Raw genomic sequence first — 544,355 nt, forward strand, 5'->3', positions numbered from 1 at the left:
AGTTGAGATAAATGGGAGGGTGTGTCGTCTAGGTAACAGAAGAGCAATTCTGTCAGAAGGAGCAGATGGAGACAATGAAATAGATAACAGATGAGACAAGAGTGGAGGGGACTGAAAATTTGGTAATGGGGCATGACTTAAAACAAGATCCAAATATTGGCTAGTTCTGAGACTAAGGGGTGAATTTTAAAAGCCCTGTGTGTGCCAAAGCCGGGAGATACGCGCAGAAGTCAGGCCAGTGCGCACCACACGTGTTTTAAAAAGCGCACGAGTACACGCGTCTCTCGCGGTACATGCACAAACTTTTTTTTTTTTTTTTGCAAAAAAATGGGCAGGGCCTGGCATGGTGTGGGCGGGGCATTTCTAGATTTTTCATTGAATCTGCACGTAAGTATTTACACGCACAAGTGTGCCGGTGTCTCCTACCGTGCGTACCTTCTTCTGCTATGGATGGCGAGTAACTAATAAAACCAAAAAATAAATGAGGCTAGTTAGCGAGGTTTTAAGGGTTGGGGCTAGAAGGGAGGCTTATTAATTAGGGGGGTATGAAGTCCTATCCTTTAACTGGGCGAACTGGAAATGGACCGAGGAAACTGGTAATTGCTTCGGCGAGTGTATGTACAAAAATCCCCTCACGCGATACAGCGGCATTTGCACTTACATGCACGCATCCATATAAAATTGCGCACGCATGTACGTACGTATAGCCTATTTTATACCATGTGCACACAGATGCACGAATGTTATAATACGTCCGCGTCCTTTGGCGAGAGCCAGCATACGCACATACATGTGCACCCGGGCGGCTGTATCAAAGTTACCATCCCTGAGAGATACGGTATGAAAAAGTAACAGAAAGGACAGCAGAAAGGTAACTACGCCAACAGCACGAAGGTGGATGTTGAAATCCCAAGGGACTGAGAGGCTCAGGAAAGAATTGAGAATTTTGCCCCAACCATCACAGAAAGACCATGTTAGGTCCTGGAGGGCAGTAGATTACAGTAACTGACACAGGAAGGGTAAGGAGAAAAAGTAACGATGACATTCATGAGATGATAGAGTGGGGAAGAGGGAGAAGAGCACCAGCCTGCACTAGGCACCTTGCTGGGCTGACTGGATGGACCCCTTTGGGTCTTTTTCTGCCGTCATTTTCGATGTTACTATGTTAGAAATAGAAAGAAGATGAACTCTGCCACCGTTCCCGGTGGAGTAGAGGTAGGTGAGTAAAGATGGAAAGAGATGAGCAGAGGGTAAGCAGCAGAAATAAGTCATGAGGGGGAAGCCAGGCTCCTGTGAGAGCAAGAAGAGATAAGTTTGTTTGCCAGAGCGAGGTTAAGAGTGGCTGCAGAAATGCTGCGTGTAGAGTAACAATTCCATACAGCAGCAGCAGAGAGAGAGAGAGTGTGGAAGAGGGAGCTAGAGGATGAGAACATAGAAATACAATTACAGATGTTGTAGGGTGAGGTGAGCAAGGAGAGAACATTAGAATTGGGACGGAGCTCAAGTCAGACAGAGGGTACATGGTGATAGACGTATAAAGGGGAGAAGAGCTGGACAGCAAGCAGAGAAATGGGGAGAGATTGGAGGAGAGAGTGAAGAAAATAAAAGGCATAGATTAATCCTATGCTGCAGGTGTACAGATGGGGCTGGTATTCTTTTAGTCTCCCCTTTCTGAGCTGTTTATCTTCTTGTGGCCAACCACATGCTGCACAGCTCCCCATCACAGCATCCCGTAGCGGTCGTTGTGCCCTGCCCGCCTGATGCATGTGGTCAACTGCTGGCCCCAGGACCCTGGTGGGTTGCCCTTTAGCGCCTCCTTCACTGGCCCTTGCAGATGCCTTTGTTTACCCGATGGCCTTCAGAAAACCGGCAGCCTTCCCTCGCTGGTCCCGACTTGCTCGACCCGTGCGGCTAACTGCTGGTTCCAGGATTTCAGCCACTGACATCTCTCTGCCACAGCGGCCCTGAGCTCCTCTGCTGGCTCATGCGGCTGCCTGTGTCCGAGTGATGGCGCAATGATCACGGCTGCCTTCTCTGTCCTTCCCATCACGGCGTCCCCCCACCCATCATGGCTGGGAGTACCGCACCAAAGGGATGACAGCACGAATGGACGGACGGACAGGACCAGGAAAATAAGCATGCTATTTTTTTTTTTCTTTTCAGTAAGAGATCTCGGAGTAAAATTAGACATGGTGGAACCTGAAGTCTCCTATTTCTCAGCTGATCTGTAACTTTCTTTAAGCTGAGACCTGTGAGGACGATATGCCCATTTCTGGATCTGAATTCATGCAAGTCAGTGGTTTATGCGTTTGTCATGTCCCACCTGGACGACTGGAATGGCTCACACATAAGCTCCAAGTAGTCTAGAAAGCAGCAGCTAGCGAGGTGTCAAGCTGTGCCAGAGGGACTTCTAGCACTCCTCTTTTATGCTCACTTCATTGATTGCCTATTGAAATTTGTATACACTTAGGGGCAGATTTTAAAAGCCTTACGCACGTAGGGGGGTTATGCACAGCGAGCCTATTTTGCATAGGCCCGGCGACACGCGCAAAGCCCCGGGACGCATGTATGTCCCGGGGCTTGAAAAAAGGGACAGGGCGTAGGCGGTCTGGGGCATGGGCGTGGCCAGAGGCCTCCGTAGGGCCGCTAGGCCGGGGGATCGCGCACTGGCACTCGGCTGGCGCGTGCAACCTAAACCTGCCCAGAGGCAGGCGCAACTTGAGGTAGAGTTGGGGGGGGCGGGGAAGGTGGGGGAGGGGCGAAAGGAAAGTTCCCTCCGAGGCCGCTCTGATTTCGGAGTGGCCTCGGAGGGCATGGGGAAAGCTATCGGGGCTCCCCTAGGGTTCGGCGCGCGCGCATGTTATAAAATCGGGTGCACACACAAATGTATGCCCACACGTACGTCTTAAAATCCTGCCCTTAGGTTTTGGAGGAGGGAAAGATTGGGATTTTATGCAAATGGCCATTACTTTTATTTTATATGATCTGTAGCATTCAGTTCTCCATTTTTTTTATATGCATGCAAATGGCCCCTGGATAAAAAAGCGCGCTTTCTACATTTGGCATGCTGTTTTGTTTGGTTTTTTTTTTTTTACTCATGGAGTATTTGCATGCCATTAGTTACAGTATCCTGCGAGGGTGCAGGTTTTTGTACAGTGTGCGCAAAGTATAATCCGTGCTAAAACTGAACTCTAGTTTTAGTGTGGGTTTTATTGCATCTGCCCCTCTGTGAGTCATTTCATGGGGTGCAATCTCCTACGGCCACACTCTAACGTTTTCAAAATATTAAATGTAGAATACCAGCTCAGTCCTTTTAGTACATCAGTCCCTAAGTCCGTCTATACAAATCTCTGATGATGGATGTAGCGGTGACCCATTCCAGACCTGGCTAGAATATTGAAATGACTTAAAGATCAAAGATTTAACTTTAAAAGGGCAGGTTTTCAATCACACACTGCCACGTACTGAAAACATTTAGCCATGTTGCCCTCTGGCTTAACATGAGTCATAAACATGTCTAGTTTCATGAACTGAAATCATTTTTTCTACTTTCAGGACTGAATTGTTTTTTACTTTCAGGACAGTTTTATGTACATAATTGGCTGGGCCTCAGTATGTGTAAAAGTACACATATAGGGGCAGGTTTTCGGGGGAGTGCGTGCGTAAGATACGCACGCACTCCCCGAAAACCTGACCCATGCTCCCCCTGCGCGCGCCGAGCCTATGTTGAATAGGCCCGACGGCGCGCGCAAGCCCCGGGACGCGTGTGAGTCCCGGGGCTTTCCTGGGGGAGTGGGTCGGGGCGTGTCGCGGCGGCGCCACGGGCGTGGTTCCGGCCCGGGGGCGTGGCCGAGGCCTCTGAAACCGCCACCCGGGCCGGGGAATTGCGCTGGCTGGCCGGCGTAACTTTTCGAACAAAGGGAGGGGAAGGTGCGGGCGGGTGGAAGGAAAGCTCCCTCCGAGGCCGCTCCGATTTCGGAGCGGCCTCGGAGGGAACGGAGGCAGGCTGTGCGGCTCGGCCTTGCGCGCGCCGACCCCGGATTTTAAAGGATACGCACGTCTTCTAAAATCTGGCGTACTCGTTTGCGCCTGGTGCGCGAACAAAAGTACGCGGGGGCGTAGTTTTATAAAATCTACCCCCTATGTGCATAAGTTAACCCACCCATGTTATTCCCTTGAAAGAGGAAGTGTAACTTTGTGTGAGTTAATCTCTGAATGTGCCAGGCCAATTACTTAAAGCATTTTCAAAGCAAAAGCAGGCACATAAGTTCACTTTGCAAATCTTGGCTGAAGCCTGCACACACAAGTTAGACATTAGCTCTACCCACACACACAGTAACAAAATGACCCCCCTCCCCCCAGAGCATGATACATTTCCTAAGCAGCAAACATGCAAGGAATGTGCATTTTATAGATCTCTTTTGATAAGGTTTCTGAGTGATAACCCAAACAATGAAATTCCTTTGGGTCATTCAAAGCACAATTCCTCTTGGAGTACAAAACGTCCCCATCCTGCAAAGAGGAAATTAAGAGACACAACCAGATACTGGGAATTTAAGTGCCTGGAGCTTCTTTGCACTTACAACACCTCAATCTTACCTGTTAGAGGGCCTTATGTAAGTTTTATGCAGAAATTTAAAACTGGACATCACTCCATGAGAATGCATGTAACATCTTAAAATCTTTCTGTCTCATCTTCTCAGCGTTAATCTCGATGCCTGGATTACATGATTATTAAATAACAACACTAAAAGCGAGTCTGAGAACTGGGTGAAAGTATTTTTGAAACATAAATATCTTAATACTGACAGATGTAGAGACCGAAATAGAAGAGTGAAATACACATTGGGCTGTTCATCCCCACCATACAATTCTAAAATGCTATTTTAGGGTCTGATTTACTAAGGTTTGTCTCCCATTCTGTGTCTGTGGGGAAAATGCTATGTAAATGAGGCCATTAGTTTAAAAATAAAAATACAACATGCCACCAAACTCGTGTTCCCTGAAAAAGAACAAATTGATGACATCCTTGTTTGAAGACACAAAAAAAAAAACGAGAAATATACATTCGCTGCAGTCAAGCTACCTCCACGTCATGATGAAATGGGAGCTCAACACTGGTTTTCAGAACTCCCATCCTGATTCTACAAGACCATAAATATCCAACGACACTGGGGCAGGTGTTAGAAAAAGAATGATTTCGTTTCATATTTGTTGAATATTATACAGCCAAGCATTAACAGTTTCCAGCCCAGGGACCTTTCTATTTGTTTCGTATTGGATGGAGGGATGCACCGTCCGCTGCTTTGGACCTGTTCATTTCATTTTGTAGTGGGCTAGGTCTAGCATGACCACGCCCCATGACAGGAAGGAGCAGCTGAGCCAGTATGGATTGCAATTTCATTTCATGCATGGAAGTAGAGAAGCCAGGACTGGCTCACTCTCTCTTTCTTGATGAGCAGCTTATATGGTCGCCTTAGCCATGCCAGGCCCCTAAAAATATGGAAAACATTTTATTTTAAAAGGTTTTTTTTTTCATAGAGTAGCAGGGTGCAGCATTTCAGCAGGATGCAGTTTGCCTAGCTCTTTTGCGTTAGCAGTCTTGAAATATTGACTTTCAAACCCTTTAAAAATGAAATGACTTGAAGTCACCTTATGTTAACAGTTCATTGTCTTCTGCATTGAGGTAATTGTGTTTAATTTGAACTGCACTGCGTGTATGATATCAAAATAATTAGTCCTGGATGTGCACAGTAGGGTGCCAGAATGCCAATGTAATAATATGCTGTTTCCTATTCCTCAGTATAGAACAATGAGATTCACTTTGACAGGGAGAGAACAGATGATTTCAGCAGCATTGACTGTCCATTATATCGAATTTCAGGAGGAAAAAAAAAAACAATTTAAACAGTAGCATTCATTGTATCTCCTTTACAACTAGATCAGGCTGCATGGCTGCAAGTTAAAATTTGTCTCTGTGTAAAAGGTACTAAATATGAAAGGAATTTGTGCAGCATCCCTCTTCTGAATCCTTCTTCCCTTCCCTCTCCCCTCCCCCCCCCCTTTTGTGTTCTGTGTAAAAGAAATCACAGGGAAGTTGAAATAAGGACAATACTATTTCAAGAATCTGCCAAGGCAAGAAAGAGGAAGTGAAGAGAGGAAGTGTAGGATCCTATTTCAGAGGCCTGAATGTAACAGTTGATTTTTAACAAAACTGTCATAGGCCGAAGCCTACAGCATATAAGTGGCCTTTTTAAGTAGATCCCATGCTGCTAATGCAATTAATAGCAGTGGCTATTCCCTAAGTAAACTTGATTAATAACAATTAATGGACTTCTCCTCCATGAACTTAACCAAACCTTTTTTAAACCCAGCTGCACTAACTGCACTAACCACATCCTCTGGCACCAAATTCCAGAGCTTAATTATGCATTGAGTGAAAAAGAATTTTCTCTGTTTAGTTTTAAATGTGCCACATGCTAACTTCATGGAGTGCTCCCTAGTCTTTCTATTATCCGAAAGAGTAAATAACCGATTCACATTTACCCGTTCTAGACCTCTCATGATTTTAAACACCTCTATCATATCCCCCCTCAGTCATCTCTTCTCCAAGCTGAAAAGTCCTAACCTCTTTAGTCTTTCCTCATAGGGGAGCTGTTCTATCCCCTTTATCATTTTGGTAGCCCTTCTCTGTGCATTCTCCATCGCAATTATATCTTTTTTGAGTTGCGGTGACCAGAATTGTACACAGTATTCAAGGTGCAGTCTCACCATGGAGCGATACAGAGGCATTATGACATTTTCCGTTTTATTCACCATTTCCTATATTTTAGCCAGATAACCTATTATCCATATAAAATTTAGCCAGATTATGCTGGGGCTTTCTGAAAATCCAAATGTATTTATTGATTGATTTAAAAGCTTTTCTAGACCGCCTATACAAACTAATGCAGGTCTAAGCGGTTTACAAGTAAAAACATTTATAATCCAGTACTAACAAATAAAATAGGCTTTACAACAAACATTTAAAGAAAATTAAGAGAAAATGACCTATTACATTACAAAATATAAAAAGGCCCCCCCCTGCTTTACTTCTTCAAAAAATTCTAATAGATTGTTAACAAGACTTCCCTTTGCTAAATCCTTGTTGACTCTTTCCCATTGAGCCATGTCTGGCCGTAGACCCAGTAATTCTGTTTTTAGGAATAGCTTCTCCCATTTTGTCGTTCATCAACATCAGACTTGCTGGTTAATAGTTTACCAGATCATCCCTGGAACCATTTTTAAAATTTGGTGTTAAACATTGGCCATCTTCCAGGATACGGAGGCTGATTTTAATGATTTGTCACAGATTATTAGTAACAGGTCCCCAATTCTATATTTAAGTTCTTTCAGAGCTCTAGGGTGAATGCCATCAGGTCCTGGTGGTTGATTTTATCAGGTTTCTCTATTACAACTTTCATTTTCACAGTGATTTGTTTCAGTTCCCCTGAATCATAACCTTCAAAAAAAACCATTTCCAGTTTGGGACTCCCTAACATCCTCCTCACTAAAGACCGAAGTACAGAATTCATTTAGTTTGGCTTTGACTTCCCGAGTGTCCCTTTTACCTCCTCCTGCTTATCTAGAAGTCCAACTGACCCTTTTCACAGTCTTCTGTACTTGAAAATGTTTTATTATTAATGTTTGTTTCATAAACTCTATGGAAAGCTTCTTCAGAGTACACTTCCAGTGCAAACAAGTTCATTCAGTTCATGGAAACATCTGATTATGCAGGACATTAACTACTTTCAAACTGATTAAACTGGCAAGGGACAACACGGATCTGTTTCCAAGCACTGCAAAGAGCCATGAGTGTCTAACCTGGGAGAGAGAATTTTCTGTCCCTCAGGTTATTTTAGGCATGAACATCCTCTTCAATTCTAACAGAGTGAAGCATGTATTTGGAACACCTTAAGAAGTGTACTAGCAGAAACAATAGAAGGAGAAACTATGGGAAGCTATGAGCTTAGGGGCCATAATGTGTCAGATATCTAGAATTATCAGGTTGGTAACGCCAGTATCAGTGGAACATTCCATTTCCATTGGGGAATTGTGCCTTTTTAAAGATCGATAGAATTGAGCATTATGTCACAGTTTTGTTATCACTGAGATAATGCCTGCTTATAACTGCATTTGTGGAGGATAAGAATGGGTCATGCATAACAGACAGTCGAAGGTAAACTCCTGAATGTGTTCTTGGAAGAATAGTAGAAATCCCCCTCTGTAGCTTGGCAATTACTTGCCCATGAAAACTTGTAGCCAAATTAGTCACCAGAAAAAAAAGCTTTATCTTATCAGCAGTTAAAGGAATGTAATCATTGCATAATGCAGCAAACTCCCATGGGTACATTATTCCCAATGTGTGTTACTGACCTATTACACTTCGTTTATGCCAGTAATTTATTAAGTCTTCTCAAGAGAACACTGGGAAGCCAACATTCGAAGAAATATTTAACAAATGCAAATCTTCAAAGCCAAGCAATAACCTTTTTGTTATCACAGCTCAAAGTTATTAATCCACCTCTTAGTTTATAGAGAGAACATTCCTCTATAACATAGGACAGTTTGGGTCTTGCCCAAAGTGACTTGGCTTTGAGGTCCCAACAGAAAATGTTGACTGCATCTTGGCCTTTGCCTGTCCTGAACCTGTTTAGCAGGGACCAGTCTCATCATGTTAATTCATAACTAGAAAGCTGATAAGTGGGCTTTGACTCAAGGAACTTGTTTGTATGTCAAACCCTATGCAACTTGCTTGCTGTGAATTAACATGAGGGTCTCTGCTAAACATGGCCAGGGCAGGCAAAATCCAATGTGCAGTCAACCTTTGCTGCTGGGGCTTCAGAGCCAACAGATTGTGCACTTGTGGAGAGAAATAAGAAATTTTAAGAGGGATATGAAAAGAAAATCATACACAAAAATAAGTATCCAGACAAGCCAGAATATCTACTATGTATGCATCACTATCTCTTCGCTTGTGCAGGCCAAAGTTCACTAGCCTATTTGCTGCACTTATTGATTTCTGGGCTGAAAATGAACCCAGTACAGGTTCACCTCAGCACTTCAGCCTATTATGGCCAATTTCCAATCATTCCCCAGTTGCCCATATCACTAAAAGCCACTAATTAGACCACTGGCCATGTTATGGGACCTCAGCCTGGTCATTTTGTTTCTAATGGAATTTCCATTTGAGCCAATAGACATGTCCTCACTGAAACATCTAATGAGAAAGATAGCTTTCCTCATTATGGTCACCTCAGTGTGAGGAACATTAGTGAACGACAAACTCTGGTCACCTACCCTTGGTACACAAGAATTTTCTTCAACAGGGTAGTCTTTTGTGCGATTCTAAAATTCTTATCAAAAGGGGTATTGAAATTTCATTTGAATCAGGAAATTGTATTGACTATCTTCTTTCTTAAACTGCACATGCTGCTGGCAGAGGCAGCATTGCACACACTGCATTTAAAAAAAAAAGCCTTGTCTTTCTATCTGAATAGGACAAAGGGTAGCAGGATACTCATGCAGTTCTTTGTCATCTATAACCCAAATAGACCAGCGAGGCCTGTGAATGAACATACAATATTAAATTTATTGGATAGTTTATTGCATATCCTTTTGCTATCAACAATCAGGCTTCTCACTGCAAGGCCAGAGCCCTGCGGCTCACACTGGGTTCTCATCTGTTCAAAAAATCTGCAAGGTGGCCATGTGAACTTCAGTGCACACCTTTGCATCTCACTACTGCCTTGAGGAGGACTCCTGCCAGTTAGCAATTTCGAACAGTCAGGTCTCAGAAATGTTTTCAAAACTTAGGTGATTACATTCCCACAGATGTCCAATAAGTGAATTGTCTTGCAGAGAAAGAATAATAGGGGACATCAAAATAACTCTTAGCTTAAGAGTTCTTACATGTGGAGAAAATGAAGTTGCTTTCCTGTAAAAGGCACTCTCTGCAGACAGTAGGATTAACAGTCCCATGTTCCAGTGGGAGCACTGAGAGGAGAGGATCACCTTGCTGGTGGCTGAAAGGAATCAGTAAGTTTTTGCTTGGGACATTGTCTTTTTTAAAAGTATTGGGGCAAAGTTAACTATTTCAGAATATTATTTAGTGTGTTTGTGTTTTTAATAGTCAGTAAGGAAGCGAATAAACAAGTTAGACTGCTTGTATTTTTAAATAAATAGTAAGGCAGCTAGTAAGCAGTAGTTAGTATGTTTATTTTTAAAAGTCTGTAAGGCAGCTAGTAAGCAGAACTGAGTGTTTATATTAAAAAAAAAAAAAGTAGCCAGAAGCTATAAATAAGCTAGAAGCAGTGTATACCTAAGTAAAAAGGTTGAAAAGTTCAGTTCAGTTACTCACCTTGGAAAGGTGTTGAGGTAATGTGTTTTGGTTTGAATAGGTACCAACATTTGTTAATAAAGAGAGCAGTGAGTCACTCTGGCTGACTAACTGAAGTTAGACTGTTTGTTTTCCTGGGTTGACAGAAGGCCTAATAGCAAGCAAGGCCTTAGACTAGCATTCATTATTTGGTTCTCTAAGTAACTAGTAAGCAATGATAACTTGAAATCCTAATTATTATCTGCCTTACCCTCTATGTTCATGTAACACCCCCTTTCAACACTGTACTGTCTGGTAAAAGCAAAGATGTGTGTTGTGGGAAGCAGAATTGACATGTGAGGCCCAGGGATTAGCATAGCAAATGACAAGTCTACATCAAGTGTTGTTTTCAAATTTAAAAATAGTAGAAAGTTAAAAAAAAAAATCATTTCAGCAAAACCAGAAAAAAATACAACAAACAGTTCAAAATGCACAGAATTCACAAATCCAAAATAAACACTTTCTTATGTTGCTTAAGTCAAGTCAAAAAGAAGAATCTTGTCTTCGGACTTTCTCAACCAAGCTCATTTCTTGCTTAAGGCCCAGGTATAAAGGCAGGAAAATTCTTCTTTATCCAAATACTCACTGGCTGCAGACTATCCCAGTCCCTTCCTTTCCCTTCCCGGTAGGCTAGGAGTTGGAATTTTCCTGGATGGCCTTTCACCATTACTAGGGAGAACATAAGAATTGCCATACTGGGTCAGACCAAGGGTCCATCAAGATCAAGCCCAGTATCCTGTTTCCAACAGTGACCAAGCCAGGTCACAAGTACCTGGCAAATACCGAAACATTAAATAAATCTCAAGCTACTATTGCTTATTAATTAATAACAGTTTATAGATTTTTCCTCTAGGAACTTATCCAAACCTTTTTTAACCCAGTTACACTAACTGCTGTAACCACATCCTCTGGCAATGAATTCCAGAGCTTAACTATGGAATGGGTATCTCCCCAACATCCTTTTCAGAAAATACCGAAGCAGAGAAATTATGTAATCTTTTCGCGATGGCCTTATCTTCCCTAAGTGCCTCTTTAATCCCTCGATCATCTAAACCAACACCTTCGTAGGCTTTCCACTTTGGATATATTTTAAAATGTTTTTATTGTGAGTTTTTACCTGTATGGCCAATTTCTTTTAAAATTCTCTCTTAGCCTGTCTTATCAATGTCTTACATTTAACTTGCCAATGCTCATGCTTAATCCTATTTTCTTCTGATGGATCCTTCTTCCAAGTTTTGAATGAAGTTCTTTTGGCTAAAATAGCCTCTTTCACCTCACTTTTTAGCCATGCTGGCAATCGTTTGACCTTCCTTCCATCTTTCTTAATGCGAGGAATACATATGGACTGTGCTTCTAGGATGGGATTTTTTACATTGTCCATGCCTGTTGCACATTTTTTAACTTTGTAGCTGCAACTTTCAATTTTTTTTTTAAACTATTTTTCTAATTTTATCAAAGTTTCCCTTTTGAAACTTTACTGCTTCAGTGTGGATTTACTTACTGTCCCCCTTCCAGTCATTAATTCAAATTTGATTATATTATAACCACTATTTCCAAGCAGCCCTACCTCTGTTACTTCTCTCATCAAATCCTGCGCTCCACTGAGAATTAGATATAAAATTGCTCTCTCTCTCATTGGTTCCTGAACCAATTGCTCCATAAAATTGTCATTTATTCTATCCAGGAATTGTATCTCTCTAGCATGTCCTGATGTGTCACTTACCCAGTCAATATTGGGGTAATTGAAATCTCCCATTATTACTGCACTACCAATTTGGTTAGCTTATCTAATTTTTCTTAGCATTTCACTGTCCATCTCACCATCTTGGCCAGTTGGATGGTAGTATACTCCTATCACTATACTCTTCCCGATTACACAAGAGATTTCTATCCATAAAGATTTGATTGTGCATTTAGTCTCATGCAGGATCTGTTGGATTCTATGTCATCCTGGACATAAAGCACCACCCCACCACCAAGATGCTCCTCTCTGTCATTGAGATATAATTTGTACCCTGTTATAGCACTATTCCATTGGTTATCCTCTTTCCACCATGTCTCTGAGATGCCAGTTAAGTCTATTTCATCATTCACTGCTATACACTCTAATTCTCCCATCTTACTTCCTCGACTTCTGGCATTAGCAAACAAACATTTCAAAGTGTGTTTTTTGTTTGTATTAACATTTTGCTTTTCAGTTGACAGGGTTAAATTGAAATCTTTTCGCTCAGGTGAGTTTTTAATTATAGGCATTTGGACTACTTTTCTTATTTCTGGAACCTCTCTGTTGGGATGCCCTAACTCTAATGCTTCATTAGTATTCTTCAAAGATACCTCTCTCTGAACCATGCGCTGCTGAGGGACTGTCGCCTTTGCCCTTTGATTTGGTTTAAAAGCTGCTCTTCCTCCTTTCTAAAGGTTAGCACCAGCAGCCTGGTTCCACCCTGGTTAAGATGGAGTCCATCCTTTCGGAAAAGAGTCCCCCTTCCCCAAAATGTTCCCCAGTTCCTTACAAATCTGAATCCCTCTTCCTTGCACCATTGTCTCATCCATGCAATGAGACTCCGGAGCTCTGCCTGCCTCTGGGGACCTGCGCGTGGAACAGGGAGCATTTCAGAGAATGCTACCCTGGAGGGTCTGGATTTCAGCTTTCTACCTAAGAGCCTAAATTTGGCTTCCAGAACCTCCCTCCCACATTTTCCTATGTAGTTGGTGCCCATCTGTACCACGACAGCCGACTCCTCCCCAGCACTGTCTAAAATCCTATCTAGGTGATGTGTGAGGTCTACCACCTTCGCACCAGGTAGGCATGTCACCAGGCGATCCTCACGCCCACCAGCCACCCAGCTATCTACATTCCTAATAATCGAATCACCAACAATGACGGCCGACCTAACCCTTCCCTCCTTGGCAGTAGCCCTGAGAGACACATCCTTGGTGCGAGAGGACAATGCACCACCTGGAGAGCAGGTCCTTGCTACAGGATCCTTTCTCCCCTCTCCAGCAAATCTTTAGCACAGCTGTTTGCCTGCACTCTGAGTTCTCTGAGACATCTGTCACACACTTAGAACTCCTCAACTAACTCCTCCTTATAGCTCATAGTCACCTGATATACCCTTTAACTCTGGACCCTCCTATCACTCATTTTACACACTATGGAGCAAATGTTCAAAAGGATTTACACACATAAATAGACTTTTGAAAACTGATACTTTTACGCATATAACTCCTTTGAAAATTCACTGTTATTTCCTGAACGTCCCATTGCTGGAAAATTATTTTCTTTGAAAGGCTAATATGACCTAGATAGGCCTATGTTCATAACATCCCATACCCATCTAAGATGTGCATTTCTGTTCTGTGCACTTTTCTCTTCCTCTTTCCTTTTGAAGTGTAGGCCTTGCACTTGCTAGCATATTTCAGCTACTATTATTACTGATGTTGGCTCATCTCATTTGATCAGTTCTGAGGTTTTCTCCTTTCTCATGGTTTATTAATAACAACATTTTTCTTTCTAGGTGGATATTAAATTATAAAATGTACTTTTCAAAACCTATCCATTTCCTGGATTGTATCTATTTGGTGGCATCTTTTTTCAGCAAATACTCTATACTTTTCTTAAATTAAAGAAGCCATGATCTCAGTTATAAGCACAGTACTACAAGAGAGAAAAAGTTGAGTCATCTGAACCTACAAAATATTTAATAATGGAACAAAGCTTCAGGAAAAAAGGTAATTGCACAAGCTCAAAAAATGTAGATGTGTTATATAAGCTAAATTGCTAGTCAAAAATCAAAAGTAGGGAAATCACAATCAACAATATTCATGAAAAGGATCATTTACAAGTTATAACATAAGAACATAAGACATACCATACTGGATCAGACCAAGGGTCCATCAAGTCCAGCATCCTTTTTCCAACAGTGGCCAATCTAAGGCAAGTATCCAAACATTAAATAAATCTCAAGCTAATATTCCTTATTGATTAATAGCAGTTTATGAACTTCTCTTCTAGGAACTTATCCACACCTTTTATAAACCCTGTTACAAATGCACTAACCACATCCTCTGGCAATGAATTCCAGAGCTTAATTATGCGTTGAATAAAAAATAATTTCTCCAATTTGTTTTAAATGAGCTACTTGTTAACTTCATGGAGCAATTGCTAGTCCTTTTATTGTCTGAGAGTAAATAACTGATTTACATTTACCTGTTCAAGTTCTTTCATAATTTTGTAGACCTCTATCATATCCCGCCCTCAGCTTTCTCTTCTCCAAATTGAACTGCCCTAACCTCTTTAGCCTTTCCTCATAGGGGAGCATTTCCATGCCCTTTATCATTTTGGACACCCTTCTCTGAACTTTCTCCAGTGCAACTATATCTTTTTTGAGATGCGGTGACCAGAATTGTACACAGTATTCAAGGTGAGGTTTCATCATGGAGCGATACAGAGGCATTATGACTTTCTCTGTTTTATTCACCATTCCCTTTCTAATAATTCCTAACATTCTGTTTGCTTTTTTCACTGCTGCAGCACACTAAGCCGACGATTTCAATGTATTATCCACCATGATACCTAGACCTATTTCCTGGATGGTAGCTCCTAATATGGACCCTAACATCATGTAACTACAGCAATGATTATTTTTCCCTATAAGCATCACCTTGCACTTGTCCACATTAAATTTCATCTGCCATTTGGCTGCCCAATCTTCAGTCTATTTGTACCAATTAAAATTATCAGTCCATGTTTTCTTTTTCTCTTATGAAGGCACATAAAAAATGAATAGTGACAACCCCAGTACAATTATGTTTCGACATGTCTGTATCAAGAAGTTCAAAATATACATGAAAAAGTTAAATTTTCAGATGGTGAGACGAGTTCACCCATATCTGCAAGCTAATATAAGGAAGCATTGCTATGTATAACTTTAATTTATATATTTTATATGTAGTTTGGTACATTGTACTGTCTCATGTTATAAGCAAAGACATAAAAAAGGTACATTTTCAGTAGGGTGGCTAATTAGCAATGTATTTGTGCACGTTATGCAAATACAATATATTTATATATGTTATGTTTGTATATTAGCTTGTCATGTGAATAAAAGTACACATATATTTAAAAATAAACAAATAAATAAATACGCTTGCTGGGCAGACTGGATGGATCACTTGGGTCTTTTTCTGCCATAATTTACTATGTGTGTACACTTACATGATGTGCAATGATAGCGTAAAGATGTAAAGTGCGGGCCGGATTTTCGAAAGGTTACGCGTGCCAGGGCCTATTTTTAAAAGGCCCGGCGACGCATGTCCAGGGCGGGGCGGGGGAGTGGCCAGAGGCCTCCAGCGTAGCGGCCATTTGCTGCTGTGCCGGGGATCGTGTGTCGGCAGTTGGCCGGTGCATGCGACTTACTTCAGCCCCAGGTGAAGTAAGTTTGGAAATAAAAGAATACAAACGGAAAAGGGCGAGGGAAGGCAGCGTGGCTTGGTGCGCTTAAGGTGCACAATTGTGCACCCCCTTGTGTGCGCGCCGACCCCTGATTTTATAACATGCACGTGCCTGCGCACGCATGTTATAAAATCGGGCGTACCTCTTAAAATCTACCCCTGTGTGTGTTAGTGAGTATATTTTTGAAATTTAAGTGGTGAATTTTAAAAGCTGGACGAGTGCCAAAATCAGGAGATGGGCGCACATCTAGCACTAGTGTGTGTCCATTTGATTTTATAAAGTGGGCAGATGTGCGCACAAGTGCCGATGCATGCACATCTCGTATTGGAAGAAAAAGGGGCATGCGTACAAGTAACGACGCGCTTGGGCGCGCTCCCAGGTCCAGTGCCGTGTAACTTTATTTTTGCTATGGAGAAGGTGTAAGTATAAAAAAAAAAAAATACAGGTGCCTGTGAGGGGTTTGAGGGGGTCTGGGTTAACTAGGGAGAGTGCAGGCTGTATAACCAGAGGGCTTGGGAGGAACTAGGAGAACACTGGGATAGCTGGTGGATGAACTGGTGAAACTGGTCCTTGGCTGGACGTGTATCCGTTTTAAACTACAGGCAGCTGGGCATCCATAAGCATGAACTTTATAAAATGGCCATGTCTCTGGGTGCATTGCCAATGCACACATGTACACGTGGGCCCGCACACCTGTTTGAAGGTTATCATCCCTGTATTCGAACCTAATTTACAACCTTGGGACTCAACTTGGGGAAGGAGGGCAGGGGGCTTGAATCAGATTCCTGGGGACTTGGGGAGGAGTGAGGGGTGGTTGAGAGTGAGACCGCTGAGGATTTTGGGAGAAAGGGAAGGATAGGGGGGATTGAAATAGACAGTTGGGGATTCGGGGGAGAGGGGAGTTGAGAGAGTGAGACTGCTGGGGACTCGGGAGAGGGAGAGAAAGGGGTTGAGATTGCTGGAGATGGGGGCCGGAGGGCGGGAGAGGAGGTTGAGAGAATCGAGACTGCTGGGGATAAGATGGGGCTCAGGGGATGAGCTATAGCTGCTGTTTCTTCTGTTTCTGTAGTAGGGAATGGGAAGTGAGAAGAATTTGATTTTCTCTGTCATTTTTGGGAAACGTGCATCTCTGGATGTTTCTATTTTATACAGTAGAGGAGGAAATGCATTTTTGTGATTGTCTGTTTGCTCTTTCGCATGTGGGACTGAGGTGAGGTATTCTGTTTGCATGTGGTTTCAGTGTCAGGATCTGTTGTAGTCCAACTTGTTCTGTTTTCTGATTTAAGAGGGTGTATTGTGTTCTGGGGCAGTGGTTCTCAAGCTTTTATGACTACTGTACCTTTTTCAAACACCTTAGGTAATCCGCTTTGAAGTGCCTGAAAAAAAAAAAAGCAGAATATAAATCAAAAAAGTAAAAAATAAATAAAAATACAAAATTCACTGCAAATACTGTGGCCCCTCTTCTCTAACCTCCCTCCCCAAAAATCAAAACACACATTCACATACATGCACACTAAGCATTCCACCTAGTCTGGCTACTAGAGAGACTTCCATGCTCTCTTTCTCTTAATTCCTTCCCCAAGGGGGCAAGGCAGAAGGAAGAGAAGGAAACGTGATGCAATGCAGTATTTCTGTAATTGTTTTTTCACCAAGAAAGTGTAAAGTACGTACTGCAGATCAGTAAAGAAGGTACCTACTTTAATACATTCTGATTTGTATTTTTTAGCAGAATGAAAAATGTATCAGAGTGTGAAGACTTGCAAGGCACTGTATGTTCGTACAGCGCTACGTACATCTGCTATGTACTATCCAAAGGATAACATATTTGGTTTATTTTTGAATAAAAGTGATTAGTGAAACATTTCGTTAGCTATTTTATGTTATTAAGTATTTAACATTTGCATATGATATCTTTATGATATTTGTACTTTCTATGTTACCCATTTTTATTCTGGTATTTATTTTGTTATATTTATTTAATGCTGTACACTGCTTTGCTGGTTTTCAAAAAGTGATCTAGAATTTTTTTTTAAATAAATACATTTTTCTCTTTTATTTTTGTATAATTGGATACCCATGGGCCAGTAAGAAAAAAAAAAATTCCTCAGGCTGATATTTTCCAATAATATGCCCCTGCTTTCAGGCAACTGAAAAACTGTAAGTAGCAGATTGTCCTGTCTTACTCCCTATTCTACGAGCAAATATCCTGACTAAGCCTTTTACCTTTTCATATAAAGGGACTGAAGAGACTGGGAAGCAGGACAGCACACGCTGATTTGGAGTGCATGTTTATGGACCGCAGTTTAACATGCCTTCTATAATAAGAAAACAAAGCAGGATCCCTGAGCCTATCTACCAGCTTTGATGTAACAGACCAACAGGACAAAAATGGTTTTAGCGACCTTCACATAACTTAGGGCTGGATTTTCCAATGGCGCACGCCTCTCTGAATTCGGCGGAAATGGGGGAGGGGGGGGGGGCGGGCCTGTGAAAGCCAGCAGCGATCGCACCACCGCGGTGCGATCGCTGCTGGCTTTCGCACCCAATAGCGCCATCGTAAAAGGTGGTGCTATTGGGCGCGCTACTGGTGGCGATAAGGGGGCCTTACCTTTTCGCCGTCAGCGAAGTTTCCGTGGCGTCCGCGCCGCCCCGACTCTGCCCCGATCTAGGTATCTAGTGCCTCCATTGTATGTAAATTTTCTCTCCTGCATATTCATTGTGGATATCCTGAAAACCCGACTGGCTGGTGGGCCCCCCCCAGGACCAGGGCTGGGGACCCCAGCACACGCTTGTGCATGTAAATACTTACACGCACATTTCATGTTATATGTCCAGACCACTCATATCTTGCCCATGCTCTGCCCCCACCCCACCCTTTCCCATTTGTGTGCACCCCAGGAGACACGCATGTACTCAAGCGCTTCTTAAAATCCGCTTGGCGTGCTGGCCTGAGATACTCCAGTATCTCCCGGCTTTGGCACCCATAGGGCTTTTAAAATTTGCCTAAGAAAATAATGACACCTGACTAATGCTTATGTGAAAATATGAAAAGCTATATTTTCTGTACAATATATGCACAAAAAGACGATTAAAAGAACATCTGAGACACAGAACAGGTTATAGATCAGCACAAAAAGCAAGAGTAAAAATAATTCCCCCAACTAACAGAGAAAAACAAATACAATGGCCTAGCAGAAGCTGCCACTTTCCTGAAAAAGTGCACTTTCCAAAATTCCTTCAGACAGCGGCTAGCCAGCAGATTTCTTTGGGAAGGCTGATAAGCTAGAGTCTCATTCGTTTTTGTTGAGATGGGGTGTGTTGACCTGGTCGGGCTCAATTTCTCGGCAGGGAATCTGTCGTCCCACCGGGGTGTTAGGGTTTCATGTCTGTGGTTGGGACATGCGCTGCTCAGGTTTCTTTGTTTCCTTGCTCTCCTGAAATATTGCCAAACTTAACTGATAAGAAAAACTACTGCATGTATTTGCCGCTGTGCCGGGGGGGGGAGGTGGGGGGGGGTTTCGCGTGCCGGCAGGGTGCCAGCGCCCGCAACTTGCTCCTGCCCCGAGGCAGGAGCAAATGGTAAGACAAGGATTTGGGGGGGGGGGGGGGTTAGGATAGGGAAGTTCCCTCCCAGGTCGCTTCTAAATTGGAAGCGACTGGAAGGGAACTGCGGAAGGCCACGGGTGTCGGTGCGCGCAGGTTGCACAAATGTGCACCCCCCTTGCACACGCCGACCCCCAATTTTGTAGCATGCGCGCACCGGCGCATGCATGTTATAAAATCGCGTGCCCATGTGTGCGCGTCGAGTGGCTCACGCACATGGACGCGCACGTTTTTTAAATCTACCCCAATGTGTGTACTCTTGAAGGGGGATATCACTGACATTGAAACATTACAAAGGTACAACTAATGCCTAACAGGCAAACATTTTCAAAGTGAAATAAACTATAGAGCAAGAGGTCATAGAGTGGGGGAGGGGTGGATTCAGGAGTAATGTAAGGAAGCAATACTTAATAAAAAGATGGCAGATGTATGGAATAGCCTCATGATGCAAGCAGTGGCAGCAAAAAACAGTAACAGAATTCAAGAAAGCTTGGGGAAAACCCAGAGAGAGAAACTCTTTGGTGGGGGTAAACAGGGGGCAAAGCCAGAGATCAAGTACGGTATGCAGTACCATTGCAGAAAGGGGAAAATGGCAGAATTGATGGGCCTTAGAATCTTTATCTACCATCATATTTTATATTTCTCTGACTTCCTATCCAACAGAACAGTGCTCTTCCACCTCTGTTCCTTGAGAAAGTGCTTCATGTACCACAGTGCTGGCAGCTCCAGCATGATCTACCATCCCCCCCCCCCTCCCCAGGCCCATATTTCCTGCTCCAGCCCGGCACAGGGCAGGAGGGGAGGGGCAGGATCAGGGCACTCGCATAGCAGCAGGCCTAGTCCCTCTCTCCTATCCATCCTCCTCCCCACCAACCTGATGCCTGGAGGGCAGAGCTGGTCGCTGCTGCGCTCTGCTTGCTGGATGTGAATACTGACCTAGCCCCTAGATGTCAATACTGTAGGGATCTGGGACTCAGCTGACAGCAGATGGGAGCATCATCTAGAGCTCCTGCCAGGTAAGAATAATTTGTGGGCAGGCAAGGGGGTGAATGCTCAAATGGTAGGATGAGAATTGTGAAAGATGGTAAATTTTGGGGGGAGGTGAGGAGGGGGGTGAATGCTTGGGAGAGGTGGATGCTGATGTGGTATTGAGCCCCTCTACTCCTGCCCGCCAGAGACAGAGAGAGTATCAGGGGGAGGGAGGGTAGAGTAAGAGAAGAGCATATTAGGAATAATTTGAGGGATGTGAGAGAAGGATACCAAACCTAGAACAGGAGGCAGGGGTGGATTAAAGAGGGGAAAAGGGCTGGGAGAGAAAGAGGGAGAGACTAACTGGGATAGGAGGAGTTAGAGGAAGAAAGGAGAAAAGACCCTGGATAAGGAGCAGGGTGGTAAGAAGGAAATCCAGGATGCAGGGAGAAAGAGGGAATATACTGGGTATTGGGAAGAAGAAGATGGCAAAATGACTCGGGAACAAAAGAAAAGAGAGGGGGGGAGGGGAAGGAGAAGGAGAGAGAGGAAAGTCCAGGACTGTGGGAAAGAGAACCCAGGCTGGGGGAAGAGAGCGGAAGAACCAGGTATTGGGTGGATGAAAAAGGGAGACAAGACCCCTGATAGAGAGAGAGAGAGAGAGAGAGAGAACGGTGAAGATCCTCAATTGAGGGAGCAGGGGGGAATCCTGAGAGATAACGGAGAAGAGGAGGAGGATTTCAGAAGAGAGAGTTGGAGGAGGAATAGGGAAAGAAGAGCAGGCAACAAGAGGAGACAAAAAGGAAGAGAAGGTGCTAGTAGGTTCTTGTAGCCTGGTTTGGCCTCTGTTGGAAACAGGATACTGGGCTTGATGGACCCTTGGTCTGACCCAGTATGGCAATTTCTTCTTCTTCTTAAGAGAAACAAGGTAAGGTAGCAGAAAAATCGAAGGAAAAGAAAGTACTGAAATTATCTACTCTGAAGGAAAGAGACAAAGAAGAAGGAAACCAGAGCGAAGGGAAAAAAGGAACAGAGAATGAGAAAAAAAAAAGACACGCCAAAAGGTTGGAAAGCATTATTACCCAATAACTGATCATGCAAAATATCCTGGCACCCAGCTCAGAGTCTCTGACCTGCAGGGCTCTCCCATTAAGACGTTACGTGCTGGGGATTGTTGGATTTTGTTGGCCAATTTGACTTTTTCTTATGCACATGTAATTCTCTTGTATGCAGAACATACCCAGCAGCACGTCTGGGCTTCTGTATTGGGCCCAAAAAAATGTTTTGAGTTAACAAAGAACTTGCTTTTAAGTATATTTTGAGAGCAGATTACCACAATTTTCCACAGGAACAGGCCACCCTCCCACCTCACTACTCGCACCACAGAAAATAAGAGTCCCAGGTTCATCCACCAGAAATCTGGTAACTACCCTCCCCCTTCCTGTCCCTCCCACGGGCAGAAGAAAAGCAGCAGGTCTTAGCTCTGTGCGCCTCCTCCTCCTGGCTTCAATCTGACTTCTGAATGTGTGGGTCCTGTCATCTTGGCCTTGCATGTTCAGAATAAAAGATAGCAGAAGGAGGCCGCACAGGTTAAAAAAAAAATAAAAAAATGCCATGCTCCTCATGCCAGTCGGCAGGGAGTATGGGGGCAGGATTGTGAAAAAAGTTTGGTTCTGGTGTGCCACGAGGATTGAACCAACCTGAAAACGTGCCATAAAATAATAATAATAATAAACAAAGAAAGTTTGAGTAGCGCTGCCCTAGAAGCTGTAAGGGGTGCTGAGGAAGAGACGTCCTAGATTGGAGACAATAGCTTGCAGCATATTATCCGGTGGCACCCCACATATATTGCAGGAGGGAAACTGGAATGAGAAGGTAAAAACGCTCACCCCCATCTCACGTGCCTTATGGAGACGGGCGTGGACACAGTCAGAAGATGCTTTTCAAGGCCTGCAGAGAGGATTGCTAAATTTCTAAGTCTCGTCTCTGACCTCCTGGCCCCATGAGCTTCCACGTGGTCCCAGAGGTCCACCAAAGGAAACTTATTAATCATCCAACTGCCAAATCTGAGGTTACTCTAATGGCCTGGTCTTTTCAGCTAGGCTTCCACCTTTTCTTCCCTTTCCCTTCACTTTGAAACATGCTGCTAGCTATCTAAGCTGCCTTTCATTCTGCTCATCATTAAAAAAAACAACCCTTTGTTTTAGTCTCGTTCATAATTTGTGATCCGCAAGGAAGCCCAGCAAAGGTACGATACCGCAGGCTTGTGTTGTTTCTTTTGCCATGCATGGAGTAAAAACATTTAAGGATAAATATTGGATAAGCTTGCCAAAGGTCTCTGATTGCATGGGACATCCTGTGTTGTGATAAAGCCTTGCCCATCCATTTCCATGCACTACGGAGCCTGCCCCCCTGCTACTCTGCAGTCACCGTGGAGGGCAATTTTCAGCCTCCCCGCAGGGAGCTTGCAGCTTCCTGGGTTATGATCCGCAAGCTCATTTTCAAAGAGAAATTCCCCCCCATTGGAGTTCCCCTCTGGAAATGTGAAGGCCGACAGGGTTCGGGGGTATTCTGTACGGCCGCTTCACAGCAGGTGCGACGCACGCGTGGTAAAGTACCCGGGGGGGGGGGGGGGGGGGGCGGGGATTTCAGAATGGAATCCTCTTCCACCCCTTCCCACCCTGCACATTAGGAAACGATAAACCACTTCATTGCCCAGGCAAATTCCTTGGAAGATTGCCCTCAATACCGACCACGCTCATTGATGAGCACAGTTCTGACCTATCCGAAGGAAAGGCACGACGAGGCAGATGCAATAAGCCGCGGTAGACTTAGCGCAGTGGTCTGTTTCAGCGTTCCAATATGCAGGAAGGGTTTTAGCATGCAAAAAAAAAGTGGGCTAAGCAGGAAGTAACGTTTCCTTTGCAGTCTGAGGCGTATAAGCAATTGCAGCTTCTACTACTGAAAATGAACCTCCCTCAATGTTTGACGTAGTGAAAAAAAAAATGTTCACGTCTTTTTTTTTGACTGTTTTATAGTTTAATGTAAGCGTGAGCCTGGCAAAATGTAAGTGCTGAAGAGTGGAGGTTTTCAGCTCTGATGAGCTGCCCCTAACCAGTAACAAAATCCTCCAGGTCACCCTGCTTCTGACCTTTCTTGGGTTTTACTCCAGTCTTGTTCTGATTGATGGACTCATGGCATTGTATTAACCCCTGCAGCATAATGAAACCTTTGAATCTGTTCTTGCTGTTTCTTTTGGATGTTATCTCCTTATTTTGCCTTCTTGTGCTCCCACCCTCACCCCCCCAGTTCTCTCCACTCCCACCTTGGCCTCTTTAAAACAGAAGGCTGTTTGCATAAATATTTTTGATCAGGAAAGCAATCTAAAAGACATTTTTAATTAAAGATACAAGTCATACCTTCTGTTCATTTTAGGATTCTGAAGGCAAAGCCTTTGGAAGCCTATTAAGAAGCTGTACATTTTTTTAAATTGCATTTAAAATATTTATTACCCGTCCATCATCCATTCTAGGCAGATTACAAATAAAACATTCTTAAACGTTTATAAAAAAAAAAAAAAAAAAAAAAAGAATTACACATAAACCACAAAAACACATTAAAGCAATAATCATTGTTGCCTGATCTACAATAATATTTGAGACTGTTAAGGCCTCCCATGCTTGAGTACGTACGTATCTTCCACAGATGTTGATAAAAAGTTAATCCTTTAAACTGCGTTGCACAATAGTCTAATCTGTAATAACTCTCATAAAATAACACACCTTCCTAAAATAACATACCTTCCTAAAATAACACACCTTCCTAAAATAACACACCTTAACTTTCTAAGCTATTTCAGACATGTCTCAGTTCTGAGTTCAGTTGGTAGTACACTTAATAAAACCGGGCCTGCTATCATAAAATTGCGGTCCTTCTATCACATAGATGCCTTGTACGGACAGAGACAATCTCAAGGAGATTCTTATTTGAAGATCGTAAGGTACAGGATACAGTGCAAACCTTCAGTTAGGAGGCAAGATAAGCTATAGACTGCTGTCATAAATCACATTATGAATCGGCATTAAGGTCTTAAATTCTACACGCCATATAAATCGGAAGCCAGTGCAGCAAAAACCAAACAGGTGTAGTATGGGCTTAACAACATGCGCCTGTTAATATTCTAGCTGCAGCATTTTGAACTGCCAGCAATGTGACTAGTGGGGAATTTGGTTAACCTAAGTACACTGCACTGCACTAGTCTAATCCTGTAAGAATCATATAGCTTGCAAGACAGTGCGAAATTCATCGATATCAAGAAAAGGCTTTAATCTGTGTAACAGCTGGAGTTTATGGAAAGGAATATATTTTCCACTGCTTTAACCTGTGGATGAAAAGATAAGCACAATCGTATATGATGCCCAGGTTTCTCACCTGTTTGGAAACTGGAATTGTCCAATCACCAACTTGTTTTGATGGAGGACAATTTACGTCACGCATTCTGGACAACACAATCAGCTCAGTCTTCCCAAATGTTCAACTTTAACCTGTTTGCTATCATCCATTGTTTAATTTTGGAAATGCAAATTGCCACTTCAACTAAGATGTTGGTCTTCTACTAATTTCAGCAGAACTACAGCACATAGAAGGCTACAATTTTCTGCACACAAAGCCAATATAGTCCAAAAAAGTACAAAAATAGAACTAACCCTTATTGCTGCTCCTCTACCATGTCATGGTTGGTGGTTCTTCACCACACCTTCTTCTCTAACAGGCTCAGTTCTCCACACCTTCACCTACTAGGATTACTAACAGTCACTGATCCTTTATTCCTTTCTCATTTTTGCTGTCGCCACCAATCAGTACCTCTTACACCTCATCCAGGTTGACAATCACATTTCATAGGCTCTCTCTGAGTTTTCGCTCTCACGGGGCAAAATTGTTTAAAACTTCTTATTTTCTGACCTTTTTTTTCTGAAGTAGTAGTCCCTTTGGTTTATTCGCCAATTTTAATTTTACTTTATTTTTTGCATATCAGCTCTCTGTATGGCCTAGTGCATCAAGAGCAACAGGTGGCCTACGTTTCTTCAAAAATATGATCTTTTGATTTTGTTGCAACTATTTTTGATTGATGTCCCAGGAGGAGCAGGCCACCAGTGACTTCAAAAAGTGCCCCCACTGCAACCAAATGATGTCTATCATGGACCGACGTGATATATGTGTGGTGGCTTGTGGGGACAGGCATGACATCTTCAGTGGCAGCACCTGCAAACAGATGACTTCCAAAGGACATCAGACCCACTATTGGAAAAGCTTTTCAGGTCAGATAGTTCAATCTATTGGTGTCAGAAGTATTGGCATTGAAAGAACCAGGAGCTGCATCAAATGCTGGTGGTACATTGATATTAGGGAAGCATTGATTTTGCCGAAGTTGAGCACAAGTAAGTGCCAAGAAAAAAGAGCATCCGTTAGCTCTCTACACTTGATGAAACTGAAGGATTCTGCTTCGTCAGTATCAGCCTTGGAGGATTCAGCACTGATACATCAAAGTGAAAGTGAAGAAGCATTGGCATCATTCTTTGCTAACGCGCAATGGCGGGAGCAGTATGATACTTGCTTGGGTCATACGTCCTCCCAAGCATTCCCAGAGAGAGAGCCACTCGCCCCCGAGACAGCCTGGGGGGATTGTAACAGTCTCCATAGGTCTCAAGATGTTAAAAAGAGAGATCACCATTCCTCTTCCTTCCTATGCAGTTTTGACATTGGCAAGTTTTGAGAAGGCAAAAGGATCCAAGAAGCAGTGAATTGAAGGTTGGCTAATACTGATAAATTGACTTTTTATTGACTTCATTGTTGGCAATGTAGACAGTGATTCACCGAATTCTGGAGATTCTAATGCTACCTGGCAGTATCATATTGATGTAGAGATCTGGAGGGGCTCCAGCTGCACCAATGTCAATCTCCAGAGCATTGAGGGAGAAAGCTCCACCATTGCACAGAGTATCTTGGAGACTACGTTCCAGCAGTCAAGAGGAATTCTCACTGAGGCCTTGACTGCTAGTCAGGTGCAGACTCAGGCAACGCCATCATCATGCTCTGTTCCTGGGATATAAGTATGAATCTGATCAGGAAGAGTCAACAGGTCTCCCCCCAGACTCTCTTCTTCCCCGCAGAGAAGGAAAAAGTATCCACCAGAGGACCTCTCATTTTCTGATTTTGTTAAGGAAATGGCGACTCGAGTACTATTCTATTTTAGTTGGAAAAGGTGATTGAGATTAGGGAACAAATATTGGACATGCTCCAGATCATCAATCCCCCTAAGGATATTGTGGCAGTATCCATGATATCTTGAAGGAGGTTCAGATGAGAATGTGGGAGATCCACCTTTCTCTACTTCCAGTTAATAGGAAGGTTGACACCATGTGTCATGTTCAAAAGGCTCCTGGATTTGAAAAACAACAGCAAACTGCCACACCAATGTGTTACTGTAGAATCCACTTTCAAAAAATCCAAGAAGTCAAGGAGTCATTGCTTAGTGTCTCCGGGGCATGATCCATGTATTCTTGACTAAGGTATTGAACTAGGAAAGCAGGTTTGAAAAGAATAATAAACAGGAATATTCTTAGCTGGATTTCTTACGGGATCAGAAAAAAATTACTCCTGACTCACTTGGTTTGCCATTCCGAGGAGGAAGGGGGGGGGGGGGGGTGTAGAGGAGATGGCCTGCTGGCCTAAGCTTGATGTCAGGTGACTCAGTGCTGGTAAGGAGTAACCCCCAGGACAGGGCCAGCACTAGCTCAGGGATAGGACAAGCTGGAGCAGGACAGTAAGGGATCTTCACCTGCACCAGCTACCTCTCTCTCAGGTTGGGCCTTTGAGTTCTGATGGTTGGCAGAACTTGATTGGGACAAGGGCAGAAATTATAGGGCACCCACAAGAGCAGGGCTAACCGTAGGAACAAAATGAGAGAGCATAAGATGTCCACAAGAGACAGGACAAAATTAAGATAAAGAGACACAGGACTAACAAGCACAGAGAAGACAGGCCACAAATTATTCAGGCCTCAAGCAAGGCAAGAACAAGCAACAATCTAATTACACAGAGCAGGAAGGCCACGCGAAAGAGAAGGCGAAACACAAGACTGGAGCAATGGCGGGGCCAGAACAAGGAAAGGAGGGACTCCAAGCTAAGGCAATGGTACTGTGAGTGAGGCAGGCTTTTTATGGGTGTGGCAGTGCTGGTTCAGAGATTCTTCGAGGCAAAGCCTGGGCAGCTCAGAATGCGGCCCACTGAGGGCCTCTGCAAACAGGAGGGGGTTGCACTGCAGCCAAGATCTTCACATGTTCCTTCTCAAAGGCTTGACCAAGTAATGAAACAGCGGGGCTAATTGTTCAGTGCTGGAAAGTATCCTTTTTGTAGCACAGTTCAACATTACACTATCCCAGCAGTAAAACTAGGAAACCTTGCTGGGGTTCAGTCTCCCACATCTCCTACTGAATCACACCAGCATTTATAGAAACATATAGAAACATAGAAATGACGGCAGAAGAAGACCAAACGGCCCATCCAGTCTGCCCAGCAAGCTTCACACATTTTTTCTCATACTTATCTATTTCTCTTAGCTCTTGGTTCTATTTCCCTTCCTCCCCCACCATTAGTGTAGAGAGCAGTGATGGAGCTGCATCCAAGTGAAATATCTAGCTTGATTAGTTAGGGGTAGTAGGGGTAGTAACCGCCGCAATAAGCAAGCTACACCCATGCTCATTTGTTTTTTCCCAGACTATGTTATACAGCCCTTATTGGTTGTTTTTCTTCTCCCCTGCCGTTGAAGCAGAGAGCTATGCTGGATATGCATCGAAAGTGAAGTATCAGGCACATTTGGTTTGGGGTAGTAACCGCCGTAACGAGCCAGCTACTCCCCGCTTTGTGAGTGCGAATCCTTTTTTCTTCTCCCCTGCCGTTGAAGCTATGCTGGATATGCGTGAAGTATCAGTTTTTCTTCTCCCCTGCCGTTGAAGCAGAGAGCTATGCTGGATATGCATCGAAAGTGAAGTATCAGGCACATTTGGTTTGGGATAGTAACCGCCGTAACAAGCCAGCTACTCCCTGCTTTGTGAGTGCGAACCCTTTTTTTTTTTTCCTTCTCCCCTGCCGTTGAAGCGGAGAGCTCTGCTGGATGTGTGAAGTATCAGTTTTTCTTCTCCCCTGCCGTTGAAGCAGAGAACTATGCTGTATATGCATTGAAAGTGAAGTATCAGGCTTATTTGGTTTGGGGTAGTAACCGCCGTAACAAGCCAGCTACTCCCCTCTTTGTGAGTGCGAATCCTTTTTTCCACATTTCCTCTTGCTGTTGAAGCTTAGAGCGATGTTGGAGTCACAGTAACCATGTGTATGTTTATTGAATAAAGGTATTGTCTCCAGGCAGTAGCCGTCATTCTGGCGAGTCACCCACTCTTCATTGGCGGCCTCTTGACTTTATGGATCCACAGTGTTTATCCCACGCCCCTTTGAAGTCCTTCACAGTTCTGGTCTTCACCACTTCCTCCGGGAGGGCATTCTTGGACTCTTCCAAGATCTAGCCTTCTATTTCCTCAGATTACTTGGTAATTAGGCCCTACCTTAATTCCCTTTCAGTCTGAGGTGTCCATAAATTCCTGAGTTTCTTCAGATTTTGCTGCTTGCTCTACTTCCATGGGCTCAGTGTGCCAACAGTACTTTGCTTCTCCTATTTGCAGCTGTGCCTCATTCCAATTTATGTCACCTGGGTTGCTACAAGGAATGCTGGGTTGACTTCTCCCCTGGGTTGCTGCTTTCTGCTCAGAATCCCAGTACCCTGGTTTGAGCTAGGTAATCTGGAAAATGAAGTTCTGGGGATTTTTAGACATATTCTGGAACTCCTAGGCTTTTTACCTGCCCACTCTCCAGGGATGTAATGTAAACGCTAGGTATCAAATGAATTGCTATCCCTTCTCTAGCCTCCACTGGTTCATTAAACCTGCACGTGCTCACAGAGCATGTTAGTGACCTTTTAGAGTAGAGTCTTAGCTTCAATCTGGGCTCCATCTGATAACATCACCCATGTGCGAAGACTGCTGTCCTCAGAAAACACCTGCTATAGTTATTAAGTAAGCAACTCTGCATTATCTAATCATTGCAAATAAGAAGCCCATTAAACACTTGCCTTCCTTAAATGCCAGATTATTAATTCCTAATTTTAATTTTGTTCTTTAGTGTAAATATGATCCCTTTTGCAAATTTAAAGGTGAATTTTAAAAGCCTGGCAATGCATTAATTAGGGGATCTGTGAATAAGTTGGGCTCACGCAAGCCAAGTGGATTTTAAAATCTGCCTGGATACATGCATGTCTCCCGCAGCACACATATCCCCAAAGTTTTAAAAAAGGGATGGGGCATGCGCATGGTCTGCATGGGGAAAGAGCGTTTTGGGCTGTGGCCTAGAGATGTGTGTCTAAATACTTACGCCCCTGGAAGCACGCCCAGTTCCCTGCCGCGTAAGTTTACTTCTGCTAGGGAGGAGGCTGAAGTTGTAAAATGAAGAAAAATAAGCAGATCTGCAGAGTTTTAAGGACTGGTGTTAACTGAGAGGAGTGAAAGCTATTAAACTAGGGGGTTTTGGAGAATCTATCCCTTAAGTGGGTGAACTGGGGACCAACTGGTTTAACTAGCAATGGCGTCAGCGCACGCCGCTTTTAAAATCTCGCGACTTAACACGGTGGAAGCGGGATTTGCAAGTGCATGCGTGCACCCACTTAAAATCTGGCGCACACATGCGCGCGGACAGACTATTTTATAACATGCACGCACATGTTATAAAATGGCCGCATCCCTGGGCATGGGCCGACAAATGTGTGCCTGCATACCGGTTTCAAATACCCTCCCGTCCATGAGGGTATTTTCACACTGATTACTTTCCTGCCTAAAGTTGTGCCCAAGTCATCTAACCTGAATCTCCAGGGTCTGTAGAAAGAGAATTTTCAGATGCCTTTGCTGCTTCCCAGGGGAGCTTCCCATCCACCAGAAGAATGATCTTTTGTTCACATTGTCAATTTAGACACAAGTTCTGTATCACTCTCTAATTAGAAAGGATTTACTGAGATGACAGATCAGAGGTTATGGGCTCCTAGTGGTAAAGGCTCGCATTCCATCAATGTATTTTTAGCTATCAACTGGACAATTTAAAACCCTAAACAGAATTAACCAGATTTTAGAAATGTTTCTGGCTGCTCTGCAGGTTTGCAGGTTTTATCCCACTCAGTCAAGAAAACATGTCCTTCTTGTTCTTTCAAAAGCATTTTATTGTATATGAGCTTGGCTCTTCCTACATATAGCTAACAAGCTAAACAAATGTCACCAACAAAATGCCAACAACTCTTCAATTACTGTATAAGAAAAGAAAGCCTAACCTACACTGTCAGGTACATTACCTGACTTCCTTTTACCTAGGTCTGCTTTATGACTAATCGTCCAGCCACAGAGCAGCTTCCCTCTGTTTGTGGGCACATTTTCTAATTCTGAACTCCTTGTTAAACCAAGAGTAAAGCTGTGCACACAAAAAAATGTGCTATGCTTTTTCAGAACTTCAGTTCTCACTGGAGTGGTGTTAACAACTTGGCGGCTTTTATATACAGAGTTCGTAACAGTATTGTCTATTATCACTGTTTCCCAACCCTCTCCTGGAGGCACACCTAGCCAGTTGGGTTTTCGGGACACCCATAATGAATATGCATGAGAGAGATTTGCATACACTAGGTCTCCATGGCATGCAAATCTCTCTCATGCATATTCATTACGGATATGCTGAAAACCAAAGTAGTTATGTGTATCTCCAGGACAGGGATGGGAAACATTGGTCTATACAGTACTTTTCATGCTTCCTCCAAATAATAGCTCTTGCAACTATTTCAGAGTATTCACAAAACTCGGGGAAGGAGGTGAACAACTTAGGAGATACTACCTCCTCTGTTGTACCTTCACAATGCGGGTGTTCAGAGAGAATTTCTGAGACCACAGAGAGGTTTGTTTACATTCCTGGTTTCCTTTCTTAGAAAAACCTTTCTTCCCCAAGTGAATCTTTTCTCAGAATCCTGAACCCCGGCAGGTATCTCCTCCTCGGAAATTCACAGGATTTTGATTCCCGTTTACTCATGGACTCGTGACAGCTCACACCAGTGCTTGAACGTCTTTATCTGGAGTTCAGACTCATCCCCCCCGGGCACTGGCAGCCTTGCCAAGAAGTCAGTTGGTTCTGGCACTCTCCATGACAACTTCTCCTCCCTGCACACTGCAAGCTCCCTCCAGACCTCTCTTCCTTTCTCTCTCTCTCTATCAAAGACAAGAGTCTGGATCTTTCTCAGCGACTGCCCAGTTACACCTTGAACTCAACCACATGGAGTCACATACCATTTCCTAGTCACAAGTACACATTTGTTTACTTTACTGTATGCAAATGTTTTCTTTAATATAATCTGATATGCAGAAGTCATGTAACCTGGCAATTTTGTAAATGCAAATGGAACATTGTGACATTGATCAGCATTGCACACTTGCTTATGTTGTTTTAATAAATTTAGATTTGAAAATGGGATTTGAATGATAAAAAAGGAGAGTGACTGGGAAGGTAACATGTTTCAACCTAGTGATCATTTAGCCACTTTTCTCTGTACCCTTTAAATAGTAAACAGTAACAATCCATAAAAAGAAAAACTCTCACTGCTGGTTAGATATTCACAGCTTTTTTATTATTATTTAAATACAGTTATAACATTGAGAGTATTTGATAGTTTGCAAGCCTCCAAAATTAGTGAAGGGAAATAATTCACTTTAACACAATTAATCTTTATTTTCCTTTAAATCTACCTGCATGTCAATAGTTTTAAGTCCCCAAAAATGAGAATACTTCTAAATCTGAATATCAGGAAATTAACAACTTCCAAAAATGTTAACTTACTGTTACTGATCACGCCGCCAGGGGGGCGGAGTTATCAATCTGTTATTGATCATGCCGCTAGGGGGTGGAGTTAGCAACCTGGTATAGATCACCTCCTCCAGAGGGGAGGAGTGAGTAATCTGATCAATACTGCTCCCTCAAGAGGAGGAGCTAGCAATCTGTAATACTCCGTAGGCGGGGTCAGTGATCTGTTGTGAGTTGGCTCCCACAGTATGGCAGTCTGTATGATACTGCTCTAGTAGTGTAAGGAATAAACTCTTAGTGGAAATTGGTGAATCCTTGGGCCGATGGGAGATGACAGTGCCCCCAGGAGGATATCCTGAGAGGGACCACCGGCTAGGCTGGAGTATGGAGACAAACACAGATAGTTCTTTATTAGACAGGAAGTAGAACCACCAGAGGTAGCAGTAGTGAGTTGATATGCCCGGCAGGGCTGAAGTCCCTCAGATATTGGAACTGCGATCTCTGGGTTGCTGAGCTGTAGAGAGAGACTATAGGTAGTGAGTAGACAGGGTATGCTGGATTCATAACCAGTAGTAGATGAAACACTCACAATTGTAGATATCTGTAATGGCTTCTATGCAACAGAGAGTCTTCAGTATATTCAGGAACAGGAGCTGTAGGCGAGTACTGGTTCCTATATGCAGTCTGGAATAAGAACTCACAATATCTGTGTATGAGATGGCTTCTGGAATAGAAGAAAGTTTTTGGAGAGTTTTAGGAACATAGGCCCTCGTGGAGTGAGTACCGGTTCCTATCTGTAATCTATAATAGTAATGTACCAGATATAGGTATGCGATAGCTTCTGAGATAGAAGAGAGTCTGTGAAGGGTTTTAGGAACATAGGCCCTTGTGGAGCGAGTACCGGTTCCTATCTGCAATAGTAACTCACAATCTCCATACCTGCGATAACGTCTTAGACAGAAGGGAGTCTTCAGAGATTAGGAACATAGGCCCTCGTGGAGCGAGTACTGATTCCTATCTGTAATAGAACTCACAGTGTTCACGTCTGCGATCACTTCCAGGCAGAAAGGAGTCTTCTGAGCTTTCAGGGACGTAGGCCCTCGAGGAGCGAGTACCGGATCCCGTCTTAGCAGTCTGAAATCAAGAAGAGAGAGCGGGGCCCCTGAGGAGCGGGTACCCCTAGGTAAGTTTGTGGAGGTAGAGCAGCAGAGAAGTTTCCTCCTTGCTAACTCGATTCGTAGTAGCAAACAAAGACCTTTTAAGTTGGAAGCAGATGACATCACTACGGGGGGGATGCCCCCGAGGTTCGCGCCCTTGCCAGTACAAACTCTGGAGCGAGCGCGCACCCTTACGTCATCAGGAACATGGCGGATCCGCAGCGTCAGGCCAGCCTGGGGATTCCAGGGAGAAATGGTGAGGAGAAGCCGCGGCAGTATCTGTCCGTCAGAGCCGAAGGGAGTTGCCACAAAGGTAGAGAGGGTGGAGCGAGGGCGAGAACAGGCACGAACGCAACACTTACTGACTCCTTGGGTTGAATAAATCCAGACAGAACAAAATACCTTTCTTGGAAAACAGAAAACAATAGGGCATTATTGAAGGCAGAAGCAGAGACTGCAATGGCAAAGAAAGAGCTGAGAACTTGTCCAGCCTACCCATGATATCTGCCTACTTCAATGCCGTTCATCCTGTTTGGTCTCTGGCTCTACCTTCTTTTTTCCTCTGCCAAGGATCCTATGTGCTTGTCCCAAGTTTTTTTTCGGTATGAATGCCACTTCATTGTTTACCGTAGTTTGAAATTTTATTGTAGCCAGGTTGCTCTCGGGATCCTAAGAATGGCTGATGGGTTCTTTTTCACGGGGGGCAAGCACATGCTTCAAGGCCCATTTAGTGGGGAACACCGCAAATGCAAGTCCAGCTCTGAAATCAAGATTCCACACAAGTCTGATTGTTTCCAAGGATTTCTTCTTTACTTTCCCAATTAAAGCAGAGGACTAATCAACTACAAAAAATTAGTACGTCCATTCAAAATCAAGGGAGAGGAAATGTTCAATGCAGATCATTCTTACGGCAAAAGAGAACAAGATTATCACCAAACATAACACTAAAACTCAATCTTAACTACATAGATGTATAAGATCCTTCTTCTGGAGTGAAGTATTTTCCACTTTTTCCCAACATAAATTGTTAGTTCAAAAGGTAAAATAGCTGGACATCCATATAGCTCCCGTGGATCAGTTTCTTCATCCCAAAGGAATACCACAGTTTAAATCAGATGGAAAGTAGTTCAAAAATCCCATATTTATGTGATCTTCCATGGACAAGATGGGTTTAACCTGCCAATCTGCAAGTAAGATACTAAATTTAGATTAGACTTAATATATATTCTCCACTGAAAAAAGCTTTTGCAGCTCTTCATGCAAACAAAACCTATTGGCAATTCTAGGTATCACTTTTCTTTCACCCCTGTGAGCCAACCAAATTACACCTAAACGCAAGGGTGCAATCATTTAGAGCAATATCACTCAGGATGTGGGTTTAGAATTATTTTAGTAAGGCTCCCGAATTAAAACAGTGTAACCGTCTCCCAATCGACTCAGCGAGGACCATATTCAGAAGAATTTAGACAGATAACTCAGAAATTATCGAGCTAAATGAATATTTGGGCAGTTAACCAGTTATATTTTAGTTGGCTAACAAGTTAGCCAGCTAGAATGTAGCCAGCTAAGTTTCGGGGACTTAACTGGGAGGAATTGAGTTAGCCAGCTAAGGGGGTCATTTTCAAAGGCTTATCACGTGCGATAAGCCTCTATTGCACGCGAAAAGGCCCTTTTTGCGTGTGATAGCATGCTGGGGGCAGAGTCAGGGCGGCGAGGGGAGGAGTCGGGGCGGCAAGGAGGCGGACTCGGCGGTGTCTTCACTGGCGGTGATAAGGTTAGTAACGTTATTGTCACCGGTAGCACACCCAATAGCGCCATCTTTCATGGTGGCGCTATGGGGTGCGAAAACTGGCAGAAAAAACACCGCGGTGGTGCGAAGGCTGCCGGCTTTCGCAGGCCCGCCCCCCTTCACTATCCCCGCCCCCGTTTTCACTGGATTCACCATTCTGCGATAGAATGGTGAATCCAGGCCTAAGTTATCTGGATAACTCCCACATTCAAAGTTAGCTGGCCCACTTAGCCCTCTAACAGGGTCATTTATCATTTTGTGTTAGGGCCTTAATGCTAGCGTTAAGGCCCTAACATGTGCATTAAATAGCGCAACACATGCTAATATGCAAATTTCCAATTTGTTATGCAAGTGGGAGGAGTTTGGACAGAGTTAATGGCAATGAACATCTCCTAACGTCAAATGCGATAGAGTAACACTCAGCAACATAGGTTTTAATGCTAGAAATAACTATACCTTTTTTCTGTGCATTGTGCCCACGTTTCCTGTTCATTACCGACCAAAAAGGTTTTGATGGTATATGGAGGAGGAGTGGGGAAAGAGAGAGACTCTGTAGAGACCAATATGTAACTTTACTATTTATACCACTGTAAGAGGGGGCACTTTTAACTCGGGGTGGATTTGGTTTTGGGTGACAGCAAACAGAGGTCCATATTCAGTCACTGTCCCGATAGTAGAAATACTTATCCAGGTTCTTATGGCCTGGATTGGCCACTGTTGGAAACAGGATGCTGGGCTTGATGGACCCTTGGTCTGACCCAGTATGGCAGGTTCTTAGGTTCTTTACTTTGAGGTACATTCAATAGTGCAGCTGCATTATTAAGTATAGCTAACTAACTTTATCTGGCTAACTTTAGCTTAGCTCTTTGGCCCAACCAGACTTAGACCTAGATTAATCAGAATGCTATAAGTATAGCAAAAATAGTGTCCGCAGTAAAAAAGAGGACATGGTTAGGATAATTTCAGAGAGAGAGAGAGAGAGAGAGAGAGAGAACATCTGTAGAGATCACTATATAACTTTACTATTTATACCACTGTAAGAGGGGGCACTTTTAACTCGGGGTGGGTTTTGGGGGGAGCAGTTTTACATACACAGTCAGAGGTACAAACAGCAAAACTGACATCACTGAAGATTTTCTGTCATTTGGAGCGAGGAAAGGTAAAAGAGGAGTTGATTTGTACAATGTACTCTCCACTTGTGCACACATGTGCACCCAGTTTTAAACAGGTGTACACGCAGGCACACAAATCCTGCTTCTACCGTGTAAGTCGGGAGATTTTAAAAGGGGTGCGTGCCCAAGCCTCTGCCAGTTTCACCAGTTTGTCCACCCAGGGCTCAATATATTTGACATTATAATACGTGTATAAGGAATGGCAGGCACCAGAAACTAAATTCCATTGTTCAGAAAGTAGCATGATAGGCATTTGAGGGAAAGACAGAGGAATGTAAATGAGACTTCCCACCTTTTGAAGAGGGTTTCTGGCAAGCTTCTGTGTGCAGTACAAGTACTCAGTCACACCCAGGTCACAAAAACAAACATAACAATAGAGTTCCTTAAGAGAAAATCAGCAAAGTCGTCAGAGAGGTGATAACTTTGTTAGCCTAACAAAGGTTTAAAGATGCAAATTCCAGGATAACGGCAGGCCCCACTTCAGGTATTGTCCTGACTAATCTTGAAAGCTCATACCTTTAAGCACCTTAAGCCTGGCAAAAGGAATCACCCCTGCCCACCTACTTCCTAATGCAATTTTATTTTTGAGGATCTAACAGGCATCCTCTTTTCCAGTACTATTTTTTTTTCTAGAAAGAAAGGTGCCAGTACTACCAAGCACTCACCCTCCAAACACAGATCTCAAGGCCCAGCTCTGTGTCACTACCTCTCTCTCAATGCCTCCTCCACCCCATCCTCAGCAGCCTCTTCCCCTTCCCCTTCCCCTCCCTTCCCCAGCACTGGATCTCAAACCCCTCCCTCCCCAGCCTCCGCAGTCTCTCTCTCTGGGCCCCCTCTTCCATCTCCAGCAGTCAGTCATCCTCCACCCTGTCTCCAGGCAGCAAGCGCTCTTTTGCTTACAGTCTCTCTCTCCAGGCAGGGCGACAGCTCCCCTGTCCACTGCAAATGAGCTCCTGCACTCTTGCTCTGTTGTTGAGCCTTGTAATGTAACAATAATTTTCCATTTAATTTTTTCAGATCTGTTCTTATCTGCTTCCTTTATTTTTTTTCTTGATTCTTTTCATAATTAATTTCTTTCGATTTCTTATTTTTATTTTTCATGCCTTTCCTTATTCCTTATCCCTTTCTCCGTATTTCCTCTCTCCTTTCATTTCTAAGCTTCCTTCTGCTATTACCCATTCTGTGTTCTTTGCCTTTCCTCATGATTTTTCTACCCTGCCGCCATTTTTCTTCTTTTGCCTCTGTCCTTCCTCCATGTGATTTCTTTTCTTTTTCCTTTGGTTTCTCTTTATCTTACCTAAGGTCTATTTTCCTCGCCCTTCCTTCGCTTTCACACATACACACACTTTCCTCCTCTCTTCATACACATCCTTTCTCTCAACACACTCCCCTTCCCCACTTCATATACTTCTGCTCCTGTCACACATCCCTGAACATTTTTTAGCTCTCTCATCCACACCATCCTTCTTCCTCCTCTCATCCACACCATCCTTCTTCCTCCTCTCTTCTCTCATCCACACCACCCTTCTTCCTCCTCTCATCCACACCATCCTTCTTCCTCCTCTCTTCTCTCATCCACACCACTCTTCTTCCTCCTCTCATCCACACCACCCTTCTTCCTCCTCTCATCCACACCATCCTTCTTCCTCCTCTCTCCTCTCATCCACACCACTCTTCTTCCTCCTCTCTTCTCTCATCCACACCACTCTTCTTCCTCCTCTCATCCACACCACCCTTCTTCCTCCTCTCATCCACACCATCCTTCTTCCTCCTCTCTTCTCTCATCCACACCACCCTTCTTCCTCCTCTCATCCACACCACCCTTCTTCCTCATCTCATCCACACCATCCTTCTTCCTCCTCTCTCCTCTCATCCACACCACCCTTCTTCCTCCTCTCATCCACACCACTCTTCTTCCTCCTCTCTTCTCTCATCCACACCACCCTTCTTCTTCCTCTCATCCACACCATCCTTCTTCCTCCTCTCTTCTCTCATCCACACCACTCTTCTTCCTCCTCTCTTCTCTCATCCACACCACTCTTCTTCCTCCTCTCATCCACACCATCCTTCTTCCTTGTCTCTTCTCTCATCCACACCACCCTTCTTCCTCCTCTCTTCTCTCATCCACACCACTCTTCTTCCTCCTCTCATCCACACCATCCTTCTTCCTCCTCTCTTCTCTCATCCACAGCACTCTTCTTCCTCCTCTCATCCGCACCATCCTTCTTCCTCCTCTCTTCTCTCATCCACCTCTCTTCTTCCTCCTCTCTTCTCTCATCCACACCACTCTTCTTCCTCCTCTCATCCACACCACCCTTCTTCCTCCTCTCATCCACACCATCCTTCTTCCTCCTCTCTTCTCTCATCCACACCACTCTTCTTCCTCCTCTCATCCGCACCATCCTTCTTCCTCCTCTCTTCTCTCATCCACCTCTCTTCTTCCTCCTCTCTTCTCTCATCCACACTACTCTTCTTCCTCCTCTCATCCACACCACTCTTCTTCCTCCTCTCATCCACACCATCCTTCTTCCTCCTCTCTTCTCTCATCCACACCACTCTTCTTCCTCCTCTCATCCACACCACTCTTCTTCCTCCTCTCTTCTCTCATCCACACCACTCTTCTTCCTCCTCTCATCCACACCACCCTTCTTCCTCCTCTCTTCTCTCATCCACACCACTCTTCTTCCTCCTCTCTTCTCTCATCCACACCACCCTTCTTCCTCCTCTCTTCTCTCATCCACACCACTCTTCTTCCTCCTCTCATCCACACCATCCTTCTTCCTTGTCTCTCCTCTCATCCACACCACCCTTCTTCCTCCTCTCATCCACACCACCCTTCTTCCTCCTCTCTTCTCTCATCCACACCACCCTTCTTCTTCCTCTCATCCACACCATCCTTCTTCCTCCTCTCTTCTCTCATCCACACCACTCTTCTTCCTCCTCTCTTCTCTCATCCACACCACTCTTCTTCCTCCTCTCATCCACACCATCCTTCTTCCTTGTCTCTTCTCTCATCCACACCACCCTTCTTCCTCCTCTCATCCACACCATCCTTCTTCCTCCTCTCTTCTCTCATCCACACCACTCTTCTTCCTCCTCTCATCCACACCACTCTTCTTCCTCCTCTCTGGCCTCCATCTCCTCCTTGCATCTATTCCTTATCTCTGTCCTTTCCCTTTCACACCTTCCCCTTTCGTCCTTCTCCATTCCCCCACTTTCACTCTCCATAACCTCTCACCTTCCCTATCTCTCGTCTTCTCTTATTTACCCAACGGAAGTCTCGCCTCATAAATCTCCTACATTTTTCTGAAGGGGTTAATAAACATGTGGATAAAGGTGAACCAGTAGATGTGCTGCATTTGGATTTTCAGAAGACGTTTGACAAAGTCCCGCATGAGAGGCTTCTAAGAAAACTAAAAAGTCATGGGATAGGAGGTGATGTCCTTTCGTGGATTACAAACTGGTTAAAAGACAGGAAACAGAGTAGGATTAAATGGGCAATTTTCTCAGTGGAAAAGGGTAAACAGTGGAGTGCCTCAGGGATCTGTACTTGGACCGGTGCTTTTTAATATATTTATAAATAATCTGGAAAAGGGTCCAAGTGAGGTAATCAAAGTTGCAGATGATACAAAATTATGCAGAGTAGTTAACTCTCAAACAGATTGTGATAAATTGCAAGAGGATGTTGCGAGTCTGGAAGACTGGGCTTCCAAACGGCAGATGAAATTTAATGTTGACAAGTGCAAAGTGATGCATATAAGGAAAAATAATCCATGCTATAGTTACACGATGTTAGGTTCTATCTTAGGAGTTACCACCCAGGAAAGAGATCTCGGCATCATAGTGGATAATACATTGAAATCGTTGGCTTAGTGTGCTGTGGTGATCAAAAAAGCAAACAGAATGTTAGGAATTATTAAGAAGGAAATGGCAAAGCCACATCTCAAAAAAGATATAGTTGCACTGGAGAAAGTGCAAGTGCAGAGAAGGGCGACCAAAATGACAAGTGGAATGGATCAGCTGCCCTATGAGGTAAGGCTAAGGAAGTTAGGGCTGTTCAGTTTGGGGATAAGTTGACTGAGGGGGATATGATAGAGGTCTACAAAATCATGAAAGGACTTGAAGAAGTTAATGTAAATCGGTTATTTACTCTCTCAGATAATAGAAGGACTAAGGGGCACTCCATGAAGTTAGCAAGTAGCTCATCTACTAGATAAATGAAGCTTGACCGACGTGCCGCAAATACGCAGTAGAGAGCAACTCTACCGCGCATGCGCGGGCAGCACGTCAGTCAGAACTTGCCAGTAATAAAAATGGCATGGCAAGGAGCAGTAGTGGCGGTGGCAGCGACGAGCAGTGGCGGGCGACGAGCAGTGGTGGTGATGCACGCGAGGGAGGGAGGGACCTCCCCCGGAGATCTTCCGTCTGCACCATCCGGAGGGGGAGTGACTGAGGGGAGGGGGGAGGGGGAGAGAGTGAGGGGAGGGAGGAGAGAGTGAGGGGAGGGGGGAGGGAGACTAGAGGGTGAGGGAGAATGAGAGGAGGGAGGGGAGAATGAGGGGGTAAGGAAATGGACTGAAAAAAAATGTTAATGTTGCCCATTGTTACGGGCTTAACGGCTAGTTTAAAATAAATCGAAGAAAATTCTTTTTCACTCAGCGCATAGTTAAGCTCTGGAATTCATTGCCTGGTGATGTGGTTACAGCAGTTAGTGTAGCTGGGTTTAAAAAAGGTTTGGATAAGTTCCTAGAGGAAAAATCCATAAACTGCTATTAATTATTAAGCAGTAGCAGCTTGAGATTTATTTAATGTTTGGGTACTTGCAGGGTACTTGTAGCCTGGATTGGCCACTGTTGGAAACAGGATCTGGGCTTGATAGACCCTTGGTCTGACACAGGATGGCAATTCTTATGTTCTTATGCTTTTATGTTCTTTCCCCTTCCTAATCTTACTCGTTCTGCCTCACTCCTCCCCTCCTGTTCTCTCACTCTCATCTCACCTTCTCACATTTCTCCTTACATATCTCACTTTTCCCCCTTATTCCCAATATCTACCCACCCTTCCCATCTTCCTTCTTCACCCACCCCTTCCGTCCTGTTTTCTCTGTTTCTTTCCCTTCTTCCCAAAGCGCTCTTCTTCCTTCTTTCCTGCCCTTTCCTATATCTCTCTTCACATCTTGCTTTTTTCTTGCCTTCCTTCTCTATTTTGGCATCACTATACTAATCCCCCCTCTCCTTCCCCTCCTCCTCAATCTTCCCTCCAGGATTCAAAGCACTTTCTTCTACCTTGAAACAGGAAGCTCATATGAGAGAGGAGGCAGCTGTGAGTCCCTGCGCCCCACACTGCTATGACTCTCCATGCTGAAAAGTGAACATTACCCAAAGAGCAGGCAGCATGGGGCACTGCTGCTCCTGCCTGCCAACTGCCCCAGGGCTTCTTCATTGTGGTGCATGGTGGGCTCCCTTCACTGTGGAGTCCCGCTGTATGTGCACCACCTGCCTACTTCCTTGGCTCATGTGGGTGGCATGCCAATGTCTCTGCAGTCACTGAGGAAAAGGTGCCAATATGACATACCGGCATGTACCAGCAGAAAAGGAGCCTTTGTTCTATTGGATTTTTTTAAATGTTATAATACCTTTCATGAGTCCAATATGAAAATGATACACTAGTTTTAGGCACAATTTAGTTTTTTGAAACCACATATGTAATAGCAAGGAAGAAGGAAGGAAACCTATGCACATGAAGGGGTGTGGTATACAGGAGATTAACAGTGCTTGAGTCAATTAGGTGGGGTGGAATGGTGAGCAAATTAGCAGAAATTATCAAGAGTTTAGTCCCTGGAGGGGGTCAGAAGGAGGTGTGGAGAAAAGTGTAAAAGTAACACCTCATCAGAATTGTGAGGAAAGGGGGCTATCAATTACCAGGATGGGCCGTAAATCCATTGTCTTGACTCAGCCCATTATTTTTAGAGTTTGGCAAAATTCATATATTTCAGTTCTCATGTCTTTCTTTCCTGTGTGCTTTGCAGTTGCTTTTGAGGACTAATACGAATACATGAGAGAATGAACATCTCATTGAGAGAAGTACTTTCCCATATGTGTGTTTGGTGGTAGGATTGGATAGAAGAGATCAGGGGTGTGTAAGTTACTTGTTTCAGTTAATTTAATTTAGAGATGTATCATTTTTTTCCTGTGGTTTATAACCCTTTCAACACAGACTACATGCAGAAATTAAAAAAAAAAAAAAAATATATATATATATAATTGCACAATCAATAAAACAGTTAAAAACTAAAAAAAATAACAAAAACCTAGCACAATTACTTTTATAATCCACTTTGAAGTGTTCAAAACGCAAATTATAAATCAAGCAAATAAATAAATAATTAAATAAAATGGAGTCATATAAAACCAATACCAAAAACAAAACCAATATAACATAAAACAAAATATAACCAAATTAAAATAATCACAATCTAAATTAACAATACTCCAAAACTTTAGGCTATCTGAGTAAATAAAAAGGTCTTAAGACCTTTATCAAAGGACTGGTAACTCACATCAGATCTGAGATCAAAAGTAAGCAGATTCCAGAACGGTGGAATGCTCACTGAGAAAGCTCCTTTTCTATTGCAAAACAGCCAAACCTTTGGGGCTGATGTAATAAAGTGGCATGCTCAGCACAGCATACAAGCTTATCTGTAATTGTGCACACTTTTTTGTGAACAAACTTTACTGCCGATGCAGGAAGGACTCTCCCGTACAACAATGTGCATACAGGCTAGCACCCCCCCACCCCATCCCCCAATGTAAACATAATAGTAAATAAGATATTAGCTATTACCTCCAACATCCAATGTGACAGCCTAACTCATGTTTTCTTAGCTGTTGAAATTTAACTCATAACCAGAGGTAAAGTTTTTAGGGATAGTTTAGTCTCTCTAGGCAGAAGCTTGAGATTTGGTGCCAGAAATTGCTCTTGGGATTTAAGTGCAGAGAAAATGCTTTCCACACATAAAATATGATTTATTCAGACAAAAAATGCTTTCTGTGCTAAAAACACTTTTTAATGCTCAAACCATGTTTTCTGCATGGAAAACATAGTTTAAGTGCACAAATCATGTTTTTATGTGCATTACATTTTTTTAATGCACATTTTGTAGATAGTGTATGCATTAGCATTCCATTATTTTACTACACTGGGAATGAACAACTTGATTTTAGTGCACAATTTTTAACCCTCAGCTTATTACATTGGTCCCTCAGATAGGCTCTCTGACTAGACCTAAGTTGGCGTGAGGTAGAATACCAGTTTAGCTACTCTGCCAAATACTTCAGACTAGGAAAGAGTAAGCTTTAAACACCACCAGTGTTTAAAGTGTTTGAATGCACCAGTGAAGTGCTTTCAGAAAGGGAGTCACCCTATCCCACCTATAACAAGTCTTGGTGCTGCAGTTTGAATCATGTTCAGTCTCTGTTGGAACATTTCTTGCATTGGATACATTTTAAATAGAATTTGTCAAGCTTTGAAATGTATATAGGAAAATGACGAGGATGGTGCCAGGATCAGTGGCAATCTACAATTCATGCTATATTTTTTCTGATTTTAGCCTTAATCCCTAGGTCAGCCTCCCAGGAACGTTTTTAAAAAATGTGCTTCCCTCCAAGCCTCCACCCTCCCTAGATAATCAAGTCCCTCTACATATGTGTTCCTCAATTGATATTAACATTTCCCAAGGAAACTCTTTAAGAGTTTGCAACTAGGATGCCCAGCTCTTTCTGATACAGGCATAAGATCAAGTGAATAAATGTGAGATCAGTATAAATCAGGAGTCCCCAAACTTCAAAAGAAGGGCTACAAAGGAAATTTCTAACCAGTAAAAGGACAGTGAGATGGTGGCAGGTTGTGTCCACCTCGGGGTTTGCTGAGCATGGAGGGATAATTGGAAATAGCGGAAAAGGGAGGGGGACAGGGTTCCCAGGGGTGTGGCAGATAACACGCCAATAATAATATTTCTAGATTTCTCAGAAGTTGGCAATCCTACTGTACCCCCAAGGACCCTGCTCTCTGGCTTTCCCTTCCCTTGCATCTACCACCTGCATCCCCCACCCCTGTGAGGTGTGTGTGCATGTGCATGTGTGTGTGTGTGTGTGTGTGAGAGACATACTCCTTTCACTCTCACCACCTCCCCCTGACACTTATCCCATTCACTCCCCTCTCTTCCCTTTCATTCACTCCACTCTCCTTTCACCCTACTCCCCTCTCTTCACTCTCACTCCCTCCCATCCACTCATCCCACTCTGCTCTCATCCTTCCCTTCACTTACCCGACTCTCCTCTGACCCAACTCTCCTCTCTTTTACCCCATCCATTCTCTTCATTTACTCCCACCCTCCTCACTCTCTTCCCCTTCCTTCTCATTCCCTCCTCCTTTTCCGTCACTCATCTTTCTCATTCATTCCCAATTCTTCCTGCACCCCCTTATTCTCCCTACCCTTCCCTCACCCTGGAGCCAGCCTGCCCTCCCCAGCAGCGACATTTTTTAGCTGCACAGGTGGCCAGGGTCTCTTCTCACTGACAGCCTTTCTGTACTAACTCAGGAAGAAAACATGAGGCGAATCCAACTGCGCAACGGACAAGCATGGTGGGCTGACCAAACGAGCTCTGCGGTCTGGGTTTAGTCCAACCATAGTCTGGGGACTCCTGCTCTGGATAAATGCTTAAGATGGTTGAATTATGAATGTATATGACACAGGAAGATTTGTGTGCATACAGCGGGCACTAGAGATGTGCTTCGGGTAAAAATTTTATTTCAGGCTTTGTTTTGGGCCCCCCCCCCCTGCGGGAATTTCATTTTTCCCATGGTTCAGGGGTTTTTTATTCGGGGGCCCCGATTTTTGGGTTAGTGCACACTAACTCAAAAATGAATTTTTTCTGAAATTTTGGAAAAAAATTCAACCGTTTTTCGGTTCTCCCGAACCATTCCGAATTAGGCAATTTCGTTGACATTGCCTAATTCGGGAAAAATGATTGCACATCCCTAGCAGACACATGGGTAACAGACACAAAAAGGGGTTGAGTTAGCACAGGTTTGAAACTTGTGAGCAGTAGCGCTAATCGTCAAGGTTTCAGCCCAGGCTACTATCCGGTCACAAATCTTTCGCATACATGCATGATTCAATCATCTTTAAAGTTTTTTTAATCTAAAGTGGAGAGTATAGCTCACACTTATCTCATGCTGGAATCTAAAATGACCGAACAGCGTTTAGACTGTAGGTCTTAAGAAGTTTCAGACAATTTTCAAACTTGTGCTAATTTAATCCCTTTTTTAATCTATTACCACACGTCCAACATATGAGCATGTATTTTTCTGTCTATGTTCAGTTAGGCAGAATTTGCATCTGCACCAAGGATGCGCTCTTTACAGATCCAGGGAAATAGGATCCCCTGTGTGGCTGAGATATTCACTTGGCTCTTAATTTGACGGTCTAAAAGCCTAGAAAGAGTTAAACAGGTTTTGAAATTTACATAGTAAGAGAATGAGGATCTTGGAAAAATCAGTGGCAATATATGATTCTTGCTATATTTTTTGTGATTTTAACTCATTTCCCAAGACTGCATCTCAGCCACTTTAAAAGCAAACAAACAAAAAAAACAAAGTTGTGCTTCTCTCCCAGTCCATTTCTACTCCCACCTCTTTCCCTGGGTAATCACATCCATCTGTAAACTATTCACCTATTGATATTCAAATTTCCCAAGGCAGCTCTGTAAGAGATTCAGTATATATGCAGTTCAGCCATTTCAGATCCAAGAGTGTGGTCAGTAAATGTGAGATATACTCCCCACTTTAATCATCAATGTATGTAAAAGGTGAGTGAATGGTGACCAGAGTTCAATCCTTGGGTACTGTTGCTACAGCAGTACCAGCAATCACTGTTACAGAGTGTCCATTATTTGCACACATACTTTTCTGTGTAATTACACTGTGTAACTACATTGATGAATTTGTCGATGAACAACGTGTGCATCTATGGTTTTGCTACATGTAGGGAGGATTGTGGTTTAATTCATATATGTATGCAAATCTTGCATTAGCAGGATAGAGAATCCTTTTATTTGGCCTGGCAGTTTCTTTTTGCTGCTTAGGGCTTCTAGGGTAACTGGAACCAGCCTCTGCTATACTTTGGCAACATGAGCCTTCATTCTCACATCCCAGTTTTTATCTCTCTTTCCCGTCTAGTGCAGCTGTTGCAGCAATCGTCTACAGTTAAGACCACAGACCACGGCTTCCTCTGGAACTCAGTATGCAGGCACCTTGTGTCTGGCCACTAGATGTTACAGTTGTATTATGGCTGGGACTCCCTCCACCTTCTCTCCCCGGGGGCTGTGAATGCTAGCATATCCCTTTTTGTTATTGCCTGGTTAGGTGGTAGTTTGCTTCTGGTAAGTAGGTTGGCAAGATCGGGAGGTTGCTTGTAGTGTGATAGGTAATTATGTGTCTTGGTATTTAATCCATCAAGGTGCTTTTCCAGCTGCCACCCATCCAGTATTCCTCAGACCACTGCCAGAGGTTGGAGCACCAGGACCTTGTGTCTCTGTACATGAGAGAGGAACAAACAATCATATGGGATTGCTGTCCAGAGGGAGTGATGACTGAAGAACCTTCCTCTGCTGGTGGTAAGTTGGACTTGCTGTGAAAGAATGCTTAAATTTGGAAAAAAAATAATCTTAAACTATTACTAGCTGTGTATATTGTGTATTAGTTTTTAAGGTTAGTATTTGCAAATGTTAAGAATTGTGTGTGTATAGGGCTAGTAGGCTTTGGGTTAATTTTGTGAGCTAGTATACGTTAGTATTTGTTTATTTGTGTAAATAATTGTATGTTTTTAAGGAAAATAGACTTTGGATTAATTTTGTGAGTTGGTAAAGTTTGGTATTTGTAAGTATTAGAATTGTGAGTTTGCAATGGTCATTTACTTGATCGTAAAAGGTAAGAGTACTGGTTCCTGGGCAACTTGTCATTGGTTGGATTGCCACCCATCACTATCCCCTTTTCCCACTCACCCCCAGTCACTTTTTTGTTATATAGAAGATTACCCCTTTTCTCCAGTTAGGAAGAAAATCTTCAAACTAAGGGTCAATTAATGATTTTGACTAACATACTCTTAGTCCTGATTGCTGGTCATTCACAAACTAACATAAGTCACCTAGTTATCAATTTATAAACCTTAGATTTAAAAGACATCAAATAATTAAAAATCCTAGTCAAATTTAAAAACCCGTGTATTGAAAGACATACTGTCTACTTAATCAGCTTTTAAAACTTTAGCAAATAGGTAAAATTAAGATGCAGACAGAAGTCCAGCAACAAGTTGGGAGCTATCCAGTCTTTTGTACTAAATGCCACATTTATAATTACCTACAAATTGGTGAGAGGTTGTATGTGTGCACCCAGTGCAAAAAATTCCTGGCTCTCAGATAACAAGTCCGATCTCTGGAGGCCCGAATGGCAGTCTTGGAGGAGATGAGGCAGACAGAGAGGATTACAGGGGAGACCTTCAGGGACATAGTAGAGCAGTCCCAATTCCAGTCAAGTAGCCCTAGTGCTGCTTTGGAGGAGAAAGGTCATCTGGCAGGAGACCATCACTGGTGTGCCAGAAAGTGATCCAGTAGCTAGGTTCTGCCCTCCAGGTGATGCTTTATCCTCTCATCCCGAGGATGTGTCTCCAGGGTCATATACCCAGGATGGAAGGGTTAGGACAGGCATTATAGTAGGTAATTTGATCATTATGTAGAGCCCCTTTTTGTTATTTTGTGGGGAGAAAATATAATAATAGTGTGGGTAGCTGGCTTCTCCATGTGGGAGAGTGCACAAGGTGAGCTCCTCTTATATAAATATTCTGACCACCATTTTACTGTGTGGAAGATTTTGTTTCCCTCTCAGGTGCAGCATGCTCCTGCGTATTCCCTGTTTTGGATTATGTTGAAGAGGAAAGGCCTCTGAAGTTCTCACAATGAGACCTGGGAAAGATATGGGGTGAGAGAGCTTTTCTTTATTTTTGAAAGACTATTTTAAAGGCCCCTTTTATGTTGCTGAGCTTGGAGTTGTTCCAGCCTCCTTGACTCGTGGGTTTTTCTGTGTTTTGTAAAGAGATTTTTTTTTGTGTTCCAATTTACTAGGGGCTTAGCTTTTGTTTGACATCTTCAAGAGAGAGATCTCTTCATTGTGAAGCAGCCTAGGAGATCACCAGTATCCAAAGGAGGGATGACTTTCAGCCATCGAAAGGAGATGAGAAGGAAAAGAGAAAGGAGTTACTGTGAACCCTTCAAGGATTCACTTATATCTATTGGAGATTTTGGGAGAGGTGAAGTAACAAGAGTATCAATCTGGTACTTGGAGGAGAATGTGAGCTCATAAAGAAAACTACTGGAGAGGTAGGAGATGAGGTTTTGTATTTAAATGGGACTAAGCATTCTAATCACTGTCTACATGGGAGGAAAGTTTACCAATGACCCTAATCCATGAGGAAGGACAAGGAAAACTATACTTATTAACTTGGACAATTGGCTTTTACATCTCTTAATAAATTGAAGTATAAAAGAAGTCACAAATTTATTCCTAAACCTTGATTACAACATCTCTAAAGGAAGATATCACTCTAAAGAACATTTTATCAGTACTCATCAATTCAGTAAATGTATTGTTGGAAACCAATTCAGTTTCTAGTGTACTTCTTGCTGTTTAATGAATTGAGCAGAGACATCACTGTCATATACAATAATTTCTAACTGGGATTTAAGTAACTGCAATGCACAGGGACTAGAAAATTAGTCTTCCCCCTGCTCAGGAAATTTTGACCACTCAGATATGGCAATCTAAAGAAAAGTGTACCATTATTTGACTGTGTTTGAGTCACAGCCTCTGGGCCTTATATCCACTCCTTGGCGTTAAAATTAAGAATGTAAATAGCTGGGTGGCTGTGGGTATGAGGATTGCTTGGTAACTTGCCTGTCTGGTGCGAAGGTAGCGGATCTCACGCACCACCTAGAAAAGATTTTAGAGAATGCTGGGGAGGCACCAACTGTCGTAGTACATGTAGGTACCAATGGCATAGAAAAGTTCAGGAGGAAAGTTCTGGAGGATATATTTATTTATTTAAAAGCATTTATAGCCTACGACCTCCATGATTCAAGGTGGGTTCTAACGATACACACATAATAAAATTTAAAACAAGAAAGAAATGCAAAGGTAAATAAAATTAAAAGAGAACAGAACAGTGCAGAGGTGACAACATACATACATAAAAACCAAGGCAAGGCCTCCAGGAGGCTGCTGTAACAGGATATAAGCGGTAACTTGAATGGGGGTTATATTATGCCTTAGCACACACAACACACAATCTCGTAAAAGCAAAACTCAATTTACTAAATATGGTAAAGTATGGTAGACATTGTATAATCAGAAAGACAATATCACATAACAGTACAGCAATACTGCATAAATCAATACAGGAAAATAGCTATTGCAATAACAAAGATAAAGATCTATACAAAGAATACTTCCCTCATAGGTCTTTCTTTCTATGAGTCAATGTATCTTGTGAAATGAAAGACTTCAAGCTCGGAGACTCCATGGCTACCTGTTCATGTCTGAGGCTTACCTAAAAAACACCTTCAATTGCAGCTTCTAATATTCTTATTTTCTCTGGCTTTAATCCAGAGTCTGTAAGTTAGGAGTTCTGGCTTACACTCATAACTCTGACAATGTCCAGCTGTAGCTCATTAGGCTATGTCTAATTAAAGATCATATTACTGCCTGAAAAAGCAGTGGCCTTATTTTTTTAGAAAAACAGATGTGTTCCTTGCTGTTAACTCAGTGCCTGTTACTAAGCAAACTTAGAGAAGAAAGAATAAAAAGGAATACAGCAGCATCTTAACAATCCTTATGCTAGCTGTGCACTCTCTCTCCCTCTTTATAATATATATAATGTGGATATTATATAAGCATGGAGGTAGCATGCAGGGAGCGGCAGTTACTACCATAAGAAGCTTACTGGGCAGACTAGATAGATCATTTGGTCCTTTCCTGCCATCATTACTATGTTACAATAAAGTGATACCAGGGCCAGATATATGAAACATTTTTCCCATTGACACAAAATGAGGAAATATTTTTGTATAATCTGGCTCAAAAGGGCAAATTTCAATAATGACTTACTATTTTTCCTATTTCACTGATTGAATTCAGCTTACCTGCAATTTGGCTGTTGATGTCGGGTAATCATAGATCACTGGAGCTTTTGGAATCAGTATCTGTGATGGACAATTGACCTCCCCAGATACAGGCCTTGAAGCTACTGACAGTCACTTTCTTCTGTGGGCATTCCTTGGACATTTTCAAACTTTTACATTTTTGGTAGCACTTAGAAGTGCTTTTGAGGTGACGATGAGGCAGTGAGGTAATTGAAACTGCAACAAGGCAGGAGAAAAAAACTTAGCGTTTAATCAAAATGAACGTAAAGACTTTTCTAACAGAAAAATGGGGTTTCTTTTCATGCACTGGCTGAACACCTCTTTTACATTTTCATTAGTGGAAAAACAAGCCTACATAAGGGGAGAGATGTTTTAATCAGCTCACTTGACTGGCTGACTTGGGTTTTATATGTGCATATTGTATAGCCTATGCGGCTCCATGCTAGATGAAGCCTGTGGACAGCCAATGACAGGATTCAATAAGAGTTTACAAGTTTTTGCTCAACTCCCTCACTCTGATCCATAAACTGTTTGTAGCACTGGCCCTGTTCTGATTCTGGTCCTGGGGGCACATGGGAAGGACCATGGACCACGCAAAGCCCCATGACCTTCCAGGGTTCCCATATAGAAGGGGGGGGGGGGGGGAAATCAAGGCCCTTAGGGTTTTCCCGTGTTCACACAGGGGGTTTTCCTGCTCACCAGTACAGTCGCACCAAAAAGACCACGCAGGACTCCCAGGCTATTGCTCAAAAACAAAAAATCCTTTATAATAACTGATGGCAAACATTTCTGGCACCCCACAGCACAATGCACCAGTTCTACAACTCAATTCAAAAAATGCCTAGCACATTAAACACAGTCTCTTCCATCCTCTTCTCCACACTCCTTCCCCATCACTGGTCAGCTAATTGGGATGGGTACCCCTGCCACCCTGGGCCCTCCCAATACCTGTCGGGTAGCTGAAATCTTTTTCCTTAAAAGGTTCCTTACTCTCTTGAGTCGCTAAATGATTTTAGTAGAATCAGGCTTTGACTCTGGTGGATGCTTCGCCTCTGACACCACCCAGTACACTCGTCCCCAGCTTGCAGGGAATCCCTTCCTCTCAGGGTTCCTCAGGATATGATGCTGTTCAGGACTATTTCTCTCTTTCTCTCCTTCTGGAACCTCCACTTCTGGAATCCTTCTCAGTCTCCTATGAGCCTTCTCTGTGCCATTCTGTGAAGAGGTAGCTCCAAAACACACACACACACACAGACACAGACACAGACATACACACACACAGACACAGACACAGACACACACACACACACACATACACAGCGCACAGGGTCTTGGAATCCCTAACTCCTTAGTACCAGCTTTTCCCTTCTCTCTCCTTGTGCCAATGCAAGGGCTTTTAGACCATCTTAGAGTGGTACTCCTCCATGACACACTGACACTACACGGACATCACATAAAGGCAAAGCCTAGTAAGTTAAGTTCTCTGTCACAATGGGGGCACTCAATCCAGCTGAAGCCTCTCAATGCATGTTTGTAGAGAGGGCAAGGCTAACTTCTTAGGGCAAAAGTCACATGTACTACTCTCTGATCAAGATACTGTACTACTCTTTAAAATGACATCAAATCTAACAGCAGTCAATCCAAAGCTGGTATGAAGTAGCACATTTAAGACTAATCGGATACAATTCTTTTTCACACAATGCAAAATTAAGATCTGGAATTTGTTGCCAGAGGATGTGGTTAGTGCAGTTAGTGTAGCTGGGTTCAAAAAAGGTTTGGATAAGTTCTTGGAGAAGTCCATTACCTGCTATTAATTAAGCTGACTTAGAAAATAGCCACTGCTGTTGCTAGCAACGGAACATGGAATAGACTTAGTTTTTGGATACTTGCCAGGTTCTTATGGCCTGGATTGGCCACTGTTGGAAACAGGCCCTTGGTCTGACCCAGCATGGCAATTTCTTATGTTCTTATGAAGGGCCTCTACAATACTTCAATCAAGCACCAGAAATGGTTTTCATTTACTTTTCACACATGCCTATGAATTCCATTCAGAGTGTGCGTCTCCTGTTTTGCTAACATTCGATAGCTATAATAAAAGGACATTTAAGAAGACTTTGAAAGATCCAACTTCCATGGGGCTAAAAGAATTTTGTTTAAAAGCAGTGCTAAACCATACAACTAACTTTTCATCCAGAAGGAGTTGGCAGCTGGAATTCAACACAATACGACAATCCTTGCCAAGCCAGTGCCATGAGCACTTTCCTTTCCATGCCCAAAACAACTATGTTGCTCATCCTGTTTGATAACCAGCCAGTGCCCAGTTTGTTGATGTAAGAAAGGGAAGGAAGTTTTGAAAAACCTGCATTCATAACCCAGCTCCTGAGAGCTCATCAGTGCTCGCACTGCCCGGTGAGGTTTCTATCAGTAGCCGTGTGCCCAACCGCCTCTGTAACCATGCCACATCTCCAGGGGCTCTCGCTATTTCTGCAGTGCCATGAGCATCATCCACATTTCTGACTCATTTCAACTTACAAACATAGAAAACATTTGGGAAAAAAAATCAGAAACTATGAATTCCTGCCTTTGACTTACTCTTCTTATTGGATCTGCACTGCTATGATGTTCCAGGAGTCCATGCTCCTATTTAGAGTCCAGAAAGGAGTCCAAGACGAACAATTATTTGGGTCAGCCAGTAAATACAAATTTGCTATTGAAAGCTGGAGCGGGAGCTGTTTGGGAAGTCAAAGAGGCAAATTGGATGTATAATGAAGTATTTTGAGCCCATCTCATTCTGAGCCATGGAGAAGCTGCCTTTTTTCCTACATAAAAAGGCATTTGCCTGACATCGGGAACACTTGGTATTGAGGGGCCAATGCAGTAAAATTTAATGTGCATGTTAATGCCATTCTGGATGTGCTAAAAATATAATACTACAAACTAAAACCTTTTTGTGCACCTTGAACTAGGATTGGAAGTTATTGGTTTGAGTAAGCTATAACTAGTGCGTTTGTTCCTGTAACTAAAGGAATATCATATGCAAATTAGAATTGAGTATGTACACAGCAAATAGCACGATCTGCTCTTCTGCACCTACTGTTTAGTGAGTGCTTTCTGAGTCCTAAAATTTAACATCTGCTCCGAAGCAAATGTTGTCTTTTTAGTGTGCACACTATTGAAAGGGCAAGCATTGTTCTCTCCATAATGTGGAAGGCATAATGGTTTTACAGTGTCTAATAAAGGGTCATTCAACAAGTTACCATCAAATAAAATGTTTGTGATGGTCCTTGATGGTTTTGTAGCTCCCCTCCCATGTCCTTAGTGTGACATGGGGTGCAGGACTGTTCCTGAGTTGGGGGAGTGGGGAAAGATATGCCTCTAGGCTCTGGGGATGCTTTGACTACAATAAACAGTCTTCCTGGACGGCATTCCAACAGTAACTTTACTAAAATAGCACTTCTTCAGTTATGTCAATCTGACTAAGGGTGCATTTACTTGAAGATGATCTGCTTCTTCCATTTTAGAAAGTCACAAGCCACACTCCATCTGGAATCCCTTACTTTTGCTGTAGGATTTCCTACTGAACAAGCTCTGGGATTGCCTGTTTACCTGAAATCCACTGCTCATTAGTAGGGCCATCTCCTCTCCTTTTTTCTCCATAGGTTGAGCATTGGGTGGGTGCAACTTCCGGCCTCTTCTCTTCTGCCGCACCTGGTTGGCACTGAGCCTTTTCCTTCTAAACTGTGCAGTATTTCCCTGGCATTGGGTCAAACTGGAGGATCAGTATGAAAACTCTGCAGAGAACTCACCTGAGCTCAGAAATATATGTGACGATCTCCGCTAGATGGTCCTAGTCTAGGACACGGGGTTAAGAATTAGGAGAGCTGTACCATTTTCCTATAGCATTTCCTGTGGAATGATGAACTCAAAAGCGAGCAGAGGGAGATCGGTGTGGCACTTTGCAGTTAGCAGAAGCTTTGTGGCGTTTGGAGTGATTTTTCTTCGATCCCCTTATCACTGGGTGGGCCAGGCCTCACATCCTGGTATCCCAGGATAGAACAAAAGGGAGTTTACCTGTTTGGTCCACAGTTTGGCTGGAAGGGTTTGCCTCAGTATTTGTTTATTGAGGCTTTTTGGATTTTTACTTGTTGGTGTTTTTTTTCTGGATCCCCTGGTCCTTGCTCAAGGAGGAAAGTGTTCCTGGGAAGGACTGGGATGAGAGAAGCTTTTTAATTCCATCTCACACCCAGTGGACGGACAGGGGCGACTCTGGTTTGTGTGAAGATTTTTTTCCTTTTTCGTTTCAGGAGGAAGTTTGCTGTCACCCTTGTCTTGACCTATCATCTTGAAAGATACCTGGTTAACATCTGGAGAGGAGTAGTAAGAATAAAAAGTTTTGTTCATCTGGCGTTCACCCCACTGGAGTCTCTGCCCCAGGAAAAGAGAGAATATTTAGAAGAATCTGAAGTATGAAAAAGCTGATATAGGGGGGCAAGATGGCGGTTTGGACGCGCTCTCCCTTCTGTTCTGTTCCCTTAAAGATGCCTCTTAAAAGAAAAGGGAAGGTTCGTGTCTACCCCCCGACACTTATTTCCCCACCGAGCAGCACTTAATAACATCTTATACACCTGGAGGGGGCAACGCTCGAGGGGGTACGCAGCCACGCTGCAATTGTCGACAAGGGAGCATCGGAATGACCAGGGGATGTTACCTTAAGTCCCCCCCTGATCTTCGTCCTCCGCTGGCTCCGGCAAATGCCGGCTTCTCTCTCTCGACTGCGGCGCAGAATGGTGACGTCATTGTTGCGACCGCGGGAGGTGGGGGCCAGAGTGGAGGGTTGCCGCTGTTGTCTTTGCTCCCTCCTTGCTCACTGGAGGCCTCTGGATTTCTGGATTCTTCTGCTTTTGTCCCCGCTTCTTCACCAACAGAGAACTTGGGAGACCGTGGGGGAGCCGCAGCGGTGCCGGTGAGAGCTGTTCCAGAAGCAGACTCTTCTCCTTCTGGATATGTGGGTGAGCTTTTTCATCTTCCACCCAAGTCAGCAGTAGTTACGCTAGAGCCAAGCCAGCAGTAGTTACGCTAGAGGCGTTGTGGGTCCTAGTAGTGGGATTTGGTTGTTCTTTGAGAGACCATCATATTAAATTGGAAAATCTTACTACCAAGATGGAATCACTTGAACCTAAAGTTGACAGTCAAACTAACATGTTTAAATCTCAGACAGAGACTATGAAGTCTTCTGTTTCTAAGACTCAAGCTTGTAATATGAAAATGATTAAAGATCTTGGCAATGTCTCTCGCAGGATAGAACACTTGGAGAACTATACAAGGCACTTAAACCTGCACTTCTTGAATTTCCCTAAGGTGGTAGGGAAAGACCCCTACCATACCTTTAAAAATTATTTCCTGGATATATATAGTCTTCCATTGTTCAGTTGGTTTCCCCAACCGCATTAATTGCAGTCATGCCATTAAGCCAATGTTACTTAAATTTTTATGCTTACGTTCTAATGTTAAGGTTTATGCTAATGTTTACTGTTAATGATCTAATGTTTTAAGGCTCTAATGTTTATAGGGTCTCCCTCACGTTCCCCTCGAATTGTTTATATGTTTACATGTTTATATTCTCTTAGACGCAATGTTTTAATGTAACGCCTTACCCGCGACTGTTCTGTTGTATTGTAAACCGGTGTGATTTGTATACTATACAGGAATGTCGGTATATAAGAATTATAAATAAATAAATAAATAAATATATATACATACTTACATTTGAAGCTGGAAAAATTCCTTGTATTAGTAAAATGTTTTTATTGCCGTTTTCAGCTAAGGAAAGACCTTTTCAAGAAAATCATTCTGAGATGATGGAAAATTTGACTCAATTCCTAGAAGATTCTACAGCTGAGATTTAGGAACTTGCTACTCTTTCAGTCTCGTTTGTTTCTGAACTGGAATTAAGTGAGGTTATGAAAAGATACTTTAAGAAAATTGCAGCCCTTTTCATAGTCAGGAAGTCCGTATTTATCCGGACTTTGCCCATGCTACACAGGAAAGGAGACATGATTTTCTCACACTAAGGCCGCAGATAATATCTTTGAGGGTTCACCTTTGTATTAAGATACCCATGTAAATGTATCATTTGTTCTCAGAATGAATGTTTTGTTTTGTTTTCTTCTTGAACAATTTAAATCCCTTATTAATTCCAGGAGTATAACTATTCTGTCTCCTGGTAATATCTAGGTTGGAAGATCCACGTTAAGCCTGTTTCTCTTATGGTATTACCTTATATCTCCTTTATGTCCGCCCCCTACTCTAAGGTATTTCCTTATGGAAAAATGTTATATTTATTTATTTATTTATTTAATATATATTTCTATCAAGAATGGATTTCCTTTTTGAATATTTCCTTTTTCTCTGGATATGTTACTTTTGTTTTCTGTAAGTAAGGATTGTCTTGCTTGTATTTGTTGAAAATTAATAAAAAAAAAAAAAAAAAGAGGAAGAATCTGAAGTATGTCTGGACCTCAGACATTGTTTGGAAAGGGATTCTGCTATACCTCGGAGATCCCAGCCAACTTGGGATATTTATCATTCCAAGCTGTGGGGGGTGAGACCTTAGGAACATATTTGATCTTAAGGTTTTCAAAAAAGATCGAAGGCATTCTTATTTAAAGAAGACTTTTAGAGACGGAGGAGTTTGAGCTCCAGCAACCACCTTGATAAATCTGCATTTTACCTGCAATTACTCGACTACTTCACAAGTCCAGGCATGGAGTTTTTTTTCCTGAGCTTCAGCATCAAATTTGTTGCCAGGTTCCTGGAATTCATGGCAACTAAAGCTGCAAAAAAAGACAGAGATAAAGTGAAGGCCTCAGATGCCAAGATGGAGGTGAGCGAGCCCGAATTGCCAGATGCTCTGGCAGAGGGTTCTATAGAAGAGAAGGTACCTGCGGTGGTAGTGGTGGCACTTGATGTCAAACTTACTTAAATTCTGGAACAGATAGCTGAGGTGTGCTCCTCCATGACGGAATTTGGGAACCACATGGACTCAGTGGAAGGCTGTGTTGCAGTGGTGGAGGACGATGTTGAGGCGCTGGAGTGGAAAGTTGAAACCCTAGAGAAAGTGGCCCGTCTGCGTGATGACAAGCTGGACCACTTAGAAAATTGGGCTCGATGGAATAATTTCTGCTTCATGGCCTTTCCCGAGAGTATACCAAACCAAGACCTGGGCTGTACACCGGAAACCTGGTTGAAGACTACGGTTGGCTTTGTGGCAGCGGCCCCGGTGGGGTTCATCGAGCATGCACATCGGCTGGGCCCTAAACCAGCGGCAGATCAAAAACCCTGCATGGTTATCACCAAGATATGAAACTATGCCCTAAAAGTGGAGATAGTTCAACACTGTCAGAAGCAGATGTGGAAGCAGATTCCTATTTGAGAATAGGAAAATGCTAATCTTCCAGAATTTCTCTCTGCAGGTATCTAACCTCCGGAAGGCGTCCTCTCCAATCTGCACCGATCTGGCACACAGAAGTATCTGCTTCTCTCTACTATACCTTGCATGACGGCAGGTCTGGCATCGATGGAACCCTCGGGTGTTCGACGAAGCGAAAGCGGCGGCAGAATTCGTTCAAGGCATGGCGGCGGGTGGCGAGTTGGCCCTATGAAAGCTAATGGTGGCTGCCTTGTGGACTGCGTGGCTGTGTTATGAGCACGCTGAGTGCAGGCTGTTTTCTGTTTAAAGCCTGCATGTGCATCTGCCTGAGCAGTGATGATCTGGTAATATGTGGCTCTTGTGAGCCCCCTCTTATTTCAAGTGGAACTTGAAGGACATAAGCAAATTCCTCTTGGGAATAATTACAGTGGACACAATTTGAGAGGAACAGTTTAAAGGTTTCTTTATTTCACAAGCTTGCAAACATGGGTGTCATACAAGAGTAGGCACACCTTTACATCACTGCAGCACAATATATATTCTTAGCTATGGAAAGGCCCTGCTCTCCTTCCCCCCTTATCTGAGACGTTCGTTCCCTAATCTTGCCTCTTCTCCTTTTTCTTCTGTCTTTTTTGGCAGGTATGTCTACGTGCGGTTTCTAGATTGCGGTTTTTCTTACTATTTCTATTTTGCAGAAAGCCTTTGCTAAAGCTGGTTGTGGGGGATACGGGGAGGTGGGTAATCTAATAATCTTTTATCTGTCCTGAGGACACGTACTGTCCTTAGCAGAAGCAGTCTGTGGTTTTGTAGTTTCTCTAAAAGGAAAAAGGGGAAGAGAGGGTGCTGGCTGTCGGCTTTCTATTATTTTATGAGCAGCAGCATATAAAAGAAAAATTAAAAATACAGGGTTTTTTTTTTTTATCCCTGCCTTAATTACTGAAATAGCAACCCCTGTGGGTCTTTACTCACAGACTGGTCATGTTTTATGAGTGCGGAGCATGGACTTGTTTCTCAGTTTAAAAGCTATGCAGTGTGTTGCGCTAAAAGGAGACGCTAGGAATGATTACCCACCCCTAGCGCCTCCTTGGCCTAGCGGGTTCAGGAAACGACGCTCAATTTTACGAGCATCGGTTTTCCGAACCCCTGCTGACAGTGATCGGTTAGGAAAACAGACACCGGTAAAATTGAGCGTCTGTTCTCCTAACCGGACTGGCCAGCATATTTTTTTTTTTTCAGTTTTGGTTCCTCCAACTTAATATCGCTAGGATATTAAGTCGGAGGGTGTACAGAAAAGCACTATATATTCTGCTTTTCTGTACACTTTTTTGGGCTGCTCATAAATTAACGCCTGTCGAAGGATTGGTCGCACATTTTACGTTCAGAATCCCGGGTGACTAACTAATAGCCTCATCAACATGTATTGACATGTGATGAGAGCTTGTAGTTTTCAGGGGGTTTGGCCACACGTTTTCGAGGCGCTAAACCCCTGTACAGTGTAAGGGGTAATAGATGCGAGTCAAAAACACAAGGGCAAACTCATGTTAAACAGTGCACATGGCCAAGCACACTTTACAGAATCGGCCTGTAAATAAATAAATTATGATCTGTGCACAGAGAACATATTTTGTTCATAAATCATGATCTGTGCGCATAACAAGTTTTATGTGCAGAAAACATGGTTCATACCCTTAAATCATGTTTTATGCGCAGTAGGCTCGGTGGCGCGCAAGTCCCGGGACGCGTGTATGAAAAAGGGGCGGGAAGGGGGTGGGGTCATGGGTGTGGTGCCAATCCGGGGGCGGGACTGAGGCCTCCGGCACAGCAGCTGTGCCAGGGGATGGTGCACCGGCAGCCGGCCGCAAGATACGCCTGACAGAGGCAGGTGTAAAAGGTTTAAAAAGGTTTAACAAGGTAGGCGTAAACATGCAGCGCGTGCATGTTATAAAATCAGGTGTACATTTGTGCACGCCGAGTAGTGCGCACAAATGTACCCCAAGCACGCTTCTCTTAAAATCTACCCCTAAGCATGTCTTTGTGGGCACATTTTAGGTTATCATTGGGTTTTTTTTTTTTTTTTAACTCCCAACGCATTAGCATACCATCAACTTACTGAACTGAAAGTTAACTCGTTTGCCAAGTGAGCAAAGAAAATGTGTGTTGAAGTTCAGCGCACAAGTTCTTTCTTATGTCTTCTTACATCAGGCTCTTAGGGAGCCTGAACCACCTCCCAGCTTCTTGCCTCAGCAAGCCAAAAGCTCTTGCATCATTCTCTGCTGGTCTCTGTGGTTTCTTTCCCTGTTCATTATGTGCTCTGATTGCTGCTTGGGACCTTGCTGTGACAGAGAGAAGTGGAGGTAAGGGACCTTAGCTCACTAGCAGACCAGTGGCAGGAGTTTGGGTTTAGAAAGTGACCTCATTAGTATGAATGCTCCATCTGGGATTTTTCTGTCGATTTGAGCAGCTGGAGTCCGATCCTGGCAGCAGCTTTCTCTTCTCCAGGTAATTAAGCAATACTGCAGGTTGAGTGAGTGTGGAGAAGGCACTTGCACCATTCAGTGAGAATGAAGACCTGCCTACAGTATGAGAAAGTAACCTGCTTTGAAGTGCCTGAAAAGCAGAACATCAAATAAATAAATTATTACCTGTACATGCTCCTGAAGTCTGAACTCCCTGTGCAAGAAGCCTCCGTAGCAGGGAGCAAATAGAAGAGGACCACTGAGAACTAGCTCTGTTTTCCTTGCAAACTTTTAAAAGCATCCCTCTTCTTTTTCTTCTAGTGCAGGTTTCACCTCCCTACCCTCTGGGCCCACACAAATCTGGATTTAGCCCAGATGTTGTTATTGTGTAAAACATCCAAGCATTTATTTATATAATGCAATCAGAATAATTTGGTTGTTTTCTATTTGCATTTCCCATTCTGTCAGCATACAAATGCAGATATAAGGCCTTGAAACACACAATCAGGCCAATACAGTAAAGCGCGCTCATCTGAGCGCACTGTTTAACCCGTGGTTGGAAGCGCATTTTGGGCGCGCGTCACTGCCCCTTATACCATCCAAAATGTGTATCCAACCCCCCCCTCCAAAACTAATAGCGCTCGTCACATGCAAATGCATGTTGATGAGGCTTTTAGCTATTCACCCCAGATACAGAAAAAAAAATGTGCGCCCGATCCGCGCATTTTACGCTCAGAAATTAACGCCTGCCCAAGAGCAAGCGTTAATTTCTGAGCAGCCCAAAAAAGTGTACAGAAGACCAGAAAATACTTGTGGTGATATTAAGTCGGTGGACCCAAAAGGTTAAAAAAAAAAAAAAAAAAGTACGCTGGCGGAAAGGTTCGGAAACCTGTGCACAGACACGGGGTTAGGAAAATGGATGCTCGTAAAATTGAGCGTCCGTTTTCCAAACCCGCTGACAGCCACCTCTCCTGGGCTTCCGCTGCTAAGGAAGCGCTGGGGGCGCACTATTGTCCCTAGCGCCTCCTTTTTAGCGTGACACCCCCCCCCCCCCCCGTTTAAATACTGTATCACGCGCCCAGGAAAGGTGGCCGGGCATGCGTTAGGAAAACGGGAGCTGAACACCGAGCGCTTGCTTTCCACGCGACCTTACTGTGTCGGTCTGATTGTGATCCAAAATTGCAGTTGCCCGAGGGTCTCTTTCAGAGAGAAGAATATTAGATGCAATGTCTTCGCCATGTTAGACCGCTTGAATGCATAGAACTAAATACAAGAATGTAAGAATAGCAGAGAGGTTTGTCAGTGTCAGCGCCCGTCAATGCTGCATCCTCTGCCTCTTCCCTCTCCTCTTCCTGTCACCTTTTTTTCCTCTTGGAACCTAATTCAGGTTTGAGCAGAATTACAATATTGAGCCATGCAAGGCTGCATTTCACAACCACAAAGTAGTACCATCGTGGTACAGCCTTAGGGAGCATGAAACCAGGATGCGCCGCAGACGCAGTCCTTCGAAGAGCAGTTGCAGCGGCAGCGGTGGTGCGCCGGATCTTCAGGGTGGGCGGAGGGTGTTTGCCTGTCTGAGGAGAGGGCGTTGCCTCCCATGGATTCCCCCAGTGGGCTTTGCTAATTGTTTCGTATATAAATGATATAAAACTCAGTGGGCAACAACAAGAAAGAGATAGGGGGTGAAAGCCAAACAGACCAGGTTTCCCAGATGAGTGAAAACCGAGAAGAGGAACTTCACTGAGGAACCAGCTGGGACCCGAGGGATTCCTCGTGAGGCAGAATAAACAGTAAAGAAGAGCCCAAAATAGTGCCTGCAGTAGGAATGCTGAAGGACGTGATTTGTAATCCTCTTTCAAGGAAAGACTAATTCATTCAGTACAAATCAGACATCTACTTTAAAACAAAAAAAAATGTTTTGGGGACAGGAGGGGTGGATCAGCATTTTTTCTCCTGCTCCTCGCAGTTTCCAATTGAATCAAACACAGACTCTAGTGAACTGTGACCCCATGAAACTTCATTTGCAACCATTTAAATTTTTTTCCCTTCAATTCATCCCTCCCCTTTCCCCATTCCAGCCTTGCTGCCAGAGTCAGCCCCTGGAATGCATGCGTCCCGGCTCTGGCTGCTGGGTGTTAACTGCTGTGTGGTGGCTGCTGTGACTGTTACCCCCACCCAGGGTCGGATTTCCCATAAGGGCCAACCTAGGCCATGGCCTAAGGCGCAGCAGTCAGGGGGGCGCGTAAATACAACAGAAACAACAATCAAACATTTACACATTTCTCAGTATCATTTTGATGAGGCCATATAAAATGCTGTTTTTTAAAATTTCCATCCATATACTTTAAATAAATCGAGCGGTACATTTACGTTGCCCTTCTCTACAGTTTGCGCTGTCTCGCTCAGTCACAGGCGAAATGCCTTTGCTATTTCTCTCTCACACACTCAGCGTAAACCACGTGTTAAAGGAAAATTCCAGATCTGGCGCTGCAATAGTGATTCCACGCGATTCATTACGCTCATATCGCTTGTCTTCTACATATCTGCTGATGATAGGTAGGTAACATATATCGTTACTACTTTTATATACTGTTTTGTTAACTCAGGGCTGAAAGCCGTAAGCAAAAAAAGTTGACGGGGGTATTCGCCAAATTATAAGGGGGCTGCGATTTTTATTACAAATCATGAAACATACACGAATTATGGGCTTGTTTATGCAGCATCGTTTAATGTGGTGTAATGTAAGTTTGGCACAAAATGCAAAACATTCCAATAAAATTCTATAATGTCAGATGAGAATCGATGTAAATCTTCTGCATTTTATGGTCAATTTTATTCGCTGTTTTTTTGTATCGAATACGCCATCTGGGTGAATAATTTGAGCTAACCAAAGAAGTAATCGTCGTACCTCGTATGGGTTATATAGGCAGACGTCTGCATTTTGCGGGCTGGCCCGACCCGAACCCGCGAGCCGGGTCGGGTTCAAAATATTTCAGCGCGGGTCGGGTCGGACTGAAGAACTTCCGCGGGGCGATGCGGGTCCCGCGGGCTGAAAACATTTTTACTGGTTTTGGTCTGTTTTATTTTGCTTCTGGGTTCACTCGTCGCAAGTTTAAATACGTTTCGAATAACTGGCAGGGATTACGTATTAAACTGAAAATTATAAATCCATTTTTGAGGGGGAGGGGCGCAGAGTTTTGCTTTGGCCTAGGGCATAGAAATGTGTAAATCCGCCGTGGGTTATAAGCACCTCCTCTGCACATGTTAAAACTCAGCAGAAGCAGGCAGAGACCGGGCTGGGGAATCAAACCCAGGTCCTCCCGCATGGGTTTCTGAACCAGGCCTCATGGGGGCATCTCAGGTAACCTTCCTCAAGTTCTCTTTTTGAAGAAGGAACGGGTGCATTAATTGGAATGGATTTCCATTTTCCCTTGGGGTGGTAAAACTGGAGAGGCAGCATTTCCGAAGCTAACTGGTGATTACATAGATAGTTGTTAATACACTGTTAATTATCAAGATTTTATTTTTTTGATACTTAATTATTTTTTTTACCTCTAGTCCAGGATCCTGTGACATTCTCCATGAAACAGTAGTGACGAGTTTGCTCGTCATCAGCGTGTAGCAGGGTCAGGGTTGCCAACTGTCCTGATTTTTTCCGGACTATACCGATTTTGGGGGTACTCTGCTGAAGAAGGAAGGAGAACTAAAATGTTTGGAAATGCCCTGATTTTAGCTCTTCAGCTGCAGGTACATATCCAGTCCTCCCCTGCAATTATACAATACAGAGGGTGCTTTGGCAGCTATTCTCCATTCTGTTTATGTTGGATAACATTTATTTTGTGTCTTTTACCTAGATTTCAATCCACAGTTTCCTGAGAGGCCTAAAAGTTTTTACAAAAAGTAGTTTGGCCTCTGGGCTAGTTAAAAGCAAACCTTTTACAGAAGGAAGACATTTGAGAACTAGCGGCCGTGATATGATTGTAAGCCCTCTGGGGATAGAGAAATACAGTACCTGAATGTAAACCAGTGTGATATCTCAATTGAGATCAAATGTTGGTATACAAAAATAATAATAAATAAATAAATATGAGGTTCCAAAGGGGTGGACTCAGGAGCAACATCAGGAAATATTACCCCATCCCTCTCCCAGGAACTCGCTCTTTGAAAACCGATGCAAAGTCTGAGGGCAAAAAGTTTGTGCCAGTGCGGACAGTTTGAAAATTGCTCCCACGGAGATCAAAATACCTATAGTACGTTAAAATGTACATTTTCTCCAATCTTCCCCTGCTGGGCTCATTTCTCCATCCAGAGATGCCCTATTGTACAATAATTAGAAAAGATCTCATGGACAGAACCCGAACACAGAATATTTTGATGCGTGGCAGGGTTGGGGGTGTGGCAGGAAAGGCTGGGATAATCCAGGTTGGAGACTCCCACAGGTAGGCTTGATGTAAGTCATGCACGTGCACAGGAGACGACCTCAACTTGTAAAATCCTGCTAGTGGAAATGAAAAGCATTATAATGTTACCTGAAATATTTTTTTTATATCTGCCGGCTGTCCTCTTCTCTTCCAACCACCACCACCACCACTCATAGGCATTCAAACTCGGCAGCACCCATGGGCAACATGCCAGCCCCCTGTTCTCTCCTACCACAATGACAAGACCCATCAGTGTTTCCCTTCCTTTCTTGGGTCTCTAGCATTGCTCTCTAAGAGTCAATATAATCGCAGGCCTCAGCAGTGAGTTTAGAGAGGGGCTCATGCAACAGAGAAACCTCCACTGGCAGCTGGACCTGATGAACCCCCTAGGGGTTAAAGCCCCATCAGATTCTTCCCACTGCACCTTTAAGAGGACCATTTCCACAGCCACTTTAGTGGGTAAAATCCTGTTTACCCAGGAAGAAGGACGGTTTTGAAAATTTCCCCTACGCTCCAAAAAAAGATAAAGCTCACATCACAGCACGTGTACTTTTAACTGTGTGTAGGGGGAGGTGTTCCCAGGCAGCATGTTTTAGTCAGGATCAGACAATAAAGACCATTGGCTGTGTGTTCAAATCTCCACCCATTACTTTCCAGAAAGGTTTTACCCATACAATGGAAGACGCAAAAGTCTGTGGATCCTTTGTACCCATAGCAGTTTTCAAAGGGAAACTGTAAGTATATGTTCCCTTTGAAAATTAGGTACAAGATCTGCAGGTGTAGAGTACCAGCAGACATTGCATCCAGTTGGGCCGTTTGAAAACTGCCCCTAAAAAGTAGGCAGTGATATATGAAATTCAGTATATGGTTATAATTGCTTGCACTGCTTACACTCACTGGTGACTTATTTCTGCCAATACAAAGGTTGACGAATAGGCATTCTTCTATGCATCAGATCTATCTTATTGCTCCATTCATTGCTCGCTTGGAACAAATGTGTTGAATCTCAAAGCTGACAGAAAAAGGTCATGCCAATGTAAGTGATTCCTAACCTGCCCTTTCTCTTGCCTCCTCTTCGCCCAGATGAAGACAGAATATCAAGCACAGCTCTGGGATACCCTGAGACTGTAAACCCGAAAAACCAACCATAGAAATTTGTCAGCCACCTACACTGTCCTTTTGTTCATTTTGGCATGATGGGGCAGTTATGAGCATTTGTATGCACTGAAGACCTAGAAAACAGAATTATCCTCTGAACAATTACCATCCAGTGGACATGCACTGTTGAGGGTTCCTTTGCAAATCCTCAGCTGTACTGCTTTTCAACTCTATGGTCTTTGTGGTGAAGACTAAAACTGGGAAGGATTTCAAAAGGCATTGGGATAAATACTGTGGATCCATAAAGGCTAGAGGATGGGAATGAAGAAAAGAGCCAATGGGGTGGCTTGCTGGAATGGTGGCTACTACCTGGTAATTACTACCCTTACTCAATAAGCCTTTGCATGGTTAATGCAACTCCAACATTGCTCTCTGCTTCAACGGCAAAGGGAAATGTGGAAAAGAGGATTTGCATTCAGGCAACAACCAACAAGGACTAAACTTCACAATCTGGATAAACAAATAAGCGTGGGGGTAGCTTGCCTGTTACGGTTACTACCTAAACCAATTAAGCCTGATACATCACTTTGAATGTATATACAGCATTGCTCTCTGCTTAAACAGCAGGGATAAATGTGGAAAAGAGGATTTACATTCAGACAACATTCAACAAGGCACTGATCTGTGCAGTCTGGGTAAACAAGCATTAAGCCTTATGCTCACATTTGATGCAACTCCAACATTACTCTCTGCATCAATGGCAAGAAGATGGTAGGAAATTTAAATTAAACAGTTGCCAACAAGGGCCTGAACCTGGTGGTTGGTGAAACAGATAAATATGGGAAAATATGAGTGGGAGCTTGCTGGGCAGACTGGATGGGCCAATTGGTCTTTTTCTGCCATCATTTCTATGTTTCTATGTTTCTGGCCTACTCAGACAATGCCGTCAAAAGTGAGCATGGCCTCACCTGTGTGCAGGGTAAATCAAGCACCATAGCAGCTCTGCATCCCTCTGGGACTTAGGAGACTCTTTCAGGCAGACAAAATCCTTGATGAGGCACTAATTATTGAGGTAATTGGAGTAAGAGCGATATACAGATGGTCTTAATTTACAGCTTGTGCCTCCCCAAGCTCAGCCTGTCAGGGGAGAGGAGGATGTCTTGCATCATTCGGGCATTAAGTGAAAACAGATTTAGGTTTTACAGAAGAATGAGGGGATTTGTGAAACCTTTACAAAGCTGTGCCCTTGGTGTCTCCTCTCTTCCACCCCTACTTCTTTTTAACTAGGAAGGGGAGAGGTTAATGTGTACCCAAGCAAATAAGTCTTCAGCTCTCTGAAAACCTGAGGTCACCAGGAACAGGATCCTGGTACGGCTAGTGGGGGAGCTATCTATTACCTCCAGAATTGCAGAGGGATTCCACATGTACACGAGGCAGCAGTTCTCCAGCCTTTAACTCATGCCTCAGGCAGACAGTGAGTCCCTCTTCTGTCTGACCCCTGAGCTCAGTTCACCTCAGGCTCAGCCCCAAGGCACTGCCATAGGGTCACAGCTGCCTACATCCAGCATCCAGCCTGTCCTGCAAGCTCATGACTAAGAATTCAATTTCTGGAAAGGCTCAGGACAAAACCAGGAAACAGAATATCGGCCAATCAGTGGAGGCTCTGCTCTTTCTGTACCGACTCTGTGTTCACCTTGTAAGGAAAGAATATCTGAAATAGCTAAACTCATTAATGGGTCTGCACATCGTTATTGTTACATAGTAATGATTACTTAACCAACCATAATCGCTTCTGTACAAAGATGCTAAAATATCATGGAGAATTTAGAGAAACTAAAGGACTGAGTCTGAGGTGGTCATGTCTTATGAAGAATCACAGAAGGCGCACTTTAAAGTGCCACTTCAGCTCAGTAGACGCATAAAGTCAAATTGTTGCCTACCAATAAACAGGAGAAAAACAGAAGGCTACAAACTCTCAGAAGCAGAAAATAACTTTCAAATTCAAAGAGGTCCATACTGAAAGGCATTGCAGAAACCTCAGACAATGCTGGCCTTGAGTTATCCCCCTAAGTAGTTAGCTGGTGAACTACTCAGCTGGATAACTTTGGGCTGTTTCGGGGCTAAGCTGGATAATGCTGATATTCGGCGTTATCCAGCTAAATTAGCTAGCTAACTTTAGAATTACCTCAGAGCAGCCCTAAAGTTAGCTAGCTACGATTATCCAGCTAACGCGAGTTAACCAGGTGTATCCAGAGACATATCAGTGCCAGCTAACTTAGCCGGGCCCTTCACAGCTCAATATCTACCTCAAAGTTATTACGCTAATGATCCAGGCCTGGGTAAGCAATAAGAAACTTCTTAGAGAGGTCTATGTTTAGTGCCGAATTATCTTATCCAGCTAATTAGTGCTGTACTTTCAGAGGTTTAGCTGCACCCCTGAATATACCCAGTTATCTTACAGATAGCCAGATAAGTTTATCCAGCTAACTTTAGCAAGGTCTATGGGCTGACCAGAGTTAGCCACTTAAGTCAGCCAGCTAACTCTGAATATAGGAGTTAGCTGGATAACCTACCTGGCTAATTCAATTCCTCTCCGTTACGCCCCCGGTACACCCTTAACTTGGCTAGCTGAATTCTAGCCGGATAACTTACTATCTGGCTAGAATTTAGCTGGATAAGTGCCCAGATTTTCATGTAGCTGGATACCTGCTGAGTTATCCGGCTAAAGGCTTGTGAATATGGATCTTTTCCAAGTCAGATTCCAGGACTGGGCAAAAGTAGAAAAGTTTTGAGTCAGTTAGTTTGCACCATTTTGTAATAGTGCATCACTTTCCTATCAGTGCGCTTTAATTTGTTTTGTTTCATTTTGTGTAGCGCACACTGAAACATTTACAGGTGGATTTCAAAGGAGTTAACATACGTAAATGTAACGTACAACTGTAGCAACTTTCAAAAGCCATTTACCCTAGTCACAAAACTGATATGATTATGATGTAAGGATACACACAGCAGGAGCTTCTCCATGAATGAGATTCCAGTGGGAATTCAGAGGAGATCCACGAGGGTGAAAAGGCTATCATTCTTGACTAGGGTGCCCTACCCTGTTCACCCTGTGGTTACAGAGAGAAGGTACCAACAAGTTTGTCCCACCGTGTAGGAAATTCCTTGAAGCAGTCGGGAGATGTTTGTGTCAAGGGAAACTCCTGCATACTTATGAACTGTTTATACTATTGTTTTGATTTATTTGGTGGATATTACCCAAAGAGCATGTGTTGTCTGTCAGCTAATAACTATCGGACAAGTTTCTCGGTAAATGCCAGAGCATTAGACAAGTCAAGCCAAGTAAGGCAATTTTTTTTCTCTGCAATTTCAAAATTCAGCAAAAAACAAGGTGATGAATATGATTAAAACAAAAAAAAAAACAACTGGATAATATGTTAGGACTGATGATTATTTGAGAGGGCAAAAATAAGGACTTTCTTCATAAATAACCAGGGACAAGGCGTCACTAACAGAGGGAGAACAGTGCCTATACTTGATTCACTTCGCAGAATTCCAGCCATGTGATACTTTGTTGGATAACAATTTAGAAATGTTGTAACTGAATTGTAGTAACTTGAAATGCTTTAGGTCAAGGACTTCCTATACTATCCTTGACTCCATCACCTCCAGTGGGAGGCTCTTTCATGTATCCGCCACCCTTTCTGTAATGAAATATTTTCTTAGATTACTCCTGAGTCTACTCCCTTTCACTCTTTCAGGACAGCTTGTTAGATTTTATTTCCTTTGATCTCATTTCTTCTTATCAGTCTATGGCGTTCTCCCTATTTTTCACTCTGCCCCTTCACTTCCCAGCTCTGTTCTCCTACAAGCTTTTCCCTTTCCTCTCTCCTTGGCTTCTCCCTGGCTTTTCCCTTTCCTCTCTCCCTGGCCTAACTTACTATCTGGCTAGAATTTAGCTGGATAAGTGCCCAGATTTTCATTTAGCTGGATACCTGCTGAGTTAACCGGCTAAATGCTTGTCCATCAAGCCCAGCATCCTGTTTCCAACAGAGGCCAACTGTTTAAGGGGTATTTTAGATATTGGCTGAATCAGTATTCACTGGTTGGGGACTTGATAACTGCTCAGATCCTATAGGAGTTAACACATGCACCATGGGTGACGAGCAATTGAGGAGCTGCTGGTGTGAAGGCCCTGCTGACCCTCTACTAGACCTGTGGAGGTTCATCCCATCGTTTCCAAGTTGGTCAGATGGCATTTGAGATCATTTGTATGCAGGGCTTTTGTGAATGGATCCTCTTATTTTTTCCATATTGCTCCTTCTTCCTGCTCCCTGACCCCAGCACTCTCCCCCTCTCCCCACCCTATTATTCTGATGCCAGCCCACTGCTGCAACTTTCCTCCTCTGCGCTGACTAACAAGAGGGCAGCCGATGGCCCTTTGCCCTTACCATGTGACAGGGTATCCGTGCCATTGGCCGGCTCCTGTCACATGGTAGGAGCACTGGCTGGCCGGCGCCATCTTTAAAGATGGCGCCGGCCATCCAGTGCTCCTACCATGTGACAGGAGCCGGCCAATGGCACGGATACCCTGTCACATGGTAAGGGCAAAGGGCCATCGGCGCCATCTTTAAAGATGGCGCCGGCCAGCCAGTGCTCCTACCATGTGACAGGAGCCGGCCAATGGCACGGATACCCTGTCATATGGTAAGGGCAAAGGGCCATCGGCGCCATCTTTATGAGTGGCAGCCGACGGCCTGAGAACGGGAGATCGCTCCCGGGACCACCACTAGACCACCAGGTAATTTTAAAATGTTTTGGGGGGATCGGGAGGGTGGGGGAAGCTAAGGGGTCGTTTTTAAAGGGTCAGGTGGGTTGTTTTTTTTTATCGGGCCATCGGCGCCATTTTTGAGTGGCAGCCAAAATGGTGCCGATGGACCGAGAGCGGGAGATCGGTCCCCACGCCCCCACTGGACCACCAGGTACTCGTAAAAAGCTTTGGGGGGGTTCGGAAGGGTGGGGGAAGGTAAGGGATTCGTTTTATAGGGTCGGGGTGGGTTTAGGGGTTTTTTTGGTGTGCCGGTTTTCCCCGCCCCCCTCCCCCGATTTACGATTCTCCACTACCTGCCACCTGCCACAGCCTGGACTCTCGACATCCTTGCCTACCACCTGTCTTCTACCTCTGCCTGGCCCCAGATCTTCTCTACCAGCTTCACAGAGACTGCCACCTAACACCTGTCGGCCCCCAGAACCTAAAGGGGAAAGGGGTTGGTACAAGTGAAGCTCCAACTCAGTCTCTGTACCATCTCTTCTGCCACTTGGCAGTGAGAACCTTCAGGGCCTACCCTCTTAGTTGCACCAACCTCACCCCAACACAAGGATCCACAATCCTAACAAAAATATTTCAGGTCTTTGTCAAACCCCTCCCTAATCATATCAGTGCTACAAAGGAGCAGAGTTTCTGTATTGTGTCGAGGGCAAAATCCGAATTGAGCTTCGTGTAGAATGTTGTTATCGGTTAAGAAGGCCTGTAATTGCTTACACACCACTTTCAATAACATAGGTATGGATGAGATTGTCTGTAATTAGCCAGTTCATGGGTCATAGTGTGGATGGAGTGGCAGTTTTGCAGAGTGCCCAGCAGACCAGTGATGTTGGACATTTCATGTAACAAGGGCCATGCCTCACATTTTTGACCCGTGGCAAACTAAACTATCCAGCAGTTATGAGGCACTTCAGTAGAATGAGAGATTCATGGGGTGGAGCCAGCCATGGAATGATCACCTTCCCGGTATCATTGGTGGGGTATGAACTGTGACAGACTAGAGGTATGCACTCAATGCTGTGAGAAGCTCTGAGTTGGGTGGAGGCTGAGTTGCCCAAGACCACGAGCACATCATTGCAGACTGTCGCTCCTGTAAGAACTGGAGGTTAGTCCTCCAGTGAAAAAGGCAGCCATATCAATGGGTTTTGGAAAAGATAAAGGAGAAGAACCCAGTGTGACTGAGGAGATGGAGTAGGATGAAAGTGAATTGTCACTGGTTAGAATGTGCCAGGGTCTGGACCATGGATTATTGTTGAATCTCAGTCAGTGCAGAGATGTCCATGTGTGCAAAAGAAGAGTTCTTTGGAGGAAAATGAAGATTTCAAGTCAGACTCATGAAACTACAGGGGAGAGGTTGTTGCATGTTATGATCCTCCAGAGGAAGTGAGAATACAGGCAGTATCTGCTACACAGACAGGTTCTTTAACATACTCACTACCAGGAAACCGTGGAAGACCTGTGCTGGAGCCAGGTAAACTGTACACTTACAGCTTGGTGCAGCTTTGCAGAGCAAGAAGTGAGGAAGATGGTGAAGAACTTTTGGAGCTATAAATATCCTTATGTCCCAAATCCTATTCCAAACTGTTTTATGCATTAGTGACTGTCAATGCTAGTGAAACACATTAAAATCTAAGATGCCCATGGGTCTGTCATTATTGGAAAATCATTAAAAGTATAAGACTTATAGAATCTGTGCAAGCTGAAATAACTCATTAGAACTGATGCATCCACATACACATGGTCTAGGGCATTGCTTTGTGCACTGAGGAGTGTGCCACAGCATAGAGTATGGTGGACAGAAAGTGCCAAAAGAACTTTGTCAAACAACTTGAAAGAAAAAGATTATGGAGCAAGCTTTTCTGGAAAACTCTTGCTGAGCATTGAACGAGGTCTGGTCATAGTGTGGATGGAGTGCCAGTTTTGAAGAGTGCCCAGCAGACCAGTGATGTTGGACATTTCATGTAACAAGGGCCGTAATTCACATTTTTGACCCATGGCAAACTAACCAGCAGGTAATGGTTGACAGAAACTGGGGCTAGTGGATTTACCAGAGGATCATGGAGAAAGTAAAAGATTATTCCAAACTGGCTCATCTGAATGAGGAAGCACCATGGTTGAAGCAAGTAGTTGGTGAGATCATGAAATCTTGGCACATAGAGAGACAGATTCAGCTGCATCATGTGGTGTATGCCTCTCCTGAAGGCAACAAAAGATACGCCATAGTCACCAGAAGGCTAGAAGATGGGTCAGTTGTGGAGAAGCCAGACCCCAAACATTATGATCACCCATGTCAGAGACACTTATGGTGAAAAGTATAGCAACAAAATCTTCTGCTGAGATTCATTGCTGTTGAAAAGTTGTAGTCTGAAGTGCTGTTTCACCTGTTCCTGTTTTTAAAGTAAGACCATGAGGACTATGTGCAGTGGAGGGATCTGATGGAGTTTCTGGGATGAAGCAGGCTTCCCCAGTTGGACTTAGGTCCATAAAATGATATGGCCTATTTTTATTTCCTTACATGATGCAGTGCCATTTTCTGGCAAAGGGACGGATTCCTGGAGATCTCCTGGCAGCTGGACTGGAATTCTGCTCTCGGAATTACATCACCTGCCTTGTAGCTTCTCACTTACTAGTGCCCATTAGAATACAAGTCATATTGAGGCTGATCCTGTTAGTTTGGAAGCCTCATTTTTGAACCTGAACTTATCATGAGCTGACAAGCCAATCCTTGCTTTTATAGCTCTTGAAACCGACACCTACCCCTGATCTTGCTGCCATAGAGGGCATTGGCCTACCTGTGATGCAGATCAAGAATCTGCTCCTGTCATAGCGACTCTGGAGAACACATCCAAACTGCCCCCCTCCCAGATAGTGCTAACCTGAATCTCTCTGTAGTTGAGGGACCACCTCCTGCTCCTATGGCTCTCAAATTCATGCTCAAACCTGCCTCTTATAGAGGGTGCCTCACAGTTCATGCTTTCAGTGAAGACTTCACTCCTGCTCATGTGGCTCAAAGTCCATTGATATGTGTGCCCGAGTTTGAAACCAACATGGAGACTATGACTGTCCCAGAATCCTCTGCTGCCTTGGCCTGCTCGCAGTTCTGGCCATGGGAACCCTAAATGCCCTAATGACCCTAATTTGGAGAAATTCCAGGAGGCATCTGGACAGCAGCAGGAGCTGTCAAAAACTTATGATGGAGGGTCATGGGGTCACCAAAAAGCAGAAGGAAAAGGTCAGAATCTCACAGGCTAACATTTCAACTACAGTGGCACCGGTGAAAACAGAGTCTTGGAAATCTCCCTGAGGGTGAAAAACTGACAGGACATAGCACTAACAGAAGATTGTTGTAAACATCAGACAAGTGGGCCCCAATTTGGGAGAGTGATCAGGGTAACAGAGATCTAATTCATCTCATTTTGACATAAGAAACTGGGTATGTGATACTCCCATAGGTTCATGCAGTTTAGGGATTGAGACTGTCTATGTTATCTATAAAAAGAAGACTTCACTGATGTACGGAGAGAGAGACAGAAGGTAGAGCGTCTCCTGAGCGTCTGGCCGGAGAAGTCCTGCCCCTCTGTTCCTCCCAAGGGTACCTGTAGAGCTTATTGATATACAATAAAAAATTAATATTTGTTTATCCAAAACTTTAGTGTGGTATCCTTGTGCCAATGGAGAAGCACCTTAGAACTTAACATCATGCAGAAAATTGTGCCCAAGGAGGTGAGCCCAGATCTGCATTTTCCACTAGGTGAAGTGGGCAGCTGATTAGGGGTACCATGCCGCAAGATGCAGCTCATCCTCTGTCTGTTACGCTCTCCTCCTCCAGAGGGGAGGAGTTAGCAATCTGTTGTCGCTCACCCCATCAAAAGGGCGGAGTTAGCAAACTGTTCTGCTTTTCTCCTGAAAGGAGGAGGAGTAGCAATCTGTCATGATCTGCTCCTCCAGAGGGGAGGAGTTAGCTATCTGTAGTGCTGACCCCGCCAGGAGGGCAGAGTTAGTAATCTGTTAGCGAACTGCTGTTAGATGCTCCTGTAAGGAAAGGAGGTAGCAATCTGTTACGAATCAACTCCCCAGGGAAGAGGAGTTGGCAATCTGTTCTATGACACTCTTCTGAGGAGAGGAGCTAACAATAGGTATATTGTACTTCGCTACTGAGATAGCAATCTATCATGCCTCCACTACGGAGTAGCAATCTGTTATATATAGGCTGCTGGCAAGTCCCATAGAAAGAGAAGGTAGCTATCTATATAATACTTCCATAAGCGGTGTTAGTGGTTGGTAGTGGTTGGCTCCCACAGAGTGATAGTAGTGTAAGGAATGACCACTTGGAGGAAATGGTGAATCCCTGGGCCGATGGCAGATGACAGCGCCCCCAGGAGGAGATCCTGAGAGGAACCACCGGCTAGGCTAGAATATGAAGTAAACACAAATAGTTCTTTATTAAGCTGGAAGCTAGACCACCAGTGGTGGCAGTAGTGAGTCGAGGTGTCCGGTAGGGCTGAAGTCCTTCTGATACTGGAATATAATCTCTGGGTTGCTGAGTTGTAGAGAGAGACTAGAAGTAGTGAGTAGGCAGGGTATACTGGATACAAGATGGTTCACTCACAATAGTAGATGTCTGCAATGGTCTCTATGCCACAGAGAGTCTTCAGTATATTCAGGATCAGGAGCCGTAGGCAAGCACTGGTTCCTCTAAACAGTCTGTGATAAGAACTCACAATAGCTGTATATGAAATGGCTTCTAGAGTAGAAGAGACTCTGTAAAGGATTCTAGGAACATGGGCCCTCGTGGAGCGAGTAATGGTTCTTATCTGCAATCTTGCCAATATAACTCTCGATCTCCGTACCTGTGATAACATCTTGGATGGAAGGGAGCCTTCAGAGCTATAGGGATGTAGCCCCTTGTGGAGTGAGTACCGATTCCTATTTACAATAGAACTCACTGTGTTCACGTCCGCGATCGCTTCCAGGCAATGAGGAGTCTTCTGAGTATTCCGGCAATCTGAAATCAAGAAGACAGAGCGGAGCCCCCGTGGAGCGGGTACTCCTGGTAAGTTTGAAAAGGCTGAGCAGTGGGGAAGGATTCCCCTCGCTGACTCGGATCGTTGTTGCAAGTATCGTGGACTGCTGAAGCAAGTCCTGATGGAGTTCCTTGCTAACTCGTTAGAGGTTAGCAAACAAAGACATTTTAAAGTGGAAATGGATGATGTCACTATGGGGGAACGCCCCCAAGGTTCGCGCCCTTGCTGATACAAAGTCTGGAGCACGCGCGTGCACGCGCACCCGTACGTCATCAGGAACATGGCGGATCCGTAGCGTCAAGCCAGCCCGGGGACACCGGGACCAAGAGGCAGGCAGAAGCCGCGGCTGCATCTGTCCGTCAGAACAGAAGGGAGTCGCATCCCAAGGTAGAGAGGGTGGAGCGACGGGTGAGAAGAGGCACGAACGCAACACTGTCTCAGCGGTACTGCTCAGCCTGAATATCAAGCCCACCCCCTTAAAGGCACAGAGGTCAATACTAAAAACTTTTACCCACCTAAAACCCCTGAATTCATGGGATAAACACAGAAGATCTCTGAGGAAGTGGTAGGGGGTGTTAAGCTGAATAGTCGATGTGGATGGGCAATCTAGATAGGCTGTAATGGTCATTTTCTGCCATCATGTTTCTATGACTCGGTAAACCTTACCCTTTCAAAATTCCCCCTCTTTGCCCAGCTAAATCTGCATGGATAAAATCACTACCAGCATAAATTTAGCTGAATAAAAAGGAGGCCTGGTTGGAGGCAATGCCAGGGAAGGGTTTCAGAATTTAAGCCTGTTAGCATGATATTCAGTGCAATCTGGCTAAACATGGCTGGACAACTTTAGGTGCTGTAATGGAAGGCCTAAATCTGTCCAGCCAACCCTCCCCAAGCCCCCACACAAACAAATCCCAATTTTCTCCTCCCTCCCACAAGGTACCCATATAAACATTTTCCCAAATGTGTTCCCCTCCTCACCCTGATTCTCCTCTCTCCCTGCATCGATAAAAAAAATTGAGGCAGTACCTTTTCCCTCTGCACCGCAATTTACCTCCTGGAACCCGATAAAAACTAAACTGAGGCAGGGCCAATTCACCTCCTATCTCCTCTCTCCCCCACCTCCCCCCACCCCCCCAACTCCTTTTTTTAAAATATTCCCCTCAATTCTGTCAACCTCTGCGGACAACCCCCCACCCCCCTCCAGAACTCCCAAAGTGACCAGCTAGGCTAGGCTTCCCTTGATTCTCTGACATCAGACAATTGTTTAAAAAAAAATAAACAGGGCTATCCTGTGTAATTCAGGCCACCCTAACCGAGTTAGATGGCATTATACTCCAGACAGCTTCTGAAGACAAGCAGAAAATGCACACAGCAAGTAGGTGCTTGCTGCGGAGATTGCCGCAAGACTTGAGAAGAATCCTTAAGTGCACTCAGATACCCAGAGCATGAGGGGTAGAAGTGGTTTAAGGCCGCAGGATGCAGAGTGTGTGAGGCTGAAATACTGCGTGCATACAGACAGGCTCGAAATGATGCAGGATAAAGAGAGGGAGGTGCTGGCCATGGGAAAACAGGGACCTGGAGGTTTGCTGCCCTTATATACCTGTTGGCTAGACAGCTTCTTTAATGAGAGGCAGAGCCTGACACCTGCCCTGGTGGTTTGAAATGATCCCAGGGATGAAGCAATAATGCCGAAATGCCTGCTCTCCCGAGGATTCAAGCTATTCTGTCTTGTTAATATCAAGCAAAGAGCAGCCTCTTCCTCAGCCCTCAGCACAGAGCACAATCAGTCTGCTCAAGGGAGCTTCCATAGGCTCCTGTCCAACCACAAAGTAAGCTCCTCTGCCCTGATCACACCCTTCTCCCACCCCTCATGTATGCTGTTAAGTCGGCACGTTACTGATTTTATTTCTTTATATTTGATATTCCGTCTCTTCCTAGGGGAGGCATAAGGCAGATTAGAAGCATGATCTGGGATACAGTGGCTGCTTAATGTAACAGCATTTTCAGTTTAAACCTATTTTCACCCATAAATTCCTGGATTTTCCCAAAAGTGAAAAGTTGGCTTAATCCGATTTTCACCTTGATTCAAAGCAGATTAAAAAGCTGCTTCAGAGCTGCAGATGCAACATTTCAAGGCCTCCAGCCGCCGCCGGAAACCAGCGGGGAGCAAGACGCGTGCCGTGTTTCACGTGCCACTCCGCAGCGGTGAAAGCGCTCGCCCCTCTCTAGTGCCGCCCATTGCCGTGCTTCAAGTCCTGCCTTCTCACACCCCCCCTGAGCGGCCACGGTGTCTGCTGTTACGAACGAATGCATTTCAAGCAGGCCCTGTTGTCCACCAGAAGCAATTCCCGGCAGGTTCCCCGGCCCCGCACAAAAGCAGAAGTGCAGCGCTGCCGAGCGCAGGAGCCTCAGTAAGTGCTGCTGAAGGAGAGAGGGGAAGCCTGGGGCCACCATCCATAAGGATGAATGCTGTGCAGTGTCTGTGTGTGGGGGGTGGGGGAGGAGAGTGGGGAGGAATGGAATAGAAGGAGAGACAGAGAGGGGCATGCTGAGCAGGGAATGGGGGTAGAGATGGGGATGCTGCTGAGTGGCCGGGTGGGAAAAACTCTTAATGTTGTTATAGTGTCCTGGCTTCTGTCCACCACCATAAACAACTCTGATATTTACCTAGAAAAATGATTAATATATTTTTTTTTCAACTGATGTTCTCCTGTTTTTGTTCTCATCATAATAAACCCCGATAAATTCCTGGGGAAAAATAAAGAACAATAAAAACCAAAAATGAAGGTCCCTATGTAACAGTAACACAGGCAACATGGAGGGAAGACCCCCCCCCAATAATCGAGGAGTATAGATAGGAAAGGGGATGTTGATAGGGGAAAGGAATCTGCTAGAAGAAAAGGAGATCTCTGCTAAGAATGAGGTAACACACAAGAACCAATCTCATAATACAGGAAGGCACGAGGGAATTCAAAACTAACAACAACTGGGTGTAGACAGGGATTAGGAAGGGGTTTCTGTTAAGGAGTGTGGGGGAGAGTATGAAACTGAGTATACTGGTAAATCTAGGGGAAAGCCCCAGTTTACACTATTGAGTGTGCAGGATTGTAATAAGAGAGATTCTTAAGGGCAGGCCTGGCTAAACAGCCAAGTTTGCATTTTTTTGTGGAGTTGAGGTACGAAGTTTCCCTGCATAACTTTTTGGAATTTTATCCCATAGTTTTTCCATCAATAAGCAGGGCTAAATTAGCCATGACATGTCATTTGGCGGCACTGAACAGACTCCTCTCTCCTAGCTAGAAGAGCTTTTGCTCTACTGAGCATGTGTGGGAATTTCTGTGCAGGTGTTGCCTTCTGAGCCTCCTCAATCTTTTTTTCCATTTCTCTCTCACACTTTTTTTTACTGTGAAACAAAAACAATATTTTTTGTTGTTGCCGCACTGCCTCAGCAGCCACCCAATAGCACGTTTCAGTGCTATTGAAAAAAAAGAATGGAAGAGACCTTATTTCTCCTTGACATATCTGGCAAAAAGAAAGTCACTGTCAGCGGTTTCAAGAATTGCATCTATGGCAAAGTATTGTCTATTTCCAACAGATGCAAGCTGTGTCACGAGATCTAAGCTTGAAGTAACTACAAGATTTTTTATTACTAATTTGTCATTTTCAAGGCTAAAGAAAATATTGTGGTATTAAATTTCTATCACTCAAATTGTGACCTATTACTAGCTTAAAATAAATGCTTAACGGAAGTTGAAAAGAAATGATTGAAAATGAGTGGGAAATATTCATAAAAGGCTACCAACATTTTTTTGCCTCTGTATCAGGGGTGCTCAAACTGGTCCTATGGGCCCCCCCCTCCCCCCAGCCAATTGGGTTTTCAGGATATCCCTAATGAATATGCATGAGAAATAATTGCATACACATACAGGCGTTAACCATAGACGGCAGAAAAAACTGCTTTTCTGTGCACCCTCCGACTTAATATCATAGCGATATTAAGTTGGAGGCCCCAAAAATAAAAAAAATCCAAAAACTTCTTTAAAAAAAAAAAAATCTGCCTGCTGGCCTGTGGGTTGGAAAACGGATGCTCAATTTTGCCGGCGTCCGTTTTCCGAACCTGTGGCTGTCAGCGGGTTCGACAACCAACGTCGGTAAAATTAAGCGTCGGTTGTCGGACCCGCTGACAGCCACCGCTTCTGCTAATAAGGAGGCGCTAGGGACCAGTAGACAGATCCTGGTACCATGAGCCTTCATTCACAACTACTGAGGCTCTTTTTTCCCCTTATTTTATATCCCTTCCAGGCATCGCAGTGTTAGTCCTGAGCTGGGGGGCCTTGCACTAGGGCTCCTTTCAGAGCCCTGCAATCATGGACCCCCCCAATCCAACCACTAGGCGTCACCCCCCCCCTCCCGTCACACCAACCCCACACACAATTAAAAATGATACATTCATAATGCCAGACTTTACATGAACAAGGACAATCTAAGGTATAAATATCACTTACAACAACCTGTAAATTATATGTACTTGCACTGCTGTGATGCCAACCAGAAAACCCTGCAAAAACAAAAAGTAAAAATAAAAGGCATTTGGAACCCATATGGCATTAGGCCTATGGTAATATGGCAGTGTGCGTTTCAACAGTTCCCAAAAGCAAGACAAACTGACCCTTCCAAGGTACAGCATGTTACCTGGAGCCTGACAGAACTGAAGGGCTTGGCCCTCAGAGCATTGGCTTGGCCCTCAGAACATTCAAATGGTAACAACCTACCTATGAAAAGACAAAACTGTATATATTACACCAGACTCTAAAACACAAATACACCTCCTATTAGGAAAACAGAACAAGCCAGGTTGATATAGATCCCTACACAGAAACTACACGGTTGCAGAATACCTCCCCTTGTTCACACATGCAGAACACAGGCAGACCCTCACCAAATATTGAATAAAGAGGCCCTATAATGTAAATAGAAACATGCAGACAAAAACAGAACTAGAAACTGCAACCAAGCCGGATTCTGTATGCAGTAAAGCTGTGGAAAATCAGAAACATCACCATTCCTCAGAAAACATCAAAATCAAGAAATATAAATCAAAACAGTAAAACCATACTAATAAAAATTATATTTAAAAAAAAAACTGATGAATAGAACATGCAATAATTAAAAATTCATATGAAACTTTTCCAAATGCCAATAAAATATTTAAAAGCCTTTGTAAAGCCTGTTGCTATATTATAGCACTTATGTGTTTCTTGTAAAGCCTGATGCTGCATTTTGTTACTTGTAAACCGAGGTGATGTTCTGAACGTGCCGCGGTATATAAAAATACTTAAATAAATAAATAAATAAAAGCATCAAACACCCAATAATTAAAACTAGGGATAAAATAAATCCTCTGCTGTCTATACTTGGGAAATTTTGATTTCCAGATGTCTTGAGAAGGTCATGGATTAGCAGGGAGAGGGGAGAGGGTTATTGCATACCTGGTCAACCATACACACACACACAAACACATGCTTGTTTGCTCTCTCTCATGCACAATCATGCACACATGCTTAGTCATGCTGTCTCATATGCTCAGTTATACACACTCGCACACACTTACGTACTCATTTTCTCTCTTTTGCATGCTCAATAATACCCTCTCACTCGTTCACTTTCTCTCACATGCTCATACACACACACATGCTTGTTCACTCTCTCTCATGTGCTCAATCATACATACACACACATACACACTCATGCTCATATGCTCTCTTACATGTTCAGTCATACACACAGGCTCATATGCTCTCTCTCTCACATGCACACATACACACACATGCTCATACGCTCTCTCACATGTTCAGTCATACACACAGGCTCATACGCGCTCTCTCTCACATGCACACACACGCTCATATGCTCTCTCACATGTTCAGTCATACATACAGGCTCATATGCTCTCTCTCTCTCTCACATGCACACACACACACACACACACACATGCTCATACGCTCTCTCACATGTTCAGTCATACACACAGGCTCATACGCTCTCTCTCTCACACACACACACACACACACACACACACACACACACTCACTTTTTATTTTCACCTCTGGAAGCAAAGGGGCAGCAGTAGCAGCAGAAGTCTCCTCCTCAGCCCTATGGGCCCACCAGACTTCCTCTTTATTTTAGCCTCCAGGTTTGCTGCTCCGGCTTCTGACTGTGGGGAGGGGGGGGGGGCTGGAGCATGAGAAGAAGGGAGGTCAATGCTTCTTGGGCCCAGCTGCTTCTCACCGTGGGGGGGTGAGGAAGGAAGGAAAATGTTTCCTACCATATTAAGGGCTGTGGGTTTTCTTCACTGCTGGTGTGGGGGGAGGAGGGAGCGGCCGATGAGACCCCAGTGGGGGCGCGGGCTGAGCTGCTTCTCCCTCTCCCAGACCCTATGGGCTGAGCTTATCTTCACTGCCAGGGCTGTGCTCTTTATCGCTGGTGCAGGGAGAGGAGGGAGGGGGATGGGGGCCACGCTGACCTTCACCGCCGAGGTGGGAAAGGGAAGGAGGATGCTGAAGGTTTTTTGCAGCCCGGTGGGCTGCTGTGCTCCTCATTGCTAGTTTCCCGCGCAGAAGCACCTCTGGTGGATGGCGCCTATGGCCGTGGCCGAATGTATGTATATATGGGGGGGTTTTAGTCCGAGAGACTGAGTGTTTGGGTCTGACCCTGGCTGGCAGTGTGGCTGTTTCATTACTTGGCAACTGGTTGAAGAGCTAATTGGTTGGCAAGAGACTTTACTCCCAGACTAGGAATCCAGGATAGATGGATAGATGAGAGATGTAACCAAATTGGGGAGGGGGGGGGGGGGGGGTAGCACAATTGAATGCATGGATGGAAAGGGGCCTGAAGCTGGGTTTTCTCATCTCTGGTCACGAGTGTGCACTCTTACTTAGTTATTTAGGAAATATGTGAAATTTATGTTGGAGATGTTTTGCTTCAGTTCTGTCAGGCTCCAGGTAACATGATGCACCTTGGAAGGGTCGGTTTGTCATGCTTTTGGGAACTGTTGAGACGCACACTGCAGGGAGAGCACAAGGAGGTCTGGCAGGTTCCCTCTGGGCTGGTTTCGAAAAAAATGCCCCGGGGGCTGATATTATCCTGCGGTTCGCCCTTGTAAGTACATCTGTGTTATCTCACTAATTATTTAAATCTGGTTTATATTAGGCAAGGAAGGAAAAGTATTGCAATTGTGTTAGCTTTGAAGTATACAAACTCCTGTTCACGCCCTTGTTAGCTACTGCTGTGGCAGTGCCTCTTTCCTGAGAATTCCTGCCTCTGCAAAATTTCTGAAAAGTTTTCTATATTTCACAAGAAGCACTTGTCTCCTCTAAGGTACAGAGCAATGAGCTCATAGGAGAAAAGAGGTCCATATTCAAAGGTGTTTGTCTGGCTAATTTCAGACTAAGCTGGACAAAGCTAGAGAACTGAATTTCCTGCCCTGCTGAAAGGGTAAGTCATTAAATAATAAAAAAAAAAAGAGATTAGCTGGACAGCACTGATATTTAGTGCTTCCCAGCTAAGGAGTGAATTTTAAAACGGGATGTACGTGCAGAGGTCGGGCCGGTGCACACCGCACGGATTTTAAAAGGCACCGTTGTAAGCGCATATCTCCCGGTACGCACACAAAGTGTTTTTTCTGAAAAAGGGGCGGGGAGTGGGCGGGGAGTGGGCGGGGCATGGGCATTCAAGATTTATGACCGAAACTGGTGCGTAAATATGCGCACTAGCACGTGCTGGGGACCCCTACTGCCCAACTTTACTTCTGCTATGGATGGCGTGTAAGTTCTTAAACCAAAAAATACTAAGCTAGTCAGCGGGGTAGGGTTTTAAGGGTAGGGGCCAACAGGGTAAAAGGGAGGCTAATTAAGTAGATTTACTCAAATAACTTTGAGGTCCATATTCAAAAGCCATTGAAACGGATAACTCAGAACTTATCCGTCTAAATGGCACAACTGGCATATTCAGCAACTTATCCGGATAAATTGTAGCCGAATAAAAAAAGGGGCATTCTGGGGAGGGATTGAGTTATTCGGCTAATTTAGTCGAATATCCCATATACCAGGCTAAGTTAGCCGAATAACTTTAGATCTGCTGCAGCGCAGGTCTAAAGTTGTACAGCCTTGTGTGGCCAGATAATTTCACGCTTAACCAGCTATATTCAAAAGAATATAACCAGTTAAGTTACATTTCCATTGTTAAAAATAAAACCACACACACGAACATCGTGGGCCTACAGGCCTAAACCTATCCCTCACCTCCCTCCCACCTGAATTTCATTAGAACATACATAACATAAAAACATAAGAGATGCCATTCTACTCCCGGTGTACATGGAATTGCATCCTCACCAATCCACATTGCCAGATGAGCTACTTCAGAGTTAGACTGATTTTTATGCTGAGGAGGAATACGATTAACAATCTCTGAAATTTCAACGGTACATGTACTGCCAATCCATTTTCTTTTCTCATTTCCTTTTGCAGACTGTATAGAAGCCTCTGAAAGATGCCTCTTCAGAGAGGAATGTTGACTAATTTGTACACTCTGAAATAAAGGGATGGTTGACTGATTCTTGCCTTCACCCAAATTCATATTTCTGCATTCAGTTTGAAAAGTACATCCTGGAACAATACTATCATGATCAGTATGAACAGCAATTAGCTGAGAACTTGTAACCTTTGTAAAAGTGAACTAATGGGATTTTTATCCCTTACCAGTGTGTTTGGAAGAACTGGAGAGACACAAAGAAGCAGGACAGGTTCCAGAGTGTCTATATCAATAGCTGCAGAGGTTCTGTTGCCCAGCAGAGTGGTCAGCAGGAACGTCTCGAAAGGAGAATTACTAGTGGAGAGTCAGAGGAGAATCATGAGTAAAAAGGGTATTGTTCTTGTCCATGGTGGCCCTACCCTGCCCATCTGGAAATTTTAGGAGAGGAGGAGGCTTACATGACTAACTCAGGTAACTAACAGGGGATTTCCAAAGTCTAGGAAATTCCTGGCTGCAGCATCAAGGGGTTTGTAGAGCCAAGGGAAACTCCTGCATGCTTAAGAACTGTCTATGTTACTGTTTGAATGTATTTCATGGATATTACCCAAAGGGCATATATATTTTTTCAGTTCATTATGATTCAACAAGTTTATCAGTAAACTCTTTTATTTTTGGAACAACTCACATTGGTGTGATGTCTTTATTTTTAAGGCATGAAAGAATCCCTAGTGCCAAGGGCCCTGAAGCAAGTCTTCACAGGTGCTAGAGGAACCCCAGGTTATCCCATGTGTTGCATGATGGCTCAACAGCTCCAAGATATGCCCTTTTGTCTAGTCCAGGTGTGAAAAGGGGGTTTACAGAACATAAGTGCCATGCTGAGTCAGTTCAATGGTCCATTGAGCCCAGCTTCTAATCTTCAATTGTGGCCAATCTGTACTTGGACCGGTGCTTTTCAATATATATATATATATATAAATGATCTGGAAAGGAATACGACGAGTGAAGTAATCAAATTTGCAGATGATACAAAATTATTCAGAGTAGTTAAATCACAAGTGGATTGTGATAAATTGCAGTAAGACCTTGTAAGACTGGAAAACGGGGCATCCAAATTGCAAATGAAATTTAATGTGGATAAGTGCAAGGTGATGCATATAGGGGAAAAATAACCCATGCTATATTTATACAATATTAGGTTACAAGAAAGAAAGATCTAGGTGTCACAGTAGATAACATAAGAACATAAGTAAGAATTGCCATGCTGGGTCAGACGAAGGGTCCATCAAGCCCAGCATCCTGTTTCCAACAGAGGCCAAACCAGGCCACAAGACAATTACCCAAACACTAAGAAGATCTGATGCAATTAATAGCAGTGGCTATTCCCTAAGTAAACTTGATTAATAGCAGTTAATGGACCTCTCCTCCAAGAACTTATCCAAACCTTTTTTGAACCCAGCTACACTAACTGCACTAACCACATCCTCTGGCAACAAATTCCAGAGCTTAATTGTGCGTTGAGTGAAAAAGAATTTTCTAAGATTAGTCTTAAATGTGCTACTTGCTAACTTCATGGAATGCCCCCTAGTTCTTCTATTCTCATCAAGATTTCCAGGTTAATCTGTCCTAATTCTTCACACTCTTGTTCATTTTCTAGATTTGTTCCGTTTCACTTCCTTTTAATCTTATGTCAGGGAACTTTGGACATATATTTAAGTTAAGTACTTTTTGAGAATTCTTCAGTTATTCGGCTCACTTTATTTTGAATTTTCTGATAACACTGAGTCAGTTTGGATGTTTTTATATGCATAGGATTACAAAAAATATATAAAAAAATATAATAGTATGGACCAATGATTTAGGCTGATTTTGTAACGCTCCTACAAAGCTTTTGAGTATTCAACATTTATAGTTTGATATACATTCCACCAGGATATTCCTAGTTTTTTGAGTTCAGATGTAGGTCAGTGTGTTCTTCCAATTGTACCCATCCCAGGTTTGCCTGATAAATTAAAAGCTGAATTATCAATCTGCAAGTTTTGGAAGCTGTTGAAAGCACATCTATTTAAACAGGCTTTTGAAGAGCTGAATTAGAATGCTTTTATGTTTTACTGAGGATGGTTAATTAGTTTTATTGATGCAATTGTATTTCATTGTCTTGTTTGTTTTTACATATGCATTTTTAATTTGTGTGTGGTATAATGCAATAGTGTTTTGTCATACTGTCTGATTTATATATGTATTTTTAGTTTACAAATGTATTGCTTGTAAGTGGCTTAGAATTGTAGATACAATGGGCTATACATGTTTTTAAATAAAATAAATAAATCCCAGCCTCCTCCAGGCTGGGATTAGGAAGAACCAGAACATGACATACCCCACATAGATCAGTGTAGGGATCTAAAGCAGCCTGACTTGTTCTGGTTTCCTTCTGGAAGTATTATTTTAGGGCATGGTGTAAAATTTGCAATGTTGCTTTTCATAGGTAGGATTGTTATTATTTGAATGTTGGTAGTTATTGTTGTTTTGATATGGGAGGTTTATTATATTGCTTTGATATGTTTTGATATGGGAGGTTTATTATATTGCCCCTTTAAATTCAGGAAAATGCTAAAGCCCTGGCTTTTCCACCAGGCATTTCCGGACTAGATCCAGGTACCCCACTATGCCGCCTCTTCTCACCTTGCAGTTAACCTCATCCCGCTCTACGTTATCACCTTGCAGTTAACCTCATCCCGCTCTAAGTTACTTCGTTCATATGTTACCTATCTAGTTTCTCCTTCTCAGGCTCACCAATAGAGCCTCCTCCAGCTGCAGCACCGTTATTGCAACATGTTACTCTTGTTGTCCCTCTCCCCCCCCCACTGTTCATTGTATTTTCCACCTATTGTTTGATGTAAACCGATATGATGTGCCTACTAATAACGGTATAGAAAAATCTGTTAAATAAATAAATAAAATAAAATTGTAATTGTAATTCAATTTACCCATGACTTTCGAAGGGACAAGTCCACATTGAACACAATTTACAATAAGCTTAATACCATGGATTCCAAGTGTCTTTTATATAGCGTTTTCTGATTGGCAGTACAGCAGTGCCTGTAAAAATAATATGCATGTTGTGACATTTATACCTCGGAAATCTATGAATGTCTTTTTTCATGTAAAATCTATTATTTCAAATGCATTATTTTTAATTGTGTGTGGTAAGGACTGGGAAGGAAGGGGGCACAAGGCTTTACGGTTACCCTTGCACCAATCTGGAGAGAGTGTGCCATATACAGATCTCACTCTTCACCCAGCTCCCATTTCTCCAGGGGACTAATATGTGTGTCTGAGTCTGAGACCAACATGGAGACTGTGATTGACCCAGAATCTTCTGCTGCTTTGGCCTGTTTGCAGTTCTGGCCTTGTGAACCCTAAATGCCCTATTAAGCCTGACATAGCGAAATTACAGGAGACTTCTGGACAGCAGCTGGAGCTGTCTAAAACTTGTGATGGAAGGACATAAAGGTCACAAAAAAGCAGAATGAAAGGGTCAGAATCTCAGCTAGGATTTCAACTACTTGCAAAAACATCTTAAGCCATGAAGATCTCCCTGAAGATAAAAAAATGACAAGACAAAAGACTAATGGAAGATTAATGTGATCACCAGGCAATTAGGCCCCAATTTCGGAAGGGGATCAGGGTAACATAGGACTAGATTTATCAAAATGCAGTAAGTATCGCATGCGATAGCAAAAGGGGTGTGTTTTATGCTAATATACAATTTATCGCACTTTGCGCTACTTACCTAGCTTGATGTTACCCAGGTACAGAGTCCATCAAGCTTGGTGGAGAGAACATTGCCCAAATCTCATCTTGGAGTGAGTTTCCTCACTCCGAAAGCCATCCATTCTTCACAAGAGACCACTGTTCTGTTTGTACATCTCACATTGACTGTCAAAGCGGCCCCTAACCCCCTACACCAACACCTAACCCTCACCCCGAGTTACTAGGTGGGCCTCTCATAGGGACACAAATACCTATCTTGGGAGAGCACATTACGGCTAGGCTCTCACTCTCTCTCTCACTCTCTCTCTCCCCAGCTTTAAAACTACTCAAATAGGCTGTTCCAGAGACATCACTACATGCAAGAAAACCTCGCCACCCAGCAACGCAGGCTATCGCACAGCTTAACATGATTCAAAAAGGTGTAGTTAAAATCAACATTAAGTCTGTGCAATAGCATTTCACACAGTGGCATGCCCAGCCCACTCCCTGACTCCTCCTCTTTTGGGAATTTGCATCGCACCATACGATATGGTGCGATCGCATGCGTTAAAGACATTTTCGCATGCGTTAAGGGCCTATCGCATGCGTAAACAGGGCTTTTCGCATGCAATAATCCCTTAACGCATGAAAAAACACCTTACCGCATTTTGATAAATGAGGGGGTTAGTTAGAAATGAAAAGGTATCTGGTAGCTGTCTGTCTTCCCATGTGATTAGATTTAAAAGATGAATCAAAATTTTCTTTGTATGTGAGATTTTATTTCTACAGGTTAACAAGATGTCTGCTCTGCCAGATGTGTGTGTGTAAAATGTTTTGTCAATAAATAAACTAATGATTGAAGTGTAAAGTAAAATATCTTGGTCAGCTTTTGAGTTACTTCTGCGATATGAAAGTTTGTTTTAATATAACAGTAGGAGTAGCCCCACCCTCAGGAATTCACTCCTCTCTGCAGAAGAAAAGAAAAAAAAACTGAGTAGGAAAGTTACTTTATTCTAGTGAGATTTAAAATGCATCCATTTGGTTATCTTAAGTATGAAGAGCTACACAAAAATCATTCTGAAGAGGGGAGTAGAGCCTTTGTTACCCTATCCAGCAACAATTTATTTTGATTAATTTCATATTACAAAGCACTAATATAAACTATTTCTCAGACATTTTAAAGATTCATATAAGGTTTAAGGATTTAAAATGAATTGTAATTTCACTTTAACCATTACATTAATTTTGTTGCATGCCAGATTTTATATTTTCCAAGTTGACAACATAAAGCCTTCTCTGCCATGTGGGTTGTAATGCTTGAAGATGACATTTTTCCCAGTTTTATTTCTTTTCATTTTTAAACAGATCTATTTTAATTCTGACTTTTGTTTTATTTTGGATTGATCCAAATACTTTTTTGGTCTAATTTTTTAGCTCAAATATTTGTTAATTGTTGTCTATCTTTATGTGTTATTTGTGTGTCATTACAACTGAAGAATGCAATGAATGAATTTATATAGTCAGTTCAGTGAAATATATGTTTTTATGTAATGTCTGAGCACCTACGTTGTTTGTGGTTTTGAATATTGTATGTTACCTTATAGTAAAGTGGGAACATTATGCAGATTAGTAATAGTGTCTGTAGGGATTATTAGATGCAGGGAGTTATTGACATTATGGCATTTTCTCATTGATTAATTTGAATTTGTTTTTTCTCTTATATTAGGCTTTAATCCGTAACATACACATCTAACTTAATAGTGAGTTAATGGCTATGCTTCAATGTAAAAAATGCACCATACTGGGAGAACTGTATATGCCATTTGACATTGATTTCAGAAATCATCCCATCCTTTGCCACAGAAGACATCTTGCACTCTTCATTATATGAACTGAAGTGCTCACATTTTATACCTGATCTTCTCTTTATGTTTTCCTTGTTCTATGGGGGGTGGCCTTACTTAGATGCTGTTTTCCTTTGTTTTATGAGGCAATGTACCTTTATTTGATAAGTAATAACTGATTGCCATAACAAAAATATTTGTATGATATACCTAGTCAATATCTAGTTATGTACCTATTTGCAGATGCCACTATTTAGATTTTCAAGTTAATGATACAGTCTGAATTAATGCAGTTTTATTAGTCCTTACATTGCAAGCGTTTCATAGTATTTTCCAGTTCTCTAACTTCTAATACGTATATACATTTACATGCTGAGTCAGCTAAATGATTATTTGATATGTTCTCCTTCACCTTTATCTATGGAAGCTGGTCTGATCACGCTAACCAATCACCCTATTCCACTGCTTGCCACTTTACAGTGTATTATGCCTGGGTGTGGATCAAATGTTCCCCGAGCTAGGATTAGTCGAGCTATTCTAAATCCATTTCCTGTCTCTGCTTGTGTATTTCTTTCTAATTTTACTAGCAGTGAGCCTTCTTTTGTTTTGTCTCCAGCTTCATAATTGGTAATTTTAAGTATCTTGCATATTATGATACCTTTGCCAAGCATTTTTCAATGAACTATTTTGGTTGCTGGCTCATTAATTGGCTTTACCTCTTGGTGATTTTAAATTGGGTTTAGCTTATAACATTGATTCTCTTTCTTCTTGAATTTCTTGTTCTTGCTCTATCTCTGCCTATACTATGCCTTACTGATATGCTGCTGTGTTCCCGAGAGTTCCTGATTCTCTGTCCACCTGTCCTTTTCTCTGGATCTTCCCTTCCCTGTTGTGAACTTTGTTGTCTCAGTGGTAATTCAAGGTTCAAGAGGGATGTATAATTCTGCCTGCTGGATTGATGCCAGCACATGTGAAATGCGTGTAAGGAATGCAGCTAATTGCAACTACTGAATGCTTCCTCTTTTTATCATACTCTTGCTTGCCCTACTGCTGGTGCCGCTGCACAAGTCTTTTCCCCTATTTCTTGTTCTGCAGCCTGCGTCTATAGTAATCACACGGTTGGTTTTCCATATTCCGTTCTCCCTGCTTTTAACCTTAACCAACATACTGAATTTGGTTATTCTTCTACTATGATTTCTCTGTATAATGTTTCTCTTTTTAATGATACTTTCCCTCCTTGTCCCCAGCATTTACTTCGCCAAATTACCTACCTTACTTATTCTTGTTTTTAATGGGAAAAATGGACCATTTGTGATTCTTTACTTATTCTCTGTATTTCTTCTATTCCTCTTCTTCCCTCACCTACCTGTTTCTTTTTTCATTTTGCTTCTATTGTTGACTCTTGACTCTATGAACAACATATGTGGTCTCAAACATTTCTCCTATAATGCTATTTTTCTTCCTCCTGTCCACGATAAAGGACTGCCTTTTATTGTTTTTCTTGTACCCATTAAGAATATTTCATTCCTCTTGCAGATTGCTGTTAGTTTTTCATTGGTTTCATATGGTTACATTGGTTTAATATGGTTACATTGCTCATGCAATGTAACCATACCTTAAGACTAATGTCATGATAATTTAGCCGAACCTGCAGCCCAAACAGAGCTGAATGACTTTCAGTGGAACTCAGTCTTAATGCTGCCATTTACTAACTGATGAATGTGTATATATATATATCTATATATATATAAGTATCACTTACATTATTAGGGATCTAGAGGGATACATGCACTGTTCTGTACACCTGATATAAACCAAGGGCTAGTTGTTAGACTACCCTTTTAGGCCTACTTGCCATGATCTAGCTTCATTGACCTGTTGACCTCTCTGGCGCTTTGGTGTGCCCTCTTATCATTTGAAAGTGGCACAAGAGGACCCTATGTCCTTCCATCACAAGGTTTAGACCGCTTCAGCTGCTGTCCAGATGTTTCCTGTAAGTTCTCCAGGTCAGGATCAATAGGGCATTTAAGATTCACATGGTCAGAACTGCAAGCAGGCCAAGGCAGCAGAGGATTCTGGGTCAATCACAGTCTGGGGTCCAGTTTAGGGACCTTGTACTGTGGATCTAGTTTTCCTAGAGTAGCCATAATTTTTGCTCATCAACAGCAAGTGAAGACATTGACATAGATACATGCTTCTTTAGAGCCTGGAGTAGTCCCAGAGGACTGGAAAAGGGTGGCTATAGTTCCTATTCATAAAAATGGAAGTAACGATGAGGCTGGGAACTACAGACCAGTTAGTCTGACCTCTGTGGTGAACAAACTAATGGAATCACTGCTAGAAGATTTTTGGAATCCCATGGATTGCAAGATCTGAAGCAGCATGGTTTTACCAGTGGTAAATCTTTTCAGACAAATCTGAACAATTTCTTTGATTGGGTGTCCAGAGAGTTGGATGAAAGGAGAATGCTAGATGTAATGTACTTGGTTTCAACAAGGCCTTTGAGAAGGTTCCACACAGAAGAAGAAATTGAGCACCCTTGGTATGGAACCTAGAGTTGCTGATTGGTTGAGTGGGAGGCGACAAAGGGTAGTGGTAAATGAAGTTTTCTCTGAGGAGGGGGATGTTACTACTGGTGTTCCTCAGGGATCGGTCCTTGGACCATACTTTTCAACATTTTTGTGACATAACGGAAAGATTGCCAGAGAAGATTTGTCTTTAGCTGATGATACCAAAATCTGTAACAAGGTAGACAACTAGGAAGTTGTGGAAAACATGAGGAGGGATCTAGCAAAGCTCGCGGAATGGTCTAAGGTCTGGTTGCTACAGTTTAATGCTAAAAAATGCAAAAGTAATGCATTTAGGATGCAAAAACACAAAGAAAAGGAACAGTATTGGAGGTGATATTCTTCTAGACACAAAGGAAGATCGGGATCTGGGAATAATTATATCTGTTGATCTTAAGATGGCCAAACAGGTGGATAAAGTGACAGTAAAAGCTAGAAAGATGTTTGACTACATAGGAAAAGGAATGGTCAGCAGAAAAAGGGAGGTGATATTGCCCCTGTATAGGACCCTAGTGAGACCTTACTTGGTATACTGTGTACAATTCTGGAGACTGTACCTTCAAAAGGACATAAATAGAATGGAGTCAGTCCAGAGGGCGGCTACTAAAATGGTGGGTGGTCTTCTTTCTAAAGCCTATGGGAATAGACTTAAAAATCTAAACATTTATTTATTTATTTATAAAATTTGTTAGTCGCCTTCCAGATTTTACAATAAAATCTTTCAAAGTGATGTACAAATTATCAACTGTACACCCTGGAGGAAAGGCGAGATAGAGGAGATATGATAGATACATTCAAATATCTCATAGGTTTCCATGTACAGAAGGTGAGCCTCTTTCAACAGAAAGGAGGCTCTAGAACAGGGGGTCATGCAATGAGGTTGAAAAGGGGTAGACTCAGGAGTAATGTTAGGAATATTATTACAGAGTGGGTGTGGATGCATGGAATAGCCTTCTGGTGGAGGCAAAAACAGTATCAGAATTCAAGAAAAATGGGATAAATACAGGGGATCTCTAAGAAATTGATAGGAATTATAACCCTAAACTACTTGGATGGATGGGCAGACTGGATGGGCCATACGATCTTTTTCTGCCATCATGTTTCTATTAAAACCTGCAAAAAACTGCATGTAAGTCTCTGCAAAGTCTTCTGGTCATTAATGTTGCTTGAATATTCATAATGAATATTTATAAGTAGCTCAAAGCCTACAGGTTTTGATGAATATATTTAATTGATTGTGTTTCTGAAAAGGAGGTAGGTGAAAAGACCTCTCATAAGTTCATTTTGATAAAAACAGAAGCTGCACAATCTTAGCCAAAAAAGAAGCTGAAAAGACAAATGTTTCAAACAGGTCTACAATGGTAGTAGAAGGTGGCATCAGCAGGAAACAACAGGTGCTCTGTACATTCAAGGCCACTGCACACAATTCTAGGATAATCTGTCTAAATAAGATATTTATGACACTTCTTAAATAAGTTTTATGAATTAAGAGGAAACATGAAAAAAATAACAAAGAGGCTTTTGGCACCTTATAATGCAAATGATTTATTGAGGGATGAGCTTTCGAAGACAAAACTCTTGTCCTTTAAAGTTCATGTCCAAATAACTCAATTAGACTAGTAAGGTGCTATCAGCCTCTCTGTTGTTTTTGTTGCTATAGACTAACATGGCTAACCCTCTGGATAAACCTAACTTCTCTAGTTACTTCAGGCTACAGTGTTATACAAATTATGTTTTTTTTATTATATATTCATGCCGTGTGGGGACATCACTTATGTAGGCAATTCTAGATAAGTACACTTGTCCCAGCAAGAGCTGAGTCCTGTATGGGAACATTGCCAAGGTTATTCTCTTCCTAGGTACTCTCCATACAAGGCAAATCATTTACAGAAAAAGGAGATTGCAAGATAAGCAGTCTATTGTTCAAAATATTCCAACCATCACTAAAAGCCTTTCAAACCAGAGTAGAGTCTTAACCTCCATGAACAAGTCCATTGTTCAGACCGCCACACTTCATCAGCTATTGAAGGCTATGGATTTCAGTTTTGGCAATTTTTGTGTTTAACCCTTGAGAGGTGGGCAGTTGCTGGAAGTGCATGTAGAAGGAGAGTTAAGTCTTGATGTGGCTCAATCGATCGAGTGATATACACAGGGATGTGACTAAAGAACCAGAATTACTGCATAGTTTAGCAAGATGTTGCTCCAAGTATCAGAATGACAACTTTCAGAGTTATTTAAATTGCTGAGGCTTCTTATGTCTCAAAATAATAAGTTCTTTCAAAGGTAACTGCCATGGATTGATTATATTATGTAGAGCCAGAGACAATGCCATCAAAGAGAAGAAGAAGAGGAACAATGCGGTTTGAGGACCAGTGAATGTTCTTTTGAATAGGGTTAATTTGGCCAGATTCTCCAGTTCATGAATGTTTCTAAGATTAGGTTGAGTTGTCTAAAGGTTTTGTTTTCATGTTCTGAGTTTCAACAAAATGTGCTCATATTGGAAATTTTCAAAAGCATTTACTCAGGAAAATAGATATTTACCCAGCTAAAATGGCCTGACTCAAAATTGCCCTCCTGATATGCAGCTAAAAAATATGAGGGCTGCCAGAGTGTGGGTATTTTCTCAATCAGCCACAAAAATAGCAGGGGCAGAGTACATGGGGCTCTTTTAACATAATAATCTGAACAAATACAAAACCGCAAAACTGTCCTGAAACTGAAATCAATCCCAGAGAAGGCACAGTATCAAACAGAACTCAAAACGATGATCCAAATAAACACCAATATATTAGAAATTAGTGAACTCAAGAATTGGGGTGTCAGCAAGTCGGATGCAAGTGCAAAGATAAGTCCCCCCCCCCCCCCCCCCCGATGCAGGAGATCTGAAACGCCAGCTGTCATCAGGGTTTCGTTCTTTTGTGTCACTTTATTTTGTTTATGCCTGTAGGCGTTTTATTTGCAATATAAAAACCAATGCTTAAAAAAATCTTAAAGTGACTATCTTTGTTTCACGGCACCCTTGTGGACCAGGGGTGGAGGACTGAGTCGACCGGGTAATCTCCCTTTTCAAGGGAGGACTTCCACTTGCACCCAGCTTGCTGGTATGCCAATTCTTGACTTCATTAATTTCTAGTATATTGGTGTTCATTTCGATCGCCTTTTTTGAGAGCTGTTTGATACTGTGCCTTCTCTTTTAACATAATTCATTATGTTAATGAATGAATTAATTTTCAAGGAGACAATGAGGACTGCTTCCCTCTGAGAAATGGTGCAATGCACGCAGGCTAAAATAGCCCATCTCCGTTGCACACAACCACATGCCTCCAACAGATACTAGAGGGATCCAAAAGGTAAAACAATGTTTATTCAAGCAATTCCTAAGAGAAACTTTACCAAAATCCACACTTTTTAACATCTGGATAACTTTGCCAATTTGCACTGTACGCATGGAACTGAGGCATTAGATGTTCACCTACAGCTTTGGTATTAAGCTGAGAGCCCTAGGTCTAGCTTTGAGCTCTTGCTCCATTGGTCTTTCTGATGCTGAGCATATGTGGTGAAACGTAGACAGTGAGAGGAGAACACATCATCCACTGCAGGTTTTTCTTTTGCATGAATCACAGATACGAAGCTACTGAAATAAAGTAGATGAATTAAGAGAGACAGAAACAGAACCACATTACTTGAAACTATTAAATAAATGGTATTGTCAACTATGAAATGTTTTATGGAGAGTTTTATGGAATACCTTCCAGAGGCAGAAGGAAATAAATAATATAAAAAAAAGAACTGAAAGTCTTGATATTTGGAGAACTGGAAAAAGGGGTTTGTCCCAGAGAACTGGTGTTTGTTTAGGGGCTTATTAATTCATTTAGCTCCCTAAATTGAGATACATTTTCAACAGGGAACAACATTTTCATCTGAAAATTCACCTAAATTTAGGCTCTTAAATATAGAACTGCAATTCATTTGCCTAGGTTTAGGATTCTAAGGCCAAGATTTATCAAAATGCTATAAATGTATTTCACTTTCCTTGTTATTACAGTTTCATGTAAACCGACATGGTGTACATACAAATGCCAGTATATAAAAACCTTTAAAGAAATAAATAGATAAATATAGCGGAAATAGTGCTCCTGACAGAGATGTTTTGATCGAAAATAGAATAATGGTGTATAAAACACTTGTAAATAAAATAAAATAAATAATAGAGCATACTTTCACTTTGTTGGAGAATGCAGACATGATGATCGGATTCTAATTAATGATAACCCTTGCCAGGCAATGTTTAGTCTAATAATAAAGGTATCAGTGAAATAAACAATAATGAAAAATTGACACACCCCTACAACTGCATTCTTAGGCTCTTTTTTCTTTCCTTTACTTACCCGGCATTTATACTTGTGGCTTGCCACATGTGAGCTACAAGTTAACTCATTCTTTATTGCTGCTATATAATCATAGCCTGGACAGATTTTCTCTTTTCTGTGTCACAAATTTAGCAGTTTGCCACTTTTTAAATAATTATTGTAGCAACGCTCAAACTTGAACCTCCCCAACCGTCCCACCGATTTAAGGCATAAAAAATGCCCATGCTTTAGGGAACTTCTAATCCATCATATAGCTGTTGTAAGATTCAATAAACAAAAGAATTATCTGGAAAAAGCCAATGTTGCATTATGAAATGTTGAGATTCTCTCCTCCTGACAGAGCTGCGTGTTTCAGTATCCCAGACATAAATGCTTGCAAGGCTTCCAAAGCTCCTCTACTGCTCACTGCACTTCAACTGGCCTCCAAGGCTCTTTCTGCTGCATGTTTCGCTCTATACATTTTGCAGACCCCAGATGATGTACAAGGGTCCATTCTAGTATCTGAAGAGAATGTTCCAGAGAGCACGTCAGCCCTTCGACCAAGTGGCAGAGTTGGTGAAGGATTTCTTTACCTGTTTAATGGCTAAGGATAAGAAGGGTACTTTCCAGCCTCTCTTTCCCATAAGAAGGAGTTTTAGTATTCCCAGTACACACAGATATTCCATCAGAACCTCTGTGAGGTAGTTCTGGTCCATGGTACTTGCTTACAGCAAGAGTCCAGCAAGTCAGAGGATATACACCAGGAGTATACCCCTTCAAGGCAACCAAGAATTCCTCCTCAGTCCCCTTCTTCATCATTGGAGTCCTGGATTAGTGTTCCCTCACCTCCAGGCTCTGAGGAGCGTTCGACAGAAAAACCCCCTGATCCTCTGTTGGAGCCTGTAGAACACTTGTCTCCACTGGAAGACCTCTCTTATTCCAGATTTCAGGACAAGCCCAGCAAAGCACTCTGAGTCAATGTATGTAAGGATAGGGATCCTTGCGCAAAGGTCTTCGGCTTTCTCCAGATTTTGGAGACATCAGCAGAATCATCAGCCATTCTAATCCATGATATCCTGCAGGAATTATAAATAAGGATGTGGGAGAATCCAATTTCCTGTGCCCCAGTTGCAAGGAATTAGACCTTAAATATAGAATGCAAAAATCTCTGGGATATGAGATATTACAACTGCTTCACCAATCAGTTGTAGCAGAATTATTTTACTATTTTATTTGTTTTTATTAGCTTATTGTGAAACTTTGTATTTACTTCTCTTCATTTAATTTTGGAAATGCAAATATTTTTAAATGAATATTTGTTAACTAATGTAAACCGATGTGATATGTTCTCATGAAACTTCAGTATATAAAAATTAATAATAAAATAAAATAAATAAAAAAGCAAACAAGAATATTCTCAAATACTCCACCAGGAAAGGATCCCAGGTTACTGGACAATTTTGGTAAAAATGTAGTCTAGTATTCTAGTAGTCTACTAGTAGTCTAGTGCTTCATGCTTAATGCATGGATTTCTGCTCACTCTTGCATGCCGAAGAGTGTATATGCCATTTTATTTGATTCCTTTACAAAGCATTTGATACAACTGCCCGCTCCCCATCAGCCTCCATCAAACCATACCAGAGGGCCAGTAGCTTGCGTGATGATGTCGATAACAAGTTCGTAGATGTCCCTTGTCTGAGTGATCACTTCTTCTGAAACAAGCCCAGAGAAATGGTAGCTCAGACAAAGGAACAACATATGGCAGACCAATTCCTCTCCACAGGATCTAAGGAGGCCTTATTATGCTTTTAAAAGACCTGATTTCCAGTGAAACCCCTTCTGGCAATTTCAGTGGTACAGGATCCTGCCTTTACTTCTGCAACAGCAATAGCTTTTGGCTCGAATTCGGCAACTTGAGCACCGCCAAACAAAAGCAACACAGTAGGTCCAGTCCAAACCTGGACCAAGTGTTTTGACCACCTTTTAAACTTAGCAATCATACTCTCTCTTAAGAGGGAGAATCTAACAGTACCTGGTGGAATGACACAAGATCACCAGATTGTTGGGTTCTCAAGACTGTGGATACTGCTTGCATTTCTCCTGACTTCCCATGCTTCCTCATTGCTCAGCCATCAATCTGGATCTGTCTCACTCACTGCAACTCCATCTAGAAATTGAGTCATTCCTCAGTCAGCAGGTGTTAAAACCTGTTCTGCGCCATCAGCATGGCCAGGGGTTTTACTCCCATTACTTAACCCCAAGAAAACCTGGGGATTAAGACCCTTCCTGGATTTAAGAAGTCTGAGCAAGCATATACTCAGGGAGATATTCAAAATTAATTCTTTCCACACAGTTCTCCCCTTCATCCAAATGAGGGAGTGAATGTGTGCTCTGGATCTAAAGAATGCTTATGCTCATATCCCCATTCATCCCTCCCACTGGCACTATGCACTCTATGGCGGACTCTTCTCACTATCAGTACAGAGTACCCCCCCATCAGCCTGTCAGCGGCACTGAGGGTCTTCACTGTGAATCTTCCCTTTCTTGAATCATTGGCTTGTGACAGCATCATCCTGGAAAAGCATTTTGAACTCCATTCAGAAGACGATTCAGTTCCTGCAGTCTTTAGGATTCCTAGTGAAGTTAGAGAAATCAACTCTAATTCCCTCCCAGAAAATCAAATTCATTGAAACATGGATAGATTCTTTCCTTCCATTAGATTAGGAGGACACTCTCAGGTCCCTTGTATACAGACTAAACATAAATCAGTCAATGGCTAGAGAAGTACTGGCCATTCTGGGCCATATGGTGGTGGCAATTCACGTAATTTCACTAACTCACCTTCACATATGGCTCCTGCAGTGGAGCCTCCCAGTAGGACCAACTAACTCAATTCTTGATGATCAACGTGGAAGTTTCACAAGAAATGAAGCAGGAACGGTACTGGTGGCTAGACCTCTTCATCCTTTAGGAGGGAGCACCACTCCAACTGCTTGCTCACCAAATATCATCTGGAGAGGAATTTTTCACGGCACATAGTCCTAAAGCAAGCAGAAGCAGACTCATCTTTGTCTAACATATTTAGTGCCTTTGGAATCTGGTGCCTTAGGCGATTGCCTATGTTACTTACATCCTAAACATGGGCCTGTCTCTCTATTACTCTTCCTACCCATTTCTTTCTCTTTGTCTCACATTTTCCTTTGGTTGGGCTTTCCTCTCTGTTTCTCTTTATTCTGCAGGTTTTTCTATTAAGCTTCTCAGTCATTCAACAACTTCTTTAAAGTCACAGAGCACTTTTAATGCCTGTAGCATTTCTTATCTTATGCTAGTCATCCAAATCAGAATGAACCATCATGGTCTCATTATATGTAGCCCTAACACTTTTTGCTCCTCTGCTCCCCAGACGCTTTCAGATGGACCTTCCCGGGGGAAAGGTCTGTGGATCACTGACATCAGGACTGTGCCGCCTAAGCTTCCTGCGAGGAGGGGGTGGCAAAAGGCTGCTCACAACCCAAAGGGAGGAAAACTACTCAAAGTCACTTCATCCTGGGGCGATGCTGTCATTGATGTTCCTTCTCTGGGTAGCAGATCTTCAGCTCCCCGGCCTTCAGACACAGTTACTGACCATCGCTCAAAGGGTGCAGGGCTTCACACCAGTAAATTCCAAACTAGGAAAAATCTTGCTAAAGTCCCTCTCCAAAGAAATAAGAAAAGCAAGCCAGCCCTTCACCGGCAGGCTGCGCCCTGTCACAAAATACTGAGCTGTATATGCCTCACTCCCCCACTCCATTCATGCTTCCACAGTGAACAGAAGTCATCCCCAATCGCTCCTGACTCATCGCTGCACTATTTCAAAATGGCACTGGCTTCAGGTCAGCTCAATCCATTTCGAAACACTATACTGGCAGGTCAGGAGAGACTGGGGATTTCTCCTGCCCACTGTGCACCCAAGGAGGGGTAAGATGAAGGAACCATAGTGGGGGCAATTAAGGGAATATTACCAAGCCCTGGGAATGGTGGGGCATTTTAAAATTTTCGCAGCATGGGATTTGTTTGGCTGGGGTGAGCCTGGGGCTGTTGTTTCCTTCTGGTTCAAAATGAAACAAGAACAAAATTTTGTTTGTTTGTTTTTTATTTTGTTTTCAAAATGAAATGAGACAAAATAGAAAATCTCAACAAAATATCCTATTTCACTGCAAATGAAAGCACAGCCCTAATTTTTAAAACATGTAGATGAGATAGGAAGTGAAATACATTCATATTTTAGATTAAAAAAATAAGGGACCGATTCAGGACTCATTGTGGGAGTCTCTAATCCCTGCTCTCAGTCCTGATGAGCTGTCACTTTAACAACTTTCTGCTTGCATATGGTTAAAGATTTCCTGAGTAGTCAGATGTTGAATTTGGCAAACCTCTGCCAGCCTAGTGATCTTTAGATTGATGTACTAAAGTCTTGCTAATCAGTTTGAAAGTAAAGTTAACATGGTAATACTGACATTAACCCAAAAACTTAACTGCACATCTCTGAAGAGTAGTTAAGTTTCTTGTGGAAATGTGTCAGTATTAGCATGTACACATTTTAATGTGCATTATTTTACTATGCATTCATAGGAAAGAGCTGATTTGTATAATTATTCAGTTTATTACCTATTTTGCATTGATGTTTGCCATAGCTAAATAGCATACATTAAAAATACTGATAGGGAGACCACATGACCTGATGAGCGGGTAGACAGCAGGCAGACTGCGCTCCCGTCTCCCCCTGCTAATGTCAACACCATACCGGCATTCCCAGTGAGAATCGTGGCGACTCAGGCTGAATCGGGTCCCCTCCAGAAAGCAATCGACACATTTTTTGTCTGCAACGAGTCTGGGATGGCGACTAAACCACAAAGAAAGGAGAAGACTTCGGATCGACAAACCGAGAGCAAAATGGCCGCAGGCCCTCCGAGCCCCAGTGTCTCTACAGACAGGTCAGATCTTGTTGGGGATATCACTCAGGCTGTGGTACAGGCCTTAGAGCTGCGTTTCTCTGACCTAGCTCAGAAGATCAACACTGATAATGAAACACTACAAGAAATAAAAACTCAAGTTGCAGATACACAACAAAGAATTGCTGATGTAGAGACTGAGACCCAGAATTTGGTGCAAGTGCAGGATCGGATGCTAAAACAAATTAACACCCTGGAGGCAAAAGTAGAAGATCTTGAAAATAGATCTAGGAGAAATAATTTGAGGTTTGGGGGATCCCAGAATCAGTCCCGGAGAGAGAGCTGGCAAACACCTTAGAAACCTGGTTGATGCAGGAGCTTGGACTGGCAGAACTTGCTAGCAATGTAATTGTTGAAAGGGCACACAGACTAGGGATTAAAAAATCTGATGCTGCAAAACCATGAGTGGTGATAGCAAGGTTCTTAAATTTTTGCCATAAAACAGCAATCCCGTAAGCCTCTAGGCGCCACCTTAATCTAGCCTACTAAGGGAGTAAAATAATGATTTTTCAGGATTGTTCTGCGGCGCTATCCGCCAAACACCGTGAATTCTCCCCTATTTGTACAAATCTATTCATTAGAAAAGTAAAGTTTATGTTGCAATACCCAGCCCGACTCCGGCTGGAATACAATGGAGCCTGGCACAGTTTCGACTCCGTGGAAGGGGTCCAACAATTTATTTCTGGGACTCTGGACTCAAGGTGAAGCTAACAACAGTTATGCCTAACTTGACTACTGCCCCTGGGGCGGGATATTACCTCTCATGTTTAGCAGTTTTGCCTATGTTGGTCTTTATGCTGGTTCTGCAGAAAGAGGGTTAACATATGCTGTGGTGGTTGGTTTCTATTATTATATCTTCACTACTGGCAGGGGAGTCGGTAGGTTTATGCGGGTGATCTCATACCTCCATTCTATGGAGGAGATTGGTAGAATTATAAGAGGGCAGTGGGAGATAAGGGGAAGGGGAGGGGACGGGAATTTGGGAAGCGCTGTGGTCTTCACAAGTAGACGTCTTGTGGCCTCTAGTGATCAGGTTCGTGAACATATAGCACTGACAAATATACCAATATGCACTGGTTTAGCCCTACCAGGAGACGCCCCTAGGCTGGGAGGGGTGGCCCCCATGGTCTTTCCATATGTACCTAATTCCCACTCAGTGATCAATGCCAACAAGGACTATGGCTGACCGGTTGCGCTGCATTTCTTGGAACGTAGCTAGTCTCGGGTCCCCAGTAAAAAGTGCAAAAATATTGCAATCATTAAGACGGCACAAAGCCAAGATAGCATTTTTACAAGAGACGCACCTGACGGCAGTGGAAAGTGATAAACTCAAGAGAGACTGGGTGGGTAAAGAGTTTTATTCGCCAGCACAAAATAGGAAAATGGGAGTAGCAATATTATTAGGGAAAAATACAGTCTTTGAAGAGGCTCATGTTATCTCTGATACCGAGGGACGTTATGTTTTGGTGATAGGGAAACTGTTTGGTACAGAGGTAACTCTCTATAGTGTATATGCTCCAAACTCATACCAACATATTTTGTTTACGAATCTAGCTCAGGTTCTTACGCTACATAAGCGGGGCTTAGTTCTCCTGGCAGGAGACTTTAACCAGGTGATGGACCCTGAGTTAGATTTCTCGAACTCTGGGTCTCAAGCAAGGCAATCAGTCCATAAGGGGCTCCCCTATCTCTGTCAGAATTTACAGTTGGTGGATCCCTGGCATCTTCTCCATCCTGAACAAAGGGACTACTCACATATAGCCCTTGCACATCTCTCTATGTCTAGAATAGACTATATCCTGGTGTCTCCACAATGTTTTAATAAAATTGGACTGGCGGAGATTGGACCAGAGGAATGTTCAGACCATGCTATGATCTGGATAGATGCGAAGTTAGGGGGCCCAAAACAAACTCAGCCTCGGTGGCGATTCCCGGCACATCTTTCCAAAGACAAAGGGTTTAGAGCCTACCTTCAGGAAAAATGGGAGGATTATACCCGTAACAACTCACAAAATCAAGATAATCCGACCCTCTTTTGGGAAGCCAGTAAAGCCACAATGAGAAGAGACATTATTGCATATGTCATTAGTCAGAGGAAACTAGCTAGTAAGCAGCTCATAGACTTAGAGAAGGCAGTTCAACTAGCGAAACAGAAGTTGATAAGGCAGCCCACCCAACAGTCCAAACAGGCATACCGAGATCTGCTATATACGCTCAATTGCTATGTACATTGCAGGACGCAACAGGACATCCTTTTCTATTCCCATAAATTGCATAGATTTGGAAACAAAATGGGTAAATTGCTGGCGAATCAGGTTAGAGCACAAGGAGGAATGGCTTTTATTGCAGCACTCAAAGATAATCACGGTGTACGCCACTCTTCTGGCTACCAAATCTGTGACATTTTCCAGCAATTCTATCAAAAATTATACACTGCTGACACTTTACCACAAGCAGCAGTAGCAGAACAAAGTTTTTTTAGGTCACTCTCTTTGCCCACTCTAACTACTGACCAGCTAGATTTTATGAATGCTCCAATTACTGAACAGGAAATATGGGAAAGTATTGGGTCCAGCCAATCCCATAAAGCCCCAGGCCCTGACGGCTTAAATGCTGACTATTATAAACTACTAAGGACAGAATTTAGTAGCCCTCTAAAATGTTATTTTTCAGTGGTCTCTCAAGCAGGGTTCACTACCGAATCCACTACAGCATATATTACGGTCCTCCCCAAGAGTGGCAAGGACCCCCTAAGCCCGGCCTCTTATAGACCCATATCACTGCTAAACTATGATATTAAACTTTTTGCCAGGATTCTAGCTACAAGACTCAGTGGGATATTACCTCATTTAATATCGGACAATCAAGTAGGCTTTGTACAGGGAAGGAAAGCTTGCAAACACCTTCTTAGGCTGTGGTTAGCTATGACACACTGTAAATCGCATAATATCCCGGCCCTCACGGTCGGATTTGATGCAGAAAAAGCAGTCGACCGAGTGGCCTGGGATTATTTGTTCACTGTCCTACAGAAATTTGGTTTTTAAGGGTCTATCCTACAGAATATAACTCAATTATATCAACAACCGCGATCTATCATTGTAGCCAATGGCTTGATGTCCAATCCATTTGCTCTCCATTGGGGGGGGTCCGACAGGGGTGTCCCCTCTCCCCATTGCTATATATTCTTTCCTTAGATCCCCTTTTAAGAGCCATAAATTCAGATAAGAGAATTGAGGGTCTGAAGGTGGGAAGTTCAAGTTTTAAAGTTGCTGCATTCGCTGACGATGTGCTCATATTTGTGGTAAACCCAATTACTTCATTACAATGGGTATTAGAATTACAGGTTCAATTCGGCCTATTCTCTGGTTTAAAAATCAATACTGATAAATCCAAAGCCATAGACGTCACAGGCCAGGTGTAGGCGACATGGCCTGGAGTCTTCCCTTTGAAATGGGTCACCACCACAATGAAGTACTTGGGGATCCACATACCAGTTGATATTGGTCATCTTTATGTTGCTAACATAACCCCACTACTCAACAAAACAAAACAGAAACTAAAAGATTGGATGGCATTGCCCCTGTCCCTTTCGGGGAGGATACAGCTTTTTAAAATGATTGAAACCCAAATGGCTCTACGTCATACATATGCTACCGGTGTGGCTCCAGCGGCCACAGATCTCTGAACTTAACAGAGCACTCTGAGGATTCCTTTGGCACAACAAAAAAGCTCGAATAGGTTTGGCAATGCTCATGTGCCCCATATCTGAAGGGGGTTTTACCTGCCCCAACATACATTTGTACAATGTTGCTACTTTGCTGTGTCATCTCCGAGACTGGATAGGATCCATGGACGTTCTAATCCCAAAGGCATTACTGGGGAACTGGTGCAAACCCCTTGAATTGACCAATATTCTTGTAGCTCCGAGGGCTGCCCTGCCCCAGCACATCAGGAATTTTCCATGCTTCATCGCATGTCGCACTGCGTGGAAATGGCTGTGTTCAAAGTTTCATATTACATAAGAACATAAGAAAATGCCATACTGGGTCAGACCAAGGGTCCATCAAGCCCAGCATCCTGTTTCCAACAGTGGCCAATCCAGGCCATAAACACTAATAGGCAAACCCTAACCTATGCGACCATTGTGGGGCTCCCAACCTTCTCCCTTAGTTGGGAGACATCAGCATTCACTCATTGGAGAAATAAAGGCCTCACACATATTCATCAACTGTACAACCCTACTGGGAACCAAATTCGCTCCTTTACAGAGTTACAAACACACCATGAAATACCACGCGCAACTTTTTTTGCGTATCTTCAAATTCGACATTTCCTGTGGACATAGAAAGGACATTCCACTATGATTCTGTGTCCGGATACTTTGAAAATGATCTTTGGCCAGCAATGGCAGATTGTGACTTGTTCCGGTATGGTGAAAAAAATCCTCCCACTGGATACCAGTATCCCACTGGATACTAGAATTTGTTAGAATTTGTTTAACCTATTTTTTCTCTAACAGCCTAGTTCTACATTCCCTGTTATAATGTAACTTTTGTTTTTGTTTGCGCTGTTAACTGGTTCCCCCTAGTTTACTGTAAACCGGTACGATAAGACCTGGTCTTGAGCATCGGTATATTAAAAGAATTTAAATAAATAAAATAAATAAATAAATACCTTCGACTACTTAATGCAATTGGCGGAAACGTGGACTCGCGATTTGGGCAGTGCAATCTCTCCATTCCAAATATCAAAGTGTTTCAAAGCTATCGCAAAATGTGTAGAAAATGTACAATTGAGGGAAACTCAATACAAGCTTCTCAACAGAATCTATATCCCTCCACTCTTGGCCTATAAATGTAAACTGGCGACAACGCCTACATGCCTTAAATGTGGCGGAGATATGGCTACCCTGCGCCATAATTTTTGGGATTGTATTCGCATCTAGCAATTCTGGGTTAGGACTCTGGGATACATTAGCCGCCAACTTTCCATAAATCTACCCACAGTCCTCACCACCTATTGCATCTTATGGATGAAACGATACCAGGGCTGCGGCTCTCAGCTCACTGCAACCTTTTAAATAAGGCTCTCTTGCTGGCCAAACAATTGATTCTCGCACAGTAGCTAGTTAAGGAACCGCCATCGCTAACACAATGGAGATTGAAATTTCACAAGTTGGCGGTCTATGAACATTTATCAGCCAAAACTTCATCATCTTTTAAGCGTTATGACCTTTATCTGGACATATGGAACCCATACTTGCTCTCCCTTAATCCTAGGGCCCGTAGCTCCATCCTAGACATGAGCACATGACTTTAACTCAGCAAGGCCCGAGGTCACTTCAAACTTCCAACTCCATTCACTGGCGGCTGTCGAGTGAAGCAGCTAATACCCACCATTAACAGTTGTCATCCCAACCCTTTCACTCCACCTTTGAAATGCAGGCTGACTATGGCACTGAGATTGCCGTTGACCAAGATTTCAACCCCTTCTACCGGGGATAATATCTGTTTTCTAAGTCTTATAATATATGTTTTCTATGTTCTGAAAGCTGTATAAGTATCCATGCTTCATTTTATTTTATAGCCTCACATCTATCACAGCCTTATATATTCCACCGCTTTATACCTTCACTGGATTACAGGTTATATACTATGGGAGCACCAAGGATCACGGGCATGGTATCTTATAGCTAGCTGGACTCGGGGCAACAAAGAATTTATGTCTTCACAGTCCATTCTGGATTACCACAGACAGCGCTTGGGGGGAGGGGTGGAGGTGGGGGGGAATTGGGGAGAAAACAGTTGAGGACGGTGGACGCTTATCTGGGTACCTTGGATAATGTATGTCTTTATTGATCCCTATCGAAAAATCCAGGGTAAATTGTACGACTGCCGGAATTTTTGTACCAACCAGTTATTGTTGCTGTTATATTTCTTTGAAAATTAATAAATAAATATATTAAAAAAAAAAATAATGATAATGCACATAGGGGTAGATTTTAAAACATTCCCGCACGCCTGTCCATGTGCGTGCCATTCTTGGCACGCGCACATGGACGCGGCGATTTTATAACATGCGCACGTCATCGCATTCATATTATAAAATATGATTCCCGCGCGCACATGTGCGCCTGATTTTAATAGCGGCACGTGCATGTGCAGGCAGGTGGAGTCTCGCGCGTACAAGGGGGGGGATTTTAAAAAGATAATGCGCAGCGACGCGATCGGGCCTACACCAGTTACCTCCCAGTCTGCTCCAATTAAGGAGCTGACTAGGAGGGAACTTTCCTATCCCGATACCTAGCCTTCCTCCCTTTTCCCCTCTCCTCCCTGTCCCCTAAACCTACCTTATCATACATTTTTTTGTTTTAGAACTTTACTCGCTCCTCTGAGCAGGAGTAAGTTCTGCTCGCCGGCTGGCTGCCGGTGCGCGCTTCCCCAGGACAGGGCCTAATGGCCACTGTTCCTGTCGACCCCGGCCCACCCCTTTCAAGGAGCTCGGCACTTTGGCGTGTCGGGAGATATGCGTATGGTGGGGCTGTTTTTAAAATGTGCTCAGCGCGCACATGGCCCGGCCACAAACATATCCATCAGTTTTTGTGTGCACCGGGCTTTGAAAATTTGGCTAATGTGCCTTAGTGATGCTTTTAATACATAAAAATGCTATGGCGAACATCAGTGCAATTTAGTAGATCGAGACTGATGTTCTTGTGCAAACCCAGTAGTAAAAGAGTAGGATAGTAAACGTTGCAGGTTAGGATTGAGGTGCACTGTGGAAGCTCTATAAAGGTCTTGGTACTGGATTAATAAGAGCTAAAGTATATTGATTGAGTTGCAGGCTATTTGCTACTTTTCCCATTCTCTTTAGCACGTAAGTCTTCTTTTTAATCTGGAGTAGTTGAATCTGTGGTGCACATGGTAAAAAGGAATGTGAAGTGTAATGGAGAACTGAAGAAGTGTAATGGAGATAACATGGATATTGTATAAGAATATAAAGGTTCAATTAATTATTGATGTGAAGTGTTTGGGTCAAAATTAGTCTTATCCTATGTAGGTATGGAATGATTGGTATATCTGATGTGGTTTATATGCAAACTTTTTAAATCGAAGTGTTAATATTTCTCGTAACTTGTAAAATGTATTTGTACGACACATTTACATGATTTGATGCATGCAGTGTATTTATGTACAGTAACAGGCAGATTTGAAATCATGTTCACGCGTAAATCCCGGGGCTTATGCACATGGCCGGGCCTTACGCGTGCCGGGCCCATTTTCAAACAGGCCCGGCCATGCACGTAAACCCCAGTACGCCAATAAGTGCCGGGCCCAGGGAAAGGGGCGCGGAGGGGCAGGGCTGGAGGCAGCCGGTTCAGCGGCCATTTGCCGCTGTGCTGGGGAAGCACGCCGCGCAACTTGCTACTGCTCCTGTTGAGGAGCAAAAGGTAAAATAAAAAAATTGGGGGTAGATAGGATAGGGAGAGGGGGGGATAGGTAGGGAACTGGGGGAAGGCCGGGATGTGTCGCTGCACGGAAATTGCATAATCCCCCTCCCCCCTTGTGCGCGCTGCACACACATGCGCGCGTGGATTAGAAAGTCCAGTGCGCATGTGCGCCCGGCCCATGGATTTTATAACATGCGCGTGCGCCGGGTAGTACACGCACATGGACGCGCGCATGCTTCTTTAAAAATCTACCCCTAAGGGGATCATTTTCAGAAGGATTTACACATGTAAATATAACTACCATTTTCAAAAGCCATTTACCCATGTAAAGTGCATTTACGCAGGTAAATCCTATGGACAATTCAATGGCATATATTGTAGCAATTTTCAAAAGCCCACATACCCAGGAAAGGTGCATTTACATGTGTAAAATCCATTTTTAAGTGTGTTAATGCTTTTGAAAATCAGGCCTTATGTGCTTTTGGCTCATTTGTATTAAAAATGTATAAAAAAACATTTTTTGAGAAAATTCAAGTATTATATGTATCAGTATTCTCTCATTTGATCATATAGCATCCAAGGAAGAAACACACTGGATTATAGCTCCTTGTCACAATCTCCATAAATTAAATTCTGAGAAAACAGAACAGCCACGTGCTACTCACAATGGAAACCAATCACTAAAGTAAAGAACATACAACTTTACCTCTGCTTTAAAAACAGGAAACACGAGCCTATAAGTACTGCGTCTGGATTACCCCAATATTTCCTGTTAACTGTATTTTCTCAAGAAGTGACATAATCCATCATGGCATTGACTTTTATATGCATATCTCAAAGGTTAAATGATCCTCATTAACCTCTAATGGCCTTGTAATTATACAGCCCTATAATAATGCACCTCAACACGTGGAAGGCAATTTTCAAAACCATTTAACCCAGGAGTGGCCAGCGGTTAGAGCAGGAGGCTGCAAGCCAGGGCTGTCAGGGTTCCAAGCCCACTGCTGCTCCTTGTGACCTTGGGCAGGTCACTTTACCCTTCCATTGCCTCAGGTACAAACCTGGATTGTGAGCCCTCTGGGCACAGGGAAATAACTACAGTACCTGAATGCAATCCGTTTTGAACTTCCTAAAAAAGCAGAACATAAATAAATTTTAAAAAACGTGCCCTCCTCTGCTCAGCTAAAAGTACGCAGGGCTTCGACAGTGTGCCTGCCTTTAGCTGGGTTTAAAAAAAGGTATCTAGGTTGTGGGTATTTGAAGTTTTGAACCTGCACACATAGGCTTCCCTCATTATCGTGCCCGGAGATAAGAGGAGGTACAAAGTACAAGGGGATTTTTGTGCCTGCATACCCACGTAAGAGAAGTTTCAAAGAAAAAAATTACACAAGCAGTTTCTCTTTGAAAATTGCTGACAAAGTCCGCGAGTCCAAAAGAACCCTTGGACTTTGCATCTGAGGTTGAGCGCTACTGAAAATCGTCCCATCAGTTCAAATATCTTTTTAAAAATCTAAGCATGTACTACATTTTTAAAATAAATGCCAAGGATAGTGGTTTTCAGGTCACATCCAAAGAAATTCAGTCATGTTGAACTGAAAGATTCTTCATCTAATAGGTATTTGACAGAATTGCAATTTAAATTCTTATATTGGGCCTATATTTCTCCTTCCATGGATTATTATGCTAAATTGACTCCATCTATATTATGTAGGAAGTGTAAGAGTAAAGGCTCACTGCCTCACATTTTTTGGGACTGTAATGTTGCGTTGAAGTTTCGGAGGAAAGCCCTTCAGTATTTAGATAAGATATTGGTTGGTTCCTCTTGTAAAGCCACGTTTCGCAAATTTAATCTTTCATGTAAACCGATATGATGTTCCCAACGAATGTCAGTCTATAAAAAAAAAAAAGTCAAATAAATAAATAAATAAATAAATATTGGGCTCCTCTATTCCTTTCTCACCTGAATTGGTAATGTTTGACAAGGATCTTTCCAAATTTCTTTTAATAAGGGATGATATTCTTTTTGTCTGCAAAGCATGCCTATTGGGGAAAAAGTTGATTTTGTTGGTGTAGCGAGAAGACACGTCGCCTTCGTATTGGCAATGGAGGAATTCCCTGGACGCTATGATGTCAATGGAATCTATGATTTTAACTGCTAGTCCCGCACGGAAGAAAACGTTTCTAATGTGAGGAGATATATATCAAGACGTACCTGGAGAAATCACCCTTTAATCCTTGCCCTATTTCCACGGTGGTTGGTGTTTGTTTTTGCAAGTAATATTGTGGATGTGAGAAGCAAGAAAAATGGAAATGATAAGAAATATGGAAGTAAATACTCATTGTTGCCTTCTAGTAAGGCACCAAGAGGAAACTTGGCAAGGCAGAGGACATGGGCAGACCCCTAAGAGTGATGGATTATTTTTGATAATACTGAAGTGAGAATACCATAGAGGGAAGCAGATGCTGGGGAGGGGGATGTAAAGGAGAGAGGTAATAAAATATATACATGCAGGCATTTATGATTCACTATGAACTTTTGTACCTTCTGTACAAAGGAAACGAGGAAATTATGCATACATTGGAAATAAATGATAAAGATAATCAAGAGGGATGCAAGGGTGGGAGTAATGTGCAATTGACAGGACAAAGGAAAATATGTATCCTGGCACCAATGAGGTAAAGGATCCATTACACGCAAGACATTGCAAAAAACAAATGATATGGGGAAAAGCACATTCATAGCTTGTCTCCCAGGGCTCAGAGTTTAATTGTAAATAATTTGAAAGTTTCTTTACTTGTAGTATCAATAACAACAGACACGTTCTCCAGTGGTATAGCCTGGCAGTGGGACTGGGATGTTGGTTGGGAGGGTTTAGGTTTAAGTTGTACTTTTTAGTTTGTTATTTCTTCTTCTTGGATATGCTGATTGCACTCGAGTGCACAAGAACGAGGCACTTGGGTGTTTGTGTTAAGAAAACAGTAAGGGGATGAAAAACTGAAAATGATCTATATTGTTCTTAAGACATAGTAATTCCTAGGAATATAGTCTGTTTGAGCAACTTGTTTCTGTACTTTTCATCTTCTTTGCTGGGACTGTGTTTCCCTATGATAACGAATATCTTTTTTTTTTTCTACTTGATTGTTGTTATTTGGATAAATAGATTTAAACTAAATATTCCCATATAATCTAAAAAACTAATTTAATGAATCACTTATATTGCTGCATACTGTACAGATGGACAATTCTGTTTATGCACATTTTATTAATATCCAAACTTTGGAAATAGAACTATATCTTCCTTCAAAATAAAAACAAAAAAAAAGTCATTACAAGAAGTTTTCTTGGCAGCTGCATCAAAACTGCAAAATTTTCCTCCTCATTCAGTCCATTGAACCCATTCACTTAATGCAAAATAATTCTCTCTGGACTTTTTGGTGGATAGTTAAGGGGTCTTTTCTTCAATTCAGAAGTATATAGACTGGCATTAACTAATTTTAGAGTTGCAAGTGCAACCCCTACTCAGGGCATCTAATTCTGGGCTTTTATGATCCCGGCACCAGCCTTTGTGTGTTCAAAATTCACAAATGCTTGGGTAGAGGGTGGACTGGACTAGGCCCAGAGATAAGTACTGCATTCTCTCATGCCCTCAAAGCCACTGGCCTGGGTAAATAGCAATTTAGCCAGGTATATGAACCGGTCTGAAAACTGCACTTTGCTCAGTCAGAAGGATGTGCAGTCTTTCATAGCATGCACGCTTTTAGCCAAGATTGCAAGGCAGCATTCCCAAGGGGGTGTTGAAAATAGTGCCCATACATATCATTTTCAAAAATATGCACACAGTTTTACTTTTTCATGACTGCCCACACAAATAGCAGGGGGAAAGTAGCATGGTACTTCTAGCACATGTACTTCCTGCTAGCTACTTTTCAAAGATAATCTACCTTGGTAATTTCTCTTTGAAAATTGCCTTCAATGTATATGCAGCAATTGAAAATTGCCTCCTATAAGCTAAAGTTAATTCTTAAAGTAGGCTGGATGTTATTTCAAGGCCTATGACTGTGCCAAAGATGTTTCTTTATGTGACACTACCGTGCTGGACAATAGTTCCTAAATGATTAAAAAAAAAAGGTCTTTTTGTTCGATCTGTTTGTTAAATAGTCCAGATTAAGACCCTGTTAAAATTATGTGCATACTGTCAAATCTTGATTTAAGTCCCTCAATTCTGAAAGCAGATTCAAAACAGATAGTAAAAAGTAGGGATGTGCAGACAAAAAGTTTATGTTCATAAGTCCATAAGTCGAAAAGGGGGGTCAATTTCGGTCAATATGGACATATGGAGAATTCTATAAGTTGAGTCTATGTCCATACGTGCACCGGTTCCCTAAATAAAAATTTAAACCCCTCACCCTCCTTAATCCCCCCCCAAGACTTACCAAAATTCCCTGGTGGTCCAGCGGGGAGTCAGGAAGCCATTCCTCTATTCCTTTGCGAGGAGCACGTGACATCCGCGTCACGTCGGAGTGACGCGGCCGTCATGTGGTCCACCGCGGTTCCGCTCCCGGACCCCTCGTTGGACACAAACGGAACTTTTGGCCAGCTTGGGGGGGTCAGGAGGCCAAGCTGGCCAAAAGTTCCGTTTGTGTCCAACGAGGGGTCCGGGAGCGGAACCGCGGTGGACCACGTGACGGCCGCGTCATCGACGTGACGCGGACGTCACGTGCTCCTCGCAAAGGAATAGAATAATGGCTTCCTGACTCCCCGCTGGACCACCAGGGAGTTTTGGTAAGTCTTGGGGGGGATTAAGGAGGGTGAGGGGTTTAAATTTTTATTTAGGATCAACGATCGCGATTTCCAACGTATTCAACATAGCTATGTTGAATAAGTTGGAAATCCGATCGTTTTCGCCTCATCACTTTTTTAAGTTAAAAAAAAAAAAAAAAAGTAGCGTTTTACATATAAGTTCAAAACGAATGCACACCCCTAGTAAAAAGTACTTTTGTCACTCAGCACATTATCAAGTTCTGAAATTTGTTGTCAGAAGATGTGATCAAGGCAACTAGCATAACAGGGTTTCAAAGAGATTTGGAAAAGTTCCTGGAGGAAAAGTCCGTAACACATGATAAACAAGGAGACGAAAGAAAGCGTTGCTATCCCTGGGAGGAATTAGATCTACTTTCTGGGATCTGCCATGTAATTGTGCCCTGGATTGGCCACTGTTGGAGACAGGATGCTGGGGGCTCTATAGACCTTGGTCTGACCCAGCTTGGCATTTGTTATGTTTTTATGAGGGTGGTGAGTGTAGTGGCATCATTTTTGTCCTCATAATACAGTCAGTTAAGTGCTCAGAAATTGAAGAATTTTTAGTTATTTAACCTTCACAGCCAAAGGAAAATACAAGGCTTGCTCATATCAGTGAAGGCATCTACCAGGCTAATGCTTTTATTAGAACCCATGAACACAGGGACATTTTACTGATGTTCGCTGTTTAAATTCCTCTCATAAAGCATTCTGGGATCTATAGTTCTAGTTTCTTGACCAGAAAAGTAAGACCATGGACTCCACAATGTTATGCCACTGGAGTTAAACACCCCCTCTCAAAAAAAAAAAAGAAAAGAAAAGAAAACAGAATCAGATAAAGACCTTCCTGTGTCTGTGGAGCCATCTGGTCCCTTTGCTGCATTATGTACTGTGGTTTCCAAATTCACTGACATTTTCTAGTCCTAGAGGTGAAAAAGGTTTCAACTACTACTTGTTTGTTGATCCTGAGCTCTTTTGTGCTTCAGATACAGAAAGGGGGGTGGAGGAGGACAGCAGAGAAAGAGAAAGATAGCCCGGACATGGGAAATGGGAAGGGGAGGAACCCAAGGGGGGAGAGGGATTCATGTGAATCTGTTCTGAGTTCTGGTTTTTTCTCGGTTCAAGGTCTGGATGGCATTGCACGCGTCTGCTTATTTGTGAGGAGGCACAGGCACACCTGCAAATTATCAGCTTGAGCTGCAGAAGGTTTTGATTTCTGTACCATGTGAACTGGAGCCCAACCACCATCCTTGCACTAATTGACTTCTGGAAATCAGATGGTAAACACCTGGACTCCGGCATAAACAAGAGAGAAACTTTAGCACAGAAATAGGAGCATGGCTGGGACATGGGCAGGCCACTGGGAAACCTGCAGGCAGTGTCCGAAGAATGTTGATATCTGTTTAGGTTCGAATCTTTTCACTTTGCAGCTCTTTCTAGCTTTGAAATAAAACACCGCCGTGCCACCTTTCTAATGCAACCTGCAATTTTACATGTATATGTGGGCAACCTCATCCCACTGACCCCATGGAGGGAGCAGTTAATCCAATAAAAAGGCTTCACCTCGATGAGGTCCATGTTCAGACACAGTCCAACTAGCAAAGTTAGCTGGAGAAACTTAGCCGGCTAAATTTGGGGGTATTTTCAATGATACCGCACTATTGAATATATAGGCGGCTAATTTTAGGACGGCTCTTTGGCCAGACCAGACTTAGGTGGCTAACTCAACTCCTCCCAGTTATGCCCTCAGAACTTCTAAGTTAGCCAGGTAACTGCTTTTGAATATGGACCTCTATATGTCCACAGACATTTCATGACTAAGGTTTGGAATAAGAATTCCTACTCAATAAAATCAAATACCTTTTCATTGCCTAGAAGAAGAATAGCTTTAGGTTTAACTCTTCAATCTTATCTATGATAAGCTGCATTGCCTCTTAGCTATCAAACTTCCTATCTACCTTTTCCAGCCTGGATGCCAAAACTTTAGTTAAGATTTTCAGATCTATATTAAGGACAACTATTGGTCTATGGGAACCACCGTTTTCTTTATTAATGCAATGATTGCTTTTCTCATTTGTTCATGAATGTACTCTTTGCTAGATATCTCATTAAAGCACGATGTTCACACAGTTCTCCTCTGTGTTTTTTGTAAATTCTTCCTTAATGCTATTTTTTTCCCAGCTTAGGAGCCTATGCACTAAAACTCATACTAACATTTTTTAGCATGTGCACACTTGGCATGGGATACACTAACTTTTAGCATGTACCCTCTGTCCCTGGTTTAGTGTGCATGCTAGGGCAGTGCAGGATGCTGAGCCTCTCATCTAGGTGCCTCAGTTTTAGGCATCTAAACTTTGGCGAAATTTCAGCTGTAATTAGACTCTTAAAGTTTTGGGATACAAATTTATCAAATTTACAGGGTCATTCATCAAATCAAGTTAGGGCCTCATTGCACGATAAAAGGGGTCTAACGTGTGATAGATACATGCACCATGTTTATTCCGTTATGCGTTTGTATGCTAATTTTATAATGACTATGAAACAGCTAGCTTTATATGCAAATTAGGGATTCCTACTGCATGTCACAAAAATTTAACGCACACTAACGCGGGATTTAACATGGGAAATAAAACGTTTGTGCAGTAGAGTGGAAAATAAGTTTTTATTGTGGGACAGCCGCTGTTATCGCGGGTCATGGCTATAACAGCGGCTATTATTGCAAGAGATAAAACGAGAGCTTTTCTCACACACGCCTACACAGCCCTGCTGGGCAAAAGAACAAACCTTTTCTTACCTGCCCTGTCTTCCTAAATCTTCTATGTTAGGGGGAAGTGTACTAATAGTGGGTTACTGGCTGCTTCACTGGTCCAGTTACGAGACAGAAGAAGGATTTGTGCACACATGGGTGCATACATTTCAGACAGGGCGCACGTGTACGCGCTTTCAGCCTATTGCTGTCATGCAGCCATTATAAGATAAGCACTTATATGCGCGCATGGTACCAAATAGACTGAAAGCGCGTACACGTGTGCCCTATTTGAAATGTATGTGCACATGTGCATGAAAATCCCACTTCCATCATGTAACTGGGAGGATGTTAAGGATGGGATGGGATCATGTGGATTTGTCCAGGGCTTTAAGGGTGGGGGTTGAGAGGAAACAAAAAGGCGAAAATGGCAACTGTGTGATTGTTTTTATGATTTGCATTTGGAGTGCATAAGAGACACTACACTCTGAAGGTTTGTGTATTTGTTAACTTGGTTAATAAAACGTTTTACACTGAAAGAGACACGCACGATGCCTTTGCCAGTTTCACCAGTTTGTTCCCAGTTCACCCAGGCTATGGCTAGGACTTCCAAAACCCCCTAATTTGTCTTCCTTTCCCCCCTGTTAGCCCCTGTCCGTAATAGCCCCCTGATTAGCCTGGATTTTTTCTTTTATGACTTACACACCATCCATAGCCGGAGTAAAGGCAGGGGACCCCAGTGCATGCCTGTGCACTTAAGAATTTACCTGCACATCTATTGGCTTCCCTCCGCACGTCTACACCCCGCCCCTTTTTCAATACTTTCACACGCGCATACTCAGGCAACTCTGAAAACTCGTTCTGCATGTACCGGCCTGACTTGTGCGCCTATCTCCAGGTTTGAACCCACAATGCACTATTGCATCACACACCACGATACTGCATCCTGCAACAACAAAAAATTATCACAGGTTGTGATTTTTTTCTTACACGATGCCGAATGTGAAAAATTTGCCTAACCACACCCCTTTTTTTTTTATTGCACCCGCTAACATGCCCTATTCCCACAATAAATATAGCTACATGATGAATCTAGGCCTTAGATTGAAGTTCCAAAATGTAGGTCTGCTATTGCTTTTCCTAGCTTAGGTGCCTAGCACTGAAAACCTAGCATTATTCTGGCTCCATCCACATTGTAGGCGCCTACATTTAGGCTCTCAGCAGGGGGAAATTTTCATGTAAGCATAACTAAGCACCTAATGTCTTAAATTAGGCTCCCAGATCTTTTGATATCGACTATTTAGGGGGTCATTTTCAAAAGGATTTACCCATGTAAATGTAACAACTTTGTAGCAATTTTCAAAAGCCCACATACACAGGTAAAGTGCATTTACACATGTAAAACCCAGTTTTAAGCATGTAGATGCTTTTTAAAATCAGGCCCTCCCTTAGTACATAATCATGCACACTAAACTTTAGTGCATGGGTGTCTAACTGCTTGAATTGCCATGGATATTTCACTTAGTGAAATATTCCCCTCTATTCCTCTGTGTTGTCCTACATTGATCTGTGGTAGATCAAGATTTCATAGGAAACTGGCTATTTCCTCTTTATTCCCTATTGTCTTTGTGCAGAGGATATTTTTTTTTTATAGTACTCTGCAAATAAATACCCTATTTATTGCTTTGGCTTCTGCATGCATTCATCTCTGCTTGCCCTGAATTTGCTGTATCCTTCTATATACTTCCTCCTGCCTAATTAACCATCACATGGCTTCACTATGTCTGTCTTCATATTCATACAGGTAAGCTTTTAGATTTTAGTAATATTTCTTTAATAGCTGCTATTATTTTTGTTACTTTCATTCTTTCCTTTATGCTTGATCTGCTGTTTTTACAGTTTTTCACCTTATCTAGGTGTTTTACCATTTGTTTCAAACCGTACTAGGAGCGGATTGCGGGAAAATATCGTCCCGGGGGATTTTTTTCAAAATGCCCATGGGATATCTGATGCCCTCATGCACTTTCCTTGCAGCACATGCGTCGTCAACAGCTCCCAAAAGCCCGCCAAGTCAACCCTGGAACCCGGCAGAATTGAGCCAAAATGTCTCCAAAATAAACGCCATCTTTCGTACATTCTAGACCAGGGGTGAACAGAGCTGTAGGCCCCTTTCCACCCATGCAAATTGGTTGGGCCCCTTACATGTCTGCTTATATAGAGATAAATCCTGGTCTGGCTCTTGAACCAGTTGCAAGCAATGACACTGCCAACCAGTGTCAGACACACACACACACTCAGTCACAAACACATTTTTAGATTGCAGAAACTTTATTGGCATCTATACAAGTACCTGGGATCCAGCCAGGTACTTGTGATCTGGATTGGCCACTGTTGGAAACAGGATACTGGGCTTGATGGACCTTTGGTCTGACCCAATATGGCAAGTTTTATGTTGACATATTCTTTCTCAGACAAAAAGACACACCCACATACTGAGTGTGTGTGTGTGTGTGTGTGTGTGTGTGTGTGTGACTGTATCAGAGAGAAAGATACCAACACACATACACACTCTCTCACAGACAAAGGGTGTATGGGTATGTGTCTCTCTCTGACACAGACACGCACACAATACACAGAGGTGTTACTGTTGTGCTGCCTCTTCTGTGCTCCCACGGTGAGTGCCCCCAGTCCAGCAGTGCTGCATCTTGCTGTAAAGTTCTTGCTTGCTGCCAGCCCTTCCCCATTCTGCAGCAGCCCTCTCCCTCTCCCTTTCCCAATCCCATTCTCTAGGAGACTCTCTGGTTCCACCAGCAGCTGCTTCTCTCAGAGCTCAGTGCAGTCACCTCAGACAGAAGCCTCCCCAACACTGCATGGGAACTTCCTCCTGGCTTACCCCTTCCTTCCTGAGCCTGTAGCTTGCCTCCACTTCTCTGCACCCCTCCCACCACTCTACTATATTACCATTGACTGCAGGCTACACAGTCTGCTGCTTTTATGGGTCCCAGGCTGTGCTTGGCCTACCGACTCCAGGGGGGGGCGTGGGTACCAGAAGTGATCCATAAAAGAGAAAATTAAGCCCTGGCTGAGACTGGGGACAGCCACTAAGCCAAAGTAGCCCAGCTCCAGATGGAATCCTATTTTCTCTTGTGGAGCCAGGGCAGCCAGAGCTGGTGCAAGGGTATTAGGTGTCATATGTGAACCTTACAGCCTTGCACACACTCCTAGCCCCACCCTTCCCACAAATAATTTAAAAATATGGATTTATACTAACAGATTTTAAATGAAAAAGAACATTCAGTGATCTAAGGTAAAAATATTTCTTACATTATTATTATTTTATGCACTATTGTGGTACCAACCAGAAAACTGCAAAAAATACACCTGCAGCCATATAGTATTAGAACTATTGTATAGCATGTTGGACCTCAGAAAGCTTTACATAAACTGAATTACAATATAGTAAACCTCCCATATGAAAACAGCACTAACTGCCAGCACTCAAACAGTAAAAACCCTACCTATGAAAAAGCAATACTGCAAATATTACCAGGTCCTAAAACACCAATACACCACTTATTAGGAAAACAGAACAAGTCAGTCAGCTATATATCCCTACACAGAAACTACATGCTAGCAGAATACCTCACCTCGGTCACATATGCAGAACACAAACAAACCTTCACCACATATGGAATAAAGAGATCATAAAGTATAAACAGAAACATGCAGAGAAAAATTGAATTGGAAAGTACAACAAGCCATACTCTGTATGCAGTGCAACAATGGAAAAACTGAAACATCACCATGCCATATAAAAGATCAAACTATAAAATCAAGGAATATTAAACATCATGATAGTAAAACTACTTATAGAACAAATATTTCAAAACAGCTGACATAAAATATCCAATTATTTAAAACTCATTAAAAATTATTACAATTTCCCAAACACCAATAAAACATTTCAAAATAGCAAATACATCAAATAACAAGCAATAATCAAAATAAGGATTAAAAAAAAATCACCTGCTTTCCATACCTGGGAATGTTTGATTTCCAGTCATCCGGAGATTGATGCAGATTAACAGGGGCAGTGGGAGGAAAGCAGGCAGACTTTCTTCTCATACGTATTAACACACTTGTCTACCCACACACATTCTCTCTCTCTTTCCCCATATGTTCTCTCATGCTCACTCTCATATGCTCTCTTTCTCTCTCTCTCTCACACACACACACACACACACACACACACACACACACACACACACACATATATACAAACAGATGATCTCTCTCTCTCTAATATAGAAAAGCAGCAGCTTCCTCCTTGGGCCTGAGCAGCATCTCTCTCACACACACACACAAGCTCTCAAATGCTCTCTCTCATACACACATGCTCTTTTTCCCTGGAACCTGTGGGCAGCAGCAGCCTCCTTGGGATCACCCAGCATCTCTCACATACAAACTCTCACACATGCTATTTCTCACACTCACTAGCTCTCATATCTACTATTGCTCACACTCAAAGGCAGATTCACACATGCTATTTTTCACACTCACAAGTTCTCATACATGCTCTTATCCTCTCCCTCTGTCCCTGGAATGTGCACAGTACACCAGCAGCAGTCTCGTTCTTTCTTCACCCATGCGGTCCACCCGATGCAGCAGCTTCCTCTCTTAAGCACGGGGGTTGAGCTAACACCAGTCTCTCTCTCTCTCTCTCTCTCTCTCATTGGATTCCTTCATCAGCCACCAGCAGCACAAAGGAAGCCCCTTCTTCTGCCACTGGCTGCAGGAGAAATACCGGCGGCCCCACTGGATTTTCCCATAGCTGGCGGGGAGTAGGAACCCTACCGGCATGTCATTTCTAAGGCCGCCATGGGGGGCTTTCTCTAATGCTGGTGGGGAGTTGGAACCTCGCCAGCATGTCGTTTCGCAGCACTGCAGATTTTCATGCCAGCAAGGTGTGGGAACCCCGCTGGCAATAGCAATCAAAAGGCATAGTGAGGCGGCCATTGCAGGTTTTTTGTTTTTGAGGGGGATACCTGCTTTGCCCCAAATTTTGCCACCTGAAGTGGCTGCCTCACCCTGCCTCATAAAACTGCCAGTGGCGGCCGCGCAGACATCACTTAGGGAGCAGCAGCTCCTCTTTTTTTTTGACCGGGAAGCATAAAAAAACCACGTGATGGAGCAATGAGCCCACTGGGGGAAGCCTGCTCCCCCGACAGGCCGAGCCGTCCCTGAGCTGTACTCTCTTTCTAGCAGTATACATTCCCTCTCCCTCTTCTAGAGACTTTGAATGCTTCCCATTCCATACTGTGACAGTCTGTGGATTTGGAGTTTAACACAAGATTCTAAGACCTCATTTTTTTTCATAGATTTGCAGGATTCCTTTCTTCTTATCACACCCGAAGAGAATTTCCATTGACTCTGACCCTTCAGGTTACCAGCTCCTTTCAAAATTATTATTAAAGAAGCATAGTCAGAAAATGCTATCAGTCCGTATTTAGCTGCAAGGAATTAACTTGTCAAAAACATTTTTGGCAGCAAATCCATTCTGTAGCAGAACTTGCGCATACTAAGAGGTCAATGTTCAGTGCGTTTGGCTAATTTCAGGGATTCATGAGCTGACTGCCTCTGAATTATCCAGATATGTAGTTAGCCAGACAACCTGAAGGCATTCTGGGGCATTTTGGGAAGGAGTAAAGTTATCTGGCTAACTCCGATATTGAGAGTTAACTGAATACCTTAACTAACTGAAGTCGTGCTCTAGAGCAGTCTTAAACTTATCCAGCTAACTTTAAGACAGCCAGGTATAATTATTATTCAGTAGTGTGGTTGTGCTGCTGAATCTCTCAGCTGGATAAGTTTATCGGCTAACTTTGTCGACCTGGTAGCCGCTGAAAACAGGCCCTAAGATTCACATGAAAATTGCAAGGTTTATGGATTGATATTTCTTAATGACTCAGTATGTCCCACTTCTCCAACCAGGGTTATATAACACCATGGACGATGGTTCTTCATATTAACCATTTTTTAATATTATAGAAAAAACAATACAGCAAACAAGCCCCTTGCATACAGTTTCTTCTGCAAACCATGCCACAATAGCCAAACGATTTTCAGTTTTCTATTCTCCCCCTCCCCCCCCCAATCTTTAGCCATCGTAATAATAATAAAAATTCCTTCTCTTCACCCCTCCTGCTACCCCCGCACATAAAATAAATCACCCTGGAACTTGCTGTAGTAAGATTGATGGACCTTTGCAATGAACTAATCCTCCCACTGTACCATCAGCTGTTAAGCCTTTAGGGGATAATTAAGTATCTCACTACTAACTCTGGGCAAGAGAGTCAGAATATAAGGAATATCAAAAGAAATAGAAGGTTTTCTAACCCCCAGGATTTATCAGCATTTAATTCAGTCAACTAGGACCCAACCAGGATGAAACTGCACTCAGACAAGAATTAAGAGTGGTCATAAAATCTTGATGCCGATTAGTATTTTCTGCATAAATGTGCACACTGGCATACATTAACACTTAAAACTTTAGACGGCAACTTTTAAACAGGCACGCGGGTGCACACGTGCGAGCATTTGTCGACCTGCGCCCAGGGACGCAGTTATTTTATAACCTATGGGCATATATGCTTGCATGTCATAAAAGAGCCTGAAAGCACTTTGATAGGCGCTCAACTTTAAACGGACATGCACACGGCTTGGGTTCGCAAATGCTGCTTCTGCTGGGTAAGCGAGGGGATCTTAAAAGACACAGGCGCCGACTGCCAGGGGATCCCAGCGCACGGCAGTGCGCGTAAGTATGTATGTGCAAATTTCAAGTTTAAATCCCGGAATGCCCCCGCCCTTTTTTATAAACGTTTTATTTGTGTGCCCAGCGGGAGATACACGGCAGCCTTTTAAAATCCGCTCATCTCACGACGGCCCAACTTGCGTGCATATCTCCCAAGTTTTGACATGCGACGGGCTTTTAAAATTCGCCTGGTAATCCTTAACGGAACATAAAGTTTAAACATAAATATTAACACCTAAAAAAGCAGAATATAAGTCAAATAATAATAATAATCCATAAATAAAATGAGGGGAGAACACTGAGCCCTGTGGAATTCCCCACTTTATCTCCTAGAACCGAGAAGCACGTTTATGCCCACACCTTCCCAAAAAAAAAAAACATTTTCAGCAGTAAACTGATGCTCTGTATCCTTCAATCCAAGCAATCAAAATACCCTGAACTCCTTAAATAACTGCATTTAATTACTAATTAGCACAAGTGTAAATCGGATTCAATCGCCACCCAACTTCAAGTAAGATTTCTCCTCCACTTGATCCACTTTATCATATAACTTGGAATTCCCCACTCTCTCCCGATTACTTTTATTGTATAAATAAAAAAGCTAAGATTTCTTTTCTTTGTTGGTTGCATGGAGAATTTTAGAGCTCTATATACTAAGGGCCAGATTTTAAAAGGGTTACGAGCTTAAGTTAAGCGCGTAACCCTTAAAAAACCCACAAAGGGGTACATTTTAAAAAACAGTGTGCACGCGAACAAATGTATGCCGGGGTTGGCGCGCGCAAGGGGGTGCACATTTGTGCAACTTGCACGTGCCGAGCCCTGCGTGCGCTGCCCGTTCCCTCCGAGGCCGCTCCGAAATCGGAGCGGCCTCGGAGGGAACTCTCCTTCCACCCCCCCATACCTTCCCCTCCCTTTCCCTACCTAACCCACCCCCCCCCCCGGCCCTATCTAACTCCCCCCCCCCTACCTTTATCGCACAAGTTACGCCTGCTCGAAGCAGGCGTAACTCGCGCACACCGATGGCCAGCTGCCGCGCCATCACCCGACCCGGGGGCTAGTCTGGAGGCCTTGGTCACGCCCCCCCGGAACGCCCCCGGGCCGGCACCACACCCCCCGGAACACCCCCCAGAACACCACACCCCCGGGAACGCCCCAAACGTCGTGATGCCCCCCGGCTCGCCCCTGACATGCCCCCCTAGCAAAGCCCCGGGACTTATGCGTGTCCCGGGGCTTGCTCTTGGCACATGCAGTGGGTTTTTTAAGGGTTACGCGCTTAACTTAAGCGTGTAACCCTTTTAAAATCCGGCCCAAAACGTGAAAAACCCTCCAATACACCAGGCAGTGCATAGACAGGCCGATGCAATAAGACACATGCAAAAACCAAGCACCCAATACGAGCGCCTATTTAACTAATGCGCGCCATGTATTTAAATAAGAATAAAATCAGAGCAGCGTTAAAAAGGCTGCGGTAACAGAGAAATGAATGTCTCTGGCACTCAAACGTTTATTGCATTGGATGCACATGTATCTAAATTGTGAGTTCGTAACAAACTTGCACTTTTTCAGGTTACATTGTTGAAAATGCATTTTGAAAACCTTGTAGATTATATAAAGAGTGCAGGGAGACAAAACCATAATTTACCACTTCCCCGGTTTCCCTGATTAAGCACATATTATATAATTGTCTCTCCCTTGTTTTATTGTAACTGGTTTAATAAACACTGGTTTAAGAATGTGTCTTAAAAAGGTTTTAAAAATGCGCTGAAACTTTAGAGCATGGGACAATGCAAAATATTCTGTAACTCCCATATTTCAGTGGATTTTATGAGGTTGAAGATATAGCTTAGAGTGGCATCAAGGCCAGCAAGAAACTCTGGTTGGTTAAATATCTTGCTTTTCAGGATCCCAATTGAAATCCTGACCTTTTCCTTATACTGTACATTTCCTTTTAAACCATTTTACCACACATTTTTAAATATGCACTTATTAAATGAATTATTAGGAAACAATGTAGAAAGAAATATATATATATATGCTGTAAAATACATACATTGACTTGATCAGGGAAACCGGAGGAGGAGTAAATATGATACTAAGGAGGATGACACATTTATCGCAATACAGAGCATTCATTATTTATGTTGTTTTACAACTCTTTGACTGTGAGTTAACTTTGCCCCACCTCCAGAGCTGTAGTTAATTCCCCCCCCCCCCCCCCCCCCCGTTAAAAAACGTGTGTTGGCTGGCCAGCCTTCTGGTGCACTTTCCCGCATCAGCTAATGGCTTCATTTTCATGAAATTTAAAAGCGTTGGGCACGATCCAGTACGCGCTTGTTAGGTCGTGCATTGTAGACACGCTAATTTCCTTACTGCATCGAGGCTATTACTGCGTGCACAAAACGCATGCTCAACCACAACTAAACCCATGCAGTAGGCTGGACGCACCATATTGCATCGGCTTAGGAGTGATTTTCACTCCCTTCCCTTCTTTTGCCGCATATCACTTCCCTAAACTCAACATTCACAGAACACCAGCATTTATTTTCAGGATTGACCTTCACGTATGTGCTTCCTTTTCTTCCTTTTATAATGGAAGGAAAGAATCATTTTTAATGCATTTTATTTGACTTCTCTGTCCAAAGACTGCTCTTTAAGAATTCTGTGCTTTTTCTTATTTGTTGGTGAACTTGTGGCACGTGCATTACTCTCAACAAACTTTAGCCTCTCAAGCTTTCCAGTGGATTTCCAGTATACTGGCTAATGCGTTTAGCAAGTCTGCCATTTTTCCACTGCATCTTTCTACAAACTGCATAGCCTCTTTCGAGTTTGTGAAAAAAGTGTGACTTCCTTCTTCCATGTTTGATCCGGAGGTGGAACATTACTACCACCAACACTGGACATCAATACGTGCCAAAGTAGACCACATTACGTCTATACGTAGACGTAATGTGGTCTACTTTGTCTACGTATAGACATATTTTGTCTACGTATAGACGTAATGTCTACGTATAGACATTACGTCTATACGTAGACATCAATACGTGCCAAAGTAGACCACATTACGTCTACTCCTTTTCCTCATATTGAGGAGCTATGTTTTGTTATACTCCCTCTCCTCACGTCGAGGAACCTCGTTTTGTTATCCTGTCTTTTCTCAGCTGCCTTTCGTTACCCCCTCTCCCAGTTTTGACTTCCCTGTTAAAATGTAATTTTTCCAAACTTAACCTGTTTACTGTAAACCGACATGATGTCCACAACTAATGCTGGTATATAAAAATGTTTAAATAAATAAATAAACAGACATCTGCAGCACTGTAGAGACACTCATAAGAGACAATCTAGTCAAGACGAACAAGAATCAGTAAGAAGTGTATTATAGATAAATACTTAAAATTTAAAAGCAGTTTGGATTTGAATATGGCCAGAGAAGGAGCATGATGCTTGGACTCAGGATGTCTATTCTAGGCGTACAGCTTTTTTCTCATTACCTTCTTCACCATGTTAAAGTATTTATTTTTGGGAGAAAGAGTCACAGTGCTCATTTCCCTGCAGTCGGGTTTGCTTCTGGATCGCGTGTCTGTCCTAATAGATAAAACATGTAAAAATGAACATGTGGGGCTCAATGTATGCGGAAGTGAATGGAGGGGACCGGGAAGCTATCCTATAATGCCGCCACCACTATCATATTTACTACCCCTAGACTTGTTGAGAACAAAACTTTAGTAAGTTTTTCTATGAATATTTCAGCTCTACGGTTTTCCACATGTTCCTGCATGCACATGCTATTTCTATGTGCCCTGCTCACCCATACAGCCCATCACCACACCCAGGTCTCTGCACAGGTCACTGAGCAATTCTCTAACATGTATTTTATTGTTCAAGCTTGCCAGACCATCTCTAAAAAGTTCCCAGTTAAATAGCTCCATGGATACCAGTCAACAGGCTGATTCCTGCAAACCATACGCAATTCCTTTGTATAGCTAGCATCAATCTCCAGCTTCTTCTCTTCTGTAATGGTAGGGACATTCTGAAAACACAATAGCCCCATATAAAAGTCCAGTTCCAGGCACCAAAAAACGTGAGGTGACCCAGAGACTCCTTCCCCAGCTGCCAAAAATATGGGGCACTGCCTCTTTAAGAGCAAGCGCCTTCAGTGCCATGTCACTCTCATTCTTTCCCAAAATGGTCCTACTGCTGTCCCAGTCCAGCGCTGCTCCAGTTGTCCTCTCCTGCAGGCCGGCTCCTCATTGGCTGTCCTCTTCTGTCTTCAGCTTTGCCGGCCCAAATGGTCTCCCGCTCAGTTGCGTTTCCACACCAAACTGGTGTTTCTCCTTAATAAGAACATAAAAACATGCCATGCTGGGTCAGACCAATGGTCCATCAAGCCCAGCATCCTGTTTCCAACAGTGGCCAAACCAGGCCATAAGAACCTGGCAAGTACCCAAACACTAAATCTATTCCATGTTACTGTTGCTAGTAATAGCAGTGGCTATTTTCTAAGTCAACTTAATTAATAGTAGGTAATGGATTTCTCCTCCAAGAACCTATCCAATCCTTTTTTAAACTTAGCTACACTAACTGCACTAACCACATCCTCTAGCAACAAATTCCAGAGTTTAATTGTGCGTTGAGAGAAAAAGAACTTTCTCCGATTAGTTTTAAATGTGCCACATGCTAACTTCATGGAGTACCCCCTAGTCTTTCTATTATCTGAAATAGTAAATAACCGATTCACATCTACCCGTTCTAGACCTCTCATGATTTTAAACACCTCTATCATATCCCCCCTCAGTTGTCTCTTCTCCAAGCTGAAAAGTCCTAACCTCTTTAGTCTTTCCTCATAGAGGAGCTGTTCCATTCACCTTATCATTTTGGTCACCCTTCTCTGTACCTTCTCCATCGCAATAATATCTTTTTTGAGATGCAGCGACCAGAATTGTACACAGTATTCAAGGTGCGGTCTCACCATGGAGCGATACAGAGGCATTATGACATTTTCCGTTTTATTCACCATTCCTTTTCTAATAATTCCCAACATTCTGTTTGCTTTTTTGACTGCCGCAGCACACTGCACCGACGATTTCAATGTGTTATCCACTATGACGCCTAGATCTCTTTCTTGGGTTGTAGCACCTAATATGGAACCCAACATTGTGTAATTATAGCATGGGTTATTTTTCCCTATATGCAACACCTTGCACTTATCCACATTAAATTTCATCTGCCATTTGGATGCCCAATTTTTCAGTCTCACAAGGTCTTCCTGCAATTTATCACAATCTGCTTGTGATTTAACTACTCTGAACAATTTTGTGTCATCTGCAAATTTGATTACCTCACTCGTCGTATTTCTTTCCAGATCATTTATAAATATATTGAACAGTAAGGGTCCCAATACAGATCCCTGAGGCACTCCACTGTCCACTCCCTTCCATGGCCTGCATGCACTACTCTAGCTCTTTCTCTCATTCCCACAGCATCAGGAAACCCCTCAGAGGCAGTGGGAAGGAGCAGCGACAATGGCAGAGGTGGCGGTCAGATCTGGTGGCAGAGGGTGCCTTGGCCGAAAGCCTGTACTGGTGTTCCCCCAGCATCTTCAAGGCCCCATGGCCCAGTAAAGGAAGGGCTGCTCTTTCCTCCTCTTCCTTGCAGCAGCAGATGCTTCTTCCCACTTGCGTGGGCATGGAAGAGGAAGTGAGGTCATGGGTGGGAAGAAGCAGATTCTGTCATCGCTGCCCCCAGAATCATGGTGGATGCCTAGTCCACTTAGTGCTTCCACCGGTCCTGCTTTTTGCCCATAGAAGAGGTCTGGAGTTCCCTAATTTGTCTTTCCCTACTCTTCCATTATGCAATCCAGATTATTTTTAACAGTCTTGCTAAAAAAGCCTTTTAAAACAATTGATCACTGGCTTCTTATAGGTGGCAAAATGGAAAGATATTCCAAGCACACATTTCATTTTCCTACCCTCCCTTAGGACTGTGCGTTATACCACTTGAGGCCTTGGGGCAGCTTATGATGTCATCGAAGGTTTTTGGCAATGTTTTGAAAATAAGAAGCATGGCCATTGCAAAGTTCTCTGGTAATACAGTGTTGTTATCTTTAAAGTCTGTTCACGAGAAATTTTAAACCTCCAAGAATTCTGTTAATTGTGTCTAACTGGTGCTAAGCCAGTTTCCTCTGGACCCCTCATGCTGACGTCTGTGGTGGGAATACTTTACTGTGCATCATTCTCTAGATATAAAAGCATCTTTCTCCATCCCTGCAGTCACGCTGGAAAAAGAAGCCTCTTGCGTTTTGAAAGCTCAATGTACAACATCAGGTTTGTTGGTCTTTTAAGTGATATCACAACCTACAAGACTCTCCTATTTTCTCTAGAACAAATATGGCTTTTTATAAACTCTACAGTGACTAAACAGTAAACACTACCTTAGGGTCAGACTGTAGGTGACAACCCAATCACTGCAGAGAGGGCAAACAATGTAAGAACAATAATGAACTGGTGGGATACCACAGAAGAAGTATGCAGGGCTCCACCAATCCTGCTTTCTGATCTAAGCAGAACTGGGCAACGTCTGTGACCCGTGCTGCCAACATAGCATCTTTCACTAGTACATAAAAAAAACTAAATCTAATGGGCAGACCCACAAGGAAAAAATAGAAAGGGCCTAATTTATCAAGAGAAGACGCATGATAAATCAGATCTAAGGTATTTTAAGGTCAAAAAAACACTCCACCCTTCTGCCTTACAGTTACAGGCTGAGCTCTCCCAATTATGTGCTCAGCTTCAGGGAAGTTAGATGGCTTTGAGCCAGCTCAGATGTGGAGACATTACACAGAAGCTGTCAAAGCAAGGAACTGTGCGGAAACAGCAGACAAGAAAATTGCAGGGAAGGGAGCGTAAAACAATCCTGGCTGCAGAGAAGTGGGAAAAGTGTGAGATCTACTATTTCCCTGAACTGGTGGGCTTTTCAGTGGCCCTGGGTTTACAGGAGTCTTCTGGTTCTCCTTCTTATAAATCTGGATGACAGCCAGCCACGTGGGCAAGCAGTTCACCAAAGGAATTCATTTAAACTCAGAATCCTACGGTAAACGAGGCATGGATGAGTCAAGTGCAAAGCATGCATGTCTGAACTAGGAATGTGCAGAGAAAACACCAACAGCATATGTTGTTACGGTTTTTTTTTTGCCTATCCAAAATGAAACAAAAAGCATTCAGATCTCATTGTTTCCTTTGCATGCACTAAATGATTTCAGCGCATGCTAAAACGTGGAAAAGGAACAATCACAAATGAAACAAAATTTCTTGCCATCATGTACACCCCCTGATCTGAATGCACCTTCATCAGTTTGAAAATCTAGGCGCCCTTTCTATGTATTTAAATAGAAGGGAAGCAGTTTTCTTGTCCTGAGCTAACATAATGTACTGAACCAGGATGGCCTCTTTTAGATGTAATTTGGAGGTGTGCAAATATTTTACAGACTTCTAGACTATTTTATCTAAAAGACTGGCTTACCAATGGCTTCATTGTACCAAGAATTCTTTTGAAGGTTCCTGCTTTATCAGTTGTGAAAGTAATTGGTAGGACATAGCAGACTTTTTCTTTTATGGGCGCCTGGCAGTGGAATCGTATTCCTTTAAGAACTGCGTTTGATGGAGAATTTTATCATCATTCAGAAAGAATGTCAAAACATGGCTTTTTTTTTTCAACAAGCTTTTAATTGCTTTAGGATTTATTGGTATTTTAATGGTTCATATACAATGAGGCCTGTGTTATCCGTTGCTTTGTATCGGTTTTAATCTTGTTTTTATCCATTTATATTCATATTGATTATTTCATGTGGCACTCTTTGCACGATCACAGGTTGATTTTAAAAGTCCTGTGTGCGCAGAAGTTGTGCCCACGCACGCTGCACGGATTTTAAAAGGCACGTGACTATGCTAGCATCTCCCGGTACACGCACATATCAGGAAGTTAAAAAAAAGAGATGGGGTATGGGCAGAATCTGGGCGGGGCATAGGCGGGACATGGGTCTGTAAGCTGAAATATCACGTAAGTATTTACGTGCACAAGTGCGTGCCGGGGTCACCTACTGCATAACTTTACTTTTGCTATGGATGGCGTGTAAGTTTTAAAATAAAATTAGGGCTAGTCAGCGGGGTTTGAAGGGTTGGGGCTAATAGGGTAAAAGGGAGGCTATCTAGCTAGGAGGGTTAGGAAGTTAAAAGTTTTTACCTGGGCAAACTGGGAACAGACTGGGGAAACTGGTAATTGCATCAGCAGGCGAATCTAATAAAATCCCCCCACTTATGCGGTAGAGCCGGTATCTGCGCGCACTGTACGTGTGTACAGCTGGTTTTATATCATACGTGCATATACACGCGTATGTTATTCAATGCTCACATTCACTCCCGCGAGCCACCATACACGCGTACATGTGCGCCCACAAGGCAGTTTAAAAGTTACAGTCTTAGCTGGGAATAATGGTTGGATATTATCATACTGCAAGGTTCAGCAAACAGACTGTGAAACCTTAATGTTAAAAAATAAAAAGACATATTATCCCAATGAAAATAAAAATAAAAAGACATTCATGGACAAGTATCAGCTCCTTTTAGGTTGCCTGGTGGCACCAGGCAAAATTGTCCATTGTCTTCTTTATTGTATGATTTGATTATCGAACCCCTAGAAATTAAATTAACATTTTTTGATGGGTTTAAAGGTTTTTGATTAGGTAATTTAGACCAAAAGATTTGCCTGTTTGGGGATGATAATTTGCTTTTAACCCTAGGGAATCTCGACTCAATTTTGTCTATTTTTCTTAAATTTGGGGAATTCTCAGGCCTAAAACCTACGTTGAAACAACTCAGGATGCTTAAACATCCCTGAATGACGGTATATAAAACTCAACAAATAAATAAATAAATAAAAATAATTTTACTAAATCAAAAGTATTACCCCCTCAGTATGTCTATGCAACAGAGCTGGTTGGGAACGTTTCCATTACATTGGGCCTCTTCTAACTTATCTTTCTTGGATTTAAAAATTCTGGCTCAGTTATCTAATTTGCATGGAATGAACTTCATTCCGCTCATTGAAGAGTTTAAGTCACACAGATCATACTCGCTAGATAGGATGCAAGTGCAGTGGCTAGATGCTATCGTCCTATATTGTCCACTTGCCAAGGACTATTGTATAGACTGGAATACGTTTTGTGAAGCATTGCCACTCTTGTTTAAAGAGAAATTGAAGCAAACTTATCATTCCACTGTTTGGAATTAACTCTTCATGTTTCTTTGCCATGAGGTGTAAATGGGCATGAATGGTTGTCTTGTCTAGTGTCTGTGTAGCTGTGGTCTCAGCATTGTTCTTTATAAAGGAAAAAACAAAAGATGCTTCTGGAATTCGTGTTTGTTTATTAACATTGTTGTGGCAATTTGCTGGAATGTCTTAAGTTTTTTAGACGCATTATTAAATAGAAAAGTTTAAAAAATATAAAGTACAAAGATATGCTCCAGTGAGGATAGATTTTATGATGTTCTCAGACATTTTCTCAGGTTTCACTGAAAGCCCTCGTCAAACCTTGACATTCTTCAAATAGTCTTGAAACTCACAGATTGACAGATGCCGTGACCTGATCACGAGGACAGAGTCTGATCTCTTAATAGCTATCTTATGTAGATAACATCTCCTTTTTCCTTGCTTTTATCGTTCAGTCTTTGGCCTTCTCTAAAAGGCGCTGGCTCCAATCAATGAGGCGCAGATAACTGCTTTTATGAGATTTGAGTGTTTACTCACAGTATTTCAGCATTGAAATAGATTATCATCACTGCAGAGCCCTCTGGGATTAAGCCTGATTCACTAGTGTGCCAAGTATCCTCTTGAGAGTAGCACTGAATAATATCAGAACTGCTACTAGGAACTGAATGGAAATTTGACTGGGGTTCTGCTAGCAGAGATGGCACTGCTGAAGCCAGAGGTCTGTGGTTTGAAGTTTACCCAGTATCGGGTGTCATGTGGACTGAATATTCTGTAGGGGTTTCTCCATTAAGAAAAAAAGAATCCAGGCCAGTTGGTAATAACTGGAGTAGTGTATCCCGTTCATCACCAATCTTAAAAATAAATGTTTTCAAACAGGATGTACGGAAGACAGACAGACTTTATTCAGGTCCTGATTTACTAAAGCTTTTCTCCCATTCTGTGTCTATGAGAAAAAAAACCAAAAAGCTTTGAAAATCAGGCCCTTGGCGTGTACTGGATCCTCTTAACAACCCCATACCTCATGCAATTATCCTGATACTCATAGTATTCACTGACCCTCTCAGCCATTTCCTTGCTTTAGAGTAGGAGGTCACTAACAGGATTGGCAGTTTCTAAGACTGCTTCTGTGTTTTACTTTTTTGTTAATTAAATAGATTACAAAAGGAATGTACTATCTAGCTGGGGAGTTTCAGCGAGATTTAGTGAAAAAAAGTTTGGGTGTTGACTCCCCAAAGTGGGAGCAGCAGATGGTGTGCTCTAGTAGCATATAAAACTTTCCCACCATCTTAGGGTGTGGATTCTGAATTGGATTCCTATTGTGGATTTTTGTTGGCTTTTAGTTAGACCTCAGTGGATTTTTTATGTTAACCTTTCAGATTGCAGGAGGCGTGTCTCCCCTGTTATTTTGTCAGTCTGTTGGGACTCCTGAGTTCTCCTTTTGGGATAAGTCTTTGTCAGACCTACTTTTGACTTATTTACTCTTGATCCATTTTTTGAAATCTTCGCTGTGACAGCCTTAGTGCTCGTTCACAGAGGATTTGGGGAGTCCCTGTGCAACATTAGATCAAGGGGTAGGGAAGATTTGGTTGCTCTGTATCTCACCTCAAGGGGACAGATCAGTCGTTGCTCCAGGGTAGAGGAGCTTCGACTTGGAGTTGCTCTTTCTTCAGTAACCATCTTCTCATTTCAGAGACAAGGATGTTTTTCCCACCTTTCCTGTCTCCGCTTTGTTTTTTTCCCCTTTTGAGTAAAAGTCTAGTCTTGCTCCATCATTGGGAGATGAAGTGTCTTTCACCTAGTAAGAGCCTGAAGAGCATAGGAGTCATCTTTAAGGAATGGATTCCAGTCCATTACCAGAAGGAAGAAGTTGAAGGTTTTATTAAGAATTTGAGAGGGGAGAACCCACTTGGTGCTTTCAGAAGGAGATCTAAGATATTTAAGAAGACTGCAGGCGAGGTATAATAATCAAGATTTGCTGTGTTCTGATAACTAATTAGGACTAAACTCTAACCATTCTACAGTGGGGAAAAGATTCAGATATATTTGCAAGCAGGATTATGCTTTCTTCTACCTGAGTAATTTAAAGGTGAAGGAGATAAATTGTTCAGTAACTGGCATCCATAAATTCAAAGACTTTACTAGAAGAGTGAGGTCACAAATTTATTACTTGGATGCAGCTCCATCACTGCTCTCTACATTAATGGTGGGTGTGGAAGGGGAATAGAACAAGGAGCTAAGAGAAACAGATAAGAATGAGAGAAAAAATGTGTGAGGCTTGCTGGGCAGACTGGATGGGCCATTCGGTCTTCTTCTGCCGTCATTTCTATGTTTCTATGTTTCTATGTATTAATCTTTATTCTTCATGATTGTTCATCAATTTTATTTAAAATCTAAGTGCTATAAAGAATCTTCAAGCAATTTATCAACTATCAGTAAAGGAGTTGGAAACCATATTGCTTCTCAGTGTGATTATTGCTCCTATAGACAGTGGAGATTATCAGTGCTGTTTACAGGGCCTGGCAAAGGGCAAAATACATTGTTAAATACAAAAAGGGCCTTGAAGCTATGCTTCCCCCCATAGGGAGCCTCGGACCTCAGAAACAAAAGATATCTGTGGAGAACTGGTTGAAGATAGGGTCTATTTTATTTCTCTGTTCTCTTGGGGACAGCATCAGGGTCCTAGCCCACCCAGGGGTTACATTTATAGTTTTCAAGTGAATTTCCAGCTGATTGAAAATGCTGGATTGAGAGCACTGGAAAGCAATGCTGAGCAGATACAACATGGGTCATGGCACTACAAGATTTTCCTCTCCCCTCAAAAGAAAAGTGGCACCTATCTAGGGTCCTTTGTTTTCAGTTTAAATCGATTTTCACCCATAAATTCCTGGATTTTTCCAAAAGTGACAATCGGTTTAAACTGTTTTTCACCCTAATTTTAGGATGATTAAAGAGCTGTTCCAGAACTTCAAATGCAGTGCCTCAAGGCCTCCAGCAACTTCTGAAAACCAGTGTGGGGGGGAAAAGACCTGCAGTGTTTCAAAACCTGCTCCCCCACCAGTGACAGTGCTCGCCCACCAGTGCCGCTGATATGGTGTTTCAAGTCCTGCCTCCCCTCCCCCCCCAGGTAGCCAAGGTGCCCGCTGCAGCATTTGACGTGGGCCACGCCCACCAGAAGCCCTTCCCAGGAGGCTCCCTGGCCTCACACAAAAGCAGAAGTGCAGCGCTGCAGAGCGCGGGAGCCTCAGTAAGTGCTGCTGAAGGAGAGCGGGGAAGCCTGGAGCCACCACTAGTAATGTTACAATGAGGAGTGGGGAAGAGGGAGATTCTCGGGGGTATGGGGAGAGATAGGGACGTGCTAGGCAGTGGACGGGGGGGGGGGGGGGGGGGGGGGGGGGGTAGAGATAGGGATGCTGCTGAGTGGGAGAATCTGCTCAATATTGTTTTCTTGTCCACCAAAATAAACTCCAACATGTACCCAGAAAAATAACGAGTCCCATTTTGCCACTCATTTTCTCCTGTTTCTGTTCTTGTCGTAATAAATGCTGATCAATTTCTGGGAAAATTAAAAAAAAACAAAAACTGAAAATGAAGGTCCCTACACATATCTAATTTCTTCTAGAGGGGACGAAAGAAGAATTCACTGTCCATGCCCATACAGCATCTAGAGTCGTGGATGATACCGGCAGCCAGTATCAATCAGTGACAGCTCTTACAGTAGTTTTGATGATGAATATTTTAAATGAGAACTCATCTGAGCTGAGATCATCACCCACTTCACATCAGCCAGGAGTCCTGGCTCAAGTGGAGGGCAGCCCACGCCAGCACAAACAGGAAGTCAAGTGCCATCAAAGCCTCAAGTCAGGGCCCACTACTTCTCTCTCTCCTCCGGCCGCTACCTTTACCCTTCTCTCCATAATTCTGAGCCTGTCTCTTGTAAGTAACTCCCTTGGGCTCTTCTCACTCTCATTTAAGCCCCTGGGTTTTAAGCCCGCAGTTTTCCCTCTGTCCATTCAGTGAAACAGGTGGACCTGGTCTAGGACTGCTTTTAACCTACCCTCAGTGTCTGGCATACCGGCCTGTATTACCTTCCACAATCAGGATTCACCTTGTGTTTGTCTTAGTTACAAACCAGCACCCAGAAGGAATCACCTCAGAACAACGCTCCTTATATTTCTCTTTCATTTATTTGTTGTTTCCTTATGATCACCAGTGAAGCTCAGATGCAACTCAATTTGTATTATTCATAATCATACATCTTTCTATCACATTTTAAATGCATAGCCCAGTAACTTCTATTAGCATGAGACAGCAGAAATGATGGCACGACTCCTGTTAAACCAGATAATATCCTATTTCGGGCTTCCTGCCCGGATTTGTACAGACAATGGTTCACATTTTCGCAATGATTTGCTTTCCCTGTTAACACAGGACCTCCGTATCAAATGCAGATTTGTCTCTGTTTACCGACCCTCTTCCAACGGGCTGGTTGAGTGATTTAATGGCCTGCTGAAAACTCAAATGAGGAAAATCCTCAATACCTTACCTGGAACTTGGCTGCAGGCTTTGCTTGCTGCCCTATTGGCTCTCAGAAATTCTCCAATGAAACAAACAGGGTTGACCCCATTTCAACTCTGTACTGGCTGCTCTATGCACCTTGTGGACCATTTGTACACCCCTGTTGCCGCCCAGTATCCTGATTCTGGATTGCAGAAAGTCCTTTGGGAGCTGAGGTCCCGACGACTGCAGACTGACTGGACACCGCCTCCAGACTGAACTACCTATGCTCCAGGAGATTTGGTGTATCACAAGAATTACACCCACAAGACGTGGAAAGATCCAGTGTATCTAGGACCCTACAAACTGACTACACTTACCCCTACCGCAGCTCAGCTAGAAGATTCAGGTCCTTTTTACCATCTTACGGACATTCGTCCCTGTGCGCTCATTCAGAAACAATGAAATTCCATGTAGAATAATCACTGCTGCAGTGGTTTCCTTCTTGATTTTTAATTTTGTGTGCATGGGATTGGCACACTAGTTGCTATGATGGCAGAGGTTTTATTATAGTAAATAAATGACTGGCCAATCACAATATAAGTGCCTGGGAAGGAGAATACAGGGTCACTAAGGAACACCGAACACCTTGTGATTCCTCCTTCCCTATGTCGCAACCTTACAAGGCTTATATACATTTTTCCTAGTTACCTTTAACAAGTATTTTTAGACCTCCTGCACCCCAACATCTGTTCTCCTTCTTCCTTTCTTTGTTTCGGGTCCAGTTTTCCATTCTGTTTTCATCTCCCCACAATACTCTGTAGGAAGACATAGCTCATCCCTTATCAGTCTCTGTATTCTCCTTTGTAGTTGGTGCTCATAAAGCCCCCCACACACACACGTGTCCTGCGAGATGTCCTTCGCTTCTCGCTGACTTCGGCCCACATCCTGTAGTTGTGATTAGCTGCTTTCGTTACAGCAAACAGCACAGCACGTATTGGACCATGTGCTGGCCCAGGCTTAGTACAGCAGACCAGCAGTCAGAATTATACACTGTTTGAACAGCTTTAGGTCTCTTAAGTTTCCTTAATACATTTTCAGTTACCGGTACTCATCAGACAGGAAAATTATCTTTTAACTAAGAGACAGGAGTACACCTCATTATGGGGTTGGGGCAGAAGGCAAAACAGCTGACTACTCCAGCTTCCCCTTTCAATTAAGATAGTAGTGACTTTCAAAAAAAAAAAAATCTCCATGAATCAGGTAGCCAGCTCTACTTTAACACAATAGCTTTCCGCGCTCAAACACCTAGAACTCTAGCCCTCACGCTGGCAGCAGCGCTTCAGTAAAAAAAACAAACAAAAAACCCCAAAAAACCCCCAAACACAAAATGCAGCAACACTTCAGGCCCACACAGTTTCCTCTCTTCCTGCCGACCTCTGCCTTCTGAAACCCTCCTCTGGCCCATGCTTAATGTTCTAATTTCCTCCACAGGTAATGGGTTCTAATTGCTTCTTCCTGCTTTTCACTTTAATCCTGCAGCTGCTATAAAGCTGGCTCTGGTTCCTCTCCCTCAGAGGCTTCTTCCATGCTTCGGCTAGAGGGGACTCACGGGCTCTGTTGCTTCTGGTTCCTCCAACTCCCACAACCACCCTTCTGCCCCCCCCTGCTGTCACTCCTCTGGTGAATCTCTGTGGCTCAGCTGCTCCTTGCTCTGCCTCTGTCAACCCAAACTGGACATTGTAGTTCCCATAGCTGCCATCTTAGATTTTATTGGATCTAGTTTACTCCCAAAATGTCTTGTCCTATGGTTTTCTACTCCTTTGTCTAGGGCAGGGACTGATATAAATTATACTATGTCATCACAGTGAGAATAGAGGGTGAGTGAGAGGGGAGAGAGGGAAGGGAAGGGGCTATTTGGCAAAGGATAGAAGGCAAGGGGATGTGAGCGAGAGGGGAGGAAAAGGGAAGAGGTGTGAGTGAGGTGGAAGAGAGGAAAAGAGGGGAAATGGTGGGAAGCAGAGAGGGAGCAAGCAGGTATGGGGGTGTGAGTGGGAGAGAGTGCAGGGCCACCTAGAGTGCTACAGTTTTGGGGATGGCTCAGCAGTGACAGGACTGTGATGATTGGGCTTCCTTTTCCTTCCGGCCCGCGTGGGCCGGGAAGAAGAAATCCATGTCACGTGGGCCTGCCCAGTTGGGAAGAAAGAGGCGCAATCGCCGAAGCCATAAGGAGTAGGAGCTGTGCCGGCCAGCCTGATCAAGAGAAAGAAGCAGGTGCAGCATCGGTTCATGTCCCAGGAAGAAAAAGGACCTCCCCGGCTATGCAGGCTGGAGGCTGCTGCCACTTGTGCGTTCCAAAGGGGGAGAAGAGTGAGTGTGTGTGTGTGACAACGAACGTGTGAGACAGCATGAGTGAGAAAATGTGTGTGTGTGTGAGAGAGAGAGAGAGAGAGAACATTTATAAAATCATGAGTGGGATGGAACAGGTAAATAGGAAACAGTTATTTAGGTTTTCAAACAACACTAGGACTAGAGGACACTTCATCAAACTAACCACCAACAAATTTAAAACAAATCGTAGAAAATATTTTTTTCACTCAGCACACAATCAAGCTATGGAATCTGTTGCCAGAGAATGTGGCATAGTGGGGGGTTCAAAAGGGGACTGGACAAGTTCCTGAAGGAAAAGTCCACAACCAGTTATTAGCCAGGTAGACATAGGAAAGCCAGCGCTTATCCCTGGGAGTGAAATATAAAAAAATAGATAAACTATTGGGGATCTGACGGGTACTTGTGATCCAGACTAGCCACTGTTGGACACAGAATGCTGGGCTCGATGGATCTTGGTCTGACCCATCATGGCACTTTATTAGGAAAACAGAACAAGCTAAGCTGTTATAAATCCCTGTGTAGAAACTAAATACACCTACAGAAACTATGCAGAAACTTCAGCTCAGTAACACATGCAGAATACAGACAGACCTGGACCCTAGGATGGTTGCAAACTAGGGTACTGAAGGAACTCAAAAATGAAATTTCTGATCTATTAGTTAAAATTTGTAACCTATCATTAAAATCATCCATTGTTCCTGAAGACTGGAGGGTGGCCAATGTAACCCCAATATTTAAAAAAGGTTCCAGGGGCAATCCGGGTAACTATAGACCAGTGAGCCTGACTTCAGTGCTGGGAAAAATTGCCTAACAAATCTGCTTCATTTTTTTGAAGGGGTTAATAAATCTGTGGATAAAGGTGAACCGGTAGATGTAGTGAATTTGGATTTTCAGAAGGCGTTTGACAAAGTCCCTCATGAGAGGCTTCTAAGAAAACTAAAAAGTCAAGGGATAGGAGGCGATGTCCTTTCGTGGATTACAAACTGGTTAAAAGACAGGAAAAAGAGAGTAGGATTAAATGGTTAATTTTCTCAGTGGAAAAGGGTAAACAGTGGAGTGCCTCAGGGATCTGTACTTGGACCAGTGCTTTTCAATATATATATATAAATGATCTGGAATGGAATACAATGAGTGAGGTTATCAAATTTGAGGATGATACAAAATTATTGAGAGTAGCTAAATCACAAGCGGATTGTGATACATTACAGGAGGACCTTGCAAGACTGGAAGATTGGGCATCCAAATGGCAGATGAAATTTAATGTGGACAAGTGCAAGATGTTGCATATAGGGGAAAAATAACCCTTGCTTAGTTACACGATGTTAGGTTCCATATTAGGAGCTACCATCCAGGAAAAAGATCTAGGCATCATAGTGGATAATACTTTGAAATCATCGGCTCAGTGTGCTGCAGCAGTTAAAAAAGCAAACAGAATGTTAGGAATTATTAGGAAGGGAATGGTTAATAAAACGGAAAATGTCATAATACCTCTATATCGCTCCATGGTGAGACCGAACCTTGAATTTTGTGTACAATTCTGGTTGCCGCATCTCAAAAAAGATATAGTTGTCATGGAGAAGGTACAGAGAAGGGCAACCAAAATGATAAAGGGGATGGAACAGCTCCCCTATGAGGAAAGGCTGAAGAGGTTAGGGCTGTTCAGCTTGGAGAAGAGTCGGCTGAGGGGGAATATGATAGAGGTCTTTAAGATCATGAGAGGTCTTGAATGAGTAGATGTGAATCGGTTATTTACACTTTCGAAAAATAGAAGGACTAGGGGGCATTCCAAGAAGTTAACAAGAGGCACATTTAAGACTAATCGGAGAAAATTATTTTTCACTCAACGCACAATAAAGCTCTGGAATTTGTTGCCAGAGGATGTGGTTAGTGCAGTTAGTGTAGCTGGGTTCAAAAAAGGTTTGAATAAATTCTTGAAGGAGAAGTCCATTAACTGCTATTAATCAAGTTTACTTAGGGAATAGCCACTGCTATTAATTTCATCAGAAGCATGGGATCTTCTTAGTGTTTGGGTAATTGCTAGGTTCTTGTGGCCTGGTTTGGCCTCTGTTGGAAACAGGATGCTGGGCTTGATGGAACCTTGGTCTGACCCAGCATGGCAATTTCTTAAGTTCTTATGTTCATCTCCATTCCTTGTAAAACATTAATAAAATCAAGACATATAGTATATCAATCACAATAGTAAATCCATACTAAGAAAAAGAGCTCAGCACCACCGAGTGGCAAAGATCCTTCGACTAAGAGAAGAAAAGTCAGGATCTTATGCTCAATCTCCGGCAGATGGAAGATCAACGCAGTCATCCTCAGGACCGAAGGCCTCACAACCAGATTGAGCAAGATGCTCTTCCTTGCTCGGATCCAAATCAAACACACCCAGCAGTGCACTGAAGACATTGGTGCACAGCGGTGCCTCGATAACATTGGCATGCATGAATGCACAGAAGACCATGAATGCACCAGAGACAACGGCGCATATGAATGAGCCGGAGATTTCAGCACACAAATATGCACCTATGACTTCTGCGCATAGAGTTGCGTCAAAGACATTGGCGTACATCTCGGCATGAAAGACATGGACACACAACTCTGTGCAGAAGACATCGGCAATTAGGAAGGCATCTACAGAGCACATTGCTCCAAACACAGACACATATTGGGGCACCGAAGACAAAGAGGTCCAAAAAGTCTACTCAGCAAACAGAGTCAGAGAAATCTAACTTACCGGTGCCAATTCAATCTTTCAAACACGCAAAGATTTCACCTTGTCCCACATCAGACAACGGGGTCTCTTTATACATTAAAACACTTTCAAAGTTTATTGTACGACCAGTTCTGACACCAGCTCACAATCCCTTCTTACAGTTGTTTGATAAGAAAATGGAAGATGAATCACCAGTAGAGCTGATCTCCTCGCCAGAATCTTGTGAATCCGATGGGGAACTCTCACTGACCCAACATCATTGCTCCCCTTCTTTATAAGAGCCCTTATTGGACAAATCAAAAATACAATTATCAGAACCTCCAGTGCCTAGACCTGCTGCACCAAGAGAAAACATCTTAAAAGCAGCAATACCTTTATTTCAGTGACACAGATCCATATCTCATCGATCTACTAGCTCTGCATCCTCGTTGGAAATGTCTCAGCCGCCTGTCAACTCTCGTGATCATAAATGCAGATGAGCGGCAGACGAAACACTGACGCAAATAACTTCCATTTTGAAGTCCTTTTTTGATAATCTACCTACTCAGCAGGAGACGGGGATCTCTCATTCACTTCTTCAGTCGGAAGCAGATCATTTTTATCTCTCTGACTACACTCCTTCACCTAATCCACAGAGAGCATGGCTAAATCAGCCTGCTTATCGACAGAAAAAAAGCAAGTTTGCTTACTGTAAACGGTGTTTTCTGTAGATAGCAAGATGATTTCGCCATGAGTCCCCTCCCACAGCTCCCTGGACAGCCATACACTAACGTTGCATATCTGCTTAATAATCAACTGAGGAGAACGCTTGATACGCGCGGGAAGTAGCCATGCAGCCACAGATGAAAAGACTTCACGAGCTTATAGAGAAAGCTCCGCTCCGTGATGACCGGAAGATGTCACCCAGACCGACAGCATGGCTAAATCTTCCTGCTATCTATGGAAAACACCATTTATGGTAAGCAAAATTGCTTTTGGCTCAGAAGACTATGCTTTGAATGGCCTTTTCATGTAAAAGACTCCCACCATTCGCCTATCTCCCACTTCTCTGGGGGGCAAATGCTGGGGAAAGGTAGGAGGGACGTTTTATGGTTCCTAGGAGTGTAGCAAGTTTGCCACTTCCTAGAAATAGTATCACTGACACTCTACCTACCACTCCTTTGGGAAAGCTGAACCCCTGCTTTCCGCCTTCCACAGCATTTAAAATCACCCAAAGGGCTAAACTACAATTGGCTCTCGCTGTCCGTGGCCTGTTTGATGATTTGACCTGTCTTGTTTCTTGGGGGGGGGGGGGGGGGAGGAGGGCGGGGAGCACTTTCTCAACCCTCACTTCAGGCAGCAGATTGCATGGATCCGCCCCCGACTGAAAAGTTTGGTACGTTATTGTTTCAGTATTTTGAAGTCCAAAAACCTGGAATATTTTTTTGATTTCCAAAAGCATGAAATGACCCTGAACTTGCTTATGCCAGCCGATTATCAGCTTCATTACACAATAACAATAAGAAAACATAAATTACCTTTTCAGAGTCTTTGATATAAAGCCACCCTCAGTGCACCCAGTTTTAATGTCAAGCTAACATTTACCTTGTGCTGTTAGAAATAATTGATGTTTTTCTTTGTATAAAAAATTGTCATGTTCTTTTGCCAAGCCTGGCAAGGCTGGTATATCTAACATAGGGTAGAAAAGTTCATTCTTAGGCCAAGCCTGGTATAGGTGTTGAGGTGCCTTATGCTAGGCAGCAAAACAGATTTATCAAATGTGGCAGAGGTACTGAAGCATCTTCCATTGGGTGCTATTGTATGCTCCTACACACCAATGGTCTGTTGCCAGGTGACAAACCTCATTCTGGTGCAAAGCATTGTTATGAGGATTAGTACATCTAAGGTCGATTGGCACAATCTGATTTTATGTCACCCATGGAATGGGTATTCATGTTTCAATCTGTTCTCAGGCCAAATGGTCAAGTGTCTAAAATCATGCTTCTGCTAAACTCTGTGACACAAGGTAGCATAATGTAAACTGGTCGCTTGGTCATCATTCCCATTGTGAGCCTTTCTGAGCTCCTTCACGATGACACTATAACATTTTCCACTTAGTTTCAAGTTATCTGGAATTATCTAGTGTACAGACATGGCACAGGTTCTTCCTCACTGAATGTTCTCCAAAGTGGCATCATGAGATCTTTTCTAAAACTTTAGTGTAAATATATATAAAGAGGTTTGGAGTATCATTGTCATTGGGTGATTAATTTTGTTAAATATAAAACCAATCTGAAATTTTTTGATTCAGGTTTGACCACCTTTGGCCATCCTTATAGTCCTGCTTGTCTATACAGATGAAATATGAAAACCTTTGACTTTCTGTCTACTGGTTCTTCTGAGAAGGTGACTGGGAGTATGACTGGCATTAGTCAATCCTGTACCCCTCTTGTTGGGATTGTGCGCTAGGCCTACATCCACCTTTCCTGCACTTCTATCTTGTTAGGTGATAAGGGCCCCCTTTCACGCCCTTATATATTGCTATGCACTTTAAGGATGAAAGACTGAATCATGACAGGAAAGTGAATTACCTACCATTTATATTTCAAACGCATTTTATGAAATGTGTGGGAAATTCCAATGGATGTATTTCAAATCTGCAGCAAATGAGGACTGCACTGTAATCTGGTGGTTAGGGTTTAGGACTGAGAAAGATCAGTTCCAGATTCTAATCCTGCACTCTCCCTTTGTAATGCTGGGCAGTCATTTTTACCTCCAGCACCTGATTTTACTTTCATATGTGAAAGAAGAATTGATGTATGCTCTTTGTGTTAACTGATACTTCTCAACTTGACTCCGGCTACAAAGCGATAAACAGGAATATGTAATTGCCCTATGACTGAGGTGTGGCTGAGTGAGCAGGTAACAGCAGATCCAGGGGAATTAAGGTAATGGCTTTAAATTGACTGGGCTCTTTGCCAGCCCAAGTTGCAGGTTAAAGATTGCAGTTAATAGAAGAATGGAGGTTACCGTTACCTCTCTTAAATGAGAGAGGAATGCTTCAAGTCCTCCCCTCTCTCACCGACCTCCTCTTTCCCAGGTCTAAAACTTGATATCCATTTTGAAGGTACACCATACAGTAGGATTCTGATTTCACTACACAAGCTGAACAAAAGCAAAGCCTTTCAGAGATGAAGCTCAGTGATTAGGAGACGAGCTGACCTGGAATAAGATCCCTCCAGAATAGAACAGGTGTTACAGAACTGGCAGAGTTGCACTGGCAGTGACGGGCTGTTGGAAAGATTGCACAGCACCTGCTCACGCTGCATCTTACTACATCCAGTACTGCTGCTCTGTTACTTTTAGCAGCCCTACAAATATTCACCCGATTGATGAGGAAATTTTGTTCCAGAATAAAACAACAACATACGGAGCATGGAAATTTGCACTGTGAGCAATTTTAAGAGCAATAAAGAGAATCACAGTTTTCAATTGTCTCTTAGTAGATTCTTTATTCCATACTGTGATGTAAGGTGAAACCGTCTCCCCTCCTACCCCCATTCTCCCTTATAAACTAAATCCCTATTATTGAAAGAAGAACCAGTACATTTGTTCCTTATGTACAGTGCCCTCACATGGAAAAATGTGTACCCCATTAGACCTTTTAAGAATAATCGTTAAACATAACAATCACTCAACCTCTAACCCTTCCTCCACCTCTTCCCCCACCCTGATAATTTCCCAAGGATGGTTACATTTCCTAAGACTACATAGGACATCAAAATAAGAATAATACGTATCAATACCAAGGGAGGCAACTGTCTAAGTGTACACTATGTACAGTTTATAATTTCACTTCTAGCTCTCGCTGGAAGGCTTTGAAGATAAGGCTCCCAAGTATCTAGGAGCAATTTTCTATGTGAAAAAAATGATAACACATGGTTAACTTCTCCATTTGCATCATATCATGAAATAAATTCCCCTATCTCCAAAAAGACGGAGGATCAGCATCCCGCCAAGCCCTCAAAATAACTTTTGTTTTCTACTATAAATGCTTTCCCTATAAATCTTCTTTGCTCTGCACCTCTTATAGGCAAATAGCACATAGAGGGCTGGATCTCTTACCAAATTAACATTCTTAGGTTTTGAAAAATCTTCTGCTAGTAAGCTTGAATAGATATTCAATATCAAAAGGCATGTGTTAAAGTTCCTTTTTCTATTGTGCATTTAGGGCATCTGTCTGTGTCCATGATCTTAGCCTTATAAGTTCAAAATTGTGAAATTAGGCCCTAAGTAAAAGTTTAAATTGCATGTCTCTAAACAATAAAAAGTCAGTAAGCTTTCCAACTCAAGAGAAGGATCTTTTCAAGGGTTCAGGAAGTTACTGTAATAGAGTCCTTCTACTTATCTGTTGAGTAACAGGGGCCCACTTCTGTATTGATTTGCAAAGCACAGGAACTGTCAGCCTCTCTTTCTCTTCTATTTGGAAGAATTCATCCATTTTAGCAATTAGAAGATACTGCCTCCATCACCTCTTTTAACGTCTCATAAACCTACTCAAATTTTGCCTCTAAAGCTAAAACCATTGTAGCTGTAAGATCTGCTACTGCTGTGTTGTTCCGCCGCGAGGTTAACTGGATGGCTGACTTCTTCACCAACTTGTGCTTGTTCTGCTTACCCTTTCCCCTTTTTTTTTTTTTCCCCAGAACAGGTTGACATAACTAGGATGTTCTGATTCATCCAACCCACTGATGATTCAGAAATCAAAAGAGGATCCCATTAAGGTCCTAGATACAAAACATATTTAGGACCTAAGAAGTGGGATGGCACCTGGAGCATCCAACTCACACATCTTGCCTAGCTCAGTGCTTCACATGATCTCCTATTCATCCAATTTAAAAAATGTTTTTTCTTGAATTGTTTTAGTGTACAATTATTTCCTTTAACTGGTTTCCATTAAAGTAGATGGCCCACCAACTAAACTCCATGTCATTATAAGATTTGATTTCTTATCTCCCATAGCTATGGGCTCTTATCTCCCATAGCTATGGGCTCTTATCTCCCATAGCTAGGGCTCTTACAAGCATCAGACTGTACAATGATGGGCCCTAGAAAACCAAGACTAGAGCATTATCTCATAATGGCATTGGTTTAGCCTGGTATCACTACTACAAAGATATGTGTGAACAGGGTATCTTCAGGAGCAAATACGGTCAGTTCTAGCAGTTTCAGCTATTAACAAGTATCTCACAAACTTAAAATGAATTCGTCTATATGGTTCACTTTTATAGTCTTCCTAGGATTATTTTGCCTATTTCCAAAAATCATTTGAAAATACATGTTACCACAGGGAAATAGTTTTGAAAAACATCAATCCTTAAGTGAAAATGTATCTACATCTTCACAAAAACTTGTCAAGACTCACAAAAGATTCACCAGAGTAGAATATAGAGGACATCAGAGAATTATCCTAAGTTCAGAACTGGTGACAAATTCCAAAATGCTCACTTGCATAGGAAGAAGCATTTTCCTACATTTTTTAAGCCCCATTAGAACTTTGTGGATTCTCTCATCTGAAAGCTGTTTGACCACTTAAGGCCACTCTTATAATCCTACTGAGTCTACAACTTGTCTGCAGAGTTAAGGGCTCCAAAAGCACTTCATGATTCTTTTGAGAAGATGACTGGGGGTATGTGTTGCGATCCCTCCTGTGGCCGGAGCCATAGGAGGTCTCTTACCTTCTTACCTGAGCCTGATGTTGTCCGCCCGGCATGGCAGGAGCCGTGCCGAGGTTTCCTGCAGCAGTAGGAGGCCGCCATCTTGATGGCGCTGCAGGGGCCGTGCCAGGCCTTTCCCATGTGGCAGGGAGCTGCTGACGCTCCAGGTCCCCTCCGGGGAGGAGCCCTTGTTCTTCGTGGCAGGAGGCCGCCATCATGCCGGCACACGGCAGGGGCCGCACCAGGGCTCTCTCTCTCACAGCAGGAGGCCGCAGATGCCGGGGTCCTTGGATGGCAGGGAGGCCGTCCCTGCTGATGCCTGTATTCTTCATGGCAATGGGGCCGCCCCCAGTGTTCCAGCGCGGCAGGGAGCTGCGGACTTCAGTCTCTCTTTGCGGCCTGGAGGCCGCTGCCAATGCCAGTTGTCCTGCGGCCTGGAGGCCATGGTCCTCAGATCCTCCTGCGGCATGGAGCCACCATCAGCTGTTCCTCAGCGGCAGGGAGCCGCCTCTGACGTCGGGGCCTGCACAGCCCAGCTCCGGCTCCTTCTCTCACAGCAGGGCCACTGTCCAGGGTCCTGTTGCTTCTCTTCCTGCCTTTCCCTAGGTGCAGGGCCGCCTCTCTCTGCCCTTCTTGTAGAGCCAGTGAGGGAGTGGGCCCTGGATGATGTCACTTCCTGGATCCGCCTCTTCTGCCTACAAAAGGCTCTTCAGGTCATTCCTTCATCGCCTTTGCAAGGAGTAAGTCCTCCCTAGGACTCCTTGTCTGCTTCTCCTCCTAGGCAGTCCGTTCCGTGTGGGATCCCGTATCTTCATCATTGTTCCTTGTTCTGGTCTCTGCTCCGATGTCTTCAACGTTCCTGATGTCCAGTTGTCCGCTTGTTCCTACGTTCAGATGTCCGTCTATTCTTGACGCCCTGATGTCTATATCTTCGAATCGTTCCAGATGTTCCATTCTTGTCCTGACGTCCATCAGATCCTGACGTCCTGACATCCATCTGTTCCTGATATCCTGACGTCCATCTGTTCCAGATATCCTGACGTCCATCTGTTCCAATGTTCTGACGTCTATTAATTTCTGATGTCCTGATGTCCATATGTTCCATTCTTGTCCTGACATCTATCAGCTCCTGATGTCCTTCTGTTCCTGATGTCTTGATGTCCATCCAGTCTTGATGTCCGCCCATTCCTGGTACCTTTATCCAGATGTCCTCACCTCCGTTCTGACCTGTCCCCCGTGGCCTGACCACCACCACTGGGGTGTGTGAGGCGTTGATGGGTCTTCCTTCCGACGGTGCTATTGAGTCATCGCTTCCCTTGTCTGACTTACCTTGTTCTTGATGTCTGATATCTGCCTTGCCTTGATGTCCTAGCTTGTTGCCTGCTTATGTGGTCCACGACCAGCCCAGTGGGACTGAGTATGGTGCTAGATGGACTTTCCCGCTTGGAGGTTCCGGACTTTTTAACCATAGGTTTTTAACCTTGCCTTGTCCTGCTATATACCTTGCCTTATCCTGCCATGCCTTGCCTCGTCCAGCGTTCTTCTGTTCCAGGATCCTACTGTTCCAGTATCCTACTCTAATGCCCAAGTCTTTGTTTACTCCAATGCCCGAGTATTCGTCTACTCCAATGCTCGAGTCTTCGTCTTCCTCAAAGCCCAAGTCTTCGTCTACCTCAAAGCCAGAGTCTTTGTCTACCTCAAAGTCTTAGTCTTTGTCTGTCCTGCCACGCCTGATGTCTTCATCTGTCCTGCCACGCCTGATGTCTTCGTTTGCCTTGCCACGTCTTGTTCTACATCTCCGTCCGGCCATGACTCTGTCCGGCCTGCCGCTTCAAGCCGCTACCCAGTGGCTAGTCCAAAAGGGCTTGGAATGGTTGGAGGACCTTTCAGAGACCACCATTGCATTGGTGGCCTCACGGAAGCATGCAGGTTTGGTAGAGGGTCAGGATCTCCAGTCTTGCCAGCAGGGACGTCTCACCGCGAGGACGCACATTCCTTGTCCCGTGCTGGGGAGCGTTCCCTAGCACTCCCTTCCATCCGCAGCGCAACAGTATGACTCTCATCAGCCAGTACTTTCCCTCCATATCTGCAACCTCCTTCTTGGAGTTTACACTATTTTATTTATTTAATAAAATATTTATTATTGCCTAGCGCAGACAAACTGTGCTAGCTACATTCCTCAATACATCCAACTTCTTTGCATTGCAAATGGAATCTGATGCCAGAGGATGTGATCAAGTTGACTGGCACAGTGATATTTAAAAGAGGTTTAGACAAGTTCTTGAAGGAAAAGTCCATAACTCATTATTAGCCAGGTAGACTAAATAAAGCAGTTGCTATCCCTGAGAGCGAGGAAAAGGAATTAGGTCTACTTTGTGGGATCTTCCAGATACTTGTGACCCAGACTGGCCACTGTCAGAGACAGGATGCTGGGTTTAATGGACTTTGGTCCAACCAGGCATGATAGTTCTTGTCAGCAAGACTAACCCCAGCAACACTAGCCTGAGAGAGCCTGAATTCTGTAGTTCTCAGAAACTAAGCAGGAGAAGGCCTAGCTAAGCTGGGTGAGGGACCACCAGGGAAGACCAGGTGATGTGGGCTGCAGAAGGCAGTGGCATACCTCTGCACTACCCTTCTTAACCCTCAACACCCAAAAAAGGTAGAAAAAGGACAGCAAAATAACCACACCAATGGTAAGATTATTGATTGCACTGGGCAGGATTACTGCCTTCCAGTTCCCATGAAAGTATCTACTGTTACCATAAGGATTATCATAATCTTAGCAGAGAAGTATGTTGTGACTCTAACATGCTGGTTGTGGATTATATTAAAACCTGATTACACACTTCACCCCATGTAAACATCAAAGATGATTTTCTGGGTCATGCCATGAAGTGAACATATTAAAGTGAATGATATGGCTTCATTTGTAGGTAGAAAATACAGACAAGGACTTTTCCCCCAAGTTGTACTAGGCTTTTTTTTCTCCGTTGTTCTGCTTGTGCAACTCCTTCTTAAGACTTTTCTTTCTTCTTCTATCTTCTTAGCAAAAAAGGTCTCTCCACTCCCTTGATTGATACCCTTTCTTTTAGTCTCCGACACCTGCTGATGAACAATATAACGTAGCCCAGCAAGACACACATTCTGTTACTGAACAAACTTTCAGCCTTCTGAAGATTAGGTTAGCTGTCTGGACCACACTATCAAGTCTTTACCACTGTTATTTGGGAAGGTCTGCAAGGTCTTTATAGCATGTGCTATGTTGCAAAGATGGTAATCAGACAACAGTTGCCTCCTTCTGAACAGCAACTAATGAATGGAGAGTAATAGAAAAGAAGCTTCCAGGGGGGCAAAAAGCAGCCAGAGCAACAATGTATAGGCAGTTTAAAAAGGTGAAAGAATGTGTCAACTTAGAAAGTGATCTGTGGATTTTACATGTCCCTTAGTAGTGTGCTGTAAATGCATTTTTTTTCTTGGGAAAGGCGTTTTCTATATTGATTTCCTATCCAAATCCTATCATTTCTCCTTTTTATAAGGACTTAAAAAAAAAACAGATGACTAAAAAGCTTTTCTAGCCTGAAGGAAATCTTCCCTACCCTCATCTGATTTCCTTCTTGGCTGTGAAACTTGGATAAAAGCTATTCTAATAAGGAGCTTTGACCAGAGGTTTCCGAACCTGTCCTGATGACCCAATACATAGACAGGTTTTCAGGATATCCGCAACAGATATTCACATATTGGAGACACAGTATGTGCAGATTTATCTTATGCATATTCATTGTGGATGTTCTTAAAACCCAACTAGCTATGGGATAAGTAGCCAAGGTTTGGGAACACTGGTTTGGACCATGCTAGTAGGATAGAGAAGGAGAACAAAGTGATCTCTTTTCTGGGATAGGTGGATTATGTATGATTGTAACTTGTGTGGTATGACAGATGTTGCCTGATTTGGTGAATGGGATGGCGTTAATGTTGTGTAGGAGAGGATAGAAGCTTGTTGCCTTCTCTAAGTGAATAGTGCAGGAGTTAGAATGAGTGTGTTAAATATATTCTGTGCCAGGGGACTATATCCCATAGGAGGAGAAGACCTGCATTTTGAATTTCACAAATACAGACTTTGTCAATATGGGGATGTACCTGGAAGAAATGGAAAACTGGGAGAAAATGGGTGAGGTGAAACAGCAATGGGCCAAATTAAAAAGAATTATTACAAAGGAAACAAATCTATATGTTAGAAAAGTAAACAAAAATAAGAGGAAAAAGAAACCAATTTGGTTCTCAAAGGAAGTGGCTGACAAAATAAAGGCAAATGGGTACATTTTTAAACCTCAGCGCGCGTAAATCCCAGGGTTTACGCGCGTGGCCGGGCCTTACGCAAGCCGGGCCCATTTTCAAATGGGCCTGGCCACACACGTAAACCCCGGTACACGATTAAGTGCCGGGGCCTGAAAAGGGGGCAGGGAGGGGCAGTGCTGGAGGTGGCCGGTACAGCGATCATTTGCCGCTGTGCCGGAGAAGCGCACGCCAGCAGTTGGCCGGCGCACGCAAGTTGCTTCTGCTCCAGAGGAACAGCAACTTAAAAAAATTAAAAGCAAGGGAGCTCTTGACTCACAAATCTGCTACATTTTTTTTTGATGGGGTTAGTAAACATGTAGATAAAGGTTAGCCAGTAGATGTAGTGTATTTGGATTTTCAGAAGGCATTTGACAAAGTCCCTTGTGAGAAGCTTCTAAGAAAATTAAAAAGTCATGGGATAGGAGGCCAGGGGTGGTTCTATCATGAGGCAGGGAGAGACGGTGGCCTCAGGCAGCAGAATTTTGGAGCAGCAAAAAGTGACCCTGCAAAACACCTGTAATGCAGCCGCCATCTCACCCTGGAATACACCAAACCCCTGCCTGATCCGCTCAATGGCAACCAGGGGCAGCAGGCATCTCGTTTTTCTCAATGTCATCTCCTGCAGCTGCGGGTCTTGCAGCAGTAGCAGATGACATCGGGAGAAACGTGATTCATTACCTCCTGCTGCTGCGAGACTGGTGACCCAAGAGAAGAGGACAACAGTGTGGCTGAAAAAAAGTCTAGGCGCTATGGACGTGTATGGGTGCCTGCCTGTATTTGTATGCACGTGCGGGTGGGTGACTGTCTGCCCGGGTAGATGGGTGACTGCTTGTGCATGTGTTGGAGGAAGGTGAGAGCCTGTATGGTGTGGGAGACCTTGTGTATGTGTGTATGTGTGTGTGTGTGTCAGTGGGAGGGTGAGAGCCTGTGTGTGTGTGTATGTGTAACTGTTTAGGTGTGGCTGGGTGAATGAATGGGTGCCTTCCTGGGGGTCTGTCTGTGGGAGAATGGGTGCCTGCTTGGGTGTGGATATGTGTGTGTAAATGTGAAAATGAATTGGAGCCTGCCTGGGGGTTTCTGTGTGTGTGTGAGAGTGTGAGAATGAATGGGAGCTTGCCTGTGTATGTGTTTATGTGAGGGAGCCAGTGAGAGTGAAAACCTGTGTGTATGAGAGAATTTGGGAGAGTAAGAGCTTGTGTGGGGGGAGAGAAAGAGCCTGAGAATGTGTGTCTGTGAGAGAGGTTGTGGGTGTGTATAAGAGTATGTATGTGTGTTTATGTGACAGTGTATGTGTGAGGGAGTGAGGCAAGGGGAGTGGGGGTGCCATCTCATCCTTCGCCTTAGGCAGCAGATTGCCTTGAGCCATCCCTGTAGGAGGAAACAGAGTAAGATTAAATATTCAGTTTTCTTAGTGGAAAAGGGTAAACAGTGGAGTGCCTCAGGGGTCTGTACTTGGACCAGCGCGTTTTAATATATTTATCAATGATCTGGAAGGGGGTACGATGAATGAAGTGATCGAATTTGAAGATGACACAAAATTATTCAGAGTAGTTAAATTAAAAGTGGTTTGTGATAAATTGCAGGAGGACCTTGCGAGACTGGAAAATTGGGCTTCCAAATGGCAGATGAAATTTAATGTGGACAAGTGCAAGGTGATGCATATAGGGAAAAATAACCCTTGCTGTAGTTACAGGATATAAGGTTTCACATTAGAATTATCACCCAGGAAAAAGTTCTAGGCGTCATAAGAGATAATACTCCAACCCCACCCCAGTGTGCAAGCCTAGCATGGGTGAGTCCATAAAGTTATTTTACTCTTCGGAGCAGGAATCCTTTACTTCCCAAGGTGTGGATTCACTGGACTGGGGGAAGAAAGGAGTCCTCTCAGGTCCCTTGTATTTCCCCTGGGGAGGATGCCGGTCTCTGTTGTGAGTGCAGAAATAAATACACTGGAGCCACTTGGTTAGTCTCCAAAACAAAAGGCTTTACTGTTAAGCACTGATGGTGAACGTCACAAAACTCAAACTGCAGCACCAAGGAAATCTCTCTTCAGTTCCTTTACAGACTCTTCCCTCCATCTGTGCAGGACTCACATTTATCAGGGCAAGGGAGGCACTCACTCTTCTTGGATTATTATATTAGTTGTTGAGTTACTTCCGTTACAGTGTTCCTTTATGTTAAAATGTAACTATATTAATTGCTGTTCTGCCTCCGTTACAATGTAATAAATAATAAGACACCTTAGTCTGCGTTAACATGTAAACTGATGTGATATACCCCAATGAATGTCGGTATATAAAAGCAAATAAATAAATAAGGTAAAATGGAGCTCCCAGATGGGCAGAGTCTTTAGGATGGTCAAAACCCCTTTCCAAGCTGATGAAAATAGCAAGGTCTATAGCACAAACAGTAAATCCTCTCTTTCTCTCCCCAGGGTGGTGAACCCTGGATGGGTGTCCCCAGTGATGTTTTTTCCTTTACTCACAGTTAGTAGATCTTCAGGATCTCCTTGATCTTACACAGTCTCTTTAGTACTCTCTCTGGATCCTTCATGTGAGGGACCCTCTTTGAAATGAGCAGTTCTCTTGTTTCTAGCAGAAAGGAAGAGGCAGCCAAAACCTTCCTCCTGGATCTTCTAACAAAATGCATTCTTTCCCCCCAAAAATGATAGTAACACCAGAGTTGTTCATTGCAGCGAGTCACTGTCACCCCCTTCCTCATTGAGGTTATGGAGGGCAGGTCTTCCCTATCCCTGGGCATCCCAAACACAGGGTTCCCCAATCCCTGTGGCCAAATGCCCAGATGTTTCTCAAGGCTCCTACCATGAAAAATCTCAAAACCTTCAAAAACAACCCAGAGGGATATCCCAACCAGCTAGTATGTAGACTGGAAGGAAATCCCTCCCGACACAGATCAGGACCAACAGCCTGCCTGATAAACTCCTCTGCACTCTGTGCTAACAGAACGGGATTGCCTCCCAAGCTCACTGTGGAAAGATCCTAAATAGACTCCCAGGGAGACGGCCATTCCAGACTCCACAGAAGGAAAATCTGTATTTGGTACATCCCTCTATTCTAACCTACTCTCTAGGAAAAACAGGGACTCAACCAGGTCTTAATGGTGATGTGACAAAAGGGTCCATCACAATATATTGAAATTGTCAGCTTAGTTTCCTGTGGAATTTGAAAAATAACCCATGCTGTAGCTACACGATGTTAGGTTCCATTTTAGGAGTTACCACCTAGGAAAAAGATCTGAGAGAGCAGTGTTGCGGCACAGACCCGTACCTCATGATTGGGAGATCCCGCCTGACACGATGCACTCTCTCCCCGCCGGCATCATGGCCGCATGCCGCACTGTGGCACACGAATCAGCCCTGTGAAGGTTCTCCTCCCATGCTGACGTCTCCCGATAGGCTCTGTGCCAGTGCGGGGGAAAAATAACTACTTAACCTGATGTTTCAGCACCAGCAATGCCTCGGCTACAGGCTTGCTTGTGCTGATGCTCTTCATTTGGATTTACTCTTTCCTTGTGACCCAGACTGTCTTTGGATTGTTTGCTCGCTGCCTGCCTCTGAACCGGACTGCATGTGATTCCCATGTCTCAGTCACCTCGGCAGAACCTCGGTGCGATCCTAACTCAGGTAGGCTGTTAGGCTATCACTTGGGTCCACGAAACCTAACACATAGTTGACAATACATTTAAATCATTTGCTCAGTGTGCTGCAGCAATCAAAAAAGCAGAGTGTTAAGAATTATTAGGAAGGGAATGATGAATAAAATAGAGAATGTCATAATGCTTCTGTTTTGATCCATGATAAGACCACACCTTGAAAACTGTGTGCAATTCTGGTTGTCACATCTCAAAAAAAAAGATATAGGTGTATTGGAGAAGGTACAGAGAAGGGCGACCAAAATGATAAAGGAGATGGAATGGCTCCCCTATGAGGAAAGGCTAAAGAGGTTAGGGTTGTTCAGCTTGGAGAAGGTATATAGCTGAGTGGGGATTTGATAGAGGTCTATAAAATCATGAAAGAACTTGAACAAGTAAATGTTAGTCGCTTGTTTCTACTCTTTCAGATAATACAATGACTAAGGGGCACTCCATGAAGTTAACAAGTATAAAATTTAAAACAAATTGGAGAAAATTCTTTTTCACTCAACGCACAATTAAGCTCTGGAATTCATTGCCAGAGGATGTGGTTAAGGCAGTTAGTTTAGCTGGGTTTTAAAAAGATTTGGATAAGTTCCTGGAGAAGTCCATAAATTAGTCAAGTTGACTTAGGGAATAGTCACTGCTATTTCTGACATTAGTAGCATGAGATCTATTTAATGTTTGGGTACTTGCCAGGTACTTGTATCCTGGATTGGCCACAATTGGAAACAGGATGTTGGGCTTGATGGACCCTCAGTCTGACCCATTAAGGCAACTTATTATGTTCTTAGGAATTCGGAGATGAGTTGTATGAGTTTTCCTGAGAGCCTATAGATGCTTCCTGGGATGAGATCCTGGGATCAGAAAGTGGTGAATGGGATGTGAAATGTGTGGGGAAAGTGCTTGTAAGCGAGTTGTGTGTCTTTAAAATGCATAAACATGTTATGGCTCGGGCAGAATCGGATAAACGTTTTTTAAAAATCTGGTTTGCAGATTTTTTGACCAAATCCAAACAGAATAGATGTGTAAGTGTATGGTAGCTTTAAAGTTATTATGCAGGTGAAAGAAGTGATCTATTTGGGCCCAAAATTCAAAGATATCCTGTTATCTAAGTCATCCAGATATAACTTATCCAGATAACTTATAGAGATATTCAGCCACATGGCTATACTGCTGAATATAACCAGATAAGTTCTAAGCCTTTCCCCTGTGACCTAACTCCCCAACCTCCCCCACCACTAGAGTAACAACTCACCGTCTCCTCCCCTACATACGCAACCCCCTGTCTCATTCACTTATCTCCCCCTCCTCCCCCCAGAACCTCACCCCCCCTCCTCCCCTTCCCCAAACGTCCATCAATTTACATTTCCTCGCCCTCCTCACCCCCAAGATGTTATTTCCACCCTCAACATATTCATCAAATTCCCAATGTACTATAACATCCGTTTGTCCCCAATTTTCCTGTGTTTTACCTTTAACCCTATAGCGCCAATATTGTTTCTAAATTTCATTGTAAGAAGTTTGTCCCCAATTTCACTTTGTATTACCTCTACCCCTTTAGCCCCAAAATTGTTTCTAAATTTCATTGTAAGAAATAGGATGCCTTAGTCTTATTTCAACCCTTGTTTACTGTTAACCGATGTGATATCTCCGATCGAATGTTGGTATAGAAAAACAAATAAATAAAATAAAATAAATAAAAAATAGTTACATAGATAAGTTATATCTGGATAACTGTAGACCTGCTTTGAGCAGGATAGCCGGATATTCAGCAGCTGCCACTTAGCTGGATAAGTTCCTATTTATCCAACTAACCTGCGCTCAGATGTACATAAAGTCATCAAAAGAACATAAGAACATGCCATACTGGGTCAGACCAAGGGTCCATCAAGCCCAGCATCCTCTTTCCAACAGTGGCCAATCCAGGCCATAAGAACCTGGCAAGTACCCAAAACCTAAGTCTATTCCATGCTACTGTTGCTAGTAATAGCAGTGGCTAATTTCTAAGTCAACTTAATTAATAGCAGGTAATGGACTTCTCCTCCAAGAACTTATCCAATCCTTTTTTAAACACAGCTATACTAACTGCACTAACCACATCCTCTGGCAACAAATTCCAGAGTTTAATTGTGCGTTGAGTGAAAAAGAACTTTCTCCGATTAGTTTTAAATGTGCCACATGCTAACTTCATGGAGTGCCCCCTAGTCTTTCTATTATCTGAAAGCGTAAATAACCGATTCACATCTACCTGTTCTAGACCTCTCATGATTTTAAACACCTCTATCATATCTCCCCTCAGTCGTCTCTTTTCCAAGCTGAAAAGTCCTAACCTCTTTAGTCTTTCCTCATAGGGGAGCTATTCCATGCCCCTTATTTTGATAGCCCTTCTCTGTACCTTCTCCATCGCAATTATATCTTTTTTGAGATGCGGCGACCAGAATTGTACACAGTATTCAAGGTGCGGTCTCACCATAGAGTGATACAGAGGCATTATGACATTTTCCGTTTTATTCACCATTCCCTTTCTAATAATTCCCAACATTGTTTGCTTTTTTGACTGCCGCAGCACATTGAACCGACGATTTCAATGTGTTATCCACTATGACGCCTAGATCTCTTTCTTTCTCCCTATATGCATCACCTTGCACTTATCCACATTAAATTTCATCTGCTATTTGGATGCCCAATTTTCCAGTCTCACAAGGTCTTCCTGCAATTTATCACAATCTGCTTGTGATTTAACTACTCTGAACAATTTTGTGTCATCTGCAAATTTGATTATTTCACCCGTCGTATTTCTTTCCAGATAATTTATAAATATATTGAAGAGTAAGGGTCCTAATACAGATCCCTGAGACACTCCACTGCCCACTCCCTTCCTCTGAGAAAATTGTCCATTTAATCCTATTCTCTGTTTCCTTGGGTAAAGCCATGCTGACTTTGTTCCATTAAACCATGTCTTTCTATATGTTCTGTGATTTTGATGTTTGGAACACTTTCCACTATACATATTAAAAGGGATAAAGAAATTGGAAGAGAATACAATTTCTCCAATAATTGATTTTAAGACGAAGAGCAGAGGCCAAGCTTACAGTCTGCATAAATCCTAATTGCATGCTTCTGCTAAGATCTGCATCGCTGCTCCATTCTGATTAAGAGAATGTCCCCTCTTAACCAGAATTTAGCTTGTCTATGATGTTTTGTACAACACCAGTTTGGTTGGGTTGGGGCCAATAGTGCTGCTTTCTCTTGACAGCAGATTTATAGTTCCAGCAACATTCCTGGCAACTCTTCCGATTTGTCCTGAAAACCTGTCATTCCAGTTCAGCCTCATCTGAAACTCTCCTTGGTAAAGAAATTATCCCTATTCCCCACTTCACTTTCTCCATAGACTTTCACAGCGTCCTCCTCATAAATATCAGGATTATTCCAGTAAAACACTGATAATTATTTTAGGGGATAAAAAATCCTTAAAGTCTCCCTTATGGATGCAGCAGGTTGGAAGGTCTGCAAAGCACATTACTGTTGCTTACAATACACAATTTATTGTGAGGTAAAAGTATTGCCGTCCTTTCTCTTGTATTGTCTTCATAGCATGATATACAGATGTCTGCAACATAAAAGGCTCAATACAGGCAAAATAACTGACTAAATTATATGTATGTTATCATATTTGTGGGGGAAAAAAAACAAATTTCCATTTCATCTAGAAATTAACCTGACCCAGTAGAAGGCTTGTTTCTCCTAAGTTACAAATTCTGATACCCTTAATTTGTGAGACTGGCAAATCTGCCCTTAATACAATGAAATTCTTTATATAAAGTGCCCAGATTAGACATGTCCCAGCAAGGCACTTAAGCAATAACCTTTAAGCAATAACCATCCAGTAATGCTATTTAGTTTGTATGTAACTGGGCATTCATGCATATCTGTGCTTGCAGTGAAAATATATACATAATCTGAGCTGACATACATCTTGCTCAGGAAAAACACAGGAGATCACAAAAAAAAAAATCAAAACAGTTTTAAATCCATCCCTGGTGAGAGTCTTTTCTGGAGATCTATATCCTTCTCTTAACAAATAAGGAGCAACAGAGGAGCAGAGGGAGAACAGAAACCTGCCCAGCACTAATGAGGCCCATGATGTAACTTCAGGCCCTGCTTGCAGGAGTTGTAGTTACAACAGAAGTCAGTAGTTACACATCCTTCTAATAGGCTTGTTTACCTTCTTGGCATTACCCTATCATTTAAATAAGCTAATCATGGCAGCTGAATAGCACTCGTATGCTCATATATAGCAAAGTGTTGCTTACCTGTAACAGGTGTTCTCACAGGACAGCAGGATGTTAGTCCTCACATATGGGGTGACATCACAGGATGGAGCCCAATCACGGAACACTTTTCTCAAAGTTTCTAGAACTTTGACTGGTACCTACTGGGCATGCCCAGGATGGCACTAACCCTGCAACCAGCAGAGGTCCCCCTTCAGTCTTGTTTAAAAGCTAAAGTAAGTGCCAAAAATAAAATAAGAAAACGTAACGAACCCAACACCGCGGGGTGGCGGGCGGGTTTCATGAGGACTAACATCCTGCTGTCCTGTGAGAACACCTGTTACAGGTAAGCAACACTTTGCTTTCTCACAGGTCAAGCAGGATGGTAGTCCTCACATATGGGTGAGTACCGAGCTGAAGATGTCCGAACATGCACCAAATGTACCCAAGACGTGCAACAGGCACAACAACTGGGGTGGAATTTGGTAGAGGGCATCCTGAACCCTAACGGGCAGGCAGAAGGGTGTTGGTACATCAAGTTGTAAACAGGTTGCGCAAGACAGATTGGCCAAAGATGGAATCTTGTCTTCCAGCCTTGTCTAGACAATAATGGGCTGTAAAGGTATGGAAAGAACTCAAGGTAGCAGCCTTACAAATATCAGGGAGTGGCACCGAGTGAAGGTGTGCTACAGAAGTTGCTATGGCCCTGAACGAGTGCGCTTTAACACGGTCCTGAAGTGGAATGCCTGCTTGCTGATAGCAAAAAGAAATGCAGTCCGCTAGCCAGGAGAGGAGAGTCTGCTTACCCACAGGTTGACCCAATCTGATGGAAGCAAAGGAAACAAACAATTGAGTACTTTGCCTGTGGGCACTGTACGGTCTATGTAGAATGCTAGAGCATGTTTGCAGTCGAGGGTATGCAGAGCCTGCTCTCCTGGATTGGAATGGGGCCTGGGAAAGAAGGTGGGTAGTATAATGGATTGATTAATGTGAAAATCCGATACTACCTTAGGCAAGAACTTCGGGTAAGTGTGGAGTACTGCCCGGTCATGCAGAAGTTTTGTGTAAGGTGGATAGGTAACTAGGGCCTGTAACTCACTAACTCTGCGGGCAGATGTGATTGCCAGAAGAAAAATCACTTTCCATGTGAGAAAGCGAAGATCACAGGATTGGAGAGGCTCGAATGGTGGTTTCATGAGCCGACCTAAAACCAGATTAAGGTCCCAAGAAGGGGCCAGAGGGCACAGTGGAGGCTTAAGGTGGAGCAAGCCCTTCAGAAAATGTGTTACAAGGGGATGTACTGAAATAGGAACATCCCCGACACCCTTGAGTTTGTAAATTGGCAATGTGTGCTCCCCAACCGATGTTGGGGGCATCTATTGTAAGGGTTATTTGAGGATCTGGAGCTTGAAAAGGAAGGGCTTGGAAGAGATTGGCCTGATTCTTCCACCAAGCTAGAGAGAGACGAAGTGGATTGGTTATATGGACAACAGCTGATAGTGGTTGTGATGACTGAATCCACTGTGACCTTAGAGTCCACTGTAGGATCCTCATGGCAAGACGAGCATGGGAGTGATGTGTACTGAGGATGCCATGTGTCCTAGCAGGACTAGACAGTGATGTGCAGTGGAGCGTTGCTGAGACTGCAGCTGATGGGCAAGCTTGTTCTCGAGGAAGAAATGTCTTCGCCTTGAGGGTGTCCAAGTCTGCTCCTATGAACGACAGGGTTTGTGATGGGACCAAGCTGGACTTTGGATAATTGATGAGAAACCCTAGAGATCAGGGTGTGCAAGGTGAGATGTAGGGATGTCATAACAGCTTGCTGTGTGGGAGCCCTGATCAACCAATCATCAAGGTAGGGGTAGTCGTGGACACCTTGAGTTCTGAGAAACACTGCTACTACTACGAGGCACTTGGTGAAGACTCATGGAGCAGAGGCTAGGCCGAATAGTAGCACTCAATATTGGTGCTAGCGCTGCTGGAATGGGTTCGGTTACCGGTTCAGGCATCAGTACCGGTATCGGCATCAATGGAACCTTGAAGCCTTGCATCGTTCTGCCAATGGCCTCCTGAATCATCTGATCCAGTTCCTCCCAGAAACCTGGAGCATGGAGCCCCGATGCCGGAGGAGGAGGCGGAGGCGTAGACGGAGAGACCACCGTTGGAGGTGGATTCGCGGCTCTTATCACTGGTCCTAGTGAAGGTTGCTTCGGTGACCCTGAACCAGATAGGGATGGTGCCTTTTCTGGATGGGCTTTCTTTGATGGCGGTTCAGACGATGGCGATGTTGAGGCCTTGCTGCGTCGACGGTCTGAGACCTGCGATGTCAATGCTGATGCTTTTCTCGATGGTCACCTCTGTCCTTTTCATGAGGGGGAACAGAGGGTGTTGATGGCCGAGGAGTCGTCAATGCTGGTCGGACATCGGCCGGTGCCCAATGATGGTGCGACGTAGATGGTGTCGGTTCAGATGAAATCAATGCTATGGATGACGTCGGGGTTTTGACCGAAAGAGAAGTTACATTTTCTCCATTCTTGCCTTGCAACCTTTAGGTGTCATGAGGGCACATTTGGTGCAAGTAAGGACATCATGCTCGCTACCCAGACACATTACACATACCTGGTGAGGGTCAGTAATAGACATTGTGCGGGTGCAGTCCGGGCATCGACGGAACCCCGATGCCATGGCCTGTGAAAAAATTTAGCCGCAGTGCGATTGACGGCCAGTAGGCCGTGAGGGCCAAACTTGACGGGAATCAACCGGAATCGGGTAAAAAACTTACCGGACCACCACGGATGTAAAAATGAAAGAGGGGGACCCCTGTGGGGTAGAAAGTTGAATATTAATTCCGTGAGGAAATTTCCTGTCAGGAATCTCTGTGGAGCTCCTTAAGCCGCGTGGCTACTGCTGCGCGGAAAAAAGAAGACTGAAGGAGACCCCTGATGGTTGTAGGGTTAGTGCCATCCTGGGCATGCCCAGTAGGTGCCAGTCAAAGTTCTAGAAACTTTGAGAAAAGTGTTCCGTGATTGGGCTCCATCCTGTGATGTCACCCCATATGTGAGGACTACCATCCTGCTTGACCTGTGAGAAACAGTGTACTTTACACATGCAAATTCATATGTAACCCTTTTTTCATGGCTTTATCTATTTCCAAGGGCAGACAAAAGAATTTATTTTCTAGGTGTGTTTCCACTAGTTATTTCTCCCCTTCTACTTGTTCCCAAGTTGTGGGTTCTTTCTGTGGGAATGAAGGCAGACCTTCTTGGCCCAGGTGGTGATGTGTTTTAGGGATGTGAATCGGGCTTCGGACGATTGAAAATATCGTCGATATTTTCAAAATCGTCAGAAATCAGGGGCTCCCCCAAAACGATAGGAAAACCCCATGATATTGATCGTGGGGGTTCCCTTATCATTTTGGGGGAGGGCAGGAAAAACGGCACACAAAAATAACCCCTAAACTAACCCCTTAGCTTCCCCTACCCTCCCGATGCCCCCAAAAACATTTTACAGGTACCTGGTGGTCCAGTGGGGGTCCCAGGAGCGATCTCCCACTCCCGGGCCGTCCTCCCGCTCCCGGGCCATCAGCTGCCACTAATCAAAATGGCGCCGATGGCCCTTTGCCCTCACCATGTGACAGGGTATCCGTGCCATTGGCCGGACCCTGTCACATGGTAGGAGCACTGGATGGCCGGCGCCATCTTGTGCTCCTACCATGTGACAGGGGCTCCTTCCAGTCTTCAGGTACATTTGGGCAATGTTCTCTCAACCTAGCTTGATGTTACCCAGGTAGAGAGTCCATCAAGCTAGGTTGAGAGAACATTGTCCAAATCTCATCTTGGAGTGAGTTTCCTCACTCCAAAGGCCATGAAATCTTCATAAGAGACCACTGTTCTGTTTGTACATCTCACATTGAATGTCAAAGTGGCCCCTAACCCCCTACACTACTACCTAAACCTCACCTTGAGTTACTAGGTGGGCTATCATAGGGATACAAATACCTATCTAGGGAGAAGACACTATGACTAGGTTCTCTCTCTCTCTCTCTCTCTCTCTCTCTCTCTCTCTCTCACTCACACAATGGTCCCCCAGTGGTTGAATGCAGGAAATACAACAGGTATGGCACTTATCACAAAGTCTGACTGTTATCACAATTTGTGCTAACTTAGCTCTTCACATAGGTAATTAGTGCACATTGTGATAAACTATATATTAGCATAAAGGATGCCCCTTTTGCTATCGCATGCAATACTTATCGCATTTTGATAAATCCAGGCCTAAGTCGGTATCACAATTAAGTCCGAAAGGAGATAGTGTTGAAATAAAAAATGAATTTTTGTTCCCATCTGAGTAAAATATTATCAAGGTTACCTCCTCTCCAATTAATGTGTGGTTTTTTAATAATACAAAATCTGAAATCCTCAAATGTATGATTCATATCAACTGAGTGTGCGACCAAGGGTTTTCCCTCGCTGCGTCTATTTATGGCACTTTTGTATTCTATAATCCTCTTATTGAATTGTCTTATGGTTTTCCCTACATAAATCAGATTACATGGTCAGATGGCAATATAGATAACACCTGAAGATTTGCATGTAGTATTCAAAAACCTTTCCTTTTCTTCCAGTTCTTAGGGACTGTGCTTTCAAATTCATGGAGCAAACACTGCATCTGCCACAAGGTTTATGTCCTGGTTGTGCCTTTGTTGTGAGTTTATCATTGGGTAATGCAGAAGGGGATAAGAATTCTTTTAGATTCTTATCTCGTTTGTTGGCCACCATAACTTTCTTGCCTTGGAAAACTGGTAGTAACTGGAGGATATGCCAGTATTTTCTGATTATTTTGGTAATGTCATACGATAATCCAGTGAATGTTAGAGGACAAATAATTTTATCTTTCCTCACAGTTTTCACACGGGATTTCAATAATTCAGAACGCTCTTGTATATCTGCTCTCAGAAAGCCATTATCAATGCAATCTCTTGGATAACCTCTTTTTAGAAATCTGCTTTTCATTTCTATTGATCTCTTCACGAATGTTTTTTTGTTTGTACACAATCTTTTGAGACAAAGGAATTGACTGTATGGTAAGTTACATAATAGGGATTTGTTGTGACAGCTATTAAATGTCAGAAGTTTATTTGTGTCCGTAGGTTTTCTATATATGTCTGTTTCAAATCCAGCAGGAGTATTTTTAATTAGAATATCTAAAAAAGCAATTTCTTGGGTGCATATTGCATTTTAAATTTCAAGTTGCCATCAAGGTTATTTAGCCAATTATTAAATTCCAAGAGCTCATTGACATTGCCTTTCCATATTATGAAAACATCATCGATGTATCTTTTCCATAACAAAATATTATTTTCATATCTGTGATGTTTGAGGAAAGTTTTTTCAAAATTAGCAACATACAGGTTTGCAACAGATGGCGCCATAGTTGAACCCATGGCTTCTCCCTTGATTTGTAGATAGAACTGCTGATCAAAAGCAAAAATGTTTCTGGTTAAGGCAATGGTGGCCAACTCTATAATCAATTGATTTGGTATACATGTGTTCATGTTCCTACCATGAATGGTTTTCTCTATAATTTGTATGGCACTATTTTGAGGGATGTTGGTATAAAGAGAGTCAACATCCAATGTGGCCATGATAATATCATTATTGTTGAGTGATACATTCATAAGGATATTGATCATATGGGCTGCGTCTCTGACATATGACGGCATGTTTGGGACGTGGGGACGCAGGAAGGTATCTATGAATGTGGAAAGAGGTTCTAAAAGTGAGCCATTGGCTGATGTAATGGGTCTGCCTGGTGAATCCGTCGTGGATTTGTGTATCTTTGGTAATATGTACATTACTGGCATTACTGGATGTTCAACACTGAGGAAGGAAATCTCTTTTTTGGTAAGATAATTTGATGATTCTGCTATAGTAAGAATGGTATCCGTTTCTTTTTTTGTATTATCCATTGGATCCTTATTCAATTTTCTATAGAAATTGGTGTCAGAAAGTTGTCTGTGAACCTCTGCTGTATAGTCGGATCTATTCATAACAACTATTGCACCAACTTTGTCTACCGGCTTGATGACTATTGTTTTATCTTTGCTCAAACTATTAATGGCATTTCTTTCTGGTATGGTGATATTATGTTTGTATTTGAAATGTGATTCCTTCTCTGAAACTTCTTTTAGTATAAGTGTCTCAAAAGTGTGTATTACAGGGTTAGGTGGTCCACTAGGCATCCATTTACTTGTGGATTTCACAATGGAGAAGTCTGTCATTGTAGGTTTGGTTGAAAAAATTTCTAAAATTTTCAATTTTCTTGTGAATTTGAATAATTCTATCCTTGTTCTAAAAGCATTGTACGTGGCAGTTGGTACAAAGGACATCCCTTTGTTCAAAATGGCCATTTTGACTGTATTCAATATTCTTTTGGAGATGTTAATCACTCAATTATCCTCCTTTAATATGCTGTTGTTTTCTGATATGGGTTGTAATAACCCCTGCCTCTCCCTCGCCCTCTTCCTTTCCCCCTCACTGGTGTCATGTCTCATTTCTTTTCTTGCGCATCCGGTTCTTCTCTTACAGTTGGACTGCTATTCCTTCTGACTCTGTATCACATGAGTGTAGAAGTGTTATTAAACCTATGGCACCTCCCATTGGGGAATGCCAGCCTCCCTAGCACTCCTACATACCCTGACCTAACTAACAGGACCCATTGATCCTATACTACTGGCACACCAGGTCTATTGAAACCACTGAGGCTATAACTGTTAAGTGCAATTCAACTAGTAAGGGACACATTTGAGGGACCCTTACACATATAGAAGATCTTGCATCTAGTGTATTTAAAAGGTGACCCACCTGACAAATAGGGCTGCTTGATTGCCTTGATTGCCTATTTGAAGGAGTGCTATCAGTGCCAAATGTATTGCTCAGAATTCCAACAGACTGATGCTTAAATGGGTCTCTTAAGGGTCACTTGGTGTGGAGGCATTTCAAATGGGCATCTTGCTTAAAATTGTCCCTGACCAGCCAGGACTTTCTGAGTTCTCTGATCACTTTTATGCTTGATCAACACTTTGAGAATACTGGCTCCACTGAGAACACAGAGACTACTGTGCCTCATGTGCAGTCTGGCTCTCAGGAGTATATGAACCACTGAGGCAATATGGCCCATCAAATTGAGGAAGGTTCTCACTGTTATACTGAGCTATTGTATAGATATGGCTCAGTACTAGGGTATTGTGCACCCAGTTATGGGGGAGGGAGACCTCAGCCTTTTCCGAGTTGAGAAGTGCCTCTATAAACTCTAGTTGGCGATTCAGATAGGTGGGATTTTTCATAATTCATGATGAATCCCAGACTCTCTAAGAGATGAATCATCAATCCCTTGTAGAGGCCCCAGAGTTGCTCTTGATGAGACAGTCTTCTAGGTATGGAGACATTAATACTCTGTGTCTTCTGGGGTATGCAGTCATTTATGAATTTTATGAAGACCAAAGAGTAGGTTCTCTCATCACAGAAAGGTGCCTGAAGGATAAGCATTCCTGTTCAGGGAAGGTAGTTGGGGGTCCAAGGTTGCGATGTCAGAGTTCATCGCAGCAAACACCTCAGAGGGCTCCTGAATCAAGAAGAAGATTTGGAGAGGAGAGGCTAAGCCATTGTACCTCATCTTGTCCTGAGATCATCTTGAAGAAATGTGTGCCAATTTGCGCCTTGGTGGCAGTTTGCAAGATGAAGAACTGGCCAACCAAAGAAAGGTAGTGTGAGATTTCCTATCTGAAAGAACAGTCAGCTGAAAGCTCACTAGTATTTGGAAAAGTATCTGAGGATAGAGCTGGTCTACAAGAGGAGACCCAGAGGAGGAGGTTTCCTGCTCTAAAGAGCTGACTTGTCTAGGAGTTCAGTGGAATACTGTAGAAAGAAACAGATTTTTTAATTGTGAATTTTTGGACTTTGCTTTGTTGTATGATGCACTAGCCATTGGTGTATCATTATTTTTAACTTTGTTTTGCCTGCCATCAGTGACAGTATATAATTTATATTTTTGAACAGCTGTGGTATCAATGTGTGTTTTTTCAACTTTGACTGAACTGATAAGTGAAAGAGCCCTAGTGAAGAAAAGCCCTAAGGGCTTTGTTCAATTTTTAGCCCCATCCCCTATGCGGGAAACCTGGGAATTCATAGGGCCTGCTCTAGGCCATAAGCTTCCCCATGAGCCCGGTGCTCAGGCCAGGATTGGGGCAGTGCTACATATGCTTGCTCGCTGTTACTGTTCATTTTCAAGACCCTGGCAAAGCTTAAGCAGGACTATAGCCCCAGTGTGTCCTAAGCATGTATGATTTATTCTGCTACTCCTTCAGCTGTGTACAGCAGAGCTAATTTGGTTCAAGCCATCAGCAATGGTAGTCTCTCAGCACAGAGTAGGGGTAGAGCGCTCCTACATTCCAACATTTCAAAACTATTATTTATTTGATTAATCACTATTTCTTACAAAGTAAATCAATGTGGTACACATAAAAAACAAGGTACAAAAAGGTTACAAAGAACAAAATAACATAACATAAAAACATAAGTCAACATATAATCAAAGATAAAAATAAAAACTTAAAATTTCATCATATAGAGACATGGTGCAATAATAAGTATATAAAATAATATCATAACATTAAAAACATATATGATAAAAATAACAGTAAAAGACATTATCAGGAGGATCAAGGACTTAAAAATTTTAAATATAGAAACAAATTAATCAAACATTAAAATAAACTGTAACATCTCGTTCAAAGTACCTAACAGCTGTATTGAGAAACTGGCCAGCGACTAAAAAATAAGATTTTCAAAACAAAACTAGAAGGACATCATGATAAATATCTCAATGATTCCAGAAATTAGTCAATCCATTATTAAGAAAACAGCTAATAAGTACAATTTCTACCCAAGAAAAATGCTTGTTGGATTCAAAGGCCAACAAGAAAAGAAAAGTAGGACACGATTGCTTTAGGCAGGCAACATCATCAGGCTTTGGCCATGTTTTGGTAATAAACAAAAGATTAAGATCAAGAGCTAATATAAGGTCAGCTTTCAAAGAAGATCGATGAACAATGGAGCCTGCGTTGATTAAAGCACGTTTTAGAAAGGGAGGAAAGGCAATGTGACTGGAAAGCGAATTATGACAAGAAAAAGTAGGTTTATAACCAGGCATTCTAAAAGAAGAATAACTGGACTTGTGATAAGTAGATGAATACTTTCCCATCCCCTGAATAAAAGAAATAGGATGAGCAGTAGACATCTGCAGTAACAAACTTAAGTAGAATGTTGAAAGTAAAAACTAAAAATTGATGTGTACTATAATCCTAATGATAAGAAATGTTTATTCCTGGTCCGTTTATGTATATAGGAATAAACCTTCTCTGCTTTACAGACAAATGAATATACTAGGGAGTCCAAAGCCTTCATTGACCTTCAGGTCCTTTTATTTATATAGCAGTAATAATAAGAATACAGGCAGGCAGTCTAGTCCAGGTACCTATAGCAGGTGATATATAATACGCATACATAAAGCAGAGGTTTGCTTTATAGGAATCCCAGGGGAGAAGTGAGAACAAAGCAATGCACTAAGTCAGATAAGCACTTCTCTGATACCTTATTATTAGCTCTGATGTTATATAAGCAGCACTACATAACTGTGTGTATGTAATAGAGGAAGTAAGAAAGTAAGAAGTACAAAAATAAAATGTAAGCATGCCAGGTACAAATCTATTGATAGATAATCCTAAAGTTAGGAAAAAGCAGTTTATTATGCATCATTGGTTTTCCTATGTCCTCCCAGATTCCATAACCCTGTATTACCCACACCCGCAGAGTACGTAGACTAAAATACTGTAGGGACTTTTTAGGGGCTTTTTTCTCTTTACCCAAAGATAAAATGCTATTATGGGCTGCCTCCTTCAATCACGGAAAGTGTTATGACTCAGGAGCAGGTGGGTCCCACTGGCGTCCATCTACCTCCAGCCCCTGCTCGTATCACAAAATGGAGATGTTGTCCATTCTAGCACACAGTACACAATGGTGGTAGCATCCATTTGTTCAGGAAATAGTATAAGAAGCTAATATATAAAGAGAGCATTTGCTCAGAGCGAACATAAGACCAGTGCTTCACGGAGGGTGGCAGTGGTTACTACACATGTGCAAAGCCTTCCAGGCTCCTGGCCAATGAGCTATAGAGCACCATGAGATGATGGCACCCACAAGGGGGACCGTTAATCCTGCCGACCACAAAGGACAACAGTTAACAGCAATGCTGGAAGTGGCCGGGAACAGATAAAGAGTTTACCACGCTCCTGGCTGGAGAGTGTGCTTAAGACTGAGGAAGGGTGGGGACAGGAGGTGAATTTTTTTTCAATGTCATGGAGAGATGAGGGGCCGGCCTCAAGTTACAAGGGCTTGCTTCTTTTAAAAAATGTGGGGAGTTAGAGGGTTGAGGTATGAGGCACTAGCCCACAGCTATTTTAAAGTATTTTTGAGAGAGGGCGGGGCTGAAGGCCCAGAAGGTGTTTTTTTTAATAATTATAAGTTATCCGGGTCATGTACCTGGGTAACTTTAGGACTGCTCTGAGGCACTCCTAGAGTTATCCCCTGTCTTAGCTGGATAATGCTGAATATTGGATGTTAGCCGGATAACTTTCCTTTGCCCCGCCCTTGACTTATCCAGCTACGTTTTTAGCCAGATAACTTACTTAGCTGGATAAGTTGGGAGTTGGTGAAACTGGCAGGATTTTCAAAACCCACTGTTTGTCAATGTCCACTACTTGGCCAGATAAATGCTTTAAATATGGGCTCCTTTATTTTCAAATCTACATAAATTAATTTCCACTGAAGTTTCCCCACATTAAGGCAGGTGCAAAGTCTGTGGTCCTTTGTACCCATGGGCAATCTTCAAAGGGAATGCCCTTCCGGAGGAGGTGGTGAAGAGGAAAACAGTGAAAGAATTCAAAGGGGCATGGGATAAACACTGTGGATCCCTAAAGGCTGGAGGATGGGAAATAAAGGAAAGAGTGCATGGGGATAAGTTGCTGGTGTGGCACTTGCTACCCTTAACAAATACCAGTATCAAGGTTTAATGCAACTTCATCGTTGCTCTCTACTTCAACGTCAGTGCGAAAGGGGGACTTGCATTCAGACAGCAATCAACAAGGGCCCTGCAATTAACAGGAACAAATAAACATGAGGATAACATGAGGGTAACTTGCTGATGCGGCTTTTACTACCCTTTTGATACAACTCCAACATTGCTCTCTGCTTCCATGGCAAGAGTTAAGTGAAACTGGCTTCAGGCAACATCCGAGGGCCCTGACTTTTACATGAGGGTATCCTGCACAGTGCAGCAGATACTGGCATAAGCATAAGCTTGCTGGGCAGACTGGGTGGATCATTTGGTCCTATTCTGCCATCGTTTCTATGCTTCTGTGTTTAAAATGGCTCCTAATAAATACATATGCAGATTATAGAATAATTCCCCTGAAGGGGTCACGTCTAAAGACTGTGGAGGCTGGGATAGAGAATAACTGGGATAGAGAATGGTTGCTGCCATTCTCTGCAACCATCTGGTGGGCTCAGTAGTTAGAATCCATATATAGAATAAGAATATAAAAAATGTCATGCTGGGTCGGACAAAATGCCATCAAGCCCAGCATCCTGTCCCCGACGGTGGTGTGTCCAGGTCACAAATACCTGGCAAATGCCATGTAGAAGATCTAATTCCGTTACTCACTCCCAGGGATAGCAATAGATTTCACTAGTCTACCTGGCTAATAATGTGTTTTAAACTTTTCCTCCGGGAACTTGTCCAAACCTCTGTTAAATCTCTCTGAGCTACTCACCTTGACCACATCCTCTGGCAGCAGATTCCACAGCTTTATTAAGTAGAGAGTAAAGAAGATCTTTCAACTGGTTGATGGCTTCATGGAGTGTCTCCTCGTTTCAGTATCATTTAAACTGTTGTGTACAATTCCCTCCGCCTTCCATCCCCCAAAATACTTCAAAGTAGCTACAGGCTAGTACCCGATACACCCCCTTCCCCCATCCCATTATGAACTGTTTTTCCTATGTTGTATTTAATATGATGTAAACATGTAACCCTGACTTCATGCATCTGAGAGTACACTAAAGAATTTGTTTCTGGGGCTGTCTACACAGGCATTCGTCCTACTTGCTGTGTGTTCCAAGGTGTGGGCTCTTTTCTGTTGGCCCAGGAGGAGGTGTGTTGTACAGTGTCTCTATGCCTTTCAGTGCTGCAGGGAACACACAGGACACGGTATTGGGCATTCAACTCAGTTTGACCACACTCTCTAAGCCACTGCCCCCCCCCCCCCCCCAAGTGAACTAAGGAGCTGCTATTCACAGCCAGCCTCAAGGGGAGGTGCTGTAAGGGAATGGTTATCCCCCCTAAGCTGAAAATACCTAGGGCAGGGATCTAGCGCCATCTAGTGGGTCTCTACAAATATATATATTTTAGTGTTGTATCTCACCTTATTGGTCTTGTAGGACCACCCAAAGTCGCTTATAAGTTTAAAGAATAGAACAGAATTTGAAAAGGTAAATAACTGTCCTTTATCTCTTCCACACCAGACATGATGTTATAAATATCTATGTCCCCTCTCAGCCATCTCTTTTCCAACCAAGCTGAAGAGCCCTAGTCTGTAGAGCCTCTCATCTTAGTGAAGTTATCCCATTCCCTTAATCATTTTTATCATCCTCCTTTTCTAGTTCTGCTCTGTCTTGTTTGAGATGGGGCACACAGAACTGGCACAATACTCAAGATATCATAATGCCACACTAAAAAGTGATGCTATTTCCCATGCTACTGCCTGCGATAATGTCCAAAACATTATCGTCGGCAGCGGTGCCGCCACCCCATTTCCCTAAACCCCTCCCTAGCTCCTCCAAAACTCCACCCCTTCCCCTAATTTTAATTTTACCGCCGTGATAAGCCCATTATCGCGTGCGTTGGGGCGTTATCCCGTGCGATAATGGCCTAACGCAGGCAATAATGGGCTATCACAGCTTGAAAACTAACCACCATTGTTTGTATTTTAATCGTTACCACACACTGAGCTGAGGATTTCAACAACGGTCCCAGTGCTGATCCTTGTGGTACTCCACTAATGATCTTTCTCTATTTAGAAAACTGACCATTTCGTCCTATCCTCTCTTTCTTGTCTTTTAATTAATTCCCAATCCATAATAGGACACTGCCTTTTATCCTATGATATTTTTATTTCCTGAGGAATTACTCATGGGGGACTTTGTCAAATGCCTTCTGAAAATCATATACTCTATGGGGTCCATATACTCTATGTGGCTCGGCTATTTAGCTGGATAAACCTTTCTGGCTAACTAGCAGGGTATATTCAGTGGCACAGTCGCGCCACTTAATATACCTGACTAAAAGTTAGCCGGATCTCTGCTCCACCCGGAAATGCCTTCCACCCACTCCCAGAACGTTCCTGAGTTGTGCAGCTAAATTCTAGCTGCGTAACTTGTGATGAATATCACCGGGTAGCTATTTAGATCGATAACTTTTCAGTTAACCACTAAATGGATTTTGAATATCGACCTCTATATAACCTGGTTTACCTTTATCTACTTGTTTAAAAAAAATCTAATAAATTGGTAAGGCAAGAAAACCATGCTGACTCTTCCCCATTAAGCCATGTCTGTCTATATGGCCATTGGCCAATGGTTTTGTTTTTAAGAATTACTTCTACCATTTTTCCTGGCATAGATGACAGGCTCACTGGTCTATAGCTTCCCAGATCACCCCAGACCCTGTTTTGAAACTTGGCATCACATTGGCCACTTCTCAGTCTTCAGGTATTGTGGCTGTTTTAATTAATAGGTTATAGATTACTAGTACAGGTTTGTAATTTCTTGTTGTTCTATTAGAACTCTGGGATGGATGCCATCCATCCCTGGTGATTTGCTACTCTTTAGTTTGTCAATTTGATCTATTGCATCCTCTATTATCACAGAGATTTGTTTTAGTTGTGCAGAATTTCCACCATTAAAGGATATTTCAGATGTGAGTATGTTCCCAATATCCTCTTTAGTACAGGCCAAAGCAAAGAATTCATTTAGTTTTTCTGCTATTTCCTTGTCTACCCTGAGCACCCCTCTTACACATCGGTCATCAAGTGGCCCAACTGACTCCATCAATGGCGTTTTGTTTCAAATATTGTTGAAAAAGTTTTTATTATTTATTTAAAGCTTTTTTATACCGGCATTCATGATAAAATCATATCATGCCGGTTTACAGGAAACAGGGGAGTGATAACAATGAACGAAAAACTGGTGTTGATTGGTAGAGAAGAAAGTTACAATAAAACAAGGAAAATTAGAACTTGGAGAAGAAGAAGAGTAGCTAGAATGATTTTTTTGCCTCTCTGGCAAACTTCATCTCAAATTCTCTGTTGGCCTGTTGTACTACTGTTTTATATCTAACTTGCCAAGACTTAAGCTATTGCCTATTTTCATCCTTTAGATCTGCTTTCCAGTTTTTGAATGATGTCCTTTTAGCTTTAACTGCCTCCTTTATTTCTTTATTAAACAATTCTGACAGTCATTTGGTCTTCCTTGACCTTTTTTATTATATGGAATACATTTTATATGGGCTTCCACAATGGTATTTTTAAACAATATCCATGCAGAATGCAAATTTATAACCTTTGTAACTGCTTCTTTTAGCCTTTTCCTAATCAATTTCCTTATTCTATCAGTCTCCCTTTTTAAAGTTGTTTTACTTAATGTCCTCTTTACAGTGATTATATCATGTTTGACTGCATTATGACCCCACTGAAGTAACCCCTTGCACCAAGTCGTGCATTCCACTGACTAAGGGGGGTCATTTTTCAAATCGCGATAACAACTGCATCGTGACTTTAATATTTAAATGAGGGAAAGGGACGGGGTTAGGGCAGGGTAAAAAAATGTTTATGCCAGTACAGCAGTAGCGTCGGAAATAACGACATGTTTTGCAATAGCGCTATGGGCACGATAGTGTGTGGCACAGCTGCAACCTCAGCAAGCAGAAACACACCGCTGCAATGTGGCCGGCTGTACACTATCACCCCCCTATCCCTTTTCTGGCCGCAGCTCATCATTCTGCTATATTTATAGCAGAATGATAAATCCTATGATAAAATAGCTGCCTATCTTATCGGTTCTAAATCAGCTGCTCCATGAAATTTTTAAAATTTTATCTCATTAGCATATCCCATTATTAGTGTGCCGCCAATTTTATTTTTTTATTTTTTTAATTTCAGATAGCATTTCACAATCTGTTTCTTCATCTTGGCTAGGCAGATGGTAGTATACACTGCTATACTCTTACCTGTCGTACATAGAATTTTGTTTCTTGCTGGATTCTTATCATGCTTGACTCTATGCCGACTTTTACATGTAGTGCCACGCCTCCACCAATTTGATCTGCCCTGTCACGTTGATATAATTAGGGCTTTTGATTTAAGTGTTTATAAATTGTAACTTTAGGTGTTTATTTTCCAGCTAATTAGGAATTCTTTAGCATACCAAAAATCGGTGTTTGCTGAGTTTTTTTGTTTCTGTTTTTTTGCATCACAGATACTATGGTACCTTTTCTGGTTGAATCAAATGCATGCATTTGTGCAGCTACAGAATCATTAGCATGGAAAAGGCACAAAGACGAAGTGGAGGAACCAGGGTAGATAAAGGAGGGCTGACAGTGATTGGCCTCTGCAGGCTCGGTGATGCACGCAAGCCCCGGGACGCGCATATGACCCAGGGCTTTGAAAAAGGGGCGGTCCGGGGCCGGAGCCTCCCAGGCACAGCGGCCATTTGCTGCTGTGCCCGGGATTGTGGGCCGGCCATCGGCCGGCACACGCAACTTACGCCTGCCCAGAGACAGGCGCAACTTACAAGTTAAAGGTAAAAGGGGGGGTTTTAGGTAGGGCTGGGGGACGCGTTAGGTAGGGGAAGGGAGGGGAAGGTGGGGGGGGGGGGCCGGAAGGAAAGTTCCCTCCGAGGCCGCTCCAATTTCGGCCTCGGAGGGACCTCGGAGCGAACTGAGGAAGGCTGCGAGGCTCGGCGTGTGCAACTTGCACAATTGCGCGCATAAATCTACGCCTGCACACAATTCTTAAAATCCGGCCCATAGTGTTTTTCCAGTGTTTAATGAACACCTATTTTATTTATTTTTTTGCATCAGGTATTTTATCAGATTTTCTTGGTTAAAACCTAAAATCAGGAGCCCTAGATATAATTTATACCTGGTATCCCAGTGTCCCATTGGTTATCCTCCTTCCACCATATCTCTGAAATGCTTGTAATGCTTATATCCTCATATAATGCCTTGCATTCTAACTCTCCAGTCTTACTAGTCAGACTTCTAGCATTCTCATACAAAAATGTTATAATATATTTTTTATTTCTACTTTTTTTTTCTACTTTCTACTTTGCTTCTTAGCAGTTGATACAGGCAATGTAGAGTTATTCACATCTGTATGCTCTTTATCTACATCCATCTGGGCCACTTCAACCTTGGAAGCTGTATTCCTTGAACTATCAAAAAGAATGGTATCAGTGCAAATAGCGCTTTAGAGCAATTCTGCTGTCTTGTGCCTGCAATGGGCTATAGACATGATCATAAAGTAGCTCAAAGTATCAAATTATTTACCATTCAATACTGTCCAATTGTAAAAAATATATATGCATATTTACATATTTTTTTGTTGCACATTAAAAAAAAACCTTCAACATTATAGAAAGTATATCCACAAAAATGTATCAATATCTCTTGCCGACAGAAAAACATAATACTTATCAATTCGATGTAAAGCTCAACATGCTGCAGCCAAAATAAACTGTAGATCCGAGGAGAAGATTGTACAAATCACCCGACACTGTGGTGCCTGCCTAAGGGGTCCCATATAGATCTTAAAACTAGAGAGGACAAATAAATCTGTGTCAGCTATTCAAATTACTACTGAAAGAATGTATAAAATGCTCAATTAAACACATATATTTCTGCTCTTATAATGGACGCTCTGTCTCAAAACATTTAAACATAAAGCTCCACCCTCCAACAAAAAAAAAAAAAAGTATTTAGCCAGTGAGCACTCCCTTATTTATTTATTTATTTTATTTATTTATTTAAACATTTTTGTATACCGAACATATTGTATACACTTCAAGTCGGTTTACAATCAAACAACTGACTGTCTTTAACAACATGTCTTAAAACAAATAAAATATTATAAATGATAAAACAAAATTAGAAATTAAAATGAAACCCTATAAATAGTAACATTAAATTATACTATAATCAATTAAAAATAATAAAATACATACATTCAATCAATCTTCAAACTAGTAATAGGGTTAAAATAAAATAAAATAGAATCTAGTAGTTGTATTTTTGTATTTATTTCCCAGAAAATCTGTTAGAATCAATCTGTTATCGTAAAAGCTTGCGTATACAGCCATGTTTTTAGGTGCTTCTTGAAAAGCTGAATATTTTCCTCTAATCGTAGCTCAAGCGGGAGAGAATTCCACAATTTAGGGCCAGCTATCGAAAGGGCCCTTTCCCTAACTGCATTGAGGTGAGCTGATTTTACTGAAGGAACAGAAAGAAGAGCCTTGCCTAAAGACCGTAGATTACGAGAAGGAGTATGGATATGCAAGGCTGCATTTAACCATTCATTATTATTGCCATATATGGCTTTATGAATCAGCGTTAAGCATTTGTATTTTATTCGATAGCTGATAGGAAGCCAGTGCAAGTTCATTAAAACTGGGGTGATGTGATCAAATTTATTAGAGTTTGATAGTAATCTCGCGGCCGCGTTTTGCAAGAGTTGCAGTGGGCAAATAGTTACCAAGGGAAGGCCCAAAAAAAGGGCATTGCAGTAATCCAATTTTGTCAGCAGTAATGCCTGAAGCACTATTCGAAAATCATTATGATGTAGCAAAGGCTTTAGTTTTCTTAGAATTCGGAGTTTGTAAAAACCATCTTTTATTATGGTTTTTACAAATGCCTTTAGATGAAATTCGCTATCTAGTATAGCTCCCAAGCTCCTAACGTCATACTTGATGTTTAAAGCTGGCGGCATGGAATTGATTTCTAATTCAATTTTCTCTGTAACCTTATTGCAGATATATAAAATTTCTGTTTTGGCATTATTAAGAGAGAGAGACATCTGAGTAAGAAGTTGATTAATGGAATTGTAATAAATGTCCCATAATTTCAAAGTAGTCCTAAGTGAATCTTTAATTGGAAGAATTATCTGGACATCATCAGCAAAAATATAGTAAACCAGTCCTAAACCTGCTAAAAATCTACATAGCGGTGCCATGTATATATTGAACAACGTGGGAGAAAGAGATGACCCCTGCGGCACTCCTGTAGTCAATCTCATCACTTTCGATTCTACTGTATTTATTTTAACTTTAAATGATCTCTCTGTTAAATAAGATGTAAACCAATCAAGAGTAGTATCTCTGAGACCAATTTCTTTAAGTCTACAAATCATGGACTCATGATTTATAGTGTCGAAAGCCGCGGATATATCCAATAGAATTAGAAGATATGAATTTCCATGATCTAACCCTCTCAGGATAGTATCAGAGAGAGAAGTAAGAAGGGTCTCTGTACTATGTGACTTTCGAAATCCAAATTGGGATGGAAAAAGCAATTGATGATTCTCTATGTATTCCACCAGTTGTTTATTCACAACTTTTTCTAAAAGCTTGGCCAGAAAGGGTATAGTCGAGATGGGACGATAATTGAAACTAATCATGCATTGAAACTAATCATGCATTTCAAACAACCAATCCATAGTCTGTATGACCCAATCAGGCATAAAAGTGGAAAAATGAAAAAACTTTAAAGCAAAATGAAAAACTGCCCTGTACTGATGTTTAAAATAATAGGGAAACCTATCCACAGAAATACTGACCAATCCACCTCCTTGTTTGATCCTGATGGATGTATTGAATCCAACCTATAAATTCATCTCTGTTGAGAGTGCAATAGCAGCGCATCATAAGTGCATCCTTGGATGTTTTGACAGGGTTTTTCCAATACTGGCAATCTAAGATCTTCAAAGTCCTGTCGTTCCGTCAAGCAATGCTCAGCTAAAGAGGCTTCAGTTCTTTCACATTTAATGCAATTGTGATGTTCTATAATGCACAGTTTTAAAACTTTTATTTTTCCCCCAATGTACATCAGATTGCATGGACACCAAATTAGCCAACCCCACCTGTGGTGCACATCGTGCACGCTTCTAGTTTAAAGTTCTGCAGAAACAGAAAGGGTAGAATATATCTCCCTTGTAAGACGGTGGAAACACAGAAGGAAGGCCACAGCGGTAAGGACCTATGCTGTCATCACTCCATGGTGTGGTGTAAAAACTTCCTCATAAAACTTAAAGGGAAAAAATAACCAGTGCTCAGAAACGTCTCTCTTCAAGGTGGTGATTTACTGCCGCTCCGTCTCTGACGGTGAGAGGGAGAAATCAGATCTTCTAACTCCTGGCCTCCAGTTGTGGGAGCACATCCCTACTCCAGATGGGACCAAAATTCCCCAAACTTCTAGAGAAGGTCTCTTCACTAAACTGGAGGCAGATCCTCACAGGCAAGGAGGGCCCCTGCAAGAAATCCTTCTGCCACCACAAGGTTAGGCCGGGAGCCCCCAGCTTTAAACCCAGAAGCAGGAAACTCCTCCTCACTCCTGAAGCTCCAACTCCAACTGACCCCACACTGCTCTCTCTTCTAGCTCCCTTGTGCTTCAGGAGCCCCCCGCTCCAGCAAGCCTCAGGGGAGAGAAACTGCCTTGAGTGGTGCACTCCTCTACCAGCTAACTCCAGGGCCATCTAATGGAGACCTGTAGGGTTTCTGCTTTCAGTTTTGGGGTTTGTTTTTTTTTCAGTTTGGCAAAATGAACTGAAAAAAAAAAAGTTAAACAAAGTGAATCTTAATGAAAATAAAACCCCAAAGTGGGAAAACGAATTGAACTGAAAATTTTGGGGCTGCACATCCCTAATACATATGCATGCAGACAAGAAAATACGGTTTTAGTGTCTCTTGCCTGTACCTTTTGTACTCTGACACAGAATATATACCCTCAGCTACACATTCACATAGCATGTACTGTATATGCATTCTCCCTACATACTATTAGGGATTATAATGACCTGTGTTACTTTTCTTGACATAATATATATTTTTTTTAAACTTGGAGTATATTTGCAGAATCGGTATTTCTTTTTTTTAGTTAATGTCCCGTAGCTCTTCTGAAAACAAGATCATAAGATCATAAGAACATGCCATGCTGGGTCAGACCAAGGGTCCATTAAACCCAGCATCCGGTTTCCAACAGTGGCCAAACTAGGCTACAAGTACCTAGCAAGTACCAAAAGACTAAGTAGATCCCTTGCTACTGATGCCAGTAGTAGCAGAGGCCATTCCCTAAATCAACTTGATTAATAGCAGTTAATGGACTTCTCCTCCAAGAACTTATCCAAACCTTTTTTTAAATCAACGTACATGGTTATCAGTAGTTTGCTCCTGATTTCAAAACTCACTCACAAGGACCTGTGCTCTCATATGCCCCTTTATAGTTGCTATTGTGCCATCATACTTAAAACCTCTTCCAGTCCCTGATAATTAATAGCACAACAAACCTAAGGTACCTGCGTGGGGAACGTCTTTCTAGAAACCAGACTAGATGGGAACAATAGCAGCTTTGATTTACTGTTAGAATGATTGAGCGGCATAAGCTTCTAAGATGTGAAACTGCAAGCAATATCTTTGATTAGTGTTAGGAAAAAATGGATCACTTAATGGATGTAGTAACTAAGGGCTATAAATAAATGGGATGATATGGATCACATGAGGGGATGAGCGCGTGAGATTGGTGTCCTTGCAATGCAAAGAGATGGAATGAGAATTTTAAAATACGTTTTACAAGTTTTCTCGACTTTGTCTTAGGGTCAGCTTTATTAAAAGAAACACCAAACTGATGTCTAAATACAGAAAAAAAAAGATAAATGAAACAGCAAATTGACTGACTCCAAAATAACAATTGGGCTTAGTAAAAGTTTGTCAACTGATGCAAAATTAGTGAATGATATGCAGGTAAAATGAAGTACCTTAGTGAGTCAGTTAGAAGCAGAAGTGGATGACTCTGGGCCTGATTTTCAAAAGCATATACATGCTTTAAAATGTTTTTTTTTTTCATGTGTAAATACACTTTACCCATGTAAGTGGAATTTTGAAAATTGCTACAATATTTGCCATTGAATTGTCAATAGGATTTACTCGCGTAAGTACCCTGTCAGGCCGATGCAGTATCAGCGCGTAAAAAACGTGTGTCCAAATTGGGCGCACATTTTGTGAACATGCTCACATCCACTTGTCCTGGGCGCTCGATGCAATAGGCAAATGAGCTGCCCCACTAAAGATGCACCGGCCATCCAGTGCTCCCTCCATGTGACAGGGGCCGGCCAATGGCACGGATACCCTGTCACATGGTAAGGGCAAAGGCCATCTGCGCCATTTTTATTAGTGGCAGCCGATGGCCCAAGAGCGGGATATCGCTCCCGGGACCCCCACTGGACCACCAGGTACCTGTAAAATGTTTTTGGGGGGGGGGGGTCGGGAGGGTGGGGGAAGCAAAGGGATTAGTTTTAAAGGGTCAGGGTGGGTTTTTTGTTTATTGGCTCAGGCGCAGCCGATAAACAAAACCGCGATTGGGCCCGATGAAAAAAACCCCCACATGTCCGAACCGATTCCGATTCACATCTCTACTGCTTTCTGTGGTTTCCTCTATGAGGAACCACGGAAAGCAGGATTAATTTTTTTTCATCAGCCCTTGAGCACACATGCTTTAACGCCTGCTCCAGAGCAGGAGTTAAATTTGCAGTGTTAAAATGGGCGCCGTGGCTGCACTGCAATTTTTTGCTTTGGGGGTAAGAGCTAATAGCCTCATCAACATGAAATTACATGTGATGAGCACAATTAGCTATGCGCTGGTTTGGACGCGTGTTTTGGACGCGCTAATCCCCTTACTGCATGAGAGGTTTTGGACGCGTGTCCAAGCGCACGTAAAGCCATGCACTCAGCCAAGCGCATTATATTGTATCCGCCCGGGTATGCACGTAAATGACTTTTGAGAACTGCTCATGTTGGAACAATTTCAGATTTGTGACCTTTGCTGAATCAATGCAAGAACACGATTCTATGTGGTGTCTTGAAAACGTGATTACGAAAAGAATTGACTCTAGAAAACCTGGCTGGAAAGATTCATGTTGAGCAAGCGCATTGTGCTGGGAGCTGAAATGTGAGCACTGCAAGGCCTAGAGTGGTGATTGCAAAACTATAAATGTTTGGGCACACATTTTGAAATTTTATAGGCCAACTGTAAACATGGTGAGCTGAGGCCAAAGTCAACTGGATCTTGAGATTTTAGGATTTTTCAACTATGATAGCTGCTAAAGAGAATTTGTGCTCTGTTGAAAATAAAAAAACATTCATTTCTCACTGTTATTTCCAGCAACACTGAGAGTGATGCATGTGGGGAAGTAAAAACTATACATACTGTTCAAGAAGCCATCACATTCTTGGGTTCTCTTCAGAACGACTAAGAGATCTTCTTTCAGGAGATCGTGACTTATTTCATCCATTCCACGGAGAGTTTTTACAGGTCTGGTGATGGCTGTGACTTGTAGTGGACTATTATTTCAAAGGTCAGATGAACTCTGTCTTATTACAGAAGAGTTCCCGTGTGAATGCTTACGGAAGTACAGCCCAGCTTTATCACTAGCTGGCTCAACTGATGGGCAATATTATGGAACATTATCTTTTTCTTTTGTGTCTTTGAGTTGTGGAGATTGATGTCATTGGCTTGGAATGTGAAGTTTTCAGATGGATTATGAAGTACAACTTCAAATAGACCAAATGGTGCTTACTGAAGACCTAAATCCTGAAGTAACTTCTGGATAGAAAGGACGGTCTTTTATAACATGACCTGGAGCGGGGAGTACCTGAACATTTCTACTGTGAACTCTGCCCATAACTGGGTGAATAGAACTACAGGGGTGTTGCCTAGGGATGTGAATCGTTTTAGGACGATTAAAATTATCGTCCGATAATTTTAATATCGTCTTAAACCGTTATGGAACACAATACAATAGAGATTCTAACGATTTATCATTATAAATCGTTAGAATCGAGAGCCGGCACACTAAAACCCCCTAAAACCCACCCCCGACCCTTTAAATTAAATCCCCCACCCTCCCGAACCCCCCCCAAATGACTTAAATAACCTGCGGGTCCAGCGGCGGTCCGGAACGGCAGCGGTCCGGAACGGGCTCCTGCTACTGAATCTTGTTGTCTTCAGCCGGCGCCATTTTCCAAAATGGCGCCGAAAAATGGCGGCGGCCATAGACGAACACGATTGGACGGCAGGAGGTCCTTCCGGACCCCCGCTGGACTTTTGGCAAGTCTTGTGGGGGTTAGGAGGCCCCCCCCAAGCTGGCCAAAAGTTCCTGGAGGTCCAGCGGGGGTCAGGGAGCGATTTCCCGCCGCGAATCGTTTTCGTACAGAAAATGGCGCCGGCAGGAGATCGACTGCAGGAGGTCGTTCAGCGAGGCGCCGGAACCCTCGCTGAACGACCTCCTGCAGTCGATCTCCTGCCGGCGCCATTTTCTGTACGAAAACGATTCGCGGCGGGAAATCGCTCCCTGACCCCCGCTGGACCTCCAGGAACTTTTGGCCAGCTTGGGGGGGGCCTCCTGACCCCCACAAGACTTGCCAAAAGTCCAGCGGGGGTCCGGAAGGACCTCCTGCCGTCCAATCGTGTTCGTCTATGGCCGCCGCCATTTTTCGGCGCCATTTTGGAAAATGGCGCCGGCTGAAGACAACAAGATTCAGTAGCAGGAGCCCGTTCCGGACCGCTGCCGTTCCGGACCGCCACTGGACCCGCAGGTTATTTAAGTCATTTGGGGGGGGGTTCGGGAGGGTGGGGGATTTAATTTAAAGGGTCGGGGGTGGGTTTTAGGGGGTTTTAATGTGCCGGTTTTGCGATTTTACGTTTTTTCGATTTTTCACGATATTTTACCCCCCCAAACGGCAACAATACGATTCCCTCCCCCTCCCAGCCGAAATCGATCGTTAAGACGATCGAGGACACGATTCACATCTCTAGTGTTGCCTTTTCTTTAGTGAAGAAAAATGTGAAGGAGGGAGGGAAGTGGGAGAGGTGAAGGGGATATGACATCTCTCAAAGTTGGCATTATCAAACTCAAAGGGAATGGGAAGAGAGGAAGAGAGGAAGGGATTTTTGTTTACTGCTCAAGCAGAATACGTTCAAAGAAGCATAGTGTCACTCCCTTCTAGCAATAGCGACAGAAATACTCTACATTAATAAGATTATAGTACATTGCATAACGTGGCTGACAGTCTAGGCTGGGATACTGTCACCAATATTGTTCATTTTTATAATTTGTTTTGGCAGTTAAGAATTATGAGAGGTTTTCGATTATGGCTGTCTTGGAATGGGTTGGGATTAAGTTCCCTTATTAAATGAAAAGAAAGTGTTTATAAATTGTAACTTTAGGTGTTTATTTTCCAGCTAATTAGGAATTCTTTAGCGTACCAAAAATCGGTGTTTACTGAGTTTTTTTTGTTTCTGTTTTTTTGCATCACAGATGGTACCTTTTCTGGTTGAATCAAATGCATGCATTTGTGCAGCTACATTTAATAAGGGAACTTAATCCCAACCCATTCCAAGACAGCCATAATAGAGTAGACACAAGGCATGAATTGTCTTCCCTCATGAAACACATTTGACAGATACTGAACATATGAAGCTTTCTAGAGAATGGGTAGGGAAATGTGCTTTTTGGTCTGCTTTAAACAGGAAGGCAGGGGTAGCAATATTTCATAAGCAGCTTTCCTTTATGATATGTAAAACAGTAACAGATCTAGAAGGAAGATCTCTCATTTTAGATAGGCAAACTATTCAGTAAATCAATAATTCTTTGTAACATCTATGCACTGAATGATTATAATCATGGTTTCTTTACAAATTTATTGGGTGTGTTTACTGTGTTAATGACAAATATTAAGGGTTCACCTATAATGGCAGGTGATTTTAATTGTATACAGTAAGTGACCCCTTACTGGACAGTTCTTCCCAGACCAGCCTTAATCTGCAGGGTAAAAACAAAGGCAAACATTACATCCCATAGACAGAGCTTACACCCATGTGTGAAGGACGCATATGACCGTTTCTAGGACAGACTCTATGTTAACTTTGATTGGCAAGTTTTTTAATATTGTAAAATCAGAGATTGGGCCAGCAGAAACTTAGATCATTCCATGATCTGGATTGACAAGAGATTACAGAATGATGCAAACTCTGCAAAAATGTGGACGCTCCCCATGTACCTTTTGGAGGATCAAGAGTTTGGTGAATACCTGAAAGGGAAATGGGTGGACTTTGAGCACAATACTGAAATCCATAAAGACACATCTGACTGTTTTGGAAAACAAGTAAAGTGCTGTGGATAAGACTGATGCAATAACCTGTGCATTAAGAGCCTGTGCACTGAATTTCAGTGCAGTTTTAACATACAGACTAAAATATTTGTTAATGCCCAATGCTGTAAGCTAATGCATCAGGAATTAAAATGAGTTAAAATATGCATTCAGCATAGGCTGATCATACATTTTAACTCAGTGGGGAGGGGGCTGAGCAGTAGAGGGCATATAGGAGCATATCTTTTGTTGTGCGCTTAATTTATCTGGCTGCAGTTAGGTTTAAAAAATTTAACACACTGTGAAGTCACTGCTTGTCCTTGAAGGTAGGGGGATCCCTGGCAGCAGATCCAAAGTTAGAAACTTTACTCCACCTCTGACCAAGAGTAAAGTTTCTAGCGTTAACAAAATTTGCGCTCAGCCAGTTCACCTCTCTGCATAGGGAGGGAATGCTTAATGCCCTCATTTGCATGGAATTTCCATGCAAGGGCGCTGAGCTGAGTACAAAACGCACATTTTATGCAGGAATAATGTTTACCTGCACAAAATGTGCATCTAAGAGTGGGTAAAATTCTGCATTCAGTTGAAAGCACTTTAATGCATCGGTCTGTCAATGTGGGAAACTACAGTATATTTCTATAATACTGGGGCAGCCAATTTTCCAAAGCCATTTACACGGATTAAAGTAAACACTCACACTTTTGCCTGCATTGAGTGGAGAAGTTCCCGGGGGTAGAAATAGGGTGGGGAATGCAACACCACAAATAAGTCTTGCAGTCTGTAAACTGCACGTATTTTGAAGGGAAAAGTACGTGCAGAAAGCAATACGATTAAACCTCGGTGGGAACTTTATCCAGAGACTCATATTTTCCCTTCCAGTACTCATGGGCTTTGCATCGATGTGGGTTGTTTTGAAAATTGCCCCCTTTATAAGAAGGAATTGGTGCTCTTCGAGTTCTGCGAAGGTTGCCTAAGGAAGACCTCACTTTCTGAAATGTTTGAGTGGGTAGGAAGAAGCTGGAAGTTAGAGAGAAAGAAATATATCATACTTGATTAATATTTGCGGCTCAGCATGGGGACTGAAACCTTATGAAGCATTTGCCCTCCAGCACTGAGGAGCAAGGGAGTAAAGAGTGTAAAGGTCATGTTTGCACTAACTTTCATCATTGGAGTGAGTTACTGAATTTGTCTAAATATTGCTAAGTTGTCTACCTTGGACTGCTGATTGTTCTATTATTGTTAAATAAAGAAAAGTCCCTGGGAACAATCAGTGCCTGGGTGGAAGAAAGCTTTTATAGCACTATGAGAATTAAAGTGAACTGTTTCCCCACTGAAAAATCAGAAGCTAATGGTGGGAGCATCAAAGTTAAATTTCATGTAATCTCTGGTAGAATCTAAAATCTAAAAAAATACACATCTCAAAAATATAATTTCCCTCTTCTTGAACAAACAAAATTTGGAGAAATTGCAAATCTTATGGATAGACTTTTAATGTCCGGTATCTTTAAGGGTAACTCCCAAAAGGGAGTACCTCAATGTTAGAATCTACCGTTTTTGCTTTACATTTTTAAGCGAGCTTTAGTACTTTTGTGATAATATATTTTATCTTATTTACAAACTCTCCTTAATAACCACAGTCCTTAAGAGAAGCTTTGAAAGGTAATTATTACACAAAAAAATAAATGAAGCCGCCCATCTCAAATCTGCCAAACTACACCAGGTTACATGTAAAAACAGTGATGCCCAGGAGGATTCTCCATTGCACATAGAAGACTATCCCAAGCAGCCAGCTTGAGTATCTTTTTTGCAACATGAGAAAAAAAAACGTTGCAAGCCAAGCATCTCCAGATACAAGATAGTTTATGTGCTTAGCAATTTTGCAGAATTGAGGCCTTGAAGACTATAAGAGAAGTTTGCACCTCTACAAACCTAGGGCACCAAGGATAAGACTGCAGTGGAACGGGAGCTGGAAAATCAGAACCACTTGTGATGATGCAAGTTATTTTGACACCTGTAACCTGCAGCAGGCAATTAGTAATCACTGTCAAATCTCCCAATACATACCCATTTTTGAAGAGAACCAAAAAATATGAAAATGTTTGCCTTCCCTCATCTTCGTCCATAGGGTATGGTGCTTTTTCACGGGGTAGCTGTGTGCTTATGAAGGCCTCAGGTACCAGGTAAAGAAGGCAACAATTTATTTATCTAAAAATAAAATGTAATTCCTAAATAATGAATAATCCTTGTATGCATGCCTTATTGATTCAAGGACTGTCGACAGAAACTTTTCCAAGCCTAATTAATCCTTGCCTTCCAAAAGCCAGTAGAAATAGCCTGAGGATGAAACGTATCATCCGGAGATTTTAATAAAGACGACTCTTTATGCCAAGTTCTGGTGGAGCAACTTTTGGTGCATCATTAAACTTTACGGAGAGACATAGGTAAAGCTGATTTGATACTTGACAGTTAAAAAAAACAATATAGTTATTGGAAGAGAAGAAGTGGAGATGGGCTTGTGTTCTTACACACAGTACCTCAGGGAGATTTGGACTGAACTGAGATCTTGTGACGCTAAACTAGAACATACAATAGTTTGTATTTCTTTTTATTGCCTACAATATGGAAAAGAGTTAAAACATTCAAATGGCGCAAGCACAAACCAACTATGTAAACTCCTTCCTTCATTTAATAAATGAACCCTACATCTAATAAACAGCCCTTGTGCAATATATTTATTCCACGTATGAAGGCTTATCTAAAACAAGAATAATCAACTGACCCCTGCTGTCGCTACATCTGGAATGTTTATGTCTACAAAGCAAAGTTAAGTAATTCTGTATTCCTGGATCCTTGATAAATTTGTGTTCTGGTTACAAGGTAAATAATCACCTATACAATTGCCACTGCCATTAGCAATGGTTACATGGAATAGACTTAGTTTTTGGGTACTTGCCAGGTTCTTATGGCCTGGATTGGCCACTGTTGGAAACAGGATGCTGGGCTTGATGGACCCTTGGTCTGACCCAGTATGGCATTTTCTTATGTTCTTATATTCTTATCACTGGTGCTTGCCCTCCTAGGGTTTAATGTAGGCTCACAGGTCTTTGGTCCCTTGGTGGAGCCCTTTTACCCCTAAAGGGTATCAGGCTTAAAAATCTCTCTGCAAATTAATAGAAGAAGGACCTTCTGGCAGGGAGTGCACGATGAGGTATCACTCCTAACGGAAACTCCATTTGCATGAAGGTGGGAGGCTTCACCAGAGTGTAAAACTCAGACATCCTTACTCTTCAAATGGTTCCTCAACCTGATCCCAAAGTGTCCTAAAATGGCTGGGCTAAAAAGTGTTGAAGCATCCAATCCAGACCCTCCAGGTGGGAAGGACTGAGGAGTATGGATGGTTCCTTAGAAGAGTGTTCTAATACAGGGACAGTAACATCTGATGGCCAGACCGGGGGGGGAGGGGGGATTTACCACATTTATTTATTAACTTACATTTACATGCCACCAGTGCCAAAGCTTTAGTTGGCACACAAGAAAGTCTTAGTCTGAGTAACCTGGAACAGTTTATAACTGCAACGTCCCAGTCCTTCAGGGGTCCTGAGAGTACAACTAGCTACAACCTGAATTGTGAATCTAAGACAAGGAGAATGAACTGTGGCAGAATATACTGCAGCATTTTATAGGTATGCGGCTCTTCTTTCATGGAACAAGGTAGCCCTCCACTCCCATTTTAGGGGAGGGGGGGTTTGGTATGTAACATTAAGGACTAGTTAACGCATCTTGATCATTGGCAAACCTGGAATTCTTCATCATCATATGCATCTGGATTGACAAGATACTTGAAGGAGCAACAGTGTGAGAAGGATCACAAAAAAGTGTTGCAACCAGGACTGGAACCAGAACCAGAACCCATGATTGTGAATAGGGTTTGGAGACTTTTGCAGCTAACTCTGGCCCACCCCAGGACTGCCCCCGATTTATGCGGCTAAATTCTTTTCGGATATCCATCTAAATGGCTTCTGAATATTGGCCTCCTTGTACAGACCATTTTGGTCTTTATTTGCTGTCATTTATTGTGTTTCTATGTACAGCAACTGTTTAAACACAGACTGGCATAAAATTTATGTATCAACAAAAATGCCCATTTCTGCTCTCTCATGTCATGTGACCATCCTTTAGCAGCAAAGTCTACAGTCCCCTTGTTGGAGTGGCCGCTCTAAGCTTACCATGGTCTTCTCTGATTGGCCTCTTATTTCTCTGGCAGCTCTCTTCCTTCCTCCCTCCCCTGTCAGTCTGCTTCCCTGACAGTCCTCCTGCAATAAAAACTCTGTTCTAAGTACATCTTTATTATCCTCACTTATATTTCTAACTCTAAAAGACTATTAACTAACTCTAAAAGATCTGATCACATTACACCTATATTGAAAGACCTACATTGGCTCCCTATTAGTTACCGACATCAATACAAGGCTCTTTCTCTAATGCATAAAGCACTGTACAATGAGAAGGTTGAGTGGCTTAACGCAGCCTTATATTTTCAAACACCATCTCGAATAACACAATCCACCAACACCTGTCTTCTACCCATACCTTCTTTAAAAGCAGCTCGCCTGAACACAGTATGCGATAGAGCTTTTTCAATTGGAATATCTTACCCTTACAGCTAAGGATGGAATCTGACATTAAAGCCTTTAAAAAAGGAATTAAAACCTGGCTTTTTACCCAAGCTTTTTCAATAGTATGATTATTACAACATTTTAAGTAAAGCAATGATGTTACGTTTACAACTATTTTATCAACATTTTAGCTATATTTTAATAATTTTATAACAAGCAAAAACAATGTTTTTTATGTATTTATATATTTTAGTTTGTTAATTTGATTTGCAAATATCTTAACCTTTATTTGCGCAACTCTGTAAACCGACATGATATTTTTAATGAATGCCGGTATACAAAGCCCAAATAAATAAATAAATACATTTCTCATTTGGTATCACATTCCTGTAACAAGCTTGCCTCTCCTTACTAGACTTACTAGTGTTAGGTTAAGACTTCCTGAACTATACACATCAGCCTCTTGCTTCCTGTTCCTCTTTAGATCACAATAGCCTCCTGTTTCATGTTCTTGTCAAAATCATAACTCCATCAGCCTCCTGTTCTCTGTTTCTCTCTTTCTTAAGGTGGTCTGCCCTCTGCACCTCAGGAGTCATGATCTAGTCAAGCCATAGGTAACTGCCAATTCAGGCCCTCTGAGTCAGTGAGCATACCTGAAATTACCAAGGCAAAATGTCAGCACAAGGCTGACAATCAGAAGAGCATGCCAGGGAACAGCCAGGCAGGGAAAGAGGAACAAACACAGGAACCAGGCTGGAATCCAGAAACATGCTATTACGACAGAAAGTCTCTCCTGCACTAGGCAGACATGTTATATTGCTCACTTCTCCTGCAGAGAAGTGAGCAATATAACATCCTCTATGGCAGGAAAAGATCAGGAAGCAGTCAGTGGTAGGAAGCAGTCACAGTAGCATGCATGCCTGTAAATACGCTCTCTCTTTCAGAATAAAATTTAATTTGTTATAAAACTTATGAGTCTGTCTGGATTCTGCCACACAGACATGATGTCATAGATTGACTGCCCAGGTAAACACTTCGGTAGAACCAGTCAAGAATGCATGGCTTGGCTATAACTGCGAGTCTGATGCCAATCCATGGGCCCATGGAAATAGCAGGTGATGTCTTCAGCAGCTGGATGTTTTTCAGAGCGCGGTGGGAGAATTATGAAACTGCAGTAGGTCTGCATGAAAAAGGTAAGAGAATATGGATTCTGATCCTGCTAGATCCCTGCAAGATTTTTTATGTACTCCACAGGCATTTTCAACCCACCAGAAAATTGGCATATAGTGCTTCCTCTTCCATAAATGTGTGTATGCAGCTGTAGAAACAGTAGGCCAATATACTGCCAGGCTGTGAAAAATGACAGATTTATGTGAGCATACGATTATAAAAGAGGATGTGATCCATAACCAAAATTACAACCAAGTGAATCCAAACTTAAACTAATGATGGCACAATCATTATGTTAGGACTGTGTGTTCTGCAAATAGAATATCAAGGAACATCCAGCTGGAATTCAAGTAGTATTCGCTAAAAAAAACATTTCTGTCAACCAACACTAGTGAGTGCATGAATCGTGTCAAATTAAATCTTGTACCAAAATTTCATACAATAAATTTTCACCCTGGTGCTTTCAGTACAAACACAACAATGGGAACTATCCATAACACAAATTCCAGCTGATTACAAGTTTGTTTTTGAAGGCCTGGGGATTTTCTCAGATATATTACATCTCCAGATTGACAGATCTGGACAGCCCATGCAACGTCTGTCACCCCAGGTCCCAGTAGTATTAAAATAAAATACTGCAGGCTGTAAAACTAATATAAAAGGTTAGAATCACTACCAAAGAATGGATAAGCAGCATGGCAGCCAAAAAGAAACCAGGAAAACTCTGTTTTTGCAAGACCTAAGCAATTCAGTTAAGGCACTGCTCAGGGCCCATTACCATAAGCCAACAATAGAAGAAATTCTGTTGTACTTGGCCGAAGCTAAAGATTTTTCAGTTGTGGATACTGAAGGGAGACACTGGCACGTTCATTTAGATGAAAAGGGGCAGGTATCTCATCATGCTTTGGACACCAGCAGGATGATATAGATGGCAGAAAATGTCATTTGGAATTAAACCTGCCGCAGAGGAATATCGGGGTCGCCAACAAGATATACTGACAGTCCTCAAAGAAGTCAGTGTCATAGCAGTGTCTAGGGCATGGACGTGAAGACGCCATGAAAGAAGCAACAGCCAGATTATGACAGCAATCTCAGGAAATTCTTAGAAAGAGCTAGAGGGGTCAGTCTTACACTCAATAAAGCAAAGCTAAGACTATGCCTCAAGGAAATACCATACATGAAGCACACGCTGACCTTTCAGGGCTTATGCCCAGTCCTTGAGAAAGTGAGGGCAGTGCAGCAAATGCCCACACCTGTAACTGCAATGTCACTGCAATAGTATTAAGATTTAATTACCTCACAAAGTTTCTTTCTTCTTCATCGAATGCATGAGAACCTCATAGATTCTTGTTCTTGAACAGTACAACATAGACCTGGCTACCCCAACGTGACACCGCTCTCAATCACATCAAGCAATAAGTAACCAGGTATCCCATGCTGAAATGATGTATAAGATGAAGTCACCATACAGTGTGATACCAGTGACACTGAATTTGGAGCAGCAAAAGCATGCATCCAGATCCTTATCTCCATCAAAATGGAGATCTGTGCAGATTTTTAAAAAGCGCTAGCAATTGCATTTCCTTATGAGAAATATGAGCGGTATATCAGGGACTGACTATAAAACACTTGAGGTCATTTTGAAAGAACCGCTGCTGTCAGCTCCAAAATGTCTGCAGCCTACGCTCCTGCAGTTACAGCACTACCAAATGCATATTGAAGTTTTCTTATCCATTGCAGCAATGGCACAGCAATACAGTGGGGATAGGGCTGAAATTCTCAACCTTGCTGCAATAAAACAGAAAAAGACATTGAAGGTATCTATCAAACGGACTATGTTCCCATCCATAGCAAGGACTACAAAGAGTCCAAAAAGAGCTACAAACCATGATTATATGTTCTTTTATAAGACTGGAGAGACATCTGTGAAAAAAGGCCCTAGGGTCATATAACGATCCTGGAATTATCACTATGAGCTTAGTGTACAGGGTGACATCATATTGAAAAGCAACCAAATCATTGCACATGAAGCCACGAGGAGAGAAACCTTATCATGACTACGTGGCTGCCATTCAGGGATAGAAGTTTGCTTATGAAAAGCCAGGGAGGTAGTATCCTGGCCAGATATTAATAATGGTACATATGTGGAGACTAAGCACAAAGAGATTCAAGGATGTGAAGTTACCTTGATTAAAGATAAGAATACTTAGTTTGAAATGACATAGACAATATCAATGTCATTGTCTATCTGGTTTCATGTCATTTTTTAAATTAAACAATAGAAAAATTTCATGTTTTTTCTATTTTATTTTTTTTTGCATACTATTTGCAAATAGTGCACACTGGCTCCCCCAGAAAACATCTGTAACTTAGAGATCTCCAGAAACCCCTGCTGCCCCTGGAGGTGGCTGAAGTTCCCTCAGAATACTAATATTTATAGAAAAACCTCTAACCTATCCTTTTTGTTAAAAAATAGCACCCCCCCATAACTGCCAGGCCCCCCCCCCAATTGTCCACCCACCTGATTCTCCCCAGACTCATCAAATCCTCAATGGTGGTTTAGTGGGAGCCTGAAGAGACCCCTCTGCTCCCAAACTCAATGACTGCCATTTTCCAAAATGGCACCAGCCAGCCCTTTGCCCCTATCATGTGATAAGGGCTGCTAGTGCCATTGGGTAACCCTGTCACATGACAGGCTGGCTGGTACCTTTTCGTAAAATGGCGGCTACTGGGCCTGGGAGCAAGGGGATGCTTCAAGCCCCCACTAGACCATCAGGGAAGACAGAGTCTGGGGGGAATTCAAGAGGGTGGGTAATGGGGGGGGGGGGGGCTGGCTGCTGTGGGAGGGAGGGATATTTTTTAACAAAGGAGAGGGGTTGGGAGAAGAACACATTAACAGGAGTTTTTCTGTAAATATTAGCATTCTGAGAGAAATTCAACCACCTCCAGGAACAGCAGGGGGGTGGGACGGGGGGGGGGGTCTGACTCTGGTTGTTTCCTCATTTTATTTTTAGGTATCAGAAAATAACCCACACTTTTTTCTGAAACCGAAACGAAAAAAGGAAACCATTTTTTCATTAAAAAATGAAAAAACGGTCCAAAGAAGCAACAGATAAAACGACACAAAAATGTTTGCCCCGCACACGCCGAGAATGTTCATCGCAAACTAGAGAAGTCAGAGAATCAACACAAGAGATGTAACCTTCATTTGCTAAATTTTCCAGAGTCTCCTTCGAGAGCACCGATTGAAATGTTGAAAAGATTTTGTGGTCAATTTTCAAACAGCTTCTGAACAGAGAATATAACTGGATAATTTTAGTTGGTTATTTTAGCTACATTTTTCAGCCAAACCTAACCAGCTAGGAGTTTGGCTGAAAATATGTCTAAACCTATCTAGAGTTAGAGCTGCTGTTTGTGTGGCTGGTGTTGCCCAGCCAAGTCTTACGTCTGTCCTGAAAACACCCTGGAATTTGCCCCTTTCTTGTTCCACTCTCTTTGGCTGCCTTCTGTATTTAGGGGGCAAATTTAGCTAGTTACTAGGGAACAATTCTGAAAAGCAAAAATTTAAATGACTAACTCCCAAAGTTAACTGGTTAACCTTTTAAAGTATTGACCATGGAATACGTTCTGCATGTCTCACTATCTGTGGTGTATAACTCACACCCTCTCACATCCAGAATTTTCAAAAAAGCCCAGATATTTTACAGTACAGGTCCAGAATGTAAATAACATAGAAGCTGTGCTAGCAACCTGGCTCCATACACCCATCTCATCATGAGATATTGATTCAATCACAGGTTTCCAATTCCTTTCACAATAAAAAGGTCAGACTTCATCTGGAAGGGATTTTGAAACTCAGGACAGGGTTAATGTCAGGCCTGGTGTTAAGAGGGCATGCCAGGCTAGTAGCTCAAGACATTTACACAAGGGTCTCTGCCAGCCTCCCTAGAGGTGAAAGAACCCAGATGGACCTACTGCTGTCATAGACCTTAAATCCACAGGAGGCCTTTGAGCTGGACATGCGAACAGGCCGTGTTGCCCCCTTCTTACCACCCCCAAGGGGCTTCCCATTACCAAGGAAAGCTGCGCAAGGGACATCCCCCAAGGGGCTTCCCATTACCAAGGAAAGCTGTGCAAGGGACAGGGCCTGTGAGTAGGTGCTGCCTCCTGAAATTCTCTGCAGTCACAGCACAAGCCAAATGAAATGAGGTGAGGGCCGCAGAGGGTGATGGTGGTGGTGAGAAGCCTAAAGGTGGTCAAAATAGGAAAGAGGAGGATAAGAAGCCTTGGAGGGACAATGGGGAGAAGGCAGAAAGGAAAGTCCTGAGAAGGGGAGGAGAATAGGAGGAAAAGGAGCCCAGAAAGAGCCATGGGGAATAGGTGGTTGAGGAGCCAGGAAGGGACGATGCAGGAGTGAGGATGGAGAGGGGAGGAAGAAAAACTGGGAAGGGGCCATATGGAGAAAGAAGAGAAAGGAGTTGGGCAGGGGCATAGCATAGTGGTCTGGGGAATAGGAGGAGGAATGGGAGCTGAAAAGGGGCCATAGGTGATAGGAGACAGGAAGGGGTCTTGGGGGATGGGATGGGCAGGAAGGGGTCATAGAGGAGAATAGGAGGGAGAGGAGCTAGAAAAGGGCCATTGGGAGGATTGAAGGGAGAAGATCTGAGAAGGGACCGAGAGGGAAGGGAGGATGAGGAGGAGGGAAAGGATCTGGAATAGGGGGAAGAGGAGAAGAGAGGTTCAAGAACCAGAGCTCATGGTGAAAGAGAGAGGGTGTAGGAAGAAGAGGGCTGAGTACGGGGTTATAAGGGAAGGGAGAATCCTGAGGCAGGGGACTTGCGTTTCGGGGTCCTTCTCCCACGTTTCTGCCTTGGGCCCCAGCTTGTCCAATACCGGAGCTGGTTAACATCCCAAAATGATCCAGGAGTTGGACTCGTAATAATGTCCCAGGCTAAACAGTCGGAGTGAGCAGGGCTTTTTTTTTCTTCGCTTTCTTCTAGACCAGCTGAAAAATAATTCCAGGCAGCTGGAAAAGAATGTGGTCTGCTGAGCGTGGCCATTCCTCCGCAGGACATGCCACTGGTCACCATAGCAACACTGGCGTGAGCAGACAGCATTTTATTAAGATCAGGCTATCAGGTGATAACTCATCATTCTATGCGCATATTTTCCTATATGGGGGTCTACTCAGGAATAATGACAGGGTCACTGTGGGGGCCTACCCCACAAATTAAAGCATTCCAAACTCTTCAGCATAGACTGGAGAGCAGTCATCAGGATATACATTTAGGTGCATATTACTGTTAGTAAAATGTCCTGATTTCTAAGATTACAGGGTTTCTGCATTTTTTCAAAGGGGTTCTGCCATTTCTCTCAAACACCCCCCTGGGCATTTAAAATCCTCAGACTAATTCTGATTTGACCTGACCTTGCAGGATCAAAGGAAACTATTTATCTTGTAGGAATGATGGACCATGGAAAGGCCAAATGTTTATTTTACTTACCTTCTTACAAGACAGCCCTGGCATTCCACAGTAAATTGGGAAAACATAAAGTTCTGACTTTGCAGGAACTAGAAAAAAAGAGTAGTTAGACCTGGCAGTTAGTGCTGTATCTAGACAAAACTTTTGAGATGTTTGTTACTAATTGGTTATTTTGATTTCTAACAAAGGGCAGAACAGACAACCAGAGAAAGGATCTTTGAAGCACAAGCTTAAGAGATTTTTCCTCTCCTCCCAACTTTGTATCCTTGTGTACTGCTTCTGGGGAATCAGTTTGAACCCAAACTGATGCTATTTCTACAAGTCCTATATACCTTGGGAACTCATCTTCTGATACGTTTAATGATTAGGGATGTGTATTTGTTTGAAACAAATGGGTAACATGCAATGAATGAGACCATTTTTGCTTCATTCATGACTCCTGACATGAATGAGGGTCCCCACAAATTTAATTCATTTTATTAATTTATGTTTCCCATTCAAGTCTATGGCAATACTGAGCAAAGAGCAGGTGCAGGCAGAAACTAACTGGTAACTACAGCAAATGACTCTTTCCTGTGCGACATCGCAGCCTCATTGGAACCAGACAGGACAAGATGGCAAGGAGACCAGACTGAGTACAAACAATAGTGAAGCATCTTCTTAACTAGCCTATAGCTGCCATCCAGATCAAGTGACACTGACATCCTCCCACTGAAAGGTCTGAAAATGTACAAATGAACTTCATTTGCTTGGTTGGATTTTGCAGATAAGGTTGCATGGCCCTTTAATTTTACCATGGGAGCACTGGGACCCGCATTAAGGTCTCAGTGCTCCCGAGGTAGAATAGTTTTTCTGGAAAAGGTGCAGATAAATAATGTGACTGGAAAATTTCTAAGTCAGCCATGTAATTTTTACATAGGATTAGGCATGCATGAGCTACTTTGCACGGATTTGCAAAATTCATGCATGCAAATACCATGCAAAGCAGCTCATTGTAATAGGTGGGTTTCAGACCCAAATGTTGAGCAATATTGATGCGTAATAGCCCTATCACAGCTTGATAAACCTCCCTATCTGCTTAGCAAGATGGCAATGCTTGCTAAGCACTGGTATGAACTCAGTCTGTGAACTTGATTGAGTGTGTGTGTGACAGACACACTCATTCAGTACTAGACTGGTATTATGAGTGCTGGCTCAGTATCAATAAATTCTATTGTGATATCAAAACCTCCAGTAGGCACTGCAAATTCCACCATACCACTGTTAGGAAAAGGTAGAGGAGGGAATGGTAGAGGTATATTTGGGTGTTGCTACACAGCCAACCCAGCCTGTGAAAAGTACAAGCAATACTAGTAACAGCTAGAAAAAAGGGAGTCCTGCTCCTAAACTTAAGAATATGAATATCCCTGGCTATCTTAAAGTTAACTGGTTATGTCAAGCTGGCTAACTTTAGGACAGCTCTGTGGGCCAATCAGAGGTAGCTGCAATGGTTAAGCAGCTAGCTCTGAATATGGGAGTTAACTGCATAACTTATGCGGCTAACTTTGGCCCGCTCTGAAATAAATCCTACCCTCCCCAAGAACACCTCCAACTTAGTGTCTAAATTTAGGCACATACGACACTGTATAATTTATAAGGTTAACTTTGCAGTTATTGAATATTGATATCATACATATATATACTGTATTTGCATATTTAGAAAATATTCATAAACAACGCTACTAACTTTTCTACATTGCATGTTAAACTATTATAAATTTCAAAATTGTCAAGTGCTAAATTGTGTAATGAAATAACTCAGAAATATAAATATAAATGTTGGTGAAACAACCTACTCATAACACATTATATAGAACTGCCATGAATGGCTGGTCAACCAGTTTTAATCATCACAGGCATAAAAAAAACACCCCCGAAGCTTATATGTACCACATGCATCTCAACTTATTAGAAAAGTTTTACTTTCATAGAAAAAAAATTCCAGAAGACATTTTAGAAAACAGGAATTCGATGACTGCTATATAACCCAAAAAGATAATCAGACTCCGACAAAAGCCTCTGTTTTGCCTAAATGGCTTCCTCAGGGGGACAGAAGGAGGAATCCAATTTTGTAGATACTTATGTTATAAAAGACCAAAATGTGATGGTAAATAAACAGATGTAACTATGAAAAATGTAAATCATGCAAAACATGCTATGTGAGTGTGTGTGTGTGTGTGTGTATATATATGGTGTGTAAGAGAAAGGGGATGCCTGGACAAGGGCTGGGGAAGAGAGAGAGCGAGATGCTGGTTGGAAGGGAGAAAGAGGGGTGTGCGTTGCTGGAACCTGCTGCTACCAGAGGGATAACTGCTGCTTTGCCAAGAACGCAGTGCCGTGCCAGAGCAGCTACTGGTGGTAAGTCAGCGGAGGTGCAATCCTGAATATCTGCCCTGGGTGCAGAAAAAGCTGCTCCCGGCACTGATACGCAGACATTTGCCGGATTAGTTAGTTGGATAACATTAAAGAAAGTGGTTTTATCTGGATGACTCAACTGCAGAAGTGTGCTGCGCCCCACCCCCGACATCCAGAGTGCTCAGAAATGGGGGGGGGGGGGGGATTTTAAATCCCACAATTTGTCCGGCTAAGTCTAGGACTTAGCCGGACAAACCCCTTTCAGTTTTCACCTCTTTGTTCCTTATTCTATAAAAGACAAGACTTTATTTCAAATTTATGTCAAACGCTCTCCAAGCCTATGTTTTTGTTACACTGTAAACCGATGTGATATTCACTGATGAATGTCGGTATAGAAAAACCAATATATAAAATAAATAAATAAAAATATTTATGGTCTCTGCTAGAGAAGAGCAATCATCTGCTAATCCTAAATAAACCGTACGTATCCACTGCTCTCTGTGTAAGGGTTCGCAAATTTGCCTGAACTTAGACAAATTATATAATACTAGGGGCTGCGCCCCTGCTCGCTTCACTCGCCAACCCTGCCAGTGGGCTCTGCGCTCTAGACTCCATATTCACACCTAGCTGGGAAATGTAAAGAATGCCTGGTTAGAGCAAGTGACTGTAATGACAGGAAAGGCAGAAAGAGATATGCTCGCGAAATCGAAAATATGTGCCTGTGCTTGATGTTTATCGTGTGTGCGTAAGTACAGGCTGCTTATGTAAGTATATGCTAATTTTTTCGCATGTAATTCCTTGAATATTCACCCCTTAAAGTATAATTATTCATTTCCAGACCAGGCAATAAAAAGCTTGGGTCAATATTCGTAGCTGGCACAGCTAAGCCACTGAATATACGCATATATATCCGCGCTTCTCCGTTTTAAGTTATAACTGGCTACCCCGCTCTCTGGTTTGTCTAAACTTAGCTAAGACCGAATATCAGTAGTTAGCCGCACAACGTGTATGGCTAACTCACTCCACCCCAATCCGCCTACTACATGCCCACAAGTTATGTGGCTAACTTTGTAGCCAAATCAACAACTTTTGCGGCTAAGCAGCAGCCGCTGAACGTAGGCACATATTCAGCAGCCGCTTCTTAGCCACCTAACTTACATTTATCATATTAAACAGCGCAAAACGCGCTTTGACTATTGACCTCCTTGAAGCTAGAAAACCAGACATAGCAGTAAAAGAGAAAATAACTAAAACCACATTACTGAGTGTCAGTCCTAAGTGACTCTTCTGTACTATGTATATAGAGAGAGAAGACCTTCAAGAACCAAGAAATGCAATCGGAGACCAAGAAAATGTGGCCTACAGGGCACCACTTGCCTGATTAAAAAGAATTTCCAAGCTTACCTCGTTATGATGCCAGAACATTATTACACTGTACAAGCTACAGAGAGAAGCTTTTTGGCACAAGGCAAGTATTAAGAAGAGCACTAGCAGGAAATCTGAGAGATTGAGATCATCACCAGCATACTGTACTTTGGCTTAAGAGTGAAGTTCATTCTCGGCACGGTATGTGCAAGACAGACCAACATATATCCTGTCCTTCTAGTTCTGTAAATATATACTCTGTATCCACAGAACACCCGTCCCTGCCCCATACACACACACACACACACACCTCTTCAAACAAGGGGATAGAGTAGGATATTTCCCTGCATGCCACACCATACAAAAAAAATATTCAAATTCTGGTGTCATCTAAGGAACAGTAATACAAACTCCCTCCACTATTAGGCACATTGTAATATACAAAATCTTACAAACTTGCCATACCATAGCAACACTAGCTCACAGGACTCCAAAAGCAACAACCCAACCTATGAATAGGCAGCACTGCAAATATTACAGCAGGCTCTACAACACCAATACACCTCCTGTTGGTAAAACAATGACCAAGACTGCTACAGATCCCTACACGCTAGCAGAATACCTTACCTCAGTCGCCCCTCCAGAACACAGAAAAACCTTCACCAAATACAGAATGTGCAGACAAAAACTAAAATGGGAACCCGAAGAAGCCAGTCTGTATGTGGCACAAAACTGAAAAACTAGAAATAAAAATGCATTTCCTCCTACGCTTAATCCAAGCTCCCATTGCCATTCTTGTGGGGAATAGAGGTGTTATGCTAGAGCTGCTGGGCTCCCGGCATTGTTTTTGTGGAAAATGGGGAGTGTTTTGTTACATAACACTCAACATAACACCTCCCACCCACCTCGTTATGGTATTTTGCTTCCTCCCAGCCCTGCATCTTTGACTTCCTCTCTTTTCCCTGAAAGAGCATCCAGTCAGCCTCATCCCACACCAACCTCAGAGAGCCTCCAGCTTCAGACCACCCCTGACCCCAGCATTCAGCCTGTGCCCAACGTCCAGCCTTTAGCCTTTGACCTCCTCCCCCCAACTCTCCACTGATTGCAGCCTTTGGACTCCCCCCAACTTCAGCCTCCAACTCCAGACTCTGGCCCCCTTTGCCCCCTGAACTCCAGCCTCCAACTTTGAATCCCTTTCCCTAATTCCAGCCTCCAACCTCTGACCTCCCCGATTCCAGCCTCCAACCTCTAATGCCTCCTCACACTGATTTGCATGTTTCATGAGATTGGCTCAAGCCGGGCACCGCGGCAGCATCATTTCCACGAGGGCGGGCCCAAGGAATAAATACATCGTAATCACAAACAGAAAATAGAAATCAAAACTGGTTAAGAAGGGTAAACTTGGCTGCAGAGCAAGCTCTCTGTCTTACAGCAAAATATCAGTATGTCAGCAGCTAGTCTGGCCTCTGTTGGCAGACTGTTCCAGAGAGTCTGGGGATGAATGAGGAGAAGGCGTGCTGATGGGTTTGCGCTGCCTGGAGTCATTAGGAGAGGGAGGGGGGAGCAGTGCCTCTTTTTTGCATTGTAGACTGCAAGAGGGTTTGGTAAGGTTCGCAGGTGATCCTTCAGACAAGGCTTTGATTTGGGTAGGGGACTGCAGACATGCCAAGTCTCATGCATTATGCGTTGAGACATTTGAATCGGGGGGGGGGGAGGGGGGGGTCTCATGCTCTCACACTTGAACCCTCTCCTCTTATGCATTAATCCCGGCAGCACGGTGATGAGGTGCCCGCAGGCCTCCCACTCACTGCAAGCAGAAGAAAAACCGAGTTGACACCGAAGAGTCTGCATGCCCAGCAGGTCAGAGGAGGTGAAGGGAAGTAGGTAGGGAAGGAGAGGGGGAGTGAAAAGTTCTCCTGCCTCCTCTCCTCTCCCCTTCCATTCCCATCTCCCTCACTCACTCGGTTTCCCTTGTTTCCCTTCCCTTCCTTCTTACTGAGAAAGAAGAGGAGGATAGGGGAGCTAAAAAGAGTAAGTGAAAGGAAGGGAGTTGTGAGGGGAAAGGAATGGGGATGAGTAAGGAAAGGAAAGGGAATGGAGGAGGAGTGAGTGAAAGCCTGGGAATGGAGTGATAGGGGAGGGAAGGAATGGGAGGAGAAGTGATTGAGAGGGAAGGAAGTGGGAGGAGGAAAGGGAAGAGAGGAGGACTGAGTGAGTGAGAGAAGGAAGGGGGAAAAGAGGAAAGGGAAAAGGATGGGCAAGTGAGATGGAAGGAGCAGAAACAGCATTGGTCCATGTGGCCAGAAGAAAGTAGCAGGAGCAGCATCAGCCTGTGCCCCGAGAGGAAACAGTCGTCGTTCCGTCAACTGTGTGGGCTGAAGGTGGAGGCTGCCGCAACTTGGGTGTTCCGGAGGGGGTGAAGAGATTGTGTGTGTGTGTGTGTGTGTGCGCGCACATGTGAGAGTGTGAGAGAATGTAGATATGAGAGAACGAATATATATGTGATAATGTGTGTATATGAGAGAGAGAGGGCAAGGATTGTGTGCCCCTTCCTCGTCAAACTAATCCATGACAATCTTAGGGTGACTGAAAACCAAATGTTCCCAGGTTTGGAGAGCAGAAAATTACTTTTATCCTTATTAGTTTTAATATTGAGTGTATCTGCTCTTTTGAAATATTTTATTGATTTTTTGGAACTTTTTAAACATTTTTATATGTTCAGTTTGTCAGTGTTTTGACATTTTTTATGCTTTTACTATTATGATTGTAAAAAGCCCCCCTAACCCAGTTCATTTTCTGACTCCCTCAACTTCCTATGCCTAATTTATATGGTTACTCTTTGTTCTATGTTGATCCATTAAGGTTTAAGGTTACAATGTAAAATAGTATGACACCCCTGTCATGCTATCACACCTGTTATAATGTGAACCGATGTGATGTACTCCAACAAATGTCGGTATATAAAAGCTAATACATAAATAAATAAATGATTGATGTTTTATATTTCTTTTTTTGTTTGATGTTTTATGAGGAATTGTGATGTTTCTGTTTTTCCATTGTTGCAAGGCATACAGTCTGGCTTGTTGCAGTTTCCAGTTCAGTTTTTGTCTGCACATTTCTATTTATACTTTATGGTCACTTTATTCTGTATTTCATTAAGGTCTGCCTATGTTCTGAATGTACGACCAAGGTGAGGTATTCCGCTATAATATAGTTTTTTGTAGGGATCTCTAGTAGCTTAGCTTGTTCTGATTTCATAATAGGAGGTATATTGGTGTTTTAGGACCTGGTGTAATATTTGCATTGTTGCCTTTTCATTGGTAGAGTTATTACTGTTTGAGTGCTGGCATTTAGTACTAGTTTGGTATGGGAGATTTCTTATATTGTAATGAAATTATTTATTCATGGCTTTCTGAGGATCAAGTCTATACCCAACATAGATTACAATAACCTTAATGCCATATGGGTCAGAGAGTCTTTTTTTCATGATTTTCTAGTTGGCACCAAAGTGGTTCATGTTATTTTAAAAGATCATTTTACCTTAGAAGACTGTACTTTGAATGTCCTTTTTCATATAAAATCTGTTATAAATGCATATTTTTAATTGTGTGGAAGATGGTCGTTGGAGGCAGTGGGGGGTGCGGGGCTGTAAGATTCGCCTTAGACATCTAATACCCTTGCACCAGCAATTGTCCAGAGCCACATGCAGACAGTGAATATGGAGAAAAGAGGGGATCATAGCAGTACTCAGAGTCAGACACAAGCAGAGAGAGGAAACCAAGATAGCAGGAGACTGGAAGCTGGGAAGGAGGTCACTGGTATATTCCCCAAATTGCAGAATCTTTACTGTCCCGTGATAAGGAAGAAGCAACCCACAGACAGTCCAAGATTTATGCCCCAGACACACTGCCTGAAAATTCTCACTCTTTGGCCTACAGTCTCACTCACTGGGTCAGTCCACCCTTGGCATCTCTGGGATTGGTAGCCAATGTAGTTCCAGAGGATTGGGTCAATGTAGTCTCTGGAGTTGCAAGCAGGTAACAGCTGTGCTGCTGCATTCTGCATTAACTGTAGACATTTTAGGAGTTTTAGAGGAAGACCTATCTCACTTCATTGTAGCAGTCTAGTTAAGATAGTACAAAAGCATATATCAGAGTGGTCAGTTGTCTCTATCCATGTAGGAGTTTAGTTACTGAAGGTGGTAGAAAGCATTCTTTGCAAATGAGCTGTTTTGAGTTCCTATTATCAAGGAGGACTCCCAGAGAGGGGTATCATTCAGTACAAGTTTTAATTCTGCAAGGGGTGTAGGAGATGTATTTAGTGTTCATATCTCTATGATTAAGCATGAGTATATTAGAGATGGTCTATTTCCATGTTTGTTTTGCATAAAAGTTTCTATCAGATCCCAGTGACAAAGACCTGAATGTAGTCAGTATAGGCAAAATATTGGAGCCCAGATTTCCTAAATCCTTCAATTAGCAGTCTGAGATAGACATTGACAATGCTTGGTGGTGAGGAATACAACAAGAGAGGAGTCTGATACAGTTGGCAGAGTCACTTACAATGACCTGTAATGTTCTTCCTGTTATGAATGACCTACAGGCGACACCAATTTAAGGCTGAGCTCTTGATACTGATAGCCTGTTTATTAGGATATCATGGTCAATGACATCAAAGGCAGCAGAATAATCTAGTGGGATCAGGATGGAGGACTTTTCTGCATCAGAAGTCGAGAGGACATCATCCAGTATAGCCAGGAGAACTGTTTCTGTATGCAGTGCAACAATGGAAAATAGATAACTAGAAGAGGCACACAGTAGCTGAATGTGGACCCCATTGTGTACAGTTCTTGTTGCGTCATCTTAAAGAAGACATAGCAAACATAGAAAAGGTACAGAGAAGGGTGATAAAAATAATAATGGGGATGGAAAAGCTCTTGTATGGAGAAAGGCTAAACAGATTAGGTCTCATCAGCTTGGAGAAGAGATGACAGAGGAGATATAATTATGAGTTATAAAATCATAAGTGGGGTGTAAATGATAAATAAGGAAGGGTTATTTACCCGAGGAGTAGGGGCACTCCATGACACTAGCAACCAGCAGATTTAAAATAAATCATAGGAAGTATTTTTTCATTCAGTGCACAATAAAACTATGGAATCTGTTGCTAAAGGATGTTGTCAAGGCAACTAACTTAGTAAACAGTCCGGAAGACTTGGGAAAACAGGTGCTTATCCCTGGGAATGAGATTCAAGAATTTGATCAACTATTTGGGATCCAACAGGTACTCGTGACCTTTGCTGAGCACTATCAAAGACAGGATGCTGGGCTTGATGGACCTTGGTCTGAACCAGCTTGGCACTTATCCAGTATGATATATAGTAGGTCCATTTGTTATTGCTCCAAGCAGACATTAATATATTAGGTTATGTGTTTACAGTGGAACAGTACAGGATACAAATATTTTCTCAGTGTTCTTGACTTAAACGTCATTGCCTTGAGTGAATTCCATGTCCGTGTCATCTGAAGCTAAGTACAGTACTAATAGTTACGGTCTGTACTGATCTGGTGCATCCTCAGCTAGAAAGAATTTTCCCTGCTCTATTACTCTGTGGACTTCTAAGTTCATTACAAAATGTATGTAAAGAGAGACAGAAAGAAATTTTTTTTTTAATAGTTCAGTTGTTAGTGCAGATAAAACAAGATGAATTTTCAAAATTTGCGTGCATAAAAATCAGCACATACATGTGTAAATAGCATATGCTTGAGTATATGCTATTTTATAAACCTCAAAATACCCATGTAAATAAGGGCACGTGAGTAAATTTACACATGTAAAAAAGGAGCTGGGCTATCATTTAAACATGTAAATTGCTATTTGTTGTGAGCGCAGAGTGCGATCAATTCTTTGAGAGAGAGAGTGAGCCCTTGGATCACGGCTCAATCTCAGGGCAAGGCTCCAAGGTAGACACAGAGGAAGGCAAGCATATCCAGGTGTGGGCTGGGCTTGGAACTTGGAATATCGCTCTCAGATCTCCGCTGATCCTGCATGCACAGAATGAGATCCAACAACGCAATGCTGGTCTCTAGGGTAGTCCTCCGGCCATGCAATAGCCTTTTCAGACCTGCCGCTTGGGAACAGCTTGCGCGTCAGGACAGACGAAGGCTGAGGACAGGATATGGCAAGCTTGGCACTTGAACAAAAACTAGGAACTTGGACAAAGACTTGAATCGGAGGAACAAGGACAAAAGCTCTGGAGTCAAGGACCAACACCCTCATGCACATGTGCACCCGATTTTATATCGGTGCGGCATGTGCGGGCAGGTGCCGACTTGCGCTCCAATAAAGGAGCGGACTGGGAGGGAACTTCCTAAACCCCCTAGCTAACCTTCCCCCCTTTTCTCCTCTCCACCTTGACCCCTAAAGCCCCCTAACTTACCTAATTTATTTTAATTTTGAACTTACCTGCTCTCCCGAGCAGCAGCAAGTTCCATGTGCCAGCTGGCTGCTGGCACATGCTGTCCCAGCCAGCCCCCGACAGACCCCCGCCCCATCCCTTTTTCGAAACCCAGCTCTTCCGTGCGTATCGAGAGATACACGCATGTCCGGGCCGCTTTGAAAATGTGCTTGGCGCGCATATATTGTTGCGTAGGAGGTGGACCCTTGGCCAAGGTGGGGTTGACGCTACCCGTAGGGGAGACCCTACAGGTCCCCACCGTCGGTAGGCGGAGCTGGCTGACTGCCAGAGGCCAAATGGAGCTTCGCCAATACCAGCCCTTGTTCCCCGCAGGTTGAGCCCTTGGGTGCTAGAGCCAGCTGGAGTTAGGTGGGCCTCCGCTCAAGGTCTTTTGATAGATGAAGAGGAGGTCAGCCAGGGGCCAGCAATGTGAGTAAAGGAGAGTCTGTACTGGACGAGGTGGAGTCACGGAGACCCGGGCGCCTTTAGGAATGAACGTCAGACAGAGGGCGCCCGGGTAAAAGCAGGCCAAAGCCTGAATGGCCAAGTTCAGAGTGAAGACTGCAGAGGCGTCATAGGGCAGGCTAAAGTCAGGGCAGGCGGCAAGCAAAAGGCAATGGAAGGCAAAGGTCAGGTCCGGGAGATAATCAATAGTGTGGTTGGGCAAGGCTGAGGTCAAGTCCAGGAGAAGATCAGTAGCGTGGTCGGGCACAGCAGAGGTCAGATCCAGGAGATGATCAATAGCGTGGTTGGGCAAAGCCGAGGTCGGGTCCAGGAGAAGATCAATGACTTGGTCAGGCAAAGCAGAGGTCGGGTCCAGGGGAAGATCAGTGAAGTGGTCAGGCAAAGCAGAGGTCGAGTCCAGAAGTCAGTCCGCAATTCAAATAGAACAAACACAAGGCACAGGAACAGAAGAAGTAACGGGACCAGGATCAGGAACACAGTGTGGAGACCTGTTGCAAAGGCAACTACCTGAGACTGGACCCGGCCTTATATACCGGAGCCTAGTGACATCATCATCCAGGGCCGCAGGTTAGCTTCCCGCCGCAGCCCCTTTAAAAGGACAAGAGAGGCACAGCACGGGACGGCGGCGTCTCTCCACGGACCACACAGGGAGGCCCGCTGTGGAGCACAGGAGTCCACCGTGGAGATAGGAGCACCAGGGATGGCCCGAGGTCGGAGGCGGCGGCCCACCACTGCTAGAGAAATGGAGCCACTGAAACAGGCAGAAGGGGGTAAGAGGGCCTGGCCGTGGCCTACTGCGGCCAGAACACGCAACACATCTCCCAATATTGGCACATGCCAGGAAATTAGAATTAGGCCATAAGCATGTTCCCCATAGACACAAAATGGGACAAAACCATTAGTACATTTGGACATAAATTAAGTAGTTTGCCACCAGAACCTCTGAGAGAAAGAGAGACAGACAGACAGACAGACAGATAGACTCTGTAGAGGCTTACAAAAAAGGTTAACTATTTATACCACTTTAAGAGGTGCCACTAGTAACTTGGGGTGAGGTTTGTGGAGTGGGGTGAGATGCGTTCTGGGAGGCAGTTTTACATGCACAGTGTTATGTACAAACAGAACAGTTGCCATCAGTGAAGATTTAATGTGATTTGGAGGGATGAATGTTAAAAGAAGAGTAGATTTGTACACTTTACTCTCTAATTACCTTGCTTGCAGCTAGGGAGAGAGAACATCAAGCTAGTGTGATGGCTCACCGTCCGTGAGGCCTCGGGCACCGCCCTTCCGTTGTCCGTCTTGTGCCGCCACCAGCGGCCAAGGTCCCTGGAGTTCGACAGGCTCCAGTAACTCCCGAGGTCCGGGCCTCCGCTGGCCCTGGTTTGGCTGGGCTCCTAAGTTCCCTTCAAGCAGGGTTGGGGGTAAGCAACCCCCCCCAATCCCCAAAGACAACACAGAGAGGGAGCAGTAGTTCCTTCAAAGTAGTTTATAACGTACCACCTGGAAACATTACATGAGGATTGTCCCCTCCCCCTCCAGCTCTCTTACAAGCAGTGCTATTACAGAGTAACCCTTTTACTTCTTATGCTTAGCTCTATTACAAGACCTAACCCACAGGCCCCTTTAGAGTCCTCCTCCCGGGCTTCCCATTTAGGCTAAGGAGTATACCTTACCCCACACAGCTTACTCGGTATCCATATACGAACTGGAGGACTCCTCTCCCCCTGAACCTACCTCCATCTCTCCCTCCTTTGACACTGAAGAGCTGAGTTTTTGTGGCCAGTTCCACCAAGGGGGCACACTGTCTTCCACCACCTCCATGGACTCATCAGTGTCTACCTCATTATCCTCTATGCCTGCCACCTGTTCGCCTTCAGGCTTCCCTCCCCTGTCTGGTGGCGTTTCAGGGAAGCTGGGATGCGTAGTCCTTCTCCTCTTCTCCTGCGCCCCCTGCTGTCTGGCCCTGGTATTCTTGTTGTGCTTATGGTAGCTTGTCAGCTCCTGCCAGCGGCCGGGCTGCGCTACATCACACTAGGTAGAGACAACATTTTTATTTATTTATTTAATCATTTAACCGGTTTTATATACCGTCATTCGGCTTCCAAATAAAGCCATCATAACGGTTTACAAACATGGGAAGGTTACAGACATGTTAAAATAGCACAGAGAGACACATGGTACAAAATTTGCTCTTCTTTTACCTTTCATCACTCCAAATCACATTAAATCTTCACTGATGGTAACTGTTCTGTTTGTACGTATGTCTGTGCATGTAAAATTGCCCCACAAACCTCCCCCCCTAATTTCATAATGCCCCCCCCCCTACAAGTAGGCCTCCACAGAAGCACCCTCTCTCTCCTCCCCTCCCCCTCCTCTCCCGAACTGGGATTTGTGATAAATCCCGTAATGCGCAGCTATCGCCGGCACAACGCGCAGAAAAAAGGCGCGGTTAAATCCCGCGATAGCGGGCATTACATTCTCGCACACAACGTTAACCAGACTTCATTTCCATTTACTCTGCCCAAACTCCTCCCACGCAACGACTAATTTTAAATTTGCATACACATTTTGCAATGCGGTATTTATCGCATGTGTTGTGCAGTTAGTGCAGGCGTTTGGGCCCTAATGCGCACGATAACGCCCTAATGCATTTTCGATAAATGACCCTCTTAACCAGATAACTTTAAACCTAACTGGCTAGTTTTGAATAATCGCTGGTTAGGTTTAAAGTTATCCAGCTGTGTATGGCCGGACAACTTTAAACTTATCCAGCTATATTCAAAAAAATATAAGCCGGTCAAGTGGCCTTATTCTTTAAAAAAAAAAAAAAAAAAAAAAATGCTATGCAGGCCTAGCAGCTTGAATCACAGACTCTACACACATCACACAAATGGGTCCTGCTGGCTTGAGCCACTCCTTCCCCCTCCAAGTAGTCAATAAAATAAAAAAAAAAATCAGTGGTCAGCTTGCCAGTCTACCCCTTCCCCTGCCCGTCGTGGGTTAGGAAAATCTGATAGCAAGATCTCCTCCTCTCCCTCCCTCACCGTACCCTCTCGCCTACCCAGTATCTTTGCAAAGGTGTTTCCGGCCCTGTGATCGCTGTATGTGTAGTGATCCCAGTATCTTCCAGCATTGCTCTAACAGTAGACATTTAGCTGAATAACTCACACGTTATCCAGCTAAATGCCTTTCAATATAGACCTCATTATTTCTACCAGCTTACTATGATTTACTCTACCAAAAGCTTTGGCATAGTCAATAAAGCAAAGAATTATAGCTTTCTACTTTGTAATTGTTCTCTGAGATATTGTTAACGATAAGTAAATGCCATCCTTTGTTCCTCTTTTTTCTAGTCGTGTCACATCTAGTTGCTGTTCAGCAAGTCTTGATGTATGCGATAAGGCACTAAGTTCTGCTATTAGTGTCTGAGCCTTAGATGGAACAAGAAGTCTAGACATGCTCAGCAATAAGAAGAGTGACTGCAACAGAGACCAAGGGCATGACACACTGCTGCATGACTACTGCACTTCCTGCTTTAAGATAAATGCAGAATACAAGGACCTGGCTCATGTTATAATTGGGAGCAAGCCATTGATAGATATACCTTACATGCTGTTTCCTTCTCTCTTCCTATGTTTTAAATACAATCTGTGACTTTCATCTTCCTGTCTCTTTGGGAGCCTGGATGTCAAATATACATTGGCCATATTGCTAGGTGTCCACATCCTATCCAGGAGGGAAGAGGAAGCCACAGAGAGAGCACAGAGGGAAGGCGCCAGACTCCAACCAGGACTACTTGAAGTAAGATCATAGGCATGGGACTCCCCGTTTTCCTTTTGATGCCAAATCTTAGCAATAATCTGCACATGCACAGTACCAGTTATAAGTCTTGCTTTATGCATATCACCACATCCGTATCCTAAGTCATTTCTACCCATTGGCAGGGCTGCCAATGTGCTATAGACAAATAACTGCTTCAGTAAAAACTTAAATAAGATGTTTGTCTTGTGATTGCATGCTGGGCGATTTCATGGCATTGTTTGCTGAGGTTATTTGTTATATCTAGGACTTTCTTTGCTGAGTATACACGACTAGACAGACTCTGCAAACTATATACAGGGTTTAGATCACCCCACTCATTTCCAAGAGATTGTCAGAATAATCATAAAGTTGAGTTGTGACACAAATCAAGGGCTCTCCAAATAATTCAGAATGTGGTAGAAAGAGGAGAAATCACTTATCTTTTGTATGATCTTCATCGGTAGCCAGTCATATGGCAAATTAAATATAAAATGGCCATGCTGACTCACAAACGTTTGGGCAATAACAACGCAGCATGGTGACAATCCATGGCAGTGTCTCTAAAACCCTACATGCATGCTGAAGTTGACACAAAGTGGTCTTCCCGATGTTTCATCAGTACGGTTGGCCTGTCCTGCAGAAACTAGGGAAAAGGCATTTTCGGTCCTAGCTCCCACCTTCTGGAACATGCTCCCAGAGCACCTGCACCAAGACTTTTCTTTAGAACTTGAATACATATCCGTTTTTACAAGCATTTGCTGGAGGTAGTGCATGGAATGATTAGTGCATGCGCAGTTGTCAGGGATGTGAGCCTCGGTCCTCCGGGAAATTCCATTTGTGCACATAAGTAGCGAGGGTATGAGCAACTTATTTGTCGCTGTCTTTATTTATGTTTTCTGGATTTTATGAATGTTTTTATTGTACACCACTTTGAGCAATGGATTATGGGCGGGCTACAAATGTTCTCAATAAATTAATTAAATGTTCATGACGACAGTGGGCGGAGGAATGTGTGTTCTCAAAAGAACATGACATTAGCAGGCAGAAGGTTAGGAGGCATATTCTTCTGTCCCTACAGACTTGGGAACACAGTCCAAACAACTTAACAGTGATTCTGCCAGCCATTAGCAGTCACACTGTACCAAAATATTTAGTTTCCTGCTAAAATGAAGATGATGTGCCAGCATTTAATTGGTGTGGTATGCTGCCTCTCTGATTATTATTTTTTTTTTTTTAACTTTTCCTGTAGTCCTGTGGTTTAAATTGCAGATTCCACTTCTGTTGTAAGAGCAGTTCTGAATCCCACCTGGAAGAACAGCTATAACCTGTAGATCCTTCCTATGGAAATAATTCCATTTATAAGATCATCTTTATACAATTGAAGCGTGTTTATCCCCTAGAGCTTTTAGTTACCCAGCTGTAATTAAGAGATAGTAATAATAATGATAACGATAGTTTATATTGTTACTTTTTGAAGCTACAGTGCCAGACAACAAATGCAGACCATTACCCAGCAAAGGAATCTGCATGCACTGCACTAAGAGCTGGATTTACTAATGCCGCAAGGCATGGTGAATCCCACGGTAACGGGGGGGTGATCCTGCGGTGCGATCGCTGCCTGCGTCGCGCCAAATAACTACACCATAAAAGGTGTAGATATTCACCATAAAAGGTGTGGTTATTCATCGCGAAACTGACAACGATAAACAAGCATACCTTTCGCTGTTGGCGAAGTCTTCGTGGCGTCAGCCCCAATGCAGCCATGACTCCTCCTCTTCCGGGGCTAATGCCGCCCCGACTCCGCCCCCATCTTGGTATTGCGTGCAATCCGCTTGGTAAATGACCCCCTAAGAGGGTAATTTTATAACTGTAACCCCTGGACTAGCATCCTATTACAGGACCCCTAGGAACCACACCTCAGCTAGGGATTAAACTGGTCAACAGACCGGGGGGTGGGGGGGAATTATCTTCTAGACACTGAGTGTTGTTCAAATTTTAATTAAGTATTAAAGTTTCTTGTATCCAGCACTAATAATCATGCTGGAAGCTGATTTTACTTTGCTGATTATTAATGGAAACTGACGGAAAGGTTCCTTACAACTCTTGTCATTTACAAATCAATTTTACAGTTTAGTTCTTCAATAAATTTATGACTAAGTTTCAAATTGAATTTTTTTCTGATGTTAAATAATTGTCTTTAATCCTATCAATATCCAGTCACTGGGATAGTCTTTATGCTTCCTCCCAATAGCAGGTGCCTACGATATCATCCCAATTTAGATGTGTTAGCGTAAATTCCCAATGTTCATATCTTTAGTCCAGTATTCGCCTCACTTCCCGGTTTGTACCTGGATGGTGCCTCCATACGCCTCTCTTCCCCGGTTATCTCAATGAGATGGTTGTGCATACACCAGATGGGCGCCACTGCTCTTCTTCTTCTTACTCCTCCTTCCCCGGGAACAAATAAGACTTTATCCTTGACAAGGATGCTGATGGTTCATTGGGTCTCTCTCTGTGAGGGACTCCACTTCCTAAAGAAGGTTAAAAAAAAAACCTACGACCCTAGGCCCTAAGATAGGCAAATAATGAAAGAAAATTATTAGAAAAGGGTGAAACCAAAACCAGAGGAAGAAAGGGTGGGAAAACGTCCTCCTCCTAGCACAACATTTCCAAAAGATATTCTAAATTAGGCAAAGGCCCCCTTTTTATTTTTTACTCTACCCAGGTCTCATACCTAGAAACCGAAGGGTCCTTTTCCTAGTGGAAAGAAACACAACCAAGAACAGCCAAGAGATAACTGCCTGAACAAGGGAGAACTGAAAACTATCTAAACTCCTAAGCTGGTGGCAGGGGGTTATATACTCTGGGAGCTCACCATCATAGTCTCCCATATTGGGGGGGGGGGGCGCCAAAACCCAATGAAAACACTTCTGCTATATGTCTGTCCCCCCCTATTGAATTAGGACGTTCATTTACATATATGTAAATATATAGATTTACATTTATTAAGATTTTGGATCACTTAACACTAAAATAAGTCTAGACGATGTATAAGGGTACAAACATAAAATTAAATAAAAAAAACATAATGTACATAAATAAAAAATTAAAACATCATAATAAAAGTAAAGTAAAACACATGATAAAAGATACATAATAAAGATAATAAAAACTAAAAACAGGTAAGTAAAATCAAAACATGCTTAAAAATTCGCTAATTTAAAGAAAAATGTTTTAAGAAATTTTCTGAAATTCTTTACTGAGTCACATTGGGAAAGAGTCACATTGGGAAAGAGTTCCAAAGGGCAGGACCAGCCACTGAAAAAGAACACTCACGCCTAATGTACAGTTGTGCAACTCGAGGAGGTGGAACATATAACAGCCCGCGCTGAGAGGAATGTAAAGTTCTGAATGACTGATAAAATTTTAAGATGGCAATCTCCCATGAACAGCTTTGATCCTTAATTAATTTAAAAATTGTCATGCCGATTTTATATTTAATTCTTTTTCCAATAGGAAGCCAATGTAACTCGATCGATATTGGAGTGATATGGTCAAAACGCTTCAATCCTGCAATTAAGCAAGCCAAGGAATTAATCAGGAGCTGCCATGGTTGAAGTGTGGGAAGCTGTAGGCCAGCATATAAACTGTTGCAATAATCAATGATGGGGAATATTGAGGCTTGCAACACGATACGGAATTCAGGAGTGTGTAATAGTTTCTTGAGGCCAGCCATAATACGTAGTCTAAAATATCCTTATCTAATGACTTGTATAACCTGAGGGTGAAAGGAGAGAGTGCTATCTAGGGTCACACCAAGGTTTTAAACTTGGCCCTTGAATGGAAATTTAGAATTTTCAAGCAGGATAGAGTTTTCAGTGAAGGTCGAATATGGGCTAGAGATAGCAAGAAACTCAGTCATTCATAATAGGAACTCGTAGGGTTCTCTACATAACCGTGCACAGTAGGGTAAAGGCAGCATGCACCTTTTACATGCAGACTTTTACCTTGAATTTTCAAAGCAAACTTATTTGCATAAGTTCACTTTGAAACTTTGAGCATAAGCAGCTGGATACGTACATAAACTCAACCCTACACAAAGTTACAACTGATCTATCGAGGGTGTAACTTGTGCAGGTGAACTTGTACTTCTTCACATAAAAAAAATTGTGTAAGTTAGTTTCCCACCCCAACTCTGTCGTCCCCCACCCAATCATCTCTTCTCAGTACTCATGTAAGTACATGTGAAACTGACTTGCAGGTGTACTTATATGTGCACCGGGCCCTGATGGATTTTCAAAACGCATTTACACACATTAAACAGGGTTTTATGCTTGGAAGTCATTTTGAAAATCAGTCCCCATGTGTTTCCAAGCTCCTAGGATCATAAAGTGTGTTTGGAACCTGCCTGGATGCAGGTTGCTACATAATATACTAATGTATTATTAGTATTTGACTGCATATTTATATGCGGCATAAAAATTGCAGCTTGGGAGGCAGGAAGCAGGAAGAATTCCAGCAGTCCTGTGATGTTTGCATGCCTTAGGAGTAAATATGATAATGTTCTATTTAAAGCCGTCCATGTTGCATTTTCTTTGTGGAAAAATGGAGATGGGCCAATCTAAAATGTGTAATCCACAATGCAGGATCTGCAGACCCCACGCCAGTAAGTGTGATTTGCCTGGAATTTTGCCATCTGACCCTTGTGGTTGTTGAGAGTCATGAGCCAAATTGAGGAAATATCCGTAACTGACGAAATCATATGCCTGTAACAAGGTTTGTTAACTTCATTCAGTAGATGTGGAAAAAGTGAAATAACGAGGCCTATATTCAGTAGGCCGTTTAATGGGCAAGTTATCTGGCTAAAGTTAACCAGATAATTTGTTCTGTATATTCAGGAAATAAATGTCCCACTGAATATACTTGTTTCAGTTTATCTGGCTGCATGTAGCTGCCTAATTTAAAGACCTAACCGGCTATGTTTGAATATCGCCATTTATGTTTATAAGTTAGTCGGCCTTTGTGGCCAGATAACTTGCTATTTATCTGGGTATCTTCAAAAGATATCCAGGTAGGCAGCATTGTTTAAAAAAAAATGAAAAAGATATAAAAGGGCCTATGGCTCAGTCCCCAACTTTCTTCACAAAATTTCATTTTGCCCCTTTGAGCTGAACATCCTCAATTCTCCCTAAACAATTAAAAAAAGGTCCTAGGATTCGCAGATCAGCCCCTCCCATCTTTCTCCTATTCACTAAAAAAAAATACCAATCTGACTGCCCCCCTGCCTGACTATTTACCAACATGAAGTCCGTATAGGCATATCTGTCCCCTCAGAGCCCACCCAGACCTACCCCAATACCCATGCCAGAAGCAAGATATCCATTTCTCTGCTCCCGCTGTTTCCAGTGCTCGCCTGTCAAAGAAGCTATAATTTAGCTATATAAGTGGCTGAATGCGCCACATTTGCCACTTAGACCGATAACTTTTGAGTTATCCATCTAAATCAGTAGTGGGCAAACTTCAGCCTGCAAACCAAATCCGACCCTTAAAGGTTTTTATTCCGGTCTGCCTATCACTTGGACACACTTTATTATGAGCGGCCCACCGATAGTCTGACCTGCCTGCTCAAGTGTTCAAGCTATTGCCCTTGATGACGCTTGACGCTTGAGCAGGCAGGTGAGAGCATCAATGCAGTTTAATGATATGCTAGCAGGGTTCCCACCCCGCCAGAGAGGAGAGGCCCTGTGTGTTGGCATGCTGGTGGGGTTCCCACTCCCTACCTGCGAGGAGAGGCCCCGTTTGTTGATGCATTGGCAGGGTTCCCACACCCCACCAGCGAGGAGAGACCCCATTTGTCGGCACGATGGCAGGGTTCCCACACCCCACCAGCGAGGAGAGACCCCATTTGTCAGCACGATGGCAGGGTTCCCACTCCCCACCAGTGAAGAGAGACCTCGTTCCTTGGCATGTTGGCAGGGTTCCTATGCCCTGCCAGCAAGGAGAGTCCCTGCACCGCCATGAGGAGTAGTGAGTAATATGAACATAAAGGAAGGGACAGAGAGGGAAGGAAGGGAAAGTGGTGAGGATAGTGACTGAAATGGAAGGAACATGAATGAGTGGAAGGAGAGGGTGAGTGACTAAGAAGAAAGTGGTGAGTTTTAGGGAAGGGAATGAGTTGGTGGGTGGGAGTGAGGGACAAGTGACTGAGTGGGATGGAGTGGAAATGAGAAACAGAAGAGGGGGAGTGGGAGTGAGGGGTGAGTGATTGAGGGGAAGGGATTTGAGTAGGAGGGTGTGACAGAGGGGAGTGAAATGGAGTCAGAATGAGTGATTGAGAGGGAAGGAATGGGAGGAGAGGGAAATGAAGGGAGTGAATGTGAGGGAGGGAGTGACTGGGGATGAGTGAGAATGAGGGGTGAGTGACTGAGAGGAAAGGGTGAGAATGAAGTAAGGGAAAGGTGTGAGTGGAAGTGGGTGACAGAAGGAATGTAAGGGAATTGAGTGGGAGGTGAATGACAGAGGGAAGGAGGCTGAATAAGAGGGGAGGGGTGAATGACAAAGTGAGTGAAAGAGAATGGAAAAGGGAGGGAGGGTGTGAGGAGCTGAGAGGGTAGAAGGGTGCACGAGTGTGTGTGTGTGTGTATATGAGAGAGAAAAGAGGAAGTTTGTGTGTACCCTTCTCTCTTTCCCCCAACTAATCCTCTACAAACTCAGGGTGACTGGAAATGAAAAGTTTCCAGGTATAGAGGGGGGGGAGGGACTTTTTTAAAAAATCCTTATTAGTTTTAATTATTGGATATTTTTAATTATTAGGTATTAGTTTTAATTATTGGATATTTTTAATTATTAGGTGTTTGATATGTTTGCTGTTTTGAAATATTTGATTGATTTGGAAGAAATGTTTAAAGATTTTTTATCTTTATTCTTCTTAATTGTTAGATGTTGTTCTATTTGTCATCTGTTTTGAAATATGCATTTTATTAACATGATTTCCTCACTGTTATGATTGATTTATATTTCTTGAATTTGTTTTATGAGAAATGGTGATGTTTCTGTTTTTGCATTTTTGTACTGTATATGAATCTGGCTTTTATTGGTTTCTAGACCAGTTTTCTGTCTGCACCTTTCTATTTATACTTATGGCCTGCATTTGAAACTGAGATGAGGTGTCTGCTAGCTGGGAAAATGCTTTGTACCTGTTGGGTTGAAGGTTTTTCTGATTTTGGTAGAGGCTGGGATCCGTGATTGAAGGGGCTCCTTGGGTGCTCAAAATGACAACGCTTAAGCCTGCCGGATACTGAAATGCCGCAGCAAGTGGTGGGGATTTGAATGCTCTGTTGAGGAGCTCCAAGGGAGACTCATCCGCCTCACCCTCCCGCCCTCGTTGCGCTCGATAACTTGTAATATGGCACCAGCCCGAAAATGTTTGACCATCCCTAGTCTAAATGGCTTTTAAACATTGACCTCGGAAATAATAAATCAGGACCTTCTCCAGCCCCTCAAACTTTGAAGCCATCAAACACGGATGGCAAACCTGATGTCTTAATGAAAGAAACATTAGGGCTTCTCTGGCCCTGGGATCTCCTGATTATGTACTTCCCGCTCACAATATGAGACTTATATTAGGGATGTGCATTCGTTCAGGACGAATTAGGCATTTTCAATGAAATTGCCTAATTCGTCCTGTTTCAGGGACAACATGAAGTAGCCTGGGGCTCAATGCATGTAAAAATATGCGTGGAACTCGATTTTGTGCACATTTTTACACGCACCAGGGAGAGTCCTTCCAGAGAGGGGAGAGGTAGAGCTGGGAAGGAGTAGAGACCTGCATACATTTTGGTGTTAAAAAGTATGCACATTAAGTTCACCTGCACAAGTTATGTCCTCAGTACAGCAGGTGTAACTTGGTGTGAGTTTGTGCGCGTAACAGGGCATTTACCGAAGAATTTTTTAAGTGAACCTTTGAACATTGTATTGATTTGAAAATTCGGGATAAAGTCTGAGTGTAAAAGTTACTTGTGGACTTTACCTCTACCTGCACAGTTATATAAGTACCCTATTACCCTCCCTAGACTAGGACAGAAGAGCTGGGCAAGAAATTAAGACGGAAGAGCAACAGTGCCGAGACAATACTGCTACCAGCATCGCTTATGTTACCACCAGTAGCACTGCCAGCAGCATCACCGCAGGGCAGCTGCGCTCTCGCCCGTGTTGTGTCCATCACAAGCTCATTTCATCACTGGCAAAGTTTGTGTAAGCTTTCCAGAGTGTCCCAGGGAAAATAGTGTACTTGATTGCTTTGAAAATAAACATACAATGAACATGTTTCTAATTATTTTGTAGTGCACATATGCAATGGTCACTGGCACTAGTGACCAGTCCACGGGTTCTGCTAAACATTCTCTCAAAATAGACAATCCAGCCCTGGTTACTGGACTCAGATTTATGCAAACATTTTTTTCTGATTCTATGGATAAAGTTTGAGAAATCAGGCTCCAAGATATTCACAGAACAGAAATGATGTATGAAGAAGTGAAGAGCAGGAGGCAGCCAAGCATTGCAAGGACAGGGGAAGCGGATTAGCGACGGGGGACCGTTTCTTTCTTCGTAAGAATGTCATCACCATCAGTACATACAGCACCAGATGAAGCGTCCCATTTGTCCTTTGTCACTTTTACCCAAACAGCCTTTCCTCTGCTGTACCTACTGCCACAAGATCTGGCTCTCTCACCCTCAGTTTAGTACTGAAATAGACCAATGCAGGTTGTTGCCTGGATCTTCTCCTCACCCACCAGGAGACCTTATTGTGGGTCATTTTCCCGGAGCGAGATCGCACCAGAATTCACGGGCCACAAAATTTCATTCTAAGGGGAGTCTTCCCTTAGCCGCTCAGTACTTGGCTGTCTATGATGCCGTGGAGTCCCTTCCTGAAGGAAGGAAGAGCAGCAGGAGCTCCTGCACCACCGCGCCTCTCCAGCTCCCTTGCAGCCCTGCCTTTCTCCTGGATATGGAGGAGAGAAGAAAACCTTGTGTTCTTCCCTGAAGGCCAGAACACTGTGACCCTGCCTGGGAAAAGATCTTCCCCCCACAACGGGAGAGGGGAATAGGATGAGCCAGAAGGGAACGCCAGCACTTCCTGCCTGCTATGTAAATATATCATAAATTACTGCTAGGTCACAATGACTACTGCAGCTGCCTTCTCTTTAGCACACACACATTGTCAGCAAACATCAAACACCACTATGTGCTTTGGGACTGTAGGTGCACTGGCACTACCTGACCCAGCAGGTACTGTTTGTTACACCCTGAAAGGATTTTGTATAGACACATTGTGATGATGTACATGTGAGACTGTCTTTCTAGCCTCATTCTTTAGTTTTCTCCTTTTTTATAAATGTATTCTCGCGTCACTGCCTTTTTGCCATTTTCTTGCCTGTCTCTACCTCCTTCTCAGTCCCCAACTCCCTCCAAGCACAGTGAGCTGCTCAGCCCTACCTTATCATTGATTGCTGCTCTAAAATGCTGATGATCAGATGAAGATGCTTAGAAGGCCATAACTGTTATGGTCATGGACCCTTGGGCCAGCTGATGTTATCCTGTGGGAACCCACAGGAAGCATCACAGCCGGGAGGCGGCGCTGAAGAGACTCTGGAGAAGACTTCACCACTGGAAGTCCGAGGTCCCCCCAGGAGGAGCCCGTAGGAACCCGGACCTCTTGGACTTAAGCGGGACCCTATGCGACCAAGGATCTGGGCAGCAGCCGAAGAGATGGATGATGAGAGGACGGCTGGACCTAGAAGGCTGGAAGAATCTTCACCCTCGAAAGCCTATGGCTCTCCCGGGAGGAGCCTGTGAGAGCCCAAGACGCTGGGACTTAGGAGAATCCTCTGGGCCAGTAAGTACCAGATACCTGAGGTGGTGGAAGAGGCTGAAGTCGGAGTCCAAGAACAAAGCCGGGTCAGAAGCCAGAAGTCAGAGGTCAGAAGTCCGAAGCCAGAGCCAGGGGCGGAAGCTGGAAACAGAATCATGGGATGGAGCCGGGTCAGAAGCCAGAAGTCAAAACCAAAACCAGGGGCGGAAGCTGAAGACTTAGTCAAGAGACGAAGCCAGGTCAGAAGCCAGAAGACAGAAGAAATGATCCAAGATCCAGCGCAGCAACTAGCAACTCAGGGGACTGAGTGAACCTTGTTGCAAGGCGCTGTCCTAGTCAAGTTGCAGGGTTTAAATACCCTGCAGCATCTGATGTCATCTGGGATGTCCTCTTCGGATTTCCCGCGCTGGCCCCTTTAAGGCTCCAGCTCCCGGGCGCACGCGCGCCTAGGGGGGGCGGCGGCGCCTCCCTCGCACAGGGAGAGCCGCGGCAGGATGCTGGTCAGGCCTACCGGGCCGAAGAGGAGTCCGTGCGGGCCAGGCCGACCCCGAGGTAGGAGGAGGGACCGGGGCACGGCCCGGTCCCGTAACAATAATTATTGGCTCTACCCTAGTGATTGGTGGATTTAATTTCATATCTTGACTATCCAAACTCCCTCAGAAGCATAAAGTCCTTAAAAATAATGGTAATCGCTTTGCTGTAAACGACTGCCATTTTCATAGCTGCCCGCTCTGTGGGGGCCTGAGGCACTCCCATTACAGTCTCCTGCATTCCTACAGATCAGGAGCTGAGAGCTCCATGTTGCAAGAAGGCGGGAAAGACAGAGAAGAAGTGCTTCTGTCTCCCTGCTAATACTTCCTCCTCCCCCTTCAGCCTATTGGCTGGCTGTGAATGTCTGACCAATGGGCTGCAGGGGGGCCAGGGTGCAGCCGCAGTGTAGGACAGGCAGGCTTACCGCTTTTAGTCTGCTCTGCAGTGCAGATGGGGAAGATTGTTGATAAAAGGATTGGAAAAGGGATTGAGAGAGAGTCAGAGGCGTTCTGAGAGCACTGCTGGGAGAGGAAAAAGAGGAAATTCTGGCTAGGAGACAGAGAGAGGGGGGAGAGGGAATGCCGGCGGGAAGATTAGTTGTAAAGGGGAATATTGGCTGGGGGAGAGAATACTGCTGGGATGGTCTGGAACTGAAAATAGGCATCTTGCCAAAGAGAGGAAATGTGAAGGGAAGAGGGGCTAATAGTGGAGCTGAGGAAGAGAGAGTAGACATGGGCTGTGGGGGTGAGAGGGGATATGGGCTGTGAGAAGGAGAAAGCAGAGAGAAGGGGACACACGAAAGCGGACATGCGCTATGATAAGAAGTGGAGCTGAGGGGAGAGGTTTAAGCGAAGGGAACTTAAGAGGGAGAGAGACCTGAAGAAGACTGGGAAAAGAGCTGTGTAGGACAGAGAGGAGGAGGATTGATAGGGGAGGTAAACCAAGGGAAAGGTTGTGAGAAGAGAGGGGATCATGGTGGAGGAAGGGGTGAGAAGGAGGGATGGAAGTGGCAGGAGAGAGTGAGACTAGGAGGAGATGAGAGAAGCTGATGAGTTGTGGAGAGACAGCTGGCAGCTAGGAAGATGTAAATGACAATCCTCCCCACCTCACAAAAATTATGATGCTACAATTGTTGTGATCCCGGTCGCAACCCCCGCGACCGGGCCCTTACCTCCGCTGGCACTCCCGAAGCTTTGCTGGCCTCCCCCACGCCGTTCCAGGCCTTTCCTCGAGGGAGACGCCGGACTTTCCTGCTTGGCCCCACCCATGAACTACGCGCAAGTGCGAAGGGGCAGCTCTTAAAGCTGAAGGCGCAGGAAACCTTGGCCGGCCCCCAGAGTGATGTCAGACACCGGCAGGGTATTTAAACCCTGTTCCTGCTTCAGAAGATAGCCTTGCAACGAAGTTCACTCCCTGTGAGTATCTAGTTGCTTTTCTTGCTTCTACCTGATCCAGTCTTGTTCCTGTTCCTGCTCCAGCCTTGATCCAGCTTCCGTTCCTGATCCAGCTCCAGTGTCCAATCCAACTCCAGCCTTTCCTTCCCTTCGGACTTGTCTTCCTGGCTTCTGACTCCGGTTCGTCTGTTGGCACTCCCTGATTGTCGCCTGCTCAGCTTTTGGTTCATCGTCACGCTGCTGTTCTCTTGTTCTGGGAGACCCCACCTAAGTCCCAGCGGTCCGGGTCCTCACGGGCTACTGCCGGGGGGGGGGCTTCGGGCTTCCAGTGCAAAGCTCCTGCTCGGTCTCCCAGCTCCGTGCCGCCTCCCGGCCTATCCATCTCTGCGGAGCTCTTCCCACGTTCCATCACCTCTCCGCACGGCCGGCCTAAGGGTCCACTACCCCGGTCATAACAACAATAATTTGTGTGATCATCATAACAGGCATTATCGATAAAGTTTACCCATGAAGTTTTCTCTGCCTTTTACTTAATCATAGGTCTTTATACACAGCATTCCATTTTATTTTTGGAAGAAATTTTCAGTATATCCTCCTGTCTCCAGTTTACATAACTTATGGAAGGTACGTGGCTGTTTCATCAGACAGAAAGATCTACACAAGGAGGAAAATAAATGATGAAGAAATGAAAGGAAGATAACTATTACTACTATTTGCAGCTTTAGCTACTCTTGCTCATGTTTTTCTGAGGATTATATGGAGCTTCCCTGCTCATTCTCTCTCTCTTTCTTTATCCCTGTCTCTTCCTCGCTCCCTCTCCTTTTTTTTTTTATTATTATTATTATCACTTGAGGAGAAGCACCTGGAGGAAAGAAAAGACAATTTAAAAACATCCCGGCTCCGAACTCACAGTCCAGCCCTTTGAAGGTAAACATTGCCTCAGCTTTTGGCAGGGCACTTGACTTGCACAGTGTGTGGGATGAAACGTCCCTGGGGCAAGTTCCCGCGCACATCCGTTGTATAAAAGCGGAGAGCCAGGAGAGCGTCATGGAAGCAAACCTTCCCCGTCCCGCTGCCGAGTGAGAGGCAGAAACTGAGCCCCCCGTGAACAAAAATGAGTGCGCCTGCTTCCTCTCTGTCACAGGAGGCATAGTGTCCTCACTCCATTTCTGCAGCTCGCATTGAAAGCTGCAATGCAACTCTGGAGCAGACTGTCATGCGTCCAAGAATACGGTGGCACTAGTATGACAGGACCTCAAACTGGAGCACTACCACAAGACGTCAATGCACCCAAATCATAGGTCTACCACAAAAAGGGGCCGATGCAATACAGGCCGCCTCTTTGACAACAACACAACCCCTCATTTAAATATTGCATGGCTCCTGCAGGAGAGGTGCCTGAGTATTCAGCGCCGGCTGTCAGCATTCTTTTTTTTTTTTTTTTTTTTGCATCAGCCCCAAAGTGGGTTCAGATGCTATCACTATCAGAATATTGCAGTACCAAAGTGTGCCCAATCAATATCACCGCCCTGGGCACACAGACTAGAACATGTCTAATCCATGGCATAATTATGGCAATGAAAGCCAAAAACAGAAGCAAAAGAACCCTCCAAAACTGGAGATATCTACAGTATCAAACTCAGGGGTTCTAAAATATCAAATACCCTACAAAGGTGGTCAAAAGGCTCTTCAGTCATTACTTGTTTTTATTTATCTGCATACAAAAAAGGGGAAATCATACTGGCATTCATTATAACCATTTAGCTCTCCCCATCCCCTCCCAACCCCCAAATATTTGTAAAATAAAATAAAAAATTCATACAAAAGTAGATTTTAACAACTGTCTGCTTAGTGAAAGCTGTTTGCCTGGGAGAGGTTTCTCTCCAGCTCTACAAAAGTGAAGTGTGGTGTTTTTGGACTATGTTGCTGGACTTTGATTGTTACCTGTACTGTGCATTGTTTGTTAGAACCCCTGAGGCAGCAAAGTGTTTGCTCTCTGAAACAATGGCCGTTGTTGGGTTGTTGGTTTTTTAAATCAATGTTTGTATTAAAAATGTGCTAATAAAGATTCTGGAAGCTAAATTATTACAGTTAACTCCAGCAAAGCTGTTTAGTTGAGTAGCCAGTTTGTTGCAGCCCTAGCAGTATCACCCCATGCCATAGGGAGCCAAATACATGATGTAACTATGGAAATATTGTACAATCTGTTATGTCCTTATTATCAGAGAGCAAATACAGCGCTGTCTTTGTGGCAAATGCACAGCATTGCTCTAAGATTATGAAAATACCAGGGTCAAAGCTGTAGCATTTTCATAACAACCACCATTTGGATTTATAGCATCCTTTTTTGAAAAAGGATTGCAGCAGATTGCGTCAGAAACATCACTGCAGCCAGCTCTGGGGTAAATGGTCTATCACTGCATTTCTTATTCCTAGACTGAAAATAAGTTTCCAAGTGGGGACAATAAATCAAAACCATGTTATTACTATTATTAGCCAATTACAACTGTGTAAATTGAGGTACACGGTGATAAGGCGATGTTCAGAATAGGCCTTGCTATTACCATGCCTGCCAGATGCACACCATTTTCCACAATAATAGTGATAGGTTCCCTTAACACCTTCTCTCCCATCATTGCTGCATCTCTCCTCCAGTCAGTAAACGGACTGAAGCCATAAAAGTTTTGCCAAGGCATTAAAATGACTCTTTGGCCCACTCTAATTTTGCCAGCAAACCATGTACAAGAAACAGATTATTCTGCAGAATAGCTCAAGGACACACTGTGCTGCCTGTGGGATCTCCCTGATGTAAGAGGAGCAGTGCACAGAGGCCAGTCGCAAAATAATAAAGAGCCGGGACTGTCACAGCCACTCAAACTTCCATACATGTGCCTGAGCAGTCCTTGGCTAGAGAATTTGGGATCTGCACCAAGAGAATCATCACCCGACCACTTTCTGTCCCGGGTCCCTCTGCCGATGAAGAAATCTGAAATGAACCTTATTCTCTAGCTAGGACATAGTAATCATAGTAAGAAAGAGAAAATCTGAACTTAGTGCTGGGATCAGAGATTATACGTCACCCTATCCCAGAGGTAAAAGTGTTTGTGTGCATGCATGTGTGCACTTACAGCGTGTGTATACAGCTATGCTTGTTCAGTAGTCAAAGGTGGGTGCAGTACACACTCCATCACAGAATAGCCCGGGCACTGTTGGCATGATGAAAGCAATAATCAAACTTCCCACATTAGTGCAAACTCCGAGGGTACTTTATACTTGCCAGGTTTCCACCAATAATCAAAGCAAAACTACACCCGTAGTTTTGCTTTGATTATTGCCCTGAGGAAAATACTCATGAAGAGCTGCACCTGTTTTTTCTATAATTTTTTTTTTCCAGATAGAACAATACAGGTAGTTTTGAAAATCCCAGACTTTGCATATTGTTCCCTCCCCTGAATCTATGCCCAAGGAAATATCTCTAAAGAATGCAGATAAAATCAGATGCATTGTTCAATAATGTACGTCATTTTAGACTTCATGGTGTCCATATTGAGCCACTGTGTGCCTGGGCAAGTTACCCGGCTATCTTCAAGTTCAATGGATACGTTTTTTGGCTAACTTTAGGGCAGCCCTGTCACCCAATCTGAATATTGGAGTTACTCTGAAACAGAGAAATGACGGCAGAAAAGGAACAATGGTCCATCCAGCCTGCCCAGCAAGCTGCCCATGGTAGCATCATAAGAACATGCCATACTGGGTCAGACCAAGGGTCCATCAAGCCCAGCATCCTGTTTCCAACAGTGGCCAATCCAGGCCATAAGAACCTGGCAAGTACCCAAAAACTAAGTCTATTCCATGTTACCGTTGCTAGTAATAGCAGTGACTATTTTCTAAGTCAACTTCATTAATAGCAGGTAATGGACTTTTCCTCCAAGAACTTATCCAATCCTTTGTTAAACACAGCTATACTAACTGCACTAATCACATCCTCTGGCAACAAATTCCAGAGCTTAATTGTACGTTGAGTAAAAAAGAACTTTCTCCGATTAGTTTTAAATGTGCCACATGCTAACTTCATGGAGTGCCTCCTAGTCTTTCTATTATCCGAAAGAGTAAAAAACCGATTCACATCTACCCGTTCTAGACCTCTCATGATTTTAAACACCTCTATCATATCCCCCCTCAGCCATCTCTTCTCCAAGCTGAAAAGTCCTAACCTCTTTAGTCTTTCCTCATAGGGGAGCTATTCCATTCCCTTTATCATTTTGGTCGCCCTTCTCTGTACCTTCTCCATCGCAATTATATCTTTTCTGAGATGCGGCGACCAGAATTGTACACAGTATTCAAGGTGCGGTTTCACCATGGAGCGATACAGAGGCATTATGACATTTTCCGTTTTAGTCACCATTCCCTTTCTAATAATTCCCAACATTCTGTTTGCTTTTTTGACTGCCGCAGTACACTGAACTGACGATTTCAATGTGTTATCCACTATGACGCCTAGATCTCTTTCTTGGGTAGTAGCACCTAATATGGAACTGCCATGCAGTTTCCCCCATGGATCAGTCAGTGCTGCTTGACGTGCTTTGCTTAAGGACTTGGCCGTAGAAGCAGTCCTGTGGTTTGTGGATTTTCTTAATGTCTGCACAGAGTCCCCCAGACTGAAAAAAAGTCATGGCTCGTGGTGGTGGTTGTCCCTGAATCCAAATTTCTCTTCCCCCCCCCCCCCCCCCACCTCTTTTGAAGCAGAGAGCGATGTCGCAGTTGCATCAAAAGCATCAAGGCTTATTTGTTAAGGGGAGTAATCCACGTCTCCTGTTAAGGGTAGTAACTGCTGCTCTGTTCAGGTTACTCCCATGCTTATCAGTTTCCCACACCGTAAAAGTTGGGGCCCCCGTTGGTTGCTGACTAAAATCCAATTCCCCTTTTCCCCTGCTATTGAAGCAGACTCTACATGTTGGCGTTGCATCAGAAGGATCCAGGCTTCTTGAGTAAGGGTAGTAATCGCAACACCAGCAAGTTAACTCCAATCACGCTTTCTTCGTTTCCTTTAGGACTTGGCTGTAGAAGCAGTCCTGTGCTTTTCCCCTTATGTCTGCGTATCAGTATCCCTGATCATGGAAGTTGGAGCCCTTGCTTGTCTTCTGAATCCAATTCCTCCTTTCCCCTGCGTCTAAGTGGGAAACAATGTTGCAGTTGATTTATATTTACTAAAACTCTGCATGGCCACAAGAGGTACTGCAAGGTTATAAGGGGATTTACGACATAATACATTTCTAACTAATGAATGTAGAATATAACAATTTTTGTGTTTATATTTGAGTATGGTCTTCAACTGTTTGTCAAATATTGGAGTGCATTCTGTACCTTGAATAGTGTTTATGGCAGTGTTGTGTCTTGCTGAATAAAAAAATGATTTAAAAAAAAAAAAAAGCATCAAAGCATTACAGTTAAGGGTAGTAATCTCCATGCCTTCTGCTAAGGGTAGTAACCACCATACAAGCAAGTTTATCCCATGCCCCTTTGCATTCTTTGACTGTTTTCTTCACCACCTCCTCCAGAAGGGCATTCCAGGCCTCCACCACCCTCTCCATGAAGAAATATTTCCTGATGTTGGTTCTGAGTCATCGTCGCTGGAGTTTCATTTCACGACCCCTAGTTCTACCGTTTTCTTTCCAATGGAAAAAGTTAAAAGTCCATATATCATTGTAATCTTTTAGGTATCTGAAGGTCTGTATCATAATATCTGAATATCAGAGTTAGCAGGATAAGTTATCCGGCTAATTTGACTCCTCCCCGATCTATCCATTCCCCGTATCTGAGTTATGCTGCTAAAAATGTAACCGATAAGTCACTCATTCAGTTCAGTGGCACCTGCCGTCTGAAGTCAGATATTCAGCAGCACTCTTAGCCAGATAAGACTGACTCATCCAGTTACTTTTTTATTTTTATTTTTTTAATCAGGCTCTTTATTTTTAAACTATTGCATTATAAACTAAAGTTCATACAGAAACTATCTGTAATAAACAATTGAAAAATATCATAATGAAACATTTTAACCTGTTTCCATTACCAAACCAGACCACTAATTTCAGGGGGGGAGGAATAGGTTAAAAAAAAAAAGTACACAGAAAACTAAAAAGGCATGGGATAGGTGGCAATCTCCTTTTGTGGATTGCAAACTGGTTAAAAGACAGGAAACAGAGAGTAGGATTAAATGGACAATTTTCTCAGAGAAAAAAGATAAACAGTGGAGTGCCTCAGAGATCTGTACTTGGACCAGTGCCTTTAAATATATTTATAAATGATTTGGAAAAGGGAACAATGAGTGAGGTGATCAAATTTGCAGATGATACAGAATTATTCAGAGTAGTTAAATCACAAGCAGATTGTGATAAATTGCAGGAGGACCTTACAAGACTGGAAGACTGGGCATCCAAATGGCAGATGAAATTTAATGTGCACAAGTGCAAAGTGAAACACATAGGGAAAATTATCCCTTGCTGTAGTTACACGATGTTAGGTACCATATTAGGAGTTATCACCCAGGAAAAAATACCTAGGCATCATAGTGGACAATACACTGAAATTGTTGGCACTGGGGTAGATTTTTTGAAAAGCACTTGCGCGTCCATGTGCGCACTGGACCTAGCGCGTGCACATGGGCATGCGTATTTTATAACATGCGCGCGTGGCTGTGCGCATGTTATAAAATCTGGGGGCCGTGTGCACATGCGCACCGGATTTTATAATACACACACGGGGGGGGGGGTAGATTTTGCCAATTTACACCAGGTGACGAGATTGGGCTTCCCCCAATTAAGGAGCAGACTGGGAGGGAACTTTCCTACTGCCCTACCTTCCCTCCCTCCCTCTTCCCCTCTCCTCCCCAACCCCTTAAGAGTTCCTACCTTGTTTTTTTTTGTTTAAGAGCTTATGCCAGTTACTGAGCTGGCATAAGTTGTGCGCGCCGATCCCCCAGCACAGCGGCAAATGGCTGCTGTCCCGGCCACCTCCAGCCCCGCCCTTCCCCGCCCCTTTGCCAAGGCCCAGCTCTTGTGCATGTAACAGGGGTTACAGGTGCGGTTGGGCCTCTTCTAAAATGCGCGCGCGCAAGGCCCAGCCAATCACATAACCCCTGTATTTTACGTGCATGGGCAATTTAAAATCTGCTCAAGAAAGCAAACACAATGTTAGGAATTATTAAGAAAGGAATGGAGAATGTCTTAGTACCTCTCTATCACTCCATGGTGAGACTGCACCTTGAGTACTGTGTGCAATTCTGGACGCCATGTCAAAAAAGATATAGTTGCACTGAAAAAGGTTCAGAGAAGAGTGACCAAAATGATAAAGGGGATGCAAAGTTCACAAGAAAATGCTAAAATCATGCTCAGTATTTAAACCAGATGGCGAGATTGTTTTTAATTTGTGAATCCAACGTTGAAATTGTTACAAACATAACTCAGCTCCGTCATCACGCAAGAGATTTAAATTGACCACGCCTTCCTTCCGGTCTCCTCTTCAACTTGAAAAATGCCGGGACCCTTGAGGTTCGACTGAAGGTATCGCTGTTGGAAAGCTACGCAGATGAGTATTCAATTTTTTAAGAAAATAACTTTAATTAGTTATTTGTGACATTTGTTTTGCAGTAGAAATGAGGCCGGTTTGGTCCAACTTATGTATGAAACGATCTCTCCTTAATAAAGACCCCTGATGAAGCTTTTGTTAAGCGAAACATCGGCCGTGTCGAGCTTTGTCACCATCAGGATCGGGAAATTGGTCTTCTTAGGCTTTATTTAAAAAAATTGGATTTTTTAGCTAGACACATTTTGGCACAGTACACTAAAGAAAAATAAGGTGGATGACTGAAAAGACAAGGCGGTTCAAAGTTAGTTGCTGGGTTCATATGCATGGTTTGGGATATACTGATATAAGATAACAGACTCCATAAATACCAGGCATTGTCTACCATTTTGTTTTTTAAACTCCCAACTCAGTGCATTCTAGAAGCCACCATAATATTAAGGCCTCCTGTCTTGCAAAGACAATGGGACAACACACCACAGAAACATACGAAATAGGAATCAACAGAAAAAGCTGTTGTAGTCCAATCTTGCAAAAACAAACCCAAAAACCTGCTTAGGGAACAGACCCATATGAAAAAAAAAAAAGATTTTGGGAGTATTGCATTAAGAAGCTAATTCTCAAGGCACAATCAAAGGACGGGCTTTACAAGTTCCAATTTGAAAAGTGATGGTTTAGGTTGCAATGTTGTAAACTAAATAGAGTCAGAGGGCAGGGGTGCACTGTGGGTCTCTGGCGATGGGGGCCAATGCTTCCATTTCTGCCTACCCTCTCCCCCTCTCCATCCTTCTCGTAGCAATACTTAAAGTCACAGAAAATCACAATAATGCAAACGTAAAAGGGAACTTTAGAAGGGTTCCACTTCTGGCCTTTGGAGGAAAAGAAAACAGAAACACATTTATCTGAATGTTTCAAATTTGTTTCTGGTTCAATTTGTCACTGTGGTCTCGTTGTATGATATGACCCACCCTCCTCTTGTAGAGGGGATGTATGGATGTACAGGAGCCATGCAGCCTCATAGTAAGGGCCACTTTGATGACAAGAACCATTCATGTAAGTGAGGTCCTGTTTCTGGCCAGCTGCTGGTAGGGGAAAAGTAGCTCTGCCTCTGAAAGTTACAGGTGGTGAACAGCAGCATGAAAGGTACTCAGGGAAGGTGGCAGAGGAGGGCTCAGCAGAGGATCACTCTCTTTCTATCTTCTCCCCTCCGGGGTAGCTGAATGGTCAGTCTTCCAAATGGTCATTAATGGACAACCATTAATGGATGACCCCCAGGACTCTTCCTTCTATCCCCAAGTCTGACACCTGCATGTTACTTGCCACATTGATCCCAGCACTCTCTTGCTGGGCATGAGCACACCGGGCTAGTATAAGAATGTCACTCAAAGAAGAACAGCCCTCTGTTTTCTTCTCCAGTCCCTCTCTTCCCAGGCAGCATGCAAGGAAAAGGAGGGGAGATGGTGGGCCTAAGGTCGGAACAGATTGAATAGGCAAGAGAAGAACTATTCTGCTTCTTAATTCAGCCCCTACCTCCTATTTCTGCCCCTCCACTTCTGTTTCCCTGCAGGGGGGGAGGGGATGATTTTGGAGTGGTCAGGGAAAAGCAAAATAAGGAAGACCTATACGTCCTAAGACAGCCTCTCCCAGGCAACCTTCAGGGAACAGTAGGGCATGGTCAGATTTCCCAAGTATGTGCACACCCTGAGCAGCAGGAGCACCTATTACTGGTGGTGACACCCAAAACGGTGAATGCCTTCCCACAGCCTGATGGGAAAGGGGTATGGCCCCCTCGCCTCCTCTCTCGTACACCGCTGACAGAGGGCTCTAACAGAAGTTTTATGTAGAGTGACCCAACAATGCATATTTCTTGTTCTTCAGTCTACATCATATGCCTTTCTTGCTTTCTAAGAAATCCATTTTTTTACTTGATCATCCTAAAGGACATCTTAATTGGCCCAGTCTGTTGCAACTGTATCTGCAGCAAACATCAAAAGCCAAGTGAGGCTGAGAAGGGAGAGAGTGTGACCTCACAGTCCGAGTAATGGATTGGGAACCTTGGGTCTCCTATTCCTATGCCTTAGGTAAGTGTTTGTGGCCTGATTCACTTTTCCCTTCCTATAGACACAGAATGGGACAAAAACCTTAAATCAGACTCTTACATTGTAAGCCTCTTGGGGAAAAAAATGATGTACTTCTCTGTATTTTGCTATAAAATGCCATGAGCTAGATTGCTGTCAAATTCTCACATAAATGAGACTATATTTGGAGAACTTCACTGTGCCCTTGGGTGATAAGCTCCGTCAGTGCTTTGGCTATATTTCTTGTTATGGCTTCTAAGATATCAAAGTTGTCTGATACCACAGCATTTACATTGACATCATGGCATGGCATACTGCAGCTTCTCTATAAAAGCATGCTGGCTTGAGAAATACAGCTAAGAAGATTCATAATTTAAGTGACATTCTTGATCCCTTCTCTACCTTTTTCTTTCCGCATTCTTCTTCTTTTTCTAGTCACCTGTTAACTTTCTGATGCACAATGGATATGACTAATTGCAGATAAAATGCTATTGCCCATCACCTTTGCACTCCTGAGTGGAATTCCTCTCCACTGTCCATCACTCTCTGGCATTTAAAAATACTTGCACAGTGTTAGTTTTAGGAAAATCCATTACAGATCCCTGTGGTACTCCATTATTGACCATTTGGAAAACTAACCATTTGGTCCTACCATCTGTTGCCTATCTTAACCAATTACTATTCCAGGATAGGACATTGTCTCCTATCCCATGACTTTTTAATTTCTTGAGCAGTTTCTCATGAGGGACTTTGCCAAGTGTCTTCTGAAAATCCATATACACTATAGCAACTAGCACACTTGTATTTATATGTTTATTTATGCCTTCAAATCTATTAGAAGCTACACAGGTTAACGCTGTCCGACTTGAAAGAGAGCAGCTGAGAGGGGACATTATAGAAGTTTATAAAATCATGAGGGGAGTGGAACAGGTAAGTAAAGGACAGTTATTTACCCTTTCAGATATTACTCCATGAAAGGAACCAGCAAATTTAAAACAAATCACAGAAAGTACTTTTTCACTTAGGGGTAGATTTTTAAAAACTGCGCCCACACATACTTTTGTTTGTGCGACCGGCGCAAACAAAAGTACGCCAGATTTTAATAGATACGTGCGTATCTTTTAAAATCCAGGGTCGGCGCATGCAAGGCTGCGCAAAATCGGCAGCCTGCGTGCGCCAAGCCGCCTCCGTTCCCTCCACCCCCCCCCCCCGCACCTTCCCCTCCCTAACCCACCCCCCAGCCCTATCTAAACCCCCCTCCCTACCTTTGTTGGAAAAGTTACACCTGCCCGAGGCAGGTTATCTGGTTAAATGCCATCTTTTTGAATATTAGAGCTACTTATCTGGCAAAATTCTAGCCAGATATCTCATTATCTGGCTATAATTTTACCAGATGTAAAAAGAAATGTTCTGGGGCAAGGTAACGTTATCTGGCTAACATATCAAATTGTCAAGCATACCTAGCTAAATTAGCCAGATAATTTTAGGACTGTCTCAGAGCAATTACCTGACTATGTGTGGCCCGGCTAATATGGCACTTAACTATATACTTTTAAAAGATATCCAAGTTAATGGCTGCAAAATATAAGCAACAAGAAAATAGGCTTTTAAATATTTGTATTTATCAAGTTTTATATACAGTCGTTCGGTTTCGCCATCACAACGGTTTACAAAGTTTCGATGTTTAACAGAGTGTTCAAAAATTCATACGCTTGTTAACATATTTATCTTATTCATTATAACATATTATGGGGTACATTTTCAAAAACAGCGTGCGCGCGAACAAAAGTATGCTGGATTTTATAAGATACGCGCATCTTATAAAATCCGGGGTTGGCGCGTGCAAGGGGGTGCACATTTGTGCAACCTGCGCGCGCCGAGCCCGGCGCGCGCTGCCTGTTCCCTCCAAGGCCGCTCTGAAATCGGAGCGGCCTCGTAGGGAACTTTCCTTCCACCTCCCCTCACCTTCCCCTACCTAACCCACCCCCCGGCCCTATCTAAACCCCCCCCCCTACCGTTGGCAGATTTACACCTACCCAAGGCAGATGTAAATCTGCGCGCGCCAACGGGCTGCTGGCGCCATCTCCCGACCTGGGGGCTGGTCCGGAGGCCTTGGCCACACCCCCGGGCCGGCACCACGCCCCCGGACCTGCCCCGAACTGCCCCCTGACCCCGGACACACAACCCCGGACACGCCCCCTCCCACCCCTTTTACGAATCCGCGGGACTTGCACGCCGGTGGCCTATGCAAAATAGGCGCGCCGGCACACAGGGCTTTTAAAATCCGGCCCCATGGTTGTAAATTGTACAGGTTAAATTACGTGCTTTGGATTGGTTCTGCATGTTTATATGGGCCGATAGGGAGGGAAGTTGTAGCATAGAGTCATAGGGTATTTTGGTAGGCTTTGGTGATCATCCAAGTTTTTAGTTCTTTTTTGAAGGTTTTTAAGTTTTGTTGTGTTCTCAGTTCAGTTGGGAGGGAGTTCCATAGTTCGGGGCTTCCTAGGGATATGGCTCTCTTCAGAGTTGAGGTAAGTTTGTGTCGAGCAGGTGGAATTTTTAGTAGACCTTTGTTAGCTGAATAGAGATTTCCGTTTGGTGAGTGGAGTTTTATGGATGCACTTAGCTAATTTGTTTGATTTTCATATATCATTTTGTGTATTATGGATAGTATTTTGTAGTCTATTCTGTATTTTATTGGGATCCAGTGTAGTGAAATGAGAGTTGGAGTAATGTGATCATATTTTTTTGTTCCTGTGAGTATTCTGGCAGCTGTATTTTGAAGGATTTGGAGAGGTCGTATGGTGGTGAGAGGTAAGTTGAATAGCAGGGAGTTGCAGTAACACAGGTTGGAGAAGATGAGTAGTTGGAGGACTGGTCTTAAGTCGTTGGGAGAAAGGAAAGGTTTTAGGTGTCGTAGTGTTAGGAATTTGTGATATCCGTCTTTGATTTTTGCGAAGATGTGGTTCTTGAAGGATAGTTCCTTGTCAATTATGACTCCTAACTTGTGGGCATGGGTGACAGGGGAGATTGTTGACTGTTGATTCATTATGTTGAGTAGTGGTATGTGCGTAGGGTTGTTCTTTCTATCCAGCATGATTATTTCTGTCATATCTATGTTTAGGATGTCTCATGTTGGTTAGTAGTTGCATGAGTTTGGTGAGGTAGTTGACTGTTTTTTGTAGGTGTCTTCCAGAGAGTTGTGTATTGGGATAAGTATTTGGATGTCATCAGCATATATGAAATGATTCAGTTTCAGGTTTGAGAGGAAGTAGCATATCGGGAGAAGATAAATGTTGAAGAGTGTCGCTGAGTGTGCGGAGCCTTGGGGAACTCCAGTGTCAAGTTTTATTTTCTTTGAGAGGGTGTTGTTGATTGACACCTGGTAGGTCCTTTGGGCAAGATAGGATGAGAACCATTGTGGGGTTTTTTCTTTTACACCGATTTCGGAGAGACAGTCAATCAGTATTGAATGGTTTGCCATGTCGAATGCTGCTGGTAGATCTAGTAGGACTAGAAGGTAGCTGTGGCATTGTCAAATCCTTTGAGCATGGTGTCGTTTAATGATAAGAGTAGTGATTCAGTGTTTAGTTGTTTCCTGAAGCCGAATTGCGTGGGAAGTAGGAGGATGTTCTTTTCCAAGTGGTCACTGAGTTGGGAGTGGATGATTTTTTCAATAATTCTGGCAATGAATGGTAGGTTTGATATGGGATATGGTTAGTGCAGTTATAGTATAGCTGTGTTTAAGAAAGGATTGGATAAGTTCTTGGAGGAGAAGTCCATTACCTGCTATTAAGTTCAATTGGAGAATGGCCTCTGCCATTAGTGATGGTAACATGGAATAGACTTAGTTTTTGGGTACTTGCCAGGTTCTTATGGCCTGTATTGGCCACTGTTGGAGACAGGATGCTGGGCTTGATGGACCCTTGGTCTGACCCAGTATAGCATGCTCTTATGTTCTTATGGGTCGGTAGTTTAGGGGGTTTTCTGGATCAAGGTTGGTCTTTTTCAGTATGGGTTTGATAATTGCTGATTTTAGGCAGATGGGGTAGTTTCCTTCTGTGAGGGATAGGTTCACGATGTCGATTAATGTTTTGGTTATTGATGGTTCGATGGCTTTGATCATCTGTATGGGTATTCTATCGATAGGGTGTTTAGCTGGGTTCATTTTTTTGATGATACTTTGGATTTCCAGTGATGATGCTGAATCAAAGTTGTGCAAGCTTGGGATTTATTTGATTTATTTTTGAGTCTTGCGTGTTGTTGTTGAGGTTGTTGTTTATGAGGTTTTTGATTTTTTCGTTAAAGAAGTCTGCAAAGTCGTTGCTTGAGAGCTTGGTGATGTCTGGTCATTGGAGGATTTGGTTAGGCAATGTACGATATTGAAGAGTATTCTTGGGTTGTATTGGAATTTGTTTATTTGTTTTTGAGTAGAAGTCTTTTTGCGTTGTGGATAATTTTTTTGTAATATGCTATGTGATCGGTAGGCATTCAGTCGTGTAGTTTTATTGTTCCTCCAGGATTTTTCTTTTTTTCGGAGTTCACGTTTGGCTGATCTGATGTTTTCGTTGTACCATTGATTCTGGTGTTTTGGGTTTTTTATTGTTTTCTTTATCATGGGGTTTATCGTGTCTGCTATTGTTTTAGTGATGTTGAGCCAGCATGAGGTGGCATTTTCACTTGCCATTTCTTGAAGAGTATAGCAGTAGATTTTCTGGGTTTGGGGGGTGCCCCTTTGTTGCGCTCCTTTGGCACGTGATGCCTGGTGCTCGCGCCTCTCTTAGAGGTGTGTCCGGTGCCTTAGGATGATGTCTCCAGGGGGGCGGGCCTCCCAGCCGAGGAGGCAGTGCCGCTCCATTGTTCTTTGGGGCACTCTCTGCCCCCTTCAGGCTTCTGCCGTCCCCGTGGGCGCTGGGCACCTGCTGGTTCCCACTTCAATGGGTGCCGTGGCTGTCAGGACGCCTGGTGCTCGCGCCTCTCTTAAAGGTGGGTCCGGTGCATTAGGATGATATCACTGGGGGGCGGGCCTCCCGGCTGAGGAGGCAGTGCCACTCCATTGTTCTTTGGGGCACTCTCTGCCCCTCTTCAGGCTTCTGCCGTCCCCGTGGGCGCTGGGTGCCTGCTGGTTCCCACCTCAATGGGTGCCGCGGCTGTCAGGATGCCTGGTGCTCGCGCCTCTCGAGTGGCAAGTTATCTGGCTACACATGTCCAGATAACTTTAAAACCTGACCAGTTATGTTCAAATATAGCTAGGTTAGATTTTTAAGTTGTCTGGATACGTGTAGCCGGATAACTTTACGCGAGTATATTCGGTGGGATGTTTATCCTGCTGAATATCTGGAACAAGTTATCCGGCTAATAGCTAACTTGTCTGCTTGCTGGCTTACTAAATATTAGCCCCTTAACGTCTCTATAATGACCATGTACATTCCCCAAGGTACATTTTCTTTGCAGTGCTTAAGACCAGGCAAATACTATCTAAGGAGTTCTGCTGGATATGTCATCGGATTTATTGCCTGAACCTTTAGAAACAATTGTGTCTGGTTTTGAGAAAGTAATTTGCAACAGTCTTAAGTTCCCAGCCTGAGATGATGCGACAGTTTGCTTCCCATCTATATGAAATGCAAAACAGCAACTATCTCAAATGCTACAATTTCAAAATAAATTCAGCATCCGTGCATGAAACATGAGCTTAATTGAAACAAAGTAATAACTTGAATACTGATATACGCTAGTGTCATAGGGGCCAATCAAATAATCAGCTTTGCAAAGCTGAGCTCGTGGCCTTGACTACCACACATACTTTTCAGATACCAAACGTTTCACAGTTTTTGTTGAGAAGAAGTTAGTGTTCTTAGCCTCTGAAACAGCTAACAGAGAAAAAAAGAATCTGGAGTCCTTTCCCTCTCATAAATGAGTACTAACATTAGTATTCTAGGGTTGATTCATATGCAGAAAAAGTCATTCTAAGCTTAAATGCCCCCACAGGTGTACAGTAATGGATATAACATGATAATATAGTCAATGGCAGAGAAAGACAATTGTCCCATCCATTCTGTCCACCTCTTCCAGTCCACATTGCTGGCAAGCCCAGATAAGTTTTTATCTCCCTCTTTGACAGGGATGTCCATTTATTTTTAACCAACATGAAAAACACAACAAAATACCCAGGTTTTGTTTAAAATTGAAACTCCCTCCCTTCCTTCCAACACGCCCTGAAACTAAGAGTATTTTTGTTAACTTGCATTTTCGAAAACATTTAGGGGTAGATTTTACAAATTTGCGCACACGCGTACTTTTGTTCGCGCACCAGGTGCAAAAAGGGTACGCGGGATTTTAATAGATAAGCGCGTAGCCGCGTGTATCTGTTAAAATCTGGGATCGGCGCATGCAAGGCTGTGCAAAATCGGCAGCCTGCGCATGCCGAGCTGCGCAGCCTGCCTCCGTTCCCTCCGAGGCTGCTCCAAAATCGGAGCGGCCTTGGAGGGAACTTTCCTTCCACCCCCCTGCACCTTCCCCTCCCTTCCCCTACCTAACCCACCCCCTCAGCCCTACCTAAATCCCTCCCACCTTTGTTGCACAAGTTACGCCTGCCCGCGCTGGGCCGGCCGCCGGCGCGCGATTCCCAGGCGCCGTTTTGGAGGCCTCAGCCACGCCCCCGAAACGCCCCGGGCTGGAACCATGCCCACGGCCCCGCCCCCAAATGACGCGTTGCCGTGACACGCCCCCTGACATGCCCCCCCCGGAAAGCCCCAGGACTTAAGCATGTCCCGGGGCTTGCGCGCGCCGCTGAGCCTACTCAACATAGGCTCGGCGCACGCAGGGGGAACTTCGGGTAGGTTTTCAGGGGGTACGCGCGTATCCTTTGAAAATCTGGCCCTCAATGAGAGCCATTAAAACATTACAATTACAATTCACCCCATCCCTTCCCTAGAGGTACCCTGCCCCTTTCCTGGGCTTGTCGCAAACTTGTCACATAGAAAGGGGCTGGATCAATACCCAGCTGGTTTTGAGTCGCCAGGTGTTGGTTCTACAATGCTGCCGGCCAGTCCTGAAGTTGGCACCATTTTGTACAATGGGTGTACATATGGTACAACAAAATGGTGCCAATCTCAGGGCCGGATGGCGCCATTTTGAAACTGGGTCCTGGTAGAGCAGGAAAAGTTGGCGATCACTTCTGCCTCATTTTACTTAGCAAGTTTGTGCAACCCAAGGAAGGGGTAAGATACTTTTTTTGGTGGGGGGGGGGGAGGGGGGAGAGTTTATGAGGAAGGCCTAAAGGTTAATTTTAAAGTTTTGGTACTGGCGTGGGGAGGAAAGTTTCTTTTTTCTTTTTCCAAATAAAATGAGGCGAGCATTCAAAGGCATTTAGCCAGATAATTCAACAGTTATTTAACTAAATACAAATATTATTTATGCCTCTTGCTGCATGCCTTGTGGTTTTGTATTACATTGATGTTCCATATTTCTGTTTTCAGAATATACTCTACATTTTTAGAGTCAACCTTTGTCCCTCCTGATGTCGCTCTACAAAACATGGTCCCATGTTGGGGAACTGAATTCTTTAACATCTATTTAGGCAACTATTTTGTAAATTTGTTTGAACACAGTTTTCAACAGATCGAATTAAAACTATCTTAACACTAGATGTTGTATGGTGGAATATATTTATTTTGTTAAAATCTTTTATTTATTGTTTTCACAAATAATCTACTTTAAGTGTTACTGCAGCACACAATTGTGTTTTTTGAATAAAATATCTAAGCCACCTTCATCCTCAGCTGAAGACTTCCTACGATTAGGCAAAGAATATATATTTGAAAGGACAATTTCTCTATCAAAAGGTAAGCTTAAAATCTCAGTAGTAGTTTGTTTTTTTTAAATAATTGTAATAACCAGAAAATTCAGAAACAAAGTTCATCCTTCTCTGATTATTTTCAAGCCTCTTCATCTGATTACAATGTAACATACTGTTCTTTATAAAGGAAGCATTAGAAGTCTGAAGAGATCCATCCTGGGAAACAAGGGTTGTAACCGTGGATTCTAAAGCTGACATGCAAAGCTCATGGTTCTCAAACGTATTCTTGGAGTCCCCCATGAACTGCATAAATTGAGAAGTGGATTGGGTTAAGGTCCAGTCCATTTTTTTTTTAAGATCATTTTCCACATGTCCGTAAGTGTGACATCAGTAGGTTCAACGTCTTCCTCCATATTACCCAATAAAATCTCTAGCAGATCTTAAATTTGTTCTACTAGTTACAGTATTTAGCAAAATAGTATTTGCATCTGTAGGTAGAGAAACCACACTGTTTTTCACCCCAGATGGATCAAATGTCCCAGTTTTCCCATCTTTTAATACCTTAGTAGAGGATCAAAATGGACTGATCAGTTGGTTGGAGCCAGGGCTTGAGGAGGCTCCTGAAGAATCTGAACCCTCCAAACTACCAGCGCGCCTGACGGGGCACCTTCTATCCTTTGCAGGGGATGATCCATCGGAGTGGCGGCCTGAGGCTTCGTTTTCCTCCTCTTCCCTATTTCAAGGAGGCCAAAGCAGGAAAAGAAAATATTTGCCCCAAGGGGGTGATGCCCCTTTGGCGCACAGATTTGGTGATGTGCGCTGGCAGCTCTACGATGCTAAAACCAATCTTTTATGGGGAGGAAATGATGTCAAGGCAGAGCCCAGCAGGAGTCGCAGCCAGCCAATTCCCCCCCCCCCCCCCCCCCCCCCCATAGTAACGGGCTGAAATTATCACTCAACGTCTCGCTCAGCAGTCCGGGCGGCAGGTCTCCTTCTCCTTCACTCCCCCTTGCTGTTCTTTTTTTGTTTGAGTATGAACAGAAAAATAATATTCTGGAAAAATAAACCCCCAAAAAGTTTGAAGAATTGCCAAAAGCTTATAGAAGATTAAGGACTATTTCATTGTTCATGTAACTGTCCAGCGAGGCACTGACAGCAGCATATTAGGCAAGGTAATGGCAGGAAGCAGAAGCACACTTGGAGCTACAGTCTTCATAGGAGCTGATTTCAGATAGCACGACGCTCGGCTGCATCGTCTGATTCACTTTCACAACAGTCACTTGACCCCAGTCAATCAGATGAATTTATTTCTCCAATTTTTTATTTTTTTAACAAGGCAAATGAATTTACTCTACCTCTCCTTTCCCCCTTCCCCAACATTTCACAATCTAAACCATTTCAAATCTTGCTCAAGAATAGCCCTGGCATATTAGCAAATTAATCCCTTCGTAATGAAAAAAGCCATTTTGTTTGCTGAAAATTAAAAGAAAAAAAATGCCACCCATTCAATACAGCATGGATAATTCTAATCTGTATAATTCCATCGTCAATTTATTATGCATTCCTTTTGCAGAAAGCAGTGGAAAACCTCAGCAGTTTCCATGGCGCCGACAGCTGGATCCTACATTGGGACTGGCTGGTTCTTCTGCATCCCTGTGCTTCTGGCAAGTATAGTTTGAAACTCTGGCTTTAGTGCTCCGTTACAGATTGTGCACAGTGCACTATTCAAAATGTACACTGGCCATGAAGCAATACTTAGACAGCACTGTTTAAAGCAAACTCCATTAAATCAGCCTTTTTATTCATTTGTTGTTTCTTGTAGATGTTACAAATACCAAATTAATGGACTGCTTAATTTCAATGTAGTCAGAACAGCCCAGTCATCCTCCCATACCACTTCATTCCCCCGTCTTACCCTATTTTTCTGTTTCCTCCCTCTTCCTCCAATATCGATATCCACAATCAGCTAATTAAATTAAAAGTCCGGCCTCCAGGTCTGGTCGGAACATTGGGCCTGGGTTCTGGCTGAGGCCCTGGCGCTGGGACCTGGCCTTTGGGTCAGGTCACAGCATCGGGCTGAGGCCCTGGCGCAAGGACCTGGCCTCCAGGTCCTGTCACAGCGACAGGCCTGGGTTTGGGCCGAGGCCCAGGCGCTGGGACCCGGCCTCCAGGTCAGATCGTGGCATCAGGCCTGTGCTCAAACTCCAGCCTAGGCTGAAGCCTCAGAATTGAATAGGCCAAGGCTGCAAACAACCATGATCTCTACCTTTGCAAATACGAGGCTTCGGCCTAGGCCTTGCCAGCAGATCCCCACCAGACTGGATAAGTGGTGGCCAGAGGGATCCTGGCCCTGGCATTTTTCTGGGAGGGCGGGATGGAGGCCTAGTTTTTTTTTTTATTTTTGGCTGTTTTTTGGGGGTTTTGGTTTTTTTTTTTTAATCACACAAATAAAACAATCCATAAACCAAAATTCACAAACCATGGGGAAAACAACCTACCGAAAGCAAAAACTAATTTTTCTCCCTTGCACATTCCTATAAAACAGTAAGCAATTTTGGAATATTTAATAAGGTACAACATCTGGTGCCTAATCACATTCTCCGAGTTTTCAATCTCCCAATGCAATAGGATATTTTCACAAACCAAAAGGTTCTCTAGGGTCTGTATTCTTTCATAAAGAGGCTTCTACAGCATACAAACACTGATCTATGTCTAGAACTTGGTTTTCAAACTTCTGAAATTATCCAAATGATTCTGTACTTGACTAGAAACTCCTGTATCTGAGAGCTTATTATATTGTGGTATTATTTTTAGGGAAATAGATATTTCCTTAGATTGTGATCCTTGTCCCTGATATTGTAGACTGGTTTATTACCTGGAGTCATTGTTTCTTTTTCTCAGTTTCTTCATTTACTTTTCTTATATTTCAACTTTATTTATATTTCTTAAAGTGTATTTCTTGTATGATTTAATATATTTATTTATGTTATTTATTTATAGTTTTTTTTATATACCACGGCATGTAATGCACATCACCTCGGTTTACAGCAAACAGTAATTCAGCCTGAGGCTTTACAATAAATATAAGTGGAAAAAGCCAAACGCTTGTTTAACAGTTAACTAGGTATATAAATATCATATATATGTAACAAAAATAACCGAGAAAATTAACTTAAGGTCTGCCCTTTAGGGAGATATTCTAGGGAATAATACGGGTATGGAAAGGGGGAAACATGGGGGGGAGGGGGGGGACGTGTTGTATTACAAATACAAATTTGTAAAACTCAAAAATAATAACCAAAATGATCTCATCAGCATGCAAAGGGCCAAAGAGTACGGTCATTTGCCAGGATGCAAGTAGGTTGTGTTTCTTGTTCTGCTAACTTCTGGGTCTGGGAGACAGAAGATCATGATCCAGAAGATGGTGGGGATTTATAAGAAGGGGGTGCTGGATGTTGGTGGGCTGTTGAAGGGAGATGGCTTGGCAGTCCATGGATGGCTCAGATTTCCTACCCCCAGTGTTACCTGCAGGGAGGAGAGAGAAGCTGGTGATTGCTTCTCGGAGCTCTCTCAGGTTGCCACTTGTCTGGCTACTTTGTGGTTTTGTGTGGTTGCTTAGAGCACTTCCTGTTGCCCTATTCAGATGGTTGAAGTGGCTTTTAAAACTGCAGAGCATACAGTTCTGCTGAATGCTAATGTGCTCCAAAATACTTTTACCCAAACTAGCCAAGTACCACTATTGTAAAAACTTCTAAAACGAGCAGAGGCCCTTGTAAAACCAGCATAGGATATTATTCAGTTTTCCCTTTCTATACTGGTTATAATAATTTATCCCAAAAAATCATTTTTCTTATTTTTCTACGTGCATCTAAAATTCTTTGAATGAAAAAATATTTATTTGTAAATTAATCTTTTACTTCCCTTGAATGCATTACACAAAGAGCCTCATTTCTGCCCAATATGGTGCCATATTTCCAGGTACTCTCTGTTTCAGGGGCTTTTTTTTTTTTTTTAACCGAAAGACCCCCTCTGTTTTTTTGTTCTTTCTTTACAGCTCCAGCACTGCTGTCACCTGAACAAACAGATAGTGGGAATCTTTATCATGTCAAAAGGATCAATAGAAAACCTCTACTTCATCATGAATGTTTCCACTGGTTGATTTCAATCTTTGGAACACTCTACCTGAAGACCTGAGAACTCAACACAACATAAAAACCTTCAAAAAAGACCTAAAAACTTTACTGTTTCGCAAATTCTTCACGGACCTCCAGTCATCTGCTCATACCAACTCTCAAATGAACTAATAACTATAATATACTATCTAACACATTTCCCTCCTCTTCCAACCTTACATTACTTCCTAGAATTGTTATACTATGTTTTACTGTAATGTTCACTATGTTATAATATTTTCAAAATTTCCTTCGATATATTTGTTCACTATGTAAACAGTTATGATGGCTTTACCGAATAAAGGTATATAAAACTCTTCAAATAAATAAATAAATAAACTACAGCTTACTCAATCTTTTCCTTTTAATACAAAAATGAGCTTGTGGTCTATGTATTACATTTTATTTTCATAAAAATAAAAAAATAGTTTTCAACGCAGCCACTTGTTTTTCAGTAAGCAAACACAGGGGTGTAAAATTGTGACTTAACCGTGAATTCAGCACATCTCAGTACATTCGCCTCAAAGTTTTTTAGAAGGAAAGAGTAATTGAATGAAGTTGCAGAATTGTCCCTTAGGTTATTTTGTAACATGGTAACATAGCAAATGACCGCAGATAAAGACCGAAGTGGTCCATCTGGTGTTCATTTATATTCTCTAACCTCTAAGTAGAAAGATCAAAGTGTAAGATTATGTGGTAGCATAGTGAGGAATATAAAAGAGAAAATTGCAAACTTTGAAACTTCTCACTCTGGTCTCATACAGTATAGTGCAAGCAAGCCATAATACAAATGGCTAAAGCACTGCCAATTATAATCATGTACCAGGGTTTTTAAAAATCTTTTTGTAGCATTAAAAAATATATCTCATCCAAGGTAAACGTCTTATCAATTGGCCAACTGTTATATTCCCAAATGATAGTTCAAAAACTCAACTGATACTAACCTGATACAATCCAATCTCAATAGTTGTGTTTAACTTAAAGTGGTTGTTATATAGTAGACACTGGATATAATCAGGTACTGATAAAGCCACATGAAGATTGCTTATATGCAGAACGTTGGATAAATGGAGAAGTTCTTTCCAAACAAACGGCTAAATGCCTGTCACTGCCACAATGTCTTCTTCTGGGGCCAGTTGGAGAATATATAAACACAGGAAAATCACTTTTACTTACAATTCACCAAAGAAAACCAGAATTTTTAAAAACATATTTAACCCAGACACACCATAGTCCCATCTCACTTCAAAATGGCTGCATTGCATCAGATATCAAAGCAACTGTCATCAAGACAGCTACCAATCAAATTGCATATAAAAAGTGCCATGGTCCATATACATAACTTGACAAACTGTAATTTTGGGAAGTCATATCAGTAAAATACATAAATGGCTCTCAGTAGAATGACAGTGTCCTATTTAAAGATTAATATCTGCTCATGTTGCGGAAGAGTTGAAATCTCCACCATGAATCTACAATAAGAGACGGTAACTTTCAAATGGGCGCATGGGCCAGATATACGTATTATGGGCATGAAGCCAGATACGCAGCAATGTTATATCCTGGGTATACATTTGCATGCATGTTATAAAATAGCCCTGTTACGTGTATGCGTGCTCCTAATTTTAAGCATGTGCGCCCACAACAGCGTAAGTCAGCTTTGGGATACGCACGGGAGGGAATTTTATAACAGATGCGAGACCAGCCCATGAACAGTTTCACCAGTTAATCTACTAGTTTTCCCAGTCTAGAGCTAGGTCCTCCAACCGCCCCTCCCCCCGGTTATTTAGTCTGCACTAGGTCCTCCAACCCCACCCTGGTTCTTTAGTTTGCACTCCTCCCAGTTAACCCAGAACCCTCAAACACTTCAAAGATGATTGGAAATAGTTTTATAAAGGTGTACACCTCCTCTATAGCAGAAGTAAATTTGCGCTCAACTATACGTTGGCATGTGCCCAGGTGCATAGTTACTTGCGCACATATCTCTTGACCCTGCCCCAGAATGCCCATGCCCCACCCACATTACGCACGGTTTCCCCCGATGCAAGATATTTACGCATCGGTACTTGTGCGTTGCTTATAAAATCAAGTGGATACGCACATATGCTACATCTGCACCCATCTCCCAATTTTGGCATGCATCTGACTTTTAAAATTCACCTTTAAGGTTTTCTCAAGACAACAAATTTAAGATCTTCCAAAGAATGATTTAGAGCAATCCAATATGTAACCAACGGTACCTCAAGCTTCTTACACCGTAAACAACTATGATGTTCTTGTATACATACTTGTACTGCACGCAAGGTTTTCCCAATGTATAGCAAAAGAAAGGGTCACCACATCACATAGATGGCACATGTAGTGACATTTTTTTTAAAACTCAAAACAAAAAGCCAATCAAACTGCCCTAAGCAGTAATGATTCACCAACAGAAAGGAACAGTAATATAAATTTTTAAGAGGGGATTATAACCACACTTTAATGCATCTTATGGATGAAAATGTGCCAGACCTCTCTACACAAAGAGAAGTATCCCAGGCCTCTCAATCATTCACCTATGTGGCCAACAATAGGTGCCAAAAAATGTCTATTCTTTTTCAAATTACATATAAAACAATGTTATTTATCACTTAAATTAAGCAAATGCATCTCCAAAATGAAGAGTACATATTGGCAAAAGTGACAGTAAAGTCAATCCAACCCAGACATTAGCTGGAGTCAAAAACCTGCATTCAGGGGGACTTATCTTTAATAGTTGATCACTTTGTATAAATCGCTCTCTGATATATCATCCGATCTCCAAACATTCACTCGGCAAAAGAGACAGGTTTTAATGGTCCACACCAGGAAGTGATGTCATAATCATCCAGTTCCAAATTATCAAAACGAGATAACTTTATTAGAATCTAAGAATCAAAACAAAACTTTCAGGAAGAAATCACAATTTCAGAGAACACAAAAAATATCAAAACTGTATAATCAGAGGAAAACAGAAAGGTCCAATTCATATTTAAACCATCAGAGGCCAATGTCTTCAAATGATAAATCCAGCATTGTTCAATATGAAGAAGGTGGCGTCAAAGGTCATCACCACAGCGATTCCTATTAGGCACCTCAATAACACAGAAAAGTAAAACTTCACACACATGCTCAAATTCCTGACAATGTGCACCAGAGGCACTGCTAAACAGCCCTTCTTCAAACAACTCTGATGTTCGATCATCTGGGTGCACACACACAGCCTGGGTGATTTTGCCAACACAGAGCTTAGCACATGGGCATTGAATTAAATAAATCGCCCCATTCGTTTGACAGATGGTGGAGTGACAAAGTTAAACATGGTAGCCAGTAGATGTAATATATACAGTGTCTGTGCACATTAAAACAGAACACACAAGGGGCATGTCCAGGAGTACCAAGGGGCATGTCCAGGAGTACCAAGGGGCATGTCCAGGAGTACCAGGTGTGGGCAAAATAGTGCTGTGTGTAACATCAGAGTGGATTAGCATATCGCGTAAGTTAGTGCCACGTGTGAAAGCAAACCTTGGCAAGTCTTTAAACGCCGGGTGTAGCTGCAATAAACACCAATGGTTCCGGATAGATTTACTTCCCCCAACACCAGGAGAGTAGGGTAGGACACAAATAAGGTGTCTCGACACATATCTTATGAGGTATGAGAATCCATTCTCTATGAAAATCTTGTCCTCAAATAGGCTTTTCAAATGCAAGCTCGAGAATATCCATGAGATAAGAAATGGGTAAACAAGAGCTTGGCCTGAAGTTTAAAATCTACAAATTCCAAACAGATCTATCATAACTGAAAAAACTGACTGACAGGCTAATATTGCTTGAGGCTTCAAGGTTGTGCACTGTCAAATTGCAGGTAACTATTTGAGTCTGTTTGTTTCCTGAACAGTGTTGAACAAAATTCAACCGGAGTCTTGTGAATGGTGAGATCACCATTCACAAGGCCACCTGTTGCTCATGTATGGTAGCTGAAAATTTCAAATTCGGGTCCAACTGATTCATCCAGACAACAAAATCCTCTAATTGGGATCAGGACCTTCCCCATAAAATAAAAACATTGGCAATATCGCACTTCAAAAGAAGCAGCTTGTTTGAAAAAAGGTGAGCAGTATGCCACTATAATTCAAAAGATCCCATGTAAAGATTTGCTACATCGGGCGCCATTGTGGCACCCATTGCTGTCCCATGTACCTGTTGGTAAAATTTGTCATCAAATGCAAAAACATTTCTAGTTAATGCCAGCTCTGCAAGTTGCACCAAAAAAGATGCTGAGATGCGATGGAGACGTTCACAAGAGCCTAAAAATTGGGAAATGATCTGTAAGGCATGAGGATGGGGAATATTAGTATACAGATCCTCAACATCAAGCGTGGCTATAAAGGTGACACTCGTGATGTTCTGAAAAGAATCCAACAAAGTAATCAAAAATTGCGAATACATGATGTATGAGGGTAATTGCGGAATCATAAGAGCTAATAGTCTATCTATAACATGCACTCTTTGTTTTGGGAATATATTTACTTAATTTAAGTGAAAAATAACATTGTTTTTTAATTGCATGTAAAACAATTGAAAAACAGGCATTTATTGGCACCCATTGTGGGTCACATGGATGAATGATTGAGAGGTCCGGGATACTTCTCTTTGCGTAGAGAGGTCTGGCATGTTTTCCTGGCTTGCTGACACCCATAAGATATATTAAAGAGTGGTTATAGATTCGCTCTTAAAAATGTATATTACTGTTCTTTCTATTGGTGAAATTTTTTTTAAACATATGGATGTTGAGAAGGAAAAGGCAAAACTTCACTACTAAATGATCTCGAAAATACATTGCTTTGTCTCCAAAGATACAGATGAGTAAAATGCAGATCATACCAAATAATCATGAAGATTACAAGCTCTTTTTAATACAAGAACGGGTTTCTCTTGAAATATTGAGTGTAAATTAAATACTTGTCAATGCCTTCTAATATTTTGCTACTCTAAGCAGATCTGGGATTTGGAAGACAAAACCCATACCAATTGAGATTCTACAACTTTATTATTAGATTGTAATAACAACTGATGATTGGCCCAATGCACTCTTAAATGCACGTTGAATAATCCTGAAGGGATACCTCCATTCTAAAAAACAAAACTTTATTTCTTGGGTGCAAAGATCAGTCGACCAAATGCCATACCCTCAATAATTGACCTGTTGGTAAATTATTGTGTAATCTCAAAGGATGCCAACTCGAGTAATCTAATAATGTGTTTAGATCAGTAGGCTTACAAAAAAATAGAAAATAGAAAACCCTCCACGGTAAATATATAGTAATGTCCAAAAAAAGATACTGCACCCATACTGGCAGAATAAATGAATAGTAAATTTGGATCACAAGCATTTAACCATACAAAAAAACTTTCCAATGTCTGTTGATCACCGGTCCATAGTATAAAAATATCATCGATGTAATGTTTCCATAACTGGACATAACTCACATAAGAGCAAGAAGAAAGCCAAATCTGCTCAAAGGCATTCACGGAGCGGGATGCCAGTGGCCAGTAGTTGGTGTTCCACCTTCACGGAGCGGAAGGATGGAGGGCTGCTATCTCCAAAAAATAAAAAAAAAATAAAAAAACAAACAAAAAAATAAAACAGGGGTGGGTAAGAGTATGGGGCAAGGTGGTGGCCTGCTTGTTACAGCAGTTGCTACCCCTATTGAGCTGGATGTCACTTGGATGCAGACACGGAGCTGCTCTCTAAATTGGTGGTAGGGTGTTGGGGAATTAGGGCTGGAGGGTACTGGAAGCCAATAGTAACAGGTGGGAGAGAGAAAAAGGGAAAAAAATGGATAAAGTGCGTAGCTTGCTGGGCAGACTTGATGGGCCGTTTGGTCTTCTTCTGCCGTCATTTCTATGTTTCTATGTTTCATATAAGTCAGCAAAATCAGGGGTTATCAAGGTCCCCATAGTGTTACCCTTAACTTGTTGCAAATATATAGCATCGAAAATAAAAAAAAATTTCTTGAAAAGCAACAGTCGCTAACTGACAAAAAATGAGTGGGTACTCTTACCAGCTCCAGTCTAGTGTCAAAGGTCCTATGTGAAATATCAATTGACTCATCCTATGGAATAATTGTATATAGAAATGTGATATCAATGGTTACCAATATCAAATTAGATAAAGGAACTGAACAGTTTTCCAAAATAGTAATAATATGAGCCCAATCATGAATATAGGAAGGCAATAAAGGAATAAATTCTCTTAGGAATTTATCAAGAAAAATAATTTTTTTCTGTAACTGATTATATCCAGTAGCTATTACATGAAAACCACTTTAAGTTAAGCACAACTATTGAAAATGGATTAAATCAGGTTACAGAACTAAGTACAGAATTCCTCTTTGCAGCTGGGTTTTTGAACTATAATTTGGGCATATAATAGTTGGTTAATCAATAAGACTTGAATACACCACCACCTACCTTGTACAAGATAGATTTTTAATGCGACAAAAACACATTTAAAAACTAGTAAAGGATTATAATTACAGTACTTAACCTGTTTGTATTATCACTTGATTGCACTATATATATATAGCCTTGTACAAAAAAGAAAGGTGTAAACTTTGAAAGTCCTCACTTTGGTATTTTATATATATATATATATATATATATATATATATATATATATATATAATACCCATAGTGTGTATATGGGTGCATGCAAAGCTGCTACAGCATCTCATAACCTGCGCCCAAACCATGTGCACAAATTATAAAATATGAGTATATTTCCACGCAAATATGTTTGTGTGTGTAAAAACCATGCACTGCACAAGGTCAGACTTATCCAGATAAGTTCCAATTTATTCGGCAAAGAAGAAGCAAAGAAAATTGAATCACACATGGGGGCCCATGCACTAAAACTCAACTAAAATTGTTTTATAATTCATATACTTAAAAATGTAGCATGCATGCTAAAATGTCATTTAACAGATGATGCACTAAATGTTTAGTGCACACTCTCAAAAATAATCTCAAGCGCATGAACACTATTAGCGTACACACTAAGGGGGTTATTTACTAAAGGTTTACTGCGTGCATTAGGGCCTTTTCGCATGCTACAGGATGCAAATTACCCGGAGGGGAGGAGTCAGGGAATGGGAGGAGTCGGCCGCAGCACTGCTGCCAGCAGTGTCGCTATTTGTTGCGAAAGGCTGCAGCCGGCTGCATTGCGGCCAGCGAAATCACACCACTGTGGTACAAACGGCTGCAGCCTTTCGCAGGCCCGCCCTCCCCTGCCCCCTTTTTCGCGGGATTCATCATTTATGCCCCAAGTCATAAAACTGGTTTCTATTGACTTTTAGCACTTGTGCACTAAATAGCACAAGGCCTTGACAAAATTATTGTACAAATGCTAAACTGAGCTTGAACAATCCTCTTTTCCTTAGGGCTCATTCCCTTTCTTGCCAGCATCTTGCAGCAAACTTGCTGCATGATCATGGACTGAAAGTTAAATACATCCAAATCAGAAACAATACACCGGTGTTTCCCAACCCTCTCCTGGCATCACACCTAAGCAGTCAGTTTTTTTTAGGATATCCATAATGAATATGCATGAGATAGATTTCCATACATTGGGTCTCAATGTATGAAAATCTGATACATATTCATTGTGGCAATCCTGAAAACCTGACTGAGTAAGTGTGCCTCCAGGAGACGCTTGGGAAACACTGCTATATGGTGTACAGAGGCAGGAAACATTCTCCCCAATTGTCAAATATAAATCCTACTTAAAGAGAAGGTAGAATTACTAGGAGTAATACTGAATGAAAGGTTAAGAAAAACAGCTTCCATGAACAAACTCATCCAAACTACCTATTAGCTTCATTAAATTTGCTGCCTTAGATCATATGATATTTAGCATTACTTAGCAGGCCAATATTTAGCTGCCCTGGATAAGTATTTATCTGGTTAAATATATAGTTAGATATCTTGATGGCGGTCAGTGGGCAGACTGGGGCAATATTCTGACTAATCCGATTTAAGTTAACCACATAAGTTAGACCTGCTATAGAGCAGGTCTTAGATTTAACTTATCTAGCTAAGTAACAATTTGTATACGGATATTCAGCAGAATATCCCATTTAAGTTAGCTGGATAAGTCTTATCTAGTTAAGTTAAACATGTAGGCCCAGCTTTTAAAAGCCCTATGCGCGTAAATCCTCTGTAGAAGGGCTAACACGCGCCAGGCCTATTTTAAAAAGGCCCGGCCACACGCGAAAAGCCCCGGAATGCGAAGTCCCGGGGCTTCGGAAAGGGGACGGGCGGGGTCTGAGGCTCCTGGCAGGCTGCCAGTAGGCGCAAAAGGTAAGATAGAGGTTGGGAGGGTTAGGAAGGTTAGATTAGGGGGTTGGGAAATTCCCTCCCAGGCCGCTCCGAAATCAGAGCGGCCTGGGAGGGAACAGGGGAAGGCTGCGGGCGTCGGCGCATGCAAGTTGCACTAATGTGCACCCCCTTGCACACGCTGACCCCCGATTTTATAACATGCACGCACCAGTGCACACATGCTATAAAATTGGGCATCCATGTCTGCACGCCGGGTTGCACGCGCACATGGACGCCCGTGCGTACCTTTTAAAATCTACCACTTAGTTTTGAATATTGGGCCCATAGACTTTAGTTCACTCCTTGATTTTAACTAAACTTGATTACTGTAACAGTGTTTTGCAGGGCTTGCTGCTAACTTTGCTGAAGAAATTGCAGATTGTACAGAACACTGTGGCAAACGTTTATGGGATGGGGGCGGAGTTTAATCATTTAACACCGTGACATATGAGGTTGCATTGGCTCCTCACTGAGGAGTCCACGGGCCACCGTCAATTCCAAGGGCTTAAGCTTTCCAAACTTCCTATACTGTCCTTAAAGCCCTTTGTTTTCCAGGATTTCCTGTTCAGGGGATGAGTGGTGAGACTATTCTCGAAGGCCATGAGCATTGTTTAAAAGTCTTTAACATGTACAGTAATAATCATACTGAATGATAAGTGCGGTTCAGCATAACTTTACTAATAATGCAGTAATTGACAAGATACAAATCTTTGTTCCATAACAATTCAGTTCCAGTAAATCTGTGATGCTTTCCTAAGATTTTAATTTACTCTTCTGTTTCCACATCCCTTTCCAATTGCAGGTGTTTTAGATCTCTCTCCCAGAAGTGATGGAATAGGACTCCTCATTAAATATAGATGGCATACAATATAATCCTACTTGTCATACATTGATTCAGATGACTACTCCTCATCCAAACTCCTCCAGTACATCCTGATGATAGATAGTGGTTAACACGATCTTCCTTCTCTCATACTTCAATCCTTTCTTTCAGGAATGAATGAGAATCCATTCCTTAGGTTGACTTTTGAAGGGTCCTTGGACCTCTCTGTGCTCCAAACAAAGTCCAAATGAGAAGATGAGCTACTCTTTTCTTCTATCTGACCCAAACCTTAATTCCTAAAAGTCTTGGGGCGCACACTTCCACATAAAAGGAACAAAAGGAGGAGCAGGAAAGGTCCAACTTGCCTCCTCAAAGATCAACTAAAAAATCCATCTCCTTTCTATAGTAGTGAGAGCAACAAACAGCAACCCACATGGGGAAGCTGTACACCAACCAAAGATATTTCTCTTCTACCTGCACAGCTGGTATGTTCCTCTTTAGGAAAAACCCAGTAGGGTTCTCTTCATGAGATTTTATGTTTAGTTTTTAAGACATTTGATATTGGACTTCCTTGATATTTATCTACACTATTAATTCCTTATCAACCTTGCAGGTCATTAAGATCTGCGAATCAGGAACTTCTAATTATACCATCCTCATCATTTCAGAGAAGACTGGAAGGCAAATGTTGCACATCATTTAATTTACCAAGGTTCAATACTTTGGAATGCCCTCCCTTTGAAGGTATGGAGGGAATCCAATTATTTTAAATGTAGGACTCTCATAAATACTTGATTATTTAAGCAGGCATTTGATGTAAATTAAAGAGCAAAGTACATACTGAGTTTTATTTCTTGATCAACTACTGTAAAGTTGATATTCTGTGATTGTGATGTTTTTGTTTTACTGATGTTTTAGCTTAGGAATTTTATTATGTATTGCTTTGTTTTTTATTGATCTTTTTTCTCACTTTATTTAAACCACTTTGATTTATGTTGAAAGGCTGTTAAATAAGTAAATAAACTAACCTAAAAGTAAGCCTGACACATGGAACTAATGGTCAGTGCTGATATAAAGAGCAGGAGAACATCTGGACACCCGAAGGCAAGAAACTTACAGAAGAAAATCCAGACCAAAAGTATGTGCCTCAGATGTCTGCCAAGAAGGAAATGGCTTAACATCAGAAAGTGGCCAACCCTGACACATCCATCTCATTAACACTAGGGAAGGAAATCTGCTAGCTCTGAATCAAAGGGATATCTGGCTGGCCTCTGATCATTCATCCTCACCCTGTCCCCTGTATGAGTTCCCTGTAAAGTTGGAGCAGCAACAACATGGATATAGCAATTATCTGTGGGTAGACTAATCACATCAATGACAGCAATGGCCATCACCATACTCCGGCAAAGCAAATTCAGGCAACTGACACCACCAGCATCGACACCATGCAGGAGCTGCCATCTTTAAGAGCCATGCACCATGTAGAACATGCTGATGGAAAAAATACCAGAGGCCTCAAAATGAATTAAGGCTCTGAAGAAAGAAGAAGAAGCTATGGTGAACTATGGCCTAGTTTTGCAAAGCAACATATGAACTATGGCCTAGTTTTGCAAAGTAACACACACATTAGCAGAATCCAGGTGAAACGTCAACAAGTGAGTCACAGGATGAGCATGAGATAAGATAACAGATCTGAGAAAGGGTATCTGTGAAGATAACAGATCTGAGAAAGGGTATCTGTGAAGAAAGTTTGTGCATATGAAGTAAGATAAGATCAAACGGGAACAAAGAGTAGCTGCATTTAGCAGCAAGGTTAACTGAAATCTTGTGGTTTGGAACAAATAGTAGTTATCAATTAGCTTACAGAAAATGTATATAAAAAGAGCTTGCAAAAAGAAAAAAACAAGCAAAAGTTCCAGACCTCGATGTGCTATGTACATGTTGTAAGTATACCTTTGCTTATACTCAGTATAATAAATATATTATTGTGTGATTTAAGACTTGGTCAGAGTTGTTTATTTACAAACAACCAGGAATGAAAAGGCTGGAGAAAGGCATCAAACCTTGAGCAGGAAGAGGTTGCCCCATGAGCTTTCGTCCTAGTTCCCACTTGATACCTTCTATGAGGAACTTACAGCTTAATTGCTGCAGCCCTGTTTTAACTGCAACACCCTGTCCTGCAGACCATTCATACCATCTGAGAGCATGCAGGACACAGGACACAGGCAGTACAATGTTTCTCATAAAGAGACCTTTACTATACTCCAGCGTCATAATGGGAAATGGCAAGCCTTGAGTCATCTGGGAATAACAGGAAGACTTCAAAGCTTCATACAGACTTTCTTATCTCTCTTAAATCTCCTTTAAATTCATAAAACAAATTGCAGACTAAGCTCTGGGCCAGACTCACCCTACTGTGCAAAGAGACAGATTAATCAATGCGCTCTTTTGGCAATGCAGCAGTAGAGGAATTCCTTAAGGCAAATTGTATTTGTTTCATGGAAAATGAAGTCTACTCAGTTCTGTATCCCAAAATTAAAGAGTCTGCATAAATAAGGAATAGATTACTTAATAGACTGAATAGTTAATTAAAAATAGATTGAAAAGCAGAAAAGAAGCACAATTGAATCTGACCAGACCTGGCACACAGAATTATCTTTTCAGGGAATGGGATGGGAAAGGGCATTTTGCCTAGTTTCTGAATTTTTTGCAAATCAGTTCATTTTTATTTTGTGAGAGGGAATAGCGCAAAACCATTTTAGAGAATCTGGGTGTTGTGGGCATTGTGTATTCCTGCCACACTTACTTATTGATCAAGGTCACGGATAAAAACAGTTGAAATGCAAGAAAACTCCTGAGAGTTATCTGTAAACATGCACACTCATTTCCCCAAAATGTTATCACTATTGTAAGTTACACCCACTACAGCAGATTCATTGTTAACAAGTCACGCCCATTCCCCCAGAGTGAAGCCATAATCTCTTTCCCTACAGGGGAGTCACTCTATCGAGTCATGCCCATTTTTGCACAGTGGAATCACTATTAACATCCATTTCTCTAAAGTGAAGTTACAGGCAGGGCAATTTTAAAATACCATTTACCCAGATTAATATCAATTTACCTGGGTAAAAGTGCTTTTTTTCAATTTTATTTATGAATTTTACAAATATATACAAAGCAAAGCATTACCTTGTAGATGGTAGCAATTTAGGTATCCGTCATATAGAATACATGCCAGGAAATCAATTCGGAAAATACATAAACAAAAATGATTACCTAAACATACCTCAGAACAGCAAAAGAGCAGGGGATGTGAAATTTTAAAAAGGAGAGAAAAGATTTAAGGAAAAAGGCTTAATATGAAAAAAGCTACCAACAATTCATATCTGAGTAAGATTAGCTGGAGCACAGGGGGTCAACGGGCTCTTTCCTGGAATCCAAAAAGGTTCTCAATCGTTCGGGGGGAAAAAAAATATAGTAATCATTATTTAGCTTAGCAATACATTTACTCGGAGAGTATAATGTGAAAGAGGCACCTATAGCTATAATATCCTGCCTCAAAATAAGGTAACCTTTTTTCTTGTGACACTCTTAATATATTGGGGAAAATTCTCATAGGTTGACCATGAAAAGGGGAGTTCAAATATAGAAACATAGAAACATAGAAATGACGGCAGAAGACGACCAAATGGCCCATCTAGTCTGCCCAGCAAGCTTCACACATTTTTTTCTCTCATACTTATCATTTTCTGAAATAAGATCTCATTATCATGCTGGTATCTTGTTCTTTAACAATAAAGTACTGCGTTCTAGCACCTCAGGACCAGGATTCCCCAAATATTTTGTAAGATTGAAGCTTGAATTTGACTACCCGAACGAACAGGAGTTGGTAAAAAGGAAACGTTATTAACTGAGGGAATCTGGTCTTTTGGAACAAGTACAATTTCCAGAAGATATTTCTTGAATGTTATATAAGGTAATTCTCCCATTATTCTTGGAAAGTTCAACAGTCTAAGATTTAAATGCCCATTCTAATTTTCTAGACGTTCAATCCTTCTGAAAGAGAATTTCAATCTTTAATCACAGTAGCATTGAAACCACGCATTTTCTTCATATCGGCTTCTAATGTCTGAATAGTTTTTTGAACTCCCTGTATTGCAACTTCATGTCTCTTCACTGTTGGTTCCAATTTGTCAGTTAAAAAATCAATTTCAAAAGCACAGTTCTTAATAGCCCGCCCAAGCCCAGCCGTCAACTCTCACAATGCATCCAAGATCACCACCGCCAGTTTAACAGGTGAGAGATATAGCTCAAAGGAGTGGGACTGCTTCACACAAGAGAATAACACAGAGGAGAGTCTTCCAGCATCAATGCCAGCCTCAACAGTCAATAGTAGAGAAGTCAGCCATAAAACCAGGCCTTCATTCTGAGTCCTCTCGAATGGCACAGGCATTTCTCATTGTTCCAACGGCATAGATGCACAAGCTCCCTCCACCACTGTTGCATCAGTGATCTCACTCAATTGTTATGCGGATGGCACACTCAGCTGAATGTTCCTCCTCTGTGGACGGAGATTGAGGGGACTGAGGGACACCTCCTCCCCTGGTGAGAACGACGCTCTTTCACTGATTCCCACAACAGGGAGATCTCACCCTGAAGCAGTAGCTCCAGAGGACATATAAGATATAAGAAGTGGCTGACGTCAAGGTGAGAAGGAATTGAGGGGAAAACCCTCCCCTTTCTCTTAGGTACCATTGCAGGAAATATTCAAAAGAAGCCTAACAATGCCCTCGTTCATGTTGTCATCTTCAGGTTGGTTAAAATGCTTTTTGAAAATTGCACAACCTCCAAACAGCCTAAAGTATGTCTGTGTGTTGTTTTACAATGCACATACTCTTACCCACCTTCTGAAGAGGCTTTTCCATGCACAGGGTTCGGTCAAGGAACACAACATCAGGCATAGTTTTACATTTTCCAAACAGAAGATGTAATTTTCAAAGGAGTTATGTATGTAAATATAGCATACTATAATAGCAATTTTCAAAAACACATTTATGCACTTAAAGGTGAATTTCAAAAAGTTGCGCGTATAAAAAATAGCACATCTGTGAGCATTAGCCATTTTAGAAACCTCAACATATACATATTGTAGTGTAGCATACCAGCGGTCAATGGAATTCTTGGGATCTTGTCACCCGCAGATCCACTTTCCGTCCGGCGGTTTCCCCCTGCAGACCTCCGCCGCACAAACCTAGTCCTCAGTCTCCTGTGTGGAATCGGGGGCCCTTGCTCAGCTCACGTCAGGGCTTTCAATATCCCCACAGCCAGTCCCTTCAACTCCGGCTCTCCGGCAAGAAAAACACTTCTGTCCCAAAACACTATCTCGTTATAAGACCCAGATGAAAATCCCCACGCAGTCCCGAACGCCTCAGTTCATTGGGAAGTACTACAGATACCTGGCTTTTCCAGCCAGCAAAACCACCCTGCTTGGGAGTAGTACAACTCTCCCCAACTCCCCTCTGTTGTGCTGCAGGCCATGGTCCTCCCAGTCCTTAAACAAAAACACAAAGCCCACCTGCTCACAGATTAAAGAAAATAACCAAAACTTAGAGTAATCCTTACTTACTCAGTCTCCATGTCACTGTTATCAGCTTCCCCTGCCGGGATCTCTACTTCCTCTGAGGAGCTAAGCTCAACGTATCACCCCGTAACTTCCTCCTCCGTAATCATGGGAACAGGTGTGTGCCTTCTCTGGGTGCCCTGTCAGCTGGACAATCAAACCTCACTCTCTCCCATTGTTCAGCTGAGGCTCAAAGAACCTGGGAAATGTAGTCTGTGCCCGGCTCCCAGGCACCTTCTGTCATCTAGCTTTGCTCTGGGCTCTCCCTGTGGGGATCCGGACCGGGTTTTCCCCCCCCCGAAACAGCCTGCACCTCATCACGATATATATCAGGGTCTGCAAGTAAATTTGCATGTGTAAAAAAGAGATAGGTCCGTGGCATTCTGGGGAAGAGCAGATATTAATTTAAAATTTTTACATCATGTTATATCAAAAATTCATAAAGGGTCATATTTCTAATCAAATAAAAGCACACATATAAAATATAGCAAAACATAAGAACAAACTATAGTCAGAGATGAAAACATGAAGGAATAGCATGCTGTAGTAAGTATGAAAGATAGCATGCTGCACTTTGCATCCATTATATCTCGATTTACAGGTTCATGACATTGCAATCATATCTATTTTCTATGTAATATATACGTCACAATATAAACTGAAGTACACCTTTCGACTTTGCCCAACTGTCAGCAACCTTTTTGAAAAACAGAGTGCCGTCATCCCATCATCTTAAAAGCCTCTGCAAATAAAAAGTCCTTCAGCTGTTCCCTAAATGTTTTAACACAGCTTTGCTTTCTTATTACTTTCAGCGATTACGTAAGTTGCTATTTTATAAGCAACTTGCAGATGTAAATTTGGCACTTTGCTCGCATATATTTACTATTGCTCAATACCCAAAATAAGTGATCGCAAATATCTTAAAAATTAAAAAAATGACTGGGTGAGGGGGTCTGGCTGAAATGGGGGGGACTTCAGGCTGAAGAGCCGGGAGGGTCTTCACGAGCTGCAGATGGACTGGGCGAACTGGTAGACTAATCGGTAAAACCAATTCGTTCACTGCTGCGCGCATGTTAGAAAATCTCCCGATTCACGCACGGATCAATGCGTCTAAATCAGGTGGGTAAAATCTACTCGTGTAGTTCTTAAACATTTGAAGTAAAGACACGCGGGTGTTTCATTTGTGCACACCTAGCCAGCTAAATTCCAAGTTATCTGGCTAAGTAGCACCTTTGCTGCTGCTGCATGGACAAATTCGCACTTATCCAGATAAACATCGGCACTTATCCGGAGAAGTTCCAAGTTATCCAGCCGAGTAGCAACAGATAACTTTGAAAACAACTACTTCTCCATTTAAGTAGCTCTTTTCAGACTTATCTGGCTAAGTAAGATAACCAATATATTGCTACTTGGATGGATAAGTCTTAAAACGCTACTTACCCTGCTACGTCAGATAGTTAGACAAGACTAAAAACACTGCTCATCTGGCTGAGTTAGTTGGATAAGTAGTGTTTTAAGACTCATCAGTCTAAATAGTGCTTTTTCAGACTTATCCAGCTATCTTAAGAGGGAGATTTACTGAGCCGTGATGGTTGAAGCCAAATATCATGGGGGCTGTCCCCATGATGTCCGGCCCCTCCCTGACATTATGACTGTACTGTGATTTTTTTTTTCTCATGGCAAAAAAAATGCGAGACAAAAAGTTGCACCACGACTTTGTCCCTTCCTGTGTGTTGACGACCCACCTCGGCTGGGGCCTCCATAACTTAAAGGTCCAGTGGCCCAAAAAAAAAAAAAAATGGCACTCATCCTAGAGCATAAAAAATTATCCTGGGGGTTGATGTTTACCTCCGCCCACCCTGCTCCCTCCACCTAACAAGGTGGCACTGCCACCCCAACAGCAAATTAATTAAATGGCACATGCGTGGCAACAGCCCATTCCCTCCCCCACCCCTTCCTTCCTTTTTTTGATATTGCATTGAAATTCCCATGAAAAATGAAAATGAAGGTCCCTGTTCCATAGGTCATCAGGGTCAATCCTGGGGCCAGTGGCTTCCTGGTTGGAAGGCTGGAGCCCTGCACTCTGACCACTGGGTGGCGCTGGTAAAGCCATATAACAGAAGAAATGAAACATGGTATTGAGCTTGATGCAGGGACCAATGGCCATGCCCTTGAGGATCCGGATTTAGTGTGGACCTTGACAAAGGATCTCTGTGAACTCAGCAACTCGAGGGATCCCTAACTGTGCTTCTCGACACAGAGAGTGAGTTCCCTAACACTTGAGGTGAAGTACTGAATAATTGGATTTATATACACGAGTACTGGAATTGAACCAGGAGAGTATTTTTTGTAGCTTTAAAATGGATGTATCTGCACAGCTTGAAATCGTACCCGAATACCTCTCCTGCCTTCAAAACCCAACATATTATCCATGAAAATGTGAAAAACTATATTGGTGCTCTAAGAAAGTTTCAGCACACTGGAGACAACATCAAGGGCCTCATTCACTAAGCATGGGATAAAAGCCTTAGTGAATCAGGCCCAAGATTGATTGGAATTGATAAATTCAGTGACTTGTGTCTAGTTATGAGTACTGATGTGAAATAATGCACAAGAACATAAGAAATTGTCATGCTGGGTCAGACCAAGGGGCCATCAAGCCCAGCATCCTGTTTCCAACAGAGGCCAAAACCAGGCCACAAGAACCTGGCAAGTACTCAAGATTTTTTTCCTGGAGGAAATGCCTGCACAGATAGCAAGTGCAGGTCCATTTTCCAGGTCACTTCTCAAAGGAAAACTTTCTTCCTTTGAAAATGAGCACACGGACTTTACAGTTCTGCGCACAGCTTGAAATGATCTTAACACATAAGAAAAAATGATCAGAAATGAATATGGTAAAATTCAACAAAAACATTAAGGTTAGGAAGGAAAAATGACATGCACAGATATTACACAGGGAATGATCAGCTAGGTAGGAGTTTTGTAGAAAAGGAACTGGGGGTTATAATGAGCCACAAACTGAATACAAATCAACAAGGTAACATTGCTATTAAAAAAAAAGCCAAAGCCACACTGAGATGTATTAACAGGAGTATTCTATGTAAGACATGAAATGATTTTTCTGCTCTACTCAATATTATTAAGAACTTTGTTGAAGTTCTTTGGCGTGATGTTAGCCTCCTACTTCAAGGACACGGGAAAATTGGAGAATGCTCTGTGAAGAAAGCTTGCAGGGACTCGGTTGGGTTTACTTAATGGGGACTTCGATAGCAGTTATCAAATACAAAAGGGGATTATAAAGAGGAGGGTGACCCGTTGTTCTTCACTGAGAAGAGGACAAAAAAACAAAGTTTAAAATTGCAGAAGGAGAGATTTAGGTTAGAGACATGAAGAACTTTTTAACTAAAAAGGTAGATAGAAATAAGAAAAGGTTACTGGGGGATGTGGGGAAAATCATCTACACTGGCATTTTCTAAGAGCAACTAGATCAACATCTTTCTGGGTTGATATGGGTACAACAAATCTTGCCTGGAGCATGGAGAGGTGAGTGGTGAGTTTTCTGCCCAGTTCACCAACGCAGAACCTTCCCCATTGGTAAAAAGTGAAAGTTAGGCTCTTCCACTAGACCCAACGCAGTACCTTTTTTTTTATAAGAAAATTACCACTGGGGAGAGGCCCTTTCTATTTTATTCTTGCCAGCACACTGCTGTACAAATCTAGAATACTTGCATAATGCTTTAGTCTGTGTCAGTGCAACATTATTACCAGTAAACCAAGCCTCTCGTAGGAAAATTAAAGACGCATCAGACAGACTGATGCCTAAAGCATAATTTAAAATAAATATTATGTACCCAACTTTAAGATTATGCAAACAAAACATATTTAAAACCTTTTAATGTATCAAAATAAACACAAAGTTAAAATCTTAAATAAATATTACAGTTACCCAGACAAACTTAACCATTCAGTCTCTTCCAAGTGTCTATATGGATTCTCCAGCATAGCTCTCTGCTTCAACGGCAGGAGAGAAGAAAAACTGATACTTCACGCATATCCAGCATAGCTCTCTGCTTCAACGGCAGGGGAGGAGAAAAACTGATACTTCACGCATATCCAGCATAGCTCTCTGCTTCAACGGCAGGGGAGAAGAAAAACTGATACTTCACGCATATCCAGCACAGCTCTCTGCTTCAACGGCAGGGGAGAAGAAAAACTGATACTTCACGCACATCCAGCATAGCTCTCTGCTTCAACGGCAGGGGAGAAGAAAAACTGATACTTCACGCATATCCAGCATAGCTCTCTGCTTCAACGGCAGGGGAGAAGAAAAACTGATACTTCACGCATATCCAGCATAGCTCTCTGCTTCAACAGCAGGGGAGAAGAAAAACTGATACTTCACGCATATCCAGCATAGCTCTCTGCTTCAACAGCAGGGGAGAAGAAAACAACCAATAAGGGCTGAATAACACAGTCTGGGTAAAACAAATAAACATGGGTGTAGCTTGCTTATTGCGGCGGCTTCTACCCCTAACTAATCAAGCTTGATATTTCACTTGGATGCAGCTCCATCACTGCTCTCTACATTAATGGTGGGGGTGGAAGGGAAATAGAACCAAAGAGCTAAGAGAAACAGATAAGTATGAGAGAAAAAAGTGTGAAGCTTGCTGGGCAGACTGGATGGGCCGTTTGGTCTTCTTCTGCCGTCATTTCTATGTTTCTATAAGTGCTCGACTTCAGATCCATTGCCACTGCTGCAGTCACAGGTTGCTCAGTAACATCCTCAGTCCTCTGCTGCTCCTGGGTTTTTCCTCAGGAGAGCCTGCAGTTTCATCACCAGATAAGATATTTAGGGGTAGATTTTTAAAGAAGCGCGCGCAGGGTACATTTGTGCGCGCAACCCGTGCGCATGTTATAAAATCCAGGGTCGGCGCGCGCGCAAGGGGCTGCACACTTGGTGCACCTTGCGCACGCTGAGCCCTAGGGGAGGCCCGATGGCTTTCCCCATTCCCTCCGAGGCCGCTCCGAAATTGGAGCGGCCTCGGAGGGAACTTTTTTTTCCACTCCCCCCCCCACCTTCCCCTCCCTTCCCCTTTCTAACCCACCTCCCCAGCCCTACCTAAATCCCCCCACCTTGTTTCACTTTTTACGCCTGCCACTTGCGCACGCCAGCCGGCTGCCAGCGCACCATCCCCCGGCACAGCCGCTGTGCCAGAGGCCTTGGTCCCGCCCCCGGACCGGCACCATGCCCCGCCCCTTCCCGTCCCTTTTTCAAAGCCCCGGGCCATACGCGCGTCCCGGGGCTTGCACGCGCCACTGAGCCTATGCAAAATAGGCTCGGCGCGCAGGAGGGTTTTTAAAGGGTTATGCACGTATGTAACCCTTTGAAAATCTACCCCTTAGTATCTTAACCATAAAAAGAAACTACAAAGTCCCCAACCAGTATCAAGTATTGTATTTGCAGATGCAGAACAAAACAAACACTGTTTTAGGGAGGGTCCAAGCCCTTGAAGGAATATCAGAAAATACTGGTGGTTTGCTCCTCAGTCCTGGCTTGCAGCATTCTCTGCTATTTCTGTTCCAGAATCCCATGCAGCTCTAGGAATGCACTTCCACCCGGAACTGCAGAACACAGCTAGGCTGACATATCACGGTCCTCCCGCGTAAGCCTGGTGGTGTGAGCCCTCACAGCTCTGCGAGTGCTCTTCAGTTCCCTCACCCAACCCTCCATCCCAAATCATTTAATCTTCTGGTGTCCAATATGTTAACTGAGACTCACATGTCTGGTCCATGGTACAGGGCTGAGGACAAAAGCGAAGAAGCCTGGCGGAGTCAAATCTCCAGTAGCATCAACGAAGTCAGTACTAGCAGTGAGCTGAAGCATCTGTCAGAGAGGACAAGGAAAGAGGTGAAAGAAGAATAGGAAGACAAAAGGGAAGGCCAAGACAGAAAGCCCAGGAAAGGAAAGGTGAAGATCGCATAACAGGAGAGTACACAGGCACAATATGAGAAAGAGTAGTAGGGAAAAACAAGACAGAGAATATACACACTCATCTATATTCCCACAGACAAAGAAATAAAAGAGGCAAAGAGTCAGGGAGCAAAGGAAAGAAAGGTGGGTAGAGGGGAAACCCAAGAGACCACTGAATTAATACCTTTAAATCAGATCTCAAAATCCACCTTTTCAGTTTGGTTTTCATATCATTGTTCGTCATCCTCATCGTATTTCTATGAACGATCATACACTGTAGATTAGTATAACGTGCCCTGGACCGGGGCACTACACACATAAATTTAGAACAAAGATGGAGCTAAATATGGAAAGGAATAGTGACAAAAAATGAATCAAAGTAAAAGAAGGCATGAACAGAAGAATCAGAAATGTGGGCAAATTATTATACTGATTCAGTAAAAAACAGAATAAAATAGAGAGCATATATAGCAAAACAGAATGGAGAAAAAACACGAAGGACATGAGGAGAGGCCAAAAAAACCCCCCCACAAAACAAAACACCACCACCAGAGAACAGGGAGATAGCATTCCTGCAGAAAGTAAAATACCAGCAAAACTAAAGGTTTGAATATTTCTATTGATTAGCATGCATTAATGTTATACCATAGCAACACAACTTATTTTTCAATAAGAAAACATAATTCAGGACATGGCTGTAGCTTGACTTTGACATAAAAATGGGGAAGCCTTCATAATAGATCACTGATCATCTGATGTTCTTGAAAGTGAAGTCGCTTACCTGTAACAGATGTTCTCTGACGACAACAGCGGGTCACATGCTTGGCACTGGCTGGCCAGGTTCTTCCAGAGCTTGCTGGTTGGCCCTGTTCCTGGAGCTGCCATCACATAACATATTGACTTAAAGGCCTGAGTTTATTAAAATTCGGCTGTTACACAGAAAGCAGTTTACTTGCCGTTTGGCTCCAGCTGAAAATAAGCAGGAACAACAGTGTGTGCCAGAATTTTCATGTGCATGCAAGGTTCAAGGACATTACATAACAAAAATAATATTGAAAAGTGACTCGTAATGCTGAGAGTCTGGTTTTAAAAAGGGTGAGATGGTTTACTTTACTTTTTCTTGCATATTGATTTGGTTTAAGTATGTGGGTGCCACTAATTCCACTCAGTTCTACAACTAAAATGAAAGTCTATTATCACAAACTGACTGATATCCAAAATGCATTCATGAAACCAAGAAAATTAAATAAATGTTACTGTACTTACTATAGAAAAGTCAAGTCTGCTGTAATGGAGCATCTTTGCTCATTTTGTCTCTCTCCTTAATCGTGAACATTGCAAATATTAAAATGGACTGTAGTCTCCACTAAGGTGTGAAACAATTAAGGGAAAGCCGATTGATCCATTTTTAACAGGAGCTTGAATCCTCCTGCTTTGGCAATGCTCATAAAACAATGGCGTCCTCAATGGAGTCAGGTAGCGGTGCCCCGTTGTACAGGTAACTAAATTTCACTCAAAAGACCTAAAAGTGACATCCTTGGCCAAAAGTGATCTTAGCCAAAAGTTCAAGAAAAGTCAAGTTACTTGAGTCAGATGTGTACTCCTTATAGCGGGAACAGTCAATAGTCCTTCATTTTGTGATCTTAATGTTCGTTGAGGTGTGTATGGTTGTAATATCAAGCCAATCATTCTATTATTACTAGAATGAATGGTTTTGAATATTATTGTTAATACTTTGTAATAGATTCATGATTGCATAGGCAGCCAGTGTAGTGAGATCAACGATGGTGTAATGTGATCAAATTTTCTGGTTCCTAATAAAAGTCTAGCTGAAGCATTTTATAGTAGTTGTAATGGTTTCAAGAGGCATGCAGGAAGACCAAGAAATAGCGTGTTACAGTAGTCTAGATCTGAGAAAATAAGAGTTTGCAGTACAGTACGGAAGTCTGAACATTAATAAAGGTTTCAACCAATGTAAAATATGTAACTTAACGTAACCTGTATTAATTAATTTATTGGTGTGCTTTTTCATTGTAAGGTTTTCACCCAGCTGGAAATCTAAATTCTGTACTTGGTTTGAGGGGGTAATTTGAAAAGTACCCAAGTCTAGTACCAGGGCCCTCACTATCGAAGGATTTCTACTTAACCAAATGGCGTCAGTCTTTTTGGGGTTTAATGTTAGTTTAAGCTGAGATATATGAAAGCAATACAGCAAGAACTATGTTGATAGTTTTGATACTGTATTTTCAAATGATTTTGAGAATGGTATGTGAAATTGTATGTCATCAGCATATAAGAAGAAAGAAATTCCTAAATCTGCCAGTAATTTGTTCAGTGGGAGCATATAAATATTGAATAGTGTTGCTGAAAGGGCTGAAGCTTGGCGTACACCTGGATCAATATGGAAAGTATCAGATATGTGATTGCCTAATTAACTTGGAATTACCACTGGATAAGAAGGAAGAGAACCATCTGAGAACACCACCTTCGATTCCAATGTTTCTTAGCTGATGACATAACAGCATATGGCCCAACAAAGCAGGAGGGCAGGCTATCTAAAAAAGCCGTGAGGGCAACAAAGTGGATTAGAAGCCAAGAAATGTCCGATTAGAAACTTTTATTTATGGAGATGTATTCTTTTTAAGGTGAGCCCGACTCGGCCATAACAGCATATGGTCCACAGTTTCAAAGGCAGCTGTTAAATCAATTAGCACCAGAAAATAAGATTCATCCGAATCAAACCCTCATAAAACAGAGTCCATTAAGGAGAGAAGTAGGGTCTTAGTTGACCAAGGTTTCCTAAATCCAAATTGATTATGGAAAAGAATAAATTGGTCTTCCAGATGATTCACAAGTTGAGTTAACACAGCTTTTTCCAGTACTTTTGCTAGAAACGGCAAGTTGGATATTGGCCTATAGTTGTCCCAGTCATCGATTCTACCAGTTTTGTTTTTTAGAATCAGCTTAATCATAGCTTGCTTTAATCCAGATGGTACAATTCCTTCTATGAGGGAGAGATTAATTAAGGATGTAATTGTTGGGGTGATAACACTATTTGTTTCAAGGAACTGGCTGGGATTGGCTCATTTGGGTGGATTGCAGGGTTTATTTTGGCATTAATTTGGCTAATTTCAAAATTGATTACTGTATCAGACATGGTCCATTTAACCTGGTCATATGAATCTTCAGAGGCACTTGTTAGAGAACAACAGGGAGATGATTTTTTAATCTATTAAGTTTATCTAGAAAAGATGTGGCATATTCATTGCATGCAGTCTTTGAGAATTTATAATTTCTCAGAAAGGAAGATGACGGATCCTTAATTAACTATTTTACAACATCGAACAGAAGCTTAGAATTAAATATCACTCCATGAATCTGTTTTACGTAGTAATCTTTTTTTACTTTATTAGTTAATTCATGGTATTTTGTTAGGAGAGACCTATTTTTTCCTAGGGATTCGGGGGACTTACATTTCCACCATTGTTTTTCTAATTTCCTAAGGGTCTCTTTTGTTTGTCTTAAATCATCATTGTACCATGACTTCTTATGTTTGGAGGTATTATTTTCTTTATTGATAGTTTTCATCTGGACTAGACTGAGGTTTTCAGCTATGTCATTGATAACCTGATTCCAGGAATCAAAGGCTGATGAGGCATTGTCTTTATTTAATTTGAGGAGCTTATTTTCTACTGTTTCTGAGAGTACCTCCATATCAATTTTTTTTCCCCTGAAGGTCAAAGTATGAATTTTATCAATACTTTTATGAGGAGGGTTGAGGAAAGTTATTTCTGCTTCTATTAATTGGTGGTCAGACCAGGGCAAAATCGTGTGAAGTATATAGTAGATAGTTAATGGAATTGGTAAAGATTAAATCTAGAATATGTCCTACTTTATGAGTAGCTTTAGAAACAAATTGGGACCATTCCAAGGCATCGATTGTCTCTATAAACTACGATTCTAAGTGTTTTATCTACATGAAGGTTAAAGTCACCTACAATAATGGTAGAGTCTGGTGATGGAAACACCTTAAAGGTGAATTTGTAAACTCGCGCGCATATGGATGCGCCGATTTTATAACATGCACGGGTCAACATGCGCATGTTATAAAATCCACTAATCATGCGCACATGTGCACCCAATTTCATATCGGCGTGTCTGCAAGGGGGGAGAATTTTAGTACAAGCACGCGGTAACATGATAGGGCCTTCTCCCAGTTCCCTCCACTCCAAGAAATGAATGGACTGGGAGGCAATTTCCTAAATCCACTACCTACCATGCCTGCCTTTTCCCCTATCCTCCCCGACCCCTAAAACCCCTCTAAGTTTTTGTTTTCCATACTTACCTGCTCTCTGGAGCAGTAGTAACTTGCATGGGCCAGCCGGCTGCCGGCACGTGCTTCACCGGGATAGTGCCTAATGCGTGCCGGGAGATACATGCGTGGCCGCAGGCCTTGGAAGATGCCCGCGGTGCACGTGTGGCCCGGCCACGTGCATATCTCCTGTTTTTATGCACGCTGGCCTTTGAAAATCAGGCCGTTAATGAATAGTTCAATCAGTGGTGAGTACTCTTTTTGTAGTATACCTGGAGGACAGCTTAATTGAGGACATTTTAGTATCACCACCTCAATGGGGGGTTAATTTCAACTTTCTAGGGTAGTAGTTTTAGTTCTTTTTTGCTAATTATTAATAAGCCCCCACCTTTCCGTTTAGGTCTAGGGAAATGAAATACATCATAGGGTGTGAAATATGGTTTAAGAGAACATTATCGGGTAAATTTTAAATCAGTTACGTGCGTGACCGAGCCTTGCACACGCCGCACACATTTTCAAAGGGGCCCGGCCCCATGCGTAACCCCCTGTTATGCGCCAAAGTACCGGGCTCAGAGAAAGGGGAGGGGTGGGGCTGGGAGCAGCCGGTACAGTGGCCATTTGCTGCTGTGCTGGGGAAGTGCGCGCCAGCAGCTGGTCAACAGGTGCAAATTGCATCTGCTCCAATGGAGCAGTAAGCAATGAAATAAAAAAAGAAAAGGTAGAAGACAGGGTTTAGTGGGTGGGGAGGAGAGGAGATGATAGGAGAGGAGGGGAGAGGAGAAGAGGGAGGGAGTACGGGTAGGGAAGTTCCCTCTCAGTCCGTTCCTTAATTGGAGCGGACTGGGAGGGAACTCGGGGAGGCCCGATTGCGTCACCGCGCATAATCTTATAAAATAGGCCCCCCTCCCCCCTGCGCGTGCGCCACCCACACCTGTGCACGCAGCCATGGCATTTTATAATATGAGCGCGCATATGATAAAAATCGGTGCGTCCACGTGTGCGTGCCGGGAAGAGTGCGCACGCGCACCTTTTAAAATCTACTCCTACCTCTGACAGTAAGTTAGGTTTCAGTGATGCAAAAATAGTTGGATTTAAATCTTCTAACGGGTCAGTAAGAGGGAGTTTTTTGTTTAGGGACTGAGCATTTCACAGAAACAGAGTAAACGTTAAGCAGGAAGAGATAACAGACAAGTTGCTGTTTATCATTGGGGAGACCACATTTGTGTTCTCTCTCAGCTTCTTTCTGGCGGTCCTTCTTAGATCTCCATACAACCTCCCCGGCCTATGGCAGTCTCATCCATGATTTTTGGAGAGTGGACCGGGCTGCGTTCAGTAAGCCCTTCAGGTCAACATTTTGTGTGCATGCTGTTTTGTTGTGCTCCCTAGTGCCCGCGCCTCATGACGCAAGCACCCGTTCTTCCTAAATATTATTGCTGATCCATAGCGCACTCTGCTATCCTCTGAAAATTACCCCCTTCTAAGGGAGATACCAGCACATGAAAGTGACCTATCAGATTACACACAACCTACTTAGACTTGTGATGTAAACGGGTGTCTAAGATAATGATAAAGCAATGGTTAAAATTATAACTTGCAGACTAACTTCAGCACAACTGTTCAAAGCCGCTGAGTACAAAAGTTCACACAAACCTATCTCAGCCTAATGAGCATCAATTTAATATGAGCACAACATATTCAATAAAATAGGTGAAAGGATGAGATAAAAAAAATACAGGCCTTGTGATAATTATGTGTGAAAACAAGTACCACCAGCTGTACAGTAAACAGAGAAACTTGGTCACTCAAATTAAACACTGCCATCTAGAGACTAGATTTAGAGCCATTGATGAGCTGGTTGCAACCTATCTTCATTTCCCCTAATACCTTCATCAGACTGTGAAAAGAGTTCTCTAGCTCCTGATTATTGCACAGTTGAAGTTCTGTATGTGTAACTATTAAAAAGCAGCAATAGGTGATGAATTTAAGCTACTCTGACTAATTAGCATTTAATTTCTATTAGCAGACAGATGGTGCAATACTTGAAGGGAAGGGGAAGATTTTAAATTATCTTAATTAGGGTGACACTTTCTTGTTGAAATCAATTGGAATGATACCAGATCAGTATGAGGAGTGGAGTAAATAACTGAGGAGAAGAAGAATGGAAGGAAGGAACATAAGAATTACCATACTGGTTCAGACCGAAGGACCATCAAGCCTAGTATCCCATTTCCAACAGTGGCCAATCTTGGTCACAAGTACATGGCCGAATTTCAAATAATAGATCCCATGTTGCTAACACTCAGGAATAAGTAGGGTTTTCCCCAAGTCTATTTTGTTAAAAACAGTTTATGGACTTTTCCTCTAAGAACTTGTCCAAATCTTTCTTAAACCCAACTATGCTAGCTGCCTTTATCACATCCTCTAGCAGTGAATTTCAGACCTTAATTGTGTGTTGAGTGAAAAATATTTTGTTTTAAATGTGCTGCTTACTAATTTTTTTGGTGTGTCCTCTAGTCCTTGTATTTTTTGAAAACAAACTAGTGAATTGTATTTATCCACTCAAGATTTATAGATCTCTATTGTATCTTAATTTAGCAGTCTCTTCTCCAAGCAGAACAGCCCTAACCTCTTTAGCCTCCACTATGAGAAAAGATATTCCATCCCCTTTATCATTTTGGTCACCCTTCTCTGTATTTGTTCTGGTTCAGCTTTATCTTTTTTTGAGATGCAGCATCCAGAGCTACATAAGAACATAAGACTTGCCATACTGGGTCAAACCAAAAGGTCCATCAAGCCCAGTATCCTGTTTCCAAAAGTGGCCAATCCAGGTCACAAGTACCTGACAGGATCCCAAAGGGTTTCATGCCCCTTTTCCCAGGGATAAGCAGTGGATTTCTACAACTCCACATTAATAATGGTTTGTGGACTTTTTCTCCAGGAACTTGTCCAAACATTTTTTCAATGCAGCTACACTAACAGCTTTCACCACATCCTTGGCAATGAATTCCAGAGTTTAATTATGTCTTGAGTAAACAAATATGTTCTCTTATTAGTTTTAAATGTACAACTTAGTAACTTCATTGTGTGTCCCCTAGTCTTTGTACTTTTTGAAAGAGTAAACAACCAATTCATGTTTACTCTTTCTACTCTGCTCATTATTTTATAGACTTCTGACATAGCTCCCCTCAGCTCTAAGCTGAAAAGTCCTAATCTCTTTAGCCTTTCCTCATTGGGGAATCATTCCATCCCCATTATCATTTTGATTGCCCTTCTCTGTACATTTTTTTTTTTTTTTAACTCTGCTATATCTTTTTTGAGATGTGGTGACCAGAACTGCACACAATACTCAAGATGGTCGCACCATGGAACAATACAGAGGCATTAGGATATGCTTTGTTTTATTCTCCATTCCTTTCCTAATAATCCCTAGCATTCTATTTGCTTTCTTGGCTGCTGCTGCACATTGAGCAGAAGATTTCAATGTATTTTCAGCGATGATGCCTAGATCTTTTCCTGAATAATGACTCCTAATGTGGAACCTTGCATTATGTAGCTATATTTTGGGTTACTCTTCCCTAAATGCATCACTTTGTACTTGTCCACATTAAATTTCATTTGCCATTTTTGCATGCCCAGCCTCCCAGTTTTGTAAGGTCCTCTTGAGATGTAACAACTTGGAATAATTTTGTGTCATCAGCAAATTTGATCACCTCACATGTTGTTCCCATTTCTATGTCAGTTATGTTATAAAGCAGTGATCTCTGGGGTACTTCACTATTCACCTTTCTCCATTGAGAAAATTTACCATTTAGACCTACTCTGTTTTCTCTCTTTTAACCAGTTCCCGCTGGACCCTGCCCCCTATCCCATTACTTTTTAATATCCTAAGAAGTCCCTCATGAGGGACTTTGTCAAATGCTTTCTGGAAATCCAGGTACATTCTATCAGCTGGCTCACTTTTATCCTCATGTTTATTTACACCCTCAAAAAATTGTAGCAGATTGATGAGGCAAGTTTTCCCTTGGCTAAATCCATGTTGGTTTTGTCCCATTAAACTATGCCTATCTCTATCTATATGTTCAGTAATTTTGTTCTTTATGATAGTTTCTACCATTTTGCCTGGCATAGATATCAGATTCACTGGTCTGGTTTCCTGGATCACCCCTGGATTCTTTTTAAAAACTGGCGTTACCATTGGCAGCTCTTCAATCTTCAGGTACCATAGACTATTTTAATGATAGTTTGCAAATTACCAAAAACAATTCCGCAATTTCATTTTTCAGTTCTTTCAGCACTCTAGGATGTATATCTGGTTCAGGTCATTTGCTACTCCTTCCAGGTTCACTAACATTTGTTTCAGTTCTGCTGAATCATCACCTTCAAACATGACTTCTGGCATAGGTATATGATTTATATCTTCCTCAGTGAAGACCGAAGCAAAGAATTTAGTCTCAGCTATGGCCTTGTCATCCCTAAATGCCTCTTTTACCTCTTGATCATTTAATGGTCCAACCGAATCCCTCACAGGCTTTTTACTTCAAATGGACCTGAAAACATTTTTATTATGAGTTTTTGCTTCTACAGCAAACTTCTTTTCAAATTCTCTCTTTGCTTTCCTTATCAATCCTTTGCATCTAACTTGCCAGTGCTTATGCTGTTTCCTGCTTATTCATTCAGATGCCTTTTCTATTTCTTGAAAGATGTTCTTTTAGTTATTATAGCCTCTCTCACCTCATCTTTTAACCATTTTATTTATTTATTTATTTTTAATTTTTATATACCGGAATTCCTGTATGCAATACAAATCAGTCCGGTTTACAAGTAACGAAAAGGTTGCCCTGGTCTGGTAGATTAGACTGGGGTTTTTTTACATAGAACATAGAACAATAACAATCAACTATTGAACATTATTACAAGGAACAGTGAAAGTAACAATAGTATTTAACAAACATATAATATTATTATAACATTATTCGTGTTCACGTTTTACAAGGAACTTTGGTAGCGTAAATAGTCTGCAAGTAATCGGTTAAATAATATAATATGAAAGGATGACTTAAATAAATAGATATTGTGAATAATCAAGTCCGTGTATGAAATTGAGTGTCAATGTGTTTGTGACACCTTGCAATGGTTGGATCTGAAAGACAGGAGGAGGTGCCTAGTTTCACTCTGGGAATTGGAATGCTTGCCTGAAGAGCCAGGTTTTTAACCTTTTTTTGAACTCTGGTAGATTGGGTTCGAGTCTTATGTCTGGTGGGAGCGCATTCCATTGATGTGGTCCCGCAGTGGATAGTGCCAGTAATCATTTAAGCCTTCCTTCCCCCTTTTCTAGTGCATGGAATACATCTGGTCTGGGCTTCCATCAAAGCCATGCGATACAGCTTCGCAAAACTGAGCCCAGCCCACAAATCCCATCCCATTATCCTCCCCTTTTTCTCATTTGCATCACACCATGCGTTATGGTGTTTTCCGCATGCAAAAACGCCCTATAGCACTTTGATAAATGACCCCCCAAATTACAAAGAAGGTATTTGAAGTACTTGCAGAAAAGAGAGTAGAAAAGACCATCAGATCTGATGGTGTACAACCCAGGATACTAAAAGAGCTCAAGAATGTGCAAAATCTGCAGGGACCTTTGGACATGTGGTGTTTGTGCTGGCACATTTTCAACCAGGAACTCCTGGGGTACAACATAAGCTTGCAGTCTATGGGTACAGGACTCTTAAAATTGTCCCCTTTGTATCTTAGTGCAAAAACAGGAAATCTCCCTCATTCTGTATTAGTTCAACAGGGAAGTGGCTGGTGCCTGAACAAATAAAAATGCTGTAAACATCTCAGCAGTTTTCACTTCCCTATATCTTCCTCTGAGGATACCTTTTGGTTCCTGGTAGTATCCTCTGTTGTTAGATTGTGTGCCTTTGGTTTAGACTAGCTATATATGGACCGATTATGTAACTGTATAGTGACCTGACCCAACTGGGAATGCAAATGTTGGTGAACGCCAGCAGACATCTGTCCTAAACCGAACAGCTTATCTCTCTCCACAGTTGAAGATAGGAACCACAAATGTAGGGAAGTGAGTTCAGCTGACTTAGATGGAAAGTTTGTGGCATTTGTTCAAAGCCCTCTGGAGGGCAAACCCCACTGGATTCTGCTAATCAGCAACACCTGCTGGTTGACTACTTGCACCATCTGACACAGGGAGTCATAATTCATGTTCCTTTTCCACATCATCGTTCTGATGCCCGATTGCAGAATGAAGAGTGTGTGTGTGTGTGTGTGTGGGGGGGGGGGGGGGGGTCCTAAAGAAAATAAATATTTGGCTGCTGCAAATGAAGACCCCCTGAGGCTCAGTTTTTGATTCCCAATTCTCCTTTTACCCTACTTCCTCCAGGACTGATTCTTATTCTGGTTCAGCTGGAAGCATAAAATGTAGAAAAGGCATCCTGAGCCCAAAGAAAAATCAGATTAATGTACCTATTGGGCCTGATTTTCAAAAGCATTTACAAGCTTAAAACTGGGTTTTTGTGTGTAACTGCAAGTAACCCATGAAGTGGGCTTTTAAAAACGAATATGCCATTGAATTGTGTCCATAGAATTTACCTGCGTTAAGTGCACTTAACACGGGTAAATGACTTTTGAAAATTGCTATGTTCCATTTACATGTATAACTCCTAGGAAAATTGGCCTGAATATTTTTGTAGATGGAAGGGAAAGAATGAAGAGGTAGACAGAAAGCACAAAAGGCTGTAGTGAAGGTTGAGAAAAAAAAAGAGAGATAGGAAGAAAGGGTAGGAATATGAAAGAAAAGAATATAAAACGTGAGAATTTTCTGCAATGGCACGAGGTAAGTGAATGCAAGTATTTTGTTATACTCTCTACCTTTCAAAAAAATCTATCAAAAGATGAAGTGTAAATGTTCAATAAATATGCATGTATATATATAATATACAAAATCCACATAACTGTAATCAATGATACTCTCTATACAGATCCAAGGAAATGGATTCTTTGTGAGATTGAATCAGCCCTTGGCTGTGTGTACTAGGAGTAATTTTAAACTAAACTGGACTGACTAAACGCCTGAAAAGAATTAGACAAACTTTGGATTTTTTTTATATTAAGAGAATGAGTTCTGTGGCAGGATCAGTGGCAATGTATGATCCTTGCTATATTTTTTGTGATTTTTAGCCTCTATTCCAGGCAAAACAAATCTATTTCTCTCCCAGCTCCTTTCCTGGGGATAATCACATCCACCTCACATTTATTCAGCTATTGATATTTCAATGTCTGAAAGTAAGTAAGAGTGGCAGTCTGCATGCTCCCTAGCCTTTTCAGACCCCAAGTACAAGGCAAGTGAATGTTTTCCTATATTCTCCACTAGATTTTTTTTTTTAAATTAAATTATAAATGTTTATGACAGATGTGCGCATTGACAGTAGCCAGGGTTGAAGCCTCGACAACTGACACTACTGTTCATGAGTTTCAAACTTGTGTTAATTCAATTGCTTAATGCAGAGCTTCCCAAACCTTTCCTGGGGACCCCCCAGCCAGTCGGGTTTTCAAGATACCCACAATGAATATGCATGAGATAAATTTGCATGCACTGCCTCCATAGCATGCAGATTTTCTCTCATGCATATTCATTGTGGGTATCCTGAAAACCCGACTGGCTGGGGGTCCTCCAGGACAGGTTTGAGAACCTCTGGCTTAGTGTGCTTGCTTATTTTTCTGGAATAGCACAGAATGCTCCACTTCAGGTTTATATATATATAAAACAAAAATCTCTAGGAAATGTATGAGCATAGTTACGTACATCCAGAGGGTTCTGTAAAAGGCAACCAAAGTATCGAGTTTATTGCAAAACCTTTTGGAAACAAGAATATTTAATGCTTAGAGGCCTTCAAGAAGAAACTGGTAATGAACCATGCGAAAGATTTCACATGTATTACAAATCTAGAAACATCGGAGAATATACTAAACCATAGATTTCAAGGGTACAACTATGCTCCAGAAACAAATTCTGTGCCTTAAAAATATTTAGTCTATAACATCAACCTTCTAGAAAGAGCAAGATCTTCAGGTTTACAGTATGAATTTCCTAGAAAGAATAAAATCCTGGATTCACAATGTAATATGACGTGCAAATTTTTCTTCCAATCACAATTTCTCTACAAAATACCCTAGAATTCTGGAATAAATGCCTCAAATCCATCAACAACCTTCTAATGAGCCTTAACCTTATTCTCAATACCAACAAGACGGAAATACTTTTGATAACACAAGATGACAAACCTATGATGTCCAACTATAACAACAATCAACCATCCTTTTCAACTCAAGTCCGAAATCTTGGAGTCATCATAGACAAACAATTAAATCTAAAAAAATTCAATAATACCACAAAAGAAGGTTTCTTTAAACTAAAAACCCTAAAACGGATTAGACCACTCCTCCGTTTCCAAGACTATCGTACAGTTCTTCAGGCAATTATCTTCTCAAAAATCGACTACTGCAATTCTCTTCTACTTGGCCTTCCGTCCAATACCATTAAACCCTTACAAATGCTCCAAAACGCATCAGCAAGAATTCTTTCCAAGACCAAAAAAAGAGAACATATCACACCTGTATTGAAAAATCTACACTGGCTCCCAATTAAATATAGAATCACCTACAAAGTATTAACTATCATACACAAATCCATACACAACCTCATTCCTCTAAACCTAAATATACTTTTTCAACTGCACATACCATCCAGACCGGTAAGAACAGCATATAGAAACGCTCTCTTCGCTCCACCAATCAAATCACCACTAAACAAAAGAGCTTTATCCACAGCAGGCCCCACAGAATGGAATTCTATACCACCAGAACTAAGGCAAGAACAATGCCCGAATACTTTCAAAAAGAGACTAAAAACTTGGCTATTCGAACAAGCATTTGATTAAAAACAAACTACTCATTTCCTCATTTTAACATCCATCAGACTTTTTCCCCTCTTATCTTAGTATACTCCCCTGTTGTAATGTAATTGCATTCTTATATGCTTATTGTTTTAATGTAAACCGAAATGATATGTAACTTTGCTACATGAATTGCGGTATATAAAAATGTTAAATAAATAAATAAATAAATAAATAATAGTGCCATAGAATCTGGTTTTCAATTATGGGAATTAACAATTCTATCTTTCTTAATAGTCAGTGCATTTGCCTAACAAGCAAAAGGAGAACTGACCAAATATAACTTGCAAATCAGCCCTTGCTGCAAGCATTTCTTAAGAGCAAGATCAGCATTTCCTCTGGCTAGACAGATACCATACTCCTGGAAGCTTAACAAAACTGCGGGACTCCCAGTGGCCACTGTAATACTTTCACTTACTCTTCAGCATCTGTGCTGAATTTGATGTTCTCAGACAGCAGAATGGGTGCAGTCTGTTGCCTTTTTGAATCTGCTCCCTACTAGAGACAATGCAAGCTCCTGCTATGTAATATATGTACACCTTCGTGTAGTGTAATATCGTCCTGTCACCTACTCCGTTTTATAAAAGCTGCGTCCCTCATCTACTTACGGTTCATAAAAGCTATGTCCCTCATTTATTTATGGTTCATAAAAGGTATGTCCCATATTTCCCTACTTCCACGCATTAACATATTTGTTACATATTGACACTTGAGACAAAATTAAATTCTGATCACAGTGACTAAGGGACCACTAAACTTGTGAAGCAATGATATCCATGACCATTTCTGCTTTTCTGTACAATTTTGTTTCCATTTATAGTCCTCCTGATTTCTTCAGTCCTGACTACTTCCCTTTTTCCATGCTCTGCTGTGGAATGGCCTACACCAGTGTTACTTTGCCTGGTAAATACTCTCCTACCAGTCTTCAGGGCCCATGCAAGAGCATTTGCTGCCCTAGGTGAACCTTCGGTCATAAACACCCCCATCCCAACTTCCCTATTGCTGGCAGCTCCAGCACAGCACTCCCCTTCTTTGGCAGTATTGGCTCTCCCCCTCTGGGCCTCATGCGGGTGGGATTTTGCACCCCCAAAATTTTGGCATTCTAAGTGACCACCTAGTTTGCCTAATGGAAGCACCGCCTTTACCTGGCAGATACTCTCCTTTTCACAGCTTATGTCAGGTTTCTCATTTTCTCTAGTCTATAAGTATTATTTATGTGTAACCCTGAACTTGAGGAATACTTTAAAACCCACAGGATCAGTCACAAAAGATATTGGGACTAAATCACTTACAAAATCATAAACCACTCTGGGCACAAGATCCTCCAGGACCGCAGGTGTTAAGTGTGTTATTTAATAGAACCAGAGGGACATTTGACTGATGTTCCAACATAAAATTTTTACTAAAGCACTTGAGGAATCTGACACAGAATGCACTTTTCCTTTGATAAAAGTATTTATTTCTGGATTGAGGACTTATCAGCAACGGTGTGTTACTGGAATGCACTTGATGCTTTTCTGAAATTTACAGCCTCTACCAACTACTCCAGCTGGAATTAAGATTCTATCAGGACTCTACAATGGAGACTCTCTCCAATTTAGAGTTCCTTGTAAACGGTATTTGAATAATGCTGAAGCTCTGGTTGGATCCTTTCCTTTCACTCTCCTGTTTTCTCTTTTGCAGCCATTAGGTACTTCCTTGACTCACTGGCATACACTAGATAGGTATTTGCTGTAGGTAAGCACCTTGTTGGTGCTGCTACTTCTCCTCTCTCCTGCGTCCTCTGGATGACTTTCCTTACCTTCTCCAAGATTTTTGCATTGTGGACACTTACTCTCTTGGGCTGAGAGAACCAGATGGGAAATAAACATCTTCCCAAACAAAAAGATGAAAGAAAGTCTGGAAAAGCTCCTTTTCAAATAAAGATCCAAAATCTTCTCACAACTCAAAAAGTAAAAAATCAGAGTTTCTTAAATGTCCACAAATCCATATCCCACTAATCGGTCCTAGGATTTCTCCAGGAAAAAGGGAACGGAAAAAAACACTCCTCTTCTTTTGACTTTCAACTCAATAATCCACAACTCCTCTAGGGCACTCTATCTTCTATAGTCCCCAGGAAGCCACCACCGCAGCAGGGCCACATGGGGTGCTGTGAAATAGATGGTACATTCCTCTCTCCTGCTCTAAATGCATAGCTTTTCTACAAGGCCACACCTTAGCTGGAATCCCAGTGGGACCTTACTTGAGCAATAGTTTTATAGAATTGTAATCTAGTACTTCTTTAGCTGCAATTTTAATACTTTGGGAAATGTGTGCGATTACCCCTGGGCTAGTGTCCCTTCACAGGACACCAAAGACCATACCTCAAATAGGGCTTAAATTGGTAACGTCCTCTCCTGAAGTTAATACATTCTGAAAGTCCAAGACTCCCTGTTGGGATGAAGATGATCTTCTAGGCCCCGAACATTCTTCCACAATTAATTATTAAAGTTTGTTGTGCACATGAGTAATCATCATGTTGGAAGCAATGAATGGTTTCCAACTAGGAAGGCAATTTTAAAAGGAGTTACAATTTAAGAAGGCCATTTACCTGCATAAAGTGCACTTACACATGAATAGCATATGGGCAATTCAATGGCATATTATAGCAATTTTCAATAGCCCACTTATATGGGTAAAGTGCATTTGCATGTGTAAAACCCAATTTTAAGCATGTAAATGCTTTTTAACATCAGGCCACTGTTTACTAATTAAAGATGGAAAATTTTACAAAAATATTTACAATCCATTTTACAACTTCAGATCCTCTAATAAATTTGTGATTTTCAGCTTCTATTTAACGTATTCTGTTACTGATGTCACATTTTTTTCCTCTTTCTAATCAATTCCAATTAATAGGGTAGTTTTTGAGCATCTTCCTACAATTTGGTATTCCAATATAAAACTAGTATATTGAAATAAATTTGAATATACTGAGTCTCCAAGGTATGCAAATTTATCTCATGCATATTCTTTGTGGATATCCTGAAAACCCGACTAGCTGTGGGGTCCCCAGACAATTTTGGGAAGCCCTGACCTATGGGTTCCTACTAAGAGGGATGTCCCATATCAGCCAGGGGGAGTAGGGTTCTCTACACGCTACCCCATCTTTTTCAATTTGGGACTTAGTCACAAATTTACCATACAAAAATACATATTGCATATTACAGATACTTAAAACACACGAAGAGAAAAGAAAAATCCATTTCTGTTATAACTGTATGCATATAGTCACAGCAGGTTCTATACCCTTTATAGCCACTGAAAACCACTGGCCTCTGCTTCAACCTAGACAAAGTTAATAAACACCACACAAGACCATATGCATGGAAATATCTGAAAATGATTGAAACCTTCTAACAACCCTCACTTTTTAATGACTTTTTGGGGGAAGGGAGACAATCCCCTCTGATTAATGAGGAAGCCTCCACCCCATTTTAAATGCAGCCCTGGCGTGCCCAGCTGTAGGGCAGTGTGGACTCCCATTTGTGCAAATCTAACCTCCTCCAGGGGGGCAGGAAGAAGAATCTGCATCTGAGGTATCCCATGTGGTGCTTGTTGTTGCTCCTCAGTATATTACCGTACACAAAGAAGCTCTGAAATACAAGACGTTTAGAAACTCCCTTTGCCCCCTTTAGGTGCCAGCAAAGTCTCAAACTGGCAGCTTATAGAGTTGATCTTTTTAAAAAAAGAAATCCTTTTAACACCAAAACTATAGCTAGATTCAGAAAGCTAAGAGCCATCCCTATCGAAATGAAACGTGAAAAAGGCAACGAGACACCAACTCCCGGTGCCACATGCAAATATCTAAGGGCAATGTTGTTTGTTCATTGACTCTGCCTTAACCTAGAGTGTCAGCCTGATCAGTTATTAAATTCAAATAGACAATAATTGTCACTTTAAATCTAGTTTGCAAATGCTTTGCATGCCATTTTCTATATTTGCAAACACGGTTTCAAACCCTCACGGACACAAGGCAGTATTATTGTATGGAGGTGTATAAAATCCTGAGCTCTATCCATTCAATCACTAAACAGAAGCATAACTCAGGAAGCAAGTCATTCTTAATTTAATTTCATGCAAAAAATGTCAAGGGGTTCTGAGGGGTGCAGAAAACACCAGAGTAAAACTCCAATAGTATAGAATGTCACCAGTGCAGTACGAGGTCATTCCTGACTTGTGGGGGGTTTGTGCCCATTGTTTTTTTTATTTGGCATAATTCCAAAAATAATTCTGCAACTGAGTGATTAATGAGAGGGTTGTACAATCCTCACCTTTCAAATCCTAGTAAATACTGAACTACTGAAGTCCAGTTCCTCTGGTAGCATCTCAGACGCTAGACCGAGAATGACCGGCTCTCCATGCCAGTCTTTACCTGCAAGGCCTGGGATTCATACATTTTCAGTCCACGATTTCTTCTTGCTCAGGTACAAAATAGAATTTTTATTTTTTTTTAAATTTTATTTTTATTGCTTTTTACACAGTTACAAAGATAACTTTGCTCAGAAAACAGAAGCAAAACTTTTCCTTAACATTAATACTTGCAGGAAATTAACATTCAATCGTTTAGATCACAATCTTATTTCAGAAAGGGGGGAGGGGGGAAGAGAATATTTTGTGAGTCAAAAAAATAAAGAAACATATGTCAGTTGAAATTACTTAACAGGCTAGTACAGATTTATCCCTCGAGTCTCATACCTGCTATTATCCCGGTTCCTCATTTGGGGAGGACGTTAAGAAAGCCTTCTTTCTAGAGTCTATAAATACCCTAAGCTGTTCCGGGGCATAAAATATATAAACATCTCTATTATAGGTGACTCCTTTACAGGGGTATCTTAAAAGAAACGTAGCCCCAATCGTATTTAATTCCTGCCTCATAGAAAGAAATGCTTTCTTCCTCTCCTGTGTTATCTTCGATAAATCCAGAAAAATTTGTCCCATAAAACTTTCACTCACATGTTGAAAATAATGCTTCATTAACAAACTGACGTCAGTTTCCGTAACCAAAGAAACCAGTAAAGTCGCTCTTTCATATATTTCTATAGAGGATTCCAAGATATCAGTCAAATTGCTCAAATCAGACTGAGGCTGATTACCTTCTCTGTTTCTGTTAAATGGAAGAAAATAGACTTTATTCATAGATGGAATATGCTCAGTTGGTATTCTCAATACATCTAACATATATTTCCTCAATGTTACTCGAGGTTGTTCCCCAATTATTCTGGGGAAGTTCAGAATTCTTAAATTTAGTCTCCTCAGTCTGTTTTCAATAAGTTCCACTCTTCTGTTAACCATTTGCTTATTCTGGATTAAAGCTTGACAGATATTTTGCGTCGACTTTACTTCCATTTGCAATTCAAATATCTTATTTGTATTTTCTTGAATCTTAACATCATGTTCCTGGGAAACTTTATCCAGCTCTCCGGATAAAGAATTTAACTGCCTCATTAGCCCTTGAAATCGTGGGCCATAGGAGGCTACAGCTCCCAAAGGGAGTCAAGAGTCACAGAGTCCGGCTTAGGGGGGCCTTTATCCGCTGAACCCCCTTGCGCACCCAGAAGTTCTTCCTCTGCCGTGAGCCCCCCAAATTCATGAGGTAACTCACCACCTCCACCGAGGCCAGGCAGAATCAGGGCCGCGGTGCTCAGCGATTCCGGCCCTCCCAGCTCCTCAGCTGTCTCCGGACCTCTCTTCATGGCTTCCGCTCCCTCCGGCTTGTTCACAGATCTCTCCGCTTCTGTTTCCAATGCCGCGGTCATCGAGGGAGATTTTAGTCCCGGTGCTGCCGGCTTCCGCAGGTCAGGGGGGCTAAGAGTAGTTTTCCCAGATGCCAGCGATGCTCCCAACAGCGCTTCGTCAGCGGGGACTTTAGCCACCCCAGTTGAATAAATTGCAGCAACTTCGGGAATCTGTCGTTGCCTGGGTAGTGTTGGGGGTAATGAGGGAAACACCCTCACACGTCCTTTCCTTTTTGGAGGCATTTTAATCTTAGAAGCAAATATAAACTGCCAAAGAAATCTCAAGCACACCGAACTGCCGCTGCTAGCTTGCCGCCATCTTGGCTCCTCCCCCACAAAATAGAATATTAAGCTAGAAAGGGAAGATATCAGCCTGGCTATGCTAATTTATCCTCATCCACAGGCTATTATTTAAGACCAGAGTGCTGGCAAACCATATCCTATACTGCAGTTAATGAGAAGGACTGACATAGGACCTAAGGAAAGATTGGGAGAGAGAAGCAGATGGCAAAGTAGAGCAATTCTGATCTTAGTTCACTGTGAGACACAGCACACAAACACTTAAAGGTTTTTATGTATTTTTCATTAAAGGGAGTCTTCATGTAAAATGATCTTTCTTAAATAACTTTTCAGGGAGCTCCCATCATTTAATACATTTAGGGAGTTATTTATTTGATTTAGATTCCGCTTTTCGGCACTTCAAAGCAGATTACATTCAGGTACTGGGGGTATTACCCTGTCCCCAGAGGGCTCACAATCCTAGAGAGTCATTTTTCAAATCGCATTAGGGCCCTAACGCCCGCGATAACGCCATAACATATGCGATAAATAATGCATCGCAAGATGCGTATGTAAATTTGAAAAATGTAGTCAAGTGGGAGGAGTTCATGAAAATGAGGGGTCCTTAATGTTGCGTGCGATAGCGTAATGCATGCTATCGCAGGATTTAACACTGGAAATAACTACACCTCTTTTCCTGGCGTTTTGCTCAAAATGGGCAGAGAGTGTGTGTGTGTATGTGTGTGGAGAGAGAGAGAGACACACTCTGGTGAGGCACACATATTAGGCAATTTTTTAGACCATTCTGAACTCAGGGTGAAGTTTTGGTGCTGGGCTAGGTTTTGGGAAGCAGTTTTACATGCACAGTCAGAGCATGGTAGACATCAGTGAAGATTTTATGTGATTTGGAGAGATGAAAGGTATAGCAAGATGAGATTTGTATAATGTACTTGATGCACTCTCTACCTAGCTGCTATCAAGCTAGATCAAGAGTACAATGTACAAATCTCATCTTGGTGTACCTTTCATCACTCCAAATCACATAAAGTCTTCACCGATGGCTACTGTGCCGTTTGTACCTCCAACTGTGCATGTAAAACTGCCTCCCCAGAACTAGCCCACCACCAAAACTTCACCCCAACTTACTAGTTTCCCCTCTTATAGTGGTATAAATAGTTTACTTATATGAGACCCTTATAAAGAGATTCTCTCTCAATAGGGGTAAGTTTGTATCTGAGGCAACAGGGTAAAGTGACTCTAAAAGGACTTTTCCCCATTTTGTGCCTAAGGAAAACATGTTTATTGAACAAGGCCCTTAAAGTATCTAAGACTGTTGATGAAGAGAGTCAACTGGCTAAGAGACAGGAGCTGATTTGTAATAAAAATTATGATTATAATAATAATTTGGGATTCATGAGGTATATACCCTCAGCTCCTGAATGTAACTCGCCATGAAATAAAGTATGGAAGGCAAGCAATTAAATCTAAAAATCCAAAATCCTAACCTTATAACCAACCATGATCTCACATTCACAATAAATCTTACTATTATTGCTTATTTATCTACTTATTTCTCATACTTGATTCCTCACCCTATTGACATAAAACCTTAAGGTGAGTTACAATAAAAACAGTTTCTCCAGTACAACCATAGCAAAAATAAAAACACAGTCTGATGAAAAGAAGCACAATGAGACCGTCAACGACAGAATTGAAATAAGAAATCAAGTTCTTTATTTCCAGTAATCACTAAGGCCTGGATTTTCTAAGTTCACAGAACTTAGAAAATCTGGCGGTAATGGGGGGGCGGGCGAAGCGGGGGGCGGGCCTGCAAAAGCCGGCAGCGATCCCACCACCGCGGTGCTATCTCTGCCGGCTTTCGCAAACCAATAGCGCCACTGTGAAAAGTGGTGCTATTGGGCGCGTTACTGACGGCAATAAGGCTCCTTACCTTTTCGCCGTCAGCGATGTCTTCGCGGTGTCCGCCCTGGTGCCGCCCCGACTCCTCCCCTTCTGGTGCGGACGCCGCCCAGAACCCGCCCCGATCTAGGTTTCGCATGCGATACCTTTGGAAAATGACCCCCCTAAGTCAAACTTCCCTAACACATATAATCAGCAAAGTAACAACACAACTATTGCAACAGCTCAGTAGGGTTGTTGTCTTGATGATCTATATTATATTTCCATCCACATCAATCGGCCTTTCCAAAAGCAGTTCAGAATCCAGGTTAATATGTCTAACGCACACAAACACACCATCCTCAGCAGAATCATTATTTCTGAACTCTAGCAAGCCATGTTGGGATACTGTGAATACATATTTCACTGACCTTCATATCTATCTGCTTCTCTGTTCCAAGAGATAACTTGACAGTCAGGTATAGACATAGACATGTCATATGTTTCAATCACATTAGGCTGCTTTTCAACTCAAATATGACAAAAGTTTATACTTCACACACATAAAAAGGGAGCTTAAAAGCTAACCAAATTGAAGCCGCACAAGCTTCAAGCAGCCCAAAACACTAGGTTATTAATAAAATATTTCAATTTGTTTTATCTCAGCTTGCACTTTCTTGCTATCCTTTTATACTTCACTATTTATAGAGCTCAGGCGGATAGTGAAGATTAAGTTAATGATTTCATAAAAGCTTCAAATACATTTCCTCATAACATACATTTGACTATAATAACTTATTTGGAATTAAGCACGAAAATCTCTGGGAAGGATGCCAGAATTAAGAGGCTTAAAAATAAAAGTTGTCTAACGGAAACGCCTCCAGGACGTGAAAACCAAGAGTTTCCAGAGAACGCCACAGAGAATGTCCCCACAGATTTTACCCTGACCAGTGCTGCTGTCAAGAAATCCTATGGTGAAAGAAAAAAAATACAGCTTACTGCTGTGTCATTGAAGTATATGCTTGTCATTCAAGTATTTTCCAAATCACAGGCAAGGTCATGCCAGGAGAATCGGTTGGTAATCCACCCAAGCCTCTATAATTTCACAGTTTTGTAAGAAAAAGATTTCAAGTGGCAGCTAATAGTCCTATCGTTTGTAGCAGCAGTAAAAGAAAAGCCAATTAGTAGTAGAAACAAGAAAAAGGATGAAGCTAACAGAGCTGTACAATGCATGATAATGTATCACATAAAAAAAGAATGATTGTCAAATGGTTAAACAAACATTTAACTAAATGTATTTAGGTAGATATTCAAAGATATCCAGTTACCTAAGTTAGCTGGATAAGACTTATCTGGATAACTTACAAGAGAAATTCGGCAGCTTGCTGCTGAATATTCCTGTTCAACAAGTCTTATCCAGCTAACTATAGACCTGCTATTGAACAGGTCTAACTTATCCAGTTAACTTAAGTTTGAATATCACTGCTTATCTGGCTATGTTAGTCAGAAAAAAAAATAGCTCCTCCCTTGAAGGCTCATATCCCACCCACCGCTTATCCAGCTTTCTATTTAGGCAGATAAGTACTTATCCAGCTAAGTGGTGGCCACTGAATGGGAACAGGTACTCAGCCGCTGCCACTTAGCTAGATAAGACCCTACTTATCCAGCTAAGTAGCACTGAATATCAGCCTCCCCATAAATAATTATCAAACTACAAAAAACACAACCCCTGCGTGTATTTTGGAATTTGCTCTGCTATATGGTGATAAATAATTATCAACCATATAAATTGCTCCTTAGCAATCTTCACTTATTTCCATATTTTATATACTGTTCACCCAGTACCAGGCTGTTCAGAACAATGTACAACAGCAATCGGGGCAGAATGCAGGAAAATAGCCCACGGGGTATCTGACTCCCTCATGCACTTTCTCTGCAGCAACGTGTCAACAGCTCCCTAAAGCATGCCAAATTGTCTCTGGAACCTGGCAGAATATCTCCAAGATAAATTTCACACTTTTCCTAAATAACTAAGAAATGGAGCATACTCTAGTCCAGCAGCGAGTAAACAAAGCTTTAGATCCCGTTCCATCCATTCAAATCGGTTAACATACACACAAGAATATCCTGGTCTGGCCAACCAAGCAGCTCTTGAACTAGTGAAAGTAATGAGACAACTACACTGCCAGCCAATGTCAGAGCTCAGTCACACAAACAGATTTATAGATTGCAGAAACTTTATATGCACTGACTCATACACTCTCTCTCAGACACTGTCTCACAGACACACAGAGTGAGTGTCAGAGAGACACATCCACCCACACACTCTCCCCTCTAACACACTCTATGTGACACAGACACACATTCTCTCTAACACGCTACTGTTGTCCTGCTGCTTATGTGCTCCTACAAGTACGTGCCTCCACCCCAGCACTACTGCATCATAGTTTAAAGTTCTTGCTTGCTCATTCTGCAGCAGCAGCCTCTTCTTTTTCCAATCGCACTGTGAGACTCGCTGGTTCCCCATCTAACTGCTCCTCCCACAGCTCAAGTCCAGTCACCTCAGACAGAAGCCTCCCCAACATTGCACAGGTACTTCCTCCCGGCTCACTCTCTCCCTTCCTGTGCCTGCAGCTCGCCTCCACTTCTCCGCTATCCTCCCACCACTCCAGTGCATTCCTATTGAGAACATGCTATACAGTCCGCTGCTTTTATGGGTCCCCAGGCTTGACTCTGCCTACCTACTCCAGGTGTTAGGGGACCAGAAGTCATCCATACTTTTCCTGGGCTCATAAAAAGAAAAAAAACTTAAGCCCTGGCAGATACTAGGGGGAGCCACTATCCCAGCTCCAGGTGGGAATCCTGCTTTCTCTTGTGGAACCAGTGCAGCCAGGGATGGTGCAAGGGTAATTTATAACAGATTTTACATGAAAAGGAGCATTCAAAGTACAGTCTAAGGTAAAAATATCACATGCAACATGTATTTTATTTACATGCACTACTATGGCACCAACCAGAAAACTGCAAAAAAGGCCACCTGCAGCCATATGGTATTACAGCTTAATGTAATGGGCGTTGGCTGTGGGCTCGGCCTTCAGAAAGCCTTGAGTAAACTGATTTGCAATATAGTAAGCCTCCCATATGAAAACAACACTAACAGCTAGCACTATGAAAAGGCAACACTGAAAATATTACATCAGACCCTAAAACACCAATACACCTGCTATGAAGAAAACAGAATGAGCCAAGCTGTTATAGATCCCTGCTCCTGCAGCCAGGCCCCAGAAACAATTTCATCCTCAGCACAGCAGCAAGAATTGTGGTACATCAGGCCGAGGGAAATAGCCCTGCCTGTATAGTCAGGATCCAACAAGTTAGTAGGTACCAAACAAACAGAATTGTTTATTCCCTTTTCCCTTCTTTGCTTTAGAAGGGAGGCACATTTTCCCCTGATCTGGGAAAGTAAAGAGGGTCATTTTTGTTTCCATATTGCCATACCTTTTAAATAGAAATGGAGCAAATACTGAAAGCCCTGGTCATAGGAGAACAGCAACAATAAATGGTGACACAGGACCACATCACATAGCAGCAGGCACTGCTAGAACAATTTAGTCAGAAACAGTATTGACTGTTACGGGTTCAGATTGTGCACACTGGTATCCTGCCCAGGGGTTCTGACCTGGGGAGGCTAATCTCACTGAAATTTACACTGGGGCTACCCGAGGAGCTTATCCCATATAAACACACAATTACTGGGATTATATCTGGGGACTTGAACCCAGGAGCTAATTCCCAACACAAAGAGCCACACACACAAACTGATTCAGTACATCACAGTTCCAGGTATTTAGGAAAGTGAGTTTATTTGAGCAATAGAAGGACAGAACAAATAAAATCAGTTTACACAGAAGTAGTAATGGTACATTGTTCTATAGATATAAAAAAGCTTACATTTCCAAAGGATCGGCTGTACCAGCATGTCCAGGGCTCTCTCACTCCTCTCTTTCTCGCTGTCTCTCCTTATATACTACAAATTGTGAAAGCAGTGGTGTTCCCTCCATCTGAGTTATCAGTTTTCAGATACAGCTGCGTGGCCTTCACTTTCTCTCTCAGGGTTTAGTATAAGTTAATTGCTAGTTTTCTCAACATAAGACTGAGTGGAATAACTAAATAAACAAACTCTTGCCTATTCGTAAACATTTCACAGAGCAAGACAGTAAACAGGAGTTCAACTCAGAGGTTGGCCTGAGGCCTTCACACTAGTTTGTGTCTGGGTGAAAACTCGGAATCCATACAGCCTATCCTCTATATCAGTGGTTCCCAATGATGCATGAGAGAAAATTTGCATGTTATGGAGGCAGTGCATGCAAATTTTCTCTCATGCATATTCATTGTGGATATCCTGAAAACCTGACTGGCTAGGGGGTTCCCAGGACAGGGTTGGGAACCACTGCTCTATATACATCCTCAGCAAAAATAACAAAAAATGACTTTCTCTGTAACTGTTGATTCTCAAAATAACCACGGGAGAAGACCTGGATTCTTTCTTGAGGAATTTTGAACAAACCACCTAACTGGCAGCCTGGCCAGAAGATACCTGGATTACTTATCTAGGTAACCTGCTTATAGGCAACAATCAAGCAGTCAAGCTGCCTTCTAAGCCATCAACCTGAACAGTAAAGTCAGCTATAAGGCAGTTAAAGCAGTCCTCAAAAGATCGTGAATTACCCCAAAGGCCTATTGGCAATTGTTCAAGAGTGGGAGCCTCCCAAGAACATCTTCCACACATTATAAGATCTCAAGTGGAGATGGCTGCAACCAGAAGGAAAATCCAGCCCAGAAGTCGCCAATATTTTCCTCCTAGAACAATTCGTAAAGGCCTTACATCCACTTATATGACAGTGAGTACGCCAACACTTCAAAGATTACTTTGGAATCTGCAATAGAAATTGACGATGCTTATTGCCAAGCACAGTTAGTAGCAGAACATTCTACCAAACAGGAAAAGCAATACTCACTAGGAACCAATGGCCCCAAGAAGCAGCCATCTCAGGCACTGGGGCATCAAATTCCTACAATCAAAACTCCATGGCAAAACTCAGATCGGGAGTTTTCACTGCAACCGGAACACTCCCATAGCCTCCACCAGCACATTTTAACTCTGGGAAATGTGGTCATTTTGTCAAAGATTGCCTGGATGAAAAGAGTGAGCCAATGGATATTTACCTGGTAACCCCATCAGTCCCAAACTTGGAAGTCCAGAGGGGCAGAATACCATAGCCTGAAAAAGAAGAGCTAATGATTCAAAACCCATTTGCCTGTTCCCATTGTGACCCGGAGCACATGGCCAAGGACTGATCCTGGCTCAAGGATAAAATTGGGAGCACAAACTTGCAAAGATTCCCAGTTGCAACCTTGTGAATATTCCTTGCTCGGGGCTCAAGTGATTTTTTTTAACCCCAGTAGTGCTGAACACCCCTTCTCAAGCCTTGTTGGATACAGAGAGCAGGAAAACGTTTATTCAAGAGGAGCTGGACCCAAGAGACTATATCAACTATATATCACCCGACAGGCCGACCCAGAGACCAACGACCAAGGAGGTGACCATGTGGCCCAGCCCTAATGGTGCCCCCAAGCTCCCTCGGGCCTATCAGAGGCCAGGCGCAGCAGCGACATCATCAGTGCGAGACCGGCGAGCCCTTTAAACCAGGGCCATCACCTGCAGCGACCTCCTCTCCTCTTCCGGACGCCCTGGGCTCGCACAATCAGCACATCCCGTCGGGGAAAGAGCCCCCTCACCCGCCGCACACGACCGGCCAACCCCGAGACCAGCAACCGAGGAGGTGACCATGTGGCCCAGCCTTAACCGAGCCCCCAATCTCCCTCGGGCCTATTGGAGGCCAGGTGCAGCGGCAACTACATCAGCGCGAGACCAGCGAGCCTTTTAAACCAGGGCCATCACCTGTGGCGCCGTGCGCACGAAGGAGCTTGACCGAAGGAGCGTGACCAAAGGGGCCTGCCCCTTTATGCGCACCATTGATAAACCTTCCATTAACAACAAACCATCAAGCCACCATACCAGCCTTCTTACCTCCACCTGGACCTCAAACAACCCAGCTCAAACTATGTACGTCCCCCTCTGAACCTCCCCCCATAACTACCTTACCTATACAGACCCTGCGAGGCTCCTCCACCACCTAACCCTCGCTCGCTGACCCTCCCCACCAAACCTCAGCATGCACACCTACTTTAAACCCCCTCTCCCAAAATGCAGCTACACCCCACACAAAATACACAACCCACCACAATGCCGAAGACATCTCACAACCATCCACACTACCCCAGACTCTCTAACAATCTCAATCCTAACCCGCCTCCTCAAACACCCAATCCATCACCAAAAATATCCCCATCATACATGACCTTCATCACTGACAACAACCCAGACTTCCTATGCATCACCGAATCATAGCTTAAAAAATCTGACACACCCCTACTAAATCAACTCCCACACTCAACCTACGACACATTTTCCCTACCTAGACCCCCCCAAAAAAAAGTGGCGGCCTACTCCTCCTAGCACTAAAAAAATTCCAACTCTCACACCACCCCATTAACCTAGCACCCCCCTCCCACTGGAAATAGGTCTTTTTAAGTCAAGAAACCTCCAAATACTGCTAATATACTCCCCACCGAAATGCCTCGATCTCAACCTCTCTCACCTCATTGAAACCATCTCCACCCAAATCAACATGGACCTGCCAGCAATCATCCCAGGAGATTTCAACCTCCATATTGACACCACTCCCCTTCCTCCCCTGTGCAACCTCCTCCTGAACACCATTACCACAATGGGCTTCAATCAAATTATCAAGTCACCAACCCAGAAATCAGGTCACACCCTTGACCTCATTTTCATCAATGACAAAGCTACATCCATCAACAACCCACCCACCACAACCAGCGTTCCTTGGTCGGACCACAAGCTAATCCAGTCCACACTCCAAATAAAAACCAGCCACACGGAAGCCATCCTCCCCAAAAAAATACATCGAATTCCACAAACCACGTTCCAGCGACGAACTTATAGAAACCCTCCCTAACGCTTGAACAACCTCGACCTCAATGATGCAAACACCGCCATTAACTCTTGGATTGACATTAACGCCCAAATCGCCAAATCCACATGCCCAATCATCTCCAAAGAAATCAACACAGACAATCCCCACAAAACACCATGGTACAACCCAGACCTGAAAAACACCAAACAACTTCTCAGGCAAGCAGAAAAAAGATGGAGAAAACATCCCACCTCACCGCATCTAGACAGATACACACTACTCTACATATATAGAACAGACACTGACAAAGCTAAATGGGAATTCTATGCAAAGAAAATCCACCAACACAACCCAAGAGCCCTATTCTTGTCTCCAACCTGACTCAACCCTGCCTCAATCCACTGTCAAAGGAAGGATCCTCGAAGACATGTGAAGATCTCACCCAATTCTTTACAGAAAAAAAATCACAAAGCTATTACCTACTTACCCCCAAGCATGCATGGACAAGCCATTTCCCCACACCTCAACATCCCCACTTGGACCAACTTTGACCTCATCGCCTCAACAGAAGTTATCAAGATCATACAAAAAATCAACCCAGCCACCCACTCCCTTGACCCCATCCCAGTAAAAACTCTCAAGCTTGTCCCTGAAATCATCGCCAAACCAATAGCCAACATAATAAATATATCTCTAAAACAAGGCCTCTTTTCCGAAGCACTCAAATGCGCCATAATAAAACCAGTTTTAAAAAAACCCCAACTGGATCCCTCTGACACCGCCAACTACAGACCCATCTCAAACCTATCCTTCATATCGAAGATAATAGAAAAAATAGTCAACCACCAACTCAAGGAACAACTGGAAACTCACAAAATCCTCTACCCTACCCAGCACGGCTTCAGGAAATCACTCAGTACTGAAACTCTACTCCTATCCCTCGCAGACACCACCCTGAGAGGCCCTGATGTCGGACAATCCTACCTCCTCATTCTACTGGACATCTCCGCCGCATTCGATACCAACCACAACACCCTACTCGCACACCTAATGGAAATTGGACTTAACCACAACACTATAAAATGGTTCAAATCCTACCTATCCAATAGATCCTACAAAGTACAACTAAACAGTAAATCAAAATCTTTCCCACTCCCCCATGGCATTCCTCAAGGTTCATCACTCTCCTCCACCCTATTTAACATTTACATGTTCCCCCTCTGTAAACTCCTCTCTAGCCTCATCCTTCACTACTTTGTATATGCAGATGATGTCCAGATACTACTCCCCATAAAAGAAAACATACAACGCACCCTTCAACTATGGGAATCCTACTCAGCTCAAATAAAAAAAACCTTCTAAACCAGTTATTCCTCACACTCAATCACAAAAAACCCGAAATCCTCTACATAACAAACAAACAAACTTCCCACAAAAAACATCCTAGACTCCCCGCCCCCACATCCTCTCAGCCAATGCATCACCGAAGTAAGAGACCTAAGTATCACACTGGACTCTGAACTCAATCTAAAAAAAATATATCAATGCCACTATAAGAGAGGGCTATTTCAAGCTACAAGTCCTTAAGAAACTCAAGCCCCTCCCTCTTCAATCAAGACTACAGGACAGAGTTCCAATCCCTCCTGTTCTCGAAACTGGACTACTGCAACTCTCTCCTCCTTGGGCTCCCTTCAACCTCCCTCAAACCACTCCAATTACTCCAAATCACAGCAGCCAGATCTCTAACGAACACCAGTCGATCATCCCACATCACCCCGGTCCTCAAAAATCTCCATTGGCTCCCAATAACCCACCGAATACAATACAATACAAAACCCTAACCCTCTTACACAAAACCATCCACAATAAAAACACAGAATGGTTAAAAGACGCCCTCCACCCCCATGACACCCAAAAAAACCTCAGATCCAAAAACACCGGCCTGCTAAGCATACCTTCTGCCAAACAGGCACACCTTACCACCACCAGAGAACGTGCCATATCAATAGCCGGCCCCTCATTATGGAATGAGGGGCCGGCTACCCAACTCAGACTGGAACCCTCAATCCAGTCCTTCAAAAAGAATCTAAAAACTTGATTATTCCAAAACGCCTTCCAGCCCATACATTAAACCTCCCTCCCCCCTTCCCAACTTAACCGCCACTATGTTCCTAAGCATCTCAGTATTCCCACCAAACACATCTAAGTCCCAAGTTGTTCCCACTACCTACACTAAATCCATGGAATTATCAACCAATCTGCCTACAAAGTGAACACTAAGTTAAATTAGTAACCTAAGTTCTTTAGTTTTCCACTAATACAGGCAATCTTATACTTAATTACAGTGTAAGTATATGATTACTGAATTCTCGACTGCTACACAATAATATTACCTACTCTTTAGTATTCTACTGTTACACTTTATTTCAAGTTTTTCTACTTCTACACTGTAATTTAAGTATAAGTTTAAGTATAACTTAATAACCTATTCTCCTTAATACTCTACTGTTACACTGTAATAAGTATAAGTTTAATGTACAACTTAATAAGTATCTTAATAAGCTTAAGTACAATTTAATAACCTATTCTCCTTAGTTCACTACTGTTAAACTTATGCTTAAATTAAGTGAGTCATGTTCACGATTATTAGTTGCTAATAGTTTCCATGCTGTTCAATGTAAAATAATAAGACTCCTCGTCCTATTATACTCCTTTGTTTACATGTAAACCGATGTGATATACCCCAATGAATGTCAGTCTATAAAAGCAAATAAATAAAATAAATAAATAAGAAAAGTGCAAAACTCACCTGTATACATGGGGATCAACAATGGTGTCCAACAGGCCAAGTTATTCTGACAAGACTGGCTAGAGAAGTCAATATAAAAGTTGGAATACTTCCCCATCTTCTGTATCCCGTGGATCTGGGATGTGACTATCCCCACTTTGAATCTCTTCAGAGCCAGCTGAAAACTAGTAACTTGGTTTCTATTCAGAGTTTGTACCAGAAAATACCCTTATGTGAAGCCTCTGCTCCACTTTGTTTCAATCTTACTAATGCTCTTTCCTTATGATTGTATTATGTGATTTAGGAGCGGAAATTGTTTGTGCTACTGAAATTTGGTTTTCTAATACCAATTCACTGTTATTACTTGAGTCTTTTCTCCCTGGCTATAATATATTTTACTCCCCTTGACAAAATAAGGGGGATTGTGATGATAGCTCATAACATTTTAGCTTTTAAATCAGGGGGCAGCAGAACACCTATTTCATTCAAGGGGCCAGCCAAGCTTTACCCACAACTCTACTGCAAGCTCCGTCCACATTCCCACTGCCAATTTTTTTACATTACTTTTACAGTTAATGTCATTCTCTTCACATAAATCAGAGTATAATTATTCATTCTCAGACCAATTAAATGCTTGATGCTAGAAAACCAGATATAGTCATAAAGAAGAAAATGAGAAAAACAGCATTTCTATTAGAAATTTCAATACTAAGTGACTATTTGTGATCACACAGCACACATGCAGCCCTCTAACAAAGCGGCAGAGCAGGATATTTTCCACTATACCTCAGCATAGAAAAAAAATTCTGGTGTCATCTAAGGAACAGAAACACACATTTCCTCCACTATTTTATTTGTTTATTTATTTATTTATTAACCTACCAGGTACATTGTAAAATAATACAGAATCCTGGTAAAACAAAAATATTCAGCATATTTGTAGCAAACTTGCCATCCTACAGCATCACTAACTCGCCAAACTCCAACAGCAACAATTCTACCTATGATTAGGCAGCACTGCAAATATTACACCGGGCCCTAGAACACCAATACACCTACTGCTGGGAATACACAATGAGCAAGACGGCTATAGATCTCTACACAGAAACTACATGCTGGCAGACCACCTCATCTTAGTCACACACGAAAAATGACCTTCAATACATACAAAATAAGTGATCACAAATTAAAGACAAAACCTTATAAGAAGTAACCTTATAAGATGCCAGTTGGCCACCCCTGTGCTAGCAGATTACCTCTCACTTGCGGAATACAAACAGATCCTCACCAAATTTAAAAAAGAGAGACCATAAAGTAGAAAGAGAAGTATGCAAACAAAGCTAAACTGGAAACCACAACAAACCCGACTGCATTATGCAGCACAACAATGGAAAAATAGCCACCACCATTCCTCAAACATTAAATAAAATCTAGAAATATAAAAAAAATCATTCATAGTAGCGAATAAATATTTCAGAACAGCCAACGAATAGAACACCTAACAATTAAAACTCACATAACTTAACATTTCCCCAAAAATCAATAAAATATTTCAAAATAGCAGACACCAAATAAGTCCCAAAAATGAAAATGAGTTAAAATTTTTAAAAAATTCTCACACTCCCCATACCTGGGATCTTTTGATGGCCAGGCACCTTGAGAATGTTGTGGATTGGGGGGAGGGTGGCCACACAAACTGTATCCCTTTTTCTCTCTCTCACACACCCATACCTTCAGGCAGGCAAGCAGGCACTCGTCATATAGGTAGGCAGACACTTACACACATACATACACACAGGCAGGCAGAGAAGCACTCACACACTCACATGCAAGCTAACAGGAAGGCACTCTCTCTCTCACATACATACACACATGCAGGAAGGCACTCTCTCTCACACACACACATGTATGGCCTCATTTTCAGCCGCTGCAAAATGGGTTCCTGCATACACACTCTGTTCTAATGCCTATGTTTTAAACAACTACCTCTCCAGCCTATGGCTGGCATTGTGTGTCATTGGTAGTGGAAACCTCTATTAAAACCAGAATGCAATAATCTACCATGCTCCACAAAATGGGAATCCTGAATTGGAAAGGCTACTGCAGTTATTAGTAGATTTAAGTTTGGATTTTCCAAATCTAATCCTATTAGGAGATTTCAATATGCATCTAGCCCAGTGTTTCCCAACCCTCTCCTAGCCAGTCAAGGTTTTCAGGATTTCTACACAGAATATGCATGACGTAATTTGCATACCTTGGGTCTCCAATGAATGCAAAATTATCTTGTGCACATTCATTATGGATATCCTAAAAGCCCAACTGTTAAGTGTGCCTCCCAGGAGAGGGTTAGGAAACACCGATCTAGCCTCTAAAATAACTAATAATGAGCAGACCCGATGGATGCCCTTAGTGCCCTTTGTTTTCCCAGCTTCTCCTACTTCGGTTTTAAAATATAGGGGAACACATGGAATTGTTGGCCCCGCCCCAGAACACTCCTGCCCCGCCCCCCTCCCCCCCATTTTTTGCTCAAACACTTGCATAATTTGCGGCTTTTAAGATCTATGTTGCTCATGCACGGCCCACCTATTCGCACATAGTGGCATTTTTGCGATAGCAATGCTTTTAAAATCAACCCCTTAAGAACATAAGAAATTGCCATGCTGGGTCAGACCAAGGGTCCATCAAGCCCAGCATCCTGTTTCCAACAGAGGCCAAAACCAGGCCACAAGAACCTGGCAATTACCCAAACACTAAGAAGATCCCATGCTACTGATGCAATTAATAGCAGTGGCTATTCCCTAAGTAAACTTGATTAATAGCCATTAATGGACTTCTCCTCCAAGAACTTATCCAAACCTTTTTTGAACCCAGCTACACTAACCACATCCTCTGGCAACAAATTCCAGAGCTTTATTGTGCGTTGAGTGAAAAAGAATTTTCTCCGATTAGTCTTAAATGTGCTACTTGCTAACTTCATGGAATGCCCCCTAGTCCTCCTATTATTCGAAAGTGAAAATAACCGAGTCACATCTACTCGTTCAAGACCTCTCATGATCTTAAAGACTTCTATCATATCCCCCCTCAGCCGTCTCTTCTCCAAGCTGAACAGCCCTAATCTCTTCAGCCTTTCCTCATAGGGAAGCTGTTCTATCCCCTTTATCATTTTGGTTGCCCTTCTCTGTACCTTCTCCATCGCAACTATATCTTTTTTGAGATGCGGCGACCAGAATTGTACACAGTATTCAAGGTGTGGTCTCACCATGGAGCGATACAGAGGCATTATGACATTTTCCGTTCTATTAACCATTCCCTTCCTAATAATTCATAACATTCTGTTTGCTTTTTTGTCTGCTGCAGCACACTGAGCCGACGATTTTAAAGTATTATCCACTATGATGCCTAGATCTTTTTCCTTAAAGGATAAAAATGCTTTCTTCCTATAGGGTAGTGTATATAAACAGGTGAATAGTTGGTACACCTCATTATCACAGGCCTTTGAAGAGCAGGCACCAGAGGGGGGAAAATAAAAAAGACTTTCTACTGATAAATGCTGCTCGTGGCTTACTGAGGAGCTCCATTTAATAAAACATGGCTGTATATTAAAAAAGACAATAGCTTTCAACCTGAAGTAGTTCATATAGATAAGCTTTAATAGGATTTTTATAAGCTAATCAGTCTATTAGAGTGGTTACGAAAAAACGTATTACAGATAAGCTAAGAATAGACCAAAACTTTTTTTCTTTGACAATTCAATTGCAGATTTCCGAGTCTAGATTAATTTCTCAGCCACTAGTTGAAACAGAGAAAGAAAGCTTATTAACCACAGAATTCTTTGCTTCTTTTTTTTGAACAAAAGATAATAGAGTTAAGAAAATCCATGGACCAAAAATGCGTCTAATTTGAATGTACTATCAATGACAGTTCTGAATAATTAGAATGTATCTTCTGAAAGGTTATCAGTTCAAAATATTTCTGATTCTTCAAGTATGGAGTCTCAATCCCAGAATTTGACAGATTTTTTCATCTTTTATAAGAAACTAGAAGTGCCCTTTAGCAAGTTAATCCCAGGGGCCAACCGTTGGATCCTATACTGGCTAAATTTGTGAAGGAAGTTACTGAGGATTTACTGGTCTCATCCAGACTATAATAAATACAATTTCCCTTGTTAGATACTGTTCAGAGAGATTTGAACAACCTTTTTGGTTCTTTTAGATCTTAACTCTGCGTTTGATACCATTGATCATTCCATCCTGCTGACTTATCTGATAGGAATTAGAGGTGTAGTTTATAACTGGTAGCAAGCTTACAGACTACCAATTGGGTACCAGTTGGGTCTAAGATCTAGGTCCTGAAAGTAGCAGTTCGGTGTCCCGCCTGGCCCTTTGCTCTCACAAATCCCTTTCAATATATACTTACAACCTCTGGGCAAGGTTATAAGGCAGCCAGGGACGAACTATGTGATGTATGCAAACATCATACAAATTTACTCTACGTTGGGTAAGTACATATGTAATGTGCTGCCGACTACAGGGTACTGCACAGTGGTCAGCATTCTGTACTTCAAGATCCTGAGCACAGAATGGTTCCTGGTGTCCTATTCATCTGATGCATCCTGCAGCACTGTCTAAAGGGGCCTCACCAACTCAGCAGTTTTATAGGCCCAGCGCACAGGATTTTCTTTGGGTGCACCCTGATGACATCATCACTGCTTTCCTATAAAAGCAGCTCAGTCTTCTGAGCTAATGCCTAAGCAAAAGGCTTTGGTTCCATGTGGTCCTGTGTGTTGCTGTGCTTGCTGCTACTTGCACCGTGACCCGGCCTGACTCTTGACTCTGCCTTATCTGCTGCTTGTCCTGACTTTTTGCCTGCCTCTTGACTGTGGTTGAACTCTGTCTGCTCTGACTTTGGCCTGCCCACTAATGTTGAATGAACTCTGCCTGTCTGACTATAAGAACATAAGAAATTGCCATGCTGGGTCAGACCAAGGGTCCTGTCCATCAAGCCCAGCATCCTGTTTCCAACAGAGGCCAAACCAGGCCACAAGAACCTGGCAATTATCCAAACACTAAGAAGATCCCATGCTACTGATGCAATTAATAGCAGTGGCTATTCCCTAAGTAAACTTGATTAATAGCCATTAATGGACTTCTCCTCCAAGAACTTATCCAAACCTTTTTTGAACCCAGCTACACTAACTGCACTAACCACATCCTCTGGCAACAAATTCCAGAGCTTTATTGTGCGTTGAGTGAAAAAGAATTTTCTCCAATTAGTCTTAAATGTGCTACTTGCTAACTTCATGGAATGCCCCTAGTCCTTCTATTATTCGAAAGTGTAAATAACCGAGTCACATCTACTCGTTCAAGACCTCTATCATATTCCCCCTCAGCAGTCTCTTCTCCAAGCTGATCTTAAAGACCTCTATCATATCCCCCCTCAGCCATCTCTTCTCCAAGCTGAACAGCCCTAACCTCTTCAGCCTCTGCCTCCTGATTCTGTTCTGGTGCCTTGGACCTGACCAGCAGGTGCTGTGTCCCCACCTCTAGTCCTTGACAGTTTGCTCAAACTATGGGCATGACTGACATTCCCCTGTTGGAATTTCTGCAGGGTCTCTTGCAGATGGTTCTGCCGCAACAGAAGAACCATGACCACATTCTTGGTGTCCTGCAGGATCTGACTATGATTGAACAAGATGCAGTCATCACTATACCACCCTAGTTGTTCTATGATCAGTCACTGCTCCCACCTCCTCAGAGACCATCACTACACTACATCTGGACCTACTGTGCCAGTATGAGGGTGACCCTAACCTGCAGGGGTTTCATTAATTGATGCTTGATCTATTTTGATATTCAGCCAGCTTCACATCAGAATGAGACAAAGTGGCCTTTTATAACTTCCTTCCTCTCAGGCCAGGCCCTGAGACAGGCCTCCCTTCAGTGGGAAAGAAATGACCCCAATTTTACTAATCTGAAAACATTTCTGACTCAATTCAGGAAGCTCTTCAATGAGTCTGCCCGAGCATCTTCAGCAAAGCAAAGGTCGATGACAGAACATGGTACAATTCCACACATTAGCCTCCTAGCTCTCCTATATTGATAAAGCACAGGTGGCTGGGTTTTGACAAGGTCTGCCAGACCGAACATAGGATGAAAGGCAGGCTGTTCTCGCCAAGTTGGATGACTTTATATCTCTACCGTGAAGGTTGACATCTGGTTCCAGAAAAGATCCCAAGAATGTACCTATAAGAGGAGAAACACCAGAGCTAATAGATTCTAAATTTTCCCTGTTAACTGAAAAGCAGGTTGATAATACAAATAAAAAACATACTTTGAAATGTCTGTATGCCAATGCCAGAAGTCAACAAAGTAAGATAGGAGACTTAGATGTATATCACTGCATGAAGAGATAAGACATAATTGGCATCTCAGAAACCTGGTAGAAGGAGGATAACCAAAGGAACAGTGCTATCCCAGGGATCAAATTATACCACGATAGGGTGGATCAACTTGGGGGTGCGGTGGTGCTTTATGTTTAGGATGGCATAGAGTCACAGGATAAAGATCCTGCAAGAGATTAAATGCACAAAAGAATCTTTATAGGTGGAAATCTCATGTGTTTTGGGGAAGAGTATAGTGATAGGAGTATACTGCCATCTACCTGGCCAAAATGATAACATGGACAATGAAATGCTAAAAGAAATAAGGGAAGCTAACTAATTTGGCAAGGCAGTAATAATGGGACATTTCAATTATCTTTAGCATAGACACTAACCGGTCTTCTCAATCATCCACCTTCATCATCCTTTAATACTGTCAAAAAAAAATTTTGTAAAGTTTTTCTTCTTCTTATTGATTAAAATAGTCCTCCATCTATAAACAAAGTGACTCAGACTCTTAGCACTCAAACATTGCAATAACTTGTTAAAAAGGACTAATCCTTGTTATTGGACTAATCCTTTTTAACAAGTTATTGCACCTCCATACAGATGAAACTATCTCATAAGAACTTCTCAGATGTGATGAAAAGCACTAAAAACTAGGAGGTAGGTATTCAAAGATGAGATTAAGTCAGCCAGATAAGACTTATCTGGCTAATATTAGACTTGCTAATGTACAGGTCTAATTTATCTGGTTAACATAACTGGATATGTTTGAATATCACTACTTATTTGACTGTTAGCTGGATATGTAGCTCCTTCCTGAATGTCCATATTTCATCTACCACTTATCTGATTAAGTGGCGACCGCTGAATGGGATCAGATATTCAGCCACCACTACTTAACTATCCCTACTTATCTGTGAAGGCTGACCATGATACTGAAATTCAACAGAAACCAAACAATGGCATCACAAAATATACAAACCTATGCCAAAAGCATATTATTGATACTTTTCCTGTCTTGTGTTAAGACAAACATGAATAGTTGAAGAGTTACAAAATCTATGCATATGCATCATTTTGATTACCTTGCTTTGTTTCATGCTAGATGAAGTGCATTCATTGTACAAGATGCTGAGAGCTGAGCATTAACATAATTTACTAAAAGGTCCAGGAATTCAAGAAAGAATTTGTCAGTTTCCTGTATGACTGGTATTCTTTATAACATGGACAGAGGTAGAGCATGGAGGGGATGCTAGCTTTGTATTATGGTTAATATATGTTCAAAATAAACACACATGAGCTGAGACTGCTCTCAGCAATTACAGTACAGACACCACAAGTGCAGTAAATATTTCATAGTCCAAGTAATCTTCAAAAAGAAGGCTTTGTTAATTCAATAGCGGCAGCTCCACTGTTTTAAGATATAACTCTTTCAAAGGGTCCCCCCGACACGGACCCCGTGTTTTGCCAAAGACTGTAACGATTGTTTAAAAATTGTCCCTCCTGACGCAGCCTTTGGCGAAACATGGGGTCCGTGTCGGGGGGACCCTTTGAAAGAGTTATATCTTAAAACAGTGGAGCTGCCGCTATTGAATTAACAAAGCCTTCTTTTTGAAGATTACTTGGACTATGAAATATTTACTGCACTTGTGGTGTTTGTGATATATGTTCACTAACATTTTATATGCTTGCCACATAAAAATGTATGACTGTACCTGATATAAAGTCAATATACATAATATATATATATATATATATATATAGAGAGAGAGTCACATACACATTATGAAACTAGAAACAATGTGAAAAGGCCTATAGCTGTTTGCACATTTCTGTCCCATCACTTCACGGAAAACTATAGAATTTAACACTAGTCCAAAACATCCAGCAACTAAAATCACCAAGATCCTTTAAATCTGATTTGCATTGGTTTCTAAGGAAAACAAACCACATTCATAGCATTTCATGAGTCTTTCTCTGCTTTTTTTTTTATGATAAAAATGTGAGAGGCTGAGGAGATGCTATTAAGGCAAGAGATTCTTTAACATTGTTGGAGGCTTATGCAACTGATGTGGAAGGGCTTTGTGTTTTTGTAACATCTACCATGAAACAGGATTCTAGAGGAGTTGCGAGTACCTGTAAAAAGAGCTTATTTATTCATTCTGAGGACTGGGTATGAGTGTCCTGCTTCTAATCTATTGTAAAACTTAAACAGGAGAAAGGCAACTCTCCCAGTCAGCACAAGTTCTACCATATTGCACTGGTACTGGCCACTACAAGGCTTTATCAGAGAAATTAGAAAAGATGTCAAGCACAGATAACTACAAGAACAGGGCACATTAATAAACTAGCAATGGTAAAAGCAGATTATTGGAAGAGGGGTAAAGCACAGATGCTATAGAAAGTAGGGACATCTTTATGCACTACATCACTTTGCTAGACATGCATAACATTTCATATGGAAGGAGAAACAAAGCACATGACATTTTTTTGGACATAAAACCAATATTGTAAATACAGCACTGTTACAGATTCTATAAAATTGAATGTTGTGTTCTTACAATCTAACTGACTTTTTTGTGGTCATGAGTCTTTTTTTGTTTTTTTTTTTAAAGGCAAACAATTAGTCAATTGTGCTGTACTATCTGTATGAATTTTTATTTTCCAGTGAAGCCAAAACAATGTAGCTGTGGTCATATCAGAGAGAGCCGATATTGGGTAATATCTGTGGGAGACAAATGTAACCACAACTGTGGCTGTCATCTTTATCTGGCTCAGTCTCTCTTCCTTAGTGACAGGGGCTGCGGGTTATGCAAGTTTCACCTATGTTTGGGGTTTGGGCAGGAAATATGCTCTTAGTTTTGCAACAGATGAGACGCTGTGATAGGAGAGAACCCCAGCTTGTAATGGAAAGACAAGGGAGGGATAAAGATGCTTTCCAGCAGCAAAAACTGATACCAACCTGTCCTACTCACTGATAGGCTACCCCTTTATGTCTCAGACATTCATATTACGTTAGATTTTCCTAGGTATTCAGAGACAGGAAAAACAAGTCCCTTTTGTCTCACCTTATGCATACACTAAGAAGATGGCGGGGGTGGAAGGAAATTGGAACCAAAAAGTTACCAATAAGGGCCCTGACCTCAGCGGTCAGAGTAACAGATAAGTATGAGAAAAATAAGTGTGAAAGCTTGCTGGGCAGACTGGATGGGCCATTTGGTCGTCTTCTGCCGTCATTTCTATGTTTCTATGTTTCAGTTTTGTCTCACAAAACTGACTTCTTTTTCCTGTCTCTGAATACCTAGGAAAATCTAACGTAATATGAATGTCTGAGACATAAAGGGGTAGCCTATCAGTGAGTAGGACAGGTTGGTATCAGTTTTTGCTGCTGGAAAGCATCTTTATCCCTCCCTTGTCTTTCCATTACAAGCTGGGGTTCTCTCCTATCGCAGCGTCTCATCTGTTGCAAAACTAAGAGCATATTTCCTGCCCAAACATAGGTGAAACTTGCATAACCCGCAGCCCCTGTCACTGAGGAAGAGAGACTGAGCCAGATAAAGATGACAGCCACAGTTGTGGTTACATTTGTCTCCCACAGATATTACCCAATATCGGCTCTCTCTGATATTATGCATACTCTAATTTCCAGGAAAGGGTAGATAACCTTCTTTTCATGGGGTCACAACTCCTCTCCAAGCATGCCCTCCACCCCACCCATCCACAGGTTCATTCAGGAAAACCAGCAACATCAAGAAGTCAAATGTGTGAGTGTTTTTGATCATTTAGAGACCGTCTGCCCAAAACCTCCAGCTCAATGGAAAGCATCACCTACAGCTTTTTTGCTGACCTTTATTTCTATAGGGAGAGAAGCGGGGTTAGTAATAAAAGCTTAACAATGTTCTGGCGTTCACACTGTAAAAGTGTAACTTTTTAAAACCTTGTTTTTTAGAAAACCATTTCTTAGGGTCCCTTGCTGGATTGTAGAAATGCTGTGAGTTTTCCCAACAATCATCACTATGCAACTATGCTTCTCTGCGCCTCCTTCTGGAAGAGAGTACAATTCTGGGGGTGGGAGGGGGTATTGAGGGTCTCCATAGCTAAAGGTCCAACTCTATGCCTCTCAGTGACTCCTGCTGGAAAAGACTCAAACCGTGGGACGAAACATTCAGGAGAAATCTGTCTGCAGCTTTATCAGTAGCTTTAATCAATTCCACACATGGACTGCAAAAATATTATAATTTTATTGATTTAAATATTTGGCAGCTGAAAAGAAAGAACAAAGAAGCAAAAGAATCAAAACAGAGGTCTTCTCGCTAAAACATTTCAACCACCATCAGTTTAATGGACAAAGAATTATGATTACAGTGCTTTTAGAAGTGGCCAGCGGAAAAACAGAAAATGCAAAGTTTCTAAATGATGTGGGAGCCGGGAGCTGCAGGCTGGAGCAGATGTGTTCTCTACAGCTTTGCCAGAGTGACTCCTGCTAGGAGAAGTTGCTTCTGCAAAGACTGAAAATTTCCCCAGGGCCAAGGCATCCACACAATTCCTTGCAGACTAGCAGAGAAGAGTCCGGGATCTAAACCATCTCCACCCCCTTTTTTTTTCTTTAGTGACAGCAGCTGGGAGAAGGTGTGGCATATGCAGCTCCCAAAATGTCTACAATGCTTTCTGCTGTAGAAGAGGCTGAAATCACAGATCTAGGAATTTTCTAAAGCTGGCATTTTTGTAGCAGGTCTGAGACATCAGAGCTTCCCCAAGCTTGAAGAGTCTGAATATGTGCAGGGGAGATATAATACGGATCTTCAGATACTTGAAAGGTTTTAACGATGCACAAGCTTTGAATCTTTTCCGTACAACTAGGGGTCATGAAATGAAAACTCCAGGGACGGACGGCTCAGAACCTACATCAGGAAATATTTCTTCATGGAGAGGGTGATGGAGGCAAATGTGGTGAGGAGAAAAAATATTAAATGAATTTAAAAGGGTACGAGATAAACAATGCAGATCCCTAAAGGCTGGAGGTTGGAAATGAAGAAAAGGTTATAAATAGGGGTAATCTACATGGAGCAGCAGTTACTATCCTTATCAGAAGGAATGGGGATTACTACCCTTAACTAATTAGCCTTCATGCTTTTGACAGAATTCCACACTGCTCTCTGCATGAACGGTAGGGCAAAAAGAGGTATTGGATTTAGATGACAGCCAATGCTGGGCCCTGACTTTTATGGTCTGGGGTACAGATACACAGACATTAGAGAAATAGCACAGGACTGTTCCTACGGCCAAAAGCAAAGCAAGCAGCATTGTCTGAATTATCAAGAAGGCTGCTCACCGCATAAAAACATTGATAGCAGTAATTTTTTATGGGTTTGAAAGTTGCTTGGTTTTGATTGTTAATATTACTACCCGTAACATAAGGCTTGGGGGTAATTGGCACGGAAGAGCAGTTACCTACCCTAAACAGAAACACGGGGGTAAGCTGTATGGTGGCATCATTACTATGTTCTGTTGCTCTCACATTAGTTGTGACATACCTCTACAGGGGAATATATGGCTTCTTCTGTCTGAAAAGGTACACACTCACAAATTTCCCAACAAGACTTTTGATTGACTGGGCAAGCACAGGCATTAATATGAAAATATGTATTTTTTTTTGTTAAGCAAACTTGTCAGTCCTGCATTTTGTGCAATCCTGCCATTATATTGGTAAGAAATATCATTACATGCCTAATGAAAGCGTGCCAGAGCCTTCATGTGCGACAGTCTATCTTCCAACTGGACAGGAGATTTGGAGAGGGATTACAATGGCTACTGTTGACAAGAAGGTTGATAGATCGAAATTCATGGTTCAGCTGCTGCAACTGCTAGTAGTATGAATTCAGAAGGTTTGCGTGTCAGAGCTATTTTATTGCTATTTATATTTGTTACGTATAAAATGTTTTAGCTTTAGCATTTGTGTAAAGAGATGTGCATTCCAGAATGCTGTATTTTCTGGTTTAACATAGTATTTTTATTCTGTACACTGCATTCAGCCTTAGAATGAGCAATGAACGAATACAACAAAAAAAAAAAATAAATGAGGAAAGAATGAGTTAAGAAAATAGAGGAGGAAGGCTGCAGCAACGCCTCATTACCTCTGCATACAAACCAGAAACAAAATGAAAACAAAAGGTGGGAAGGTGCAGTCAAGGGCTAAAAGAAGACTGGGAAATAGTTAAGTTTTAAAATAGCAGATTTTGAGTGTTCCTGACCAGTACAGCTAGGGGGGATTTTGATCCAATTCTCTCAATGTATCCAAGCTCAGCAATCCTCATGAGTCCCCCATATTTCCATCTGCATTCACACACCCTAATGCGACAGGCACTTTGCTCCATCCTGTATCATCTCTTCTCCAGAACCTCCTGCTTTGAGAGAATCTCTTTCACATTCTCCACGATAGTCCAGACTTCTGCCATGGCACCATAGCCTACAAAGAGATATGACCACATTAACTCCAGACACACCGAAGAAGTGGGTTACTTCTTTCCAATACACCTTTTTTTCCTCTGTCTACTGGCTCTAGGTCATGGCTGCCCAAACTCGTCCTAGTGATGTTATATCCAGTCAAGTTTTCAGAATATCCACAATGAATACGCATGAGATTAATCTGCATACAGTGGCTATCTAAAGGCTATATTTTTCACATTTTGTTGTTTTGGTGCATCAGATTTGCATGCATTTAAATGAGGAGCTCATTCCCATCAACATGTCATATTATACAGCTTTTAGTACCGAAAATATTTTATTGGGGATCAAAGCTTATACATATCCAAAAACCAAACTAAAATCCAATAACTGGATAAGTCTCTATCCCCACGTCAAGAGAAACATAGAAAGGTGACAACAGAAAAAGGCCATATGGCCTATCGCATCTGCGCTTCCACAGCACTCAGAACTTGGTGGAAACAGCTTTGGCAGCAATTCTGTTGGGATAAGTCTCCACCAACTTTGGACACTTAGATCTGTCAATATTAGACCATTCAAGCTCAGTCATGTTCCTTGGAGAGCATTGGACAGCAATCTTCAAGTCATGCCAGAGATTTTCCATTGGACTGAGATCAGGGCTCCGACTAGCCCACTCCAGTAAGTATAATTTTCTGTTCCATGGCCAATGTAGTTTTGGGTGTGTGGATCAGGTAGTCATTAAGCTGAAAGGCGAGTTCCATCCCCATTTTAAGCTTTCTTGCACAGGGCAGCAGGTTTTCCTCAAGGGATATTTTCTGTACTTTTCTCTATTCACTGTCCCTTCTATTCTGACAAATGCCCCAGTCCCTGCTGAGAAATATCCCCATAAAATGATGCTGCCACCCTCATGCTTCACAAGAGGGATGATGTTCTATGGGTGGTATGTTTTATAACTGTTATAAAGAATAAAATCACAGAAGAGATAGACAGACATGATTTAATGGGGCATAGCCTGCATGGATATACCCAAGGGAAGTCTTGAGGAGGTGATTAGGCATACGGCTAAAGGTGAACCGGTAGCTGTGGTGTATTTGGATTTTCAGAATGGGTCTGACAAAGTCCATCATGAGAGGCTTCTTGGCTATCTACTATAATAAAGAGGAAAGCTGGCCTGTGCCTGCATACAGATTAAGCTCTGCCCCTCTCTCTCACTGTATGGAAATTGAATTCCATCCCTCTTTCCCTGCACTCTCCAGCTCTGTCCCACCCTCCAGCTCCACCCCTCTCCCTCTGTATTGTCCAACCCACTCTCTATGACCATATATGGAAATCAAACTCTACTCCCCCCCCTTTTCTCTCTGAACTGGAAAATGCACTTTCTAGCACCTCACAGAACACCCAAGTTCAAAGCGCCCTCTACCACGCATCTCAATTATGCACTTCCTATGCTTTACAGTATTTCCCCATCCTTGGATGGGCTTTTACTACCAGTTTTCTTATAATTCCTACTCAAAGAGGCATTAAGAAAATCAGTTTTGCCCATTCTTACTAGATATATATGACCCTTTTCATGACAAATGGGCTAGGGTCAATGAACTGTATAATAAAGATAATTTATTACAGGAGGACTATTTTCGGGAAAAGGTTTTCACTTTCTTGTCACCCATACAAGGATGACTATACATATCAGAAAACCAAATGCAGATATATAGATTTCTTTCCCACTGAAAAAGTGAGAGTCCCATGCCATTCTGCCAGTACCCTAGCACTGCTACTAATAGGTGGCACCTTTAGTCCTCGAAACACACTTTACTATGTTCATCCATCTTTGGAGTGGATTACCTGACAGCACCTTTTTAATATTTGGACTGGGTAAGCAAAAGCATGGGAGTGTCAAACTCTGATCCAAGAACGTGTCCTAATTCGTAGCTGAGCCTTCTATCAGACCAGTGATAGCAAACCAAAAAACAGCTGAAATTACCAGGTTGATGGGTGTCAGTGTCAGATGCATTTGTTTCATTTTCAACTGGGAGTTTTGCCAGTTCTGTGCATGTAATAAATTACCTGCTCATTTGAGATATCTTGGGCACATGCAGGGTGGGCACAACCGAGTGTGCACACCATACACGGGGCAGCAGAAGAGGACACAGGGTCGCCGGAGCTCAAACCGCCGGCAACTGAAAATGAAAAAAGGCTCGGAAGAAGAGAGGCAGGTCGCCGGCAAGTTGAGGAAATGCCACAGAGGTTCTCTCTTATTAGCTGCATGCGTGCACTCATGGCTTTCCTGCCCACCTCAATCGCGAGAAGGCTGGCCGGTCCGAAGGAAAGACAATCCCTTGGGGCCGTGGTGGAGCTCATCCCACCATGGCCCAAAGTGAAGACGAGGATGGATATGGCCATGCCAGGAAAGAGGAGAGTATGTGTATCTGTGAATGTATGTGTGAGAAACCGTATGCATGTGTCTGTGTCAGAGCTTGTGCTCATGTACATGTCTATGTGAGAGCTTGAGATTGTGTTCATGTACATGAGTCTGAGAGCTTGAAGGTGTGTCTGTCAGTTTTTGTTCATGTGTATGTGAAAGCCTATGTGTGAGTACTTGTGAGAGCCTGTGTGTCACATACAGGCTCTCACAGGCATGCATAGACACACAATGTGTCTGTGAAGGAGAGAGAGGGAGTGTGTGAGAGTGAGAGTGAGTGAAGATAAAGTTTGTGTGGCCCTACCTCCCCCAATTCACAAATATGTCAGGGTAACTGGAAATCAAAAGATCCCAGATATGAAAGCAGGAGATTTTTAATCCTTATTACTTTTAATTTTGGGGTGTAATTTGATGTTTGCGCTGTTTTGAATATTTTGTTTTTTTGGGAAATTAGAACATTTTAATTATTGGATATTTTGTATTCATCAGATGTTTTGAAATATTTTATTGGTATTTGGGAAATTGTGGATATTTTGTTAACTGGTTTGAACTATTTATTCTTTTTTGACTATGATTTTACTATTATGATTGATGTCTTGTTTTTATTATTTAATGTTTTATGAAGAAAGGTAATATTTCTGGTTTTCCACTGTTGCTCTGCTCATCGAGGCTGGCTTGTTGTGGGTTCCAGTTCAGTTCTCTGCATGCTTCTATTTATACTTTCTGGTCTTTTTAGTCTGTATCTGTCTGTGTTTTCCAAGTATGACTGAGGTAAGGTATCTGTAGGGATCTAGAGCAGTCTGATGTGTTCTGTTTTCCTAATATTGGTGTATTGGTGTTATAGGTCTTAGTGTAATATGTGCAATGTTGCGTTTTCATAGATAAGACTGTTTGAGTGCTGGCAATTAGGGTTGTTTTGGTATGGGAGGTTTACTACATTGTAGTGATATTTCCATTTATTCAGGGCTTTCAGAGGGCCAAGCCCACAAGCAGCATGCATTATGAAAAGTCTAATTCCATAGGAGTTCCAAGTGTCTATTTTGCAGTGTTTCTGGTTCACACCACCGTAGTGCATATAAATATAATATACATATTGTAAGTGATATTGCTGCCTCAGAAGACTGACTTTTGGGTGTGCTTTTTTCCTGTAAAATCTATTATAAATCCATACTAGAATTGTGTGCGCGCATCTGTAAAGGATGTGTGTGTGTTTGTGCAAGGCTGTAAGGTTTGCCTAGAGTACACTGGCCTTAAACACGTCAAAAACTGAGCTACTAATTGTCTCTTCAAAACATAATGCCACCCCTCCTATGCAATGATCCCCTCCCCCCCTCGATCTCTTTCCCTCTCAGTGTACGGGATCTCGGAGCCACCATCGACCAACAACTTAATTTGAAAAAACACATCAATGCCAACATAAAAGACGGCTTTTTTAAACTACAGGTCCTTAAAATACAAACCCCTTCTTCATCTCCACGATTTCCGCACTGTCCTCCAAGCAATTATTCTCACCAAACTGGACGATTGCAACTCCCTCCTCCTTGGCCTTCCCTTCACCACTATCAGACCCCTACAGATGCTACAAAATGCTACAGCCAGAATTCTCACCAACACCCGTAAATCCGACCATATTGCCCCTGTTCTCAAAGAACTCCATTGGCTCCCCATCTCCTCCCGCATTACCTACAAAACCCTCACTATCATACACAAAACCCTACACACCCACAACATCCATTGGCTTGAAAACTCTTTGCTTTCTCTCTTCCGATCGCCTCACTGGACCCGCCTGCAAAGGTTGTCTATATACACCCCCCCCCCCCCAGACCACACACACCTCATTTCTACGAAAAAACGAGCCCTATCCACTGCAGACCCCGCCCTCTGGAACTCCATGCCACCTGACCTCCGCTTACAGCCAAGTACTCAAAAATTCAAGAAAACACTTAAGACACGGCTCTTCATACCCAGAATAGAATTCTTCTCCCTCTCCCCCTGGTAACCCCCCCTCCTTTTGCACCATAGTGTATTAGGCTGATCCTTTCTACTCCTTTCTATCCACATTGTCCCTTCTTCCTCGTATTAGCAATACCTTGTATTATATTATCTTGTATTTTTTTCTCCTTGTACATACATTTGCATTATATTATTACCCTGTATTATATTTCTATTTGTTGTATCATATTTTTACGTTAAACCATTCTTACTCCTTCCATCCACTTTGTCTCCTCCTCCCTCATATATGCATTACCTTATACTGTATCATTACCATTATATTTCAATATGTATTTCTAAAAAAGTATGCGTCTCTTTTAAAAATGTAAACCGTTGTGATGGCATCTATTATATGGCATGTCTGAACGACATGGCATGTCTGAACGACGGTATAGAAAAATTGATAAATAAAATAAATAAATAATACACATTCTTTGACCATAGGTTTGGTTTGAGGGAGGGTGTCAGATTTTAAAAATACGACTGCTGGAGGGAGCTGTGTTTTTTTTTTTTGATGAGCCTGGGACAGAGACTAAATGAATTGGAGGGGGGGGGGGCAAGTACAGTAATTGTTTGCACAGGGCAGCAAAAAAGCTAGTACCAGCCCTAGGCACATGAGCCATAGGATGGCCAACACTGAACCAGATATTTTTTTTTCCTTTTCACCATGTATAAGGCAGGTATCCCCATTTTTTACCTTGAAAGTCACCATAATAATAGAGAGAAGAGTGTGTAGGAGACAGCAGAGTAACAATGACAATGTAACAACATCAAGGATAAACATTTTGTATTTATAGTCTGGTTTAAGTATGGGGGACATATCCCTCTCAGCTGTTTGCTTCCTATCTCTAAATGATTTCATGACTACCATATGAAGATCAACTAAAGAATTGTCATTTTATGACTGACCTTCATCTCCACACACTAATCTCTTCTTGACACATGGGATCTCAGTGTAGCCAAAGTCTTTCAGTTTTGCCACCTGCTGGGCAGTAATAGGATGCTCCCACATGGCAGTGTTCATTGCTGGGCAGAACAGTACAGGCCTCGTTGAATCCCACGCACGAACAACACAAGTCTGAAGAATAAAAGAGGACACATGACAAGAAATAAGCTCTGATGTACATAAATTATGTTGCATTGGCCTGATTTGCTTAGCCTGTTTGCTACTCTAAAGCATTCTTCACTCACTGTCATTCTAATCTCATTTGGGTCATTTGTGTTGATGTAGAGGGGGAAAAAAAAAAGAGCATGTTAGACAGAGGGGCCCCAGAGTTGCCCAAGTTGTGGGACAACCAGTCCAAGGTTAGACTTAGATAAGAAATGTGCAGAACACACTTGCATGGAGGAATAAGTGACGGCCTAGAGTGGCAGTGATAGAAAAGTAGCTGCACATTGTATCAATTTTTATTATACCTATGTTTGAGGTTTTTGAAAACTCCAATAATTTATCCACTCACACTAAATATGAATCAAATTAAATGCAGCACTGTGCTGACCCTCATTGGGACCCCATGCAGTTGTCAGACTATCAAATGTAAGTATGAATGATGCATGGAGAAGTGGAGTGGGAAAGTATTTTTCAAAATAGGGTGGTATGTCCATAATTGAAGTGCATATAATCTTATTAAAAAAGAAAAGACATTTCTAAGATATAAAAGAAATATGATCTTGGAATTAAAAATAACTTAGTTAAGAGACAAAAAAAGGAAAAACTGATATCGCAGCAGCATGGACAGCATCGCTATTTAATTAGTGAACAGTTTTGACTGATACCCAGATGCTCAAGGGAAATACGATCTAGCCTGGACAGCAAAAGCTGCTGGCACAATAATGAGGAACCATCCAGCTTTCTCAGTAGGAGGTCACTATATAATGCTGGCTATGCTCAAGGCCACTGGTCAGTTGATGGTCCTTCAAATCGAGGATGATGTTCATCAGGCTTGGTGGATATTCAGATGCTCGAGGAGCCCAATTTTGGATGCACACATTCATTTTCAAAATGGGGGCATATTCAAAGGAGTCAAATCTGCGGCCCCTAATTGGATACCTTTTCTTTCCTGTGCCACCATTTTTCTTCCTCAATGTTATCGGGCCTTGAAGTAGTGCATGCCTTGCCAGACCAGTGGGCACCATGTTAAACAATTAGCAGCTTGTTTCTCCCAGATATTGGATGTCAATAACATCCAAACCATGAACATGTCTAAACAATTTGTTTTGGCTACCTTTATAAAACACTGGTCAAATGGAGAGCTGGGAGATAAACTGGCAAGGGAGGCAATTTTCGGTCATCCAGACTCAGTGGCCAGTGCATTATAGTTGATTTCTCAAGAGCAAAATTTCAGTGGATGCACTTCATGGAGGGCACTCTCACTGGTCTGGTAGTCCTACCATTTGATCAGCAGGATTCAACACAAGCACCACTGATGAAAGCCCTCAAAGGTCTCAATATGGCATCAGTAAAGAGTCCAGGTTTTGCTGCAGTACAGAATAGTGGTCAACATGATGGCCTTATAAACAAGACCGTTGTCAACTTCAAATGATCTTTGTTTTCAAAGACATGTTATCACAATTTGAAAAAGGCATCAGTAGCTCACTTGAACTGGTGCAAGACTTTCTTCACTGGTAGCTCATTGAGAAAGGCAACTACTGATATATGGGATGTGCTCCACATTGTCCAAAACCTCACTATGCTCATAAATACACAAAGGATGTTCACATCGGGAAGGATGGTAAAAGACCTTCATCTTGGTTACATTCAAAGACAGACCAAGTCTTTTATATAAAGTGCTGAACTCTAGAATTGCTTTCATGTCCTGTGCAGAGTAGGCTATCATGCAGCAATCAACTGCAAAACTGGATGTCTTTAGTGACAAGTCTAATTTTAGCTTCAAAACAACTATGAATGAAGAGCTTCCCTTTCAGTACACTGCTCAGGTTTCTCCCTATGATGATGATGTAGTCTAAAAGCTGCCAGTCCCAACTTCATATACCTCTAAATAGTCTTGAGCTAGTCTTTCTGCTGGAAGATTGTATTCATAATGAGGCCATACTTGATCAAGAACAGGATGCCATTAGCACTGGTTTTTCTTCACATCATTCTTGCCAACAGTACCATTCCAAATTTGTCATATTCAATCTAGACTTTGAAATTGCCCAGAATAACGATATCATTCTAGATGGAGGCAAGGATGTCAAGATCGGAATAAGGGCACATTGGTTTTGGTTGAGGTACAGGCAGAAAGTTATTACCCTTTCATTGATATCCAAGGGGACTTCAGAGAGTTCATCAGCAATCTTACTGCTGATAGCAAACCTGACACCAAGCAGACTAATTTCCCTTTCCATCATCCTCCTCATTTGTTTACATCAAACTTATCAACCAGAGAGTTCAAAGTGGAAGATAGGATAAGTTTACAGAGGCCGATGTTAAATCCTGTGCGTGCACAAATGTACACCCAATTTTATAACATGCGCACATGTTACAAAATCTGGGGTCGTCACGCACAAGGGGGTGCACACTTGTGCACCTTGCGTGCACCGAGCCCAAGGGAAGCCCCGATGGCTTTCCCAATTCCCTCCAAGGCCGCTCTGAAATCAGAGCGGCCTTGAAGGGAACATTTTTTTCACTCCCCCCCCCACCCCCCACCTTATTCCATGGAGTTACTTCTGCCAACTTGCGCGTGCCGGCCAGCTGCCGGTGCGCGAACCTCCAGCACGGCCGCTGTGCTGGAGGACTCAGGACCGCCCCCAGACCGCCGCCCCGCCCCCGGCCCGCCCCTTTTTCAAAGCCCTGGGACATACGCACGTCCCGGGGCTTGCGCGCGCCGCCGAGCCTATGCAAAATAGGCTTGGCACGCGCAGAGGGGGTTTTAAAGGGTTATGCGCGTAACCCTTTGAAAATCTACCCCACAATGTTTACATTAAGGCTAAGTCACTGTGGGCACATAGTACAGTAGGTTAGTGTTACAAAAATACAAATATTAGGGCAGGCAAACAGATTGGGTTAAATAGTTTGTAATTTGGGATGCCACAGAAGCATATCCATTATAGGGATAGCATCTTTGGACAATGCTGGTATGCACACAGGGATTAAAGGGTTTATACTATATATTGAGAGGCGGTTTTATAATAGATGTTAGTGAAACCATTCATCAGGTCTGAAGGCTGCTTTAAAGAGCTAAGTTTTTAAGTAGTTTCTTGAAGGCTAGGAGCTATTCTGATGTTGAGTTATACAGACTTCCAGAGGGTTGGAACTGATCCCAAGAAAGATCTATTCCTAGTGCTGATCAGATATATATTTGGGGGTTTAGTTGCGACGCGGAAGGATCTGTACTTGAACTAGTGATTTTTAATTTTTTTTTTTATAAATGATCTGGAAAGGGGAATGACAAGTGACTATCAAATCTGCAGATGAGACAAAATTATTCAGAGTAGTTAATTCACAAGCAGATAGTGATAAATTGTGAGAGTAGAAAATTCAAATTGGGCATCTAAATGGAAGACAAAATTTAATATAGACAAGTGCAAAGTCATGCATATAGAGAAAAATAACCCATGCTGTAGTTACCCAAGGTTAGGTTTCATGTTAGGATTTATCACCCAGAAAAAAAGATCCAGGCGTCATAGGTGACAATACATTGAAATCATTGTCTCAGTGTGCTGCAATGGTCAAAAAAGCAAACAATGTTAGAAAATATTAGAAAGGGAATGATGTATAAAACCGAGAATGTCATAATGCCTCTGTATCACTCCATGGTGAGGATGAAGAAAGGAATAGATGCCAATCGTCTTATAAAATTCCTTTATTGAAGTGGAGACACAAAGGTAGCCCGACTCTGGCCGAGTTTCGCCGTATCAAGACGGCTGCCTCAGGGGCTTACGTGTGTATTCTTCAGTTCACAAATTGAATAATTTGTGCATGAAGCATCATATATACCATTATATGACCAGCAAAAGTGTTGTATCTTATGGACGTATTCACGAACCGATCTCCACTTGTGCGGACAAACAAGATATTGATGCACTGGAGAAGGTATAGAGAAGGGTAACCAAAATGATAAAGGGGATGGAACAGCTTCCCTACAAGGAAAGGCTAAAGAGGTTAGGGCTATTCAGAGAACAGATAGCTGAGGGGAGATATGATAGAGGTCTACAAAATCATGAGAGGACTAGAACAGGTAAACATGAATTGGTTGCTTACTCTCCCAGATAATAGAAGAGCTAGGGGACACTCCATGAAGTTCGCAAGTAGCATATTTAAAACAAATCAAAATTCTTTTTCAATCATTGCACAATTAAGCCCTAGAATTCACTGTCAGAGGATGTGGTTAAGGCAATTAGCTTAACTGGGTTTAAAAATGATTTGAACAAGCTCCTGGAGGAGAAGTCCATACTGCCATTAGTCAAGTTGACTTAGGTAACAGCCACTGCTTATTATCAGCATTATTAACATGGGATCTATTTAATATTTGGGTTCTTGCCAATGTAGATTGAGTTGCAGTAGTCTATTTCATTTATATACCACATTATGCAGCTCACCAAAAAAAAAAAAACCCCAAACCCAAACATACATAATAAAATCATATCAAGCCATAAAACAAGGACAATGACTCTGTACAATACAAATAATTCAAAAGCCTGATAATGTCCTAAAGGACCTGCAAAAACGAACTCGTCCCTAAAAAGCCTGTCTGACCAAGTAAGTTTTCAATAGTGCTTTAAATGTTTTAATGCACAGTGTAAGCCAGAGTTCATGTGGCAAAGAGTTCCAGAATACTGGAGCGGCAACTGAAAATGTTCTCTCTCAAGACTCTGCTAGACATGCTTGATGCACTGAAGGGACATTAAACATTCCCCATCATGATGACCGAAGTGATCTTGTGGGATTATAGATATGAAGAATGGCATTTACCCATGCAAAAGAATCCAATGACAGTATTTTGTGTACTAAAAGGCAACCTTATACTTGATCTGCCAATCAACTGGTAACCAGTGAAGATTAAACAATACCAGAGAGATGTGATCCCATCTACTAACGCCAGGAGGGAGATGACATAAGTCTGGATAATTGGATTCAGTTGCTGCTTATTTTCGCACAGCCAGGTTGATATTTTTTTCTAGGCAGGTGTTAAGGTTAGAAATGGCTGCATCTGGGTTTGGGCCTTGGGGGAGAGGGGAATCAACAGTTGAATGTCACCTGCTTAGCAGGAGTAGGTAATATGGCACACGCCTGATGCGTTTGCAAAGGGGGAACAGACAGAAGAAAGTATACCTCCTATGAATTTCTATCAGTTGGCATGCCAGATTTTGCTGAGAGCAACAGTGTTTGTGTTGTGGCCTGGGAGTTAGCAAGGCACAATTGCTCTTTGAATTGTGAACAAGTACTCTCACATTTCAGGTTCCAAAGTTTAGCTTTCGCTTGTTTTGACTGCAGAAATGCCAATCCCTATGGGTACAGTTTCCCAACTTGGAGAAATAGAATAGGCTATTTTTAGAGTACTGTATCTAGTCCCTTCCCATTTCAGTATCCTAAAGAGGTCAGCTCAATTGCAAATACAACTATTAAAAGCAACTCCTGTCCCAGCACTGATGCCTAGTGCCAATCATGCAACCACCTATGTACAGATTTTTAGCTGGGGATTTCCACGTAACAGATCTGCCCTCATTGCCAATCCTTCATTGTCACAGAAAGTTTGGGACTAAAAGAAGCCTGCATGTGTCATGTTTAATGTACAGACAGATGCACAGTTGGGTCCACAATATCTTGGCAGTTGAAGGTGAGGACAAGTGGCAAGGCAAACTGCAGTGACCGAGGCCACTTTCCTGTTGTAGTCTTCTGACTTCAAATATATTGGAGCCTCAGCCTTCCTCTACTGGATCTACTGTTGAGGACTTCATGGATTAGCCTTTGTATAGAAACACTCCCTCAAATTTACCACCACAAGAGACCCTACCAGGAGCAGGAGCGCCAGACATCACGCTCAGTTTTCACTGGGTAACTTAAGCCTCTCCACCATTACAAGGCGATGATCCTCAGAAAACAAAGGTTTTCCTTTGACCAGTAATGGCTATATGGCTATGAAGACCACCAAATAGATGTGTCACACCATCTAACAACATTACAGATATACTGCAGTATGATGCTAATATAATAAAAGAACTCATCCAATGCTCCTAGAAACAAATGACTAGTAATGGTTCTAATACACAGGTTTATCTAATTTCACCAACACTACGATCCAAATAGCTTATTTATTGAGTGAATTGTGACTGGAGGCTTTTGAGTTCATCAATACAGTAGCTAAGTGACATTCAGAAGTCCCTATTTGCTTCTATCTCTGCCTTACAGAAAATATGAAAGAAGGAACTAAGATGATGAAGCTACAACGGCGGTGGAGGCAGACAGGAAATTAATTTAGCTAATCCTATTTGAATAGGATAAGAATATGGTTCTTATTTATGCTCTTACTAAATCATATCACTGTATGAAAAAAAGACTAAACCCTATAGGAAAGGGAAGAGAGAATCCATTTGCATACCCTGGTATCCTTTTCTTTAACGTGTAGCCAAGTGCAGCCTCATCCAATAGCAGAAATCCTTTTGGTGGCAGTAACATTATCTTTTTTAAATGGTTCTTATGCAAAAAAGCTGAATGAATTTGTTTCCAGCTTCTGCCTCTTTAATAGCAAGTATTAGAGAAAAATCTTCGCACATTGCATCTAACATCTGTAACTTACAGGGCAATTTCAAAACATCCTCATTGCTGCAAAATCCATGGATACTTTTTACTGGTATATTTTGCACCAGTTCTCAAATGAAAGACTGCCAACAAAGATTTGCACCTGCTTTTTCTGGGGGTACATTTTCAACCAAAACATGCACAGTTTTGAAAATCCAAAGCTACATGGGCCTGGGAGGATTCCCTCAAGCTTGTACAAAAACAAAACTTGGAAAGGACCCTGCAAATCAAGAGCTTTCATTTTTTTGGGTAGCGGTTTTAATATGGCAAAGCCCAGTGAGACTGAAAAAGGTCAGATAGCTCCACTTTCAAGCAAGATTTGGCTATACAGAGCACAGGAGAGGGAGAGAGAGACGTTTTCCATGAGTAACTCACTTTTTACCCATAGGAACTGCTATAAAAAGTCCCTCAATGTATTTCCTTAATTCTAAACCCTCTTTTATTCCCTATTATTTATATCCCCCCTCAAAATAATTAACTTAAAGCCTCTTTAAAAACACAAAATACCTAAAAATAGTGCAGTGGACGTCTTGTCTATAGCCAAATCTTGCTTGAAAGTGGAGATATCTGACCTTTTTCAGTCTCGATGGATTTTGCCATATTAAAACTGCTACAAAAAAAAAAAAAAGAAAGCTTTTGGTTTGCAGGATCCTTTCCAAGTTTTTGTGTGTGTGTTTTATTTTGTACAAGCTTGAGGGAATCCTCCCAGGCCCTGGTGTATTATTAACCTTTACTCTAAGTAACCTCCTGCTACCTCTGAAGTAATTACATTTTATCTTAATTTGACCTCCCCTGTACTTCTAAATCCCCTCATGTCCCGTTATTTGATCCTTCCCTTTGCTTCTGTGAAGAGAGTTGCAAAGTAACTTCAGCTCCTTTGTGGCCTCACCTTCCACCACTATATACAATGAGCACAGCTAATTAAACCCACCATTCAGCTAACATCCAAAGCCAAGGCTGCCTGACATGCCATGGCCACAAAATAGTGGGGGAGCCGCCTCTTCACCCGTCCCTGCTCCCACTGAGCTTCCAGCTTCCTCTCTTGTTAGTGCAGGCCCTTTCCCTCCTGCTACTCCCAATTGACTCTCATGCAAGCAGGACTCCATTTACAGGGGAGGTGGGTGGTCGCCAAAACAAATCCCTGCAAGATTAGCACTGGCCCCGTGGGCCTCACGGTAAATGAAACCCTGCAGCACTGGCGGCAGCAAGGGCCACTACTAACAGAGAGGAAGCCAGCAGCTGCGGGGGACGAGGGGGGAGGGGCAAAGAGAAGAGATCTAGCTGGATACTGGGGTCCAAGAGCATGCTGCAGGTCAAACAGCTGATCTGAATTGTGAATCATGTACGAGAAAGGAGGCACGGGTAAGAAAAACAGAGAGCATGGCCGGAGACCCAGTTTACACAGAACAGTGCTCTACTGCACAAACACATGTAATTTATGTCAGAGAATTTCACAAGAGGTGCTGAAAAGGTTTCTAACCCTTGCTGCAGAATCTACCTCCGAGCTGCCACAGAAAACCAAAGCCTTGAGCATCTCCTGCCCTTTACAGTTAGTTGACCTTACAAGTTACACAAACAGCAGACCATAGGTACACGAATGTTTCAGAGGCATGGACCTTTAAAACCGTGCTTCTTGGGAGGTCACGTGGGCAGTGAACTGAGCCAGATGCGTCCGAACTAGACAGCGGGTGCCACCCACAAAAAAAAAAAAAAATCTATATTTTGGTGCAACTTGATCCCCTTCATCAGACAGCAAAACTCATCTTTTGATCTGGAGACAGCTGTGCTTGCTGGGCTGACTGGATGGGTCGCTCGGTCTTCTTCTGCTGTCATTTCTATGTTTCTACGTGTTTTGCTCTGGGTGTATTTCTCCAAGGAGGAGGAAAGATATGGAGAAGCTGCGCCCAGGAGATAACAAGAGGGCGGATGCACCCATGGACAGTCTGCTTGGAAGTGAAGCCACTGGTGTTTTGATAAAAAAAAAAAAAAGGTACCCAAGCTGGTGGTGGGGGGGGGGCACTGAAAGCCAATTTTGAAAAGCTATCAGACAAAACTTAGGTTTTGAATGCTGGGGTAACTTAAGTGGATAAGCGAATGGAGGCACTGGGGCAGTGTGTTTCAAGCAATGGGGATGCGGTGCAGGCCTTGAGAAGCAAACTGGGGTGATGGAGGGCAAACGATCTTGGTTTGACAGAATCCATCCCGATTGGAGAATTGCAGCATTTGCGTCAAACCTGGTTACCAACACAACTAAATGTACCTCATCTGCAAAGCAAACTTTTTTTTTTCCCCCCCAAATAAGCGCACATAGATGGCAGTAAGGCGCCGGCTGTGAGTAGGCCCCAGGTAATTTATATGCACAAAACTGTTACGTTTCAAACTTAATCGATACAAGGCCTGCAGTTCGCGGGGAAAAAAAATGGTTTTGTTCCAGGACTTTTCCTCCAAGGTAACACTATGTAAAAAAACTTTGTTCAATAATAAAATAAAATTCAGTCTGCAATACCCCACAAAACTAAAAAAAGTGTGGCACCATGGAAAAATAGTTTCTTGATACTGCAGCAGACGCAGCTTTCTTACTTTCAGAGTCTTAATGATGATAACGGACAGTTCCTTATACTTTTTGCATGATGTGGTTCCAGAAGGTCCAATTGAGCTAGATTTATAGCTTATTTTTAGTGCCACGATACACACCGCTGGCGGCTGGACTGCCATTGAATGAGCCCTTGTTTTTCAGCTCACACTGCTTTTGAGAGGACACATTAAAAATTCTTGTTACAATCTTTTCCACCTTTGATTTTTGCAATTGGAGGTGGCACCCATGAGCCTAATGACTGGACCTCTGTTCCTGGTCGGGACTTTATGGAATATTCTTCTTGCTTGTGTGAAGATTGTGTTGGGAGCGAGTTGGGTTGGGTTGGGTTGCAATGATTGAGAATGTACCAACCTGTGTAAGTGGTTTAATATTGTAGCCTCATTGATTGGATCATCTGGAGGGCTACTGATGGAGCTGTGCAGTGGTCATCCATTTTCATTGTGGCCAATTCATTAATGTTACCTTTGGGGTCGTGGTACTGCGACCCACTTTAATTACATAACATGGAATAGGCAGGCCTGCAGCACCCATTAAGAGCCAAAACGTAGTAAGGAAGGAAGGCAGACTGCACTTTTACAAGGCTCATTTGACTGATGCAGACCACGTGAAGAGGAATTGGGTATCTAAGATTTTGTATTCATCTGGTATGGCAAAACAAAAAAGTGTGGAGCTGTAATTCTGATACACAAAAGTGTTTCTTTTCAGGTACAGCATTCTATTTCAGGCCATGAAAATAGTGGCTGATTGCTTCTCTTTATGCTCCTAACAACTATTTCCATTCCTTTTCGGCTGGGTTCATTACTGCTATTTCATGGGGCTTCTCTTATTGGAGGTGATTTTAATTGTGTGGTAAAGCCTGCCCGAGATGCTCCTGCTGGTTTGATAAAGTATGGGGCCAGTTAAGGATATCTCCTTTGTGAATGATCAGCTGGGAGTTGTGGATGCATGGCATCTGCTCAACCCCTCAGATAAAGATTTTACACCTCTCTAGGGGGCATGCTACTAAATCCCAGATTGACTATTTACTGGTCTCTGAAGAAATGATTCGCTCGGTTTGTGAAATTAAGATTGAACCCTAAATTAGATCTGGCCATGCCCCTGTTAGATGCACTAGAGAGACTGGGATTTCTTTGGAAGGTGACAGATTCTGGAGAATGCGTTTATGGCTGCGTGAAGATTCAGAACTTGCACTCTTCTTACTACAAAAATGGGAGCAATATGCCAAGGCAGTACCCCATGGAAACAGCACTAGCTATGTTGTGAGTTAATAAACAAAAAGATAAAAAAAAGGATGGTTATTAGCTATATCATTGAGTCCAAACTTGATTCTTTTAAGAAAGCAAAGACTCACTGCAACTCTGAGAACGTAGAGAACGTTTATTGAAATGCGAAGTTCATTACAACAATGTTATATTGAAAGGTGCAGCTTTCTTTGAATCCCCTTAAGCCTAAATTTTGACTGTATGGTAATAAACCAGGCAAGCTTTGTTCTTGCTTGGTTAAAACCTTTAGTGGGTCTACGTTCATTCGTACGACCAGAAATACTGGTGGATGCTTCCATCATACCGCCGAGAATATCTGTGCTGTTTTTAAGCAATTCTAAAGAGTTTACACTCTAGAGAACGTAGATGCTTTATCCAGAGATAGATTAGCACTTCTGCAGCTCTTACAGGATCACTTAGACAAAGTGAATGCTCCTCTTTTGCGCACAAGAAGTGATACACGTTATTGGCTCTCTCCCTTCTTTCCAGGATGAAGTGAACTCTGATATTTACAAAATTTTATCTGATCATGTAGTCCAGCCTCCAATTATATCTGTGATAGTGGAACAGGGACTAATGCCTCAGTGTATGCCAAAGGTGATTACTACTCATTTATACTTAAGCAAGGGCGTGATCTGCAAAATCCATTCTTACGGGCTTATTTCTCTTTTAAATCAAAATATTAAAATTTATGCCAAGATTTTGGCAAATAGATTAAGGTATTTATTTACTCATTTAGATGTTTTATTTACCGTCATTCCAAAAGAAGATCACAATGATTTACAGTTACAGTATTCTGGCTCCAGCTTGGGATGCTATTCCACTTAAAACCTAAGAACTCATCACCTCTTTCCTTCCAACCCACCCCAAATAAATATATCAGAAACTTCTTCACCAAACTCCCTTTTGTCATAATTCCTCCCTTTCTCTCTCCATCCTCTGGCCGCCTCAGTGTATGTGTCTTTCACCTAAATTTGTGTCTTATTCCTAAATTGTATGAAATATGAACCCTTGAAATGAATGTAATTGGTTCCTTTAATACTTATGTCATGATGCAGTTGTGATCTTCTCTTGGAACAACTGTGGTATATAAAAATGGAGAAAGAAAAAAAGAAAAAAGAGAAAGAAAGAAAGAAAGGAAAAGCTTAAATACTTGGATGTTTTGATATCTGCAGTTCCTTCTTGTTTATATGCAGCTGATGTTCTGCAAATTGACAAAAAGTTCCTTTGCCAATGTAGAGCAGGATACCCTTGGTTTATTTCCCAAGTTATTTTACTTTACTTATGCTCCCGGTTGTGCTTCACCCCAAGGATAGCTCCTTGCTTACTGTGCTATGTTCTCATTTTTTGTGGAAAGTTAAAAAGGCTAGAGTAAATATGAAGTGGTTAGTGCAGTTAGTATAGCTGGGTTTAAAAAAGAATTGGATAAGTTCTTGGAGGAGAAGTCCATTACCTGCTATTAAGTTCACTTAGAGAATAGCCACTGCCATTAGCAATGGTAACATGGAATAGACTTAGTTTTTGGGTACTTGCCAGGTTCTTATGGCCTGGATTGGCCACTGTTGGAAACAGGATGCTGGGCTTGATGGACTCTTGGTCTAACCCAGTATGGCATGTTCTTATGCTTCCTTTGTTGGATGGTGGATTATAATATGGCGCTCCCCCCGTCTGACTGGCTGAGAGGCACTAGTCGTTTTGTGGATGCGGAGATAAGACGTATAGTTTATCCATATGATTTAAAATGTTCTTCATGTGAATAAAAGTCAACTACTGTGCCATATGGCTTCCCACATGCTAGTAATCTCAACGAGGAACATATGGCAGTTTTTGAGGAAGACATCTGGGTGTGGGGAGGGGTCAATATTTCTTTTTTTTACCTATTTTTGGAAATCCTACTTTTCCGCCAGCTTCAGTGCATTGTAGCTACAAAAGGTTGGCAGATAAGAAGGTTTTGACTTTTAGGGATGTATTGATGCCAAATTCTGCAGTTATGGAATCATTTGAAACCTGTTCAGGACCCAAGGGTTTGCTAGGAAAAGTTTTTATGTATTTCAAACTGAGGCATTACCTTGCTTCCACCTTTGTACGATCTGAATCTCCTTATAATTCTGCTAAATGTAATTTTATTTTGCATCTGAATGGCTGGGAAATAGTATTAGTGTCACATTCTTAAATTCTCTTCAAAATTCTTCCATCTTGGTGATAAACTGCTGAGGTGTGGAAATGGGACTGTAATGTGCAGTTTACTGCTACAGATATTGTGGCATGTACACATCTTATTGAAGTTAAAGCTGTTACACTAAATACCGACCTTCTTGAATGTCAATATTGTATTCTGATTAGAATTAAACATTTTCCTGTCCATGCAAAGATGAGGATTATTGTTTTGAATAAGTCAAATGTAAAGCACGCAATATGCTATTTCATTGTTTATGGGAGAGCCCATCAATACAGTTATTTTGGAAAAGTGTAACTAGACATTTGGGGGTGATTTACCGGAAAAGATTTTTTCCTCCGAATTTTGCCTACTGTACTATTTAAGGAATCATACCTTCATTGGAAGATTTCATAGATTATTTTTGGCTAAGGCCTATGTATTGGCCAAGAAATGTATTCTTTACAATTAGTTAAAAAAAAAAAAAGTGCCACTTCCATTCTCTGAATGGAATGCTGGAATGATAGATATGGCCCACTTGAAGTTGTGTGTGGCTCTAGCCAGATCCTCAAAAGATTATGCTTGTTCTGTCAGACTTGATCACCTTTTATTGAACAATTACCAGAGGAGACCTCAAGGTGCCACACTGTGCTAAGCTTGGATGTGACTGATCTAAGTGGAATGGGTTATTTCTCCAAGATGAATACTCTCTTGTTATGCTCTTTGACTTGACTTTATAAGGTCCCTCCTGACAGTGTCAAATCAAAAACACGGTCCATGTCAGGGGACCATTTATGTGGATTATAAATGCTGTGCAGTGACATCTTCAGACCTAATAAATATTCATGCTTGATTCTTGTGAAGTTTAGACATCTTAATCTTTGACCACTCTTTCTTGCCTTGAGATGTTATACTGATGGTCTGATCTCCTACCGATTGTTTGTTTGCTACCATTTATATGGGATGGTTGGATTAAAGTTGACTGGTGGGGATAAAATGTAAAACGTCTGGCATTGTTTTTGTCAGTGTATAGCATTTCTGAGTTGTGTCAAAATTATTAAACCATAAAAAAAAAAAGTGTGCTTCTTTTCTAAATTGGCAACTGCTCATCCATTAGATCCATTTTTACTTTTTAAATGGATACCATTCTCCCCAACTGATTTCTTAAAATTATATCATAGCAACGCTGTTCTCTTAGCAGACTGTATTAGCAGCTATATTTTAGATTTAGACTGTTTTAATACTTTAGTTGAAACTAAACAACTGTAAAATGTTGTCCTACAGAATCTACCTAGAATGTGGTATGATGTATGCTCGGACACTGCTGCCTTTTCCCCACGGAGTTCAGTATCACTATCTAGTCACAGGAAAGGCAAAGAGCAGCTAGCACAAAGAAACTGTATTCCAGCCCCCAAAAACTGTAATCCAGCCCCCCCCCCCAAAAAAAACCACAAAACCAAACAGAGCTGATAAATAATGTATTCTGCTAGCTCAAGGTTTGTGGTCTGTGGAACCAGTTTCAGAGACAGTGGCCCTTTCAACAATTATATGTTCAGGAAGGTCACTGTGGTGCTCCTATGAATAGATTTGTCTACATGTCGCTGGCAGGAATAATTTCTGCTAGGATACTACATGGTGATCTGGAAAATATTTTCAAGGATATAGAAAGACTTTAACTACATTCCAGAATACATAATAATAAAAATAAGTAACTTCTAGTAATATACATTCCAGCAGAAAACTAACCGCCAACAAGAACAGAGGTTTTAATTGTTCAGGGTACTAAAGCTGTATAAATATTCTCCATCTTACAATGCAGTCAGGAGCTGTTCCCATGTGCACAAAATGGGAGAACTCCCTGGATGTCTGAAGCCTTGAGTGTGCCAGAAGATAATGCAAGACAATTAAAACACACGATTATAAATCTGGCTAGGATCCAAGCTGCTTTAATCTGGATTTAGATCAGTGTCAGAAAAAGGAAGGAAGGAAGGGGAGATCCCAGGTCTAGGAGTCAGACTTCCTGGGTTTTAGTCCCAGTTCTCCTACAAACTCTCTTTGTGATTTGGGGAAAGTCAATCTGCCTCAGTCCTACTTAAGTATCTTGGCAATAATAACCAGAAGTTTCCCTTCTCACTTCAGTTTAGAATCCCAGTGCTGAAATAAATGCTTGGGATAATAATCCCAGATCTAGTTCATACATGCTCCTGGAGTGCTTTGACTGTATAATAAATTGAAATCTTGTGTGAAAATAATGTAAAATAGCTCAGAGGGTTGGCATAGGTTTAAAGGGCCTCTCACCGCTGCGTCACAGGTTAGCTCAGACTGGACGGGATCAAAAGGTAAAGACCCTCAAAGCCCATGGTAATCTCAATTTCCAGTGAAAAAAGACTTCCACATCACCAAAACCTCATGCTTTAAGTTTAGCACAAAATTTCCACCAATCGCAGAAGACAGGCCAGAATTGAACAGGCATAGAAACTGACACTTCTCCAGAGCAGGGCCGAAGCACTCCGGCAAGGCAGTGAGAGCTGTACCTCTGTCCTGTGAACAGACACCAACGTTTTCTGGCACCCCTTCAGAAGCACTACAAAAAGTCCCTCAAAAGTTATTAAAATGTGTAAAAAGTAAGGCTTTGCATAGTCAACGGCTGTTACTTGTTTGGAAGTTCTACCTAAAACGGACAGTGGTGCCTAGAGCTTACAATAGGAGACACGTTCTTCCCTTTCTCCTTCTGTATTGTTTGTGCAACCTCGAAGTTCTTAGGGCAGTTCTGACAAAGGCTAGATTAACTACAAAATGTGATCTTTTTTCTTTAGGTACATTTTCAATTGTACAAAGAAAAAGAAAAACCCAGTGGCTATTTTTTTTTTTTTGAACACTTGTAACTAGAGCCCATCAAATATTCACGAATAAAAGAGATCACATCACCCCCATTCTCAAGCTCCTCCACTGGCTGCCTATAAAGCAAAGGATCCTATATAAAGTACTCACCGTAATTCATAAATCCATTCACAATATCTCTCCTCTTCAATTATGTAACCAACTACGCCCTCACTCCTCCTCTAGACCCATCAGAGGAGCATATAAAGGCACACTATGTACCTTCAACAAAATCCTCGCATCATAAATGTGCCATATCTACAGCAGGCCCCATTCAATGGAATGCGCTCCCACCAGACATTCGGCTTGAGTTCTGCCACTCTTCATTCAAAAAAAAACTTAAAACCTGGCTCTTTAGCCAAGCTTTTCCAGGACCATGATCATCATTTTTTCCCCTCCAACCAGCAAGAACATATCTTCTTCACAAACCCCCATTTTCCATACCACTACCTACTTCGGTATCTAATCTCTTGCTGCAGGACACTTGAGACTTTCTCACTTATACGTTATAATTTTTATGCTCAATAAGACCTGTCAACTTAATTGTTTAAGTCTTTTTTTTTTTTTCTTCTCCTTTATCTTTTGGTCATCAATGTTACAACGTTATTGTTAAATTTTGAACTTATGTACACTGTTCCAAGTTTCATAACCTTGTTCTATGTAATGCCTTTTGGCAATTTTCATGTTCTGTTTCAATGTAAACCGATGTGATCTTTATTTCATATAGGAACACCGGTATATAAAAATCTAAAAATAAATAAATAAATTCACAGAGTGTGTATAGAGGCGGCATTGACAGTGCAAGCTTGTACCATGCTCCCCCAGACATCCTTACCCCTAGCCTGGAAGAACCAATTCAAGGAACTCAATAGGCATCCTGTTTCCATGTACCTTCAAATATTTTAACCTTGCTATTGGGAACGCTAGCCAACGAGCCAGCCAGTACAGACTGTGATGATGGTTTAAGTGACATGGGACACCCCATCCACAGGAACTGGATGAAGACCACCAGCTCATTTCATATGGCATGCGGTGAGTTTCAGATGGGAACGTGGGACTGATCTGGACAGCTCTGTATCCATGTGACACTATGGGATGTAATCAATTCCCTTAAGGTCATTCTAAAGCTTTTACTACATAGAAAGGAATCCCAGCATAGTGCTTAAAATTATTAGTGCCACACAGCATGTTCAAGCGATAGAGAAGATAAAGACTAGCTGGGCCTTATTGTCTGCCATCTTATTATATCCTTCGGTCTATTAGAAGATAGCAGACAGGGCATGGATGATAAACAAAAAAAAAACTATACAGCACAGCACACCAAGGCAGAATAAAAACAATACTAACATGAAAGACAAAAATATTAATCTGGAGGGCTGAAGGTGAACAAAAAAAAAAAAAGAGAGCCCATCCATTAGTAACATCACCATTTGCTGGAGCACAGCTGCCACCTAGTCAAGCCAGGAACCTATGCTTTGAGCAAGAGAGCTGACCAAGCCAACCATTGCATTAGTCTTTGCAATTCAGCTCTGCCTCTCTCCTAGTGCACAGTCTAGTGCTATCAGACCATTTTGAACATTATGAAAATACTCCCTGCACTTCCTCTCTGTGTTCTGTTTATCTGACTGTCCCTTCTGTTTCCTATGGTCATTTCTCTTCCATTCATAGACTCCTTTTCTAGGTCAAAACCCAAGACCCTATTTCTTTCACCTACTTTTCTTCTTCTTTTACTTCCTTCCCACTGGACTATTTATTTTATCTCTTAGCCTCAGTAACTATTTTCATCCTGGCAACATGCCACCTCTCTCGCACCTACTGAGTGACCCTGCATCTTTGTCTTCAGCAAGTCAAAACATGGCTTGTCTCAAGTTCCAGTGACTTAATTTCACTAAAATTACAATCTTGCTCCAGAGCAAGTATTTCTTCACTTACAGTTTTGTATTTTCTTTTTCCCTTCTTGACTCTAACCTCTTGGTGTCACACTCTTCATCTACAGCTATGCTTCATATTTCAGTTCTCTAATATCTACAGATCTGTGACAGGGTACATAAAATAGAGAGGGTTTCTCTATTAATAAGGGTCCTCCTTTCCAGATGTGTGGGATTAGTGTACAACTCCATTCTCTTCTGTTACTGACTGGACAGGGAGGCCACTCATCAACTGCCCTCCAGGAACCCTGAAACCAGGCTTCACCCCACTGCTGGCTAAATAAGTGCGCCAGACACAGAGTTTCAACCTTCCAAAACAGTTAATTTTAGGTTTTCTGGATGAACGAGCCAGCAAGCATATACATGGATGTTACATTTTGGATAACTGAATACATCAGAAATTCATGGACTTCCAAACAGTCAGAATCGCAGAAAATCCCAATTTACTTAGAAACATAAGGCTATATTCCTTCCCTTAAATATCTTCTCTCAAAGAACCTCTCTTCCCCCATGGTCTACTCTCTCCCATTCCCAACTCTGGATGGACAGGGGCTCGCCTTATGGCATACCCATGTCAACATTCACATCCAACGGGGGCCAAATGCAACTCCCAGTCACATGAGTTACTCACACTCCTGTGGTCTTCAACCTCCTTTATGATTTCCATATCACTGCACCTCAAAAGGATACCCTGGGGCACTCCTCTTCTAAGATTTACCCCACTCCTGAACTCCTGGACCCCTTCCTCAGAGGAAGGAATGACCTCTTCTTTTCGCCTAATGGTTCACCTCCTTGAGAGGAGGAAGAAACCCTTTCCACGGCTATGGGCCTCTCCCCTTGAGGGGAAGATCCTTTACGGGGTCCCATTCCCAACTGGGAGGGTCCTGGGCTGGCTACTCCAGCCAGTCACATACTAGATGCTCCTGTTACCCGCTATTCCCCAATAAGGGAAGGAACCAAAAGGGAAAAAACCTGCCAAAAGTGCCCATTTTAATAGCTCCTGCTAAACTATGATCACCCAACAGCCAAAATCTTTAAAGGGACCATACACACCAATTTAAGGAACCATACACCCTTTTCCTAAACACATTATCTTTCAAATATAATGCTCCCGCCTCTGAAATGCCATCCAGTGGTATTTTGTTTATACACTGCCAAAATATAATTCTTAGTGGTTTACAAATACATCCACAGTACTACAACAGATATATAAAACATTTTGCAATCATGGTTCTCATAATTACAAGGGCGTCTCCACCATCCAGAGCCTCTTGCATGGCTCTCAGACTCAAAAAGACTGCATCAGCTTGAGGTCCATTTTTGGAGGCTTTCTGTGTCTGCTGAGATACTTAAACTGCCTTTGTTTCTTCACGTCCTTAGTCCTATAACTCTGTATCTTATGGTCTCTTACTCTCAAACCGTGCCTTCAGTATCCAAGGCATAGGACCTGATAATGCCAGTCCTTAGAGATTTCCAATAGCTCCCCTTCAGTCCAGTGTAATATCTACCTCTTTAGTCATTATTTTCTCTGCTTTTCTAACTCCTGTTATCTTGCACAACCTCTTTCTCTAATGGGCTGCCAGCATCTCTTCACCTCTCTGATTCCCATCTCAAGACTCACTACCTCTCCATGGACTAGGAATGCTAACCTTCTCTTACTCTGTGTAGAAATGTATTGCATCTTCAATCAATTTTATTTGCCTCTTGCTTTTCCAAAAGCTCAAGGCAAGGTACAACCATAAAGTACTCCAAAAGTAAAATACAAAGTCTTGTATGGGCAAATCATTCTGTGATATGTTTTTATTATATAGGCCATATATGATGAGCTTTTGTTTTATAAATTACAAGCCGTTAAGCCCGTTAAAACGGGCTATATCCCTCTGTCTCTCATCTCCCCCTCATTCTCTCTCCCCTCACTCTTCACCACCCCCTACCTCCCTCCCTCACACTCACTCCCCCCTCTCTCCCTCCCTCTCCCTCAGTCCCACTCACTCCCTCCCTCTCCCTCAGTCCCACTCTCTCACTCACTCTCACTCAGTCCCACTCCCTCCCCTCTCCCTCAGTCCCACCCCCTCCCTCTCCCACTCCCTCTCACTCAGTCCCACTCCCTCTCACTCAGTCCCACTCCCTCTCACTCTCTCTCCCTCCCCCCCCTCCCTCAGTCCCACTCCCTCCCCCTCCCTCAGTCCCACTCCCTCTCTCTCCTCCCTCTCTCAGTCAGTCCCTCCCTCTCTGTCAGTCCCTCCCTCCCTCTCTCAGTCAGTCCCTCCCTCCCTCTCTCAGTCAGTCCCTCGCTGCCACCCGCTGCTGCCACCCGCCGCCGCTCGACGCCGCCATTTTTTTTTCTGACGCTGGCTCAGACCGACGTGCTCGCCCACCCATGCGCGGTAGAGCTGGTCTCTACTGCGCATTTGCGGCACGTCGGTCAACCTTCAATTATTAGGTTGATATTGTAAGCTATTCTGCTAGGTCTGAATATGTATTGCAAGCAACACAGAGTCAAACTGGAGCCCATTCAATGATTATAGCTCCACTCAAATCCTAAAACCTCAGTCTCACAGCACGGACTACAGATTTCTCAGGGCTTTGAAGGGGCTTGAAAGCTGCTGCAAGTGTTACAGGATAGCATTTTGTACAACACATACAGAGTTATAACCACCGAGCCTTTACTCCGTGATGGCTCTCCATTTCCTGCTCCGGATGGACTATGGCCCAAAGACAGAGTCAAGGTTTCAGTTTCAATGCAACAACTAGGCCAAGATAAGAGCCTAATCAGCCTGCTCACAATTCTCACTTTAATGCCTTCCCTCAGCACTTTTGAAGCACCTTTCTTCCTGTAAAATGCACTTACTCTTTGAAGTCATATGACAGAGAGGGGCCAACTAAGCTATCTGAAAATACATGTGGTCTCAACTCCATTCCAACCTCAAATGTTTGCAATAAATACTTCAGTGGACCCACTAGATGTGCCTCAGCCTTCCTTGCCATCAACTATTAAATTGCATGCTTTTGAAATCAGTCCTATAAGCATAAACACAGTCAGAAATAAAGAATAAAATCATGCAATTTTAAAACAACATTAGGAGAAAAGGGAGCTGGAGATTAACTACTGTTAGAAAATAGTCAGCTAAACAGTAAGTTCCCTGCAAATTTGATTCTTGGAGCAACAATTATGGACTGCTGCTTAAAATCAACTAGTTCATTAATTTAAAAATACACTGCATTGTAAGCACTTGGCTGAGGTTGCTCTGGTTCTGTTGATTCATTTAATTATTTATGTAGCAACCTCTGCTGCCTCTTGGGGGCTGCCGGTATAGCTTGGTGGTTAGAGCAAGGGAGCTGTGAAACCTGGAGACTACGAGATGAATCCTGCTTTCGTCAGTCAGTCACTGTGTGACATTGAGAGAGAGTCTCAGAAGTCCCTGTGCTTAACCACAAAGACTAAAACAGAAAAATCAAAACACTACAAGATAGACCTCTAGGTGCCCATGTGTGACAGCACATTCACAACAAAGCAAAAACTGCTTCAAAAGGCTAAGGTGTTATTTCCTGAGCTGATTTCATTTGATGATTACAGGTATAAAGCTACAGAACACCATCACCCTTTCACACCTCAATGTTGTTTTTAACAGTCACTTCACTGATGAAGGAAGACAAGTAACATGCCCTTTGTTTAAGCATACACAGTCTAAGTACTGCTGACAAATGCGATTGTTGACTACCATGGTCCACAAAAGCAATAGCATTTACATAAATAGCCCTCAGAGCAATCTAACATTCTCTCTACAGAGTATTTTTTATTTTTTTTTAATATTTAACAATTTTTGAATGCACAATTTCCATCAAGAATATGGCATAATCATTTATCAAGCCATAAGACGGGTACAAACTATACCATATTTGCAGTGAAATACTAAACCCCACACTGTACTTTTAATATAAGCAGTAAAGACAGCTTCAACAAGCAACCCCCTCCACAAGCACAACCTGCAAACAGGTAACATTCCTATCCCAAAATGCAAGCAATCAATCCAAACCATACTGTTCAAGATAACTCCCCCATATTTAATAATTCTTACCAGTAAATCATAACGTAAGAACATGCCATACTGGGTCAGACCAAGGGTCCATCAAGCCCAGCATCCTGTTTCCAACAGTGGCCAATCCAGGCCATAAGAACCTGGCAAGTACCCAAAAACTAAGTCTATTCCATGTTACCGTTGCTAGTAATAGCAGTGGCTATTTTCTAAGTTAACTTAATTAATAGCAGGTAATGGACTTCTCCTCCAATAACTTATCCAACCCTTTTTTAAACACAGCTATACTAACTGCACTAACCACATCCTCTGGCAACAAATTCCAGAGTTTAATTGTGCGTTGAGTGAAAAAGAACTTTCTCCAATTAGTTTTAAATGTGCCCCATGCTAACTTCATGGAGTGCCTAGTCTTTCTACTATCCGAAAGAGTAAATAACCGATTCACATCTACCCGTTCTAGACCTCTCATGATTTTAAACACCTCTATCATATCCCCCCTCAGTCGTCTCTTCTCCAAGCTGAAAAGTCCTAACCTCTTTAGTCTTTCCTCATAGGGGAGCTGTTCCATTCCCCTTATTTTGGTAGCCCTTCTCTGAACCTTCTCCATCGCAATTATATCTTTTTTGAGATGCGGCGACCAGAATTGTACACAGTATTCAAGGTGCGGTCTCACCATGGAGCAATACAGAGGCATTATGACATTTTCCGTTTTATTCACCATTCCCTTTCTAATAATTCCCAACATTGTTTGCTTTTTTGACTGCTGCAGCACACTGAACCGATGATGTCAATGTGTTATCCACTATGACGCCTAGATCTCTTTCTTGGGTAGTAGCACCTAATATGGAACCTAACATCGTGTAACTACAGCAATGGTTATTTTTCCCTATATGCAACACCTTGCACTTGTCCACATTAAATTTCATCTGCCATTTGGATGCCCAATCTTCCAGTCTTGCAAGGTCCTCCTGTAATGTATCACAGTCAGATTGTGATTTAACTACTCTGAATAATTTTGTATCATCTGCAAATTTAATAACCTCACTCATCGTACTCCTTTCCAGATCATTTATATATATATATATTGAAAAGCACTGGTCTAAATACAGATCCTTGAGGCACTCCACTGTTTACCCTTTTCCACTGAAAAAATTGACCATTTAATCGTAATTTCTGTTTCCTATCTTGTAACCAGTTTGTAATCCACGAAAGGACATCGCCTCCTATCCCATGACTTTTTAGTTTTTGTAGAAGCCTCTCATGAGGAACTTTGTCAAACACCTTCTGAAAATCCAAATCACTACATCTACTGGTTCACCTTTATCCACATGTTTATTAACCCCTTCAAAAAAATGAAGCAGATTTGTTAGGCAAGACTTCCCTTGGGTAAATCCATGTTGACTGTATTCCATTAAACCATGTCTTTCTATATGCTCTACGATTTTGATCTTGAGAATAGTTTCCACTATTTCTCCTGGCACTGAAGTCAGGCTCCCTGGTCTGTAGTTACTCGCATCGCCCCTGGAGCCTTTTTTAAATATTGGGGTTACATTGGCACTCTCCAGTCTTCAGGTACAATGGATGATTTTAATGATAGGTTACAAATTTCAACTAATAGATCAGAAATTTCATTTTTGAGTTCCTTCAGTACCCTAGTATGCATACCATCCGATCCAGGTGATTTGCTATTCTTTAGTTTGTCAATCTGGCCTACTACATCACAGTGATTTCGTTCCGTTCGTCTGACTCATCACCCCTGAAAACCATCTCTGGAACTGGTATCTCCCCAACATCCTCATTAGTAAACACGGAAGCAAAGAATTAATTTAGTCTTTCTGCAATGGCCTTATCTTCCCTAAGAGCCCCTTTAACCCCTTGGTCATCTAATGGTCCAACCGACTCCCTCACAGGTTTCTTGCTTTGGATATATTTTGAAAAGTTTTTATGAGTTTTTGCCTCTATGGCCAACTTCATTTCAAATTCTCTCTTCGCCTTTCTTACCAATGTTTTATCCTATTTTTTTCAGATGGATCTTTCTTCCAATTTTTGAAGGATTTTTTTTGGCTAAAATAGCCTCTTTCACTTCACCTTTTAACCATGACTAATTGTTTTGCCTTCTTTCCACCTTTCTTAATGTGTGGAATACATATGGACTGCGCCTCTAGGATTGTATTTTTAAACAATGTCCAAGCTTGTTGAACACTTAACCTTTGCAGCTTTACCTTTCAGTTTTTTTCTAACTATTTTCCTCATTTTATCAAAGTTTCCCTTTTGAAAGTTTAGTGTTAGGGCTGCAGATTTACTTATTGCCCCCTTCCAGTTATTAGTTTAAATTTGATCATGTTATGATCACTGTTGCCAAGTGGCCCCACCATCATTACCTTTCTCACCAAATCCTGCGTTCCACTAAGAATTAAATCTAAAATAGCTCCCTCTCTTGTTGATGAGCCTATTCCCATCAGTGCCCTTGATATACTCTGTGCAGGAGCAGGGATTGAGGGGGGGACCAGGAATTAGAAAGATGGGTCCATTCAGCACAGTCTGATGACATCACAGAGACATGGCTAATTCAGCCCCTGCTTGCCATGGAAAAAAAAAGTCACTTGTTGAAAGAATACTTTCTAGTGTATAGGAGAGAGAGAATATGCTAATGCAGAAAAGAGGATAAGAGAAAAAAAAAAAGGTGATATAGAGAAAGCTGCCGAGACAACAAGAGATATGGAGAAAAATAGATGGAGAAAGAAATAGCAATAAAATAAATGCAGGCAAGGACATACAAGAATACGAAATAAGTGAGAGAAGATAAAGAGAAATGACCTGCATGACATAAAAAACACAAAAAGCGGAAAAGCAAAGAATGATACACTCACCAGGAGGTTGTCACAAATGCCACTGGATATTTTCGCCAGGGTATTTGCATCCAAAGGAGCCACCAATAGGAGATCAGCCCAGCGTCTCAGCTCAATGTGTAGGATAGGGTCAGACCTCTGCTTCCACATCTACAAATAAAGCATAAATAGTCTCCCAATCCAATGCCCTCCAGCACTTTAGTAGAAAAGTTGACCCACATGTACATTGACCTTGTAAAATACTGCACTCATGCCTTGCGCCTTAGATGGAATATAAACTTATGAAGAGTGCATGAATTTAGGACTTTGACAAAACAATAGTCAATCATCAGAACTAGGGAAAAATTGCACTAGACTATGCAAAGATTTATTTGGACAGTGGTCTTAAAATTTCCCAGTTCAAGTTTTGTCTGGCAGATCTGGATATGTAGAGGCAGAGCAGTACAAATCCCCCTGAATCTTGGTAATCAAATGATTCTTTACCATTGAAAACTGGCAACCAAATCCTTTTTTATGTTCACCACTGGATTTCTTCTACACTGCCTCGAACTGGTTGGTCATGTGGCCACTTGCGGATAAGAACTTTAGGTCAAACAGCCATTGTTCACCGGGCCTCTGCCATACGATGTGGAAGTGCAGCTAATGGTTGCTTATTGCATGAGTGTCCCTTGCTAGTGGAGGACATCCATTGGACACAGAGAGGCAACGTAAAGAAAGGCAATGAAACATGCAGTGAGCATTACTATTGCCTTTTTCTGGAAAGGGATGTCGCTTTTGAACTATTGAAAGCATTTCTTTGTTTTGGTGCTCATACTGTTTTTGTACAATCTAGTTGATCTGTTACATTTATGAGTTTGTGTCTTTAAACAAACAGATATTTAAAAAAAAAAAAAAAAGGCAAAGAAAAAAAAAACCCCAAAACACTTGCCTCTTTTTCCAGCTCAATTGGAACCAGTGCTGGATTCTAGCACCATGAGTCTTCATTCGTGTTACCCCTGGAATATTTCACTCATTTTAATAGAGTATCCATTATTCCTAGTCTGGTCATTGCAACAACAGACCCGAGACCAGGAGCCATGCACCAGGGGCTCTAAATCCGGCCACAGGTTTCGAGCTAACATGGGTCTCATACGCATTAGTACACACTGACAATTACTTTTCAAATTGAATGGAGAGCATGAAACACCCAGATCTGGGGCTCGTGGTAATGGAATAGTACAAACACAGTAAATTTTAAAATTTCAGAAATGAGGACAAAAAACCTTTTCAGTGTAGGCAAGCAGACTAATAGGCTGAAATGTCAGCAATTTGAAGCAGCATTGATCTCATAACCCTGAGATGATGCAATACAGTAAGCGCATGAAAGGCAGGGCAGCGGGTGCTAGAGGTGGAGCTACTGACCTGCCATTCATCACTGTCACTATACAGAGGAACTGGGATCTCCTGGACATTATAGAAATGCTTTGCCGGCTCAGTTGTTATCACTTGCACTTCCACCTATCACAACCAGAGAGAAGACAAAAAGAGTTACAGTTTAAAATATGGGAGAAAAGCAGTACATTGGCAGTAAACAGCAAGTTTTCTTACCATAAACGGTGTTTTCTGTAGAAAGCAGGATGAATTAGGCATGCTCTCTGGGAAGTCCTCCTGGTGGTCTGACGCGGAATCTTCTCAAAGCGTGCAGAGCTGTTCTCTGTGCGCCCTCGCGGCTGTTCCCACGCAATTACCCTCCCCCGTTCAGTTAAAGAAAGCATAAACGTGCAGCGAATGGAGAAAAAAATAGGAGAGAGGTAGAGTCAAGGTATAAGCTGTCCAGGGAGGAGGATGGGGACACATGGCTAATTCATCCTGCTATCTATGGAAAACACCATTAACTGTAAGCAAACTTGCTTTTTTCCCCCATAGATAAGCAGGTTGAATTAGCCATGCTCTCTAGGAGTACCCGCTGTAAATTCAGAGCACACTATTCATTGTGATTCTCCTTGTTGTTGTAAAAATTGGGAGACTGTGTGCGAAGGAATTAGAGTTTGTGGACAGTTTAGGTTTTGGTTGCAAAGTGTAATGCTGCTTCTCCTACCGCTGCACCTGACTGAGTCTGCTGTTTACGACAGTAGTGTGATGTGAAGGTGTGCAGAGAGGACCATGTGGCTGCCCTGCAGATCTCTAAAATTGGTACATCTTTCAGGTGAGCAATGGAGGTTGCCGTGGCTCGGATTGATGTGCTCTTACTCTGTCTGGGAATTTGTCTTTATACGACGAATAATACAACTTGGAATAACCAAGCTGCTAATGTACGTTTAGAGACTGGCAAACCTGGCGCATTCGGGTTGAAGGAGAGAACAATTGTGAACTACGGTTTGGGAATTGTGTTCTTTGAATATAATAAGCCAAAGCCCTTTTGCAGTCCAAGGTATGAAGTGTTTTCTCTCTCTTTCTGTAGCATGTGGCTTCGGGAAAAAAGTTGGTAAAGTGATTGTTTGGTTTAGATGTATGTTATGATAACACGTGTTTTGTGGATCCTTGGGTGCTGTGGAGATTACCATGCCCACGGGGAGGAGCCCTGTGAGGAGCCACAGCACTGGGCTAGACTCGTACACACAAACACAATAAAGTTCTTTATTTAGACAGCTTGAAGATCTCCACCAGAGGTGGCAGGTAGTGAGGCAGTCTGTGGTTGCAGTCTCAGGGACCTCGGCAGAAGGAACCCTTCTCTTCTTGATGACATCAGGCCTCCCAGCTAGGAGATACTGTGGATTAGATAGACAGAGTTAGAGTACTCACTACGTGTTAGCTGTTGGTATGCGATTCCACCAGGTATGTTGTAGAAGGTACAGGCACAGAGGCAGGGAGAGCAGGCCCTAGAGGAGAGAGTACCTGTTCCCTGCAAGGCACCTGAAATAAAGCAGAGGGTCCCCGAGGAGCGGGTACCCAGGTTAGCAGTTACCCCGAAGGGCAGAGAGAGCTTCCTGTGGCAGCATGGAAGTGGCAGAGTAGCGTAGACAGGAACGAATTTGAGTCCTTGCTAACTCGGGGAGCTAGCAAATGAGTGAAGGTAATATACCCAGATGGCGTGACGTCAGCATGAGGGAATGCCCTTGAGGTTCGCGCCAGACGTGGATTGCACACACACACCCTAGTAGGTACCTGGGAAGAGCAATGGCGGGAGGCTGCACCATAGCCGTTCTGGGGACACCAGAGAGGTCGGCTTGTTGACGCTGCGGTAGCCATCTTTCCCAGGTAAGCAGGAGGAGCCGTGAATAAGGTGAGGCAAATGGGGCGAAGCAGTCGAGGACCGATGGACGCAACAAGGTAATGCTGAGATTATTTTCGGGAGAAAAGCTGGGTTGGTTCGTAGGGTAACTATCATGGTAGAATTGCAGGAATGAAGCGAAGTGAACTAAGGCTTGTAACTCACTGACTCTTCAGTGCTGATGTGATAGCTACTAGAAATAATACTTTCCACTGTGGAATTTCATTGAGGTGGAGTAGCCATTCAAATGGCGGGTGCATGAGTCTTTCCAAAACTATGTCCCAAGGAACTGCCGGTTTTGTAATCAGGGGGCAAAGTCTTATAGCACCGCGCATGAAACGAGATACCAATGGATGTGTAGAAATAGATTTTCCATCCAAGGAAAAGTGGTATGCTGCAATAGCACTTAGGCGTACCCTAATGGAAGATACTGCAAAACCAGAAGAATACAACAGATGGAGATATTGAAGAAATTGCTGCGGAGAGCTATGAAGTGGATCTATCACTGCATTAGTACACCAAACGGAGTACCTGCTCCATTTCCAAGCGTAATTCTTACATGTAGATGGTTTCCTAGCAGAAATAAGAATATGTTCAATATCCATTGGAAGAGAGAGATGTCCTAAGGCCTTCCTTTCAATCTCCAAGCCGTCAGATGTAGGGAGGAGTGTAGGGGGTGAAGTAGTGTACCCCCTTCCTGTGATATACAGTCCTCTCATTTTCTCAAGTGTATCAGCGGTGCAATGAGAATGAGATCTGATTAGTCTGTTATGCACTTCTGGATTACTCATCCCAACATGTGTATCGGTGGGTAAGCATATAACAGGTTTTCCGCCTAGGGAAGCAGAAATGCATCTTGAACTATTCTGCAAGTACTGGAGTAAACTGAGCAAAACCATGGTAGCTTTGTGTTGGTTTCTGTGGCAAAGAGGTCTTTGTAGGGTGTTCATCATTTCCCGAATAGACTGTCCGCTACTTCCTGATTTAATGCCCACTAGTGGGGGTGGAATATCCTGCTGAGCCTGTCGGCCTCTGTGTTCCGTATTCTCAGAAGGTATGATGCTTGTAACTGGATGGAGTGATTGAAATGCCATTCTACTATGAGAACTGCCTCTTTGCAAAGTGTCCGTAAACCAGAACCTCCCTTCTTTGTTTATGTAAATCACGGTCACTTAGGTGTTCTTATAAATCATTACTCTTTTTCCAGCGAGGATACGTACGAAGGTGTGGATTGCATTTCTTATAGCTCTAGAAGGTTTATTTTGAGGTGATTTTCCTACGGCAACCAAATTCCTTGAGTTTTCAGGTGTAGTACATGTGCACCCCAGCCATGAGTTGTTGTATTTACTCATTAAGTATTAATTTTGTTATGCCTTTTCTGTATTATCCACTCTCCCTATTAATTGGATTTTTCGGTTACTTGTAAGGGCCCCGCCCAAAAGTTCTTGTTTTTTTGTGAACAGATACGATGTGCGAACGGCTACCGGTATAGAAGAGTCTTTAAATAAATAAATAAAATAAATGAGTGGATGCATGTTATAGTGATTTTGTATTCCAGTGATTGAAATGGCACTCCCATCTGTAGAACCTGGGGGGAGCCACCAATCTATATCAGAGGTCATAGAGAGAGTCATAAGAATTTGATGAAACATTGGTTGGTTGTGTTGCAACCACTGAGTCTTCAGTCCCCATATAGTCAACGCATAAGAAGACGAGTGAGGGGTACTACGAACAGCGATGCTGCCATATGACCCAATAATGTGAGAATTTGGTGAGCTGAGGCACCTGAGTGACTCTAATGCCAAGGCTGGTTTGCGAAAGGTTTGGATTTATTCTATTGGAAGGAAGGCTCTGCAGAGCTTGGTGTTTTATTAGTGCCCCAATGAACGGGAGGACTTGGGTGGGAACCTGGTGTGACTTTTCGTAGTTGACTACGAATCCCAATTTGTCCAAACACATTATAGTCTCCTGAAGGTGGGAAAAATATTTTTGGCTTTGAGAAGACTAGAAGCCAATTGTCCAGGTAGGGAAAAGTCTTTATGTCCTTTCTACGAAGATGGGCCATAGCCACCACTAGGCATTTTGTGAACACTAAATGGGAGTACCATGTACTGATGAGTCCTATTCACTTGAAAGCAAAGGTACCGCCATGAAATTGGATGCATTGGAATGTGAACATAGGCATCCTTGAGATCCAAAGAAAATTTCCAATCGTTGGGTTGCAGAAATGGTAGAATGGTTTTGAAAGATGTCATCTTGAATTTCTCTTTCTGAATAAATTTGTTTAGAGCCCGAAGTTCTAAAATAGGTCTGTGGCCCCCTCCTTTTTTGGGAATGAGGAAGAATTGGGAGTAAAATCCTTGACTGTGTTGGCTGCGAACCAGTAGTCGTATGGCATTCTGGTCCAGAAGGGCCTGCACTTCTTTGTGAAGATTATCCATATTGTTGCGATTTTCTTGTGGATGACCCCAATAGAGTAGGTTGGGGGTTGTATGGAAATTCAGTCAATTACAATACTGAAAGCCCAATGATCTGATGTTATGGAAGACCATTCCTAGTAGTATAAGAATATTCTTCCCCCCACTGCAAGAGGTGGCTGTGGCCTTGCTCTGCTCAAACATTTTGTTGAGGTTTCTGGCTTGGGACTCTTGCATGCTTTTGTTGGCGTGGTGGTGTTGATTTCTTGCCTGCGATTGGTAAGTTGGTGCATGATACGGAGTAAATGGTCTGTATTAGTCGTTGGTAGAATGGTCGTTTGTAGGGATAATAGCACTTAGAGGGGTATTGCTCGGTTGGGAATGTGAGTGATGATACTGCCACACTCTGTTCTTTCAATTGTGACAGTTTCACACAACCTGTCCCCAAAAAGATTATTTCCTTTGCAAGGGAGGTCAGCAAGTTCTTCATGAACATCATCCCTTATAGCAATTGCTCTAAGCCAGGCAATTCTACATGCCACAATGGCAAGTGCTGACATTCATGTGGAAGTATCAAAGGCTTCATATACTGTTCTAATCATATGGTGTAAACCTTCTTCCATATCTGATTTAATTTGAGCCTGTGTTTGTGCATCAGCACTAAAGGGGCGTCCCTGTTTCCATCCTTGCAAACACTCAAACAAATACTGAGTAATTTAAAATTGGTGCTGTTGTATCCTTGTATTCAGCATAGCACCCTGAAACATTTTCTTTCCAAAGTCATCCTGGTATTTGCTGTCCTTACCCGGGGTGTTTGACTACATCCTGTTTTCTTTGCTTTTTTTAATTGCAGACTCAACAACGGAAGTATGTGGTAACTGCACTGCTACATAGTGGGTGTATTTGTGTAGTCAAAATTTTAGATCCTAGAGATGGTAGGATTTGAACACAGAAGTCCAGGATTTTTCCAGTAAATCCTCTAGTACTGTATTGGGGGAAGGGCTAGTGCCATGGGCTCTGATGGTATGTCGAATATCTTTAATATTCCCTGAACTTTTTTCCGTGGATCTGGTATCTTCTTTATTTCAGCTTTGAGGAAAGAGCCTACTTTCTCTATAAATCTAGAGTATGTTAAATCTTCAGGAGGTGAAGACTGTTCAGGAGGTCCTTCACGTGGATCTGAAGGAATCCCTGTCAATTATCCCAGAGATGTTTGTGGAGAGTCTGGGATGTTAACCTCCTGTTCTGAGTCCACTGGGCTTAGGTCATGTACCATGGCTTCTTCCTCCTTTTCTTGTTCTGGAGGGTAAGATGGTAGTGACCTTATGGAGATGTCTTCAGATTCACTCGATGAGCCCTGCCCCCTAAGGAGAGTCTGGCATGGATGCAAAGAAATTCTTTAGAATATCAGATGTGTGTCATCGTTTGCTAAGCTGCAGTCTTCCCCTTGGGGCGAGGTATATGGCCCTTTTGGCTAGTATGGTATGGGATTTTCCTTGGTAAAGCTGCCATAAGGATGGCAGAGTCCACTTCTTTGTGTACCCAATCTGTCCTGAGGCTCTCAGTGGGACTTCTGTCTCTTTATCAAAAGTTCCTGCAATTGGAGGTTGTTCTCTTTTGCGTTTTGCTAATTGTGATAAACCTGAGTATACAGTATCCCCTTGATGAGAAAGACCTGTCAGTAAGGCAAACTACTTCCACATCAGAACCTGCTTCCAATTCCTCCTGAGTAAGCACTATTTGCAGGTCTGGCAGCCATTATGCTTTATTAACACCTGTAGGTTGGTCCCTGGTTCTGTGACGCTTCGACTGTGTCAATGAAGTACCATTCTTAGATACATGACATGAGAGAACTTGCATTAGTGATGCATCATGTGTCAGTCGACTCATTGCATCTTTGAGGGTTAATGCAATTCTTGCTTCGAATGTTTCTGTGCATTGTGTGTGGATCGAGTCGACGCTTCATACGTCAATCGAGCCAGCGGTTCCTGCGTCAGAAAAGTCAGCTCCCCTTGCCCTGGACACATCGATGCTTCATGTGTCAGATGAGTAGACTCTGTATGCTTCGACCAGCTGGACGCTTCATGCATCGGGCAATCAGATGCTCCTTGTGCAGAGTGCACTGATTGACTCAGTGAGTCATGTGCTTTGCCTCGGTCTTTGTCCTACCTAGCAGTTTTGTGTCTCAGACGCTACCCCTGAGGGTTTCTTGGCGATATTACGGCTTTTCGGGTTCTCTCTCGAACCGATTTTTTTCCCTGTTGGGATCCTCGGCACACTTACATTTTGGCTGAGGCTCCAGAGATGAAGATCTTCTACCTGCTGTGCATTTTTTCTTCTTTTCCACTGGTAATGATTGTGTTAATCAGTGGGTTGGGGCATATGAAACAGAAAGGTCATCCCTCGACTTCTTCATTTTTTCAGCCCTTTGCCTCTGGGCCCCGCGGAAACATCCTGCTGCAGTTGTGGCAGGAAGTCTGGTTATGGTCCGGCCCTAAGCAAGTGTAGCAATAATTATGTCAGTCAGTGAATCCGGGTGCCTTTGGAGGCATAGTAACACTTAAAAGTGCTTTTTTTGGGGTACACTATAGTGTGCAAAAGTGAGAAAAATAGAAAAAAAAGGTGCGAGAGAAGAGAAGTGCGACTGTGAGCTGCGTGGTATAAACAAAAACTGAATGGGGGAGGGTAATCACGCGGGAATGGCCATGCAGGCGCACAGCTCTGTAAACTTTGAGAAGATTCCACGTCCCAGACAGCATGGCTAATTTAGTCTGCTTATCTATGGAAAAACAGATCTAAGCAGCAATTCTAGCACCTTCACTCCATTCCCATACACACTGCGATCTCACGCATTTGTTTGGTCACTTCCTCTCCTGTTACCAATTACTTCAAACGGTGCAGGTCATTATGCAAAACATTAGGGCTTCACATATCACTGCTGACATTGGACTACCCACCACAAGCACTGGATAGCTAAGAAAACAAAAGCAGACTGAAAAGGGATTGCAGAGGGGCAGAGAGACAGGTACATAGCCTTGAACCTCTGCTAAGAACACATATGGCCTTTTGCCAAGGGGTTCAAAAAAAAAGAAGTTTGGTTTGTGGCTAGTCTTAGATTTTCAATATTGTTTTCTTTGTGCCGTCCTCTTATCCTAAGTGCTGTACAGTTAAACTAAGAAGGGATTATAACAATTGTAATGATGTGATTATTCTAAGCCCAATTTTGTTCTTTTTACCACTTTTAAAAAGGTGCAGACTTGGGGAAAACACCTGATTTAGTCAAAATGTCTTTCATCATTCTGCACTTGATAATTCATATGAAAATCTAACTGGCACTTCTATTTTTAGCTTCATTTGCATTATGCAAATAAACAGCTGGCAGGTGTGCCAAAGATTACATCGATCCACATCACTCAGAATAGTCTATGTGCAGGCCCTGGGAGGAAGAAAGCCCAAGGATATCGAGCAGCTTATGTTGCTTCCAGCTAAAGCTTTCAGAGAGCCAGATTTCCCTCCCTATAATGCCACTGTGCACCACCCTGCATGCTTCCAGCAACAGAAGAGCTGTCAACACAAACCCAAAGGATTTCATTCTTTCCAACTCAAATGAAAAGTTTCTGTCTTGCCGCATTCTCCAAAGAGTAATACTGCCACCTGCTGGACAAAAATATCTCATTATATTCAGTGGTCTAAAGCAGTGGTTCTCAACCTTTTTTCGGCTGGGACACACCTGACAGATGGTTCTCAAGTGCGTGACACACTGAACATGTGACCATCACGGGACAAAATGTAAATATACATTCTGCATCCTCAGGAACCACGTCGACCCCCAAAAATGGGTGCAGAGCAGAACTAGGGCATTATCTGTACAGCTCACCATACAAAAAAAGAAATTCTGGATCTGATGACATCTCAGTAAAAGCAAAACAAATTCTTTTTACTGGCAGGCACAATACCCCTCCTTATGAAAAGACAGTAATTTACCACTACAAATATTTAACCAGGCCCTAAACACTAATACACCTCCTATTGGGAAAACAGAGCAAGCCAAGCTTTTATAGATACCCACTTAGAAATAATTGTAAAACTATACTAATAAATGTTACAAAACAGCTGATGAACAGAATAACATCCAACAATTAAAAACTTATAAAAATTAATAAAAATTGTCTAAATATCAAAATATTTCAAAACAGCAGACACATCACATAATATCCAATAATTAAAATGGCAGTCAATCAAGAAAAATAAATTTAAAAAGCTGCCTTTACTTACCCTCTCCAGCAACTCTCCTACTCCTTTCCCTTGCAGACCAATAGCACTCACCAGAAGCAGCAGTGGCTGCTAAAGCTATGTCCTCACAGTCCTCTTCCTTAAGGCCCACAACCAGTCACAACCAGCTTCTGTCTCATACAGACTAGTAACTTCCCTAACTAGTATCTCTTCCTCACACACACACACCAGTCACCACCCTGACCAGTCTCTGTCTCTCACACACACACCAGTCACCTCCCTGACCAGTCTCTCTCAATCACATACATGCTCTGTCACTTACATACAATCTCACACATACTCTGTCACTTACAACCACACACACTGCCACTCATGCACCCATTGTACCACACACACACACACACAAGCTCTCACTCATGCACCCAGGCACCCATTCTACCACACACACACTGCCACTCATGCACCCATTGTATCACACACACAAGCTCTCACTCATGCACCCAGGCACCCATTCTACCACACACATACAAAGCTGCCACTCACCACCCAGGCACCCATTCTACCACAGGCACACAAGCTCTCACTCATGCAACCAGGCATGCATTCCAACACACACACACACACAAAGCTGCCACTCACCACCCAGGCACCCATTCTACCACAGGCACACACACAAAGCTGCCACTCACCACCCAGGCACCCATTCTACCACAGGCACACAAGCTCTCACTCATGCAACCAGGCATGCATTCCAACACACACACACACACACACACACACACACACACACAAAGCTGCCACTCACGCACCCAGGCACCCATTCTAACACACACACAAAGCTCCCACTCACGCACCCAGGCACCCATTCTACCACACACACACACAAAGCTCCCACTCACGCACCCAGATACCCATTCTACCACACACACACACACACACACACCAGCTCTCACTCACGCATCCATTCCACCACACACACACACACCAGCTCTCACTCACGCATCCATTCCACCACACACACACACACCAGCTCTCACTCACGCATCCATTCCACCACACACACACACACACACACACAAGCTCTCACTCATGCACCCAGGCACCCATTCTACCACAGGCACACAAGCTCTCACTCACGCACCCATTCCACCACACACACACAAGCTCTCACTCACGCACCCATTCTACCATAGGCACACAAGCTCTCACTCACGCACCCATTCTACCACACACACACAAGCTCTCACTCATGCACCCATTCTACCACACACACACAAGCTCTCACTCATGCACCCATTCTACCATAGGCACACAAGCTCACATGGAGCCTCTTCTCATTGTTTGGCCCAATAAGCCTGGCCTCCACTTCTCAGCTGCCTCTGGCCTGACCTCCTGTGGTGCACAACGTCTCTCCAGCCGCCTCCTGTGGTGCGCAGGGTCTCTAGGCTCTTCAGCTGTCGGCAGCGGCGCACAGAGTCTCTACATTCTTCGGCCCCGCTGGCGTCGGCGCGCAGCGTCTGTTCATTCTTCAGCCCCGCTGGCGTCGGCGCACAGGTCTCTCCGCTCTTCAGCTGCCGCCGGCGGCGCACAGGTCTCTTCATTTTTCGGCCCCGCTGGCGTCAGCGCACATGTCTCTGCGCTCTTCAGCCGCTGCCGGTGGCGCGCAGGTCTCTTCATTTTTCGGCCACGCTGGCGTCGGGGCACAGGTCTCTCCGCTCTTCAGCCGCCGGCAGCGTCTCTTCTTTCTTCAGCCCCGCCGGCCTGGCCTCCAGCGGTGGCGCACAGCGTCTCTCCATTCTTCAGCCCCGCGCTGGGGAGAAGGGAAGCACAAGCGGGGCAGTGGAACACCAGGAGCCGCGACACACCTGCCGGTGCTTGGCGACACACTGGTGTGTCGCCAAGCACCGGTTGAGAACCACTGGTCTAAAGATTCATGTAGAACTTAAATGCAGAGATGTATATCGGATACGCTCAAAAAACGTAATCAGCGACAGTGATAGTTATTCAGGTGCTTGCAGTGCTTTTCATCATTCCTTTGTTCCCCGACACGGGACCGTTTCGCCATGGCATCATCAGGAGGAACAATGCATGCTGCAATATGCACTTTAAGAATGTCACTTTTACATACAGGTCACTGTTCCTGGTAGTGTCTGTGAGGCACAGAGGAATCTATGTTTTAATATTACCGTATGTGTGTGTGCCGATGTCCACTTGAAATTATAATCTCTACCGGCATTCAAAGAAGTTTCAAAAATGCGGCAAGACTGAAAACCCGATGTGAAAGTGCAGCTAGAAATAATAGAGTTTCAAGAGATTGGAGATCATGGTAGCAACTGTTTGTTTGATATATTGAGAAATCGAAGTACAGCGCGTCAGATAAGGGTCTGCAGATCTTACGAGTACTTAGAGAAGATACAGGAGCACACTCAAGACCAGGAGGGAAGGTTACTTATAACAAACTTCCCTGAAAAACCCCACCAGTATATAATAAAACCAACTCAATAGCATAAAAGTCAAAACCTTGGAGATTATACAGTAAATACCTCCATAGAAACCAATAGAATATAATAAGAATGCATTGCATTTTGATATAAGCCGTCATTTGTGTGCAAAAAAAGCTCGTACACAGTCTCTAAAAATACAGAGAGAGGCAGTTGCAACTCCACAATACAAGTCCAACAATACGTGACCGAAGGTACTCTGCAAGGGCAGCAGAAAACAATATCCTGCCATCCTCGTCCAAAAACGGGAAAAAAAAAATAAATCTACAAAATAATTCTGAGGAAAATAAAAACAGCCCTTACATAGATAAGCCAAAAAGGTATACAGATAATGGTACTGTAATACCAGACTGATAAAAAATGCCTAGCAGACAAAGGAGCCCCTCTCCTAAATGTGATCACATAACAGCCATACAGTCCAACCTATAAAGAGAAAGTACAATAAAGGCGGCTTTCCAAATAAAACCATAAGACAGCGCTGCAGCAATAGTCAAAGATAAATCCAGTTAAAAAAAAAAAAAAGCCACAAGGAATAAACAAAAACCAAGGAACATTAGTAATACGAGAACTTCCAGAGTCACAGAGGTATAGAAAGACGGCCGTTCCTGCTGTCATCATTAAGCCATAGCTACATTAAGCGCTGACAGAACTATCCATCTTTTTTTTTTTTTTTAATAACTTTCCAGAAGCACTTCGGCCGCCTTCATGTCAGGGTACACAGTTCTGCCATTGGGTTACTCTCAGAGTTTCGCTAACATAGTGGATACCAAGACTTTGCAATTCCTTCTTAATTTTGCTGAACTCTTGCCATTTCCTCTGTAGTCCTGAAAGCTCATCATTGTGCTGACCTGGTAGGCAACATCACCTGCAGACTGAGCTGCAGGGAAAATCTTCTGTTTGTCTGAAATATTGTGGAGCTGAGCAATCATGGTGCACGGCTTGCTCCTTTTAGCCAGGGTAGGAGCTAGCGCACCACGTGCACAATTAGGTTTTTATGGCACCGCTTTTACAGGGCAACCTCAGGAGTTCTAGCAGCCATTTTCCCAAAGAAGAGGGCATTCCTCCATTTCCACCTTTTTAGGGACACCTATTACACAAATATTTTGTCTCTGATGATTCTCAAGGTCATCAAGCTTGTTAACATTTTGAGTACCTTCCAGTTTGTCTATTTTTGCTCTGGCAGAACTTAAGGAATCCTCCAGGTCAGAGACCCTGATCCCCATATCATTGATGCGAGAAATATCATGGATTGCCTTGACCAGCTGAGCTACTTTATCAACTATGATGCCAAGGCAGGAGTCCAACTTTTTAGTGATTTTGGTAGCAAATATATTCAACAAATCCTTAATGTAATCCGCACTTCCCAGCAATTCTAATTCATATGCGTCCATCACTTCCTCGGAGGCTGGGTCATCCACCATTGTCATCTTCTCCGAGGCCCTAAAGCTATTGGCCTTTTTCATCTTAGAGCTCCGCTCAGCCCACAAAGCAGGGATAGAGCGTTTGCTAAGATTTTTAGTCACTAACATCTCACTGTGTTGTGGCAAAAAAAATCAGTTCCAGTAGGGCAAAATAATGAAGGTCCCGAAGGAGCTCTGCCACAAGTCAGTCACTCAGTTCAGCATATAACTGGAAGTCCTATGAAGAAATATTAAACAAATTCTTTAGCTTAGTGTTCATTAAAGAGCAGCTTGGAAGAGGATTGTAGCTGATTGGCAAGAGTACAGATACAACTCCATTTATAGAAGAGAGCATTTGGGCGGAACTAGTAAAACTGAAAGTGGACCATGGGGCAAGATGAGATACATCCCAGAATACTTAAGGAGCTAGTGGGTCTGCTGAAGAACCTGTTCAGTAAATCCTCAGGAGACCAGAATGGTGCAGTAAGATTGGAAAAAGGCAGTTCTGGTCCCACTTCATAAAAAAATGGTAGCAGGAGGTGGTTGGAAACTACAGGTCGATTAGTCTCAGCTTGGTAATGGGAAAATGAATGGGGAGACTGCCAAAGGAAAGGACAGTGAAATATTTACAATCCAGTGGGTTGCAGGATCCAAGAAAACATGGTTTTACCAGAGAAAGGTCACGTCAAACAAATCTGATGGATTTTTTTGATTGGCTGAGTAGAGAATTAGATCAAGAATGGGCACTTAATGTGGTTTACTTAGATTTTAGCAAAGCTTTTGATACAGTCCCTCATAGGAGGCTCTTGAATAAAATGAGCAGCCTGGTCCCAAGGTGGTGGAATGGATTAGAAGTTGACTAACTGTGCGAACGAGTGGTGATTCCCGCAGATCTGGAGACAAACTAGTCTGATTTCAGCCTTCTTAAAATAGTATATTTATTATAACTTCACAAATGCTCAACAATAGACTCTCTCTTCAGACAATGTACTATCTTTACTTATAGTATGGTACTTTGTCTCAGCTCAGTGTTTGGACTGTTGCATACAGGAGCTGCCTTCCTCCTGGAGACCTGGCCTGGTCATCCCCATCTGAATCCCAGCTCTTATTCCCCAGTCTCTGGTTACGCCCTCTGAGCCTCACCTGCCCCACAGGATCCCGACCACCTTAAATCCCTTAAGGTATTTAAAGGTGGAACAGGTGTCTAGCTTGGTCCTAACACCAGTAAATAGGGGACCACTAGAGGTGCTGCCTCACACTGACAGAAACCAACAGGTAGTGGAGAATGGAATCATTCTGAGGAGAGAAGGATGATGGAGTGCCTCAGGGATTGATTCTAGGGCAGTTCAATCTCTTTATCAGTGATATTACAGGGGTGAGAAGGAAACTGCTTTTTTTGCACATGATGTTAAGATTTGCAATAGAGATGACACCCCTGAAGGAACAGAGAGCATGAGATGTGATCTAAGAAAGCTTAAGGCATTGGCTGAAGGTCTGGCAGCTAGAATTCAGTGCAAAAAATGCAGAATCACACAATTGGGAGGCAGAAATCCAAAGCAACAGTATGAGATGAGAAGCAAGACACTAATGTGCACGGCACAGGAGAGAAATGTTGGGATGATAGCATTCAACAATCTAAAAGTAGCGCAGCAATGTGTCAAGTCAGTGACTAGGGACAGAGGGATGCTTGATTGCACAGAGAAGCACAACCAGCAGGAAAAAGCAGATAATGCCACTGTACAGGTCATTGGTAAAGCTTTACCTGGAGTATTTAGATTTTTATATTCCACTTTTTGGCACTTCAAAGTGTACATCAAAGCGGATTACATTCAGGTACTATAGGTATTTCCCTATCCCCACAGGGCTTACAATCTAAGAGGCAAAGAGGGGTAAAGTGACCTGCCCAAAGTCACAGTGGGATTTGAACTCTGGTTTCCCTGTGTCGTAACCCACTGCTCTAACCACTAGGCTAGCCTCCAGAACTGGAGTGGAGCAGTTTCTCTCTAAAAGGATAGACGCAGTACAGAGAAAGGCAACCAAAATAGGGTGGAGTCTGCACCAAAAAACCAAATAAGATGAGACTTGAGAACCTAAATCCGTAGAGGTGACATTTACTGCCATTAGGTTAAGTTTGGATGTAGCTAGAAAAGTTATGGGATTTGTGAATCTCACCGTGCTAATCAGTTCCAAGACAGCTGGATAACTTGTTATCAGGGTAAAATGTTATCCAGCTGGCTCAGAGGTGGTGTAGAGCTGATTATCCATCTAAGTAAGTCGTAAACACACTGATTTCCAATTTATCTGGCTAACATAGCCAGATAAGTTTAGGATTGCTGAAAAAGAGCCTTAAAATTAACCGGTTAAACTTATCTAGCCAATCTTACGATAGCTGGGTATATTCAGCAGTGCAGGCTCACTGCTTAATATCCCAACAAAGTTAGCCTGATAAATTTATCTGGTTAACTTTGTTAGCCGGACAGCGGCTGAAAATGGATTCTGCATATTCTAAAGGAGAAGAGAGCGGGGGGGGGGGGGGAAATATGATACAGACTTTTAAATACCCGAAAGATATTAATGTACCACAATCAAACCTTTTCTAATGGAGAAGAAGCAGTAGAACTAGGGGATCATAGTATGAACTCCAAGTTGGTAGATTCAGGAATGTCGTCAGGAAATATTTGTTCTCTGAAAGGGTGGTGAATGCCTGAAATGCCCTCCCAGAGAAGGTGATGAAGTAAAGTAACAGAATTCAAGAGCATGGGAGAAACACAGAGGATCCCACAGTGGCCAGAGAATGGAAATGAAGCAGAATGATAGCCTTGGGTAATGTTTTGTGTAATCTTGCTGGGCAGCCTGGATGGGCCATTCATGTCTTTATCTGCTGTTATTACAATGTACCTTCAATGCTGATGAACCCTCTGATTCTTCTGTCTCAAAACTCCTTGCTTTAACCTCATTTGACCTCCCACTTTGCTCCTTACTCCCATTCACTAGTTTGGCCACTGCCTTAATCTAATCCTTTCTTCTAACGAGATTCTCTATGGTTTGTCCACCACTATTCTTCCCATCTATGGTGATAGTCTGATAATTTTTACAGTAAAGTTTCCCTCCCCTAGAGTTTTGCTCTATCATTTACATGTTTAGGAATCTCCACGTTATTAACCCTTGCATCCTCTCCACCACTGCCTCATTTCTCGCCCTCTACCACTTTGACAGTCTGCAGATTAGGCAGGTTTTTTTTGTTACACCATGAAATTCTCCTCTACTTTGGACACTCTCATCCCCATCCTTCCCCCATTTAAAAGATGTACTAAACCCCAACCTTGGCTCGTCTTCAAAGTTTTTTCTTACACAAGCACTTGACCTGCAGAGAGTCTCTGGCAAAAGTCCCATTCCCATGTTGACTTCACATTTTAAATTTAGGCTCACTTCCTTTCAGTCTTCTATTCTCTCACTCAGCAAATCTATGTCCAGCTGATGAATACCTTCACCTCCAACCTTCAAAGTTCTGTCACTATACTCACCTCAGATAGTCTTCTCTGCCTTCCAACCTCCTTCACTCTTTGCCAAACATTAGTTGATTTCTTCCATGACAAGCTTCAAAAGATTTATCTTGAATTCTCTACCAGAAATCTTCTACCACTTCACTCCTCTCCCTTTGTCTCTGTCCCCTTTCTTTCTTCTGACATCACAGAGGAATCTGCCCAAACTCACTACTTGCTCTTCTGAACCTATACCCAAATCAACTACTCAGTTCTATTTCCCCAACATCCTAAATATATCACTTTCACCTGTAACCATTCCCACCACTGCCAAACATTTTGTGATCATACAACTCCTTCAAAATCCTTCAGTGGACCCTACTTGTCCTAACTCACTTTCACATTCAACCTATTTTAACATGCTCTTTACCTCTACTGTTTTGACCTTCTTGTATTTCAAACCATTTTTGATCCATTCCAATATGGTTTCTGCCTTCTCAATTCCATGGGGACAGCTCTTGTCATAGTCTCCAGTAGCCTCTTCATGGCCATGGCCAGAGGTCTTTTCCTTGATCTGTTGTTTTCAACATAGTTTATTATCTACTCCTTGACATGTTGTCCTCACTTGGATTCTCATTTCACCTCTCACATCACACCCACCTTTACCCACCCTGGTGGGTCTTCTTCCATTATTATTTCGTTATCAGTGTGCTCTAGGGTTCTGTCCTAGGTTCTCATTTTTCTCTATATTTGTTCCGTTGAAGGTCTGATCTTCTCTAGTGGATTTCAGCACTATCTGTATGCTGATGATCTACCTTCCTGCACCAGAACTTTACCCAGTCCCAAATCTTAGCTTGCTTGTCTGACACTGATGCCTGGATGTCCCACTGCCATCTTAAAAACTTAACATGGCCAAGACAGAATGTCTTATCTTTTCTCCTAAATCCACTTTCCCACTTCACTGTGTCTGTGGATAACACTGTCATCTTCCGAGTCCAGAAAGCCTTAGGGTCATCTAACTCCTCCTCTCTCTCTCCTCCACACTCACAAAACAATGTGAAAAGGAGTCATTCCAGACACCAAAAACAGTCTCTTTCTGAACAGACCACCAACACCCTTATTCACTCCCTTTTTCAATCACCCCCCACTTAAAGTGCAACCTCTTCTCACAGACTTCCAACTAAATCATCTAACTGCATTATATTTGATTCAAAACTCAGCTGCAGGTTTTGTCTTCCTATGTTATTAATAATGTGTGACCTCCTAAGTTACTACATTAGCTTTCTTCCCCCTTCCATGTACAGTTCAAGCTTGTTCTCTTGTAAAAGAACCTTCACTTTTCAGCTCTTGGCTATATTTCCTCTCATCTCCCCCTTTATCCTTCCTTGTGAAAGCTATTCGTCATGTAAGCAGCTATCTGTGCCCTTTTACTTCACCACCAGTACCTGACTCCATGCTTTCCATCTTGCTGCACCATGTGCATGGAATAGCCCGAGTTGGGAAATCATGCATCTTCTGTGGCTACATTCAAGCCCCAACTAAAGCTTTTAAATCTTAAACCCTACCTCTTCCAGGTCTTCTCAATTTTAACCATGTTCACAATAATAAGTGAATTTCCTGAACTCTCTTAGTTTTGACTGTCTCTTGACTAAATTCTAAGCTCTGCACGGCACTGGCTGCCTCTTATGTGTATCTGTGTAGTGCTGCGTACATTTAGTAGCGCTATAGAAATAAGTGGTAGACTTGAAACTGGGTTTCCCCCCTTATTCTCTGGCATTCACTCACCCCAGGGATTTCCAACAGACTAGAAATGAGAAGAGGCAGCTTCAGAGCAGCAACGCTCCCAGTGACACCCACCAGGACATGGAAACCTTTCAGTGGTTTTGTGGAGCTGTGGGAGCTGCCCTGCATGGTCAGTGGCTCCAGAAGGGACACGCCTCCATGCTCCCGTGCAGCTGCAGAGTCTACCTCCATCCAGCACTCGGCTCCTAGAAAAAAAGGCAGAGGGCAGAGCACTCACTCACAAACACACTGATGCTATCCACAATTACTCAAATGCAATTACAATGAAAACAGCATCTGTGGTCTGTTAATATTTCAAAAATTAAGGGCGAGTAAACCCAGAAGTTGTCTTTAGGCTGAAATGAACAAGGATCCTCAGATGGGGCTGCTCAGTCATTATTGGCATAGGCCTCTAACCTGCAAAATTTGGAGGTAAAAAAAACCACAAATGCACGGGCATAAATGTTTGCAAAACAGAATCAAAGCTCTCTGAAGTTGGCCTGAATAACGTTTTGCAAGACAAAAAAAAATTGTGCCACTGGCCCGATATCTTCAGATATTCAGTCTTTTATGCAACTCATGAATTTTACAGAATTGAACAATTACTTTTTTCCATGTTAAATCACAGTGTTAAAGCAGGACATAAGAGCTTTATTTGGTTGCCTTTTGTTTAACTTGGACAGATATGCTAGCTCTTCCTTTTTCATGAAGGACATCTGACAGAGAAGAAATACTGATTATACTGCTTTCTTTCTCCTCCAAATTCCCTTACAGTCAGGCATTTCAATGAGATTAAGACATCTGCATTTTCAAAGCAGGAGAACAGATTCAAGTTTAAACTTTTTGAAAGCTTCTTCTACTCTTCCTCTCATCACTATGAATCTCTTTATACTGAGGTACTGTTGAGTTTATCCTTAACATGGATGCAGGAAACACACTGCCACATCCAGCAGGAGCACAGCATGAACTGAAGAATGGGTTAGGGAAAGCATTGCTAAAATAGGAAAACAGTTTTCACAATAACAGCCGCTCAAAACAGAAGCACACACACAAGATGTGAAATACTAGGGGAAAATTTAAAAAAAAATAAAAGAACTAAACTAAAAGATGAAGCAAAAATCAAGCAATGAACGAGTTAAGAGAATTCTAAACAAAAGAAGCTACATTAAGAGGCCCCGTGCTCCAGTACCTAGAAGCCAACGTTAACATGCTGCCCGTGCCCTGGTAAATCCCCCATCTCCCTTCTCCTGGCCAAGCCTTCAGCAGGAAATTTCCCAGCAAGGATCATGGAGCCAGAGGACATGCTGGGAAAAAAGGGGAGGCAGTCGCCCGGCCATTAAAGAGACAGTGGACATTGGAGCTGCCTCCTCTGCCAGGAGATGCGCCAACCAATGGAAGCTCTTTTCTTTTGCCACAAGGGGCATTAGCTAGCGTGGGCTCTCTTTCTTCCTTTCTACCATGGGAGGTTTGCTCAAGTGGACCCGAGCTCTTCTCCTCAAGGTCGATGAATAGGAACACCTACACACAGCCGAAAGTCACCCAAAAGCGTAATTGCTTACATTATTATTTTCATCATAATTAAGTATTAAGAGAAGAACAGTATAGAATGTATATGATTATCCTATTAATCATATAAATGGAAACCCCAATCCACTTTCCACATAGAGTATATTATTGAAACATGTAACCGAAAATTTATTGGCACCCTCTGGATAATTTATAAACCAAACTTATTTCGTGCCTAATTGTGAACCGTTGTGATGGTGCATTACTAAACGACGGTATAGAAAAGTTTTTAAATAAATAAACAAAAAATACTACCTCAGCCATCCATTGTGGTGCTTTGCCACGCAAGAGGCAGGTTTGTTCTTCTGCCTTGCTCCATCCTCATGGAGAGGAGAGTTAGTTTCAGGGACACCTGGCATCTGTTGGCTTTCACATCAGGCACACGGAAAGTCCCCAGGAGGGTATTGTGCTCTACATTGATTACTGTAGGTCTATCGGGGATGCACTACTCAATATGGGTGAGAAATAGAAAACAAATGATAGGGGACTACCCATTCTGGCCCTGTACATTCTTTCTACTTAAGACATTTCTTCCAGGGGCAGAAAGGTCTGCAGTAGAAGAGGACCGGAAGGCTCATCTGCATACTGCTCCCAGCATCCCCCGGGAGAGGACTCCAGAGGTCACAGCAAGCGATCCAGGGTTTGAACTCCACAGCCACAGCTTCCAAAGGCCCCGTACACTTTGCAGTAGAAGATGACCGGAAGTGTGCGCCAAATCTCAAACCCTTCAAATCTTTGACTGAAGATCAATTTAAACGGTGGTTAAAGAGGATTGGTAAGTATAGCTTTGGGGAATCTTTGGACTTAAAAAAAGTTTGGAGAAAGGTGACATAGTGGCATATATTCTTTAGAGTTTGTGTGTGTCCGTGATAATAAGCAAGCCAAAGGTAGTTAATTCTAGTGTTTGTCTTTCCCACTCACTCAACCCTTGATTTTTAGGCAGGAGACACTCATTAAAAATCAATCAGGCTCTTATCTAAATCATACTATTGCACCAGCCCTTATTGAGAGTTTAATCATCCCCTTGTAGGACATTGATTAATTAGTAAATACACCTGTAAATTTAAAGTACTCTAATTCCAACTCCCTTAGTATCCTAAATTTAATTAGGAACTCAACAAAATTAAGATGAAGGCAGCAATCCAGCAGCAAGAGGGGGCTTTCCAGTCTTCTGCACCGAGTGTCACATGTATGATTTTTTACCCGCCGGTAAGAGATTGTAGGTGTGCACCTGGTGCAAAGCGCTCCTGGCTCTCAGGGAACAAGTCTGATCTCTGGAGGCTACAGTAGCAGGCTTGGAGGAGCTGAGGTAGACAGAGAGGTACATTGATGAGACTTTCAGAGACATAGTAGCCAAGACCCAAATCCAGTCTGGCAGCACCAGTGCTGCCTTGGATCAGAAAGGTCTCCCGGTTGGAGAACATCACTCTCAGTTGTGATGGCTGCGTCACATGCCATCAAGCTGAGTGACCCAATAATGTGGTTTGCATGAACAGGAGAGCAATAAGTCATGACCAGGCTTTGCTGGAAGGTGCACTACTCTATTCTGAGCAGGACATTGAAGGACACAGAAAAGGACTATATAAGAAACTTCAAAACATTTCTTAGCATAGGCCATAGCATATTTTCTTGGAGGGTGCTGGATTACGTTTACAACTACCCCAGGCCTGTGGCTAAGCCAAATCAGGGAGGGAAAATAGACATAATGAAACTTTCCTATCATGGAGGGTGTAATCTCTGTCCCAATAGGAAATCTCTTTATCAGTGGGCAGTATTTCAGAATGGCAACTTGATGTGAAGAAAGTTGTGCAATGGCAGCCAACAATTGTACGACTATGACCAATAGTCCCCGCTGTACCATAGTGAGTATGCGCTCAGTGCATCCACTTCTGTTGAGGGCATCCTCACTTTGAGCCTCAGCAAGAGTCCAATTGGTATATACTGGGTGCAGCATAGGTGTAGAGGACATACTAGTTTGAAGGCACAGAGACCCCAGAGGGTGTGCATTATGCAGGCACACTCAGAGAGCATCTTCACTTTGAGCCTTGTTAGGAGTCTGATGCTCATGTGCTGAATGCAGCTACGACCACTAGAGAACATTCCAGCTTGGGAGTTTGGTGGGAGCCAGAGTGTGTGTAATGGGTGCTATAATGCCAGAAGAGAGCATCCTAGCTTGGAGACACAAGGGGAGCTCATTCACTATATAAACCAACCAGGCACAGATCAGCTGACACAGGTAAATGGCTCGTGTATCTAAGACATGAATGTTTATAGAAAGTAAAGCTGTGGCTCTTTACCTCCAAAATCTGATTGGCTATAAAAAGGCAGGTAGTCAAGGCTGTCCGTCTTCTAAAAAAATACATTACGTAATGATTGAAATCGGAGAAGAAGATTTGAGCAGTTATATGAAACAGATAATACTGGACTGAGGCGAGAAGGACACTCAGTGCTGCATTAAAATAGGGGATGCTGAAGACCACCTCTCGACCCAAAACACCCATCTCCACCCGTTACTCACCCCCTTCCCTGTCTTCTAAAATAAAGGAAAACATAGTAACATTACTCCTCTTAGTTTAAAAGCACGAGCAGGATAATTATTTTGTTTAAATAAAGACAGACATTTCCTCTCTAAGAGCTAATGAAGCAAGCTGCGGAAGTGACCTGGATTTATTTTACCTCCGGCACCGGGTTGGTATTCTTCTCGGTGGCTCGAAGTCACTTGAGATGAGAATCTTTGCAAGGGGGTTGCAGAAACTCCTCGGAATAAAGCCATACACTCTGACTGCGACGCGCGCAGGTCTCACGTGGTTAAAAAAACCCAGCTGCCTCCGGTGAGCGTCTCCTCGGTGGCCATTTTGAAATGGGCGGGCCCCTGACGTTGGCTCCCATGGCCACAGCTTCCCCGTTGCCATAGAGGTGCTGTAAACCGCGACTCCGCAGCCACTTTTGCGACCCCGGAACCTGTCTCTCTATAATGTAAACAAATGCTGGCGAATCGGGCTGGGGATGTCCCGCGATTATGAGAGTAGCGCGGTTCACGAGAGCGTTAAAAGAGCGTAACTCGTGCAGTAGCTCTTTTTTTTTCAACGATTTCGTCAAGTATCAGTGTTGATTTGTCGACTCCAGCATCTATGAATTGTAAAGAATTCTTGTATCTCTGTTTTTAGTGGTTTGGTTTAATTTTGAAGTTAAGTTTCCAATAAATTGGTAAATGTATTTTGATTAGTGTTTATCTCTTTTTGAAAAGTCATTTTTTTTCCTGGTTGTGCCTTACACTGCACACTTTTTAATGGGGGTTGTAGCTTTATAACTTTCGCTCCAGTTTCAAAGCAATTCTAGAAAGATGAAGAGTTTGTATGTTTTGACTTGGAAGCATTTACTGATAAACTTTATCCATGTACTTATAGATGAGGACCTTTTTGGTTTGTTTTCGTTTTATTTTTCTTGGAAATTCTGGGGTAGATTTTAAAAGGGTGCACACACATGTACACCCGATTTTATAACTTGCGCACACAAATTATAAAATCAGGGGTCGGCGCGCACGCAAGGGGATGCACAATCGTGCGGAGCCGCGCTGCCTTCTGTTCCCTCCCCCTAGCCTGATCTTCCCACCCGATCCTTGTCTTACCTTTTGCGCCTGCCAGCACACAATCCTCCGACACGGCAGCAATGGCTGCCGTGTCGGAGGCCTCTGGCCCCATCCCGGACCTTTTAAAATCGGCTTTTAAAATCAACCCCTTTGTTTTATAAACAAACAAACAAAAAAAATCAATGGAAAAGTAAAAACAGGAGAAATCAGCTGAATTCACTTTTCCAATTTTTTTTTTGTTATAACACTGAAATTCCCCCAAAAAAACCCCAAAAACTGAAAATGAAGCTAACTGTAGGCAACCCTTGCCACATAGTAAGAAATTGCAAAATATCAAAAGGTGACCACTTTTTGGCCTCAAGGGGTAGATTTTAAAAAGATTGCGCGTGCTACCTGGCGCACACACACACATGGACATGCGATTTTGTAACATGCATACACGCCAAATGCCAGCTTGGCATGTGCAAGGTGGGGGGAGGATTTTCGCTGTTACACATGGTAACATATCGGGGCCTTCCCCAGTTCCCTCCCAGTCTGTTCCAATTAAGGAGCGGACTGGGAGGGAACTTCCCAACCCCCTAGTCTGACCTCCCTTCTCTTATCCTGCACTCCCCTATTCCTATCCTAAACATCCCCCCCCCCCCCCCCCCCCCCAATATGCATTGTCTTACCTTTTGCACCTGCTTCGAGGAGATGCAAGTTGTGCAAGTGGTCGCTGTGCTGGGCACCTCTAGCCCCACCCCTTTCACCAACCCCGGGACTTACATGCGTGGCCGGACCTTTGAAAATTTTCACAGCACTTAAGGCCCGGGTTTACGTGCGTAAGTTTTTTAAAATCTACCCCTAAATATATAGCATGAATAAAGAAAGGAGTAAGAGGCCATGCTTCATTAGCTAGCTGCAGTGGAGGCATGATCAGAGCTAGTCCTGCAAGGAGGCAAAATTATATCTTGGCGACAGTGACAAAACTTGCACAAAACTTTCTCAGAATTAACAATTATTAACTAAAAATGGACTGACATGTTTTGCCTGTTTCATATTTCTTTTAACTTTAATGTATGATGAGAAATGTATTCTATTATATATATATATATATATATATATAGAGAGAGAGAGAGAGAGAGACTTTTTCACCCTCAACTTGGTGATCACTCACTAACCCCTAGGACCTAGAACCCTCAGACACCCATCAGACCAACTGACTGGTCCTGCAGGGTACCCCACTCCTGCCTCCCTCTCTTATCAACGAATACTCTACTGCTACATCCAGAAGTACTCCCACCCTCCCCCCTTTATTCTTTTCCCACTCCCTCAGTAGTGCCACCCCCCAATAGTGCCACCTAATCCTCCTCACATTAAACAAACCCCAGATCTCCCCACCCACCCACTATGGCAATCAATACCAACACTCAGATACAACAACCCCTGTCGCAATGCACCCCACATTACCCTCCCCCCAAATCAAGCCAGATCACTCATACCGATCATACTGAATCCTCTCACTCAACTCCTGGGCCTCGCAACCTTCACACTAATTCTATTCAACTCACAATCCATAACCAAAAAAACCCCTATTCTCAACAACCTTCTACTCAATGAAAAACCTGACATCTGTGCAATAACGGAGACCGACTCAGTCCTACATAATCAACTCCCCACCCACTTTTACGATATCTTCTCAATACCCAGACCCAAAAAAAAGGTGGAGGTATTGTACTCACTGCAAAAAAAGATTTCAGACTCATTCAGCAACCAATCAACCTCCCCCCCAAAGTTGAAATAGGCCTGTTCAAATCCCCCAATCTGCAAATATGCTTAATATATATACCCTACCCCCCCCCCCTCCCCGGAATATTAGACAGAGACTCATCTCCCATCATCGAACTTACAGCATCCAACATTTCATTCAACACACCAGCTATTATCCTTGGATACTTCAATCTGCATGTAGACGCCATACCCCTATCACACACCTGTGAAACAATCTTAGCCTCTCTCCAAGCCATGGGATTCCAACAGATCATAACTAGACCCTCGCAGGTCACTCTCTTGACCTAATCTTTACAAACTCCTTAATCATTCCCGACCACCCCCCCAATCCCTTGGTCTGACCACTTTCTCATCCGCACCATTTGTTCTATAAAGAATAATGCACCCAAACCTAATACAAAAACCTCCAACCAATTTAGAAAAACTTGCACCAAAGATGAGCTTATAGACGCTCTCTCTGACCAGCTTGAAAAACTTGACTTAACCAATACAGAATCTGCTCTTTCATCCTGGAATCACCTCACCTGCAACATTGCCAATAAGATCTGCCCCTAAGAACAAAATAAATAAATCCTGCACACAACACCAGAAAGTCCTGGTACACCACAGAACTAAACACACTGAAACACAACCTGAGAACACAAGAAAAGAAATGGCGCAAGGAACCCTCACCCACCCAACTAGTGAAATACAAATCCCTCCTACACTCTTAACGTGAAAATATTCTTAAAACCAAAAAAGATTTCTATGCGCTAAGAATCCACGACCTACAATTTAATCCCAACGCCCTCTTCTCATTTGTGGCTGACCTCACCAAAACCTCAACAACTCCATTCCCAAATGATGAAGCCAAAACAAAATGCGAAGAATTGGCACAATACTTCTACGATAAAATATCAAATTTCACAACACGATTCCCTACAACCACATCCCCCATTAAACCTCACACTAAAACCCATAACGCCGAACTAAACACCTTTGAGACCACCGCCTCCACTGAAATAAAAGCAGTCCTAAGAAAAATGAGACCTTCCACACACCCATCAGACACAATCCCTTCTAAATCCCTCCTCTCCATCCCTAATATCATTGCCAAACCCTTAGCCAGGATTATCAACAGCTCCATCACCCTTGGACCTGTGCCTTACCCCCTCAAACAAGCCATTGTCAAACCAATACTTAAAAATACTTAAAAAACACAAACTCGATGAACCTGGCTAACTACCGCCCTATTTCCACTCTCTCATTCATAGCAAAAGTCCTTGAAAAAATTGTTAACTGTCAACTAACAGATTACCTAGATCAACATCACCTCCTCTCCACATCTCAACACAGATTTCGCAAACATCATAGCACAGAGACACTACTGATTATCCTTACAGACTATCTCCTGAAAGGCCTATACAAGGGACATTCCTACATACTGGCCATGCTTGACATTTCCTCAGCCTTTGATACCATTAGCTATAACCTGCTAATCGAATGGCTATCTGAATCTCTGGCATCCCATTGCTATGGTTTAAATCATTCCTAAGCAACAGGAATTATAAAGTCAAAATAGGCACCAATGATCCAAGGCAATTAACATAACTTGAGGTGTACCTCAAGGTTCCTCCCTCTCCTCTACCCTCTTCAACATTTACCTATTGCCCTTATGCCGCCTCCTTTCAGAGCTCTCTCTTCCATATTTCGTGTACGCTGATGATGTGCAAATAATTATCCCCAAAGATTCTATACATAATGCCCTCGAGATTTATTTATTTATTTATTTAAACGCTTTTATATACCGACAACCGTTTGCACATCGTGTCGGTTTACATATAACTTAAAACCAGGGTATATGTAGGCATAGCCTTTACATAGAACAAAGAACAATTAAAATACAGTAATAAAACAAAAAGCTAAATAAATTGGAGGAGGGAGTCAAACAGGGAGCAACATAGAATGGGAAGGGGTGGAATTCTGCTCTGTCGGCCATCAACAACCTCCTTACCAAGCTCCATCTTGCCCTCAACAATAACAAGACGGAACTTATGATCATTACCCCCCAACACAACTCTTATCACCACTCCCACCAACACTCGCCTGCCCACACTCAAATTCTCCCCTCACTTACGTGATCTAGGCGTCACCCCGGATACCCATCTCAACTTGAAAAAATTCATCAGTTCCACTTTAAAAGACTTATTTCAAGCTGAACACTAAAAAAGCTCAAACCCCTACTGCACATTAACGACTTCCGTTCTGTTCTTAATCCATCATTCTTTCCAAAATTGATTACTCCAACAGCCTCCTCCTGGGCCTCCCCAAAAACACTCTTGCCCCTCTACAAATGCTCCAGAATGCTGCGGCACGCATCCTGACAGGTACATGCAAAAAAGAGCATATCACCCCCATCCTCAAACAACTTCACTGGCTCCTGATTTCCACCAGAATTAAATACAAGACCCTCTCTCTCATTCACAAAGCGCTTCACAACCCCAATATGCTTTGGTTTAATGACTCACTTCGATTCCGCCCCAACAGACCCACTAGATCGTAATACTTAGCAACACTTCAAACTCAATCACCCAAACTCACCCACCTTATGACAACTAAAGAACGCTTCATATCTATAGCTGGACCCACCTTATGGAATACCATGCCACCTGATCTAGGACAAGAAGCATGCCCCAAAAAGTTCAAACAAAGACTCAAAACATGGCTGTTCATACAAGCCTTCAGAAACAACACGTAACCCTTCCCCCCTCTTCCCTCTCCCCGGGCACATTCTTAGGTCAACTCTCCCTGCTATAGTTTAACTTCCAACCTATGTTAGCTCATTACGTGCTCGAGCTCAATTGTTTCTCCCTACTATTATTGACTTTTGACCTATATTCGCCATTTCCTCTCTCTCTCCTACCCCTCCTCAACCTCCCTTAATTCACTATCCTGTAAATACCCCCCTGCCCCGTAAACAGTGATTCACTATTCTACAATCTCCCTCAGCCTCTACTATCTATTACTACAATATTCCTTAATTCCCTCAGCCCCAGTTAATTAATAATTTTTAATTCCTTTTTGCAACATTAATGATCTTTGTACTTATGCAACTTTAATAATCCTTGTATTTGTTATGTCTTCCTTTAGCCCCCCCATTAACTATTTTTGTTTTAATTGTTTAATACTGTTTTAAAACAGTTCATTGTAAAACTCTGTTAGCTGCATTACCAGTTCTGTGGAAACCGATGTGATGTTCCGAACGAATGTCAGTATATAAAAATGTTAAATAAATGTATACATGTGTGTATATATACACACACACACACACAAAATAGGATGATCATTATAAAGCTTATCTGCCAAACTAGTTTACTTTACTATACGGATTCCTAAAAGGTAATGCTATTCCTTCAATCCTTGTATGTCGATGGAGGGCCTTCTATATCTGCTGGTATTATTGATCAGCATAAGAGCTCAGCCTATGAACCATTTCCTGTGCATTACTTACACCTATAGCTACTTGGAGGTTTCAGGTCCAGTTCTATTAGTGAGTGAACTAAGGCAAGTCACTCCAGATCCCAAGCTTTCAGTTTATGAGCCATGACATCACATGTTTTCTGATGCTGTCAAAGAACTACTATACAGTGCCCTTTAAGTCACCTCTTGTTGAACTATAGCAATCAAATCAATGCTGCCAGAAAGTGTGCCTGTAGTGCAGATGAGCAATAGAAAGTGCTTGTAGTATTTTGTAGCCTAGACAAGGCTTGTTGCCTGTGTTCTAATGGGCGACTCTCATAAAATTAGTAAAAGCCTAGCATTCACCTCCAAGCTAGAACTGTTTCTTGTTAAACATTTAGCATTCTCCAATTACCTCTGACTATTTATTTTTACCTTTTACCTTCTTTGTTGAAATGTATCTATATTATCTGTCCTATTCTATTTACACATTATGGGGTAGATTTTCAAAGGGTTACGTGCATAATATTCGCACGTAACCCCCGAAAACCTTGCGCGCGCTGAGCCTATTTTGCCGAGCCTATTTTGCATAGGCTCGGCAGCACGCGTATGTCCCAAGGCTTTCCAAAATGGGCGGGCTGGGGGCGGTCCCGAGTCCTCCGGCACAGCAGCCATGCCGGAGACCAGCGTGCGCAAGTTACGCCTGCCAGAGGCAGGCGTAACTCGGTGAAATAAGGTAGGGGGGAGCGGCCTTGGAGGGAACGGGGAAAGCCATCGGGGCTCCCCTTGGGCACGGCGCGCACAAGGTACACGTGTGCACCCCCCTTGCGCGCGCCGACCCTGGATTTTATAACATGCGCGCGGTAGTGCGCGCATGTTATAAAATCGGGTGTACATTTGTGCGCGCCATAAATCAGGTGACACCTTAATTTAGTTGAACTATAATGCTATATCACTCCCTAATTTTTGCAGGTGGCACACGTACACACACTACCTGCGGAAAGTGGGTTATGAATAAAAACAGACTTCACATGTTCTCAGAGCATATCAGTTCATTTATTATTACTCTCCAATGACAATGAGACAAGAAATAGATTAAAAGAACAGTTATTTCTTAGAGCAGAACAATAGTGGGCTCAATTAAAAACAATGTATGGCTGGATGGATTATTCATTTGTTACATGTTAAAATATCCTATGAACAGTCAGACAATAATATACAATGTGGCACCACTACCAGTTAGAGCTAGAGTTAAACACATGTGTTGTGTTAAATAATTTTTCCTTTCCTTCCACCCCTATCTGAGAGTCACACAACATGCTTTACCCACAAGAGAAGTATTCCACAAATAGCAGACCATGCTGTTTGATGTGGGTGCTAAAAGCAGCAGCCTCCTATTTACTGCAAAAATTAAATTTGTAGGTAACAGGAAACAAATATTAAAAACCTCTCTCAAATTTTTTGTGTTTTTGGTTGTACCCAAGCAAAAGTCTTTAGCTGTCAAGATATTGTGGCTCATAGGAAATTCTGGCTGGCTAGCAGCCACAGCATTTTCCTTCCTCGTTTCTGGTGTTGGTTATCAGTCAAACTCCGGGCCCTGCAGCCAGTTGGGCAATCAGGATATCTTCAATGAATATGCAAGAGATGTCCGTATATACTGGGCTTCCAACAGATGTAAACTGGAAACCCAGTATCTGCTAACAGGTGATGCACATTCACTGGGGGATTCATAAGGACAGCCTGAGCCATAAGCACATAAGCGGAAGTGGGGATCATGTTTAAAAAAAACAAAAAAAAACCTACCAGGCCTGTCTACCCGATCTCCCACACCCCACCCCAGTGAGATTAGTGTGGGGCCTGAGGACCCAATTCCTCCCCTTCCCACCCAAAAACTATTCAAAAGTTAATGGTCTGAGGTCACTCACTACCCCTGCCCGTTTCTCCAAAGACATTTACCTCCAGCCCCCATTACATTCCCCGGCTCTTGCCCTCACTTATATCCTGCCTGCAGCTTCCAGTGTCTCTGTCAAATCAAGGCTGGAAGCTGCCAGGAGCAATACAAGTGCACTGCAATCCAGCAGTGTAGAGGGTTTGGACGGGTGGTGGGAGGGGGGAAACAGCCCATAAACCATGAATGTTTGCACAATGGTGGGGGGGGGGGAAGGGGGAGCACTGGGCTTATAAGCCCCACTGGGGTGAGGGAATGGGCAGACAGGCCTACGAATTTGTTTTTTTAATATGATCACTACTTAACTTTACCTTAACCGGCTCTGTTCAAAGAATATATCCAGTTAACGGGGTCCATGGACCCAGAAAACTTTACAACCTAACCAGCGCTATTTAACAGAACTGGTTAGGATTCAGTGTTATCCAGCTATACATACACTTTATGCAAGAACATTCAGTGGTGTGTTAGCTTATAACTTCTCTGGTTAACTTTAGTCAGATAAGTTTCTCTATTTTAGATATTTTATATATTGGCCTCCATGAGCCTTAATTTCCAATTACTCAGGGTTTTTCCCCTTTAATAACATGCTCCTGCCCTCTCCCCAACTACTCCAATCTAACCAAGCTTCTGCAAGGCCACAGCCAGCAGCTCCCTTCAGGACCTGTTATATGTGCATCCTAAGTCTGGCCTCCATTGGCCTCTTATGGTGGCTGAAACGTCCTCCTCCCATGGGCTGTGAACGTTGCCTCCTCCCATCCCTAATCCTGGCCAGGCTTAAGAAGCAGCAGCTGGGATTAGGAATCGCATCTTGCTCTCATGCGTAGCTGTTCAGATCAAATACACTTTCATGGTGAATGGGGCAGTAGCAGCAGGTGTGAATCTGTTCCCAATTTTATGAGAGATAATGTATTTCTCCCCCCCACCCCCCAACTTCCAAAGATCTTACCATGATCTATCATCACAAACTAATAAACCAAACCAGTCGGGAAAATCCCCCATACAAAAGGCAACATTTGAATTTTTGGTCCAGTTCCAATTTTAAATATTTAAATAAAAGTAGCTAAATTATTGAAATTAAAAAAATGTTATGATTGCTGTCCTCACCTTCCCAAAACCTGTCATGAAAAATGCCCGAATCTAGCTTTCAGAGAACCTCACGCATGACGTGATTATGCACTTGACTGGCTGCTGTCCCGGTGCTATGGCATTAAGCACTGCTGCGTTTTGAGACTAACAACTGAGGAAAGTGGGAATGATCACAAAAGTCATCCCATGGAAGGTCTTATTTGTACATCAGGACATGAGTTATTAAAACACACACCACACCCTGTCAGAGTCACTTGAGTACAATACATATATTACATTTCTGATTAATACACTAAAGTTCAATGTTCCAAGATGTGTTATGTTGTTCAATGCATTTTGATTTAGTTATATACTCAAACTCTACTTGCTACTGGCCCCTAACATTACAATTAAATACCCGGTTAGGACCATTAAACAGCATTATCATCATTTGAACCAATAAAGCTATGTACACCTCAAAATCAGATGCACCACCATGTAGGCCCTGCTCATTCTGACCTGCAAATTAAAACTGCCTTGATTAAGTTTCACAATAAAAATACACATTTTAAACATTTTCAGTATATGCACATTGTCAAGTTTTCAATAACCTGCACATAGCAGAAATCTGCTGTGCACATTCTGCTTCCCGGCTCATGACTTGTAACAAAGAATTTTTTATGTCTTCTTGAATTCAGAAAGATGCTGAAGCACGCTAAAGAAAGATTACCTGTCTGCGTATTTAGAGCTGAATGTGCAACACGGGGCACAGAGTTTTGGAACATGAAGTGCAGGAATGAAGGATATAGAGCTTGGAGTGTGAAATTCAAAAGACGATTTTGGAATGTGATCACAAAGTGAAGTCTCACCAGATTTGAAAACAAGGCGATTTCCTTATCGCAGTACATGTTCTTACAGCCACACATTATTAATACTGTCTTTCTAACAATGCACCAGTTAAGTAAATGTTCCAGTTACTACACTGCACGTTAAAGGAAACAGAGAGCAGCTGAAACCCTTGGGAATAAATCTGTACTCCAGGCTGCATCCTGGAAGAAACATGATTTTTTCATCAGCACCACTTTTCCTAGAAAAGTAGATTTTCCTGAGTTTGGAATACTGGCCAAGAATTAGCAAATGCTAGCCCAAGAAGGACAGAGATGATTAGCCAGTAATGGTCCAAACAGCCAAGGAAGTCCATCTTATCACTCAAAATTCTGAAGAGCTGTTCCCTTTGTTTTGTTTTTTTTGGCTGATTTGGTTAAAACGAACACCAATCACCACAGTAACTGAATCACTAGCACATACCATGTCACAAGGAAACACCACACAATTACTAGTGCACATCACAAGTGGCCTCATTGTCAACTCCCAGTCTCTTCTACTGCAAATCAGGAAAAAAAAAATACAAATATTTTTGAGGTGGTACAGAAAAATAACAAAAATAACCTCATACTCCTTCTCTTAAAACATTTGCCCTGCCTATGACTGCACAGGATTTCCCACCGCAGACCAGAGACTGCTCCTCACATCTGGTTGGAGTAGGTGTAGTTGGGGGTGGCAGAATACTGAGTGTCCGACTGTGTCATAGCCCCGTGTGCTGCTCCCATTGCTGCATCCTGCGCTGCCTGTTGTACGTGAGGATTCTTCCATGCCCCTGTTGTCCATTCTTCTTGTGCTTTGCTGAAACTTCCCCCAGTGCCACGATAGAATTTATGGACCTGAAATGTGTGTAGGATGGAGAAAAAAAAAAGAAGGGGAAAAACAGAGATAATACAGAGATTCTGGTGTGGTTAGCCTATGAAGAACAGTTTACCTCTGTCGTCACGCGTGTGTGTTTCATTAAGACAGGGATGGGAAGCCTTTTGTCAAGGTGCTAAACATTTCAAACTATCTAGGTGGCGAGAGACGTCAATGGAACTTCATTTTTGAGTGAAACAAGCACTGGCTGCCATTTTGAGCATTTCTAACGCAGCTTCACCATTACTGCACAGGGGTCACACCATCTTTCAAAAAAAAGAGTACCAACTGATAATTTGAAAGGCAAGTGGAGCTAGACGCTAGCTGGAAATATGTTAAACTGTGTCTAATATATAACATTAAACAATTGGCTGGTACAAACTAACAGTCATTCATCAAAATGCGTTATGGCGTTAATGCACGTGATAAAGCTTTAACGCCATAACGCATGCGATAATAATGGTATGGCACAGCGCAAATGCAAATTTTGGGAAGGGGCAGGATTAGGGAGGAGTTTGGGCAAGAATTTTGAAAATGAGGAGCAATATGGCACCGTGCGATAGCATAACGCATACTATCGCACGGTTTTAACGCCGGAAAGAACTACATTTTTTTTCCTGGCGTTAAGCTGTGCGATATTACAGAAATGGCTGTAATGCAATTCGCAATAAATTTTTAGAATTGCATTTTGGCCATTTCTGGTGTTCAGGGAGAGGGAAAGAGAGGCTTTGGGGAGGCCTTCACAGTATGTAAGTATTTATATGCCAATAGGAGGGTCATCTTGAGGCATATGAACAGCACAGTACACCTCTGTGAAGATTTGACTTCATTTGGAGTGAGGAAAGTCTCACAAAGATGACATTTTGTACTATGTTATCTCGCCCTATCTTGATGGTACCCTGTTATAGAGTCCATCAAGCTAGGGTGAGAGAACATAGAAATGTAATCTTTGTGAGACTTTCCTCACTCCAAATGAAGTCAAATCTTCACCGAGGTGTACTGTGCTGTCGTACGTCTCACTCTGCATGATAAACTGGCCCCTAAACCACAACCAGCACCTCACCTCGAGCTATTAGATGACCCTCATATTGGCACATAAATACTTGACTACTATGAAGGCCTTATAGATAAAGTCTCTCTCACTCTCTCTCTCTCTCATGCATTATCCATGTGATAAGAACACATTTTGATGAATCTAGGGGCAAGTTAGGAACACATTACTCTAACTTGCAACACCGAAGTGATTCCACTTGGTAACTGAGAAGTTTGTCAATGTTCAGTTAAAATCAATAAACTTTAAAAATAATTATTAAACAGTATTAGTCTGTTGATGTATACATAGCATCTTAATTCATTTAAGGACTGATTAATGAGAATCCCCACTTCCCTTCCCTCTATCCCGAGTTTCTGAAGATAAAATTAAACTTGAAAGCATAAATGGTTAGAAGTTATGAACTCTTCTGTCCCCCCCTCTGAGCTATGCACCAGATCTATGCTCCCTGCTTTAGAGAATGCGTAAATGCCAACCTCTTAGTAGCATTACTTTGCCCACTGAGAAGACTACAGTATAGATTTAGCAACCCACAAAAAACTAATTTTGAACACTCATGAGGCAAAGCCACTTCCGCTTTCAGAAAAGCCAGTCAAGTCCCCCATGAGAGAACAAGTAGACTAGAAATTACCTTTGTGAGGGCAGCAAAGGAAAATACTGCCACAACAGTGAACATGATGGTAGGAATCAGCATCACCACGGCAGAGCCCACATTGGTCCCAAAGAAGCCGATGGTTGCAATCCAGCCACTGTGAAGTCAAAGGGTGTTTTGATGAGAGAACAGCATATAGAGAAAGAGGTTCAACAAGGAGCAATATCATTTATCATTTATCCATGCCAAAGAAGATGCCACCAGGACACCAGTACAAGAACAAACCTTGCACTGACATAAAACTATTCTCTACTGCGTTTCTTCCCATCCACTGTGAAGACATTGGTCTTGCCATCAATATTCAGGACCCCCAATATTACTCAAAACTTCCCCAAGAGCCTTATCCATTTTTACTCTTCTCCAGCCATCTAAACTGTCCCGATGTATAATTTATTCCATCACATATAAATTTCACCTCTTATCCCTTCTGGTTTGGTTGTCTCCCTGAATGCTCATAGTCATCTGAATATTTGTATACACTGCTTCGACAGCCTGAACTTCTGAATGAACACTCCCTGTCTGCGTTTGAACAAAAAGGTCATTAATACAGTAATAACCACTCTCAGGCACTAGACCACCCCGATCCCTCAAAATTAAGAGCATCCACTTACCAGACACCCCAGCCAGGGATCCCTACTGCTTGGATGATACTGATCACCAGCTGTGCCATAAAGGTGAAGAAGAAAGCCATGAAGTTGAAGGAGCTGTCCGTCCTGTGTCCAAACAAGAACCGAAGTCATCAGCCTCAACACCTTCCTTGTCAGCCTTTTTCTTACTGTTTTAATCCCTGCCAGTCTTCTCTTTGAGACCCACCTTATTTTCCCAAGGATAGTGCCCCTATCTTAACTCACTGCTTAAAGGGATGCCATGAAAAGAAATTATGAGAGACAGGATAAGCCAACTTTTTCCAAGAACAAAAATATGTAAGAATAACAAAAACCCTCTCATCCTTCTAACTCTTCTCTCCAACATGTGGTCTATGGGTCAGAAATTCTTAGAATGACTATAAGAACGAGGAGCTCAGTGTCACCTATAGCCTCTAAAATCTCTCTCATTCTTTGCCTTGTGCGGTCTTCCTTGCATATGAGAGTAAGATGAGAGACTCTAAAGGCAAGGAGAGGTGCTCCTAACTCATAATCCAAAGATTTGCTCAGTTTACTCACTAGGGGTCAGAACATAAATGTATCTTTACCTTTGGAACATAGCTAGTTTAAATTCCACAGGTTTTCTTGCCTTCATGGGGATTACAACAAACAATTATTCAAATATGGGTACTCAAAAGAAAGCTGAACCTGGAGTGATGTCTCTTTTCAAGCTACCCTCAAGTCGTGACAGGTGTGGAACTCTTCCCTGGGTCTATAGATTAACTTCCCAGGTTCATGACTGAGATGTACGGAAAATTACAAATGCTATGACGATCTCTGCTAATTACTAACAGTTTAGCCTTCAGTCTTGTAACCCCTGAGAACTATTCCACATCTCTCAAACCTGAGGGTGGAATGCTTGAAAGTTCTTAAGGACGTGTTTGTATGATCAGGAAGGAACTCACAAGCTAGTCCAAGACATCTTGTCAGTCTGGAGCTTATAAAGTTCTCAATTATAAATGGTTTGTTTCAACAACTCTGACTATGCAAGAATATCTCAGGAAACATCTTTTTAACAAGTTCAACAACACTGGTCCGGTAGGAAACATCTTTTTTATGTGTTTATATCTTTGGCATAAGCAGTTTTTAAGGGATCAGTTAGTCTATACCATAACATTTTGATAGCACAAGTGAGCCTTGCAAAAACTGGTTACACCCAAGAGACACGAACACATCAAAAACAAAACGAAGGGAAAATGGGCAAGAAGCAAAGATTAAAAAGTGCGATACAGAAAAAGACAAAACTGAAATCAGGAAAGAGGAGGACAACGTTTGAAAATGAGAAAGAAGATGTTCATTTAGTTGTATTTAGCCCACTTCATACAAACAATGCTTTTCAAACTCATCAAGTGAGTGCAGAGAAGGCATGGGAGAGGAGAGAGGAGAGCCGAGAAAGAACAGAAGCACAGACAGGGAAGGCTCAGGGGGCTCGCTCAAGACTGAAAGGGAAGATGTTGTGGAAATAGGGTTTCAAGATTTTACAGCTGGCTGCTACCCACTGGGTTTCCTGTCACCCCTACAAACAAACAGAGCGCAACAGAGAGAATAAAGGAGGGCTTCAGTGAAAGAGATGGAAAGGAGAGAGACTACACAAGACAGAGAGAGAGAGAGAGACAGGGAAAGGGCGAAAAAATGGGAAGAGAGAAAAGAGAGACTGATCACTTACTTGAAGGCTTTGTAAATAGGTCTAAACCAGCAGACATAGGAGCAGGGCGTAAAGAGAATGAGCCAGAGAAAAGCCAGTCCAAAATTAACAGCTCCGCCTCCTCCAATTAGCCATGCCAGGCAGCCAATCAGATTCACTGCCAGGGTGATGCTGTTCACTGCAAACACATATACACAGACACACAGAGGGAGCAAAGTAGCAAACACACAGCAAAAACGACAAGCAGTGGTCGCCCTTCAGGTGGCCGTCTCTGCGGGGGGACTCAGAAGCACTTAGGTTAGATAAAAAAAAACTGTTTATGCATTCTCTCTCCCCTGCTAGTTAAATCGGGATTTTGCAATATCCCTCCTCTTCCTCAAAACTGTATATAGAGTCAGATCTGAAACCATAAAAATTCCCACAATCAACTTGCAGTGAAGTCTGAATGCTTAGATTAGGAACGTGAGACGAGAAAGAAGAAATATATACAGGATCAAAGATCAGATGAGGGGCCATGGGATGAACAGAAAAATAGCAGAGTCTGTGAAAACCAGATGGTGGAGGATATTCAGCAAAGGGAAGCTACAAGGAGGGGGATAATGAAAGAGGAATAACTCGATTTCAGAGGAAAGGAGTATGTGAATACAGAGGTAGCTAGAGAGAGCAGGAAGAACAGACAGGAGATGCCACCCTTACGATCTGGAGGAGGAGTTTCCCTCCTCACCTGCACTGCTTCTGTTTCTTCCCATGGGAACGGCCAACCTTAAGGTTCTCATTGAAAATGAGTTAGTTAAATAAAAAAAAATCCTCAGTGAATTTTACAGAAAAGATGTGTTAGTGCGTGTGTGCCTTCTCTGAAGGTCAAGCACAAAAAACACTGCTGTGCGCTCCTGGGCATAAGACCTGCTGCCATTCTATTCAGGACTGCTCCGTGAGGGACCAGACCCATATTTGTCTTCTACTGATATTTCGATTTTTAATAATTCTGATAGAAAGGTGTGCGTGAAGGCAACACCACCACCACAAGGTCTCTTCAGAGATGATACGCCTCTCCTAAACTGAATTTGGAGGGGGAAGTAACACCCTGAAGAGAGAATGCCAATTTAAAATTCAGTTTCAACATACAGACCGAATGATATTAAAAACTCACTTCCTGTTTAGTGGTATAATAAATGGTCAGCAGACTCACCACAGGGCAATAGGCTACAAGAGAACACAAGATTTCCAAGTAGACCTTGGCCTGCACTACTCCATGCTCTCAACAGCTCTAATTCACCCTAATATTTATCTGTCTGTTCCTGCACTAGGCCTCCCATGTGCCTCAACCCTGACTTGAAGTAACCGGGCTATTTGATTTCTGCTCTCACCCAAACACAACTCTACCAAGCCACCTCAGATCTGATGCACTGTACTTTCTTCTTTTCTAGTGCTGCTCTCCCCAACAGGTCTGCCAATACACGTCAGAGTGCATGCCTCCCTGGCACACATGCACAAAAGGCAAGGGACTTAAACCATCATAGCATCCCCTGCAGTCCAGTACTGAAACCACACAGCACAACATCAAAAGACCTTAATCTGAACCTTCAAAACCCCTTCGTATTTCAGCAGAATCACACAAAGCTCTACCACTGCACGTTAAATCTGGACTGCAGCTCCCCATGCTACCCTATTACCTGCTCTTTGGTGATTTTGTGATGTGGAAAAGCACACTAGGCTAGGCTGATACCCTTCAAAGTAAATACACTTCTATCCTAAGCCAATCTCGTATCTATCTAAGCCAGAAATGAACTTATGAAGGAATAGTTGGCAAAGGTCATGCCCTTATCTAAGCCAACAGCCATCAATGGAACATCTCTCCACCCATTCAGCACTGCAAGTCCATCAACAACATGCTCGATTCTAAGTCAAAGAAAGGAAGAGTGGGAGAGAAAACAAGCAAAGCACAAACATTAAAAAACCCGCCCCGAGAGACAGGGGCTTTCTAAGGCCCCACCCCGAGGGAGAGAGCAAGCTGCTGTTTCACACATCTTACCTATTTGTGGACCCCCCTTTATGTGGGATCTGTAACAGGACAAGAACCTTCCTCAATAACTCGCGTACACAGTTTTAAGCTGAAAGGGGCCAGTGTTCACCAGGGTCTGCAGAACTTTCAGGGAATCAGCTGAAAAAACTTCTTTTACGTCCATTTCCAGCTGAGAATGTACACAGTAAGAGTTTTCCCAGCACTTCTCAAATGAATGTTAATTAAAGTCATTATTCACAACTTGAATTACACACAACCAGTTTAATTAGAAAGATTATAAAAGACAACTTATGGCAGTGAAAAAAAAAAAAAAAAAAAAAAGTATGCTGCAATAAAGTCAGGGGTGGATTGAGACCTGGTGATATCCAAAAGCTTTTCCTTCTGGGACCGAGGGGGAGAACGAGGGGATCTGTTGTTCTGGCGAGAGCTGGCTGACGGGGAGGACATGAAATCACCAGGCATGGCATTTTTCCTGAGCAGTTTCCTCTCAGAAGAAGGAAAGAACACTGTATCTTCTCCATCCGATGCCGCAGACAGTGCAGCACAGGCAGCAAAAAAGGAAATCCTGCCTTGCAAACTTATCCTACCCTTGCAGGGGAACCAAAAGGAACCAGTTAAGCCCTTTAGGACCTTGCTTTGTGCCCTCATTAATATCCAACTGTTCCAAGACAGATAAATCAATGGAAAAGTGTAAGAACAGAATGACAGCCTATAGGCCACTGGGTACTTAAAGGTTGATTTGAATGCAAAGAACATTTACATGAAACTAAAACCCCATTCAGTGAATTTTCATTGACATCAATATAGTAAGGATATTTGGAGGCTAAAGGTCCTGCAGCACAGCACAGCAAATTAGTTGAACTGAAGAGCTGCTGCCCTGGCTCCTCCACCTGGAGAGCCGGCCTGGAGTTTATCCATGAGATGTGCGCCGCACTGCCTTCTCCCATCTGCCTCAGGCCCTGTCCTACCCATTTCCCCTATCCCCCCCCAGGGAGCAACACTCACATGTCCAGAGGTAGTAGAGGCGCTTCGCCATCGTACGATGCTGTTCGGGAATGTCACCCTCGAAATCCTGATAGAAGCAGGGCTTCAAAGGGATGAACCGTGGCAGCGGTGGGAAATTGTTCACTTTTTCTTCCAAGAGGAACACGAAAAAAAAATACATGTTAAAAAGATTAAAACAATCCTAATGCAATGTAAGCAAGGACCTCTAATAGTTACATTCTACAGGGACCAGACCAGTGCTGTACTATGGGGGAGATTTGGGGTCAACTCCCAAGCCAGGGTTCTGCTCCTTGGGCCGGCTGGGGATGTTGCACAGGCAATCTTCACAATCTCTGGTTGGCGAGGGAGTCTCAGCCGTCACACAACAGTGACACTCAATGGCCAGAGGTGGGATTTTTATGTATTGCAGTCCAGAGGGAGCTGTGGTCTGTGGCCCCCTGATCTAGATGGGAAGAAGGAGAGGGTTAAAAACGGGGGGAACTGCCCCATCCTTGAATAAAGACTCATGGCTTGTAGCCCTGGTATAGTCCGAATAAAGACTCCTGGCTTGTAGCCCTGGTATAGTCCGGGTCCAATTGAGCTGGAAGCCCAAAAGAGCAGGAGAAAACTCCCAGATAAAAAAGGAGCCACGTTCTATAGTCTGTTTCAGAATAAGCAGAGGTGAGAAGCCACCCTAACACTGGCCCTGATTTAAGGAATATAATGCATGTGCAAGCACATTATACACCCTGCTGCCAGGCACTGCAGCAGTATTGACAAAATGAGAATCACTTAAATCCCCTATCCCCATCTTGTTGCTCTGTTTCAGGAGGTCAGACGTGTGCACGAATATCAGTATACAGCATTTCCTGGGCACACTGCTTCAGTAACCAAAGCCTCTTTGATATGGGTCAGTTCTAAAGCACATCTTCATCTATCTGCCTCAGAATACACATATTTTGCTGTGGCCTCTTAACACCTTACAGGCTACGTCTTCTAATATTATTACGATACTAGGGAACTTTTTGGATGCCTTTATCATCCACTTCAAGTGTGAGAAAAATGAGACCACTGCTGAAAGGGCCTGTATTTCTTATAAGCCTCAAGAGTAAATCTGGGAACACATCCCACGAGTGAGATGAGGCAGCCAAATCCTTCTCCACATCACTTACACTTGTTATTGGTTTAATCAGAGGAGAAGTGATGAGGAACATCAGAGAAAATTCAAAACAGCAGTAAGAACATGGCCTCCCTCGTTCGGGCACTGCCAGGGGCACTTCATCAAGGACTGATTAGAAACAGAATTAGAAAGCCTGCTATTGCATCCCTGACATCATTCACATTAAAAACATCTCCTGGAGTTTCTTGGGACTGTTTCAGTCTCCAGATTTTGCTCCAAACTTGCCATCGTTTCAGCGGAACAGCAACACTGTAAGAAGCAGCCAGACTTTCTCACCTGCCATAGTGTTTCCACAGCCTTTAGAAGCAGGAGGAACACTATGAACACGTCACACCTCCCCCTGATTACAGCAATCACAGCGATGTGGAGAACTGAGGAAAGAAGACGTGAAAATGTATTACAGATTGCAATTACAACAGATGCAGCCTGCCATGGACCCTCAGTAGCTGATGAATGTGCTAACACTCTCTTGCTATTCCTGTATCTGTAAGACATACAAGAAAAGCTGTTAGGGTAATTTTACTACTTGCTCATTGGTTTTTCTTGGCATTTGACCTAGGATAGCCCAGACCATCCTCCCACCAGCAGATGGAGACAGAACAAACACTAGGGAAAGGGGAATATATATATATACATTAAAAAAAAAAAATATATATATATATATATATATATATATGTATATACACACACACACATATATATATATTTACACATACTACTGTCTGGCTTGTATGCCTCAGTTATGAGTCACGCCCAAGTTGTAAAAACCTACTGACATTTTTCTGGTTAGTCTCCTACACAAATTTAATATATGAGGAGGCCAATTTTCAAAGTCATTTACATCCATAAATTGCCCTCCTTCACGATGGCTAACAGTCTGCACGTTCTTCCACAAGTGTACTTGTAGCCACATTTAGGGGAGGTAGTTCCAAGGGCATGTTCTGAAAATAATGGGCCAGATTTTAAAACTTAGGCGCGGGCGTAGATTTGTGCGCACAAATCTATGCCCGATTTTATAACATGCGCGCATGTTATAAAATCCGGGGTCGGCGCACGCAAGGGGGTCACTTGTGCACCTTGCGCACGCCGAGCCCTAGGGGAGCCCCAATGGCTTTCCCTGTTTCCTCCGAGGTCGCTCCAAAATTGGAGCGGCCTCGGAGGGAACTTTCTTTCCGCCACCCCACACTTTCCCCTCCCTTCCCCTACCTAACCCGCCCCCCAGCCCTATCTAAACCCACCCCTTTACCTTTGTTCGCGAAGTTGCGCCTGCCTCCGGACAGGTGTAGGTTACACGCGCCGGCCGGCCCGCGATCCCGGGCACAGTGGCAAATGGTCATTGTGCCTGGAGGCTCCAGCCCTGCCCTGGCACGGCTGGAGCCTCCAGTTTTCACATGTTTAAAATCCTCTCTTATGCCCAAGTTATGCAACCTTCCTTCCTTCTCTAAAGATATAGCCAGCAGAGATTATGAATTTCTCAAATATAAAAAGCATATGAAACCTTGGAAGCAAAAACGTTTTTTAAAAAAAGATATTATTAAAGATTCCATACTTTGTATCTTCCTGGAACCTACATTTGAAAGTAATCACCTTCATTGTCAGCCCTATTGATTCACTTTCAAAGGTTATAGTAAAGCTACTGCTTATTTATTTAATTTATTTATTTAAAGTCTTTTCTATACCGTCGCTAAGTTATATACCATCACAACGGTTTACATGTAGGCACATAAGTAAGTTTGGAGTAAGCGTACTATAGTACATTCTAACCGGTGCCATTAAGTTTCGGTTACATTAAATCATAAAAATACGTACAAATGTTTAGTGATGTAGGTTCTGGCCAGGTGTACCTAGAAGGTACTTTTACAGGTCAAAAAAAAAAATCACATTTACTGTGTTATCTTATTACATTTATTGTGTACGCAATATGTTAAAATATTGTAATGCACATTTATGAGAACGGTGCTGTGTGCCGGTGCTCTTCTGTTTATTCTAGTGTATTTTCTATTCTCCGGTCTCTTTATAAAAGGCTTGTTTAAAAAGCCATGTCTTTAGACCTCTCTTGAATGCTTTGAAAAACTGTAGTATTCATGTTTACCTTGTATCTTACTTTTTTTTTTCTATTTGAACAGTAAGCTTCAGAATCTCAAACAGAAGAAAATGGCACAAAACCCTGCCAGCTACTAGGCGTAAGCAATGCCAACAAAAGATGCTGCAATCTGGAGAGGTTCTGGTGTGGGCTTGCTTCCTGCTAAAGCAAAGCAATCCATTTTTGATCGACTATAAAGGGCTTTGTGGCCGCTCGGGGTCAAATTCATTGGACTACCAGTGACACAGAGGTCTTCCTTGAAACATGGTCCATGTCAGACGTTTTATGATTTTGAAGAATTATCCTCCAAATGTGAAATATCCAATTATTCTAGGTATTTTATACATTCAGATAAAGGCAGTGTTAGAAAGGGCTCTGCTCCTGGGCAGAGGGAGGAACCTAGTAGAGGCTCTTTTGAGTTCTCAATCTAAAAAGAATCTGTGTCTCCTTTGTACACTGCAATCATGGAGGGCAATGGTGATTGGGCTATTCCAGCTAAAGTTGTTGAAAACTGGAATTAAGACATTGATTTAAATCTGACTGGAGAAGACTGGTTTCAGATTTGGATACAAGAACACAAGATCTCAATTTGTCGTAGTAGGCGGAAGATTTGAATAAGACCTCTCCATCTGACATCTAGCGTACCAGTCTTTTATTCTAAAATTGATACTCAAGCCGATCCAGACCTGCTGAAGAGGCTGCAGGAACAGAGGAACATTTTTACATATGTGAGGGACTTGTCCACATGTGCAGGGATTTTGGAAGCAAGTTTTTAAGGACGTTGGAAGAATAAGAACATAAGAATTTCCATACTGGGTCAGACCGCGTGTCCACCAAGCCCAGGATCCTGTTTCCGGCTGTGACCAAACCAGGTCACAAGTACCTGGCAAGATCCCAAATAGTAAATAGATCTATGCTGCGATCATGCAGTAATAAGTAGTGGCTATTCCCTAACGGCTAAATTTTAAATCCCTTGAGCACGCATCTTCAAAGGGGCCCGGCCACAGGCGTAACCCCTGTCACGGGCCGAAGTGCTGGGCCCAGTTAAAGGGGCAGTCCAGGGGGCGGGGAGGGGCGGGGCTGGAGGCAGCAGTAAGCAACAAAATAAAAAAATCAAAAGGTAGGAGAAAGGGTTTAGAGCGTGGGGAGGAGAGGGGAAGGGTAGGGAAGGTGAGGTGAGGTAGGGAAGTTCCCTCCCAGTCCGCTTCTTAATTGGAGCGGACTGGGAGGGAACTGGGGAAGGCTGGGATGCGTCGCTGTGCGGGAATTGCGTAATGCTCCCCCCTTGCGTGCGCCGCTCGTATTTTATAACACGCGCGCAGCCAAGCACGCATGTAATAAAATATGCGCATCATTATGCGCGAACTAGGTCCTGCGTGCACATGGACGCACGCTCGCTTCATTTTAAATCTACCACTAAGTCTACTTGGTCTTCTCCTCCAGGAACTTGTCCAAATCTTTTCTTAAAGCCGGCTACATTAACTCCCTTAACCACATCCTCCGGCAGTTTATTCCAGAGCTTAACTGCACTGCATGTGACAATTTTCTTTGGTTTTGTTTTGAATATGCTACTTACCAACTTCTGGAACTCTGCAATCATTTATCCCTAGGTGTTGCCATTATTTGATAACTGACTCCCTTCGCCCAGGAGTTGTGAATGCTGACACTGCAGCATCCCATGCCCAGCCAACCTGGGGAGCAGAAGACCAGAGCTGGGACTGAAATCTAGGTCTCTTTTTACAGCAGTGCACAGCACTGTCAACGAGCCACCTGGCCAGCCCTCAATATGATTTCAAAAGAGGTGACTGAAAAAGGCAAAAGAATTAGCTTTCAGAGCATACATGGCATCTCGAACAGAGGCGCATGGTGGGAAGAATATTTGGTAAGGCTGACAGAAGCAGGGAATGTAGGATTGCAAAGGCACGAGTGGAAGAAAAGTTAGGTAAAGCAACGTAAATGCTTTCAGATATGTCAACGGGGGTAAAACGCACAAATGGGGTTGGAAGATTGAGAGGATACAAGGAAAAGTAGAAATATTAAAATGCTTCTGTTCGGCATGCACTGAAGAAATGATTGGAGAACTGCTGCCAGTTGTTGGCAAGGGTAAGCATGTTAGTAAGTAGATGCCATGTTTTCACATAAGTGTGCATTGGTATGGAACTAGAAAAACTGAAATTGCACAAGGCCATATGGCCAGATGCGGATACACGCTAGGATTTTTATGGGAGAGCAGGGGTTCTGATGGGTCCATTGAAAGATCTATTCGATACATCTTTGGGGATGCACATGGTTCCATGGGACTGGAGAAGGGTGTATGTTCTCCGGACTTCATAAAAGTGGTGAGAAGGAAGTTTAGAAATTGTGGACCAGTAAGTGGGACTTTGATAGTGAGAAAATGCAATGGAGACTCTTCTGTAGGAAAGGATAGTGTGGATTTGGAATTCCAGCAGGCTACAGAATCTGAGACAGCATAGTTTTACCAGAGGGAGATGGGGTTGGATAAATTTGATCAATTTCTTAAATTGATCAGTATATTAGATTAGTAGCAGGCACTGAATATGGGGGATTTCAGCAAAGCTTTTAATACTGTCTTGCATAGGTGGGGGGAGTAGAAACCTAAGATGGTGGACTTGATTAGAAACTGGTTGAGGGGGGCGACAAGAATGTGTGAGGAGAAATGGTGTTTTCTCTGAAGAAAGGAAGATGAGTGACTTGCCTTGGTGGCTGGTCCTGAGGCCCTTTGTGTTCATCTTATTTGAGCAGTGATATTTAGCTCACCCCTTTTCACTGGGAGCTCAAGGTGAGTTACATTCAGGTGCTATAGGTATTTCTCTGACCCAAGAAGGCTTATAATCTAAGGGCCTCCTTTACTAAGCATGTTTCCCATAGACAGAAGGGCAGAAAAGTCCTAACTTTGTACCTGAGACAATGGCAGGGGAAGTGACGTGCTCAAGGTCTACAAGGAATGGAAGTGGGATTTGAAACCTGACTTCCCTGGTTATCAACCTGCTACTCTTTCACTTGGTCAAGGGTTAGAATGAAAAGATTGGCTTTTTGGGCATGGCACTAATATCCGGTAAGGTTAATGTGTTTTTTTTAAATTGTTTGCTATTGTTTTAATTATTGTAACTGTGTATATAACTACGTTGTGTACACGTACCCTGGACTATATCGATAGGATGTGTAATCACGCTGAGCAAAAATAAATAAAATAAATGGAACATGCCTGAGGGTGAGAACAGTATGGCAAACATTCCAGGAAAGCTCTTGGCAGCTATGTCAATATAAATAAACAGAAGTACTGCAACCAGGGTGCAGACTTCCGAAGGAGAGGTACACAATATGGGGAGTGGAGAGGTTCGGAGATTCTGGTAGGAGCAAGGGGCTTTTGTCCGCAGAGCGGGAAAGAGATCCCTGGATGATTACATCCAATTTTAAGGAACAAAACAGTGCAACAAGGTGACAGCCAGAGCTGGAGAGATGCTAGACTGCATAGGGAGAGGCATGATTAGTAGAAAAAGTGATTGTGCCTTTGTACAGGTGGCTGGTGAGACCTCACCTGGCATATTGTGCCTATTCCTGGAGAGGAAAAAGGTGAACAGTAGTGAAGAAGGCGGCAACACAAAGGAGAATGATGTCAGAGAAGAGACTTTGATTTAGGATGATTAGCCTCCATTTTTGGTCTTCATCTTATAGAGATAAATTGTGTCCCTGTTTGTTAGGGTTCTATTATTGTTTCATTGTTTATGAACTGTGTCTTATGTTTATATACAGTTGTGAAGACTGCTCTAAGCAGTGTAGAGTATAAAACATTGATACAATATAAATACAAACTTAAAAAAAAAAGTAACAAAACAAAGAAACAGGATTATGATCCGAGCAGTATTTATTTCTTTTTAGGGTTTTTGTATTTCATTATTTAGACATAACATTACAAAAATAATTCATATAGTTTTACTTAGATGGTTTTGTTAGTGGTTAGTTTGGGGGATATTTTATGGTTTAATGGGTGGTTGTGTACTTTTTTTTAATATATTTTTTGTTTAATAAAGATGTTTCTTCAAATGCTACATGGATGATGATGAAACATCTTTATTAAACCAAAATGTACACTTAAAAATGTGCACAACCATCCATTAGACCATAAAATGTCCCACCAACAAACATCTATGTAAATCTCTATGAATTGTTTTTGTAATGCTATGTCTAAAAAATTAAAAACAAAAACCCTAAAAATAAATAAATACAAACATACATATCACTTGGATCATAGTCTTGTTTTTTTTTTGGGGGGGGGGGGTTGTTTTGTTTTTTTTAAGTATAATATAATATGAATAATAGAGGCCAGATTATCTTCCTTATCTGAATTACATTTGTTTGGGAATCTGGAAAAACAATAATTTCTGGACCTAGAAAAAGCTAGTATCACATCTGGTAAGTGCTGTGTTACAGTGGAAACAAGTATCAAAGTTTAGATCTTTGGCAAACACAAACCAAGACAATGAACTTGTTCATTTTACTGAGTTATTCCTGTATCTGAATGGTGTGTGAAAATGTGGAACTGCCCTCAAAACAGAACTTGCAGATTACCTACTTGCTAAACAGAAGAAATACCACCAACCAGGACAGCTAGGAAGCTCTGGGCAAGGATTGCTTTTATCACCACCCCTTCACTTTGAGGGTTACATGTTTGCAAATGTACGGACTGACTCAAAAGGGGATGTGGTGTCACCTTCACCTCCCCTGGTTTGGCACCCAGGGTGGTTACCCTTCTTGCAGCAGCCCTGCCTATAGCTTCCATATGGGAAAGACATTCAGTATAAAAGGTTCCCATTCATGTTTTCCTATGAATGTCATATGCATGATCCAATGCAAAAAATGCAAAGATGGATGCTGCATTGTTGAAACAAGTAAAAAACTGAGGATAAGAATAAACTTTCACAGATGTAAAATAACACAGTAAATAGAAGAAGAGAGTGACACCTCAATAGGTGAACCTTTCTTGAGGGAAGAGCAATCCTTAATGACCTCAAATTAGGGTACTTAAAGAAAACTGTGAAAGTACACAAAACAATTGAAATCACACACTTGTTTATCTTCTGTACACTGTCTTGGATGAAAGTTTACTTTCAAAAAGTGGTTAATAAATCATAATAAATAGATAAATACAAAAGGACTGAATAAGGACATTGGTTTTCTTACTCATTATCAGACATAGGCCGATTGTAACTGTAAAACTGTGCTGTTTTTGTCACCTCTGTCAAACCCTTCATCCATCCCTCTAGCCCTCTACTGAGCTGTAATGAAACGCGTAGTCAGGCAGAACAAGTCAACTGGCTAAATGGCAACCTGAACAATTGTGTGTATGTGTCTGGGTGGGGATCTGGAAAGGGGGGTGCAACAGATTACTTCCTATATCACAGCTGACCAGGTGGAGGGGGTACCCCTCTGACGATGTGTCCAGGCTGTTTATCCCCCTTCCAATTAGGCAAATAAATGCATGGGAGCAGTTGTGACGGGCACCCCACCACCACCACCATCAGACACTGGTCTATCTCTCCCTGTCAATGAGGCCCAGCCCCCCCCCGAAGCTCCAGGCCTCTGGGCTAAGAGGGTCTAACTCCTGAAATCGGAGGGGGAAGCAGAGAGGGCCCCCTCCCCCCAGCAACCTCCTTCGGTCAAGGTCTTACCTTCTGGCTCGCCGCTCCCCAGCTCCGACCCCGCTAGGGGCGAGGCATGCGGTCCCCAGTTGCCGGAGGGGGAAGGGCCCCCTACTGCCCTAGAGCCGAGTCAGGGAACCGGTCGCCGACACCGCGCGCGCGCGCACCGCCCGCCGTCCCCGCCCCTGCAACGCCGGCGCGAGCGGCCCACTCACATACTGCACATCCAGCGCCTCACTGCAGCGCAAGCACCCACTCTCGCGAGACCGCAGCCTCCGGCTCGCCCACAGCTCAGAGGCCGGAGGCGCTACTCCTCGCGAGACTTGTGGCTTTCCTCCCTCTCTCAGGGCGGCCGTCTCGCGAGATCTCCGGCGCTGACTGGCTGGGGGGGTTCGCACACATTCCTCCGCTCGGGGTGGAGACCGGAAGGCCGTCTTCTCGCGAGAAATGAATTGGCGCTGTTCAGGGTGCTGAAATACAGAACTGGGGGTAAGCAGCGGAGGAAAAGAGCCAGACGGAGACAAGCAAGGGCACAGGAGGAGGAAGGGCGGGCGGAAGAAAAGGTCATGGTTAGAATGAGAAGGGCAGGACAGGGCAAGGTATAAGGGAAGGGCACAGAAAGATGAAGGGCAAGACAGGAAAAAGGAGGGGAAAGAAGAGGGTACAGAAAAAGAAAGAGTACAACAGGTGAGCCAGCTGATACAGTGTATTTGGATTTTCAGAAGGCATTTGACAAAGTCCCCAGGAGAGACTTTTCAGGAAATTAAAAAGTCATGGGATAGGAGGCAATGTCCTACTGTGGACTGATAACTGGTTAAAAGACAGGAAACAGGGGGCAGTGAAGAAATAAATAGACTAATAATAAATAGATAATTTGCAAATGTACGGACTGACTCAAATGGGGATGTGGTGTCACCTTCACCTCCCCTGGTTTGGCACCCAGGGTGGTTACCCTTCTTGCAGCAGCCCTGCCTATAGCTTCCATATGGGAAAGACATTCAGTATAAAAGGTTCCCATTCATGTTTTCCTATGAATGTCATATGCATGATCCAATGCAAAAAATGCAAAGATGGATGCTGCATTGTTGAAACAAGTAAAAAACTGAGGATAAGAATAAACTTTCACAGATGTAAAATAACACAGTAAATAACACAGTAAATAACACAGTAAATAGTTATATGAGAATATAACTATTTACTGTGTATATATGAGGATAAGAATAAACTGTGTATATATGAGGATAAGAATAAACTTTCACAGATGTAAAATAACACAGTAAATAACACAGTAAATAACACAGTAAATAGTTATATGAGAATTTCTTTGAAAAGAAGGAACATGGGGAAAGAGTTCTCATCGAGGACTACTGGCTTAAAACAGCCCCTAGCCTCACGGAGAAGGCATCCACTTCAATGATGAAGGGACAAGTAGGGTCTAGGTGCTGAAGATATGGTTTCCACAGGAAAGCATCTTTCAGGTCTTGGAAAGCCGCCACAGCTTCAGGTGGCCAACGCTTGGTACTAGCCCCTTTTCGTGTAAGGGTGGTAAGAGGGACAGCGATCTTGGAGTAGTTAGCGATGAAATGTCTGTGGTAGTCGGCAAAGCTCAAGAACCTTTATAATGCTCATAACCCACTTGGCTGGAACCATTCTTATATACTTTTGAGTTTGTCTGGATCCATACTGAAACCTTTATTGGAGACAATGTATCCAAGGAAGGGAAGACACACTTTTTCAAAGAGGCACTTCTTCGGCTTGGCGTATAACTGGTTGTCACGGACGCTGCCAAAATTGAGCGTTGGCTGTCAAACTCGCTGACAGCCGCCGCTTCTGTCAAAAAAGAGGCACTAGGGACAAGCTAGTGTCCCTAGCACCTCTTTTTACCGCGGGCCCTCATTTAAATACTGAATCGCGTGCACAGGAGAGTAGAGATGTGACTCAGAGCCAGAATCGGTTCGGATTTCGGTTCCGATTCACATCTTGGTTTTTTTTTTTTCGTCCAGCCCAATTGCGGTTTTGTTTATCGGCTGCACCCGAGCCGATAAACAAAAAACCCACCCGACCCTTTAAAACTAATCCCTTAGCTTCCCCCACCCTCCAGACCCCCCAAAAAACATTTTACAGGTACCTGGTGGTCCAGTGGGGGTCTCGGGAGCGATATTTAAAAATGGCGCAGGCCATCCAGTGCTCCTAACATGTGACAGGAGCCGGCCAATGGCATGGATACCCTGTCCCATGGTAAGGGCAAAGGGCCATCGGCGCCATTTTGATTAGTGGCAGCCGACGGCCCGGGAATGGGAGATCGCTCCTGGGACCCCCACTGGACCACCAGGTACCTGTAAAAATTTTGGGGGGGGGTCAGGAGGGTGGGGGAAGCTAAGGGATTAGTTTTAAAGGGTCGGGGTGGGTTTAGGGGTTATTTTTGTGTGCCATTTTTTCTGCCCTCCCCCAAAATGATAAGAGAACCCCCACGAACAATATCGTGGGGTTTTCCTATCGTTTTGGGGGAGCCCCCGATTTCTGACAATTTTGAAAATATCATCCGATATTTTCAATCGTCTGAAGCCTGATTCACATCCCTACAGGAGAGTGCCCACTCTCCCACAACTTTTACTGAATCGGCCTGTCAGTGTGGCCTCTGTTGGAAACAGGATGTTGGGCTTGATGGACCCTTGGTCTGACCCAGCATGGCAAATTCTTATGTTCTTATGCTCTTACGTCTGACACCTATTGCACATTCTGATAATGTTATCGCAATGTGCACTAACTTAGCTCTTTGCATAGGTAATTATTGCAATAAACTGAATTTTTGCATAAACCACGCCCCTTTTGCACTTACCCTTTTGTACTTACCGCATTTTGATAAATCCAGGCCTAAGTGTGGAATAAATCCAAATGCAATTACAGCAACTGTGCTCTGTTTTCATATATACAAAAATATAAATGGATTAAACCACTACTGTATTAAAAGTTAGTCTCTGGCAAGAAAAATATAGGAAACCCAAATTTTAAATAACAGAAGTCCAAAAATCCTTTTTGAAAGCAATCAAAGTCCTAACATGAAAAAATTGGATGTTGGAAATCTTGTTCAATGATGCACTAAATAGGTTGTTTACTGGTGTTAACAGTTCTCCGATCTATAGAGAACACTGGCTTAAAGGCTGTACTTGTTATTTAAGCAATCTGTGCCTGCCTCTCAAGAGACTACAATTCTGTATTCTGCTTTAGTTCTGGTGTTGGCTGAGTCACTGAGGCACGATTCCTATCCATGCTGGGGAAGTCAAACCTGGCTGGACACTGTTCCAGACAGTTCCCTATACTTCTGCTTTGCTTCTCGGGGTGGGGGAGAAAAAAACACATCATGCATTAGCGGATTATGCCAACTAGTTAGGATCCTTATCAAGATAGGATTCATGTACGTATGGCTCTCTAATCCTGTAGCTGTGGAGTAGCAATGCTGACTTGTCTGTCTCTCAGGCTGTTTCCCGCACTGGAAACTACATGCAGCTCTTTTCTCCTTACTTCTCATAATCCCTTCACTGTCTGTCCACAAGGGCACTCAGATCTCTTTCTCCTCTTCTATTACGTCCCTCCCACTTGGAGGACACGCTTGTTCTAATATTCAGTATTCAGTCTCTGTTCCCCATTGCATATAAACTTCCGACAGATTCTATGAGCTTATTGGCTTCTGCACTGTCTTTCTGTTGAATATCTTTATTGGCAAGGTTGTCCCTTACAGCTCACAGCCATATCTTTGAAAGTGACTGTAAATAGGAAAATGATGATTTTCAAAGTCCAGTGTTCTTTGAGGTGATTTAAAAAAAATAAAAATGCATGCACCAAAATCAAGAGATGACCGGGCATCTAGCACATGCGCATGTCCTCCTGATTTTATAAAGTAGGTGCATGCGTACGCATGTGCAGATGTGCACACATCTCGCATCGGAGAATGCTGTCTCTGGGCTGTATAGCTACTCATCTCTCGCTAACCTCGAGGCCCACCTAAGTCCTGCCAGCCCCGGCACCCAAAGGCTCAACCCGAGGGGAACAAGGGCTGGTATAGGTGAAGCTCCAGCGGCCTCTAGCTTCAGCCCACTCCTCCTGCTGACGGTGGGGACCCGTAGTTCCTAGCTTATGGGTTGCATCAACCCCACCTCAGCCCAAGGATCCACCTCTGACGCAACAGCTGTAGATCTACAATGACCTCAAATCACGTACCAAATGTACAGTACCTACGCCAAATAAGTTACATAAAATAATCACAGAAGTCAGTTTATCCCCATTCTTTTTTGGATCTGGAGGAAGAATCCCTTGGGAAATTTAGGTTTTCCTGAGTATAAATTTTTGTAAATGGGTCTATTCAGGAGATATTGGGGTGGATAAAAACTATTTGGCACCTTTCAAATAAAAAAAACATTTATAGGGCATGAACTGAACATTTATAGGGGTGTGCACTGAACATTTATAGGGCATGAACTGAACATTTATAGGGGTGTGCACTGAACATTTATAGGGATGTGCACTCAACATTTATAGGGATGTGCACTCAACATTTATAGGGGTGTGCACTCAACATTTTTCATTTTGTTTTGTTTATCATTTCATTATTTATTTTATTTATTTAGCACTTTTAAATACCGATACTCATGAAGAAAATTACATATCACTTCGGTTTACAGCAGAATGATAAGCATATAAGAATGTGTTACATTAAACAAAGGATATAAGAACTGGGATCAACAGAACTGGGATTAACAGAACGAATAAATAATAGGCTCTTCCAGAGAGCCAGAAATTAAAAGGGGTAAAGAGCCATGTAATTAAGAAATTAACACAGGGTCAAGGTACAAGGGTACATAACTTGGATTGATCATCTGAAATAGGAAGGCTAACCTGAGAGCTAGTCTTTTAAAATAAGAGGTAAAATACTAGAAGGATCATCTGAATTAAGGAAAGGCTTGATCGAACAGCCAAGTTTTGAGTCTTTTTTAAAGGTAATCGGGCATCGTTCTAGCTGGAGCTCTGGTGGGAGAGAGTTCCATTGCGAAGGGCCAGCTGTGGACAGAGCTCGTTTCCTTAATGTAGTTTTGATGGGGGGGGGGGGGTGCATAGAGAGTGTCTCTATAAGCAGATCTCACCGGTCTGGAGGGTATGTGTAGACGAAGTGGGATATTGAGCTCCAGCTATACTGAGGAAAATCTGTACCTCCCTACAACAAAATGGCACCAGCCTCAGGACCCATAGTGCCATTTTGAAATGGAGACTCAGCCCTGCAAATGGGATAAGTGGTTGGAGGGAGTCCTGCACCATTTAAAATGAAACCAAATGAAAACATGACATTTCATTTCTTTTTTGTTCCGATTCATTTCATTTTGAATGAGACCATATCCCTAGAAATTGGGTGCATGCAGACCAGTCCTTAAGGGGCTAATCACCCACATCATGACATCCTTTTTCTACTGCATTCTTTATATAACACAACAGAATACTTCCATGTGCCCAACTGGCTGCACATGTAAGTCAGTCTTATCATGCATCAATCAGTCAACACAATAGGTTTATTTGCATAAGTCCATTGCTGCAAGGTGAATAATTCACCATGCTATTGCATAACTGTTGACTCACCTTCATGCAGAAAATCTGACTTGCCCATGCACATAAAGGAAGCCACAAGCCATGGGTCCACGTTATAGAAAGCAACTCTAGCATCTACAAAGAATGCATTTGGCCCTTCCCAGTACTCCCAAAGAAGGTAGAACTTGCCAGGATTTGTACCTGGGAAGGGCAGATCTATCACCAAAAAACTTTCTTGCTGCGGCAATGCAGCTCCCGTGCTAATTTCTGGGAGACAGAATGGGTCACATATTTTTCCTTTCATGACAAAATTGGCAAACCTATCTAAAACAAGCCATGGCGTCATATCTGATTACATACTATGAGAGGGGAAAGATGGCAGACTTCAACTGTGAAAGAATCACTGCACTTTCTTACAGCCAAAGCAAATGTTAAGCAGACTGTACTGCTTTCTGCACAGCAGATAATGGCACTCATCTTTTTAAAAGCACTTCATCGGGATCTGCTTCTACACAGTCAGCCTAACACTCTCACTTACCACATATGCCTTCCAGTCTGACCTCATTCTCACATCCCCTCTCATATACAAACACCAGTTATACCCACACATTGCACATGCATCCTTATGCATTCATACTCATCATTCAGGCTTTTATACAACTAAACTTAGAAGAAAACACACCACACATAGCATTTATACAAAAAGTAAATATTTTACTTGAAAAGCTTAGGCATAACAAAAAATATTACATTTTTTATGCCCTTGCCAGGCACATAAAAGTCATACAAACACTGGCTTCGCCTTCTCTGCATTTCCTGGGAGTTGGGGGTTCTTTCCTCTCCTCTATCAGTTATTTACACTTTTGAATAATAGAAGGACTAGGGGGCATTCCATGAAGTTAGCAAGTAGCACATTTAAGACTAATCGGAGAAAATTCTTTTTCATTCAACGCACAATAAAGCTCTGGAATTTGTTGCCAGAGGATGTGGTTAGTGCAGTTAGTGTAGCTGGGTTCAAAAAAGGTTTGGTTAAGTTCTTGGAGGAGACGTCCATTAACTGCTATTAACCAAGTTCACTTAGGGAATAGCCACTGCTATTAATTGCATCAGTAGCATGGGATCTTCTTAGTGTTTGGGTAATTGCCAGGTTCTTATGGCCTGGATTGGCCACTGTTGGAAACAGGATGCTGGGCTTGATGGACCCTTGGTCTGACCCAGCATGGCAATTTCTTATGTTCTTATGTTCTCTACTGTCTTTGGCTGCTCCTCTATTTGAAAACTAGCATGCCATCATAAGGCTAAAAGATAAAAAAAAAAAAGGCAAATGAAAAAGGATGCTCCACAGAGCATAGGGATATGCAAACACAATAACCAGCACATACAGCCTCACATACAAAGAGACAATCTATTCCACACCAAGATAACAAAGTAATATAGTAAAATAATAACATAATAGATGATGTCAGAAAAACACTGCCTTATCCAGTCTGCCCAGTTATTTTGGGCATCATTGATAAGAATATGTCCCAGCTGCCAGCTAAAGAAGCTTGACCATGTTTAACATATTGTTCCTTATCTGTCAGTTTTTGTCATCTTTTTCCTTAGTTTTCTACAACTCCAGACAGATGGATACATGTTCCCACACCTAATCCAACTCCCATCAATGACTCCCCCTGCCATCTCACCTCCAAACACTGCAACAATCCAAGCAACTATCAAGTAAGGCTATTACTTAAACATCTGGCTGTCTAGGTCCCTGTGGCCTTTCCAGATGGTACCCAGCCACTACTAACATCCTGGTACTGACCCAGTTGGTTTCTGGGGGAATTGTAGCCTGTTGATACCAGCCTGGCTCCCTATGATCTGCAGTGTTGTTTGTCCATGTTCTCTTATTCCATCCTTTGCCTTCTCCTTATCACCCTGCTGGACAATAATTGGCCACCACCAACTTACCAGCCCTGTCCCAGTTGGTTTCTGGTGTGTTGTGGCCTGCTGGAACCAACCCAGCTACTCCATGGCCTACTGCATCTTCTTCCCAAGGATTTTAATTTCCATGGGAGAGGCCTGATCTGAACCCTTCATTCCTATCGTATTACTCTAACCACTACACTAGGGGCAACCACTTTACATAACAGGGAACAGAAAGAAATTAAAATTATCAAAAAATTAAAATCAAAACTTTATATATAAGGGTGTTGTTTGGATGATACTTTTTATTTTCCTTTCTGCTGTTTCTGCACTTTTCAATGTTTTAGAAGTATTAAAAGTTAAAATATTAAAGATTGCACTGCAAGTAAAGTTATGTGAGCAATAGCTCTATGCGAGTAATTTTCCTTGCACAAAGAGTGGGAAAGATTTAAAAAGCCCATTTCCACAAATGGCTTTGAAAATTGCCCATGTCTGAGTATCAAAGTGAAGAATAAAGTCAGGGTACAATTGTTTTGCTATCTCCGACTGAAGTGGAATACTATTCCTGAAATCCACCTTTTGAAAGAGTCTTGTGGGCTGAGAGCTGACCTGCCTGACACTCCTGTTTCAGTGGCTGAAGTAATCTCCCTGAGATCTGTATTTTCCATGTCACATTTACTTTATGTATCACTAAATCTATTATACATTTTCCCCAAATAATCTCCCATTGTATAATTATGCTTAAAATAATTTTGGAATGAAAATGCTTGTAGAGTTTTCTCTTTCTAAAATGATAATACCTCATGCATTCCAAAGGCAACCTTCATGCCAGATATTTTCCTGCCAGCAGTGCCTACATTTGGCCTCTAGGGAGCTCTCTGATGCTTGGTTAACATCCAATTAATCTTATGTGGCAGTACTATGGGTGCACTGCAGAGTTTATAATGCTACACCGTATGGCAGGAATCTGGAATATTCTTCCATCCTGGAAAGTTTTAATGGAGAAACTGAAGATTTACCGTACGTTTCTCTTTGCAAAAAGTACATTAAGTTAAGGACTCAGAATCTGAGGATGCTGCTTGTGTCTTAAAATTTACACACTGGTTTGCCAGTCTTCTTAGGTCAGAGCAATATAAATTCAGTAAAATTACAGGGAGGAGGTGAGAGCTAGGGTTGCCTCTGAATCTGAAGTCTGGGGATTGTGTGGGGGGAAGGGAATGGGGATGGGGATGGGGATGGGGATGGGGATGGGGAGAGCTTCTGTAAAGATATATCCTAGATTTTAGGAACCAAAGAGTGGTAGCTTGCACAGTCCAGCCCGGGATAAAGGGGCCGATGCAATACAGTGCGCTCACATGAGCATACTGTTTAACCCGCGGGTTAAATAGGGGCTAATCCACCCCCTAATGCAATAGGGGGATTAGCGCCTATTTAACCCTCGCCCAAAGTGGAGTGAATGAGTAAATGCATGTGAATGAGGCTATTACTCATTCACTCCGCATTCAAAAAAATAAATGTGTGTCTCAGTCGCACATTTATCGCTCAGATATTAACGCCTGCTCCAGAGGTAATGGGGGCAGGGGGGCGGGCCTGCGACAGCCGGCAGCAATCGCACCACCGCGGTGTTATCACTGCCGGCTTTCGCACCCAATAGCGCCACCTTGGAAAGGTGGCGCTATTGGGCGCGCTACTGGCGACGATAACGTAACTTGCCTTATCGTCGCCAGCGAAGATACCACCGCGTCCGCCTCCTCGCCGCCCCGACTCCGCCCCTCCCCACCCCGACTCCACCCCCGGCATGCTATCACCTGCGATAGGCTTAGAAAATGGCCCCCTATATGCACAAAGAATATGGCCAGTTAAGTAAGAACAGGAAGAAATATAAAGAAAGTGCAAGTGGAACAGGCCTGGCTGCTCAGTCGCCCATCCCCCACCCAAGCTTTGACCTGGAGGCTCGATTCCCTCCCCCCCAAGCTCTCCCCATCAGATTCTTAAAAATGACTTACCTCTGGCACCTTTACCAGCCCCCAACCCAAATATTCAGAGTTAGCCAGATAACTTCTCTGGCTAACTCTGGTCATGCCGTAGAGTAATCCTAAAGTTGGCTGGAAGATAGTCGGGCATATTCAATAGCACAGCTTTGTCCTACCCAAGTTAGCCAGATACGTTTATCTGGCTAACTTTATGAATCCACCAGTGACAAAATATTTTATGGCCATGTGCAAAATTATATATTGGACACACAAAAGTACCAGTTAAGACCTGAATTATTCAACTTAAAAGTTGCATTCTGACAAAGAAATGGGAAGCGCCTCTAGTCAGACATTGGCTGGAGCAGAACCACACGACTGAAGATTTACATTTTTTTTTGTAATACAAACAATTGGCAAAGAGGTGGAAATATATCTCTGGCACTTCAATGTGGAAAACAGTTCTTCTATTTATTTTTGGCAGACAAAAGAGCTGGGTATTTTTGTGACGTAGTTCTTTAGAACAACACACCTGATCTATTTTTCCTCAGTATAAAGTAAAAGATTGCCTTAGGTCTAATGATGTCAAAGCTTATACAATATTGTTCAAGAACAGCACCATTCATCTCTTTACAGCTGCCTTCCAATATGTTATTTAAATACCGCTCTAGTCTTGTGACATCCAGCCTCGTTTTAGTTTTCCTATCAGAAGCCGCAGCGAAAGGAAGGCTCAGATAAATTTCGGTACAAGTGAGTTTGTTCTTTATCTCTACAAGTTAAGAGTATTTTTGCTTGGGAAATGTTTTCTAAAAATGTTTCCAACAATGGTTCTATTTATTGCAGGAGTTTGTTTAAATTGAATAGAAAAGCCATATTTGTGGTTCACTTTGTGTTAGGTGAATCGTTAAGACTGCTTAACACTGGCATCTCATGGTAAAAGGAAAGTCTCTTATGTAATCTTGGCAGTATTATGTGTTATTTAACATTTTCTTACATATATATTTATACATTTTACTTGCAGTTTGCATTCATTTCTTTATCTCTTACCTCCTGAAGAAGCCTTAATAAGGTGACATGAAGGTCCTTTGTCAAGGGGAGATCTATTTTGCATAAAGCCCGCTGTCACTGATGTTACAAAAGATGTGACACTAAAGAATTATTCTGAATTTTCATGAATTCGTGATGGATTAGACCTTAAGATTGAAGTTTTTAAAGTCTTCATTCTTTTATGAACTATCTGTTATTGTGCCAATCTATAAAGACATTTGTAAGGACATAGTGTGGCAATGTTATCATCCGTGGAACACATTATCAAGCTTCTTATAAGAGAATCAGAATGTTTTAGACATCCATTAATATCACAATTGTTGTTTCAAGCCTATTTTGAATTGTTTCTCGCATAATTTATGTACAATATATTGAATAAAGTATGTTTTAATATTTAAATTATATAAGATTTGGTTAATTAAAATTTCTGACAATAGTGTTCACTTTTCCTACTCTATTATATATATATAGTCACCACAGAAAAAATAACTATGAACACATGATTATACTATAAAAAAAATATATGAAAATATATCTATTTTTATTTTTTGCTATAAAAAACTATTTTTATAGTACAAAAATTAATACAATATACCTTGATACAAAATTGTACATTAGTCATATAAACCCTAAAAAATGTCCTCATGGTTCGTCAATATAGGCATCTTTATAAGACAGTATCAAATGCTCTATCAGAATTCTGGCAACAGGTCCACTCAAGTTTCAATGTCCATTTAACACTGAAGAGTCTTCTTACACACCATAAGAGGATCAGAATCAACCCATTAGTAGCAGTTTCTTGAAATCAGTAAAAAAGGTTATCCTGCTTTTATCCCAAATCCAACATCTTATCTTCATTAGCAGTCTAGACCAATTTGCAAATGAAACTTGATTCCATGACAAAGGTCCCTTGTTTCGTCACGACAATGGCTTCCTCGGGAGGAAATAGACTCACCACAATACCCCCACATTTCAACTTGGTTTAGCAAGACCACACAAACCTCTCTACAAAATGACTCAGGAGCCATCACTTAACAAATCTCCTTAAACTTTTTTGCATCCTAAAACTGTGACCTCTCTCTGAATGCTTCTGCTCCCGTAAAATGAAACGACTCAGGAACCACCACTTAATGAATCTCCTTACATTTTTCTGCATCTTAAAACCATGCCCTCTCTTTTTGACTGCTTCTTCTCAGGAAGTTTTCTTACAGAACATCTCTTCTCAAATTAATAAAACAGATTGGGATCACCAATTTGTCATTGATTCTGCTGTGTATTTTTAGGACCACGGTCCAAAATTCATTTGGCATTTACGTATACCAGGGTTCTGTTGGAATTTTACCAGCTTTTGGTCCACCGCTGCCTACATGCCCTATTCTCATGTATTTTGAGGTGTAACAGTGAAACAGTCATTTTAATGTAACTTCTGTTTTAATTGTTATATGTAATAATAATCCCGATGCATGCATTGTTACCAAAACATGAACATGTCGGGTATTGTTTTTAATGCTTTTTGTATAAGTCCTATAAATATTTTATATATATATAATTAAACCTCCTTTTAAAATTGTGTTTTTATTATGTATTTGTCTGTTTTGTGTCTGTAACATGGCTTTTCATTTTGCTGACTGCCATTTTTTATGGATGTCCAAAACTGAAGCACCATGGCTCTTTTTTTTTTTTTTAAGATGATAGTGATTTCTCCTTTCAAAACTTTTATCAAGCTTGATGCAACACACAGAGTCCAAAACCCAGTCGGGTATGTTCCCGAGCCTGCTGGTATCTGTCCCTGTTGTGCCACAATGAATGCTCCCTTCCAGGGACTGTGAGTCCCTCTCAACCCAAGGAGTCTGATTCGATTCCCTAACTGGGTTTTCAGGACAACAGCAGGACGTGCTGCTTCTGGGTGACCATGCTGTCCTTTTCACTTGCTTTCAAAAGATTTGTTGTTTCTGAATCTTTATCCTCCTTCACCACACACTCTTTCCCAGGCTTAGAAGGCTAGGAAGCTAAAGGTTTCTCTCCCCTCCCTTGCCCAGTTCCTGCCTCTGCCAACACAGTATGGAAGACTAGGGTGGAGGCACAGAGAGGCAGATGCTCTTAATGAACTTGAATTAAAGGTTTCTTATTTTGTTTACAGCAGTCAGGCCTTATAGCTGCCATGGGATGAGTCCCACATCTCAGCCAATTTGCAAAGAGCCTTTGGCTTCTCACACTGAGCTAAGCACTTTAATTTCATGCAAGATTAACAAGCGTATTGTCTCATTTCTTGCAATGGTATGCTTATTTGTTTACTTCTGTCTGAGATGCTCTTGTTGGAGACACTAAATTGCACAATATCTGTTTTATAATTAGGAGACCTGGTTTTAGGGAATTTGTGTTTTTGAGCTAAGAGTTCTTTGGTGCTCCTCTAAAAAATTCTACAACCCAAAGTCATCAAAAGAAACACGTTCAGGCTGATACAGTAAGTGTTCAGTGTTGAGCGCCTGCTTTCCTAATGCACACCCAGCCACCTCTCCTGGGCGCGCGATACTGTATTTAAATGAGGGGTTGCGCTAAAAAGGAGGCTCTAGGGACAATAATGCACCCCTAGCACCTCCTTAGCAGCAGAAGTCCAGGAGAGGTGTCTGTCAGCGGATTTGGAAAATGGATGCTCAATTTTATAAGCATCTGTTTACCTAAATTGTGCACAGCCACCTCTCCTGGGCCGCGAGATTAAGTTCCAGGATGTTTAGAAAAGCAGTATTTTATGCTTTTCTGTACACTTTTTGGGCTGCTTAGAAATGAATGCCTTCTCTTGGGCAGGTGTTACCCAAAATGTGCAGATCAGTCACACATTTCTTTTCTGTATCTGGGGTGAATAGCTAATAGCCTCATCAATATGCATTTGCATGTGATGAGTGCTATTAGTTTTGGGGGGTTTGGAGAGCATTTTGGATGCGCTAAGGGGTGGTGGATGTGCATCCAAAACTCATGTCCAACCATGGGTTAAACAGTGTGCTCAGCTGAGCGTGCTTTACTGTATCGGTCTGCATGACAGGGATGGCCAACTCCAATCCTTGACAGTCACAAACAGGCCAGGTTTCAGGATATACGCAATGAATATTCATTAGATAGATTTGCATGCACTGCCTCCATTGTATGCAAATCTATCTCATGCTCATTCATTGTGAAAATCCTGAAAACCTGACGTGTTTGACTCACAAGGACTAGAGTTGGCCATCCCTAAACTACAAACAGCAGAGTTTAAAAATATCCAAAAAGGTATATAAATAAGTATTAGAAATTCTAATAATAAACTTTTGTATATAGTATGTCACACTCTGAATACCTAACAACCAGATTACATGATTAAGTTTGTGTGTTTTGTATTAAACAGGTAGTCAGAAAGGCAGGCAAAAAACAGAAGTTCATGTGATTGTATTTATCCAGTCATGTGCACAAATTTAGTCAGAGAGAGGGGGGGATAGTAAACCAGTTAGATTTACATAGTTAAAAGCTCATTTTAACTTGAATATGGACTCCTATACAAATCAAAGCAAAAAAAGAAAACTTCTGCTCAAAATTCTCCAAGCAAGATCTGTCTGTGGGCAGAAAATGACCGATATGGGTGAAAGTGTGATGTCCTGAATCTTCCTTCTCCCTATCCACCCCATTCCCTAAAGAAATCCCTGCATGCTATTGCAGCCAATGCTTTAAAAGGTGATTCTGGCAGGAACAGGACAGGAGAGGAGAGGCAGAGAGAGTGAGAAAGACAGCAAGAGGAGACAGAAACATAAAAGTAAGGAAAGAGAGAGAAAACAGAGGTGAGAAGGAAGAAATAGACTGTGAAGAGAAAGAATGATCAACTGATGTTTTCTTTCAACCAAGCAACAGAGAATAGGAAGGAGAGAAGAGAGGGAATCAGTAAGATTTGTAGGAGGAGATTATGAACAATGAGAGAGAAACAGAGTGAGAGAGAAGATAAGAGAGACAGGACAAGATGAACTATTAATGTGAAATGGCAGAAAGCCAAAAGTAGGGTTACTGCTGATCACACACACGATTTTCCAAATTTCTGCAGTGCAGCTTATCTCACTAATACAGGAACAAAATGTACTGTGTGCAAGTGGAAAACCAAGTCTCTAATTCTTCTGTTCTCCATTTCCACTCACTCTACCATGTCATACAGAGCTTGCAGTTGCGTTTACAATAATCTCTTATAGAGATTACTGGAAATTGAAGCTGAGGCTTAGTGCAGGGGTGGCCAACTTATCACGCACCAAGAGCCAAGGAATCAGAGTACATAAGAGATAGGAGGGATCCCCTTTGAGAAACAGGAGCCCAAGAAGGGGTCCCCCTCGTCCTCACCAGTATCTCTTTCTTTCAGTCCCCCACCCTGTCCCTACCAGTGGTCTCTCAATCCTCCCACCAATCTCTGTCTCTTTCAGTTCCCTCATCCTGTCTCTCTGAATTCTCCCACTCTCTCTCTCTCTCTCTCTCTCCCAGTCCTCCCACCCTCTTCTGCACCAGTCTCTGCCCAGCATCTCTCTCACTCCCCTGACCCATTAGTCTCTCTTTCTCTCTGTCTTTCATGACATCTCTACAAGAACAACAATGGGCACTTGGCAGACCCAACATGACACCTCCTGCCCTTTTCCTTGTGCTACTTTGCCCCCTCCCCCCAACACTCGGCACCAGTATCCTTCCCTACTCCCCCTCTCTTTACCCCAGTTCCAAGCCCCCTCTGTCTTTATTTTTCCCTGCCTCCACTTCTCCCTCTCTCTGACCCCTCCCCTCTAGTACCCAGTCTGGTTCTCTCTTATACACCCTCCACATCACCCCCTCTAGCTTTCACACACCCACCCACTCCAAGTTCATTCTTGTATTTTCATCCCAGAAACAATAGAATTAGCAAATAGATCCATTTCTGGCTGCAACTGTTTAAAATCAACCACTAAAAGATTCTCTTATTATGTGTTAATAGGACCAGTGCAAGGGTATTAGGGGCCCTAGGTGAACCCCACATACACACACACACACACACACTCTCTCTCTCAGCATCCTCCTATCCCTCTGCCTAGTCCTGCATCGCTCTCCCTTTGCCACCTCCACAGTGCCCAGCACTTTTCTCTTTCCTCTTGTCCAGCAACTCACCTCTCATCTTCTCCCCCAGCATCCTCCTCTTTCTTCCCTTCATTCCCTGTTCAGCACACCAGCATTGCGCTAATCTCTTTGCCCCCTATTTGCGGCGCCCAGCATTCTCTCTCACTCTACCTCTTATCTGCCCAGAATCCTCTCTCTGTCTCTCCTCCCTACTTCCACCTATCCAGCACCCTCTCTCCACAACTCACCCACTCATCCAGCTTCATCTCTGTCTCCACTCTACACATCTACCCAGCATCCATTCTCTTCTCGTTTGTAGTGCTGTGCCTTAAGAGTGGGTAGGAGGCATCTAGATTCATCGCTTACTCACCTCCAAAATTATGGTGTCCTAGGTGACTGCCTAATTCACCTAATGAAAGCAGCAGCCTTCCCCCCCTGCTCTTTATCCTTCTCTCTCTCAAGCTTTTCCTCCCTCCCAATCACCATCTCTGGCTAACTCTCACCCCACCAACCCCATCACACCTTTGGCTCTAATTCCTTCCTCTCCCCCTCCCCATCACCATTCTGAATCTGTTACTTTCCCTCTTTCATAGTAAATGATGGCAGAAAAAGACCAAATGGTCCATCCAGTCTGCTCAGCAAGTTTCTTATGGTAGTAACTGCTGATCCATGTGGTTACCCCCAAGCCTTCAGCACCCTTGATTGTCTGTCACTCATCCTCCCTTGATTCATCATCTCTGGCTTCTCTCTCTCACACACACATACACACACACACACACACACATACACACACACTCCCACTATAGTTTTTCACACTCCTCTTCTGCCTTTTACACAGTTCTTTTGAATCTTTTCTATCCCCATTCCTAGATCTCTCACATCCATTCCATTTCTTCTACTCTTTTCCACACACAATGCCCCCCCCCCCACACACACACACAACTCTCATGCAACCCCCTATCCAAGCCCTCTCACTCCCTCTATCCCCCCCCCCCCCCCACCACCACCACCACCACCACCATCACTCTAATTCTGATCCCCTCACACCTGCTGTAGATCACATGGCAGTGTGAACCTTGAGAAGGAATAAAATACCAGACAGCCCAATTGGCATGGATGACTTCAGGGAGGAAGGCAATGTTCTCCACCTCTTCATTTCCCCAACAGCATTCATCTCCCCCTTGTGCTATGCAAACCCCACCTCCTTCCAGCATTCATCCCCTGCTCAACTCTCCCAGTATTCACCCCTTTTCATATCACCCCTCTCAGATGCATTCACCCACTCTTGCACTGCCCCTCCTCCAAGCATTTACTCCTTCTAGCATCACTCCTCCATCAAGCATTCTCATCCCTCACCTCCTCCAAAATTCACTATGTCTCACACTGCCCCCTCAAGCATTCACACCTTCTCCCTCTTTCAGAATTCACCCTCTTTCTCTTCTAACAATCAATTTGGCTTGACTGGAGCTCTGAGTGGCTCCCTTCTCCCTTCTGCTGTCAGACGATTTCCACATTCTGGAAGCAAAGTGATCTGCCGGCAGCAGGTGGGATGGATGGGGGACAGGATGGCATTGACTGGCTCTTCTTTGCTGTCCGGTCAGCTCCAACCTTGGTCCCACCCCTTTGTCCTCCCAGTATTGCTGGTTGCGGACAAGAAGGGAGGGGGGCAGAGCAGAGAAGAACAGATAAAAGCCTCTGCTCCCTGGTCCAGCCCCTCCCTCCTGTCTTAGAGACAGTCAAAATAGCACTGTGAGGACAGGAGGGGAGAGGACCTGGGGGGCTCTTCTCTGCTCTGTTCTGTTGTATGTACTCCCTGCTCCAGCCTCTCTCCTCCTACCTTCGGCAGTGCAGCCTTGTGGCCGTGGGTTTAGGAGGGCAACCGCCGCATTTTGCACATGAAAGAGCGACAGGTTGGCCATCCCTGGCTTAGTGGCACTCTAAAGATGCAGTAACACCCTTGTATGTACCAATAAAGATTCCCTGTATTACATTTAAGGGGTGAATTTTTAAAAGACTTAAGCATGTAAAATTGGAAGTTATGCATGTAAGAGTTATTTTGCAAAAGCCTGAAGTGCCCACATACATTTTTGTATTAACTCGAGTCATCCATCTTAAGTTCCAATTAACGTAAGAGTATTATGAATCATTCATCTAGCCTCTTCAGGTTGCCAGTCAATGAATTTACCCCCCATTGCAATGAAGTCTTTTATCTTTGAACTATTGACATTCCAAAGATCAATTATATCCATTTATTTCTAGTAAATTTATTATAAGATTTGACCAAAGAACTGTGTAAGAGGAGATTTGCTAATCAAAACCGATTTTCTTGCCACTGCTATACACACAGATACAGTATTAAAGCTCAGAAAGCCGGATTAAAAAATGTACAAGTCCTTTATTTTCCAAATAATTAAAAATGCTCTATTGAATGACATTTGTAGCTGTACAAAAATCTTCTGTAACAGACAAGATTCTGTTCCAAAGGGGTACAATTTTATTTCATCAAGAGAAATTCTGAATCATTGTACTTTGGCTTATGGTTACATTTAAGATAATTTGGAAATTGTGACCCTCCCATACTATGATTTTGTCCTTGATCAATTAAAGCTTCCTATATAATTTTATAATGAGGGCAATTTTCAAACCTTAAGAACAGCTTGCACATCTGTAGTAGCCATGGATCTGCAAGCTTATTTTCAAAGGAAACTCCCTGTGGAGTTTCCCTTTGAAAATACAGGAACAACAGGAATGTACACATGCATAGTGCTCTTTGTAAAGTACTTGCAGGAATTTCAAAAGGAAATCCCTACACATGTCTTTTATTTCTCACCCTAATTCCGTACCCAGGCCTCCTGTTTCCTAGTACAGCAAAAGAGGACAATATTTGAAATGGTGCACATACGTTTCCATGCATAGAGGGAGCTATTTTCAAATGGTCCCTTTAACCACTGTAATCATAAGAATGCAAAAATATTAAGTGCCATGCTGGGTCAGATCACAGATCCATCAAGCCCAGCATTCTGCCTCCAAAGTGGCAAGTCTGAGTCACAAGTACTTGGCAGATCCCAAAAAGTAGATCTATTTGTTGTTACTCATTCCCAGAGATAAGAACATAAGATATGCCATACTGGGTCAGATCAAGGGTCCATCAAGACCAATATCCTATGTCTAATAGTAGCCAATCCAAGTCACAAGTACTTGGCAAATACGCAAGATTAAATAGATCCCATGCTACTAATTCTGGCAACAAACAGTGGCTATTCCCTATTGACTAATAGCAATTTATGGACTTCTTCTCCAGGAAATTATTCAAACCTTTTTTAAACCCAGCTACACTAACTGTCTTAACCACATTCTCTGGCAATGAATTCCAGAGCTTAGTTGTGCATTGAGTGAACAAGAATTTTCTATTATTTGTTTTAAATGTGCTAATTGCTAACTTCATGGCATGCCCCCTAGTCCTTGTATTATTCAAAAGAATAACGGGCAGATTTTAAAAGCCCTGCTCGCGTAAATCCACCCGGATTTACGTGAGCAGGGCCTTGCGCGCCGGCGTGCCTATTTTGCATAGGCCGCCGGCGCGCGCAGAGCCCCGGGACACGCGTAGGTCCCGGGGTTTTTTGAAGGGGGCGTGTAAGTGGCGTGTCGGGGGCGGGACCGGATGACGTGGCGTTTCGGGGGCGGGACCGGGGATGTGGTGCCGGCCCGGGGGCGTGGTCCAGGCCTCCGGACCAGCCCCCGGGTCGGAAGACGGCGCGCCAGCAGTCCGCTGGCGTGCATAGATTTACGTCTGCTTCTCGCAGGCGTAAATCTAGGGACAAAGGTAAGGGGGGGTTTTAGATAGGGCCGGGGGGGTGGGTTAGATAGGGGAAGGGAAGGGAAAGTGAGGGGAGGGCGAAAGGAAGTTCCCTCCGAGGCCGCTCCGATTTCGGAGCGGCCTCGGAGGGAACGGAGGCAGGCTGCGCGGCTCGGCGCGCGCAGGCTGCCCAAAATCGGCAGCCTTGCGTGTGCCGATCCAGGATTTTAGAGGATACGCGTGGCTATGCGCATATCTTATAGAATCCAGCGTACTTTTGTTTGCGCCTGCTGCGCAAACAAAAGTACGCGATCGCGCTTTTTAAAAAAATCTACCCCTAAATGTTTTACATTTTCCTGTTCAAGTCCTTTCATGATTTTGTAGACCTGTATCATATCCCCCCTGAGCCATCTCCAAGCTGAACAGCCCTAACCTCTTTAGCCTTTCCTCAAAGAGCAGCTGTTCCATGCCCATTTTGATTGCCCTTCTCTGTACTTTCTCCAGTGCAACAATATCCTTTTTGAGATGCAGCAACCAGAACTGCACACATTATTCAAGATGCGATCTAACCATTGAGCGATAAAGAGGCATTATGACATCCTCCATTTTATTTGCCATTCCCTATCTAATAATTCCAATATTATGATTGCTTTTTTGACTACCACAGCACATTGAGCCATCAGTTTCAATGTAAAATCAACTATGATGCCCAGATGTTTTTTCTGGGTGGTAACTCCTAAAATGGAACCTAACATTGTATAACTACAGCATGAGTTATTTTTCCCTATATTCATCACTTTGCACTTATCTACATTATATTTCATCTGCCATATGAGCGACCAAGCTTACAGTGTCACAAGATCCTCCTGCAATTTATCACAATCTGCTTGTGATTTAACTATTCTTAATAATTTTATGTCATCTTCAAATGTGATCACTTCACTCATTGCACCTCTTTCCAGATCATTAAAAAGCACAGGTTCAAGTACTGATCACTTAGGATCTCCATTGTTTACCTTTTTCCACTGAGAAAACTGACCATTTAATCCTACTCTCTGTTTCCTGTCTTTTAACCAGTTTGCAATCCACAAAAGGACATCTCCTCCTATCCCATGTCTTTTTAGTTTTCTTAGAAGCCTCTCATGAGGGACTTTGTCAAACGCCTTCTGAAAATCCAAATACACCACATCTACCAGTTCACCTTTATCAAATTATATATTCACCCCTTCAAAAAAATGTAGATTTGTGAGGCAAGACTTCCCTTGCTGGCTGTGACCCATGACATCATGTCTATCTGTATGTCCTATGATTTTATTCTTTAAAATAGTTCCTGGTACTGAAGTCAGGCTTACCAGTCTATAGTTTCCTGGATCACCTCTGGAGCCCTTTTTATATATCGGGGTTACATTGACCACCTTCAAGTCTTCAGGTAAAATGGATGATTTTAATGAATGGTTTACAAATTACTTGTAATAGGTCTTTCAGAACCCTGGGATGTATACCATCCTGTCCAAGTGATTTGCTACTCTTCAGTTTGTCAGTCTGCCTACTACATCTCCCTGGTTCACCGTGATTTGGGCCAATTCATCTGAATCGTCACCCTTGAAAACCGTCTCTGGAATGGGTATCTCCCCAACACCCTCCTCAGTAAATACCAAAGCAAAGCATTAATTTAGTCTTTCCATGATGGCTTTATCTGCCCTAAGTGCCCCTTTAATCCCTTGATCACCTAACGGTCAAACCAACTCCCTTGCAGGCTTCCTGCTTCAGATATATTTTAAAATGTTTTTATTATGAGTTTTTGCCTCTATGGCCAACTTCTTTTCAAATTATTTTTTAGCCTGTCATATCAATATTTTACATTTTACATTGTCAATGCTTATGCTTTTTCCTGTTTTCTTCAGATGGATCCTTCTTCAAATTTTTGAAGGACGTTCTTTTGGCTAAAATATCCTCTTTCACCTCACCTTTTAACCATACCGGCAATTGTTTGGCCTTCCATCTTTCCTAATGTGTGGAATACACCTGGACTGCGCTTCAGACAGTGTTTTTTTTTTTTAACAATATCCATGCATGTTGTACACTCAACCTTTGTAGCTGCACCTTTCAGTATTTTCCTAACTATTTTTTTCATTTTATCAAAATTTCCCTTTTGAACGTTCAGTCCCAGAGCCATGGATTTACTTACTGTTCCCCTTCCAATCATTAATTCAAATCTCATCATGTTGTGATCACTATTGCCAAGTTGCCCTACCACCATTATTACCTCTCTCACCAAATCTTGTGCTCTACTAAGAATTAGATAGTGACAGCTTTCCCTAATCCAGTTGGCTAATAAAGCTTTATGAATTTTTCCTCCAAGAGCTTGTCCAAACCTCTTTTAAACCTGAATTTCAAACTACTCATGCAGTTTGCATTTGAAGATCAGGTGGTTATACAGAAAGAAGTCTGCATGCACTTTAAGTAACCTCAGATAAGGAAATCAAGTGCTCACGTTGTCTATGCATGTCCGTTTTTAAATGTTAATGTATGGCATAGCTTTCTCTCTTGACGAAGTTATGCCTGCCTGGCTTCCACCACCACCCCTCCCCACAGGAACATCTCTTTTTACTGCCTATCCTGAAAGAACAAGAAGACCTTTTTGCCGGATGAAAATCTGCTCAGGCAAATTCGCCAAGCTACCTGCATAACCCGTTTCTCCCCTTGCAGATCCTGACTGAGCCTTTGAAAATGAACCCACCTTGCACACCCCTGAAATGATTTGATATATATATCTTGCCTCTCAGACTCAGTTGTCCAGGTCATCCCTTCACCTTCTTTTCCAGTTTATGTCTCGCCTCAGTGATCCTTTGCACTCTTTTATCTTTCTGTTTCCCTACCTCATCCTCTCTTTCACTCCTATTTGACTTATTGACTCTCTCGCTCTATGCCAGATTTACTGTGCTCCAGGATTTCCCCCCAGTTTTTCAACAGGAAATTACTAAGTACATCTGGCCCTCTGCCTTTATTTCCCTCAGACTCCCATGTTTTACATGCTCTTTTTTTACTGAATGCAGGAGCTAATTTAAGCTATTTCACTGAAAAGAATAAAAGCCGCACACTGCCGCCCTCCAAAAAACAAGCTGACAGCCTAATGAATGGCTGTGGATGGTAATTAGAGATAAAGATGCTAATAATGAAACACATTTACATTTCAAGCACTGCAGAGAGGGAGCCAGAGAGTGGGGGAAAAAGATACCCACAGACACAGAGAGCAAGGAGAGAGAGAGAGGCAAAGACAGACACACAAACAACAAGGGACCACAAGGCCTAGGGATGAGAGAGAAACAGAAGCCTAGACAGATACAGGCAACACCATACAGAGATCAGGCAGAGGCTGACACAAAAAGTGAGACACAGTCCCAAGTATGTAGAAGGGAGAGTCACTCAACAGCATTACCTATTATTTGTCAATGCTGATAAAGCAACAGTAAGCTCAGGACAACATCAGACAATGCAATTGCAATATTCTAAATCAGATTTCAAATTGCCTTCAGTGAAATTTCCAGTCGGGGGGGACGTAGAGCAAAACTTGTAAAAAGGTAGTCAAGATGTAGGTGCATGAGAAGTTACAGGCATGTTGGCCGTCTGTCCTGTATGTGGATTCTCAACAGCCTTAAACTATGTGAGGAATTTCATTATATGTAGAACCTTGCAGGCATAGGAATGAGGCAATTCTGGGGCACATTTTGGGCTGGGGGTCGGGAAGGGGGGGGGGGTGTGCTGACTTTTGCATATAACTGAAATTTCTTAAATGCCCAGGCAGTTTTCAAAGAGCTTTGATGAATCCCAACATGTACAAACTTCTCTCTCCTCTGAGCAGGCAAAAGTAGTGCACATACTTTTAGGCATAGGTGAAAGGACCAAGGTTGGTGAAGGGAAGGGACATCTCTGCGCAGGTTTTACTGTGTGTAGTCTGCACCTGTGGTTACAGCAGGCACATAATCCTTACCTCAACTCCTTTCTAGCCGTCCATGAGGTCCAAGTCAGCTAAAACCAACCCCTTCCAAGTATATTCTTTGCACATGGAACATTGCACCACATATTGTCCTGGGTAACTTTACACGTGGATAATATTAGGGTTTACCCTGCATTTGAAAATCAGTGATTTTTATACCTGTACTAAGAGGGCAATATTAAAAGCCTTTTCCATGGGTAAAACAAAAAAAAAACATTTTACTCATGAAAATTTGGGTTTAAAGCACTCACACCAAGCATGAGCCTAAGTATTCCAGAGCTGTTCAGTGGGGGCAAGGAGTTCCAGCACTCCGTAGCCAAAGGGTCAAACATATCATCAACATGCACCAGGATGCTTCACTGCTGAAGGAAGCCATCTTTTGTACATTCTGACTGTCAACAACTGGCAAAAGGGCCAAACAGATCATCAGCATGCACCAGGATGCTTCACTGCTGAAGGATGCCATCTTTTGTACATTCTGACTGTCAACAACTGGCAAAAGGGCCAAACAGATCATCAGCATGCACCAGGATGCTTCACTGCTGAAGGATGCCATCTTCTGCACATTCTGACTGTCAACAACTGGCAAAAGGGCCAAACAGATCATCAGCATGCACCAGGATGCTTCACTGCTGAAGGATGCCATCTTTTGCACATTCTGACTGTCAACAACTGGCAGGTCTCAAGCACAGCCTGCTTTCCTTGCATGCTACCTTCTACTTCGCAAGAGGACCACCAGGTTATGTTGCTTTATCCATAGTCTACTTCATCTGTTTTACAGTGGCCTTTTGTGCTATTGTTCCTAACATTTGCTTCAGTGTTGTTACATGGTTTGCCAACAGTGTTTTGTCTTAGAACAAACGTTGTGTTTATGTTTATTGAGCAGATTTGGGTATTAAGAGGGAGATTCTTTTCAACATTTTCATGAGCAACATAGAGGAAAAATTGTTGGGAAAGGTTTGTATTTTTTGCCGATTATACCAAACTCTGCAACAGGGTAACTAGGCAGGAAGGTGTGAAAAACCATGAGAAGGGATCTAGCAAAGTTGGAGGAATGGTCCAGGGTCTGACTGCTCAGATTTTTTTTTTAACTCTTTAATTAAACAGGATTTTTGGCATACCACAAATTCAAAATAAGAAAGATACAATCTCAGTTAGCATACAGGAGACCAGTATCATCTTTTAAACACAGCAACAAAGCATTGAACATTCCACAGCTATATCAGTTATGTCTAGAGCAATATCATATAGCAAGAGAAGTAAGAAGCCCATAAAATTGATGATAAATATCCCAGAGTTGCCTATACTTATAATGTTCATTTTTCAAATCATAACACATTTTTTCTATAGCTGCTACTTCTCGCACCTGAGTCTTCCAACATTCAAAAGCGGGATTGCTTTTCCAAGAAGTGGCTACAGTAAATCTAGCTGCAAGCAGTAGCTGACTAACTAGTTTATGGTACTTTTATGGTATTAAAGAGCCTACCCACCTACCTAGAAGGCCCAACACAGACATAATAGGCACAACAAGTCCCAGAATGTCAGCAGGCTCTTGTGCAACTTGTTACCAAAATTGTTGAACCCCTGGGCAGTGAAATCACATACACAAATAGAAACCAACCTCTCCACATCCCTGCCAACATAAAGACTGCATCCCAGGAGTAAACCTAAAGTAGATTATTGGTGTGTAATGCTTTCTATGCAGCAGCTTGACCATAAGCTCTGTCCGTGTGGTACAAATGATGAGGTGGTGAGCCAAGCTCCAAATACCTTTCCAGGCTCTAGTGTCTAGGTCTATGTTGAGATCCTCATTCCAAGCATTTATCAATGCAGGGTGTGTATGCACATGCAGTTTCCCAGTAAGAATACCCCTATATATTACCGCTATGCCCTTTTTGTTAGCATCAGGGTCACTTAAGAAATTCTCCATGGCATTAAGTGGTCTCAAAGGTTTTGTAAGGTCACAACAATTTTCTAAGGCTTGTTACAATTGGAGATAATATGCCTGCGATCCAGAGTCCAAATTGTACTCCTGAATGAGGTCACTAAGTCATCATCATCCAAAATCGGTAAAGAAAAAAACATTCCCTTATCCCTCCACCCCCGCTGTGTCGGTGACATGACTGGGTTCTCAAAAAGTGGTATTATTTGAGCTCAGGGTCCTCTGTCCTCACCCAGATATCAAACAACCTGCTTCCAAATTTGAAGAGTGTGAGGTAGCTAAGATTTAATGCTAAAAACAATAGAGTAATGCATTTAGGCTGCAAAAAGCCAAGGGAGAGGTACAGTATTGAAGGTGAAATTCTTCTAAGCACAAAGGAAGAGCAGGATCTGGGAGTAATTATATCTGTTGATTTTAAGGTGGCCAAACAGGTGGATAAAGTGATGGTAAAAGCCAGAAAGATGATTGGATACATAGGGAAAGGAATGGTCAGTAGAAAAAGGGAGGTGATATTGCCCCTGTATAGGTCCCTGGTGAGATCTCACTTGGATTACTATGTACAGGTCTGGAGACCACACCGTCAAAAGGATATAAACCAGTTGGAGTTGGTCCAAAGGGTGGCTAAAAAAAATCAGTGGTCTTCATTCTAAAGCATATGGGAATAGACAAAGATCTAAACATGAATACCATAGAGGAAAGGTGAGATAGGGGAGATATAATACAGACATTTAAATATCTAAAAGGTTTCCATGCACAGGAGGTGAGCCTCTTTTAATGGAAAGGAGGCTCTAGAATGTGGGGTCATGGGATGAATTTGAAAGGGGGTAGACTCAGAAATAATGTTAGGAAATATTTCTTGAGAGAGAGAGTAATGGATGCATGGAACTGCCTCCCAGTGAAGTGGTGAAGACAAAAACAGGATCTGAATTCTTGAAAGCATGGGATAAATAGAGGGGATCTCGGAAGGAGTGATGGGAATTGTAAAGCTAAATGAGTTGGGTGGATGGGCAGACCAGATAGGCCATATGATCGTTTGCTGCTGTCATGTTTCTAGATTTCTAAATTTCTTATATACTTCCCTTTTCCTCAGAGGTGAATGAGGGTGGTTAAGTGAAAAGAATTTAAAACAGACAGAGGCAAGGGAGAAGAGGTTATCTCCCACCTTTCCATCTCTCTTCCATTTCTCCTCATGTGGTCAGGATCCTGACCACTACTGCATACTAAGCTGCTGTTCTCCAGCCCACACATCACCTGCTTTCCACTCTCTCCATCCTCCCAATCCAGTACCAGCCTCCCCTTTTTCTACCTGAGACCTGGCTCTGGACATCCAATGATGACTTGATGAGTTAGAAAGGACCAATGCAAGCTATGCAACCAGGACTGGCATTCAAGAAGGAGATGGAAGGCATTGTTGCCAGCAACAGATTGTTCTTAGTCAGAAACTCCAGGGATGTAGCTGCTTTCCCTTGCATCCTCCTCCTCTTCTCATTCCTCTCCTGTCCTCTCTCTCTCTCTCTCTCTTTCCATATCTTCCTCTTCTCCCTGCATGCCGCAGCATTTCCTGCTACAGCAGCCAAAATGCCCTAGCTTTCCCCAACAACTCTGGCCAGCAGGTGACTTTCATAGCAAGTACAATCATCGTCTAATGTGTGGTCCAGCGTGGGTGATACATTTTTTTGGCTGTAGCATCTGGTTTGGTGAATAGGGTGATAATTTCTGCAAGCTCATTAGGCCTTCATTTGCATCTCATTATGCTCATTATCATACACCTAGATTATAATTTACCATCCGCTCGCTAAAGTCTTAATGTGCCCTTTATGGCTTTTATGAATAGCACATGATCATGCACACTCAACTAGTTTACCATGCACAGTAATTGTTAGCAACCTATAGTGGGTCAGCCCAATGTATCTAAGGTGAAACTTTACTACTCAGCATTGAAGTTTTATTACCAACATTTGGTCTAATGTCACAGCTTCTTTTTAATATATTACTGCTGCAGCACTAAAGCTTTTCCTCCAATCTGTGTCTTTGAAAAAGACCTGAATGCTGACTCTTAGTCCGGGATTTTGGAAAAAGCTAGTGATTTTGCTGGCAGTCATCTAACTCAGCCTGGGAAACATAAGCCTTGTTAAATCACGTATCAGATATCACACTTTCTTTATGGGCATTATGTATTTCTTTTTCTGTTTTATTGGGATTTATTGTCCGCACTCTTCACACAGAAATGGCTTGAGGCAGATTGCATGATAATACATACATAATTAAAGAATAAAACATGAAATAAAGAACAATCAGAACCAACATAAAAACACAAAAACCTGCCGATTGTTTTTAACAAATGCCTGCAAAGCATATTTCCTGCATCTTGCAGATTGCAAGGTCGGGCATAATTTACTAAAAAGTCAGTTCATACCTCGAGTTCATGTTTGTATTTCCATGCTCATTTCTGGCAAATATACCTGAGAGGTGCAACAGTATAAAATCAACTCCTAAAAGATTCTCCTACTATGTGTCAAGAGAAAGACCCTGGTTATATCTAAGGGGTCGGAGTTCACAGGTTTAGGTGTCTAACTTAGGCCCCTTTGAAAACTGACCAGGGCTGAGCAGGTACGTTTAAGGTGCCTAAAATGGTGGGCTGTTATGGAAATGGAGTTAGGATGGGGAAAACTAAGGAGCTTAACACTGATTTTTAGACCTTGGCACTTAACTTAGGATCCTAAATCTAGGCCTAACTTTAGGTCCCTATGTGCAATGTGACTCTTAGATTCCTAAAGTTAGGACATTTTCAGCTAAAGTTAGGGGGCTCCATATTCAAAGGCACTTAGCCAGACAACCTGTGAATTATCCATCTAAGGAGTGAATTTTCAAAGGTGTTACACATGTAAAACTAGCTTATACCATAGCAAGTTTAAACAGCCCATTTACTAGCATAAAACTGAGTTTTACTTGCATAAATTCTTTTAAAAATTACCCCCTAAATGCCTATTTTTGAATATCTACAGCTAGCCAGATCAGTCATTCTGGGGCAGAGCTAAGTTATTCTGGCTAACTTGGCCAATTTTGCGTTGTATCTGATGAAGTTAGTCGGATGACTTTAGGTCTCCCTGAAAAAGAATATAGCCGATTAAGTTGCCATAGAGTTAAAAATGAGTCCCACACGGGCCTCCTCCAGCAGAATCACTAACACTGCTAGCTCATGCTTCCGGCACTGCTATCAGCAACGCCTGAAGCCATTGGGACTACAGCGGCTACTACAAGCCTGGTGCAGAAAAGGGCTTTTAAAGATACTGGGTGGGGGGAGTATTAGGGTTGAGGTGGGGAGGGAGGGAGAGATGGGGAGAGTACATTACAGATTGATTTTGCTTAACCAGGAAGCTGTTGAGAGGGCCCCTAACACTGTTTTTAATTTTGTTCTTGGAAGGGTTTGGAGGGAGGGTGAGGGAGCGCAGCCTTTTGTCACTTCGGGTGGAGGGCTGTGATTCAGGCCAAGAGGCCCGTGATGGGGTTTTATTTTTTTTCTGTGTGGCCACTTACCTGGCTATAGTCTTTTCAATACCGCTGGGTAAGCTTTAAATTATCCAGCCACATGGAACCGGATAAATGTAAACCTAACTGACTATACTCAAACATAGCCAGTTAGACTTAGAACGTATCCAGATAAAGCTAGCTAGGTAACTTTAATCATGGATATCCAGCTGGACATTTATCCTACTGAATATCCTGGAGAACTTATCCGGCTATCTCTAACCAGATAAGTTAGCCATTTTAGGGATTTTTGATTATTGGCCCATAGGTTCCTAAATCCAACTGAAAATCTCCTTACATTTAGGGTCCTAAGATGTAGGAACTGGGCAGTTTTTGAAAATTGAACCCTCGGTCCCTATGTAGTTTTCTTTTAGAATGGGTAGGGTGGGAAGCTTTTGGCCAAGAGTTTGCTGTGGGTAAATAAAGTAGTATTTTCCAATAAAGCACCAAGCCCAGTGCTCAGACAAACTGGCAGGGAAACGTTTATCAGGCTTGGTAGGCATCAAACCTACAACTCCCAGAGCTCCGAGTATTAGTCACATGTTTGGTTGACCTTCAGAATGCCATAGTAGCAATTATCTAATCGACTTAGTGAGGGCTGGCCATGCCCCTGGAAGCTCCTGATTGGACTAGCACTGGGTGTGTCCCCAGACTGGGGCTTGATATAAGGAACCCTTGCCCGACGCACCTTTGCTGGTTCAACCATCTGCTGAGGTCTCCCCCTATAGGAATGCTACTCAACTGGCTTAGGTTAGTGATCCACACCAAGACCCATGATGCTTTGGCCTACCCAGGCCCCTGAGATATTCCCTTCAATCATCAAACTCTGGATAAGTTCTTGGAGGAGAAGTCCATTACCTGCTATGAAGTTCACTTAGAGAATAGCCACTGCCATTAGCAATGGTAACATGGAATAGACTTAGTTTTTGGGTACTTGCCAGGTTCTTATGACCTGGATTGGCCACTGTTGAAAACAGGATGCTGGGCTTGATGGACCCTTGGTCTGACCCAGTATGGCATTTTCTTATGTTCTTATGTTCTTAGCCGCGGCCTGGGCCCTTGGACCCAACCTGCAGAGAGTAGCCATTGCATCAAGTGAAAATACTGCCATAGCTGCTATCACTCACTTCGGAGTTGGGGCCTGGATCTCCTCTTTGCTCTTGTGATAACTTTTCACAAACATAAGGAAAGAGAATCAATGTGTAGAACCCACACACGGTCCTGTTCTGTCTCGAGTGAGGTTTGACATTGACTGATGCAACAGAAAAAAGGCTGCCATCACATTCAATTGAATATTGATCCTGCCTTTCTTTTAAGGCACAATGGTTTCCTTTTGTCCTTATGTTCTTGTCTCTTCAGCATTAAATTCCCATTCTTCTTTCACAGTGTTATAGGAAATGAATCAAAGATAAATTTAGATTAGATCAATAGACAGATAGACAGACAGAAACTTTCAGAAAAATGCAGTTTGTCTACATTCTTTAGTGATATGAAGTAGCATGGAGAGGGAAGTGAATGAGCAGATTTTAGTAGATCTGGATTCTATCACTACCTCAACTGCTAATGTACTAATGCTGGGTTAACACACATTAAATCTGAGGTTACAATCATTAATGCAGCATTAGGCTGAAAGCACTAGCACATTAGTTTGCGTTAATGTTAACGTGGACTTAATGCAGACTAATTTTATAAAAATCTTCATGAGTTGCATTGCATGTACATGAATGCAATGCAGCTCATTGATATTAAAATGGGCTTAATGCAAATCACATAAAGCTGCATGGTTTCTGTTAACTCACTGGTAACACAAAAATGTAACCACACCTCCCCAAGGTTTAGTTAAGGATTTGCATTCGCCTCTGGGGGCTACCACAAGGCTGATGTGGATCAAGATTCTCACCCTCTACCCTCCCCCGGGCTGTGGGAACCCTTTCCTCGACACCACCCCCCCCGGGCAGAATCAGTAGCCCCCCCAGGTGGGTTAAAACCTCCTCATCCCTCTCTGTCTTACAAGGGGGGACTCTCCCCACCTAACCCATCATCTGCTGTGGTAGATGAAAGGGTAAGGAGAGCACTCGTGTATCCTTCCCTGTTGGTTCCACCATTCATAATGGTGCCGGCTGACTTCATGCATCACTGCCCCAGTGTCATTGGGGCTATTGACTGCAATCATGTCAGCATAGTGTCTTCCAAGTCCTAGGAGGTCATCTACTGTAACTGTAACCATTATCTTAATCTCAGTATGCAGTATGAAGGCACACAATTTGTTTTGTCTTAAGAGATTCACATCATGGTAGTGTCCAGTAATTTCTAGAAAGCTGGTTATGGACATAATGACCAAAGTTATTGGGTACTACCATGATAATAAATGTCCTTCATATCTACATGGGGAAGACAGACAAATACTTTTTTTGAGCAAGTATTAGGCTACTTCTTATCTGTTCTACTTGGCCAACTATGTCTTAGGATTGTTTTTCTCATTCTTCTCTTTTGCTAAGTAACAATAGTTTCGCTTCAGTCTCTTGACTAATGATGACTTTCCTTCTGCCTCAGATACCTTCTGAAAATGGTATAACATAGACCCTGGAGCCACTCTGTCTGTTATAGAACAAACTTCATTTTATTTATTTATTTATTTATTTATCTATCATATATTCCACAATTCTTAAAAAATTCATTGTGGATCACAAATAACATACATAATAAAATATTTTTTTTTAAAACCTAACATAATAATTCTCTTATGGCCTGAAAACAATGTTCTATTGTCTGAGACAAGAGATCTATCCCCGACTACCATGTGACATACTGCAAGATGAGATGTGTATTATATTGCACAAAGCAGCTGTGAAACATTGGCTGCCTCACCTTCCATAGCAGTTGGGGCATACTTAATGGGCTCCATCTGCCTCTATGCCAGGTGGGCATGATGCCATTGGAGGGGAAAGCATATCTGAGAAAGTGCAACGAGGGGGGAAGACAGTGACATTTGATCACTAATGTAATATATAATTAAGAGCAGGGATGGGCCTTACAGCCACCTAATCCCCATTTATATTCTTCTGCTGAGATGCATAGTGTCCTTCCAGCTCTATTTCAGAATTTGGAATGTACCTGGGTGTGATTCTGTTCCATGTTGCTAAATTTTTCAAATCTTCAGACATGAAATGAAAAGTTGTAAAAACAAGAGTTGGTGTGTGGAGGGGAAGGGATCAGTAAAGATATAGAGGCAGTAGCCCAGTGTCAAGTAGCTTCATATGTGTTGATCTACCTAAAGAGAGGAACATCTGGTGGGGAGAAAGACGTAAACCTTGGAATACAAAGTGACGTTCTATGGCAAGGGCATAAGTGAACCGAAAAGGCTACATAACCCCGTTGTCAAAATGTTCTCTGGATTAGATGACATTCCTCCTTATGAAGAAAAATGGACTACATTGAGATGACGGTCACTAAGCGGCATCACCTGATCCTATTTCTTATGTCCATGAAAGATTTCACATAGACATTTGACTGATGATGATCTGGTTTTATTAAGTGCTTCGGCTGAAATTGGGAAAGGGCATATTTAAATCTAGAGGATTATATCTTATAGATGATTTTTCACATTTAAAGTAGCAAGGATTTGGAGCCAAATGCCTTAGCAACAATGGAACAAAATCACACTGTTTTCTTGTTTGCATTGCAGAAATCAGCATTTGAGACAAAAAAAAAAAAATTGACAGACCACAGGTTTTCACAGAATACACAAGTGATGATATGACTGTAGCTTCTGAAGAGTGAGCATGGGAGAATAGTTCCCAACTCTCTGAATTATCCTGCATCATCAACAGATACAAATTAGATGTAAATACCAGGTAGCAATCAGTATTTGAAATTCAAATGTTAAAGGTATTTCATGTGCATATTTTGTAAAATCCCAAATTTACCATAATGTAGTTTTTTAATGTGCACAACTTACTCTCTAAAATAATTATACAGAATTTGTCATAATTAATTTTTTCACAATATCTTTCTTATAACTGGAAGAATCGTTGATTTGCCCATCCCTAGTGAGAGTGAGATATGGTTGAAATAGGCTTCTAGAACTACTATTATGTTTTGTGTATTTATGTGATGTATTGATTATGTTACCGGTATTTTATTATTTGTTACATATTGTCATATTTTATGTAATGACTATTGTATTTTCAACCATAAACTGCTTTGGGTTGTTGTTGCTCAGTACAAGGAAGGCAGTCGATAAATACAAAATAATATAAGACAAAAATAGTCATATACAGATATGCAATTTGGCAGTATGCTGATATGCAATCCAAAAAAGATATGTCTTTCTCCAAATTACATATTATTACATATTTCAAGTTATTAAATCCTCACTGTGTTACATCAGGGCAGGCGTGAGAGAAAACAAGGCAAAAAAGAGTGAGACAGAAAATGAGAAGAAGAAAAAGAGGGAGAGAGAAGAAGAGAGAGCATCTCAGGAATGAGAAAAGACAAATAAAGAAGTAGATAAGGCATGAGGTAGACATAAAAAGAATGTAGGAAGAAAGACAGTGATGAACAGAGACATACAAATATAGAAAAGAACAGAGAAATATTTGGAGAAAGACAAGCAAACAAAAGGAGATAGAGAGTGAAAACAAGTAACAAGAGGAAAGTGAGCATTAAAGGTTGAGACAGAGTGAACGGAGCACAGATGGAAAAACTGTGAACAGTTGTGAAATTTAGTATGCTTTTATGAGCTTACTGACTCCTGAACAATAACAGATGGCCAACAGAATAAATTCACAGTTTGCTTCTTCCAGGTTCAACTAGATATTTATGCATAAAGTCTAAATATCACACAGTATCTCATCTATACCCAAATGTGGTCAACCTTTGTTAATAAGAAACCTACATATTAGACTTCCCAAGAGACAGTAGAAAACTACCAATCCATAGTCCACCTTAATGCATCCCTTATAGGAGACACCGCTGACCTAGGGTACAGTATTTGAAAGAGAAGGCACAGCAGCATATGTGCATATAAGAGAAGCATGGCAGCCCATGATGACACTGGGATGAAGTTAGGCCTAGGCAAATGCGCCAAAGCAGAAAGTTAATTAAACTAAAAATATCTCTCTGACCAAAGAATGCAACATAAGAGAACCCAGACAGGAAGGTGCAAGCATCTTGGAGTGGATGAGGGTACAACAATTTAACATCAAATAATAAGAGAAATGATCAGCAAAGTGCACAGAAAGCTAAAACAACCAATACTGAAAAGTGCTTTAACAGCATGGAGTGAAATCCAAGCCATTAATTAACTTCCAATCCCTGCACTTTCCTACATCTTTGCTAGATTGGCCCTAGCAAGATCTCAACCATTTGGTATAAGAACAAGAAAACGCCTCCAACAATCACAGATATTTCAAGACTTACTCACAAATAGCTAAAGAGAGGCAAACTTTCATCTGAAGTTGAGAAATGGAAAATAATAGGGCAATTTTCAAACAGCCTGCCTAGGTGCAGAGTCCATGGGTACAAAACTTGTACCTAATTTTTAAATGGAAAGGGCACTCATATGTATTTATTGTAAATTGTTTATTGTTGTACTCCACCTTGAGGTTATTGGGAAGGATGATAAGAAATGCAAATAAATACATTTTTTTTAATGCCTATAGGTACCTGCTTTTTCTGCAGGTAGATATTTGCTGAAAAACATGCATGTAGATCTGAAAATCCAATCTACATGCATTGTTTGCCAACCCTGCCCCAGGAATGCATCCTTCAGTTCAGCTAATAGTGTTCACAGTCTGGGACCCTGCCTGCGTTTTTAGCTAGATTGAGTGAGGGCCACTTTCAGTCAGTTTACCCAGAGGGAAATTGCAGGGTGAAGAAAAAAGAGAGAGAGAGAGAAAGAAAAGTGTCCTCAAGATGATTTACAGCAAGCACAGAAAGAATAACAGGTGTAGATTTTGTGGGACTGAACTGGAGACCATCTACCATTTTGAGGCTGGGTATGCCGTGTTGACATTTATATGGAAAGGCACAATAAATTGGCATGACTTATCCACTGGAAACTGTACAATCCCATAATACCGTATGGCCAGAAAAACACTGGTAGACAGAACTGCAAAGAATGAAAATGTTGTGTGGTCCCATGGCATTTTCCTGTGTCAACAGAAAGCCAAATATGAGGAGACAAAAGCAAGAATGGCATTAATACAAGTGAAGACAGAAGATCATGAAGCACCAAGCAGTGCAATCGGAAACCAGAAAGATGCGGCTGCAAGATAAAGAAATGGAATCAAGTGAAGCCACCCACCTGATTAACCAGACTTTCTGAGTGCACTTCGGCATGTTGCTGGTAGATATTAGATCTTAGGAGCTCCAGAAGGAAGCTTTCTTTGGTACAAAGCAAACATCCCGAAGAGCATTGGCAGTACATTTGAGACTGAGATCGTACTCATTAAACCCTGACTTGTGAATGAGGTCCCCTCCTATCATGGCATCTCTGACCCCCAGAGGCACCCACTGCCCTGAAATAACCTTATCTTAACCCACCTCTCACTGAAAACCTTGGGGGAGCTGAAGTGCTGGAGATATTACCCAGCTCGGCTTAGTATCTCAGTGACAAGGCAACCCCCAACCCATGCCTCAGGCAGAGGCAAGGGCTGTAAAAAAAAAAAAAAAGAGGCACCTGATTTCAAAAGTGTTTCCTTCCACTTTTTTGCTTACGGGGAAGCCCTTATATCAGTCGAGCTAGTCTATGAGTCTTATTCAGAAAGGACTTTTCCTCTTCCTGCCTTTGGGGAAAAAAAGAGCAACCTTTACTGCTCCCTGCAAGGGTAGCACGTGCCGTGCGGGGCTGGGGAGAGGGGGAGGGGACGATCTCCCGGGAAGGGGGGGAACTTTGTCTTTAAGTGGGCAGGGCTGGGCGCGGATTATTAGGCTTTCAGGGGCTGCCTCTTTCCCACTCCGCCCGGGCACAGCCGCCGTTTTCGGGCTGCGTAGCGGCTGCTTCGCCCTCGTCGCAGGAGCCGGGGAAGTTGGGGAGACTTTCGCCACGGGGAAGAGTTGCTGATCCCAATTCCGCCACGCGAAGGAGGAAGTGGGGGGCTCGGCGACCGCCGCGCAGGGCGGAGAGGAGGCGGCGGAGGACGCGAGGGACAGATCCGGGACACCCGGAGCTTGGAAACGGGGCGCGGGGCTCCCTGACTCCCGCAGAGAGGCGATCGGAGAATCGGACAGTCCCGTCCCCCCCACCAGGGGTCAGTCCCCCCTCCCCCGCCCCGGGGAATGGCCTCGGCGCCCGCCCGCTGCGGGATGGAGAACTTCAGGAAAGTGCAGACGTGCGAGGAGGAGGAGGGGGGCGCCCCCCCGCCCTTCCCCGGGCTGCCGGCCGGCGTGGCGGAGATGAAGGTGAAGGAGGGCAGCAAGATCCGCAACCTGCTGGCCTTCGCCGCGGCGCGCATGGAGGCGGGGGGCGCCCGGCAGATCGTCTTCAGCGGCTGCGGCCGGGCCGTCACCAAGACGGTGACCTGCGTGGAGATCCTGAAGCGGCGGCTGGGGGGGGGGCTCCACCAGGTGACCGAGGTGCGCTACCGGCGCCTGCGGGAGGTCTGGCAGCGGGAGGGGCGCGCCGAGCGGCTCACCGTGCCCCGCAGCGTGCCCGCCATCTGCATCCTGCTCTCCAAGGACCCGCTGGAGCCCGGCCAGCCCGGCTACCAGGCCCCCCAGCCCCGCCCGGCCGCCGGCCCGGCGCCGCCCAGCCGCCAGGGGGCGCGCAAGAAGAGGAGGCTGCAGGAAAGTTAAGGCGGGGCGCGCGCGCGCCCCCTGCCGGGGACTCTCGGCAGCGGCGCAGGTGCCCCTCCGGGTGAGCCCCGCGAGCTGGGGAAGCCGGGAGTGCCAGGAGAATCCTTTCTTTGGAAATGCTTCGGGAGCCCCTGGGTCCTGGCTTCCCCCTGATCCGTGTCCCTCCGGTAATGCGGCGGCAGGAGATGAGTTTTTAGAAGAAATGGAGCGGCCAAGGACGCGGTGATTAAACCCGGGAATAGTTGTTGCCTCGCTTGAACTGCTGATTCCGGTTTGTTGGGAGCTCCAGGCTAATGCCGAGTGCCACATCTGCCTGGGGGAGCCCCGCAGCCTCTCCTGCAGTACTGGCAGGCACTTGGCAGCTTAGCTGGGATACAACATTGGGGATTACATGGAAGGTGTGTTCTCGGACATATATAGCGCTTGTTTCATCAATCCAAATATTTCAGCAATGAACTGACGTGAAACTCCAGGGAGGACGACTCAGAAGCAATGTCAGGAAGTATTTCTTCACGGAGAGGGTGGTGGATGCCTGGAGCGCCCTTCCAGAGGAGGTGGTGAAGACGACAACAGGGAAGGAATTCATAGGGGAATGGGATTAACACTATGGATCCCTAAAGGCTAGAGAATGGGAATAAAGAAAAGAATGCACAACTGGGGGTAACTTGCAGGTGTGGCACTTGCTACCCTTAACAAATAACAGTATCAAGGCTTAATGCAACTCCATGATTGCTGGCTGCTTCAATGACAAAAGGGAAAAGGAGAATTGGATTCAGACAGCCCCCACTCTTACGGTTTGGGGAACAAATCCATATGGAGGGGTAACTTGCTGAGGCGGCTTTTACTACCCTTAATCATTAAGCCTGTTACTGTTGATGCGGCTCCATCATTGCTCTCTGCTTCCACTGCAGGGGTTAGGGAAAATTGGATTTGGACAGCATCCGAGGGCCCTGACTTTTACGGTCTGGGAAACTGATAAGCATGAGGGTAACCTGCATAGTGCAGCAGATACTGGCATAAGCTTGCTGAGCAGACTGGGTGGATCATTTGGTCCTTTTCTGCTGTCGTTTCTATGTTTCTATGTGTTCTGTTTACCGTCTCTCTGGCTGTCTGCGACACTGACCTCATAGGCAGGGACTAGGGTAGTGCACAAATCAAGCTCAAGGGAAGAGAAGAAAAAGTTAGGGCTGGAAACAGCTGTAACTGATGGATTCCCTCACTCCCATCCACCTACACACACTCTAGCCACTCCTCCCCCCCCCCCCCCCCCCCCCATCTACACACACCCTTACCCCTCCTCCCACTCACTTGCCTCCTATCCACCCATAGATCTCTCATACACACAGACCATTTTCTAGTATGAAGGTACCAACTTAGGTCCATATAATGAAGTGGTGCCGACCTCAGGCCCCTCCTGCACCATTTTTTAAATACTGACCTAGGATGGGGCTTCATCCTGCACCATTTGGACTTAGGCACCCACAGATGGGGTAACATGGGTCTAGGTGGAGGGGACTCCAGTTCTTAAATTTTGGGATATCGCTGGGGTTGATGGCTGCTTTATTGAAAACAAAATGATAATGAATACACATTTGATTTTTTTTCTTTTGTTTCATGTTGAAAATGAAATGAAACAGCAAATTTGTTGCAGTTTCCTGCTTTATTTCAAACGAAAGCACATCCTTAAGAAATGCAGATTTTATTCACTGAAGGGACAATATTTAAATGGTTTGTCTGGCTGAATCCCAGACTTAGCCAGACAAACCTCAGGATTTGAAAATCCCACTGGTTTCACCGCCTCTGACTTAGCCAGCTAAGTAGTTGGCTAGCTAAAAACTGAGCCGGTTATCAGAGACAGTCTAGGGACATTCTGGGGCAGAGCAGACTTATCCAGATAATACCAATATTTAGCATTATCCTGCTAAGTTTAGGACTGGATGAGAGCAGACTTAAAATTAGCCAAATAGACTTATTCAGTCAACTCTGAGATAGCCAACTATATTCAGTGGTGAACCACATCCAGCACAAGTTAGCCAGAGAAGTTTATCCATCTAACTTAGCTGGTCATCCTGCAGCTGAATAATTATCCCTGGGGTGATCACCTGACCAATGTCACAGGTACATAATCAACAATAAAAGCATGAAGAGAGAAAAGAACTGCACAAGAAAATGCTGAGAACCAGGATATAAATTTACAAAAGATGGAACATCATGCACACACAAAACTGCCTCAGTATCTGCAGATAATTCAGAAATACTGTTATCATTTTATCCAGGCTCTGTGAAATCTGTTTATTTTACTTTTGTAGGTGTTTGGTGAATATCTCAAGACAAAAAAAACAAACAAACCCCAAAACATGATTGCAGCCTGTATAGCCATTTACTCTGTGTTAAAAGCTGTTTTAATTGCTAGACTAAATGATTGTGATGACTGGTCATCTCAGGGTTTACATTCTTGCACAGATAAGCCAAGTACTAATATACACACAAGCACAGAGGTATAAGCAGAAACACAAAAAAAAAGAAACTGCCTTTATGTATTTATAGCAATTTATATTCCACCCAATACATACACAAAGGTCAGCTGTCCACCCAAATACCGCCCCACAATGAACAAAAACAAATGCACACATTCATAAAACTTACACAGACCAATGAATCACACACACACAGCCATATCCCTAAGCAGTCGTACAAATGCAAATGTTTTCCTTTGAAGAATATGTCAGTTCTTACAAAGACTGATGCATGGAAAATTTGACTTTCAAAATATAAAAATAAGTTGATCCCAAAACCTCACAAGATAAATTGGGCTCACTCATGAGTGAGAAGCTGTATGAAAGTGACAGTGCTGACAGTGAGGTTCCTACCCCTGACCACACACAGTCTCTCTCTCGTAACACTAAAAATACATTGATTTAGTTCTGTCAGCTTGTCCAAGGCAGGGTCGGGTGAGGAATAGTAATTCCTCCTAAATTTCATGCCCAGTAGGCCTGCAGTAAGTATAGATACTGAGCAGAGACATGACAGCTATTATTTTGTGGACAAAATGAACCTGCTGATATAACCTTTTCTTGCTATTAAGAAGCACTTTCAGCATCTCTTGACTATGGAGGGACAAAGCTGTACCCACACAAAGTACATTTTGAGGCTTTTGTACTAAGCATATTACTGGCAGACACAGAGCCCTCTGTTGGAGGGGCAATTTTATAAGTGGAGTAATAAATGCAATGGGAAACCCCTTTAGTACATCAGGCCCATTGGTAGCAAAGTGAGTCTTCAAAGCCGCTATACATTGTAAGGCCAATATTCAAAGGCATTTAGCTGTTAACTCACGAGTTATCCAGCTAAATGCTGACTTTTGAAAATCTAAGACACTTATGCAGCTAAAATTTAGAGGGATAAGTCGTTATTCAGCTAAAAATTAGCCAAGTAAGTAAGGGGCATTTTGGGGGCAGGGATGAGATAGCCAGGAAACTATTCTGGCTAACTCCAATATGAGGAGTTAGTGGAATAAGTTTTCTGGCTGACTGTAGCTGGCCCCAGGGGCAGGACTAAAGTTAGCCAGGAAACTGCTTCCCGGATAACTTCAGACTTAACCAGTCCTATTCAAAAGAATGCAGCCGGTTACATTTATAAAGAGAAATGGCCGCCTGGGGCCAGGGCTCCCTCAAACTGGGCCAGTGGGGCCTTTGTCCACCCTCCTCCCCAAGCTCCCCATAAGGTAAGAAAAACGTGCAGGACAAAAGGGCCAAGGAGCTGGATCTGTTCCCCCCCCCCTCCCCCCAAGACTTTATTCACATTTTTTAATGGGGGGGATCCCTTTTCTCCTCTAAGCAAATCCCATCCCTACCTCATTGGCAACCTCAAGTAGTAAAGGCCACCACGAATATGGAGCAACGTCTGTCATTGCCCGGACAGCGATGCGGCAACGGGAGCCACTGGCATCGCTGCTACTGGCAGTATCCCCGCTACAGCCATCGGCACTGCCACGGAAGCAATGGCAGACACCGTCGAGAGCTGCCGCTTGCACGGCGATCCCGGCAATCTTTGCTATTTAGGGGCGCTGGACAAAGAGGTCGGGACGGGGGTTGGCTTGGAGGAGTGGAAAGGGATGATGGGGGGTCCCCCTTTTCAAGATCAAAAAATGTGTATTGGGGAGGGGGGGGCTGGTTCGCCTTGCAGACCGGCCAGCGGTCTTGGCACTCTGTCCCCTGGGTTTCTGTCACCTGTCCGTCCGGCTGCGTGTGCGGAGGGTCTGGGGCAGTGGGGAGAGAGAGGCTTTCCCTCTGGTCTTCACGTCAAGCACTTGCAAAGCCGAAGTGGGGAGATTAGATTTGGGGCAGGGAGATTGCGGTAGAAGCAAACTCACGCTTCCTGAGTGAGACCCACTCTCCCTGACAGGTGCATTCTTCTTCAGGAGGGTCGGGGGCATTTTGCTGCACCTGGGGTGCTCAGAATGTGCATTTGGCGAGAGGGTTGCAGCTTGTATGTGTGAGATGACGACGTGATAACAGCTGGCAGACCTGTGTGTTGTTATCCCAGAACAAAGCAGATCTGGTCTCTGATGGCTGGGCAGAGAACGTAGGCTAAAACAATCAGGGCTAAGCCCGGCTCTTTGCTAGCCTGTATAAGATCGAACCGTAAACAGAGGCACACATCCTTATCTCGGAGCAGGCATCATAATTGTGAGGTGTCACAAGGAGGATTGACGTGTGAGATCAAAGATGGTCCTGGGTAGTTTGCCAAGACCTGGGGGGGGGGGGGGGGGAGGAGAATACCAGCAGACAGGGCAGTGCCTAGGGCAGAAACCATCGAAATATTACTGAATTCTTTGCATCTCTTCAGAATTCTCAGAAGACAGTGGAGGGAATTAGACTGCTTCACTAGTCCTGCTAATTGTATTCCTTTTATACTTTGTTGAATGCCGCAGCTTTGCATTTCAGATCTAGGTCTTGGGTGGCGATGCCTAAGGAATGTAACTGCAGTGGATTTATCATAAAGTTACTGGATGGAAATGGGTAACGGTGTTGCTCAATGGACCATATAAATATCTATCTACAGTATATATGTGATGTGGTAACTAACATTTAGTAACACTGAGGCCAATTTTCAAGGGGTTTAGGAGTCTGACTTTGGGAGTTAGGCTTCTAAATTGTTCTTCTTGAAAATGTACTAGAGCCAAGTGCCTAAATTTAGACTCCTAGTTTCATTAAACTCCTGAATTTAGGGGCCTAACAAGTGAGTGGCCTCAGGGGTAGAGTTAGGGCAGGAAAGAATAGGATGCTTAGCACTGAATTCATGATTTGCAGCACTAAGCATCCGAGAATCCTCAGCCTAGGCAAATGAGCAGCAGGCCTATGTTTAGGGCTGTTTAGGTTAGGTGCTTATTTTCAGCCAATGTAATAATAAGGGGTGCTTGGCAGTTGTGTGCACATTTTGTGTGTGAAAACTTTACTGCCGATTACAGCAAGTTTTGTGCATAAAAAATGTGCACACACTAATGTGCACATATAGGTTAACTCCTCACACAAATTCCATGCTAACGAAGGCATTAACTATACTCCTTAACTGCCCCCCCCCCCCCCCCAAACACCAATACAGAGAGGTGCGCTGGTTTACCTCATGTTTTTGTAGTGCTGGAAACTTAACTCCTACTCCAACATGTTAGCCTATTGGCAGAAGCAGCAGATCTGGTGCTGGGACCTGTAGTTGGGATTTTATATGCAGAAAACATGTTCTGTGCACACAAAGCATGTTTGCTATGCATATATTATGATTTATGTGCACAAAAAATGCTTTCTATGCTGAAAACATTTTTATGCACGGAAATCATGATTTTATGCATGCTAGGAATTTTCCCTGCATATATTGATGGTAAGATGGTTATCAATAAGAACCTTGGGGTTCTTATTGATAACCATCTTACTTTCAAACCCTTTATTAAATCCATCATCAAGGAATGCTATTTTAAGCTCCAAACCATAAAAAAACTTAGACCTATGCTACACTTTTCTGATTTCCGCACTGTACTCCAGTCTATCATTTTATCTAAGGTAGACTATTGTAATGCACTCTTGCTAGGCATTCCCGTTACTCATACTAAACCCTTACAACTATTACAAAATGCTGCCGCTAGGATTCTAACTAATTCAAAAAAAAGAGATCACATCACCCCCACACTTATCGAACTTCACTGGCTCCCTATACATTTCCGAATTCGCTATAAAGCCCTTTCTATCAGCCACAAAAGTCTGCTGAACTCTAACCTTAACTGGATTAACCCCCCACTCCTCCCCCGTACTTCGAATAGACCAACACGTACAGCCCTCCAAGGAACCCTACGCGCCCAACCTATCAAATCCTTTAAATTATCCTCCACCATAAGCAGAGCTTTCTCTCTCGCCGGCCCATCTATTTGGAACTCCCTGCCCTCTGATATACGCCTGGAAACATACACTCCTACCTTCAAAAAAAAACTGAAAACATGGCTATTCCAGCAAGCTTACCAGATTTCACCAGCCATTACTTAAACCCCCCCTGTTCTACTAAAACTCTTTTTAACTAATAATCCTACTATATGACTAAGGAATTCGACCCTGTGGAATCTGTATTATGCCCTTCGATTTGGTACTTTTGAATCGGCTATTTATGTCATTATCTATTGTATATAGTTTTGTTCTTATATGTATATAGTGATTATGCTGTATCTATTTATTGACTACATGGACTCTGCCCAGTATAGTCAGCTCTATACCCTTCCAAGTTTTAGCCTCCTTTTTTATCAGTTACATGTAAGGGCCCCGCCCAAAAGTTACGCTGTTTTACAATGTTATATGTAAGGGTTTCCGCCCATCTGTTACTGTTTAATTGTAAACCGATGCGATGTGTGAACGGTCATCGGTATAAAAGAGACTTTAAATAAATAAATAAATAATAAATAAATAAATAATAAATATTTTTTTTAACTCCCAATTGCATTAGCATACCATTGGCTTCCTGCATTGGGAGTTAAAAAAATGTACCTTGTGCATCAAGAAACTGTGCTGAATTTCAGCATGCAGTTTTAACATCACTTTATTACACTGGCCCAGAAGTTTGACTGAAAATAGGTGCCTAATTAAGCATCTAAGACCTAGGTTTATCAAATTGCTATAAATATCGCGGAAATAGTGCCCATGATAAAAAAAAAAAAGGGGCGTGGTTAGGGTAATTTTCCTGCTACCGTATCAGTATTTTCCACAACCCACGATACAGTTATCGCACCCCATGTTATTTTCACATCACGTGCTGTTATCACAGAAAGAAAGAGAGACTCTGTGGAGGCTCACATATAAGTTAACTATTTATAATACTGTAAGAGAGGGTGAGGTTTGTGGGGTGGGGTAAGTTTTGGAGGGCAGTTTTACATGCACAATCATAGGTACGAACAGCACAGTCATTTGGAGGGATGAAAGGTAAAAGAAGAGTAGATTTGTACAATTTTCTCTCTACCTAGCTTGATGTACTCTCTAGCTAGGTGCAATCAAGCTAGGTAGAGAGTAAATTGAACAAATCTACTCTTCTTTTCCTTTCATCCCTCCAAATGACAGTAAATCTTCACCGATGGCAACTGTGCTCTTCGTACTTATGACTGTGCATGTAAAACTGCTTCCCCAAAACCTTCCTCACACCACCCCCCCATCTGGATCAATCCAGCTGTCTTCTTTCTTCTCTCTGTCTTGACTGAGACACTTTTATCTCATGCTGTATAGTCTGAGTGTTTCGGGGACGGGGGGGGGGGGCGACGTATGTCCTCCCCAACCCCCCCGAGTTTTTGTCATGTAGCACACTGATGGTTCTCTGCTGGGATACGCCACCAGTAAGAAGCTATGGTTGATTGTGTTAGGGGTATGTTAACCCTTAACCTCAAGACCTGCCTGGCTGCAGCTGTACCAGAGGTAAAATAAACCTTTAACCTGCAGTCATGTGAGAACAAGTTTACCAAAGGGGAGTCGGACTCACGCTAAATAATTCCATTACATTGGTTCTCACACCTTAGTGAGACTTCCAGGATGGAAGGGGATAACTTTGAAGTTCAAAAAAAGTATTTGAAGCCATGAGTCTGCTAAGTAACAGGCAGCTATGGTACAATATTATCCAGAAAATCATTGGGCGAGGTCATGTCAAGCAGGCCTGCTGAATTTCATTGTGGGTATGCTGCAACACTGACAACTTCCCAGCTGACAATGCCATTCCAAATCACTGGTGAGAGGTACAAAGCAGCACAAACAGTGGCATGAAGGCACCCAAACAGGGGGAAAGCACACAGTGGCATGAATACTCTAAAGCATAGATCGAGGGGCATGACAGCAAGCACAGTGGCATCAATACCCCCAGATAAAGTGTGAGGGGAATGGTAAGTAGAAAAGTGGCATCAACAGCCTAAGGCATAGAATGTCCGGGGTATGACATCAAAAGGAGTGGCATCAACACCATCCGGCACAGAGTGAAGCAGAGTGCAGAATGATGCAGCCAGAGGAGAGGCGTCAGCACCCCAAGACACCTGCGCGAGAGGTAAGGCATCAATATTCCAGGCACCGCGTGAGAGGTAAGAGAGCAAGAGGATTGGCATCAGTACTCCAAACACAGCGTGCTGAGTGAGACAGCAGGAGGAGTGGTATTAACACCCCCAGGTATTCAATGAGGGGATAAAACAGCAAAAGGAGTGGCACCGAAACCCTAAGGCACAGATTATAGAGCGAGGCAGTAAGAGGAGTGGCATCAACACAGCAAGGCACTTTACCAAGAGAAAGGCAAGGTAGAAGAGCAGGCGGGCAGCAGCAATGGCTCACTATGCTGTTAGTTCGGTATGTTAGTGGATCTGTCTCCATATACATATTTAGATCCTCATCTCATATAGCTTCTGATGCACTTGCCCACACTAGTTTGGTTGCCTTTTTCTAATCTGTCTAGCTTTTATCCCAGTATTCTAGGTGAGGCCTCACAAATGATCTTACAGTGGCCTGATCACTTCCTTTCTTTTTTTTTTCTGATTGTTATGGCTCTTCCTATGCATCTCGGCATTCTTCTGGCTGTAGCCACCACTTTGTCACACTGTTTTTCTACCCTGATATCATTAGACACTACCACCCCCTGATCTGTGCACAACAGCTCTCCTACAATCTCATACAGCCTCTTTGGATTTCTATATCCCAAAAGCATGACTCTACACTTTTTTTTTTTTTGCATTGAATGTAGCCGCCAACCGTTTGACCATTCCTTTTCTAAGATCACTTTTCATTTTGGCAACTCCCTCAGGTGCATCCTCTTTGTTGCAGATCTTGGTGTTATCTGCAAAAAGACAAGCTTTTTTTTTTCTTTTATCTCTTCTGCATTATCGCTCACAAAAAAATATTTAACAGAACTGGCCCCAGGACCAATCCCTGAGGCACTCCACTTATCATTTCTTAGAGTGAATTACTTTTATTACTGCCCTCCATCTCAGGACCCTGTCCCTAGGCTGCTCAGTTTATTCACAAGCCTCCTGTGCAGGACCCTATCAAATGTTTAGCTAAAATGCAGGTAAACTACATTCAGTGCATGTTCTTGATTTAATTCTCTAGTCATCCAATTGAAGAAATCAATTAGATTTGTTTGACATGAGCTGCTTCTAGTAAAATCATGCTGCCTTGAGTCCTGAAACCCACTGGAATATCCTTTCCTTCAGTAGAGTCTCCATTAATTTTCCCACCATTGACTTGTAGTTTCCAGTCTCCTCTCTGTTACCACTTTTAAGAAAAGAGACTACATTTGCCCTTCTCCAGCCTCATGGTACCCACTTCTGTCTCCAAGGATCTATTGAACAGGTCTTTCAGTGGACCCACCAGAATCTCTCTGAGCTCTCTTAATATTCCAGGATGCATGACTGGCTCTGCTCCTTCCTTGTTCCATCCTCAGCTACTCTCTGTTGGACTTGAAATACAAAAAACTGCAGTGCTTTGCTTCCCCTATAGACTTTAACGGGACCAAAAACAGATTCCAAATTTTTCAAGGACCACACTCATTTGGTTCAGTTGTCCTGGAAATGAAAATTGACTTATTTGTTTGCATTTTTCTGTTCAGATCCAAACCGATGCACCTTCCTTGTGACTGTCACAGAATCACCCATTTTTCACTATGGCCAGTAGTATCCCAAAGGCACTCCAATGGTTACAATCAAATCAAAACCGACTGAAATAGCTACATTGCAAGCTGAATCCCATATTTTTTTTTCAGATAAAATGCCATAAATATAATACACTGGATGTAGTGTTGGATGAGAGGTTTCTATTATTGACTCCTTGCTTCATCACTCACACGTTATGGAAACATCCCTCACCCTGTCCCTCTCGATCAAAATCATTGAGAACAAATCCTTTAAATGGGCAACTGCTATATATTCTTTATTTATCCAATTCTACCCATTTCCAAGCTGGATACCGCAACTGCTGTTTCAGTTGACAGCTGCTTGTAAATGAATCATTCATGTACTGGTGGCTTTTTAAGTCTCTCTTTTAATTCTGTTTGGTTTTTTTTTTTTTTTCCCAACCTTCGGCACAAAGGCATCGTTCACAGTCAGCGCTAATGAATTCAGCTTAATAACTGTAGAAGTGACCAAATTAGTTGGAGCATTAACTGCTGCCGTTTCCTACACAATTGTGCTTGGGGGAGTATCCTGATCCTTGAAGCAGTCTAACTCATTAGCTCCTCTCAGTTGAGTGAGCGCCTGGCGTTCTTTGTTGAATGTCTGTCTGTAATTCTTCAAGCTCCCTGCTCTCTGATGATGCTTCAGTAATCTTCACCGGAAGGGAGCTAAGTAGACATGGACGACTGGCTCGTCCCATTTACTTTTAGAGTTACTGATCATAGAAGCACTTTCTGTTGAATTGCCATTTTAAAATATAAGAATTGGGATTTTCTTTTTAGCAATTAATCCTGCCGAGCTGGGTTCTGCCCAACATTAGAACTAGGAGGTAATAGTTTTTGGGTTTTTTTTACAAAAATTACCAGACCCAATCACAGTCAGGCCCAGCGCCAGCTTCCATCACTTGTCTACTCTCCGTTTTTCCTCTGGCGCTGTCCAGTCAGCACCACACGAGAACAACGTCTGACTCTGTGAACAATCCTAAGCACTCTTGCTGTGGCCTGACATCATTAAGAAACTATACGGTATTTTTCAGTTAATTTGATTGCATAATAATAATTCTGCCAGTTTTCATTTATTTGAAAAAAGCATTTCAACATGAAATGCCTCTATGATAATCTCAGTATTGCCTCTTTGATAATCTCAGAATTCAAAGTAGTTTATTGTCCAATTAGGTGAAAGTACCACTGGCTGAATGTTACATTTTAATGCCAAGCAGATGTGTTAGCTTATCCTGATGAGGACCCCAAATGTATATATGTATTTATTTATTTATTTATTTATTTAAAGGCTTTTGTATACCGATAACCATTTGCACATCATATCGGTTTACATGGAACAGGGTGATTAAATAATTATAGGATAACATTTACATGGAACATTTGGTAACATAATAAAAATTAAGATGTGGTACAAACTGTAAACATATTAATAAATAAGCGTGAATGATATCAGGGCTTCAATAGAAGAAAATAACAATTAACATGTGGAGAACTCGGAGAGTTTTACAGTTAAAGAGGATTAAAGTTTGGGGGCTGAGAGAAAGCAGGGAGGGGAGAAACATCAAGGTGTAGGAGGGAGGGTGGGAAGGGAGAAGGATCAAGCGAGTAGGGGTGTGATGAGCAGGGTGAAAGGGAGGAAGCATGAGATGGTAAGGGGCATTAGGTGAAGGCCTGTTTGAAGAGCCATGTTTTTAATTTTTTCTTGAATTTCTGTATACAAGGTTCCATGTGGAGGTCAGGAAGCATTGCATTCCAGTTTGAGGGACCTGCCATCGATAATGCTCGATCCCTTGTGGAGGAGAGGTGTGTGAGTTTAGGAGAGGGTATGTGAAGGGTTCCTTTATAGGCAGATCTGGTGGGTCTATTGGATGTATGAAAGTGGAGGGAGTCGTTTAGCCATTGGATGTTCTGGTTGTTTAGGGTCTTGTGTATAAGGGAGAGGCTCTTGTAGATAATTCTGAAGGAGAGGGGGAGCCAGTGGAGGTCTCTTAGGATAGGTGTAATGTGATCTTTCCTGCGTGTAGTAGTGAGTATTCTAGCTGCAGCATTCTGTAGCATTTGGAGGGGTTTGATGGTAGAGGCAGGGAGGCCTAGGAGGAGGGCGTTACAATAGTCAATTTTGGAGAATATTATGGCCTGAAGGACAGTGTGAAAGTCATTGAAATGTAGGAGGGGTCTTAGTTTCTTTAAGACATGAAGTTTGAAATAGCATTCCTTCATGGTGGATTTTATGAATGTTTTTAAGTTTAATTGGTTGTTGATGGTAACGCCTAGATTTCGTACATGTTGTGAGATGGTTGTTGGAGGGGGTGAGGTGTTTTAGAGTGTGGGGGTGATGGTGGGTGGATTGTAAGAAATGATGAGGAGTTCTGTTTTGGCGGTATTAAGCACGAGATTAAGATTTGTGAGGAGACAATTGATTGAATTTAAGCAGTTGTCCCAGATCTTTAATGATTTGGACAGTGAGTCAGTGATGGGGATAAGGATTTGGATGTCGTCTGCGTATATGAAATGGGTGATGTCTAGGTCCGATAGGAGTTGATATAGGGGTAACATGTAGATGTTGAAAAGGGTAGAAGATAGTGAGGAGCCTTGGGGAACACTTTGGGTTAATTGATAGGTTCAGATTCGCTATTACTGAGTTTGACCTTGTATTGTCTATTTTCAAGGTAGGATTGAAACCAATGGAAAGCAGTTCCTGTTATGCCGATGTCTGTGAGTTGGTTTAATAGAATTTTATGGCTGATGGTGTTGAATGCAGATGAGATGACGAGCATTGATAGGAGGTAGGAATGCCCATTGTCCATACCTTTGAGTACGGTGTCAGTGAGGGCTATTAGGAGTGTTTCCATGCTGAAGAACTTACGGAAGCCAAATTGAGACAGGGGTAGAATTTTGTGTTTCTCCAAGTATTCAGAGAGACAGAGGTTGACAACTTTTTCTGTGAACTTGCTATCTTGGAGAGGTGATGGGAAAAGAAAAGGTATAAAAATAAAAAAAAGTTGAATGAATAGCTGAATTTAAAAAAATGTTTGGACAAGTTTCTGGAGGAGAGGTCCATTAACAATTATTAGCCAGGTAGGCTTAGGGATCATTGCTTTGTATTTCTGGGAGTGAGCATGAATCTCCCCATTAGGATTTTTCTGGTACTTCCAAATGACCTGGACTGGCTGCTGTCCCCAGGGCTGATCTTAGGATGGTGCTGATGTGCATGGCTCCAGGAAATTATAGTGCTGGAGATGAGACTATCATGGTAGAGTAGGGCCCCTTCAAAGTGCAGGGCCAATGGCGGTTGCCCTATTTACCTCTCCTAAAGTCAGCCCTGCTTGTCCAAGAAGGAAGCTGGACTCGAAAGATTGTTGGTCTGACCTAGAATGGCACTTCTTATGTTTGAACGAATGTCATGGTAAACCAAAAACTACATGGATTACCATGGATACATTTTTGGCAGGTGGGCAATGAAAGAAGCAATGTTGCTTTACTATCTACATTTTGAATTTTCTGGTACATGTAGACTATGGAATTAAAAGCTACCATTTAGGGAGGGGAAGAGATTCATTGGCAGAGACTCGTGGCTCTTTTCTTCTGTGAGGGTATTACATAGAACATAAATCTAGATAAAAGGTAAGGGACAGAGAAATAATTCTCCCTGGTAAATGTGTACACCAGGACCTGCAGCTATGCTAATGTTCTCTTCATGAGATACTAAAGAACAATTAGATGTGATCAAGGGCCTGGTTCACTTGGCTTTACTTCCTTTCTTTTGTCTATGGGGGGAAAAGTTAAGTAAATCAGGCCCTAAATTAGTATAAAGCCAATAGCATTCACTTTAGTAAAAAATTATTATATCATAAAATAGATAATAGTTTAGCCTTTTCTTGACTTCCCCCTAGAACAGTGGTTCCCACACCTGTTCTGGAGGACCCCCAGGCCAATCAGGTTTTCAGAATATCCACAATGAATACACATGAAATAAATTTGCATGCACTGCCTCCATGTTATGCAAATGTTATATCATGCATATTTATTATGGATAGCCTGAAAACATGAATGGTTGGGGGATCCCCAGAAAAGGTTTGGGAACCTCTGCCTTAGAAGGGGCTGAGTGGATCTTGCACCATGGTCATAGCAGATCCCAACCTGTCCTTTCCTCTCTACAAATGGTACTATCACAATTTATTATGGAATAAAAGCAAGAAAATATACTTTCATGCGGTGGTGTGCAACTATAGAATATCAGCATTGCTATTTCAAAGCTTTTACTGTGCAAACAGGAAGCAGAGATAGTATTTATTTTGTGGTAGAGGTATTCTTCTACCACTTCAGCGATTTCCAAGGCTTGCCAAATCGAAACAAGGAATAAAATCATTTCCTTGTTTGGATCACACATGGAATGGTTCAGTTCCATATTTCATTAATGTGAAAATCACTAATAAGTACATTCAATTATTGTTGTGCATGTCAGTCGGAGTCCAGAACAAAAAGAATAAAGAGACTGGATTCCCCCTCCACCTTAAGAGTGATTCTCCAGCTGGCCCTGTGGCAAAGTGGCATGGCTGTACACTGCTGTGTAGAAGACCAGGATTTGATTTCAGCTTCCAGCTTTTGTTCTCTGGGTCTGCTGTGGGTGGGGATACTTATAGCCCATAGGGAAGATAGCCCCAGCATTGCTCCATGAAGACAACTACTGGCTGCAAGTAGGGTGCACATGTAGAATACTGAGGCTTTTAGACCAGGACCATCGTGGCAATGGTTAGGCTGGGGTATATATATAAAAAAAAAAGTAGAGATAGTTGCAAACAAAGACTCATGGTGCTGTCACAAAGTAGAGATTGGTTTCAACTGAGCGGAAGCTCAGTGGAGCAGGAGCATACTGCTGAGCCAAAAATACAATTTAAAAAAGAGAGAGTGATCTTCCAGGGTTGCGTTGACATGCAGTTGGAGTGTGTCGGGGGAATTCTAGGATTTCATTAACACAAAGAAATAACTACAATTGTATGAGGATAAGAACTGAATTCCCCCCTCACTGATAAAGAAGGTGGTCAGGTCACTGCAAGCCAGGGTCCAGGATTCATTGATAAAGGGCTAGAACAAGTTAAAAGAAGATGGAAACTGAGCTTTCCTCTCATATTGGACAAATGTAATCCTTTCAGGTTAGAGTTGGAGTGAGGAAAATTAAATTAAATTGAGACATGTGCAAAGAAGCAGAGGGCTGATTATATATTCCTGTCTTCAGGAGTAGGCTAGTCCAGGCTTAGAATGCTGCAAACAGGTCTGGTTTACAAGATATCCACAGTGAATATGCATGAGATATAGTTGCATATACTACCTTCATTGTGTGCAACTATATCTCAAGCATATTTATAGTGGATATCCAGAAAACCAGAGCTGTTTATGGCACTAAAGAACTAGAGTTGCCTACCTGCCAATGCTAGGGACTCATTGATAGGAGGAAGCCTATGATGGCATACCATGTAGATGGAATCTCTCTAGTGAGAAGTCCTGGGGAAGTGAACCACCCAGGTAACAGGTATGCTAAATCCAGGGAGCAAGTTGGAAGCTCCACACACACCCTAATTGCATGAATAGTTAAATAATCGGACAAAGAGAAGGGAAGTTTTGAGTTGTAGTAATCATTCATGGAATGAGACATTAGCTTTAGGTTTGTTTGTTTGTTTTTTTAACTGTTCTGCTGTATTTCCTCCAAACAGACTGGGAGGATCTCTGTGTCCTGCATTAAGATGTCTGAGGTGTCAGGACAGATAGTTTGCTGAAAGCTTCTGGCAATGACTCCATTATTGTCAGAGCCATTTCAATTACTCCTAGAGAAGAGCTGTCAGAGTTATTGATGGAGAGTTCGGCAACTCATGTCTCTAGGATTCATTTCCTATTAAACATACAAACAAGCAGATGGCTTTCATTATGACTGAAGGAAGTTGTTCAGGTGCTCTTGTTTCACAGATCCTGTATCACACGGTGCTTTTTGTAGATAATGAATGTGTGCTAATTCTAAGTTTTGTATAAATGTCGTTTGCTGTGTATGTGCCTTGAGCACTTTGTATGTTATCTGCATTGCTTTTTAGCATTGTTCTTGTGAGTTAAAATCTGTAATTGCTTATGATGTGTGCACTACATGTCCTGACTTTGCATATTTATGCACTGTGAGGGTCATTTTCAAAGGGACTTCTGTAGTAAAACTGCTTTATGTGTGGCAATGGTCTTTTACATTGTTGCCCACTCGATATGAAAGCAAACTTAAGTCGTGTTCATGCATCAGTTTATCGGGACCAAGAGGAGGCCTTACTGGTGGCAGAGTTGGGGAGGGGTTTGGATTTGCATGCGTACTTTGACCATATACGTATACATTTTCAGGAAAATTCTTGTGCACACCAAGTGGCAGGTGCAACTTGCGCAGGGTAGATTTGGTGGCACAATACTCAAAACAAGCATGCACGTGTAAGTTCGTTATGAAACTTGGTGTAACTTATGTGCCTATTTGCTGCATAAGTTATGCAGGATGTTTGAACATGGCCTTCCCTATGGATTCTGTACATTTGTGTTTGTTAATGTTATCTATCTTATTTGTACCATTATATTCCTTTGAGTTGTTGGTCTGTTTGGTCTGGAATCTGTATCATAATTGGGAATTTATCAGTTCTCTATGTTTTGCATCTGTTATAAGTTTTGTCGGTGGTATTTTCCAGCTGATTCTGGTATGCGTGTTGTGTATATTTATGGACTTATCTAATGGGTGCTCTTGAGGACAATTTTCAAAGCCATTTATATGTGTAAATAGCATGTTAGTTGCATAAATTGGGTCTCTGAAAATTGCTGCAAGCATGCCTGGTGTTCCACCATGAATGTCATGGCATTCCCAGGGACAGGTTTAGGAGGAAGAAAATGTATGTAAATTGCATTTTATTGCATGAGTGGACCCTTGGGCTGGGGTGAGATTGGCTCTACTTGCAGGGAAGATCCCTGCAGGTTCTCACTGCCAGCAGGCAGATTCAGGCATAGCAGAGACCAAAAAGGGAGCTTCACATACACTAGCTCATGTTCCCCTCAGGTTGAGTTTTTGGGTGCTGGGGCTGGCAGGGCTTAGGCAAGGGTGACTGGCAATGGCTAGTGACGTGGTCCGAGAACAGGCTAAGGTTGATGGCAGGCTGCAGTCAGGTGTAATTGGAAATCCATGCAAAGGGTCAAACCAGAAAAGGAGAAGGATGGATAGGGCTGGAGCAGGTAGGGCAGATAAAGCAGGAAGAAACATGACTATGAGACATAGAAGGGCTTGTTGCTGAGGTATCTGAAGGGTGTCTGGAATGCCTTTAGATATCAGCAGGTGGGTGACGTCATCAAAGAGCATCATGGGGGTATTCCCACCATGGTTCCTTTAAATCTGAGAGTATTAGCGCACGTGCACACTGGAGGAGGCTGGTGGCATCCTGCCGTGCCCGCAGGGATGGCGATGTGCATCAGAAGGGAAGGCCCGGCAGTGTCAGGGGAGTAGCGCAGATTGTGGGGACCTCATGTGAACCACAAAATGCAACAATTTTCCTTGAAAAAGTAACTGCACAAAAACAAGGGGCAAACTTCCATGGGAGCTTTTTACCTGTGAGCTTTGCACCAATTTTCAAAGTGAAATGATGCGTGCTCTTTTAGCCAGATTTTCAGAGATCCAATTTATGCACTTAGATCACACAGAAATGGCATTGAAAAATGGTGCTTTCCAAGCACATATATCAGATAAACCCATAAGTATATACAACCCACACCAGGATAAGCTGGAAAATATGACATACAAAAACACACAACATAAGAATTTAGTAAAGCCACAAACATATACCCCCATAAACCATAAAATATATTTTAAGAATCATTAGAAACCCCTGGCTCAGAATGTTGAATCCTGGAATTTCTACTGCTAATTCCATAATAGAACTAAATCTATTTAGAGAAATCATATTTTTGCTTAAACCAAGGAAACTCCTCCTCTAGGCAGATTTTCTTGGGCAAGGAATTCCAAAGGAGCCACACAAGAATATGGCCCTGTTCTAGTCCTTGCCACTGTACAAGTTCTCACTGAAGGAGCACACAAAAGAGCATTGTTTTCTGATCTTGAACTTTCTTAAATTTATCCATAAGAAAGTGGGAGCCCTGGTCGTGCAACACTTTAAATGCCAGGCAGTTAATTTTAAACCGAGATCTGAATGAAAGTGCAAGTCACTGTGCGACTCATCCAATACAGCTTGAAATGGCAGATAGACAGCCATTAACTTGACCTAGGAAAATTGATGCATCTGCCTCCAAGGTACAGTAGATTTGTGTGGCATCTGCGTAACAGTGCAGTCCAAAATGATAGCATCTGACCATATTCAGCAAGGGATGGAAAAAAAGTGGGGGGAATAATATTGCTCCTTGTGGTAATCTACAATCTACATTACTGACTGATGATAAGATCCTCTTCAAGTACACAGATTGAGATCTGTCAAGAGAGCTTTAAACTACTAATTTCTGACACTAAAGGATCTGGAGCCTATCTATTAGGGAATAGTTTCATGAGTCAGCATGCAAGCTGAGGTCATCTACCAATGACACTAGAACAGTTTCAGTGCTGATACCAGCAAAAAAAAGCCAGATGGAATGGCTCTAAGCCATTATCGGTCTTTATAAAATCATTCAGCTGAACCAAAACAGCCCTCTCAATTAATCTGGAGGGAAAAGTGAGGTGGAGACTGGCCTGTGGTTACTGACACTGTCAACAGCCAAGGAGGGCTTTTGTTTTAATAAACGTTTAACCATGGCATGTTTTAGTGAATCTGGAAAAGAAGATTTTGTCAAGGAGATGGCTATAATGTAGTGAGAATATCACCCACAGTTTTCTTAGCCGAAAGGGACAGGGATGAAAAATACAAGGTCAAGGTCTCATCCCTCAATATTGCCAGAAATTCTGTTCCACAGCCCTTGCCCTAAAAGAGTTCCTGCTGATTATCTTTAGTCAACCCATTAAGACCTTGATGAAGTTTCAAAATTGTTTCTTTAAAAAAGCTTAAAATCCTCACATTTTAATTTTGAATATGAGGAAGGCAAAAGATGATTAGGGGGTAAAGTCAAGTCTCTGATATTGTGTAGATTTGATGAGACACACTCAATTTTCATCTGAAAGAACAAACATTTAACATCCATAACTGCAATTTTATAAACTTTAAGTAATGCCACATATCTACTTTTATATTTCTTTGTCCCTGTCTTTCAATCTGGCTATTTTTACTTTTCATTTCTCTCTACTCAGAGATCATTTGTCACAACTATTAAATGACTTCTTTCAGGGCCTAAATTATTATAAACTTGAGAGATGTTCTGATTCCAGCTCCCTATCAGTAACTCCACTAAACTGCATGTCCTGAAATCTAACTTTTCTACTGCCTCCAAAAAGGAGCAAAGAGGACATTTTTTTCCTACCTTTCACAAACCACTGACTGAAAGATTCATCTGTCAGAAAAGGGAAGCCTGAAATTTTGAATGAAATCACATAAGGATCAAACCAACATACAGGGTAGATCCATGATTTCTAAACATATCAGCAAGTGAAAGATCAGATCTGGTGCATGCCTTGCCCTATGAGTAGCTTGAGGAACTACTTGGGTTACGTCCAATGCTTCTAAAGCAGAGAGCAAGTTTCTCTTGCTCTCACCCAGTTGATCTACATGATTGTTAAAGTCCCCCAGAGGTACCAGTCTGGGGAAATCCAACACCCAGGCCAGATCACTTCAGTGAGTCTCCACAGCTTTGAGAACCTATACTCCAAGGAGGCAACAGATTTGTCCATCTGCTAACCTATTGCTACTTCCAAATTAGATGAATATAGACTCCATCCATCCTATCTGTTGCACTGTACCTTCCTGAAATGATTCTTTAAGCATAAAATACTCTACTGGCTTGCATCGTACATAGCTGGTCAAGCTCCATATTTGATTACTCTGAGATTTGTTTCATTCCAAGGAAAAGGCTGGAAAAAAGAAAGACAACTCTGTCATTATTTCTTGTAGATGCAGCATGTGTCCATTTACTATATGGATGGGATGAACTGAGCAATTCCTGATCGGTTAAGGTGAATAAGAAAGCTACATACATTTAGAACTGCAGGAATTATGAATAATTAGAATTGCTTCTGTAAACTAAGGGGTTTTTTTGTTATTTATTTATTTTCAATGGTTTATTTTATAATTGTAGATGTAAGGGGGTTCAAATGTGAAATGTTAAGAGGATAACTTTCAAAACTGCTCGTGTGTGCCAATTTACACATATACTATATATAGATGCACGCAACGTCACTACTGTATTTTATAACCTGCACAGCAAGGATATGTGCAGGTTATAAAATACGAGGACATATGCGTGCACAAATGCACATGTATGTAAAAATCAGGAGCTTCACAATTTCAGACTTATCCAGATACATGCCGTCTGAATGCCTCAATTTAGGCTCCTATTTTCACTAAGCTCCTACATGTAGGAACTTAAGTTTTAAGTTCTTAAATATAGATGAATTTTTAGTTGAAAGGCTTATGTTTATTGAAGATTTGTGAGTCACCAATACCAAGGCCCAAGGAGACATACAAAAAAAAATACTCAAAATATTAACATAAATAAAATAAAACAACAATAAAACCACAAAGAGTTTCCTAACTCAGGCACCCAGCTTTTTTTTTTTTTCCAAATATCAGCCTTTTTCTGCCTAAAAGGCAAACATGTCTGTTAGGCACTCCAGCTCAATTTGAAATGCAGAAAAGAGCTAGCCTCAGTCAGCTCTGTTACAGAGGAAGGTCTGCTTTAGTGTACGTAACAGTGGTAGACTGAGGAGTAATCTAAGGAAGTACTGTATTTATTTACTGAAAGGGTAGTGGATACATGGAGCAGCCTCCCAAAGGAGGTGGTGGAGAAAAGGATAGTGAAAATTCTTTTTCACTCAACGCATAATGAAGCTCTGGAATTTGTTGCCAGAGGATGTGATTAAGGCAGTTAGTGTAGCTGGGTTTCAAAAAGGTTTGGATAAGTTATTGGAAGAGAAGTCCATTAACTGCTATTAATCAAGTTTACTTAGGGAATAGCCACTGCTAATAATTGCATCGGTAGCACTGGATCTTCTTGGTGTTTGGATAATTGCCAGGTTCTTGTGGCCTGGTTTGGCCTCTGTTGGAAACAGGATGCTGGGCTTGATGGACCCTTGGTCCGACCCAGCATGGCAATTTCTTATGTTCTTATCTGAATTCAAGAAAGCATGGGATAAACACCAGAGGATTTCTGAAGGTGTGGAAGGGATTGCAGCGTTGAGCAGTTGTATGGATGGGCAGACTAGAGAGACCTTCTGGTCTTTTTCTGCTGTCATCTTCCTTTGTGTTAAACTCCTACAGTCTGTTCCTATAAAAGGGCTTTAATTATTGAGGATTTTCTCAAAGCTGGTTTGTTGAATAATGTTTGTTGCATGCTGTTGACTCCTCACAACATTCAGTTCACACCAGGTTCTTTGGGGGCAGCACTTACTCTTTTTTTCATGCTAAATTTTCCTGGAAATCTTTGTAGATGGACACAAGCCAGCCTTCAGAACTTCATATACAGTGATGCTTAAACTGTACATTTTTCATGACATTCCAAAGTCATTTTTTAGACTCTTTCCAACTTCACAATTATTTAAGTGAGACATGTATCACAATAATGAAATACATTGTATTAAGACATAAAATAAGACAGTAGACTTAGGAACAAGAGTCATAGGAGGCAACAGAATCAAGAAGTCGGCAAGTTGATATTCTGAGGAACTTTTCTTCCGTCGCTGTCCTTCTGACTACTTTGCTTATATATTTATAAAATCAAACTGTAATTATCTGAACATACTGTATTATTGTATTTCAGAAACTATCAAGAAGCTGAATGAATAGAGCCCCCAAGACAAAAGTTCATATGGTGCTCAGTACAGAGCGCATGCCAAACACATTCTCAGATGCTTATAACAATGCGAACTTCCTGTCGGGGTGTGAAATCTTTTATTCCATTTAAAACTCAATTCTCAAGCTAGAATAAGGAATAGGTTGTCATGATAAGCGGTAATATCACAATCTTTTTTATTACATTAGCTTTTGTACAGAACAAACAATGGAATCATTGAAATGCAAATATTTACGCCTTTGTGCGTGGAAGATTGGGGCTTGGCAGTACAGCTCTAGTACTGTATTGTATTCATAGTAACATAGTCAAAATGAAAAGATGATTTGACAACTCTATAGAAGGGTTAGAAGGCAGAAATGTATTCAGAAAAAAATAAAATAGAACAAGAATTCCCCTTAGAGAAAGCTGAACTGAAAGCAGGGTTACCATATGTCCTGGAAGTGCAAGACACACATGTTAAGTCACCCCAATGTTATATGTAAACCGAAATGATTAGCAACATTGTTGCTAGAACTTCGGTATATAAAAAAATGTTAAATAAATAAATAAATAAATATAAGTGGACTCAGAATCCATAGGCTGCTGCCTGCCTGGTGAAGCCCCTATCTGGAGAAAGCAAACCCGCTGTGATGATCTGTTCCAGACAGCGCTGCGTCTCCCTCTGACTGCTAACCGCCAGCTCAATCAGAATCAGCCATAGGACTCCCATAAGTCTCTACTAATGGGAGTGTGAAAGGCCCCGCCCTATTGCAGTTCCCCAGAATGGGAATGTACATGGTCTTACACTACAAACAAAACAGTGAATCTTTTAAGATTGATCCTCCAGTAACCATTATACAATGGCAAAGATGCAGTCAACTAATCAGGCAACTTGATTTCTCTGTATATGTGAGCAAAAGCCAAGGTCCTAATTAGAAGAGGGAGAGGAGATGGAAAATGTTTAGATTATTTTCTGCTTGTAAATTATTTTAAAAACTGGGGAATGTTTTCTCTGTGACCTCCCTCTTTTCATGTATAATGTACTAACCAATCTCAAAGAGATACTCTTTTGCAAAGGTCTAGCTGACATTTTCAGAGTATCAGCTTTGCAGAATGGAACATCTGCAGATCTGCCAGTTCCTGCCGGAGTCATGTACCATGCAAGAACTTGATAGGGTTACAGATCAGGCCATATCATATAAACAGTATTGGAAAATCATCTGATTGCCAAGGCAGAATGCAAGAAAATACTTTGTATTGACCCTGCCCCCCCCCCCCTCCCATGAAAATATATTAAATCAATTGTAATGATTCAAACAGATAGCTCCTGGTATACTTTTACAAAACTAAATGTCATAGTCTGATGAAAGGACCTGGGAAATGGAAATTACTAGTCCTGATAAAGTCAATCCCCCTCTTCCATGCAGTAAGGAGCCATATTGCAGCCTGAACCAGAGAGCCAGCCCTGACGGGTTGCTTCTTTAAACATTCAGTAGCCACAGGAAGGTGCTCCTTTTACTCAGCTAATTTGCTGGAGATCTACTGAATTTTTATTGGATTCTTTCATATGCCGAATGGATGCTCAGATGCTGAAAATGCCAGGGACTCTGGAATGCTGGAGGAGGGTAAGTCTTGGCTTTGCAAATCTCTGACGTAAAATGTGTGTGTGAAGCTGCTCTTAGACTCATACAAGTATCAGTCCGGCGCATCTTTCATGCAGTCTCAAAATCCTTTAAACTCCCCCTTATCTACCATCTCAACAAAATCAAGATATGTACACCACTCCCCACCGCCTCCAGAAAAAACCAAAACACTTTTCCTTCCTTATCCCCTTACTTAAACTGTTCTGCAGATAATGCAAAGAGAAACAAAACTGATTCCTACAACAGAATCATGGCCGGCCTTAGGAGAGGGGGAAGCAGGCTGTTGCCCAGGGCAGCAGGAGATATGAAACGTGCTGGGTAGCAGCAGGATTGGCTGGACATGGACCGGGCGCAGGAGAATGCACCTCAGGCAAATGCTAGCTGCAAATATTATGCTTCCCTTAAAGGCGCATCCACGTTGCTGCCAGCCCGTGCGCCCCCCCCCCCCCTGCACCTTTAACGAAGGCGCACCCAGTGAGGGCACACATTTTAATCTGGACTCTTCTCTTCGCTGGCACTGGCCCCTCTCCCCTTTACCCGCGGCTGCGTCGTTTGCTGATGAGCTGTTTGAGCCACGCAGGTGCAGAGGGAAGAGAAGAGGCGCCGGCAGCACCAGGGAAAGAGCAATCAGGTTAGAAGTAACATGTGGGGTACAAACGTGGGGTGGTGTCTTCCAAAATTATTACGAGGCTGACTGCCTGCAGCTAGTGTGGAGCACATCATTAACACAGCGACATAGCGGTGATGGCAGAAAAGGAGCAAAACGGCCCATCCAGTCTGCCCAGCAGGCTTCTCTGCCACTCCGTGCAGGTTACCACCATGTTTCTCTTAAGGGTGGCAACTGCCGCTCCGCGGAGTTATTCCCAAGCCTTATGATGATAACCCATAACAAATTTACTGCTAGCAACCTTTTTACTGGGGGATGAGCCTTCTTGAAAATTCAGACAGTGCTGACGTGCTTTGCTTACTGAGACTTGGCCTTAGAAGCAGCTCTGTGCTTTTTCACATGTGTCTGCGTATCGGTGCCTTAAGGTATCATTAGACCTTGCTGTCACCCTGTGGTTCTACAAAAAGATCGTTGAGCAGCAGGAGAAGGGACAAGCCAGGGCCATGCTGCTGGGTCCAAGTTAGCTGGATTTTTGAGTTGCTCTTTTGCGTATATGTACAATCGCATAGAGGTCAATGTTCATTTGGCTGTGGCGGGGGTGGCTTTATCTCAATATTTAGCCTACAGCCTCACTGGCTGAATATGCAGTCCAAAGTTACCCAAAGGTTTCCAGGTAACTTTAGGACTGTTAGTTATCCAGATAGAGTTACTCGGGTACCTTTGTCCACACAGCGCTGCCTGGACAAAGTGAAACTGCTCCCTGGGATAGTCCCTTCCCACCCCCACTCCCCACCCCCCACCCCCATGCCACCTTTTTTTATGCAGGCAAATTTTGTCCAGAAAATTTAGTCAGAGAGCAGGAAAAACATTGTAAACCCCGAGTCTCTCTGGCAATCTCCAAAGGTTAGCCAGACAAACCATTTAAACATTGACCTCAGTCATTCAAACTTTCCAGGTTAGCTCCATTCTGTAAAACAAACCTCTGTGAGAAAGCAAAAAAAACCTGTGAAAAGACGGTTATCGGTTGTGGAGAGTTTTTTGTGCGTTTGCTTTTCTTTTTTCTTTTTACTTGTGGCTCATTGAGGCTCTTGAAAATGGAGACATGGAAACTGGGGGAGGGGGAAGGAACTGGGAGACTGGGGGGGGGGGAGAGACAGTACTTGGATGGTGGAGGTAGAAAGGAGAGGAAAAGCTGGGGGGAATGGTAAGGAGAGTAGGGAGTTGAAAACTGTGTAGGACTGAGTGGGGCGACTCAGCAGTTGGGTGGAGAGTGTGAAATTGGCTGAGAGTACGATGGGGTTGGTATGAGATGGGGGCTGTGCGGATGAGAGGGTGAGGGGTGGGGAGGAAATCAATCTGCAAAAATTAAAAGGAGTCCCAACTATAAAAGTTTGCCCAGAGCCCCATAAGTGGTTAAAGCACGACAGGAGAGGCACTGGCTGAGGAGGAGGAGGAGTGGGGCTAGGCAGGCAGCATGGAGTAGTAAAGAAGCCTGGAAGGAGGGAGGAGAGAAGGTCAGGTAGAGGTGGGAAGAAGAAAAAATATTGTTTCATTTTTCATTTTGTTTTGGGGGGAATTGGTTTTCCACAAATTTTGTATCAACTAATTTTATTTCATTTATTTATTTTAAAAAACTATATAAACATTAAAAAAAAACACCGCCCTCCAAAAAAATCCCCTCCCGAAGCCTCCCACCCATCCCTCCTACCTGAACAAATGCTGGAGCTAGGATCCTCCCTGGCCCCCACTTACCCAGTCTGGGGGGGGGGGGGGGCGGGGAAATCTGAGGCCAAGGTCATGGTGACTTACAGCAGCCTAGGCCTATGCAAGGCCATGGTTTATGCTTGGGCCTAGGCATCAGGATCAGGCTTTGAAGCCTGGTCCTGGTGCCTGTTATGATATCGAGGTGTTTGGTGGATTCTCAGGGGCAACAGTGATGGTATCTCCTGCGGGGAGGAGCCCCGTAGGGAACTGAAGCACCGGGCTAGACTCAGATGCACAAACACAGAGAGAACATATCTTTTATTATACAGCTAGTGTGGTCCACCAGAGGTGGCAGTAGAGAGTAGATTGGTAGCAACAGTCTGTGATCCTTGGCATTGGAGACCCGTCCCAGAATGGTGGTGTAAGGCCTCGATGCAGATGTCCAGTAAGGCACTGTAGGAGAGACAGACTGGCAGATGTTATAACACACTCCCTGGTAGCTGAGTAGATAGAGTTCCCAATGAGCAGTAGAGAGAGGATAGGTATTAACAGTCTGTGATCCTTGGCATTGGAGACCCGTCCCAGAATGGTGGTGTAAGGCCTCGATGCAGATGTCCAGTAAGGCACTGTAGGAGAGACAGACTGGCAGATGTTATAACACACTCCCTGGTAGCTGAGTAGATAGAGTTCCCAATGAGCAGTAGAGAGAGGATAGGTATTAACAGTCTGTAATCCTTGGTAGAGGAGACCCGTTCCACAATGGTGGTGTAAGGCCTCGATGCAGATGTCCAGTAAGGCACTGTAGGAGAGACAGACTGACAGATGTTATAACACACTCCCTGGTAGCTGAGTAGATAGAGTTCCCAATGAGCAGTAGAGAGAGGATAGGTATTAACAGTCTGTAATCCTTGGTAGAGGAGACCCGTTCCACAATGGTGGTGTAGGGCCTGATGCAGATGAGCAATGAGGAGCTGTAGATGGACAGACAGGGAGAAGTAGTACTCACTCTCTGTAGCTGATAGGTAGTGTTCCAGCAGCAGGTAGAAGAATTGGTAGCAGGCACCAGGATAGACAGACAGGCCCTCGAGGAGCGAGTACCTGTATATAGGATATGCACCTGGAAATAAGGAAAGGGCCCCCGAGGAGCAGGTACCCAGGTTAGTAGAACTCCGGAGGGTGAAGGTGGCTTCCAGCAATGTAGAAGCGGCAGAGCAGCTTCAGACCGGAACGAATCCAATCCGTTGCTAACTCGGCAAGAGTCAGCAAATGGGCAACCTTTTGTAGTTGGAAGCAGTGACGTCACTCGAGGGGGGACGCCCCCGAGGGTGGCGCCAACACTGCTACAAGATGAGAGGTGTGCACGCGTGCGCGCCCTAGGAGGCCTCAGGTCGACATGGCGGGACGCCACGCCAGGGCCGCTCCGGGGAAGCCGGAGGGTGCGGCAAGGAGACGCTACGGACGCCATTCTCCCGAGGCTGGTGGAGAAGGCTGAAATAGAGGTGAGGCAAGTCGGGCGAAGCCGCCTGAGACCGACGGACGCAACAGCGCCTAGCCCCAGGCCGAAGTCTCAGCCTTGCATAGGCCTAGGCCATGGTAGGTCACTGTGATCTTGGTCCTAAGCAAGGCCCAAGCTTCAAGGGGGGCCTCGGGTTGGATCCAGGCCTAACGCTGGGGCCAGACCGGGAGGCTGGGTCCCGATGCCAGGGCCCTCGAAGGTTCCATTTTTTTGTTGTTTTCAAAACGAAACGTGTGACCATTTCCTCTGAGAATGAAATGAAGTAGGAAATTTGGTCTCATTTCCTCTTCCATTTCTCCCGAATGCCCATCCCTATTATCAGGAGGGAGGGAGAGGGAATACCTGGAAGGAGGGGGAGAAGAGAGAATGCCTGGAGAGAGGCTAGAGAATAGATTTAAGGAGTGAGACGGGGATAAAATGCTGGGGAGGGGGGGGGGGGGAGAGCATCTGTAGGGAGGGAGAAAGGGGAGAGAATGGATGAAAGGAGGAGGATAGATTGGAAGAGAGAGAATGTCAGGAGGCAGTAGTAAGAGGAAGAGATGTTACCTGGAGGGAGAGGAGAGAAGGTGGGAAACAATTTTTTGCCCAAGGTGCCATTTGCCCTAGAGCAGGCCCTATGTAGGATTTCTACATTCAGAAGTTGCTGGGCACTCCTAAGAAAAAAACAACAACCCAAAAACCAGATTGTATTTCTGGATCTCCTTTGTTCCCTTTTGAAGTTTTCTTTTAAGAAGGCAGGCCCGCTTGGGAGCCAGGATTCCCAACATAAATCTCTGAGATGTAGCAGAGCAGCCTCCCTTTCTTGGCGCACCTTGCTATCTCCCCCTGCACAGCTGTTGTGCTGCAATCCTTTGCTTATCTGCCTCCGCCATGCATTGATTCACTTTCCTGGGCTCCAACTTATCTAGCGACTCAATAATTGAATATTTATTTTCTCCTTCCCTTGCCTCTCCTCTCCTTGTCTTTTTTTGGTGAGAGAGTTGGGAGGTGAAGTGAGAAGAGATGTGAAAATCAATGCCTGGGGTGTGATAAATTTGTCAGGGCTCTGGAGAGCAATATTATTTCTAGTTTGCCCTTTAGATCGGTTGAAGAGTTACCCCCTCCTTTGATGTTCTTTCCAAACAAAGCAGCCAATGTAATAAGCGCAGCCGAAATTCAATGCACAATTTCTTAATGCACGCACAAAAAAAAAAAAAAAAGAGCTATTCCCAAAGCAGCAAATTAATGGTATGCTAATGCATCAGGAATTTAAGAAAGCTTGCTAAATCCAAAAATGTGTGAAGAAGACATGCTAATCGTGCATAAAATGCAATGTATTCACGAGAAAACAGATTTTTATTTACGTATCTAGCGACACTTGATTGCATGCTCATCCTTTCAGCCCAGAACGATGTTAAAATAATTGTTCGCATTTTCTGCATCACATACTTTAACCATCAACTTTTGTGCACACGTAGGCCAATATCCAGTAAGCCAGTCAGCAGCGCGAAGCTCTGAGCTGGGATTGGTCCCTTCCCTGACAGCTGTCAGGGAAGGGACCAATCATTGGAAAAAAAAAAAAAAGGGAATAAATGAATATTAAATACCAATGCAGATCTGAGCTGTGCCGGCATTTATTATACAAGTCAGTGGGAGGTGGAAAAAACCTGGCAGTTAGGAGCTGGGTAAGGGAGATTCAGGGCTGGGAATGGATTTGGAGGGGGCTGGCTGTGCCCCCTAGATCGGTTTGTATCTGGGGCTTGGGAGAGGGATGGGGGAGGGATGGCTCGGATCAGGAGGGAGGGGCGCTTATGTGATTTATGGGGGGAGGGGAGGTTTGCAGTTATCTGGCTAACTTTAGGACTGGGTTTTTCCATCCAGAGTTAGTGGGATAACTTTACCCAGCCAGCACTAATATTCTGTGCTAACGGAGTAAGATTAAGCTCTGCGCCTTTTTCTCCGGCTAACTTTCAGCCGTGTAAGTGCTTACCCAGCTATAACTAAGCTGTTCAGCAGAGGTGAATATTTCACACTGGGACTTTGCTCGGTTAAGTCTAGAATTTAGCCAGACAAACCCTTTTGAATATGGAGCTCGCAGGGTTTTCTATAAGGAAAGCATGATTTACGTGCACAAAATACAGTTTATGAGTATAAAAAGCATTCTTTTCTGCAAATAAAAAGTGTGTCTTATGCATAGAAGCTCCAAGTGCAGGACCCTGGCACCACAAACTCTGCGTTCAACCCAACAGACTAACATTAACCCTGGTCACTTTTCGCCAGCTCTGATCAGGTGTTCAGTTTCCAGCGCTGAGAAACCACGAGTTAAGCCCACCTGCCTCTCTGCACCAGGCAATACTAGTCATGCCTTTATTAACATGGGATTTAAATGGCAGAGTGAGAATCCGAGTGCCCAGGTTTGTGAGCATATATTTTGCTCATCAGGAGTAAAGTCTGTGCATTAGAAATATGCACACATTGGCCGGTAAAACTGTGCATGCAGTCCAGTGCACCTTGTTACACTGAGCCCAAAAATGTCCTGCAATTACAAGACACAGCTCTTCCTCTTCTCCTAGCTTTGTCTGATCCCTAGTCATAAGAACATAAGAAATTGCCATGCTGGGTCAGACCAAGGGTCCATCAAGCCCAGCATCCTGTTTCCAACAGTGGCCAATCCAGGCAATAAGAACCTAGCAAATACCCATGTTAATGAGTTTTCATGTAATTTAGTAAATCAGCCCCATAAATGAAGCATTTTCCAGTGTGGATGTATTATATTATGTATTTAATGGTTTTAAATGTTGTGGAACTGTATTTTATTTGTTAACTTTTGTTGCCGATAATATTAAAGGCAGTTTATACAGGTAAATGAAGAAGTAAATGTAGTCCAGTAATATCCAGTGCATCTGTGACAGGGTCAGTCTGGAATACATCCCAGCTCCTCTTAGTTGTGGGATGGATCTGGTTGAATCAAGAGTTTTGCCACCAGATTTAATCTGCACGCCTCGGCCACTCGATCAATTTTAGGGTTCTCCGCCATGTGATCCATGATGCGTTGCAGTGTAATACTAGCATCTTTCGGGTGGTTGGTGGCCTTCCACTTCGTGCACACCAAGGTGTCCTGGCATGCTGCCCCCCTGCAATACCTTATGCTTTCGTTAGGGAACAGGAGGATGAAAGTTGGATGTGAAAGGGCCCGGACTCCTGGCCCCTATTTATTTATTAAAATGGGATATTCCACTATTCATTTCAAACAGAAACATCACAGCAGAGCAGAATAAAAGCATCGCAGCATATTGTGAATAACCCAGGAGAATGTTATGGGTCAGATCCAAACTCTGTAAATGAATTCAAAACACGAATTCTAGACTCGCAATAAAACAATCCAGAACGTATATTAGAGTGGGTTATTGGCCTTTCTCGGGTTCTTGGAGGTAGTCACTTTTGGGTCTCAAACCTTACAACATGCCTGCAGCATATCAGTGTTTCACAATATTATACACTCTACAGTGCCTTGTTACTTGATTAAGAAACCAAACTAGAGCTAGGGTATTGCTTTCTAGCATAGGATCAACTTAGTGCTGGATATATTAGTCGAATTTTAAAGTGCTTTACTGCCCAGCAGGCTGTAAAAGATTGATGTTCTGAAAGTCTTTTATATTTTCTCCGAGAATAATTTCAGGAGCTGAGCAACTAATCCACGAGTGGATTCGCAGGAATGAGTCCGTACTATGTGGATTATTTAGCATGGTATAGGCTCAATTAAATACTATTCAAATGGATTTGTCGGATCTATTTTTGCAATAAAGTGCACATGAACTGAAGGACATTATACCAAAAAAACCCATAACTACACTTCCTTCAGTTGTAGTTAATTTTCATAGAAAACTGAAGATTTGCATGACTTTCCACATGTAATTTTGTTATGGTAAAACTGCTAAAGAGCTGATTTGTATTTTTTTTTTTCAGCTCATTAGCAATTTTGCAGAATTTTTGTGAATGATTTCGCAAACACAGATTTGCACACAGAAAAATGGCAAATAATGCATGTACAAAATTGAAAATGCATTTATCCATGCTATTTGCTGGTTTTCCACATAAAATTGTGCTTGCAAACTATTTGCAGTTTTGTACATCAGCCTCCTAGAGAAAGAAAGAAATGCATATGCCAAGCATGCATGCAAATTACACAATTCTCATTTTGTGAGCAGCCAGCCTGCATGTGAAGCAGTGGCGTAGCCACGGGTGGGCTTGGGCGGGCCACGGCCCACTCAGTCAGGGCTACCCGACACCAAACGAGGCCTGGCCGCTGCTGACTGCATCATTGTGGTAGCTGAAGAAGAAGAAGGCCCTGCCGAAGCAAGGCTGCCACGGGAGCCCATCCCCAAGTCTGACCCCCACCGAAGCAAGGCCACCATGGGAGCTCATCCCCATAGTGGCGAAGAGGAAGTCTGGCCCTGCCGAAGCAAGGCCACCAGTGGAACCCATCCCCGTGGCGGTGAAGAAGAAGGTCCACCAGAGTGAAGCCACAGTGGGAGCCTATCCCTGCAGCGGTGGGCCTAGTGCATGCATATGAGAATGAGAGCCTGAGTGTGGGTGTTTGTGAGTGAAAGAATGGGACCCTGTGTGTGGGTGTTTGTGAGTGAAAGAATGGGACCCTGTGTGTGGGTGTTTGTGTGTGAAAGAATGGGACCCTGTGTGTGGGTGTTTGTGTGTGTGAAAGAATGGGACCCTGTGTGTGGGTGTTTGTGTGTGAAAGAATGGGACCCTGTGTGTGGGTGTTTGTGTGTGAAAGAATGGGACCCTGTGTGTGGGTGTTTGTGTGTGAAAGAATGGGAGCCTAAATATGGGTGTTTGTGTGTGTGAAAGAATGGGACCCTGTGTGTGGGTGTTTGTGTGTGAAAGAATAAGAGCCTGAGTGCATGACTGAGAGCTTGTGTGTGTGGTAGAACATGTGAGAGTGAGAGCTTGTATGTGTAAGGGAGTCTGTGAGAGAAAGCATGAGCCTTTGTGTGTGTGTGTGAGTGTGAGAGAGAGAGAGAGAGAAAGGAAGGGAAGAAGATAAGGGAGAGAGAAGAAATGGAAAGAGAAGAGTGACCCTGGAAAAAGAATTAGAAAAGTCTGACAAGGGGAAAGTGGAAAAAAAAAAGAGATCGGGACCAACTGATTAGAAAAATAAAAAGTTCAGGCAACAAAGGTAAAAAGAAATTATTTTGACATTTTAGCAATTGGAATGCGCCATCTCTGGCTATGTGCATTTCTTATCATTCTGAATTTTGCTCTTTAGCCTTCCACTCTTCAGAGTCTGGTTTCTCAGGCTATTTTGGTTTTCTTTGCATGTTTCTATTTCTAAATCTTAGTCCCTTATTTCTGTATTAGGTAAGGGTTGGTCTATGTTCTGCCTGTGTGTGACTGAGGTGCGGTATTGCTGCTAGCGTGTAGTTTCTCTGTAAGAATTTGTAGCAGTCTTGTTTGTTCTGTTATCCCCGTAGGTGGTGTATTAATATCCTAGGGCCTGGTGTAGTATTTGCATTGCTTCTTTTTCACAAGGTTGTTATTATTTGAGTCCTGAGAGTCAGTGCTGTTATGATATGGTATGGCAAGGTTCTAAGTACTGTTTTGTTTTGTTTTTTTGCAGAGTTTTATTGTAATGTTTAGCAGTGGAGGGAGTCTTCTTTTTTTGGCTTAGATGGCTCCAGAATTTGTATATTGTTTTTTATTTTCATGTTGGATTGTAATGTGAACTGTCGTAGTTTTGCTCTGCACCCGCTCTTATGATTATTGCTATTTTATTGTAGTTATGGTGATCTCTGCCTTTCTAGAAAGAGGATTCATGAAAGAACACATGGATATTTGTTTTATGATTGGACCTGATGTTTATGTGTTCTTTGTTTTTTACCTGATATTCTAGTGTATTTATAAATTGCAATAAATATAAAATAAAATAATACAGATTAATAAGGAATTTTTAATGTTGGTAAGTGCTTGAAATAAGAGTTAAAATATTTCACTCATGATGCATAAGAGTGGTTGTAAACCACTTAGGAGTCCATTCGAGTACAACTATACTTCATTGTTCATTGTATTCGCCCCTCGGCGACAGTTCAGTTTCTATGTAAACCGGTGCGATATGTATCCTATACAGGAACATCGGTATATAAAAGTTAAAAATAAAAAATAAATAAATAAATAAACTACTAGTGTTTAGACCTGTATGCCTACAGCCCACCCTTTGCTAACCTGGGACCCACCCAAAAAATCAGTTCTGGCTATGCCATTGATGTGGAAACAGAAGGTCTACACCCTCAGTTACAGCTTTGGGAATTACATCACACGGGGCTCAAGCAAAAGATTTTTGTGGGAGTGGCCATAGGAAAAGTCAGCCCCTCCTTGCTTCACCGTCCCAATTATGCTACACTTGAGGATACACTTAAAGAACAGCACCAACAAATACAATTTTTAACCCAACAAATAAACTCGCTTCAGGAGCAGTATTCAGAGTTTGCCAAAACATGGGAGCAAAAGTAATCAGCATTTGGAAACATGAAACTGAAAGCTGTCCTGGGAAAAAGCTGTCCAGCCCTTCCGAGTGCTTTGACATGAACAGAGGATGAATTTCGGGATTCCTGCACAATTTATTCAGATTTCTTTTCAGATGACACAAGGAAGCTATTTTGGGTAGTTACATTGCTTACTGAGATGCCCTAAAACGAGCCACCTCATTGATGGAACTCAAACATCACATGGGGGACTTTCATCCAGGTACTCAAAAAAATGTTTTCTGACCCCCCTGTAATTGAATCACTTCTGACTACTCTGGTTGAGGATGTATTTAGAAGTTAGGCCTATAGTGGACTCAAAGTTCTCACGCAGACACACATCACATGATTGTAACTTCTGTGAGAAAAAGTGGTAAACACCAGGCGTGCAGAATGTGATGTAAGAGGATCAAGAGACAGCCTAGATTGTATTTTGGGAACACTGCATGTATTTCTCATAACATTCGTAGTTTCAGATATACAGCTAGAATATAACTGGCAGAAGGACTTGCAGTGAGTACTGAACTGACTGATAATCGCTAGAGAGGATGAGAGAGAACATTTCTTGGACACAGTCTGATCCCTTGGAAAATGTAAGCTTTATATATGTGTAGTAATTGTTATTATCTGCAATTAACTCTTCTGTATTATCTGATTTTATGTATTCTCTGTTCTAGCCTCTTATTGTTTAGATAAACTTATCAGAAATACCTGGAATTCATTCATGTGGGGAAAAAGCTTCTGGGTTCAAGCCCCCAGGTATAATCCCAGTAATTGTGTGCTTCTATATTGGCTAAGCTCCCGAGGTAGACCTGTGTGCATGCAGGAGATAAGTCCCTCAGGTAACTCCCTGGACAGAACCCAGTGAGATTAGCCTTGGGTTGTGAGTCTGCACATCTGAGTCCAGAACAAATTTGGTGACACGGGTTGAATTCCAGTCTTGAGGTTTATATGAGCCTGCACTTTATGTGCTTGTGTATTTCTTGACCTATTCTAAAATCAGGAACCTCATGAAGGTAAGAGCTAGAAGACCGCAAAGCTCGAGAAGGAATATAATGATGAAACATCTCACCTAGGGGCATCTTTTTTAAGTGCTTTGTATGCTAAAGTTAAAACTTTCAATTTCAGATGCTGCATAACTGGTAACCAGTGCAAATGTTTTAAAACTGCTGATATATGCTCTTGAATTGGGGATTTTGTGATCAATCGTGCTGCCGAATTTTGTAAACTCTGTAAAGCACATAATTTGGCTTTGGGCAAACCAATATACAGAGAGTTACAATAATCTACATTTGTCATGATAAAAGACTGTACTAAAGTCCAAAAATCAGCATTATCTAAAAAAGGGTGAATATGATGTAATAATTTAAATTTAAAATAACCCTTAGATAGCACAGACATTAATTGACTGGTGCACTCCAAATTAGAATCAAAACGAAATCTAACTTGTTTTACAAATTTAATACTACTACCCTTAAGATCAAGAGAAACAAGGTTAGCTGGGAGTTTGGCACTAGAGATCCATAAAGCGGTATTAAGTAAAAGATCATTTTCAATCATCCAGTCCGAAATAGTCGTAAGAGAAGCCACAATACCATTCAGTGTCTGATTCAAATCTGTAGACACTGGAAAGTACAACTGCAGATCATCTGCATAGCAACAAAAATAATTTTTTAAAGAATCCAAAAGAAGATACAGAGGCAAAAGATAAATATAAAAAAAAAAAAAGAAGATAATGTAGAACCTTATGGAACTCCAACATCAACAGTAAACCAAGCAGATGAAGAAGAACCAGTTCTAACCTGTTGTCTACAGTTTTGCAAATAGAACTTATATATATATATATATATATATATATATATATATATTTGAAATTAATAACTGATGATCATGATGAAACATTTTTATTATGCATTTAGCTAATACCTACTTACATACTTGCCTGCAGATGCCATTTTGATTCTCAGTCCCTTATTTCCTTTCCAAAAATACCTGACATCAGAATGAATTGATTCACAGGCCCCATTCTTGTCTCCACAGAGCACTTTCCTGTCTATTGACAGGCTGCACTGAAATTAATTGCAAAACAAGTGCTTCTGCTTCTTTGTGGTTTTATTGCAAAAAGCCAAGCTTGGATCAGAAAAATAAACTAATAGTTGCTCTCCCTCGTAATCACATGGACAGAACATTATATACTTTCTCCTTAACATTACAAAACATACTTAACCAAATAAATTATTGTCTCTTTATTACTCTTTTCCTTTATCCCATTTGCATCACACCATGGAACAAATCATGGATGGGGTTTGTACCTCTATCTCAGATTAAGATGAGTAATAATAATCTGACATAATCTAATATATGCCCTTTCTTCTTCCGTTCTATTTCTTGTCCTCCATTTTAGATCTGAAGACAAGTTGTCTTTTTGACCTCCATTTTGAAGAGAGATGTTTTCCATTGCCTTTGTTGTAAACATGTTTACCAAGGGGATCTTCTTGCTAGTTTCACATGATTTCATTCCAGGTGCATTCTAATAATAAAGCATAATTTCAGATGACTGAGGGAAGATATGATAGAAGTCTATAAAATAATGAGTGGAGTGAATGAGTAAATGTTAGTCAGTTGTTTATTCTTTCAAAGAATACAAAGACTAGAGGACATACAATGAACAAGGACTTGATGAAGGCAATGAAGACTTGAGACTAGACGAAGGCACTGAAGCGTCTGACTCCGCCTAGGCTGTGTTTTGGGAAAACTGCATGCATTTCTCATAACATAGTTTCAGATATACAGGACAGGCAGCGAGTACTCAACTGACTGATAATAGCTAAAGGAGAGAGAGATTGCTTCCTGGACTTGATAACATAGTCTGATCTCTTGGAAAATGTAAGCTTTATATATGCATAGTAATTGTTATTTAACTCTTCTGTATTCTCTGATTTTATTTATTCTCTGTTCTATTATCTTATTGCTTAAATAATGCTATCTGAAATACCTAGAACTGTGATGTATTTATTTGTTCTTTTTACATACCAACATTTGATCTGAGATATCACATCAGTTTACACTCAGGTACTGTAGGTATTTCTCTATCCCCAGAGGGTTTACAATCTAAGTTTTTGTACCTGAGGCAATGGAGGGTAAAGTGACTTGCTCAAAGTCACAAGGAGTGACAGTGGGACTTGAACGCTGGTCTCCTGGTTCATAGCCCACTGCTCTAACCACTAAGCTATTCCTCCTCCCTCACTCAGGCAGTGTGTGCATGTGACTCTTCATGTGTGAATAAGCTCTTGGGTTCAAGCCCCCAAGTATAATCCCAGTAATTGTGTAGGGAATAAACTCCTGGGTTCAAGCCCCCAGGTATAATCCCAGTAATTGTGTGTGTTTACATAGGTAAGCTTCCAAGGTAATCCTGTGTGCATACAGGTGTTAAGCCCCTCAGGTAACTCCCAGTGTATATCCCAGTGAGATTAGTCCCGGGTTAGAGCCCTCGGGCAGAATGCCAGTCTACACAGTTGGAGCCCAGAACACCCCCCACCAAAGCCATACAGCTGAAAGGGGGACTAATGTGATTATGGCAGGGAATGGATTCTGTCCTGTTCTACTCCACCTTTTTCCATCAGCGGCAGACATGAGATGGAGTGAAGATCCACTGTGGCATCAATTCCAATTAGGGCTAAAGGAGGAAATCTAGGATGAACTATCCCAGATGGAGCCTTCCTCTACATTGAAAGAGCATATCAATGCCTGTATACACATAGACACCTAATTGGGAGAAGCAAGAGGTCTTGCGTTGGTCACACCTTCCCCCGAAGAATCCCTCTGTAGAAATCAATGGACAAGATTCCATTCTACTGAGTGTCAACTGCTTTGCTTTGTGCCCATTTCTGGTCTTCTGTCCTTGCCTTGCCTTGTGGCCTTCCGGCCTTCCACTCTGGCCTTGCCCTGTGGCCTTCTCAGGCCTGCTTTCTAGCCTGTTGCTTTTGGGTTTTTGTGCTCCTTGTTCTGTTCTATTTAGTCCTGTCCTTGTCTTGTTCTGCCTGTTTCAGTCTGTTCCAGTCTTACCCGCACCCTGTTCCCATGTTCCAGTCTGTTCCAGAGTTCCATGCTTACTTGCACCTTGTTCCAGACTCCAGCCTTGCCTTGCCTCAGACTTCATGCTCTAGCTTGCACTCCAACTTCAGCCACAGTCCAAGTCCTGTCAGCCACCAGAACCCAAGGGTCCAATCTGCAGAGGAGGTGGCTGGTATAGGCCAAAGATCCTCCAGCTCAGTCTGCGTCTGTCTGAAGTCCTAGACTGCCCTCGTGAGGGTTCACCAGCCAGAGCTGGGCTCTCAACCATAACAGATGAGAGTTCCATAAATCCAATTGCTTCTCAACAGATCCAGATAAAGTGGGAAAAGCCAGGGAGTACAGTTTATCTGAGAAACATGCAAAAGCAAGATCTGATTTGGCTTGTGATAGATTTGTTATATCGGAAGCAGAGGACACAATAATAATAGAACTATCCAGTGCAAAATAAATTAAGTAGTGATCAAACATTACTATCAGAACAACTGATTCTGAACAGCTAAAGAAGATCTTTCCAGAGCACAAGTGAAAACCAATTTAAGTCTAGGACCTTTGATGTGTGTGAGATTTGCCTATTGAATAAAATCTAGATCGAGTAGATGCATCAAAAAATCCTCAGTCTATTTTTCACTGACATGCAGATTAAAATCTCCTAAAAGGAGAACATTGCTAAAATGCATGCATATCTCTGAAATTAACTGCAACAGATTAGGGAGAATAAGTCCATTGTCCCAAGGGACTCTATGTTGTGCTCGGAGAGGCGGATCCTTGGTCCGACCGGACGGAGATTGGATGGAAGAGATCTCCGCTGATGGAAGTAGGTCGGAAGGCGGATCAGCAACCGAAGACTGAAGAGAACTTCACCCTGGAAGCCCGTGATCCCTCCAGAAGGAGCCTGTGAGGACCCAGATCGCTGGGACTTAGGCGACTTCACCCTAGAAGCCGAGATCCCCCCGGGAGGAGCCCGGGAGGATCCGGCCGCTGGGATGTAGGAGAATTGGCGTGGATGCAGAGACGAGGAGACGGACCAGGATCAGGGCAGGCGGAGAACAGCACACAAGGAGCCAGACCAGGGGTCAAGACCTGAAGACAATCCGAAAGGCTAAAGCCCAGGCCGAGGGGCTGTGGACCAGGCCTCAGCGAGGCAGCGGCAGAGCGGGACCAGAGGAACCGGAGATCCGCAGGACCGGCAGCAGGAACAAGGAAGACCGGGAACAGGAACTGTGGCAGGAACAGGCAGGAACAGCAACTCACCACTCACAAGGAGTCGACCGCGTTGGGATCTTCGGTCAGACGCCGGGTTTAAATCCCCACAGGCGTCTGACGTCACGAAAAGGGACCGGCCGTGCTTTCGCGCCAGAGGCCCTTTAAAAGGGTTCCCTCTGCGCACGCGCGAGCCTAGGGGGGCGGGGTTATGGCAGCTTTCGGCAGCGTCTCCCTCGTGGAGACACCGCTGTGTAGGCCTGAGCAGGTCCCGAGGACCCGCGACTTCTGCTGGCCTCCCTCCCGACCGAAAAGGTAAGGATCCGGTTGCGAGGGTTGCGACCGGAACCGCAACATTCTATATATCAATAAAACAGCCAAACTGTACTTAGAGCCTGTTCTATGCAAAAGGCTCTATATTCCCTTTATTTGTTTGGTCAGGACACACCTAAGGAAGAATGTAAAATCATTAAAACATCACCTCCTATCCTAAATACATTTTTCTTTCCTCTAGAGGTAGGGGGTACATTTTACTCAACCTCCTGCTTCCCTTAAGCCTCCCTTGTGGTTATCCCATTCCATAAGAACAATGTGCCTTAAGGCACTGGGCAACAGGAAGGCTCTTGGCAGCTTCCTTAATCCTTGAAGGATACAATCTCCTTCTGCCAGGTCTTTTGGGCTGGGGTCTGATATATTTACAACATCAGGATATTAGAAGTGAGGGCTGACAATTCTCCTTTCTGAACAGTGGGTCTATGGCTGATTTCTCGTCTTCCAAAGAGCAATCCCTTTGCTCCTGAGAACTAACTTGGGAATCTTGATCAGGCTCGTCCCCTGACTAGGGGCTTTTGTTGCACTGGTGGTAGACCCTTGGTCCGAGGTGGGGTTGATGCTACCTGTAGGGCAAGCCCCACGGGTCCCCACCGTCGGGAGGCAGAACAGACCAGGAGATGGAGGCCGATTGGATCTTCGCCAATACCAGCCCTCGCTCCCCACAGGTTGAGCCCTTGAGTGCTGGGGGATGGCTGGTCTTAGGCGGTCCTCCTTCAGATGAATCCCAGTAGATGTTCAGAACAGGCAGCCAGGAACCAGCAGAGGTATCAGAGAGACCTATACAGGTCCGGACAACGCAGCAGGCCAGAGGCCCGGGCGGCAAAGACATACCAGAGTGCAAGGATAGGTGACGCCCGGGCAGAAGAATGCCAAAATCTAACAGGGCCACATCCAGAGGCGAGGTCAGGAACAGGCTGGAGTTGGGGCAGATGGCAGAGCTAGGCAAGTACAGCGGAGCAAAGGGTCAAAGCCAGTAATCAGTCCGAGGCAAAGGCTAGGTAGTAACCAGGAACAGAGTCAGGAACAGGAACCAGGAATGGTCAGGAACAGGAATGAGCAATGAAGCACACCACTAGCGTGGAGACCTGTTGCCAAAGCAAGGAATGAATGGCGGGCCCTGTCTTAATTAGCAGGGCCCGATGATGTCAACATCTGGGGCTGCGGGTTTGTTTCCCGCCGTGGCCCCTTTAAAGGCTGATGAGATGCACGCAGGAGGCAGGACGCTGAACAGTGGCGTCTCCCGCAGCACACGTGGGGAGTCCTGCTGGGAGCCAGAAGGGTCCGCAGAGCAGCTGAGAGTGCCCGAGGATGCAGCGGGGGTGCGGGAGTGCAGGCGGCTGCCCACCGCCGCGTGAGGATGGGCCTGGTAAGGGAGCCGGAGGTGAGTAGGCCCGGTCGCGGGCCTGCCACGGCCAGAACACACAACAGCTTCTAGACTCCTGAGAGGGGATCCAGAAGGAAAGGGGGCTCTAGGACCTCCCTTGCTCACTTGGATGATTGCCTTTTGACGGTGTAACTATCCAAAACGGTCCTAGCTAATGCTGACCCATCTGGTTTCTTTCTATTTTTTTGTATACTTTATTTATGCAATGTAACAAACATTTATTAACCAAAATGATAAATGAAATGGAACAGCTCCCCTATGAGGAAAGGCTGAAGAGGTTAGGGCTGTTCAGCTTGGAGAAGAGACGGCTGAGGGGGGTTATAATAGAGGTCTTTAAGATCATGAGGTCTTGAACGAGTAGATGTGAATCAGTTATTTACACGAATAATAGAAGGACTAGGGGGCATTCAATGAAGTTAGCAAATAGCACATTTAAGACTAATCGGAGAAAATTCTTTTTCACTCAACGCACAATAAAGCTCTGGAATTTGTTGCCAGAGGATGTGGTTAGTGCAGTTAGTGTAGCTGGGTTCAAAAAAGGTTTGGATAAGTTCTTGGAGGAGAAGTCCATTAATGGCTATTAATCAAGTTTACTTAGGGAATAGCCACTGCTATTAATTGCATCAGTAGCATGGGATCTTCTTAGTGTTTGAGTACTTGCCAGGTTCTTGTGGCCTGGTTTTGGCCTCTGTTGGAAAGAGGATAGTGGGCTTGATGGACCCTTGGTCTGACCCAGCCTAGCAATTTCTTATGTTCTTAAGAAAGAATAAAACAAATTCAAAGTTGTTTGTCACATCTGCTTTAACACAGGTGCAAAAACTACCGGTACTTTCCCTTTGTCAACCTGCAAATGAAAAGTACCCATGGACTTTGACCCAGTGCGGGCAGTAAAGTTGATCCCCATATGACTTTGATCAGTTTTAGCTGTTTCAGTAGTTTTCACATTCTAGGTCAAGGGTTTGCCAACCACACAGTTTCAGCTCATGTACCCCTTTATATTTTTGTTCTTGTTGTTAATTTAAAAATTCAACAAAAAAAATGTCTCTGAATAAACCAAAAGTAATTTCAGTCTTACCATTTCCTCCTTGAATCTTTTTCCTGATTTTCTTTCCAGTTTAAAAGGTCCTTCTCTCCTTCTGTCTCCATTTCTCCCTCCTCTTCCACCTCCTGACAGCATTCTACCAACTTTTTGCTCGCCTCCACCTTTCTGCTGTACAAATGTCTTTGCATCTCCCTATTTTGCCCATTTTTATTTCACACCCTTTCACCTCACCCCCAATCTCTAATCTCCTGCCATTCTCTCTCCCCCCCATCCCCTCACTCTCAACTTCTTCCTTGCCTGCCCCAACCCATAGGTGCTCAGCTCCATCTAAGCCCTCTACCTGCACTTCTTAGTGAACCAAGTACTCCTACTTTTTTCAGTCATTTCCCCCCTCCACAGAGCTCCCCTACAGCCTCATCCATCCTCTCCTATTGCACCCCTTCCAGTAGGACATGTGCGTAGCCCAGGGGATACTGAAGGAGAACATGTGGCTGCTGTCTCTATTTGCAACACCTGTGCTAGTTTTCAGAAACCAACACTGCAAGGATAATGAGTGCGCACTTCTTCAATATCCCCAGGATACACACCATCGGCTGCTTCTCTCACTGGGGGGGAATTACTGAGGCTGGGTAGGGCGCATTAGTGATTACTGGGCAACTCACTACCATAGTGGTACTCCGGACCAGGAAGAAAGGTCTACAGCACTGGCGGCAAGAGTTTGGAGAAGGGGGACATGGAAAGAAGATTTGGAGAGGCCATCTTATGCATACTGCCCACAATCTTTTTTCATATCCCCCGTTGAAAACTCCTGTTCTGGATTTAATAACTGATACCTGATGTGTAGCAGTTCTTGCCTTACCTTTGCTCTATATCCTCTAGAATTTAGAAAATGCTGCTTTATTATTGTTGTCAATCTTGAGCAGGACGGAGTGGCATGTGCAATGTAACCTTTGCTTTTTTCTCCCCATGCCCTGCCCCACCCATTTCCCTGGAGTTCACAATCCAAAATTGAGCTGTCTGGGGCAGCCAAACTGAGAACAAAGTACAGAATGAGATTAAATAAGTACAGAATGATTAAATAAGTGATTCTCCCAGAATCTGATACGCGACTTATGATTTATTTCTCGGATTACGTTGTATGCCTATCGATTTTGTACTTTGACTCGGCTATTTATGTACTTATCTTTTGTATATAGTTTTGATGATATGTATATAGTGATTTTGCTGTTCTCAATTTTATGTAAGGGCCCTGCCCAAAAGTTAACCTGTTTGCAATGTTATATGTAAGGGTTCTGCCCAATGGTTCCTGTTTAACTGTAAACCGATACGATGTGTGAACGGCTATCGGTATAAAAAAGACATTAAATAAATAAATAAATAAAGAACAAGACAAAAAGCAAAGGTAGTAAACAGATTTTCATTTTAATTAAACTAGTAGCAGTGCCCACTGTACTGCAGCCCGTGAATTCCTCCGCCTCTTGCCCTGTCTGAGCATATGTTTCAAACACTGTGCTTCAAGGGTGGGGATGTGATGCCATGCACTATGAAGCCAACTTTATTTTATATATAGAAGATATACGATTATATGAATGTGTAAAATTAAAATGATATATTGTATAAATATTTTAAACAATCTAGGTATAATAACTGAGATAATGCTCTTCTCTGTTCTATTTACCAGTTTGGGGGCTGTTTTTTGGTTGTAGTGCTGGTATGTGTTGTGGAGGCGATTGGAGGAACGCGATATGTGGTGTAGCTTTTGATTCTCTCTTTCTTCGCCAGTCTTACTGAAGTAAACTGTCCGAATTTGGGATTAAGTATGCTACGAAAACTTATTGTTCATTGTCATGTGGTTACTAATAAATTATTTTATATCAGTGATGTTTCAGTTTGATACAAAATCTTGGACTTTTGTCGGCATGAAACAGAAAGTTGCTCAGATAGTATCTCAGAAGTACCTGTAGTGCTGATGTCAAATGAAAGGACTACAAATACCATAAGTGCACTGTTGAAAAAAAGACAGGACTAGTCAACACTCTCGCTCCAGAAAATGAGTTAACCTGGCACCAGGTCGAGAAGACTGAAATAAAAAAAAAAAAGAGAGAGAGAAAAGTCAAAATGGAACTCCCGTGGGCTAGGTCGTCAGCATAAGGCGCATGCGCAATTGAAGAAGACCTTGAATGAGTCTGTCTAGCCCGTCCTCGAGCGCTCTATGGTTTCAGCCACCCGCCCTCTCTATGACTGCTCCTGTGATCGCCCCTCCCTCCTTTAGCAGTACCACGTGCCGTGGCGTCTTGTCTTTCTCCGAAGCGTGACTTAGGACGCGGAAGCTCCTCCCCTTCCCTTGAGCTGTCTCGCCGCTACCGCCTTCTGTGTTCCGCGTGCGCTGGCTGCCGTTGGGTGGCAGCTCAGTGTCGCCGGTTGACTGAGAGAGAGAAGGGGGAAGCAGCGCGCGCGCCCGCCTCGCCCTGTCCTCGCGCCTCGGTCACTCGCTGCCCGACCCTCAGTCATGCTCGGAGCTGCTTTGCTTCGCCGTGGCGCCTCGGCGGGGATTAGGAACCTGGTCCGCAGCCGCCCCCAGCCCCAGCCCGCAGCAGCCGCAGCCTCAGGTAAGGGACGGTTTTCCCTCTTTCCCCGTGGTCCCGGGTCCTTTAGGAGCCCGATTGAGCCCATGGGTCCCCGGCCTTCCTTTAGGGTGTCCACGTTCTGGGTTCCGCTTAGCCCCCCGCGTTTCCGGTCCTTCTGCTCCTCGGCGGGCGCCCTGTGCACGCCTGCACCCTGGCTTCCCGTGGTTGGGGAGCGGGGGGCCCCTCTGCCACGGTGTGCCAGGAGCTGGGGCCCCCGGAGAGTGCGGTGTCCTTGCAATGACCCGGCTCGGCACTCGAGGACAGGCTTCGGCTGAGGCCTAGTCGCTGCGGGGAAGGACGTGCACGCTGCCCGTGTGTGGGCTTCGCTTCCTTGTTTGCTTCCGTTCGCTGCAGCGCCCGAGGCGGGAATAAGAAGCCGCCTGTAATTCCGTTTCAAACCCCAGCACTCCCCCTGCCTAGCGTCGGTCACAAAGTCATTCTGTCCACGGGTACCGAGGGCAGGTCGATGCTTTTGGGACGGCTTTTTTTTTTTTTACACTTATTGTCAAATCCTTGTATTTCCCGCGGTCGTTCGTCGCTTCCATGCATTGTTAGGGTTTGTATCGTGGGGGAAATGTAAGGTGAAGGTGTGCAATTAAGGAGCTAAACTCGCCTGGCACCACCTTTGATTAGACTTCTGGGTCTGTGCTGTGTGATCTATGGACTGGTGCTTGTGCAGACGTCTTGTACTATAAGCAGGCTTTGTTCCCAGCTGTCCGTTTGAAACGCAAACGCACCTGACAGTATATAGTGTCGTCGAGTTTATCCATCGTTGTAGAAAAATGACATTGATTCTAGCAGGCGAGTGTAGATTTACAGACGCTTTATCGCAGAGTGTTTCAAGACTATCTTCTCTTCCCTCCACCACTCCTCTTAAAAAAAGGAGGGAGGAATCCACATTGAGACATTAAGTGTCAATAGTATGCTGTGGTAAAGGAGGCGCTTCCTGTGTTATGTAGGGATTCATTTCCTTGGCTGTTTTACCAGGCTTTGGAATGTACTTGTAGTTCAAAACCATTTAATGGTAACTATAATTAATAATTATCAGAATACTTTTCAGAAAGCTATTCCAAGTAGAAGTTTCAAATCAAGAAACATTACTTTCCCAAATACTGTAACTTATTTTTAAATTCATCTTTTAGTAGTAGAAGAACAATTTTTAAGCATTTAAGAATGGAAATGGATAGTTAGATTTCCTAAAATGTTAATGGTTTTGGAAACTGTTCTAAATCTCTGTACTTGGCCCTCAGGACCACACAATCTTCATATTTACTTAATATCTTAAATACAACAGCCATGTGGCAAATTTCCTTACATTGAACTATTTTTTTGTTTTAATATTTATCAGAGGAGAAATGAATAATTAATGCAGTAGATTTCATGAAACTTTTTATATACAAGACCTCATCTGCACAGTGAGTGAACTGAAACACTGACCATTTTTGTCTGCATGGATGGTACTGAAGGCATTTCATACCTAACTTAGAAGTTGCAAGGAAAACTGAGCATCAGAAATAAAGGTGCTTTCAGTCTTTTACTTATTCATATCTTCATTTACTTGACCCTGTACAGGCATTTTGACCCAGCATCTCAGAACTCCCATACAGGCCAATTCAGCTGAGTGCACCCTTTAGCCCCCATTTGACAGTGCGTTTTTGACGCGCTATTATTACCCCTTATACTGTAAGGGGTAGTAATAGCAACTGGAAAACACGAAGCCACCACCCCCCTTGAAACTAATAGCGCTCATCACATGCAAATGCATGATGATGAGCCTATTAGTACCCGCAATACAGAAAGTAAAACGTGCAGCCAAGCCGCACATTTTACACTCAGAAAGTAATGCCTGCCTTTTAATTTCAGACGGCAGTGGGCAAGTGTACAGAAAAGCAGAAAAAACTGCTTTTCTGTAAACCCTCCGACTTAATATAATAGCGATATTAAGTCGGAGGCCCCAAAAATTAAAAAAAAAAAAAAATCTGCCCACGGGTTGGAAAATGGGTGCTCAACTTTGCTGGTGGCCGTTTTCTGAACCCGTGGCTGTCAGTGGGTTCAACAGTCTATGCCAGTAAAATTGTGTTGTCTGTCAGACCCGCTGACAGCCGCCGCTTCCGCCAATAAGGAGGCGCTAGGGACGAGTTAGTGTCCCTAGTGTCTCCTTATTAGCGCGGGCCCTAATTTAAATAAAGAATCGTGTGCCCAGGAGAGGTGCCTGGGCGCACGTCGGGAGAGCGAGCACTTGCCTCTGAATGCCGGCTCTCCTGCGGACTTTACTGAATGGGCCTGATAGTAAGCTACGGTACTGCGTCAGGTGTTAATGGGGCTTCCCTCCAAGGGTGAACAAAGATGGTGTCCAGAGGTGGCCAGGGATCTTGTTAAGCAGTTGCTTGGAAGTAAACTCACAACACACCGAGCCCAGATGATGTCTTCACCCAATGCTGTAGCAGTTCCCCACAAGATAAGCCTGTAAGTGCAAGCTGCAGCTGGGACTTGGTACCTGTGGGCGCAGGCAGATTGTGGCTTGGCCCTAGATGTAGATCAGGAATCTGGCAAGGATCTGAAGTCAGGAGTTGAGCAGGAATCAAGGGCAAGTCAGACAGCATTTGCACAGGCAAGGTCTCAAGACTGGCGCCGCTTCCAATCAAGGGATATACCTAAAGCTGGTCCAATAAGGAGCCTCCAGGGGCATGATCTGTCCCTGCTGGATAGACTAAGTAATTACTGCCAAGGTGTTTCTAGATCAGAGTGTACACCCTCTAGGCATAGGGAAATACCTACAGTACCTGAATGTAATCCTGCTTTGAAGTGCTGAAAAGAGTAATATAAAATAAAAATTTGATGTGGTACTGCAGTAGTCCATGATTTCTGATGTTACAGTATGAAAGCTGTTTCTGCAGAGAGTATTTTGATGTCGCTGCAGGAATAAAAATCCTGTAGGAATGTTAGAAACTAGCTTCCCATTATTGCAGTCCCATATTATTTAAAACTGGTTTTTAAAACAAATGCTTACATCGCAACATCTTAAGGTAAGTAATAGTGTCTCTTACATTACCCTTTTTAAACAATTGTGCAGTAGTTTTTTAAAAAATGTGTATCCTTGCCATTTTAAATAGACCCACTCTTTTTTTTTTTTTTAATTTCCAAATTTAACTGCCTCTACCACAAGGCTAAAAAGCAGTGTTTAGAAAAAAAATATAAACAAGTTAAAACCAGAAAAAAGTATCACAAAACATAAACTCAACAATATGTTTAAGTTTTCATTGCTTTCAGCCTCAGTAGAAGTTCTGACTTGTGATGTACCTCTGCTATTTGACTTAAACTGTCATAAGTGATACCCTCATTGGATAGCTTAGTTCATATGTGTTAAATTAAAACAGTGTATTCTAAGAGCCCAATAAAAAGATGCCTGCTGATTTTTATTTCTTGTTATGTAAATGATGACCATGACAACCAGATCACTTCAAGGTCAATAGTTGGATAACTTGTGAGTTATCTGGTTAAATACTGACTTCTAGATTTCTTAGCTACTTATCTGGCTGAATTTTAGCCAAATAAGGGGTGTTTCTGGATAGGAATCAGTAAACTGGCTAACTATATTTGGCGGTAGCTGAACACGTTTTTCAGCTAAATTTAGCCAGTCTGGGGCTGATGGTCATGGCTCCCTTCCCCCATCCTGAGTGGATTTCAAAATTGGGCCTGTGCCATTCCCCCACGTCCCTCAGGTAGGCCTGTGCCATTCCCCCACGTCCCTCAGGTTCCATGAAATGGTGTAAAAGTAGTTCCAGGCCAGCCCCCTACCCTGCCTTGGCAATTCAAATCTTTTAATGTAATAGCGGGGGAGGGGGTCACCCAGCTCCCATTCCTGTCTCTCTGGCTGGTACCCCAAATGGCAATGCCACCAGGGCTTCAATACAAATCTAATACTCTTACAGTAACAACTGATGCCACTAGAAGTGGAACACTTGTAGCATGTCCTCTGCGACCTTTGCCTTTGGAGGTGCCAGCCAAAGAAATAGGGATGGGGTGTTAGGGGGAGCACCTACCAAGTTAGAACACGTGACTTGCTGAGAGGGGGTGTACTGGCCTGCCTACCGGAGCCCAGTTTTATTTATTTATTTATTTGTTAACATTTCAGAGCTTGGAGAGGAGTAGGGGACATGGAATTACTGGCTTGATTTTGAAGTCCATTTGTGGGTGGGAGGGCATGACCTGTATGTCTTGATGAGTTTAAGTTCTACTGATCAGGGACCCTTTTTTTTTTTTTTTTATATTTTAGTACAGCACTGCGTATGTTGAATAGTACTAATGAAGTGATAAATAGTAGTGGTTCTGTGCTACTCCATATCTTGCATTTAGTGGAGCCCAAAGAAATACATCATCTCATAAGAAATATAAAAAATAGGTACTGCTTGTCAGATGACCTGATAAATGAAAACATTGAATACATTCATTTGCAGCTAATCTAAACATGTTGGTATGGGACCATAGAGATTTATGTATTGGATCAGTGCTGATAGAGCACCAAATGATGGTAGGATGAATGAACTATTGCATGTGGGCGGCATCTGGCAGTACCGAACAGATTCGTCTCTCCAAGCTTGTAGAGCTTTTAGCTCTACTGAGTATGTGTGGGAGTTGCCTCGTGAGTCTCTTCGTTTATTTTTTTGTCCAAGCGAAAGCACGGATGTTTACTTTGTCGCTTCTCTTCATATTTCTTCAAAGTGAAATTTTTTTGTTAAAGTCTGTTTTTTGCCTTACCTCACCGTCAAATGAAAAGAATTTGCTTACAGGAAACGTTGGGTCAGAAGAAAAAAAATCGAGTGAGTGGTTTTTAAGAACTGTCTCAGCGACAAGATAATGTTCCTCACAGTTGGCCAGTTTGTTGATCAGACTGATCGAGGACTAGAAGCCCTGTGAAGCCTGAGACAGATGTCCCCACACGTACAGCGTTCCAGGGCCTTGTATATGAAAGAACTGCGTAAATCATTTTGGAGGTCTTCTGAGGTGCCTTCTCGAGCAAGGGCTTGCACAGCAGTTCCTCCAAAACTCCCCTGGTCCACGCAGGCAGGGTCTGTGGGATAGAGTTCAACTGGCTGCTCTGTGCAGAAATGGCATCATTCCCTGGGAACCGGGGCTACCTACTGCAAAGAAGCATAAACATTCGAGCAGCACTGCATCTTCACCACTGCAATAAGACCATCTCTCTTGAGCGCTGGTGGCACATGTAACTACGAAGTGCAATGCATCAAAGAACAGTGCAGCCAAGAACCTGATGCATCAACATAGATGTACTCCATGCACATCGCTATGATGCGTTGAGACTTTGCTGACAGACTGGTAAAGCTACAATGCACTGGAAGCATGTTTCACTCCATGATGTACCTGAGCAAGCCTTATTCTTGCTGACCCAGGTCTTTCAGGAGCATACCACAGAAGACTTCTTTTAAAACACCCAAGTGTTCATCTCCCTCAGGCAGTTTTGCTGCTTTGGACTCAGCAGGGTTGCCTACACAACAGTATGCTAGCCATCCAAGATCTGTGGGAGAAGGAATAAATTGGAATGCTAATACCTAGGTTAGTAGTATATGGCCTTCACCTGGAACAGCGAATCCTGTCTGTTCAAAAGTTCTCTACTCAAATAGACCACCCATCGTGATGCAAGATATCTTAGTGTCAGATGTACCTCCACCTGCCCCAGGCTAGAGGACATAGCAGTCATGCAAACAAATTGCAGGGTTCATGAGAAGTTTCTTTACCTCTCTACGGAGGTAGTGGAACATGCCAGCTTCTCTTCTCCACTCTTCAGTAGAGTGGAGATGTAGCCTAGTGGTTAGAGCAGTGTTATGAATCAAGGAAACCAGGGTTCAAATCCCAGTGCTGCTGTTTGTGACCTTGGGCAAGTCATTTTTACCCTCTGTTGCCTTTGTACTTGAGGCAAGTTTGTACTTGCCTCAAGTACAAACTTAGATTGTAAACCCTCTAGGGATAGGGAAATACATACAGTACCTGAATGCAATCTGCTTTGAAGTGGCAAAAAGGGAATACAATTTATTTATTTTAGGTGACTTGCTTATTTGTTTAATTTGTACTGTTTACGTTTTGTGTTGGATTGTTTATCTGTATTCTGCTTAGCACTTATTTTATAGGTAGGTAATAAATATTAACAAAATAAAAGCTCTGAAAGCTTGTTCAGTGCTGCCAGATGAAGTCACCCACATGTAATGGATAATTCACCCTGCTAGTTACAGAAAACAGTTTATGGTAAGCAAACTTGCTTTATATGATGGCTTGATATTCTCAGTCCAGTAGACAGGTGTATTTATCCCTAAGCATATGCCCTTACAATTAGCAAATTTGTTGCAAGTCCTAGTGGCTTGAAAAAAGTTTTGAGATGGACTGAAAAAATCATGATTGCCATTCAAAATATATTTAAGCACTTATATACTGCCTCCCCATCTTTTGTAAGGAAGCTCAAAGCAGTGTACAGATATAAAACCAAATATCCCTATCATTTGATGGGGGAGGAAGAGCTATTGGATTGTCATAGATCCCAATAAGACCACTGAATTCTGCAGAAAAAATGATAGCATGCCCAGTCCTATTGCGGCGCCTCAGATATTGCTGCCTTCTAAATCTTATCTCCTTTTCTTACATAGCTGTATTAGCTGCTCGCTGCTACTCCCATGGGAAACAAGAGTCTGATGAGGAGTTTGATGCTCGCTGGGTGACATACTTCAACAAACCAGACATCGATGCCTGGGAACTGAGGAAAGGTAAGAGGACTGAAGAGAGATTTTTATGCTAACACAGAGGATAAAATTTCTTGCTGCCAGCTATTGGTGACTGAAAATGTGGTGTCTGTGGGACTCTGGGTCTGAGAAATAGGAAGTGTTTCTCTCTAGCACTACTGAGCTGGCTTCTTTTGCGGTTTTTTGGTTATCAGCTGGAGTTTCCTGCCTCCCTACTGTGACCTAATGGAGCAGTGGCTTGCTGCAACGCATAATGGCACAAGAGTGTACAGACAGGGCTGGGGGCTCTGGAAGAGGCTGTAAATGGGGGAAGAAAGGTGGCACATAAGAATTGGGGAAGGGAGTAGAGAAAGCAAGGTAGGGGAAGAGAAGAGAATAGGATCTGGGCATGCCTTATAATTTGGGGATGATATTTTGTGGGTGTTCATGTACCCTTTCAAGAAGTTAGGTAGCACCATCAAGGTAAGCAGAAGAAAATGGGTGTCTTCTGCCAAAATGGTGCATTGACACCTATGCTGTGATTTTCGGTATGATCACATGTATCAGAAAACAACTTCCTTCTCCCTTTATTCTTTCCTCCTTCCAGCTGCTAATACACTAATCTCTAGTTGAACAAATATGGCAAGAGAACTTTTTTTTTTAGTCTAATATAGTTAGACCTAAAATTTGATCTACAGACCTTCATCTGTTCTTTATGCAGTGGGGAAAACTCTTTTAGATGTTCCTTCTGTTAGGGCTGCCATTGGCTGAGAAATGAGAGCCTTGTCCATCTCAGGTCTCACTCTGTGGAACTCTTGCCCTAGAGCATTTGCACATTGAGGCATCTTTATTTACTATCTTATAAAATACAGCTGAAATTGTTTCTTTACAGTCAGATGTTTGAAATATCAAGGAGAGGATTAAGTAGAAGTCTTGGGGGAGCGGGGCAAACTACATCTTCATTGGCCTGATTTATACGCTTTTTAGCTCTTTCCATTCTTCTGCAGCAGATCTTACTAGTGGTGTTTTTATTTTTTTTTGGCATGTATCCATTTTTTATGAATGTTTTTAATTGTAATCTGCACAGACCTTTGGATATTGCGGCCAATAAATCTGTAAATAGTATTCCTATAGCCTCATAAAAAATGGTAGCATAAAATAGAATCATTTCTTACCTCTGTCTAGGCTCGATGATATAACTATTGCTGCCATGAGCCTCTTCACTTGTTCATTAAATGTTTGTGCCATTGTCTTGCTTAAGATACTTCATGAGGATGTCAGCAGGCCTATTATGAAAGTCGTCTTTAAAGGACACCTTCCTGCTAGCCTTAAGGAGAGCCTTTTTCCGGCCAATTCTTTTAAGAGCAGTTAAGAATCTTTCATATTTTTCAATCTATCTGCCCATTTCATCCCTGCCCTTTCTGAAAAATGTTATTGAAAGTGCTGTCTTAAAACATGTAAAATACATTAGAAACATTCAGTTCTCAATACTGATTTGGTTTCTCGTAAGGTGATTGGTACCAAGACCCTTCTATTATCCAGTTTAGATCTTTTCAGTCAAGGGTTTGATAGCAGCCAAAACTATGCCCTCATTTTACTAGATGCATTAGCTGCGTTGGCTTCCCTCAGTCACAAGATATATTATCTCAGTTGAGGGATATTGGACTGTCTTGAGCTGGTTCCTTATCCTATCTTGCAAAATGCTCCTACCAAGTAAGAATTGATTCTTCAACTTCCTCCTGGCACGTAGATGATTTGGGCTTACCACAAGAATGAGCGCTTTCTGTGGCCCTATTTAACATCTATATGGCCCCAATTTATGAATTGCTGTCCAGTTTTAGGGTAAGCTATTGATTGTATGCCAATGACATACAGTTTTTCATGGGCTTTGACTTGTGGCATAGTATAGATTTGCTCTTCAGCTTGTTAAAACATGGATATTTTAATAAGAAATTAGCCCTTTAGAAAAAAAAATGGAGGTGATTATTTTGAAAAGATTCCCATCTGAGTCTTTCAGTTTTGACATACCTGTTCTAAATACGATCAGAAACTTGGGCGTGGTTAGTCTGAACTAGCAATGAGGGCCCAGGTTAGGTCCATAGCAAAAACAGCGTTTTTCAAATTGTGGGTGTTGGGTCGGCTGAAGCACTTGCTTGCCTCTCCAGTCTTTTGGACAGTACTCCAAGCTTTGGTTTTAACTAGCTTGGATTATTGCAATTCACTTTATCTTGGGTTGCCAGCAAATGTGCTAAGAGCTTTCTAGCTTACAAAGAACACTGCAGTGCATATTATCACTGGTCCCAACTGTTACGCTCATATTACTCTTGTGTTGTTCTTCCTTAATTGACTGCCAGTTCAATGGCTGATCAAGTACATGGTGACACCATTGATTCATAGGTTGCAGAGTAATTCTTCTTCCCTCTGGGTTTAGGCCATCCTGCACATCTGTAATCCACCTTGCACACCATGCTGGCTAATCTTTCAGAAACCAGGGACAACTTTCTCAGTTACAGGCCCTGTATTTTGCAATTCATTACTTGAACTGCACCTATTGTCCTGTACTCGGACATTTACAAAACAATTGAAAGCGTTCTTATTAGACAGGATTTTGAGGTTGGTGATTGAACTAGCAGATTGTACCAGATACATTTACCATCAAGCATTCTTACTTTGATCGACTTTTGAAGTTGAGCAATTATTTGCAGGTTGTACCAGACAAGCTGGTGCACGTACCGGCCTTCAAAAAACCAAAATGTTACAGATTTTATAAGTTGTTATGCAACACCTGTCTTTACACTAATGTATTAACAAACCCTTCAAAGAATTTTATATTTGTTGAAAGAGGCAGATCACCATGAAGCGCTTCATGTAACCCTCAAATGGGAAGTGCTTTGAGGAGATGATTTTAAAAACTTGTCATTTAAAAATTGTTGCTATGCTGTCTTGTACTTTTGAAGGGGGATTGTATATATTCAGTTGCCATGAGGGTGGTATGTGAGTCAGAGCAAAGATGCATATTAATGGAGTAGTGTATCAGTTGGCACTTGCCTCTGCTGTGCTGCAGCAGAACTGGGAGAGTGGTATACTCCTATTAGCATGTGAACAAGGATCTGTTTCATTCTAGAAAAATTAGAGCTTTATTGGGAAATTTGTTTTAGTTGCATGTGCATATTTTAAGCTATATATCCGTTATAAAAATATTAGGGGCTCCGGGTGATTACTTCAGTATGACAGTGCATGCACACACAGATGAATCCGGCAGGCCCCAGCAGGAGAAGCATGGGCAGAGCCCCAGAGACTGGAGAAATGCAAGACTGCTTGCAGTGGTTTTGAAATAAACAAGTCACTGACCTGGCCAACAGGGAGAGCAGGCAACAACAGTTACACAAGGAGCCAGAAACCAAAAAAACTCCAGCCCTGACTCTACAGCATATGGGAATCACTAATTGGGTTGCAGGCTGGTTGAAGAAGCATCGAGCCAGCAAACAAAGCAAACTCAAGCCTTGTGAAAACTTCAGGTCACATAGGCAACAGCAAGGGGCTAGAGGATGGGGGAAGAAGGATGAAGCATGGAGACAAGTACAGAGTTTGCACGAAGAATGTAGATAAAGTGAGGAAGTAGACTAGGAAGGATGACAAAGTGAAGAGTAGAATGAGAAGTATCCACACTGCTGCAACCCACAAACACATTTCAGCCCCCACTCACACCACCTCACCTGAAACACATCTCCCTATATTCCCACCCATATGCAGTCATACCACACACATCACCCGAAGGCCGCTGCCAACACTTGCCCTGCTGCACACTACCCAAAAGCAATCTCCATTACCACTCACACTACCATAAACCCTGTCATGACAATCTCCTTACATCAATGACAGTACCCCCACCACTCAACGCATATCATACCTCAACATAACCATGTACTTCATCACAAACCCAATCACAACTCAGCCCCTTCCCTCCAAACCTACCTCCCCCCCCCCCCCTCCCTCGGTGAGCCTATTGACTCACATGCTACCACACATGCACACCTACTCCCATTTCTCCACTCCTACAGAGCAAATACAAGACACCCCCCCCCCCCACACCTGGAGCTTCTAGAACACACATGCAGGTCTTGAAGTTATAAAATGCACTCTTTGAAGTTGGCATGCAGTCAATTCTAAACTCTTCTTTTTTGGGGGGTTTCCCTTAACATACATGCATGCCGCGTCTGAGGGGAAAAAATGGAGGGGCAGAATTCTGTAGCTCTCTCCCTAGTCAGTCACCCTACCCAGCCATTCCTTGCATTTTATACATAGACAGGTTAAGTCCAGAGCACAAAGCTCAGTGGTGGGTAGGGTGGGCAAGTAAAGTCATATTTTCTTCTAAGAACAGAAAACTCATTTGTGATGTATGTACCTCCTATTTCAGCTTTCATTTTTAAATAGTTGAATAATTTCTTTCTTACTGACAGGCATGAATACTTTGATTGGTTATGACTTGGTTCCAGAACCAAAAATCATTGATGCAGCTTTGAGGGCGTGCAGACGGTTAAATGATTTGGCCAGTGCAATTCGCATTTTAGAAGCTGTAAAGGTCAGTGAAGTAACCAAAGTTCTTAATGTTTTCCATTTTGGATTTCTTAGGTAAAATCAACATTGTTCCTGGCATTTTTGTTTTGCTGACCTGTTCTGATTAGCTCATAGGCTAACCTTATTCCATTTCAGGTAAAGCTTCTGCTGTTTACATTTGAAATCATGTACATGGGCAAATGGAGAAAAAAAATTCCCTTTCAGTGCTGGCAGAAGCCATCTTTGTCACTAGCAGCAGCAAAAAGCAGTCTCATCAGTAGTCCTTATCCATGAAAATTTTCAGTGTATGATCTTGCAGATTTTTATATGCATTGTTGCAGCAAAAGAGTGCAATTTAATGTACTTTCCTTTTTGTTTCATATTCACCTATGCCTGCTGCTGTCTGTAATGGTATCTCTTATGCTTCATGTGAGTCTTAGGGATTTGGAAACTGGGGTGGTTATCCCTGTTTCATAGCTGTTCTAATTGTTTTGATAAATTAAGCATCAGGGGAAATTTTGAAATGAAAAGTAAAGATTTTTCATGTTAAGCTTTGCAGTTTGAGAGACCTCTCCTTTAATTAGAGCTGACTCTGTTCTGACAGGGTTAGAACAAGGTGGAGTTACTGCATTAGCATCAAATCCTAAAGTATTTACCACATTTTTTATTTTTTTTGAAGGTTGCAAACCTGGGAAAGAGTAGTAAGAATCCAGCAATTGACATTTTAAACTGAACACTCCTAACTTGCAAGCTGGAAGGAAGGAGTTAATGTGAATTTCAGGCTTTCTGCTTTTACCCAGAAACTGACTGTTCCTTTTTAATGCAGGATAAAGCAGGACCTCACAAGGAAATCTACCCTTACGTTATTCAGGAACTTAGACCAACTTTGAATGAACTAGGAGTCTCCACTCCAGAGGAATTAGGCCTGGATAAAGCATAACACTGTGGGTAAGAAGAATTTCCTTCCCAAATCCTGGACAGGACTTGCCATTTTGTTCATTTATTGGAGCACAACTCTCTGGTAAAATTCAACTCCCCATTTTTTTGGGAAGTACATTCTCCAGTGGCTTTTGTGCTTGAATGTCTGTCTTTGCTAAGCATTATTCAATTTCACATCCCTGGAATCCTGGTCACATGGCATAACCAAGACTTCATGAAGAAAACCGTATAAACCTATTGCTGTTTATGGTCACATAAGAATTCTGTCCAGCTTTGAAAATTGGTTGAGATGAGATGGCATTTATTTATTTATTTTTAATTTTTCTATGCCGAAATTCCTGTATGAGATACAAATCAATCCGGTTTACAGAGAACGGGAACTCGCCCGGGGCTTGTCGGGCCGGGGCTTTTTACATTAAAACATTAAAATTTACATTACATTGCATTAAAACTTTTTACATTGAAACAGTTAAGCATGGCTTATTTACAGTAATAGATAAACATAGTAAACAGTTAAATATACAGATCAAAGTAAGTAGCTCCGATCAACATGAGTAAGAAGCAGATAGGCATGCTTGTTCTACTGGGTTTTTTTTTTGGTTTTTTTTTCTTCCATATCTTTGCAAAATTTGGTTAAGGGGGAAAGTTTTGATTTGGAATTGACAACACATTCTAAAATGCATTAGCCTTTTGTACTTGATATAAAGATGTGGGTGTTCTTATATAACAACCCCTAATTTCAAAACAAGATTATGTATACCTTTTAACATATTTTACAGATTTAAGTCTGAAACACATTAAAAAAAATAGTTTATATTTTAACATATGTCGCCATCTAACACTGAAGTATCCCTCTCTGCAACAGTACCATCTTATTTACTGTTGGTGCTTGAAAATATCATCCTCCATGTCTTTACTCCAAACCATGTCATGGATCATACATTCTTCTGTATGTGGGCAGTAACAGTGTAAACTCTGGAATAAGTAAACTGCATTTCTCTTCTTTTGTAGATGGGGTCAACCCAAGGATTTTATTGTTGATGCTACTTGATTGTACACAGCCACCAGAAGATGCAAAGACATTAAACTATTACCTTATTTGAACTTAAAGCATTTTCTTTATTGAGTCCTAATGTATGTAATTATTAAACTGGACCTAATAAAGAGAGAATTGTTTGAACCAAGCTTTGTGTTTGGGATAACTGACTGCCTTCCAGAAAACAGGGGCAGGTGGACAGATAGTTTATTTAATCAGTACACTATCTGTAGCATATAGGAGCATAAGATAGCAGGGTCTTCCCAGACCAAAACAAGATTGCTCTGCATTTCCTGCACCAGATTAATATTGAGGTATGTATCTTGCAGCAGGCAAGTGCACAAATGTAGGATGTTTAGAGTTGTAAGCCAGGAAATGAGAAACAACAAAGAAGAAATTTCTCAAAATGGCCAAGCCTTTTTTTCATTTTCTGCCAAAGACGGATGTCCTATTTTTAATTCCTTGTTCTGCCTCCTTTCACAGAAGAAATGCAGGATGTACCATTTGCAGTCTTCATAGATGGAATCTTTTATTTCTAAATGCCTATGCCCACATGGCAATGCTAGAGAACGTGTATAAACAAATAAGAGTTCAGCCCTCTTATTCATAAGACTTTACTAGTATGAAAGCATGTTCTTCACTAGTCTGTGGTGAAACTGAGAAAATGATAAACTTGCTGTGCATGTAGGGATCTACAAAATTTGCCCTTATTCATTTTAACCTTCCACAAGTGGGACATTTTATCTGGGTTTATTTTTTTTGAAATTCAGATTTAAAAATGACTGCATGTATTTCACACCTGAGTTTTGGAATCATTTGGTTAAATTGTTTTAAAATATCCTTGTCATATGACAGAACTATTACATTTTAGGGGAGACTGTTTTAATAAATTCCTGGAATACCAAATGGATAAAAAATCAAATTTGATGATCCTTGCTGTAAAACACATGCATCTGATTCTTCTAATTGATGTATTCAATTGTCCTTTTTGTAAGTACACTTTAATGGTTTCATATAGGCATAGGCAAACACATTAGACACTAATATACATGTCATGAGTTAATTCTAAGAACCTTAGTACATTATCTGTGTACCAGCTTGATGTGCTAGTGAACTGGAATATCCCTCGTCTCCAATGCCAGATCCTTTTTGGGGTATTCATGCTTGAATCAATAAATATTGTTTTGAAATAGATGTAGTGACTTGGTACAAAGTTAGTTCCATTAAAGAACATGTGCCCCCTATAAAGATAGATTCCTTCACTAAATTGGCTTTTTGTTTCACTGAAATACAATAGGTCATGATGTGTTCACTATGTGGTCGGTTCAAATTGTTTGAGTAGCAAGCTATGGCATAAACTGGAAATAGCATAATTGGCCACTTTGGCTCTTTGTTTTAGCAAATAAACCATGGAGTACAGACACAGCAATAGTTTGAATAGGCTCTTATGTTAAACTGAGGATGGGCAGATGTCCTGCAACATGTGGTAGCTTGTTCAGCCTCAAGAAGTATATGAATGCAAGGCTTAAGGGGTTTTCATCTCTTAACAATCTTATGATTCCATGTACTTAGTGCAAACCTTTATTTTTTGGTTTTTTGTACAGTCCTTCCAAAATAAGTTGGTTCCCCCTCTCCATCTTACTTAATCTAATCCCTGCTCAGCTCTTTATGCCATGTCTTCCAATATCCTGTTTCTGCTGTTCCTCTCCCCATCTTTTCTCATTTATCACTTTCCCATCTTCTGCTTCCTTCTGGGGGTATAAGATTATACAGGTGATAACTTAATTTCTCTGCCTGCTTTGTCATATGGCTAGACGATATAAGGTGTAGGGGGGGCCAGAGGGCCTACAAGATTTCTGTCCAGAATTTGGCTTTCGTACACACACATCCGTGTTCAGGGGCCTAGGTCCAATGGTAACAAGGGTGCTGCCAGCAGGTACACAGGCAATAAATCCATTTGTGAAGCATGCACAGATGTGAATAGGGATGGGTAGCAAAAAGGAGCGGCAGGGCGTTTAGTAGTTTACTGCTCAGAAATTTTAGCTAAAGAAGTAATTTTGCAAAGATTATGAGTAGTTAATAGTTAGTACCGTTTGCTAAGTAATAGTTAAATTGGTGGTTGATCCTTGTTATGTGATAAGAGCATATTCCATTTTGCTTATGTGCTACTATTTATGGATGTATCTGTGTAGCAGGAAGTCATGTGTTACTTTGTGGTTTGCATCTTTAAGGGTGGAGTACAGATGGCAGCAGACAATCTCACTTTACTTGCTACTTTGCTTCTATTTTTTTTTTATTTGTTCTGAGTAAAACCCAATAAAATTATCATTTGGAAGAAATATGTCTCCTGGTGATCCTTGTGATGCAGAGCGGACAATACCTGTATACTATGCACCAGGTTCTCATACAAAGTCTTAAGTCTAAATGAGTGTTAGGGGCCACTGCAGAAAATCTACTTTGTGGTCCTTGACAAGTGCCTACAAATTCATGAATTTTGTTGCTTGCTTCATCACTCATGTGGCACAAGAACAAGGAAGGGAATCCTCAATGAGCTGTTGGGCACTGTTTGGCATTGCCCAGACCTATGCTTTACCTGTCTTGCATTGTGGAAGTTTGTATTTGAAGCAAAATAACCAAATTTCTTAGCGTCCTGTTAGATGTACATAACCCACTCATTCTGGATTCATCTACCAGCAGATGGAGCAAACCGAGGTCACAGTATATATACTCCTGCAGTGAAATCAGACTGACAGTATTCTCCGTCTTCAGTAGATGGTGGATGTGCATCTCCCCACTGGGGATTGCTTTGATTTGAAAAGGAGAATTAATTCACCCCACTCTTCAGTGGTAATACTGAATGGTCCCTCCCCCAGTTGAGAAATGCTGAGGTGATTTCTATGGGCCCTCAGAGGTGTTCCTTGGTCCAGTAGCTGGTTTTCAGTTGGCATGGACTTAGCTGTTTAAACAGCTGAAAGGCAGTGGGTGCAGGAAGCAGAGCGTGGCAGTGACTGCACATGCCGTCTCCCCCTGCAGCCAGAGATCGTCTCTGTACTCAGCCATGTAAGGCTGAACTCATGTAAAGAGACAGAGGAGGGTTTTTTTGGTGTAGGGCTTCCTCCTTCCCCCTGGTCTCCTGTTCGGTGCACAGATCCGACGTTCTTCCTGCTCTGGGGGGGAGGTCAAGGGATGAGGGCAGGTTGAGCAGCCTTTGTAGGCTAGGCTCTGAGGCTTTGTTGCCTCATGCAGCGTGAAAGGCCTCAACAGCATTTTGCATGCTTTTCTATAGGCTGCCCTCTACAGAATTGTTGGTTTGGTGTGTGTGTCCAGTTTGTGTGCCCAATTTTTGGGCGCTTAGTTGGGCCTAGTCTGTGCGTTCAAGTTAAAACAGCACCTTTAGTGGCCACATGCTTATCTATGCATACAAGTTGAGCATTACTGTGCACTTCTTATGGTGCTAGGTATTGGGACGCCTAGCTGTGCAATACCAAATTTTTGAACGCCTTGATTTTTTTGGATTTAAAAAATTAAAAAAATCTCACGCCTCTGGTCGCCGCTCAGTGCACTGTTGGCCTAATGGCATCTATACCAAAGAAACCTAAGCCTTTCTCTTTGCACTGCCTATCATATTTTGGCATCTCAGCCAGGAGTGCCTGCTAACTGGTGTTAGCACTGTTTGGAGGCTCAGGGAGAATTATCTTCCTCTGATTTCACTAAGCCTTGTTCTTCCCAGCTAGATGTAGGTCTGGGTAAAGATTCAGGTTGGGCATCTGATTTTGGAACTCCCCTAACTGATCTTGTCAGCAGGGAATGGCGGCTCAGTGAGTATACATCAGCTACCTCCTAGTATGTGTAGTTCTACATTTTTCATGGCTAGAATTTTTCCAGGGCTTACAATTTTTTTTTTTCCCTTCAGGTGCAGTCCTCGGCCTTGTCCAATGCTCCCAGGGCAGAGTAGCAAATAGGAACCTTACCTGGACCTGCTGTTAAGCATCGAAGTACTCCTAGAGCAGCAGAGGGACTGCCCGATAGAGATCTGGATGGATGATGCCGATCCTGACTCTTGAGGATGGTGAAATTCCTCCTGGACTAGAACCGTATAGGACTGTTGTGGTTCTTTCATAGAGATGCACTGCCAGCTCTGATTTTCCAGACCTCGAAAATCATCGGGGCTCCTCAGTCAGATTCCATGAATGAGCCAAAGAGAAATCCCATTTTGGTTTCCCCTTGCGTAAGCCTCTTGTGTTTTCCCTGTGATGGAGGCCATTCAAGAATTGATCTTGAGTGGGGTGCCCCAGAGGCTAGTTTCAAAGGAGATTGGGTTTTGGAAGGCCTGTACCCTCTGGATCCAGTGGTAAGAGAGCATTTACGATTTCTGAAAGACTCACTTGTGTGTGCATTCTCTAAGGGGGCCACTATTCCTATGGAAGGAGGAGCAGCCTTGAAGGATTGAGACTATCCTTAAGCAAGCATTTGAAGGCTTGTCAATGACCTTGCACATCGCTTCTTCTTGTTCCTTGGTGGCTTGCTCTTGTTTGCTTCTCGCCCAAGAGGTCTCTGACTCTGGGGTGAACTCCAGGGCAGATATAGAACCAGCTGCTGCCTTCTTGGCAGATGCAGGCTGTGATTTGGTCCACACTTCAGCCAGAGGGGTGGCTTCAATAGTAGCAGCCAAGTGTCAGCTATGGCTGAGAAATTGTCTGCTGATGTGACCTCCAAGCCTAACCTCACCAAATTGCCCTTTAAAGGCTTGCTCTTATTTGGGAGAGAGTTAGTGAAATTGGCCAGTAAATGGGGCGAATCACTGGTTCCTAGTTTACCGGAGGATAAGAAGCAAATGCCGCACTCCTTTAACATGAGAGGTTGTGCTAGAGGATCCAAGTGTTTTCGTCCCTATAGAGAAGCGACCTTTCAGAGGACTCGACCCTTCAGTAATTCTGTCCTTTCGTCCCAGACAACCCAGAAGGGTGCAAGATTGGGTAATGGAATCTCCCGATTCTCCCAATGTTTTGCCAACCCACCCCTGTGAACAGGAGATAGAGAGAGAAGCATCCCCTATCAGAGGTTAGTCAAAATCACATCAGAACAATGGGTTCTGGAGGTGATATACGAAGGAAATATGATGGAGTTTTGCAGTGTTCCTCGGGACTTGTTCATGGAGTCTCCCTGTCACTCCCCACAGAGGAAGTAGGCAGTGGAGAGTTCATTTGCAAAGCTCCTCAGTCAGAGGGCTGTGTTTCCAGTACCCACATCTCGAAAATATGGGTCGATATTCCATTTATTTAATTTTGCCCAAAAAGGAGGCTCCTGTTGTCCCATCCTGGATCTCAAAGGTATCAGCCGTCATCTACAAGTGAAGCATTTTTGCAGAGAAACATTATGCTCTGTGATAATGGCCGTGCAGTCGGGGGCATTTCTGACCTCTCTGGATCTGTCCGAGGCATATCTTCACATTCCCATCCGACTAGAACATCAACGCTTTCTGCGGTTCGCAGTTCTGGGACATCATTTTCAATTTCTGATGCTGCTTTTAGGTCTGGTCATCACTCTCAGGACCTTTTCCACAGTAATGGTAGTAGTTGTGGCAGAATTGAGAGAGGATGGGATCCTGGTACACCTGTATTTGGATGACTGGCTGATTTGAGCCAAGTTGCTGGAAGAGAGACACCTGGTTACTTGCAAGGTGATTTCCCTATTGCAGGAGCTCGGCCGGGTGGTGAACCTGGCTAAGAGCAACCTTCAGCTTGATCAATCGTTGGAATACCTTGCGGTTCAGTTCGACACTAAGCAGGGCAAGGTTTTCCTGCCAGAAGCTTGAATTCAGAAGTTGCTGGCACAGCTCCACCTGTTGATGAACACTTTGCGCCCGACTATATGGTCCTGCCTGCAAGTACTTGGCTTAATGGCAGTGACCCTGGAAGTGGTACCGTGGGCAAGGGCTCATATGTGGCCTCTTCAGTGCTTCCTTCTATCTCTGTGGAGCCTGCAGTCTCAGGACTATTAGATCCAGCTCCACCTGCCGATGGAGATCTCCTTTCAAATGCAGTGGTGGCTGCAGATGGATCATTTAAGGAAGGGAGTTTCCCTAGCACCACCGGACTTGCTAGTACTGACAACAGATGCAAGCCTCCTTGGTTGGGGAGCTCACTGTCGGGAGCTGACGGCGCAAGGGTGCTGGAATGCAGAAGAGTCTCTCAGGAATAGCAATCGACTGGAAGCCAGGGCAGTCCGGTTGGCATGTTTGCATTTTAGCGACAGGCTGCAAGGTTGATTGGTCCAGATAATGGACAATGCAACAACTGTGGCTTACATCAATCAGCAGGGAGGAATCAAGAACCTAACAAGTGTCGCAGGAAATAGATCAACTTATGGAATGGGCAGAAGTGCATCTCCAGATCTCAGCCTCACACATAGGAAAAGACAATGCAAGAGCAGACTTTCTCAGCAGGGAGAGTCTGGACCCAGGAGAATGATTGTTGGACAAGGTGTTTCAACTGATTCTGGATCGCTGGGGTCTTCTGTTCCTAGACCTGCTGGCAACTTCTCACAATGTGAAAGTTCTGAGATTCTTCAGTCATAGGAGAGATCCAAAGTCATTGGGAATTGATGCCTTGGTGCAGGAGTGGCTGGAAGACAAGTTGCTGTATGCCTTTCCTCCATGGCCCAAGTTGGGCAGATTAGTCTGAAGGATCAAGCGCCACAGAAGAATGGTGCTCTTGGTTGCTCCACAGTGGCCTAGGAGACTGTGGTTTGCAGATCTGTGGCAGCTCCTGGTGGAATTGCTCCTTTGACTTCCAGTGCACAGGGATCTGTTGTGGTAGGGTTCTGTTCTTCACAAAGATCCGACTCAAATTTTGTCTTGAAAGGGCTCGCTTGAAGAAGCGTGGATACTCAGCAGCAGTGATTTCCACCTTGCTAAGCTAGAAAGTTCTCCACTTCCTTGGCCTAATTTCGGGTTTGGCGAGTGTTGGAAGCCTGGGGTGAAGATAGAGGTACTTTTTCATGTTCAGTTAAGATCCTGCTCATTTTGGAATTTTTGCAGGATGGCTTGAATAAAGGCTTGGCCCTCAAGTCAAAGGTACAAATAGCGGCTCTCACCTGTTTCAGGGGTCAAGTGAATGAGGGTTCCTTGTTGGCTCAGCCTGATGTGGCCCATTTCTTGAAAGGAGTAAAACATCATTGTCCTCTAGTTTCTGGTACCCTTATGGAGTCTTAATTTGGTGTTGGAATTTTTAGTGGGCCCTAAGTTTAGGCCGATGCGTAACCTGGCCTTGTGGTTACTGACCTTGAAAAGTGTTTCTTGTAGCAATTCTGCATATAGAGTTTCTAAACTGCAGGCCTTCGGTTGGGTTGGGGGGGGTACAGCTGCAAACAGTTCCTTTTTCTACTGAAGGTGGTCACTGACTTTCATGTCAAGAAATCCATCTCCCTGCCATCTCTGGACAGAGAAGATGTACAGGAGTATCATCTGTTGTGACCCTAGGATATAAAGAGACATATTGTCAGGTATATGGAGGTTACTAAACCTTTACAGAAGCCGGATCTCCTGTTTCTCCTTCATGGCGATACTAGGCAGGGGGAGCCAGCCCTGTGGGCTACAGTAGCTCACTGGATTAAGGAGGTAGTCACAGCTGCATATGTTGATGCTGGAAAGCCATTACCTAGTCAGATCAGGGCTCATTCCACTAGGGCTCAGTGTCTTAGGCAGAAGTGAAATAGTCTCCCATCAACATTTGCTGAACTGTGATGTGGTCCTCATTACACACTTTTTCCAGGTATTATAGTCTGGATGTACAAACCCGGGAGGACACAGCCTTTGCACATGCGGTTTTGACTGGACTGTGGGCAGCCTCCCGCCCTATTCAGGAGTAGCTTGGATACATCCCACTAGTTCTGGATTCATCTGACTGGATGCTAAGAATGAGAAATGACTACTTACTTGATAATTTCCTTTTCTTTAGAACAGTCATGAATCTAGCTTCCCTCCCTGGACTGCTAAATGATTATATTGTGGTTCTCCTGTGTGGCCATGTGTTTCAGGGATTACTGGTGTTAGTCCAGTCCCTAGACTAGTGTAATGCATTCATGTCTGAGCTCAGTGTTGCGTGTTGGCTCAGTATTGACATGGTTATCTGTTTTTAATCGAAATTTGCTAGTCTGTCCACAGTTGCTTTTGAAGAGAATAGTGGAAGGCTGATGTCGCTGCAGGGGTATATATACTATGCCATCAGTTTTCTCCGTCTGCTGGTAGAGGTGCATAACCCACTTATTCTGGATTCATCTGAATCCAGAATCAGGTAAGTAGTAACTTCTCATTTAAACATACATCTTGAGGCATAGTATTCTTTAGTAATTATAACTCGAGTATACTGTCATGTGCCCAATCCAGAGAAATAAAAATGGTTATCTATGTAGAATCTAATGCATTATGTATTTGGATCCCTAATAAATATGGAGATAGAACTGCATTCTGAGTCTGATGCAATAAAGGATGCTAAACAGAATGTGTATTTTTACTCTCATTTTAGCATGGTTTTTTGGCGCTAATGTAGCTCTGGTATGTAAAAAGGGCTTTGGTGCCAAAAAAGCCCACACTAAAAACTCATGGCAGGCTTAGCACGGGTGCATGCTAATTGCAGGGTAATAGCCTAATTAGCTATTACTCTGCAATGCAAAGAAGCATGCTAAGCAAGAGACTGCCTAGCACGTCTCCTACTACTGCAAGAAACTCAACATATGCTCAGAGGAAGGTGTTAAACTTCACACGGCTGGCCTAACCAAAGCTACCCCCTCCCTCCCAAAATCTGGCCTGATGGGCCAAGTGCTCCAGGTCAGACCCCTGGGGTTCCTCTACCTGACATGGTGCATGCATAAGGTCCATGTCTTAAAATAAAGCTTGCCAGACCCCAAATCCCCCCCTTGGCAGTAAGTGAAGCAGTGAAAATGAATATTAAATGCCTGACATGGACCTTCTGCATGCACCACTTCAGGTAGAGGTCCCCTGGGTCTGACCCAGTCTGCTTGGCCCATCAAGCCAGACCTTGGGGATGGGGAGCGAGTTTGTCAGCATCAGGTGTTGGTCTGGATCGAAGCATCGGGGTCTGAAGAAACACACTCATAGGCACCTGATGCAGTTGTGGGTGCACAGCCACCTCTCCTGGGCACCTGATGCTCAAGTGCTATGGTCACACAAGTTTTTCCTAGCGCATCCTTTTTAATGCAGTAGCTCATTTTAAAATTACATCGGGCACCCAGGAGAGATGACTGTGCATGCATTAGGAAAGCAGGTGCTCAATATGAGTGCACGTTTTAACATGCATCTTATTGCAGTGGCCCCTCTGTGTATTGTCATTTCATACACAGTATGATCTTGTAAACAAGACATTGATTTAATGTCTAATATTTGTTGCACTTCAATGTTCTAGGACTGTGCTGAGCATCTGATCTATCAGTTGATTTTATTAAAATAGGTGTTCCTAATTTATGGGATAGGTACCAACTGCCTTATGAGGAATATCAAGCAAGTGACAAATCACTGTTGGTTCTTTACATAGTAGGAAGCCATTTCATTTAAGATTCAGTGACAGCTGTTAATATGTTGTGCTAGTGTAAATTAAACAGGATTATAATTCTGTTACTAATTCAGAGGATAGAAGGGAGATGGATAAAAGCTTGAAAAATCAAGGAAGACTTGGGAAAAATATTTTAAGCAAAGCATCGGGGAAAGAAATCCAAATGTAGCATAGGGAAGACTAGAAAAAGGTCTGTCAGCCAAGTGTCAAGATGATAGAACATTTTTATTATTTGTATGCCTTGTAAAGTCTGATCATGGGTTTTGTTTTTTTTAGGTTTCTTTTAAGTAAGCAATTACCTTGAGCAATATATTTAATCCTCTTTGCCCCTTGGGACTTGTTTTGGTTTCATTTGTTTTGTTTTGTGACTGGATTATGGGGAAGAGTTATATTGTGCTGGTTGGCAGCTGCTTGGTTAATGGAATTGTCTGCTTAGGCTGCTGAATACTAACATACTGGGTTTAATTGGATTTCCTTTGGTGCTCAGAAACTGCAGCTATGATGACTGTTGGCAATTTTTGCTAACATTTAGCTATCTCAAATAACAATCCAAAGACTGAATGAATTGAGAATCAAAGCAAGAAATTTTGCAGCTGCTTGTCTTTGTATGTGCACTATAATCCCCCATCACATCTGAAATGGGATCACAAGCTGCACCATCTATTCCCAGCTAGGTTGTAGGGATTCAAGCAATTTTAGCATACAAATGTTGAATGGAAACTACATATGCAGCTTATTTTCAATATTTAACTGTTACTCTTAACCTGAAAGACTTACAGAATCATCTGCTCGCTATTAAAAATACACAAAAGCCAAACTTTTTACATTTGAAAGGAAGTTGCAGAACTAAAGGTCATGATATCAGATTTCAATGAGGTAGTCAGGAACAACATTAAGAAATATTTTTTTCATAGAAAGGGTGGTGGATGCTTGGCATACCGCCCTGCAAGAGGAGGTGAAGACTATGAGATGAGTGAGGGGTAAAAGGGATGCTAAGGGAGGAGAAGGCCATAGCAGACAGACTGCATGAATTCTTTACTGAAAAAGATGTAAGGAACAAACTCATGCCAGAATTGATAAAAGTGATGATTCACAAGTACTGAAATAAATCCCACTGAACCTGCATGATGTACTAGGGCAAACTGACAAACTAAAGAGTAGCAAATCAAGTGGATCTGCTGCTATACATACCAGTGTGCTGAAATAACTGGAAAATGAAATTGCTGATCTGCTGTTAGCTGATTTTAATGATTGTTAGGTTATGGTACCCTGAACATTGGAGAGTAGCCAGTGTAATGACAGTTTTTAAAAAGGATTCCAGCGTGAGCTGGGAAACTATAGACCAGTGAGTCTGATATCTGGGCCGGGCAAAGTAGTTGGAAAGAATTCTAAAGAAAATTACTGCACATATAGTTTAATGGGACAAAGTCAATATAGCTTTATCCAAGAGAAATCGTCTCACCCATATGATACTTTTTTTTTTTTTTTTTGAAGGTGTGAATTAAATGTGGATAAAGGTGTGCGAGTTGATATAGTGTATCTGGATTTTCAGAAAGCCTTTGCCAAAGTACCATGAGAGACTACAGGAAATTAAAAAGTTATGGGATAGAAGGAATGTTCTTTTGTGAATTGAAACCTGGTTGAAAAAACATAGGGTAGGGCTAAATGATCAATTTCTCAATGGCGAAAGGTGAATAGGGGTGTGCCCCAGGGAGCTGTACCAGGACTGCTGTTTTTTTTTAACATTCACAAAGAGCTAGACCTAGAGATGGGAATGATGTGATCAAATTTGCTGATATGAATTTATTCAAAGTTGTTAAATCACAAGAGAAATTGCACGAGGACCTTTTAAGACTGGATAAAATGGCAGATGACATTTAATGTGGACAAGTGCTAAATGATGCATATAGGAACTAGCAACCCAAATTTAAAATGATACAAAACAAGGGTCCACTTTGGGAGTCACCACCTGGGAAAAGGAACTAGGGGTCATTATGCATAATATGTTGAAATCCTCTGCTCAGTGTGTGGTGGCAGCCAAGAAAGATAGAATGTTATTACTTGTTAGGAAAGGAATGGAGAATAAAATATAGAACATCATAATGCCTCCGTATCACTCCATGGTATGACTACACCTTGAGTATTGTGTGCAGTTCTGGTCACCATCTCTTGAAAAAAAAACAGCAGAATTAGAAAAAGTACAGAGAAGGGTGACAAATTATAAAGGGGATGGAATGATTGCCCTATGAGAAAAGGCTAAAGAAGTATATCTAGTTTGGAGAAGAGACTGCTGAGGGGGAGATATGATCGAGATCTCTAAAGTAAGTGGAGTGGAACGGATAAATGTGAATCCATTGTTCACTCTTTCAAAAAGTACAAAGACTAGGAGACATTCAAAAAGCTCATTGAAGAGAAAATATTTTTTTACTCAATGCATAATTAAACTGGAATTTGTTGCTTGATTTTATGGTGAAAGCTGTGTGTGTAGCTTGGTTTTAAAAAGCTTTAGATATTTTCCTGGAAGAAAAATCCATAAATCATTATTGGTCATTCAGGTGTTGGGTGAAAGCCACTGCTTAACCGTGGGATAAGCAGCATGGAATCTATTGACCTTTTGGGATCCTGCCAGGTACTTGTGACCTGGATTGGCCACGGTTGGAAACAGGATACTGGGTTTGATGGACCTTTGCTCTGACCCAGTATGGCAAATCTTAATGTTCTAATGATGAGGGAATTCAGAAGTCTACAGGATATGCACAGATGACCTTTAGTGACAAAAAGATAGAAATCAAGTACTGGGGTAATGTGATAACTTCTAAATGTGGGTGACCTGCATGGAGCGACAGTTACAAGCCTGAACATCTTGCTGGATCATTTGGTCTTTATCTTCCATCCTTTACTATGTAACACAGACCACATACTCAGTGGATGGAGAGAAGGAATGAAGATGTCTGAATATTTGAAAGTGAGATTGAAAAAATGTGGTTTTAGTTCATTTTTAAATGTAGACCAGAAAAGTGAATTCTAGATGTAAGGGGGGGAGCCAATGTCAGAGGTTATAAGCAAGGATAGAGAATGTGGGAAAGTGTCTATATAACATGGATTGGGCATAATAGGTGATATGAATGAAGATTACAGGAAAGAGAATAGTGGGACATAATGTTTGCATTTGAAAGAAAATATAAGAATTTTGAAAAAACAGTCAATATAGGGCTACAAGAAGAAGCGACAGGGAGTGGTAAAGTGATATTCTGGAGGATCTGGAATAAAATGAGGGCAGAATCAGAAAAACTTAGTAAGCCAGTAGTTGAGGCATGACAAAGCTTGGAAGGGTGGGAAGGGGGTGGCTGGTTGCAGGCATCAAACTTAGGAGAGGATCATATTCCACAACTATTGTATGGGTGGTAGGAAAGCAGTATAGTTTCAATACAGATGAAGCCAGAAGGTCATTAAGGAACACAAGAGCAAGATGGAGGAAAAAAAGAGGGCTTTGGTTTTTAAGAAAATGCAACCACATCCAGGAGGAGAGATGGGTAGCGGCAGTAGGGGAAGTGAATGAGTATATGAGAGAAATTAGCATCTCACTTGCAAAGCAATGGTAAGTGTAATTGTGAGAAGAGATTGGAGAGCAGAGACCATGAAAGAAAACAGAATAATAAGGCACTCGACCTAATTTCTTTATCAACTTTAATGCAAATAGATTGGATTGGGCTCTACCCAGCTAGCTCCATCAATTAATGGTTATCCATGAAATCAGAAGGTTTCTGAGTATAAGGGGATTCAATGCTGAATGTGGAAAGGCAATTTAGTTGCAGTGGATAAAAAAAAAAGGTGAATTTGAAGTAAGACAGTTGAAGTTGATATTAGATATAGATGCTTTGAAAAAAGTGACATGAATTAGACATCTCAGACTCTATTGCAGTGCTCTATAGCTAGGTCTTCTGGGAAAGTTGACTTGTAGACTACAGATCATGCAGAATACCGCTACATGGTTATTAACAGTTCTAGACAGGTTCCAGCAGTGCCATTACTGTTAGTTAGATTGGCTTCCCATTTCACTACAGTGTCAATTCAAGTACCTTGTTCTGGCATTTAAAATAATGAAAGGTCATTGACCTCCTCAATTAATTGGGAAGTTAAAATGGTACTGCAGTGGTAGAGTCCCCCCGAACTGCCCAGAAATGTCAATTACAACTTCTAGCATTAAAGGCCTTCTGTCATGCATGATTGCAGAACCGTGCCTTTTCTGCTTCTATTTCTTCATTGTGAAATAGTTTACCACCTCAGCTTAGAGACGAAAATAATTTGCTACATTTTAGAAAGGATCTAAAAATATGGCTAATGCCTGTACCTGTGTAAAGCAGGTATATTGAACAAGCGTCAGGTAGAGAGAGTCAAGGGCAGAGCTTTAAATATTGTCATTGTTTGCTATATATGATGTATATTTATGTAATATACTCTAATTTTATAAACTTGATTTTGTTGTGCATCGCATTGAATGATTTTTATCTGGAAAGCAATTGATAAATATCAATAAATTAAATTAAATCCTAATATGGTTTATAATTGGAGCATGTCAAATGGAGATGCAGTCACCTCTGAGCATTTCTGGTATCTGGCATGCAGGAGCAGGGCTAGCGAGGAAGATGCAACCACACCAGGGTGCACTGCAGAGGCCTAAAGACAACTATTTATTCTTGAATTTATATCCCATCTTTCTCCCAAGGAGGCGCTAATCCCCTTATTGCATAAGGGGATTCATTAGCGCCTATACAACCTGCACCCAACTGCGGGTTATACAGTGCGCTCAGCTGAGCCCACTGTATTGCGTCATCCCCAAACATGGGGTAACTTGCTAATGCAGCACTTTCTACCCTTGATCACTAAACCTGATGCTTTTGATACAACTCCAACATTGCTTTCTGCTTCCATGGCAACAGTTAAGGGAAATTGGATTCAAACAGCATCTGAGGGCCCTGACTTACAATCTGGGAAACTGATAAGCATGGGGGTAACCTGCACAGTGCAGCAGATACTGGCTAAGTTTGTTGGGCAGACTGGGTGGATCATTTGGTCCTTTTTTTGCCTTCATTTCTATGATTTTTATCTATTTAAAATTGTTTTTATACCGCCTATACAAATATTTGTAAGTTTTAATGGTTAACAATAAACATAGGAAATACAATAATTCAGAAGATAAAATGTGTGGTTTAAAATAGAAATCAGAGCTAAATTAAAAATGAAAGTGGGGATTTAAAAGTAGTGAAAAATAAATACATAGATGAGAAATAAATATTAAAAGTGAGTAGCAGTAGTAGTTAGTTTCTGTGAGAAAAGTCACAGCTTCGTAGAGGTTGTATTGTAAGCAGAGGAACATATTTGCGTTTTTAGAGCCTTTTTGAATTCAGTTATTTGACAGTAATCAGACGGAGTCAGGGAATAAATTTGATAATAAAGGGGCCTTCCTCTGAAAAAGCGCATTTTCTCGACAAATCGAGTCTTGCCATCTTAATTATGAGAACTTCTAAAAAGCATTTATCTTGCTAACACAGTTGTCATGACGGTTGGTATAATCTTAGTGAGGAACATAGCCATACAGAAGAAAGGTTGTGAATAATTGACAGGATTTTGAATTGAATACGTTGTTTAATCGGGAGCCAGTGGAAAGTTTGAAGACTAGGAGTGATGTGATCTCTGCGATTTGAGTTAGAGATGAGGCAAGCGGCAGTGTTTTGAATTTAATTGGAGTGGGTGAAGTGTGGTATTAGTGAGACCTAGGAAAAGGGAATTACAGTAATCTAATCCGATTAAGATCAATGCTTGAAGTACAGTACAGAAATCTGTCGGATATAGCAGGGGTTTTAGTTTTTTTTTTTAACGTATTTTGTAAAACCTTTTTCACTATTGTAGAAATATTAACGGACATGGAAAGCTTGGAGTGTATGATCACTCAGATTACTGGTATGATCTACAATTCGAATAATACAGTTTTCATATATAAATTCTGAGGGAGGGTCACAGAGTAATAGTTAAGGTTAGTAATTGTGGATAAGTAAACCATTTCTGTCTGAGGTATTTCATTTCAAACTGTTGTGATCATGGAAGACTTGGAAGTGGGACCCAAGTGTATTATAATATTGGCCAATATCTTACTTTATAAAACATAAACAGACACACACTATCTCAGTTAATTTAGTTGACTCATCTTTCCTTTCTTCTGCAGTACTGCCGATTACTTGATCTTTAGCTTTACCTTACTTCCCTGCAACTAAAGATCTGTGCTTACCCCCATGTTATTCTTCTGGGGTATAAAATAAATAGTACAGGGTTAGGCAACTCCAGTCCTGAAGTGCCATAAACAAATCTGGTTTTCAAGATGTCCATAATGATTGTGCATGAGATTTTATCCAGTTATCTTGTTCAGCTGAATATTGGGTCCACAGTTCTGGCTTCGGGTACAGGTTGAGACACTGAGGTACGATTCCCAGCTGGGGGAGTCAAACCTGGCTGGACACTGCTTCAGACATTTCCTCTTCCATCTGCTGTGCTTGGGGAAAAGAAAACCACATCACACATTAGCTGATTTTGCGAATAACCTTTGTATCCTTACTGTGGAGTAGCAGTGCTGCCTTTTCTGTGTCACACTCAGTGCTGGGAACTCCAGGCAATTCGTTTTACCTCCTCACAATTCCATCTCTCCTTTGTGCTGCTCTTTTTCTCTTCTTCTGTCTCCCCCCTCCCAATCGAGAACAAGCTTATTCTAAACAATGTCTTCCATTCCTGATTGGATAAAAACATCTGACAATCTGTGGCTGATATAATAGGGTGTGCTCAGATCACACAGTTTAATCCGTAACTGTGTGTATAATTTGTGTGTGCAAACTTTACTACCAATGTAGCAAGGAGTTTTGCACACAATGTATGCATAGGTTAGTTCCTTCTCATGCAAATCCCATGCTAATGATGTCATTAGCTATTACTCCAATACAGAGAGGTGCGCTGGCTTACCTCATGTTTTCTTAGCACTAGAAACTTATGGCCCAATTTTAAACAGGTCACGCGAGTAAAAAAAAAAAACCAAAAAAAACCCAGGGGTGACGCATGTGGCTGGGCCTGTTCTAAAATGTGTGCAGCACGCACAAGGCCTGGCCATACGCATAACCCCTGTCATGTGCCGAAGGGGCAGGCTGGGGGTGTGGGCAGGGGGAAGGGCCGGGACAGCGCAATTAGCCTCTGTCCCAGGGAAGTGCACGTCAGCAGCCGGCTGGCGTGGAGAATACTACTTCTCCAGGGGAGCAGTAAGTATTAAAAAAAAAAAAAAAAAAATTAGGGATAGGTAGGTTAAGGGTCGGGGAGGAGAGGGGAAGCAGTAGGAAGGGGTAGGGTTAGGGATAAGAAATCAGGGGAGGCCAGATTGCATTGCCACACATATTTTGCTAACCCCCCCCCCCCCTCCTCCCCAAGTCGTGGGCTGCCCACACAGCCATTGGATTTTATAACAAGTGTGCGCATGTTATAAAATCAGTGCATCCATATGTGCGCACCGGGAACCGTATGTGTCTTAAAATCGACCCCTTAATTCCTAATCCCATGACTTCTTCTCTATTCCCAGACAGAAAAGAAAGGGTGGGGGTATTCTCCTTGCAGCCAAAAAAGAGCTGAGACTTACTCAATTCCCAATTCATTCTCCCACAAAAATTGAAGCCGGATTTTTCAAATCTGACCAGCTACAAATCATTCTAGTCTACGCCCCTCCGGGACTGCTGGAATCAGATGCCTCCCCCATTCTAGAAATAATAGCTACTAACCTAAATCTTGCGGTTCCAGCCATCATTTTGGGAGACTTCAGCTTACATGTTGATGACCCCTCTCCATCTACAAACTGTGAAACTTTCCTAAATGCAATGACCGCCATGGGATTCAAGCAGATAATCAACAACCCTACTCACAGAGCAGGACACACTTTGGATCTCATTTTTGTAAACTCAGGCATCGCGTACTCAGCACCCCCCATATGCAAAATAGTCCCCTGGTCAGACCATGCTTTAATTTCTACCACTTTTTCGCTGGCACAATCTAACATCAAACAAGATCTTCAACCTCAATTTACTTACAGAAACCTATGTTCATCCGATGAACTTCACGAACACCTTGTCCTAGAACTCCCCCACATAGACATCTCCACTCCCAACACGGCTCTCCACTCATGGTCCAACATCACAGAATCGGCAGCTAATAAACTCTGCCCACTGGCAACAAAAAAACCTAAACATAATGCCGCCAGAAGACAACCCTGGTTTAATGACCAACTACAAAAACTCAAGCTTTCACTGAGACAAAAAGAAAATAAATGGCGTAAAGCACCATCACCGACCTCCCTCTCAGCTTACAAACTCGCTCTTCACATTTACAAGAGCGCCACACTAAAAACAAAAAGGGACTACTACGCTCACAAGATACATCACCTCATCTTCGATTCAAAAGCCCTCTTTACTTACGTCTCGAACTTAACTCAACCCAATTCTCCGGACATCCCACTCAACCAAGCGCACGAAAAAGCTGAGGAGCTGGCCATCTTCTTCAGTAACAAAATTTCCAACCTGCAATCTCAACTAAAAACGAATACCCTAGCCCCACCCAGCACATTCCGCCATCACTGCAATGACATTGCTATACAAGCCTTCGAACCCATTGCAATATCAGAGACCAAGTTAGTATTGAAGAGAATGAAACCATCATCCCACCCATTTGACCAGATCCCTCCCAAACTACTGCTGCTAATACCAGATACCATCTCCAAAACCCTAACTGACATTATCAATTGTTCCTTAGCCCAAGGAATTTATCCAGACGACCTGAAAGTTGCTTCTATCAAACCCCTATTAAAAAAACCGAACCTTAATCCTAAAGATCCATCCAACTTCCGCCCAATATCCAACCTTCCTTTTATAGCCAAGGTTACAGAAAAATTAGTCAACACCAGATTATCAGAATACCTCGAAGACAACATATTATTCCCCACTCAATACGGCTTCCGAAAATCTTTAAGTACAGAATCACTTCTCATTTCTGACAGATTACCTCATCATGGGCCTCGATAAAGGTCACGCCTACTTGCTGATACTCCTCGACCTATCGGCGGCCTTTGACACCGTGAATCACTCCCTTCTCCTAAATCAACTAGCGAACATCGGAATTACAGGCTCTGCTCTTGCCTGGTTCAAATCATTCTTGGGAAACAGAGGATATAAAGTCAAAATACATAACAAAGAATCACAGTTTTACCCTTCTTCGCTAGGTGTTCCACAGGGCTCCTCTCTCTCCCCCCACGCTCTTTAACATTTACCTCCTACCCCTATGTCAACTATTAACCAATCTTAACCTCAAATACTTTCTATACGCAGATGACATCCAGATTGTCATCCCTATCAAAGAATCCCTTACAAAAACTATCAAAATCTGGGAAAACTGTCTTCAAAATATTGACAACCTCCTCTCCAGCCTAAATCTAATCTTAAATTCCGCTAAAACCGAAGTCCTCATAATTTCCCCTGAAAACAGTAACCTCACCTCAAATCCTCCAACCGGCTTTCAAACTTCACATGTAAGAGACCTAGGAGCCATTATCGACAATCGGCTAAATCTAAAATCTTTTATTAATCAAACCACGAAGGACTGCTTTTATAAATTACACGTCTTAAAAAGAATCAAACCACTTTTCCATTTCCACGATTACAGAACAGTTTTGCAATCAATAATCTTCTCTAAGTTAGATTATTGCAATTCTATTCTATTAGGTCTCCCGTCTTCTCATACTAAACCTCTTCAGATGGTTCAGAACACGGCGGCCAGAATTTTGACAAACACAAGAAGAAGAGACCACATATCTCCGATTCTCAAAGACTTACATTGGCTGCCAGTGCACTATAGAATCTTATATAAATCCATTACTACCATCTACAAAGCATTCCATCAACTCTCTCCGCTTAACCTCCAAATCCCATTTAAAAAACATACCTCCATCAGACCTATCAGAGAGTCCTACAGAGACTCATTACAGGTGCCTCCTGCAAAAACCTTTAACCATAGGACTCTCAGAGACAGGGCTTTCTCTACAGCAGGACCTACCTTGTGGAATTCTATACCACCAGATCTGAGACAGGAACCTTGCCTCCCCACTTTCAGAAAAAGACTTAAAACCTGGCTATTCTTGAAAGCCTTTCCAGACACCAACTGAACCCACTCTCAACTCAAGCAACTAAGAACTCCCGTCAGGGTAATCAACAACCTTTGACAACTCAATGTTCTTTTTTTTTTTTTTTTTTTTTTTAATGAGGCAGGTTTATTTACCTTGGTTTTATTTACCTTGGTCATTCTTTTGTTATCTCAGTGTTAATCTCTCTTTTGCCTTCTCTTCATTCCAAGTTGCATTTTATCCCTGTTTTATTGTAACTGCTACCTTATTCTTCTATCACATGTTAATGTTTTTAAGTTATTAAGTATTTATTCTGTTGTCACACCTTGTTATTTGTAAACCGGCATGATGCGACTCCCATCGCGAATGCCGGTATATAAGAAATTTAAATAAATAAATAAATAAATAAAATCTAAGGTGGAGTTGTTTCCAGGGCAGAAGCTGGTGCAGGAAACATTTTTTGTGTGCGTAAGTCATATTTTATGGGCAGAAAATACGATTTGTGCACATAAACCATGTTTTCTCTGTAAACAAAAAAAAACCCAACCAAAAAAAAAACATAAAAACAATTTATGCACATAAATTATGTATGCGAAGCATTTTATGCCTCTAGAGTGCATTAGCATTCTATTACTGCATTAGAACACAGAACATAAGATATGCCATACTGGATCAGACCAAGGATCCAAGAAGCCCATTATCCTGTGTCCAACAGTGACCAACCAAGTCACATGTACCTGGCAAGTACCTAAACATTAAATGAATAGATCCCAAGCTACTAATCCTTAATAAATAACAGTTCATGGACTTCTGCTCTAGGAACTTATCCAAATTTTTTTTTTAAATCCAGCTACACCAACTGCCGTAACCACATCCTCTGGCAATGAAGTCCAGAGCTTAATTATGCATTGAGTGAAAAAGAATTGCTAACTTCATGGAGTTCCCCCTAGTTCTTGTATTATCTGAAAAAGTAAATAACTGATTCACATTTATCTGATCAAGTCCTTTCATGATTTTGTAGACCTCTATCATATCCCTCCCCCCAGCTGTCTCTTCTCCAAGCTGAACAGCCTTAACCTCTCCTCAAAGATGAGCCGTTCCATCCCCTTTATCATTTTGATTGCCCTTCTCTGTACTTTATGCAGTGGAAGTATATCTTTTTTGAGAGGCGGGGACCAGAACTGCACACAGATTTCAAGGTGTATTAAGAAACTGTGCATTGAATTTTAGAGTAGTTTTATTACTCGGCTTGTTACATCAGTCCCTCTGTGTGCTGATTGGTTCTCAGTTTTGCTCTTGAATATCTTTATTAACAAAGTTGTCTCCTACAGTCCACAGCCATCTCCTTGAAAGCAGCTATATATAGGACAATGCTGATTTTCATAGCCCTTAACCTTTTGGATCCTTAAAGCCAAGGTGAAAACTGCATACCTTATCCAGGCGGATGTTTTAAGATTGGGACTACAAATAGGAGAAACAGGACCTTGGAATAAAACCAAAAGGATACTCCTTCCTCTGTCTAATCCATTAGGAACACTGGGAGGCAGTTCGGATTTTTCAACTCCCATTCCTCAGCATTTTGGGATTTGTCATTTTGGTTTGTCACTATACAATTCTAGACTACCAAGCTTAAATTGCTTGGAGTTAAGAATTTATGATCCAGGACTGGTCCCCAGTGTTCTTAATGGACTGGTATTAGTTGAGCAGCATGACTGGGGGCAAAACCAAATACAGAAGTTGCATATAACTCCAGGGGTAGGCAATGCCAGTCCTTGAGTGCCATAAAAAGGTCATGAATATGCATGAGATTTTTACATACAATGGAGGCAGTGCATATTCCTTGTAGATATCCTGAAAACCAGACCTATCTGCAGCACTAGAGGACCAGAATTGCTTAACCCTGAAATTTTGGGGAAGAATTCAGGTCCAAGCATGGTCCTGGCTCATTGAGAAAAACCGGAGGAATTATTTCCAGTTCTGTTTAGAGTGTGAGCATGACCCCCTCTAATGTATTAAACTAGATTTTCTCTGTTTCACACTGGGCAATGGGACTTGCAACTCTTCCTTTCCCCTCTGTGCAATGAGGTTTTTCCTGGCAGTGGATCCTGCAAGGTGAACAGTTTAAAATACTTCTTTCATGGTGATGCAGTGTTTTTGCTGTGTGTAACAGGAATGACAGAGATGGGTCTCCTTAATGTGCCCCTCCAGTGATGTCATTTTGAAAAATTGAGACCTTTGGGCAGCCTATCTGCTTGTCTGATTTCCAGGTTATACTTGTTTACTACAGTGGGTAAAATTGCCTTTTTATCCATTCAATTATTGCAAAATCAAATTCAAACTGTGTTCTTACACCATGAGATATTTATCAAGTTCCTTCCTATTTTAGTATTATCTGGATAATTAAATGTCAGACTCTCCCCTGCTACCCCTCTTCAAATGTATAAATCACTAAGAAAAATACCAAAGAATCAAAACTTCCAGTTGGCGTCATGGTCATTCATCCCTACTGTCTTCATTCTTGCCAATTACTGATTAATTCTTTAAGAAGCTCTATAAATGCCTGCTAATACACCTTGGAAAATAGGCTTTTGGTGTGGTAATGTGAAGACTTAGAGATGTGCTACTGTTTCTCAGACATGCCAAATATCCTTTGCCGGCTTTGGCAGGAGCACAGCACATCTGATCAAAACACAGTTTTACATTTTATATTGAATTTGATTCTAATATTTATTTGAAGTTTTGAGGATCTTCTAAACCAGTGGTTCTCAACCTTTTTCCCATCTTGACACATCTAACAGACCACACACGTGTGACACACTGCTCATTACAATTTACGACGGAAATTAAAAAAATATTTTTTGTTAAGAATGACACAAGGAAAAGATAAGTATTCTGTCTGAACAAAAATTGCATAAACAGTAAACATTCCACACCAAAACAGCACCAATTTCCAGCACTTAACAGTAACCACCTTACCTAAGAAAAGGCAACACTGAAAATATTACACCAGGCCTTAAGACACCAATACATCTCCTATTAGGAAAACGGACCAAGTCAGGCTGCTATAGAGCCCTACACAGAAACTACACGCCAGCAGAAAACCTCACCTGAATCATGTGCTGTCCTTCACCTAACAAAGAATAAAGAGACAAACGCATAACTAGAAGCATGCAGACAAAAACTGAATTGGAAACTGCATCAAGCCAGAGTTTCTGTATGCAATGTAATAAAGGAAAAAAAGAAACATCACCCATCCTTATAAAACAAATCAAGAACTATAAAATCAGTAGCAGTAAAACCATACTAACAAAAACAGATTTCAAAACAGCGGATGAATGGAATATCCAATAATTAAAAACTCATATCAAAAATTTCTAGATACCAATAAAATATTTCAAAATAGCAGACACAAAGACCCAGTAATGAAAAATGATAAAAAAAAAAATGTTTTGCTCTGCATACCTGGGAACGTTTGATATCCAGGTGCCCTGAGATTGTTTTGAATTAGCAGGAGGAGGGGAGGTTTGCTTGGAACTTTCTCCTCTCTCTCACACTGGCTCACAATCACTCACATATACACATGCTTTTTCTCTCACTTATATAGGCTCTTAATTACACATTTACACACATGCTGTCTATCTTTTCAGGCTTACACACACAGACTTTCAATCACACACATACATGCTGTCCTTTTCTCTCATACACACACTCTCATCACATGCTTACAAACATGCTGTCTCTCTCTCATTTACACACAGGCTCTCAATCACATACTCTCACACAGACATACATGCTCTCAATCACATACTCACGTGCTCCCTCACCTAAACCAGCTCTCAATCACACACATACTCTTTCACATGTACAGGCTCTCAATCATTCACATACATGCTATCTCACACACAGGATCTCAAACACACATGCTTGCTCATTCACTCACCCTCCTCTGAACTAGCGGCAGCAGCAGCCTCCTCCACTTCTAACTCTAAAGGCAGCAGCAACCTCCTTAATTTTCAGCCCTCGCAGAGCAAGTGTCCTCAAATTATACACGAGTCCCATCGGCCGTGGGGGTTGACCACGTTCTTCATTTTTCCCCGAGCTGCACTGCTCATTCCTCAGGCTGCGCCTCTCTTTTCTTCGGGCCGATGCTGCCTGCATTAGCATGGTCTCTTCTTCCTGCGCACGCACCCGCTGATCACCACTTCCTCTTCCGGGTCACGGAGGGGGGGGTGGGGGCGGGAAAAAGTGAGCATGCCAGTGCTGCTGACTCTAGCTCTCCTGCCGCGTTCTACCCGGGCTTTCAGCGTTTTAAGCCCGGGTGGAGTACCTATCTTGTTTGGGTAGGGGGAGCAGCTGGGTCAGTGGGGGACCGGGAAGTGTGGCAACACACCTGCATGTGCTTGGCGTCACACGGTTGAGAACCACTGTTCTAAACTGTTTGCAATTTGAAAATCTGTGATTTGCCAACAAAGTATTGGTCCTTAAAACAGGGCTTCTCAAACCAATCCTGTTGATCCCACAGCTAGTTGGGTTTTCAGGATATCCACAATGAATATACATAAGATCAGTTTGCAAAACTTGAAATACTTGGATAGGTTAAATACATCCTTCTATCCTCTTGATCTATGCCCACTTTGGGTAATACGTTTGCCAAATCTGTCTTTAAATTACTTGTGAATTTGATTAAATTTTCTGTTAGTAAAGGCTGTTTCTGGTCTCTTTTTTAATATGCAATAATTCACCCAGTGAAAAATTAATCTTCTCTGTAGACTAATTTCTAATGTATCATTTATTAAATTATTAGAGAGAAATGGGTGTTAGTTCAGTCTGAGAACTACATAGATGAAAACATTCTTGATATAGAACATTATGGGTTAAAGAAGGCACATGGAACTGAGACTCTCCTGTTATCCTTGTTAGATTATATTAGGAAAGATGCTGACAAAGGTATTTTTGGAGTTTTAGTCCAGCTTTATCTATCAGCCATGTTTGATATGGTTTGTCATTGTTTTTTAATAGATCATCTGCATTCCACCAGAGGTATAGGCGATGATGTATTAAATTGGTTCTCCTCGTATTTATCTGTGAGAACTCAACAGTGAGATTAGATGATACATAGTTCTCATTGAGGCCCATCGAGAGTGGTGTTCCACAAGGATCTGTCTTGTCTGCAGTTCTTTTTAATGTGTATCAGCAGCCATTTGGAAAACTGTCATCATTAGGAAGCTGATATGTTTATGCAGATGACATTCAGTTTTATTTTCTGTGTGAAAGTCCTGCTGTTCCTCTATAAAGACATTTATTTCTCATTGTATTGAATGTAATCCACTTTGAAATGATCCTTCTCAGCACCCTGGCACTTCAGGGGAGAGGGGAGGTGGGAAATCTCTGGACACTCTGACCTCAGGAGCCCCCTGGGAGCAATCCCCCATGGGTGCAGCTGAAAGCTAAGTGCCCCCCCCCGGGACCCACAGCCACCGCTCCCGATGACCTTGAAGCCCTCTTGTCCTTTGCTGCTCCTGCGGAGGTTCCCTCCTCACCAGATGCACAATTGGTACAGAGGGAACGAGAATTAAGCCTTGCTGATCAAAGCCCTTAGGCCCTGCATGCATTCATGGTTTCGGTGCCATGCCCAAAGCAGGAACCAAACGCAGTCCAAGTGCGCCTGACAGTAAAAAAGCACGCACACGTGTCAGAGACACCAAACCGTGCAGTGACATCAGCATGCGCTGGAGATCGGCCTCACAAAGAAAGTTTCTCCATCGGGGGAAAAACAGCAAGCTTCTCACCTTCTCCTTCTTGCTGACCCTGACAGCTCCTGCTGCCAAAATGCCCTGGTTGCCGAGCCGCCAAACACTGAGTCTCCCGATCTACCCTTTTTTTTTAAATTTAAAAACAACAAAAGGGTTACTTTCCTGATCAGAAGACTCTGGCTTGCAGGAGAAGACCTTAGAGGCAGTGAGAGAGTCAGACCCCTGGCTATCAAGGCCTCAGGAAGCAGTGGGCTAACAGAGGATTACAACCCTCTGGATGCCCGACTAAATCCGTGGGATGGTCCACAAAGATATCTAGCACGTCAGGGTGCCTAAACTCAACTTCTCCACTTTAATCTCCTTTCCTATTTTTATTTTTTTTGTAGACTGCAGGTTTGCACCTTTACCATCTGCCGGAGACAGAGAAATACTGAGGGACTGCAGGTGGCACTCTCAAATATGTAGCAGTGCCTCAAAGTTTTTAGTTCTCTGCCTCCATCTGCTGGTAGAGAGGCAGGAAACCACATACGGAACAAAAGTACACATAACAGTCCCTGCTTTGTAAAGAGCTCATATTCATAATATTACCATATATCCAGAACAGTATACAAACAACTGCAGTGAGTATTTCTGAGACTTAAGGTGGAAGGCGAGAAGAAGATTCACCTTCTTTACCAATTACAGCACTCCCAACAAGTGCACAGACCAATGGGTGTTTCTGAATGGCACTTCAGTAACAGAAATACAACAGTAGTGCCTGCTAGTTTCTATCACAAGGCTCTTTACAATGAATCTTAAATACCAAGCATTTGATCATTCCTCAAGCTTTCTTAGCCCACTTCTCATTCTCCCTCATCAGTATTCACTCTGTTGCACATCTTAGTGTCATCTGCAAAAAAAAAAACCTTTTTCTTCTAATCCCTCCACAATATAATTTGCAAAGATATTAAATAGAACAAGCTCAAGGACCGATCGCTGTAGACCATCATGATTTGAAGAATCATATTTATATATTAGCCATATAGAATGCCCTATGAGTCCATGTTATATAGTGTTTGTCTTAACGATGGACTCAAAATCAGTAGTCAGACCTCACCCTCACTACTATGATTTTACAATCTGGTTGAAAAAAAATGAATTGACTGTATATTCCCACCAGGCATGTATTGTATATTAGGATAAGTTTGTATGAAACAAAGATGGGTAAAATGTCTTAGAAACATTCAAATCTCATCTCCAGCCTCAGTAGATGTCTCTTGCTTGTAAGTGTTATTGCCTTGCTCTTTTAAAATGTATTATATTTTAGAATATATTTGAAACAATGATGGGTCAAAAATCGAGATAATGGATCTCAATCAAGTCAACCCAGATCTGGGGAGTTTCTACAAGTGAGATTTAAAAAATGATGATCCCAGATTGTGATATTTTGATCCATTAAAACAGGGCACAAACAGTAAAATCCATTTTATTGGGAGTGTATCATGTATTTCATCTTTTTGATCTATGAACCTCCATCTGCTGGAAAATCATAGTAGTGGAGGTGAGATTTAGTTTGTGAGATCTAGGTCCATCATTTCCAAAAAACAAAACAAATCACTATATAACAATCTAGTTAACGTTTTAGTCCCCTTGAAAGTTTTGAAATAAAGGTCAACAAACAAAATATATAGTGATTCTTCCATATGAAAATCTTCAGAGGAATAGCTGTGTTTAGACTAAAGTAGCAAAAATGACAAGAGGCAAGTGGCACCTTATAGACTAACCAAAGTATTAACGCATGAGCTTTTGAGGACAGAGTCCAATTTCTCAGATGCATAAATTGTAGCACAGTAAGTGGGTAAAATATAAATAAGGGAGGGGGGAATAAAGAACAAAGAGAAGGCACCAAATAAGGCAGGAGAAGACATGGAAAGAGTGTGTAAATAGGATTACAGTTTAGCCTGACAACTGAGGGACTTGTGAAAAGCCAGGATAATCTAAAAAACAGTTAAGTTCATAGATATCTGTATTGTGCCATGAAGCCACTGTCTCTATTGAGAGCTAGGGTGATGGTACTGACAGTCTCTAAGGAAAAGAATAAGTGGACATAATTCTGATATTAGACATGACAACATTCAGAAACTAGTAGGAGAACATTTCAGCCTTCCAGGACATTCTCTATCTGACCTTAAGGTTGCCATACTCCTATAAAGGAACTTCAATGAGAAAGTAGTTTGTCCCTTTGAAATTGTCCCCTTGAGAAACTGCTGAATTGGAACTCATCACCCTAGATTTGAACAGAGACAAAATGGCTTCATGGTACACTACAGCTATCTCTGAATTTAACTGTTTCAGATCATCCTGTCTTTTTACACTTCAGTTAGTTGTCAGTAGGCTGAATTATAAATCCTATTACCACTCTTTTCACACCCTGCCCCTGCCTTATACAGTGCCTTTTCTTTATTCATCCCCCACACCCATTATGCATATTTTATTCATCTACTTTACTATTCTTTATGCATCTTACAAAGTGGACTCTGTCCGCGAAAGCTCATGCTTCAGAACAATTGTTAGTCTATAAGGTGTCACTCGTCTCTTGTTATTTCTTTTGAAGGAAGTTTCAGCTCCTGAAAGCTAGTCCAGAAATAAACTGTTAGCTTAGTAAAAAAAAATTACCTTATATTTTTGTTAGTTGATTTATATTTTCTCTAATATGAATTCATACTGCATTCCATAATGCTAATGAATAAATGGGTTTCTCTAAACCATTACAGACAACGCCTCAAAAACTGAAAATAACCTTCCGAATTCCAACCCTCCGGAGTTGTCATAGTAACCACGGCGAAGCAGAAAAAGCGCAGTCTATTGAGCGCCATCTTCCTTGAATGGCGAAAAAGGACGGCAACTTTTCAGTCATCGCGTCCCCGCATCGCGTCTAACAAAATCCCAAAACCGTCCAAGCCCCTCACCACGCTATCACGTTTAAGATATGTCGACAACCTCGCCCGCTTGGACTCAAGAACAATGGCGGCCATAGTCAAGTCCCGGCTTCCTGTAACGTGACGCGACGTAATAAGGCGTGTGTCACGTGACTCGGAGGGCGCATGCTATTGGTGATTACAAAAAAAAAAAGCTTACGGGGTGAGGGGGTTGGTTAATAGAGGTGAACAGTAACAGGGCGTGGCTGTAGTGCAGGAAGAGGCCCGGGCGGTGCTGGACGAGTCCCCTCCGGAGCTCAGGGATGGAGCCTGACTCGAGCGGAGACCCCGAGCGGGGCTCAGGGGAGGGCAGCACGGAGGTAAGAAGAGGGAGGAGGCCAGGGGGCTGTTCGGCGTCCCGCTGGGGTCAGCTGGGTCCTGGCTGTGCAGGCCCTGGATGCGCTTTGCCGGGCAGCTCCGAGGGATGAATCTCTAAATCCGCTCTTGTGTCCGTGACGCTGCAGCCGCTTTAATCGCCAGGGCAGCGGGACATTTGGGTCGGTGCAGATTAGGGAGAAGCCCTTTTTGAGTAAATTGTTTTACTTTGAAAACGAAGGTGTAGTCTAGCCTCATGTACCTAGATGCAGTTTGCCTGCAACATTTGAATTGCGTCTTTTTATCTGCCCTTTCGTGGTACTGGCACAGAAAGTACTTAAGTAATTGTATTTTAAGTTTTGAAAAAAAAAAAAAAGTCAAATGTGTACTTGGAAGAAGGCTTTATATCTAAATTAGTTTCGTGCAAAGGCAAATTGAGATACTTAATGCTGAGCTAAATATATTTGATATTAATGAGACAAAGCGCATGTGATGGCTCTGACTGTCCAGAGTTACCACAGCTTTTGCTAAAGTGGACCACCCAAGTTCAAGTATCATATGACGGTCAAGAGACAGGCTGGGGAAAGAGTGAGAGAGACAGACCTTCAAATATCTCCAAGGCAGGGTGGAAAAATGAGTTACAAAAGTTAGGCTTCAGCTAAGACTTGTAGGAACCAGGGAAAATATTGGTAGTCTTTCTGGCGAGAAGAGCTTATGAAATCATCTGTGGCCTTGTTGGGTCATGTCAGGATCCATCCATCCCAGCATCCCGCCTCTGACAGCGGCCAGTCTGGGACACTCCTTGGCATAGTAATGGTTTAACTTAATGACTTTTGCTCTTCTATACTTCCTCCAACTTAATGTCTTGACGATATTGGAGGAACAGAAAGGACAGAAAGTGTGTGTGTGTGGGGGGGGGGGGGGTGCCAGCTGTCAAGTTAGACACATTTGTGAGGGGTGGGGGAGGGAAGTTGTAGTAAGGAATTTATATTAATGTATCTTGCATTTTATTATTTTGTAATGTGTTGGGTTTTCCTGCAGAAATGTGTAAGTTGAAATTATTACAATCAGGCTGCTTCCTGTGCACCCTGATAATTTCCCATTGCTGGGTTTACAGTTTGAGGGAGTGTCATACTTCAATAAGTTTATGCCCTTAGACAACTACTTCTCTTATGCATATTTCACTTTTCAGCACATTCATACACCAGATTGCTCTTTGATATATTGGAATTAGTAGTAGTATCCGTTATCTGGATGACTTCATGTTTGTAGGTCTGCACCCCAAACAGATTCTCAGTCTGTAAGGAGCTTTTCCAGGGTTTCCAGGCTCTGGTCTTTCTTTTCAGAATCCCCTGGCTGAGGATAGGTAGAGGGACCCATTGAGACCATCGTGTTCTTGAGTATCAAGGTTGACACTGAAAAAGGTGTCTTAAGCTCCTTAGTGATAAGTTGTCTAAACTGTTTGCCTTGGTTTAGGAGACTTGCCAGGCTAAGAAGATATCACTAGCATTTATGGTTGTATATAGTCAGCCTCAAATTCACAGGGAGTGATCCTTGGGGGACGTGTTTCTGCACAGCTGACCCTAGCCACAGTGGGTGTGTTCTGTGACCATCATTACACTTGTGTATGAAGATCTGGTAATGTGGGAATCCTTTCTTGCTAGCTTTAATGAGGTTTTAATTTGGCTGCCACCCCTGTATCCAGCAGTGACCTCGGCCTATTATAAGACACTTCCACCAATGGGCATTGGGTTTTTCTGTTTTGCTGTGGCTCATGTTGTGCTGCATCCTGGCCTGCTGCACAGAACATCATTCAGATGGGATGTGGTGAAGGCAGAAAAAATAATGGGATAAGTTAGAGGTTCCTCAGTTGCAAACAAGTGAAGGTGAGAACCTATGATTGATGTCTGTGGCATTGCCCCAGAAAGTAAAGTAAGCAGACTAGTTAATGTGTGTGGGTTTTTTTGTTTTTTTAAAGCATGGCTCTGGAATTTATCCTATTGCATTTTCCCATAACCTGACCAGTGGCTGTTATAAAACATACAAGTTTTGCCAAAAGCATGTTTGTTTACACCTTTGTAATCTGAAGCTACAAAGGACTTGTTTGTAAGCTAATATTCTAATGTGCTATAACCTGCTTTGAGTGAATTCTGTATGCAAAAAAGTCGTAGTAAATCTAAGTAACAAATAGTTATTGCTACCTTTCCCTATGTTTTTTATTTTGACTTCTGCACATATATACTCTTTTTAGCTTGTATTCTATATAAACAGGTTTTATCAGATGGTATTGAATATGTGTGTTATAGTTTGTGGTTCTACCCACTCCTCCTCCTCGGTGAGGGGTAGTAGTATCAGGCATTTTTACTTTTGAAAGTTTGTTGCCAGAGGCTGTGGTTAGTGCAGTTAGTATGGCTGTGTTTAAAAAAGGATTGGATAAGTTCTTGGAGGAGAAGTCCATTAATTAAGTTGACTTAGAAAATAGCCACTGCTATTACTAGCAATGGTAACATGGAATAGACTTAGGTTTTGGGTACTTGCCAAGTTCTTATGGCTTGGATTGGCCACTGTTGGAAACAGGATGCTGGGCTTGATGGACCCTTGGTCTGACCCAGTATGGCATGTTCTTATGTTAAGTTGATGAGGAATTGGGGGAGGGGGAAAAATAAAGTTGGCAATTTTTTTCCCATAAGAAATGCATTGATTGGAGGAGGGGTTGAATCAAGGGTATCTAGAATGTTACAATTTCTTTTGTTTTTTAGTGTTGAATTCCTTTTGGTATACACTCTTGTGGTCTGTTGCTTATGCTATACAGTGTGCATAAATGCTTTTGTTGTTTACTTAATTGTTTTAAGAAGTACATTTTGTCAATTGATATTCGTATAGTTAGCAAGTCCACAAAATCTTCAACGTGAAGAACAATCAATATGCAAAATAAAACATTAAAGACAATTTAAAATGGAAGACATTTGAAAACAAGTTAAAATTTTACTTTTACAAAACAGCCAAGCAAACTCACCATTAAGTGTGATCATAGTCTGAGTAGGCACTGGAAAACAAAAGTGCTTTTAACTATCTTTCAAAATATCAAAGTCTTTCTCACGCCTTAATTCATCTGGCAACTCATTCCATTGCATAGAACCTACAACAGAGAAAGCCCTTAAACGATTTGCTTGAAACTTTCATGCTGCAATCATAAGAGCACACATTTAATTCTAGAGAAGTGGACTGCAGTGTTCTCTGTGACTCATAATGGATGAGTTTGTCATTTAGGCAAAATGCCTTATGTAATAGAGTAAAATACTTAATGAGTGTTGGGCAAATGGTATGCAGCGTCGCTCTTTCATATGCATAGTTAGTCTTTCCAATACAACCCATAGCTAACCCTCACTGCAGTGTTTTTATATCAACTGTAAAATCCTGATCAAATATTTAAGTGTATATCTATCTCTCCCCATCTTTCATTCTCCACCAAGGCTTGTACTACTACCTCAAAATCTAATGGTGATAGAATTGTCCTACGAAGTCAAGCCAATTTTAATTTATAAAAAGCTGTTTGCTATTTGTTTAACCTGACTTTTCATAGACAGCTTGGTGTAGAAAGTAATTCCAAGATTGAGTCTTGTCGGAGAGGCCACGTTTTCACCCAGATGAGATTGTATTCAGAGAGAGAGAGAGCACTATGACCCAGCCAAAGAATGGAGGCTTTTTTCTGAATTCAACACCAGACAATTATCTGTTAACCACCTCTTAACAGTATCGAAACACCAAATGAATGCATCATGAGGAAATTCTTCATTACTATAGGGAATGTAGAATTGAATATCAGCATACATTTTGAAAATCAAATTCATTGATTCAAACAAAACACCCAAGAGCTGAAAGATACACATTAAACAGGGCTGCTGATAATGCGGAGCCTTGTGGAACTCTGCAGTCATTTGGAACAAAATGAGAGGTCACGCTGTTCTAAATCACTGGATACTGCCTTCCAAAAAAAAAATAATTCTAATCAATTCAGTGCCATTCCACCTACACCTAAGGCTCACAACTTAATTTCTCATCATTTGTTAATTACTATGTCGTCAGATGAGAAATGTTTGCACTAACGTTCTGTCTTACAGTAATCAGGCTATGATATATACACACAGTACATAATCTAAGAGACACTAGCAAAGTTTGTCCCATGGTATTTCTGAAACCCATATTGTTGCATGGTTAAAATATTATCCTCCAGAAACTCATCCAGCTATTCAAATGCCCCTTCTCCAAGATCTTACTAAGCGTACTTAGGTTAGAAATGGATGGTAATTAGATTAACAAGATCTTTCTGAATAGAACAGACCACTGCACACATCAGAGAAATAGGCACCACTCCATGGGCCAAAGACATATTAACAATCTGAATAATTTGTTTAGCAAAATATCTCTTCCTTTTCTATGTACTTGTCTTTTTTTTATTATTATTTCTATTCTGCTTTAGACATTTCAAAATTACATTTGGGTAGTACAGATATTTTCAGAAAGAGAAGCATTGCTAAACTAAGATTGGTTAGAAATGTCCATGGGTTCAAACTACCCAATTAGGTATCGTATTAGATTAATCAACTGTAATTATCAATGTATTATGGTGCTAACCTAGGGGCCGATGCAATACAGCAAATGCGTGTGAATGAGCCTATTAGCTGTTCACTCCCGAAGCAAGAAAAAAATGTGCGTCCAGAAATTAACGCCTGCCCTGAGCAGGCATTCAGGCCGATTCAGTAAAAGTCGTGGGAGAGTGGGCGAGCGCCCGCTCTCCCGGCGCACGCACAGGCCACTCTCCTGTGCGAGCGATTCAGGGGGGAACAATATGAGAGCCCATGGTAGAAAGGCGCTAGGGACACTAGCACCTCCTTTTTGACAGGAGTGGCGGCTGTCAGCGGGTTTGACAGCCGATGCTCAATTTTGCCGGCATCTGTTCTCGGACCCACTGACAGCTACAGGTTCAGAAAACGGACGCCGGCATAATTGAGCATCCATCTTCCGACCAGCAGGCCGATTTTAAATTTATTTTTTTTAAATTTTTAATAAATTTTGGGGCCTCCGACTTAATATCGCTATGATATTAAGTCAGAGGGTGTACAGAAAAGCACTTTTTACTGCTTTTCTGTACACTTCCCTGGTGCTGGCAGAAATTAACGCCAGCCTTTGGGCAGGCATTAATTTCTGAAAGTAAAATATGCGGCTTGGCTGCACATTTTACTTTCTGTATCGCGCGGGGATAACTAATAGGGACATCAACATGCATTTGCATGTTGCGGGCGCTATTAGTTTCGGGGGGGGGGGGGGGGGTTGGGCGTGCGTTTTCGATGCGCTACTACCCCTTACTGTATAAGGGGTAAAGCTAGCGCGTCAAACGCGGGCTAACAGTGCGTTCCACCGGAGCGCACTGTACTGTATGGGCCTGATTAATTGCTGAGTGCTCCTTAAACTAGTACAGAAAAGCAGAAAAAATTGCTTTTCTGTACTGCCTCCTACTTAATATCATTGCAGTATTAAATAGGAGGAAAAATGAAACAAAAATGCTGGCAGTTGGGCGCAGGAAACGGACGCTCAACTGACAAGCGTCCGTTTCCTGAACCCCCTGGGTGTGCGGCATTTAGGAAAACCAACGCCGATAAACTTGGCATCTGTTTTCCTAACCGGCAGACGGCCGATGCCGATCAGGTTCTCGTTAGCAAGGAGGCGCTAAGGCGACGCCCCCCCTAATTTAAATATTGATGGTGCCCCCAGGAGGGACGCCTGGGGGCGCGTTAAAGTAGGTGACTGTTTGACACCCGCTTTCTGCACATAATTATTGCATCGGGCCCCCTAGAATGTGAAGGTTGCCACACAGTGTGTGATTGTTGATCAGGAATGTGAAGGTTGATAATGTAAACCGTTGTGATCTTCTTTTGGAACAATGGTATATAAAACACTTAAAATAAATAAATATTGGCAGGACTTGAAAACATACCCCGAGGATTACCAGGCAGGAGGAAAAATAACTCGGTAGGGATTAAAAAATACAGCCAGGTCTTTAGACATGTAATCTTTGTACGGATCTTTGGCATAGGTAATTGCTGGAAATTGACCTTTTTAAAGGGTAGAGAGAGGAATAAATATGATCAGGTTTGAGGTTGTTTCAGAGAATTTTATGGACTAGGATGAAGATACTTCCTGTATAGTTATGAATGTTTTGCATGGATTCAGTTTCTAACATAAGCCACTGGTAAGGTGTTGATAACCTAATGTCTTGTATAGTTTGTAAAGGTCTACTTGTATGCTGAAAAGTTAAAAATGTAAAAATACCTCTAAAACATTCATTCAGGGATGAAATGCACTTCCATTCATTCCTTTTTTTTCTGTTAACAAACAGGGCTGAATTAGCCACGACATGGGTGATGTCATCTGGGACACTGAAGGGACCTCTCGCTCATAGCTGCTAGAGCTTTTGCTGTACTGAGCGCGTGTGGAAATTCCTGCTCAGGCATTGCCTTGTGAACCCTAATTTTTTGTTTTGTTTTGTTTTATCTGAGCACCTGCATGGACATGTACCACTATCTCTCTCTAGAATGAAAATGAAGACATGGGGTAATTGTTTTGCTACACCTACAGTTTAATTTTAGGCTTGGATGTGGCCTGCACAGAGTGGCAGTTGGCTACCCTAAAACTAAATTAATTGCTGGGCAGATGGATGGATCATCATGGACTTTATTTGCTGTCATTCACTATCGGGCCGATACAGTAAAGTCCGCGGGAGAGGCCACTCTCCTGTGCGCGCCATTCTCTATTCAAATGAGGCCCGGTGGTAAAAAAACAGGACCGGAGTGGCGGCTGTCAGCAGGCTTGACTGCCAAGGCTCAATTTTGCTGGCGTCTGTTCTCGAGCCCACTGACAGCCACGGGCTGACTTCAAATTTTTTTTTTTTTTTTTACTTTTGGAAACTTTTGGGACTTCCGACTTAATATCGCCATGATATTAAGTCGGAGGGTGCACAGAAAAGCAGTTTTTACTGCTTTTCTGTGCACTTTCCCGGTGCCTACTTTTGGGTAGGCGCAAATTTCTGAAAGCAAAATGTGCGGCTTAGCTGCACATTTTGTTTTCTGAATCGCGCGGGAATGCCTAAATATAATAGGGCCATCAGTGTGCATTTGCATGTTGTGGGCTCTGTTAGGTTCGGGGGGGTTGGACGCGCGTTTTCGGCCCCTTACTGAATAAGGGATGACGCTAGCGCGTCCAATGTACTGTATCGGCCTGCATGTTACTTATGTCTTTTAAAGTTGCCTATAGCGACATCATGCTACAGTAGAAAACACTTTTTTTATTAGCTGCCTTGGCAGTCCGTCTGCAGCACAGACCCCCAGTTTAACATGAACCTATAGTCTGCTCTTCTGTGCTGTCATAGTTTTAATACAGGCCTTGACAAATCTTTGGATCGAGGCACCAGCCCCAAACCTCTGGAGCCAAGGGATGAGAGCCCTCTCAGCCGCCTCGACAGACCCACTGAGGGTGAAGAATTTGAGAAAGGGAGGGGAGAAAGGAGAGACAGGTTCAGAGAGCTCTCCAGCTGCTGGCTCCTAAGGAGAAGTGTGTGTGTGTTTTTTTTGTTTTGGGGTGTTTTTTTTTGTTTGAGGGGGGTGGGAATGGGGAAGAAATCTCCCTAGGTCCTAATTTATTAAGGCTGTTTTCCTATCCTATGTCTGGGGGAGGGTAGAAGAGGGGAAGCTTATTAAATCAGGTCCATTATGTTATTGCTTCCCCTGCCATCCACATAGGCTCATTTTCCTCACCCTGTGTGTGTGTGTCTGTCGCTCTCGCTCTCTCCAATTAGTCATGCCAAAGCCGGCCTGATCCATCCCCCTGCCTGGCTGCTGCTGGTTTGCTTCTCCTGCAGCCTGCCCCATGATCTTGCCACCTGAATTGACATCCTTGGTGAGCTTGAGCCATGGAGTGCCTGGACGTCCGGGTCAGTCTTGCCTTCTGAAATCTCACGAGGCCAGTGCAGGAGTTCAGGTACTACATGGCTGAAACTGACTGTGCAGTGCAGGCCCAAAGGAAACAGCTGTTTATTTCCTGGCCTCAAGTGGAACCATTCAGGACAGGAAAATCCTGGATGCCCTGGCCAAATTTCTAGCTGCAGTGTGATCTGGTGCCCAAGATTTGTTGAGCCCTGATTTTAATACTCCTCTGAGAGATTACTGCTAAGCTATTGAAACGGAGCATAGTAGTAATTTTTAATTGCTAAACTGTACAAAGTTCCAGCAAAGTCATAGACACTAACAGAAGCCGTGAGCAAAATGGTGTGGTCAGGTAATGATGGGTAGATTAAATTTTCTCTTGTAGCAGGACATGCAAGAACCAGGTACTTTCATAACAAGTGCCATCTTCTAAACTACTCCAACTTATTTTTTTTAAACAAATGTGGGAGAGTGATATTAAGTACATGAGGAGAAGATCCAGGAAGAGTAGAAATATTTTGCTCATGTTCCCTTTGAGGAAGAGAAGTATATATTTTTTTAAAAATATATATCTGTAGCCCACAGATCCAAATATCTTGTTCTCAGCAGGATATGAGAGAGGTTTGTGGCATTTCAGACCATTTGGGATTTGTTTGAGCCTTGGCCCACCGGCGATTCAGCTCTGGTTGATCTTATCTTTGTTTTGCTTTGCTTTGGTTGGCCAGTACAGGCTTTGCAGTCACCAGGCTAAAGGTGGAGTTTTGCCCCCATTAACTCTTGGAAGTGCAGTGGGCAGGATCTTACTGGCTATAGGTGCTCCAGTGGTGGAAGAAATGTAACTTTACCAAAGATTTATTTATTTTTAATCATTCTCTATATTTGACCATGATATCCAAGCTGCCACAACCATTTTTTTTTTCATCTTTCCATGAACAGCCTGTAAGAAAGACCGAGAAGGCAGAAAAGGAGAGTCCTGTGGTAAAACGGGGACCGTACATCATGACCAAAGCTCCCTCTATACACACTAAACTGCGTAAGTGACCGCTCGGATACTCCTCATTGGCGCTGGTAATTGTCTCTCTTCTTACTTGCCCTTTCTCAGTTGCTCTGCCATCCCTCCCACCAGCAGAAACCCTTGGAGAAGGGTTGAACAGGTCCAACAAGAAATCTCGAATAGCCTGAGGTAACAAAGGACCTGCCCTTTGTCTTGTGCAATGCCTTTCCTCCTTGGCTATTGTTTGGATATATTGTTGAAGGGGTTTGCAGGTCTGTACAGGTATCTTATGGAGCTAACCTACGCATGTCCTCTTAAGGAAGAGAGCAGAAAGCTTGTTACAGTAAAGAGTGAAGCTAGGAGCAGGGAAGACGTGTGCATCCTTTTTCTCCTAGCATTATGAACACTGTAGGATTAGTTGGCCCAATGTTAATTTGGGTTCATTTGTGGCAGTCATCAGCAACCAGGCTGTCTGAGTCAGAATGTGATTAAATGGGGCAGGAAGGTAATGGCACTTCTTGAGGGTGGGAGACAGGTATGAGGGTGGAGTGCTGGGGTGCACTGCCTGGAACTGGATGATGTTAAATCGCTTGAGGGCAATATTATTTGAGGTGCTTGGAGGTATTGGCAACCAGAGTGACAAGAGCTTGGACTGTTGGGGGACAACCTTTGGCATGGTGGGTGTGGACTACTCAGCTGTAATAAAGATTGGTTTTTTTTTTGTGCTCTTTTTAGAGAGGCACCGAGAAATGGCGAAGGCAGCACTGAGGAAGAAAGGCATGCTGGGAGGAGCCATCCTGCACCAACCAAAGCCATCTACCAAAAGGTGTGAAAGAATGGTGTTTGATCAGCCTGTGCTTTGTTTTGCAAAATTGTATTGCTTTCTGCCCAAGGAAAGTCTTAAGTCAGCTAATGAGTCAAACTACTCGGCAGGAAATAGATGACCCTACCTACTTACTAATTGGACAGGGAACACAAGCTCATCATAATCCCAAGCTGGTATTTCATCTGGACAATAACAGTGAAAATATTCAAAGCCCCGACTAGCAGAGGGTATAGCTAATAACCTTCGACTGCTCTTTCAGATGGTTTATAACCTTAGGCTCACAGTTTATCTTAACCCTCTCCAACCCAGACAGTCAGCCTTGAGGTAATCCCTTTTATTTGGGGATCTTGGATATGAGAGCTGCTTCTAAGGCATAAAACAAGCTTGTGTTTTCAGTGGATATTTATAGTGTGCTGCAGCTTCTGACTCACTGCTGTATCCTTTTCTAGGTCAGTAAAGTTTAATAAGGGCTATGCCGCTCTGAGACAAACATCAGATGAAACTCTGGTCTCTCTGGATTCAGACAGGTGAGATCTGCTTGTAAAATGTCCCACTTTTGCAACCTTCTGTTAGAATAAGAGTTTATGTAGAAATTTACCTCCGTAGACGTCACAGCACTGTATACAGGCTCCATGGCATTCTCCCAACCCCAGTGTGGCCTTTCAAGATATCAGCTGACCTGCCTGCCAGGCAAGTTAAGAGTGGTGACTTCTCAGACTCCATCTCCTTTACTGTATAAAAGCTTTTGTCAGATTATTGGATAGTTCTTCTCCCTTACTTTTCAGAGATAATTGTTTTGTGCTATGAAGCCATCCAGTTTTGGGGGTGTTTTCCCCATATTTCTCAAGCATGGGAACCACAACCCATTCTCCTGTGCATCTGACAGCCTTGGGGAACCCATGCATCAGTCAAGCCATGGGGGCTTCGTAGGGCATTCATTCTGATACTTTCCTACTTTGATAGTATTGCATTCTGCACCAGGGCATTCACCTTCTCTGGCAACTACAGCTTATCAGTCCTGTGAGGTTTTAATAAGTGAAATCAAGAAACCTATTTTCCTGAACCATACCCAGATCAGTCCAGAAAAGTGGGTTGTGGAGTCGGAGAACAATTAGAACTTTGGGGACTGCTACATAACCGAGTGCCACCTGCAGTCCCTCGGTATTTCTCTCTGACTCCAGCGGGTGTTTAGTTTTGAGTTTAATTTTTTGGTTTACGGTCGCTTCCTGAGGTGTTAGGCACCTTTGTGGGCCATCCCTCAGTAGAAGCCGGGCGTCCGGGGAGTCAGGGTTTTGCCTGCCACAGTTGGGTGTCTGACCAGAGGCTCCTGGCTACTCACCACCGTCTCTGCTACAGCTGCTCCCTTGTCTCCTGCAACAGCTTTTCTCTGTCTTGATAAAGTTAGTTTAAAAAAAAAAAAGAGCCGTTTTCACTGCGGCTGACTTGACAGTCTTCAGTGCTGAGGTAAGGAGAGGTGCAGGAGGGACCGGGTCTTCTAAGGCCGGCCGGGGAAGCTGTCAGCAGTGTTCCCCTCAGCTCCCGGGGCTCCGGGTCGTTTTCTGAGGGCAAGGGTGAGTTTCTCCGTGTGCCTCGTTTACTGGGGGCTTTGCGATTTCACTATAGACAGGCTCCTTTCCCGCAGCACGGCTGCACATGTCTGTCTTTTTTTTTTTTTTTTTCTCAGCCGGTATTCCCGCAGCACAAAATTTGTTTTTTTTTTTCTGATCCTGCCTGTCTGACTGAAACTTTCTCCACGTCGCGGCTCCGAACATTTCTTTTTTTTTATTCGCGCCCTTTTCTATTTCACTTCAGACTATCTGCGCGCTGCTGCGGATGGGACCGAAAACAGGATCTCAGGCCTGCCACGCGTGTGGGTCACGCGTGGCAGGGGTTAGATGGGGCCTCCTTATGCACAGCGTGTTCCCCCGGGGTTAGAGGGCTCTTCAGGGCTTCTTGCCTTCGGCTTCGTGGGAAGAGGATTCTCCATGTTCTAGCCCCAGTGAGGGAAGACCTCACCAGGGGAACTGATATCATCACCCCAGCTGACTCTCCAGTGGGGGAAGGGGACCCAGAGGGGTTTTCCCCAGAACTTGTCCTCCTTATGCACCAGGCTTTCCTGGCAAGGAAACGCTCGGCGGTAAAGCGGCCAGGTCTCCTGGGGGCAGGTTCAGACCCGCCTGAGAAAAGAGGTCGGTGACCAGAATTGCACACAGAATTCAAGGTGTGGTCTTACCATGGAGCGATATAGAGACCTTAACGTTCTCTGTTTTATTCAACATTCCCTTCCTAACATTCGGTTTACTTTTTGACCACCAGAGCACATTGATTTTAATGTAATATTTACTATGACATCTAGATCTTTTTTTCCTGGGTGGTAACTCCTAAAATGGAACCTAACATCGTATAGCTACAGCATGGGTTATCTTTCCCTGTATTCATCACCTTGCACTCGTCCACATTATATTTATCTGCCACATGGACGCCCAGTTTTACAGTATCGCAAGGTCATCCTGCAATTTATTACAGTCCACTTGGGATTTAACTACTCTGAATAATTTTGACTCATCGGCAAACTTGAGCGCCTTGTTCACTGTACCTCTTTCCAGATCATTTATAAATATATCAAACACCATTCCCTGAAGCACTCCATTGTTTCAGTCTGGATATATGGGTTTACTGCTACTAGCAGATGGAGGCAGGAGACACCTTCTGTGACTTCATCACTGGTTGTTACCATGGTACAGCTCCAGCAAAAGCCACTATTCTCTGTCTCCAGCAGACGGCAGGACATATTCATCTGATGCAGCAGGATATTTGTCTGCCAGGTTTGGGTTTATTCCTTTCCTTGAGTATTTACTGTTTTGGGCCAGGTTGCTGAAGATGATGCTCCACAGGTATTGTAAGGAGTGGACCTGCTAACTTTCACTGGGAAGAACGCAAGATCTCTGCAGAACCAGATGACTCCTCTCTGGTCTTTCCGGCTCCCTGAAAGGACAGATTTCTTCCTTTAAATCTGAATGATTGAGAAGAGGACTTACTTCCTGGAGTCCCTTAATTGACCACAGTTTCTGTTAGCTGTGCCCACTACCAGGCTCAAGTAGCCCAGGGACTGGAGTCCGGAGGAGGCCTGAAGGTCCATCAGCAGGCTGGAAACCAAAGCCGTCAGGTTAGCATTGCTTCGCTTCCTGCCAGTGGTGAAGGGAAGCAGTCTGTTCTTTCAGACAATGTCTCGGTTGTGGCTTACATCGACAAGCAGGAGGCACTTGTAGCCAAAGGTTGGCCCAAGAGGCAGGTGCCCTGTTCAGGAGTGTGGAACATAATCTACTAAAAATCACAGCATCTCACACTGTGTGACTGGACAATGTTCAGGCTGTGTCTCTATTAGTAAATGTGACCCTTTTTCCCTTGAGGGACACTACCTTCTGAGACAGGCCCCCATCTTTTCTGAACAGGCACTTCTGGTTCATATGAACCAGCATCAACTTTGTGTCCTCCTTCCAGCTTTAGTTTGAAATCTACATATAAATGTGCTATGCCTTGTACACCTTCTGCTTTTCCTCTAGGCCTTCGGCATTTGGCAGTCTCAAAACCGTGCATGATGGCTTGCATATGTCAGATAAAAATGAGTAAATGGATATGCTGGAGTGTGCATTGGGAAGAGGATCTTGTCAGGGTTTAGGCTGCCACCACCTCATTGCTGTGATCTTCCCACTAGTAAAACAGATGCTAGCTGGTGCATATGCAGAAGCAGTGAACTCTGGTTTGACAGTGGCTAGACAAGAATACGGTGCTCCGATGTGCGAAGCCATGACAGGGCACGTTGGGAAATCCATCTGGACTGCTGAGACTTTCTCCCAGGGCAAATCTGTTTGTCCAGTAGCCCAAGAGCAGAAAGGGCTGACTGGGGCTAAACGTTTTTTTTGCCTCCTTTTAGCCATCTACTGGGTTTAGTATTTGCTAGTTTCCTTGTAAAAGAAGACATCTTGTGTCAGGTGTTCAGTGGAAAGCTGCCATTTATCTTTCACATACTTGGCACACACACACCTCATGTTGTCCTTCCCCCTTCCCGTGTTGTGGAATGCTCTGCTGGTAACTCTTAAGGATGTCAAATTACCTGACGTTTTGTCAACATCTGAAAACCTGACTATTTAGTCAATTGGCTGCCCAGTCGCTTATGATGATGATTTCCCCCCTCCTTTTAGAGTAAGGTGAGTTGGAATGATTTGACAGGGTTCAGGGCTGGAATATTCTGGAGGCTTTAATATTATCTATTGAGGCTGTGCTTTTTGGATTGAGGCGTATACAGTTGTTAGGGGGTGGGGGTTGGGCCAGATGTTAGAGATTTGGATGAATCTCCCATTAGGTTTGTTATACTGTACTCTTGTACTGATTCTTTCTTTTCTTGTAGTGATGGAGAAGTGGAGTCGAGATACTCCTCAGGTTACTCCTCTGCAGAGGTAAGTCCTGATTTGTCATCCCTGCGGAGTGTTCCTACACAACTCTGCTGGATTAAGTGCTGCTTGAGGCATTTGGTGCCGTAGCTTTTCCACCTCCATGTTCTACAGACCCAGTCCTGCGAATAATTTGTGTACCTAATCTCATTTACTACATCTCTCTGGACGGTTTCAGTAGTTACTTGCATGCTTTTGAGGGCAGCGACGGATAGATGTGCTGACCTGTAAGCCCCTTGCTTCATCACTCTTCATTGATGCACGCTGTCTGCTCTCAGCAGGTGAACCAGGATCTGAATCGTCAGCTGCTGCAGGATGGATATCGCTTGGATGAGATCCCAGATGATGAGGACCTGGACCTAATTCCCCCCAAGCCCATTAGCTCTGTGTCCTGCCCCTGTTGCTTTGGGGACTCCCCCTCCTGCACTGTCCAGTAGGCGTGGTCTGGCTGGGCTTCATTCTGTAGGTCAGCATCCCCTATGGGGCTCAGTTACATTTTATCTTTTTTTTTTTCCTTCTGACTGCCTGCCCAAGGGCACAACGTTAAGCTTTGCACCCTAGAACCAGCCTTTCCAGAGGTCAATGGATAGAGTTAGAGATCGGTGGTGCACTGATCCATGGACCCTAAGCTAAGGACAATGTGTGAATCATCACTCGATGCTTTCCCAAGTCTCTTCCGCAGCTTGGAACTCCACACGAGGCTGGAAGAGACCACATCCATTCCTATGGAATGTCAGATAATGTAAAAATGGGGGGAGAGGATTAATGGTGGTGTCTTGCTTGAGGGCACCAGGCTGGCATGTTGGACCCCTACAGTAGTGTGCACCAGTGTTGTAGGCTGTCGTGGTAGGAATGCTGTACTTGTCTGTTGATCAGCACCTAAGCAGTTTCACTTGCGTCACCGATCTGTGAAAATCCTTGCAGGAGGCGCAGAGGCGCGCATGAATTATAAATGTGGTGAAAAGCACAGCTTGTGCACGAGACGCTTGCTTTCTGTTTGGGTGATTTATGTGCAGTTGCTTGCATTAGTTGAAAACCTTTTTTTGATCCTGCTCCTTTGTGCTTCCAGCTTAGTTGGAACCATCCCATGTACCCTCCTTGCAGCAACCTATTTTTTTTTTTTAATATCTTCTAACACGCTTAATTTTTACCCCATCTTATATTGCTTCTTCCCACCAACTTATGTAATCTGATCATTGCTGCAAGGACCACTGGGCCAGAGGCCGTGCACTTTTTCCTGAACCCTACAATCGTAGGTCCTGAATCCCGTCACAGGGTGTCACCATTTTAGTAATGATCATGACCCTTTTTCACCCTCCTCCCAGAGCTGCAAACTCTGATCAAGCCAGGAACGTTTTGTGTGGCAGTGCACAACGTTGCCACTGAGTCATTGAACTGGCTCAGGTGAAAGCTTTTTTTTTATGCCTAGTAAGTTTTTTGTCGCTGATCAGCATTGCAGAACTGGAATTTTGTAAGACCTGAATATGCAGATAACACTCATTTCCCTCCTTTTGCATGTCTGAACTGCTGTCATCTAAATCGGACAATTGTGATTTCTCATTTCAAAATAATGTGCCTTGATCTGCCAAAGCAGAGGTCTCGTACAAGAGTGTAATGTGCTTAAGGTGACAGTTGAGATCAGACATTAGATCCTCTAATCTCACTAATATACTAGTGAATGCTGCAGCAGAGAATGGCTTGGGATATGCAGACATCTGACTAGGTGGACTGTACTCTCACTTGTGTAAATATGTGGATCTGCACGAGATCTCGTCAGAAGGTCTAACGTGACTATTCTGCTCCTGGTGTTCTCCTCTTGGCAGGGGACTTCTTCCTGTTATAGCTATCTTAGGTGGATTTTGGTATTTATATTGCACTTGTGTATAGGTGAAGCTGAGACACCAATCTGTTTAATATTACACTGTTTAAATTCTCCTGCAATTAGGGGTTAAAGTCCATAACACCAGAGATCAGCTAAGCCAATTTAAACATAGTGCACTGAGATAGTAAATGGAGAGGGTGTAGGAGAGAAGTATTGTGTAACATTTTTCTTGGATTCAAACACTGAGGATATTTGTAGTCCTTTTGTCTGTTTTTTGTTTGTTTTTTTTTACTTCTGAAAAATTAATATAAAAGCAAGTTTTGTTTTTTTTTAATGCTGGATTTCAGAAATAGAGTAGCCACATGCATATAGCAGTGAGGTGTGCTGCTTACAATTAATGAAATGTCAGTTTTGCCTCCAATGCTACGCCTATACTAAGTTTTTGGATATGCCTTTATCAGGACGCATTGGCTGAAAAACTTGAACGTACAGCGTGGAAAAGCCAATCTTAGGCTACTATTGCCAAAAGGAACTTCATACTGTGCAATGCTTTCCTTCCTTTCCTTTGTGTGTCCACCTGCCGCCTTAAAACTTAGCACCCAGAGAAACCTAGGATGTTGAAGGCTGCAGGGCCTGACTTGTTGCACACATGCTGTGCCCTCTTGGCGTTTTCAGCTGTACGGTCAAATTAGTTGCATTTATATAGGTGTCTCATTACAAATGGGTTAGCAAAAATATATTTATTGTATTGCTGTAACTTATATTTTATACTTTGATAGCTTTTGTGCCTTTTTCTAGATATGTACTGCACTTTCCAGTATTGAAATCTTGCCTCTTAACCTTAGAAGCTTGGGTAGCAGAACTTGTTTGTATTTTAGGTCTGATAACATGGAACCAAGTCTTGGACATTCAGATGAAGTAAGCAGTATGGCTGCAGCATGTTGAATTGTCAGATTTAGTTTCTTTCATTTAGTGCAGTGCTGCTTGCAGTGTATGAGGTAACAATCTGGAGTACTGCCTACAGGAACATGCATGTGTCGGATATGGTGGGCTGAGAGCAGCAGCAGGATAACAGCCAGGCTGCCAAAGGAAGACTGTTCCAATATGGTAGAGCAGCGGGTATGAACCAGGGTTCAAATGCCACTCCTTGTGACCTTGCACAAGTCACTTTCCTCTCCATTGCAACAGGGGATAGGGAAATATTCTGAAAAGCGGAACATAAATCAAATAAATAAATGCGACTTGGTTCCAGAGTCCATTCTGTTTTAGCGCTAGCCTGCTCTTCTGGTGTCCTTTGTGTATGTTGACAAATAGGCTGCCGCAGCTATGGGGGGAGTCCCTGTATCAGACCTGATTTCCCTCCCCCCACTTGTGTGGCCATGAAACTGTTTACTCTATATGTAAAGAAACCCTCGGCAAGAATGCAGTCTGTTACAGAACTGTTTAGCTTAATGACCTGTTATGTTCTTGGCTCTTGATTTAAACACTATTGGACTTCTTTTAATGTGAAAATTCCGGTGCTGCTTATTAAACAATGTAAATACACTAGTCCTTGGGTGATAGCTGGGTGTGTGTGTGTAAGATATTTAACACAGCTAGACACCTCATCTTTAACGATACTTGGCATACAGTGTTGTCCGAGTTCAGCTTGCAACCATGGAGTCTGGAGCCACTACTTCTCTAGATGTGACCTTCAGCTCCATTGGAGGAGAGAATAAGAAGGCTGTATATGTTATGGAATCTAGAATTTACTCTTTATGTAATGACTTTAAAAGTACAGAAGATATTTTATAACTTTGGTATGGAGAAAACACCTTCAGTTAGCACTCTGAAAAGTTTTGCTACCTTTTTGTCTTGAAATAAACTGGGGTGTTATAGTCCGGTTATCCCATACAAAATCAGGTTTTTCATAATCTCCTTTCTCATGATTTATATTTATAGATTTAGAGATACTTGCTTAAAACAAATAGACACTGCTGTAGACCTCTATCGAGAGCTGTCGACAGTTTTAAGCAACCTGCGTCAAGTACATGCAGGTGGGGATGGTGGTGGCAGAAACCCCTGCATATGATGGGGGTCTGGTTGACGAAAGCACACTGCTGCTAAAGATTAGATTGAAGATACTGTTTAACTACCTAAAGATGGCTTGTATTTTCCTGGCATGAAGCTTTTTCTCTGACAAGCAGTATGAATTAGCCATTACAGAGGGGTGACATTTCAACAGCACTAACAGAGCCAGCTCGCAGACGCAGTAAAAACTTTACTGACCATGCACGATGCTGCTTCGTGAGCACCTCACTCTTTCTTCATCTGAGCTACTGCACGGACATGTCGTGCTTAAACTTTTTTTCAGCTTTGGCTTGTTGCTGCCTCATTGCACTTCTGTTTTCTTTCTGCTTGCCTTTTCTGTTCTTAATTTGTGTGTGATTTTTTTTTTTTTTTTTGTTTTTAAATATGAGCCTGACGTTCAAGGGTCTGTGACTATGGGTGCCAGATGTTCATTATGCACCCCCATCTGTTGCTGCCTGGGCCCGGACTGAGTCCTCCATCTACTACAGCTGTGGTTGAATGTTCCTTAGGGTGCAGCAGCACTGCACTTAGAAGTTGGAAGCCCTAAGGATGGTGCTGGTGACCAAGAACACCAAGCCATAGAGTGCAGCTGAACAATGTGAGCTTATCTAGGAGTAAGGTGCCATCTGTTTTTCATTGCAGGGAGTCTAGGCAGGAATCCTCTCCATCTTTTTCCCACATGCATGGGAAGGGTTTCCCATTCCACCGCCCATGGTCCTAAGTCCTGGTTCTACCTTAAGACAGGCTTCTGTGCCACATTCAGTCCCTGAAACATCAGATGAGGTGCTAAGAGTGCCCAAACAGCATGAGACCCTCCTTTGGGATCACCCCCCCCCCCTTGAAGCCAAATAAAAAGCAGTTGCGGTTGCTGCAGAGCTCTACAGAGTTGGGAGATAACTTAATTGGCACAGATCTCCTTGTGCTGAGGACAATAGAAGGGAAGAGAACATCAGCCAAAGGCTCAACAGCAGAATTAGCCAAATCGCCAGGATCCCTTTTATTTTGAGACCTGCTTTCAGTAGGGGGAAGGGGTCAGTCTTTCCTTCCAGAATAGCTCTATATCTACAAAGATTGGTGGGTCCTGAAAAACGGTGGAGTGTGGCTACCACTTATGCTTCTGTTATCCTTCTCCACCCAACAAACTTCTTTGACTTAACTGCAACTGGAATTGCTGTGGATCAGGAGGCTTATGCACATCTCCAGTAACCCTGCCCATCAGAGGTTCTTTAGATTTGTGGTGAAGGACCTCCTTCATCCTCTCTCCAACCCTGAGAGTTTTCACAAAGTGCCTTGCAGTAGTGGTGGCACAGCTTCATTGGCAGGGAGTCTGTGCATTCCCATACCAGGATGATTGGCTAGTGATAAGTTCAACCCCATTAGATGTTCTGGAATCCCTTGGCTTCTCCAGTCTCTGGGATTCATGGTCAACTTTGCCAAGTCAACATGATTCTGGCTCAAAGAATTATGTTCAAAAGAGCTTAAATAGGCTTCTTTCCGGAGCAAGTGTTGCTGAGGGGCCTGTAGGATTTCTCCATCAGGACAATGTCAGCAATGTTGGCCCTGGTTCTCCTTGAACATATGGCTGCTGCAGTGCATATGGTTTCATCTGACTTGTCTGCATTTGTGGGACCTTCAAAACAAATGGGATCAACTCTTTCAGCCTTTCTCACCAAATCTGTGGCACTTCCCCCTGCCCAGGATGAGAGCATCCCTTCAGTGGGGGATGAATCAGGCAGTAATAAAGAGGGCCCCTCAATGCACGTTCCACTGCATCAAGTGATTCTATATACCAATGCCACCACCAAAGAGTGGGGCATACACCAGCGAGGCATAGAAGGATTGGGGTACCAGTGGATGCTCATCTACAAATCAGCCATCTGGAGCTGCACACCATCTGTTTAGCTTTAAGGGCTTTATCTCGCCTTATTTTAGGAAACAGAATCGTGATCCAGATGGACAACTGAGTGGCTATGTTCTACATAAACAAGCAGGGGGAGGTATGGGCTCCAACGCAATCTACCAGGAGGTAATAGGACTAGGGGGCATTCCATGAAGTTAGCAAGTAGCACATTTAAAACTAATCGGAGAAAAAAAATTTTCAGCATACAAAAAGCTCTGGAATTTGTTGCCAGAGGATGTGGTTAGTGCAGTTAGTGTAGCTGGGTTCAAAAAAGGTTTGGATAAGTTCTTGGAGGAGAGAAGTCCATTAACTGCTATTAATCAAGTTTACTTGGGGAATAGCCACTGGGTGTTTGGATAATGGCCAGGTTCTTGTGGCCTGGTTTCACCTCTATTGGAAACAGGATGCTGGGCTTGATGGACCCTTGATCTGACCCAGCATGGCAATTTGTTTTTATGAGGTCATCTGCATCTTGTCATGGGCAGGTCATCACAATGCCCATTTTCCAAGAATCTAGAATACATTGGTAGACCAGAATTTTACAACTACAGGAGTTATCCATGATCACTTGATCTAGGGACAACTTGTTTAGTTGCTGGAAAAGTCAAGTAATTGATCTTTCTGTTTAAGGCAAGTAGATCAAAGTTCTGCTCCATGCATCTGAGCAGCAACAGATCATCTTCTGAAGCTTTTATGCAAGACTGTAGCATCTGTATATTCTGTGCATGCCCACAGATTCCTCTCCTCACCAGGACCATCCCAAAGATACTTTGAGATAATATGAGGATTATTCTTATAGATCAGCCTAGCCACGGTAAATGTGGTAATGCTATCTTGTCCATCTATCAATTCAGTCTCAAGTCCCAAGTCCTCATCACACAGAAAGGCAGACTCTGCCATCAGAACCTACCAGTTGGCCCTAATAGTGTGGATGTTGAATGTGCAGTAATCTCCTCCTTGCTCCTTTTTAGAGGTAATGTGTTCTACCTTTTTTTTTTTTTTTTTTTTTACCAGGAAACCTTTAAATAGAAGATCCTATAGCTTCAAATGGAAGAGGTTTATGACTTGATTTAGGACCAGCTTGTTTAGACCCCCTTCTCATGTAACCTGAGTGAATAAATACTAAAGCAAGTCCCTTTTGTCCTTGGGCCTTAGCTCCTCTTCAGTCAAAATTCATCTCGGTTCCATTGCAGCAGATCACTAGCAGATGGAAGGACAGCAATCTGTCTCCTCCCCCTGGTGTAGACTCACGAAACTGGCATTCTAAACCTCTGGTCAGTCAACGTCTAGTGCCCTGGACCTCAGTCTAGTCTTAGCTTATGAAACCTCCTTTCAAACATTTTGTTGGTGGACTTAGTTTCTCACTTGGATGATGTTTCTTGTGCCATAACTTTGGCACAAAGCATGTGAACTACAGCCTCTGGTTTCATATTCATCATACCTGTAACTTTTTTTTCAATAGGGGGGCTTTACAAACTCATCCCAAGTTCCTTCTGAAAGTAGTGTCTGCTTTTCACATTAAGGCATTGTGCTACTTACTTTCTTTCCAAGACCACATGTACACAGGCTCTTCGCTCCTTGGATTGTAAGAGTGCCCTGTATTACCTAAAGGAGTCTCAACCTCACTATCCAGTTTCTCCACAGTCTTTTGATACTAATAGATTGGGAATGGCAGATGCCAAATCAACTATTTAATGGACTGTATAATGCACGGTTAACTGTTGGGCTTACAGATTAGACTGTCAAGTTCATCAAGTGAGAGCCATGGTGACTTACAGTGGGGCCACTTCTATTGAAGACATTTGCAAAGTTGCTGCTTGATTCTCTTCATACCTTCATATTTCTATGTCCTACTATTGTCTAGACAGCATGTCCTGAGATGGTAACCTTTTGGATAAGCAGTACGGTGTAGTCGCTTAGTCTACTTGGTGGGGCTGGGTTATCTTTTAAGCACTTGCTTCTTCCACTGTGCAATTCTCAGCTTGGGACTCTCCATGTGTAATGGCTAATTCATGCCTGCTTGTTGACAGAGAAAGCAAGTTTTCTTACCTGTAGGCGGCAGGATGAAATAGCCATATATAATTGACTCTCCAGGGAGGTGGGTCGGTATTACTTTGCTAAAGCTTAAGCTCTTCGAAAGACTGAGGGGCTGAGAGGCAGCATGCTTGGGAAGTGCTGCACGTGCTCAGTAAAGTTCTTACAGAGCTTCAATATTTGGGACACCATCAGCGTGGTTGGCTGATGTCACCCACATATAATGGCTAATTCATCTTGCTGTCTGTTTACAGGTAAGCAAACTTACTTTTTTTGATATTGATTTTATACAATAAAGGCAGAAGTTGGGAAAAGCCCTTCTAAACTCAAAGTGACAAAGCATGGCAGGGAGCCAGTCTCCTGTTAAAAAAGCAAATGGGGGTTAGTATTCTGACTGCTGAAGAGCTGCCTTTAAGTACAACTCTAGGTAGCTATAGGTCGTACAACACTCATTTCATTTTTTGAATGTTGTGATTGTCTGAAATTGCTAATATATGATTTAAAATTTTATATATAGTTGTAAAGAAAACAAACTAATGATGTGCTCAATAAATAGACCTTGTACTACAGTACTGTGTTGGTGTTGACTTTTTAAAATGAGTTGCATTATTATTTTATTTTACACTGAGTTCACAAAAAGGCAGGGAAGAATAGCAGAAACTATAAGTTAATCTCAACACAAGCTTATATTTGTAATGAGCCCCTATCCCTATTACAAAACCCGAAACAGCTGAAGATAGTGCCAAACTCAAAGGATAAGATGAAGTAGTAGTGGTGGTTACTTTTTTTTTTTAACCTATCCCTTTATACTTTATTATACATTTTGCATGGAAACTTAAAAAAAAAAATCCTTCTGCTGATAACTTGCTTCATCTGAAGAAATAATTTTCTCCTCATGCCACATCTTGGAAAATTCTAATTTTTGTCCATGGAAGAAGAAAAATCTCTTTCCTATGTCTGTTATGAAAGGAATGTCAAATAAAATGGAGGTGTCATAATGCCTCTGTATTGCTCCATGATGAGATCACACCTTGAATACTGTGTGCAAGTCTGGTCACCACATCTCAAAAAGGATATCTGCACTTTCTCCAGTGCAGCTAGAATTGTGACCAAAATGATATGGGGCATGGAATGGTTGCCCTCTGAGGAAAGGCTAAAGAAGGTAAGGGCTCTTCAGTCTGGAGAAGAGACGACTGAGAAGGGATATGATAGAGGTCTACAAAATCATGAAAGGACTTGACCAGGTTAATATAAATCAGTTATTTACTCTCTGATAATAGAAGGTCCAGAGGGCACTCCATGAAGTTAGCAAGTAGCTCATTTAAAACAAATAGAAGAAAATTCTTTTTCACTCAGCGCATAGTTAAGCTCTGAAATTCATTGCCAGGGGATGTGGATTCAGCAGTTAGTGTTACTGAGATTAAAAAAAGGTTTGGATAAGTTCCTAGAAGTTAAATCCATAAACTATTACGGTAATTCATAAGCAGTAATAGCGTGTGATCCTTCTTTCTAATGTTTGGGTACTTGCTAGGTACATGTGACTTGGATTGGCCACTGTTGGAAACCGGATACTGGGCTTGATGGACCCTTGGTCTGACCCAGTATGGCATTTTATGTTAACTTTAAAACACCAAATCTGTGCCAGAGCTGAGATGGAAGGTAACCTGCAAGGTATAATACAGATAGAAATTTTATCCTGTGACACTTCCAGCATAGCTGATTAAATGTAGGCTGGCTGTTTCCATACCTATTGTCTGAGATAATATCCTGCCTAAATATTAGTAAATAGCTCATTTTAGATATTAGCAAGCCACTCAAAAGGCATTTTCAAAACTTCCCGTAAACATTTCTTAGTTCTTTTGGAGAAAACAATCTGGATTTAGGAAAATGTAACAGGCATAGATTGTTCCTTATCCTGCTGGAGTTCACCAGCAGCTTTATCTGATTATGTAATGCAAAGCTATTTTTGATAACTGCCTCGTTGGAAGACTGTTGAAACCTGACCTCTCATGGCTATCATTCGCTCCTCCAGGTCACACTATCTGATCTGGCTTCTAAATTCACTTATTAGTGAGTTGAAACAGTTAAAAATACATTCAGTGTGAGAATCTATTCTTATGGATTCTGTCTTCCAATATGTTCTTTAGAAAAATGAACACCTCTCCAGCGCCTTAACTACCACTCTCAACATGCAAAAAAAAAAAAAAAAAAAGGAACTGCTGGCATAGGGGTTTTCCTTATGATCAAGGAAGGGGACACCTTCACAATCCATCATACAGCTGTTTCTTCAACAGGAGGCTGTTTTCTTAGTTGTACATGGCTTGGTTCTTTCTGTAAATGCTGCCTTCCCATCTCATTTGGCACCTGCACAAAGCTCGATCTAGGGGCTGCAGATGAAATGCCTGCACCAAGTTTGATCCAGGGCTGCAGCTGAAATGCCACTGAGAAAAGGGCATCCTGCCATCAGAGCTTTAAGCTGCTTCTAGGTCATGGATAGCCAAGATCATCCTGCTGCTTTCCGGTGTTTTCTTCTAGGACAAGCAGGGCGGTAGTCCTCACAGATGGGTGACATCAGAGCCCGGCACGGAAAACTTTTGTCAAAGTTTCTCGAAGCTTTGACTGGCACACTGAGCATGCCCAGCATACCACTATCTGTGTGTCCATGCAAGGTCTCCCTTCAGTCTCTCTTTTTCTGCTGTGGTTGCCTCATGGTTTTTGGAACTCTGTTGCATTTGCTTTTTTTGCGCTTTAAATTTGCAATTTTTCTCCCGTTCCATCGTCTGGTTCCCTTAGATGTTGGTGTATCTCCTCGGCACCGTAAACATTTTTCTCCCTGCTTCGTGGTCATTTTCCGACGTCCCACTTCTCGTTGGCTTCTGGTCATGGACTGCGTGCTGGCTGTTTTTCATGGTGGCATCCTGTTGGTGCCCATGGACCATGTCCATCATGGGTCTGCATCCTCTGCCTGGAGCCATAGCATGATGTCTGAAAGTGTCAGCTATGTGATCAGATGACCTTCAAGGGCCGTCATGCTCACCTCGATAAAATGGAGAAACTTTTTGGTCCCAAAAAGTCTGTTCCATCCATGCCTGTGCCGGAGTCATTAACAGCAAGGGGTCGAGGGGAGTTGCTCAATACACCACACCCCCGGCAGCATCTTCTAAAGATTGAGGGGAAGGGGACTAGTCTTCTGTGGTCTTGCCGATTTCCAGGACATTGGGATCCTCCACCTCCTCAGTGCCGGGGAAAGACCAGGCTGAGCACTGTGGGAGATGCTACAAGCATAAACACTGGTTGCTGTCGGCACATAGCTGCCATACCGCCACCAAAGTGAGCCCCCGTGGCATGGAAGCCCCATCCTCCAATTAAACCTGGGAGTCCTAGGTGCTCCCTGCCGAGATCAGCACCGTGCCTCCTCGGAGACCCGAGGGGGGACAAGGTGACCACTGAGAACAGAGGAGGCAAGGGTGATGCTTTGTCACCCTCCCCCTCAGTCCTGTCCTCACTGGACTTTCTGGAGGAGTTGGTCCTCAGTGTGCAGAGTGGTGTGCTCTGCAGAGCATTGAGCCGCCCCTGCCACTAGCCTCCATACCCATGCTGGAGCCTCCGCAGTCTATCTTGGTGCCCCTGCCCAAGCGTCTGGACGTCCTCCTCAAACCCTCCCGACGCAACTGGTGCCTGGGGGACCCTCTGTTCCCCAGCAACCACAGATGCCCCCTCGGGAGTGATCCCTATCGTTGGGTGCTCCGAGGAGGAAGATGCGTCCGGCACCGCCGTCCAAAAGCTTCTGTTCCCCCAAGCCTTTGCCTACACCCTGTGGCCCCCAGTACCCCTGTTACAAGAAAACCCAGGGCCAGGGATCTAAACAGGCTTCACCCGTGCAGGTCCCACGATGGCCTCAGTGAGGAAGAAGGCCCTTATTGACTCGGTGGATGATTCTTCAGAATCTTTTTCTGAGACTTCAGATGACCCCTTATAAGAGCCTTCTCCACTGGAAGAAAGGCATTGGTCCCCTCCGGAGGACCTCTCCTTTGCAGGGTTTGTCAGGGCCATGGCCAAAGCTATCCCCTTCCAGCTTCTCACAGAGGAGGATACGTGACAAAATGTTGGAGGTCCTCCAATTTGTTGACTCCCCTAAGGAGATGGTGGCTGTTCCTATTTATAACTTCTTTAAGGATCTTCTCCTTTTGGATGTGGGAACACCTGATCTCCATTGCTGCAGTTAACAGGAAGGTGGCTGCCACCTACCTAGTACAGCAAATCTTAGGTTTTGAGAGGGATCATCTCCAGTCAGTAGTTGAGGAGTCCACCCTCAAAAAGGCCAAATGCTCCCGCATCCATGCCTCTGCCCATCCGGGGCAAGAAAATAAGGAACTGGATGCTTTGGGTAGGAAGGCTATGCTCATCGCCCATATCGCTTCCTACCAGTTGTACATGACCCAGTACAACCGAAACTTGTGGAAACAGGTCCAGAACTCGAACGCCTGCTGCAACTGCAGCAGGAGTCATTCTCTGCCATTATCCAGCAGGGTCTGGAAGCTGGAAAACACGAGGTGAGATCCACTTACCATGTTTTTGAAAGAGCAGCCCAGGTGGCTGCCGTAGGCATCGCTGCCTATAGGATGGCCTGGCTCTATGCTGGAGGTGCAGGAGAAGTTGGCAGACATCCCATGTACAGGTGAAAACCTGTTTGGGGATAAGGTCAGAGATGAGGTAGCTCAGTTGAAGGACCACTATGAAACCCTTCAACTCTCCGCTAGTGCTTCAGACCATCTTCTACCAGGAAATCTTCCAGGAACACAATGGAAGATGATCCAATTTTGCAATGTAGCAACCAGAAGAAGATGGATCAGTGAAAGATTCTTTATCACAGTACACAGGTCTGACTGGCCGAGTATCGCTCTATACATAGAGCTGCCTCCAGGGCTATTGTGGTGCTTAATCAGTAATTTTCATAAGGTTTGTCGACACAATTTTTGTTCTTTGACACTTTTCCACCAACAATGGTTACACTGTGGAAATGTTAGCTGGTATGTCGCAGCCCTTCAATAAATACTAGGCATATTGATTGACTATCTCTGCACCATACTATTGATATACATTATACAAAAGACTCACTGCTAGGCCATGCTCCAGGAAGTCCTTTTACCAGCAGTGAAAATATTATTCCCCCGCTTCTAGGTCTCTCACACCCTGGGCCAGCTCCAGGGGCTGCTCTTGTCAACAGTGAGCACCTACCCCCAGCTGGCTCCGTAACAGGCCCCGGCTACGGGGTTTTGACTGGAGACAAGGGAGCACGGATCAGTAAGACGTACCTTGGATGCTAGATCCCCAGAAGGAGGCAGACTTCTTTACTTTGCCCACCACTGGGTGGCCATGACTTAAGATCAATAGATCCTCACCATAGTTTGCCAGGGGTATTGTCTCAGTTTCAGAAAGATCCCAGAGAACTCTCCTGCATGTCCATAGTGGGCTTCGGCTGCCCAGTAAGTCATACTTCTGACAGAGCTATCTGCCCTTCTCACAGCAGAAGCGATAGAGCCCATTCCTCATCTTCAGCGGGGCTGAGGCTATTTCCTCAACTCGAAGAGAACTGGGGGATTGTGCCCCATCCTCTATCTCAGGGCATTGAATACATTTCTTGCAAGAGAAAAGTTCAAAATGGCTTCTCTGGATACCGATTCCCCTCCTCAAGAGGAGACTAGCTCTGCTCCCTCAATCTCAAGGATGCCTATGCCTACATTGCCATCTTTGCTTTTTTGTGGGTAAGGCTCCCTACCAGTAAAGGGTGCTGCCTTTTGGTTTGGCCTCAGCCCCTTGCATCTTCACCAAGTGCCTGGCAGTGGTGGCTGCGTATCTCAGGTGCCTTGCCGTGCATATCTTCCCATCCCTGGACAACTGGATGGTCAAAAGTGGCTTGTGCATGGGAACACTGAACGCTTTGCCCCTGATGGTGCAGATGCTGCAGTCCTTGGGTTTTGTTATCAACTACCCAAAATCTCACCTCTGCCCGTCACCCCAGCTGGACTGCATAGGAACCAGGCTGGGCACTGTGCAGACGAAAGTGTTCTTGCTGCTTGATCGGGACCTTGCCCTAGCTTGATTGGCAATCTTTGGACGCAGCAGTTGGGAATGTAAGTGCCTGCTTCGCTCATTTGGTCACATTAGCAGCCTCAGTGTGTTACCTTATTAGCCCGCCTTTGCATGCACAGTGTGCAGTAGACATTGCAGACACAATGGCAGCAGGTATCTCAGGACCTTGAGCCCCGTATCTCCATCACACAGCCTCTGAAGATCTCTCTGGCCTGGTGGGAGGGTGTCTCCAATTTAGAGCAGGGGATTTCCTTCCAGGCTGCCCTGCCTCAGGTGCTACTTACCACCATGCATCTCCTCAGCACTGGGGAGCCCATGTGGATGTTCTCCACACACACAAGGTCACTGGGTCCTCATTGTGTCACTATGGCTTAATTGTTTATGCTTGGAACTATATACCACTTATGTGTGTGTATTCACAAAGTTTTTGTCAACATATATTGACCAGTATATTGTTTGCCACACATTACTGCCTATTGTATTTTTCTCTATATGGGTGAACTGTGTACTCCACCCCTCTTTTGTGCCAAATACCATCTTTGTACAGGCAGATGTTTTGAGCTGACACTCTTAAGACCCCCATCGTGTTAAGGGCTGCCAGAAGTGGTCTCTGCCCTACTAGTGCACAGGTGGGACACCAACATGAGTGGCTTTCAAAGCAGCCCCGCATAGATTAAAGATGAGCAGGTCTTCAGCCAAAGAGAAAGCAATAGCCTAGGGCTTTGGATATCTTTGTTTTGGTTTCCAGCCTGAACATTCCCTAGACCAGAGCTTTCCAAACTTTTCATGTTGGTGACACACTTTTTAGACAAACATAATTTCACGACACAGTAATTCAGTCTACTAGCAAACCAGAGGTTAAAAGTTAAACGAACGAAACATATTTTGACAATTTATGTATGTTTCCTTAAATATATACATAAATAAAATGTTTCACGACACAACCTATCTCATGAAAACCTTTCATTTATATTAAAAATATATAATATTGCAAGGTTCATGTTATTGTTATAATTTATGAGTAACAATAATAAAACAAATTGTCTGGCCCCCCACACTCATCTCTCTCCCCCCCCCAGCACGTCTGTCCCCAACACACACTCATATCTCCCCCCCCAGTACATGTCTCGCCCCCACACTCATGTACCTCTTCTTTTTGATTGTTGCCAATTAAGTGCTTCACTCCCTTCAGGGTTCAAGCCTGCCATGGTGCATAAAACCTTCCAGGATCACCAAACACTGTTGCTTGCAGTCAGTACTCCTCATGGCCAGGCCTCATCAGCAGCAGCAGCCAATGCAAGGGCAGCTAGGCTCGTTCCACCCACCAAGTCCCCCAAAAAACGCGATTGACAGCAAAAATCACCCAATAATAAGCAACCCATAAACTGAAAAAAAAAAAAGTGAATCTCTAGAAAAAAAAGCCCAAACTTGCATCAGAGTTGACCGGGCTTGCGCGACACACCTGCACTCTGCAGGCGACACACTAACGTGTCCCGACACACAGTTTGGAAAGCTCTGCCCTAGACTGAATTCTGAAAGTGCATGCAGAGGTTCTCCTTCACCCTTCTCATCTTTCTTCTAGGTTGTACAAAAGAAAGGAAGGGATCTTCTAGGGTTCACAAACTGGGCTACTGAGAGCACTAGACTGCATAATAAGAATACTTAGGCTCAGGGGTTATAGCCTTCAATGATGTGAAAAAGGAGCAGTAGCAGATCTGAATTACTTTGGAGCCTCTGACTCCAGTTTTCAGAGGAGACAATTTTTCTTTGTGGGATCTGTTTCTTCAATTTTTATTTTTTTTTTACTTCTGCTAGAGGAGACTGGGATGAAGGCATAACTTGAAAATCTCAGAGCAGCGACCAGCTCTGGCTTGCTGGGAGGGACATAGCCTGCATGGCTATCTTGCTAGTCTCTCGGCTGGGATACTTTCTTCTAGGGAGTCTTCTGCTGGGAAGGTCTTCTCCCCTTGGAGCCTGGGTTTCAATTTGAAGGGATCTGCCCTTCCTTTCTCACTAGCCTCATAAGGCATCTGTGAGTCTTGTAGTTGAAGTCAGTTTCCTTCGTGGCCTTTGGTTATTTTAGTGGAAAATACTACCACCCTTCTAAGGGTAGTGCTTCATTTCTGTCAGAATTAGGCTTTTCTCACTTATGAGGGTGAGAAAGTAGAGTGATAAAGGCTAGAACACGAATGGCTGTTCTCAAATCGGTTGTAGGTGACCAGTTTTGTTTTTTTTTTTTGGTAAGGTCTTTGAAGTGTTCTATTAAAGCATAATGGTTTCTAAAGCATTAATTTCAGGAGTAATCAAAAGATGAGCAGTTTGGCCTTAAGCAAGGGCCAAGAGGGCTGTCAAGCCCACTCAAGGATGCAAGATTCCTTGGAGTCAGAATCATAATCTGTCTTTCCAGAGAATGACAGAGCAGCACCTTTTGCCTCTATTACATCCTTGGCTCTAAGAACCTCAGTATGAGTGTACAGACCAGGAAAGGCTATGCCTTGAATGCAGGACTCCTGTGAGTTATTGTAGCTTCTTCCTGCCTGGTCTAGATAGAGCTTTGGTATGTGCCACTTGTTTGGACTGTTCTGGGCTGGATGATGAGGAAGATAAAATTTAAAAAGTTACCCGTTAATGTCCTTTCCTATGGTTCAGCCAGATCAGGCCATAC

The 544,355-nt window shown here is 42.7% G+C and overlaps 5 protein-coding genes and 2 long non-coding RNA genes across 15 annotated transcripts; 5 read left to right on the forward strand and 2 right to left on the reverse strand.

Moving 5' to 3' along the window:
* Positions 1–10,937: 10,937 nt before the first annotated feature.
* PPCDC (phosphopantothenoylcysteine decarboxylase) lies at positions 10,938–363,508 on the reverse strand. 4 transcript variants are annotated; one of them, XM_029575959.1, is made up of 10 exons: positions 363,299–363,508; positions 359,132–359,262; positions 341,393–341,488; positions 340,013–340,141; positions 315,453–315,621; positions 267,000–267,096; positions 266,403–266,475; positions 266,027–266,131; positions 17,212–17,248; positions 10,938–11,086 (listed from the first exon to the last, which is right to left on the reverse strand). In XM_029575959.1, exons 1-10 carry the CDS (start codon positions 363,393–363,395, stop codon positions 10,953–10,955), a joined length of 1,068 nt encoding a protein of 355 aa, XP_029431819.1. In that variant the 5' UTR covers positions 363,396–363,508; the 3' UTR covers positions 10,938–10,952. The 4 variants fall into 4 exon arrangements, with proteins under 4 accessions (XP_029431819.1, XP_029431818.1, XP_029431821.1 ...); XM_029575958.1 differs by having other exon boundaries at positions 359,060–359,262; positions 363,299–363,507; XM_029575961.1 differs by lacking the exon at positions 359,132–359,262 and having other exon boundaries at positions 363,299–363,428.
* On the forward strand, positions 48,436–56,655 carry LOC115075511. Of its 2 annotated transcripts, XR_003852539.1 has the most exons (3): positions 48,436–48,526; positions 48,670–48,924; positions 56,563–56,655. It is a non-coding gene; the product is annotated as an uncharacterized LOC115075511 (long non-coding RNA). The 2 variants fall into 2 exon arrangements; XR_003852538.1 differs by lacking the exon at positions 56,563–56,655 and having other exon boundaries at positions 48,670–49,204.
* LOC115075512 lies at positions 233,828–242,998 on the forward strand. The gene is made up of 3 exons (XR_003852540.1): positions 233,828–234,367; positions 241,219–241,281; positions 242,809–242,998. It is a non-coding gene; the product is annotated as an uncharacterized LOC115075512 (long non-coding RNA).
* A 6,945-nt stretch (positions 363,509–370,453) lies between the features above and the next one.
* On the reverse strand, positions 370,454–390,471 carry SCAMP5 (secretory carrier membrane protein 5). 2 transcript variants are annotated; one of them, XM_029575963.1, is made up of 7 exons: positions 390,310–390,471; positions 382,628–382,722; positions 381,193–381,321; positions 378,186–378,342; positions 376,487–376,588; positions 375,855–375,972; positions 370,454–374,153 (listed from the first exon to the last, which is right to left on the reverse strand). In XM_029575963.1, the coding sequence occupies exons 2-7, from the start codon at positions 382,632–382,634 to the stop codon at positions 373,959–373,961; spliced, it is 708 nt and encodes a 235-aa protein (XP_029431823.1). In that variant the 5' UTR covers positions 382,635–382,722; positions 390,310–390,471; the 3' UTR covers positions 370,454–373,958. The 2 variants fall into 2 exon arrangements, with proteins under 2 accessions (XP_029431823.1, XP_029431822.1); XM_029575962.1 differs by having other exon boundaries at positions 390,125–390,471.
* A 35,404-nt stretch (positions 390,472–425,875) lies between these two features.
* RPP25 (ribonuclease P and MRP subunit p25) lies at positions 425,876–427,575 on the forward strand. The gene has a single exon (XM_029575241.1). It carries the CDS (start codon positions 426,223–426,225, stop codon positions 426,736–426,738), a length of 516 nt encoding a protein of 171 aa, XP_029431101.1. The 5' UTR covers positions 425,876–426,222; the 3' UTR covers positions 426,739–427,575.
* Positions 427,576–471,137: 43,562 nt separating this feature from the next.
* LOC115074960 (cytochrome c oxidase subunit 5A, mitochondrial) lies at positions 471,138–484,880 on the forward strand. Its single transcript, XM_029574981.1, has 5 exons — positions 471,138–471,454; positions 478,129–478,245; positions 482,661–482,782; positions 483,584–483,705; positions 484,708–484,880. The coding sequence occupies exons 1-4, from the start codon at positions 471,355–471,357 to the stop codon at positions 483,695–483,697; spliced, it is 453 nt and encodes a 150-aa protein (XP_029430841.1). The 5' UTR covers positions 471,138–471,354; the 3' UTR covers positions 483,698–483,705; positions 484,708–484,880.
* Positions 484,881–513,381: 28,501 nt separating this feature from the next.
* FAM219B (family with sequence similarity 219 member B) lies at positions 513,382–532,481 on the forward strand. 4 transcript variants are annotated; one of them, XM_029575175.1, is made up of 6 exons: positions 513,382–513,526; positions 522,437–522,533; positions 523,230–523,320; positions 523,770–523,847; positions 527,729–527,777; positions 528,050–532,481. In XM_029575175.1, exons 1-6 carry the CDS (start codon positions 513,470–513,472, stop codon positions 528,206–528,208), a joined length of 531 nt encoding a protein of 176 aa, XP_029431035.1. In that variant the 5' UTR covers positions 513,382–513,469; the 3' UTR covers positions 528,209–532,481. The 4 variants fall into 4 exon arrangements, with proteins under 4 accessions (XP_029431035.1, XP_029431036.1, XP_029431037.1 ...); XM_029575176.1 differs by having other exon boundaries at positions 528,053–532,481; XM_029575177.1 differs by lacking the exon at positions 523,770–523,847.
* The last annotated feature ends 11,874 nt before the right edge of the window (positions 532,482–544,355 follow it).

Source organism: Rhinatrema bivittatum, chromosome 13 (assembly GCF_901001135.1).
Source record: "Rhinatrema bivittatum chromosome 13, aRhiBiv1.1, whole genome shotgun sequence".
NCBI lineage: Eukaryota > Metazoa > Chordata > Amphibia > Gymnophiona > Rhinatrematidae > Rhinatrema > Rhinatrema bivittatum.

Bases quoted from the DNA above. Each gene is read 5' to 3' on its own strand.
- RPP25 (XM_029575241.1), top strand. From the start codon at position 426,223: ATGGCCTCGGCGCCCGCCCGCTGCGGGATGGAGAACTTCAGGAAAGTG.
- SCAMP5 (XM_029575963.1), bottom strand. The intron at 378,343-381,192 runs GTGAGTGTTGCT...ATGTGTTTGCAG, and splicing joins CCTCTACTACCTCTGGACAT to TGAACAGCATCACCCTGGCA. The intron at 374,154-375,854 runs GTAATTTCTAGT...CACACATTTCAG, and splicing joins CCTTTGCTGCCCTCACAAAG to GTCCATAAATTCTATCGTGG.
- FAM219B (XM_029575175.1), top strand. From the start codon at position 513,470: ATGGAGCCTGACTCGAGCGGAGACCCCGAGCGGGGCTCAGGGGAGGGC. The intron at 513,527-522,436 runs GTAAGAAGAGGG...TTCCATGAACAG, and splicing joins CAGGGGAGGGCAGCACGGAG to CCTGTAAGAAAGACCGAGAA. The intron at 527,778-528,049 runs GTAAGTCCTGAT...GTCTGCTCTCAG, and splicing joins CAGGTTACTCCTCTGCAGAG to CAGGTGAACCAGGATCTGAA.
- LOC115074960 (XM_029574981.1), top strand. From the start codon at position 471,355: ATGCTCGGAGCTGCTTTGCTTCGCCGTGGCGCCTCGGCGGGGATTAGG. The intron at 471,455-478,128 runs GTAAGGGACGGT...TTTCTTACATAG, and splicing joins CGCAGCAGCCGCAGCCTCAG to CTGTATTAGCTGCTCGCTGC. The intron at 478,246-482,660 runs GTAAGAGGACTG...TCTTACTGACAG, and splicing joins TGCCTGGGAACTGAGGAAAG to GCATGAATACTTTGATTGGT.
- PPCDC (XM_029575958.1), bottom strand. From the start codon at position 363,395: ATGGCTTTATTCCGAGGAGTTTCTGCAACCCCCTTGCAAAGATTCTCA. The intron at 341,489-359,059 runs GTGAGTGAATGC...TGGTTGTGATAG, and splicing joins GTCTGTTGGAAATCCCTGGG to GTGGAAGTGCAAGTGATAAC. The intron at 340,142-341,392 runs GTCAGTAGCTCC...CTTTATTTGTAG, and splicing joins GTGACAGTGATGAATGGCAG to ATGTGGAAGCAGAGGTCTGA.